Below are 483689 nucleotides of genomic sequence, written 5' to 3'. Positions count from 1 at the left end.
CCGAGGAAAGCCTCTACCTTGTAGTGGTTTCCCAAAATGCTCCCTTCAACTATTTCAGCCTCATCTGAGCAGAAGGATGGGCTGGCTGACGTGTGTACGAATACTTGCTGAGAAAATTCAACCGAGCTTTGAAAACTGCGGTTGATTTTCTGTGATCTCTTGCATTTCAAGTTTGAAGGGTGCTGACAGACCACAGGGTTTTGTGGTCTTTCAGCACTCATGTCAATGCAAGGGGAACTCTTAGAGAGGCCAGGGTCGAAAAAGGGATGCCGGAGAACCTCCGAGGGTGTTATCCGCTGGTTTGCATCCAAGGCCAACATCTGTTTAATTAAGCTGACAAACAAACGTTGGCCATTTTCAGGTCCTCGTCTAAACATCATTACTTCTTCAAGCTCTTCAAGACACGCAAGTTTTATGTGTCGAGTCTCCAGGGACTCATATCCTGTCTCGTATTTAAATTGTTCGTCAGTCTTAAATGTCCAGCGCTGTTGGTTGTAGTTGTAGTTGTCTTCAGTGAAATAGTCTTCAGTGTACACACCAGAGTCTAGAACATGATCTGGTGGCTGACCCTGAGTCTCTATGATGAATTTCAAAACATCATAATGTTCATTTCCAGGGTAGAGTGGCACCCCTGTAGCAAGCTCCACAGCTACCAGCCCCAGAGACCACATGTCAATCGCTTCATTGTAAGGAAGGCCAAGCATAACCTCAGGTGCACTATAACCAACCGTCCCCACACAGTCACCAGGAATCACTGCAGACGCAGGACATGCAAGGCCAAAGTCTATAAGTTTGACTTTGATTGGAGACTCATGGCGGTTCACAACCATGATGTTTCTACATTTGAGGTCAGCGTGAACTATTCCCACAGAACCCAGGTGGGACAGGGCATTTGTGAGTTGACCTAAAATTGGCCTGACTTCGCTTATGGGGAGACCCTGGTTTTGCCGGTCCCGTATGTAGTCCCACAGGCATTGATCAAGGAGTTCAAACTTTAGGCAAACCCGCTCTCCGTCGTGGAAAAAGCCGTTCCATTGAACAATGTTGGCGGCATCTGGATCCAACCTTCTCAGCTGCTCCAGGATGAAAATTTCTAGTTTTGCCTGTTGCAGAATATCAGGGCGGCTCTTGTTGACTTTAATGGCAACAGCTTGTTTGGTCATGGTATCACGACATTTGGCTACAATACCAAAGCCCCCTTCTCCGAGGAAAGCCTCTACCTTGTAGTGGCTTCCCAAAATGCTCCCTTTAACTATTTCAAGCTCATCTGAGCAGAACGATGGGTTAGCTGACATGGTGAAATGTGTCGGCTTGGTCGGAGAATTGCTTAGAAATGTGAGAGTCTCTCAAAAATTTCCAAAAGGGTTTTGGTTGCTGTCAGGTCAAGGTCCGTTAAGCAGTAAAGTTTAACAGAGCAAAGCTCCTATATGTGGGTTTTTTCTCTCAGCAAGATCAAAGGATCAAAGGCATTCAATTTTTGATCAAAGGCATTCTATTTTTAATCAAAGGCATTCTATTTTTTCAGTTAAAAAAATGAAAAAAAAAAAATAGTGTTTCAACAGGGCAGGCTGGTGTCCTGTGGGAGGCAGAGGTGACAGGGTAAGGATGCAGAGGATAAGATCCAAGAAAAGATTTACTTATCGGTCAGCTCATCAGCGAGCAGTCGCAGAATCACAGGTGCAGCTTGGCAGGGGATGGAGAGTGAAGACACAAAATCAACAATGACTTAAGGCAAAGTTACAGTGTCAATGTTAGTCTTTATTTTTTCTCAGTGTCCTCTTGAGGGACAGTATGTGTATATAGTTCTTTAGTCAGGTTTTAAAAACAGAATGTGAGCCAAGACAGGCCAGAATAGAACAAAAGTACTGACTTCATGCAGATGTAATGTTTTTGCCCTCGGGGAGATGGCAAGTCTAAACATGCCCAAATATAATGCAGTTCTGGCCAGCAGTTATTTTACTGCAACAAAAGAAAAAAACAAAACCTAAACACTGGGTCAAAACCACAGGCTGCAGAGGCTAAGGATCAATGAGGAGCACTTAGCTTTGACTCGGTGTGTGCTTCCATACATTGCCTGTGGAGCCTGTGTACAGTTTAGAGCAAATCATCTGGCTGTCAGGTGCTGCAGTTACATTTTGGCTTCCTCCTATCAGAGTGTTCTTCTGCAGCAGTTGACACTTAGCCTGAGGAGATATCGGTTTAATTAACACTCCAGCTTCAGCTGCTCGTGGCACCATCCCATCCCAGAGTTCACAGAGTATAAACCTGGTAGCTCGAACACTTAGGCTACGTACACGGGTATTTTTGAAAACGGAGATTTTCCGTTTTCGTTTTAAAAAATAATCCCGTCCACACGTAAACGCAGAAATGAAGGAAAACGCTGCTAGGAACATGCCAAAGCAACAGGTGGCCAGTGTTGGGGACGTATTTAGAATACAAAATATGAGTAACTATATTCCGTTACAGTTACCGTTTTAAAAGGTGGTATTCAGAATACAGTTACTTTGCTGAAATAAATGGATTACACGGCGGTACTTTCCTGTTTCATATTATCGCGGGTCAGGACTGTTTGGGTTTGTTTGACAGCTATGTTCTGTTGTTCCAGGCGGCAGCGTTACGGTTGCCATGGTTACAGGGTGACGCGCTCTCTCTGCGTGTTTCCTGGGTGAGAGAGCGTTTTTGTTGTTGTTGTTGTTGTTGTTGTTGTTGTGCTAAGCTAATAGGCAGAATGCTACATGTATAGCCCTAAAGAATGTAGCATGATGGGCAGTGTAGTCCGTGCTGCAGCGAGAATGGACTACCGTACCCGTTATGTGTCTGTGAGCGAGGGAGGGAGAAAAAGGAAAAGTCCGAGTTGTCACGGAGCAAAAAGCTGGAAGCATGTAAATATAATAATAACCACTGCAGCCAAGAAAAGTGCCTGACGAGCCCAGTTGTAAGTAAACTATTAAGACTCGACTGTACGCTGTGTTCGTGTTTTCCTCCGGAAAAAAATAAGTTCCGTTGGAGCACCCTTTCAACGCCTCTCTCTGTCTCTCGGAAGCAAAGTGACCCAGACAACAAAGTAAAGCTATTTTTCGGCTACCAGCCTGACACGGAACCCACCGTATTAGCCAGAGGTCCCTTTACTACGGTTCGGAGCCGGGGACCTTCAGTAACAGTAATAAATCACAGCAATAGTACATTCAGGTAGTTGTAAACAGCATGATAATATATTAAGTAATCCAAAGTATTCAGAATACGTTACTCTCATTGAGTAACGTAACGGAATACGTTACAGAATACATTTTGGGGCATGTATTCGGTATTCTGTAGTGGAATACATTTTAAAAGTAACCTTCCCAACACTGCAGGTGGTGATACATTCCTAACCGTGTAGAAATGTTGGCCAATCAGAAGTCTAGAAATAGTAAACAAAGATGGGGCATAGAAGCAGAACCTAGTCCTATGTGTGGAGGGACAGTAACTGTGTGTGTATATGTAAGCATTTAAACACTGCAGAGAGTACAATTAACAGTAACAGTATTGTAGAAATTCATTTCACCGAAACAATAACGTGGCGCACAGTGTGACGTCAAAAAAGGCGCACACCTTTGACGCTGCGTTTTCTCCGTTTTCCTCGTTCACACGTAAATGCAAAATGCAAAATACCCTGGTACGTGTGGACGTAGCCTAAGAGTGTGTTTGTGCATTTATAACACGTGCATCCTTCCTGCCTCTGTTTGTGTGTCAGCCCTGTCGGAGAGTGTGAAGGTGTGCGGGGCTGAAGCTTTGGCTCTCCTGGGACAGATGAAGCAGCAGGACGGCCTCGCTGCAGCGGACAGCGGCAAGCTGAAGGCAGCTCTGGAGGCCGTCCTGGCCACGGCAGAGGTGCGTAGAGATAAAGAGTTGCTCTGTCTCCACAGCTGCTTTGTGATACACTGACTAATTTCTCCTATAATGTGAATACTTGACTTTCCGCTGTTTCAGAAATTGCGTCCTCGGGGTTTGGAGCTGCAGCAGGGGGAGCTGGGAGACCTCGTGGAGCAGGAAATGGCTGCCACTTCTGCCGCTGTGGAATCAGCCGCTGCCAGGATAGAGGTGCATAAGTGTGTGTGTGTGTGTGTGTGTTTGGGGGGGGGGGGTCATCAGGCACCAGGTGTTTGTGCGAGTGTCCAGTGTGAAAGCATTGTCCCCTGTTTGACTTTGCAGCAGTATTAACTTCAAAAAGTCCTCTCACTCTTCTCCCTTCCCCTTATGCTCCTCTGTGCGCTCCAACAGGAAATGCTCAACAAGTCTCGAGCAGTTGATACAGGAATCAAGATGGAGGTCAACGAGAGGTAATGCTCAGATTAGGACTTGTTGTTTTTTGGAGGGGGGGGCACCGCACGGAAGCTGAGCAGATTATCTTTTTCCTATAACATCATTTTTAGTTAAATGTGGGTTTGCAAAGATAAATGACTGTCTCCCAGGAGAAAAAGTCTTAATCTGGCTTTTAAAGCAGCTACACGTATGCACTGCAACCGTGAGCCTTTCTACACTCATGGAACAGCGTAAAACTCAGAGCGGACATTCAGCGACCTTTAAATTAGTTCAGAGTCATGTAATGTCCTCGCTCTAACCAGGCAGCACGCCTCCTCCTAAAGCAAACAGTCACACAGTGCACGGGAAGCTCTGATATAGATCTGCCAAACATAGCACAGACAACAACACCACAGTTTATCCCTAATTAGAAACAAACTTCAACCTCAAGCTTTTTAACTTCTGGTGGTTTTGATTTGGTTTCTCTTTCCTGTACAGCAGCAAAATGCTTTTGAACTTTAGAAGAAGTTGAGTCATCTCCAAAAACTAACTCAGCAACTTCTTCAACAACAAGAAGCTCAAACCTCCATCAAAGCAGTGTTTACCTTCAAGGGAATAGTGCTGTAGTGCTGTAAATACCTAGAAGTCACTATATAACATGATACTACAGTATATTTCCTGAAAATATTTTAACACATTTTGATGGAGAGGTCAGAGGTCAAATGTGACACCATTTTTTAAAAGTCTTTCTATATGTTGATGATACACACCACACTTGTAAGAATCATACTTTCTAAATTAGAGGCTTTTTGTTAATTTTCCACCAATAAATATTTAAGTGAACTTTGAAGACCTCAGTGTTTGTGAGCTAAATTTTAATGGATTGTTAACATGACCTCACTCTACACCACTACAAAGTTTCATCAGACAGACTGACACACACGCATACAAACATTACCAAAAATATTCAAATGTTGTGTTTTTTGGTAGCATTTTGCCTCCTTGGCAGTTACAAATGTTCCTAAGAGAGCAGCAAACTCCTCCATCTCATTTTGAATAAATAACACAGACACAAGCTGCAGGTATCTGTTTGTATTCTGATGGGCGCAATCTGAGGAAATGAAGCGGAAAAGGAAAGGGAGATGGTTTTTATCAACCGTGAGATGTCGGATAGTCACTCGCTGAGTGCTGATGTGTGAAGAGTTTCATAAATTCAACCACAAAACCAGGACAAAGTTTGACATTTGAAGCCAGCCTGCCACTTGTCTTCAATGCAGTATTCTGTAGTTTCAGCCTCATTAACTCAAATAAACGTCGCGCCGTTTGTCGGACCCACAATAAAAAAGATTTGGTTGATTAGGTTTCTCTGGTATTCATCCAGGCTGTGTATTAACTCTGTGTGCAAATTAAGCCAATTAAACTTTCTCTTAACTCTCAGCGTGACTTAATAATTCATGTAAAAAAAGGAAAAAAGTGTTTAATCTGTAGCCGCTGTGGGAGATGATCATGCAGAGAAACAAACAGCCACTACAGCTGTAACCAAAACAAAACACACAAACTGCGCTGAGGATTTGGGTCAGTGGTGCATCAGTCGTGCATTAGCTATCGCTACAAGCTGTGTTCAAGATATTTGCAGGTACAGCTTCTGAGCTACATCAGGCTTGTTTGAGCTGGAGAGCTGCAGGCAGTGATTGTGTCTTCTGCTCTGTCGCCCTCTGCAGGATCTTGGCCTCTTGCACAGAGCTCATGCAGGCCATCAAGGAGCTTATTTTGTCTTCCAAAGATCTGCAAAGGGACATCGTGGAGAGTGGAAGGGTGAGTCACACTGCAGCTTTATGTTACTGGTATTTTTATTTTTATTTTTTGCATTAGCGTAGTTTAAATAAACCCAATATCTAACATCTAATTTAAACATGTTTGGCGTTTGTCCACCAGGGGGCAGCCTCCATGAAGGAATTTTATGCCAAGAACTCACGCTGGACCGAGGGCCTGATCTCTGCCTCCAAAGCGGTAGGATGGGGCGCCACAGTCATGGTGTAAGTAGCCTTCCTCTCCTCAGTGAGTCTTCCTCACAGCAGAGTATTAAAGTGCTTGAAGGCCGAGTGCTTGCTGTGGGAAAGTTAATGATGATGATGATGATGAGCGAAGAGGTGACTTTTTTAGAAGAAGATTGATAAAGCGAACACTTTAAGGCTTGTGAGGTCATTTATAAAGTTTTAGTGTCTTCTGAGCGTGATGCCCAGGAGCTCTGGGTAGTGACAGGGAAGATGACATCACAGATGCAGACTGCTTCCTCTGAAGCGTTCCTGGGCGCACACTTAGAGATGGGATTATGTTGGGCAGTCATTCAGAGCAGAAAAGGAGCAAAGTGAAATTGTTCAGGCATCCTGGGAACCTCCTAGATGAGGCGTTGGGACAGACTCAGACTGCCAATACAGACTCAGTGCTGTAATGGCAGCAAGTGGAATTGCCAAATACAAGAAACCAGTAAAACTATATTTTAAAAAAAACCTTTGAATTTCGACCACAGGTGGACATCCTTAAGTTTTTTTCATGTCCTGTAGTAATGATGGCTGTTATGTAAATGTTATGCTATAAACGTTTACCCTGATGTGGGGTATAGTTTATGTTTTAAGGAGTTGTTTTAATTGTTTCTATGTTTGCTTTGATTTAAGATGCTGGGAGATCGAACTAAACTAAACTAAGCACCCACGACCAGAATAAGAAGCAGAAAATGGATGAATAGTTTGTTTCTGCTTCCTTTTCTCTTGTTTTAATTAGTCTTTATTTAAACAAGATTTTTATAAAGGTAAAAAAAGGAAAATAAAATAAATAAAATATTGGGGCAGTGATAAATAGTGTCAAAAATCAGGAAACAAATGTAAAAAAAGTCAATTTTTTCCCAATTTTGTCCAAAGGTAACCGCCAGCGTTAACACTATAAAAATCTCCAGTGTATAAAAACTCTGTTTCTGCTTCTTTTCTAGCTTTAAGATTAAAATCAGAGCTTCCCTTGAGTTTGTTTTGCACTGTGTTGTTGTTGCAGGGATGCTGCTGACCTGGTGGTTCAGGGCAAAGGGAAGTTTGAGGAGCTGATGGTGTGCTCACATGAAATTGCTGCCAGCACAGCACAGCTCGTGGCTGCTTCCAAGGTGAGCAAAGAAATTTAGCTTTTTTGAGAAAGCTAAAAACGTTACTTTAGCAGTTGACGCTAGGGAAAGATGTTAAAAATTTCACGTCTCTCGCATTATTGCTGCTCTCCTTCTGCAGGTAAAAGCAGACAAAGACAGCACCAAGCTGCACCGCCTGCAGCAGGCGTCCCGCGGCGTCACACAGGCCACCGCGGCTGTCGTGGCCTCCACTAAGTCTGGGAAGTCCCAGATTGAAGAGACAGGTGAGTTTTAGTTTCCTCTTTCCTGCTACCTTAAAAAAAACAACCACAAAAAAAGTTACCAGACTAATTTATGCCGGTCTTTTCTAGACACTATGGACTTCTCCAGCATGACTCTCACCCAGATCAAGCGACAGGAGATGGATGCACAGGTGAGCGAGCAGCAGATGGTTGAGCTGCGAGTCTTAATTAAATCAGGAGGTGACCGTAACTTCATCCGAGAAGCTTTTCACAAGGTGCCTTTCATTGAACATGGAGTAAAAATAGTCTCTCCCCTTTAGCCCAAAAATAATCAAAGTCTTATTTTTAGCAAGCGAGCCGCTCGGGTAGGCGTGCTGATCCGAGACTCTGAAGGTTCATTTTTCATCGTGAGTGAAGCCAAGGTTCATGTGAACACTTGAGTCTGTGTTGCGGCTTTGTTTCACCCACACTGAAAGAAAAACACAGGAGACTCTGAACCTTCTCTCACACACACAGAAACACACACAGCTCATTGCTGGAAACACACACAGGGCTCCTATTTTAAGATAATCCAGTGTGTGTTTTAGTTTAAGTCAGACCTGTTTAAACAACAGCTTTCATCTGGTTGTTTAGAAGGTTTTCTCTCACTCACTCACTCACACACACACACACACACACACACACACACACACACACACACACACACACACTTGAGCCTGACATAATTCAGCCTGGATGACAGTTGGATTTTCCGTGTTTGAGAAAAGTTAAACCAGCTGTATCTGTATCACGCCGTGACACCCATAAACCCACGCTGGCAGCTGTGGCTGCGTTACGTACAGTTTTAAATGTAATAAATCATCAGCTGTTGCTCGATGAAAGGTCGTCTTCTCCCTTGTTTGTTCAGCTTTGAGCCGATCTGTTTGTAGTTTTTAGTTTTCCAGGATTTGAGAGGGGAAAGTGATTAACAGTCCTGTGAACGTGTCCGGGTCGCCTCAGGTCCTGGTTCTGGAGCTGGAGATGCGTCTGCAGAAGGAGCGAGAGCGTCTCGGCGAGCTGAGGAAGAAGCATTACGAACTGGCCGGCGTAGCAGAAGGCTGGGGCGAGGACGAAGAGGGTGGGCACCCGCGTTACGATTCATGCACGGTTTTTAAAAAAAAAACGTAGCAACCAAAACACTTAAAATCTGTCTCTTCCTCGTCCTCCACAGGCACAGGCTGATCCCCGCCACCGGTGGCGTCCCCCCTTCCTCCTCCTCAACACAGAAGACCGGCTTCTGTCTGCCTCTTTCTATTTATAGACACACTTTTCAGCCTTTCTTCTCCCTTGTTGTTATTTTTTTTTAATTATTTGTTTGTCTGTTATCCAAGCCAAATGAAAAGGTGCTTCTTTTCTAAACTCGCTTCTCCACCCATGTCCCGAAGCTTCCATAAAGGACAGCACCAAGGGCTCAGCAACAGCGGAGGATGGGTGGGGGTGTTAGTGCTATCAGAGGGATGAACACATGCACACGAGGAGCGGCGTGAAAGATGACCCACAGCCCGGCTTCAGGGCCTTCTCCTCCTCCTGGACTGTGTTGGGAAAACACAGCGGCGAGGTCTCTTATTGTCGTTTCCCTCCTCGCTGCACAAGTTCTACTCGTCATCCCGGGACGCACCGCACAAAGGCCGAACTCTGAGGAGCAGGACGGAGGGGGGGAGATGAGTCCACCCTGCCCAAATTCATGTCTCTGTAACACAGACGGCGTGCTCTCCCGTTAAAAACAGATGTTTTTGTCCGGCGCATGAAGCCGCGGGATCCCGAGATGCTTTGTTTTTTTTCTCACTGTGAGTTCTCACCTTATCGAGTCCGCTTCGCTGGACTTTCTGCCTTTCACCTCCTCACCATTGTAACGACTGTGACTGTTAACTTAAACACCGACCCCTCCCACACACACACAGACACAGCCCTGATTTTTGGTCTTTATTTTAATAAACACTCAAATAGAACGGTCCATGTGCAGGAGGGTTGGGTTGCAAAGTAGCACACACAAACTGTCTTCTCCCTGTGAACTACCTCATGCTACATCATTGGAGGTAGCCGTGCATCAGGGGGAAGGTTTAGATGAGCAGGTTTGCTGAAAACACTAATAACATGGGTCTGATTTTTCAGATTTTCTCTCTTTTACTGGTTAAACTGGGGCACAGGGTAGTGAGAGGCAGCCCTCTTTATTATTATTATTATTATTATTATTATTATTTTTAATATAGAGCTCGTTCTGATGTCTTTTTCTCTTCATCAAAACACAAGTTTTGCTCCTCGGTTCAGTAAAGACAAAGACCCTCCTCTGCTGTTTCATCACAAGCTTAGCCCGATAAATCAGCAGGAGAAGCAATATCCATGAGAACTTTGACCTTTCTTGAAGTCAGACTTAAACGAGGACTCGAGGCCATTCCCACTGCACAAACCTTTAGATCGACCCGGTTGATCATGTGACCCAGCCTCTCGCCACGCACAGCGGGGGACCGACTGCCGTTATTTTCCCCGAATTCCTTCTCTGAGTGACAGAGGGATCACGGGGACGCCAACTAAAGCAAACTGCAGTGTTTTTTCAATAGCTTCCTAAAGACCAAGTAGCTGTGTACATAAACTACAAGCCTCCTGTTGTTGGAAATAATAATTTTGCTTGCTTTTAAGGATTCGGTTTAACTGAAACGAAACGGTTAGTTTCCTAACTTCCTGCTGAACCTGACGAGCTGCCGTTTGGCTCTGGACTCTGAAACCTGAGACGAGCAGGCGTTTATTTTCAACCCTCAACACGTTACTTTACCTTCTTTCTATTCGATGACTCTCGCCGCGGTTGGTGGTGGTGGGGGTTTGTCTCTCTCTGTGTCTTAACGTACTTTAGTTTCGGACGCTCCGCTTCAGCTGCGTATCTCTAAAAGGTTGTGACACTGGGTAATTTAACAGCTGCTGGTCGAATAGTATTTGCCAATAATAATAAGTATTATCTGCAGTGCTATTGAGTCCAGGTCTTTTTGTACTAAATGATTTTTAGCTGTAGTCTGTCACTTCTTCCACACCTGGTAGCTGACTTCAGTAGAAAAAGAAGAACCTCCATAAAAGAAAGGAGCATTTTCTTTGTATGGATTTTTTTTCCCCAAGTGTCTTGAAAGACGAGTCGATTGCACCTCGAGTGACATTTTGGGTTTTTATTTTTTATTTTTTTTGCCCAAATTACCTTTTTATTAACCTCTCTCACTCCCTCTTTGGCTCTCTCTCTGGTTCATGTCTGTTTAGTCCTACCAGCTCAGCCAGCCTTTCAAACTGCCTCACACTGTAGTCAGAGAGAAACAGATACTCACATAGCAACATTGAAATATGTCTTTGTATAATATACTAAAACTATGTTGGTGGGTTTGTTTTTATTTTTTCAGTTTTTAAAAATAAATATTTCAGCTCATTAATACAGACCACGGCGTGACTGCGTCTCCTTCTTTCCCTCGTTGGATCTTAGTTCTGGGGAACAAACCAAAGACTGTAAAGAGCACAGTTTTGAGAAATGTTAGTATTCTTGGAAGACGTCAACGTTGCATAACAGTCACTGATAAATTGCCTGAGTCATTGCTCCGTTAATCCTTTTACCTGATAACACGGTGGTCGCTGCGCAAATTTTGAGGATTTCCAAGAAATAAGTGGATAGCTGGTGGAGATGACGTGCAGACAAGTGCAAACAATGGCATCCTTATGTGCATGAGAGCGCAGTGGTGGGAGGGTGCAGCCGGTGTAGGCTCAATAACCGTCTTTTACAGAAGCAATAACCCCTTCATGTGCGTTGGATCAGATTTGAAATCCTAATGCAGCTAATTGATTTTTCTTTTTCGGGAGCAGGGGTTGGGGTGGGTTGTTTTCCAGTAAAAGGATTGACTCGAGCATTTTTAAAGTGCTTTGTTGGCACTCACCTTTGCCTAAAATTCTGGCCAATGAAAGACAAAAGAGGAAAAACTGCTAATGAATCAGCCTGAGCCACACCCTCCCCCACCGCACGGAGATGTGGTTGGAGGCACTGCGGGACTTGTGAGTAAATGAATCGGTGTAATCTAAAACCACTGTGCTGAGATTACATAAATCCCCAATCTGGGCTGCTCCAGGATCAAACGTGTCTCCTCATAAGAGCCTTAAATGCTCCTGACTGCAGTACAGCTGATTGCTGCTGAGGAAGAAACAAAATACAAACAATGCCACCTCACAGCAGCAGATCATCATTAACTCTGCTGGTAATGTCTGAGTTATAAACCCTGCTCGCATCTTTTAATCACAACACTATAGTTAAAGTCTGAGTATTTCAGAAGCTGCTGATGTGCTGGGATTTTCCCACTCACCCATCTCTATTGTTTATAGAGACCTAAAGGTCCCCTTTTCCAACCAAATATCCAGTAAGCGGCAGTTCACTGTGTAAAAATACCCTTTGGTCTCAGAGTAAGATTGTCATACTGCTGATCAAGCTGATTGGAAGCCAACAGCAGCAGAAGACCACAATCCTGTCAGCTAAGATGAGGAAACTAAGGACACAATTCAGTTCACCAGAACTGGACAACTGAAGATTGGAAGAACATTGTTCTGATCAAAATGTCTGCAGCAACATTTGCACGGTAGGGTCAGAGTTTGGTGTAAAGGACCTGAAAGCATGGATTGTGTCTTGTAACAGCAGTTCAGGTTGGTGGTGTAATGGTGTCAGGATATTTTCTTTCCACACTTGGGACTCCTTAGTACCAACTGAGCATCATTTAAACATCAAACCCTACCCAAGTACTGTTGCTGCTCATGTCAATTCCTTCATGGCCACAGTTCAACCATCTTCTTATGGCTGCTTCTTGCATAATAATGCACCACGTAACACTGGTCAGATGATGATGAGTGAGTTTACTGTACTCAAATAAACCTCCACAGTCACCAGATCTCACTCCAAGAGAGCACCTTTGGGATGTGATGGAACGGGAGATTCACATGATGGATTTGCAGCAACTCTTTGATGCTATCATGTCAACATGAACCAAAACCTCTGAGGACTGTTTCCAGCACCTACTGAATCTTTGCCACAAAGAATTAAGGCAAAAAACGTCTCTATTACTACCAAGGTGTGCCTAATAAAGTGTCTGCTGAGGGTGATTCGCACATTTATTTAAAGTGTACACGTGTGCTACAGAAATGCATCCCCCTCTCTGTGACGGTCACAGCTGCAGTCAGGTGCAGACAGGCCACAGGTGTGCTCTGTTTACAGTCAGCAGGGACTGTAAACCTGCAGGCCCAAAACAGCAGTAACCCTTTTGTAGGTCAGTAAATCCTGTAAGCTGAGAGTGTTGAGCAGCAACAACAACAACAGCAACAGGCTGAGGATCTGTAGAGCGGCACACAGCTAATCATAGCGACACGTAACATCTGAGGATCAATCAAAAATATGGTGAATAGAATCAGGGCAGAACAGCAGATCAAAGGGCAGTGTGCACAAAGACGTTCATCAGATGTGCAAAACATGTTTCTGAATGTCTTAAAATGTGTCTATATGGTGCACACTTTGGTCATCTCCACTTTCAGACAGAAACAACATGTCATTTACAAGTGAAGCACATTTAATAAATGGACTTTCCAAAAGCCTTTAAACTGTCCTCTTAAAGGTTGTTCAACATTATTGTTGAAATGACAAATAGAGTCACTTTTTATTGTCGGCATTAGTTGTTACCATGGCAATAAAGCTTAGAGGACACCTTAGCCTAAATTCACTAATGTTAAAATGCATGCATAAAAATGTTATGCTGTCTCTAAAGACAAAGAGATGTCATTAAAGCAGCGCTCTCTCTCTCTTTAAAGAGCCCTACATCAGTACATGTTGTTCCACTCCCCTCTCAGTGAGTCAGTATCACTTCCATCAGCAGTGAGCAGGTTACCAGAGCACTGATTAAAATGTGGCTCAGTGTGCAGCGGTGCTGAACTGTTTTGCTTTGTGCTGCTGTTCTGTCACATGGGTTATGTAGTGGGTGGTGCCTGTGAGAAAGACAGGGCTGAGCTATTTATAGCCTCTGCAGTCTCTTACAACAGGTCTCCTGGCAGCAGCAGCAGCACAGCCTCGGTCTGTCTGAGGATTCAGCAGGGACCAAGAAGCCCCACGTATGCAGGATTTTTTAGATCAGTGTTTACACTGACAGGTTCAGCACGATTGTTCACACAGACAGAGATAAACTGAACTGTAGTAGGTTATACAAGAATAAAAGCATACAGCAGGTTCTGCACAAAGCTTTGTGAAACTGGCAAGAAGAGTAACTAGTAAACAATAGTGGTTTCAGAGAAACGTCATTTTCCAAAGAGCTGCTGGTGACATATAATTGCATCCATCCTTTGCACATGAAACTAAAGCCACTGCTGTCCCCTGTGCACGTGGTGGTGATTCACATTTTCTTTTTTTGATTGTGTGTGTTTACATGTGTTTGTTTTGCTAATGTGCCTCATTAATTTCTCATTTGAAGGCCTCATGCAGTGCAGATATCTCCCTTAAAGCTGCATCACAGCTGGTCTTGTATAAATCTGTTTTTATTTTTGTGCACATTACACACAGTTAGGTCGATTGGTTTTTGGATAATTCTCTCTATTTTTTAATAATTCAAGGGGTGGAACAAAAAACACTTTAACAGATTAAAATAACAAAATCGCAATAACTATTTAAGAATTACAGTTGATTTTCAGTCTCAACAGTAACTCATTGAGAGGCAGTTGCATGGCCATATGAAGCCCATTATCTTGTATTTATTATTTGCTTACTGGAGCTCTCAGTAAGCAAATCCAAAAAGATGGCGGTACAAACAAAGGAGGCCATCATTAGGCTGAACAACTAAAATTAAACCCATCAGAGAGTAAAAACTTTAGAGCTGCCAAATCAACAGTCTGGTTGAGCAGCTGAGCGATACCAAAAGACCTGAAAGACCACAGAAGACAACTAAAGTGGATGATCACAGAATTATTTCCATGGTTAAGAAGGAAATCCTAAAACTCTAACCAAGTCTAGAAATCTCTTGAGAAGGAGATCTGTCAAAGTTTGTAATCAGGAGACACACTGATAAATGTAAATACAGAGCGCTTGCAACAAGGTACAAACCAGGTGAAGTCATGAACAAGGGTTATACTCTGCTCAGATCCAGACCCCTGGTCCTGATGTTTCTAAACAACAAAAAGAAGAAATGGAAAATTTGAGTTCATGTGCCTGTCAGGAAAAGGCCGCAGCAGGGAGAATCTCATAGTTTGATCCAGGAGTTGAAGTTTTATCACAGTTGCTTTTATACATATTTCAGGATGTGAGAGGGGGAGTTTGAACTCTTGTTGGCAGAGTTAAGAACACATCTGAGGAGGCAGAAAAATTATTTCAGTGAGCCAGTTGTTACCAAATGTAGTGGTCTGATTGGTCAGTCTGAAAAATACATCCTTATCTTACAAAATAAATGCTACAAATTTATCCTCTAAAATTAGGCGGTCGGTGTGAAGAGCTGCATTAAAAATAGATAAGTGCAAAAGTATTTTTAATACATGATGTATTTGCACGAATAAGTCTACAATCAAGAGACTCTTTCATAAACATAAATACAGTTTACAACACACGCAAATCAGTAGTTGTGATCAAGAATAATTAGGCCAAATTAGGCTGGACCAGAAAACATGTCTGCACAGTCCTGTAAAGAAAAAATAAATAATCTTTGAACAGATAACATGAACATGAACTTGTACCAGAATGATGGGAAGAGAAAAGTTTGGTAAAAGAGAGAAACGACTAATGTTCTGAAACATACCACATCATCTTTCAAACATGGCAGAGGTAGTGTTATGGTGTGGGCCTGTACTGCTCCCACTGGAAGCAGGTCACTAGTGTTTATAGATGATGTGACTGCTGATAGAAGCTGCAAGATGAACTGCAAAGTGTATAGGGCTACACGTTCTGCTCAAATTCAGCCAAACACTCCACATCTGATCAGACAGCATCTCATAGTGCAAATAATAGCATGACTCAAAGAATACTGCAAAAGCAAATAAATTATGTGGTTGGTGTGAACGGCCGCATCAAGAATATGAGTCCAAATAATATTTTTCACACACAAAATATTTGCATGAATATTTTGTGTATAAAGGTCTTAATTCCCTAAAAACGCATATTTCATTTTTGTAAAACCACTTGAATTAAAGTTAAAAGTCTGCACTTCAGTCCTATTTGATAGAAAAAAACTTACTCATAGAACTAGAGTTACATTAGTAACAACTACTCTCCTACAAGTACTTTTGTGGAACCTTTTCTCTACATCCATTGTTCCCAGGAGGACAGATTTTACCAGGGAAACCACCCATTTAAATTGTAATTATGTTTTCAAGTTTTTACAACTACACATTTTTGCTGCAGATCTACAACTCCTAGAACTCATATTCTCTAAAGTCAATGTAAAGTATGACATTACTTCCCCTATATCCTTCTTTACCTAACACTTGTCATAACACTCATAACACTTCTCAGATTGAAATTACAGGGAGAACATGATTTTTTTCAATGGTAAAGAAGGTTAAGTGCTTTTTTTAAACCTATTTTTAAGTCTTATATAGTAGTTTAATATGTGGAGGGGGGGTTCACATAGAGGTAGGTTTGAAGATGTTAGTCGACGTACTTACCTTTAGACGCAGGCTGTCTTCAGTCTTTGTAATAAGCAGACTCATAAATCACACTTTCTATCTAAGAGTAAACAGCCACAGTCTATTATCATCTTCTAAACACAATTCTATCACATGATTTATTTCTGTGGTTGAGAGAGTCAATGTTGCCTTTGTCAGCAGGCCCAGCTTTTCCCAGCAGCCTCCCTGACCCCTCAGAAGCTGTCACAACAAAATGAGAGCAACATGATCGCATAGCACCAGAGTCGGCCTGCTTTTCCCAAATCTGTAATTAAAATTCATGCTGTGGCAGAAACGTTGCATTTTATTTTAGTTTTATGGCCTCTTTAAAACGTTATTTTGTACTCGATGGTTGCTACGTTGTGTGCTGGGACTTAGAGATGAGAGGTCAGAGAGTGCGCTGAGCTGGATTTAGGCCTGTGCTGCTTCACACCATAACCTATGGCATTATTCACCTTCTTACACACTTCAGTCCACATCACAACAGCTGACTGTACGAGCTGCGGAGCAGTTTCCCTTTCACGTTTGCCTGACGATGTTTTCATGAAGAGAAGAGACACGCAGGCCAGCAGACTCAGGCTGCTGATATGTTAGTAAGACAAGAAAACACTTCAGGTGACTCATTATTTTTGGCAGCAATTTCAGTGTCACCCACTAGGAGGATTATTTATAGCATGATACTGTTTGTACGGATTAGTCATTTAGCTGTTTAGCTCTGTAAGCAGCTGTAGTAATTCTGAAGATTGCAGTTCATTTCAAACAAATTTAAGGAATACACAGTGCCTCTTCCACCAAGCAAAATAAATTCACTGAAGAGCATTAAAAAGACACAAACATAACTTAATCTTCTCAAAGTAGCTATTAAATTAGACACTGTTTTGGGCGGGAGTCATTTCAGTCCCCATTTCAGTTCACCAGTTACATAAAACAAAACATTAAATCCAAATAAGTCTTGACCTACCCCTCACTTCTTTATATATTTGTTAGGAAAATAGAAAATATGTGCAGTGATTTATTGACAAGTGCAAACAGACAGTGCTTCAGTAATGTTGAGGCCAATCATTGATTCAAAATGATCTAATGTGTGTTCTCTTATTCAGGTATCAGTGTCAGGCTGAAAAAACTAAATGCTGGATCAAAATCTGATGGTGCTTTTCTGCATTCTTAATTCCTTTAAGAGCTCCAGCACCACCAGGTCAAATGCAGCCTCAAACCACGACAGAGCCTCCACTGTGTTTCACAGATGGCTGTAGACACTCACTGATGTACCTTTCTCCTAATCATTATAGTACCATATCACCCCATTAGAGCACTTCGCTCTCGCACTGCAGGCTTACTTGTTGTTCCTAGAGTATTTAAAAGTAGAATGGGAGGGAGAGCCTTCAGCTTTCAGGCCCCTCTTCTGTGGAACCAGCTTCCAGTTTGGATTCAGGAGAGAGACACTATCTCTACTTTTAAGATTAGGCTTAAAACTTTCCTTTTCGCTAAAGCGTATAGTTAGAGCTGGATCAGGTGACTCTGAATCCTCAGGATTCCCTTGATGCATTGGGTGTTTCTTCTTCAGTCACCTTTATCACTCAGTATGTGTTAATAGACCTCTCTGCATTGAATCATACTTGTTAATAACCTCTGTCTCTCTTCCACAGCATGTCTTTATCTTGTTTTCCTTCTCTCACCCCAACCGGTCTGTTGTTGTGATTTGGTGCTGTATAAATAAAACTGAACTGAATTGAATTGAACCAAAGATTTCAAATTTGGATTCATCAGTTCATCAGACCTGCTGCCACTGATTTTCTGTCCAGTTCTTATGTAGTTCAGCCCACATCAGCCTTTTCTGCCTGATTCTCCTTCCCTAAGAATGGCCTGTTAACACACTCTCCGCTTGTCTAGCTTCCTCAGATTGTTTAAAGATACAATGCACACTATGCTGAGATATGCTGTATGTTTTCAGCTAATAGCACTTTGGAAATTACCTTCTTGGTGCAAAAATAAAATTGTATACCTGTCAAACTGTGGTATCTTTGGCATTTTTCATAGATTCAGGTAAAGAAATGGGAACAAATGACGATGAAGCTGCTAGCAACACAGTGGAGTTAACCTTGTTCATGCCTGAATGTTTCATTAGTCAGTGTTAAGTGGCTTAACAAGAACGTTTTTGAAAGACCTTCAGAAAACCTGGAGAAAAATATATGTGTGTGATCCAGGATCACAGAAGGATATCACCTGTGTTTAACTACTACAAAACAAGTGAGTGAGATCATCAAATAACTCATGATTAGAATAAGACTATGTTATGTGTTGTCAGCGCCCCACTTTATCCAGACTTTAATCCATAAAGATTGCCCAGGTTTTACATGACCTCAGTGCAGTGCAGAGCAGTGAAATCTAAGTTGTGGAAGATTTCTGAGACGAACTGCTCTTGTGTTGGAAAACTGTCTCAATGTTTTTGCTGTTTGCAGACCAAGACTGTCAGGTCCCTTAACAGCAAATGTCATCACTCAGGCCAGCCTCACTGAAGGCCTTTTCATTGTTTTGTGCTCGCCTCCCTTGTTCCTCTCCAGCCTTGGCCTGTGTGTCTGATACAGATATGAGTGGGGAAGGAAAAAACCTTCCTCGCTCTGTTGGGGCCTGCGGGTACTTCTACCCAAGCAAACAAACAAGCAGGCGGCACTTTGCTTCCCTTGGGGGGGGCAGCGATTTCCTCCAAAAAGAAGGAAAAGCCACAGAAGGAGCTTTTAGACGCTGGTGCAAACAATCTGCTGTCGACACTTCATGACTTCCTATTGATTACCAGCACCACAGAGCATTTTAGACATGAGACAGCATGATTTTATTTAGGGCAAGTGAACAAAAAGTTACACAGCACTGCACTTGTGAAGCTGTGGGTTGTTGAGCTTCATGCTACCACACTTAGAGGAGACGGATTAATCATTTGTGTTGTCTGTGTGCCACAGCTGGAAAAGTAAATTAAAGCAATTAATCAGGGACAGGGGCATCATAACTTGGCTTGGAGCTGCCATTTGTATTGTGTGTTCTCCCTCAGCTACACTTAAGTATCACAGCGGTGTGTGTGTTTGTTTGGGTGGGTTTGCTTGTCTGTGCATGATGGATGATTTTCTGGGAGCCATTAGAGACTCGAGAGCATGGCAGCAAACTTGTGCCATAAAAAAAACCAACAACAACTTTTGCCTAAAGGAAAAATTTGTGGAAATAAGAGTTCGTTCAGAAAGTCAGTAAGACTTTAATGTCTCTTCAGTAAATGTGAACCTGCAGCTTAGCTTGTTTTAAGGCTTCTAAACCTCAATGATTAACACCTTGCATGGCTTTTTTAAATCCATCAAACCAAAGGATGAAAATAATAATTTGCTTGTTTGCGAGAAAATTGTTTAGCACATAACTATTTGAAAAACAGAAAATCCTTGGTTTAAATGCTACAAATCTTTTGTATGTTAAGGTAAATGTGTTAACCACTACACCATCACAACAGGGCCAGGTAAAATACTAAACAAAAGGAGGAGGGGTAGAGGGGTAATAGCCTGAGAAAACGCTCCTAATTTCCAAAACCTCTTTACACTAGAACATACTCGGCTTGACTCTGCTCTACTCAGTTTTAGTCGTTTTCCATTGTGATTGAGCACCACCTCAATGTGCTTAAGGTCGTTATAGCAACGCAGCCAAATGCCATGTGACGTCTTTGTGTGCGACACAAACAGAGGTTATTTTCCAACAGATACGGCTTCAAAGTGGAGAATTTCTGGTGTTCTGAAGCCAGAGAGCAAGCCATGTTTTCCTAGAAGAAGTTCGACAAGAAAGGTTAAAAGTGGGACAAAACCTCCTCCGTTTATCAACACTTTATCCTGGTGGAGGGGTTTGTGTGTCCTAGGGATCATAGAAGCTAGTAGAGTCTGGTAGAGTCATCCAATGCAAACTGGTCATGGGTGAGGAGACAGACTAAGAGTGGTTCAGAAGAACTCTCCAGTAGATCTAATCCGGATAGTGGTTATGAGGCGTCATCAGTCAGGCCAGGATCAGTGTGATCGAGCCCTCCCATTGATCCACCATCCACAAGAAGGGACATTGGAGTCCAGCGAATCCCTAGTTGTTAAAACTATCCCTTGGGAAATGGACTGTCACCTCTCTAGTGGAGAAGAAACTCAAGCTTATGCATGAGGTTGAGAGATACTGGCTAGATATAGTTGGACAGAACTCAGCGTCCCATCAGAAGAGACAGAGGAGGTGGCAGGTCTGGGCGTCTGTGGTTAGTCTACTGCTCCTTCAACCTCAACCCAGACATGTGGCAGATGATAGATCCCTGGATGGACAATAAAGTGATACATTTGCAAGATGAAAACTCAAGAAATCTTGTCAAATAATAACATGACGTTACTTGACAACAAAATCTCAGCAACAATTTGAGTTAATTTCACAAATTCTCTCTTTTTTAGGAATATTGCCCTTTCTTCAGCTCCATTTTGTTTCCTGGGATTTGTTCTGTTACTTTCATGGATCGGGGCCATGGCTGCAGCGAACTGGAAATAGCACTGGTCTGACAAGGTAAACAGAGTCTTGAGTGTAAAAGTAAAGCTTTTGTTTTACCGGTCGATCTACATCCTTACCCTCACCTGTGGTCCGGAGCTCTGGGTAGTAACCGAAAGAACAAGATCACAGATACAAGCGGCAAAACTTAGCTTTTGCCTAGGGTGGCTGGGCTCCTGCTTGAAGACAGGTTGAGAAGTTCAGACATTCAAGAGAGGCTCAGAGTAGAGCTGCTACTCCTCTATATTGACAAGAATGCCTCCTGGGCACCTCCTGGGTGAGGTGTTCTGGGCATGTCCTACCCAGAGGGGGCCCTAGGTTAGGCCCAGACACATTGGACAGATTATATCTCTCAGCTGGCCTGGGAACGTCTTAGTGTTCCACCAGATAAGGTCGAGGTGGTGACTTGGGAGAGGGAGTCTGGACTTCTCAGCTTAGATTACTGCCCCTACAACCTGGCCCTAGGCAAGCAGAAGGAAATTAATGGATGGATGCACTTTCACCTTAATATTGAGTCCAGTGTTTGGTGTATGTGGTTTTGTACTTCAGTAATCCTTGTGGGAATCTATTTAAAGATTAACCAGTACACAGTATGTATGCAGACACAGCTGTGTAAGTGTACTGGACCACAGGTACCATAAAAACAAAAGGACCGCTGTGATGTCAGGATGAGAGTCCTCATTTGCCCTCCTCATAAAGTAGAGTGTGGGGGTGGTTGTTTGGCCAGAGCGCAGTATTTGCAGCCTGGCAGAATGCATCTACTGTTACATATTCCTGCATCTATTGTTTCGGAAGCCTCCCTGGCAGGATATTAGATTATGGGATAATAAAGAAAATACCAACACACAGATATAATGTACATTTCTAAGTTTCCAGCAGTTTAAAATACCATAAACGTCTTTGAACCCAACATGACCCAGATGCGATCTCTCTGCCGTCACAACATATGTGAACATCTGTAAAATCTAGGCCACATGGGGTTACAAATCCCATTTTTTTCTATGTGTGTGTGTGTATGTGGGAGTCACATCATATGCTGTGTCCTGCTTTGCCCGTTTTTCACATCCGATGTGCTCGTTGCACACGTATAGTCATCCAGACAGTCAGCTGCTGCCCTACTTTTGCATAGACATGAACACTGAGAGGCAGCCAGGTCAGTTTGAGAGACAGAGGAGGGGTGGGCACGGCAGACCCAGACAGTGCATGACACCAACTCCTCCACTGCTCCGGTTTAGGAAAGAGAGATGGAGTGAGACGGGGTTGCTAGGAGACCTGGCCCAATGCAAACATAGCACCATCTGCTGCAGTGAGATTTGGAGTGGGTTAGCCAAGTCAGGAGGTTCACTGGAAACGAGGCTACAGGGAGCAAGAGGGAGCGGGAAAGCGGGAGGAGAGCACGGGATCCAGGCTGATAATGGGAGGTGGAAAGGGAGAAAAGGAATGCGGGATATGAGTGGAGCGGACAACACGGAGGAAGTACTGGAAAGTACTATAAACATGATGAGGAGCTCGATTATTGCATGACTAACAGGTGTGACTCTTATACCAGCCCCTATACTCGTCCTCCTGCGCATACACACAAACACACACACCTTCAAACGTAATCTCACAGAAAACATCAGGGAAACCATCAGCACGTATTTTCTGTATCAGAGTGATAAACACTCATGAAGGCGATGCCAAGCTGCTGTTTCGTTTTCTCGGTTCTCCACTAGTAACAGATGATGCACTTGTTACCATGGGAACCATAAAATGTCATCACCAGCCGATATCACCGTTCAGTCGCAGCGGGCTCCGTGCCCACGTCCTCCGTCAAGCCCCGGTCGAGTCACACAAACACACGCCTGATAATGAGTCATTTTTCTCACCATTACCGACATTGGAGCCACGTTTTAATTACACAAGAACGGTATCAGTGGGAAGAAACTACACAACAGTCATTACAGTCCTATGGTACAGTGTTGCCTCTAGGTGACTGGGGCCTTTTATGCCCACACAATAAATCCTCATTTATAATGCAAAGCTTTACAAAAAGGACACAGACCCTCTGTTTCTGTCACATGGCTCTATGGACACTAACCTGGATCTGAAACAACCATTCACAAATGTATCAAATGAAGATGAAGAAATTCACATTTTAAAGCTTTTAATCGACCTGTTTTCTAATAGAAAATGATCACAACTCAAATTTTCGTCCCTTTATTTTGGTACTGTGTGTGGTTTTCAAACTGCACTCAGAATAACAGTCACACTTTTCTTTTATCTCTTCTATTCAAATTAGGTTGATACTGTAATATGTAATGTGATTAAGTTCAGACTGTTGCTGGCTAAATGCAACTGTGTGCTTCGTGTTTTATCTGCACGGAACATTTGCTTATATAACGCCAACACCAGGAAACTGGAAACAAATATTTCAATGTAAAGCAGAGGAGCAAACACTGAAATAAGACTAATCTTGTTTCAGGGTTACGGTTGGGATAGTTTTGTTTAAGAGATTATCTGCCATACATTCACTGGCCACTTTGTTAGATGGTAAATGGCCTGTATTTGTATAGCACTTTACTTAGTCCCTAAGGACCCCAAAGCGCTTTACACTACATTCAGTCATCCCCACACACATTCACACACTGGTGATGGCAAGCTACATTGTAGCCACAGCTGCCCTGGGGCGCACTGACAGAGGCAAGGCTGCCAGACACTGGCGCCACCGGGCCCTCTGACCACCACCAGTAGGCAACGGGTGAAGTGTCTTGCCCAAGGACACAACAACCAAGACTGTCGGAGCCAGGACTCGAACCGGCAACCTTCCGATTACAAGACGAACCGCCAACTCTTGAGCTACGATTGCCCTGTTAGGTACAACTGTTACTCATTAATGCAATATGTAGCATCATTGTTGGTGTTGTCGGGCGGGTCCAAGTATTTCAGAAACTGCTCTCTCAGGTTTACAGGGAATGGTAAAAAAGGACTGCTTCGAGATGATAGGAAGGCAACAGTAACTCAAATAACAACTCGTTACAACTAAGCTATGCAGAGGAGCATCTCTGAATGCACCAGCAGAAGAACCCAATGGATGTCATTCCTGTCAGCTAAACACAGAAGCTCACATGGGCTCACCAAAATTGGACAACATAAGATTGTAAAAATGTTCCCTTGTCTGATGAGTCTCGATTTCTGCTGTGAGATTCAAGATTCAAGATTCTTTATTTGTCACGTGACGTGCATGGTTATACAGATATAACACGCAGTGAAATGTGACCCGATACGCTCCTCGACTTGAACTTTATATACAGTGAATGAGTATATACAAAGAGGACATTATGTGCAGCAAGTGGGTGAGTTATATACATTATATAAATAAAGATAAAAGATGGTAGAGTCAGAATATAGTATGTCATATTAGAATATTGCTGACCATATCATCCCTTTATAACCACAGTGTACCCATCTTCTGATGGCTGCTTCACACCTCGTCACAAAGCTCAAATCATCTCAAACTGGTTACCTGAATGTGACTGTACAGTACTGTATCAGATTTTGTTTAGACTTTTAATAAGTAACTATCTACTTTATTTTTATTAATTGTATTTTATTAACTTTAGGCAACCAAAATAATAAATGAAGTATATTTCACACACTAAAAAAGTTTTAGGATTTTTTTTTTCAATTAATATTTTCACTTATTTATTAACTGAGTTGTCCACTTGGTCAAAACTGCCTGAATCCAAATTTAAAAAATGTGCATGCTCACACAATATAACTTCACCCAATATAGCACAGTGTGCAATGAGTGGAAAGCAATATGAAAGGCAGGCAAAACCTGCACTCCTGCTAGCTAAGCTAGTTGTAGAGGTACCTCTAACTTATGTTGTTCACTATTTCTTCTCATTTTCTAGAATTTAAAAAAGTAACAAAATACATTTTAATGATTCAACAGCTTAAACATTTGGGTCTAATGCCACATATTTAAAACACAAGCTAAATGTTTGATATAGAGATAACCCGCAGCTAAAACCCAGACCTTAAAATGCTAACTAGCCTTAGCACTATGAGGCGATCTTTGCAGACTCTTGACTCCAGTGGTATTTGCCAGATTTCCCTTTCCTTTAAATCATGTTTCTTACTTATATATTTGGTATATGGTTTAGGTAAGATGTTTTAAAACTGTCAAACTTTTAATAATTATCAAATTAAATGATTGTCAAATTATTATAGCCAAATCTACAATCTAGCTTTTACAAACGCAATTCCAGAGCACTGGGACAATGTGTGTGATGTCAATGAAAACAAAATGCAATGATTTGCAAATCTCAGTCTATTCCAAATAAAGCAAACATCAAATGTTTTAACTGAAAAAGTGTATTATTTAAAAAAAAAAAAATTAAAAAAAATTAACACACCTTGAATTTGATGGCAGCAGCATATTTTAAAAAGCGTGGGACAGGGACAACAAAAAGCTGGAAAGGTAAGTAAGTGGTACTTAAAAGAGACAGTTGTAGGACATGATTGGGTATAAAAAGAGCATCTTAGAGATTCACCAATCTGGACAAAAACTGTCTGCAAATTGTGGAACAATTTTAGAATAATGTTGCTCAACATAAAATTGTGAAGACTAAATATCTACAGTATATAATGTCACAAAAAGATTCTGAGAATCTTCGGGTCCCAGAGCGGCACTGCATTCAAAACAGGCATGTTGCTGCTATGGAAATCCCTGCTTGGGCTCAGGAAAACTTCCAGAAATCATTACTGTGAGCACAGTTCACCGTGCCATTCACAAATGCGGGTTAAAGCGCAAAGAAGACGCCACATGTGAGGATGATCCAAGGAACACTGCTGTCTTCTCTGGGCCAAAGCTAATTTAAAATAAACTGAGGCAAAGTGGAAAGCTGTTTTCCCAACATTCTTTTAGGAAAACATGGACACCACATCCTCTGGACTAAAGAGGATAGGGACAACACAGCTTGTTATCAGTGCTCAGTTTGAAAGCCTGCATCTCTGATGGTATAGAGGTACATATGGAATTGGTAGCTTGCATAGCTGGAAAAATACCATAAATGCTTAAAGGTATATACAGGTTTTAGAGCAACATATGCTCCCATCCAGACATCTTTTTAGCGAAGGCCTTACATATTTCAACAAGACAATGCTAAACTGCATACTACATCGATTACAACAGCATGGCTTCACAGTACATGAAATGAAAAATATGACAAAGAAGACTGAGGACTATTGAGCATCTAGAATCCTATATCATCAATGTCCAGCAGCTGGTCTCCTCAGTTCCTCAGACTGTTGCTAAAAGAAGAGTGGATGTTACGTAGGGGTAAATATGGCCTTGTCCCAACTTCTTAGAGACGTGTTGCTGCCATCAAATTGAAAGAGAGCTTGCTTTTTCCTAAAATGATACATTTTCTCACTTCAAACCTAGATTTTCTATGTTAGCTTGTGAATAAAACATGGGTTTATGAGAGCAATGTGTTCTGTTTCAGCAGCATCTCAACCTTTTTAGAATCGGGCTTGTACGTATGTGTTATTCTCAAGGTTATCTCACATTTGTCCGAACACTTCAAATTCAGTTGTTGGAGTGGGCGAGGTAGCGCGAGAAGACAAAAACACAACGACCCTTACAGATACCGTGATGCATTTTATTAGATGAAGATCCAATGATATATAGTCAACATCAGCATCCTCCTTTAAAAAACACATTAAAATTGAAACATTTTCAGTAAAAAAAGTAGTATCGTACAGCCAATGTGGGGTACCAGAGAGAAAGCATGACATGACCTAAATCATATTCATTCATCATCGTAAGGATCATAGATAAAACACAATACATTAACACTGTTTACAATCTGTAACACAGAGGTTGACATGAATGATGAATACAGTAAATAGAATATATTCATATATTAAGATCTGTTTACAAAATCAAAGTAATGCATGTATGTATATTATGTATCACAGAGAAAGGCTATCCACAACCTTGGCTTTCAGCTATATGCGCACCCCTTGTTATGCAACACTTTGCCCAAGCAAAATGAAATCTTTTGTTTGGTCAATTTATTGTTGATGGGTGGGTTCTTTGGTAGTGCTGGGTTTTTAACGCTGCAGCCTCGGACTGAGCGGTGAGAGTTACCGACGAGAGTTAACCGTTAAGGTTTGGTTGCAACTGAAAAGGACTCTTCACATACGGGGCAACTTCTAGAGCAATGTTCGCAGGAAAACTGTGTCTGTGACAAAACAGAGCAACTAATTTTTACTTTTCTAAACCAGGATCACATTTAATCTGCGATACATCTCACAGCTCAAACGGACTGAGATGAAGCTGACTAGATGTCAAGTTACAGCACAAGGTTTGATTGGAACTTTAATACGCACAAAATGCTGTTTTTCACCAAAAAAAAACCCCCATCATGAGGATCTCTAGCACAAAACTAGTCAGAAAACTTTATACCGTGCATGCATTAACAGTGCATTTGCATGGGATGGAGGCAGCTGTAATGGATTCTCTCATTTGAAAACAACACATTTCCATCGGAGAATAACACACCCAGCTCGTTTTGTAGGATCCTGGCCTTAGCAAAGAAAAGTTAGCATCAATGAACCTGAGCAACGAAGGTTACCTCGCACTGTGATTAATCCAAGACCCTTAGTGGATGAGGAGTATTTAGTAAGCTAGGTAGATCATGTGTCGGTGCATTTAGGAACAAAAGTGAATCTCATACATTGCTTCATAATGTTACCCATTAGGTTCTCCTTTTTTAAACAAGGGACAGTTAGATAACGATCAGGGTAACAGCAGTTAAACAGCAGTCATCCCAGACTGAAAGAGAGCCTTTGAGTGATGACTGAAAATCTGCAGTCATGTATAACTCGGTTAAAAGTATATTTTCATGTTCTCTAGACACATGAAATCAGTCGCTCTCTAACCACTGGCTGGTTGGCTTCTTCAAATGTGTTTGCATCTCACTATGTATCACTTTCTTTCTAAGCAGCGAAAGTTCATGTTGCAACTTTAACTGCAAAGTTGCTGACTGAACTGCTACTGTATCAGTCTGTAGTAAAGTCTCAGCATTCCGACACGTCACGTCAGATCCTTACACGACTTTGGTGTATTGAAGGATGAATAAAACCCGGAGAGCTGCTTTGCTGCTGCATGTATAACTCGGTTAAAAGTATATTTTCATGTTCTCTAGACACATGAAATCAGTCGCTCTCTAACCACTGGCTGGTTGGCTTCTTCAAATGTGTTTGCATCTCACTGATCGCCTCATCACCTTTGCTCTTCCTCTAAGCAGCGGAAAGTTGCTCACAGTGTTTGCAAACCTTTTAGGAACTCTGGCCAAAGTTGCTGACCTGAGACGTGCCTACGTTTTGTAATTCAGTCTGGTCATGTAACAAAGGTGGGCTCAGCGATGGGTCCGCCGACACCAGACGGGCTCGGGGGAACGATCAGCAGATCGCTTTACACGACTTTGGTGTATTGAAGGATGAATAAAACCCGGGAGAGCTGCTTTGCTGCTGCGAGGGCAAATTCCTGTGAGGGTTTTGGAACAAGCTGGTGGCTGTCCATCTCTATCTCTCTTCCACATTCGGCTCACCCTGATCGTCCTGAGCCGCATCACTGGCATGACATGGAGTGGATCCCAGCCAGAAACCATCAGAGCCTCAACAAAAATGGATCAGGACCCTTCCCTCTCCCACCATTTAGAGTGAGAGGCCCAGTGAGTGGCAATCTCTACCCCCCCATCCCCAACTCAGCGCCCCATGTGCTCGGGCCTCCGTGCCAAGCCTCAGCGCCAGGCCTCATCAATGGCCCAGCTGGCATGGCCCCGATCAGCTGGATTTGCTATAATCATATTAGGTCATCTCTTTTACGTCGGGGACGGAGTGGACGTTTGTCAGCTCCTCATTCAAGGCCGTCGAACCCCTGCAGGCTGGGCCAACCGGTCTCGTTCTGGCTAAATTTCCCGTTAACAAATGGTTTTAAAGTTATTATTAGACAAGGTACAATACTTCACACAGTGGAGACGTCTCCTAGCAGGTATAGAGGGAGTGCGGCTGTCTTTTTAAAGGCTCAGAAAAAGAAATTAGACATCTTGCCTCGTATACTGTTGCTGGCCAGTCACCTAGTCCTGCTAGCTGCGTACAAGCCTGCCTAGTCCGTCTCTCTGTCAAACTGGGATGTCTGGGACTTTGACGCGTGTGTTTTTGTGTGTGTACATCGAGAGGTGTGATAGGGAGGGATGGGTAGTAAGTTACAAAGGTTAATGGTAAATCAGCCAAACCAAAGTCACACACTCACCCACCACACACGACCCCGCTCCCACCCTCTACCCAGTCCCTCCCCTCCTCCTCCTCCGCTGCGGTTGTCACCCGGCTGCTCGCCCCTCAGTCCCAGCCGTTGTCCTTGATCATGTGGGCCAGCTCGATGATGAATTTGCCCTCTTTATACTTCTGACTGCTCTCAAAAGCATGTTCCTGGAGGGAGTGGCAGAGGACAAGAGACAAGAGAGGCTGCGTTTATTTCAAATGTAATAGCATGTATATGGAGGGTAGGCTAAAGCAGTCTTTTCAGCTCTGTGCAAAAATCCTGGCCTGTCTCTGCTCCTGGCTCCGGGGAAGCTGGTTATATAACAATCAGTCACTAAACACTGCAGAGGAGCCTGCAGATCCAAAACCCTGACCAGACTGCACTGTCATACCTTACATTGGCAGGACTGAGTCCCTAAGCACTAGAGACACCAAATGAACACAGACTGCAGCCAATGCAGGGCAAACTCTGCAAGCTAAAGCTTGCTTTTCCTCGCTTGGGTGTGTGATCCAAAATTCCTCAGGAAAATATGAATGGATTTTAAAAAAAGTACCAGAGTACAAGTCTTAGCTACATAGATGATTAGTGGCTTACAGTGTTGGTAAGCTAAGTAAACACATAAACATGTATGTAACTGTGCAGCTCATTCTCCCCCTGCCATTATCCAGTTCACTGACTCTTTGCCGACTGATCCTTTTATCATTCAAAAAGGAAGTCTGCATGTTTGGGCTAGCTTACTAAAATGCTCCGAACTCGGACAAAAAGAGTCCAGAAATGGCAAAAAGATTTAAGCCAGATAAATGCTTAAGGTCCCAGATAATGGCTATTGTGGTACAGTGGGTCATCTACCAGTCGGAACGTCAATGGATCGATTCCTAACTCCTCCAGTCCGCATGCCAAAGTATCCTTGGGCAACATACTGAATAAAAATGCTGCATGAATGTGTGACTGAGAGATTGATTGGGTCAATGACATTTGTAGTAGAAAGACTGTTTGAGTGCTCTACAGAGTAGAAAGGCAGTATGTAAACCCAAATTTTCAAATTGGCAATGGCCAATTGGGGAAGTTGGGGAAAAATTAGCATTCCCTGACTGGTTACATGAGGTTGATGTCTGTTGCTATGGAAATATTTGCTAGATTGGTCACTAGTCTAGCTAATGAGTGATCAGCCACTCCCTTGACAAGTGGTTGAGGGAGGCTTGGATGGACACTGGAAACACTCTCCAAGCGACAGTTAAACTGTGAAAGAGAACGTCCACCTTCAACTGGCAAAGAAGCTGAACGTTCTCTGTTTCCAGTTCAGGTTGCACTTTGCATTAAACTACCACTCCGTGGCAAGTTAGCAATGTTTGCAGACAAATCGGCATCTTCCATGCAAACTACAGGCCGCCAAAGCAAGAAGAGGATTTCTGATACAGCCCCCTTTTTTTGACCAAGTTCACCAAGCAACAGCAACCAGACTCCAGCAACCACTCAGCAATTGGTTTGCCAACCAGTCATCAAACAGTGGGGATCTATGACCTAGATCTTGGCTAATTTCTCTAGTGGATAAGCTACCAGTTTGTAAGTAAATACTAATGGCATTCGCATCATTCTCAACTGTATGCTGAAGCAGCTTCTTCCCCTGGACAATTTGGACTGTCACCAAACACTATCCACCCACACCCCACATCACCAATCTGAGCCATGGGCTGAGTATCCTTCATCATTCAGGCCACTCACATACACACTCTATTCAGACCAAGTCCTTTACACTACTCCCAAGCCCTTTGTTCTCCATTGTGTGCCTTTTCTAGTGTGTGCTTCTGTCTTGTTTTGTATACATTTCTCCTGTTTGTTATTTATTCCTGCTGTCTTACTATTTATATTTTATTCCTGCATTTTTGTGGGCTATTCTATTTTACTCTAAAATGACATTTATTATATTCTTTTTTTTACTTCATTTGCTTAAAATTTAGTGAGGCCATTGCAAACATGTTGGCGTCACTGAAGGCATGTCTCAATCAGTCATTGATGAAATCCTTTTAGCACAGCTCTTATTTTGAAAAGTATGGAAAGCTGTTTTTATCCATCTGATGTTCCAAAGAAAGAGTCGGTAATTGTTAAACGTGTCACAAAACAGTAATTTTCTGCTTTCTGTGCAGGTCATTCACTCACTGTGAGACCCTCTGAGGTGCGTCACGGTGTAGGCCGATACAAATGTTCTTTCACTGCCGAGCGCCTGTACCTTGTTTTGTCTTTGGCTATTTTGGTTCAGACCTGCAGAGGCATGCTATCAGATTTCTCGGTGTAGAAGTGCAGTAGGTCAAGCCTCTCAATAGAACTTTGAACACTGCAGAAAATCTACACTGCTGCCGGCAAAGGATATTAATGGAAGCTCTCCATTAAGCTCTATCTAGTCCTTGCACACTTTTGCATACATGTGACCTCTGTTTTCTCTGCCTTGTGAGGTCCTGACAGGAATAGAAACTACTGAGGGATGGAGCTACTTCTGTAGCTGGTATACCAGGTGTTTAAGGAGTGGCATTTTTTAGGCGGAGAGGTTAAAGAATGAGGTCTAAGGTTATAGAGGTAGCTGTGAATGTTAAAGTTAGAGGTTAAGCAAAGAGTTCTGGTCAATGGACCTTTCTCAGAAAAAGGATACTGCGTGCACATGTTTGGTTGAACTCTTCAGGGATGTAGCCACGTGCCCTATAATGTAAACTCTCACTTCCAGGGTTCACCACGGACAAATGCACATGCTCTGTTGATATATGAAGACTGCTTCGTGTGGATCCTGTTTAGGTTCTCACTGACATGTGACCTAAAATACTGCCTGTCCTAGAAACATACTGCACATGTATTTTGACATGCAATATCACTGCTTTACAGACGCTTCAACTCTACATGTGTTTTAAACTCAAAAACTGTTCCAATCAAATCTGAGTCTGAAGGAATCAACATCCAGAAATCCACATTTTAAACTAGATAAAAGATTTCTAAAGAAACTACTTTTACTTACTTTTCCATGTAAAGCTGCGTGTTTGATTAACAAAGGGAAAAAGTCTTCTGTTGAACCATCAACAACTCAGACTTTTATTAAAGTCCTATACTCCGAACCTTCAAGGGGCAATGCTTTTGCTTTAACTTCTTTTTATGACGTGAACATTAACTGCACAGTGTAGTGGTTACAGAATAATGACATCTTCAGTGTTTAGGCTTGTTGCCTCCAATTCTTGATGTCATTATGTACTCATTAGCCACTGAGTACAGAATCTCCCAGGAAAATAAAGGCTCGATTGTGCAACCAAAACAAAAAGAAGAGCACTTTGTGTTTGTGTTTCCTAGCAGAGCTATTGGTAGATTTTCCAGGTAGCTGGATGCTGGAACAGCCGGAGTAAATGTGGAAACTCTATTGAGGATAAGAAGGAAAAAAAACTCTGGTACTTAGTAAAGTTCAAAAGTGACGTTCAGCTGTTTTTTTGTTTTGTTTTTTGGTACCCAAGTCACATTTATTTAAAGACACAGTCAGTTAAGTTTTTGAGCTTATTTCATAGATAAAAAAAATGTTGGAATAATAAGTATACATTGATCGGTGAGTAAATAAAGAAACTGATGCATTCACATAGACACAGAAATAATCCAATAAAAGTACATAGCGGTGCGTGCTGGATTGTCTAACCATTGTTGTGCCACCATCTTGAATACAGTGTCTACAGTGGCCTAATCCTGTTTTATGTACGTGGCTAAAGTCTTACACGATACTTTTAATATATAGATCACAAATAGCTCCTTCAAACTATTTATGTCCATTACACATTTGTATTTGCACACTTTCATCTCTCTTTCTCATTATTTTTTTCTGCTCCCTCATTTCCACATCATCCTCATGTCCTGAACTGAAGTTGGGGTTTTAATACATGAAAGCCTGGATTAAGATGCTAACTTATACCCAACATTGACACAATTACTTATCGTCAGGAGATTAGACATTCAAACCTCCCATCTCCGGACAGCTGACAGTGAGCCAAGCTAGCTAAACAACAACAACAGCTGGTTATAATCTAACATTATCCCAGCTCATGTTAAGCTCAGATGGCCTAAAAATGACACCTGAACTCAGATAAAGTTTGATTACATTCTTTGAATAGAGTTTATTAAAGTCAAACAATGTTAGCCAGCATTAGTGAAACTTTCTTTGCACAGGAGCTAACAGCAGTTAAGACAGGCTAATAGGGGCTAACAGAGGCTAACAGGAGCGAACAGGAGCTAAACACAGCAGCCTTCCAGACAGAAAGGTTCAGGATATCAGCCAATAACTCAACTAGGTATCACTGTCATTGGTCAGAAGTAGTCAAAGTTTTACAGCCTATTAAAGAGTAAACAGATGTGAACCCCTGGCATATTGAGAACTGAGGCAAACAGTGACAGCTATACTCACTACATACAGTATGAATGGTGGCTAAACTAGGTTTCCCCACAGCAGCCACCATGACTAGGATTATGCACTTGAATTGGGAAGTATAAGAAAACAGAATTCAGCTGACTGCAATCTACTGACATCTAGTTGTGAGATTTTACACACGGTACCTTTCATATAACATTGTTCTAGTCTTATTGAATGCTCGAATGGTTTTAAATTCCAGATCACATTTTACTATATATTCATACAGCATTTAAACTACGTCACATCCATGGCCAATTTAGAATAATTAATTACCACAACATTCATGCCTTTGGACTGTGGTAGGAAATTGGGAGTAAATCAATGCATGCAACAGGAGAAAATGGTCTGTACCAGGAGAGAGCAGTGTTAACCATCGCACCAACCAAGTCCACAGTCTCTCTTTTTATAGCAAAATCTAAAACCCTCCACCTGTTTGTTTTCTGTTTTTCCTGAATTTGTTTTTCTATTTTCAAAAAAAATCAGACACATACAACCTGGCATTATATCCACATTATGTAACAGAATGTGTCCATTTATCGGTCTAATGCAAGGTTGTTTTATAACAAAAATTTAATGCAGTGTTATTCATTCTATATATTGCCTGGTGGTTTAATTGACTGCATGATAATTTATTGAACTTTTAGTCATTATATCAATGTGTCAATATGTTTCCCTCAGATTTGTTGTAAAATCAGATTAGAAAGAGGTATAAAATACAGAAGGAACCATAGAATTATACTCCAGTAATTAACTGGAGTCTAAATATAATTAGGGTACAAATAAACTAAAAGTACGCTATAATAACAAACTCTCAGCTTGTCGCCCTCTAAACTTGGATGCGGTTTGTGGTACTCATGCATCAAATCAAGCGAGGCCACTTACGTATTTCCAGCCAAGGGTGGTCTTGCAGTTCTCACAGTAGATATCTGCTACAGCGTGCAGGCCCGTGAGCAGAACTCTCTCCTCTGCAGGGCCACACCCAACATTCACCCTGAGAGAAAGAGACACAAGCAGAGACAAAGAGAAAATATTTAAAAAAAGAAGAAGTGTGAAAGATGTTGTGCATAATGTGCACAGAGGGTGTTGCACAGAGGGTGTACTGACAGGGCAACAGGCTTTGCAGCAGCATCATTTTCACACTCAATTCACTGGGGCCTTAAAAAACAAAAACAAACACACCCCAATATTAACCTGAGCATGGCACATCACTTGCTTCCTGTTCAAGTCCAGCATGCAGGTTTCCTGCGACGCCTTGTGCCTACAGGTAGACTGAAATGCAACAAGAGCACTGGCTTTTATTCCTAAATCAATACTCACACTGAGTTGAACAGGTATGCTCTGCCCTGGCTGCCCTGGAACGACTGCAGAGACAAGATGAGACAAAAATGAGAAGACTGAGAAAAATCCACCCGTCCATACAGTGTAATAACTCTGTAAGATTATATAAGCATGCTATTATACTGCAATAGTGCTTCGTATGTTATGGAAGAGCTTATATTAAAGCCTGTGTGGTCTGTTTATATTACTGATAACATCGTGGTTGACTGCTGTTTTAATAGGCCTACCTTTACCTGGCTTTTATTTACAGTAAGGCCAAAGCTCGCACTGACGCGCCATATTAAACAGATTTAATTCAGTCAGCTGTGTTACGACAGGCGGAAGGCCTTAGTACACAGGTGAGCATGTTTCCATAATCACACATGGAAAAAGTGATAACACATTCATAATCCAATTCACTAACCAGCTTATAACCTAATCCATAACCTAATGCGCCCACAGGCAATAGTGAGGTGGTGGCTGACACGAGCGTACAGGTGTTCAGCCTGCTGTTTATTTTCATCCCTTCTTCCTCTTTTATGCTTTTTCAGTACTTGTCCTTTTAAGTGCTGTTAAACAATCTTGTAAACAATCGTCTTTATTTCTGTGTAACTGAAGTAAAACAATAAATAATCTACTGAATCTGCCTGCAACAATTAGCTGCCTGAATGGCAGCACAGGGCGCGATCACGCCACTGTTGCCGTTGGATACCTTTGAAATGAGCTCGTCGTGGTTGGCTAGGTGAGCTCGGCAGTGGATGCAGCTGTAGGTCCGGTGGCAGCTCGGCAGGTACGCCTGGAAGGTCTTGGAGCGCGTCATCCTGACCATGGGCGGGGTTGGCGGGCGGTGCAAGAAGGGACTGCCAGCCCAGGTCGGCTCACAGGGGAAGCACCGCAACACACAGGTGAGGGCCGTGGTGGGCGGTGGGTCGGGAGGTGAACACCTGAGCGCAGAGAGGTGATAAAAGTGCAACTAATGATGACATGTGAGTGTAACAGCTGCCTCCTCAATCCCAACCTACAGGTGCATAAGTGCTGATGGGAATAAAGTGATCACTGCTCTGCGGGTTGAGAGAATTCTCCAGCTGGGTCGCATCTGTGAAACTCATAAAACCTCAAAAAGCTATGGTGGGATAAGACAGTGTGCATTATTAATGACCTGAGGAACCCTTAGTGGTCGTTTGAGCCACCAAAGCAGGGACAAAGACTCATTTTGGTAAATATTTGATAACGTGTTACTGTAAGCCATTTATTACCTTGTTTGAAGGCAGTTTTCGGATGAAGCTTGGCTTTTCTACTACAGGACATTTAGGAAAACATCTGCTGTCTGGTGAAGTCAGATCTGTAACTGCTTAATGACCTGTCTGAATTAAAAAATGCTTATAAGAGAGGCACACAGCTGTCCAATATGTACCAACGGGCCTGCAGGACAGTGACTGACCATGATACAAGCACACAGTAAACACCAGTATCCATACTGGGTATAATGAATATTTATAATTATACATTTCACTGCTCCAGCCTGTGTCCCTGCCTCTGCAAAATTATTTATAGCCCATCTGATTTTAGCATTGCATCATGAAACAGACCACAGCACAAACAGCAATCATATTAGAAAATGACTTTCAGCGTTCACAATCCCATCACAGCAGACTTGACAATGCCTGGTGGACGATGATCCCATTCCTGTTTGAGCGTGAAAACTACCTTTCACTAAAAAAAGAGAAACAAAAAGGGGCTGATTCAGAAAACTCACTAAAAATCTTAGAAATACTCCTACTGCCTGATTGCTGACAGAAGAATTAGCCACAAAAGATGAAAAGCAGCTGTGGACCAGGGCTGCTGACTTTGCCAGTAATGGAGCAGCTGCTGATAGAGAGGAGCAGCCGCACGCCTTAGTGAAAAAGATCGACCCCAACCTGACCGTCATTCACTGCATCAATCACAAGGCTGAACTTGAAGTCTATGATGGTGCAAAAAGCGTTACAGGGCTGAGTCGCTTTCACACATTTATCGACTCTCAGACTGAAAGTCTGGTGTTAAGCTCAATAAATAAAGACAGTCGCCTCCTTCTCAGCACGAATGTGGGTAAAAGAGGGGCCACGCGCTGCAGATGATGCAAAAATGCCTTAATCGAAGCAGAATGTTTCTTAAGTCTAAAATGTAGGAATCTACTTCAGCAGAATGTTTATTTATTATTTATTTAAACTGACAGCATTTTGTTCTGTTCAGCTTATTTCAGATTAAATAGTGATGTTAAGTGCAAATGGGATTTGTATTATTAGGTTTGAATGTGTCACCTGTGTCTGGAGAGGAAAGTATAGACTGAGACTATTGCGCATACTAACTTAATTTAAAAATATGTTATAATATACTCAATATGCATACTTGAGTGTACCTGTCATCAGTCGCAGCCTGGACCCAATTCAGGGGCCACAACCTTTGAAGGACTCGAGGCTCCTGCTGCCTAGCAACGCAAAGCAATACGTCTGTCCAAGACTAAAGACATCTTGGTCAGAAGTGGTGGAGAGAGAGGCCAAAATGTTTGTCTTATTTAACCCCGGAATGCCAAATGCAACATATTTGATACATTTGGCTTATAAGTTTTTGAGACTTCAGACTAAAACACCCAAAATAAATTGCAACATTTATTTTTGAGCAATAAAATGAAAAGAAATTGCCAGATGTAGTAAATATTATACTAATTAAAACTCATATATACAAATTAATATTGAATTTGCATATATGAATTCAGTAAACACTATTTTCAAAAATATTGGTATTTTTCTAGCAATTATTTAATGGTTCGAACTATAAAGAGCCAATTTGTTTTATTGTTATAGGAGAAAATTGAGCTGTTTCATTGTTACATGATGTACCTGAGGCTGAGAGAAGTTTAAACTCAGGCTACAGGCTCTGTGGGGCTGCTTTTACAGCAGTGCTAAATGCTAATTTCAGATGACTAACATCCGAATGTTTAGAAGTGCTAGGTTATTTCTGCTGTAAAACCCGTCTCAGATTTCAGGACTGCCTCGTGCTTTTCCTGTTTCCGATTGCAGGTCAGATGTTTGAAGATATCATAGAACAACAAATGTACAACATATATATGTAACAAGTATTCAGTATAGTCATTAATAAAACCACTTCTTGCCCAGCGTTAACATGCAGTCAAACCCTGACTCCAGCTTTGCCAATGCCCACAGGCAGCAGCAGTGCTTGCTCACACTCTGAGGCTGCAGAGATAATCTGCTTAGCCAAGCACAACTGTGAGGACTGCGCTCTGCTCGCTCCATGATATCCAAATGGATCGAGGCCTTAAAATACTTCTGCTGGTGTGCCCTGGTGACTGAGAAGATTAGAGAGCTGACCCAGGAACCCATCCCGGGGGCTGAGGGGCCGAGAGGACAGGAGTGTGTTTTGACTAACTGTACAGGAAGAGCTAAACAGTTAGAGGCCCGCGATCTCTACCTTGTGATGCAGTAATAATCTTTGAGGTTTTATTGCTTAATGCAACTTTAATTGTGATTTCAGCACTGCAGCTCTGCTGAAAAACAGACTATCAATCACAAAAGCAATCTTGTCTTATTCCCCTGTGCTGCTTAACACCTCCATAACAATATGCAACTTTCACAGTCTCCCCTTTAACTACTATCCTTTCTATGGGTTATTGAACGCAATCCGTTTTTTAGTTGTTCACCTTTACAATCTGTCTCTATGTCTCCACGCTTTCCTGTCTGTCTTTACCCAACCATCTGGAAAAACTAATAAAATAGTGATTGGGAACAGGAGGCCTCTGTGAACTGAGGACACACAAAATAACGAGCTGAGAGAGAGAGAGAGGCGCCTCTTTACGTTGCTGCTCTGCAATATGATTGTTTTTAGTGTCAGCGCGAGGCTGATAAAGGCTCGAGTGCTGATGGGAAGGACCGGGAGGGGGATATAAATAAATAAGGCAGTGAGATGTGCCCTTGTTTTCTCTCCTCTGACACGGTGCCAGCAGCGTGGGATTGGGGCACAAAGACACATTCAGTACAGTTGTCAGAGCTGACCCCTGACACACACACACATACAGACTGATGTTTTACCCAAAGCACGTTTCAGCCTCTCACAAAGTTTATGCATCATCCAGTCCTCCAAAACTTGTTCAAAACGTCGAGTCCTGATGTACAGAATCAACAAATGGGCACACGTACAGATTATCCAGCTGGAATGACTACAGCGCCCACAAACTCACGTTTCTTTGTTTGTTTTTTGTTTTGTTTTTACCATTTTCAAACCAAATTGCAGACCAAGTAGTCAATCAACTAATTAAGAAATTTTTCACAAAGCTGCCAGATTACAGCTGAGTAATTAGTCTCACGTAGGAGTGTAAGCTTCAACCTTGGGCTTCAAATTTAATTCCATTAAATTTAAGCTTCTGCTTTTAAGCCTCTGCAGCAGCATTTGTTGCAAATCACTCAGTCTGAAAGGACCAGCTGAATGCATGAAGTGAAAATATGATACATGGATCAGGTGCCAGAAAAAAGCTCTGTGGGATGCTGTTCCAGCTATTGTTGACGTTTAGCACGCTATGATATTAAAGTGCCCTTGTGGACTGATTTTCAGGAGCACGATTATACAGTGAATGCTATGTATCTACTCATAGGTCATAGTTAATCCACATGGAGGTCTCTGTGTGTATAATCTCTCTGATGAAAGATCGCTTAATGTCAGTCTTAACTGTGTACAAGTCCATGTCAGTGGCTTTAGATGGAAATCCGTGCAGTGACAGGAGGGGAACGTGCTAAGGCTGAAGCATTTGTAAGGCTTCAGAAAATTATACCCACATTCTTTGGTTGAAAGTCACCAAATGTGAGATTTAGTTAGTTTAATTAATTAAATAACTAACTTTTTTTTTTTTTTTGTTACACAATAGACAAAACAAGACATTCACAGGCTAGAGCCCAAACAGTACGGCATTTTTTGGGGGGGGGTTGAGATGCCTAGTTGGCAAGCGCCTGGCAACCTCTGGTTGCTAGAGAAAAATATTTATTTCCCAAACGGTTGGTGAGTGATTCATTGATGGTGCTGGCTCTGCACCAAAAACATCCCTGGGATTGACTTGGTTGCTAGCAGATTGCTACAGTTGCCTGCAGTTTGCATGGGAGATGCTGACTTGTCTGCAACCACTTGGCAACTAATGTTTGTGAAAGTTGAAGAAGTGTGACACAAACTGGAAACAGACTGGTTGACTTCAAAGCTTCTGAAACGTGTTGGTAGCAGCAGTAAGGTTTTTGTCGCACTTTTCAGTCTTATTACGACTCAGCAAGTAGCTGAAGAATGTTTTTCATGCTAACTTAGGTGACCACAATCTGCTAGCGAGTCCCTGACTGAGTCCTGACTGCTTCAGAATTCGCGGTCGTTCCATTGGGTCATGTAACCTTCAAATAGCTACCCCAAATGCTTAGGAGGCAGTTTAAATGTGTGCTGATTAAACAGACTTGATTTTTTAACTTCTTAAAACAGCATCTCAAACCTATCTGCTTCTACATTTCTATGGCGCAGCTAGCATATGTTGCTAAGTTTTGGAACTATTGTAAGGCTCCACGATCCGCCACTAATGTAAAAAAAAAAAAAAGGTCCATTCAGCAGCTAGTGCTGCAATCACAACCAATATCACCTAGCACCTACCAGAACCCACTCACCTGTTAGGAATAACCATTTTTCCCATAGCAATTAGTAGTTTCCAGGGAGTTGCTGATCAGCCTCTAGCCCTGTGTGACTGAGGCCTTATGTATTTATATTTAAAAGGTAAAATGATGTGGCCATTGTTTCAAAGAAAGTGCATCCTCTACTAACCAGCGACTAGTACTAATTTACTATTTACTAATTCTTTTACCTTTGGCTATAGTTCACATTTAATGTGTGTATGGAAGTAAGAGTATGCTTGAGAGGCTGGATAACTGTACATCTGACTCTGTGTTTTCATGTATTACACAAACACTTTTCTCATGTATGTTTTATCCAAACTGTGAAGCACTTTGTTCACTTTAAAAATGTGCTAAACATATTATTATTAAAGACTAATTAATGGTCTTTAAAAGACCAATTAACTGGAAATCTAATGAGCAGAAGAACTGAAATGATCAGATGTTAAGGATTTGATTATTTTAGGCATGAAATCTACAAATTTGATGATTACAGTTTGGTTACATTATAAAAACACAAGAGGGGCTGTAGAAGGCTTGGTTCGATTTTTTGTTTTCCTCTAATAAGTGAACCACAAGGTTGGAAACAAATTAGGCTGATATTGTCCTTTAACAGTGTCAGTGGCTGATGTTTGTGGTTTTGTGCTTACTAAATTAAATCTAGAGTATGATGAAGGCTTTAAAACAGCTAAGATATTTTCTTATGGAGGAATGATGAATAATAAAAACATACAGAATACATACAAAATAACCACACAGGAATACATGACAGAGTGAAAGCAGGCACAAGCTGGAGAACCAAATTAAACAGATGAAAAAAAAGACGTAGTGAAGCTGTTGAGAGTGACGCTGTTTGACATTTTCAAACAGCTTCCAAAAACAGGACAACACTCATGCTGGTGGGTGGACATGCTTGTAAGTCATTTTTGCAAAAGCAGTATTGTTTGTGGGATGCTGACGTTCAGAGAAACTGCTGACGCAAAATGTTTGCACTGATAAAACCTCTCTGGCAGGAAAAAAAAAACCCAAAACAAATTGCATAAATAATCAGATGACTGGAAGAGCTGATCGCAGCCATCCAGACAGGCTCCAGTGGCGTAGATGTCAGAAAGAAAACCTGAGTTTATCTACTCCTTCAACTGACTCTCTGCCTCTCTGTCCCGCCACGGGTCGTTCGAGGTCACCGAGCTGTCCATTCTGGTCATTTCTGGGTGTCATCACAAAAGGCTACGTGCAGCGAGTCTCGCCAGCCAAAAGGGCCCTTGTATCCAAACAAAAAAAACAACCTTTGTTATGTAACACACTGATGCTGCTGCTGTCTCTGACAGTGAGCGCGCAGGAGAAAACCAGAGGGGGGGGGAAGCGATGCCAGGTGAAAATGACTTGGACAGAGAGTTGAAGGGAAGGGAGAAGGAAAAAGGGAAGAGGTGGTGTTGGATGAGCGATTTGCTGCTGCCCACGAGCTGCACCGTCACGATTTCTGTACTTTGTGTACTTTCATCTCACTCTCCATTCACTGTTACACCGAGGCCACACAGCTTACAGCAGCATGACATCACTGACTACTCCCACCATCTCATTAAACCACACTGATGGAAGTGATGCTCCTGCTTCTCAGACTCTTACACGTATGCATGCAGCTGCTCTCCTGCCCCTCTTTGGCTTGGTTTCATGTGCTTGATGTGTAGATGTTATTTCTAAAGCACTTCCTGTAAGTCAAACCTGGCCAATTGCAGGCATAACACACTGTGCACAACTTTCGTCCGGGCAGGATCATCTTTCAAGGCCTGCAACTCTGACCCTCCTCTTCGATCCCTGGGTATCGAGCCCCCACATAATCATTAGGGATGTGCGTGCACGCTCTGCAATGAAAATAGATCGCAAACAGTGGAAAACAAGGCTGTGCCTCGATATGGGGTTCCCGATCTTCATCTCCTCCGTATGAACTCTCGCGGACGTTATTTACTAGATTTCTGGGGTTAACATGAGGTACCCCCACCTGCAGGTGAGGCTCAGTCATGTGTGTCTCATCACCTGAGGTAACACCTAAGTAAAGACATGAGGGCTTACAGTGTGGGTGTGTGTATGAATCAGGTCACAGGCAGTGGCGCACTTTATCTGGTTCATAACTTCAGCCACCACACAGAGCACAGATGGCGGGGATGCCTCGGCTCAGCAAGACTGACAGCACACACACACACACACCACCGCCTTTAAAGCTTTAAAATCCGCAGTGACTTTAGCAGGTGATTGTCGTCAGCATGTGATCACGTGAGCGTACATTACACGATAACCCGCATCGATCACTGCTGACGTGCACCGCTACGGCCGGGGGCGCGCGCACGGGGATGATGGCGCAGACGTGCAGCAGTGCCACAACAAAAACAGCATGTGTCCTAATAATAAATAAAATACTAGATACTGTAGTAGATACTGTAACCACCGAGAGCAGCTCTTCAGCATCCCGTCAGCAAAGAAAACAGGAAGAACCAACCTGCAACAGTTACCTAATGCACGTAAACAACGCACAGCATCATAAACTTCTCTTTTATATTGTCATTTTACAGCACGTGGGTCTGCAGTTAAGTTAAAAGTTGACTGGGTTAAAGGCGTTGAGGATAAATAGGTCGATGCTTGAATTGGGTTAAGAGAGCATGGTGAAAACAGTAAGTAACAAATGCACCGGAGAGGAAAAATAACGCAGACGAAATCATCTTACCTTTGAAAGGAAGAAAATACGGGTATCCTCCACGTAGCCTAGAAAATGTGGCACGTCCTCGTTTTTCCTCGTGGCAGTGCCAATCCTAAAACCGCTTTCGCATTCCTTCCCAGGCAAATTTCCTCTCTTCTCTGGCCCTGGCAAGTCCTGCAGAGACGCAATGTTTTGACGCGCAACGATGCCCAGCAGAGTTTAGAAAGCCACAGAGAGCAGTGGAACTTCCAGCCGGAGCGAGAGCATTCACTCCTACCTACTTCCGTGTTCGCAGTAAACCGTTATTCCTTTTACACGGCTTTACCCATTGAAGGGGGCGTAGTCAGTTGCTGATTGATATTTGCTTTACTCCATATCACTTGGAAGTTTAAGAATAGCCTTTCCAGTATACCATAAGGAAACCGTTAAATGTATTTCGAGCTAAAAATTACATGGTACGGTGTCGCGCATGCTCAATATAGGTGTATTGGTTTTTCTTTTTAAACATAACTATTGCGAAATTGATTTTATAGACTGAATTTATAAATGATGTGGATTCTTTAAATATATAGTTTTGTTTATATTTACTGTTATGTGGTTTAACAAAAGCGTTTTATAAGCCGTAACATGGAAAACTAGCTAAAAGGGATGCCGCGTTTAGGGGAAAAAACTCCAAACTTAGATGTTCGACTTAATTGCAGTGCAACTAGTAACATCCAAATAGCAAAACTGGTAAACACAAACTCTGAAAAAACGGTAATCATCTTGAGTTGATACTCTTGGTCCCAAATCACACTTGTCCTTAAGGCTTGATGAATAAATGACAGGCTTATCGGCCAATCAGTGAACAGATAAAGCATAGCAACACCGTGTTTATTGGTCAAGAGTAGAAACGATGAACCAATAATCTTTCCGGATTCTAACTTTTTTTTTCTAAATGTATTCTCTAGAAAGCAGCTCCGCTAACTGCAAATATTGTTTAATTAAGCTGCCTCGAGCAGGACAACACAGCGAAGGCATCACCTGTTCTTGTGAAAAAGTAGGAAATTATTATTTCAACATGTCCAGCATCATTAACTTTTCGCGACAGTGAAAACTTCTGACGTCCTTTTAGTTTGCAGCGCCACCTCCTGCCAGTTACATAAACTGCGACATAACACAACCCTACAAAACGACAAATACCACTTTTATATAATGATGTACATACAGTGTTTATTGATACAGATACAAAAAATTGCTCTTTAAATAATCTCTCTCTCGGCGAATCAAATCTAAAGATGAGCCCAAAAAAGTTCAGGTCAACACACACAACAGCTTTAAACATGCAAAATAAAAGTACACTCAGGACAGCACGAGTAGTATAATCAGAAAAATCCCAGTACTTGTAATGTGATTGTTGGATCAAGTCTCTAAAAGAAATCTTCATGAACATTTGTAAAAACAGTGTAAAACATCACACATAAGTGATTTAAAATGCCCCACAACAAACCTAACATTGTTTTGACTGCAAAAATCCCAAACAACATACAGTACATTCAGCCAAAACCACATTCATTCGATAACAGACCGCCACCGAGCATCATAATATTTCATATATCTGTGAGAATTAAAGCAAGGAACTATGTGTAAACTACTTTCATTAACACATTTGATTTTTAAAAGAGTGCAGTGAAGTGATCAGTCTGCATCACTGCCTATACTAGGTTGTAAAATATTTTAAATATACACATATGTCATATAAAGTTCAATGCTGATTGCAATCACACTGACAGAGGTAAAATAAACCAGATAAGGTTTCCTATTTTGTGCAAAATTCCTCATAAAATAGGCAATATACGCCTCGATTATTTTATCTGATCAAAAGGAAACACAACAATGAGAAAAAAAATCTAGACACTAAACAACAACATAAACATGAGACACAGCATACAGGACAGTGGTTTTTACTGTGCGACGCACAGCTGAAATGAATCCGTCTGAATGTCCGGTGTAGCTGTTCCTCGCCTGGTGCTTCAAATAATATTTAATGTAGTGGAGAACTTTTGTTTTGTTTGACTGCATTTTGGAAAAGAAAAAAAATGTTTCACCACTGCTTAGACATGTGGCAAATTACAGTGTGCAAAAAATCTATATAAACATATTATATATATATATATATATATATATATATATATATATATATATATATATATATATATATATATAAACATATATATATATAAATATATATATATATATATATAAACATATATATATACATATACATATATATATATATATATATATAAACATATATATATACATATACATATATATATATATATATATATATATATATATATGAAACAAGTCGAAAATAACATGACATCATCGAGCTGCATCTGCTGGTGCTTGCACATTACCCCTACCATGATGCAGTAATACTGCAAACTGTAACTTGAAAGCATCAAAAAGGATCGAGTTTGCGCAAGTAAACCTTTACAGAAAGTGTCAAGTCAAGGAACATGACTCTATTATGGCATCCGAGACTGATAAAACTTAAAAACACAATATTTCAGTGGTATTTTTAGCTCTTTGTAAAAAAAAAAAAAAAAAAGAAAGATCAAGTGGTTTCAATTAAGTTCGTGCTCCTAACTGAAATATACTGTTATATGGGTATGTTTGTGTATGTGTGTGCAAAGGAACGCACCTTGGATAATAATAATACTAATAATTTTTTGTGACTAAAAAAAACATTCAGATTTCATCATTTATGCATCTAAAATATTGTAAATGCATGCAGTATATTTGTGTTATAATGGCAATCATTTTTATTAACTTTTTCAAAATATACTTGTCGTAACTTACCAACTTACTGTGAAGACATCGCATGACTGCACCGCCATCTGCTGCAGTCATTGCTGAGAGGATTGTAAACTAAATTACCCAAATAAGTTTAATTTTGGGTCATATCAGAAAATCTGTAAGCCTGTGGCGATATACTGTCTCTGTGACAGGGCCCAATATCAGTCAAGCTCTAATATGATCACACTGTTTAGTATGAGTAATGAAAAACAGGAGTATGTGCTACCACTACATGTACAACACCTGGTTCCTAATACTTGTGCTGGATACAGAGCATGTTGGAGTTCCTACAGACTGTAAAACACAGTGTGAGAGTAGCTGTGCTGGAATGCCTGCAGTAAAAGTGGGTGCGTGTTGGGGGCTGGTCTGGCAGGTCAGTGGGCCTGAAGGATAATCACTGGTGAGAGGTGGGGTGAGGTAGATTTTGGCAGGTCACTCCGCTTTGGAAAGGCTGTTCCTGTCCATGAAGTCTTTAAGCTTGGTGGGAAAATCTGTCATAACTCCCGTGGCTCCCAAATCAAACGCCCTCTGAAAGTCATCCTCGTCATTCAGCACCCAAATGTACACCTGAAACCACATGAAGGATTTGTACAGTTAATACACACGCGCTCAGAGGCTGTCACACGCAGGAATGTTTCTGTACTCTAGTCTATATTTGATCCGGTAGGAACCTTTCCAGTAACTGCTTTTAACCACAGTGTAACTACAACAAACACACAGGCTCAGTTCTGGCATTTTAAAAAAGTTTTACACACTGTTGGAGCAAAACAAGGCACACGGAAAGTAGTGACAGCAGTAGTCCTCAGGAATAGTTCTCCCGGCTTCTTGAAGGACATTCAAAGCTCTTCTTTGGATGTTGGCTACCGTTTGTTCTATTCTCTGTCAACATGATCCCACACTGCCATGTTTTACAGATGGCTGTAGACTCTCAGTGTTGTACCTCTTGACCTCCTTCATACATGCACTAGAACTAAACCATGGTTTTTAATGTGGGATTCATGAAACCACCATTTTATCTTGCTTTTCAGTTATTAACCTGTGCAGACATACAAGTGTACAGTCCTATAAAAGACCATGCTGTGTGTAGCTTGAAAGCTACAAACCCTCTTTTTTTTAAAGTACTGTCCTTCAGTCAGCATTCTTTGTGGCTGGTTGTTTGTGACACTCCTCCCTGGTGACAGTAAACAACTACAACATGCAAACCTGTGCGTAGGCTCTGATTAAGACAAACGCGCAACCATCCCCTTTACGTCAACTAATCTTGGAAATTGTTCCGGGACTGCAAATAAAAACTTGGCAGGTAATAAGATGAGCCATCTGCCTATCGCTACCACGGGCTAAGTTCAACCAGTAAGGCCAGCGAACCATAAGAGACTGAGACCAAAGAAAAGGGAAAACATGCTACAACACGAAGACTTTTGTATCCATGTAATCAGGTAAGGAAATTCCGATGAACCAGCCATCCATTCTAACCCCTAAAACACTCCCATAGTTCCTCATTTATTGGCCTATAGTTCCTTACAGGAACCTGAATCAACTTAATAAATAAAGGAACTGCAGTTTTACCTGAATTCCCCGAGCTGTTAAATGGTCAAAAAGAGCTTTCCTCATCAGCAAACTGCAAGAGAAAAATAAACACTAATCAGCTGAGATGTGTGACTGTAAATCCTTTGTATGTTAATCATGATCGCACAGCTACAGTACATCTCAGTAACACAGAAATACAAAAAAAAAAGGCCTAGTGCTGCTGCATGTTTAGGTTTTGTTGAATTTTCTGCTGATTCAACCACAAAAATCAAAGAGATTTTAAATTTTTGGAGGAGAGAGCGACTTACGTGTCTGCCAGCCAGGCAATAAATCGCTGACCTCTAGTTAACCTGCTGGGATCCTGCAGTCTGAAAAAATTCACACAGAAAAGTCGAATAATCAAAAAAGGTAAAAAACAAAAACAAAGGGCACTTGATTGATGCTATAACAGCATGACAACATATTTTTTGGAAATTTCTGAAATCCACCCAAGAAATGTAATAAATCAGTGTGTTGAAATATGCACAAGAAATCAAGTCAGTCTCTTAATAAATGCAATTTATGGTTTCAGTCTTAAAGCAAGAACTTAACACTTTAGAAGTGCAATAAAAAAATTCTGTTAATCCTTAATGAGCGTTGGGCAAGAATAATCTGCTCTTTGACCATGATCCTCATGATCCACTAACACACATTTCCCAAGGCCAAGCTGTGCAAACGTTTCTTCTAATGACGTAATTAGTGAGTGAGTTCATCTTTTGAAGATCATCCTTCAGGCAGATAACAGAGATAGAAAGGACACCAGCGCAGCCAGGGGAGTGAATCTGAGCCAGATACTGTGAAAAGGTTATAAAGCCTCAATTCAAAGTTAAAGTATGTTTAAATTTATTACTCAGGCAAGAAAATAAAGTTATTAAAGTTGGAATCGCCTTTGTCTAAACTTCTTTAATTTGGAGGAAACAACAAACAAGTCTGTATACATTATCCAAAAACTCCAATAACAAGGCCCAGCTAATGAAGACTCCTCCAAAGGTTTACTCCACGTCCTGAGGCTTAAACAGTATGAAACTTCAGCCTTGCGCGTCTCTGTCAAAGCTCTACCTCGACTGTTTGATGAGCTGCTGCTGTTTGCTGAAGGACTTTTCTCTGGAGACAGACTTTGTTCCAGGAATTTTTACTCACATAATGATAATCATAAAGGTCATAAATAAAGAACCTTTAAACTGTTGCAAGTCAGACGGCGACATTTCAGTTTTACCTGCAAACTGAGATCAAACCACAGCATTGACAACTGTCTCCATCCAATAAACCAGCAGCAGCTAAAACACAATGCTGACAGATTTTACACTACTAATTATTAATGGTTTGTGTTGACACTGCAGCATAGATGACTTTAATCATTTATGTTAACTGAACAGCAGGTTAGTTAGGGTATAAAGAAAACCTTAACCCTGCTGTGAATCACTGTTATTTCATGTAGGGTTTTGTAACTGTATTAGTGAGGGTGTTTGCATGCTGCTGAGACAGAGCTAACCCTTTCCTGAAAACTGTTTATCAAAGTTCCTGACATGCACCTTTTATTTCTTTCATACCACATTCCCTGTCCACTTTATTAGGCACACCTTGCTAGTACTTGGTAAGCCTCCATGTTTCCTTCAGAGCTACCTTAATTCTTTATGTCATAGATTCAACAAGGCGATGGAAACGACGCTCAGATAGCATCACATGACAGCAGCAGATTTGTCGGCTGCACATCCATGCTGAGAATTTTTCGTTCCACCACATCTCAAAGATGCTCTGTTGGACTGAGATCTGATGACCATGGAGGCCGTCTGAGAGCAGAGAACTCACTGCCAAGTTCAAGAACTTTGAGATAATCTGAGCTTTGCATTACACTGCTTATACCGTTATCCTGTCACATGATTGGCAGCAAATCACTGCATCAGAACAGGTATACCTAATAAAGTGTCCATAGAGCGTATTACTAGTATTTGGTTACATGAACAACAAAGTGCAAGTGATTTGGGTGTGTGACTGTGTGTGAAGGAAATTCAAATACATTTCCATTTACTCACTGTGGTGGATGCAAATCCACCTCCCTGTGTGCTCACTGCCCTGTCAGAATACCAAACAGCCTCTCAACTGTCATCAGTCCAGTGCATAGAGAGACTTATTCGAAGGTCAGCAGGTCTTCTCGATCATTTCTACATGCATTCAGTTGGTGTAATGTGTTTGGATGATTAGATATTTGTATTAACAGGCGTACCTAACAAAGTGGCCTTTGAGATTATTTGTATTGGGTTCACGCACTTACTTGGTGATAATGGAGGGCATGGGGATCTCCAGGAACTGCTCCTTGATTGGAACAAAGGGCAGGAGGCCAGTGTAGAAGAGGCCTAACAGCTGCAACACTCTGGGCAAGCTGAACAACACTGGAATATGAGGGTTCTGCAAAAACAACCAACCAGACGAGACTTATGATCAGTTCCAAGTCGTTTTTATTCACCGATGAGGATGATGATGGCTTATGATGATAAAAGTGTTTCCTCTAAAACTCCCTCAAAGGGTCTGAACATTTTTAGAAACAAGACAAAAAGATGAATACTGATTCCACAAAGCAGTGCATTCAGAATACTGCTATATGGGACAGATTTAGCACTTTTTCTGTAGGCCTGCTGGTAGCAGGTTATTCCTTTGTTGTTATGAAATTCTGCAATTTCATAACAACAAATTTTATAAATAGCTACACACATTTCACCAAAGTAATGTGAAGCAGCATATAAAAGTACCTCTTTGTAACACTTTTTCACAATCTGGTTGCTGGCGTTGCCCCAGACAGTCAGATGCTCTCTGTCATACTTCACGACCAGCTCGGAGACCTGCAAGGATTGAAAACTCAATGAAACTATGAAACAGAACATTTTCTCTTGCTTTTGCACTGTCCTGTTGCCAATGTTTAAAACGTAGAATTTGTTTTTTGATGAAAAGACGGCGGCAAAACTCATAAAGTATCTAGAAGGACACTTGGAGAGCAGAGTCCCAATAACAGGGCCAGCGTCCTCTTAAATTAGATCAGTTCAGGATCTGAACAGGTTATTCCTTTGTCCATGCATTGTCCCGTCATCATCAGATTAGTCCTGTTACTTTATGCATGATTGTGGTGACAAACAAATAAACATAACTCAGTCTTGGTTATGAAACCATCGTACTTAAGTAAATGCTTTACTTTACTTTCTTAGGCACCATCAGGCTGTTAAGTCTATACGTTTTTGGACAAGGATACATTTTTTGTAGTTGTCACCACAGTGGATTTTAAATCAAGATATTATTGAAGTGTCGACTTCAGCCCTAATTCAGGGGGCTTAACAAAAGCATTGCATTAACTCATTACTCCCTGAAAGCCCACTAGAAGTAATCCTTGAAGCTCTTTTCTGTCACATTGCAGGCCTGCTTCCAGGACAAAATGACTGGGTGTGCGACTTGGAAAAACCCGGAAATTATTCTAATTATTGTCAAAACGTGTTTTTATTAATACATAATAGGTGTCAAAACCCATCATTAGTGTACAGGGGAGGTTAAATTTCATCTTTATGGGAGAAAGAGTTCACCGTTTGGAATTTTAGCCATTTTTAAACACTGCCTTCTTCAGAAGCCTAAAAGTAAGTGAACAGGTGATGAGATGTCCCTCGTGATTCCACAAGAGACATAAAATCTGCATTTGAGTCCAAGTGCTGAACTTGCAAAAAGTATGAAGGAGGAAAGAACAACTCAGGATCTAAAGCATAACACATCATCTGTCAAGGACGGTGGAGGTAGTGTTATGGCTCCCAGTGAAACCGGGTCACTGGTGTTTATTGATGATGTGACTGCTGAGAGAAGCAGCATGATGAACTGTGAATGTACAGGGATGTACTCTTTTCTCAGATTCAGCCCGAGGCTCCAAAACTGATAGGCTAGTGTTTCACAGTACAAAGTGATAACGACGTAAAGCATCCTGTAAAAGCAACCCAAGAGTTTCTCAATGAAAAGAAATGAGATATTCTTTAAAGTCAGTGACCTGATGCCAACTCAAAGGTGCCTGTTTTTCAATAATCAAAGACAACAGTGAAACCAGAAAGACCCACAGACAGGCAGCAACTGAAGGCAGAGGCAGTAAAGGCCTAGCAGAGCATTTTAAGGGACAAAACACAGCATTTGGTGATGTTCATGGGTTCTGGACTCCAGGCAGTCACTGACTGAAGTATTAAAACAATCTAAAATGATGTTAGTTTGTCCAGTTCATTTTGAGCCACTGAAAATCAACTATGTATAAAAATGGCTGCAATTCCTAAAATGTTTTAATGCAAATTTTTAACACAAATTAAAACTGCACAGTTTGATCTAAAATCCACTGAAGTGATGTACAGAGGCAAAACTACAAAAATGGTGTCACTGTCCAAAAAGCCTAAGTGTACACTGTTTCCTGCACAACGAAATAACCACAAGCTGCATGTCATCAATACAGTAAAGCAAGTTTCAGTCAGGGGTCAGAGAACTGAAAGAATAAAAACAGGATGAGATACACACACACAAACACACACACACACCTTCTTGATGAGCGTGTCATTGTTAACCTTGATGTCAATGTTGACAGGAGTGTTGGGAAATGCGTCAAACACGTCCCTGAGGAGAGGGATGCGTTTGTCCTCTCCTCCTTCGCAGAAGCACTCTGCACAGACAAGGACAGGTTAAAAACACCATCAGCTTCAGATTAGACGCCGGGTTGTGCGCACTTGTATTTTTAGCAGCAATTTTCTGCCCGTCAGTTACCAGCTGTTATAAACTAAAATGTCTTCATTTGTGTCACCTATTGAATAAACACGCTTCGTGGTAATTACATAAGTGACAGATACGTGATGCTCACCTCGCTGAAAGGTTACACCCAGCCTGCAGAGGTATGGAGGGAGTTCCTGCAAAGAAAGCACGACAGACACAACTTCAGATCTCCTGGAAACAAAGCAGTCATGCTCAAAATAAATCCAGCATTACTGATATAGTTTCCTCTAGAGCAGCCGTTCCCAAACTTAAGACTGCCGAGGCCAGCTGTGAAATCTGAAATCTTTATTTCTTCCATATATGGGAAATGCTCTTAGGATCACTTTATCTGGATATTTATGCTGATTTATAAGTTCTACTCCTTCAAGAGTACTAGCCACTAGAGTTTAGGAGTCGAACCTTACTGGACAGCTTCCTAACTCACTACCATGATCCTACCAAGGTCTGTGCTTATGTCTACAACAAGGCCAAAGACCATGAAACCACTAAGCCTCATCTTCAGTTCCAAAATATAATATTTAACTTGTAGATGGAATCTCTGACCCAAGAACCTCTACAAATACACAAAAATACTTCAGTTAAATGTTGTAAGGCTTCTTTGCAAGACAAAAGCATTTTTTTCCAATAAGCATTAAATGTGTAGACTACCAAATGTTTAAAGAGGAGGGCAGAGCTTAACCAAAATCATAAGTTACTCACAAGGAATTTAGCTGGATAAGAGTTTTTTAAAATCAAGTGACGTAATCAGATGACTTGGTTTTGACCTCACCTGATCAAGGCGCATGATCCATCAAAGCTCATATCATGTCTAAACACAAACCACATTCACAGCTGTGGTCAGAGGTTTCCATCCAATCATCATGAGCCTGAGTGTCATGATGATTTGCGGCTTTTAATGATTCCTTTCAACTGTTGGTTTTCCAGGGTGGAATGATCTTTAATGACTTTTAAAAAGAACTGAATTTATGTAAATCTTGTTTGAATTCTCAATAAACAAATAAATTTCTGTCTGTCTTTGTAAAATTAAAATTCAGTGTTTTTATTGTAATTTTTCATGCAAAGAATTAAAACATGCACAGTGCTTGATCGATGATGAGAAGAGATTTGAAAGCGGCTTCAGTTTGCTGTCAGACAGCAGAAACTTACAGAGTAGGTTACATCGGAGATGTTGGTGTTGATGCCGCAGGTCCTCTGCAAGTCGCCATCATGTGAAACCACTACCTGCTCATCTTTTGTCAGGTGGCAGTCCAGCTCCAGCATATCTGTGCCGACATCCACAGCGCTGCACGAGCCAACACACAGTACACATACAGACTCAGCCGCAAGGTCAAGCACACAAACATTAACAGTGAAATTTGGACCCTAACCATGCAGTATAGCGCACAGCTTCAATAAATGCATAAAACAGTCCACCTCTTGTCTGATTAATTATTCAAACGAAGGAGAACCACTAGGTTATCTTTTACATGAACAGTTACTGTACATATTGCACCAATTCACAAGCTTGTATGTGGGTAAAAGAACTAAGACAACATCTCAGATGACACACACCGTCCACAGTCACAAGTGCAAAACCCAAAACCTGTCTTATGACTTTACAGTTTCTACTCACTGCTTGAAAGCCGTCATGGTGTTTTCCAGATTTTCACCTGCCCCTGAAACAGGAAAAATAAAAACTCAGATTTCTTTTTGTCTGCTTGGCTGTGATCACATATCTGAAAGAGTGCCTTCACTCCATACGTGGGCAAAACAAGTATCTTCTCAGGGATTTTTCTGATATTTTGCTTGTGGTTCATGTGTAGGTTTTTCTCATTTTTATCTTTAACTCATTTCTGCAACTACTGCCCAGTAACAAATAGATGGTTACAGGACCAAAACCATAGAAGAGAAATGTGACAGTCAAAACCCTGAATAACAAACCTGTTTTTACCCATGAGTAAGTAACAAGCTGTTAGTGAGACCTAAAAGAAGCAAAGTAAGTTGGGATTAAGTGGCACCTTTTACCTAAGTCGAGGGCTGTTCTTAAGAAAGAAAACTGGTGACTTACCTCCACGGTGAGAAATGTGCTTGCTGACGAAAGTCTCTCGCTTCTTTCGATGCAGAAGATTTGGGCATTTTAGCAGCAGGGCAGAGGTGAGCACGTAGCCCGTTACCGTTGACAGGACATACACAGCAGCACACATCTTCTATCAGTCCCCTGCAAAACAAACACCAGACATTTAGCAGTGGCTGTGTCTGTCAGATAAATGTGTGTTGTTGTTTTTTACATGCAGATACATTTTTCTCATCCACCAAACAGTTTTAACTAGTTAAAAGAAAATCACAAACACTAAACAAAAACAAACCTATTTTCTTCATATTTTGCAAGGATAATAGGAAATAGGTCAAGAGAATTATTGATACATGAAAACTGATTGACAGAGATTAACACACTTAAACACAGCCTGAATTTTCTTTAGCAAGTTTTCTTGTAATTTCCTTAGTAGTCTTCAGGAATAGTTCTCCAGGATATTCAAAGCCTTTCCTCTGATTTTTTTGTTTTTGTTTTTAAGGACACACTGCACACTGTGCCAACATACACCAATTTTTCACTATTTGAGAACCATTTTGCCGGTGCCCATGTCTGTGCTTGTCAAACTATGTTATCGTTGGATTCAGCTAAAGAAATGAAGGGGGAAAATGTGTTTTCATACAGGCTGCTGGTAACAAAATACCTAAAGATACTATTTAAAATGGGTTCTTTGCCAAGTTGTCTGCTTTCTGTAAACACAGCTGCGGTTAATCCCTTGAGTTAGGTGCCTTTTTTATGTTGAATGACTCGTGGGTCAGTGTTAAGTCCCTGAAGAAAAGAAACCATTCCTTTAAAAATGACCAGGTTCAAGGACTGAACAAAAAATTTGTGAAAAAGCAGCCAATGTCAACCGAAAAACTTTGAAAGACCTTTAGAAAGCTGGGAGAACTATTGCTGAAGAACGTATGGCTACTTTCAAATCAAGTCACTGTTCAAATCAAGACTAAAAACCCACTTATTCAATCTTGCCTTTCCCTCTAGTTAATATTTCTTGTATGATTTTATACTATGCACTTTTATGCTCATTTAATTTCTTGTTTGCTCCGTACCTGTTGCTTTCCTATGTATCAGTGACAGCTACCTGCTTGCATACTTAGTACTTGCTTTGGTCCTATTTCTATTATCTTCCTTCTATTCCTTATGTTACTTGTTAAGCACCTTGGCATACCCTTGGTTTTTAAGTGTGCTTTATAAATAAAGTTTATTATTATTATTATTACTTGGAAGCAAAATATAATCAGGGGTGACTCAGGTCTTTTGCACAGTAATGTGTAATCTACATTTTTGTTTATCAAATACTAAGAAAAGCAAAGACAGGAAAACACAGATTTCAGACAAATAATGTTCAAAGTGAACATTTTAACTGTACATGGACCATTGTTGAGTATGTACACAGTCAACCAACAGAAGCCCACTTCAAGAAAACCCCCTCTACCATTAAATGCCTCTAATATCTCTAGCTGAGCAAATATTAAATAAAATTCCAGAGATGTACAAAAGTGAGGTCCTAAAATGCAAGTTTTGTCTTAATAACACATGAAATCTCAAAACACTGTTCAGCTAAAGCTAGTTAATACTGATTAGGAATTAAAGGAAATCAATTGAAAATATGCCCTCTCACCAAATATTGTTTGTGTCACTTAAATTTTTGAGTTTAAGTTAAAAGAAAGAAAGAAAAAAGGAAAACAGTAAACAAGACACAACAAAATTAGACCAAAACATGAACCCAAATACACAAATGAAACAGAGTTACAGCAAGTTACTTACAGCACGCTTCCTTACAAGATCAAAAAAACAAACCAAAAACAGCCCTGACCGAGCACGAGCTCCTATTTAAATGACAAAACACACACATGCTGCAGGTCAGGCCCACAAAAAAAGGCTGGGCGGAGACATCGTCAGCCTACATAGTCAAAGAAAGTCTGTATATTTACATTTAAAACAGTTAAAAACTCAGTAAATAAAACTGGCACAATTAAAACATATATCCAAAAAATTTTACATTTTCATATATTCAGTTCAAATCAATTTTATTTATATAGTGCCAAATCAAAACAGCAGTTCTTGTGAGGCGCTTTATATTGTAAGGCAAAGACTCTACAATCAAACGACTGCCTTTGAGCAAGAACTTGGCCATCTGCTTCGACCGGTGGGTGTGTTGGCAGGAAAACATAACAAAATACACACATATTTCCATTTATGAAATTGACAAATGACTCCATAAAAGCAAGTAAGACTCTTTGCCGTTTTGGAAATTCAAAAAAAATATTTTCAGTCATAAGCCAGACTTGTTCAGGCTGAGAAATCACCCACTAGAGAAAATGCTGGCTTAGAAACTTTGGGTAAACATGACCTATACCCACCAAAGGCAAAGTTGAACTGATTGAGGAGGTGGTGGTGTATAGAGCCATTCCTATATTGCTCTGATTATCTTACTCCAAAAGGACAAGTCCACATTCTACATGGATAAAGGTACCTTCATGCCTTTTATATTTCCAGCACAGAATATATCTTCCATTAAACCTATTTTATAAAGGCGAATAGATATAAAGAAGTAGCAATTAAGTACTTTGTACTGTCAAATGTGTTACAAATTTACTATTACATGGTACTCTACCCCAAAAACTGAAATACTTCATAATTTCAGTTGAGAAAAGCAGTGCAAGTGAATAACTGATCCAAGGACAAAAGAATTTACATCTAAGAAATGATGAAGGATTGTTCAGCACATATCAAAAGTGTTTCTCAAATAAAAAGACAAACTATAGCGGTGTAATTTATATGCTGGGAGCCCACCCACAAAAAATGGGGAAAAAAATGCCTTCACATATTTTTATCAGAAAAATCTAGCTCCAAAAGATAAGAGATCTACCAGAACAGCAGCTCAACAGATAAAAGAGAAAGAGAAATGCCTGTTTACTTTTTTTTGCAACCTCTAATTTCTTGTTCAAGTCACAGTTGGAGCTGCTGTCATATTTTTAACATTGGGAAACCTGTTAAGTAACTGATAACAACAATGAGATCCATTATCTCTAAAATCAGCTTACTGCACACCAGCTAAACTGTGCTAACGTTAGCTGTGAAACGGTCGAGCTAACAACATGACCCTCTTACCTTTGTCATCAAATTGTTTGGACTGTTGTTCTTAGTTGTGTTAAATAAGTTAGCGACGTCCACGCGTGTGTGAAGCGAGTTCGATAAAGTGATGAACTGGCGTCTCGTCTGCAGTCTCACTGAGCTTGGAAAAAAACAAAACAACACCACTAGCCGGCCGCTTTGTCATACGCATGCGCACTTTGCTACTTCCGGCTCTGGGACTATTTGTACTTCCTCTCGGATATTTCAAAATAAAATTGAAACGTCACGACTTTTCTAATGAAGAAATAATTACTGCCCATTGTTTTCCTTTAACAGTTTTTTTTTTAATTTTGTTATCATCAAACCTAAGTATAAGTTCTCACTATATTTACATAAACTTTCTTAGATTCACTGTTTTAAAAGCTATTATTGCTTATTAAAAAAGAAGTGTATGGTAGCAAATTTTAAAAATAAGGCGGACATGCAGAGCTGTAGTAACTACAGAGGGATCAAATTGATACTATGAAGATATAGTCAAAGATATGTTTGAAGCTAGGTTACAAAGAGAAGTGACAATCAGGTGACAGCGGTATGGCTTCATGCTGAGAAAACACACTACTTATGAGATGTTTGCTTTAAGAGTGTTGATGGGGAAGTACAGAGAAGGTCAGAGGGAGTTCTACTGTGTCTTTGTGGGTCTAAAGAAGGCATATGATAGGGTACTAAGAGAGGAAATGTGGTACTGCACGAGGAAGTCAAGAGTGGCAGAAAAGCATGTGAGGGTGGTGCGGCAAATGAATGAGGGCAACAAGACAATGGTGAGGTTTGTGGTAGGAGTGACAGATGGGTTGAAGACAGGGATAGGATTACATCAGGCATCAGGCTATTCTTGTTTGCAGTGGTGATGGACAGGTTGGCAGATGATGTCTGGCTGTGGCGTATGATGTTTGCAGACGACACGGTGATATGTAGTGAGAGTAGGAAACAGGTGAAAAAGAGCCTGAAGAGGTGGAGGTATGCTCTGGAGAGAAGAAAAATGAAGGAAGACAGAAGTAGAAATTAAGGCTTTGCACACAGCAGAACACCTGTTTCCTTATTTGTTGCATCTAGTAGTGTATGACTAGAAAGATTTTAAACCCACTGAACCAGTTAACTGACATGTGTCACATACAGTAAATACAATATACAAAATTTTAAAAAGTTCATGCAGAGTGTAAAAGCAGAGTGTTAATGTCACCTCCTGTTTTGGGGAGTTGTACATGCTCAGTACCACTGTAGCTCAGACTAGACACACTGTGATTCGTTTACTTAAAGTGGCTGGGAATTGGACTTCTGATCATGATTTCTGATGGAACAATGTTTCTTCCTTTCATTTACATGCATGAATTACAGGGATATGGGTAAACATACAAGGATTTAAGGTAGTAAATGTAGATGAGTTTAAATTCCAGGGGTAAACCATCCAAAGCAGCTGACAGTGCACAAAAGAGGTGTAAAAGAGAGTGCAGGCAGAGTGGAGTGGATGAAGGGGTCAGGGGTGATTTGCGACAGAAGGATAGCTGCAAGAGTGAAAGGGAAGGTTTACAAGATGGTAGTGAGACCATCTGCTATGATGTATAGTTTGGAGACAGTGGCACAACTAAAAAGACAGGAGGAAGAGCTGAAGTTTGTTGAGATTATCAATGGGAGGGACCAGGATGGACAAGAGTAGTAATGATGAGTACATCAGAAGGACAGCTCAGGCTGATTAGTTTGAAGAAAAGGTTTGAGAGGCCTGGTTGAGACGCTTTGGACATGTGCAGAGGAGGGATGGTAGATATACTGTCCAAAGGATGCTGATGAAGCTACCAGGCAGGAGGAAGACCACAGAGAAGATTCATGGATCTAGTAAAGGAGGGCACACAGAGGGATAGTAGTGATACGATGAGATGGAGGCATGATTCTCTGTGGCGACCCCTAAAGGGAGCAATAAAATTATGTCACAATAAAATTACACAAGTAAAGCTTGCAGTACCTCACTATAATCCACTAGATGCTGCTAACGTGTAGTAGTAGAAGTGTATTAAATAGCATGGAGCTGGATGTACTATGGCAAAAGTGAAGACTGCAATGCAGTTAACAATGACCTGCCACCTTAAGCTCTGCAGGTGATAAATTAACACTGTGATAACAAGAGATTAATGTCCAAGACAAAATCTTGCACATTTGTACCAGTCAAAGTTCACTTTATGCAATCAACTGCACATGAAGACGTGATCCACACCCTGGGAATACTTCACCATCACATTTCAACTCATTTCATGCTGCTCGAACACCATCGTCCCTAAGTTGATGTGCTGTTTTTAGGGCTACTATTTACAAAATGTCAAAAAATTTGAAAAACATCCTGGAGGAATGGAAAGGTCTGGAAGAAGAGTATCAGCAACTTCAGGTAAGAAACTGCCCATAATCAGTTTAGAGTCTCGGGACAGCCTTGCACTGTATACTGAATATATGATGTTCTTTTACAGATCCACAGAAAGCTGAAAAAGTTGAAACACTCCTTCTAATTGATATATTTCCTGTGTTATTGTTATAACCTTGTTCTTAATGTCCTGCAGGAGACACACAGAATGTATTTAAAGAAACTGGATGAACTTTCCAAACTGCAAAACAGCTGCTCTTCCTCTATCTCCCATCAGAGGAAAAGACTGAATGAGATATCCCAACTGGTGAAAAAGTAAGTGTCAATCACACCTAGAGATACACACGTACACAGATGTACAACAACGTGAATTATATCTTGCATTGCATCATAAGAAGTGTGGGGAGTTCTGCTCATTTCAGGTGTGTAAGCCTTGATTTGAGTCTTACAACTATTATAGAGAACTTTACACAACATGCCTCATTCACACAAAAAATTTTCCTACACCTAAGTGGTTTCTTTCTAACACTCACACTCAAATGAACAAGAGAAACTTGGGCTTTATACCTTGTCCCACATTCCCATAACCCTCCTCCAGTGTTTTGCTACAACACCAGTGGCTGAGCAGCATTAACACTGGCTGCAAGTCTTTAATCCCTGCAGGGGTCCAGGTCACAGCCTATAATCCTAAACTGTTTTAATTAGCCATACAAATATTAAAAATCACATTTCCACAAAAACCAAAGAAAAAAGAACCTCAGCAGAACATAACTGAAATACTGTCACAGGTCTAAATTTATGATTTGAACATTTTACAGTGTTGGCACACTCACCAGTTCACCACAAGTGTTCCTTACCCAGCTAAATTAGTTAAATATTAATTGTGGTGACACCACAAAGAAATTTAAAACACCTGTGTAAATTAAAATTTGTCCATTAACTGGACTTTTACAGTGAATTAGCCTATGGAAAAAATAGAGCCAGTCAGGTTACACACATATAGTCACAGGCAGTACAGTGGAAAACATTCAGGGAGTGCATGCTCTGCCAAAAACATTGCCATGCAGTTCAATTTGGGTCCTTAATTTGCCTTTGCTCCAACTTTCCACCAGGTTTTCTGAATTAGACTCAATAGATTTGACATGGCCTCACTGGTGAAGAAATAAACAACAACAGTCATATCTTTGGTTTTAGAAGTGGCGGAGACAATACAATGATGCAAAGTTATCTTGTGCTCTTATGTCACTCCTTAGATCCAGCAAAGGACCGTCAGAAGAAGATGCCAAGATTCTGGATGAAATGAAAGAGAAAATCAAGAACCGACCAAATGCTTTCTTTCAGATGGAGGCTTTCCTTCCCAAGAAAAACGGGTAACCAATAGCTTTTAAAATATAAGCTGATTTTCATTAAATAAAACACTTTTCTTTTTTTAACCTAAAGAGAAACATCATGTGGTTGTTTGATATTACAGACTTTACCTCAGTCTGGTTCTTGGAAATGTGAATGTCACGCTTTTCAACAAGCAGTCAAAGTGAGTTTGACCATCGAACCCAAAGTGCTGAGTATAAATATTTGACTTATGCATTTTTCTCTGTTGAGTCACTCGTATAGCACCACTTTTATTTATCCAGCCACAACTTTAATATTCGGATAAGCGCTTTCATTGGCACAGCTGTCCTCAGCTGCTGGATTTCGACAATCTTTCACTCTTTCCGAACTTTTGCAGATTTGCTTACAAAGATGAATACGAGAAGTTCAAGCTGTACCTCACAGTCATTCTGCTGCTGTTCTCCTTCATTTCCTATTTCTTTGTGAGCTACAGGTAAAGCAAAATGTCATAATTAATAGCTGAATGCAAATGTGTGCGATACAAGCTGACACTGTTTCTCTAAACGTAACACTTGGCTTTAGATTTTCCGACGTAATCCTCAATTTTCTGCTGGTGTGGTACTATTGTACCTTAACTATCAGGGAGAGCATCCTCATCACCAATGGCTCCAGGTCAGCACATCCAATCACGATCATCTTTTTCATAAATTGCTACGACCTATTTATTAAAGAACTTGTGCATTACAGAATCAAAGGTTGGTGGGTTTTTCATCACTACATATCAGCGGTTTTGTCTGGTGTAATGCTGACTTGGTGAGTAGAATAGGTTAAAAAAAAACCCTGATGCTCTTTAAAAAACATTTAAACTCTAAATCTTTATTTACAAATGCCCTCCCTTTAATCCTCAAAGGCCAGAGGGAAACCTGTACTACATATTCAGGAACCAGTTCCTCGCCTACTCTCTGTATCAAAGTAAGGTCTTATTCCTTTCACACTTCCAGCTTTTCTTTTCTTTTCTTTTTCTTTTTAAAACCAAACAAAACCCTGATGATCACTGTTTGCTTCAGGCTTCGTTCAGTGTCTGCAGTGCTATTATCAGAGCGGATGTCTGTACAGACTGCGAGCCCTGGGAGAAAGACACAACATGGATCTGACTGTTGGTGAGACACAGTGTAGCAGGCAAATTTGATATTCATTAAATGAAATGTGACCACAGGCCTCACTGTAATCAAATATGGAAGTAAAAACAGCCCTGCAAAAATATAAAACTGTTGTGTGCTTTCTGGATTTAGAGGGATTTCAGTCCTGGATGTGGAAAGGGCTGACGTTTCTTTTACCCTTCCTGTTTTTTGGTCATGTGAGTACAGTCTGTGTGACACTGACAAGCTTCTTCTTCTAGCTGCTTAGTTTGCATTAAAAAAAAGAAAAAAAGAATCATGCTTTGTCATGGTTTAGATCAGTGATGTCAAAGTCATTTTACACCGTGGGCCACATACAGGCTACTTTGATGTTAAGTGGGCAGGACCATTCAAAAACATGAAAAATGTGTGTAAAATTACAGAAAAAGTTCTGCTGGTTCATTACCCAGACTGTTGTGTAATAATAATAATTAAAAAAAAATATTTTTACTGTTAACTCACTGTAAATCAAACAACAACAAAAAAGAAGCAAACAAAAAACAGACATTTCTATAATAATGGAAAAACAGGTCATCTAATTGTTGGTCTGTTAGTTAATTATTTTTGGTGTAAGGTGGATGGCAAGGTGGGGGGTGTTTTTATCAATGGGAAAAACTGTAAAACTGACAAGTGAAACAGCTGTTAAAAAATCTATTCACTCCCTCACATTTTCTCAAGATGTCCAGTGGGCCTGTTTCGAGTCTATTCAGGGCCATTTCTGGTCCCCGCGCCTCATGTTTGACACTCCTGGTTTGGATGGAATAGACACTGATAAAAATGTTGATGTCATGTAAGACTTAATATTGACTGTATTTAGGCGGTTGGAGACAGTGTTTGGGTTTTTGCTGATCTCGATAACAACTCGATCTTTAACATTCCTCTGTGTCTGCATACTACAATCACTACTTCTGAAACAAACCCTGAGGCTTCGTGTTTTGTCTCTCAGTTCTGGCAGCTCTTCAACGGGCTGTCTCTGTTCAGAATGGCTCAGCTCCCAGAGTGTAAAGAATGGCAGGTCAGTGGTCTCATACACACCAGGTTTTACGGTTTCTACGTGACATCCAGTCAACATTAGCACAGATTACATGCTTACACCAACACAGATCTATTGTGGTAACTGTGTCTTTACGAATCATCCTCTTCTGCTAACTCATGTTCTCTATGCTCTAATGTCATCCCAGGTTTCAGTGTGTGGGCTCTGCTTCCTTATTCTCTTCGCGGGAAACTTCTTCACCACTGTCGCAGTTGTTCGTCAGAAGCTAAAGAGCAGGAATCAGAAGCCAAAGAGCCTGTGATGCAGGAAATGTAGCAACCAACATAAATGCTCATGTTATTAACACAGACTAGACTTATTACAAGTGTATTGCCTACAATATCCAGTGCATAAATTGTATTTTGTAAAATGACTAATCACTCGCAGTTAAATGTTCAGTTATGACCCACATCACTTACATGTTCAGAGACAAGCGTCGCTCTCCAATAAAGTCATTATTTTACAGATTTTCTGCAAATTTGTTTGTAGCCCTTAATGTTATTTTCAGAACTTCAGCTATATTTTATGTTTACTGTTATAATGAGTAATGATTGTTATATTTTATTTCTCTATGTGTTAAACTAATGATTAGCAAACAATACAGCCTGGGCTAAAAAGAAAAAATCAGTGTTTTTTCCATTTCATGTTTTATTTTTAATGCTCATTCGGTGTCATCACACTTATTAATAAACAACAACATGGACTGAATTTCTACTTTAAACAAGGAGCTGGAAACATTACTCAGGGATTTTGGTCCATATTGAAATGATAGCATCACTCAGTTGCTTAAGTTTTGTCAGCTGCACATCCATGATGTTAATCTCCTGTTAAACCACATCCCAAAGGTGCTCTACTGGAATGAGATCTGGTGAATGTTGAGGACATTTGAGTACAATGAACTCATTGTCTTGTTCAAGAAACCAGTTTGAGATTATCTGAGCTTTGTGATGTGTGTCATAAATTAATGTCATATCGTGCTGGAAGCAGCCATCGGAAGACGAGTACTCTGTGGTTACAAAGGGATGGACATGATCGGCAAGCTGTGGTTTTTAAATGATGGTCAGTTGATGTTTAGTTGGTACTAAACTGGCCTAGAGTGTGCCAAGTAAATATCCCCCACACTATTACACCACCAACAGCCTGAATCATTGATCGAGGGCAGGAAGAAGAAAAAGCAAACTCCACACAGAAAGGACACTGGATTGGAACCTTGTGAGGCAAAAAGACCAGACAACATTTTTCCATTCTTCCAGTCTCCTGTTCTTAGCTGGCAGGTGTGGCACCCAGTGTGGTCTTCTGCTTCTATAGCCTATTTGCGTCAAGGTGCAATGTGCCGTGTATCCAGAGATGCTCTTCTGCATTACCAACAAGAGGCAGTGGCTCTACTTGCGTTTAGAGGCAGCTGAGCCAGTGTACCTATCAAAGTACGTGTTTATGTGAGGTGACATTACAGAGTACAGACGTCAAGTCTACTTTGTCATGTTTTAGAACCTGAAAAAGCCTTCGGTTATTTGGATTAATGAGTCTTACAAAAAAACCCTACAGTTCTGAATAGTTCTGAATAGAAACAGATTAGTGTGTAGTTATTTATTTAATAAAAATTCACTCAGTGGACAAAGATAGAGTTAAGCCTCAGTGATTGGACACAGCAGGAGTAAAATTTGCTTTACTACCAACAGGTTTTGGCTGGAATAATTAAACTGTGTAAAAAGGCCTGATTCTCTTTTTTTTGTTTGTTTTTTTAAGTCTTGTTTACTTTAAAAGTGTACCATAGTGCACATGAACAAATACACTCTTTTCCAACCAGTGCAGGAGTTTTACTACTACTGCTATTCTTGTACTCGAGTACTCTTTAACTTTTTTATTGAGTTTTACTTTTCAATAAATTTAAAACTACCGTTGTCAGTGTAAATGCCCCTACTGAAAGTATCTGAACACGCAGGCAGAAAGCCTGACGGAGTGAAGCTGTCACGTGTCCTTGGCACTGTGAACATAAAGTTAAACTTGCGAGGTCACGTTTGATGAGAGCACCTCTCAGTCTCTCAGAGATATATGGAGTTTGTTTGTTCTGTTCGTTGTATTACATAACCCTGACTCTTCGCCTGCTACACGTCGCCTTTTATTTACTGAGCCAGATTAGATGTGCACGGGCGAGTCTAAATTAAAAAAAAGCCCCATACAATAAATAAAATTAAGTTCATTTTTTTTTTTTTTTTTTTTTACATCAGTCATTTTTAAGCTGAATCACGTCTTCAAAGAACTCAGACACTCAACTTCTCCAAAAATAACATGACGAGGCTAAACGCCGCCGGCCTTCACAGTCCAAATCCCACCCCCTGCCACCCCCCTCTTCCAGGACTGAGTTGGTTTGATCCTGCATGGCGTAAAGTTTCCTTCCGCGTCGAGCACGCCAAGAGTCTGCCGTAAATTCAGGAGAAGAAGAAGAGCGCCGTGCGAGAGGCTTGCACAAAGAGGAGAGAGGCAGTTACGGTAAGATGCTGAGAAAACTCGCCTTTTATTTGGTTTACCTCGACTAGCGCTCTGTGGCAGTCTGCGGAGACTCAAACCTAAGCGATATCGGACTCGTACCATCACCAGACACCTCTAAGAGAGAGCCAATATACCGCTTTTTACGTCAGCTATTAGCTCTAGACTACAGCCGACTCCAGTGTTACGCAAACTGAGGTCAACTTGTGTAATCCTTAAACCACGAACATTATAAGGTAAAATTTGATCACCTTTAAACGTGCAATTTATATAACTATTGTGTGTCTGCGTTCACCGGTATTTTGTGTAATGTGTTTACAGTCAGCGTTGTCACGCTCCAGAACATAGTCAGAGCCCGGTTCCGCTGGTTACTATTTTATCGTTATTTATTAATTTGTGTAACGTGTAAAGTGGGATTAAGTCAGCTATAACGGAGCTAACTGACACTCATAACTAGTATAACCGGTGTGTAGCGTGATATTACGTGTGGTACTACACACGCACACTCGTGGGCCAATCTGGACTGTCCCACAGCTGATAACGCTTTCGTGACTGAAATGCATGTTTATTTTAGGTGAAACAGCTGGACCGTAGTGATGTCCCCATTGAACTGCTTCGCTTTTATCAGATTTCGGGTGTTGTTGGACATTTTTGCCCCAAATTAACAACTCACTTTATGTGGTTGTATTTTTAAACAAAAGTTTCTTACTATTTTTCCAAATATGCCACTTGTTAGTAGCAGCGTGTGGGTATCCGGTGGGATTTGTCTGTCACTGTGGGTCATTTAAGTCAGTGATCTTTTAGGGCACATGTGTTTGTCATGGGTGAGGATATAGGAAAAATAAAAAGCGTTATTCATATAGTGTTACTCCAGGTTTTCTTTTATGGCTACATTACAGGTATCTCTGAAGCAGTCACATGCAGGTCACTAGAAAGTTACTGTGTAAAAAGGGCACCTATGATGATGCAACAACTGACCTGGCTCCTTGTGAGTTGTACATGTCTTCTTTCTGTCACAGGAAAACAAAACTAACATTAAATACCAAGATTAGGTCGTTATTCTTTTATAAAAGAATCAGCCTGGCAAATCTCCAATCTGGCCCACTAGTGTGAAGGAGGACACAGAATTTGGAGTTTCAGTTTTTAACTTTTACCTTTTCAGTCTTTTCAGTCTAAAAACAGTAATTAAAATCCTTTTTTTTCCTTCCTACTATCTGCTTTTCACAGTAGGTCCACAGTTAAAAACTCTGAATTAGAAAAACCTTGTTTGATAATTAAAGCATTCTGAGAGATTAGCTACAGAACATTTTTCTGTTAATTTTATTTACGTGAATTGAGTTCAATAGAAAATAGAAAAACTGATATGTACTGTTGAACTTTTCCTATATTAAAAATATGAGGGATTAAACTTCTTTACACTGACAGAAAGGGGATTTTCACAGATCTGGCACATCTGAAGTCACTGTATGTGGCCCATGATGTAAAATGAGTTTGACATCCCTGGTTTTAAAAAAAACCTTTTGGCTGGCTTTTTACCAGGTTGAAGGTTAATACATGATTTCAGGGTAAGGGCTTGGCACCGGTTTGTGTTGCTGAACTTGAGGGTAAGAGGTTGGGTCAGCATATGTGGCCCTTCCCCTTACACACTGAGTGGAGCGGGCAGCAGCCACTTTTAGGGAGTAAAGGAAAAAACTTTTATGAGAATTGGTTCTCTCTCTCTCTTTTTTTTTTTTGTGAATTATCACAGTTTTGTCGTGTCATTAGCCAGAAGCAAATTGGCATTATGTAGTGATTTACACATTTACCTAAAAAGTGAAAGAGCTTAAGTTTAAGCTGGGGAGGAGACATAAATTTCATCTGGCTTGCATCAGAAAGGGAAGCTGGAGTAAAAGGAAAAAAAGTTGCCAACCATGCGTACCTACCTGCTGTTGCAACACTTTGTCACTAAGGGTGCAGTTGAAAGTAGCTTTTTAGGTAACCGTGTTCTTTGTGACAAATCGACCTTTATGTAACTCACTGTGACGTTGAGAGAAGGTGTGGGTTTTGTTTTCAGGTTGAATGGCAACCTGGTTTCAGGTTGAATCGCTTTCACAACTTGGCGCATGTGATTAGAGGATCACCAGGGGGTCCTTTGTCCCTCCTTGGGGGGATACTCCCACTGGGTTTAAATCTGGGACTCTCGGCCATTTGACCTTAGAACTGAAGAAGCTTCTTGGATGAGAGGTGAAACGTCTTCAAGCAACTTAAAGAAGTCCAGACGCTTTTCTTTGCAAACTCCTTTGACTTTTCAGGTTGAGTTCTCTGATACTCCCAAGAAGTCACTTATGTTGTTGGAGGGGTGCCTCTGGGGCTTTTAGCTTGGATGCTGCTTGTGGAGTTTGTTTTTCCTGTATGGTCGCGGTGACACTTGGCTTCTAATAACGCTACCTGTTTGAATAACCTGTTCGCTAAAAGGGTTTGAAAGAGTTTATTTAAAAATAAGACCTTTAGCTAGTTCTACTTAAACACTCAAAGATTTATATATTTTTATATCTTGCAAAACATATATATATATATATATATATATATATATATATATATATATATATATACATATATATATATACATATATATATATACATATATATATATACATATATATATATACATATATATATATACATATATATATATACATATATATATACATATATATATACATATATATATACATATATATATATACATATATATATATATATATATATACATATATATATACATATATATATATATATATATATATATATATATACATATATGTATACATATATATATACATATATATATATATATGTATATATATGTATATATATATATATATATATATATATACATATATGTATATATATATGTATATACATATATGTATACATATATATATATATATATATATATATATATATATACATATATATATACATATATATATATATATATATATATTATATATATATAATATATATATATACATATATATATATATATATATATATAATATATATATATATATATATATATACATATATGTATATACATATATGTATATATATATATGTATATGTGTATAGGTGGATTGTTTATATTTTTAAGTGTTTTTAAAGGGTGTGGATCATTTTGAGCATTTTATCTTCATCAGTCTTTGATGAATTTATCTATTTAGTTGATCTTTTCATCTAACTGTAATTTTCCTAACTTCACCTGAGATTAAATTAGATGCAATCACACTGTAATACTTTAAAGATTTGTAAAATTTCCTTTTTAGGAATTGGTTGATAATGTTTTCTATTATGTTGGGTTGTCATGTGACTTTTATCACCGTGACTCTTGTACCCACTGTGATAGGGCTGAGCTACCTATGAAATAGTTTGCTTAATAAATCAGTGACTCGCCAGTTTAGTTTAGTGTGCACGGTAACACCGATTGAATGTCTGCATGGCTAGTTGTTCATTAGCCATCTTAGAGGATCAAAGAAGCTTCGTGTCATTGTTTTCAGTCTGTGAACCAAACTGAAACCTGAGCACTCAGAACATTAGGTCCTCTCGACCTCGGTATGAAAAGAGCCGGTGCCGTTGCTGCACGACAAGAAATTCCTCATGCACCGAAGGCTGTGGTTTACAATGCCACATTATCCCGAGCCAAATGCAAATCCTAGTTGTCTGCTATTGTGTGAACACAAGGTGTCATTGTGTGCTATAATGCATAGCAGGTTGCTTACATATGTTAGCAAGGGTGTTGTCTGTGTGCATTAGCCTTTATAAGCTTTGTTTATTTGGAGTTTAACATGCAGCCAGTTTTAAAATGTGATTTTCACAGATTGATAGCGCCGTCCTCATGTCAGTGACATGTTCACTGTAAACCATGGGTCTGTAGCTAATGGGCTGTTTTAGATCTAAATCTGTTGTGTGTTGAACAGTAACGGAATGATGTCCATCCTCAAGAGTCACGACTTAACCCCCCAAATACATAAAAAATAAATTTATGACCAGAAAAAATGGTCAATTATTTGTTTTTGTATTGTTTTTTTTTACTTTAGCTGTGTTCTGTCTTTCCTCACGCAGAGGACCCACATGCCAGACATGGACACCGAGACCACCCACACCGAGCCCGCAGTGGATGAAGAGGCATCTCTCTTCAGCACCATGGACCTCTTGCTGTTCTCCGTCATTGTCGGCTTTGTAGTTTACTGGTTCATGTCCCGCAAGAAGCCTGAGCCCATTCCCGAATTCAAAAAGCTCGACACACCGTGAGTATCCATCAGCTTTCAGGTTCCATCTGGGTCGTGAACACATGACATGAGGTTAACGAGTTGAAACTCTCGAGGTAATTTAGTAGATCTGCTCAATAGCTTATTTTTTTTATCTTCAGTCACAGTTTTAAATTGTTGCAGTGGTAATGGTGCCTTATTGTAAACTATCGTCACGTGTAGATGCACATTTAAACTGTACAGCTGGAGACTCGTGGGTCAAAGTTTGCTTTCAGAGCCAAGTTGCGTCATATGTAGGCGGATCCTCATCAAGAGCTGCTGCTCTTTCTAGCTGCAGTTGCATTTATGTATCCAGGGACCGGCTCTAATGGTGTTTGCTGAATGAGCTCATTAATGAGGACATTTATTGGGACACACAGATGATTTGTGCTGGTGGATAAACCTTTGGTCTTTAAACTAATTATGTGTCTTGTGTGGCCAGACTTCAGCTTCTTATCACCTTAACCTGGCAAAAATGTGTTGGACTAAGTTGCATAAGTCATCTGTGTCGTATTTAATCTGTTTTTTGTTTTGTTTTTTTAATCTTTACCAAAAAACTTCTTGTTTTCTAGACATAATTCTAAACATGTAAGGATTGATGTGAATTTACAAATGCACAATGAAAGTGAAGATTAAACATAGACTTCTTTTTTAATTTGTTTTTTTTTTTTTGAATACATCTTTTCAGGTATATTTTAATTGGGTATGATACTGACCCAGAAAGCTTGATTGGTTGTCAATCACAATCACAAGACCATTGCATTTTATTTAATTCTTTGATTGTATTCATCCTTGGCCAGTTTTTATTGATTATTTTTAGGAAACTTATATTCTTAGATGTATTTATTTCTTACATTTTATTTTATGCTTAGGAAACCCTGTAGTATGTCGTGAGTTCAGCATATCTAGGTTATCTGGAATCACTTACCCCAACACTGGCAATCAGGCTAAACAGTCACACGAAGACACTTAACCAGCTCCCTACGTTAACCCAGGGTTACCTTTGCGCATTCACATGACCGGGGTGGTGTTGCACCAAGTAATCACTTTTAAAGGGGTGTTTCACAGCTCGTGACTCCTTTTCCACAGAAAATGATCCCTATGAGCGCCACCTGCTCCAGAGATGTTATTAGATGGTGATTAAAAAATCTATAAAGAGCATAAAAAACTGCAACACTGTTGTAAAAAAAGACAGGAGATGAATTGCTAGTGTACAGAGCAATCAAATAAACATTTTAATTCTGTTTAATGATTTTATGGCCGAGTGTGTTGTCTGTGCTGCTTTTTATTTCTAAGGTGACGGCTGCGTGTTAGATGTCTGAAACTTTAAACTGCATACATTTAAACATTGAAGCTTACTGTCCCATAGCCTGATCAAGGAGATGAGGAAATCACTTCAGTTTCTCATCAGATATTGGTGAAATTGATTTGATGCATATTTCTGTGACAATGTGTCACACAGTTTGCACTTCATTCTGTGGTTTTGGTGAGGTACAGCTTAACAAGCTGCAGATAGAAAACGTGTTCCCTCAGCAGAAAATCTCTATTGTGTTTAACCCTTTCATGCATAGTGCTCACTACAGTGGACAGCTATTCAAAGGCTGTTTTCTTGTATTTGTGTCAGTGTTGATGGTATACTTGCACATAAACACAACACACAGTGTATATTATTTATTCGTTTGTCAAGTTCATAAGTCAAATCATATGTTGTCCACCTGTGGACATGTAAAAAAACCTCTTTGAAAAGTACATGTTTAAAAAATGAAGTTCAAAAATATTTTTTTCATGCCTAAAGATGAATAAAAATACTAAAGAAAAAAATCCTGATTGAGGTTGTTATAATCCATGCATGAAAGGGTTAACAGACACTGTAAATAAAAGAATCAGTGAAAACGTGGCACTCCCAGATGATTATAAACCAAAACTTAGGACATAACCTCCTCTGACAGTTTTAGTTTTATTCTCTTAATTGCAGACTCGCTGCTCTTTTTAAGGGCTTGGAAGTAAAGAATTCAAATGGGCTTAGTCTACATACACATTTGACATGTCAGCAAGCACAGTTTGGATGTCCTGTTGTAGGATTGTATGCTTACAGGAAAATAAAATTATCAAATATTTGCTGCCAACAGAAAAAACACAAACCTTAGATGCAACTGAAAAACTTTACACATTCTCTTTGCAGGCTTCTGAGGGATCTTCTACGAATAGTGACTCGGTTTTCTAGAGAACTGATTGGTCAGCAGGTGGGATTTTCATACCTGTTGCTCTCTGATCTGCAACATAATCTACTCCAGAGCTGGTTGGCTCTATAGCGATATACTCTGTAAAGAAGGAAACCATCTTCCTAGTACAGGAAACCCAGGATCAAGTCTGAATAAGCCATTATCCCGGTTTTTAATTCAATCGTCTGATGTTTCCTCCCACATGATCATTTCCAGCCACTTCCTCACATACTTTAACCCTGATATCAGGCCTGTGCTCGCTATCTGCACATAGCCACAGCCATGGTATTGGTATTTGAGTTTAAAAAAATGTAGTTAGTCAAATTGTTTTTTATTAATATGAACGAAATAGGTCAAAGTTGTATAGTCATTTTTAAGAGTAAAATATATTTTTTTTTATTTCTTTTTTTAAAATCACAGTCTAAAAGCTCAAAGTATTTTGCCACAGTCTGAGTATAGCAGATCATAAACCAGTTACAGTTACAAAAAAAAATTCAAAAAGAATTACTTTGCCCTCAGCTGCTCATCATAGCTGTTTTTAGTACTGAATATTTCCTATAGTTTAACATGAATAAGCGTAATGGGGAGTGTTCTGTTTCAGCCTTCTTTATGAATGAAAAGTGTTTTCTCCTCAGACGAGGCCTCAGGATGTTCTGTCTCCAAGCGGAGACTGACGTCCTTAGAGTAGAGCGGCTGAGGACTCTCTAGTAAATGTTTCACTACTTGTGACCTTTGTTTTCTCTCACCCTCTCCTTTCACACAGTTTCTGTCCTCCCATAAACTCACCCGGTCTTTCTGTCTGGCTCCTCTTCCTCTCTTCTGAGCCCTCCCTCCCCACTCTGTTCACTCCAGGTGCAAGCCTGTGCAGATCACGAGTGGGCGTTCCTCTCAAGTTACATCCAGTTGAGTTAGGGTCACAGTTCCATCCGACCACATCCAGCTGTTGGGGAGGGCTCATTCAGTTTCTGTAGAGACTACTTACCCCCCCCTCCAATGGAGGCTTGGACTTGACTTGCACTGGCCACATTTTTGTCCACTTCCAGGCATAAGCTTTATTTTTCTTTATTTTATTTTTTGGTTAAGGGGGAAAACTAAAAAAATGAAGCAAAAGGAAATTCTGACCATTTGTGTTAAGGCAGGAATTTGGTTGGAAAGGAGGTAGTGACCCCTGGAGAACATGTTTTTGTTGAGGGTGGGCCTAAAGAAAAGGGAGTTTGGGGGCAGCACACCCTCAAAGCTGGTCTCCCCTCCCCTTAAAGGGGCAGTGATAGTCTAACTGCTATGAAGGGGGCGTAGTTTTGTGTGTCTTTCCTGTGCTTTTGTTTTTGGCCCTGAACCCGTTTTGAAAGTTCCCTGGAGAGCGAACTAGGCAGGCGCACCAAGTTCCCTTTTGTGAGCCCTCTCCAAAGGTGGAAAGTTGAGGCTGAAGACAAGCAATCCTTTCTTTGTCCACAGTTAATTTTTTTTCTTTCTTTTAAATCTTCCCCACCGCTGCTTTTTACCCTCCCCTCGTCGTGGGTGCGTGTTTGTGTGTGGGTGCGCTCTGAGCTTGCTCCACCATTGGAGAAGGGCCATGTCACAAACGAAATCCTTTTATGATAAATGAGGTTGCCATGGAAATGACATCCCCCCCACCCCCCCTTCCTCTCTCCTCCAGTTAGGTGGGGGCAGGGATACTTCAGGGGAAAAACATACCATTCATTGCCCCCCCTCCTCCTTCTCTTTTCTCCTTTAGTGGTCCACTGAAGAGTTGCTCTGATAAGCAGCCAAATTCTCAGATTGGACTTTTTTGCTCCTAACACCTCTCAGGCTGGAGAGGAAAAGGGGCGGGGATGAACAGGAAGGCATTTTCAGCCCGAGATCGCTTCAGTGTGTTTGTGTGTGAGTCAAACGTGTGGGTCTGCAGCTCGGCTGGATTTTATGGGAAAGTCAGTTTCCCACCATTGTGTTCTCAGCGGTTGCCAGACACTCTCAGGGCTTGTAGGCTGCTGCGCTCGTGCATGTGTGTGTCTGTGGAGTTGTGTAGAGCTGCTGGTTTCACAGAGCAGTACAGGAAGAAGCAGAGTTCAGATTGTGTTTGAAGCGTCTAAGGGGAAGTCGGGCCGCTCTACAAACCTGTAAATATCTCTCTGACTTTTTGGGCTGGTGTTACTTTTCCATCTCGCACCTCTGGACCGTCCTGCCCTTTTGTTTTTTTTCTTCCGAGCGTGGCGGCTCCCGGTGTTGCCTAGCCAGCGGTGCTAGTGGCAGTGGTGAGCTACAGGGCTGCATGCCATGGGCTGCGTCTTCTCCCTGCCAGAGGACAGGAGAGATGCTGCTGAGAGGTCAGTGACATGTTTGATTTACTGCTTCAAAGCATGATGCAGTGTGTTTTTAGTGCTGCTTACATGAACGGTGATGTAACATTTTTTTGTAACATTTGCCACTGGCTGCCTACTGATTAGGCTGATAGCACAGACCACATTTGCAAGTAATTTGTAAGCACTGAGTAGTAGCTTGTTTTCAGTAAAACCTCTGCACACAAAGCGTAGCTGTTTGTTTCAAGACGTTAAACGAGTGCTATAAGAAGCTATACGTTGTTTCTGGAGGTTATGTAAGACGGAGATAATATCTATTTGACTGCAAGTCCAATTTGATTATTGGCTGCTCTGTTTCTTTTCTTGTTTTCCCTTTACCACATGGGTCACTTGCACATTTACAGTCTTGTTTGCTTTAGTTCTTTATATCAACTTTGCATACGGCTCGGTTTCCATGTTACTGGCACATTTAAATAGAAAGGAATGGAAATGCATGTCATTCATTGGTTGTGGCATCATAAGATCAAGATCAAGGGATAACTTCCTGGATTGGATCTTTATCTTAATTTCTTTTTGTGCAACTAATTACTGAGCAGCAGGTTGGAGGTTTGTTTTATCACAAGAAGCCAGACTTCCTTGCATTTTATTTTGTTGTGGTCCCAGGCGATAGTTGTCCAGGTTTTTCAAGTGGTTTTTGGGAGGGTGTTTTGGTCATTTTCAATCCATCGTCTGTTTCTGACCATTTTCAGAGGAATGTTTTTTGTTTGCAAGCAACTTAACACTGAATAAGGGATGAGCCAGTGTTGTCTACACATGGTAGACATCTTCACAAAGAACCAGTTTTGTTCCCATTTCTTTAGTTGAATCTGCACAAAATGCCAATAACAGTTTGACAGATTCTCAAAGAGCTAAAAATTGGCACATCTGCTCTGCATTAAAAATCTGAGAGTACTGGATAAGTGGAAAACAAAAGACATGTCTAAACAAAACCCCAGCATCTCTTATGTCCTTTAGAAACGGGAACAAATCCAGCAAAGACCTGACACAGGACCTGAGAGATGTTCACTGAAGCCTCACCGGAAGAGGTGTGAAAATCAGTGGCAGGTCTTTGGATCACGGCATTGTCATTGTGTAAGGAGGAGGTTGAAAGTGATGCAGTGAGTGTCTATGGCCATCCTTAAAATACGGCTAAGGCTCTGTCGGGGTTTGAGGCTACACCTCAGCTGGCTAGCAAATCCACCACACCTGTTGGTGATTGATCCTGATCATCACATTTTATCTGAACATCATTATTTGTATTTTAGGCTGCAAGGATGGGGAGATTGATTCATAGTCACAGCCTTTGCTGCGTGTGTATATCTGATGTATTGTAATGTAACCAGGCGCTGCATTGACTTTGAACTCGCGTAACCTTGCTGTTTTGTAATTTCACACAGAAATCCTTCCTTTTGGCCGGTGGTTCAGAGCTGATAACACGTCAAACAGATCCTGCTGAAGCTGTCAGGAAGGGTTTCGCTTCAGTGCAAAGGCTTGTTTTGAATTTTGATCAGCAATTTGGTTCAGAGGAAAAACTGAATGAACCTGCTTTTTTTTTTTTTTTTTTCTCCTTTAATATATAATTACACATTCAACATTAATCCCACACATACTGCAGGGGATAGGTTCACTGAGGTTGTACTGGTTTTTTTGCCCTTTGTTGGGAGTACAGTGTACTTTGGAAACCCGTCTTACATCATAGTTTGCATCAAATCAAATCAATATGTTGCTGCTCAGCGTTAATGGCTTTGCTGGAGGTCTTGTCCTCCTGAATCATGGAAATCTAACAGTGTGTTCATCTTGCTTTAGTATTTATGCTCGTAGTCATGTGTGGCCTGCGTATTCCTTTATCAGTGCAGATGTCCACTCAGGGCTTTGATGCTGAATGAAGCTGTGCTGCCTTTCATTTTGCTGCGTGCTGCTGTTTTTTAAATGTTTCAGTCCATTAGTGACTGACTTGGTAAATATGAACCCAGAGTTTAAATCATCTGATGTAACACATTATATATTGAGCAGTGTGTAATGAATGCATCTGTGCAATGCTTGTGTAATAGCCTTCTCACTGATGTAAGGATTGCATCAACTGAGATTAGTCAAGACTTGCTAAACATTTCTTTTTAAACTGTGTCAGCTTACAGTAAATGCATCACTAAGCTAAAAAATGTGTGCTTAAGTAAAACAAAAAATCCCCATCTTTAAAAATACTCAGTATGAAACAGAAATGAGAAGCCTTTAAGTAATCGAGTGAAGTGACGCTGCACTGAGTCTCATACCCACTTAACTCTCCTCAAAGTATTTAAGTGGTGCTGCTAAACTGCATTGTTAGGTGTTTTACCAACACCTCCACTACCCCAGTATCCACCTGTAGGCTCCAACTGAATAATCGTTCCCTGGTTTCCGTATGTAATATTTGCTCTGAGTGATGAGCTCAGTCTAGATGCGTGTCGCGTCTCCCTGAGCCTAGTTCTCCCAGACATTTTTTGTTAAAGGGGGTATTTTCTTTCCCACGGTTGCCAAATCTCAAAGGGGGTCATGTGATTGTTGGGGTTTTCTGTTTTCTTTGCATTATTGTAGAGTCTTACAATAGAAAACACTTTGAGGCACCTGTTGTTGTTGTTGTTGTTGTTGTTGTTATTAAATATGCTATATAAATACTATTACATTCAAACTCTAAATTCAAATTCTGTTGCTGTAATAAGTCATTTTAATACATTATGTTTAACTCATTTGTGATCATAAACCAATTCTCCTTAGCATGTGGGATCCTGTATTTTCAGTTTTTTGTTTTTTCTTCTCCGCCTGTTTTTGTGTTGCGTTGATGGTATTTTTGACTCAGGACAGGCAGCATAGTTACAGTTTTCGTGTGTTTGTGTATCTTGTTGGAGCAATCCTCTTCCGAGAGTCATCCTTTCAACGTGCAAACGTACATTCATCAGCCACTTTGTTAGGTACAGCTGTTCAGCTGCTCTTCTGTTTCTTGAACATAACAGTGAGTTCACTTGTTCGCAAATGGCCTCCACTGTTATTAGATCTCAGTCCAATACAATCACCTTTTGGGATGTGGTGGAACGGGAGATTCACATCGTGGATGTGGAGATGAGAAATCTGCAGCAACTGTTTGATGCCTTCATGTTAATATGGACAAATCTCTGAGGAATGTTTCCAGCATGTTGTTTAAACCATGTCATTAAGAATTAAGGCTGCTCTGAAGTCAAAAACAGGTCTAGCCTAGCTACTGGCAAGGTGTACCTAACAAAGCGGCCACTAAGTGTATAAATGTCCTGTCTCCAGCAGATTTTGCACTCATGTCCCAAACATCCAAAGCTTCTGGCTGCTACACAAATCTTTGCACCCACCTATTAGATGTATGAGGTCATGCTCGTGACTGTTGATTCAGTTCAGGTTTAGAGTGCGTGTGCAGCTGATGATTTAACTAAGGCTTAAAAAACAAAAAGTACTTTGACCTCTCCAGCTGTCAGCCATTTGGAGGACAGAAAACTTGCTGTAATTCCTCCATCAGCTTCTTTGCAATGGTTGTTACTGCTAAATGGTTTTCAACCATAGTGTCTTTGTAAAAGGATGGTCGTCTCTGCTTATTTATAATTGGAATATTTCATTATCTCTTCCAGGACACCCACCACAAGAGAGACCAGTTTCATTGAGAAAATGAAGAAAACCGTAAGTAATGCTGCTTTATCAGATATATTTTAAAATAACACTCCAGACTTGCAGAGTTAATGTTGTGGTTATTCATCAGCTACTAATTATCTTTATGGGCCCTGCAGAGTAGTTTTGTTGCCCTCTTGCTGAGTGGACGAAGCATACAATAACTGTAATGGTATCCCTGCTGATGTGACCACATTAAGCTCTTGATTTCCAAACAATGTTTTGACTTTTGTGGAACTGTTTTATAGCCAGAGCTGAGCAAAGACTTAACTGATGTGGTTTTTGAAGAGAATAGTTCAGATACCACCGTGGTGGCAGGAAGGATCTTTGGCCACCACTGAGGTTTAACTTTGCCCCCGTTTTTGTCTCGAATGATCGCAGCAGTTCTGAAGGTGGCAGTTTATTTTATGGCACAGATTTACACATGGTGATGGAGTGTACAGAGCTGTCTGCTGGGGGGTGAAGAAGAAGGGAAAAAAGAGTAACTCGATTATGGAGTTCGTGCAGAAGTCCTATAGTTCAAACGCAGGTCTAAGGATGCATTTTATGTAGATTTAAATAGATTACATACTTTGTGCTATAATGCATTTGCATTATGTAACATAAATGATGACTGACTATCTTTGTGTACAGGGAAAGAACATCATTGTGTTCTACGGATCTCAGACGGGTACAGCAGAGGAATTTGCTAACAGGCTGTCCAAAGACGCTCAGCGTTACGGCATGAAGGGAATGGTTGCTGATCCAGAGGAGTATAGCATGGTAAGTACTGCCACTGAATGAAATACACACCACAATGAGCATAAATGCAGTTATTCTGCGTTGTTCAAACATGAAATGTTTGATTTTAATGATTTGAAGTGAACCTTCTCTAGCTCCTAGATAAATAAAACATGTACACACGTCATCACATCAGTTGTTCCAGTCACAGTTGGATGTAATGTCTGCTTATTAAGAATCAGTGTTTGCATCCATTTTAAACTTCAGCGTCTCCGATTCTCTCTCATTACAGGGGGAACTGTCCCGTCTGTCTGAGATTAAAAACTCACTCGCCATCTTTTGCATGGCCACCTACGGAGAAGGAGACCCAACTGATAATGCACAGGACTTTTATGACTGGCTGCAGGAAAATGATGATGAGGATCTCTCCGGATTAAACTACACTGTGAGTTTTTATGCTCAACTTTGGCCAGTGTGAATTCTGTCAAATTAAAAGCGACTTCAGGAGAACTTTGTTTTTGAAAGTGATCTACATAGAAAAAGCTTTTAAGTTTTAAAAAGCACAACACAGACAGTGAAATGGATGCTGGGCAAGATATCAGTGAAGTTTGTCGTATGTCGGACTGTTACTTCCTACCAATCATGCTACACTGCCATGATGGAAAACCCAGTCAGGTTATAAACTGACCTTTTTTTTAAGGTAAAGAATAAAAACTGGAGATGACGACGATGATGATACTTGGAATTTGAGTCACCAGCTACACAGCCTGGATTTGTGTCACGCTGTTCATGTGTGACATCGTGTTGTTGTTGTTGGGATTCTATGTCCTCATTTGAGTGAAATATTTGATTATGGTTAAACTTTAAGCTGGTTAAACTTTTTTTTTTTTTTTAACAAACCTCTTGTTTTCACTGTTGTGCATATTTTGCCATGTGTGCAATTTGAGGGAGCAGGACAAGTGGAGGACAGAATAGGAAGTGGCATGCCTAAAAACCAAACTATCCACAGCAGATGAACCGTATCTGAAAGTCATATCCTTTGACTTTTGATGTTTCCCATTTTCTATGCAAAATACGAAGAAATGAGGGGTGACTCAAGACTTTTGCGCATTACTGTGTTTTGGTTTTCATCAGTAGAAAACCAGTCGGACATCTGCAGTGATCTCACAGTTGCACGGGATTATTTCGAGGGTGTTATTTTTGTGGCACTGAAACAAAGCCGTGTACTGGCCACTCTTCATTCTGTCCCGGTCTGTTTTCAGGTTTTTGGTTTGGGCAACAAGACGTATGAACACTACAATGCGATGGGGAAATATGTGGACAAAAAGCTGGAGGAGCTGGGAGCAACACGCATCTTTGATCTTGGTATGGGAGACGACGATGGCAAGTAAGTGACTGACAATTTCTCCGTGCTTAAAAAGAAGTGCGCTCCACATTTTTGGGTAGTGCAGCACTTATTGTGGGTTGAGATAGATTAGACCTTTTTGGAAAAAAAAAATAAAAAAAAAAATAATGCTTTTTTTGGCTCTTAGCCTTGAAGAGGACTTTGTCTCATGGAGAGAGCAGTTCTGGCCAGCTGTCTGCGAGCACTTTGGAGTGGAAGCCTCAGGAGATGAATCAAGGTGAGTTCAGGGACAGTTTGTGCCATGCATCATCATTTCATGATTTCCGACTTTTGATTTGGCAATTGTGCAACAGTTGCCTTGAGACATTTTTACCTTTCTCTCACCCTGCCTGCTGTTTTTTGTCCTGTTGCATCTCTAAAAAGAAACTACAAACACAACACACAGGATGACTTGCTGTGATTCACTCCATATTGAATTGGTATGTCTCCGCGTGTGCACAGCTTGCAAACTGTAGTCTGTTTTGTGTCTCAGCATTCGGCAGTATGAGCTGAAGGAGCACACTGACATCAACATGAACAAAGTGTACACTGGAGAGATCGGCCGCCTGAAGAGCTTTGAGGTCCAGAAACCGTGAGTATCGTAGCAGAAACTCTAATCACTGCAGTGGAGACCAATCAGTCACTGCTAGCATTTCACCTGCATTTATGACAAACTCCAGAGTGGGTACAAGTGACCCTTTCTGCCCTCTAATGGTTAAAAAAACAACAAAAAAAACCCAACCCTAAACTTTTTACTCTCTTATATATAAAAAAGCTTTATTTTTAAGTGCTGCTCTTTTATTCATAGGCCTTTTGACTCCAAAAACCCCTTCCTGGCTCCAGTGACTGTCAACCGCAAACTAAATAAAGCTGGTGACCGACATCTGATGCATCTGGAGTTGGACATCACAGGCTCCAAGATCAGGTTAGGCTGGATGGGATAATTGCTTAGTAATCCTTTATCTCCCTGATTTCATGCAACGATATGCACAGCCCTGATGTATTTTTAGCTTTATGAATTCAGCTCAAAGTCTGAATTTTTTTTTCTCTTTCTCATTTCAGATACGAGTCTGGAGATCACGTTGCAGTTTTTCCCACAAACGACTCTGCGCTGGTGAACAAGCTGGGACAGATACTTGGGGTTGACCTTGATGTGGTTATCTCTCTTAATAACCTTGATGGTATGGCATTGACAGACCCAAAGCACCTTGACCTTACAGCTCATCCCTCCCACAGTCTAGTGAAATCTGCCCTTGTTATTCAAACTTGCAGTATCAGCTCACTTAATGTCTGAGTGACAGGGGTACTGTTATATTATGTAATAGCAGTAATTTAGCGGTAGTATAAATACTTAAGTTAGCTGTTGTTATAAAGGTCAGTTGTGGTGATTAAGGCTGCTCATTATCACTGACTGAAAGTTGAGTAATAAGGCTACAAATGTGAAACTCTTATCAATTCGCACCTTAAACTTGCTCAATCAGACCACGTGCAGTTTATTAATACAACAAAAACTTGCCTATAACCACACTTTAAAGCTATTTTACCACCAGTGTGATAGAAAGGTGAACCCATAAATCCACTGAAGATACCCAGATACATTTTAAATCTTTTTCTGTTACCTGTTGACCATTAAAGTGTTTTCAGAGTAGTGTCCTTGCTATTTTGTGTTTCAGAGGAGTCCAACAAGAAGCATCCGTTCCCCTGCCCCACCACCTACCGCACAGCCCTCACTCACTACCTGGACATCAGTCACCCTCCCCGCACCAACGTCCTCTACGAGCTGGCGCAGTACGCCTCTGATCCCAAAGACCAGGAGAATATGCGCAAGATGGCCTCCTCCTCCCCCGAGGGCAAGGTCAGTAATGGGTGGTAGTTGGGGGTTTGGGGCAGTGGTGGCATACAGCATGTGTGGTTGCCTGCACGTGCCTCCCAGAATCCATTTTGTAATCAAAGATCGTTGCGTTAAGTTCTTGCAGATATAATTATGTATCGACTTCCTTGTGCGGACGCTGGACAAACGGGAGTCTAGGGACAGACCAAAATTTTTCAGTCCTTTGCGTCTGAGGCTGAGTTTTAATTGAAGCTTGGTCAGTCGAAGAAAAGAATTAAAGAGCTTGGACCTGCCCGTCCAGAGTTAAATATTCAGCAGCAGTCCACGGATCTTGGGAGATCGTATACATGGACGTTCTCCAGCACGCTATATGACAAGCGCAGTTGGTTAACTGGGTCTGAGGTGAGCAGTGCCTTGTTTTGTTTTCCGTGTCTGCTGTGTCAGAGTTCTCGTACTGAAAGGTTGTGAACCACCACAGTTTTACGGGACTTAAAGCACTTAACAGAAAAGTGGAAAAGACTCAAGCAGTTGTAGCCACTTGGACAATAGCGTAGATTTTTTTTTTTTTTGCCTCCATTGGTCTGACTGCAGTCACTCTGAGATTATAGAAGGTTTGCAAATAATTGCGGCCTAATTTATAAATGCAGAGAGATTGCCTTCAGTCTGAAGGAGCCTTTGTCAGCGTAACTCAAGGAAACGGATTGCATGTGATTGCCAATTTGACCCCATTCAGTTGCAGACTGACTCTTTTGTTTTGTTTTTTTAAATAATTCAAATTTTATTGAATTCAGCATAAAACCGTCAAAAGCAGTTCAAAGACACTGACACAGAGAGGTATGAAAGGCTGTTTGTATAATAACTTATTGGGTGGTAATGATTTGCCAGGCGTCTGGTTCAAACGAAGTTATATTTTCACTTTGTCTCCAGGTATGACATCGCAGAAAGTGTCCCAATGTTCCTTGGCCATCTCATTTTCATAATTAAGCCCTCCCCAACGTCTTCTCACAGACAGCAGTGTTCGTCTTCTGTTCAGTCCGCATTTTTAGTGTCTGAGTTTGTTACTAGCCAAGAATCAATTCTCACGCTGATTGACATATGGCAAAGACTAAGGAGCTTGGAAAGAAAAGCGTCTGGACTTCTTTGAGTTGCTTCAAGCAACTCAAAGAAGTCCAGACTCTAACACCACCTCTAGTGGTGGTGTTAGAGTAGCTGTTATCAAGTTAATGTAACAGAAGCTGGATCACAAAGCTTACATGAACTGTTCTCTGCTTATTTGCAGGCCCTCTACCAGAGCTGGGTGTTGGATGCCAGCAGAAACATCCTCGCCATACTGGAGGATATGCCGTCACTGAGGCCTCCTGTCGACCACTTGTGTGAGCTGTTGCCCCGTCTCCAGGCTCGCTATTACTCCATCGCCTCCTCTTCTAAAGTAAATCCATTTTCTCTGCAGTTGATAGAAGGAGTTAAAGTCATATACTTCTGTTTTAACATTAATTGAGGAATTGAATAAGCCGTCTGACTTTTAGTAGCGAGCTGTTGTTAACACTTCTCTTTTATGCAGGTTCATCCCAACAGCATCCACATCTGCGCCGTCGTGGTCGAGTACAAGACCAAGACTGGCCGCACCAACAAGGGAGTTGCGACCAATTGGCTGAAAAACAAACTGGTCACAGACAACGGGCACAAGTCCACTGTCCCCATGTACATCCGCAAGTCTCAGTTCCGCCTGCCGTTCAAATCCACCAACCCGGTGATCATGGTCGGCCCTGGGACTGGAATTGCTCCGTTCATGGGGTTCATCCAGGAGAGAGGCTGGCTCAAACAGCAAGGTATTTACAGACTAATGTTGTCTAACCTTGACAAGAAACTGATGAATTAGGGGCAAGACCTCCAAGCATGTTTGTTATTTCTGTCCTTGTGTACGCTCTAACAGTTAAAGGCTTTGAATCGTGGGTGCACATGAGAAATCGATGTAGGCAACTAGTTATAGTAAGGAATTTCTATCTATGTTAGCATGTTGCGCTATCATCTATCACTAGTGCAAACCTGGAGAGTGTATCCAAGGTTACTGTCTGTCAGTATGTGTGTACGGATGTCCCCGAAATGCCTCATACGCACGCAGTGAGCTAGGAAGAGGAACATTTATAATTAACATTTGCTTTGCTCTGTGGCTGTCATCTGATTATAGGAAAGGAGGTTGGAGAGACCGTGCTGTTTTTCGGCTGCAGACATAAGAACGAGGATTACATCTACCAGGAGGAGCTCGAAGGCGCAGAGAAGAACGGAGTCTTAACACAGCTGAATGTTGCCTTCTCCAGAGACCAGGACCATAAGGTACAGCTGCCTACGAGACTCGGAGTGGTGCATTATATCAGATTTCCTCTGTTGACAATGTCTTGTTACATCAAAGTTGGGAAATGTACCTGGATTTTGTGTTAGTAGTTGATGCGTCTTTGGTAAAATGAAAAATTAAGATGGCAGAAAAACGTTTGATCGTTTACATTCAGTTCTGTCTGGTTGTTTAGCTGTTTGTAGATAAATACACTGTTTTCTGTGCAGGTTTTTGACACGCACATATAAACATTGTTTTTCTGTTTTTTCAAAATAAAGGTGTACGTGCAGCATCTGCTGACAAAAAATAAGGAGCATGTCTGGAAGTTGATTCACACGGACAACGCTCATATCTACATATGCGGGTAATTAGCACGTTTCAATTGTTACGTGTGTGTGTGTGTGTGTTATTGAAGTATGCAGATGATACCACTGTGGTTGGGCTCATCTCTGATGGACATGAGATGGCGTAGAGGGCGGCGGTGGAGAACTGTCTTGGTGGTGCTCAGAAAATAACGTAATGCTGAACGTCCTTAAAACCAAAGAGATGGGTGGAATCTGTGTCCACCTTTAGGTTTCTGGGCACCCACATCTCTGCTGATCTCACCTGGATCAACTCCCTGGTAAAAAAGGCCCAGCAGCAGTTGCACTTTCTCTGTGTCCAGAGGAAGAATAAGGTGGCCTTCTACTGCTCCTCAGTGGAGAGCGTGCTCTCCTACTGCTTGGGTGTTTGGTACGCAGGGGCCACTACTGAGAATAGAAAGGTTGCGCAGAGGGTAATTAAATCTGCCCCAAAAAATCATTGGCTGCCCTCAGCCATCTCTGGAGGCCATCGCCAGATCCTCCTGTCTCAGAAAAACCAGGGCCATCACAGGTGATCCCTGCACCCCGCCTACCACTTGATTGACCTGCTGCCTTCAGGTCAGTCAGGTCCCAAACCTTCAGCTTCTTCCCCTGGGCCATTCAGACTGTTAAGAAACACTATGTTAGCTCGTTAGGTGAACTTTCACACTGTGGAGCCAGTCAGGAATTCTCCACTACATGGAAGTGGTGCAAGCCTGGATTCTCTTTAGCAATGTGGCGCCTCCTAGTGAAATAGTTGTGAAATTACAGTAAAGAACTTCTGTCTTATTTTAGAGAAGCATTGCTCACTGTCATTTCTTTCCTGTTATAGAGATGCAAGGAACATGGCTAAAGACGTGCAGACGGCTTTCTACGAGATTGCGGAGGAGGTGGGAGGCATGACGCGCACCCAGGCCGTAGATTATGTGAAGAAACTGATGACCAAGGGACGCTACTCACAGGACGTCTGGAGTTAGAGCCTCAAACCTGGCCTCACTTTGTGCACATACAGTGGTAGTTTTAAAGGTTTTTATCGTCTGCCTTGGTCTGGACTGACTTAAAGAAACAAATGAATCCATTTTAAACCTTGTGTTCGTACTCACCCTGGTTCACCTTGACAGTGACAGCTAACTGAAGAAAATGAGGCAAACTCTACCTCAGCAGATCTTACTAAACCAATAAAGCAACCTCCTTACTTTTGTTTGTGGACAGGCAGCTTGTGTTTGCTGAGATCCTCACACGATCCTAACTGTTTCAGCCCTGTGCTTTCCGGGGAGTGTAAAGAGCCTCAGTTTTATAAATGAACGAATTGGTGTAGAAGCCCACCCGCTCTAAATTCTTAAATCATGAGTATTTGATGCACAAGAGTCTCATTTGATTTTGTTTTAATGTTTTATTTTTATTTTTTTTTATTAGCCTCAGATTTAAGGTGTCACACCACAGCAGTTTATGATGCATCGTGTGTGTGTGTGTGTGTGTGTGTGTGTGTGTGTGTGTGTACACATGTGTACGTGTGTGTGTGTGTGTGTTGCAGTGTAAACACTCAGAGAGAAAAGTCGGCGCCCATTCATGTCTCAGCCTGCTCTGAGCTGATTAAGTAACCGTTTCCTAGCAACAATAAATAAATATCTAAAATGTTTTTAAAGTTTTTATTTGGTGTAACAAACTGGCATCGCAGGTACAATTGTGTGTTTACCTTTGTGTTTTGACAAGGGGGTTAGCCTTTTATGCAGACGTTGCTGTTCATTTGAAAGAAGAATGGTAACATTTCGAGAGGCACCGAAAAAAAGGAGACGATCATATATGAAAACCATGAGATTATGTGCTTTTCTTTTCTTTTAATACCCTGCCTTTTAACATAGAGAAAATAAATATTTTTAACCAGTGATATTTTAAAGCATTTTGTATGTTAGAGCCTGCCTCCCACGGGACTGTTGTTTTCTGTGATATTCACCTAAAAGCAGAGGATTGTGGGTTCATTGGGTGGCAGTGGCAACTCTAACACGATAACCACCTCTGTTTGACTTTCTTACACTCTTCTGCGCCTCTCCCCCTTTTTGTCTGACCACACCTGCGCCGCTGCACGCAGAAGGTGGCAAGACGTAGCCGAACATTTCGCGTGTTCTCCCATTTCAGTCCATCAGAGCTCATCACGGAGCTGTGGGGGAGTTTGAGGTCAGTCAGGCAGTGGAAGTGCAGTGCCTTTTTTTCCCTTCTTTTTATGATGCCTTATGTATGGTGTTGGCAGTAAAGTCTGGATACTTCATTGTATGTTTCTTCTTTCTTGCTTATATTTTGATAGAAAGTCAAGTTCATCTGAGACACTTTACCCAGTGCTGTCACTTTTATCATTCCTCTTTATAATGTAATCATTTGATTATATGGAGGCTTGCTTTTTTTAATTAATAAAAAGACTGAATAATTTTTGGAGTTTTGTCTTTCTTTCTCTTTTTTGTCGGGGGGGGGGGCATTAGAGGTATGTAAGGGTTCCTGAGGCACCTTGCACACCTGTTAGCAGGTGTGATTCCCTCTTTTTAAACCAAATTCAGATACCAGAGGAAGACTTAATTTTTCTACATCACAATGGCTCAAGTGTTCTTTGATTAAAATGCTTCTGTAGTTTAGAAGACAGTGCATTATTCAAAGAAATGTTCTTTCTTTATGCTACTCTACACTGACCTGTGAAGGATTCAAACATAATAAGGACACATAACTTGAGATCAGTCTGTGATGTATATACATAATGGACTTATCTATGTGGATGATCAGTAATTTGAAAGTTGTGTCCTTTAAAAAAGAAAGAAATGGCCTCAAGAGAAAAAGGGAGAAAAAGCTCAGTTATGAATACCTGAACACACAAGAACTGGACTGAAAATCACTGACAACAGATTTTATAGAGCAATTCATCCAAACTGTGAACTCATGACAGTTAATGTCAGATTTTTATCCATTATGCTGTACCACGTGGAAACCATCTAATTGACAAAAGCTTAATTTTTCAGCTTGATAGTAATCCCAAACACACTGCCAAAGTAGTAAATGTATACCTGGATAGAAAACTCCATTGTCATGGATTGACCTCAACCTCTCCAGGTTGAGGTCTGTATTTCCAGGTGTGTTTACACATGTTTCAATAAATCCCTGCAACTATTTCCCATTTCCCAAAAATATAAATAAGTGAAGCCTGGCTCAAGTCCTTTGCACACCACTGCATACACATTAATACAATCATCAATTAATCCCAATAAAATGTGCATTTTTGTGAGCTGGGCGCACATAAGCCTGATCAGATATCACAGAGGAGATGCACAGCTTTCTGCGCTATTTCGTCATTAACACTCAGGACCAGCAGGGGGCGTGAGCGCGCTTTGAAGGCGGGCTCCGGAGCGCCCCGCCCCGCATGCAAAAGCTGCTGCATTTAGCTCAGGTTCGCAGCGGCGTGTTCGGCTCTGCGCTGTTTGTTGCGCAATTTCAAGCAGGGGTTTTAATCAGCCACGACGAGAACCAGAATTCATCGGCTTTTAAACTACATATATATAAAAAGTACACACAATGGCCACTGGTAAGTGAGAACGCCTTTTTTTTTAATGAGAAAGTAGATCAAATAGCTTTGGAGCTAACGTTAGCTTGCGAACCGCGAGGCCAGAGCGAGGGCTCCGTCTATATCATGGAACGCACTCTCTTTTCCCCCTCGTTAATGCATGCAAATAATTTTATTTGTTTGTAATTATTCATCTTTTAATAATGGGAATGTGCTTCACGGAATCTTATTTTTAGCTGTACTGTAAAACACGAACTGTGGCCACAGTGGGCTTTGTCGGGGTGGTTGCTAGCAAAAGAAAAAAATTGAAAGCGTCTTTGTTATGGCGAAGGCTGTTGTTTCTGTTGCGGATCCAGAAGTATTTTGCGCTTCTAACGTTATCTGATATCCTGCATTATAGTTAACAATAATCGTACATATGCGTATTTTCATTACATCAGGCTGTGCCAAGAACAAGGGGTATTTTGAGCAGATTATTTGTTTCGTTTTCAACATTTAGTCTAAGCCAGCGCCAATGTGACCGCCATTTTCCCGGCTCGGCCTGACTAAGGGCCTGTTGGCGTGTTGCTGGCCTGCTTAAAGTAACCTATTTTTGCCTTTGAGGCCAGCTGCTTGGTCAGCTAGATATTTACTTCACTGTTTAGCAAACACATTTACACCCTTGTGTTATTTTTGTTTCAGACTCAGGCTACGGTGGCCCGCAAAGGTAATGTGCAAACAAGCTTTAAAGTACATACTCATGTTCAAAGCGTGTAACTGAACAACGTTTTAGCTTTTTGAACACATTTAAACCCGGAAGCTAAATGTCTTTTTAACCATGTGTCTGCAGCTATGGCTCGTATAGTGGAGGTCAGCAAGGCGGGCAGGTAAGACCTCTATTCTGGCTACTTGATGTAATTGTACAAGTTAATTTATTTTTACGTAAAACCTGCTTAACTTATGCATTTGATTGGCAGGGTTATGGACAAGGAAATAGTGGCAGCTCCTATGGAGGACAGAATTATGGTGGCTATGGACAGCAAGGTACAGTATGTAAATGCAACTTAGAGAAACACCTTTGTTAAACAACAGAGGCCACTGAAAAAGTGTTGTCTTTTTATTATTTATTTGTTTTAATATCAGTTACTAAAATGTCTTTTCACATCTTGTTTAATTGGTATTTAAGTTATGTGTGCTTTAAGATCTGCCATACACCTGTGTACACACACAAGTTTGGTACTGGTTTTTATTGTCTTTTGGTGGAAGGTATCCCGGGCACAGCAGAGGTCAGGATACTGTCCACTTTAGTATAATCTCATTTGATACGGGTTAATTGCTTTATAAATTGTGAAATACTAATGTGAACCTTGGGGTTGTTTTTAAACTTGGTTAATGTCATCTCTTCATCTCCACAGAAAATTATGGCCAGTCTCAGCAACAGAGCTATACTAACTATGGACAAGAGTCCTCTGGGTAAGTTCATAATATCTCTGTATTAGGGATGTGCTGTGGGGGTGTGTTTTGTGTGTGGAAAGGCGCTTTCAGTGACATCCTTTGTCTGTTCGAAGAAAGTTGGGGTTATTAAATAATACAAGTGTGCAAGAATTTATATGTATAACGAAATGGGTAAAAATCCAGTAATGATTTGTATGTAACTGTAATGCAAGATTTAAGGAGGGAAAAAAATCCAGCTAATAATAATTTCCCATTCAGGTATGGTGACAAGCCCTCCTATGGGCAGCAAGGATCTGGGTCTTATGGACAGCAAGGCTCCTACAGTGGTCAGGGGCAAGGTGGAGACAGTTATGGACAGGGACAGGGTGGTGGCAGCAGTGGATATGGAGGCCAAGGGCAAGGAGGAGGTGGTGGTGGTGGCGGCGGTGGATATGGACGATGGAATGAAGGTAAGCTAACTGAATCATAAAATCTCAATAAGTGTGTATTTAAAATTGGCCAGTGCTAAGAATTTCTTTTCTGGCTTCCACCAGGTGGTGAAGGTGGTGGTCAGGGTGGGAGGTTTGGGCGTGACTATGGAGACCGTTCAGAAGGAGGGGGCTACAGAGGCAGAGGCCGTGGCGGCGGTGGCTATGACCGTGGCGGTTTTGACCGCAGTGGTGGATACGATCGTGGCGGAAGAGGTGGACCTCCTGGTATGGGGTAAGTTGCACAGTGCCACTGCCCCCAAGGTACCCTTTTTCACTGAAATATGAGAAATGACTTGTTTATAAGCACATCATCACCACTCATCAACTACAAACCATCCACATAGATGGATTTTTCACCACTCATCTGCTTTATGCTCCAGATCCTCAAACACTGGTAATTTTTCTTCTTTTAAAACCTGAACAATCAAATGTTGTCGCAGGTAAAAATTTCCCCAAACATCTACTCCAGGTGCTCTGAGCCTTGAATTTTTTATTTTTTAAATCCTTTGTGTGTATGTGTGTGTTTAATCTCATAAGAGACACGCTGGTGACAAAATCCACTGTTAAGATTGTGTGATTTGTACTCAAGTGGTGGTTAATTCGATCTTAGTTGCTCGACTCATTGGAGATCCACTCGCTATCAATGGGATCTTAAGGTAAAAAGAAATGGAAATTGAATACAGCTGCCCAAATAAGAGCTGGTTGTGCAACTAACATACCCAGACAGCGACACAAGTTTTGTCCCTTTGGCAACAAAGGTTGAAAAGGACCTCTTGGTGTTTTCAGAGACTTTCGTTCAGTGGAATATTAACCTAAAAGGTGCCATAGCATTCTCTTCTTTCTTTTTCTTTTTTAAATCTTGGACTAGTTTGTTACTAAAAATGGATTTGACTTTCTTTTTTTTTTCCTTTAATTTAAACTGTGCCTCTATTCAGAGGAGGTAAATATAATCTGTATTTTTGGAGCCTGTACAGTCCGAAAGTGCCACATTTCTTTTTCGTCCTTTAAACCTCCCGTTATGTTAGAGATCTCGGTCTCAGTTAAATTTCCAGTAGCCACACGTTTTTAAGATGCCAGTAAGTTCACGAACTCCAGTTTTTGGTACGTTCATGTCTTATAATGACCACACAATATACTGTGAGCAGTGGAAACTCCCCTGAGGTGATGCACTTAGACCTGGAGCCACATCTTCAGCTGCTTCACATTCAACAGGTTTCATTCAAGTGTTGTATATTTGACAATGGCGAACATGTATGTTGTGTTAACATGGATCTACATTTTATACTACAGGTGATTGAACTAAAACATGGACCTCAGTAAAAGGATCACATAAATGCACTCAGTGGAAGATTGCTCATTGGTTTGCTGCACCCCTTAATATCAATTTGGCTCATTTTGTTTAAAAAAAAAAAAAGCTGTTTTTTCAGCTAATGGTATCTAATCTGGCCATGTGAAAAGTACCAAATTATCTGTAAATGGTGCCCCAGTGACATGTAATAACTGCCTTCACTCGTCTGCCTGATTGTTCAGTCAGAGCTGCCTAGTCGTCTGCTTATTGATCTCTAATGTCAAAGACTAACGCATTCATCGTGTGAGACATTTCCACCGTAGTCGCACACCCTGGCAGGAGTGCATACTGGTGGGGATGTAGGGGAGCTTTGAGCTCTCAGTTGGGACAAAGGAAAAGCCATCATATCTCCAATTTTTCCTCTGCAGAGGTGGTGACCGTGGTGGCTACAAAAATTACGGTGGTAAGTGACGAGCATCAGAACTGTGTCGGTGGGGGAGGAAAGAGTTTGAGTTAGGAAAAAGAAAAGGGGGTTTAAAGGAAAAAAAAAAAAAAAAAAAAGACAGAGAGGAACTTCAGTGAATGCCACCATTTCCATGTCCAGATCCCAAGGGTACTCCACCTATTGCTATTTGTCATAATGGTAAAGAACATGGAGCTTGAGATGTAAAATAATGGTAATAATGGTTGCATGGAGACAAGAGCTGATTGTAAATGAGAGGTGTTCCCAGGATGAAGAAGGAAAACTTTCTAAAACTGGAGACTTTATGGTGGTTTTCATTTCTGGTGTAAGTTCAAAAAAGAAAAGTGAGGGGAGGAAAAACAGAACAGTTCTGTTCCTGTTGAAAGGTGTTGGTATGTGACACAATGGTATGAAAACACCCACCAGAAAGCTGTTAACATGGTATTTGGTTAATTTTCTTTGGTATCATTATGCAATGCTAGGGACAAAGTTAATATTTAATTATGTGAAAACTCACCCCAGAGTTAAAAAATCCTTTTTCACGTATTCTCCTTCCATCCTCTTTTCTGTTTTCCAGGATCTCGAGACTACGGCTCAAGGGATGAACCAGGTGAGACTTAAAGTGAACATTAAACATGTATAGGCTAAAAGCCCTGCTCTGAATAAGTTACATAAACTTAACACTGTCTGTGAAGCCGGATGTAAGAAATGAGCGTTTAAAAGTTTTTAGAATGAGTGTGGCACCATCTTGTGTACAGTCCAGTACAGCCTGGGACTTCACCGGGTGGTTTGGTTGTTTCGGCTAATACACCTGCATTGGTTTATGTTGGCTAACTAGCGAGAGAACCCACAACTCTGTGTTGCCTCCGGCTGTGCAATAAGGTGACCCCCCCCCCGACTGCTTCTTAGTTTTAGTGTTTGTATTTTCTGCTGAGTTGGTTCTATCGCTAGTTGGCTAACACAAACTAATGTAAGTTTGTTAGTCGCAACTTTAAAAAAAAAAAACAGCCAACCTGGTGATGTCACGTACTGTAAGATGGAGCCTAAATATGTAGTGTAAACTTTAAACACTTCTTACTTCTTACTTCTTCTTGCTGACACTTTGTCTTCTGATCTCATCCACAGCTGGAGAGCAGGACAACTCGGACAACAACACCATTTTTGTACAGGGACTTGGAGAAGATGCCACAGTTCAGGAAGTTGGAGACTTCTTCAAGCAGATTGGCATCATTAAGGTACTGAGCGAATCTGAGAATGATTTCTTTTCATTTGACTGGATTTTTATTATACCAGATCAGTCCTGTCTGCAAACTTCTCCTACAGGATCAGGAGTTGAATAACCAAACCTTGGACATAGGTACATATTAGGCACCTGCAAGCTCTTTGTTGCCAAGCAACCATTTACCAATCACCTAAAATGTTTTTTTTTTCCTTTTAGTATGTATGCACCTGAAGCAACTTCTATCATTTTAATTTCCGTTGTGTCTAATTTATAGCCACAAAACTGAAATTATGGGTAATGCATTATGATGCAGTCATGTTGCCTGGCAACTGCATAATGGACTAAAATGATGTGAGCATTGCAGAGGACCTGCAGAAATGGGCTAATACTATTTATCGGTCTTTGATTTATATAGGCATCATCTACCACCTCTACTTCATTTACTTTAGTGTAATTAGGTTTCAGTTTTCCAGCAGCACAAACACACACGCACGATACTAGCAGCATGGGCGTGTACTTGTGTAGTTATTCATTGTACCAGACTCGGGTATTTAAAACGGTAAATGCAAAAAATGCTGATCATAATGATGATGATAATAATAATAATAATAATAATAATAATAATAATGGATTGCATTTATATAGCGCTTTTCGGGACCCCTCAAAGCGCTTTACAATACCACTATTCATTCACTCTCACATACACCGGTGAAGGCAAGCTACAGTTGTAGCCACAGCTGCCCTGGGGCAGACTGACAGAGGCGAGGCTGCCATATCGCGCCATCGGCCCCTCTGGCCAACACCAGTAGGCAGTAGGTGAAGTGTCCTGCCCGAGGACACAACGACCGAGACTGTCCGAGCCGGGGCTCGAACCGGCAACCTTCCGATTACAAGACGAACACCCAAGTCTTGAGCCACGATCATCTCGATGTCTTCTGTACTTTTAGGTGAATAAGAAGACTGGCCAACCAATGATAAACATCTACTCTGACAAGGCCACTGGCCGACCAAAGGGTGAAGCTACAGTGTCCTTCGATGACCCTCCATCAGCCAAAGCTGCTATTGACTGGTTTGACGGTAAGAGCGCTAATGTGTATTTTTATGTCCTGACATGTTTCAGCACTGTTTTCACTGACCTTGTTGCTTGCTTGCTTAATTTCAGGAAAGGATTTCAATGGCAAACCCATCAAAGTATCGTTCGCCACCCGCAGAGCTGAGTTCACACAGAGGGGTGGTGGTGGTGGTGGCGGCGGCAGAGGCGGGCGAGGAGGTGGGTGGTGCTCAGCCGTCCTCTGGGTTCAAATGATGGATATCATATACAGTCAGTAAATTAAGTTACCTGTACTGATGATGCATCTTTGTTGGCAGGTTTCAGAGGTCGTGGTGGTGGCGGACCCAACTTTGACATTAAGGGAGGAGACTGGCCATGTCCCAACAGGTGAGCATTTTAAACTTTGTATTTCATTTATAAATGTTAACTAATAAAAACGCAACAGAACATATCCATTTGGCTCAGTTGCATTTCTAAATGCCTGGATTTCCTTTCCTCAGCTCTTGCGGCAACATGAATTTTGCCCGGCGGCAGGAGTGTAACAAGTGTGGTGCACCCAAACCAGGAGATGGAGGATTTGGAGGTGGAGGTGAGTGCTTTAGACACGGTTATTTTACCTGAAATGTTTACAGGATTGGAAAATGGTCCCTGCGGTTTTAGAAACATGTTCCTGTTACCAGGTTTCTTTTTATAAGTATGGCTAAACTTGGCTAAAAGGTTTTTTTTCTCCCCCCATTTGTCCAAATCATAATTGCTCAGTTTTGATGTTAATAGATTTAGTAATGGATTAATGGCTTTTGGGTAATTTCAGTTCTGTAATTTTATAAATGCAACTCATTTTTATTGTACTGAAAGCACATGTGGTAAAGACTTATATTGTTAGGCCAGTTTGTGCTCTAACCTGTCATGTGTTGTCATGTCATGATTCATTTGCAGATCGTGGGGGCAGAGGCGGATATGGAGGCGACAGAGGCGGTGGCTTTAGAGGGCGTGGAAGTTTCCGCGGGGGTGACCGTGGAGGCTTCGGAGGAGGTGGCGGCTACAAAATGGGAGGAAGGTCAGTTGGAGACTCTTGGCTCTTACGCCTCTTTCTCAATAGGCCATTACAGTAGTGTCATCACAGCAGGGCGGTGCATCTACTTTGTTGCTTGGTTTAAAAAGTGGCGGTTTCTTATCAAATCGCTGCTCTCATGACTCCTGCAGTGATTTCACTCTTTGGCCAATCAGTGTCATGCAGTCTAATTTTTACATTTTGCCAGCTGAGGGTTACTAAAGTACCAGGTACTACCACCTAATGAAAACCTCTAAAAACTGGATGGACTTAGAGTAGGTGCTAGTGGAAAAAAGGCTTTAGAAGCAGGGGTGGGGGAACTAAAGGGCCAGTGTCCTGCAGGTTTTAGATGTGTCCTTGATCCAACACAACTGATTTAAATGACATCCTCAACATGTCTTGAAGTTCTCCAGAGGCCTGGTAATGTACAAATTATTTGATTCAGATGTGTTGACCCAGGACGATATCTAAAACCTGCAGGACACCGGACTTTGAGGCCTGGAGTTCCCCACACCTGCTTTAGACACTTACTTTATGACCAGAAGAGGGCGTCCTCTGTCCAAAAATGACTATAAAGTGTCTTTTTCAGTACTTTAGCAGTACGATCTTCGAGGAGATTAAACTGCATTTTGTGCTGTTGGCAAGCTGTGAGTGAAATTACACGATCCAAGGAGCTCTGAAGTGTTCCAGGTGTCTGAATATTCACTCTGATTTGTGTTTGGTTGCCTTCATGGCAGACTTGTTTATTGCTCTGCCCTGAAGGTGACATGCTGCGTTAATGGGTGTCTGCTTTATTGAAAGCAATTTCTGCTGTTCATTTAAAATGTGAAGGGCTGTGCGAATGAGAAGTTGACATCATGGCTCACCTTCATTTGCCGGCTGATTCCGGTTTTCATCTCAATGACAGAAGCAGATGTGGGTCTTCGTTAAAATGCAGCCCGAGTAACAGACATCTTTGTCTTCTCCCCTCAGAGGTGACCGCAGGGACGACAGAAGAGACCGGCCGTACTGAGTGCTCCAAAGCAGAAAACCATTCCAGCCCTTAAGTTTGCCGTGGACGGAGGATTTAAATTGGAGGAGGACTAACGGGGGAGGGGGGTGTAGATGAGACAGATGTGATTTTTTTTGTCTACTGTAGCTGGTGCATCCTAAGTATTACTGTTCTTCTGTGATTCAGGGATGTGTTGAGCTTATGTAAAGGGGCTGATTGCCACCTGTAGGCATGTGGTCTTTTGTTTGGGGTTTTGTTTTTTTGTTTTTTCCTCCCTTTTTTTTTTTTTTTAAATTTCTTTGTACATCTTTTTAATTTTCTGTCAGATTCTAGTTGCTGATGTTATGTGAGGTAGACTTCATACCATTGTTTTGTATAAACAGAATAAAATGTTTTACTTGGTTTCTTTCTTTTTTTTTTTTCTTTTTTCTTTTTTTTTTTCTTTTCCAAAATTATATTAAACTGTGATCTTTTCTCCGTGCTTCGTGTGAGTTCATTACACACTAACCTCTTCAGCACTAAAGAAACAACAAACTGCATGTGATTCATATCTTTAAAATTGGTTGTGTGCAGCAGGGGAAACGCTGCCATGCCCTGCTGATTTGGATTTTTTTGCCCTGCAGTAAAGGGGCAGACGAGGGGCGGTGCTGACATTCCTCCTCCTCTCCCCTGTAATACTCCAGCTGTGAATAAGCTCCGTCAGTCCTTACAGTGATGGAGAAGTCTTGGGATCACTTGAGTGTCCTCACATAGTAAATTTAATCATGGAGGTTGTGAAGGGAGCAAGGCGCTGACTGCGGTTCTCCCCGCGATGAGCCGCCGAGCTCCGGGGCTGTGTGAGCGGGGCGTTAGGAGACTCTGGATCCTGGCTGTGACGGCGCTCATCACCGCTCAGACTACCGCAGGATCACCGCTGCTCCTGGACCCGGAGGTACTGCTGTCAAAACTCATTTCACAGAGACTCAAAGACCTCTGTTATGAACATTTCTGGTAAGCAGGCGAATTAAAGTGACCCACATTTAAAACTAGGCTGTGGGCACTGCGAGGTTCTCCTACCGGGGAAATTGGGTGGGTTTTTTTCGGCTTTACACCGAAACTTTGACACAGTGAATTTGGTGGTTATAATAAAATAACATTAATAGCTCGCAGCAGTAATCAAATAAGATGATTTTACAGCTGTTTCAGACGAAAAGGCGCATGTCTGTCTAAATGGATTTCTGTAAAAACATTAAATATTGTTAATGGCTGTTTTGTTTTTCATTTAAAACCCACAATTTAAAGTGCAACTCCCTCCTGTCTCTATAATAGTGCTTTCCTGTTTTGTCGCCATTATAAAATGTGCAAACTTAGTTTTTAATAACGGGAATTATTACCGCTGGACAATGTTATAGTTAACTAAACATGGACGTAAAAAGCTGTGAAAACAAAGTCAAAATTGTAGATGAACTTTAGTATTGAAGTTGGTAAAATGTATTAACATACCTGATGAGGCTTTGATGTCTACAGTGCTGTATTCAAACTTCAGATCTATACCGATATAGATCCAATACCCAGTAAAAACAGTCCCACTATTGCTGATACCAATAACATACATTTAACCTAGATTGTGGACCAAGAACAAAGATTTTGAGTCGTTGCGTTTTCTTTCTTATATCTGTACTGATTTTCCCCAAATCTTGCATCTTGGCATATGCCCTCCATACAACAATAGTTTTAAAAGACTAAAGCTAACAATTAAACTAAAAAAACTGAACTAAAAAGAGCAACCCCACTCAAAACAGATTTAAAAACAAAGAGTCTGTATATATCCTATATTCATACAGGAAAGGCTACACGTACTGTGATGTAATGTTAAAGTCTACTGCATAAAGACGAGGAGATCTGACCCATTCATAAAGAAAGATAAACATGTTTCTCAGGTTTTTGCCTCGCTGTGGTTCAGACTGCGCCGCTCTAATCTGACAGCTCTCTTTGCTGGCTGTCCAAAGACTACACGCTTTCCTCATCTGGTTTCACCAGCTCTGCTTTCTTTCTTACATTAAACAAAGCCCTGTGGCATTTTCTGAAACATTATTATTATTATTATTTTGTTGTTGCACATTCCTGTTGCTGAAACACATCTGTCATCTCCTCAGTTTTAATTTCCGCCCCGTCACATCTGTAATCGCACTCTGAGCGGTGCCTGCTGCTGTTGTCTGAACATGAAGGGGCTGTAATATTAAACTATGAACCAGCCTCACAGAATAATGCAACACCTGTTGGCGTGTACCCTGTGGGTTCATGTTAAAGCACTTTATGGGTATTACACCGGAGCTTTTCGTGACTTGCATGTTTACATGGAATTCTTGCAAAATTACAACTTGGGAGTTTCAGGGGCACCCCGGGGGGCTTCTTTGTCTTATGGGTGGTCTGCGTACTCATAACCATGTACATGGTAAAATAATGCAGATGTCTTGCAAACTCATGGGGATGTGTGGGCACTACACTATGTTCTTATTAGAAATATGTCCGTGTGATTGTATTGGGTTTTGAAAACAGTAGCATTTTATAATAATGCCACACTATTAAGCATTAGTAAGTTATTAGTAAGTGCTTAATTAATCATTTGTATGCCGTTACTCCTCCTTAGTATGTCGTTTTTAAAAACACGTATGGTTATCCATCTGTCACTGTACACCCTGTCACACCCTGTACAGCTATCACTGCTAGTAAAAATCATAGTCATAGTCATTACCATTTTTGTTCTGCTGCTTCTCTTCGAGTTTAATTATTAACAGGTATGACTTCCGTTGTAGGACTTTCTGGAAAAGTATGGCTACCTCCATCATGACCACCACATCCACAATGCAGCTGAGGTGCAGTCTGCAGTCCGGTAGGTCCATTTGCACACATTTCTACCTCTAGGCATTGCGTGTTCATCACAGGGAGGGGTGAGCTCGGTGTGGTACAAGCCTCAGGGCTGAACGTCTGTGCAGGGCAGTAAAACACACCCTCATCTCCGCATTGGGAAACCTCTCCTGAACCCTCCCTGAACCATCCAGGAATTTCAGGAACCTCGCCCTCTGGCCCGTCTGCTCACTGTACTATAATGGGAACTGATTAAAACACCTTCACCTTGGACTGAATGATGTGTTCGTAAAATCTGTGCAGTCTTTATGTATCTAAATGCTCATGTCTACTCAATGTATGCAGGCTCTGGTATATAAAGGACATAAAGGTTGGGGATAAGGCTACATTTTTGATGTTATCAACCTCCACAGCTCTTCCTCTTTCCAGCCACTGATGTGGGAAACCCAGTTTCAAGATGCTGATGTACTTTTGAGTTATATGTATCTGTAACTCGCCTGAATCCAGGAACAGTCCAAGTGCCTGGGTGAAAGCACTCATGCAAATCTTTAATGGCTCCTCTCAGAAACACAGGAGTGCATCAGATCATTAAATCTCTATGCAGCAAAGATCTATCACCTTTTGCAGCCCTTTTGACTCACACACTAGAGAGACTGTAAGTGTTTTGTCTCTCTCTGTCTCTCCGCAGAGAATTCCAGTGGTTGTCCCGTCTGCCCATCACAGGCAAACTTGACAGCGCCACCCTGCTGCGGATGGCAGAGCCCCGCTGTGGGGTGTCGGACGAGGGCAGCCAGCAGATCTGGGCTCAGAGAGTAAACTTCATCTATACTGGACAGAGACCGCCGCAGCAGCTGCGCAGGAGACGCTCCGCTGCTGAAGGTATTATTTTATTTTATTTATATGCATGCATGTGCAAAGTGAGCCTGACTGACATGAGAGCCGGTGTTTCATTCCCTGCCTTTTTATGTAGAGCCTTTGTTTGCCCCATTGTGGTCTGAAAGAACCAACAGTTAACTGGGAGGGTCCGCCGTCATAAACTGAAGCACTAAATAGAGTTGAGGGTTGTAATTAAAGCTGGTGGAGTGTCTGATGGTGCACACATCAGCCCTGGGTGATTCTTATTATTTAGTTACACAAGCCCATGTGTCTTTCATGTCATGTTTACTGGGTGAAAACTTCAACTTTAGTCTCCACTTTGTCTTTAGTTACTGGGATTATGCTTCTCTCTCTCATCTGCTAGAGTCCTTCACATCTCACTATGTGTTCTTCAGTTTAGATAAAGGTTTGGGGAAATGGGCTCGTCCAAACACATATACCCCTGCAACCTCACTTCCAGTTTCTCCTACAGGTAAATCTGTTCTATTCAAACTGGGCTACATATTGAATTTGAAACTATGAACTTACATTCTAGAAACAATGCATTGATCCCTTTCCGCTAGTATTGATCAGATACTAATATCGACATTGGTACTGACACTATTGATATTTATATCGATATTTGAATTGATCCGCCCACTAATTTTGAATCTGCACATGTATCTTTGCTGGAGTACTTCCTTGGTGGAGGACCCTCTGACCGGCTGAAATTGCTTCCATCCAAGGCCACTCTACAGATTTCGATGAAACCTCTAAACGCCCTTTTTGTACGTCTTCGTGTTTTTTGTTCTCGCTGTCTCTCCTCAGTGCTGCTGTTCGTCACATCTCCTTTGTGAATGAACAGCAGAAGCAGGCCGACGACAGCACCAGAAGCCCCAGTAATGTTTTCCACTCCCTCTCTCTGTGCTTGTGCCTCCAGCCTCATGATGTGTGAAGCCTCTGCATTCCTCAGTGTCACTGACGAGGTTGGCTAATGTTCGGGGAATGCAGCGGCGGCTGATGTTTGCCGCTGCCTCTTCGTGTCAGTACCTGACACGTTCCCTCTGGTACACACATCCATAACTGACTGACTGGATTATGTTGTTTGCCAAACTGGCTACCTATCTCAGTGGTCAGCTGTTTGTATGGATCTGAGCCTGCTCTTTAAGAACCCAGACTTGTCTCATATGACAGGCGGCAGTGTTATTAAACAGCCGGCAGATACTTTTACACCCTCAGGTCAAACCTCTTACTGATCTGGCTTCATGCATCCACTGATGTATTGTAGCAATAATAGCTTAATTGTGAATAACAGCGTTATGCTCGTGCGGTGTCACCACCTCTAACTCAAACATTATGCCGCTTTATGCGATAGAAACGGCAGATATGTTTCTGCTTGCAGCTTCACGAGTGTTTGCTCAAGGAGGTTTGTGTTTGGATCAGACTCTTGGTCTGAACAGAGTCCTGTGAAAACATGCGTTTAGTAGAAATGAGGCCTCAGGTATGTACAGTGTTGGCTGTCAGTTGTTCTACTTTAGTACAGAGAGTAATATCTCAACATGTACTCAACACATGGCAGGAAATACTGTACAGAGACATCTGTGGCTGCAGATAAGCCCAAAAATGTTGGTGATCTCTTTTGATCAATAATGTGACCTAAAGTTTTCACCTACCCTGTTTAATAGTTCCAGTCTGGAATTTTTTATGTCCTTGTTTATTTATGTGTAACTTTGCTGATCCTCTGATTTTTCCTCCGTCCTTCTGCTTACATGTGTTGGATGGATTTGAATTTTGGCTTGATATAGTGATATTAAATCTGGTCCACACATATATGTACTCCACAGGATGAACTGTCATGTCATACACCATAAATATTCTTATATTATCACCCAGAATAAACAGTATAAAACAATGAAGCACTATGCATTATCATTAAAGGTAGGTAGTGTATCATGAGAGTCATGTATATATATTCTGATTGGGTTTATTCTGCCACCTGCAGCTGTGGTCATAAGTTTACATACACTCATCATGAGCATGAATGTCATGGTAATTGAGGATTGAATGATCGTACATCTTTAATAACTTACACAGGTTCTAACTGATTTAGCATTTTCTTTAATCTACAAAAAGCACAGGTATACATACAGGCTTAAATATATACATACATACATAATTTGGTTAAATGTTCCTTAGAGAGGAACATTCATGTGAATAACGTTCATGTGCACATCAACTTCTGGTGTAATTCTGGATGGATCTTCATGTTTGTGATCATTTTCATGATTGTGTCCATGTTTCAACCATCCAGCTGTTCTCCTCTTTCATTATTCCATTCACTTTATGCAATGTACCAGCACCACTGGCAGCAAAACAGCCCCAGAGCATGGGGCTACCACCACCATGCTTGACAGCACGTATCGTTTTCTTAGGTTTGACAGCCTCCAAACATACCTCTTGTCAATCTGGCCAAATAGCTTGAAGGTTGGAGGAGGAGCTTCTTTCTTCATTGGCACCCTCTCAGTTCACGGTGATGTAAAACTCGCTTCTCTGTGGACAGTGATGCTGGTGTTCCTGCAGTTTCCAGTTCATAAAGGCTTGAGGCTTGGTGGTTACTGGATTACTAACCAATTTTCTCTCATTTGAAGGTGATAGTTTGGGTCTTCTTCCAAAGTTTGGCAAAGTGGTGCCACATTGGAATATCTTGTACTTGTGTACAGTTGTTTGAACTGATGATCTTGGAGTCTGCAGTTGTTTAGAAATGGCCCCAGCAGACCCTTTCAACTTGTCTAAATCTACAGTTCTCATTGTTCTGAGTATTGGTGTGTGTGTCATTTCTATGCTGCCAAAGAGAAACTACGAGTTGTTGGCAATTATGATCACTAACAAGAAGTCAAGTTAGACATTGTAAAACATTTGCTTATTAAAGTGAACATATATGTGTCCTTTTGATGCTGTGTGGATTAGAAAATCCAAAATCAATTCCAACCTGTACATCCAGTTCTTGTTTTTTAAAGTCATTAAAGATGTCAGATAATCAGGCCTTCATTTATTTAATCATATATGTTTTAATAGTAAATATCAAACATTTGTCATTAGATGCACAGAGGTATGAGTTCACCACCTCTACAGTTAAAAGGTTTTCTGCACAGTTACCATTCTGTGAAGCAGGCGATCCATGACTTAAAGCTAACCCTTAATGCTGTTTGAGCTGTTTGACCTTGACAGCTGACTGTGGCTGCTAAACGAAGCCCTGCGACTGCAGCAGTGTGGGTGAGTCAGACGAGCTGCCTGCTCGTTCACTCTCACCTGTGGTGTGATGTGATTTTTGTTTATCAGCTTCTGAGCTTCCTGGAAACTGAAAACAGACCTTGACTTGTGGTTGTTCCCACTGATATTTACAGAACTGACTTTCCACCAGCTTGTCTAAGATAAGCTTTTTAAGTGCATGACGTGGGTGTGTGTGTATTTTTCTGAGGTGTGCCTCCATGGATCCATGCCATGAAGTGTAGACGCTTAAACAATGAATGGGCATTTTTGCAAATTTTTGGTAACTATTTCAATAATGTCATTTTTAAATGATTAGATCAGAGTTTTCATTTCAGTCAAAGATTCACTGATTCCAGCAGACAGTTGGTTTCTTTTGCAAAGTTCCCTATTTTCATATGCTCAAAAGTAATTGAAAAATTGATGGATGAATGGCTTTATAGGTATCTGAGGCCCGAGAGAGACCCACAAACAAGCAGCAGGTGTCTGCAATAAGGCCTGGCAGAGCATCTAAAGAGGGGGAGTACAGTATCATCCAATTACAGCACTTTGGCTTACTTGTGGTTCCCAGGATATTTACAACCAGATTGGGAGGCAGAGCCTTCAGCTTTCATGCCCCTCTTTTGTGGAACCAGCTCCCAGTTTGGATTCAGGACACAGACACTATCTCTACTTTTAAGATTAGGCTTAAAACTTTCTTTTTGATTATATTTATAGTTAGGCCTGGAGAAAGTGACCCCGAATCCTCCCTTAATTACGCTGCATTACTGCCAGGGGCTTCTTCTTCACTCACTTCCTTCCACTCTCTAACTTCTGTTAAAAGGGAGTTTTTCCTTCCCACTGTCGCCACGTGCTTGCTCATAGGAGGTCTAGTCTGAGTATTGGGGTTTTCTCTCTTTCATTGTAGAGTCCTAAAACACCCTGAGGCAACTATTGTCTTTATTTGATGTAAATAAAACTGAATTGAAAGAAATTTTGGATTTTAGACCACGGCCTGGACAAAATAACCCATGAGACATCATGTCGGGTCTTTTTTAGCCTCGCCCGTTGGCTTCGCTGTCAGCGACATCTCTTGCGTGCATTTGTCGCACAGCCTTCTTGACACCAGCAACAAACCAAATCTCCCCGAACCTCCACAACCAATAACTTTAGCTATCAGATGATCTAAGTCACTTCCTAATGTCTGTGATAGCCCGCCCTCCCCTACACTGCCGCTATAGAGGGCATCATAATTGCTTCCATGAGGGAAGTCTTGGAATGTCTTGTGTGTATCGGACTTCCTGGCTTCTCTGCTGTCCTCTGGGACCTCTTACTCCGCGGCGGTCTGAGATGGAGAGTAGGCGCCTGAGCTCTGCTGAGAATACACATCTAGACACATGATGCGGTAATAGGCCTAATGTGTGCAGTTCATCTGGGAATGAGAGATGGAGCTGGGATGGGAACATGTTTGAGTATCCCACAGTCTCAAATCATGCTAATCTGATTTCTAGAGGATTGTGGCAAATTATCATTTCATTCTGAATCAGAATTTTATTTATTTATTGTTTTTGTGGTGTTTGAGGCTCCATGTGCTTCCACTCTTACAGTGTCATATCTGTCTAAACTGTTGCAACAAAAAGGATAAGCATGAAGTTCTTGTAAGAGTCAAGCTGCTGCCAAAGCACAACTTCTGTTTGTGTGTTTACTCACACAGCTTACACACTGATGTCACTGCCAAAACCATGTCTTAATGGCTCCAGATTTCCAGATATTTTCCAGTCTCCAGGGTGCTGTTGCGGTCTCTCGGCCATTCACAGTATGCAGCACATGCTTCTCGTATGTTTCTCCCATCTTCTGTTAGCAATGCGTTATTTAAACAAGCACAAATGGCATCGAAAGCACTCAGACTCTGTCCTCTGTTGTAACGCGGCCTCAGGCAGCGTGAGGCTTTAAGATGGAGCGGTAGTGTGTAATGTGAGCAAACCTCCCGCTCACATTTGGCCGTCTTTTAAAAAAATATTTTGACAACTTTGGAAAATAAGTTTGACTTATGTGGATGCTTAAGCGTCAGCTCTCCAAGTATGTGTAAATCAGCCGAGCCCCGAAGTGAAGACTGAATGGGGAAGAATCACTTCTTGCAAGGTTTAAGGGTCAATTCTTCACCCACGTGTGCAAAGTTTATTTCAGTGACGGTTTCTGTTCAGTTGTTTTGGCCAAACCCCCTTTGACAAAATCAGTGTTAAGGCTTATTTGAGTAAAGTCTGTGCAGTTTCATAAAGCTCTCATTTAAAAGTGCTCTGTAAGTCCTTCTGTCAGCGACAGCTTCTCCACCTGCCTCTTTCTGAAGGTTCGTATTATCTGCTGATTGTTTCCCGCAGGCAGCCCCTTTTGTCTGTTAGTTGTGGATGCGTGTTGGGCTGCTTGTGTGTGTTTGCTCTTATGTCTGCTTTGTTTCCAGACTCTTTTACTGTGTGTGTGTGTGTGTGTGTGTGTGTGTGTGTGTGTGTGTGTATACGAACAAATTGGAGTCTTGTAAATTAATGAAAGGCTGAGCATAAATCCCCCTTCCTTCGATCCTCGAACAAATGATGTGACTGTGAAGTTTGCGACACGTGTAATTATACCTAAGCCAAGAAACCACAGACACATGGTGAAGTAAACTGTTTGTTGAAGCATGCAGTCAGAGTGCGTGTTAGTTTACCCAGCTGGAAGCTCGCATGGTTAACATCCTATCATTTTGGCTCAGCCGGCTGGATTTGTCACAGTTGAGGATGGAATATCAGGCATTCAGAACTATAAAACAATTCAATTCAATCACCCCAATAAAGCACTTCCCTCTAAGACTGCAGGTTTACTTGTGGTTCCTAGAGGATTTAAAAGTAGAATGGGAGGCAGAGCCTTCAGTCCCAGTTTGGCTTCAGGAGACACATACCCTTTCTACTTTTAAGATTAGACTTAAAACTTTCCTTTTTGCTAAAGCATATAGTTAGGGCTGGATCAGGTGACCCCCAATCCTCCCTTAATTAGGGAGGGGCTACATCAATGGCTTATAATAATGACACAATAGTAATAATTTAACAATTTTCCAATGGGATTAGCTCTCTAAAAATTCAACCAGTTTAAAATATCAGACTATCCAGCAAGTTTGAAAAGAAAGAAAACGGCCACATTAGTCGAATGAAACAAAGCAGGGATTGTTTTGACATCTTATAAAGAGGGTCACTTCTCTTTGAAAAGATAATTCAGTTTAACATATATGAGAAAATCAGCATAACTCAGCACTTTTTATGCTTTTATTCTCATTTAGTTAGCATCTTTACCCATGCACCTGTCTGAGGACTAACTGTGTTATTGAGTTTTAGCCAGTATTACTTTTTTATATTCTTTGATAATTGCTTTAAACTAAGCCTTGCTCCAAATAACACCGCCGGCTTTTTTTTGGTTGGAGCTCATCTGCTGATGCACCAGCTGAGATGAACCAGACTGGGAGATTCATAGTGTCTCATTTCTGCTTTTCTCTGTCCGGCCGCTCTCCAGTTGACAAGTGGTACAAGCGCCACCTGACCTACCAGATCGTGAACTGGCCTCAGCACCTGTCGCTGGGCTCTGTCCGGCTGGCTGTGCGTGCTGCCTTCCAGCTGTGGAGCAACGTGTCGGGCCTGGTCTTCCAGGAGGCCCCTGGTGGACCCGCAGACATCCGGCTGGCCTTTTATGAAGGAGACCACAACGACGGGGCCAGCAACGCTTTTGACGGACCAGGTCAGGGTCACAACACATTGATCTGATTTCACCTTCATTTATATTTACAAGGACTTGTTTAAGAAATTCTAAAGATATTTAACTTCCTTAAATTCTCCTTACATGTACTGGCAGGTTAATTTCATTAATTAGGTGTGAATAGTAATGAGATTACTGTGAATATTTGGGCTTAAGTCCCACAAAATCATAAGTTTATATTTAAGTACAACATGTAAACTCATTAAGATCCTTTGATCTGACTCAGCAAATTAGAAAATATAGAAATATTAGAGTTTCTGAATTTAAAGAGCACGTTAATGCAACTTTTTTATCTACACTGTGTGTTATTTAACCTGAAAGCTCCCAGTCTCACCATGGAAAGAACGGCTGTTCAGAGTCTTTAACGACCTCTTTAATACATGAAGCAGCACCTTCCTGCAAGTCCTCACCGTGTTCGAGTTGGGTGCAATTCATAAGAAGAGTGATTTTAATCTTGCACGGTTTTTATTTCACTTGAGTAGATGAGTAGGTATGCCTTTTTTGGTGTGTTATGTCCATGTGGGTTGGCGCTTTGTGCATGACACAGTAAAACAGCATGAAAAGAGCATGAAGTAACAGTGTCAGTTTATGCAGACTAATAAGGCAAGCTTGATGGCTCAGATCCACAGTTGGAGAACTCTCATATAGAGTTTTTAAAAAAAAACTGTTTTAGTGCAGTTGCTGCCCCACTGCATGCTGCTTTGCAGCCCACCTCTGCCACATCTCCTTTTTTGCTGTATCTGACATGTCACTGACAGCTGCTCTGCGCTGAGATCCTGAGAAGATAAAAGTAATCAAAAATAGCATCAAACAGAATGAACAAAGTTCCACTGCCAGAGGCTGAAATGTGCATCTTGCAAGAACAAACAGACTGTTACTTATATACAGGGGCGTAATTTCCAGGGGGGGTTATGACCCCCCAATAATCTGACCCAGCCAATATACCCCCCCCCCAATAAAATTATGAATTATCTTGCATAAATAGGCTGTTGATTTTCTTTACTCATTTCAGGTTTTACCAGCAAAATAGTTGCATGTTTAATCATCTGGGAATTTACCCAGATTAATTTATTTAGACAGAGATCTTGACCCCTCCCCCAATGTTCAGCACAAAGTTATGCCCATGCTTATATAACACCTTTCTACTGCGAGTCATCTATGCCTGTGGATGCCCTGAGGGGCAACTTGATGTTTAATACCTTGCCCAACGATACTGAGACTGGAGGAGTGACAGATTGATCCACTGACCTTCTGATTGGTAGATGAACTGCTCTACCTGCGCCACAGCTGCTCAAACCTACGGCACTAACGATTAAATGCAGAGCGGTGTATAAATACATGGCGAGTGAACGGTGTTAGGTTTCACCAATAAGAATGAATGTCTAATAAATCATAAATGCGTCTCAGAGTTTGTTTTTTTTCCCTTTTTCTCGATTAGGGGGAACTCTGGCTCACGCCTTCCTGCCTCGCCGAGGCGAAGCCCACTTCGACATGGCGGAGAGGTGGACGCTAAACGGGCACAAGGGCCACAACCTTTTCATGGTGACCGCCCATGAGATCGGACACACTCTGGGCCTGGAACACTCCCCCGTTCGTCATGCTCTGATGTCGCCGTACTACAGGAAGCTCGGCCGCGGGCTGGTTCTGAGCTGGGACGACATTATTGCCGTGCAGCAGCTGTACGGTGAGAACACAGTGCTTGGTTTATGGTAACAATTTAAAATGTTAGCTTGAACATAAGTTTAAACTTTTTGGAAGAGTTGCATCCCGTTACATAAAACGAACACAGCATTTCATAAAGAGAAAATCATACCAACAGTCAGACATGGTGGTGGTAGTGTGATGATCTGGGGCTGCTTTGCTGAACTGTGCATGCACTGTGACAAATCCAGACCATCTCTCTGCTCTATTGCCCTCCAAATTGGGAGCTGTAGCACCGAGCTGTGAAAAAGGCCAGCAGGCTACTACAGCTCCAAACACTGACGGTGACTGAGTAGATCAGCAAAGCCAAAACTTAATTTCTTACATTTCTTGTTTGCAGTCACTCGAAGTTTCTGCATGTTCTTGGCAAAAGAAATATGCACAACACATCACAATCTAATCTTGAGTTTATCTTTAGCAGCAGGAAGAGTTTGTTCAGCCTCTTAGGTGCTGCTGTGGGAGTGTTTGTAGGGAGGGCAGCAGAGATGGTGTGAGTGTAAAAACAACACACTTAGCGGCCTGTCTGTGTATCATTATTATTATTATTAGCATTGCAGTTATGCACACTGTATTTACCTGCTGTGATAGATTACCGTTGTGGTTGTGTGGGAGCATCACCCTGGACTTCTTGAATGACGGCTATAAGAGTTTGTTTACTGCGAGTGTGTTGCCCCTCCTGGCATGTGTGAGGCAGGTTTCCACATGTGCCGCTCTGCACACTTCTTTTATTGCTTGTTTTGGTTTTTTTTTCTGCTGCTGCTTGGAAAATGATTTCTCCATAACAGCTGCACAACAATACGTCTTAAATAATTTTTGCATTGCCAGCAGCTCTTTAGCTGTGACTGTGTGACGTTTTAAAGATGCATGAAGAGCTTCCTGCGCTCTGGCCCGGACTCTCAGGTGTACGGCAGCTGCACAGAGAAAAACAAGACACTGTGCAGGAATGCTTGCGTGGCTGCAGGACAAGCACACAGCTCTGAACCTGAGATCAGCAGAAGCTTGCAGGCAGACCACGTCCAGCTGCCTCTCCTTTTATTTAATAAGTGAGGAGTTCCATCTGCTCTGCCTCTGAAATATTCTGTCTTCACTGTCCTAAAGTGGCCCTTCACTCCCGCTGTATCGGCCGGACAGAGAGACACACATCTTTATTTCAGTTACATTCAGGACCTAAAGCACTTTGACCATAGATTGAATCAAATGGTACTAATGAGCAGCAATTATAGCAGATAATTACCTTTAGTTGGTCGTTAAGCTGTATGTGCTTTTGTTTTTAGTGAAACTTGAAACTTTGAATGGTCGCTTATCAGCAGACCTTACACAAAGACCTCAAGGCAACTCTTTTTCTTTTTTTTTTTGCTTCAGGGAAAATTACCCAGGATTCCTTAGCGGGCACTCAAATGAAGCTTGGTCTGCTTTTTCTCCTTTATTCTTATCAACCTGAGGTTCACCCTGTGACAGTAATATGTGCACACTGCAGCTGCTCCCACGTAAATGTCAAGCAGCTCCAAAACTGACGAGGAGTCCGGCTGACAAGACTGCTGATACTCCAAAAATGTTACATCTGCTTAAACATATAAGCTTTAAGGATAATATGTGAATGTGTGTGTGTGTGAATCATTCCTGGCACTGCAATCTGATAAGGAGCACATGTGAGCAGACTGGATATGTCAGAGAGCAAACATAGATTTGCTGTTTCTGCCTTGTGTACTGTGACGGAGAAATCATTGACATCTTTGACTTGAAGTGGACTTTTTATGCTTTTCCTTCGTTGTTATATATACTGTTACAATGCTGGCTGCTCATATTAAATATGGCCGATTTGAAATAATGAGGTCGGCGCGTAACTTACCGGCCACTTTGTTAGATACACCTGCTTAACTGCTTGTTAATGTAAATATCTAATCAGCCAATCACAGGGTAGCGGCTCAGTGCATTTAGACATGTGGATGTTTAAACTAAGCAAGCATCAGAATGAGGAAGAAAGATCAAGTGTCTTAAATGGTCTGATTATTTTGAGCTGGTCTGCTGGGATTTTACAACACAAACATCTCTAGGATCTATAGAGCACGACCTGAAAGAGAGAACATCCAGGAGTGGCAGTGGCAGAAAGGGCGTGTGGCCTTAAAGGGATAGCAGCTCGTAAAACAGTTACAGAAATATGTAACTAGTGCAGAATGCAATGCAATAACCTCAAACATCCTCCCGAATATGAAGCTCAGCAGTATAAAGTTAAATATTATTCACATCCAGGTCTATATGACATTAATTTTAGGATTTATAGCTTTAATATTTCAGTTTAGTTGACACTTTGGTGCCATTTCATATCTAAATATCTCTTCCACTTCTGATGAATGAGTCAGAGCATGAGGAGGGAGTTTGTGTGTTTGGGTGAAGTCATCTCTGCTCCTACATGCTCACAATGAGCTTTTGGATACCACTGCGGTGCGCACAGTAAAGCTATCTTTCCTGCCTTCTTCCTCCTGTTCTTGGGTGTACTGATTTTATCCATCTTCCTACAAAAATGTTTGTTGAGCTCCTTGCAAACAAACTGGCTGTAATCACATCTGAAGCGCTATCATTTACTCTTCAGTTGAGCTCAATGTCTTGTGCCCCCCCCTCCCATTTTTTTCTCCTTAATTCTTTTCATGTGCGCACTGCGAGGGTACGTGGGCCAATAACAATAGGACGGCTCTGATTTTGAAAGTTAAAAGATGTTAAAGGTTCCAGCCCGTGCTCTATCTTCAGTCTGTTGTTTATTTCCTGTGCACTGGAATGTCATCCATCAGTATACATCAACCCAGCCACATCCTGTAAAGGACAATTTAAATGTTAACATTCTCCGAGTTCTGTTTAAGAAGAAATCTCCACAGTTTGTGTTCCCATTTGTTCCTGATCTAATTTAGTAAACAGCTAAATTGCCGTTTGGGATGCATGAGAAATCAGACCGATCTGTAATGTAAAGTTTGTCCGGTCAGCCAACGAGAACAGTTAACAATAAACTCCAGCTCTTCCTCTTCATTGTTTTATGGCTTTGCTTCCTTTATTTTTTGTGCCTTTAGGTAAACCATTAGGCGATCGCCCGGTGAGGTTGCCGGGTCAGGTTTTGCACGCTGCGCTGCAGGAGTGGGAGTTCACAGAGCTTCAAAGCAGACACGACACCCTGGGACAGCCTCTCTACTGCCAGGGCGTCTTTGATGCCATCACTATGGGTGAGGTCTGAATGAATGAAATATTATCAGAAAACAACATTCAGCCACAACTCTTGTAGAAGAACCTGAAGAACAATAATAAACCCTGTAGCAGGAACAGTCGATATTCCTGTTTTCATATTTATTTCTATAACAAAAGGACAAAGCTGCTGATAAATACTCGCTTTCCTGTATTTCAAAATCATTTTATAGTTAAGCAAAACAGGAAAGCAAGTTTAAGCCACCCATGTGTTCTCATGATATCTGAGAGAGCGAGAACAGTGAGATGCTGTAATTTCCAGACTTTTAGCTTTGTTCAGGGCTCAGAAACTGTTCCCAGCATGCTCTGTGCAAGAATGAGAAACATATACACATATATTCATCTGTTTTCCAGACCAAAATAAGACAGTGCTGGTGATTCGGGGCAACGTATACTGGACTGTACCGGCTGAAGGGAGCGTAAGCGGCCCGCTGCCTCTCCGTCAGCGCTGGCCCGACCTCCCTCCGGCCATCGAGGCCACTGCCTTCTCTCCGCTGGACTCCAAATGGTATTTTTTCAAAGGTAGTGCCTCATTGAGCACATTAATGTGACTCACACCTCCTTTTAAAGGCATTTCCTAACCTGCTGGCTAACTTCACGCATCTGTTAAAACTCCCAAAATAGATCCTCTCGTGCCTTTTAAAATAGCAAAGTGCTGCTTAAAGGCTGTATACGGCAGTGAGGCTCCAGCTGCGGTTTTAATCGTCTTCTCTTTGTGCTAAAGGCTACAAAAATTTGTCTGAAGATAGTGCCAAAATGTTCCACTAAATGCCAAAAACCTGACAAGACTTTCTTATCTGCCGAATGCAAACAGTTTTATGCAAAGCTCAGATGCTCTGCTGCATTATTAATCTCCATAAATCATAATCACAAATTTTTTTAATTAAGAAAACCGCCCAAAACACTTGTTCATACTGTGTGTACCTTCTGTCTTTAGTCAAAGTTATGCTTAGTGTTAAAGAACATATTGCGTTTCGGTAAAGTTAAAGGCCTGGTGTCCTGAACTATGAGTGTTTTGCTAAATATCATAAGATGGTGTATTGTTTGTGCAGGACTGGTGAAATAGAGGTTTTATTTTATTCTAGACTCTTCGTGAGCATAAAGTTTGGTGTCATTTCAGTGTCTCTTGCCTCCTGCTGTGCAGGGAAGCGGATCTGGCGCTACACGGGCAGCACGCTTGACCCCAGCTTCCCCAGGAAGAGCAGCGAGCTAGGACTGCCTCGTCACCCTGACAGTGCCTTCTACTATGCTCCTCTGGGTCACATGGTCCTCTTCAAGGGCTCCCGTTACTCCGTACTCAACCTTAAAACCTTACGCCAAGAACCCTACTACCCACGCAAGCTGGCAGACTGGACCGGCGTGCCGCAGGGGACCAACGGGGCGCTGACCCGTCCAGACGGCCGCCTTTACTTGTTCAGAGAAAAGCGGTTCTGGAGGTTTGACCCAGTGAAGGTGCGAGTCACCAAAGAGGGCCAATGGGCCAAGGACCTGAGCTGGACTGGCTGCAGGAGCGCTCCTCAGAGCAACAACATCCTTTGACCAGCAGATGGAGCCGCAGGATTTAAAGTGCAATTTGTTGATGTATTGTAATACAGTGCATACACTGCAGAGCGATTAGCATTAGTGTGTATGGAAGTGTAATTACAGCCTCAACAGGACTGCACATAATCTACAGCAGCAGTGTTTAAATTATAATGCTTACTCTGGAATGTGATGTTCAATCCCTCCTGATTGCTAGAGCCCCCAAATCAATCATGACAGAGTGTGAGAGCAGTGCAGGTGAGTCATCGATGGCGATGAAGTTTCAGGATGTCAGTGGGGCAGTTTGAACTCTTGACCACATCTGGAAAGCCAGAAAATCCTTTCAGAGAGCCGATTGATTTGGAGCAGCGTCTAGCTGCGTGTCAGAGGTAAAATAGTGTTATTTGACTATTTCCATATCATTGCATTTTTAGTATCTCTGTGTGTTTTGAGTGAGTGCACTTGTTTCCAAATGCAGAGGTCTGATTGGTCAGATCTCTGTATTTGAATCAGAAAAATCGAGCTTGAGCCAAAAAAATAAATGCTGCAAATTTTTCCTGCTAAATTACACGGCCGGTGTGACCGGCTGCATTAAGAATGTTTTTAACGCACACAATCTGCACACAAATTTTACGTGTTCTGTGTCTAAAGGCTGGTGTGTAAAGCAGCTGTAACTATCTGTGTTTCAACATTCACTGAACGATGAAATTATGTATGATCTGGATTTGAGAATTCAGCGTAGCAGTGTTATCAGCTGTGTGAATATGCGTCTGGGAAACTTCAAGCATTCACTTCTCACCTCCTACTTCATCTGCCTGCCTGTATGTAAACACACACACACACACACACACACACACACACACACAGCCGTGAGGGCGCAACGACGTAGCCATTTTATTATTCCAATCATTCATCTTTTAGCCTAGATCACTGAACATGTTACACATTACTTGCTTACAATACTCGCTTTCTTCCAGTTACAATTATTTCCAGTAAACAGTTAAACGCTCTGACATTTTCGAGCTCCCCAGCTTGCCTACGGAGAGCAGCCCAGCGGGAAAAACTCTGACCTCATAATGCACAAGCGAAAAAACCCAGACTCCAATTAATCTGTTAGGTTAAACTGAGAAAGCCCTTGATCAAGATTAAAAGAAAAATAAGTAAGAGACTAGTCTGACCTGAATCATTACATTTCTTATTAGGATTTTTTTCCTCACTTAACATCTTTTGCCTTCAGAACAGCTGTAATGATCACAAACACTGTTTAAGTGATCATAAAAAATTCACTCAAGTTAACCTGTCCTTTCTGTGACCTTTCAGTAATGAGCATTTCTGAGGTGTCAGGTCGACTAAAGGGAGATAATTCTTCATTACCGGTCTGTAGGCCGGTTTAGTCCACTGCTTGTCCATTTTAACAAGCAAATTCTGGATCTATGATTATCTGAAGTTCTTTTAAACAAATGCTTTAAAAGCCACAAGTTTAGACTAAATCAGCTTTCTAATCACGACCAAGGGCAACATCAAAGACATCCTTAACGCTGAGATCATCTTAATCTGTTCGAAGGTAATCAAAGAAAAAAAGTTGCCTAGCTGAGTGATGACAGGAAGCCTAGTGTGCCTCACTTAAATACAAAACTCTGATTGCTATTCACTCGGCTACAACAGCTGCACGAATCATTAGCTGCACCTATGTATAAAACTAACTTAGACATTCATTCTATTACATTTACCTGCACTGTCTTGAAAAAACAAGACAAGTTAAACTAGTATTTAGACATCTGGATGTTACGTGTCACCTGCTGCAGTGCTCCGGTGTCTCAATGGTTTGTCTGTCTGTGATTATTACCACTGCTCGTGACACGGTGCCAGGAATTTAGATGAAGAACTCATCCAGCGGTTCCTCACAGTTCCTCCCTGCCGGCTCAGCGATAGTCCTGTTTTCTACCAGGGGCCTGTTGGAGGGGCTTTGCCTGGTCCTGCTTGCATCTGTTCCACCACCAGAGCCCCAAGTCCCAGACGACCTCTGAAGGTGTGTGTGCGTCCCTTGCAAACAATCACTCGGCTCCTTGGCCAGCTCCTCGACAGCTGAAGCTCCAACTGTTGTGGGTCTCTCTGACTGGAGGGTCACCAAAAGGTCCAGAGAGGAGGAGCGAGTCATCGCTTTGACTGCTGAGTCTGGGCGAGGAGAGACGGCCGCTCCCGTGTCAACGTTGGTCTCCGGCTCCTCCTCGTCCTCTTCCAGAAGGAGATGGGAGAGAGAGTGGGTGATGGAGGGACGCAGCGGAGAGTCGGGGTGGTTGGAGGTTGAGACTGGAGCGGGGCTGCTCCGCTGGGACGAGTAACAGGAGCTGCCAGGAGGAGTGCTACAGCAGCTTCCCGATCCCAGGCTCTCCGCTCCACCACTTCCTCCATGAAGCTTCTCCAAGATGGGGTCGCTGCGCGGTCTCTGGGCTGGCAAAGAAACACCAAACAGATGTTTTAATTAAAAAATTTAAAATCGTACACTCAGTGTAAAAAAACATGAAAACTATTTCTGCTTTATGTGTTACTTTAAGGTGCGCCCGAAGTGTCTCAACCGTGACAGACCAATAAAAACAATTAGATTTTATGACCAACTCTCTTGAACATAAACGTGTACAGATTTTATATTCAAGAACACAAACCCTCAACAGCTCTCTAACTAGTGATAAGCCATAAAGAAATATGAAGCTCTACATCATACAGAAAACTCTCATAAATCTCGTGTTTTCCTCAGTCACACAGCAAAACTGAAGGTTTTGTGCTCTCTTGCATAGACTCAACGCTCTTTACTCGTATCTAAGCTCGGCCATGCTGATGTGTGATGGCTCTAACCATGTTTTGTTTTTATTGTGAGAGGCCTCCTGCTGTAATGTTGTCTCTCCTCCTCTTTTGGGTCTTTATTCTTTTCACTTTGTGACATTCTTTTTTAAAGGTGCTATACAAAAAAAAATGTACTTGCCTAAAAACTTTCTCCCAAAAAATGTAACTGTGTAACTTAACACTTCCTGTGAAAAAAATCTGATCCGCTTCAAATAACTGCGTAGAAAAGAGACCACATGGCCAGTATAATTACTGGTAAACTTTTCTACTGATATTCATCTCCAATAAAAAGACTTCGCACTGTGCTGGCGGAAACATTTAATATTTGAATCATTACAGGCACAAATGCTTTCTAAGTCAAAATGATCATTTAATACAACGCCAATTAGAGAGCGCCGGGGAATCATTATGAACTCAGAAGTCTTTGGGAGAGCACTCAGTGAAGTAGTAATTTGGAGATATTTCTGCCTGTCTGTCAAGCTCCAGGCGATAAATCTCCCACTAAAAGATTGAACATCGCAGCTTACCGTGCCTGTGCGTTTGCCCGGATAGAGGAGATGTAAGGCTGCAGGGTGAGAGGCTGTGTCCCGAGCTGCTGAGTTGCATTCCTCGAGGAGGCATGCTCGAGCCAGTCAGGGGGAAAGCACAGGTCAGAGGTCGCTGAGGTTGTGCCGGGGTTTGCACCTGCAGCACAGGACGACGGAAGGAATGGGGTTATAACGTACAGGGAGCGCAGAATTATTAGGCAAGTTGTATTTTTGAGGAATAATTTTATTATTGAACAACAACCATGTTCTCAATGAACCCAAAATACTCCTTAATAGTAGTTTTTAGTTTGTGCTATTTTAGGGGGATATCTGTGTGTGCAGGTGACTATTACTGCGCATAATTATTAGGCAACTTAACAAAAAACAAATATATACCCATTTCAATTATTTATTTTTACCAGTGAAATCAATATAACATCTCCACATTCACAAATATACATTTCTGACATTCAAAAACAAAACAAAAACAAATCAGCGACCAATATAGCCACCTTTCTTTGCAAGGACACTCAAAAGCCTGCCATCCATGGATTCTGTCAGTGTTTTGATCTGTTCACCATCAACATTGCGTGCAGCAGCAACCACAGCCTCCCAGACACTGTTCAGAGAGGTGTACTGTTTTCCCTCCTCGTAAATCTCACATTTGATGATGGACCACAGGTTCTCAATGGGGTTCGGATCAGGTGAACAAGGAGGCCATGTCATTAGTTTTTCTTCTTTTATACCCTTTCTTGCCAGCCACGCTGTGGAGTACTTGGACGCGTGTGATGGAGCATTGTCCTGCATGAAAATCATGTTTTCCTTGAAGGATGCAGACTTCTTCCTGTACCACTGCTTGAAGAAGGCGTCTTCCAGAAACTGGCAGTAGGACTGGGAGTTGAGCTTGACTCCATCCTCAACCCGAAAAGGCCCCACAAGCTCATCTTTGATGATACCAGCCCAAACCAGTACTCCACCTCCACCTTGCTGGCGTCTGAGTCGGACTGGAGCTCTCTGCCCTTTACCAATCCAGCCACGGGCCCATCCATCTGGCCCATCAAGACTCACTCTCATTTCATCAGTCCATAAAACCTTAGAAAAATCAGTCTTGAGATATTTCTTGGCCCAGTCTTGACGTTTCAGCTTGTGTGTCTTGTTCAGTGGTGGTCGTCTTTCAGCCTTTCTTACCTTGGCCATGTCTCTGAGTATTGCACACCTTGTGCTTTTGGGCACTCCAGTGATGTTGCAGCTCTGAAATATGGCCAAACTGGTGGCAAGTGGCATCTTGGCAGCTGCACGCTTGACTTTTCTCAGTTCATGGGCAGTTATTTTGCGCCTTGGTTTTTCCACACGCTTCTTGCGACCCTGTTGACTATTTTGAATGAAACACTTGATTGTTCGATGATCATGCTTCAGAAGCTTTGCAATTTTAAGACTGCTGCATCCCTCTGCAAGATATCTCACTATTTTTGACTTTTCTGAGCCTGTCAAGTCCTTCTTTTGACCCATTTTGCCAAAGGAAAGGAAGTTGCCTAATAATTATGCACACCTGATATAGGGTGTTGATGTCATTAGACCACACCCCTTCTCATTACAGAGATGCACATCACCTAATATGCTTAATTGGTAGTAGGCTTTCGAGCCTATACAGCTTGGAGTAAGACAACATGCATGAAGAGGATGATGTGGACAAAATACTCATTTGCCTAATAATTCTGCACTCCCTGTATACCAGGACTACATCCAAACATATCTTTCTGTTTCTACTGTTTATCTCTGTTAGAATACAACTCCAGTTGGAAGCCCCAGCCCATCTACACCTGAACAGATGTTCATCTCCCACCATGACAAATAGTGCAATACAATAGTTGGTTCAGTTATATTTACACTATGTTATTAGTTACATAAAATAACGTTCACAGATTTGCATATATTTGCATTGCATCCAAATCCTTATCTAAAACATGTTAGTGGCACATGGAACAAAGGTCTGGCCTGTTTCCCAGCATTCTGTGAGGTAATTAGTGGTTAAACCTCCCACACTTCAGCGTGTTTACTCTTGCAATGCGTCAATCTGCCATTCACACAATCCTCATGTATTACATAAAGAGTGAGATTGACTTTAAAAAACACTCAGCAAAATAACCTGCAGTTATGTTGAGTTAACCTGGGGTCAACCCTCCAAAGCATAAGACAGTGCACAAGAGAGGTGAAGAAGAGTGTAGGCAGGGTGGAGTGGATGGAGATGAGTATCAGGGGTGATTTGTGACAAAAGGATAGCAGCAAGGGTGAAAGGAAGGTTTACAAGATGGTAGTGAGACCTGCTATGGTGTTAGGTTTGGAGAAGGTGGCACTAATAAAAAGACAGGAGGCAGAGCTGGAGGCTTCTCTCATGGAAGAGAAATGAGTACATCAGAGGAACTGTTAACATGGAGCATTTTAGACAAAGTTAAAGGGGGAAGGCTGAGACAGTCTGGACAATGTGTAGAGGAGGGATAGTGGATATATTGGACAAAGGATGTTGAAGACAGAGCTGGCAGGCCGGAGGTAACGAGGAAGACAACTGAAAAGATTCATGTGGATGCTAGGGGTGAGAAGGACCCGTGAGGAAGCAGCTGAAAGAAGAAGATAACCTGCAGTTACCTGAAAGAGAACCTTGTTGCCGTCGAGGTCTTCAGTCTGCCAGCGTGTAGCGCTGATGGGGGTACACGGGTTTGGCAGCAAGGGAACCAGCTGGCCAATTTCTTCCACACTAAACTGTAGCACAGCAGAGCTGCATGGCTCCACCCGAACTCCTGGTGACAGCTGCTTTAAAGCCAGCTGTAGGCAGAGCCCAGGCTCTGGATGCAGGGGAAATAAAGCAGGAGGAGACAGCAGGGGATAAGACACATTTTTAATACGACATTTAAAAAAAATATTATTAAGAAATAATAAATAAAAAATTACTAAATTTAAGATGAATAAATGTGTATGTAATTTTAATTTGAGGAGTACAAAAACAACACTGCAAAATCAAGAGCAAACACTCTAAAGTCTTACCCATGTGCAGGGTGAACCAGCAGAATCCTGCCTTCTGCTCCTCTGCCTGTCGCTGCAGCACCGTCTCATAGAGCCGCACAGCATCCTCATAATTGTCATACGCACTGTACAGCGTCACACGTAGTATCTCACCCCCACAGTGCACTGGTCGAACTCCCCACACCGGCATCCCCGCACCCAGGCTATAAAAGTCTCTACTGGGCAGGAGGTAGGGCCGCAGCAGGGCGTTGGAGGGCGAGCTGCTGGAAGTAATGTGGATCCCTCCGGTTCGGCTGCCACAACTCTCCGTGTGATGATAGTGCCAGGGAGGCCGCTGGAAGAAGTCCAGCACTTTGAGGATTCGTTCCTCTCCATAGGCCTCGTGCAGGAAGAAAGTGATGGCCAGAGACGGGTAGCCTGAAAGATGTCAACTTTTATTTTATTCATTCTAAGTGAAAACAGACATGGCTCTGGCAGGAGCTCATTGTGGGATGGCATGTTTACAACGGTTAAAGTGCAACATTTGATGGAGGGGGGGGTGTTGACCTCAATGGCAATCTTAAATTTCTCCAAATATTTCTCATTTTCACATATGGAAGTAATCATTATGGCTGAAAAATACACCTCCAAAGTATGTAATAAGGTATAATGTATGGTTGAAACATCCGTGGCAAAGAAACAGCTGAGATCCAAGTATATGTACTGCTTACTACATACTGTGCTGAAATGCAGGACTACACACTGAAAACCCAGGATCCTTACCAGCCACGGGACAGAGGCGGGGGTAAGTTCTGAATGGCGAGGCCCTCTCCGACACGTGGAAGATGCGTAGGCTCGGGCAGAGCCAGCGCAGCAGGCGGTCCAGGGTGTGCTGCAACAGCAGGGAGTCTCCGGGGTTAGCCAGCAGATGCAAGTGCATTAGCAGGAGCTGCTGCTGCCGCTGCTGTCTGACCCGCCTGCTCACGAGGTCGACTGATGTGACGCACAAAAAACACGAGGCACAGAGTGTACAAAGATATTTTAGACAGGGACAACAACTTCTCTGCTGGAACAACACAGAGGTTTTGGAGGAGGCCAAAACCAACTGCAGATTTAACAAAAAGATTTAACTATGAGTCAGGTTGGGGAACAGCTGTAAAGGCTCTGGTTTGGCTTTTCTTTTTTTTTAAGGGTACACTCTCACTCCATCATTAAACTAATTCAAGAATACATTTATCCCCCCAAAGGGAAGGAGTATGTAATCAGTTTGTTTGTCTGTCTGCTATCCACAGTTTTCAAGATGTCATTTTAAATTTTTGTGTGATGATAGATATCATTTACTGCTCCATCTGATTTCATTTTTTCCAGCCCACTGGATGGGTTTGAAAATATGAAGGAGGACATAAATTTGGACTTTTAATCTTTTTAATCATTTAGTTTTACATCCTTTATAAAGATAAAAACCTCCCACATGGCCAATCACATTCAAGTAACAGATGAATAATACATTACAAAAAAAGTTAATATTTTTCTACTACAGATGTTTCATTTTTTTACAGTATGGCAGATCCACAAATCCACACACATAAAAACGGATTAAATTTTACTTATTTTTCACATATTAAGAAATCTGAGGGATTAAATGTTTAGAGTCACTGATGTGATCCACTTAAAATCAAAGTGGTAAGATGGTTTAGACTATTTGCGTTTTTGTCCTTCACTTTATGAAAGTGCGAAAAGTAAGTTTGAGTGTTTTTTTCTTTTTACCGTGTGTGTGAGTGAAGAATTACTTACTGCCAGACGACGACATCCTGCTGCAGTCTGATCTGAAAACAAAACAGGCCACGAATTTTGTTATTATTCATTCATATATTTGGGGAAACACAAAAAACTGTCTCCATCTTGTGGTGGCTGGTTTGGAAACGTTCCCTTTACTTTGGTCTCCATGACAACACTTTATCTGTTGTTAGCTAGCGTACAACTTAAAAGAATCACTAGGAAAAAACCCGTAAAGATCACAGCAGCTGCCAAAAAGCCGATGTCGTAAAGTACTAAAGGGTTAAATGAACGATAAAGTCATGCTCTTCATAATTTACTGTCTGGAGCAAAATTAATTTCCATTGTGGCAACCGCTAAAAAAAAGAAAAGAAAGAGAAAAAAAAAAAGCGAAGCTGGCTAGCTGAGGTTAGCCTCCGGAGCTAGCGTTGGGACCATTGACTCACTCACTCGGCAGTTTCAGCTCCGGAGTCCACGTTTTCATCGTCGGCTCTCTTCAACACCGCCGCTCGGCGCAACATGGTCCGGTCCACACTTTCACATCTGCGCCCATGCTCCGGCCAGAGAGTCTGAGCTGTGTTTACGGCAGACCACACTCGGGCTGAAAAGCATCCTGTTTGATTTCTTTCCGCAGGCTGCTTCCAAAAAAAAACTGGGACACTTGCTGGGACGCTGACGTCACATGGCACCCACACACCGTTAGTTTATCGTTAGTTTTAACTGTAAGACCCGCTGGGTTTTAAGAAAAGAAAAGGAAAAAAAGGAGAGGTGGCCCGTTTGGAGTCTAGAAGAAAAGCAGGCTCTACGTATGGGGTGTACGTATGTTTGCGCAGAGCTACTGAGACCAAATCCCGGGCGAAAGGGACCAGCAGAGGTGGTGCTACTTTAAATCCAAAGCCGCCTCCTATAATAACAGAGCAGATGGCAAGCTCTAACAAAATGACAAGACAAAGGAGACGGTCCAGACGGCCTGGGCAGATTTAAAAGTGCAGGGGAGGCTCCAAAGACTAAGTTAAACACGTTGTTTGTTAAGACCTTCTTAAGACCATATGGAGAGCTTTAGAAAGGCACAGTTTGGACAACGTTATCAAGCAGTGTGAAGTGAAAAGCAGATAAAACCATCATTCAGTGAAAGACACATACACCAATATATTCAGAAGAAAACTAAACAAAAACACCAAAGCAGCCCTGCAATCTTAACAAAAGAAGTGTTAAATGTTGAATAACCAGGCATCGTGACATAATACGAGTATTTAATCAAGAATATTCACTTTTCTAATATCACCCTTTACTCTAATTTGGGTAGATATCCTAAACAGAAACGTTTCTGAAGTATAAAGTGCTGGAAAAACATTTTTAATATTTATTGTTGAACAGACTGGGGCTCTAATTCGAAGGCCAAGACTTGCGTTTTTGTCATTTACTGTTATTTCATTACTCAGTAAAAGTATTAAGAACGCCTTTCAGTACAAAATAATATGATTTAACACCAGTACAAGCCACGGACCTGAAATAACTATACTCTGTGATAACTTTAGAGTTTTCTACATTCACCAGACATGTTATTAGGGACACCTGTTCAACCGCTCAGATAACAGCCAATCACATGGTATCTACTTAGTGAATTTAGGCATGTAGACATGGTCAAGACGATTTGCTAAAGTTCACACTGAGCATCAGAATTAGAAAAAAAACACTGACTTTGAATGTGGCACGGCTGTTAGTGCCAAACAGGCTGGTTTGAGTATTTCAGAAACTGCTGATCTTCTGGGATTTTCCACACACACAAAATGTCTCTCAGGTTTACAGAGAATGGTCCAAAAAAAGAGAGAACATCCATTGAGAAGCAGTTCTCTGGGGGAAAATGCCTCGGTCAGAGGATTGACTGGCTTTTATATACCACTTTTCTACTCTGAGCACTCGAACACCTCAAAGCAGATGGGCTACAGCAGCAGAAGACCACACTGGGATCCAGAGCTGTCAGCTAAGAACAGGATTTTTTGTTTCCTGGTCAGAGGAGCCTCCATTTCTGCCTCAACATTTGGATTGTAGGGTCAGAATTTGGTTCAAACAACATAAAAGCATGGATCCACGCTGCCCTATATCAACGCTTCAGGCTGGTGTAATAGTGTAGTGGATAATTTCTTGGCACACTTTGGGCCCCTTAGTACCAAACTGAACACTGTTTAAACACTACAGCCTACCCGAGTATTGTTGCTGATAATCCCCATCCCTTTGTGACCACAGTGCAACCATCTTCTCGGATAAAGTGTATCACAAAGCTCAAATGATTTCTTCAACATATGTTTACTGTACTCAAATTGCCTCCACAGTTGCCAGCCTCAATCCAATAGAGCACCTCTGGGATGTGGGATTCATAGGAGAAATGGACCAAAATCTCAGAGGAATGTTTCCAGCACCTTGTTGAATCTGTGGCATGAAGAATCAAGGTAGTTTTGAAAGAAAAAGTGTTTTGACAGAAAATGATCCAAGCTGGCAAGCAGGGTGTAGCATAGCAAAGTGGTCAGTGAGCATATGGCAGCTTCAGCTGAGTATTTTCTTACCAAAAAGTAAAGAAAAACAGAAACACGTGAATCAGAAAATACTGTAATAAACAACGTCCTCCTGAAGCCTGCCAAATTCTTGTTGTGAACACACAGAATCTGACTGTGGCTTACCATTGAAATTAAGCCTTGATTATGGTTACAGATGCATTTCTGAGGCTTGCCAAGGCCTTGGTTGGTCATGCAAAGATGCAGGGGGAAAAAAAAAAAAGCATCCCTTCATTTCTTTTAAATTCTACATTTAATATGATGAAAACAAGGCCCTGTACAATCCACCTTCGCAGTGAGTACAATATTTATTTTACAATTTGTACACATTAGAACATGGTGCTAAACTGGTTCCAGCTGATCAAAATGCAGTCGAGAACGAAAAATAATATCCTCTTTGCACACCTACACCAACAGGAACCTTCCATTCAGAGAGAGGAATCTTTTTTTGGGGGGGTGGCCTATCATACAGCAGGCCTTACGTGAAAAATGTGTCATGAGAGTCCAAACACCTTTTATGGAGTTTCATGTGTCTTATATTCCCCTGATTGATCCATTAGATAAAAGCATGCTGTGAAGCAACAGCCCTTGATCTCTCTAACCACTAGTACAGACCTGGCCAAATGAGAATGGCATTAAATAGTTCAGCTGTGAGGTGGACATGTTTGATAGCAGACATTAAAACAACCCCCCCACCCCCCTAAAAAAAAAAAACCCAGACCTATTTGCAACATAAATTAAGCACTCTTCATGTTTTCTCAAGTACTCAAAATGTATTTCACTGCTGTTGTAAACCAGGTCTGTACCAGTTAACACTCCGTCCTCTTCTTTAAATCTAAAAATCCTCTTGAGAGGAAAAAGGCCTATCTGTCAACCTGTACAGCCATTATTGTGCCACAAAACACAAACAGAACACATTGACATCAACATTTAAAACAGGGGAGTGAGTTCAAATGTTTTCTCGTTCTCCGTGTGGCCTCCGATGCGCTCATTTGGTGGCAGCGCGTCGTTGACCCGCAAACAGGCCCACTAAGTTCTCTCGAAAGGCCACAAGAAACATGATTTTATACAAAACTAGACTCCCTCATTTCAGTTCTCTCAGCTGAAGAAATCTAATAATGCTAGAAAACTTCACCATCCTTTGCATGATTTTTTTCTTTGTTTTTTTTTTTTACGTTTTTCTTTTTTTAAACACATTTTTATGGAAGAAATGTTAACCTTCCCAGTGTTTCCCAGAATCAACAATGAAAGCATTTCCAAGTTTGTTCAAACACATAGCAGTCCACCAAAAAAAAAGAAAAAAAAAGAAAAAGAACGAAAAAAAAAAAGGCCCTCAGCTTCTTTCAACTCGACGCTAGCTTTCATTGAATTCATTTGTTTTATGCTACATAAGTGTACACTTTGCGGTCCTCTGGTGTTCTTGCCAAATATTCCCTCTCAATGAGTCCTTCAATGCGTTTCTTGATGACTACAGGACTAGGAAGGAATCGTGCCCGCAACTGCTGTGTGACCTGTGGAGACACATGAAAACACGCCTGTTTAATTCACGGCTTCTTCTTTCGTGGCCTTTTTATTTACCACTTTATTAACTTTGTGATGCAAGACTCTTTTATATCAGCTTTTTATGTGAAAGAAGTAAACCACTAGAGCACACTAGAGGCTCTAACCTCTTGTGCATCATATAATATGCCACTAGGGGACTCACTGACTGGTGCTGTCCACCACAGAACATTATTACAACTATAGTTTTATTTTTGTGCTCTTTACAAGTGGGCTTTAGCTACAGCTTCAGCTGACTGACCTCTGCTACCAGGACATTGTGCTGCATCTTCTTTCTAGACTTCATGATGCGAACGATGGCAGCTTCGATCTCATGCTTCCTGTCGTCGTCCACTTTCTGACGCGTCTCCTTCCTCTCTGGATCTGACTCCCCCTGTTTAGCAGCAACTGGGTAGTGCACAAAAAACACACGGCAGACGGACAATAAATGTAAGAGATCATGATGAAACGTGTCATTTTCTTATGTACATTCAATAGCCACTTTATTAGGTATGCCTTGCTACTACTGGGTTGGAACCCCCTTTTGCCTTGTGAGCACCGTAACTCTTTCCCTCATAAAGGCGACATGTGACCACCTCCCCTGTACCCTTAATGAGGAGTTCTGACACCTTAGCCTATAATCAATAAAGATGTGGTTTGATGACCATCAGTATAGTTTCTCCAAGGGTAGCTGCATAGACAGAGACCACCTGCACTACCTTCTGCTGTACACCCATTTTATTCAGAAAACAGGCCTGAAATATGACAGACATTGCTCAAGTTCAGAAGAGAGCTTCAAGGATTACTTCTAGCAGGCTTTCAAAGCGTAAAGAGGTAATAGACAAAATCATCAACAGTACTGAGACAGACTGTGGTGTTAAAGACTTGTGGTGCTTTTGTCTTTCGGTCTTCTTTTGAGCTGTAGCGTCAGTTTCCTGTTCTTAGTTGAGAGGAGTGAATATGGTGTGGTCTTCTGCTGCTGCAGCACATCTGCTTTAAGGTTGACGTGTGTGCGTTCACGGATGCTTTTCAGGATACATGTAACGAGTGGTTATTGGAGTTACTGTTGCCTTCCTATCAGCTTGAAGCAGTCTGCACATTCCCCTCTGACATCAACAAGGGATTTTCAGAAAATATTCAGAGAGCGGTCGCTCACTGAATAACGCCTATTACTAAGCTTTAAGAAAATAAAAGTTCATTTTTTTAAGCCTGACACAGTAAAAATCTACATTCACCCAGTTTACATTCACAGAATAACACCTAGGAAAAATCAAACTAAAGCTGTGAGCCTCAAGAAAAGTGCTTAACTTTATGATTTTTTTTTTTTCCCATACCTGTCTGGATTTTGACACGGTGCAGTTTGGAGGTAAACTGGTCGTTAACTGTAAACACATGGCCATTTTCGATCTCCTTGGACTTTGGCTCCTTGGTGAGAACTCTCTGTGTTGGCTTCCCACAGGCCAGAGACTGCAGTGCTCGCACCAGCTCCCTCTCTGGGATGTCCGTCTCCTGCTGGATTTCCTACATAGTGAAGAGGTCAGGCTTTGTGTCAACATTGTACAGAGGCCACAGACTGAACTGACCTTTTCCTGCTTGTCCGCTACAAATGAAGACATATGGGGACCAAAATATCCTACTGTGTAGGGTACTAAGGAATGAAGTTGTGTACCTCAAAGGTGGACTTCTCTCTGTTGTTGAAAAGCATCAGAATGGTCATCTGGAAGGTGGACACTTGGAGTATGTGCTTTCTAGTATTGGAGCCTGTCACCTGGGCACCACCTACTCCGACCTCTGACCCATCCTCCTGTTCAAATGTTGGGATAAGGCAACATAAAAACATTAGTCAGAATCCATTTTGACAAGATGTCCACAAAACAGCAATTTCATTTTTACTTTCTTTTATTTAAAATTGTTACATTTAGCTGCATTTGTTAGTCTGTCATTTTGCTTATATTTAAAACACTAAACTAATTTATAAAACAGAAAATTAACAATAAGTAATGAAAGTAAAGCCAGGTCCACTTGTTATTGTAAAATGAAATAAAGGTTGCTGAAATGTACTGAGACTCCCCTTTCCAATTGGAGCGTACCTTTTTAATTGGCCCGTAGAAGGTGGCATTTAGATCTGCAGAGCCCATATGGTGCTGCAGGGTGAGCTGTCTCCCACTGTGCTTCCCAAGGTAAAACCTGCATGCAGAGGGGAGCCATACAAGATTAACCTTCAACAAATGATCAATGCAACTTTGCTTTCTGCAGCAGTACACAGTAGATTTTTAGTTTGAAATGTTGTGTCTAGCAAAACATACACGGTAATATTTTCATGAATGGGACTAAAAGAAAAAAGTAATCTCCATGTACTACTTCTACTGGTAACAACACATATAATGGATTTATTGTTCCTTGTGGATCACACGGAGAAACCTTTTAGAAAATCACCAGACTGAAAAGCTAAGTGCTGTTATGAAAGCACTCACATGTAATCAATAAACTTCTAAATCTGTGAGTGAAGTGAACAACTAACAAACCTTCTGAAGACTTCAAATGCATGTCGAGGTGAAGGTGGAATATTGCACTTGGGTGTTGCTGATTGCGTTGGCCAGTATCCCGTGGTCAGGACTCTAACAGTGAGATCGACCCCTCCAAGTGACACCTTGAGTTAGGAAGGAAAAAAAACAAACAAGACATACGATCACCTACAATGATGTGATAGTGATACTATGTGGTAGTACTGGTAGCATTTACATTTGGGAGAAAGACGTGACCTGACTTAAAGCTTTTGTTTTTGATAAAGCTTATAGATGAGGTTGGATCAGGTGACACTGAATCCTCCCTTAGTTAAATTGTAATAGGCCTAAGCTGCCGGGGATTTCCCATGATGCACGTCAGTGTTTCTTCATCACTCTCTCTGTGTTTATACACCACTCTGCAATTAATCATTAGTTATTATTAATCTCTGGCTCTATTCCACAGTATGTCTTTTGCCCTGTCTCCCACCCCTCAACCCCAACTGGTCACAGCACCTTCCTGGTTCTCCTGGAGGTTTCTACCTGTTAAAAGGAAGTTTTTACTTCCCACTGTCGCCATTGCTTCCTCATGGGGGGAAAATTATTGTAGGGTCTTTACCTTACAATATGAAGCACCCTGAGGTGCACACACAAGATCCAGACATGACAAATATCACACAACACTACTTGGACCATGAATTTAAAAGCAATGTGTATAAATATGAACTCAGACAGGTTACACTGTTCACCAAATGGAGCTATAGTCACCCCAGCAATCTGAAAGCACAGCACAAACCAGCACAAGCCAGAAGCTTGCACTATGATTTTCCAGGATATGGATAATTAGGCGCCTAATTGTTAATATGTAACTGAGCAGTGCAACAAAGCTCAGTCAATCAAGCAACAATGTCCTGATTACATTTACTAATTAGGCTCTTTATTGTGACAAAATGCAGATTTTCCTCACCCCAGTCGTCTGTAAATGTTGTCTAAACTCATCCATGGTGGTGTTGGAGATGCTCATATCTCGGAACATGCCCTCCAGTTTAGAGGTGAACTGACAGCCGCACTCGGTCTGTGCAATAAAGACATGAAGAAGAATTAGACTTATAATTGGAAAGCTATTTAAAAGAAAAGGGGACAGCTGAACCTGAAATCAAATGTAAGAACATTTTCCTGGGCTGCAGAACCAGATTTAGAGATATCAGCTATAGAGATATCTGATTACTCCTAGCCTCGTCATGCTCAGTGAACTCCCAAAAAACCAAAGCATGTATTTGAAAAAACACACCAGCGTTGCTTCTTTCTAGAAATCATGACTCAATAAAATCCATAAACCTTGTTGTGAGAGACTCATGGGAATCTTTCCCGCACAGCTAGCCTCTTGTCATAATTGGAGAGACGCTTCCATCTGCAGGGATAAAGTGGCGGGTGCAGTTTGGTAGAAAAAAAAAAAATTCCAACATAAAACTGCTCACATCAAGGTTTGTGGATATCTTTGAGTAACTGGGTCATGATTTCTGCAAAGAGTCATTTCTGCTGAGTTTTTCAAATGTTTTTTTTTTTTGTTTTTTTTATGGCCGCTTTGAGCAAAAGAAAGCGAAGGACATCTGGTTCTATTATATTCAGGAGAAATAAGCTGTAGAAATGTCTGCTTTCTCCAAAACCGAACAAGTCTTACTGAAAAAAATGGATAAAAAGCACTACAGAGCACAGAAAAGCTAAGAATATTTGATTTTGAAGGCAACTGTCTATTTAAAGTAAAGAAACATTGTTATAATGATCAAACACAGGCAAGTGGATACAGTCTGAAAACTGTATGTTTCCTTTTACCTAAACATCCACTGAAATGCAAAAACACTGAGAAAAAAAAATGTGAAGAAGTGTGCATAAAACATCTGACCACCGTGGCTAGTCTCCAAGCACCCGGGGATCTTTCATTTTATATTCAGCTTACTCCAAAGCGAGAGTTATATCATGCCACATGCCTGCTCACCTTAAGTTTTGAGATCATGTTCTTTTCCGAGTCGTCGGAGACGCTCTTGTTAGTGAGCAGCCTGCGAGCCAGGTGCTGCTTGTAGTACCTCTCAAACACGTCCTTCTCCTGCATGAAGCGGAAGAGCACCATGGCCTTGTCCAGTATAGACTCCACTTCTTGCTCTGTCAGCTGGATAAAAATAACAGGGTCAGATTATACCCATTAATCAAAAACAGACTTTATGATTTATTTTGCCCAGCACTTTTGAAAACACAAAAGAAAGCAGAAACACAACTTTTTACATGAAAACATTGTGTGGTTTTTTCCTTTTTGGCATTTTTTGAAGTGAGGTTATAAATTTTAAAGAAGCAGGTCAGTAAAATCTGTCATATGTTCTAAAAATAAGAGCATGAATGCATGATTAGTGGGCTCACCCCTTTAACGCCTTTCTTCAGTTTGTCATCGATGAAGAGTGAGAGGTATTCAGGCGAGCGGGAGTTCAGGTTAAGGAAGTACTCAAAATCTCCAGCAATAGTTTGTTTAAAGAGGCGGTCGTTGTTGAAAGACTCCTGGAGGAAGCGGTCAAAACGGGACTTCAGGTCCAGCAAACCCTGCAGGAAGACAGGGAATGCAGCAGCAACGTGCATTAGAAAGAGCTTAACAAACAGTAGCTACAGCAAAGGAAAGGTGGTCTCATCAGAAAAGGTGAATCTGCAAGTAAGAGCTGATGTGGTAAAAGAAGAGGCTGCTGTTTCCTACTAGAGAGTAAGAAGTGAGTCATTATTTTAACCAAGAACTTCAAAAGGACTTAAAAGCTATAAGATTTTCAAAAGCACTGATGTCTTTCTAGTTGCCAGAAGGACCTCACATGTTAAGTACAGTGCAAAGACTCAGTGTGGATGAGGGTAAAGACCATCATGGTTTGTGGTAACAAACATGGGAGCAAGAGCAGTTATTCTCTGCTGGGAAGTAATTAAAGTGCATTATGGTCAAGGCTCATCACGCAATGGCATGCTGAAGTGTACTGAACCAAAGGAAATCCATCTGTGATCTCTTACAAGGTAGCACATTCTCAGTACCATCAGAACAGTCCATCTTCAGCAACATTATGTCGACTGATAACCCAGTGCCATACCTGAATATAGTCCACAGGGTTTTTCCCTTCTCCTTCCTCTGACACCAGGGCCTTGCCCTGCTCCCGCAGGTATGAACTCATACACTCACACATGGTCTTCAGCCCATTGGGAACCCTGCTGAACAGCTTGTACATGCATGCCAAATCTGTAGAGAGGTAAGCATGAATACACACATGAGCACACATCAAAAATCCACTTCTGCCCACTGAAAAGGGACTGAGCATCTGAGATCTGCAGAAAAGATGGAGAAATATACTCTCCAGGCACTACAGTTCCAGTTTCACTGAAATCAAATCATCATTGAATTCCTCACATATTACTATTTGTGGCATGAACCAATGGGAACACGATATGACTGTATTACTGAGCCAGTAAAGTATTTCCTGGAAGTGACAGCTTCAAGGTTTATTAAAGAGTGTTGGGGATTTTCTATTTCGCTGTAACTCGTGTGGATGTCAATTTAAACAATAAATCACCAAAAATATGAATGCTAAAGAGGTGAAGTGGAGCAGCAGGCTGTGACTGAGGGCTTACCATCTGTTTTGCCATTCTTAAGCATGTGGACCAGGCCTGAGTTTTCCATTTCTACGATGGTCTTCATGTGTTTGGAGATGAGCTCACGTTCCACCACCTTGACGATGGGCTCCTCTGTGGATTTATCCAGGCAGTGCATTACCCGCTCGATCTCCTCATTAATCCTGGCTTCAACTTTCTTTATGTACACACTGGCACTGTTTTCTGCGAGGAACTTTTGGCTTTCCATCTGAGTGAAAACAAGAAACAGTTTATACGAGAGGTTTTAGTTCCTTTAAGGGAAGCCACAAAGAAATATAGATCCAAATTAAAATAAATAAATAAACACATAAACAAGGAAAATGAATTTCTCTCCCAAACCTGGAAAAATTCTGCAGACATTTCTAAAAACGGTGCTTCAAAGTCTTCTTCATACACAGATCTCCCTTCAAGGCCGAGAATCATTAACATTTGGCAGGCATTTCTAATGGCTCCCCTAGAGAAGAGGAGAAGCAAACCAAATGGTAAGTAATGCAAAACAAAATAAAACATTAAAAAAAAAAAACAACTTTTGTGGAAGCTCATTTCACACTCAGCATAACTGCCAACTAACTTTTTACTATTCATCCATTGAAAAACATTTACAGTCCACAGTGCATGAAATTCAGAATAGTCAATGTTTTTAAAATGCCAGAGGCTCTGAGGCTTTTGCCCACTGGGTGCAAATGCAGCAGATGTATTTGACAGATCTTTTATTTCTAATACCAAAGGCATCCTCCATGTCCACCCCTGGTGAGAAATGATGACTTTTCCATTTAAAGATCAAGAATGCAAACTTCATTTGATTTAAAAACTAAAGATAATTTATTAGATAATGCTATTTGTGACTTTTGGCTACCTGTCCACCACCTCTCCCTTCCTCTCCCGGGCAATCATGTCTAGCAGGGTTTGTCGGAGGTGGTCTCTGATGCAACCATAGCGAACCACTTGATCCCTAAATATGATAAGGCCCAGGTTGTAGACGTTCTCCACGCTATTCTGCTGTACGTACACCCGATCCTGTGACACAGACACACAAAAATGTCCCAAACAACATTAGAATGAACTGGAATTAACAGCAGCTGAGCTTAAATGTATATTTAAGCATATAAAATACAGCTGTTATGTGTAAAATGTTTATATCTAACGCTTATCAGTCTTACTGCATGACTGTATACTCACCATATACATCAGGATATCTCTAATCATCACCATAGCTGTCTGGTGGTCATTCCAGGCCTGATTTAGGGTTTGGAGGAAGTTATTGTTTAACGAATTGAGAACATCTTCCCGTACCTTTGGGCGAGACAGAAACACAGCCTTAGAACTCAAGCAGACACCTGTATTTGTGTTTTGTTGCTCGTGCAGCATTTTAATGCAGGCCTTCTTTACTAGTCAGGCACACAACAGCTTGATAACAGTCACACTGCAGTGTGACTCAGCACAGTAAACTAAATGTCTCAGTGGAGTAAGATTCTTAAGGGCACACTGACCTCTCCTTTCTTCTCCTTCGGGGCAGAGGTAATATATTACGGCCTCTGCTCCTAATGTTACAGGCGACCAAGCTTTATGAATGCACCGACTTTTTCTTTTGCACATCCAGATCAAATGCCAGAAGCAAAACCATAAATCTAAACATGCACTATGCAAAGTCATGGCTTGCTTAAAACAACAACAACAAAAACAATGTACCCCATATTATATTCATCTGTTTTGCCCCTTTCTAATGCTGCTTTTCCATCATATCAAATATTACATATATTACAAATCAAAGTGTGTGTGTGTGTGTGTGTGTGTGTGTGTGTGTGTGTGTGTGTGTATAAATCCTTTATTTAACTTTCTTAAACACCAGCTGTAATTAAAGTATGCCCTAAGTTATCAATTTCTGGCCTATATTAAAGAGCCAGAGACTGCATATGGTATCAGCTAAACTTCAGGTCTTAACAGGGTAACATTTGAAATAAATAAATAAATAGATAAATAACAAAAATGACCTTAAAAGCCAGAAGTGATTGTAGAAAATAAACATCTGAGACCGAATAGACATGCTTGCTTGGACTTAAAGCTTATTTTCATCCCTTGTCTAGACAACGATGAATCACTGCTGAAAAAATACACATCTCCAAATCCTTCTCTCAATAATTCATAATAACATTAACTATTAGGCCCAAAACAATATATAACCCCCCCTCCCTGCAAAAAAACAAAACAAAGGCACTACTGACTGAACCTCTCGACTGTCTTCCAAACTTAAGCTGGGTTGAGACGATGCTGCGTTCATACCATTACAACTGTTTCTTTCAAAGCGATGCCTTTACCATTATAAGACAATAAAAACACACTCAGCTGTCAGAGAACTCCTCTTTGATCCATTACTTGTTGACATTTCCTGACTGCTCATTTACTAAGCTTGCCAAGCTGAGAATGTGCATTTAATTAAGCTGTAAAACCATCTGGCTGTTATTCAACAACATCGTGCTGAAATATTGCTCATTGTGTGTCTGCTCACTGTAAGCTGCAAAGAGGCATTTGCGACAGATCTCATGGACAGGCACAATTTGCCACTAATTATACATGCTACAAAAATACAAGTGACAGCTTAGGAACAATTATGCTTACTCTAACTTATTAGGAGTTTTAAGAAGGAATAAATCTCAGATAGCCCTTCTTTCTGCCACTTTTGTTTTTAAAAACAAGCTACTTAGGATAATCCACTTCACTAACATTTTATTTTCAGTGGTAAAACAAACCAATTATATGTCCGATTTGAGAAAATGACTCCATCATCAAAAGGATCCTAAAGCTCTTCTATAACGCACAGGACATCGCCTGTTTTATTAAGGCCTTTCAGACAGATGTGCCTTCTCTCACAGCTGAAACCCCAGAATAAAACACCACTGAAGCCCCCCATCCTCAAACCTGGGCTTTTCCTTGCCTTCCAGCCACAGGCATGAGGCATCTGCTAAAAAAAAGGGGGGCGTGAGTGAAGGGTTTTACAAATCTACCACAAGACTTAAGTAACAGCCTGTGGATTTATATTCTCCATCTTTCTGCCTATGTGCCTTTACAAGGCTGCTCATGAATGCAACTGGCTCATATTTTCTGGTTTTGCCTTTGTTGTTCAGTATGGCATGCAAGCCAAGCAGGGGAAAAAAGAAAAAAAGAAATCATAATATGAATCCTATGACAGTTTCTGTTTAGCACCAAACAGACTTTCAAGCATTTGAGTGAAATTCAGCCCTGACATTCGAACAACAGGCCTCATTAAAATCTGATTTTAATATTGTGTTAACTGAAGGAAACTATTCATAGGCCAGGTTAGGTTATTCTTTTGTGGAACAAACCGTCTCCAAAGAGCAACTACAGCTTCTATCTTTCTTTATGTAGATCAAATCCAGTCTACTTTAAATACCAGCACAGTATTGTGTAATACATACCAGGCCACCATACATTTGCTGTATGTATTACACACAGGAATGACAGACAGCTCAAATGAACTCTAAATATTTTAGTCAATCTGTCATCACTTGACTTCCAGCAACTGTGTTAGGCTGTGATCTGTGATGGCCTTACTTTGTTGATAAGGTGTTCGGTAACAACTTCACGCAGGCCGGTGTACAGCTTCTCTCCATGTTTATGAAGCACCATCGTGTAGGCGTTCCTATAAAGTTCCTCAAAACTCAGGCCACTGTTGTTCTTCCTCTGAATTTCCTGGATGGCATTCTTCAAAAGGTCCCATATGTTGTTGACATACTTCTCGTCCATCGTCATCTGCAAGCAGTAACAAGTAATGGGTTTCAACCGGACTATAACCAGTGATTAGTTGTGTCAACATGAAGAATCTGTGCATGAGAACATGTGCATACCACATCATGTTCTAGAAGATCAGTACATTTTGCTAGTAAGGGAGCTAAGACTCCATTCACACAGGCCTAGAAAGTGGTTGGTGACTGTCTGGTGACCACTGGTTGCCAGGGAAAAACGAATATTACCCAATTGGCTGTGGTTGCAATGGTTTGTGGAGGTTGCCAGCTGTCGCTAGGAGAAACTGACTGCAAAGAGGTATAGGGTGCTTTACCCAAAACACCTTTGTGAATGCTTTGCTTCCCAGCAGGTTGCCACTTTGCTCATAGTTTGCATGGAATATGGCAACTTGTCTGCAAACACTGGCCAACTTTTTTCTTTTTTTCCCCCCTGTCCTGTTTGGCAGTGTAGCAATCAGAATTGTTGTCTGAAGGCCAAAAAATGACAGATTTAATTTCACAAGTGAAGCATTGCGGCATTTGTTGTAATGGTCCACTTGCTACTCATATTTTAATAGACCTTTATTAGGGTTTTTTGATTTTGGATTATCACAACCATAATGGACAAGACCGGGTGATGGAAAAGAAAAAACAGAAAAAGTGAAGAAGGACAGAGAGAGAAAGGGAGAGAGCAAAATCAACACCTGTTGGGGGGGGGGGGGAGACCACAGCAACAACCAACATATACATAAATAACAATGACAGTCACCCAGCAGACACAGTGCAGAGACCCCAGGGGGTTGCAGTGACAAGCCTGGAGGCTCTGTCAGCTAAGCCAGAGCAGACCGAGCTCCGTGGCCAGAGACCCGAGACCCAACGGCACCCCACCCCCCAGTAAGGGCCCAACAGAACCAGGGGGCCCAGTGTGTGTGTGTGGGTGGGGGTGGGCCCCACACCTGAGATGTTCTAAGAGAGAGGAGAGAGGGAAGACAGTGTTATCATCTAGGTCGCCCAACAAGCAAACTGAAGGGGGGGCTGGAATGTTACATTTCAGAACCTTTGATAAGACTTCACATATCTGGAACCAAAACCTCTGAATAGGTGGACAGAACCAGAAAGCATGGATGTCATTGTCAGGTGTATTGCCTTGACAGTGCGAACAGGTGTTAGATGATGCAAACCGATCCTGAACATCCGTTGATCTGTATAGTGCTCTTTATGAAGGATTTTCAATTGTATTAATTGTAGATTGGGCTTCCTAGTCATTTTAAACATATCTGAGACCAAACGTTGTGATCAAAGCTGACTGATAGATCCACCTCCCATTTTGTGCACTTTATGTTCAACATATGTATTTTGTTGTGCCTGAAATGAACAAATAAATGAAATGAAATGAAATGAATGAAATGAACAATAGGAAGATAAGATAAGATAAGTTAAGATAAGTTAAGATAACCTTTATTAGTCCCACACGTGGGATATCTATTTTGGAGAGCGTACTGTATATTTGGAGGTTTTAAAATTAGGGAATTGCAATTGTTTGTAATTCGACCTGATTAGGCTTAAAATTATTTTTTACTTTGGATTAAATTTGCTGCTTATGAAATCTATAGATTTAATTTGTATTCTAAAAATGTATTCTTGTTAATCCCATACTGTAAAACTAATCTGTCAAATGACAAAGTTTCCTTTGAATATATGTTCCAACTATTTAATACAACTCAATCTAGGAAGTATTATCCATCCATTCTCTTCCGCTTATCCTTGTCAGGGTCGCGTGGGGGTCTGGAGCCTATCCGATCCCTTAGGGTGAGAGGCAGGGTACAGTCAGTCTGTCACAAATAGAACCATCCGGACTCACATTCACCAACCTAAACCCACTAACTGCATGTCTTTGTACTGTGGGAGGAAGCTGGAGTACCCAACACAGGGAGAACATGGAAACTCCACACAGAAAGACCCTGGCCTAATGGTGGAATTGAACTCAGGATCTTCTTGCTTTGGCAACAGTGCTGACCAACGTGCCACCCTTGGAAGTATCATATTATTGTTTTCTAGGATGTCAGGGTTGTTCCAGATGGGTTTATGTTTACATGGAATTAGTGAAGACTCATTTTTAGAAATTCCCACCACGCTGTCAGAGAGGAGCTGATATTGATGCTTGAGCTAATGAACTGTAGGTCCGAAATCTCTATATTATTGCATAGTGCCTGTTCTACGTCTAGCCACAGCTCATCTAAGAGGGTATGTTTTAACCATCTTGAGGTGTACTGTAGGCCTGTTGGCTAAGAAGCAGTAGCCCCAACTACTTGCTAAGCAGTAGCTGAAGTTGAAAAAGTACAATTCAATCCAGAAACAGAAGATGTTTATCTTCAAAGTAAATAATGTGCCTTATGCTGAAACCAACGTGTTTTAAAAGGCATAACTATTAGTTAAAATGGACGTCCTCCATTTCTGATTTGCATCACAGGTTTTCCAAGTTTCACTACCACTAGCTGGTTAGTTAGTTACCAAGAGTTTGCAGACAAGTCGGTGTCTCCCATGCAAATTACTTGCAACCTTGGCAATCTGCCATTGACAGCATTCTCCCCTAGGCCTGCATGACTGAGGCCTCATGTAGCATGGCAAAATGAACATCAGAGAATCAACTGTTCATATCACATATGGATATTAAGAACATTTTGTTGATACTGATGTCCAAATTAATTATTTGATAACTCCTGATCTATTTTCTGCATGTTTAAATAAATGGCTTTCATTATCTCTGAGTCCTCTGAGTCAATGCACGAACAGAGTAGGAAAAAGACTGACATGTGACTCATGTGTCACATGTGTCACTGCCACAAGGCTGACGTCACTCTTCAACTGCAACAATTAGGATTTCATAAGCTTAGATTACAATGACACACACAGATGTGTGTAGGTCCACCCCCATAAGTAGTCCCCCACCCCCATCCCAAAATTTTATTTTCCGTGGATTCCACCTTCATTGTTGGTGCCCTGCACAGCAAACTGGAGAGCCTGCAAATGTCTGCACGGAGCCTTGTGTTGATCCTGACCAAATGAAGTCACTTGAACACGAGCAGGTCCTCTCTTACTCACAGATGTGTAATATATATACATAATACCTGTATTAGTGGCATACGGATCTGGTCTGATGGATGATTAGCACTGGCTGTCACGTGGAACTGGCTCATGCTTCCAATCTCTATTCACGCCTATTATGCCAACAAGCTATGTTTATATTTGAATTGTTTGTGACTTGGTTGTGCTTTAACTACTAACATGAAAGTGGCTGTTTTCACATATTTTTGTGCCAGCTCTGTTATGCTACGTGTGTGTAGAGGAGGGAAAATAAGGTGACTACAAATGACAGCATTTGAGATAATTAAACAGAGATGAAACTGAGATTTAAAAAACTAAAACGTTAAATAAAATACTTTGGCTCAGTGGTGATGTAGATTACATTTTGCAAAGTGTCAATCCTCAATCTTTGATTTCTTTTTTTTGTTTTTTACCTCATTATTGAGTATAAGACACTAACAGAGCTTATTACTCCTCTAGAAAACACTTTCTTATTAATACATTTGCTCAGATCTGCAAATATTAAGAAGATCATTTCTTCCCTGCTGTGTACACTGCCTATAGAAAAAAAAAATCCAATCATAGGATAAATCTGCTTGTTATAGCAAACTGCTCAGATTAGAAAGAAAACTGCAAGAGTAAAAAAGGATGCCTCTCAATAAAAAAAAGAAAAGAAAAAAAGACACTAACATGAGGTACATTAACAGCTCCAGGAAGTGCTGCTCCCATTCCAGCTGATTTTGAAACCATCACATTCCTGTAGCAATGATAAACACTAAAGACTAAGCAGTTTTCATTCTTTTGAACACTGTGTTGTGAGTTAAAACACCTCTCAGTTTCCTCAGAATCCTAACCTGGTATGCTGGTAAGGAAGTTGGAACGATTTTATTAGGTTAAAACCTTTCCCTCTCTCTCTTTCTTACTTAAACCCCAATTAACCCCCCAAAATGATTTGTATAGTGAGAAAGCTGATATCACAAAGGGTAAAGGTGAGATATATAATATCTACCATGTCCTCTGAAAATTTGGCTCTGTCAAAACAATCTCATAGGCTGCTTTAAGTACTTCCATAAGCACTATGAGGAAAATGTAAAGTGAAAGCATGCAGGTCAGTGTCTATACACTAATATTAGGGTCTGTCATTGCATACACCAAGCAATTAATATTAAATATTTACGCATACATGGGCGTGGGTTTCAGTGCTTCTGAAGCTACCAGCCCCAGCTCTTATAGTTTAGTTTTTTAAGGTTTCAGATGTCATTTTAAACCAGAAGGAAAGTTTTTTTTTTAACGTTACAAGGCACTACAGATAGAATAAATAACCGTAAAGTAAGGACCTAGTTTAGCCCAGCTGTAAAGCATCATGGTAACAAGAAATCTATAATCCAGTCTATAATTAAAATCTTTAAACTTACTCTAGACTCTTTGCGGGATTCCTAATTGCCAAAAACACGTTATCCAAAAGCAGAAAACATAACACACGCCACCCCTGTGCTACTCCTCAGCAGGCAAGCCCAAACACATGCACATTACGACGCTGGTTTGACAGCAGCTCTGACAGTTGTCCTATCAAGACTGGGCCACGATCAGAGGGCCCATATGCATATATGAAGGTGGCACTGAAGTAAAACTTCGTCACTAAGATCCATCAGCTACATGGATACTGTTGCTACGCTCTCATCAAGCCTTTACAGACAGGCTAATGCTTTATGAAAATTTAGGTCAGTTCAGAAAATAGATAATTCAGTGTCTCGCAGACAAAGGGAGTGCCATGTGAGCGAGGAATCGATGCCAACACCAACACAGGTCCACAAAATCCCCACACGTATTAATCCAGAACCAAGAACTGGGTTAGCTCATTTTGGTTTTTATTAGCATCATGTACAGCGGCCATAACGCCGCTGAGGCTAAAGTACAGATCTCTGTCTGCACAAACGTCCGTTACATTTAGAGCTCAGTCATAAAGACATTATGCGTTTATATATATATATACACATATAGACACATTTTAGAAAATGAGCAAAAATAAAATCAGTCAAAACAACAAGTGTCAAGACCCATGGCTAACGTTAGCATCGGCTACTTGGCTGATCATATCGGCTAGCTAATGTCTGGGAAGTTGTAAGACAGTTAAGCGACAGGGAAAATAAAAGTGATTTATAAAACTTATCACCGAGCAGGTATTATAAATGAGTTCCCATCTATCAGACCGACCAAGAGTGTGGGAGACTGGATATCTGACGGCTACACTTTGTTTACGGATAGTCAAGTCACCTAAGCTGGTTAGCCTATTAGCATTTAGCCCTTAGCGCAGACCACGGTAATTGAGTCCGCGACCGTCGGACGGGCAAAGCCCCTACTGCGGCGTGCACTTACAGGAAAGGCCCGTATCCTCATTTTGGTGTCCTTCTTGGTGCCGCCTTTGCTGAGATTGGACATGGTTGCCTCGTCCGTGGGCTCCGTATTCACATGAAAGTGTTGTCCAGGGAGGACTGGGCCGACTACTGGTTTATGGAGCAGCCGACGAGCTTTCACCCGACCTCGTAGCTCCGGGTCCCAGCACCACAAGTTTATTGTTGACTGCCAAACACCAAATCCGACAGTTCTTCATACAGCAATGGCGGACTACCTGCAGTTCTCATTGCGCAGAGCTCACGCACTCCAAATCACGCGAGGATTCAATTAGTACGAGCGTTTTCTCAACTTTGCTTTGTTTTGAGCTCGTAAATTGCTGATTTTCAATTTTAGAGCATGCGTTTAACTGCTATACAGTACTATTGTAGTTTGTTTACTCTACCAGTATGACACTAGAGTGAAGTACAGGCGCAGTAATAAAGTAATAAATAATTTTCAGCCACTGTAATTGTTATGGTTCAGATTGTATACATAAAATAGATCACTTTATGAAATAGTATGTATTGTTGAAGATACATATAAGTATATATCACGAACACTGCGCTATCATAAGTGACTAATAAACATGTCCTCTTTTAGGCCTACTTAACTACCTGTTCCCACAAGTCAAAAATTATCTGTTAAAATTATTTTATTATTATTTATTTATTTAATTCGTTTTATTAGGTTTGTGATGCTTTGTAAGATATGACGGATGCATTTGTCCTGTGATCTGAAGTCTACAGTAGCTGGATGGGTCTTTCCTGGACGTCTAAGTCTAAGACTGACCTGTCTCATTTTCTTTCCTTATTCTGTCATGTATGCGCTATTGGTGGATTCTCATAATTCCCAAAGCTTAGGGTTCAGTCTACTCCAAACCTTTCTGACAGCTTTTCAGTGCATGGCCTTTATAATGACACAGAGAGCAGATATATCTCACGAAGACAGCCCCACCCACCTGTTGTTCCTTTAAAAACTTTTTTGGGGGGCTTAATAAGGAAAGCCCATCATAAAAATGTTGTTTTAAAGCAATCTGCTTATGTCAATTCCATTAATAAAAATATAATATGTCCCCTTTAATCAAATTTTGCTTTCTACTTCCGATACAGAGTTGTGGTCAGAAGTTTACACACACTCATCATTGGTATAATTTTAATGTGATTTGGGGCTTTTAATGATTTATTTGAACTGCTATTTTTCCAGGGTGGAATGATTGCACAGCAAGAATTGGGGTGTACAAGTTTGGATTTATTTTGGATTTTTCTTAAAAACTATAAATCCTTTCTTAAATATATACATACACCATCTTAAATCTTTTCATAACTGGTACTGCAATTCTACAATTGATTTTAACTTGCCAACGCCGAGGCCTATTAAATTCTCATTAGTGATCACGATTGACTAAAACTGGTAGTTTCAGTTTGCCAGCATATAAAGGATTTATTTCACAGCACTCACTGGATTGACAAATAGTCAGAACAATGGGAAAGTCCAAGGACCTCAGAGACGATCTAAGAAGGAGAATTACAAAAGTAAGAAGGTCTCTTTGAATCATTTCTAAACAACTGAGAATTCCAAGATCATCAGTTAAACAATTGCACATCAGTACAAGTTATTCAGATGTGTCATAACTTTGTCGTGATCTGCAGGAAGACACACACCGTCAGATGGTCAGGAACCCAGAAACCACCAAGGTTTAAGCCTGTCATGAACTGGAAACTGCTGCAACACCAGCATCACTGTCCACTGTAAAGCAGGTTGTACATCACCATGTTCTGATAGAGTGCCGACCGTGAAAGAAGTCCCTGCTACAAAATCAACAACTTTAAACTCGAGTGAAATTTGCAGCTGCTCACATGGACGAGCCAAATGTCTTCTGCAGAAAAGCTATATGGACAGATGAGATAAAGACTGAGCTGTCTTGCTTGAAGAGTGGTCATATATACAGCCAGACTTTTGCCAGAAACTTGTTGATGGCTACCAAAAGTGTCAAGTTGAGGCGCAACTTGCAAAAGAACATTAAACCAAATATTAGTGGGGTACATGTATCTGTTTGAGCCTGTATGTATACGTTTGAGAAAATCCAAAGTAAATTCAAACTTCAACATCAAGTTTTTCATTTTGTTTTTAAAGTTATTAAAGATATTTGTTGTGCAGTCATTCAACACTTCAGCAAAATCATAAAAAGACCGAGATTTACCATGGCATTCATGCCCATGACATGAGGTGTCTATGTAAGCTTCTGACCACAACTGTATACTGGAATATTTTCAACTAGGGGCTGATAACATATAATTTAAATGTAATTTCCCATAATAAAAGTATAGCTGTATGAACAAGCTCTATAATTTCTATTTAAACTAATGTAAAAACAGGAGAAATGCTAATTGTTTTAGAGGTAGATTATTGTCCTAGGAGCCCCTCCCAAATATGTTAGCTTAGCCATAGTAACCATGAGTGCATGTGCCTCTGTGACGACTAAATCAGTGTTGCCAGATGCAAATACACAGCTCCAGACAACATAATACACAGTGCAGCATGTGGTGTGCACGCACATTTAGAAAGGACAACCGAGAAGCCTTTCACCAGATTTATTTCAAGAAAAAAAAAGATTTAAAATGTTGCACATTTGCCTACTTCTGAAAATTGTCCTTGTTCAACACATCCGAAGAAGAACAAGATCACCAGCACTCAGAACTCAATGAAACAAATAATTAACAGATGAATATCCTGGATTTATTGGCCAGTATAAGCATCATTTATACATTTCAGATTTGCCTGGGTTATATATTATACGTATATCCCAAACAAACATATAATTTTCTTTCATCCCCTCGTTAAAGTCTGAGCTTAGGGTTGTTCAAAAATGGCTTAGCAAAAAAAAGAAAAGAAAAACAGAAAAGAAAAGAAAAGGAGAACAGGAGGCAACCACTTTAAACACATTACAGAATTGGAAAAAAAAAGTCCCATTGTAAATAATGACAGACGATCAAGAAACGTTTTCTTTTGAAACTCTTGATATTTACAGCAATTATATTTTTGCCACTTTTAACAATTATGTCACAGGTGATTGTTACGATGACGTTACGTCACAGGTTCGAGTCCCGCTGCTCTGTGATGATGGGAAATCGATTGTGTTCACAATCCATTGACAAGCTGTCGTGACGTAGCGGAAAAAGTCAAATATGAACACAGCCCTCGTTGACACTCCAACATTAGAGAACAAAAATATTTGAAGTTCTGTCTGTTGTTTTTCTTTTTTCTTGTGTTTTTTTTTTGTTTTCTTTTTCTTTTTCACTTTGCAGCTTGCCAAGAAAGTAGAAAATGTTTGCTTGGCACATTTAGCCCTGACTCTCTAAAACAAACAAAAAAGAAAGGACAGATACACAATCGTGATAGAAAACTGAAGCATTTTAGGATTAAAATTGTCACACTCCATTGATTTGTGTTTCTTTTCTCAATGGAAACATCATGATCTAACACTTAAAAGGCTTTGGCAACTCAGACCTAAAGCAATAATTTAACAAGAGGCATAGGTATTTACATAGGAATCTATGCAGTGTCACAGAGGCAGACAATTTATATTGCACATGGAAAAAAAAGGCAAGTACATGTGAAACGTTGGTTTCGAAAGAACTGAAAAATAAAACAAAAAATGAGAGAAAGAGTTCAAGAAAGAGAGAGTGGCTCTTATACAGACACGTCTGCATGCCCTTTACAAACTTTGCAGCAAAACTATCTCGTCCACGGCAGATCAAGCACTTCAATCGAGCTAGCGCTGATGCATATCCCAATCTTGGTTTCACACATACATCACACGACTTTTAGAGGCGATTAACCTTCCTCATTAATGGCTCCTCACTAATTGTCTTCAAAGGATCCCATGAGGGTTCATAAGGTACTTTTCAAAGAGAAATCCTACATTTATAACCTGCGATTTAAAAAAAAAATGAAAAGAAGCTTTCATCTTCTTCCATTAACATTATCGGGGCAGCATAAAAGGAAAGGGGGGAGAAGAAGGAAGAAATTCTGGTAGATCACTCGAGGTTTGTGTCAGCCTCGTTTCTGTGAACACCGCCTCTGTAGAGCTACACCAAACATTTCTCTCTTGCTCTTAACTACCTCTCTCTCACCCACGTAGACGCTCGTGCCCATCCACACATTCACTCATCCCCCGCCCCCTCCCTGTGCAGCCCACGTGCAATGGTGTCCACTTTCTCTTTGTAACTATTCAGCGGTTTTCCTCACATTGCTCTGCAGCATTTCCTACTTTAAGCATCGTAAGGTAAAACTGAGCAATAGCGTACTGTAACATAAAACTCCAGTCAGGTTTTCTATGAGGCACAAGCTGAGAACATAACTTTCTGACGCTTCCTTTGGAGTGCAGCAATAGTGAACTGCTGGATGGTTCCAAGAAAGAGTCATTTCTGTGATGGCTACATCTCTAGTTCCTTTAAAAAAGAAAAAAAACAACAATCTGGATGCACTGAGAACTGAACAAAACGCTTTTATGTCTGACTGGGACACCCGAGGGTGGCTGTGCAGATAAAATAGAAAGAAGTGAAATGACGATTGTGACATCTGAGGTTCTTCACACGGGTATTTCACAGATATACATCTTCTCAGCTGATCATTCAGTCAAACACGTCGATACTCACGCTATCTCTATAACAAATATACAACATACATACTAAACAGACTCTTTATTTCAATTTTTATATATTAAAAGCTCTAAGAAAGGCAGCAAAGATGCGCAATAAGGCAGATCCATATGACACACTCAATGACACACTCTACTCTGGCACATTTGCACTTACAGATGAGATGGATCTTTTAAAGGGATTTGGTTACTCTTTACCTAAAGTGGGTTCATGAGGAAGTTAGTTAAGAATAGAAAAAAGAGGAAAGAAAAGAAAATGACCTAAATGAAGAGGAAATGTGACAGATGGAAGATGGTGAGAAGAATAAAGTGAGCGTCTTTTGAGTTCAGTGTTTAATGAATGAAGAAGGGTCAGGGATCAGTGACTCTGTCATTAATAAGTGATTGTCAAATTGTCCCCTAAACACCTAAAAAAGCAAGAAGTGTTTCACTAAAAAGAAACAAAAACTCCCCGTGCATCTTGATGGTCATGAATTTATTATTACACATATCCTGAAAAGCTGTAACTAAAATGTGTTGAGACGGAGTGGAGATGGAGATGGAGTGCATTCATTTCTTAGTTAATGGAAAAAAAATAAACACTGACCCAGATAAAAGGAATAAAACATGAGGTGTCCATACAGCATGCATTCATAAGCATCAGGTGAGGGCTATGGCAGCTGCTTTAAATCAATATAAGCTTTTATGACACATTTTACAGAAACTATAGCACTTTCATCTCACTGTTACATGTTGAAGTAGTCTCTGCTGTCACAATGAATCTTTTTTCCCCCCTCCATCTTGAGACAGTATGTGCATGTACATATGTGTGTGTCAGTGTAGCTGTGTGTTTTTACAATCTTAATCAGGATCAGTACTGTATGAATGAGCTTGTGACTAGTGGTAAAAACCTATTATCCCGGTATAGCTGCTGAAATTGACAAAGTCACCACCTTCTGCCATCTTCAGCTGGAGACGTGTGGCTCCAGCGCTCGTTTCAGATCGCTCGTCTGATTCAGTTTGAAACTTTTGTCCCGTCCTGTCTGGCCTCCTAAGCATCTAAGTGGTTGACAGCAGAGAGAGACCCGTGACTCTTAGGTCGCTAAAAAGGTATCCTCAGCCTCTTACGGGACCACGGAAAACTCGACGAAAACCGTCCGCAGCCTGCTGCCGTCACTGACCCCTCCCTCCCTCTGTGTCGTCGAGGCAGCCGTTGAGGCAGTGGTCGTCACTCCCGAAAGCGCCCTGGGCCTGCAGCAGCTCGTATTCCTGGTCCAGGAAGTCGAGGCTGTTGTTGCTAGGCAACCCGCGGATGGTGAACTTATGGGACACTTTGGTCCACTGCTCACGGTTAGCCGCCACCCTCTCGTACAGCTCGGTGGCCCCGGGAAACAGTTCAGACAGCAGCCTGAGAAGACAGGAGGCAGCAGCTGGTGTTAATGTGAGGCCTACACATGACTGCTAATGAAGAGTCCTCAATGTCCCAGTCTGATAGTTTGTTCAGTTAATGCCACTCTAAATGAAATGGATTAATCATTCATATAATTATTGTTTTAATTTTATTTATTTAACGTCATGTAATGATTTGAACCGTGCAATCGGGTATTTAATCATCCAGTAACTGGCATTTTGATTTCTCACAGGTTGCAGACACAGCACATTATCAAAATAAACTGTATATAGACAATGTTAGTGGCCAAAGTGATGAAGTCCTGTTTTCAAGCTTCCACTTTAAGCATTATGTGTTTGTTTGGTTGCTTTTTCAATAACCAGATGTCATGTGCCAGGTCTGGGTCTGACTGAGAATCTGATGATCATGTGTGCTCAAATGGAAGCGACCACAGGTGGTATAAAAGTCGTCACCCTTTGGTTTTTCAAATCCTGTTCCGAAACCTCGAGATGAGCGTTTGCCATCACCATCTTCATTGATGATGACTTGTGTCATTAGCTAACGAGTGTGGTTCATGCCACCTCCACTTTGAAACGTAATATGAACAAGATTTACATAACAGACTTCATTTGTTATTCAATAAGAACAAAAATGAGTTACTGAGCCCATAAAATCAGCAGAAAAGTGTTTCAAGAGGTCAAGATAGAAAGCTGATTTCCAACACACTTCTATTAGCGCGGAAATCTTTTTGCAACCAAAACTAACCCCATCTGGTGGCCTTCAGATAAAATGCAGCTTTAAGCCACTCGGCACATTCTGACCTAGAAGCTACATCTATGCTTTATTCTGTCTGTCTTAGTGACTGAAGTAGTCCTGCTTCATTGTTTATTTCACTCTTAAGAACACCCCAACTGGTCACAGAAGAGATGGCTGCCCCTCCCCTGAGCCTGCAGGGGAGTTCTTACTACTCGCTCATGGGGATCGTCTGACTGTTGGAGTTTTTGTCGTACATTGTAGTGTCTTTATGTTGAGGTAAAGGGCCTTAAAGTAACGGTTGTTGTGATTTGGCACTATATAAATATACATATATCAATTGAATTGAGCTCCTGCGACCATAATTTACAAATAAATATCATGCTGTATTCAACAAAATATGAAATGAAACAGTAGAGTCGCCTCCCCTGCAGGCCATTAGAAGGAGTGGCAGGTATAAGGCTGGCTTCACTTTTCAGACGTATTTCTCTATGATTATCACTTTAAAGGTCTTTATATTGCAAATGTGATGCACTTGCTTATTTAAATTTGCTGAATTTAATTAACATTAATTTCAAACTGTTAATTTCGACATAATGAATTCATCTACCTTTATCTGTTCTTGTTCCTTTAAATGAGTTACTAAGATGCTCAAATGTCCACCAGTTAGTTTTAAAAGTTTTAACCACAGTAAAAACAGTGCTGATGAGAGTGAATGCCAAAACAATCAGCCAAAAGACAGAATTAGGGGATAATTTGGACATAATCTACAGTTTTGTTTTAAGCACATAGAGCAACGTTTCAAACTAAATCCTTTGTGTGATAAAAGGACCAAAACAGGTCCAATAATTAGGAGTCTGTGCTGCTTTCAGGTTTTGTACGCACTTGTAGATCGGCATGGCGATATGCTCCATGAAGCTGATCTGCAGTTCCGGTATGTACGCTTTCTCTCTGTCCATCATCTCACTGGGCCTGTTACCCATGGCTTTTTCCTGCAAACACACACGCACAACGTTAAGCTATGATTAATGAGCTCAGTCAGGCGTACAATAACACACTTTCACCACATGTTACTATTTTCACATGTCATTTAGCAGTTAGCGCACACTAAAACATACCAGGTCTCCTTGAGAGAAGAACTCTTTATAAATCAGCTCCTGTTGGAACATAGCAGCAGATATTTGAAAGTCTTAACATACTTACAGAGACATCGTTATGTATGAAATTTAGTTTATTTGTCTTTTATGCAAACGTTTTATGCTGTTACCTGCCATAAACTGCAAGTCACTTCTATTAAAGTTCAATATTTGGTGTGATTGGGGTTTTTCACTAATAAAAATGTGTTCTCTTGCTATTGAGATGATAATGTATCATGAGCACAGTAAAAGCCAATAAAGTCTTCCACAGAAATGTGCTATTGGTTTTGGGAACAAGGATTTACAGTTTATTTGCTTTAGGTGTTTGGAGATTGAGGGTGGAGGATTTGGGGCAAGGTTTACGGGTTTGGTGTTGGAAAGGGGGCAGGCCAAGATTAAACATAATCCTAAAATGGAGTGCGGTTTCTCAGAATAGACAATAATGGAATACAGCTCAAAGGTTGTTTCCAGCTGTACAGCTTTGCATCTCATAATCTCCAATGTCCTAGAAATGGGTCAGTTTCACTGTACAAACACTGTTAATTAGAAGTCTTTAGTCGTGTTGTTAAAAGATGAAACAGAAACTTCTTTCTCCTGCAAATCAGCAAACGCAGCATGAACCAGATCACACTAAAGCCTCTATTTTCTTCTTACTTACAACAAACTGCTACAGTGTGCAGTTTACAAGGTCAAAATAATTACAGCTATTACTTCCACTAAGCTTTTGAAATTTGTACTGCAGTAATACCGAAATATTAACAGTCTTAACTAAATTAAACACATTAATACAACATTTTTGCCACAAATCGCAAGTTCTAGTAAATATGTGGTAATGTTTCTCGTATACTGGTGCAGAACACAAACTGACAGCAATTTTGCGTGTGGTTTTCCAGCCCTTGGTTTGGTCTGACAGGTCACACGAAGTCATCAACAGGCACAGCAGCAGGGAGTGGTGGGTACGGCTTTTTGGATTGTATCCATCTGAAAAACACACAAAAGGCATCGCTCTGCGTTAACAGCATTTCAAGCAATGATGCTGACTTTCATCTCAGAGGAAAATCACACAATTCCGAAGCAAAAATGCTTCAAACTCATTGCATAAAGTTCATTTTACTCTCCAATATGCAAAGTGATAGAAGTGATAATAAAAAAAGGTCACAACAGGATGTTAGATAAGCAGACTTTGCATGTTTGGTAGGAAGAAATGATTTTCCAGTGCCTATTAACACTCTACACTTTCATTCAGTATTCTACTCCATGATTGACAAGTCACCTATTCTAGAGTGTGAAAAAGTTGCTAACTCATTTAGTGGTTTTTAATGTCCTTGAATTGCTTTAACGGCTCGAAATTGTTTCCACTGAGGAGACATCCACTCAGGATAACTTATAATTGGTTGCATTCAAGCGTAACAAACCACTGGCCTGGAGGTTACAGCCAATTACATTACATAAGAGTGTAAGCAACTGTCTTTTCTAAAGGGTAAATAGTCCAATGAAAGTGGAGGATTATTAAGAATGTCAGAGCTGAATGTTGCAAGCGTGACCTCAGATCTCTGCAAAATAAGTCAGTTCATGAAAAAGAAGCAAGTCATAGTGCAGAGGAAAATGGGTTGTCTGTCTGTCTATGAGTTCATCATTCAGCTCAGCAATGCATAATTTTACTGTACTGACCGAATGAAACAGTGAACTTCTAATGTTCTATATTGTTTCTTTTCCCGTGTGAAATCAGGCCACTTTAATCTAAGGAGAAGTAAAAAGAAATATTGCTTTGCTTTCAGTGTGAATAGACAATCAGAACCGAGCCTGGAGCTGTTCACGGGTGTGAGTCTAAAGCAACAGCAGAGACGTGGCTGTGCATACTGAACATGTGACATGTACCATCAGACATCTTCTGCAGATCCTTGAAAATGCGAAGGTGGTGAGCAAGGTCCGTGGCCAGAATTATGTCTCTCATTAAATCCAACATGCGCTGGTAGTCCTAGAGACATAAAAAAAAAATCGTTAGCTTGCATAGGCGGTGAAAGAAGCAAATGAAATATATGTAATCAGCGAGAGATAGAGAGAGAGAGAAAAAAGAAAGTTGTTGAAATGCATGAATGGAGAGAGGGTTTGATAATTCACCTTCCTGGAGAACTTCTCAAAGATGTTGCAGCCGTGAGTGTTCAGAATAGCGATGGCCTGGGCAAAGTGATGTCTCTGGCGTGGCGAATAAAGCATAATGACAAAACGTGTTAGAAAACGGTGACTCTAAAGTGACTAATGCTGCAATGCAAAAGGCAAAAACCAATTTAAATTCCTCACATTGCCTCATCGCTGCTGCAAAAAATTGTCAAGATTGATTTTGGCCACTAGATGTCCTAGCAGAACACTACATTAGCAGCGCTCAGATAATGGCATTCATTAACTATGAAGGAGCAAGCCTATACCAGTAATCGCACAATCTCATCGTCTCTGTCATAGGAAATAAAGATTTACACAGTCAGTGCGAAAGCTTTGAGAGACTTTACCTCCATCACAGATCCCTCTGAGCTGTAGAGAGCAGCCAGCACAGATTGCTGGAAATATAACAGACAAACAATTGAAACACAATCCTTTTAGTATGCATGGCACATTGATTCAAATCAACATCCTCCAATAAAATGTAGCAGTGTTTTCTCTTTAACAGGAGATGGCAGCTCTCAATTGAAAAAAATAAAATAAAAATATATATATACAGAAGCTTATCAATGATGGATTACTTTGCCTCATTTAGGTTTGTGCCTGATTAGAGTGTAGCAGGGCAACACGCTTCTAATCACCTCGTGGTTAGACCCTGATAAAACCGTGCAACCCTCGCTATTATCCGGGATGCTTCATCTCGAGCATCTAAAGTAAAATTTTCAACATTATCGTCACCGCCACTGTTGTTGTCATGTTAAATGAAATAGTTTGTGCGTTGCTCGCCTTCCTGGCTTTCGTCAGGCCGGGAAAGTGATTCACAAATAACATCCCCCTAACGTTTGCTTTTTAATTTATTTATATGTTTTTTTTTCTTTTTTCATTTACAGTAAACAATAAATACTAATACAATATTGTTAATGCAGTAACCACTATCATGTATTGCAATATCTTCTTTTCTTCTGTCTCTTATCTCCTCTTATTGTGTTCTTTCTCTCTCAGTCTCATCTGAGTGCTTAGTATCTGGGCAGAGTGGATCTGCAGTCCTCTGGGGATCCTCAGGAGCGGGCGATTTGGGAAGGCAGGCCAGGTCACTGTTCCCATCCTCTCGAATACACACTCTGTATTTGAGAGGATAGGAAGCCCAAATAAACAGGCCAAATAAGTGGAAAGATACCACAGTATATACCATAATAGATATAAGTTAAAATTACTGAACTCATATATAAAAAAATGAAAAATGCAAAAGACAAACACAGCTTCACGGGCATAAAACTATATTTTTGTGGCACTGAGGTGATTCCTAAAGAGGACTCGATGCATCTGGCCTTTTGCTCATCCATCTATCCATCTATTTATCTCAATGGATTATCTATCAGTCATGGATTGGCTTTCCCAGAGGCCGGACGTACACATTATTGAAGCAGAGTGGGATCATCTTAATAGAAACATCCAAAGAAAAGCTTTAAATGTCCTTTAAAAAGGCAGAAGAATTATTCTTGAAGACTACTAAAAGAAATGAAAAGACTAAGAGAGTTCATGGTACCACGCTGGTACCTATTTTTTGTTCCCTTCCTGTGGGTTTGTATATATTTAGCTGTCATTTGTATCATTATTTTCCTTGCTCTAATTAGTATTTAGTTTTCTATTTATCGAATAGCTGCTTTAGTTGTGTCGCACTTCCTGTTTTCTGTGTCTTGTGATGTGTTTACTTCCCCATCTCGTTATATTTGTTGGCTTCAGCTGTGTTAGCACCTGCTACCTCTCCTCCCTGTATCAGGTGTGTCTCTGTCTCCCTCTGTTCATTGCAGTTGTGTGTACCCCAGTGCTGTACCTCCCTGAGTTTCCCTGTATCTCCTAGTGTTTTTGGATTACTTACTCATTTCCCTGTTTTGTTTACTTATTATTGTGCTTATTTTCCCTATATCAGCTTTTGGACTGAACAGAAGATTAAAAACATAATGCATTTTTTGTCTGCATGCATAAAGTTGCAGCCCTGCTTAGGGCAGTGTTTATTTTCCTATTTTTTTGTATCATTCCTATTGCTTTCTAATAAAACAAAAGCATAGTATGTGCTCTTACCGAGGCCACTTGGAAAGAGTTGTTGGTGCCACGGTGGTCCAGATCATGGCACATACAGGAGACAAAGAGCGCTAATATTTCTATATCCCTAGAAGACAGCAGGCATAGGAGAATCATTTTAAATACAAATGATATACAACGTCATTATAAAGTCTTTTGAGACTTGTGTACTCACTCGAGGTAGTTGGACAGCCCTAGGTTTTTGTAGAGCAGGTAGCAGAAGTGTGAGACGGAGAACGCGTGCATCCAATTGTGGTAGGGAGGGTCTCTGTAGCCTTTCTTCACCATCAGACAGAACCTGGCACCAAGGCAACAGTTTAAAAACACTCTTATGACTTTTTTCCAACATGTAACTCAGTGGTAGCCCCAGAAATTCTCATTCACAACCCATCTCTCCATCAGCTTTAAAAAAACAAACCTGACTTGAAGATTTTGCTACAAGACAACAGCTTATGTCTCTGTTCTTCCTCCTAGGGATTTAGCTCTTATAGCTTACAATCAATCAATCAGTCAATAATACTTAACAATGTAGCCCAAGAATTATTAATAAATAAAGTAAATATTCTTTATTTAAATAGCTGATGGAAAATGATCTAAAACACAGACTCTTATACGCAGCATATAAATTGATGGATGTCAGACCTGGCGAGCGTGTGCATGTCGATCTTATAGGTGTTGATGAAACCCATGTCTTCAAACATGCTGAGAACGCACTGCAGACACACAACAGGAGCAGTTACATCAGATTTTGTTCTCTTTAAATGTTTGTGCTGTCGGCACTCAGACACACTCTTTCTCTCTGCTCCTTACCATCGGTGTGGTGTCATCCGGAAGGGAGCGCGGCGTGTACGTGAACTCGGCGAAGCACGGGTCAATCTCGTTCACTGGGTCGATGCCAGATACCAGCAGCTTAGTCACCTCTTCCTCTGAAACCTGCCACAGACTCATACTGAATCATACTGAGTAAATCGCATGGACACTGTCAGTAAATGCTGCGCGTCGCTGTGCGAGAGTGAGTTTGTGCGATGAAGAGATGTGATTTTACCTTCATATGGTACATCATCATTTCATTGGCCAGATGGGATCTGAACTGAGCCTCGTGGACTCTCTTGTAGAGCAGAGACTGGAGGGGGAAACGGCACATTAAAACGTTGCTAATTCATGTTTAGTAAGAATGAATTCATTATATCATCACGATAGCTGGATAAACGGCCAAGACAAACAGAAAGAAAGAAATTAAATTAGATGTTTGTGATATAAAGTAATAAAGTTCAGTGAAATATTATGTTATCAGGATCCCCTACTTATGATCGATCTTCCAGCTGGAACCTTTTTCCTTTTCATAGTACCACTGACTACATGCTAGTGAGAGATGAAGTTCTCTTTTATTTTGAAAGTATGTTTGTGGGTGGATGTGGCAAAGATGGTAGAGCAGGTTAGTGGTTCGACTCTCCCTGTCTTCATGGTCTTTTACAGCGTTTCCTCCAATGCATCCATTGATAAAAAATCATTTATGCATAGAAAAAAGCAAGTGTGTGGATGAGGCATGTAGTAAAAAAATGCTTTGAGTGCTCAGATACAGTAGAAATGCACTAAATAAATGGCATTTACCATCTTTGGATGCACTGAAGCAAAAAATCAGGTTACCAGTTTTCCTAAATTATGTGATTTTTATGGTTAACAAGAGTAATGATGTCATTAATAACACGATTAAGATCAAGCTTAGGCTGCTGCCCCCGTGACCCGGCCCCGGATAAAGCGGAAGAAGATGGATGGATGGATGGATAATAACAAGATAAATTATCCAGATTTTTGTTTTGGCCTTTCGTTCACACACAAAAAGCATTTTTGATCTCTGAAAACTGACCTTTGAAAAAGACATTCAGGAAACAAACATTAAGGCACAAAGCCACTATAAACATATGTTACAGAAAATTATAATTGATTTTCAGCTTTTGCTCCTGCTTCTAAGACGTGCGCCTGATTTTTGATGTCAGACTTCTGTGCCGTGTTATTGTTTGTAGGCCTCTGACTGGCCAACATTTCTATATGATCAGCATTTTATCGCAACCTGTTACTCGGGGATGATCTCGTTTTGCATTTTTATGTGGACAAAACAGTGGTTGTATGGATTTTTTTCTTTAATGAAAGTGAACCCCCCCCCCAAAACCCATGTATGTGTAGCCCAACTTATATGGCTGAAAAACATGTTTAGCTGCTTTGAAGGAAACTCTTAATCCTCTTCAGCTTTCAGTTTGCCAACCTTCGTGTCTGCTCTTCTTGCGCCTCTCTGTTTGTTTTCTGAGTTTTGGCACCTTTCAGTTTTTTCCCCGTTTGTTTTTCCTCAGTTGGACTTTCGTATTTTGTTTGGGCTTTTGTCGGATTACCCGGAATATTCTTCACTGCCTTTTTCCAAGCACATCAAAGCCATTTTCAGTTTTCTCACCAGTTTGTGATTACACACATATTATGTTTGTTACTGCTTTTACATTCACATTCAAATGGTAAACCTGTGATTCATGATTAACAAGCATGTTTTAATTTTCGTGGGCTTTTCACAGCCCTACGTCTGGCCCCCGCTTTACCTTTTAGTACATGAGGGAGCTTTTTACAACCCTGAGAGTACTCTACAGCATCATACTGGGTGAGATCTGATGAATAATATATCTGGCTGTGCTTTAAATGATTAATTAGTGGCCTCGAAAGCAATTGGTTTTTTTTCTATCAAATATATTTATAGTTTATAGATAACCTATTAAGTACCAGCAGTCATTCAGAGGTCACACTCTGCAGGAGCTACTCAACATGAAGTGACTCTGTTTATTAGAAGACATTTTCTTTTATCTGAGATCAGGGTGGTGAAGGATGAAAAAGACAATATTTCAACAGATTTTGTGGGCGATAACAAATATATTTCTCCTTGTTTGTTCATCGCTATTATCACAGACGTGATCGTCTTCATAATCGTCTCTGTGAGCCGCGCACAGCTGTTCAGCTGGAAGTATGTTAATAAGTTTAGTTTGCAGCAATCACACAATGCCAATGAACTGCACCACGAAAGCCGCTCACTTCCATCTGACTGAATCTCCTTAAATTTCCCTCGAGACTTTCCTCTTCTCTGCCTCGACTGAGCATTTCACTCCCGCTGAGCTGATCTCATCTCGCCAGGACGGGATCAATCTTTCTGACAGCGTCAACTATTTTGGGGAGAGACTCCTAATGATGGATATACTGTAAATGCTAAACTCACTTATATTTGCATCATTATAAGGATGCATGGAACTTGCAGAGATTACATTATTTAAAAATGAAGCTGACTTATTGACCGAGAGAGGCAGTGTGTATGAAGATGAATTGTGTAGCAGTCTGGATTTATTCAGTGCTTCTCACAGAGATAATAGGAGGAAGTTTGGAAAGTGAGAAGTTTAAAATAATAGTTACTGGAATTCAATTATTTCTGCTCACGTGCTCATGTATGTGTGTTATTTTTAACAACTTACTCTCTTTGATTTAAAGGGAGTTAGAAGAGACTCACATGGGCAATGCTGATGCCACAGTAGATGGAGAAAGCTGTCGCCAAATCCTCATCGAAGCGGTTGAACCACGGCCCATTCATCTTATTCACCAACTCAGCAACGCCGATGACTTCTGGAAAACGGAAGATTTAAAGAGGAAAGGGGTGAGGAGAAGAGGAAGGTGGAACAATTAGGGAGGAAATGATTAAGCAGGAAGAGGGGCGAGAGATGCAGGGATGGATGGAGGCGGGAGAAAGTTGATGAAGAAAAATGGAGAGTGGAAGAGGAAACGACAAGGACGAGAAAATGAGGCACAAACGGCAAAAGTCAACGTCGAGTCAAAAAGGTCTGCTAACTTGAATTGATTTCACGGTGGAGTCAAACCTAATTGCACATAAAAAGCTCTGAAATTAAAATGTTAATATGATCTGCAGACAGCTTTTTTTTTTACATGGAGACAAATGACATTGAATGGAAAGCTTCTCCGTGGCTACAGCAGAAACCATTAGGCAGCAGCATCAAAATGGAGAAGAGGTTTCTGAAAGTCTGGAACACTGAAGATGGTCTAAAGTGCACTTTATACATTTAGGCTCAAGGACGTGATGTAACCTCTCTTTGTGCTATTCCGAGAATGTAGCTACACTTTTTTTTTTAAAAACAAAACAGAAAGTAAAGGTGCTTTAGAGGGCAATAATGCACTAAATATGATGTTTTTAAATCTGGTATAAGTTGCTTAGCTTTTATACAAGTCTGTGAGAAGATACTTTTCTGTTTTCGCACGACATCTATTACAGTTCTTCTTGTTTGTTGGGTTTCTTGTGAAATAATGCTGGTCTGGTCTCGGGGTAGACCAGTTCAGCACCTGCTCTCTTTTATTGTAGCTCTTGGAAAATGTACAAAATGTTTTTTTGGATTTTTATACTGAAATAATCAAACATTTTCCCGAAAACACGTCTAAATGGCAGTAAATGTTGCTTCATATCAATATTTACCCTTTATTGATGTGTACGTTGCTTACGCAGTGTGCACTAATGCATCCTCTTTCCAGTACAGGTACTGGTTTTTGAACTGTACACTGATAACATCCATGTCCATGATTTCCAAAAATATTTTCATACCAAAGGAGACATTTCACGTCAGCCTCTCTTAACTTTTTTCTTTGCGTCATAGAGCTTTAACTTGATGCTCTGATGGTTTGCATCTGCTGGTTTTCAGAAGCTGTCCTGATCATGTGTAGTAATATTCACTAGAGAATCATGTTCATGTTTAATGCAGTGTTGCCAGAGGCCAGCAGACCAGAGCTACTCAGTAATGGTTAAAGTCTTGTCCTCTGCCAAAAGAGTTTTCGCTCAATTCCCTGCATCTTCTAATGATATTACTTACTGTACGTGGCGAATTCCCCAAATTCTCTGGAATTACATTACTGAACAATTTGCCCTTCCCTGAGTGTTGAGACCCTCCCCATATTTACTTGTAAAAGACACTTTGGGATGTTTTTTTGTTAGACACAGTCCTGTTACTAATTATCCTAATGAGATGTGAGCTGTTCTGCCAGGTGTCTTGTTTTTAGCATTACATTATGTTTAAGGCTTTTGATCCTCTTGCCTGAACTGTTTTGAAATGTGCTGCTAACCTCCAATTTCAAACAGGCTTTGAACTGTTGTCAAATCAAATTACATTAAAATGTTCTGCAAACTAATACATTCTGCTTTTATCAACATTTTACACATAGTTCCCACTTTTTGGTACATGGGGTTGTATATTTTGCATGATTTCATCAGGAAATCCCTTTGTGTTGTATTCACTGGTATGAAAAGAAAAGTCCAAATGTGTGTGTTCATGCATTGTTACCGTTATTCTCATCCTTGATGGGGAAGCAAAGGATGTTGCGAGTCCTGAAGCCCGTGCTGTCATCCACCCCACGATAGAAAAGAGGATGGGAGTAGGCGTCCTTAATGTTCAAAATCTGACCAGTCGTTGCCACATGGCCGGCAATGCCCTGATCGGCTGGGATGCGAAACTCTTTCTGTGCTCACACACGAACACACACAGTTTTGTCTTTACTTAACAGCTGACAGGATAGGGAGACAATCAGCAAGTGTAATCATATAAATATCTTGGGACCATAATCAATGAAAACCTGAATTTTGATGAGAACTGCAAATTGGTCTGGAAAAAGGGCCACCAGTACCTTTACTGCCTTAGGAAACTTGCTCATTTCCACATTGACTGAACAATTTAACTTTGTTTTATCATCCTTTTATTGAGTCTGTTTTATCTTTTTGTTTGGTGGCATGGTTTGGTCAGACCTCTGTTGCAGAGAAAAACTCACTGAATTGGATAGTGAGATGGTCCAGTCGTCTGATAGGTGAGTCACAGCCCTGTTTAGCCTCCCTGTACACTAAACAGGTACAATGGATGGCTTTATCAATTCTTAGTAATGGTTCCCATTCTCTACGGGGTGAATTTCGGCTTCTTCCCTGGGGACGGAGGTTTCTAGTTCCAAGATGCAGGACAAAGCGTTATAAAAACAGCTTTGTCCCCGCTGCCGTCACTGAACTCAATAAGAACTCTTTTATTTGATTTCATCTTGTCTAATTAACAAATATGTGTCTGTCAGGTTTCATTAATTGTGTGTGTTTTGTGAAGGGATGCTAAATGCTATCATTTTGCCTATTTTATTGTGGTGTTCCTCAAGGTTCTATGCTTGGCCCACTTTTGTTTTCAATATATATGCTGCCTCTCCACCGTATGATTCAAAAGACTGATTCTAATTACTTTAAAGCATTAAATGGTTTGAATTACATGAAGGACTCATTAACTCTTATGTGCCTGGGCACTTACTGATATCAGTGAATGAGGTTCTGCTGGTTATCCTGAGGTCTCTTGTAAAGAAAGGTTAGCGGGCCTTATCTGTCAGAGCTCCAATTGTGATCGGAATGACATCAGAATTTGTCACTCTCTGTTGCCAAATTCAAAACAGTCTCCATAAATCTTAGACCACTAGGCCACAGTGCAGCTGCAAGATAACCCACTGTCAGCACATTCATGCTAAGTGTCTATATGTGTGTTAAATTAAATGCTTGTTTGCTGTACCTCCTCATCACTGACCACACCACCATCAAACACCTTCGCCACCAGCTCATGGCTCACGCGATCCAGCAGGAACACCGAACAGCTGCAGAAACAGTGAGCGTCAGATTTCGAGGGGTAAGAGACAGAACGGAGCACAGCTGAGAACATTAGAGAGTTTTATCTCGTTTCATCTCAGGTCATTTTGTAACTTATTAAATGACGCAAGTCGGTTAAGAACAAATTGCCTAGATAGCCTTTGCAAATGGAGATAAAGACATTCACACTATGCACAGACACACATGCACACACTCTTTCTCTCTTTCATACACGCACACTGATAAATCCCTTTGAAGATGAATCAGAGGGCTTACATCTCTGCATCACTGAGGTTCCTGGCCTCCACTATAATTTCCTGTAACAGCACTGACACATCATCTGAAAGAATCAGAGAGAGAGAGAGGAGGGGGGGAGAACAAGAGAAAAAAAAGAAGGATGAGAGAGGGAATTAAATGGAAAACAGAGGAAATTATAAGGGGACACAGCAAAACCCAGATAGACAGAAACAGAGATTACAATACGAGTACCCGTGGATCCGCTGCACAAGCTGATAAGAGCTTTTGTAATCAACGCTCCAGTACAGTGAGAGGCAATTTGCTCTACCAACAGATCAATTTTTGTACCTGCAATCATGATGCCATCAGTGCTTACAGCTCGATAAGAATGGAAATACCTCCATAGATAGATGGAAATTATAGGAACGAGAGGTAGACCCATAATTTTCAATGCCCTTTTGATTTTATGACAATGATCACCTTAAGGGTCGCTAATATCTCATTCAATTATGTGCACCATTTGTTTCACAAGGTGATCACTTCAATTAATGCAAATTGCACACTGGTCTTGCTTCACACAGACAGACACATGGACGGACAGACGGAGGAGAGAAGACTTACCCAAGTGTGTAAAGAGATTTTTGGCCACTTGCAAGAGCGCCTATAAAGAGAAACATTGAACACAAATAGCTCTTCAAAGGGCAACTTCATGTATATTTATGCATACGGCAAATGTGAGAATATGACTGGATGGGTGTGTGTTTTTGTGTGTGTCCGTGTGCATGTGCAGTACCTGGCACTCCACTTTGAGCTTCTGCTCTTTCTGGAAGGCCAAAGTTGAAGTGAGGACTGTTGAAGTGTAGCAGAAACAGTGCTGGATGGCATGCTCATCTGCCTCGGTGTGTCTGCAATAGGAAACACACACGGGGGTCAAAGGGTAAAAGTCTGGCTATAACTAACAGGCTGCTACTTATTTCATTTATTATAACACATCTGGATTTTGCACTGCTGGTTAGACACAGACATCATTATAGGCTATGAAACATTCCCCATTTATGAAATGGCTTACAAATGCAATTTTGTAATTAAACTATCCAACTGCAGATATGTACAAGTTTATGTAAATAGAGCAGTGTGCAAGTCTTGAGCCACCTTTTATTTCTTCATATTTTGCTTCCCAGGAGCCAGACTTTCTCATGACTTTTTAAATGGCCTTGATGTAGTAGTTCTCCGGGTTTTCTGAAGGTCTTTCAAAGTTTTTCTTTGGACATTAGTTGCTTTTTCACTCATTTTCAGTCCAGTCTTTGTACCTGAACATTTTCAGAGGAATGTTTTCTGCTTTAGTCACTTCACACTGACCTATGAATCATTCAAGCATATCTAATCCAAGAGATGAACCTGTGTACTGTCTACATACAACAGACAACTTAGCAAAGAACCAATTTTAAATTATATCTTTAGGTACTTCGTTATTAGCAGCCTGTCAGAAAAACAAAGATAACACATTTTGACAGGCATCAAATTGCCAAAGAGCTTTTTGCTGTATTGCCATTTTTCCCATTTCCATTTTCTATTTTCTATATTCCTAGTAACATATAAAAACTAAATAAAGACTTTTGCACAATGCTGTGTATCAGAACCATTTAAATAATCTGTTTTGTCATAAAAACATGAACACGCTCTTACTTGAGCCATTTTTCCAAATCTAAAATCATGCAAAAAAGCCTACAGTAAATAAGAAACCTCAATAATAACCTCAATATTAAGACAACAGCCTGTACTGTTGGCTAACTACGACAAAGACTTACAACTCTGTGCAGGCAACAAGTGAAGGCAAAGTTACTGAAAAATATCAGAAATGACAGAAAGTTAAACTGAAGTTTGTTTCCTGCAGTTAGTGAAAGCAGCTGTGTCGTTCCATATTTAATAATGTGAGAAATTGACAGCAACACCAGTGACCACATTCATGGTTGTAGTTGTCAGTGTTTGCCTACAGAGGGCAGTGACACATTATTGTGCAGATATCAGGGTATATTGTATATCGCTTCAAGGCGTTCTTGCCCTCCGCTTGGAGGCCTCAGAGGAATCTAAGCAAAAGAGGTTGGAGCCTGAAAAAAAGCCTGTCAGGCTCACTTTAACTTCAACAAGTGTCCTACAAATCTTTACATGACATTCAGAGATTCAGAGGAGTCAGAATAAAGAGAGTGGAGAATAATTTTCGGTGGTAGACGCCAGTTATTTGAAGCTGTGATAGAAAATGATCAACAGCCTGTGGGAGTCCACCTCCAAAGACCAGAAGGTGCATGTCTCCTGTGACACTAGGCTGGGGCAGTTTAAAATCCTGCCACGACTTAGAAATAAACCATCACTCAGCCTATTTGTCAAAAGAACAATATATCTGAGTGTAAATTAAAAAAAAACAGTGTCTCCATTGTCTCCTTCCAACAATGTGCTTCTGCTCATTCTCAACCTGCTTCTTTTTCCTGCTGCCACTAAATCTGAGATACGGACCTGTTACCAGTGTCACAATATGTTGTTATGCACCGGTGTCACGGGTTAAGAGGACACATTATGAGGGAGAGACAAGCGTCGGCAAACCGTGAATATGATCAGACAATATCTATAATGAGGCGATGCACCTTCGAGATATACGGCTCCTCTAAAATCTGGATGATTGTGCTCACAGAACAGGATATTCATCACATTATATGCACAGTTGAGACCATAATCCTGCTGCTGTTACTATGGTAATGAGATGCAAGCTCTATCATTTGTGCCACTGGCAGAGGGAGAAATTATAGGACATGATCCCTTCTCATCTCTCACAATCTTGATGGAGAGAGAGAGAGAGAGGGAGGGAGTACAAACACAGGACTGCATGAGAGCGTCTGCACGTGTGTGGAAATCATACAATACACAAAACAACTTTCCCAGTTTCTTAGACAAAACAGAGACAAACAGCTGGAGTGCAAGTTTACAGACTTCTGCACTCAGGAGATAGCAGCATTGCTCTGGGCAACACACACACACACACACGCACAACCAAACACATACACACAAACACACGCATGCCAAAACATAGCGCCAAACCAGGCAGCAAAGCCTCCCGCTGCTTTTAGGCTCATGACCTGACGCTAGATCCTCACACTGTCATCCTCATCGCAGCCATCTGGACACACACACACACACACACACACACACACACACACACACACACACACACACACACACACACACACACACAGGGAGGATTTCACACAAGCTCAAAAAGTGCTGTGGTACATGTTCGGGGGCGGTCACTCTGTCAAATGATGGACTTTCCACATCTGCCAGTGACACGGAGCGGGACCCAGACTTAAATTATCCATGTAAAACGGTGTCACACTGGGTTATAATGGGAGGTTTTGTAAGCGTCAGCTCGTGCAGTGAAAGATGGGTGTGCAAAAAAAAAAAGATTCTGTTGTTGATGGAGTCATATTAACAACCTGATGAGTTAGCGGGTTTTCCTGTGCAGTAAATGAAAGCTGCATAATTTTGCAAGACTTTTAAGAAAGAAACACTGCCGAGTGAGGAGTGATGACAAACAGCCATGCAGATCGAAGGAGGAACACCTCTGGATAGGTGAGGCCTGGATTTCTAACAAAAGCATACACAGGGTTTTCTTGCAAATCATCAGCAAACACCTGAAGATCAGTTCAGCTCAAACTCAGATGGCAGACTGTTAATAATCAGCATTGTTTCCCTTGTATGCTCTCTGCACAGACACTCGGCATCACAAACAGCTTCTGCTGGAACTAACCTAAAATATCCTGATTTCACGTATCAGTGTCAGGCATCTGTGCAGCTCCGTGTGATTTGTGAATCCATACAGCATGTGCACAAATCTGGTGCTTGGCTGGAAAATGACTAAGAAGCTTTAATAGGTAACTTGAAAAGGAATAAAACAATGTAAGCAGCCTATTTTTGTAGCCAATGGATGGGAAGGATGTTTATTTTATTCATTTATTCATATGTTTTGAGAAATACAATATATCAGCGAATATTTTGCAGATTGTTATTCAAAATAGGTAAGAAGATTTGCTATAACACATCTATAAGAGATGGACAGACAAACTGCAGATGATCTGTGAACTGTTTTGCTCCACAGTTAAAAAGGTAAAAAGAAATCACACCCTCTTTCAGGTTTTACATATCAGGAGATAATAAAAATCAGCTGGTCCTTAGCAGGTCTTAAAATGAGGTAAATGGAACTACAGCACATAACATATTACACTGCGCCAAAATGCAGTACCAATGTGTGAAAAAATACACCCTACAAGCTGCTTCCTTGCCACCTTTAGCTGCAATAACTCAGAGCTACATTTTCTGTATTACTTCATCATTTCCTCACATCATTGTGGAGGAATTCTGACCCACTCTTCCTTAAAATATTGCTTTAGCTGATTTGGTTTGATTTGTTTACGCATAGCTCTCTGAGTTTCCTACCATAGCACATCAGTCAGGTCTGGATTTTGACTGGACGATTGCGACACCTTGATTCTTTTCTTTTCCAGTCATTTCCGGATTATCTGTCAGACAGATGAATTCACGTTTGACTCTAAAAAATTTTGGAACACAGAGGAGTTCATGGTCGACTGAAAGACTGCAAGCTGCCCAGGTCCTGTGGCTGCAAAACAAGCACAAATCACCACCCCTTGATGACAGTGGGATATATAGTGTAATATGGTCAAAAATCTCCACTTTGGTCTCATCTGTCTAAAGGACATTAGTCCAGAAGTCTTGTGTAATTTGGCAAACCTCAGCTGTGCTGCCACGTGCTATTAAGAGAGAAAAGATTTTCTCCCGGCTACCCTCCCAAAGACTTGTTCAGTCTTTTTCTAATTTTACTGAACCTTTAACATGCTAACTGAGGCGTGCAGAGTCTGGGATGTAGCACTTTGTTTTTTGCAGTTCGTCTGAGCATGACAGGGGGTGACTTTGGGGTAATTTGCTGGGACATCCGATCCTGGGGTGATTGTCAGCTGTCTCAAATGTTTTCCACTTGTGAATGATCTTTCACACTGTACAATGATGGACTGACTTGTTAATGAAGTACATACCTGTCCTCTTATCCTCTTGCTTCTTATGGAAGCAGTAAGGGTGTACTTAGTTTTTGCATTTTGGTGATGACATATGACATATGTGAAGTGTTGGAGTTACATTTACCTCATTTTTACACCCGCTAAGGACCAGATGATGCTTTATTTTGCTCTGATATATAAAACCTTAGAATTTAAAGAGAGTATACTTTCTTTTAACCATGACTGTATATGCTCAATAGCATCCGGTGCTGGAAAACATGAAATAGCCTCTTTGGGTTATACTGATGCATGAGAGTATTATATATTTAAAGACATTGCCTTTAATTGTAAAGCTGTAGCAGCATGTGCACGTGTCACACGTTGCCGTGCCTATCACTGGTCTGAGTGATATCATTTCTCCTAGCCTTTCCTTATCTTTCCATTATTCTGTCTTTTTGCACACACTTTTGGAACCTGTCATCACACTCACATTTCTGACATGTGTCTTTAAACAGATACTCTGCTATCAGCAAAAATCCCGTATGAATGTCAGCCCTGCCGGGGACTGCACAAGTATTTCTGGGCTACTTAAACTCCAGGGCTGCTTTTGCATCTCAGTCCTTCCCCTGCATCTGTTCATGGCCAACACGAAGCACAACCTGCTGGTAAGCTGCAGATCTTAGTGGAAACAGCAGTGCAGTCTCTGCTACTATAACCTCAACAAATCTGAGCTGTAAGGCGCAACTAATCAGGCCCCATCCCGACATTACTGTAAGCTGCTGTCAGATAAATCTTTGCATCTACCATGAGTCAGCAGTTGTGGCATTAGGAAAAGCCAAATCACTTTTGGACTGACAGCCGAGTAATTTCAAAAAAAAAAAAAATCGGCATTAAGCCATCAATGCTGGAGTGATTTCTGAACAGCTGCGAGGTCCAAAATGTGATTTCAGCGAGTGCCGTGCGGTCTTCTCAGCATTAAATTGAAAAACAAACCAAAAAGAAACAACTCCGAGCGAGGACACGTACCTTTTCCCGCCCTCCTTGTTGAACGCGCACGCTAGTGCCACCACCTGACCTGTAGCCCTGCTGGCCACAGGCACACAGAGCATGGAGGAGATCTCACAGCCCAGCATACTGGACAGCTGCCTGCGCTCCTCCTGCCATGGTAGCAGGCAGAAAAGACAAACAGATTAGTTACAGTGATGCAGACAGATAGATAAATACACAAATAGATAGATCTCTTACAGCACTGATGTCTTGAAGAGTAATTGACTTCTTCTTCTCGACAACCTGACCAAAACGTCCAAACATCAGCTGCACAGAAGTGAGAAAAACAAGGAGATAATAAAGACAAGATGAGCACAAGGAAAGTAAATAAAACCAGTATAATGAGGGTAAAATACATATAAAAAAGCTTGTTTATTGTCAGTGAAGCTTATTACCACTGCTAAACAGCACATACAGCCACTTAAGTTTTTTTTTCTTGTGTCTTGATATCTCTCTTCACCGGCTATTATCGAGATTTCACACATCATTTAGGCTGGGGCACGCAGTCTATTCACACGATAATGGAAAGCCTGTTAAATATGCTACACAAGCAGTGCAGCCAGAGACAGGAGAGTGCAAGCCACCCAAAGGATGTCATTACTGGTCCTCACCAAATTTCTTAATTATAACTCCTGCTGAGGATTATAAGTGATTACATGTGGGAGGCGTATTCTATCATGGCACTCGAAAAAGAAAGAAAGAAAGAAAGAAACTACACGCAGGGTTGCAACACTTGCATCATAATTCTGTTTATTAAAAATCAGAGAAGACATCCCTGAAATCGGCACTTCAGCTTAACAGACAACATTAACGAACAAGAAGCACTCAGAGAGCGCAAACCTCGGCCGGGGCAGTTCACCCTCAATAATTTAAGGAAAAACGATCGCGTTTTGTATAAATTCACTTTGTTTTCTTTGTTACTTTTAAACTTTAAGAAGTTTGTAGCGCAGTAAAAACAAGTGCAAAGTGCAGGCTTTTGTTATTCACCCTGTTGAAACCCATTTGAATATACTTGAGATATTTTTTCTATAATTATTCTTCATGATCTTTTATTTATGTGGATATAGCCTTCATTGCTTGTATGCAGTCACTGCAGACAGTGTTAGTTTTAAACAGCTCTGTGTAGCATTAATATCAGTTTGACAGTTTTTGAGTGTTAATAATTAAATTGACCTTGAAGACCTTGATGGGTGTATGTACAAAGTTTGTTCAGAATTCATTCAAAGCATTTTGAGCTCTCGTGTTTACAGACAGAGTTACAGACACGCAAAAGCTATTAAAACATAACCTCCCTCCCCGAAGGAAATGAAGGTCATTCATGAGTAAAAGGGAAAAATAAAAGAGTTAATGGAAACGCGATCAAACCGGTAAAAAAAACAAAAAATTGTTTTACTGGGAACATTGGAGACAAACATGAAATGTAGATGAAAATCAATAAACAATAAGTAAATTATTGCATTGATATTTTGCCTCACCGGGAAGCTGATCTCCTCTTCCAGGACTTTGTCTCCGACTACCTAAAAGGTCAGAGAGGTCAAAGGTCAGGAGTTCTTCAAATGTTAATGTTCCAATTGCTCTTTGATAAATGAGTCATGGTGTGTGTGTGTGTGTGTGTGTGTGTGTCTGTGGCGGTGGGGATGAAGAGAACAGCATGTGAGAAAGATTGGTGTGTGTGTCCATGTTGTTTTTTGTGTGGTATTTCAAAGATAGATTATGAAAACAAATGTGTACGACAGTGATAAAGATGTGTCTGTGTGTGCGCGTTTGTGTGTATACCTGGCAAAATAGCTGGTGGTTATCCTCAGAGACCAGCAGCAAACAACAGCACTGCGACCGAGTCTGCTGCTGCAACTGCGGAAGAACACAAACACAACATCAGTCCTGACGTATAATCACAGAAATCTCTCTCTATCGGACTCGCTCAGATTGTTTTAAAACCTTCAATTTACTATTCTTTGGAGTGTAGCCTAGGCGCGGAGATAAGATAAGAAATCGGCGGACGGTGAAAAATGACTGCTCCCGGGGCGTGGTGAGAATTCAAACTGATTTTTGCAATAGATTAAAATCTGGAATGAAATTAGGTTTTTATTACGCTAAACAGACGGGATTTATTCAAGTACATTTTCAGCGTAAGCCCCGCAGTTTGCTGTGATTTTCCAAGATGGATAAACAGAAGAAAATCACATTTGGTGTCTGCGTGTGTGTAAATTAAAGTGTGTGTGTGCTCAAGCTCCCTGAAGCTGTTGCTCTGTAAGACCTGCAGAGTTGCAACCAATTTCCCGCTGCTGTCTGTGATGAAAACATTTCATTCACATTCATAGACTGAAAATACACTCTGAGCTGTACACGCCCCTGCATGCACGCTGACACAAACATATACATGCACACACACACACACATATGCAGCAGCGCTTCCTCACACAGCATTCTTCTCCGTAATCCACCGAGCTGGATGGAGAACAAGCAGAACAGGAATAAACGCCAGCCACTGCCAACACATTTGCCCCCCAGTCTCTCACACACACATATGTGCATGCACACAAAGCACGCTGCTGCACCCTCATATAATAATAAGCCCCTCCAACCCCTTTTTCAAAATGCTGTTAATACCATAAGAGCCGCCCCGAGCTCTTCCCACCCGAAAAAGCCCACCATTCTTCAGAAGCAACAATCCCATGCTCCTCTTGCCTCTCCTCTCCCCTGTGCCCTCACCCCATTATTTTTACAACTGTAAAAATAAACAAATAGACAAAAACAAATCATGTCGGCTTTAACATGCATCTTTAAAAGCCCTGCAGTCTATTTTGCACCACCGCAGCCTCTGTCTCTCTCCCTCGCTCTCATCCGTGAGACGGATGGATGAAGGAAAAAAAATCCAAAGCAGGTTTAGGGGCATGAAAGGATGCAGGCCGCGCTGCCGTTGTTCAGCACCGCTGAGCTGGTCCCAGGGTAGCACAGGTTGCACAGAAGGTCAGGTAGGTTTGACTTTACAGAGAGAAATATCTCCCTCGCTTTACGCTGGTTTTCGGAGCAACCTTTGCTATCCGTGTCCTCACAGACAGCATCTATAATTTCTGCTGTGCAGGGACGCCGGTAACAGCTGCTAATGGTAAATGAGTTCATCTGATAGCGTCCGCCTGCTAGTGCATTTTCTCATTTTAGAAACATAATAGAAAATGAGGGAAAAAAAAGTTGTTGAAGGAAAGCAGCGAGTTCACTTGGTTCCTTTAACTAAATTAAAAATACTCGGAATACCTGAAACTCCGAGTATGTTAGGGCCGCAATTATTCCGACTATTATGAGATTATGAGTTGCAGCAGTGGTCGTGATTAGAAATTGCTGATGGTTTTATTTTTCCTTTTCATGTGAGGACAAAAGACTGTGTTAACATTTTCTTTTACCAAACTCTGAAGAAAAGAATCGCGTCCCTGGATCCATCAAGCTTCCTTGGATGGACTGAAGCTCTGTCCATTTGATGCAGCATAACCTTCAAATTTCTCTACTTTCTCTTGCTGTATTCTCTCTCTCGCCCTCTCTTATCATCTTCTTCTGTGAATATTTCCATACATTTGAATTGTAGCCAGAGTCCCGCTGACTACAATTTACTGACTACCGTGGCTGAAGCTTGATAACTCTGCTCTCTCTCACGGCTCTCTGCACAGCTCCTCCTTCCCTGCAATCAATCTCTACACCTCTCGCTCTGCTCCCCTGGCTTCAGAGAGTGTATCATATAAGAAGGGTGCGCACATTAAAGGGAGACTAATGGAGTAATTGTGTGACAATAAGCTTGTAGTAAAAATAATGACAGGAAGAGAAGTAGAAATCACCGAGAAGGATTTTATGTGTTGAATGTACTGTACATAGTTAACACACAGTGTGTGTGTGCAGGTTGTGTGTGTGTGTGAAAGCGCATGAGTGATCTCAACCACTTACATAATTGATGACTTTAAGCTGGAGAGAGGCTGCATCAAGGTCATAGAGCTCACCTAAAAGAGAGAGGGAGACAGAGAGAGAGAGAGAGGATGACGGGAGGAAACACCAGCGTAGAGCAAGGTCAGAGTGGCGTTAAGGAAGAGTGGGAATGCAGAGCATGTACGCAAGTGGACAGAAAGCAAACCAGGGAGAGATACACTGAGACAGTGAGGTCGGGGAAGGGTGAGCAGGAACCAGCTAACAGAGGGACTAATAATGAAGACAAGACATGGGATGGAGGGCTGCCCGGACTGCAGATGAAGACAGAAGGAAAAGAAGTGAAAACTGAAGCAGAGGTTGCAAAAAAACCCCCCAAAAGCCAAAAACCATCTAAACAGACTAAATGCGAGCCACATTTTTTGACAGTTATCAGGGAGCAAACAACAATGATGCGTATGTGTGAAGAAATAGCATTAAGCATGAGATTTAAAACAATGCTTTGTGTTTTCATCAATCTCCATCTGAATTCCCACAGCTCCATTATTATATCCCACCTCTCATATACGCATATGCATGTATGCATGAGTTTGGTGTTTTCTCAGAGAAGAGTGAAAGAGGCAGAGATGAAATAACGTCTGTAAAGTGTGTGTGTGTGTGTGCTGTGTGCGTACCACAGAGCTGCAGGATGTTGCGGTCCAGCTCGCAGTAGTCCTGTTCTGAGACATTGAGGGGCAGCAGTGCATTGTGGGACTGTAGTGGAGAGGGGCTGAGAGGAGGCCTCTGGTAGGATGTCTGAACAGCTTGGACCCGCACGCATGCCACCGAGGCCTGCGACACCACGTGCACGTAAAAAGATAAATTATAACCTATAACCTAACCCTTTCGCTCCAACCAACCTTCATCAGGTACAACATTCACATCCACCAGACACCATTCAATCATCCAATTAAAGGAAAGCTGTTTATTAATCAGATTATGAGACTGGTTTTGTAATAAAGCCTCTAAAAACTAAAGAAAAAAACTACTCAAATTTATTTATCAATTATATCCACACAGATTAAGAAAAGAGGGACCACAAGCATCATCTATTTAACATTATACACAAGATTTGGATCCATAAAACAACACAAATGTAAAAAGTGGTGCATATCAGTACTACAGACTATAGTTAAGGAATAGAAAATAACATCACGGCTTGTACAGATAGTTGTTAATACTTGTTCGACAACCAGTATTTCCTAATTTCCTAATACAGCAGAGCACACGCATTTATGCTGTTTTTTTTTCTTTGGTACAACACTCTTTAGTTAATCAACACACGCCAAAGTGTGTTGATTAACTAAAGAGCACTGTAGCTGCTGCCAAGCTGTTTTTATCGCAGGAGCAAGCTTACATGTTTTTCCAGCACGCTCAGATGCAGTTCATCCTGATCAGATAGTGGACCGCAGCCCACCTGCAATACAAAAAACACACACACAGAGTGGAAAATCAACAAAATGCCATTCAGTCGAGTTGGTGGTGCGAGCTGTGTGGTCTCTGTGGAGAACTGAATTCACATATGGCGCACGACTGCAAAAATCTGCCTTTTGCTTCTTTAATAGGAGAATTTAGAGGTAATGACCTGCTGCAACTGGTTTTGTTACTTTGGACGATTCATTTTTTGTCCTTGACTGACTCACCAGTAAGACAGCGATGACCTTGTCCTGCTCCAAGATAGGAATGACAACAGCTGAAAGAAAGAAAGAAGAGCATTCAGAACACACCATGAATTTATTCAGAGGTCCTTTAAGCGTCCTTTAATTTTCCTTCCGTGTCCTTGTCTAGCTCCTAATCTTATTTGTTCGCCCCCACGTGTTCTTGTGCTACATATGCAAGAGAAAAATATGGTAAAAAGTACACCTGATGTCCTTGCATAATACTTTTTCGTCCTCTGTTCTTTAATTTGTTTTTCTCATCTTTAAAACACCAAATCCTAATGAGCAAAATAAATGTCGTCACCGAGGCGTGCTGCTGCGCGTGTGGACAGCAGAGGACAAAACAAACAGAATGATGGGTTTAGCACTTTGGTGCCAGGCTAACTCTTTCCCTGCATCATTATTGTGATGGGTGTTCAGTATTATGTATCGATTCGCACAGTGCAGAGTGGTCATGCATGTGTACTTTAGGGTCTATAATTACACCTAACAAAACTAAACGTGGTATTTTGAGTCTATTCACTCGTCTCCATTTGCTCTTCTGCATTGTTTCCTCATCAAAGACCTCTCGTTGCTTTTTTTAGTCCTCTTGTCCAGCTTTTCGTGCCCACACGGCTCCATGCTTCTCCCTCGGCAACCATCGCCTCTCGCTACTTCCCTCTCTATCTCCTCGTACTTGTTTTTTTTTCCTCCCACGTTCTCACATCTCTCTGCTCTCATGCACGCAAGCGAGCTCCCGCGCACATGCACACATTTGCGAACAAGGACATGCTGGGCACTTTGTCTGTCCGCTAGCAACGTTAAAGCCCTACCCTTCAAAACATAACCACACCTCTTCTGTGTGCTGGTAACGGCGCTGCGAGGCAGATTCTGTACTTCTCTGGCAGTTCGGATGGAGGAAGGCCGGTGCACTGACATCGTTTCAGCTGGTCCACGATGCTCCTGAAACAGATATATGATAGATAGTTGAGTGTGACTCTGGTCTGAGACAGACAATTACCCGTGCCATATTCGAAACAAAAGGGAGGAGACAATCTGAAAGACATCTGGAGCAAAAGGAAAAACAAGCGGCAACATTATAAAACCAGATGTGTGCTGAATTCATTCATACTAACCAAAACACCCCTGAATAGCCCTATTATTCATGGTGAAATTATTAACTCACCGCAGCCATTTGTGCATATGTGTGTGTATGTGTGTGAAAGAGCAAGCCAGGTGTGAAGCCAGGTGTGATGGCAAAGGTGTAGGTCTTTGTGGGTGTTGCATTAAATAAAGAAGGCAGGTGTTTCATGCTAAAATATAGGACATTGGGGCAATTGTGTATTTTGGGTCGGCTACCGCACGCAAACATAGTGCATGCCTCGTGTTAAAAGTGCACGAGCATAGAAAGCAACAGGAAGAGGAAGCAACACGGTTTCGCCCGTGCACACAGTTAGATTCAAGATGTATGTGCTTCAGATAATAATCGGTAAATCCCTCTGGCAGCCACACACACACATGCACACACATGCACACACAGAGCTCCCCCCTCTGTTACGCACACGGGCTCTACAGAGTCTGAAATCCCTCAGAGCGTTGAAGCCAAATCTCTGCATGGTGCATTGATTTAAAAATGCCCATTTATTCAAACTCACTGAGGAATATTGCACTTCAGTCAAAAAACATTCTCATTGTACTTCACTACTGTGACAAATACAGTTGACCTTTGCGTAATGTATTTGGTTCAAAACAGCTTTTCTGGGTACAGCGGAGAGCAAAACAAATGACCCCGAGGCACCATGAACAATACTGTTATTTGCTGTTGTGTGAGCACGTCTGACAGCACATGTGATGTTAAAATGTGTGTTTTAATGTTCGGTGCGTGATAATAAAAGAGCAACTAAAAGTCTCATTTTGCTATTGATCTGACACCAAGTAAATAAAGGGCCAGTATCACCAATACCGATACTTTTAACATCTTTAAAGGCACCTTATTTATGTCATTTCCCAAATAATAGTAATAATTTAACACAGTTCAGCGGTCTACACACTGAACTTGGAGGATAGCTGTTTGTTTGCGTGTCAGATGACAGTTGCAAATGCTGCTGCCTAAATCTATAATGTAAATCTTATTTGTCATAACTACTTAACCATCAAGAAGAAAGTGGGGGAAACACCGATGGTTAAATTGTTTCCAGGGGCTGAAAGGCTCCAGACTCTTTTACTGCGGCGCCATGCTGATGTAATACATCATCCAAGGCTCACCCAGAAAAATATGTCATACATATGGAGGGCAGCACATCCATCATGGATCACTCATAGCGAGCAGGGTGGTCCCTCTGCTCTTCAGCTTAGAAGATGCGGCGTCTACAACTTCCACAAAGACGTTTTCATTGGTCAGGCCACACTACCCCTCGCTCCATATTTAATGAGCTCGGGCCCAAAGAAGGTGGCAACAAGTTTGAATCTTGTTTATTATCATATCCTTGCACTCCGGCCTTGCATCTTTCTTCTGCAGCATTTGTCATTTGGCTTGTTTGGCTCACATATTGTGAGCACAACAAGTTGTTTAGAAACCTTCAAGGAAGATTTCTTAGCTGAACTTGTTTAGGTTTATTTTTTCGCGTGGCTGTGCATGTGCGTCAAGGTCCACATAATAGGCTTGTATGTATTAGAAAGTAGGCTGGAACAACATGGCCTTCTGCCTCTTATAAGGGTTCATTGAGTGTGTGTGTGTGTGTGTGCGTCAAGGACTTTATAACAGGCTTATATAAGCAGGTGAGCTGGAAGGAGAAAAAAGTAACAAACTTCCCTGTAGCTCTTTTAATATCTCCACGATATCTCGTCCTGATAAATGCGAGTATGTGAGCGTTCGTCTGTGCGTGCGCTCAGGTGTTGTGCGTGTGCGTGTCCTTGCGCGCTGGCGCCTCGTGAGGATGTTTGTGTGGCTTCCCGTTGTTCATGTGGCAATGAGGTGTTGGAAACGGGGTGGTTGTCTGACAAACAGACAGTTTCATCAATAATGTAGAATTGGTTTTTCCCCAGCGCCTCGGCAGCAGTCGCAGCAGCTCATGGGGGTCGTGGAGCTTCGGGGAGCACTTAAGAGAAGAGAGGATCGCCGAGCCTCGCTGAGGGACCGGAGGCACTGTCACCTCGGCTATTAGCCCCGCAACGCTTCCACGGGAGAGGGATTGAAGGTGAGAGAGAAAGAAGAGCACGGGAGAGGGGGAGGGCGGTAGCTGTAGGCAGGAAGATCTAAACACAGGCAGCATAGTGCTTTATGGCTCTTTGGGGGAACATCAGGCTGAGAGGGAAAAGAGGGCAAAGATAAACTCATGCAGTGAGGTGGGAAGGTGGGAAAGCAGATGACAAAAGAGGAAAAAAGAAGTTGTCAGAGAGATGGGTGGGTGAGGAAGGGTAAATAAAAGAAAAAGTGATGGGGTAAAAATCAAAGGCCAGGACAAAAACAGAGGAGGTCCTCTCTGTGTGTCACCTTATCTCTGTGCTGAGGAGGATGTGATTTTGGACCGAGCGGCTCACATTCATTTGGACGACACCTGTTTCTCACACAGAGGAAACATCCGTCTCCGTTTCCCCTCCACCCACCCCTCCTCTTTGTTCTATTGCTTCTTGGGGTATCGCTGCCCTCAACAACAAATGCAGCAAATCAGTACACGGCGGTGAGTCACTGAGACGAAACATCTGTGACTTGCCGCATAGAGAGAGAGAGACACACACACACAAGCACAAGCAGCACACACCTGATCTTTCCCTCCTGTGGCAGTTCATGTGGCGGGTCGTCAGATAGTAGCCTCGAGTCTTCCTCCAGCAAGTAGACACATGCACACTCCTGGAATTAAAACACACCCGCATATACATGCACATTAATTTGTAAAATTAATCCGATTCTGATTAGTTTAATGAGCGATGAGCCTCATCCATTTGTAACAAGGTTTGGGGCTCTGTTCCCTGGTCCTGTGTCAGGGCTGAGATATTAACTCACACCACTCTGAATACTAACAGGAAGCTTTTTCTCTTTCCTTCCCCTTCCTCCAGGTAATAAATTGAGGAAATTCCAATACGTGTGTGTTTTCGTGCATTACCGTGCTGGGCAGCAGCTCCCGAACGCCGTCTCGAAGGGCCACTCGCAGCGAGCGCGCATCCACAACTGCCGCCAGCCGCAGCAAGGCATCCTGGGGAGGAAAACAAAAACAGATGCCCCGATGACTGTTTGGTTGTTTTTCTACGATCGTAAAGTGCAGCTCGAAAAACCCGAGGCCTTGGCTATCAATTTGTTTTCTTTGTGGGCACAAGGATTATACCGCAACAGCTCTTCCTCAGATATTTACCTTGGCAGGCTGCAAAGGACTGAAACAATATTTAAACTGTGTCACACTCAGTATATACTCAGCAAACTGCACCAGTTGGAGACACAAGTGTGGTACTTAGGAATGAACTGAGCTCGGATGTCACCAGGGAGTGGATTTTGCTCAACAAGGCGCTCGCTGCTTTTGTTTCATTTCGGAAAACAAAGCACTTGGCAATTCATTTGCACACTTTGGTAGGCAGCCGATTTATGAAACGAGTTAACAAGTTGCAAGAAAATGTACTTTCCTGGATGCTCTGTTATGCCTGATCAAATTCACCAAGAGCCTGTGAGAAATCACTTTTTTTTTTTTTACTGCACTCTCAAATCTTTAAGATAGACGAACTAAAAAATGCTTGCCTGAAGCTATGCAGGCTCTTACTCCTCTTCACGGTGGAGGCTGGCTCTGCTTGGAATAAACCCTTTTAGAGGAGGTGGCATCTGACCACTCGCCACACAGAAAGCATTTCATCTGAGTTTCCATCCAGCTAACGCCTGACTGAACAGATACGCTCTTGTTTTAATCACTCCAAGCTGTCTTCAGCACAATGGCTTCCCTTTCATTGATGCCAGTAAATGTGAAACAACAGGTATTTTTCTTTCTTTTTGCACCTTTTTGAGACAATGATTGCATATTGGGCTCTGAAAAAAATGCCCTCACCTACACCATTCCTGTGAAGACATGGTGTAAAGGAAAAACTGTTTGTACCTGATGTGAGCGGACCGACTTGACAGAGACGTATGAAGAATGAAAAAACAGAGCTTGAGAGAGAAGTTCAATCCTCACTGTCTCCACACACCAGGCTACCGGCTGGGTGTAGTGAACTGCAGAGGCAATTTTGATGTCAGAAAGGTTTAAGGGAAGGGTGTTTCAGATACATTTCTATAAACACCCCCATTTGACGTCCAATATTGTCGTAAAAAGGACAATTCAACTGCAAGGCGACAGCGCTTTTATAGCTCTTTTCGGTCCTCTGAAATACACACTTTGATAAAAATTACAGTAAAAAACAAGGTCGAGGAATGGAGGAGTACACAAACAGGGGAGCAGATCTCAGATGAAAGGGACCGTATAGTTTGTGGTCATGCAAAATTGAGGCTTTTACATTTTTTTTTTTACATTCCGCAAACACTACAATGAAGCACCTCTGCTTCTCCCGCCTCAGCTTTACCAGAAATGGCTATAAATTCCCACCATAGGCATAATTATTCTCTGTGTGAAGTCTACTTAAATCCCTACCAGTTCCAGTGATCACACTGCATTATCATTACATTTAACCGTGGTCTACAGAAACATCTCAGCGGGACTTCAAAATCTGATCAAAGCAAAGGAAAACACAGAGGGAAATCTCAAAGGCTTTAAATGCTCCTGCTTTAAAACTGTGTGCTGAATATGAATGGGGAAGAATACACAGAGCCCGAAACCGCCAGATCTTCTTCTTCCAATTGTTCATGACAAAGCTGTTAGTGATACGGCGCAACTGAAAGGAAGTGCATCTTGTTTCCCCTGGGCGTTCAAGAGCACGACGAGGCAGTCCAATGTCCTTTTCGCCTCATTTTGATACCTCACTTCTAGCGCTTTTACCACTCTCTGTTGGTTGCGACTGATGCTGAACATGGATGAGGAGGGAGGAGGACGTGTTGTTTTGCAGGTCTGTGCGTGTGTCAAATGTCAAGGAGGAGAGGAGAGGAAAAGGGGGGAGATGGAGAGAGAGTGGTGAGCGCTGTCATGCCTGAGCGCTCAGTGTTGGTTATTACATATGATTAGATAGGATTAAATGTGATTAGCTTTGATCACTCAATCAGCCGGCCGGAGTGCTGTTGTAATGAAGTTGGAGCTCTGCCAGCCCATGTGTGAGTGTGTGTCTGAGAGTGTTTTGTATCCTAAGTTGCAGATTGTGAAATACTCGCACAAATCCCAGTAAGTAATGTGTTGGCCGCGCAGCAGACAAACAATGAACGTCTCTCTGGCTTCCATCCTCCCCGCGCTGATGCTGTCAGGAACGACGACAGCGTTTGTGGCTGTAACAGATTTATGCCTCCGTAAATGTCACACTCTGCACTTTGACCTTTCGCAATAATTTCTTTCCATATACCTCGAACCATCTGTTTTACTAATTTGCCTCCTTCTCCGCCCATCATTTACACATTTACACACACCCACACACATTCCTTCAGGTATGCATACGTATCGTGCCACCCACTCAAGCAGGACCTGAAGACACGAGATGATGTCGATGATTTTTTCTTTAAATTATAAAATTTCTAGTTTTTTTTATCTGGTGTTTTTTCCCGGGGACTGAAAAAAGACGTTTATTTAGTTGAGCTGGTTTTTGACCGTTTCTCCTCACACAGAGGATGATGCAATCCTGAATCATGGGGGAGATCAAAATTGAAATGAAAACAGCGATTGTGATTTCATTAGACTAACAGCGTTCTCTAATGCCGGTTCAGTTTATGTGAATTTGGCTACAGCTTTTATCTAAATTGATCTGAAAATGCTTTACAGAACAAATATTTGATCATCAGCCATCACCAAAATGGCAAATGCGTTACTTTGATTTAATTATCGGAGAAATATTCCCATAGATTTGATATTCATTCAACTCATTGCATTACTGTCATGTTTGAATTTGTTTCAGCATTGCACTCATCTCAAGCAGGTTGCATTGCCCTCCTGTGTCTGTGCATGCAGCATCATGATTTTTCTCTTAATTTGCTTCGTTTTTTTATTCCACCTTTCCTCTTAATTTCCTCCGTGACTTTTAATTTTTATGTTGATCTCCAGGTTTCTCCTCCTCTCATGGGGATGTAGTCTTTGTTGTCGTCTTTATCTGCAGTTATTCTAATCACTTGAAGCACTCTTCTGAAGGGCACCTTTGATCACCATAACCAAATGCAGTCTTTTCTCTTTTTATCGTTTTCAGATCGTCACATCACCCATGTCTTTTTTTTTTTTTTAAAGAAACGGCAGTAATGGCGGTGTCAAATACTCCAGTTAACCTCAACTGCAGCACACTTCTCACAAAAAACAAAACAAAAAACTATAACTGACAGAGAAAGTTGAGGGCAGCGCATTCATGGTGTGAATCCACCCACATCCCAAAGGTGCTCTGTTGCATTGAGGTCATATGATTTGAGTACAGTGAAATCAGTGTTATGTTCAAGAAACCAGTTTGAGATAATTTGAGCTTTGTGCATTTTCCTGCTGGAAGAGCCATCATAGGATCGGTACACTGTGGTCAAGAAGGGATGTACGTGGTCAGCAACAACGCCTTTGGTAGCCTGTGGTGTTTAAATGATGTTCATTGAGCCCTAAGAGGTCCAAATTGTGCCAAGAAAATATCCCCCACATTGTAACACCACCACCAGCCTGAGCTGTTGATACAAAACAGGCTGGATCCATGCTTTCATGTTGTTTGTGCCAAATTCTGACCCTACAATCGAAAGTCACAGCAGAAATCGAGACCAGGCATTTTCATCCAGAGAACTGCAGCACACTAGATATTTTCTCTGCTTCAGACCCTGCAGATGGTTGTGCGGGGAGATCTCAGCATACAACCCAGTATGTTCAAAGTGACTTAAATCACCCTTCCTTCCACCTTTTAATGCTCAGTTTGAACATCAGCAGATTGCCTTCACCATGTCTACACATCTATATATATATATATATATATATATATATATATATATACTGAGTCTGATTAGCTGATTAGATCTTTGCTTAACAATGAGTTGAACAGGTGTACCTAATGAGCCTAATGATTTCCTGCAGGGAAGGTATTGTAATGTAGACAGAAAGAGTGTCTAAAGCCTCTCTTGCGATGGCTATTTACTTTTAATATTCTCGACACTTAAGCCTGAGACATTCTCGTCAAGTTTCTTGGTGACTTATGCAAAATAATGAAAACATAGTGGTCAAGCGTAAGGTAGCAAGGAAATTACATTACAGAGAAGCAGAGCTTGGCTATCAAATGAAAAAAGGCTCCTGCTCATCAGCATTAGGCTGGTGTCAGACAGAATTTTCAGATTGTTACAGTCTGTTTCCATCAGCCATTCGGTGGAGTTAAAGGAATCAAAGGTACGGACCTAGATGCCGGAAAAGGAAAAGAAAAAAGCAGCATTTCATTCAGTGATGTCCCCGAACTACAGCAGTCATAAATTTGAGTTAATAGAGAGGGAGCCAGACATTTGCAGAGTAACTCCAGGAGGACATCTCACTGAAAAGTTTAATTAAGTCTACACGGACAGAGCTGTAGCTAGCAGGATAAAGCCAAATCAAGCTCTGTATAATGTCGAGATAATTTCCTGTTGAGCAGAACTAGACCAGATAATATTTGCACATTCTTTCTAATGTTTATTTTGGCTGTCTGGTGAGGAGGGATTTTTTTTTTTCCTGGGTCCTACATTATTTGGAGTTGCATTTCTATATTAAAATCAACTCTTCTGACATTGCCTGATTTGTACGCATTTTATATTTTGCATTATTTCCAGCTGATTAAAGCAAAATGATATCGCCAAGCTGATTGACCCAGCTATGTGAGCCTGCTCTCGCTGCTCTGGATGTATTTCTGCTCCAGCGGCGAAAGCATAATTGCACGTTCGCTGCCGGTTGTGCTCTCTGAGGCTATGTCCACACGTACCCGGGTATTTTTGAAAACGCAGATTTTTCTATGCGTTTGCACCTTTCGTCCACACGTAAACGGCGTTTTCGGTCAGTGAAAACGGAGATTTCTAAAAACTCCGGCCAGGGTGGATATTTTCTAAAACTCCGTTTTTGCATTTACGTGTGGACGAGAAAAACGGAGAAAACGCAGCGTCAAAGGTGTGCGCCTTTTTTGACGTCACAGTGTGCGCCACGTTGTTGTTTCGATGAAATGAATTTCTACAATACTGTTACTGTTAATTGTCCTCTCTGCAGTGTTTAAATGCTTACATATACACACACAGTTACTGTCCCTCCACACATACGACTCGGTTCTGCTTCTATGCCCCAGCTTTGTTTACTATTTCCCACCGAGGCTTCTAGACTTCTGATTGGCCAACATTTCTACACGGTTAGGAATATAGCGCCACCTGCTGCTTTGGCATGTTCCTAGCAGCGTTTTCCTTCATTTCTGCCTTTACGTGTGGACGGGATTATTTTTTAAAACGAAAACGGAAAATCTCCGTTTTCAAAAATACCCGTGTACGTGTGGACATAGCCTGAGGGGCTCTTCATATGAATCCAGCAACAACAGCAGTGTGCGAAAGGCTGAAGAGGAAACAGATTTATGCCCCCAGGGAGTGTAGCATCATATATTTGATGAACACTGAAAAGGGAAAAAAGAAGTGAGTGGTGTTGGTAATATAACAGGTAAAAGTGAGGGAAAGATCCCTAATGGCCCACTGTATTTCATTTAAGTGAAGACAGACGAAAGCCTCAGTTGAGACAGGAGCTTGTAAGAGACGACCTGACTCCCTGTTGTCCTATATTATTGTTTTATATCTGATAAAAAATGTCTTAAATTACTGGAAGTGTTCCAGGGCCTCAACCCACATCTCAAGGCCTTTATTAATGACTGGATTCTGCTCAAATAAAATAAAATTTATAATAATATGAAGACATAGCACTTTGTTCCTGCAGTACTTATGGAAAGGAACACGGCTGAATATAACAGTGAAAAAGCCATTTTCTTTCCACTTGAACCGACTTCCAGAGCAGTCTGGAGAGAGCGCGGATGTCAGCGGGCCACAACAAGCCTGCCTGCAAAATTGTCCCAGTGGTTATGCGTGGTATTGCAACTACAACACCTAAGCCAGCAGTCCCGAACCTTTTTTTTTTTTTGCGGCACGGACTGGTTTATGTCTGGCAATATTTTCATGGACCGGCCTTTAAGGTGTCGCAGATAAATACAACAAAATAAAACCAGTACCGGTACCAAAAAAAAAGAAGATTTATTCATAACACATGGGAAAAGACCCAGGGAAACCGAGTTAACCATAAAAACCGATAAAAACCGATAAAAACCCTGAAAACCATAAATTTCACACCCGAGCTTCAACTCTTGCGGCCCGGTACCAAACGACTCATGGACCGGTACCGGTCCGTGGCGGGGGCGGTTAAGAGGCACTTGTATCTCTAATACCATATATTCATTTTAAAACAGTGTAAATGGTGTAAATAAGACGCACCAGTGGTGAGTTGTCATATGGTAGCAGAACAAAAAATTTCAACTTGATAAAAGGAAGCCATAATTCATAGAGTACAGGAAAGAGGAAATCACAGTGGTAAGCAGGAGGAGCTCTTAAGATCTGCTCTGATTTTTGTCTCTAATAGGAAGTAAAAACTAAGTAAAAACGGCCTCCTTCGTCATCTTTTGCAAAATCTCTGGAGCCAGTAGAAAGTGAAGTAGAAATGAGGGAATTGTAGGTGGCCTGAGGTTGTGGTGGTTAGCAAGAAAGTCCTGGGCTTGAATCCTGCTGCCTGGAGCCTTTCTGTGTGGAGTTTGAATGTTCTCTTAGTGTCTGTGTGGGCTTTCTCCTGCAGTCCAAAGATATGCATAGGTTAGATTAAACCCTTAATGAATAGTGTTTTAAATAATAAAAATTGTGAGAGGGTTTAATAAACACTTCATTTTTGAAAAATTAAACATTTCTTGCAATTATTTCATGGTTCAGGCTTTAAAGGGTTAAGTAGTGATTGTAGGTGGGAGTGTGACTGGTCGTCTGTCTTTGTGTCAGTCCTGTGACAGGCTGGTGACCTGTCCATGGTGTACCCCAGCTCATGCCCTGTAACAGCTGAGATAGGCTTCAGCACCCCGCATGACCATAAACTGGATAAGTGGGAGAAGAATGAATGCAAATCTTGGTTCGATATTTAGCATAAAACAAATTTCTCACAAACATTAAAAAAAAAAAGAATTCGTGTACTTCATAACTGCAAAGCAGCCACCTGCATGTGCTGATAAGACAAAGACAATAGGGGACTGGAAGAGAGCGATGTAGTGCATACCCCACTATTTTGCTTTAATTTTGTTATTCTAACCTTAATCCGTTTGCTGAGGCCGTTTCACACTTGTTGGACCCGAGGAGTCTGGCTGGGGGGCGGAGATTATCTCTGATAGCGCAGTTACTGGTGGTCCCTGCACACGCTGTGCTCAGTGTGCACACAGCACGCCGGAGAAACAGAGCACTCTTAACTGCATCTTAGTTAAAAAAATCATTTTCTTTTAATGTTTTTTTCATAGTTTTATAGTGTTTTATTTGTGTGTTTAAGGAAAACATAAACCAATATTAGATAGCAGCGCTCATGAATTATTATAACATTTATATCACTTTAACGGGATAAAATTAAACGGGTAGATATAAAAACAATTACAGGGCTGTAAGCGCATCTCTGGGATTGTTTGGGAAACTCTTCACAATACATCACCAACAGCAAACAAGGTCAGGCTTTACTCTTTGTATTGTGGATTTTTAGTTCACAGAAAGTTTGTGTCATGGTCCTGAATTTTCTCTGTAGTCGATGTAATCGGGGGTGAGTCCAAATCACATGACCGATTTAAGATGACCTAGGAGCAGGACAAAAGTGCAAACAATGGTTTTAAGCCTAACAGGGTGGTTTTGTATCATTTTCTGAATCACATTTAGTTGTATATTTTAGATCATCTTGACGGATATTTGGGATTCAGGTATTTGTTTTAGTTCTTGCTAAGCACCATTTGCTAGCAACAGTTGGTGCTGCTCTCCCTGACTGAGTCTTAGTTTGTGATGGTTTACAATTGTCCATCACACCATAAAATCTTGAGCCTTAGTTCTGTTTCAGTTCCTGTTTTGGCTTTAATATCCTGCTCACGGTTTATTCTATCTCTTCTATTAGTTTTACTTCGCTGTATGTTGTTGTTTGGGTTTAGTTCAGCTGTGTCTCCCAGGTGTCCCGACTCTGCCTCAATCACCCCTGTGTGTGTGTGTATACATAGTCCTGTCACGCCCTTAATCTTTGTCTGAGTGTATGTTTCCATTCCCCATGCGTCCCTTACAGTTTGTTTACATTTCCTTTTCATATTTCTTGTTATAGTTTGTATTTCACATTTTTTGCGTGTTCTGGGCCTTATGACAGTCAATTATTCTTATCAGATTATTCTGCCAAAATGCAATATACAGTGTGAGTATTAAACTGCATACTTAACAAAAGGATACTAAAAGGTCCTGACGGAGCATCCTTTAGTGTAAAAGCTATCCCTGGAGATTAGAAAATTTTAGTCCTTTTTGTTTTTAAAAATCATTTACACATCCATCTAAAGAGGAAATATTAGCACTGAAATGAAAAATCAATTTAAACCAATTTAGTGTTGGTTTAAATTAGCTACATCAACCTTGATAAATGAGTGTTTGAGACTTCTACGCCATCTGTGTTATATACGCAAATTAATATTTAATTAATTTTAAAAATGAAGGTCTAATAAACACTCTATTTTCCAAAAATGTGATTTTTTCTGGCAATTATTTCATGGTTCAGGCTTTAAAGGGTTCAAACTGCTAGCAGGTAAATCAGACAAATGCCCCAGCAACAAAAATCTGCCACCTTTCCCCTTCTAGAAGAAAAATGGCTGCCTTCCACCTTCCACAGGCAATAACACCCTTTCAAAGTAAGATGTAAAGTATATCAACACAACCAATTTGTTGCTGTTTGCTATCTGGTTATATAGCTTACTAATTGCCAGAGATTTTAGTACTCTGACAATCCTGTATGATATATTATCCCACATGTCAGTAGGTTGAGAGAATCAGAAGCACAAGAACTGTGAGTTTCAAGATGCAAAAACAGGTAATAGGTAACATTCATATCCTTATTTATTCTAGAATAACTTCTGCAACTTTTTGGAAGATTCACTACAACAAAACCTGACTTCATATAGATTTTAAAAATATTATTTTGTGCTTCACTGCACTCATGAATTCACTGAAGGAAACAACCATTCCTCTGAGAAACAGAGCAGATTAGCCAGTTAGCTGAATACTAATATTCTAAATTGGTCACATTAGTTAACGACTGCACTGCAATAAAGGCCTGACCGAGAGGATTAGTTTAAGGAGCTAATTGGAGACTTTAGGGTAACTCCCATATTTCTTATCTGCTGCATTGTTCACAGAGCCATCCGACGCCTTGAGTCAAGCCCATCTGCATTTCAAGTGAGTCGACCTTGATCTAACAGCGAGAGGATGGAGGGTAATGGCACTCCACTTGCACATGATTAAAGGTATCCTCCTTTATGTCTGCAGAGATTTATGCAAAACCAACAATTTACTTGATCCTACAAGCCCCTCTGTGCATTACAGTGAATCACTGTGCTTAACCAACACCTTCTGCTTGCGTATCTGTACATGTTTAAAGGCAGCAGCACGGTTGTGAGCTGCGTCTACACGCAGCAGCTTTGCAGACCGTCAACTACATGTTATAACAGTTTACTGTCACCAGTGTGTGGGCTATGGCTGTTTGTGTTGTTGCTAGTCCTTCAGCCTGCTGCAGAGAGGACTACAGTTGTAACATTCAACAAGTTGAAGTGAACGTCAGTGTTAAACAAAATGAAAAATGTCCACTTTGTGTTTCCACTTCATGAAGAAGTCATTTTCCCGTTCAGGCCCACTTGTGAACCAATCAGCATTTGACTTGTGCATAGTATCATTCCCGTTGCATTATGTGCTGTTAGCTTTTGGGACACAAGTACATCTGAGTAAGCTTGCATACTCAAAATCCTTCACTCTGTGGAGCTGAATACCTCCACAAACTGAGACAAACTCAGAACCACGAATCCCATTCGAGTCAGCAAGAGATGCACAGCTGGGCTCTTCCGGTCTTTAACATATAAGTGATTTACCAATGCGTATTGATTTTTCCTTACTGGCCGTCTGTCACGGAGAGAGGAGGGATGAGGGACACATTTAACGATTTAAGGAAAGATTGAGAGAAAGACAGGCAGAGGCATGTATACACACACATGCACACCACAGCTGGTGGGAGGCTAGCAGCGTGAGGTCCTGGTTGTTATTCCAACAGAGCTGGGTCTCCAGTAGCATCACTAACATACTGGAGACACATGCACTGTAGAATACAGCCAAGCCATGAAGACGGGCCTCGGAACAAGCACACACACCCCATTCATTCAGATAAGAGTACTGAGAGGAGGAGCTTTTAAAAACAACAGAGCGATGCTGACTCCTGTAACGACAAGGGCGACCTATCGCCGAAGTACAGGAGAAACAGATGCATCGCAATGCTGCCCCGTAATTAACCAAACAACCTGTGTGTGCGAGAAAGAGAGACTCAGAAGACGAGAGACAGCGATTTTCAGCAGCTTCCAGTGAAATTTATTAAGATCACACCGCAAGAGCAGCCAACAAACCATAATTCATGTTTCTACAGCGTGACTCGAAAGGAAGTAGATGATAGACAGAAAGAATGAGGAACAGAAATTAAGGCTGAAGTGGACTGACTAAACACGGGAACCCGATCCTATAAAGACAGAAAACTGCTCGCTGATGAAATTCACACATTGCTCAGTTGGAGAGAGACAAGATTTGAAGAATTGCAAAAAGGATTGGAAGCAAGTGATGCTTTAATAATACAGCACAAACTGGGGCTAACAGATTTTAATAGAATGAAATAGGCGTTAAATTAAAAGCGTAGGCTAAGTCTGAGAGGGGAAATGATGACCCAACGAAGAGGACATGCAAACTCCCTGGGCAAACATTTGCCTTTAAGTCATAAACCTCAAACATGTCATATCATATGGTCACTTTCTGTAACATTATAGACAGTCTCCATGCAAAAGTGGTGCACTTGTTACATTGTTTTAATGATCCTACTTACAGCATTCTTTAAACTTAGATGTTTGGATTAGTGCAATAATGGTTTTCACCAGCAGCTACTGCTCGGCTAGATCACGGACAGCCCTGCAAATTTAATACAAACTCATGCATAACAAATATCCAGCAAGGCTCATTTTTCTAAGACCCACACGCTATAAAACTTGACAAAGACTTCCTGGCAGTAATAAATGTCTGCCAATCCTCCTCTCAGTTGCCTGCTTTATCTCCTCTGGAGACAACAGCAGACAGCTGTTCTCATCAGGTCTAATCAGATTTGTATTTTAATTGAAGGAGTAAGAGAAAAAAGTTAGAAATAAGAAATAGTGGATTCATAAGCTGATTTATGGGTCTAGTCTTTATGAAACCTGATTATTTAGCAATAAATTCATCCTGAGTTATCAAATAGACATTGAATCCCTTGTAAAGTTTCATAAAAGATCTCAGTTTATCAGCGTCATGGTCTGTGGGTTTTGTGATCTTTCTATTGTTATTGATAATATTAGGAGGCCTCTGTTCTTAGTTTTATTTGTTGTTTTGTGTGGGGTTTGGTCATATTTTTTTTATTTTATCCGGTGTTACATGTTTTTTGGTGTGGGATTATCAACTATTTCTAGCATTTGGGTTTGTTTTCACAAAAATATCTGCTCATGACATCCAAAAAAACCTCCCAAAATTAGCATAAAGCTGGGGAAGGTTATGAAGTATTCTCAAAGATCTGAGCTGATCGTGAATCCAAAACTAAGCAATAAACCACTAATTAGGAAGTTAGTGACTAAGTTTTTCCTACTTGCCGCTGGTCTAATTTGCACTGCATTTATTACTTACGCCCACTTTTGAAAAACCTTAGCTCATTCGATCTCCCGTCAAATTCCTGCAGCTAAATCTGTGATGAAAACTGCGGATGGCAAACACCGGTGCACAGTGAGCTCGCTTTACGTGGAGCGGTTGATTCTTGCTCGAGTGTTTGTGTGAGTAAATGCAGCCTGTCTCATGTCTCCTTTTGTTTCAGGCTGTGACTGAGCAAGCATCGGCTTCCTTTCATGCTGCATGACTCTTTCTCTGTCATCGTCTCTGGAGGTAGTTGTTGTCAGCGGTTATTAAAGCGGCACTAATGTTCCTGTCATCCCTACAACCTGTGACGACAGTGACAACACTAACCGAGCTGGTGATGTCACTTCATGAAATCTGAATGGTTTTTTTTAGCCGCGCGCCTGTTTCAAAATAAGTCATCGAGTTTTAGACGTACAGTTTTTTTATGCACTTATAAGACCCCTGACATGTCTGAGTTAATTAGATGGCTAAATTTTAATTACCAGTCTGCTTTGTTAGAACACCATAACATTTGCTTTGAGTGTGTTCCTGACACAGTGCTGGTGCAGTAAAATGCAGAGCACCTTGTCTAATTTAAATGATTGCCATCAGTATTAACCGAGGGAGCGGACTGCTCGAAAATGTCAACAACTGCCAATCACGGCTGTCTAAATATCATGGTCGCTCAAAAAAACTACCTTACTCGAATGCAGCAGATGTGTTGTATGATAGCACCTTTGTTACAGACAATGACACCCAGGCTCATCTACTTTCTCTCGCCCTGGGAGCGCCGCAGTGAGGATTTATTCAAAGCTCAGGGGAGTAAAAAAGGGACACTGATGGGACTGCGCAGGCAAAAAAAGAAACACTAGTTGTTTCTCACTCACACAATCTGAAAGGGAGGACACAATAATGGCCTCCATTCTTCATCCTCACCTTTTTTTTGTTGCTCTGAACCTTTCACTCATCTGCATCTTATTCACGGACTCACTCTTTGTCGCTCTGTTCCCTCTAATGTTTTGCATATTCTCACTATTCACAGGCCCCCCCCAACCCTTTCCCTCTGTCTCTTTGTCACCTGTTTCTGCATTTGTCCCTTACATCCCATTATGAGTCTCTCTTTCTCTCTTTCTCCTCGCTGCAGGTGTTTGACAGTCACACTGTCGTCATATGGCTGTTGTTCTATTTTAATCTGACTCTTCTGTTCAGGAACAGACACCCACATGCTCTCGCCATTGTCTTGGCTCTCTATTCACTTTTCTCCTCCCCTGGATCGTTACCTTGCTTGAACTTCTACCATTTGCTCCGTTTCTAACTCCAGTGCTCTTAACATCCATCCATCCATCCATCCATCCATCCATCCCGGGAGAAAGACGGGAGGAAGACACACACATTAACCCAGAACCCAGACCTCTTCATTAGCCTTACAGCAAAAATGTTGGCTTTTACAGGTGGTTACATGATGGCTTCCTGCCTTCTCTACCATAAACAGTTTGTGGTTATACATTTGAGTTTAGTTAGCTAGACCTCTTCAGCTTATGAGCAGTTATTATTTTTCCAGTGCAGATTCATTTGCATTTTAAACCAAGTAAGTACTTAATTCACCATCTAATGTTAACAGCTGTTCCATAAAAACACACGTTTAGATTCAAGCTACAATGACATTTAATTAAGATGGGAGAAAATAAGTGAGAAAGTGCTGCTGACATATTTTTTAATCCAAATCATGGTCCTTTACCCAGCTATGGTGCTTTTATGCTAAAAAAATCCAAACCGTAACCATAATTTATTCACATAAAAAAAACCAACTCTATGGTAATATGCTCTTTTTTCCATCAAACTTTTGTAACATTTGCAAGGCAAACTATTTATGCTCGGTGTTGTTCACTGAAATGTTATGTCAGATTCTGCTTGTCAGGGGACTGACAAATGCACGTGTCACTTTATTAGGTACGCCTCTTCAGCAGCTCTAATCAGCCAAGCACACGAGAGAAACTGAATGCACTGAGGCCTGCTGAAGTTCAACCTGAACATTGCCTGAATATTTTAGAAATGACTGATCCACTGGGATTTTCTCCACAGAACCATCTGTAAAGTTTATAGACGATGGTTCAAAAAAGAGAAAACCACTGCCTAATCCAGCATTGTTGCTGAATATGTCCATTCCTTTATGACCATAGTGTGCACATCTTCTGGTGGCTGCTTTCAGCAGGATAATGCACCATACTCAGAGGCCTCCACAGTCACATGATCGTAATCCAACAGAGGAGGAAATTCCCATCATGGATGTGCGACCAGCAAATCTGCAGCAACTGTGTGAAGCCATCATGTCAATATGGACGCAAAACTCTATTCTCTGTTTTCAGCACCTTTTTGAATCTGTGCCCTGAAGATTTAAGACAAAAAAAGTACTAACCAACAGTACTCCCTGCTAGTACTCCTTGGTACTAGCAGGGAGTACTGTTGGTTATTTATTAAGAAAACCGTAATGATTTATATTTGTTAAATGACTCACTTTACGCTGAAACTTATTGCTGTTGATTGGAAGATTGTCAGCTAAATAGTTACTTATGCATAAATGTGTTTTCCCAAGTCATATCTATAGTTAAATATCAGAACCTAACCGACCTAAACATCCATCCATCCATCCATCCATCCATCCACTTCCGCTTATCCTTTTTCAGGAGCCAACCTAAACAAGAACTTGTAAAATGTAACCAAAGTTGCCAAAGTTCCAAAACAAATTTGCATCACTTTTCTTTTCATGATGCTACAAATTTTGAGTTTTGTTCGAGTATAAAACTAGTTGCACTTTTGTTTCCGCTTTTATGTTTGTCTCCTGTTGCTAAAGCTAGAGCCGCAGCAACACGAAATCAGTCGTGTTTGAAAATAGTTGAAGGGTTGGAAAAGTCTGAGACCGAATCCGTCTTATGTCACATCACTCGCTCGGGCATGCAGGGCTTCAAACCCTCTAGATGACAACCGTGGGATTTGTTTTTGGCAACAGGTAAATCTCCTCAGAACCGACCTTCAGCGATGTGGCTGGATCGCTACATAAGCAATCTATAAATGAAAGAGTTTGATTAAATAATCAAACGTGTACACATTCTGAGTTTTGTTGATGATTTTTAAATTAGACTTTTCTCTGTGAGTGTAATTACTGTATATGTCAACTATTTATAAATACTAGAAATTACTCTTGTAAGGTTTTATGCCTTTTTTTTTAAAATTTACACTATTTTTTTCTTATTTATTTTTCTCTAATATCTCTAATTCATTTATTCTTGCTGCTGTAACATGCAAATTTCCCCAGTGTGAGATGAATAAAGTCTATGTCTTCACAAAGAAATTATTACATTGTTACCTAATATATTCAAGCAGCAGCCAGTGTACTTAAAGGAGGCTGAAAATAGCATGATCACATTAACTTGCCAGGTGAAATTTCTTCTCTCTGTCACAGAGGCAACTGTGGAGACAAATACAGCTTATTACATTTTCACTGTATCTAGTGCACTGCATGTATTTATATTTATTGATATAGTGTTTACTTATCCAGGGACTGGAGATGGAAATTAGCTGGTAGCTAAATCAGGTACAATGCGCTTTTCCCCCATTTTAGATTGCTGTGTATGTGCATCTCCCCTGACAATTACACTACATAAAGTACACTAAAGTGAATATAACTTCATAACAATTAACAGTGCACCCTTTTCAAGCAGGTCTGTTGTTTTCAGTTTGGTTATTTGCTCACAGCAAAGTGTCTGGGAGAATCTGTGGGGAGGTCTGTGACGCATCCGTAAATACCCTCTGTCATCTTTTAATGTTGACACTCTCAAGTGTTTCTTCTTTGGACAAGAGACAGGAAGTCAGGAATACCAACACACACACACACACACACGCACACAAAGCATATTCCCTGTGCTCACAAGTTCACACACTTGTTATTTTAACCGTGGGGGCCTTTCACCCCGACTCCAGCCTTCTGTTTAGCGCGTCATGTTGTGAGCTTGTGTGCATGTGTGTGAGATCCCACTTCAAAGTGTACACCTGGGGCAGCTATTGCACATGAATACAGCAAATTAAAAATGACAATGTATTAAACTGAATTATAAATGCACTATGATTAGTTCATCCAAACACACACAAATGAAAATACGCACAGGTGCAATCTCATAAATGCAATTTTAATGACTGAAAAGGAAAGGGAACACACACACACACACACACACACACACACACACACACACACACACACACAACATAACAAACACCTCAACACATAATTAAGCAGAGGCTGTCTAATGTGTCTAATGTGATTTGACTAATCTGAATGTTTGTTGTACTATCTCTGTTGTACTGTACTCCTAAGCAGATTCAGAGCCATTGTGACTGTGTGTATGTCAGGGTGTGTGTCCCTTATGCCATTGTTTAGGGTAGAATAAATTTCCTGTTGAAAATTCCAGGATGGACTCTGGACGCTCTGGGAGCTTCCCTGTTTATCAGTGTGTGTGTGTGTGTGTGTGTGTGTGTGTGTGTGGGGCAACACAATGCCTCGATCTCCTTATGTTACCTCTGAGTCTCCTTGACATTCCACTCACCTCTCCTTTTCTTTTTCCTCCCTCCCCCCCTCCCCCTCTCATGCCTCCCTCTCCATCTTATCTTCTACTGGGTCATTTCATGTCCTTTTACATGCTTCTCTCCTTTCCCATGACCTATTTTCCTCTCCTGTGTCCTCTTTAAAAAAAAAAGGAAAAGGGCTACCTTGAACTATGTGGCTGTGTGAGTACTGTGTGAGTGGAGCCTCAAGTTTTTTCTTTTCTTTTTTTCTGACGTATATGAACATGTAGTATTAGTTTAATTTACTTCTGGTTTTGAAGGTGCATTGAGTTGAAGAGTATTATTTGTAAGAATGAGGTGGGGTGTCACATATAGGAGCCATAAATCTTTGCAGTGCTTCTTTACTTTCTGTGTATGTCCTGAAAAACAAACAAGGTTGCATGGGGAGAGGAACTGAGAGTTAGATGGTTTCACTGGGGAAACAGGTGTGAACATGCTGGAAGGGTGACAGCAGGTAAGAAATAAACTGGGGTTTCGGCCCTGAAGGCAAACACGTCAGCTATCGTTGTTCTTACCAGGCGATAAAGCCAACAGTTTCCCTACATGCAGTTAAACTTCACCATTTTATTTTTTCAAAGTGAAACCTCATATTGCTTTTAACGTTAGCAGGTGAGCGAGCATAAATTAAAGTTGCTTTGCAATACCTTTTGGTTTGATGGTTTGGCTTCACAATTTTCTGACATGTAAATTGGTTAATGGGTAAACTGAGATCAGTCACAGTTATGTGCAGTACAAATAATCTATGTGAAAAGCAACGGTGCACTAGACGATTCAAAGGAAACTGATGCAGACAGGAGAAAAAATTAAATCTGCACCAAGAAAAGTCCACACAGGTAACACAAAGGTCAAACACAGGTCAGCCTACTGTGATATGATTGTGCTGTGTACTTTGAAAGGCTTCTTCTTTATATCAAATAGATTTTGGATCAAAAACAATATATAATACTCAGGCTAATCTTAACTAATAAATGCTGTACCAATTCATTGTGATGACAAGTAACTTGTGAGTAGTTCTAGGTGGACTGCTGAAAATCCAAACACATTTCGGTGTGTGTTTTTCATATACTGGTAGAATAGTGCTAGGCCTCAAGAGTTTGGGATATGGTCTGCAGTGATGACTAATGGGGAAAGAGTGTTGGTGGCCATTTGGAAGTCCGGTAGCGCCTGTGGTTAGATGGAGGCAGAGTCAAAAACACGTGGTACAACCAGCATGTGGGCTACTCATGCTTGTGCTGTTGATAGTGCTCTGAGATACAGCAAATTCTGGTATCAATCCAAAACACACCTTTCAGCCTTTCATGTGTTTCATTGCAAAAGTATTTGTATTTGTGTCCATTTGCAAATGGGCAGCAGCATAAATTAAGACTTCACAATGTTATATTTTCTTCACTAGTAGATCCTCATGCTAAGCGATTGTTTGGCCTGTTTGCACTGTTGGCAACGTGCAATACTTAATCACATTGAGAAAGGTAAAGACTATGTTGCTTATATGCTAAAAATGGGTCATTTTAGCAATTTACTAGGTGGTTGCTAGGCAATTCAACTGTAGATAAACATAAAACGTTTTTGCTGTGAAATTAAAATGATAGGATGCTTTTATAAGGTGTTGTAGGTGCTTAAAGGCTAAAAGCAGGCCATTTGAGCCCGCTTCTAAGTGGTTTCCAGGGAACATGACAGCATCATAACACATCATTCGTGTGTAAATTAAATGCTACTGTCATGATTAAAATTATACGATATTTTATAGGTTTTTATGGCTTAGTTTAACTTGTTTGCCAGGTGGCTGGTAGGCAACATGATGCCATCATAATATCTGATATAGATAAGGACCTTCAAGGGTCTAAGATGTAGCTGCCTGCCAAATGGAGTTCCTCAAACCCTGATGAGTATTAGGAGTTGGTGGACAAAGAAACAAACGCACAGACAGACAGGTTTCATGGAATACAGTATTATAAGGCAAAATGTTAATAAGAATATAATAGAATTCCCATATATAACATCTGTCATATGACATATGTCAATAAAAATAGTCTGTAGTGTGACTACGGGTAGACCAAATGCTGAACACATCTAAATAAACAGACAAATGCACTGAACCACAGCCTCTCATTATGCAGCCCTCCTGGCATTGGCAGAACCGATGCTCTCCCTGAGTTATATGAAACACACCGTGCGGTCTCAGTAGGCAAAGAGTAGGATTCAGGAAAACAATTATAACCCCAATAGCATGAGCATAATATGGAACAAGCCCAGAAACAGTAATTACAAGATGGGTCTATTAATTGAAGTGAGCTAATCTGTCCCCACTCCGGTCTGTGGATACTGAACGATGTCTGTGGCATCTGAGAAGACTGATGTATTAACGAAAAAATAAACAGACTCTTCCCTCGTGTGTGCATTAGTTGCTTTTTTGTCCCCATGACAAAAGTACCGTGTTTACCCAGATTTGTTCCCACTGTAAACAGCTCACACTCATCTACGTGAGTCTGATTATTTTGAGCAAGTCAGCTCGCGATGGATGAGTGGTTAGATTTCTTTCAAAAACAAACTCTCTCTGCAGGTGAGGATTTATGCTTTCGCCCTAAAATGGACAGCTAACCTGTCCAGTTTTTTTAATTTTTATTCAAGCTTTTATCTCACCGAGTCAGGTCACTGGTATTGGCTTGCTTTCCTGCCACAGTCAGTCAACAATGACCTGGCTGCAGCTGATGTCGGACCCCGCTGCCAGGCTTGTGACAAACACTCTTGCAGGTCCCACATCGCCACATGGCTGTCCTATTTTTATTGGCTCCCACTGAAGTACAGATTTGATTTCAAAGTCTTTTTCATTTCACACACGGCACCATGGTCAGGGGCTGACATTGCTTTTAATGAAACACTGAGTCCTCGCGTGGCCTGATGGATGAAGTCCAAGCTGAAAAAAGTCTTTATCTACGATCTCCTCCCACGTGGAAAAGTTCTCATTGAGTTCTGGATGATCTTATATTTGTCCATATTTATTTACTGTGGTAAAACTGCTAATATGCTGACATAGTTTTCTTATTCTGGGTGGTCACATAATGTCATTTTCACTCTTTTTACTTTCCCTTCTACTTTCTGATTAGGCTTAGGCACTAAAAACTCCTTATAGTGTGGCTTTCTAGAAGTCAGTGGATTGGTTTAACATATGCCACTTCACAACAGTGAGCCTGCAGACTGACAAATTATGAGTTTGGAGCCCCATCTCAGTGATGCCATGACCCAGTCCATCACGTGGACACCGTACGTGTAACTGAGACACACCAACGACTTTGACAAAATGTCATTTGATGAGCAGGGAGGGGAACGGGCTGGATGTTGCACAAACTTTTGTGTCAGAGTGATGTATTCATTATTCATGTAATTTGTGATATTTTTTGTGAAAATCTGACACAAACCAGTGAGTGAAGATGATAAATTCATCATACAGCAGCTGCTTTTTGAGCTCAAAAGAAGAGCTGCTTCCAGTAATTAAACCTCTGTCCTTCACTGTTCATTATGTGTTTCACACTGTGACTGTGTTGCCAACTCCCATTACCGCTGACAACAATGTTGCCAATTGCTCGCTGCTCGTGTATCTTTTTTTTTTGCGTGTGAAATGGAGAAAAGGAAGACGAAGGAGCGGTTAAACAAGATGGAAAGAGATAAAATGGAGGAGAGCGGAGAAAGGAGGAGAGCGGGGTCACTGAAGATGAAGACGGGAAAAAGGGAGACGATGTGATGAAGATATGTCAAGAGGAAGAGGTGGGGGAGACGAGACCTATTGCTAATAAAGCTGTGTCGTGACAGTGGGGAACCAGACGTTCAATCAATACTTGCCCCAGAGGTCACAAACACACACAAATAAGGATACACACACACACACACACACATACACACACATATAAGCCCACAAACAGCCTGACAGCATGTTGCTGAAGCCCGAGGCCATAACTCTGACAAAAAGGATTCCTGCCACAGATACACAGAGAGAGACGACCGGACAAGAAGCCTGCTGTGGCAGAACATAAATGACACACACACACACAGACACACACACACACAATCATACACAATCGTACACACACATCTTTCAGACTGTGTGACAATGATGCAGTAAACTGTTGATGCGAACACTTTGCACTCCTTGCACTCGCGCAGTGAGGTCCCATGAGGTCCACCAGGTGGACAAATTGTGCGTTTGTTAAACTGTGTCATCGTCAGGGAGACGAGTGTCTGTGTCGTTAAGCCTGTCGCGTTTGGGTTCAGTGTGACCAGGAAGCGAGAGACGCCTGACGCAGTGTAAATCTCACATTCAAATGAGTTGTGCTGACTTAGCAGAAAAACGTAATATATTTAATGAAAATGAATTAGATGAAGCAGTCTACACATGGTTGTGTGCATTTTAAACACAAACACACACACACACACACACACACACACACAAATATTCAGGCACAAAATCCCTAGTGAGGTCCACTTAGCTTATTGGAGTAGAAGTGATTGATTTAGGTTAGTTTAGTGGCTGATGGATGGCAGCTACTTCAGAACAACACACACACACACACACACACACACACACACACACACACACACACACACCCACCCACACACACACAGACACAAACATGTGATGCAAACCTTGTGAAATAGTTAAAACTAATATTAATATTTGTTGTATCTTGCAAGGCTGCCTTATCAGGGACTCGCAGAAGTCTGCTTTGAATTTCAAAATAAGCACTCCTCTGTGTATATGTGCGCATGTTTGTGTGTGTGTGCGTATGCACGTGTTGCACTGTTAAATACACGTCTAACTCCATGCCATCGTGGCCCATGCACTTGTCAGAAATAAACAGCGGGCTGCAGATATCTGAACACGTCATGTGCACATTTGCAGACACGTTCAAATAGGTTAATGGTAGAAAAATGCCATTCTATCCAGACTCTCAGGCTGCCGTGCTGAAACTGCATTTTCACCTTGTCGACAGAAGGCAACATTACTGCGACAAGAAAAACAAACACTTCATTTGGTCACCACATAACTGTAGCAGTGTGTGCAGGATTTTAACCACCTTTCGCAAAGCAAGAGCTGCACTGCTGTAGCGTGTATCTTCTCCTCTTATCTTCTGTGCGTGTTTGTTTGTGGTTGTACTTGCGCATTACCTCTGAGCAGGCACAGTCAAACACAAAGATTATAGTACGGCCATTAATTCTCTTCCACAAACATACTCGTGGATGCTCAAGGTCAACCGTTTGAACCCTGGCCATGTTATCTGCCTGTGTTAATCCAGTTTAACATGCATGCGTGTGTGTTACCCCCAGTGAACTGTATATATCACCTGCACCATTTTTAGATGACCGTGTTTAAAGAGCAGCTGCACAGCAGATTACATGCCTGTGTCAAAGGTGGGCATTATGTGAAGATATTTAACCACAGTGTAGTAGTTTACACATTCACTTAACAAGCAAAAGATCCTCAGTTCAATCCTGCGAGGATGCACAAATCCCTTTGGGGTTGCCTCAAGAAGGGCATCCAGTGTAAAAATCTGCCAAATCAAATATGCGGCGTAACCCTTTGTGAATACGAGAGCAGCTGAAAGTAGCTTTTTTAACAGATGTATGCTATTCTGCCGACACACACACAGCAGCTCTTGTGGAAAAGATACAATTCTTCAAAAAATATGAATATAAACAAAAAGGGGAAAGAAAAGGAGGGCAATCTGTCTCAAAGAAACTATCCACCGCAATGCAGGCAACACAAAAACATGGGCATGCAGCAAGCACAAAGATATGCGCCTATACTACCAAAGTAGGATGAGAGAGCAGACACTTCAGTGGAAACCTGAAGAAACCTGATTCTTTGCTTTAACTCGAATCACTTCAAAGATAAAACTGATGGAAGTCAATAGTTTATACTCAGTACCAAAGAAAAAAAAATGATAAGATTGAAAGGACAAAGGAGAAGGACGGGGAGAAGCGGGAGACGAAGAGACAAATAGAAGCAGGTAGACAGATTAGGAGACATGACACAACAGACAAGGTGAAAATAGATGGGGGTGAAGTGATTGATAGATGGCAGACAGCTGCAGAGGAAAAAAACATACAAGAGGAAGGACTGGGTGGGTGAAGGGCAGAGAGAGTGGGAAGAGCATGTGGATGTTTCAGTGCAGTTAAAAAGATTGATGAGGGAGGCAGAGGGACTGACGGTAACTTGTAGGGCAAGTTCACGCGTCTCACATGTCCTCACTGTGCATATTTCATGTTTCAACCCAAAACAGCACACTGATCATTTTATTTGCACCATGCCTGTACCGAGGTTAACATGACATTAACTTGACAGCCATGTTTGATGTGAGACAAGTGAATAAGGCTCCAGTCACACAGGTCTAGGAATTGGTCATACGGCAAACACTGGTCGAGAGGGAAAAAAGTGTTGGGGGATATCCTCCTTACTTCTTGTGTTTTGCAGATTTCTGTGGTCACCTGTAGACTGCAGGGAAGATGCTGGCTTGTCTCCACACACCCACTAATTACTATCAAGATTGTGGCACAGCCCAGAAATGGAGAGCTTTGACCATCAAAGTAAAAACTTGACCTTTTGAAACATGTTGGCTGCACCCCTGAGATAAAACTTTCAGTTTTACAACTGCTCGGGTAGAAGTTAGCAAATGTTTGCAGACATTTGGCATTTCCCATGAAAACTACAGCTGGCCGTGGCAATCTCCTCACGGTGGTTTTTTGGTAAAGCAACTTTGAAATCGATTTCAACAACTACCAACTGCTAGCTAACCAATCAGGGAATACATGTTTTTTTCCTTGCAAATGGTAGTTGCATAACATCTGAGAGCTGGTGGACAACTCTCAAGCGATGTGCACAGAGAAACCTCTATAGGCCTGTGTTGGAGCTCCATTTCTAATAGTCTGTTTGAGTTCCTGTAGCTTTAAATTGAACTGAAACAGTTGCTTAACACGCCCCTTTCAGGAACAGGTGACAGTAAGTAGACCAATAAGAGCAGCGCGGCTCATTGGGCAGACTACACAACTTTACACAAAGTTACTTATTGTTCTCAGCGCAGGGACTGTTTTTAACATATATCAGCTATTTTATTGGTGCTTTAAAACTTCACCAACAGCTGGTCGCAGAAGATTGGTGCCTGTGTCTGAGCCTGGTTCTGCTGAAGGTTTCTTCCAGTGACGTTTTTCCTTCCCACACTCTCCAAGTGCTTGCTCATAGGGGGTCATCCGAATGTTTGGGTTTCTCTCTATTATTGTACGGCCTTTACGCTAAAAATTGTGCCTTGAGACGACTGTTGTTGTGATTTGGAACTATATAAATAAAATAAATAATTTGCTGGCCACATTAAAAACAATATTTCATAGTTTGTCTGACAGAAACATAAATACATCTATCAATACAGATTTGTTGTACATTTAGCTGTAATAAAACAGAGTAAAAGTGAGTTCTGAGAGAAGCAAACAGTTGAGGTTAACTGCACTGAAGCACATAAAGCGACAATAACAAAGAGAAACACACACAGTATCGCTCCTTGAAGTTTCCCCAGTTTGTGGTTGTCCCTCAGCTTTACATTCTCCCCAAAAGCTCCGGCCTGTGTGCAAACGATCAAAGCTAATAATTACATCAGCCAAATTAACCACGCTAGACAACAACAGGGTTTTCTGCTCCTGTGGGGACACCATCAACTGAAGTATTTCACTTTGTTTTCAGTTCTTCAGCTGGCAGGAGAACATGAAAGTGTCAGTTTGGTTATTTGTAGCCTATATTAATTTTCATCGCTTTACTCGCTGTCACACGGCCCTTTTTGATGTTGTACCCGAGCCATTATGTTTCTCTCATTAAGCCCACCAGACTCTATTGACAAAAAAAGAAGAAGCACTAAGTTTACCTCAGAGAACACGGGGTTGCTGCCTGACTATGGTGAACAGCAGTCCCATAAACTAACTCATTGATTCTCCACATACACTGATCCAGGAAGAACAAGAGGGCGGGACAAAAGGTGAATTTAGCCCAGCTGCTATTGGTTACATATTTTCATGATGTTTTCATTAAACGGTAAAAAGAAAGAAAGAAAGGAAGATAAAAGGTGACTTGGCGACGAGACATTAAATACTGAGCCTTTGCTTTACACCTGGTATTAATGGGAAACCGTGCGTAATGTGGCACCTGTGATGTGACTCGCATCAGTGTCAGTGTCAGCTTTGGCAGAGGATCTCAAATGTAAGAAAAAGTATTGCATGTGGATTAAGAAAGAAGTGAGTTTACCACACCTCTGCATGAGGCAAGCAGCTTAAGGCTACGTTAAGTGCTTTCACCATAGCGCACCCTAATCTCCAAAACTCTCTTTCATTTCTTGGTAGCGTTGTGTTAACGCAAACACTTTGTTTATGGTTCAGGAGGCAGAGCTGGTCATCCACTAATCAGAAGGTTGATGGTTCAATCCCTGTCTGTTCCAGTGTGTGCTATCCTTTGGTAAAATCCTGAACCCAGAGAAATAAGGTGAGCAGAAATGCAATATATAAGAGCCAGTCCGTTTTTCATTTACTAATCAAAACTTTACTAATGCATAAAAAAGTTATTTTGTGGCATCAGATTTTATCCTTGTGTCTTTCACACTGATATCTGGCTGTGTTAAAGTCACCTAACATGGGTAATGCTATCGCTATCGCTAGCAGGAGAAAGTTCCCTATCAGAGTTTTCCACATAGTTGGAAGAAACTGTGGTGACAAGCAGATTAAGGTGCAAGGGTAAGGAGGGCTACATGAAATGTGCACACATTAAAAACCTGAAAATGTTGTTGAGCTTCCCCCACAGGTGCCTCTACGGCCTTACCGTTCTAGTAGCGCTCAACCTCTTCGCGTCACATTGCAGAACTGGAGTTTATGGTCAGTCATTTTACACCCGCTGTCACGGTCGGGTATAAAAGTCAACACAGGCACTAATGACTTCATTTACATAATTTTCCTCTACGGGGTTCTATAATTTATGTTATTAAGTAAAATAAGCCCTTTGGATGAAGAGTGCACAGGAAAAATGGATTTTCTTCTGTGTGTTTGCGTGGATGCGCGTGTGCGTTTGGGCATCTCTCTTCCAGTCCAGCTGGTATGTGACAGTGCTGCCATGGCAACACGGAAAGCCGTCACAGCCAAAATGTCTGTTATTAGACTTGCAGATATAATTGTCCTTCTGTTTAACCCTTTTTGTCTTTCTATCTCTCTGTTCTGTTTATTTCTGTCCAAGTGATTATCAATTAATCTGCCCATCTGTTGATCTATCTATTCTCCTTCAGCCCCTCGATCAATCTTCCTGTTCATCAGCTTTTGTATTGATCCATCCTCCCCCGTTGCTCGCTCAATCTTTCTGCTCATGTGGAACATCTATCTATCTATCTATCTGTATCATACAGTGGGTGTCTGCATTTTTCCTTACCTTTAAAAGGAACCGCCCAAAAGCATCAGCAAGGCACGGAGGGACACATAAAGAAGAGAGAGAGGGAGAGAAAGACAAAAGACTATTATTAGAAAAGAATATAGTGGAACATGCACAACTCAGCAGTTCTCCTACACTGTGTTTCAGCGTCATCTCGGTTCGACACGAGCTCAAAACGTCAAAACCAGTCACTGACGAATATTAGTTCCAAAAACTGTCATTGAAATATTAATTGTTATTGTTATAAAGTCAGCGCAACGATTGATTCATGATTACAAAATACTACAAAAACACGACATTGTGTAAATCACGGGATTCCACCCGAAAAGCCTTGCTTTGGTCAAAGGTCAAAGGTGGCCACGAGGCCCCAATGGAGAGGTCATCATGTCATTGTTATAAAGTCACACACACTTCCACAACGGAGCGAACGCCACCCACTTCCCTTTGTTTCTCTCTGACCCCTTAAAGCACACATGGATGCCTGGACACGATGTATAAACACACGCTCGGTGTGTAAAAACAGCTGTGTAGTTAATTATGCTCTGTGTGTGAGTGTAATTAGGTGGTAATTATCATCATCAAGACAAACGTGGGCTTATAATTCTTAAAACCGCAGTGTCCTGTCAGCTTTGCATGTGTGAGAGAGGGTGTGTTTGTGGGCGTATACAGATACACATGTGTTTGTGTGTTTTTACATTTACACGAGAACCGTACACAACGCCTAGTGTGCATTTGTCCACACACCTGTGTCTTTGAGCTGTTCTTTTCAATACGTTTGCGTGTCACTTCTCTCGCATAGTTTTGAATGTCCTACTGCAGTTTCATCGTTTAAAGCCTGTGTGTGTGTGTGCGTGTGTGCATACTCCTCTACAGAAAACTCAATATGGCAGGGTCAGCTCTGCAGAAAATGGTCCATTGAGCAGCAATTACATTCTGCTGCCAAGGACTCTCTGCTTGACTCTTGCCTTTTCTATGGAGCTTTACGTAAAACCGCTGAGCCCACACACAAACAAAGACACATTGCGTATGTGCGTGCACACACACACACACACACACACACAGACGTACGCAGATACACACTTGTGGAACAGAGGATAAAGGAAGAGACTGAGAGCAAGAGTGGAGGAGGTGTGACTAATCTTCTCTTCCTCTGTTTGGAAAGACTGGAGGAGATGAGCGAGGGCTGTAAAATCATTTTGACGGGGAGGATTAAGACACTAACACACACACACGTGCGCGCATGCACACACATACATACACACGCAAACACATGCACAGGTATACTCCCCTTCTCACACCTAGACAGACCAATATCTCTCACTGATGCACACACATATGGAGAAACGCTGCTACATCCTTGGCTCCAACATGTGCATGCAAACTCAGGTTTTCTCTCTCTCGCATTTATTATTATCATTGGAACACACCTACACACGTGCTCACAAGCTCCTACACCAACAAGTATACAAACTAACAATTGCACCTGGCAGTAACATGGATCTCCTCTGACATTGTGTCTAATGCTGCCAAATTTCACTAACATCTGCCACGAGGATCAGATTTTTCTTTCCCTTATGTTGCAGTTTGTTACGCTGTCTCCACTCCCCCTTGTAATAATAAAACCCTTAAAGGCTCCATGTCATTCAAATTTCATGTGCTCATATCCACCACAGGATAACGTTCTTCACACAGATGTGGGTTAGTTGGACCAGTTGCACTGAATAAAGTTGAGGGCTAAATTAAACTACACAGTCATAACAGTGAGCTCTTTCTGGCTGAATTCGAGCTGCTGATGATACAAGCTGCTGGGTAAACGTCAGGTTGAACCCGCTTCACTGCAGTCAGACTTAACAAAGCTCAACTTAAAAAATGATGTATGCTATTTGTAAACAAAGAATACAAATGTTTTTGGGCAATGAAGACCTACAATGCATAAAAATGTAAAAACAGGCAGCGTGCCATGTCAGAGTTAACCCCCTGCTGGGCCTACATACCGGGATGCTAATCTATCTTAATTATCCTGCTGTTTTCGCCATTTTCACATACAGAAAAACAGAGTGGATGAGTTCATAAACTATAAATAAATCTAAAAAAAAGTTTGAAAAGAACCTTTCCAGTTTTTTTTTTGTTTTTTGCATATTTTTCACACCTAAATGTTTCAGATCATTGAATGAATTTTAATATTAGACAAAGATACGAAATGCAGTTTTTAAACAACTGCAAAAGCTATCCAAACCTACAGGGCTGCCTAAATCTAAAAACTGGTTGGGCCCAGCTTGGCAGGAAGAACTGCAATCAAGTGTTCAGCCACATTGTCCGGAGTTGGACAAGCCATTCAGAGCTGGACTTGCTGCTGCCTTTTGGATCATTGTCCTGCTGCGTAACCCGAGTGAGCTTGAGCTTCATGACATAGACTGATGGTCGGACATTCTCCTTCAGGGTTTTCTGGCAGAGGGCAGATTTAATGGTTCCATCAACTGCAGCGAGTCATTCAGGTCAGCCTGGACAGCAGCCTGAGACCATCACACTACCACCACCATGTTTGATTGTTGGTGCTATCAGGTGTAAAGGGACGCAAACCTTCCAAAAAGTTCTACTTTTCTCTCGTTAATCCACACAATGTTTTCTCAGAAGTTTTAGAGATAATCAGGATAATGGATCTCACCCTGGTTCACTGGAGTCCCAAAGCCTTTAAAATCTTTTATTTCTAAACCCTTTCCAGACTGTGTTGCTTTTCAGACCGTGACGAATACTTCACTTTGTCAGACAGATTCTACTTAAGTGATTTCTTGATTTAACAGGTCTGGCATTAATCAGGCTTCGGTGTGGCTACTGAAATTGAATTCAGCTGTCCAAAGAATCTGGCTAATCACAGTTAATCCAGGATTTAACAAGAGGAGGCAATTACTTTTTCCACACAGGCGCAGTTAGGTTTGGATGACCTTTTCCCTTAATATTTTTATTTTTTTTATTTTTTTGGCGCCTGTCCCGTTTGGCTCTTTTGCCATCAGAATTATTGTCTAAAGGCGAAGAAAGATGCCCAACGGATTTACTTTACCAAATGGACCATCCCAGCCTTGCCGTAATGGTCTATTTGTTTATTTTATTTTCACTTGCTGAATACGGGACAGACTTGGCTGGGGGAAAGAAAGGGGAGAAAGAAAGAAGGAAAGAAAAACAGCTGAGAGGAGGGACGGGGAAAAAGGGCAAAAACCAAAAACCAACAGAATAAGCAGACAAAAAATACATATATCAATCACCTGGATCACCTGTTGGGAAAGAAAAAAGAAAGCAAGCAGAAGAAAACGAGAGTAATAGAATAAACAACATCACAATGATATATGGGAATATGACAGTAAATACTAAATATTAAACATTATTGTGCAGCAGTCAAGATTGACAGCGCATAGTGTGCTTTGAGGTAGGAGCCAAAAAGGGTGTAGTTAGTGTGTGTGAGCACCCGTGTGTACACCTGTGAGCATGAGCGCGCTTGTATTTAAAAGGTTCCTTCATGTAATGATCTGCTAGAGGGTGTGGGGGGCCATAGCTCCGTCCACCAGGGTGTGAAGCAGGTATGGAGGAGATCAAAACTCCAGACATCCAGAGACCCTCAGAGCACAAGAGACCAAGGAAGACCAACAGAGGGGCAGCCACGCCACTATCCCAGAAAGAGCTGAAGAGAGTCCCAGATGAGGGGTCACTCAGCAGCCGCGGAGCAGAAGCCAGGGGGGGTTGCAGTGACGTGCCCGTGAGCTCTGCCAGCAGCCAGCTGTGCCAGAGTGACCGAGCCCCAGGCCGAGAGGCCGAGGGCACCCCACCCCCGAAGTGGTCCGAGTGAGCCCCAGGCTCCAGGCCCCGGCAAGCAGCCACCAAGGAGCGAGCCGGTGTGTACCTGGACGCCCATCCCCAGACACAAAGAACCACCAACGCACCGATGTCTGAGGGCGTCCGCCACCGGCAGGGGAAGTGGTGGGGGAGATTGGCCTCCAAACCTTGGAGGGCCTGAGATGTCCCCAGAGAGGTGGGGTCTGATACCCAACCTGACATATAGACACAGACATACAGGCACACACAGATACAAACATCCATTCCCACCCTCATGCTCTCATAAGCAATTACTCCACACTCAACCAACGTGGAGACAGACATAAAGAGACACTGTACACACAATCACACTCCCCAAGCGTACTCTAAGAACCGGGTCTAGGTACCCTTGCCCCTGGAGGGGGAAACTGCACCCAGACCCAGGTGGTGTTACCCTTTTCCCTGCGGTGGGGAGAAGCAGACCGCCCTGACTCCGCAGCAGCAGGGAGGCCCCACATTCCAGACCCCAGTCGGACGGCCAACGCCTCCTCCTAGCCCCCCCGCTCCAGCAGGCCACAGAGAACGGGGGTGTGAGAAGACTCCAAACCTCCCTCCACCCGCTCATATGTAGTGTTGATGTATGTGTGTTCTAAGGTGCATTTAAAACCCAGGAGGGCATGGAGCTACCTGCCAGAGCAGCAGGTAAGAGCATAGCCCCTCCTGCTAGCCCTCAATGTCTACGTGTATTTAAAATTGAGAGGTGGGCAACGACGCCAGGGGTGAGGTGTACACCCTGATGGTAATTTGGAGTCCGTGTTGCGTGCCCACCCCCGAGATCCTATATGTATGTGTTATGAGAGTGTGAGTAATGTGAATGTCTAAGTTGTGAGTTGAGGCAGAGGCAGCCAGAAGGGGACAGAGGGGGGGGGATGCCTCCTCTGCACCCTGGTGACACACCCTTACCCCAAAGCCCTGCATGTGTGGGTGTGGGTGATTGTGGTGGAGCGGAAAGAGGGAGGCAGCTGGAGATGGGGAGGGAAGGAAGGGAGGGGCAAGTGACCCCTCCCTGGGGCCAGCTCCCCCGCTGACCCCAGTAGGCACCCCCATACTCTGCAACCCGCCAAGGAAAGGGGCCCAGGCCCATCCGGACAGGGGCCCAGTGCGGCAGCGCCGCCCGGCCCCACAGAGCCCGGGACAGCCCACCCAACCCCACCACAGAGAAAACTGCACCCACCCCATCATCCACTCATCTTCCAGACGACACAAGACAATAGACGCCCAGGCTGAGATCTTCCTCCACCTCTCCTGTATCTCCCCCTCCTGCAGAGAGAGTTCCTGAAGAGAGGAAAGCTCCTGCAAGATGTGACAACCTCCCCCACCAGTTGAAGAGCCCCCCCCCCCCTTTTCCCTTAATAAATGAAATCGTCATTTTAAAACTGCATTTTGTAGTTATTCAGGTTATTTTTGTGTAATATTAAAATATGAACAGTTACATGTGACAAATATGCAAAAAATTAAGAAATCAGGTAGGGGATAAATACTTTCTCATGACACTGTACTATACATTGTATCACCTTACCTCACTTTAAACCATTTCCTGTATCTGAATAAGACCAACCATGGTATGGTGATCTGCTATAACCTATGTTAGTTTCTTGTGGATGTTTGAAGTCTGTGTCTGTAATGAAGACCCGGTGGACCCTGCAGTGCAGTGCAGTCCCAGCATGCAAAGTTTTATATCACTTCCCCAAAGCAGCATTGTCATGTTAATAGTTTAAATAATTGCTTTGGTATGTTCAGGTGTTCCCGTGAGTCTAAATGCTTGTAATTCCTCCACATGTGCTGCAGAAGTGTCCCAGAAGCAGATCTCTGTCAGTGACGTTAAAAAATATAGGCTGAGCATATTTTTGACGGAGGCCAAATAAAATGTACTGAACAGGTGAGGAGGACCGGATATCAGACACGGAAGGGATTAGAAAATTTAGTGAATTTTCAAAATAAAAGTCCTCTAAACGCTTTACTTCTGAAACAGTCATGGTGTGATTTAAAGCTTATTCGTACAAGGTAGGATGTACGATATATAATAAAATTCCCGTACAGAAATGTCTGTAACACAAAAAAGGCCTATGTGGGATATCCTGTGTGTTCTTTTACAGAGAAATTGAAAAACTTGAAGAACTAAAGTTCTGCATTTGAACGTTTGGCAGCCCGAGTTGTTCAAGTATGACCAACTGCTGGGTCTGACAGGTTACAGCAGGGTTAAAATGACAGAAGACACAAATATACTCACCATTCATCCAACACACACACGCGCGCACACCCACACACACAGACACACACACAGGCCCTTGCATCCTGTCCATCTCTCAGTGCCACAGCAAGAGGCCTGTTGCCAGGATACAGGGGCTGCGTGTGTGTTTCCTGTTAGATCAGTCAAAGGAGGAGAAATACAATTTTCTGATCAAGCTGTCACTTTCCTGTCATTTTACAGCCTCTGATCTCCCGTGCCTGCTTCACTGAATGCATGTGTGTTTTGAGAAGTGTGTTTGCCTGTAAGCCCCCGATATGTGTTTAAGCACATTTGATGCAGTCTTGCATCTCCCTCGACTCCACATTAGTGAAATGCCAAATACATAATTAACATTTATCTTATGTTTCCTGGCACTGTATGACATAATTCTGTTGACATTTGCTATGCCAGTCAAGTGTAATTTAACTTTGTGTGTGTTTGTCTTTTTTAAAATAAAGATATCAGGTGAAAAATTCAAGGAAGTTTAAAAAACCAAACAGGTTTTGCAGACATTTCAGCCTGATTTCAGAGTCATGAAAGACAAAATAAATATACCTTTATAGAAAAAAAAGAACACTTTAGACCACTCTCAGACCTCATCTTTAAGCTCCCCCATGTGAATTACGGTGGTTGTTTTGGAGCTTTCCTGGAATCTTACCTGAGCTGACCTGAGAAAGAGTTGAGGAACAAGAAAATAGCAGTGAAATATGGTGTCTGGTATTCTCATCAGCGGAAATAATACAAGAACATTCACTGCAAAAAGAAAAACAAATACGTGTGCTTCATAGATTCATTAGAAACAAGCGCACCATTTTAAGATCTGTCTTTGTCTGTGGTGGCAGGAATATCTGCAGAAATTCTCCCACTGCCAGTACACATATCTGGCAGAATACTTACATTTATAAAGCAATATAAAAGGCTTTTTGCCTCTGCACAACACTGCAACAATACTGAACAGAATACACGTGAAAACTTTCTTTTTCAATCCAAGCTTTTTGATCTTCCTTTGTTTTTAAGGCATAGTTAGGGGGGGAAAAAGCAGAAAAAGCTTCTGGTTTTTTGAAGCACATGTTTTGTGCTTTGGTTTTTGTGTTTTTGTTTTTTCTCTTCTTTTTAAGAAAAACCGTATGATCGGATGAGTCAGACTCAATTTGAGACAAGGCACTCGAGAATTAGGAAGCTGTCTTTTATACTAAAATCAGTCAGGGGTCTTTTTAAATGTTCTCCGCAGGCTGCTTAGGAAGAATCCTCCAAACTCCAAAGATATTTTTGGGTGAATTTTAAGGCGGGATTTTAAAGATTTCTGCATTTAAAAGGGATTAGTGCAACGACAAGATCAAAATGTTTCAACCAAACGCTAAAGAGTGGGTTGAGTTTAATGTAGAAAATCTCCCCCAAAAACTGGCTTAAACCTGTGAGTGAAAACAGAGCTGTGTACAGCACTCGTCGCTCTGATCGGAGGGTTACTGTGACTCATAGGTCAGTGTAGTTCGCTCCACTCAGAGGAGCTGCTACTAATCTTTTACACCCACATAACCCCCACTCGCATTTAGATCTTTGTGTGAAGGAGGCCGCGACACAGAAGGCAAAATCAGGATCTGCGGCGCATACGCAGGAACAATCATTTACATAATAACTGTATTCATCAGAACGCTCCACTGAAAGGAGGAGAGTGCTGATTAATTCCTCACTTACGCCTTGATTTCTCTTTGTTTGAATGACACGCACAAAAACACACAGGGACACCTTACACCTTATTATGCAAAAAAAAAAAAAAAAAATCCAAAAAACCCCACCCCGTCATAAGGACATCCATCATTCCACTAGTTGTTTTTAATATCACTCACTCAACTTCCAAGGTAACGGCAATTTTACGTTCGTTGCTTGTTTCCACGGTTACTGAGAGATGACTAACTCTAACAGGTGCCTTTTTTTCCATCATAACTAATTTCATTTCTGACTTTCTGCTGATAGTTTTACTTGCAGCAGGATTTTGGCTCAGCACTATCACACAGTGCACTCAATGTTCTTCCTGTCGGCATTAACAGAAAAAAATAAATTAAGAAAAATTATAATATGACACTGCAAAACAGCACACAAGCAGACAGGAGTCCATTAAATATCATCCACAGAATGGCCCCAAAAAGCAGGCTGTGCAGAGGAGGATACTTAGATGACAGAGTGCATTTGTCAGGACTCTCTAGTGGACAAACTATGTCATAGTGGCACTATTTTTAAATTATAAAATTGATAAAATGACCACGCGCAGGAATATTTCATTTGGCTATTACGTAACTGTCAAGTTATGGTGCTTTATCAACATGATGCAAAAATCTAATAACATTTGCAACATCTCCCCGGTCGTCCACTACCATAAATTTGAAAAAGGTCCTGTCTAAAAATGGTTGTGGTCTGACTGCAAAATTGCAGAGTGGATATGAGAAAGGCAGCCGTAGGAGAACTGTTATTTCCACCTCCTATAGACCTTCTATTAGAAACCAGGAAATTTCTATATTTAAGTTAATGCATGCGTCGGCTATGTGATTGACAACTCATTTAGTTATGAAATGGCTGCGTTCAGCGTCCGCTCCAAGTAAAAAAGACTTGTATTAAAAAGTACCTGGTTGTTAAATATCCACATGTACCTTATCATGTGTTGCACAGTAACGTTTTCTGTCCAGGTACCTTAAATATGTCCCTCTCTGTACACAGTATGAAGCTGTGGTTTGTACCTGTATGATATTGTGGCCGGTTAGCTCCAAAGTATAAGATGCAATTGTATGAGTTTGTGAGTATAGATAGATATCACCTCAAGGCAACTAAATGTTTCTACAGGATAAAAAGTTTCTTCAAAAAAAGCTCTGCTTTGTTAAAAAAGTCAACAAAGGCCAGCTGAAGGATACAAAGCACGATGACATTGTCTTCTTCTGGATTTTACCTACAAGCCTTAAGAAACAGTTTCCTTTAATTTGAGTCATTTGTGTTATTTCAATGAAATACTGTGCTTTGTCAGGTTAACTCAATGGCTTTTTGTTAAGTCGGTTCAACATTTTAGAGTCAAGTGCAGTCAATTTCTCAACAAACTTATTCAACAAACTTGTGTGGAACCAATTTTTTAAATGAATTAAAAAAACGTTTTATTTGAGTGCACAATATTTTGTTGAAATAAATACATAAAAATGATTAAAGTGAAGTAAAAAAACTTAATTTGTTCAAATCCAGCTAAAGGAGTTTGTTTAAAACCAACAATAGTGATATTTCATGTTTTTGGGACTGCCTTTCATCAAAATGAAAGATTCAATGTCTAAATGTTATATATCTATATCTCTATATATCTATATCTATAGGCGAGAGGCAGGGTTATGCCCTGCAAGTCTGACACAGGCTAGCACATAGAGACGCCTATGGGCAGCTTAGAATAATGAATTAACCTAACCCCACTAATTGCATGTCTTTGGACTGTGGGATGAAGCCACGAAACCTCCACACAGAAAGGCCAGTCGAACTCAGGACCGTCTTGCTGTGAGGCAACAGTGCTAACCACTGCCCCTACCTATTTGGGGTATTTGTGACATGCCCTCTAACCACTAAGGCATCATTCCCTCATTAACCAAACATCTAGTGAGTCCAGTGTTGCTTTAGCTGGTTTGAAATCAGGTTTCAGTTGAACAAGCCTTCATTACTGAACTGACACAATTTTAGGCATGCATGGGTTAGTCAACATGTGTTATGCACAAAAACTGAGATAAAATGTGAGAATGTGTTTTTATTGGATTAAGCAGAAGCAGAACATCCTCCATTAGCTACCGTAACAAGCGTAGCATTTCTGGATGTGGCATTTCTGCTTTATCTCCCTATCAGATAATGAAATGAATCTAATCTCTGCGTGTGAGACTCGTGTAGGTGCTACATCTGAACTTTTCTGCATTGTCCATGAACATCTCTCAGCTACTGCAAACAGCGCCGATGCAGTCTCGTCTCTCTGTGCTCCTCCCCTCCTTCATCCCACTCTCGCACTCTCATGTGCCCACTCACTGGCACTCACACTGATAGACACGGGAAAACACACAGATGAAGTGAAATTAAATGAAAAATGAGAGGATGGGATGTAGAGAATAATAGCTCGCCTTTCAGTTTGCACACAAGTTTGTGTAGTAGCTAGCACTGCACCAGCTTGGACTGCTGTTTCAAATTATCTTAGGATATCAGCCCTGGACTCACTGCTTGTTCTTCTCTGCATTCCCTGTGGCAATAACACATCTTTGCCGTTCCCCAAAACCTCTGTTGTGCGCTCCTACAGTATATACACAAAGACCGAGCACTTTCACACTCCCCAAGGCCTCCTTCAAGCAAAGTACACAGCTCATTGATGTATCTCTGCTTCCTGACCTTCCTCTGCCTTGCACTTACAGTATCTTTTTTTCAGTTTCTCTATTCCAGTCCACAGGTAAAAGCATGTATAGATATAAACTGACCTTTAGCACTGTGAATGTACACAGAAAAACTGACAATACTAACCAATGGGTACCGAGATGCAGAATAACACTTTTCCTGTTTCCTCTCTGAAATCTGCTTTGCCCATTTAAACCAGTCATTATCTTCCTGTTGTTGGGCGGAGCTTATGTCTACTGCAGGCGTATTTTTACGCCTACATGCCCTTTGTTTGAAGAGGATTGTGCTGATCGTGTCCCCACAATTTACTGTGGGCTGCAGTTTTACTTTCACTTTGATCAGTGTCAGCATGTATCATTACGGAACAGTGAACAATATACCCCGAGGTTGGAGAACTATTAAGAATCTGACAAAATAATTACATTGTAATTTCCCACAAAACCGATGCCCGCATTTTGTCGAGCTGCTTACTCACTCGTGTAAACCTAGATTTAGACTTGTTTTTTATGTTTCTTGAAAGTCTGATATGTGATAGGAATACAGGAAGAGTTATCTGAAAGGTGTCAGCCAAGTAATCAAGTTTCCCATACTTTGACTTTATTTGGGTGGGGAACCCTGATATACTATTAATGCCCATTCTTGTACATTTGCCGACATATTCTGACATATATTGAGCAGTCTCTTTGCTGTGACAAACTGCCCGGGCGTTTCCAGTCTTGTGCAGTCCAAGAAAGTGGAGTTAGCATGCATTCTCAGTGTGTGAGATTCACTATGGAAGCAGCTGATTATTGCTCTTCTGTTTATTTTTCCTAACGTCGCCCTACATATACAGTTGTGTGAAAAACTAAGTGCGCTCGATGATTCAGTAGCTTGTACATCCACCTTTAACAGTAAATGAATTGTTTTCTATATGACTATCAGCCTCTCGCTTGTTTTTGGAGGTATTTTGACCCACTCTACAAACTTGCTTCAGTTCATTAAGGTTTGTGGGTATTCATTTATGCACAGCTGTCTTAAGGTCTGACCACAGTATTTCAGTCAGGCTGAGGTCTGGACTTTGACTGGGCCATTGCAGCACCTTCATTCTTTTCTTGATCAGCCATCACCTTGTAGATTTGCTGCTGCTGTGCTTGGGATCAGTGTCCTGTTGCACAACTCAGCTTGAGACAAAGGCCTAGCTCCTGGATGGGCGGCTGCACATTTGACTCTAGAATACAGAAGAGTTCATGGTTGACTCAATGACAGCAAGATGCCCAGATCTTGTGGCTACAGAATAAGCCTAAATTATCATTCCTCCACCACCGTGCTTAACAGTTGGTATAAGGTGTTTGTGCTGACATTCTCTGAATTATGGCCATAAATATAACAGTTGTTCAGATACAACTTTGCAAACATAAGCAGTGCTTCCATGTTCTTTCCTCCTGGCAAACCATTCCAAGTAGGTTATACTTATTACTTAAACTTAATATAGAGTCTGAAATGTAACACTTTTTGCACTTTTTCTGAGCCTTTTCTAACCTTGGGTTGAATTCGGTGGGACATCCACCCGAAAGATTCTGGGATTATGTTAAAACACATCTGATTGCTCCAAACGTGCAAACTTCTAAAACATCTGCTTTTTCTAGAGGTCAGTTGCATTTGATTAGCAGCACCTGGCTGTTGCTGACCCTCTTAATTCCTATGGAAACAGTACCAGTGTGTCCGCTTACCATTTACTTTTAAAGTCACAGTGTAATGTCATTGACATTATGATCAAAGGACTATCTGTAAAACAGTACCTGCTCACATGAACTATTGATGTAGTAGTTACAATTTCCATGCATTTAGGTGGGAATAGATATTTGTAGTTAGTTGTAGTTATACCAATCTATTTATCATCTCAAGAAAACTTTTGACGTTATTTTTCCACAATCACTCATCCAAACTCTTCTAACAGATGTACAGCTGTTGTACGATGTTTAGAAATCCTCTTTTTTCCAAACTTTTGGGTTCATTTAACTTCTTCTGTAGAGAACATGGCCCCCCAAAAGCAGTTAAATGAACCTAAGCAAAACCTCATCATCAGTCTTTTTACGTTTCTTCCCAAAACAGCTGAATCTCACCAGGATCACCCAGCGAGGGCACATCATGGTGTGCTACAGAGTGAGACTTGCAGAGATAACAGAAAGCACAGCTGAGGAGACGAAGTGACGTCTCACAGGAGATGAAGAGGAGAAAGATTGGCAGGTAGAAGAGGGTCAATAATGTTAAGACAATGGAGGAGATCAAATGGCTCATCTTTGTCTCTAAAGCATGAAATATTTAATTTCCTGGTGAAACACGCATGGAGGCATTTAGTGGCCGAGGGCGAGGCCTCTAATATTATTTTATCAGCCGCAATAACCAAAACAAACACACATCATCACTGCAGACCCTCTTAAAGGGACTGATCTACACATATCCAAATTAATACGAACTGCACCATTTCTGTTTCTTTCTCTCTCTCTCTCACACACACACACACACACACACACACACACACACACACACACACACACACACACACACACCAGCGCTCTGCATCACTTATCCCTCTTTTCGAGCGCTAACTGATAATTTGGCTCTGTTATTTCCATGGTAACACAGAACTGGATTGCCTGTGCAGGCATTTCGACATGTCTAAATATACTCGCTCACACACGCATGCACACATACGTGTTGCCTCAGCCATGCAGAGAGCTATGACTAAATGCAGAGAGTTTTCACTGAAAGTCTTTATTGTTAGTGTGCATGTGTTGCTCACGCTGTGGTGAAATAAAACTGATTGCACAGATGCACGTGCATCCGTTTCAGGGACAAAAGTCAAGTCCCTGTAATGTAAATCATTTTAAAGGTTAGTCGAGTAGCAGTAATGGCAAGGCTGAGTCTCCAGTCAATGTAATGTCCTCAAAAGAGATGGAAACTGGACTCTGTGTGTGTGTGTGTGTGTGTGTGTGTGTGTGAGAGAGAGTCTTTGAGCAGGCAGTATCAGTGGTGTCTTATTAGGAAAGGTCATTTTTTTTTGTCATACAGACAGGTTTCCCCAGCTAAGAGTCAAATCTGAAAGGTTCAGTGTTTCTTCCAGCGTGTCCTGCAAAATGTGTCCAGCTTTTCTGCATAATTTTCCTCACTGAGCTCAAACTACTGAAGACGTTGTTGTTTTAGCCTCTAAAACCACTTTTACCAACCAGCCAATAATACGGAGCAGCCCTTCATATATACAGCAGCATCATGTGGCTCTATTTTATTCTAATTGGATAAAACAGAAGCATGCAGAGAGAAATGGGCATGTGACAACATGACATTCAGCAGTAACAATACATCACCTCCTCTATTGTCCTTTTTTTTGTCTGTCCTCTGTACATAACCCCGACCTTTTTCTCTGTCTCCGTCTTTGACTTTCAGTTCGATGACTTGAATTAAACAGTCAATCTAATCCTAGAGGGAGCGGTATAACCTCTCCTCTGTTCCCATTTCTCCTCCCCTACTACCTTAACTGAATACCAAACAGGAAAGATGCAGACTTTGTAAACAATTTAACCTGCAGTTAGCTCTGTATTACTACAAAGTTAGTATATCGGTATGCTGTGAGGAAGCCGTGAAGAAAAAGGCAGCGTCAGATGTGCAGTAAGTATAGTTTCCAACACTGCAACCAGTGAGTGTGAGAAGGAAGGTGGAAAGGAAGTTGTGCACCCTGCGTCACAAAATAATGATTGCCCGAAAGGCAATTTCAATTTCTGCTTTCACTTCAAGTCTCCAATGCATAAAATGTGCATTAAATGAATCAGTCTCACCAACTTCCTGTTTTGCTTACAGCTTGAAACAGTTTGAGACGGTTTCTTGGTTACAGGGACTGAGACTGATAATTGGAAAGTTAAGATGCTAGATCCAGGCAATTTTAATCCTCTAACGATTACTCTGAGCTGTCTGGCTGGCGTCGGTGACATTTTTCTTATTTGGATTGGAGGAGACCTATAACAAAGCATTAATACAGAACTTAGATAGATAGATAGATAGATAGATAGATAGATAGATAGATAGATAGATAGATAGATAGATAGATGATGGCAATATTCATCTTACTCTCACATGACCTTCCAATAAGCCATATACATATACAAAAGCATTCACACAGTCATATGCATGCATACAACAAATATATGCAATTATACATCTATACATGCATTCACCTATACTATACTCACCTGTACCCTTAGATTCACCCACACCAACACTTAACAACATTACATAGTCTTCATCTCAGTTTTAATCAATAATCCCACTTGTACTACAATATTTATACATATAGTGTGACACTTACAGGTGATCCTAATAACACTAATTGTCTGTTATCATGACACCTGTTAGTGGGTAGGATATATTAGGGAGCAAATTGCCAAAAAAGGTTAATGCCAGGGGTCAGAATACATAGTGGATTGCAGTTTGTTGCGAACAGGCGCAGGCTCAGATCAGTCAGGGTGCTCATCACAACTGGACCCCGGAGCAATGGTGGACTGGTCTGATCCACGAAGCAAAAATGGTTCATGAATGGTGTGACGAGCACAACAATGAGTTTGAGGTGCTGACCTGACCTCCAAATCCTCCAGATCTCAGTTCAAACAAACAGGTCAGATCCGTGGAGTCCCACCTCCTAACCTACAGGACGTAAAGGATCTGTTGCTAACATCTTGATCTTGATTCCAGAAAAGGGAGCCCAACACAATATTAGGCAGGTGTTCATAATGTTATGCCATATATAACAAAACAATAAAGGCTACACAAGCCAATGAATGCTGAATATACACATAAATTCATGTGTCAAACTGAGGAGAAATCGCTATCATATCAGTTGTTTATTGAGTTTGCATGATGAAGGTATCGCCACTGGAAAATAGGGACAATTTAAGAGCAAACTGACACAGTGTCATTAGTCATGTTCTCACTACTGCATGCACTGGTGTGTGTGTGAGTGTGTGTGTGTGTGTGACAGGCGGCAGCTGTGGCGTCTGTTAGCACTGCCTGTGATTAAATCATAAATAATTAAAGCTTTGAAAGAGACAGAGGGCGAGGAAGAAGAAGAGAGGAAGAAAGAGGAAGAGGGAAGACAGGAGTAAGTGTAATTACAATCTCTGTGGGGTTTTCATTTGATTGTTGTGCAGAGCTAATGTATTTGTGCAGGCTTACCGTACACCTTCTTTCAGTATTTCTTTCTTTCTATTTTCTTTTCTTTCTTTCTTGCTTTCAAGCAAATTAAATGGTGGCTAATCCTCCTGGCATAGACCGAGGTGACTGAGCACGTGCAACTACAAACATGCAACGAAGTGGAAGGAAATTTGACAAACCCAATGTTTCTGTTTGCTTTTTGTTTTTCTCGTTGGGCAACCAGAAAAGCTGTTTTCTGTGGCACCGCTCAGCTCGCAGGTACGCGGTCTTCATTAAATCACAGAAACACTTTGGTAGGTGAATCGCTGGCACGTCTGCGCTCTAATGGAGCCTGTGCCAGTCAAAACCACAGCGAAAGCATAAAAGTAAGCAGTTGTGTAACAGCGACCCCCTTCATGTCTCTCTATTCCCTCACCTCCCACACGAGCACTTCATCTAAGTAACATGCGTCACAGCTTTGGATGGTGCAGATATTTTATCCAATATACGAAGCATCAGCAGTCATCTTTTCCCACTCATGCAACACTTCTCTCTCCTTCCCTCTACATTTGTCATCTATTGCTCGTCTTTGCTGTTGCATTTCCTTATTTCTCTTCGCGTACAAGCCGCTCTCTCTTTCTTTTGAGACCTCTGTCTCATCTCGATGCTTCGCTGACTGAGCAGAAAGCCAACATGTGGGAACATTACCCTTTCTTCTCACTTTCCCACCTACTGTGCCGCACCTTTACTCTGTCTTCCTCCCCTTTCCTCTCCTCAGTCTTCCGCTCTCCATTTCTTCTTTTTCAACTCACCTCATTGTCTCCTTATTTCATTCCTATAGCTGCGACTACTTCTAAGGTGTGCAATTATTCCTGCAGTAGAATCTTACAGGTACTTGAACCAGTGTGTGTCACTGTGTGAATTTAAAAGATGCACACATTGTTTGGCAGCAAAATGCTAAACTTTAAGGTTAGACAGTTCTGCATAGAGGTGATCATTTCCTACATGCCCAGTGATGGCAGTGGTTGATGGACTGGTTCTTATGTAGCTCAAAGCACTTTATATACCTTGCCTCATACACCCATACAAGCACTTGTTTTCTATGCCTAAGTGCTTTCTATCTAACACTACGATAGATGCACCAGAGAGCAACCTGGGCTTCAGTATCTTCCCCAAGGATACTTAGGCATGCAAACAACCGAAGTAGTCAGTAGTCAGGGATCAAATGATGACCTGTAGTAACAATGTTGCTCTTTGGTAGCGGCATAAGTGTCAGATCGGCCATCATGCACTGACACTGGACATAAACGGCCTCAGTACGGCCAAATCTCCAGGATTTTGAAGGATAACAGTTTTATTTAGGATAAGTTTTTATTTTTATTGTTTATTGAACGAAAGTTTTGTTGAAGAAGAGTTAAATACCACAGAAATTTGCATCTCTGGGCTGATAGACACAAAGCTAACGAATCTTGTGTGATTTTATCCTACTTGAGGAAAAAAGAAAAAGGACAAAAAAACATTGAAAACAAATGGAGCAAACAAAGCAAACTGTCACAGCAAAGCAGGCAAAAACCCTCTTATAGACACTACAAGATCTGAGATTGTTTTCAAGCACTCCAAACAAAGAGTGAAGCGACAAAAAGACGCTGCTACTTAGATCATCGAGTTGCTTTATTGAGCCACCGGTTTCGTGCCTATTGCACCCCCGTGACCATGCATCAACACAAACACCAATGCGACACGCCTTATCTGTCAGGATGGGAGTTTGGGGGATACAAGTTATCTCCCCTGGACCCAGACTTAGAAATGTATCACCAAGTGCTTCATCTCCCTGCTCCTGATAGAGATGGAAGATACAGGAAAAAGTAATCGAGGCCCAATAGTTCTGACACGAGGAGTCATGGGGGAGCAAAGCCGGAGGTAAAACTTTGCCTGTTTCAATCTTGCAGACAGACATTACAAGCTGCTCCCCGAGGAGTGCCATTTTATGCTTGCCTTGGTTTGTAAGAGACAGAAAAGGGGAAAACCAGACAGGAAGAAAAGGAAAAGCAAAGCTGGTATTCAAACACAAGAGGAAAGAGAAACTTAGAAGAATCACAGTCATGTTTGCATGCCATGGTCCATTAGTTACAAGTCTAATGGACCACCATGCTTGGAGCTACAAGTTTTTGGATTGCTTTTTACACCTTTCAGGTACCTGTCGGTCAGCACCTGTGAAAATTCCTTAATAAAACCTTCAGAGGTGCAATTACATGACTTCTATTTGGGGGCAGGGGGCAACATGTTGAGCAAAAATGTAACTTGAAGTGAGTCAAAATACAAATTTGAGCATTAAAAAACTGAACTCGCTCCAGATGTAACAACAACCTGGGTTGATATGAAGAGTCAGACTTGGGTTAATATAAGGTGTAGCCAAGCTAAGAATGAGATAATAGGCCTTTTCACAGAAGAGATGTGACATGTCACAGTGGGAGATAAGGAAATTAACTGCCTCAGTTACAGCATCCTGGTGGTTTTCATGCTGACTGGTTCACATGAACAGGACAAAGTACTTATTAGGGTTTCATGTATTTATTTAGAATATTTTTGCTTTTCCACCAAGACAAAGGCCTGCCATCAGGGGTGAAAGTGGGATTTAGCAGGTGGGGGCGAGTCTTCAGCTGCTTCTTAAAAGAATCAAAGAGTCAAGACAGCGCAAAGATGGAGGCAAGGCATTCCACAATCTGGGGACCAAAGCTCTAAACGATTTATCCCCTCTGGTCTTAAAATGAGTTTGTGGGACCATTAACAGCCTTTGACTGGAAGATCTCAGACTGCGAGAAGACGTGGGTTTAGACAAATGAATTCAAAAAGACACAAGCAGATGTTACGTGAGTTATACGGCTGATTTCCACTGAATCTAATCAGCCTAAATTTAATTTGATGTCTGCTATGCTTGATGTGACCTCACACTGACCATGAACACCACAGTTTGCCCTGCACCAGTCCACATAGTTTATTTTTGTAAACTTCATCACAGTACTGCAAACTAACCAGTTTAGCCTGCACTAAACTGCAACAAAATTAGTATACTTCAATTTGTCTTACAAGACGTTTCACCAAAACCATAAATCATCAGATCAGCACATCGTGTACTGATTAGTATTTAATTAAAAACTCTATAAACTCAATTCTTCAACGTTTTACACTGTATTTATGTAACAAGATTACATAGAAAATTTACGTAATTAAATTGGTCAAAGTAGCATTTTGAGCATTTTTTAGTATACTTTTTAAAATAACCTCTCACTTTCCTCCCCTTCCCTCTTTCCTTCTTCTTTCACCCTCTCTCAGTGTCGCACATTGAGACTTTTCTTTACAGTAACTGTATATTTAGCTCACAGACACATTTTGTGAGAAACTGCACAGAAAACAGTTTTTGTTGATATTCTCTGAGTTATTTTAAAAGCTGCATTTAAAACCACCTGCCACTTAAAATAAAACAGGCAATTTATGCTCCTGTGTAGTGTTAGCTAGTGCCGTAACCACAACTTTATTTACATCTGCTCCATGAACGCGTCACAGCGATGAAAGAAAATAAGGGATGCGTTGAAGGTGGGATGCCATTATTTTCTTATTACTGAGCAAGTATCTCCATGCTGTCACTGGAAGCAACATCAGGCTGCAGCACATGAAATAATAACTAACTGAACAGTAATATGCATTAACCTGCCAATCAGATTTAATTACTCATTAACTGAAGGTGCTGGAAAGCGTTAACACCTGCCTATGGCAGACAAATAATCTAAACAAACTAAACAATAAACACATCTAGATATTTCTTATATGTGCGAAATAGTAGGTAGAGCTATGGGGCATTTTTTTGCCTTGCTTGCCAGAATTTGATTTATTACTCTAATTATTTTAATTTGATGTAGGCTATGAGTATACATGTAGGGATGAATACCAATAAGCCACGATGTTAAATTGCGAAATATTTTGGCATGTTGGCTGCAGCTGTGTTGTTTTCTTGGAGCCAGAAGTCGCCTTATAAGGAAGATCGGAGTGATAATTTGTCAGCTAACGCTATAGCAAACGTGATTAGCAAGGTGAATCCATAAATGGGTGTGAGAGCAATCCACAGATAAAAATTTTAGCTCATTAGCGCTGAGACTAACAAAATACTAACATTTCACTCACTGAAACTGAAGCACAAACTTCACACAGCAATCTATAATTCTGAGTCAGTTATTCTATTAAAAAAAGGCTCCAAAAGGCCCTGACAGCAGGCACACAATGAAGAGGTCCAGTTAAATGACTAAAAGTCGGCAGTGGCTGTCTGCAAATGCTTTTGTGTAGACACCTGCCACGCCCATAACTCAATAATCCAGGTGGATGAGCTATAAAAAAAAAACAACCTATTCAAAATTGTCATTAGGTGGGAAACTGTTTTTACCAGGCTGCAAAAATGCTTTTTAATGCTGTGAAGGTGGACATTTTCACACGTCCAGGGGAGTCCAGGGGGACTGATTTGCTTTTGGAGCCAACCTCAAGTGGCACCCGGAGGACCAGCAGTTTGTGCTACTTCCACATTGGCTTAATTTTTCAGCTCTGGAGGTTTCCCCTTGGTTGGCAGCAGATCCCTTGGGTTAGGATTGGGTCTTTTTTTCCTGGTGTATCCCAAGCCCGCTCAGTTAAATTGAAATCTGGGGAATTTCTATTTCATGACAACAGGCAGTGCTGCTGTCCTTAAGGTTGTGCACGTGTGCAAAGATTTGGAGGAGGTGAAAGTAAAAGTCACAGGAATGGCATGGACAAAGGTTTCTCAGCTGAATACTGAAATGTGACTAATCCATAAATGTTTTTCACTTGGCTTGTTGGTGAACTGTATGTGAACAAAAACACTTTTTCTGCACTCTGATGTCTATCCATAAAATATCAGAAAAGTCAAGCTTCTAAAGTTTATGGGACATTTGTTGGAGAGATGTCAGTATCTGCTTAGAGCAAAGTACACTAAAAAGAGAAGATGTTAATTTTCATATTATACCCAGAAAATAAGGTGCAAGGTACTAAATCAGTCTTTTATGCTTTGAAGAATGTAAATTACATGTCGTCTTTGCACTTAGTGACATAAAATGTCAAAGACCACCTGATGTTCCTTTACAGGGAGGCTTTTATATTCATAAACACGATACATTGGATATAAAACATAATTCGAGGGACTTGCAAAGATATTTGCAGTTCACTTTGCACAAACTCTTTGGTCTTATTTGCGTCACTTCTTTGTATTAACTGCAGATAAACTTTACAAGGAGAAATCAGTAAAGGATAATGGATTTTTTTTTTTTTACCTGATTCAACTGTTTGATCATTCAAAGGGAAATGTTTCCGATAAATCAGAACTTTAAAGTACATCCACATTGCCACAGCTCATTACTTTGATTACGACATCTCTGTAATATGAAAAACCTCAGTAATGTAACTTCAAGAGGTTTTAAAATCACTTCTGTCGCCGCTTCTTTTCGTCTATTAAAACATAGCTCCGCATTTATCTTTTCCTCGCCTCGCTTCCTCTCCTCCCCCCATTCTCTTTTCTTCCTATTTGCCATCTGTCTCTCCATCTTCTCGCTTTGCCTCCCTCTCCCTCTACCGCTGAGAACGGATCTGACTTAATGTGGCAAAAAGGGGGAGGATTGCTGGACCTCCCTCGCCAGACTGGCAGAGTCCACCGCTGCTAAAGACCTCAATTAGCCCTGGCAAAACAAATACCCGCACAGGGACACTTGGATTCATTTACAGGGACATTGAGTATGCAGTGTGCATATACTTTTACAGAATGTAAGTTAGACAAGCGCACATGAATATAGCGTTGTCTGCAATGCTCCGGGCACTGTCACAGTGCACGCTTACATGCGAGGAGTCGATATATATTTGTGTTCATGTGTTCTGCCCTCCCTGCATGTGTGTGTTTCGTTTTGCTTTTTTTGCTTTTTTCTAGACTGTTTATTTGTCCACTTATAAAAAAAAAATGTGTTGTTGTGTGTTGGTGTGTGTCTTTTTATAACCTCTGTGTATCGCTAGAGAATTCCTTCACACCCTCGGCCCGACAGATGCTGTGGCAGCGACTGTTGCGCTGCGCCTCGCTCTCGCTCTTGGCCTTCAGCCCACTCATACACAAACACAGCCACAATATACTGCACTGTTACACTTACACAAGCACACACACACACCTCATTTGTGCCTCATAATTCATAGAGCCATAGCCAGAGGGATAAACTGGGGATTGAGGAGGAGGCAGGGGGAAAGAAAGGGAGAAGGAGAAGGAGAAAATGGAGTGAGGTTATTAAGAGCAGATGTATTTACTGATATATATAATTGCCACCTGAGGTTAGACTTTATTGATCTGCCCTCCTGTAGCTCCGTTTCCTTCCTCCCCTCCTCCCCTTTTTCCCTCTTTCCCTCTCTTCCACGCTGTCTGTTTGAGTTGTGGTGTCAGATCTCTCATCCATATTCAGTGCTGAGGCCATCTGTGTGTCTCCAATATGCATGGACCAGCCTGCCGGAGAATCACTGCCAAGCTCGCAGCCATCCAGTGTTAAAAGAGAATGCCGGTGTCATTTTGAGTCAAACTACAGCCCATTTACTTCCATCTATGCATTTTGCAGTGCACGTCACTTCGAATTACTTGTATTCTGCTGCTTTTGTTCAAACCCAGCTTGAAATGACTGTAACGCCCCTCCACCCTCGCCCCCCTACCCCACCCACCAGCTGAGGAAGATGCCCTGAAACGAGATGTGACAAAATCTGCAAAGCGACATGCGATTTCTTCAAGGACACTTGCGTCAGACGGTCGCGTTGTGTCACAGAGGACTGCAGTGATCAGTTTTGTCCACTTCCCTTGTTTACGAGATGTCACCCCTGCAGCATCTCTCATTCAGACAAATAAATATTGTTTGGTGCGGCGGGAGCTTTCTCTGTGCTTGCGTAGATCTGAAAGCTACTCAGACGCAGGAAGAAGAGAAAACAATAAACTGCAGGCTTTTTGTTGATCTGGATGGTGGAGCTGGTTTGAAGGCTCTCATTGACGAATCCACAGCAAAACTCCTGAGAGAAAGAAAACAAGCCCTGATGGCTCCAGCGATTTTGACTGTGCGTGGACTCACCACGTGTGTAATGAGTGCTCTTGCGACCTCAACATCTGGCATTAAATCACGCACTTTAGTGAACCCTTAGAATAACCTCGCTTCACTTTTTTTCTGTGTCATCCCATTCTCAAGGCAGATGCACACACATCACACACATACATATCCCACAAAATAGTAGCAGAACAGATGCCTGAATGCAATACCTCATGGGATTATGTGTGCTATTTTCTAAAAAATCCAGGGAAAAAAAAAGAGCGTTTCTAGCTTGCTTCCATCCTTCTTCGCCAACTGTCTCTTCCAAGCCATCGAAATCTCTCTGCATTTCCACTCCTCACCTCAGGAAACTCTTCGCATGCCCTCTAACTTTTACTCCGTCCCTCTTCGCTCTTTCTCTTATTTCTCCCTCGATTTTTCTCCATCACTGTGCCTGTTCAACACGTACCCACTCTTCTTGTTATGAAGCCAATTAGTGTAACTGAAATAGTTTCCATGGCGACAGAGGTGCTAATAATAACAGACACCCCCACAGCAAGGGCTGCTGAAGAACATGCATGGCTCATACACATATATGTGGCTTGCACACACACGCACAAGGACACGGACACACACATCTCTGCAAACACGCGGCACGAAGGGGAACATGCAACACATGACCGACTAACAAAGACGAGCCTCCTACATGCAGCGGCTGTAGCGCTCTCAAGCAGCGTCCAGTCAGTGTGTAGTGCAACACTGACAGTGACAGGTGGTTTAATCGCTGATGCTAAATTGACTTGACGTTGAGCATGGGAATATGTTTACTTCTAATTTAACATTTGTAGCAGGGCCTCTCTTCACAGGCTCTTGATTTAATTTGATAAGGCAGGAAAAAAGAACACTGTTTGATTGATAAAGCTTCTAGAAAAGGCAAAAGAATAACAACAAAAGTGCAAGAATTTGAAAACAGACAGCCCTCCTAACCCTCTACTTGGTGCTGTCTTTACATCCTCAATAGACAGCGATAAAACCAGTGAGGTACAATGCTATGTTCTACTGGGAAACTGTACATCCTGGTTTTAATGTGGCTATTGTTTCGACACGTACCTGCACTGGTGCTTGGAGTTTTGAGTTGTGGACAGTTAGATTTATCTAGTGTTCTCTTTTTGGTTCCTACTTTATTTATTGGTCACTGTTTCTTCTTAGTGTGGGTTCTTTAGTATTTTGAAACTTAACTTATAGCTCTGAGTTTTTGGTTACACGTTATGAGTTTTGTTGTTTGGAATTCTTGAAATTCCTGTTTTATTTTGGAGGTCTCTTGCCTCTTCCTTTATTGCCCCAGGTGGAGGAGTTTGAGTATCTCAGGGTCTTTATCACAAGATATAGGATGGTGGAGAAGGAGACTAGCGGCAGATGGATTGCTTTATTAGTTTCAGCTGTGTCTTTTTACCCTCGTGTGTCCACTCTACCTAATTACCACCTTCATCTACTTAAAGCCCCAGCTTGCCTATATTCATTAAGAAGTTTTGGTAGTGTTGCAGATGAGTTTATGTTTCTCATGTGTAAGAATTGCTGACATTTGGCCAACAATCTTTTCCCCCCAATCTTCCAGGTTACTTCCGGTAGATTTTTCTCTTCATACAACTTTATTTCACTCACTTGAATTGGTCTGAAAACATCACTGATTGTCCAAAATGACTGAAAATGCCTTAAAACAGTGCCCAGGGCTCTACATCCCACTCACTGAACATATTTAAGCGCGGCAACGACAGCCTGCGGGGGCGGCTGTGGCTCTGGAGGTCGAGCGGGTAGTCTACCAATCAGAAGATGGGTGGTTTGATCCCCGGCTCCTCCAGCTTGTATGAAGTGCCTTTGGGCAAGATATTGAATCTTAGCGTGTCTCTGATGCATCCATTAGAGGGTTTGTGTGTGTGTGTGTGTGTGTGTGTGTGTGTGTGCTCGGTAGGATAAAAGTGGAGAATTAGTGAAAGTCACTGGTGGTAAAAAGGGATTCAGTTAGAGCAGAAAAGCACATATGAGGGCCAGTCCACAAACTGAATTTGTCACTGAATCAAACTGATCAAGTTGCCTCTCATTTCCTGTTAAAAAGTGCGGACCCACACACACACACACACACTTGAACTAATGTCTGGCTGCAGGCTGCACAGTCTGTGCCTGGTTGAAAAGAAATTAACTGGTCAATAATCTGTATTTGTTCTCCAAAGGGCATTTTAGATAAATGTACAAAAAGCCAAGTGTTTTAATGCCATTGTGAAGCTCATTATGCATTCTTGGCAGGAGTGCTGACTGAGAACATGTCTGATGTCTGGTATGGTAAAGTTTTCTTCTCACTGCTTTGCTCTGCTGCTTTGAGCTTTTGCTCTTTTGCTTCTAAAAGATAAGTAGAAAATAAGCACGAAATAGAAACGGAAATTTCAGTAATTGGCTCTTTAGGAAAAACAGTCAAACATCTCTGCTGTCACCTCCTGTGGAAATTTACACTACATTGCAAAAACAGAAAAACCCCGCGGGGTGATATTTCATGTCCGTCTGTGGGGGAACTGAAAAGATGTGACCAATCTCCCCAATTTTCAACGGAGGATAAAATCTCTGTTATGCTCCAGCGCTCGTTCAGACTTTTCTTTGGCCAATTCCATTCACAATAAGAACAACGAACACTTTGTTGAACATGCTAATGAGAATTTAATATCAGCTGAGTCCGTTTTATCGAGCCGGCTTCAGAGGCAGGTCGCTAAAATCCCATTTCTGTGATATCACTATTAAGCAGTGACTCACCTAGGCACTCTTTTCATTTCAGTGCTATTCCGAGTGTGGGGATCTGTAAGGCTTTAAAAGATATTGATCTAAAAAAGTCACCTAGCCCTGACAGCTTGGAACCCAATCTTTTAAAGGTTGCCGTCGTTTATATTGCCGAATGAACCCCAAGTATTTTTAACCAGTCTTCAAACCAATTTCTTTTCCAAACAGACGGGAGCTGCCTCCGTGATCCTCCGATTATTAAACAGACCCATCACATCACAGAAAAATTTCCCACATTTCCAATCCCTGATGGGATTATCAAATGCAGAATTAATTTGTAGTTTGAAGCCGAGTGAAAATGAATTTATAATTTAGCACCAAACCTGGGGGGGTGCCACTTTTTAATGACAGCAACGGATTTCACTGCTTTGTTTGGATATGCATATTTTGCAGTATTTGTTTGTTCAGTGACTTTAATTTTATAGATTGGTTTAGTAGCTTTCCTGTAAGTAGTTACATAGAAAGTTAGATATTAAGCTTTATGGATGAAATTGAGAGCTGACAAGCTTGTTCTGTTTTTATTGTCAGCGTTTAAAGATCAGGAAGAACATGTCATTTTTAAGCATAAGCGGGTACTCTCTTCCAGACCTTGCACAATGTTCAAGGGCAAGGACTCAGCTGAAAGAGTGTTGACACAAGTCTTTGCTTTTTAGCTGCATTTTACAGGTGCAGAGGTGGTCACTTTGTAATGTGAAGCCTAAGCATTCTAACTTTTAAATTCTTTTTTAAATAAATTCACTTTTGCCATCTCTTTCAGATTTTCAGTCTATTGTACTTCTGATCAAACACAATCGAAGGCTCAAAAATAGTTCCTCAAACATCCACCTGAGGCTGGCTCCAACCTCAAACTCCAACTTAAGAACATGCAAAAAAAAAGAAGAAAACTTTTGTAGCTAATTCACCACCTCACTTTTTTGTTATTTTTTTGCTACATATTGATTTGTTGGGGAAGAAAAACCACAAATGTGCTGTATAATGTTTGAACAGGACAAAAATCAATGACTGTTGCACACAAACTAAAAACTACCTATTTTTCCCCGGGGAAATGAATCTGAGCAAATAGTGCTACCTGGAGCCGTGCTCCTGCAATTTCATCACGTCGTTGCTTGATCTTCTCCACTGTATACTCGCTAAAGAGGCAAATGATTGAAAAAAAAAATGCATCTGAAAAGCCATTTTCTCTGCTGAGAATCTCTGAGATATCTACAGACGAACGCTGAAGAGGCGAGACTGGTTAAAAGCGAAAATGAGAGAGGATTGGTGCTGAGGGACAGACGGAGCGACAGAGTAAGGAAAAATGATGGTTTGGAATAAAGACGGGAATTGATAAAAGCAGAGGAAACGTATTAGGTGAGAGGCCGAGAGCCTTTTATTGTTCTCTGATGCTGTGCATAAATGCCATCATCAACAAATAGAGTGCTTTTAAATTGGCTTGACTTGAAAGTGCGTAGTAGAGAGAGAAGAAAAAAAGAGAGAGAAAAATAAAGGTGGTCTCCTGAGGAGTGAATGACGCACAGAGCTGACTGGGACCAGAGTGACAGGGCAGCAAATAGACATCTCTCACCTTATCTCAACTTTACTTTACTCAACTTTACTAAAAATACATAAATAAATAAACTTTTCTGACCAAGTGTTAGACTTTACGCCGAAGGGTGCTCACTGCTATTGATATATGATGCTTTTGTTTAAAACTGAAGGATATATTATGGTTATTTGTCATAACTGATAGCGTGAAAAGTGATTAAAAACATCATTTGTTACTTTGAATATTATAAATGCATGCATAGAGATTTAGTCTATGATCAGATCTAAATTAAGACCAAGGCTGAGGTATCCGTAAAGAGCGTCAGCGTGTACAATGTCTTTAAGGACAACACGTTTTCAAGTGTTTTGCAGTGAATGAAAGACCTTAACTAATGGCTGTTATCAAGAAGCAATGGAGCCAACAGAAGTGCAGTTCCTTCATGGGCCATTGAGGCTGGCTTTAAAACTCCCAAATTTAAAAAAAGAAAGAAAGAAAGAAATGGTTTTAGTCTCTGAAGCTAATTTTCACTTTCTGAACATGACTTTGATTTTATTTAATTCAACAATTCAAATTGTACTAATGCCTACTTTTATGTATCCTCACGAGTGTCTCAGGTTTGTGTAATTTAATTTCTTTCAGCATTCAGTTACACTGAGCCAGCTATCTGCTTTTAAAGTGAATAACAGATGGACCTTGTTGTTAGCCAAGCTAGCTAGGTTATGCTCAGCACTACCCTGTAATCCAAATATTGTCTGCTTTGAATAAAAAAAACACACAAGAAACATGTTATTCCTGATTTCATTTACTTTGACTCAAGCCTTTTATGGGATGGATAGACTATATTATTAGGCAAGTAGTAGTGGTAGAGACATGTAGACACAGTTATCATATTGTTGACAATTTGATAACAACTCACAATCACAATATATGTCCTAATAAATAGGTTATTTAACAGGACTGTGATGTGAATGAAGTTCCTGGCTTAACTTTTCGCAGTATTAGTGCATCTACACAGCTGGAATACAGATGTGCCATGGCACACGGATGGATCCACCAAACCAAATCAGTGAAGCAGGCATAGTTTAAAAGATGGATACAGCTTCCAGGTCTGAAAAGTGAAACCAGTGCAAGAGTGTCTTAAACTTGCTTCATCTGAAGGCCTCCAGACGGCGATGGCTGTAAAAGAGTTTTGGACAGGTCGACAACCTGTTGCAGAGCTAACTACATAGAAACATCTACAACTGTAAGTTTAGAATTGGTAACTAACTTAACCCCATGCAAACTCCAATCAGAGAGGTCCCACACTGGATTCAAACCCAGGACCATCTCGTTGTGAGGCAACAGTGCTAACAACTGGACTTAATTTGATAGAAGAGCTTGGTCAGTTGTTTTGGCTGATAATTATGTCTATTTTTATAAATCTTGGTCACAGAATGTTTCAAAATAGAGGATTACTTTTCAGTCAAACCTTTCATCACATCCAGTTTTTTTTAAACTTAAACTTACTTGCTGATGCTGGAAATGCTTGTGTTGAGGCTTCAAAACAGGACTTCACAAACCAGTCAAAAAAGTTTTGGTAGCTACATCCATCTTTTATTGTCTACCGGAGCAAGACACGACAAGTTAATCTGAGCAGAATGAGGCTTGGTCAGAAATTGTCCAGCATCTCTTTTTCGCCTGAGCGAGTGCAGGATTTAAAGGCAGCACAAAGCTTTTCAAAGGCTCAGTAGATTTGTGATGGCATGTCCTGACACTCACTGCAGGGCCTGTCACATCCTGTATTATACTGTATGCTAAACGTGGTGCAACAGGAGCATACGTTGAATAAATTCATAAAATTGATGATCTCATGCAGCCAGAATGTTTTACAACAGTATCTGACCTATCTAATGCTGCCAAACACAAGCTAAAATTAGCAGTATTTGCTAATGTAAGCTAACGCTATAAGCTATAAAATGATGAGAGTGGATGGAATCAAGCAAAGCTCACTCAAGGATAGAAATGGAAATTTGTACCAACTTAGTCCAACCTGTTATTCCTCATTGGGCTGCTGTTCTCAAAGTGTAATAGTAGTTTGCTTTAGCTTAGCTGGCTCCTTCATCTATTGAGCTCTTCTGCTGGCAAAGTTTGACCATTACAAATCAATTTAAGCCTCTTTGGAAATCAGGTAAAATGAAAAGGGTCAACATTATACCGAGGAGAGTACACAGTAAACCCAGAGCCACTGCACTTCCACCAATGTGATAGCAGAGCTGCGGTGGTGACAGTCTGAGGAAACTGTATGAATCATATTTTGAGGAAGAGTCTCTTGACAGCTCTGCAGCAACTTGGGCTTAGACACACAGCAGAAGCAGATTTACTACGACAAACACACTCAGTGTGGCTTCCACATGACAAAGAAGGCTCTTCAATGTAGATAAAGTCAGTTTACAGTGCGAAGACACCTAGCGAGTGAAAATAAGCCTGTGGCCGTCACAGTAATATCAGTCCACAGCAAAAAACTTTTCCACATGATTTGACTTGAATCAGTTTGATTGTTCATTATCTGCTGGTTTAAGCTGAAACGCTAAAAATCTGTTTTTAAGTAACAAAATGGGAAAAAAATACCTTCACTAATGAAACGTTATTTTAGTCTGTCTCATTAGGAGTAGTTTAAGGTGTAACAATCTACAGCAGTTGTATAAATCTGTGTATATTTGCTGTGTGCACAACATTTTCACTTAGAGGTAGAATGTAGTCTGTGATTTGTGTTTTCCTCATCACATAATAAGATGTCATCCAGGAAAAAATATATAAAGAAACTGTCAGTAATACACAATGTTGGAAGAATAAACTATGTTAGTGGTCATTACTGAAATGTCATTGCAAATTGCTGCTCTGCTCCTTCAAAAGTTACTTCAGCTATAATCAGCTTGAAATTATGTAGGTTATAATAGACTTAAAAGGTGAGAAGTTTCAAAGGTAAAAGAAAGAAAAAGAGTTTTAGAAAATCTATAAAACCTTTAAAACATTTCTGCATATCAGGTTTGATGTTGAAATTATGGCTGAATAAGAGTGAGATGCTGAGGGCGGACACAGTAGAAAATGCTAAGCAACAATAGCCATCAAATTAATGATCAAGGTAATAGCCGTGCTGCTCACAGTGTGAAAAAATGTCACTTTACTGTTCCAAAAATGTGCACCTGAAACATTTAGCTTCCTGTTTTCTTGTTCTTAGCTGACAGCTGCTGCTGCAGCCCGTTTGATTTGAGGCTGGGCGTGCTGCGTGTTCAAAGATGCTCTTCTGCATACCTTGGTTGTAACGTTGCTGTTCTATCAGCTCAAAACAGTCTGGCTATTTCACCCAGTTCACTCAATATTTTCTCTTTTTACACTAACGACTGTTGTGTGGGTAGATCCCAGTATATCAGCAGTTTCTGAAATATTGATATATATAACCATGTCTTGGTCAAAGTCACTTAAATCACCTTTCTTGCTTCATTTTTATGCTTATTGTGAACTTTAGCAGGTTGTCTCGACCATGTCTACATGTCTAAATAAGTTGCTGCCATGTGACTGACTGATTAGATAGTTGTGTTAAAAAAACATTTGAACCAATGTGCCTAATAAAGTGCCCACTGAGTGTATATCTACAGTCACTTCCTCACTCTTGACACTTTTTTTCCGGTTTGTTTCATGTCACTCGTGCTGATGCTAATTTGCTGGTGAAAGAAAAAGGCGAGAGAGTCAGCGAGGGGAAGGATTTTACTCCCGCGCTGCCTCCCAGAGGGCAGGACAGCTGCTACCTCTGCACCAGATGTGGGGTTTTCAGCGTCAGAGTATCGAAACGTTGCACACACACAGAAATACACATGTCCAAACACATGCTGTGCTGTTTTATACGTCTGAAAGCAAAGTAACACTGCTGAAACACGCACAGAGGGTAAAAGGCGCCACAGAAGCAGGCACTAGTTTTTTCCTCTTGTCATCTTCTCTTTCATACAACCAATGAGGCTGTCTTTTTTCTAACAGTCCAATCACAACTTCAAAATCACAAGTGCGAATCACGAGGTCAAATCCACAAGGACAGTGGTGAATAAAAACAAAAGCTGTAAAAAGGTGCTGCAAAAGGTCCAAATTAAGTTCTATCATTACAGTCTGAAATAAAATAGAACAATAAAAAATACTATTTTTCATCACTTATTTTTATCATCTAAACATCAACACCTCACATCCCAGTTCCTTGAGTGTCTAGACATCCCGTCTTGTTGTGCCCACCATCCCACCATATGAGCTGTGCAAGCCACAAAAGAAACAAACGGCAGAAGTGCTTTTCAAGGTCAAGAAAATAACAACATGTTTTAGTGCGGGGTACAAGTCTGAAGCACCGCCATCTCCTCTCTCTCTAAATCTTCTTTTTAAACAAACACACACACACGCACACACACACACACACACACACACACACACATTTGAGAATGACGCCGCTTTGAGTCTCCCCAAGGACAAAGAAAAATCCAGAAATGTTAAAACTTTGGGAACTTTCGGAACAAAAAGTCGACCCACACACCCACACACAATCAGTCCGTTTTCCCCTCACACCCGTCCTCTCAGCATACACGAGCGGTATCTCAGGCTGGATACATGCTGTGTGTGTCTGTGTGGGCGAGCACATGATCTTTGACATTAGGCACTGAAAAGAATCCCATCATGAAAATGTGCTCGCTATAACGAGAAAAAAGCCGAATGGCAGAAACCTCCACACGCACACCCACACAGGACGGACACACACACACTGAGTACACACACGAGCACGAGGAGTGATAACTAGATAGCGACAGAAAGAGACAGAGATAGAAAATCATGTTTAGAGAGAGTGCCTCAGGCTGAGGATCAAGCAAACAGGCTCTGTGTTATTTGTGGTGCTGTATTATGTAGAGCAGTGCATTACAGGGCTGCGGTTCAATTATTGAACAACACTTTTCATCACAGCTGAATTATATGTAATTGTTTTTGGTGAGCCTCAGTAATACACTGTATATGGCAAACACTCTACTTTTTTCCAAGCACACACATGCTGTACATGTAGTCATAAAATTCCTTTTAACTGTGCCTTTGTCGGTGACCTTTATAAAGGAGTAATAGACAGTAGGGCGGCACAATTACAGCCTAAAAGATTATAACATCAATATTAAGACCATGATCATTTGTGACAATTATTCATTGATTTTAGTGACAAGAATTGTATTATTGCACTGTCATATAAACAGAAACACTCCTTCCACATCTTCCGTGGATTAAAATAAAATTGCTTTTTTTATTCACCTAAATTCAGTTAATCTCTTAAAAGAAAATTAAAAATAAGAAAAAAAACAAACCTTAAATTAAATAAACAATGTTACTGCTTTCACTTGCTACATCCCTGCTAATTAAAACATCTTTGCAGACAAATGATGTGTTCGCGACCTGACCTGAGCGCATCTCCGAGAAGCATCTTTCACTCCATTCATCAAAACCTGCATGATGGATGAATAAGGTACTTGAGCACTGTGCGATCTCTCTTCATGAACCCTCCAATGCTTTGCACAGAATCGCATGATACAACATATCTTTTCTCCAGTATGTTGACCATTTCTCGGAAGTTGTCCTTCGTCGCAGTGTTTATTGGCCAAATGGAATACAACTGCGATGGTGATTTGAGTGCCTCTTTGTGAGCTGGCACAGCCTCACTTTAACCGATGTCTGTGTTGATGTTGAACGATTCACGTCAGCAATCAGTGCAGTGTTTTTCTAGGCCTTCATGCATTAATTATAGAGCAGTTTGTGGATAGTTTCAGGCGGCTCAATACGTTTGTTGTATTGCTTTGTATAGGATTTGCTTTTAGCTGACATCACTTGCTCTAAATCTCAAGTATTTCTAAAAAATGGACGATTTTCTTTGCTTTGAAGGACAAGCTCTGTGCCTTTTGCAGAGCCAAACATTTGAATGTCTTTGTTGTGTCTTTTAATGTAATGTCACTCATCCAGACTAGTCCAGGAAAGTTCACGCTGGACGGTGCAGGAAACAGCTATGACTGGCTCATGCAGGCACGTGGTCAGGCATTGATTTTGCTTTTGCTTTGGTAGAGAATGCATTTTCATTATCACTCAATCATTTGCATGAAATTGTGCAAAGCCAAAACCGTGCTTGAGATTGAAATTGCATTAATTTTGCAGCCCTAGTAGAAAATATTCTAAATGGGAAGATAAAACTGGTGTGTGGTGGGCAAAATCCAAGACAGGAAAGCTCAGCAGCAGGTGACTCAAACCACTCAGAATATCACCGTCACTCATGTACCGAGCATCAGTGGTGTCAGTGAGGTGTTTGCACAGAGCCCAAAGGGTACAAAAAGACAACATTCACACCAGCCTGTTCACCCTGCTGCCATCTGGCAAGCGACACAGAAGTATCCGATGCTGTCCCACCTCTCCTCAGGCTGTGAGGCTACTGAGTTCATCCCCAACACTTCACCTCAAATAATAGCTTTATTTTATGGAATTATAATTTATTCATTACTTCATATATGTTTGTCAGAATTGATGGACTTCATCTGAATTCGTCTAGTGATGCATACTGACGGTTACAATAATTCTTAAGTCTTGATGACTAACGGCACATTTTTGAATAAATCTTCTCTCTGGACAAATTTAAATTGCTATTAATTTCTGGAGAAGAAGAAAAGAAAATCGCTGTCAGGCTTTATCGGAGGCTGTGATTCTCTCTCTCTCACCACACCCCGCTGAACAGAGGATGCCAGAAGAATGAAAATATTCTTTCCACCGTGGACGATTATTAAACACCAACGTCCATTATTCTGGTCTGTAGCGGCCCTACAATTTCTTTTTCCTGCCTAGAATAACACATCTTCACTTCCCATCGCCCCCACATCGACACGTCTATGTGACAGTTGCCACGGTGATAAACGGCACTGAGGAAGCACAATAATCTGATGGAAAAACAGTTAAGGACATCACAATGCACTTCATTCATTCTCCTCTCTGTCTTTTCATCACCCCGTCCATCGGTCTCACTTTCTCCATATGTCTGCTTTTTCTTTCTTTCTGCTCCTCTCTGTGCTTCGATGTCTTTTTGTTTCAGCCTCTCTGCCTTTATCGCCCACTCATTTTGTTTCTTCTCTGACTTGCCCAGATGCCCGTGTCCATGATGTCAATGGTAATGACACAGTATCGGTGTGTTTTTGTCCATGTGCATGTGTCTGTGTGTCTGTTAAATGGCAAAGCTATTTTTATGGTTTCTACGATATGGCTGAAAGGGCCTGAAGGCTAATGAAGAGACCGCATGGTGGTTCTGCTCGTTAGAAGGGGACCACCACTGAGTGTGTGTGAGTGTGTGTGTGTGCTATAAATTGGTACTGGTCCATGGGGGTCAGGTCATGATGACACTAACTAAAATGTAACACATTACATACACACTGACTCACCCAATGAGAAAATATAAAATGAGAGGTGCTGAAATCAGTCGAGCGGAGGCTTCAATTTGAATCATATTGTTGAAACGATGTAATCAGTATGCTTTGAAAGTTTTCGTGGGTTTAAGGAAAATACTTATACATTAAAATTTGCATCTTAACAGTTTTTAGTTGTGCATACGGCCTGTAGGAATTTTTAACTCCTTATTGTTACTAGGGATATCACCAGAAACAATACTTACAGTACTTTTCAATAACAAAACAAACTGAAAGTTTGCCTCCTCCAGCTGACAAACAAGCCCCTCCCCTCACTAGCAGCTGAACAGACACTATTTGCCAAAAGTATTCACCCACCCAACCAGATGGTAAATGGTAAATAAACTTGTTCTTATATGGTGCTTTTCGACTCTACTTGAGTACTTTACACATAACCCATTCACACCCCAGACGTCCAAACTTAAAAGGAACTGTTAATGCTTCAGCATGCCAAGACATTCACGACAATTTCATGCTCCCAACTTTGTGGGAGCAGTTTGGGGATAGTTCCTCCTTGCTGCAGCATGACTACACACCAGTGCACAAAGCAAGGTCCATAAAGACATAGAAGAGCGAGTTTGGTGTTGAATAGCTTACTGGCCTGATATAAATATTTAGACACAGTGATCTGGGTGAAGTAAGCAACTTGATAAAGGGGACTGTCAACCAGTAATCGTCTTGCCTTTAAACACATCCCATATTTGTTGTTAGCGTTAGCTAGCATCAGTCCTTACCAACTATGCCGGTTGCCTTGTAACCTTCGTTTGGAACTACACTTTGTCTTCCAGATGCTACAGTAGTACCTGTTGACACTCGTTGACACCTTTTGTCACAAGTTTGGGAAGGATGTTTGTCCAGGTGATAGCCAACTTTTACCCCAGCGCATGTGCTTTGCTTCGTGCTTAGTGTCTTCGCTAAATTCTTGGTGAGGGATATTTGCCTACGATATCTACACTATCTTTTCATTGTGTGGTTTACACATTTGCTTGCAAATAACGGTTTGCTGATACAGTTCACTAAAATACAAATACCCTTTGGGGTTTTATTGGGAAGGGCATGTGGTATAAACCAACCGTGTGGAACTGTCCGCTATAGCAACCCCCTGTGACAATGGAGCAGCTAAAATTAGCTTTATATTAGCAATTGTTACTCCATCTCCTGTCCTGCTGTGATGTTCTTGCCTTCTTGTAATAACTGTGTTGAAGATTTTGTGACTGTAGCTGAGTGGCTTGACAAGTGCATAGCAACATTAAAGAATTAAAGAGTTATTAAAGAGTTATTAAAATGTTAAACAGGCCAGCACATGCTATTGTTAGCTGTTTAACTATTAACACTATTATGTAGCTAATGATAAAGTGGTAATGTTGCAGCTAGACAGCAAACATTTTTAATCTTGCTCGACTGAAACCTTAATAGACAGTGCTCATTTAACAAATTATAACAATTATTTGTACCTAAAAAGTTTCATGTTTTTCATAAAGTCTCTAATTGAAGCTCAGAAAATTCTATGAACAGCAAGACAGAAACAGTAGCAGTTTTCAATTCTATCTGATGAGCAATGAAAATATAGGGACATATAAAGTGTAATAAATAGGCTGTAGCTCAATACATTTTCCAGGGATCAATAATGCTCTAATCTTTATTTAAAAAACGATTACGCCTCTTTTTGCCCCCCCGCTGGTGTCAAAACAAGTTTTTTCTTGGGTATTGATGTCAAGTTTGAAATTCTACTATAGAGATCAACCCGGCTTGTTACCATAGCTGGACTGTAACTTGCCCTTAACATTTGTTTTTTGGGGTTTTCTTTCACAATCTACATGCACACAAAATGAAAATGTTGATAGTGAAGAAGATGGAGGAACATTTATTGGAAAATCTGGTTTTAAGGATCTGCCCACCTACAATTCTGGTGAATTTTCAGTCCAAAATCTGCCCACACGTTGTATAAAATCTATTATAGCAAATAAATACTTCAGTGTGGTTCCATGGCTGGATAAATGAAATGATTTTTCAGTTCCAATCACCACACACTGAATGATCCACTGTTATTTTTTTTATAAGCTTGAATTTGTTAAAAAGCCTCAAACCTTTTTACCATGAGAGCTACTCAGAGAAATGAAATCTGTCGAGAGCTGCCATCTGATTTTATTAGAGCCACACTAAATGACACAACGCTGTGTATTTAGATTCAGACATATTCTCTTTTCTACTCATCCTGACACATCCATTTTTCTAAGCCATTACAATAGAGACTTTGTGTGACACATATTATATTCCATATTTTTATTATTTCACTTCCAAGTACAGTATATGATGAAGACAAAATACTAAATATATAAGTTAGCGAAAAAAGCACCTCGGCTCACCAGGTAAATAAAATAAGCTTTCTTGTTGCACAGTGAATCTGTCGTGCTTACTACATATACCAGCTGCACTGATATCAGTGAACATAAATAAGAAATCACTTCATATTACTTATTTTACTTGAACATTGAAGTATTTAGTGCCATGTACATACATGTACATGTACATGTACATGAAGATGCTCTGACTTTCATTGGGAGTGACCACGATAGACAAATTTAGAAATGTGTACATCAGGGGGACAGCTCAGGTGGGGCAGTCTGGAGACTGTTAGAGAGGCAAAGCTGAAAATGGTTTAGACATGTGGAGAGGAAGGGTGGTGGATATACTGGACAAAGATGGAGCTGCCAGGCAGTAGAAAAAGACCACAGAGGATTTAGTGAAGGAGGACATGCAGAAGGTTGGTGTGATAGAGGAGGATGATAGTGATAGGGTGAGATGAAGGCAGATGATCTGCTGTGGAAAAAGAGGTGATTTGCTTTCCTCTGTTCTCTACCTTTTGCCCCCACCGAGTTTCTTTTTCTTCCCTGCAAGTGTGTTAGCTTCAATTCACTTATCCCCCATACATCTAAACAAGTGCCACCACAAAGAGTTACGGAGTTATGGAGCAAACAACTATGAGGTCACTGAGATTTGGACTTAGGAGTAATTTCTTTTTCTTTCAGAAATGAGACAAAAAAATTGGCATGAATCAGTGTTTGACACTCTAGATGGCTTTTACTTTGAAAATACTCTACAGGAATCCTACAGTCATGGCCCATCCTGCAGTGCTTCTGATTGGATTGTGTTTAAAGATTTAGGCTGACGCGTCACTCTTCAGTGACAGTATTTGGCTGGTTTAGACATGAGGAGTGAACACAGCAGAGGCACCAAGTAAGTAACTTTAAGATTTCTGTAAATTTTATTCTATTGCTTTATAAACACCAAACTGATATTTTATTTATATGGAATCAAATCACAACAGTCATCCACAAAATGCTTTTACTGTAAGGTAAAGACCCTGCAGTACTCTGGATAAAACCCCAGCAATCACGTAACCCTCTATGAAAAAGAACTTTGCAACTATGTAAATGACAAACTTCCATTTGATCATATTTCACCTTAAATCCATTAAAAGAAAAAAAATGTGGAACCCTTTAATTTCTAAACCCTGTCCCCTGTAAACAGTGGTATCAGTGCTGTCATGTAGAATATGTTTAGAGCTGGTGCATGTTTTAATAAAAATACAGAAATTTTGGTGTTATGATATATTCCCTTATCAATATTCAGTCTCACCCATATTTAAAAGCTGATTCTGGCCAGAAAGAGTGTCTGAGTCAAATTAAAGCTTGGACCTTTGTTTGCAAACTTATGTGCATGCGAAGGCTAAATGAGATTTAATATTAAGAAATCAGACCCTAATTGTTCTTATGTTTTCTACAAGTGGCAGCATCTCAGATGCCTTTACTAAATATATAAGATATGACACAATAAATAAGAATGACGCTTCTATGTATATATTATTATTGTTATACATGTTTGTTTACAAGTATTTTCATTCGTTTCACTTGGTTGTCATCACTCTTCTTCATCTAATCCAATCCTCATTTATTGTAATTTTATTTTTTCATTTTGCTGTGGTACGACCTTCAACAAAACATGTGCTGTGTAAGTCTCTTCTCATTCCTTGTAACTGCTTTTTTTTAATAACAGCACTCTTGCAGAGAGCACGAGAAAAATTACAATCAAAATTGGTTTAATATTACTTTGTTTCATGTGCAGTGTTAATATCTACAGAGCTACATTACTCCTCAGCGGGAACATTGCTCCTTTTAATATCCCAATGGCGCCGCGGCAACAGTTAAGAAAGCATCTGGCTGTGTTGTTAGGATTAAATTCCACGATTAAAGTATACGAGGATAGGTTTGGGCTGACACTGACAGGTGAAAGCTGTCTGAATTTGCAGACACCTGTCCTGTGTGCCGTTACAGCTTCTGTCATCAGCTGCTTGCTGTCGTTGTCATTGGAGAACAGAAGGAAACAGAACGCAATCATCGTTGGGGGAGGCAATGTGCATGAAATTACTTCAGGGTGAACTTGAAACTGACACATGCACAGTTTTAGACTTTTGTTTTAATGTGGAACTGATCAGACAAACTCAAATCAGACAAGATGGAAGATGCTGAAGCGGCTATGAGGATTCAGGGACAGAAAAAAAGAAAAAAAACTGCCAGTGCATTCATATTATCAGAGGTCTCTGTGCACTTGAATAAGCCCAGGATGAATAGCTGAGCAGAGGAACAGGGCTGTTTAAAAGATAAGTAGAGAAGAAGAATGGTGCAAGGAGTAATGATGGAAAGGAGCAGATTTGAAGATTGACAGAAGAGGAGAGCGATAGATGCGGGGAGAAAAAACAGGTGGGAGGAGAAAGTGTTGTAATTTAGAGTACAAATGGAGCGAGGGGGGGGTGCAAAAAAAGTGAAGGGAAATGAGAAAATATGGAACGTACTGTACGCAAGGAGAGTTGGGTAGAATACATGATGAAAAGGAGAAAGAGACAGAGGGAGAATGAGGCATATCCGGCAAAGAATTGAGATCGAACAGACAGAAGGAAGAAGACAAAAGAAGATTTGAAAAGGCCAGAAAGAAAGAAGAGCAGGCGGAGGGGAGAAAAAAGCTGAGGAGACCGGGGTGACGGAGAGAGGTGCAGGGAGAGAGGAGGTAAAGACGAGAAGAGCGGAGAGATGAGGGGAGGGATAGCGGTCGTGATAGATGAGTAATGTCAGGTTCATTTCCTGAGAAGCAGAACAAGACAAAGCCCATTTAATATCTGTCACACACACACGCACCTTGGAGACACACGCCGACTGGTAGCGTGCCGGGTGTTAGCTGTATTTTTTGATAAAAGATTTGAGAGCCACAGAGTGCGCTTAGAATAGATAACATGTCATCTCATACTGATTTGATTTAATAGAAGACGCCTGCTGTTTAGCATGCTGCCATTGGTTTTAGAGCACGTGTGTGTGTCTGTGCGCATCGTCTGGTGTGCTCGTGTGTGCTCGCCATGCTCGGCCCAGGTGCCAGCAACTTTAAACGCATTTGATGCGAAGCAGAAATGTGATTTTGCCAGCATAGTAATAAGGGGCCGTAACAAAATAGCATAATAAAACGACATGATGTAATCAAGATAATTAAATTACAGGGAATCCTGTTTGCTTTGTCTCTGCCTTCTTTTTTATTGTGATCTATGTACACAGCTGCTGCCAGTCTGTCTGTCTTCCTGTATACGTGTGCGTTTTTATGCAACTTGTCCTTTTCTCAAGAGAGCCGTACAATTGATCTTTTTTATCAATGGTCACCTGTCCTGCTATTGGTTAATCAATTCCAGGGCAAACATTAAGATTAACTCTTTAAAAGAGGGAGATAATTGACTGCAAAGGCTTGACAGACATGCGTGTTGGAAGTGCAAGCTGGTAAAAGGACACAGAGACAGATGGATGCAGAGCAGCAGATGGAGGGATGGATGGGTAGAAACAGACTGAGATGGAAGTAAAGAGGAACTGAGAAGAAAGGGGAGAATATAAACCACGTATCATGGATGCAGTGATCATTAAAATGCTCCCTGACCTCTTTTTAAAACTCTCTGCCTAACACTTAACAGGTCGGGGCACACCTGACAGCTACTGTCATTCGTACTTCCACTACATCGAGGATAAAAACCACATGCAAAAATTAGATTTAAAGGAAAAACAAAATCGTCAGACAAACGAAAACGACAAAAACATTTGTTAAGAAAGGAACGTCGTTATGTTAAACTTATTAAAAATGCAATTTGCCATTTGAGGTAATCTAATAGTGAGAGACTGCAAGAGTGCAGGCCGTAATATTTTATTCTAAATTTCATTAGCAGCAACACTGGAGTAACGGGCTCCTTGTGTTTCTTTCTTTGGTAGGAGGCAGGGTGATGTATTTTGAACCATCTGTGTATGAGTTATACCTTGTTTAATAAGGCAATATAAAGATTTACAACAGTCGGGTGCCAGTATAGCTCACCTGACTGACGTGGCAACCTGTATACTGAAGGCTACAGTCCTTGCTGCAGGGGCCTGTGTTCAGGTCTGCCCCAGACCTTATCTTTCATGCCATTACCCCTCACTTTCTCCTTATTTCCTGTCAAATAATGGCTAAGATATAGTGGCCCTGAGTGGGCAAGAAAACACCAGCAAATGGAAGAATACTAACACTAACACAACAGAAGTAATTTAAGGGACATGAAAGAAGAGGAAATTAAAAAATCTGGACCTGAAGACTGTTTTTTTTCCTCCCAGCACATTTAAATAGCATAATTTATCTAAACTTATTTGTAACTGCACAAACTTCTTAAAATATGAAAAACATCATGCTTGGAAAAAAAAGGTTACACCTAAAGTGATGGTGCTCAAAAGTTTAAAACTTCACATCAGCAAGATACGGCGCTGGCACGGCTGGCAGCCTTAAGCCAATTTCCCTCGGGATGAATAAAGTATGATCAATCAATCAATCAATCAATCAATCAATCAATCAATCAAGAGGAACATTTCAGCCTTTGAACCTTTAATCAGGCATTTCAATCAAACAGTCCAGTGGGGAGAAATCAATCAAGGATCAACATATCAATTTCACTGATAATGCAAAAATAATGTGGCTGCAAGACACATTTCACTTTAACTTAGTTGGAGCATCACTCGCTTGTTCTTTACTAGTATTATTCTGATAATAACAGTTTGATGGCTACTGTGGCTATGCTCCCTCCTTCTCACTTATAAGGAGAAGAAATGTTTTGAGGCTAAAACCCTAAAGGAAAAAAGTGGAAGGCATAATCTGTGAAAAAGTAAATTAGGGCACTTTAGACAAATCCTTGCAAAACACAGGCTGGTTAAATGCTAAAGAAAATGTGTGAAAGTTTAAATATATCCCTTGGCAATACTTGCATATGGTCCAGCTTAAGTTGTCTGTTTTAGAAAACAAAAGATCAGCTGGGATAGGCTCCAGCGCCCCCGCAACCCTGGACTGGATAAGCGGAAGAGAATGGATGGAATACATGGATACATGAGATCACGTGCCTCATTTGTTTAAGACACCTTTGGAAGTCGTTTTGATCAGTAACTTTTGTTCTTTAAACCAACGCGGGGCTTGTTTTAGTCTGCAAACGCAGAGAGTAACATACAGAAATTTCACATCAAAGAGAGTACAGCAGCAGAAATGTACCAGCTCCAGAAAAAAAGATAAATCCTACAGTTTTTATCAACTGAAGACGCCCGAATCACTCCATTAATCAACAGCAGCAATGAAATGCTAATCTACTGTATCTGTCATGTAGCCACAATAAACCATGAAGACTTTAAACACCTTGGTTTCAGACCCCGACTAGTATTCATTTTGATTTTCGTGGCAGTGTGGTACCAAATAAACAGGAAAACTGCAAAATTGCAGCTACAGAAAAACAAAATTATACTGCATTCCCTCTGAATCAAGTAGCGCTGGTTGTGATGTGGCATCATTTGGCACTAAAAGCACCAAGATTATTAAAATTTGATGTAATTAAGTAACGGCTCCAGGTCATTTGGAGGTGTGTTTCTCAGGCAGCTGTGCCAGCGTTAAGCCTTTAATAAGAAAAACATGCTTTATAAATCCTGTAAATTTTTGATACTTGCTCATTAACGTACAAACGGAGCACTAAAAGCGAAGGCTCGAACTGAGTAGCAACGACACTGGGTTGAGTTATCTGCATTACAGAGTTAGTGTGGATAATAACACATCGCTGTACGTTTTTTAAAAGTTTTTAAAATGATGTTTGCTTTCTTTTGACTCCTTTTTTTTTTTAGTTTTTAATCATTCTCTTTAATGGATCCAGGAGAAACATCCTCTGAGTGTTAACAACAGTTGGTCCATTTAAAGGACTTAATGCTGTCATTTATTTCTCATTTCAGAGCCGCCTGGAAACATTTAGTTAAATCAAACTGTCGATGTAAAATTGCACGAGAGAGAAAAAACAGTCCTCTTTCTTTTAGTTACATTTAATGCTGTTTAGCCTCTCGATTACTTTTACATGTTGCCATCAGAGCAGGTCGCCCAGTTCAATAAGCGGTAATGCTCAAAGTTCATACAGCGATGATTTAGTGTGAAAACATTCATAAGTTTTAAGAGTTAAGAGCCTGAAAAACCCACAAGAAGCCTAACCGGAGACCCGGACGGAGCGTCGACATCACTTTGACATTTTGGCCGCGTTCGAGTATCGCTGAGCGACACACCAGACACACATACACACTCTCTCCAACATGCTTGTCGAGCGGTTCAGGAGTCCACCGTAGATAACAGCCTTGCCCCTGATTCATGACATGGAAAAACTCTTTAGAGGACAGAAAGGCAATTATGGGAAGTTCAAGAGTATCTAGCTGTCAGGGAAATGTTCGTGTTGGAAGTCTGCACGGTAAAAAGAGGCAGATAAAAAAGAAAAAACAAAGACGAAGAATCAACAGAGTAAGTGAGAAGCACAGTGACGGGAAGACAAGGACAGCTGAGCTGAGTTGTGACTAGTTAACATGTTTGAAGATTAAAAAACAAGCAACTACTTGTCAACTTCTTGACAACACAACATAAACGCTGAAAAGGAATTAAATTGGCATTCACAAATCACTACGAGTGGCCTCTGTTTTTCTATATTAATGACGTTTCTGTTTGCTGTGCTGATTTTTTTTCCAGACCTCTGACTCACTGAAGCATTCGATACCTGCAATTATAATCCAGATAATTTGACTCTGTGGAGCACATATAAATGTACTGATTGCCATGCCACTTTAAAGGTGATAAAGGCTACTAATTAGCATCCAGTAAATTATGGCCCACCCAGGTAGCAGTGTTTGCAATGTAATTTCAACACTTCAAAGTTAAAGTACCTTTTCATGAAGTGCTCACCTTATTTTTTTTCTACTTCTAGCAAAAAAAAGTCCCCTTTTATCAGGCTTACGGCATTACTTTACACACTCCATGGTTTTTTTTTAGTAAAGTAAAACTTTCACAGAAGGCATTTTTCACAAACAAATACCGTTCATAGTTCTCTGCAATTCACAGAAAGTCAATTTAGAGTCTTTCATAATGCTGGTAGGAATGCAATTTAAGATTGATTTTCAAAAACGAAGCCAAACAAACGCGAAAGAAATCCAACCTTGAAATAACGCAGCCGCAGCTTCAATTCGAAGGCACAATACATGTCCTCAATAGAAAAGTTAAAATGAAGGCAAAAGTCTATCTTACATAACATACCTTACATACCTCAGCTTCGAATTAAACACATCCAGCCCCTAGCTCAATAATGAATGATGCCCCGAATAAATAAATAAATAAAAAGAGCACCAAATGTTTTTTTTCTTACTCCGCGTAAACATCTAGAGGCAATTCAATCATGTCCTCTCAGCATCAATGTTCAAACTTTTTCAGTTTAATTGAAAAAGTTGTTAAAACAGCAATCATCAAAATTTGAAGCTGCTCATTATTTGTGATGTAAATCTGTTTGCCCAGAGGCGAAACTTGTTCATTTACTCAGAGGCAGAGCGGCACAGAGGAACAGACCTCGGCGCCGGCACTGCAGGTGACGGTGGCTACGCCCTCAGGCACCGGATCCTTTTTAAAATGCCATGCAGCGTCGCCAGTGCTGAATGACTTCTTCTTTAGAGACACCTTCATACAACTCAAATGCCGATGGTGATGCCTCAGTACACTCGGTGGCAGGAGGCTACACCTCTTATTCAAACTCTGATGAACTGCCAGACTGAGCGCTGAGCTGTAACACAGAGGAAGGTCTCTTCTTTTCCTTTTTCTCCCTGGCATTTGGCCTTCAGACTGTGATCAACATCCTTATCCAAAAAAAAAAGTTCTCCTTCAACTTTAAAAGTCAGACTTCATCTGCAGATAGTAAGAGAATGGTGCAGTGCATTCTGCTGCGGTGAGGTGGAAAAGAAACAGATCGAGAATACTGCAAAGTATTTGTCAAGCAATTATCAGTAACTTTTTTTAAACACGATCTTCGAACTTGGCCTCCTCTTACCATCACAGTGTGTGTGGCTTTGCTGGAGGGTTGCAGCCCTAAACCTTCCTGAACACAGCAAAATAAAAAGAAAATAAAATGCTCTCAAACACCAGTGTACTGTAAGTCATCAGTCTCAAAGGGATTACTTTTCTGTGTATCTATAGCCAAACACCGGCCTCTTTATTAGGCCTTACTAGAACCCGCTTTTACCTTCAGAACAGTTTCAGTTTTTCACAGCACAGAATCAACAAGATCCTGGAAACATTCCTCAGATGTCTGGGATGATGCGCTCCCGTTCCACCACATCTCAAAGGAGCTCCACTGGATTGAAATCTGGTGACTGTGGAGGGCATTTCATGTCCAAGAAACCAGTCTGAGATGATTTGGGCTTTGTGACATGATGCAGTATTTGCTGGAATCAGCCATCAGAGGATGGGTACACTGTGGTCATAAAGGTCAGCAGCAATACTCCGGCAGGCTGTGGTGTTAAAACAAACCTCAGTCTGGCCCAAAGTATGCCAAGAAAATATCTCCCACACCATTACACCACCACCAACAGCCTGAAGGTTCCCAGACAGACCCATGGTTTCATGTTGTTTACTCTAAATCCTGATCCCACCATCCAAATGTCACAGCAGAAATCACGAGTCATCAGACCAGGCAGGCGATGTCTTTCTAATCATCCTCAGTTTCCTGTTTTTAGCTGACAGAAGTGACATTTGGTGCGATTGTCTGGTGCTACAGACCATCTGCTTCAAGGTTTGATGTGTTGTGCATTCAGAGATGCTTTTTTGCATAACCTGGTTGTAACAAGTGGTTACTCAAGTTACCGTTGCCTTTCTATCAGCCTGACGCTGTCTCGCCATTTGGTTTGAACATCAGCAGGTCGTCTTCACCATGTCTAAATGCTCTGAGTTGCTGCCATTGGATTGCGTTGCGAGGAGTTTAAAGGGTGTACATAATAAAGTGGCCTAAAGTGTAAAATCCTGCATGCTCGATTGTTATGACACCATCAAGGCTCTTCACGTTATTTAATAGAGTGTCTTTTAGAGTTAGTCAGCCATCAAATGCTGGGTCAGCGCATTTTGTCACAGAGGCGTGAGAACTAATTTAAAATGCCATACAAGTAGTGCAAAAAGAGACCAAATCGGTTTAAGCTGCAAAGAATTACAGCTGTTATTGTGAATGTTATGATGAGAAGCTCCAGCAGACAATCATTTTAAGGGACTAACACAAGGCTGAGGATAAAGAAATTTGCATTATGCCTCGATTCAGTTATTTCATCTTTTATGAGAGAAGCAGCTTCAAGACTCTATTACAGCCTCTTTACTGTCGGTTTGGATGTAGCAATCCTCAAACCATTACAGAGGTAAACAAGTTTAGGCATGGCTTGGCATGTCTGCACCCCCCTCTATGCATAAACCTTTTTAGTATTTTGGGGCATCTTTCCAAGCATGAGAAGTTTGAGAACCTTCGTTTTCTTTTTTATTGTATTTGAGCTTACAATAACACAAGGAGAACACTCAGCTATCCCTTTTTTAAAGTGATTCATTATTAATAAGGTTTTCTAAACTGTAATCATAGGCAAACGCTTTTATGCAATAAAGGTGCTTTGCATTTTGCATTCAATGTAAGATGTGTGACATCACAAAGCAGCGTTAAATTCACAAAAAACAAATAAACATGCAGTCTGCTCACAGTTTTCTGCACATCAGTGTTCAGACAGACCGATGAGAAGAATACGGCTCATTTTTACATTGGCCGTCTGCAGGGATCTAAAAGCTCATATTTCCCCCTCAGTTAACTGTCAGTTTCTCCACAGGGATGTCTAAAAGCCACTCACATGTCTCGATGTATTCCTCCTGATAGAGCCGAGCTTTTAGAGTAAAAGGTACATAAGCCTGGGGGATGTTGACCTCTGTGCCTATGGAAATTTTTAAGTGTACCTCTGAGTGCATCATTGTGTGCGTGTGCGCGTGCCGCATCGACGTGTTTGCGTGGAGGTGAAAGGATTGATCTCTGTTATCGGTGCGAATCGGATTAATCGCGTAGGCCAGTAAACCACCATCTAACAAGGTGGAGTGGTGAAAACACACCTACATAAAGACACGCATGTATGCACCCACACACGCACAAACGCCTACACCCTCACATCTGAATACACATACTGAAACCTCTCCGATAGGAAAACTTGAGCACGTTAGAAGCATATATAAAGGTCAACACTGAAAGTGGCACAGTACACTGCATAGGCGTATACAGTACACACACACACAAGCAACTACACATTGCAAGTGGACAGGAACTAAGTGTGAGAGACCCAGAAAGAAAGGGACACGCCCCTCTATTTTAGTTCAATCCCCTGGGGAAATCACATACTGACACCTCTTCTCCTGCTGTTCTTTCACCCACTTCCTCAGTTCTTTTTTCTTTTTTCCTCTGGCTTTTATTCTCCCCTCTATTCAAGTCTCCATTCAGTAATGGTCTATTACCACAATGGAAGGCCCACAAATTGAATGGGACAGAATGAGAATAGCACCAAAACACACAAACAGCTACAAAAAATTCACACCGTGTCACATTAGGAAGGAAATGAAGAGTGAAGAGAAAAGTGCACCTTTTTCTTTATCTATCTATCTATCTATCTATCTATCTATCTATCTATCTATCTATCTATCTATCTATCTATCTATCTATCTATCTATCTATCTATCTATCTATCTATCTATCTATCTATCTATCTATCTCGTCCACCTCTCAGTACCTATTATTCATACTGCCTCTCTTCTGCCTCTGCACTCACATCCTTATCTAACTTGGCCTCGCTGGCGTTAAGCTACTGCAGTGATGCCAGATGAACAGAAAACCATCTACTTTTTTTTTTTTTGGGAAAAGAAGCGTGGGCAGGCCACCCACCTTAAGTTTTGGATTTTATGCCGTTGCTCATAAACTAGTGAACAGTTGTTGAGTAAAAAAAAGGTTGTTTTTATGAGGCACAGGCATGAGTGGGATGAAGCAAGAAACACAGAAAAAGGTGAGACATATGTTTATATATGCATGCTTTTTGTTGCCTGGTAAACTAAATTTACGTTATATAATATTACAGGATGTCTTTGCCATCCTCAAAATAGAATAAGAAAAATTTAGTGGTCGTGATGGACGCACATGCAGCTTTTGGCTAAGAAATCCCATAAAGCCTAAATGGCTTTGGCGCTTAGATAAAAGAAGGGTAATGTATTGTTATGCTGCACTTCATCTCACACTTACAGCGTCCAAACAATGATTCATAATTCTCTGAAATTCATGTTATTTATTTAAGCTTTATTTAACCAGGAAAATAGGACTCTCCTGAAATTAAAAATGTCTTTTACAAGAGATCCCTGGTGAAGAAAGAAAGCAGTGCAACCAGCAGAGTTGCATAAACTCAAGTTAAGTAGACTGAAATACAGGCGATAAAAAATAAAAATACAAAAACAACCAAATTTTATAAACTTCGGAGCCAATAAACCCTAAAACTCATTGCCTGCTGCCTGAAACACGGATAATACAATCCAAAAACTTGCAGCCTGGAGTAACTACTTTAAAATCACCTGAAGTTTTACTGAGACCAGTTCCTTAAGTTTTTGTTGATGTTGAAATGTTAATTGGATTCTCCCTGCAGACTACCCCGACGATGAGGCATGTGTACGTCCACCTTTTAACTTTTCATGACTTATATTTTTTCAGACATGCAGCAAAAACACCGACTGCAGCTCATTACCAAACTCTGGACTGACCGAACACTTGCCCTTATAGCTTTATTCTGTGTGTAGTTATATTATTAATGATGTGCCAGTCAGAAATCTGAAGAAACTGACATTAAAATATTGTTACTGCCAGAAGTTTCCTGCAACCTTAAGCAACACATAGTTGGTTTTTTATCATTAAAGTAGCAAATGAGGCTAAAAACCTTCCATTTTGACCGAGGTCACAAACCTCCCTTAGTTATGGAGCTGCAGACTCAGGCTATTAAGGACATGGCATGATGCACCAAGCGTTTTCCTCCACTCCCTAGTTTTTCACTCGCCATGCATTTATAATGTGCATACTGTAGGACCACTATGGCAGGCCATTAACTGTTTTCTATCCTCTCCCATAGCTTGTATTTTCTCCTGTTTGTTGTTGGTTTTTATGCTTTTTTTTCTCTTCCTTTTAAAAGTCTCTCCCTATCAAAACTGAGTTCTTTTTTCCCACCATCACCCTCTGCTTGCTCACTGTGGATCATCAGATAACTGGGACTCCCTCTTAAATATTGTATGATCTTTACCTCACAATGCAAAGCACCTTGGACTGAATTGAATTAAACTCTGACAAACATCAGCTTGCACCATGAAAGCCTGCAAAGGCGTATCTGTTGCTGTACTTGCTTAAAGAGTTTCTGGGTAGAGGATCACTTTAAGAAAGAGTTGCAGAACAACTTCTCTATATCCTTTCTGCCTACATGAGGTGAATGATGACTCACCGCTTGTTTCTTTCTTCTGTTTTGCTCAAAGTGGTGAATGCGCCTGGAGGCAGATAAAGCCACCTCACAATTTCACTTTTCTTGTTGTACTGTGGCAAGGCCACAGACGAATTAGCTTCAGAGAGGGGTCAGTTACTGCAAAGTGGGTTTTGCAAAAGGCGAATAGATCATTTCTTCTTAACAGGCATACAATTTAAACTGATTTCTCACTGGGCGAATATACCATTTCTTTACACATGAGAGCCAGAGAGCTTTAAGAAGCAGCAAGTCATGTCATGTACCAAAATCCGAGGAAGCGAGAAGCAGCGTGGATTACATGCTTCTCTCTTGATCGCTGGCTAATGAATCCACGCATATGCTTAAGAGTAATGTCCATGGAGCCCTGGGGAGCATTTTTGTGTGCTGAATAAATCAAAGTTCTTCTCCGTTTTCTTTTTGTTCTTGTCGGGGCAGAGGTGAGGAAATAATTAAGACCCAATTTTTACTTTCATGTCATATTTACAATTTTTTTTTAATTGGTGTGGACAGCTTTGCTGTAAAAGCTTTGTGAAAATTAATTTATTCCTAATTAATTTAATATTTTGCTAAACTAATTCATGTTTATATGTATGAGTGGTGCAATTACAAAACTGTTGTTCACAGACAACAAAACCCACAGTTTCTAAAGCACAAGACCTGTGGCTGGTAATCAATGTAATATACTGGTTGTGTTTAGTTAAAACCCAGTGAGTGACCACAGGTTACAAACTGGAGAGACAATAAGAAGTAATGTCATGTTCACTGCAGGAAAAAAATGTTATATTACAATAACATTATAGTTTATTTTTATTTTTAGGACCATTTCTTGCAAGTCAGTCTCCCCCGATCTCTGCCTACCTTCATTTCTACATTAAATAAATGCCCAGAAATGAACAACAATGAAGGTTCAGCATCCCCGGGGTATCTTTTAGGAGTCTCTTACCCTACTGTAGCATCAGTCACATGAAGCTGGTTATCAACTCATTAACTTAACTCAGTGTTTTCCCTGCACATTAACATAAAACCTGGAAGAAAAGCCAGCAAAAATAATGAATGTGCAAGTTAACAGACTTATCGATATCATAGCTCTCTCGCAAGGACACGAGAAAATCAGATGGATTATAATTGAGTATTTCATAAGCGTACTATTTAAAAGTTGGATTTAGTTTTTTATTCTTCCAGTTGCAGTCTGAGGAAAGAATAAATATAAAAACAGAATTTATTTTATGTGCAAAAATGTAATACTAAGGTCTACAGGTGTTTTAGGATCACATATTCGTGCCAATAGCATCCCTGTGTTTCCCTGATGCTAACATTAGACGTTAGGTCTAAAGGATCTTCCAACATTACCTGCTCCACAGCAGGTTAAGTTACCATGGCAATGTACCCGATAAGAAGTGAACTGCCTTCATAGCACAGAAACCCTAAAGTTATTTGGATATGATGAAATCGTGCTTCGTAGTACAGCCCTCAGTTTGGGGTTCAGAGTCAGCGCCCAAAGCACTTCAATATGAGGACAAGAGCAGCTGAGGAACAAGCCCGCAATTAAAGGATGAGTAACTATATCTCATCTTTAACCTTATTAGAGGCGAAACAATCAATTAAAATGCAAGAACGTGATTAATGGAAACCATCCACGGCAACAGTTTTTGTGGCCTCGTAGTGTTTGGCTGCAGTCTTTGGAAACTCTCGTGCCTGCTTGCCTTGTTTTTCGTCATATCAACATTGCCAGCTGACAAAGAACGTGTCGTGATTATCACCTTTCTGTCTGAATGAAAGGGGGGGGGCTCGAATGCCTACTCGTTCTTTTTGGAGTTTTGCAACTCAGCAGGGTGCCTGGACAACAAATATACAGCCGTACAGCATATTTACCTGCAGATATGTGAGAGTAACGGTCTGTGGGTATGTGAACACGCGCATGCAAGCAGAAGGAGAAAGAGCTTGTTCAATGCCCCACAGGGATCCACTTGAGATAAAATTCAGCAGCTCTGAATAATACAGTCCATTTATCAAAGAAAAAGCGCTAACCCTGACATGCGCACGCACACAACGCATATATACAGCGCTCACAGAGGGTTGTTGTGGAGTGAAGGTGCCCTTGTGTCCGCAGTCATTTATCAGAATGTGTAATTCAAAGTGCCATGGCAGGCGAAGCCCGATGGTCTGAACTTGAATTTCTTCTCATTGCTTTGAACCGTACAGCATGTAATGCAACACTGCTGTGCCCCTGTAAAGTAAAACACCCTCTCCCCTCTGTCTGGATTTGCATCACTCAGCCACAGAAAGCCCCGCCACGGGAAAAATGCCACCACAGCAGGACAAGAAGGCAAATAAGCAAAAGCACTATCTTTTATCTTAACAATGCAGAAAAAAAAGTTTGAAGCAACTTTGCTTTTTAATAATATAAAGTTTCCTAACAACCATCATTAAGTAAAAATACATAAATTTAACCATGCTCCAAAATCCTCATCTGGGAGCCACGGGACGAAACAACCAAACTATGTAAAGTAGGTAGAAATACCTCAACCACATACTCTGGTTAATTCTTACTAACCAAAAATACATTAATATTACAGTTTTAGTACAAGTAAAAGTTGATTTTGGTAGTGAAAATTGTAGAGTAAAGGTATTGTGATATTTGTAGCCACTGCAAATTTAAATATGTAAAAGAAAACAATCACTTATATTAAATGAGAGTATAGCACTCACTATAACACAAAGTCAGCTAAACCTCAGGAGTGTTACAGTTTTTCTCAGTTGCTTTGGTGCATTTCTCACAACAGAATTAAACTTTGCACAATAGTTAGTTCAACCTCCACAACATGTAGTCGTTTTGGCACAACCTTGTGGCGGTTTCATGTTCATTTCGTCCAAAGGCAAATGCCTTTGGCCATGAAGCAGTTGAGTAAGTACAAATATCTAAAGAATGGTCACTTTTGACTTGCTATTCATCACTATCTCCTTGCTTCTATCATGAATGTCACAATTATTTATACTTGTACCGGCTGAATAGTCATTGTCCATACAACTAATAGTCTTCATTTCATTGCTTGTGTCAGTGCACTCAAAATTGTTGAACATTTTGTCAAACAATTTGTACACCCATTTTGAAAACCCTATTTTTAAGGAGTTTCCATGAAAATCTCCATAAATGACTTTTCTCAGGTGAACCTTATCTCACACTAATGAAAATTGGTGTGTGTTACTCTTACTTGCAACCAATGAAAAGCCTCTTCTACCCAGTCACAGGTGAATCGCGTTACAGTATCCCCTACTCTACAAGTATATATATAATGTAAACCAACAGACAGGATTGGCATGAGGTGCATACTGAATCTACAAAAGCTTGTGATGACATCACAGCAGAGTCCTGCAGAGGGTGGATTCGACACTCCAGACGATACTTTCCCCGATGCAACGATAGAGCTGACATTCGCTGTGATGTTGATGCAAATATGTGGGCAGACAGACGGGAGCGTCTAGATATCAATGACTGATATGCAGCAGTATCTGTTTTTCAGGGGGGTTTTTTTGTTTCATAACTACTGCAGTAAGGTTTACTGTCTAAGTGAGTTTATGTTTGCTGTAAAATATTTGATTTATTGTATTTCCCCAGTTGCACAATGCTGTGCACAGGTTCAATTGAATATTATCAAGAGTGCATATGAAGTGTCTTGAGTTTCCTTTACAATTTATGGTTTTCAGACTTGACATGTCATTGGGAAGCACCTACAAAGAAATCCGTCACAATGAGAACATGTTCAAACCATTTGATTTTGTGACCAAAGGTGCTGGTGTACTGACTTGTAATTGTGACAGCCCAGAAACTTTGATTGATATAAGTACTTGCTTTTGATGAATATATTATCTGTTTTGATTAAGGGACTTGCTTTTGAAGCATTGACTACTTATTTTGAGCAACTGACTTGCTTTTGAACAACTGCCTTTTCTTTTTGATGAAGTGACTCACTTTTGCAAGTTATCCACCATGTTTTGCAGTTTGCACTAATTGTTTTGAGAAGAGCCTTAGTAGTGGTGCAGAGATCAATTCTGTTGTGAGAAATGCACCAAAGCAACTGAGAAAAACTGTAATCTGTCCAGTTAGAAATCACGAAACACTGTGAGTTCATTTCACCTGCTTTGATGCAAATGAAAGTGATAACAGGTGCAACAGAGAGGCGACAATAACACAAGACCAACAAAGTTGTTTGGTCTTGTAGCTGCTGTCCATAGATCATTTCTTTCTTATTATTTAAACCTCCTGAGTGTTTTTCCTCTTCTTTTGCTTTTTTCTCGTCAGTGTTGGTAGCATGAGACTGTGCCTGTAGCCCATACTGGTAGTCCAGCTCCTCCAGGATGGCACATCCATATTGCAAAAAGGTGTCTTTGTCTCAACAGTGTAGAGGAAATATCCGAGTTGAGCTGTTACATGTGGAGAGCTGGACAGGGCAGTTGAAGGGCAATCACCTAGCCCGAAATAACCTCCAGCGGATTACTCATGTGCATGTTTCTGACCAAACTGTCAGATACCGACTCGATGAGGGTGGCACGACGGCCTGAGGTCCTTTAGTGGGACCTGTGCTCACAGACCGGCATCGTGTAGCTCGACTGGCATTCGCCTGAGAACACCAGAACTGACAGGTCCGCTACTGGCGCCCTGTTCTCTTCACAGATGAGAGCAGATTCACACTGAGCTCATGCGACAGACATGAAGAGTCTGGAGACAACGTGGCGAACACAGTGGTACCTGCAACATCATCCAGCTGTTTTGGCAATAGGTCATTGATGAAATGCGAGGTCACGTCCTTGGAGGGTCGCACAGACCTCCACGTGTTAGCCAGCTGTAGCCTGATTGATGTTAGCAGGATTAAATCCTCACCTATTGTCACACCTTACGCTAGGGGTGGGTTCCTCCTGGTGCAGGACAATGCGCTGCCCCATGAGGCCAGAATGTGTAGGCAATCCCTGAATGAAGGAGGCACTGATGCCATTGTCTAGCCCTGATTTGTCCCAGACCTGAATCTAATGAGAACTTCAGGGAGTTTTTACATCGATGCACCTGTCACCAACAGATAGCACCACAGACTGATCAGGAGCTAACTCATACCCTGATCCCTGTCTGGAAGGAGATCCCCCAGGACACCATCCACCATCTCATCAGGAGCATTTACAGATCTTGTCCAAAGTGCATCCAAGTCAGATCGGGCTTTGATTTCAGATTTTAATGTTGATTTTTAACCTGCTTATTTCATTGATCAGCTTCTGGTGTGATTTAAGTGTTTTGAGCATTGCACAACATACTGTAGTTGTGGCTCACATCATCAGGCACCTTTAATTAAAACCTTTCATCAGTTCTCTTAATGACTTTTGGATTCTTTCATTTGCATTAAAGTAGAAGACAAATTATTACAACCAAAGCAGGTAACCTTCCTCTTTGCTTCTGCACTGGGGCTAAGCAAGGATGAATGTCTTAAGATTACTGCAATGAAACCTACGAATGACATGACTGATAAAGAATGATGGTGTGTAAACTTGAAACTGACACTTGCACAAAAAGACAATGAAAAGAAATGTGGTCTATTTTCCCTTTAGGCTATACAGTATAACGCTCACTACGAAGTTTGATCTGCAAACAAACTGAAACTGTCCTTGATTAAAACATCAAAGCAGAACAACACAGGCTGTACGAATGAATATCTGCTGAGTTTGATTTAATTAAACAGCTTATTATTGCTTCGTGTTTACTCTGAGCCTCGGGTTCAGCAATTCTGCTACAAGGAGGAGGGGTTTCTGTTTTTGATCATGCACAGGTTGGTGCTGCTCTGTGCACAACACAATCAAATTGAAAAATGGACGTCCATAAGAGTAAAGTTCACCGAAAAGTTTCTTTCCCAGCAGAGAGCACGGCATATACAGAATCCTAATATTTAAAGCAAACTATTGTTGTCTGGTCCAATACTGTACTTTTCCAAAACATTTACAGAAAATCAAACAAAGTCCACAGGCAATCACGCAACAAGCTCACCGAGCACCGCTGTCTACATCAGTTAATGAGCCACCAAGCTTGCCTGCTGCCTTCACCGAACGGGCAATCGATTCAAGCTGTCACCTCACTGCACATTCTCCGCCGCTGCAGCCACTGCTCATGCATGACACACCTACCTGTTATTACCCAGTCCCTCGAGGTTTGGAATCGAAATACTGCGTTGGGAATTGGAAAACCTTATGAATCCTGCTCCCCATAGTTTCAGTTGTGCCACAATCGATCAGCGCAATAAAACCCAGAGCAGAAGCTCATACATGCTGGATATTAACTGTAAGACTGCGAGTATGTGGAGCTCCACAATATTATGTACAAGACACACATAGCAAGCAAATCATCCTCCAGATAATCTGATCTCCATGTGGTTTCTGCTGCATGTAAACGTCCTTCCCATCGTGTAAAATGATGCAGTCTCCTTATTTGTTGCACAGCTTTAGATATCTTTGGAGTTGTGACTGTGCGGTACATTTAATGCATGATTCCAGACTTTGCATTTAAAGAATTTACACATGACTGAGGTATAATTTAGATGCAGGCACGCAGGCGATGAGACACGCACTCTGTGCTCTGCCATCATCTATATGAAGAGCACTTTAAAATATTCTCACTACAATGCTCGTGAGTCACTTGAGTCTTCACGACCCTGCTCCTGCAGGTTTTAAGGGTCGTGTAATTTGAGGTTATCTGCCGCTGCGAAGTGACTGACAATCCACCTTCCATGTAGCGGCACACCCACACCACCTCACATGCAGTTCAGCGACACACACACACACACACAGGTCACTGGTCTTCTGCGACCATTTGAGGCGATTTGTTTCAATTGCCTGATCAACAACAATGGGATCAGCGGTGTGTGTATTTGGCTGAATCCGCTGAATATGAAGCTCCAGGTTCGCTGCTTACAGCCCCATGTCGCATCGGTGGTATATTATTGAGGATAAAATCAAGTCAGACAAGAAGAACTACACTCTGGAGGTTTCACACGAGGCTGAAAAGGCCACATCAGGGCTTAAGGGCAACAGCGCTGCTTCCTGATGTCTCCTTTCAAAAGGAAAATGTTTGATATTAGCGGGATATTAGCGACTTTTTGCATCAGACTCTGGCTACAGTGGATGGATTTTTTTTTCAGTGATTCCTTCTACTGGCTCCAAAAGAGAATTCAAGATTAAATAAATACCTTTTTGGAGTATAAGCCAAGCTTAAAATAACGAGATAAGACAAGCTATTTTGACTAATAGTGAAAGAGCAGTGCGTCAGTAGCTTTACTGTGAGCTCAGCTCTATGTCTTATTGTTTTGCATGTATGCAAATGAACTGTGGACACCCGGATCTGCCCACAACCACTAGATCAGACTGTATGAACAGGTAAAAATGTATAAAATATTTCACTTTACGCAAGCAACAAGTAAAATGGTTTTCTTAAACCTTTGTCGTCAGATCAGATTAACACTTTTATCTCAAGGGCAGGCACGCTCATATAGAGCAAGCAGATACATGCCCAGTGCAACTAATGCAATAGTCATGTTTTAACCCCCATAAGAAAGCTTTCTCTTCCAGCGGTGAGGTCAGAGCACAGAGTCTAACCCTCGCTCCTCAAACTCACAATTATAACACTATACAACGCAAACCCCCAGTGGGCTAAACCTACTCCATTCAGCAGAACCACTTTCATGTCATTAAGGTCAAGCTATCAGGGGAGCTCGTCTCTGGAGTTCTGGGACACACACTCAAATCCCCTCACGCACACACAGAAATAATTACAGGGTTTTTTTCCTTCGTAATTCAAATGGGCTTTTTTTCTTCCACCTTAACATTCAGTGCAGAATTTTCCCCTGCTTTTAACCCGTGCCCGTCATCTTTGGCTAAATGAGAAGAAAACGTGGAAACATCTGTGCAGAGAAATGAGAAAATGACAAGGATAGCGGATAACTGGGAGCTGGAGGAGAAAGGTGAATGAACACACCTGTCCACAAGTGTTGCTTCTGCACGCACTTGTTGAAAGTCACAGAGCTCGCAGACGTGTACGTAAACACTTCAGAGACTTTGGAGTGAAGCATGTTTGTGTGAGTATAAGCATCTATGAAGCCAAAATGATAATAATAATAATTTGTATTGACACACAGACACCCAGTGGAGTGGAGAGTGAGAAGAATCCACAAAAATAATTATTTTGTTAAACAACCTCCCATTCCCTGATGAACTAATCCTCACATCTGTTTCACTGGAGACTGAGGAGAGATGAGTCTGCTGCTTTTACTGCCGCACTGTCTCGCAGGCACGTACAAGGCAGCATATAAGCGAATGCATTTTACTCCATCACTGTATAAACTCACAAATCTCATAATTTCAGTGATGCATGACAGCAGATACGAACACTGAGGTTCTTCTTAATCGCCCTCCACCCCTCCAGCTCCTACTTATCTGCCATCCAGAGTACTGTAAGATCCATGGTGTCACAAAAATACTTTATTGTGGACAAAACTGCACTCAAGAAAATGAATGCAAAAACTTTCTCTCCCTTTGTAACCTGTAGCAACTGTGACGCTTCAGGCCGTCCTACTGCAGGGCGTTACGCTCCCTCCAGACCAAATCACACAAGGAATTACAGTACGGGTGACGACAACTAACCATTAACAAACAAAACAGGCTGTAAGAGAGGAATGCAGTTGGACAGGACTTTCAGCCGTGTAACCTGAGTGTGGAAACACGTACGTGGACATCTGACGCACAAATGCATTTTCAGCGTAAAGGCAGATACACACATACCGTACCTGCAGGCAGGTGTGTACGAATGAAGGCCGCAAGAATAAAAGAACTACGTCGCTGCAGTCAAACACACAAAAGGCAGTAATGTTTTTTACATGAAGCAACATGTGGACAAAAAAAGTGTCGGGAAACACCACAGTAGATTTTTCAGACCCATGTTTAGGTGTCCAGCACGTCTTTGTTCTCAGAAACACTGACACGGATAAAGCATTTCTTTATGTTTATCACCTAACCCGCATGTGTGACACTGCACATGCGCCTACACCCCTGTGAGCATATATCTAGGTAATTGAATCTGAGCACAACATGTCAACACTGGCAGCCAATCAAACTTTCTTTCTTTTTTTCCTTTTTTTAATTCCACTCCCAACACTATATCTCTCAGCAATATAACTCACAAATGCACGCATACGCTCACGCTGCTTGACGGCACATGTGAATATAACAGAGGGTAGCAATTTTAGATTTTATGCATCTGCGTGTCATAAATCATACAAATGCAAAATAAGGAGCAGTAGGGATGACAGGATGCAGGGGGAAGTAGGAAAGATGAAACAACACGAGGCTTGCTGATCTGGGGACCGCAAGAACAAACAGCGGCAATTTAACTGTTAGCCTAAAACAAACACACACATACACACCCACACACACACACACACACGTGCAAACAAGCACACCACAAGTGAATAGAGACTACAGTGCACAGGGCTCATCTGCCATTGAAAGAAAAGGCACTGTCTTTAATTTCCTACCTTTCATGTTTATAGCTGCTTTATGTTTCATCTTTCCATTCCTTATCCCCCCACCCAACCTCCCCCCACTCTCTCTCTCTCTCTCTCTCTCTCTTTCACACACACACACACACACATGCAGAGAAGTAATAAGCCTCTCAGTGACTCAATCAACAGAAAAAGAGAGAAAGCAACAGGAGCTGAAACTTACCTTCCACAGACAAAAAGTCATCATTAGCACCCCCCCAAAAAATAGAATAGAGAGGGACAAAAAAAGAGACAGTGGGGGTGTGTGTGTTAAAGGGAGGACAAAGGAAGGGACGATGAGACTGATTGTATATTGGGAAAACCGGAGAGTTGAAGGAAAATGTTTAAAAAAATCAGTATTGTTGTTTATAATTGAAAGGAAGATGAAACAGAATAGAGGGCAGAGGGCGCAGAGGATTTTGCATCCTGTTTTTCAGGCAGTGTGGACAGAAGAGAAGAGAAGAGAAGAGAAGAGAAGAGAAGAGAAGAGAAGAGAAGAGAAGAGAAGAGAAGAGATCCTACCTGGAGTTGTTCGGACAGCGTGGTGGACTGTCTGGCACTCAGGGCTGGAGCTGAACTCTCGTCAGGACGCAGGAACACTTGCTGACCACGTCTGTAGGGATCAAAAACAGCAGTCAGGACCTCTGTGTGTGTCTGCATGTTTGAGTTGTCCTCTGTGCACGCCAGCTGTCAGACTCTAAGTGATAAGCTGGCAAAGGAGCATTTCCATTCACACACACACACACACACACACACTCCTAGACACAACAATTTATCTCTTCCTACATCTGAAAGGTGCAAGAATTTAAAGGTGTGTGTGAGGGAATGTAGGAGGGGAGAAAAAAGGTGAATGTGTTTGTGAAGTCCTTACAGGTCCTTTCCTTTCTTCCTCTCAAGCGCAGTCATGTCATCTCCACCTGTCGTACGCAGAGAGAGCGCCGGAGTCACACACACATTCGCACACACGGCGAAGTACCGAAGCACACACTCGCGCTGGCAGGCTGAGACGCACACTGGCGCGCTAACTCCACGAGCTGCAATGCATAGAGCTGAGAGTGAACACAGTCCCTCCTCCTCTCTCCTCCCACCTCTCTCTCATGCTCGCTCTCTCTCTCTTTTTCTCTTTCTATGTTCCTCCTCTGGGTCTTACCGCCTCCCTCAAACCCTCCCCATGATTCATCTCTCTACTGTCAGTATGTACGCTGAAGGGAACACTGTTATAAAGACACACATAATGGACCGACTTTAAAAAAAGAAATAGAATTACCATCTCGGTTTTGTTGTTTGCTTCTGGTAACATGTTCTTATATATAAAAATATGTATATAGTAATAAAATGTCAGGTTAAACTGATTTTACTTGGCTTTGTTACCTGTGTTTTCTTGCTTTTTTGTTGGTTTGTCAGTTCACCAAGACAGAATAAAACTCCCTGTATTTGTTCATGAGCCAATTCTAATGGAACAAAACTGCAGGCATGATTCAAATATGGATGTGGCTGCAAAGAAGCTACAAATTCTAAAACATGGATGCTTTCCTAACGTCATCAACCGAGCATCACAGAAGATCTCTACAATCAGCAGCCAGTGTTGGAGTCCCAAACTCAGAAATATAATCACAAGCTCACCTTCTGAATAGATTTATTTCCTATTTGCACGGCATCATGTCACACTGAAGCTGACCTTTGACCTTTCGAATATAAAATTTTAATTCACTGCTTTATTCTGTTAGGTATTTTTGTTATGGTCAGAAATGTGTTTGTGTCATTCATCCATCCACAAAATTATTGGTCATCTGGCTCCATCTCACTCTGTCCCCATCATCTTCCTCCGTCACATCAAGCTTCTGCATGTCCTCCTTCACTGCATCCATGAATCTTATTCTGTAGTCTTCCTCTTTTCCTTCTGTCTGGCAACTTCATCTGTCCAACATTGCCACCTTCCCTCCTCTTCACACGTCCAGACCATCTCAGCCTTCCCTCTCTAACTTTGTCTCCAAACTGCTCGACTTAAGCTGTTCCTCTGATGTACTCATTTCTCTTCCATCCTGGTCACTCCCAATGAGGCACCTCTAGCTCTGCCTCCTGTCTTTTTGTTAGAGTCACTGTCCAAACCATACATCATAGCAGGTCTCACTACCATCATGTAAACCTTCCCTTTCACTCTTGCTGCTTCTTCTGCCTCACATCACCCCTGACAGTTGTCTCCACCCACATCACCCTGCCTGGACTCTTGTCTTCACCTCTCTTGTGCACTGTCAGTTGATTTGGATGGCTGACCCCAAGTATTTAAAATGTATCTAGCTTCACTGTCTCTACCACTTGCATCTACACTTTTCCACCTCTCTTCCTCTTATTCACACACATGTATTCTGTCTTGCTTCTACTGTTTTTCATTCCTCTTCTCTCCAGCATATGCCTCCACCTCTCCAGGCTCTTTTCACCTGGTCCCTACTTTCTCTATACTTCTCCATTAACACTCTCAAAGCAAACATCACATCTGTAGTGATCCTTCTCAGCATGACGCCATACTGCAGCTCAGTTATCGTCATCTCTATTCTTAACCTAGCTAGAATGTCTCTCCCACATTTGTTCATAGGCTCACTCATCAGCATTAGCCCTCTGCAGTTACTATAGCTCTGCACCTTTGTCCTTGAATATCAGTACACTTCTCACTCTACAGGACTGTGTTACACATTCTGGTTTAAAACTCCACTGTCCTTTCTCCTCGACATCTGCACAGACTTTAGAAACTCCCCCCCCCAAAAAAACACAACCCAAAAACATCTGGTTATTTGCGCAACCACTTAAAATAATTGTATTTATTTGCAGATATTTGGAAATTCATGAAAATTCATGACAGTGAAGTCAGATGTGGAAAAGCTGTTGTTGCAAAAGTAACAAGGATAGATAATTAAAATTTGTCTGGCAACATCCTTTGGTTTTTGATAAAGTCTTATTTTGTTTTTAAGCAAACAAATTCACAAAATTTGGTTGTTGTTTTAATCACATCACGTGACCTTCTCGGGCTGATAAAGGAAATCTTTGCGCTCAAACCTTCAGGCTATACATTTTATGATATAGCAACAGGAGAAGAAAAGTGAGATTGCTCTGGTGTTACTTGGGTCTCCTACCATCGCACATGGTTTCAAATGCAATAAAGAATCATTTAAAACTCCCCACAGTGTCTAGAAGTATTTAAAAAAAAGGATTCACTTACATTGTTGGCCCTTTCATTTTTTCACACCCGCATTTATTATTGATGGAGTTTTCTTAATTCTAAATAAAACAGAATAAAACCTTTGAAAATAAATCCTGAAAATCAAAAGCAGAAGGAACCCTAATTTATCCGAAAAACCAGCTTAGCAGAAACACAGTCACACACCACCGGAGCTCGATGCTTTTAATCAGCCAGCAGATTTATCATATCGGAGTCTAGAGTGATGCTGACAGCGACAGGACATTTAGCATGAAGCTGTCAAACAGGCTGAATGGAGTCTGTCTAATGCAAGTCTATCAAACTCACAACAAACCACGGCTACACACGCTTACAAAGTCAGATCACATGTTAGCGGATGCTCTTCTTAAGCAGTTGTATCAAGTCAACACTCTGCCGGTAATTCTTGTTATTTTTAATACATTGTAGGTATTTGCATGATAGTTTGCTAAAAGCTAGGCCACTTAACTGAGTACAGATTTGAAGCTATCACAGACAGACAGCCACAGTGTGGGATTACGACGGACCGATTCAAATGAAGTAAGCGGCTTCGGTTCAAATGCTGAAAATTGGCCTGACTCGGGAAAGATAATGGTAATTGTTTGGAAAAACAATCAAAACTAAGCACTGTTGTGATGTGTTCACTGAAGGCTGAAATTGTCTGAAATAAATTCAAGGTTAAGCATTCATACTAAATCACATAGTGTACTGTCTTTGAGTAGTACTGTTGCTCTAATGTACATGCTCATGCTGGACAAATAATTAATGGCACATGTTATTTTATGAATTTATCACTACACTAAATTTAAGAACCAAACCCAGTTGAATCCTTTATGAATTTATAGAGTTCACAGGCAGTCAGAGGTTAAGCCCTGGCTCATGGGGTTATGCTGAGGTGAGAGTGCTCGGATATAAAATGCTCTAATATCAAACCCAGCGGCTGCCTGTTTTGTAAACAGTGAAGGGTTATTCCAGTACAGCGCAAGCTCAGACTGTATCGACTGTGTTGTGTTGGCTAATAGCTGCAAGACACAAAGAGATAATCAGCACAGCACACAGTTCATATCATCAACTCTGTATGGCACACACTCACAGAGGCAGGAGAGCAGGCCCTTACATATACTCAGAAACACAAGCAGAACTACAAACACACACCTCAAAATGGGTTAGTTCAAAGCGAACTCTCCTCAAAGACTGTCCCTCTTCATCTGCCGTGGACTCGGTGATCTAGATTACCTTTTACACACATGCACACACATGCACACACGCGCGAACACGGAAACACAGTTCTCAACGTTACTGCTGCCGTAGTACAGCTGAAGAGAATATTGATCTCCTGTTTCTGATTAAAACCAGGGCTGCTCAAATGCAATCAACACACAAACCCACCCCGTGATCACTTACTCACCCAACTGCTCTTTCTCACACACAGACCTGTAAAACAAACACAAACACACACACACACACACACACACACACACACACACACACACACACACACACACACACACACACACACAGACAAACACAAACTCTGGCAGCCTGAATCCAATGTGAAGGGCCATAATTAGTAATCAGTGAACATGGGATCGGATGATGATCCAGCCAGTAACCGTGCTCTAACAGTTGTGTATTGTCCTTATGAATAAAACATACATGTGAACTTATGAGATTTATATAATGTCTATAAAAAAAACAGTGATTGGAAGTGTGTATATGCTGAAAACCAGAGCTCGCTTTTGTCCGGACTCTCTTTGAGTGATTGAAAGCACTAAACAGTAAAGCTGCACTCAGGGGAATAGGGCTAATCTACATAATGGTGGAGATATATTAACAGCATCCTGATGCACACACACACACACACACACACACACACACACACACACACATACACACACACACACACATACACACACACATACACTTAGGTGTCAGTTGAATGTAAGTCTTCCTCATCCTCCACACTAGCAGCGCCCCCTCCGATGCGACTGAGCCAAACAGAGTTAAGACAATGATGTATTTATGTTTTGTTATGTTTATCTCTCTATTTAACCGTATCATTACGATGCTAATTACAGGGCAGTCTTTATGCAGTTTTATGTACATATTATAGTACCCTGTGATTAAAGACCGATAACAGCCTTACAGCTGGTAGATTACAGCTATTTACAACCGTACTGACATTTCACTATTTGTTTTTCTCTGAGAATATTACAAGAATGTAAATGAAAGGATTCCTTTTCAATGCAGATTTCTCCAAAATCAGCCCTCTTTTGTTTTACTTTCATTTCAGACCTCCATCAAAGCTTGAAAGGGGGGCTGTGCAACTTGACCCTTTTCTGTAAAACAATAGCGATTCCTTTTTCAAGATGGGATGTGCTCCGCTTGATGAGCAAAGTGCATTCGGAGAAGTGTTTCTACTGTGTGAGGAGCAGGTAAGGACAAAGAGAGGAATTACTTGATCATGCTCATAGTGGGGATATAAGATTGTTAGATAAGGCTGATAAAACTCAAATGGATCTGAACCACCTCGCAAAGACGACTTATTGTGCACAATAGCAGTCATGCCTCATGTAACGCACAATGTTTTACCTTAGCTTTGCACACAGTGCTGAAACAATCCATCATGGAACCTATTAGTGAATTGTCAGACACCCAGTTATTGATTAAAGTGACCAACCCCTGGTTGACAGTGGGTAACAAGAACCTGCTTTTAAAAGGAAGAAACACTCCTGCAGAACCAGGGTCAGACGGTGGCAGCCATCTGCTGGAACCAGTTGGAGGGTGAGAGCAAAGGGAAGACAGAAACGAGCACAGTGGGATGACAAACCGCAAACAGGACATATAAATAAATAACAGATAAAAGTAATAAATAAATAAATAGAAGAACAAAAGCACAAACTGCAGGATGGAGAAGGCAAATCTATCTACACGAGTTGTTAATAACTTTACAGTCGCACTAGGAAAAACAGCTTAGAGGCCAAGGCACCTCAAACATTACTGAGACCTTACACAAGGAACTTCGGCAATGAAATGTCTTGACTCTTGACAATGGCAATAAGCAGGAGCGTGTGTGCGAATGGTTTGTAACTGAATGCAGTAAAGTTGACAACTATCTGTGATAAATCTGTGAAAATTGCAAATCTCACTCCTACACGCACAGAAATTCCTCCAAAAATAGCTATAGGCCTAATATTATGACCACCTGCCTAATGTTGTGCCGGCCCCCCTTTTGCTGTCAAAACAGCGCTGACCCATTTATCCATATGCCCCACAAGACCCCAGAATGGGTCTTCTGGTATCTGGCACCAGTGGAGGTGGGGCCTCCACCGATCACACTTACTTGTTCAGCAAATCCCACAGTTGCTCGATTAGATTGAGGAACTGGAGATTTTGGAGGCCAAGTCAACACCTCAAACTCATTGTTGTGCTCCTCAAACTATTCCTGAACCATTTCTGCTTTGTGGCACATTATCCCGCTGAAAGAGGCCACAGCCATCAGGGAGTACTGTTTGCATCAAAGAGTGTATGCGGTCTGCAACAATGTTTAGGTAGGTGGTATGTGTCAAAGTAACATCCACATGGATGGTAGAACCTGAGGTTTCCCTGCAGAACAAAGCATCACACTGAATTTTACCTTCTTCCCATAATGCATCCTGGTGCCAGGTGATCCCCAGGTAAGCAACGCTCACACATGCTCAACCGGCCACGTGAAATAAAAGACAATGTGATTCATCAGACCAGGTCCAGTTCTGATGCTCCTGTGCTCATTGTTGATGGTGGACAGAGGTCAGCATAGGCATCCTGATTAGTGTGCAGCTCTGCAGCCCAGTACACAACAAACTGGGATGCACTGTGTATTCTCACACCTTTCTATCAGAACCAGCATTTACTTTTTCAACAGTTTGAGCTGCAGTAGCTCGTCTGTTGGACACACAGATCAGCCATCGCTCCCCACATCCATCACTGAGCCTTGGCCGCCCATGACCCTGTCGCTGGTTCACCACTGTTCATTTCTTAGATAGATACTGATCACTGCAGACTGGGAACTGCAGAGCTGCAGTTTTGGAGATGATCTGACCCAGTCATCTAACCATTACATTTTGGCTCTTGTCAGACTTGTTCAAATCCTTACACTTGCCCATTTTTCCTGCTTCTAACACATCAGCTTTGAGGACAAAATGTTCACTCGCTCACTGATACAGCTCATCTACTAACATGTGCCATGACAAAGAGATAATCAGTGTTATTCCTGTCAGAGGTCATAATGATCAGCGTAGTTTCTGCAGGACAGTAATTCAACTGCAAAATTATATAGGTTCTTTTATATATATATATATATATATATATATATATATATATATATATATATATAGGAATTTAACCAAAAATAAAACCAGTTGGCAACCAGTTGAGTTGAGTTCCTTATTGCAATGAGAGGTACTGCAGACAAATTGTGCTGATCAGTGCAAACTGACCCAGACCGATTGCAATGTTCTGGCAATCAGTCTGCATTTATAAATTAGACAGCAGTTATTTGCAGACTAGTAATTGCAGTCATTCGGAGTCAGACCAGACTGCCTCTCAACGTGCAACCTTGTACAGGAACGTGCACGACCCTCAACCTCTGGGCTGAACTGTTCACCACATGCTAAAATACTGAATATGATCATGAAGCACCCACCGATTTTTCTTCACTGCAAAGCCATTACAGAGCAATGTGCAAACCTTTATTCACTCTGTCTGTGGGCGTTTTTACTGGTGCGATTCCTGCCCGTCAGTACTGCAACTCTGTCATCTCCCATTACAGTGAAGTTGCTCGGTTTAAAGAAATACTCCACGTAGCGTGCGACTAACAGTTTAGAGGGAGGTGTATGTCTGAGCATGTGTGTGAAAATTACTTAAACTTATTTTTACTCATAACTAATTTCCTTAAACAAAACAAGCAGTAAAACAACAGCAGGAAGGCAACAACGACACACCCTCCTTTGGAAAGTCACGCAGGCAATCACACATGCACTTGAGGGCGAGCTGCTCTGTTTGTATTGATAACGTGTTTCAACACTGCAGTGCCTTTGTCAACCCGAGTCTCCTCTGCAAGGCATAGCTCTGGCAAACAATGGATTTGAACGCACAAAACAGCAATAACGTTGCAACCGGGATGAGGAAAAAAGCGCAGAAAACACACATGCACATATTTCACCTTTGTACAGCATGTATTCACCACACTCCTCTGATTCAAACCCTCTTTTACTTTTCAAGATGCCACATTTTATTTTTTTTTTACAGTTTGATCAAAGTGTCTCTTAAGCAAAGGTCTTAATATGACTGTGACTGATTTTTCAAGCAATGCTCAGTTCGCTTCATTTATACACCAGTCAGTTTCGAGCCCGATGTTGTGGGAGTCATTATTTCACTGAAACGGTTACAGCACCTTACAAATCCAAAGCTCTTTGTGTGAACAGTGGAGCTGTGCGTTGTGTCATGGCCAGCAGAATCCAAACAGCATAAATAACAAACCTTTCTGACTTCTGTTCATCAAAAATCACAAAGCAAAATTTTGAGAGGTTGCTTGGTGGTTGCTATGTGAGTTAGTGCGTTGGCAACCTGAAAGGTTTATAAGCCAGTTTCCATACCAACACGCGCTGTCTACTAACTGAGTACAGGCAGATGAGAGGATGATGAAAATGGAAAAAAAAAAGAAAGAAAGAGGAGAGGAAAGGAAACCTTACTGCTCTATAGAAATCTCTGTATAGGCTTGTGTTGTTTGGAAATCCTACATGGTGTGCAGCACAATAACCCGACCCTGTAAGAGCTAATTATGCTGTATACTTATCTGAGAAATACATTTCACCTAGCAAGTACAAGGTATATAAACAGACAAGAGCAGCTGCTTAATTGAATCATTTCTGAGTTTGCTTCTAAGCCGAACTGATTGATGCTTCACTGCTGGTGGAATTGGAGGCTGTTCAGCAAGTAGCCTGTGTGAAATTCAGCTTCTTCCTTTGTTTCTTTCTTCTTTTCTTTCTTTCCCTCTTTAAAATGAATTTGCTCTGTAAGTGATTAAACACTCAAAGGGAATCTTCAGGGTGCAATATTGAGAGCGGCCCTGCCGTGCTGCAAAACCGTCAATTTGTTGTGCATGGCATGTTGAATAATGATAAAACTGTCAGGGAGTCGTTTTTGGACGGGAGACGGTGCAGAAGGAGACAATTTTCTCGGGCTTCCGGCAACAGACTGGACACAGACTCTGCTTTGTTCTCTGCATTTTGTTCTTTGATCAAAATGCCATGACTTCAGTGACCTTTACATAAGAGCTGGACTGACCCCAAGCTGATGTCTGACTCTGTGTCTGTAATTGTTTCTTGCACTTCTTAACTGATCCTTTGGTCCATATTAAGGTCGCTGTCACTCACGGATAATGGACAAAGGCTTCAGCTGGATTTACAGCAACAACAATTGCTTCTTATTGGTGCAGGCAAAGCCAGCACTTTGATAGGTTTAAACACTGTATGGAAGTGAAGATAAATTAGTAAGTGACAGTGATTTTATGTAACTAAATTTAAGAGGCAGTTTGCAAGTTTGGAACTGGCTTGGAGTAGAGCCAAATCCTCCACATCATAAGGAGTCAGTTGAGGTAGTTCGGGCATCATGCCTAAGATAAGGCATACCTTGCTGAGGTATTCCGGGCATGTCCTACTGGGGAAGCCCCAGGGCAGACCCAGGACTCGCTGGAGAGATTATACCTCTCAGATGGCTTGGGAACGTCTCAGTGTCCCTCCGGATGAGCTAGAGGAGGTTGCTGGGGTCAGGGAAGTCTGCAGCTTTGAGAGACTGTTGAGACTGCGGCCACCGCGACCTGAACCCGGATAAGCGGCAAAAAAATGGATGCAGTGATAGATGGAAATTTAAGAGCCAGATTATCACTTGGCTCCAGAACAGATGCTAAATGTGATAAGTTAAACTTTCTAGGTTTCTTTTTTTTTCCTCTGTAAAAACTCAAAGAAAATAAATTGCAGTTGAAAACAAGCCAGTGTGTCCAAGTGTCCAAAACCCCCAAACTGCAAAAGAAAAAAAGAACATTCGTTAAAATGAGTGCCCAGGAGAAGACTTTTGTTTGTTTTGTAGGTCTAAAGATTTCCCAACTACAATTATGTACAACACACACAAAAAACAGCTAATGACATTTGAGAAGCTGGAATCAATGAATGCTCAGTGATTTCCACTAAATGTTTTTTGTGTGGCCCGTCGGTTTGCGCTAATTGTAACTTGGGTGGTTTTGAAGAAATCAGAAGCTGCAACAAAAGGCGGCATGCAATTGATTTAGTCTCACAGGTCATGAGCGCAGAGTGCTGGTGTTTGTAGTTGTCTGTGATGTGGCTTTAATGCTCTCACCGTAAAGGGCTGTAACTGGCTTTGTTAGTAATGAATACATACATTATTTACAGGAGCCATTTATAAGATATGAGATGAGTTTTAGGAGTGTGAAACTCCCTTTGCTGTTTCAGCTTCTCTATGTTCTCTATGTTTACTGTGCTTCAAGGGCTGTAAGGGGCTCTGGACTACTACAGAAACCTTTTCCTTATTTCTGCTAAGAATTCATGTCTACAGCTATAAATGTTAATACAGGGTTAGGAGATGTACCCGAGTCTTCAGCTGATCCGTCTATTGTTCATTGAAGCCTCATCAGAAATGGTCTCAGTGGAAGGGTGGCTGTCAAGAAGCCATTCTTAAGGAAGGGAAACAGGAAGAAAAGTCCAGGGTATGCCAAATTACTTGACAACAAGTCTTGTGGAGTGATTAATCTAAATTTGAAATCACAAGTGTGTATAGAGGAGGTCAGGCGAGAGGTACAACAGGGAGTGTCTACACCCATCTATAAAACAGGGTGGAGGCTCAATAATCCCAAACACACTGCCAAAGCAGTAAAAACATACCTGGTTAGAAAAACACACAGTGGAACACGATCAGTAGTGGATTGGTCTCCCCAGAGCCTGGACCTCAACTTTATTGAAGCAGTGTGTGAAATCCAAAGGAGAGCTTTGAGTGAGCTTTAAGAAGTCTGGAGAATTATTCCTGAAGACTGCTTAAAGAAATTACTCTTTAAGCAGTCTTAGGTCATAGCAAAGATGGACTTACAAGCACCGTAGAATTGTGCAAATGGTGATTTTTCCTTATATACTGCATTTCCATGTATGTTTCCACATGTTTCAAATGATTTTTTCCATTTTCCTATTTTCCATTTTCTTAGTAGAATATAAAGAAATAAGGGTGCCTCAAGACTTTTGCACAGTACTGTATATGAAAGACTACCTACACTAAAATGCAAGTTTCTAGAAATAACCTACTTGACTTTCAGAGTGGGTTTTTTCCAGAATGAAAGTCCCCAAGAAACAGTGTCACCATAAAACGTGGATTAAAATAGGTGTTTGTGTCTATGTTTATGTGTGTCATAGCTAACTGCTTCCTTCCTGATGTGCTGCTCAGCAGTGTTCAGGCACTCACACAGACACTCGGACTCACACACCCATTTCCTTCCTTCAGTAGTTGGTTATTGCTGCTCATGTCAGAGGTGAAGTAGTAAGCAGGGTTAGGAATTAGTGATAAAGCTCAGAGGATAGGGAAGAGGCAGAAGACAGCTAGATCAAGAAGGAAGCAAAGAGATGGAAGGAAGGCGCCAAACCTGCTAATAGGAAATTCACAGTTGAGGTGGATCATCCGTGTCAGTCACATAGCCTGCGGTAATACCAGAATCAGTTAGAAGTTAGAAGATATTGCAGATGAAATACAGTTGTCTTTACATGCTTGCTGACTTGAGCTTTAAAAACATACAGAGTGTGGTGTAAACTGCAAAGTAAGTAAATGCTGTGGAAACTCTCCAACTGTGTGAAAATGGTCAGAGCAAGGTTAAAAGAAAGGGAGTCAGAAAACAAACAGAGTGCATCTGAGAGAGGGAGAGAGCAAGAGGCAGAAATGGAGAAAAGCAAAACACTGCAGCAGCAGCAGCAGCAACAACTATAGACAGAAAGTAAAAAATAATTGATTGAAGGAGTCAAGCAGGGGTGAGAAAAGAAGACACTGGAACATTGCAGCAAACCAACAAACTTCACCGTCCACCCTCTCACACATCTTTTTCTTCTTCTTTTTAACTTTCTTTGCACAATCCTTGCAAACAACTAATGAGGTGCGGGGGCGACAAAGTCCAGCTGCTGCACGCTTCCCCATGAAGTCGATGATGTGCCGTGATGTGTGTTTGGCAATGCAGCCTGAAGATTTCTGCGTAACATGCATCGTATTTGTGCGAGGGTATTTGCAAACATTCACATGTGCATGCGCTGGCAGCGACCAGACAGATCAGATGGAAAATATCCGGCTAAATCTTTACCTGCACGTCCCATTTGTGTCTTTTTTTTCTCCATCAAATGAGAACACAGCAGAGACGATATGGGGCTGAACAGATTGAATGGATGCTACAAATGGTAATGGCAAAAGATGATGTGTGTGCGCACACGAAACAGCCACGCGGACTCCGATTTGTTGCTATGGCATCCCATCTTCCTGAGGTGCAAAAATCACAGAACAATTTATACCCACAATTTCCTCTCTATAATGAAGCGGTGAATGCACCGACCCTGGCGTGCACAATGCCGAAGTGGATGCTGAAGTGGACTGCAACGCACGCACTTACCCCGAACAGGTGAACGCAACCACGCTCAAGAACAACATGTATATATAAAAAAGTTATGAAAGAGAATAATTGTATATTCAGAAAAATACTGCTCACTAATTGAGCTAATAACACAGAGTACACTGCAGCACAAGTTACCAAGACTATACAGTCAGTATAGACAGTTCATTAGTGGATGCTGAAGCGGAGTATGTCGGAGAAGTCCTGTGCATCATTGCTCCAATTCCTGTGATTCATTAATCTGCATTGCTCTGGTCTATGTACCTTTAACGAGCATGGAGTTTGTCACAGAGACTTTACTACAGTTATTAATGCAGACACTTTCAATTCAATTCAATTCAATTCAGTTCAGTTCAGTTCAATTCAATTCAATTCAATTCAATTCAATTCATATAGCCCCAAATAACAACAACAGTTGCCTGAAGATGGCTTATACTGTAAGGTAAAGACAAAAATACAGAGAAAACAGAGAAAACCCAACAATTAGACGACCCCCTCTGCGAGCAAGCACTTTGGCAACAGTGGGAAGGAAAAACTTCCTTTTAACAGGAAGAAACCTCTGGCAGAACCAGGCTCAGCAAGGGGCGGCCAACTACTGTGACAGCTAGGTGAGGGAAACAGGACAAAACACACACTGTGGAAGAGAACCACAGATTAATAATAGCTAATAGCTAACAGGAAGACACCTCTGGCAGAACCAGGCTCAGGGAGCGGAGGCCATCTGCCGCGACCAGTTGGGCATAAGGGAAAGAATACTTTCCAACTGTATCATCTGCAGCTGGTTTCTTGCTATGACTTGTTATTGTCATTTAGAAGTTTTGAACTCGTGTTGTTTATTTGATGTGCTTTGTGCAATTAACACACAAAGATAGCACAGTTATGTGCAAGTTAATGTGCAAAAACATCAGGTGGGACTGTGGTTGAGTTCCTTTTACATTTGAAATAGCGACATTTTACAGCACTCCAGATGAAGAGGGATGAAACCAGGATGTTGTCTGGGTGTGTAACCTAACTGCGAATAGGTTTATGGCAGCTCGGGTGAAGCAGTGGTAGTGTAAGCAGATGCTCAGCTGCTTTTCTCCTGAATCACACCAGCTCTCTTAGTAGGTTTTGATGCCAACGTTTCGCAATCACATTATGTGGTTTTATAATAACAAGCCTGAAACGTATAGAAGACCAAAAGTGCCAAAAAGAGGATAAAGAAAATAATCAATAATATGATATAATTTGGGTATTGTTTAAAAACATATTAAATATACACACAAGGTCTATTAACATACTTCTGTGTTTATCATGTATAGTGTTATTTCTCTAATTTGGTTACTGTTCCATTTTAAGCATTGTCTGACAAAATTATTTTTAGCCAGATTAACCGAGGGCTCTTTCTTTGTTTTTTCATCTGGCTGGAGGCAATACATGGAAATAAGGGTAAATAATGCATAACTAAATATACACATAAGTACACACATTACAAACAAATAAAATAAAATAAGAAAGTAAATACTAAAATAAACAAACTGGAGTATAACACAAACAGAGGCAATTTTCTATAGATATCCATTTGTGCCTTAATTGATTTGTATTTATTGTAAAGCGATTTAACAGGCAGATAACTTCATTAACTGTGTCATTAGTTTCTTTACGTGCTTTTGATTTGGCCGTTTTCATATGTGTCCACCATAAAATATACAAACCCTATAAAAGGTTCCTGCTGTAATGTGACAGCATCAAAAGCAAAATCCTTTCACTCATTCTTTCCAGGCAAATGGCACAAATTCATTGTGAGCTGAATGCAAAAAAATATTTTAAATTAATAATAAATTAATGTAACTATTTTTTTTGTTCCACACCAAAATATCAGCACGTCTGTCTTGTAAAATATTAATTATTTAAATGTATTAAAATTTTGGAAATTGCTGTTATTATTTTTTCACATTTTATGAAATACTTCTTCATTTTATTAATGTAAAACTAAACTGTTGTTTGTTCCTGCTAAATTCAAATCTGCTGTTATAGTCAGGGTAAATACATTTTTGTTAATCCAGCAGAGATGAAGGCCTGGCTGAGTGGACAGAGGGGAAAGTAATGAACGATGAATGCAAGCAGCCGCTGAAGGAGGAAGGATGAATTAGTTTGAGCACAACAGAAGTGGAGCAGTCAGCGGGTCAACACAAAGACGCAGTATCCAGGTCTGAATACACAATTGCAATTTCAGCCGCCAAACACACACTGTGCCTGCGCGTTCATGTCGTAAACATGACATGCCCTGGACTCCCATCGACATCCTCACCTATAAAAACAGACCATAATCACACATGTTTGACCTTGTTCATCTCTGGCCTCTTCTTTCCTCTTCCCTCATATTTTCTCACTCGGCCTCTTCCTTCACATATTTTTCTTGTGAAGTTTCCTTTTCTCTCCTCTATTATCTATTATCCTGTCGACCTGCCTTTTATTATTATTTTTTTCTGTCTTGCTACTGCAGGTTTGCAGTAACAGGCAAATCTGTGCTGCTGTTAGAGTGCCCTCAAGTGGACATACACATAAACAACATACAAAGTAGATGGATAGTTGTGTTGCAAATTAAATCTTAAAACATCAATAAGCTGCATTTCAATTTAGTGCATAATCCATATTAGGTTTTATTCCTGACAATCGTTTTTCCTTCTTTCTTATATCTTTGTGCGTGTACTCAACAAAATATGAACGAGGAAGTAACCTTGAGCCGCTGTCATTACAGTAAATTTGCACTGCAACTGAACACACTGGGCATGTCTGCTCTCCATCTCATTTGGATTATTGTCAGGGATGACAGCGCAGCTCCCTCCACTTTACAAAGGCTGAGGACCAAAATGGAAACCAATTTTTTTTAATTTTCTTGACAATTTCTCTCAAGGGTCCTGTAATCATAAAGCCGCCGCTACAGAGCGGAAATGAAGAGCGACTTCTATGCTGACTTCATCTGAATGCCCCGCATCAATTACAACATCACTCCACCTCCCGAACACAAACTTCAAAGTCTTACAAGTGTTCTCTCCCTCTCTCCTGCTCCTACACGCACACTTACACATCTCTATAAGGAATACCAATGAGCATATTGTTTCCATTTCAAAGGGAAACGTCAGGTCTGAAGAGGGTAAGAATTAAACATCAAGTCTGCCCCATCCCACCCACCCAAGAAAAAACCAAAACAAAAAACAGGATAAATAAGACAAAGAAAGGAAAAGGAAAACAAGGCAAGAAAGAAGGAAGTCTAATCCACTGAGACGCTACAGTGCCAACTAGGCCAGATTGACAGTGCATTATTTTTTCTTTCTGTGTCTTTCTTTTTTTTCTTCATTCATTTTTTCCTTTCTTTCTTTCACATTTCATCTTCTCTCTGTTCACTTTACAACTCTTGACTAGCTTCGTCTCAGTGCTCTGACAGAAGTACTCTAGCGTACGATTATGTGAGTGCAGCCAGGTGTGTGTGTGTGTGTGTGTGTGTGTGTGTGTGTGTGTGTGTGTGTGTGAAGAAAAACAACAGCAGTCTCAGCAGAAACTCACTCCAGTAGAAAACCTTCTGTGACAGAAAGTTGGTACCAACATAAAGGACATATAATAAGTAATACTTGATCTGAATCATCCCTTGAGGTGGAGGAATTAGATAATCTTGCACTGCAGTCAGTATGTTTCCATAATAGCACAACATAAATCTTGACATAAAATGATGATAATTAAGTTATAAATGGGCATAAATACTGCAAACCAGTTCAGACTAGTTAGGTTTAGTGCTACGTTCACATGATATGCTTCCTGCACTGAAAAATATATCAAAGGGACTCTCTTAGTAATGTTGGTTTCACTTTACCAATCGGTGTGCTATATACTACCAAGCTACAAGCAGAAAAGGTCCTCCTGAAGAGCAAGCAGAGCTCAAAGCAGGTATCAGAACCACTGCACACATCTTTAACTTAGAGGATACTGTGGGATCAGCACCACATCTGTGTGGATGTTTGACAGGGTTTGGCGTGCACGCTTGTGGATGAACATATTCAATTTTGTTTTATGTTTATAGCGCTGAATCAAAACTGTTTCCCCAAGGGGCTTTATATTGTAAGATAGAGACACTACAATAATAGAAAAAAACCCCAGCAACAATCCTGGTGAACCTGGTGACAGTGGGGAGGAAAAACTCCCTTTAGACAGGAAGAAACCTCAGGCAGAACCAGGCTCATCAAGGGGCGACCAACTGTTGTGACAGGTTGGGGGCGAGGAGAGGGAAACAGGACAAAACGCACACTGGAAGAAAACCAGAGATTAATAATAGCTATAATGTTTAAATGCAGAGTGGAGTATAAATGCATACAGAGGGACAACAGGTGAGTGAAGAAGAAACACGGATATGCAAGACAGTAAAGTCAAACTGATCGAAAAGGGCACAGGTGCAGCCTTCTTCATAGGGGACTGTAGCAGATTAGTGTAAGGCAGCAGGCTGGAGTAAGCCAAGGCTGCTTTTGTTCGTTCACTCTCCTCCACATATACCAGGAGAGATTTATGACTGTTGCACTGGAGGGAAGGAAAGATGATAAAGGATCATCCCTGACCAGTTGGTTGGTTACTCGAATGGCAGTCACTGTGAAATGATTACCAAAGCCCCAGTAAAGCAGAGAGACAGGCTAGTGACCCCCAGAAACATCAATCACTAGGGAAAAAGTGCTTGCTGTCACTGTTGCAAATACAGCGCTGCACAACACTGTAAGTGGTCACCTGTAGTTTACATGGAAGATGCAGACTTGTCTGCAACCATTCACCTTCAAAGTAAAAGGTTCCCCTTTTGAAATTCGATGAGGTGCAGAACTTTTACTTTAAAGGCAAACATTACCCTAGTCTGATTTGCATCACACTTTTTCCAATTTTCACTATGTGCTAGTTGGCAATTGTTAGCAAACAAATTGATGTCTTCTATGCAAACTGCAGGCGATCTGCCAGCAACCAGAATGCTCTTTGCCCACGATTTCCAGCAATCTCCAGCAACTCGTTGTGGCCAAATCCCTGCTCAACAAATTCAACATACATCCAGTTTAAAATACTGACTCGATCAAAGTAGCTATAGACGACATAAGCATAACTCATATGAAGCTACTATGTTATAACAGTAGTTTAGGAACGGCATATCTGCTCCTCAGCAGTTTGTCACAGATTATGTTTAAGGATGGCGTTTGCAATCCTGCACATCACAGAGATTAAAGGATAAGAGGAGTGAATCTGCTCCGTGATTAAAACACTTTATCTCATGATTACTGCAGCCGAGGCCGGCTCATAGCACTCGCCACTGAAGTACTAACAAAGTGTGATAGTGACGGGGGATAAGGCTGCACCCCGGTGTGTGCGTGCCATTGTAGCACTCTGTCAGTAGTGCTTGTACAATCTCCGCATCGCTGCTGAGAAAAACCGAAATCATTTTCTTTTCAATTTTTCTCCCCCGTCATCTTTCCCTTTTCTTTCCTCTCCCCACCCTCCCTCTCTCTCTCCCTGCAATTCTATTTTCTGTTGTTAACACGGTTTCCACTTAGACGCCTCTTCGGTACTTGATGGGATTTCTAGAAAATGATTTGTCTCTGCCTTTTGTGACCCTCTGCAATAGCTTGCTCATCCCAGTTCCAACACCTGTTTCCAGAGGGTGACACCGCTCGAGTACACAATCGCACACATGAATACACAGAGTAGTGCTTTCACACAAAATGCACAACCCACCCAAGCTTTTAGGCATCTACATACCAGTTATGACACACACTGGGAACGCTGTCATTATCAGCCAGCAGGCGCATATTTAGGAATGGAAAGGGTGATTACACTGAGACACACACGGCGCGAAACATACATGCACACACACTGTTGCGAACAACATCAGTATGCTGCAAAGGTCACGCTTTGCTTCTCTCTCTGTCTGTCTGTGTTACACACACAAACACAAAAAGCAGACGGCTCCCATGAACACCTTCATCTTTATCAAAGTCAGCGGTCAAGAATAAGAGACAAGCAGGGAGGCTTCGCAGAAACCTGCTGTCACCATGGCAACATGGTCATAACAACCTCCTCTTTTTTTCTCTCCTGCTAAAAACAGATTTTCTCCTCATTTTCTCCCTCAGATTCTCCCATCCCATCACCCTCTCTCTCCCTCTATCGTTCTCTCCACATCTCATTTCTTCCTCATAATTCTCTCCTCTTCTTCGCCCTGTTTCACTCAGACATGCTTCTTAAACTTTCCCACTTAGCACTTTTCTGCCTTTCTGGCTTCTTCTTGTTGCAAGACTGAGACAAAAAGGTGCAGACGGAGACAAATCAGACACAAAGACAGACCAAACGACAGCTGACTGAACACAATCATCCCGCTTCTAACTAAACTAAAATGACTAACAAAACGTAAGACGCAAAATCAGAATCCATAACTATTGCTAAATAAAAAGGACCAGAAATATTCATCCTAGTTAACAAGTCATAAAAGTCACAAAAGAAAATAAAAAATGAAAACAACTAGATATCCTACCATTACAGCAACACAACTCTTGCCAGTGACTAGGGAATAATCAGCTAACGAGCGTGTGCAGCGTGTGCCTTGCCCAGTCCCCAGGGAGTATAAGGACTAATTGAAAACACAACTCAGCTCCACCTAGTATCTTATGAAATTTACAAGGCAAATCAATAACATGCACTTCATATGTGCCTGCTTAAAGCATTCATTAACTAAAACAGAGTGCAGCTTACAAATATTCTAATCACAAAAAAAAATAAAGAAGTGGAGATATAGCCTCCACTGGGCGGGATGCAAGCAGTCACCCATCTGTGCATGGACTGCATAAGTGTCGTTGAGGAATTGCTCTCGGTTCCTGGATGAGCGCAGCCCACAGCTGCCCAGTGTTTACTGCTTAAGGCTGCTTCTGATGAACAATGAGCATGTCTCAGGCATGTTCAGTAAGAGACATACTGGGACTAAATGCCTGCCAAGGAAGTGTCTGAATATGCTCCTGATTCAGAAAGGCCTGCACAGCTCTGGCAGTGTGAGAGCTTGCATTGTCCTGCTGAAACAGCTGCAGGGCTGAGTGCTGTACAGGTTGGAGCACCTCATCTCAGTCCCTCTGTCCAGTCAGATTTCCACCAACAACACTCAGATCAGAGTTTGTGCTCTCATGGACACGCACGGCTGCTGCAACAGCTTGGACACGCACGCCTGGATCCAGCATGCCAATAATCCTCCCTCAGTCTGCTCAGCATGGTAGCAGTGACGACAATGTTGTGCATGCACTGTTTTTTGTTTCTGAGGCCGCTCGCTTGAGAAATCAGCAAAAAACTGGATTAATTCGGAGGTGCAAAAAGTGAGTTCATCTGTATTCAGTAAACAATTTACCAATAACATCACTGACTAAAACCAACCAAACAGAACTGAAAAAAATAAAAATACAAAAAGTGATGGAATAAATGGCATTCAGGTGGTAAAATATGTGATTTTTGAGTAATATTATGTTGTTATAATACTTCTCTGTCTCTAATCCAAAAGAAAAGTTGAAAAAAAATTAATAAAGATTTCCAAAAAAGAATAAATGTATGCATTGTTAACTGCAAAACTTTTAACTATCTGCAAATCCATTAAGAGCTTTTTTTTTTTTAACTTGAAATGACTCTAAATACACAGGACTAATGAATGTGAGATGATACTAATGAGGAAGAGGAGAGCAACTATGGCAGGAACAGAGACAACCACAGGAATGAAATGAAGAACATGTGCACCCAGGGATGCTATTACCAAATTAAACAGGAAGTGACTATAAGTAAGACACAAGACCCAAGCAGTCAAACAGATGGACAGAAGTCAGAGAACAAAAAGAACAAATAGTTATCGTTCATATAATTAAAAAAAGCAAACTTGAGCAACCACAACATTAAGGATTAAATACACTGCTACCCCAAAAAACTTCCCTGTGACTTTGCTTAAATTGCTCCAGTTGCTTTGAGTCTGCCACTCAAGACAAGGCAAGTCTGTCTTTTCTTTGAGCTGAGCTCCGAGACACATAATCTGTGTGCGTCCTATACAAGGATTGACAAGTTGAGAGGCAGGCGTGTCTACAGAGTGGAAAAACTCTTGAGAAAACATAAAAGTGCAAAAAGAGATGCAAAAGAAAATCCCAGATAATTAACAAAAATGGAAAATTTGTGGCCTAACAGCGTTACCGGTATACTGTAGTTGTTTAGATACAGCATGTGACTAGCTTAAAATTTTTCCCAGCGCAGTGATTGAACATTAGTCTGACACATGGGTTAGGATCAGTGTAACACCCACAGCTTCTCTATAATGCTGACAGTAGGATGAGTCAAAACATGTCACTTCAAGGCACGTCAAATCCAAAGGATTTTGCTGCTCCGCTCTGTGCTTGCTTTGCAAACAACTAATGACTGGCAATTTGAGATTGTACAACTTTGCAGATAGGAAGCCCTGCTGTTCACTCGCGTCTTGCAGGATCAAAACAATGACAGTTGTGGCTGAGCTTGTTCACAAAACCTTAGCTCTGTTTATATATGCATCTCAGTGAGTGCAGTGCAGAACGGCATACCGTTATCGTTATTCCGCTTAAGAGGTTCGCTGCTAACTCACTGTAAACATGAGTCTTTCCCTTTTTTTTAATACAACCTATATATCCACAAAAACTTTTATCAAAATGTTGCTTAATTTGACATTGAGCATTGTAAAAAAAAATCGAAAACTGTGATTTTTACATTCCTAAATATGAAGAAATGAGACTGTGAGTATCTAACCTAACAGTAGTGTTTGTGATGGCACCAACTGTGGCTGCAGGAACACATTGTACATTTATAAAGCACTTGTCTTGTTTATTTTCCACCCTCAACTTGCTTGTGCTTTCACACACATACACACTCATTCATATAGTAAATGGACTGGTATAAATATTGGCCTTTTAACCTTTCACTGAGTACTAAAAGCTCTTAATGCTTCTCTGACATGCACACACTTGCTGATAATACATCGAGGGGCATTTTTTGGGATCCACTATCTTTCCCCAGGACACATGCAGACAGGAGGCCATCCAATAAGCAGGCAATCCACTCTATTCTCTGCTGCCCTCATCGTCATCATTCAGTGTGCTGAGCTGAGAGGTCCAATCGAAGTAAAAAATCATGTCTGTGTGAGGTCCAGGGCTTCGGTGAATAGGGAATTGTGACTTCAAGATGAATCACTTTTCAGCTTTTCACAGGCTACTAGAAAACTCCAGGAAGTGTATGAGTCACTTTAACACTCTGCTCCCACTTGGTCATCCGGGATAAATGTGAAGTGCATCCAACTGATTGGTGAATAATTTCCTCCCATACTTCCAGCAGGCACATTTTTAAGATTCAAATTATGGGTTTGGTTAATAACACAATCACAGCATAGACTCTGCATGTGGTGACTAGTTTGGCCGTGTGCTATGAACACTTTAATTTTATTGAGGTAAATATAAAATTGGGGATGGCTAAGCCCACTTTTGACAGCCTTATTCACACACAGAAGATAGAGCCAAACAGGAAGTGATTGAAACATCTGCTTGTTAGCATAAATATAGAATTCAATAATCAAATATTAGCAAATCAGTGCCTTTAGGTATGTAGACATGGCCAAGATGAGCTGTTCATGATTAAATTGACCATCAGAATGGGAAAGAAAGGTGATTTAAGTGACTTTGAACGTGGCATTTCCGTTGGTGCCAAACAGGCTAGTCTACTGGGATTTTCCCACATAACCATCTCTAAGGTTTACAGAAGAACAGGGCAAATACCCAGTGAGTAGTAGGTTTCTGGGTGAAAATGCCTTGTTGAACTCAGAAGTCAGAGGAGAATGGCTAGACTGCTATGAGCTGGTAACTGCTTGTTACAACCAAGGTGCGCAGAAGAGCATCTCTGAACACACTACAGGTCAAACCTTGATGCAGATGGGCTGCAGCAGCAGAAGAGCACTGATGTCAGCAAAGACAGGAAACTGAGGCTACAGTTCACACGGGGTCAAAAATGAAAAAATGTTGCCAGTCCCGATTTCTGCTGTGATATTCAGATGTTTCTGCTGTGATATTCAGAGTCACAATTTGGCATGAAAGCATGGATCCATCCTGCCAACAGATGGTGGTGGTGTAATCGTGTGGGAATACCAACTGATCATCATTTACACACTACAGCCTATCTGAGTATTGTCCATCCCTTGTACTGTACTCATCTTTTGAAGGCTGCTTCCACTCAAATGACCTCCACAGTCACCAGATCTCAATTTAAACCAGCACCTTTGGGATGTGGTGGAAAAGGAGACTCACATCATGGACGTGCAGCCAGCATATCTGCAGCAACTGTGTGATGCTATCATGTCAATATGGACCAAAATCACCAAGGAATGTTTCCAGCTCCTTGTTGAATGTATACCGTGAAGAATTAAAGTCAGCCCCGAAGGCACTAAACCGAATTAAACCCAGTACTACTGAGGTGTACCTGATGGCTGGTAATTTTATGTGCTTTTAAATTGACTTGTAAATGTGTGTGTGAATCTGTTCTTATGCAACAGGCTGATGGAAGGTTCTCCTAAATTTCCTGTTTAACAGGCTGCCTCTTCTCTCTTTCTTCGCTCCACTTAGCCTTCTTAACCTTATGCATCCACACGTCCTCAAACGTCCCTCCCTTAATCCCCTCTCCCACTTCATCCCCATAAGTACGTTCAGCATTTCATTATTTATCACACATTCTTATCTAGAAGCGACTTACATTAATGCAACCAGTGGAAGCTGTCAAAGCTCATCTGCAAACATCAAGTAGCAGCTCTGACAAGCTTCTGAACGCACTCTGAATTCACTACTGATAAAGAACGGCAGAGAGCCAAAGAAAACTATGGCTGCACAACAATATGACTTTCAAGTTTTTATCCACTCTTCAATGTACAGCAAATAACAGTAAACAAACATACCATAAACATTCATTAAAACTAAATATTCTCCACGGTGCAGTGGTTGCTTTAAAGGGTCTAAACTACTGGAGGTTGGTCTGGGATGTCAGTGATGGGCAAAGTGGTCCCAAAAAAGGAGATTTTATTATTTATCTTTTTTAACATTTACCAACAAAACCCTGCCCTATGTGTGCTTTTTTGCCAGGCCTGCGGCATTTTTTCAAATTTGTCATTCCGCAGGTGATGTATGCTGACTTTGACACGTCAAACAAAGACAAATGGAGAATGCAACGTTGCATTTTCTGTGTGACGCCCACCCGGTAAGGAGGAGACTGGGTGCATACAGACATATATGCGTACCATCCTTATAGTAAGATATCTACTTATTTATTTTTCTGTTTCACTGTGCATGCCTCTGACTGTGTACAAGGGTAGAAGAGAAGCTGGTTAAGTGAACATAACATGCCTAATGACAGCTCATAAGTTAATGTAAGTGACATAAAACCTTCTCAACAAACGTCTGTGTAGCTTCTCCATCACTCAGGTCATCACAGTAGCATTTCAGCTGAAAGCACCTGGACTTCAGATGCAGCTCTGATGACTCAAATAATGTCAACGACTCTCAGAACCACCTCCAAGGTGACAACCTCACTAGGGGTTAAAATACCTGTGAATTTTTTTATGTTCAATTCAATTCAGTTTATCCCTAAATCAAATCAAAATACAAGTTCTGGGCGCCAGTTTAGTTCACTGGTTGACCAGGTGCCCACCTTACGTATGAAATTCAGCAGCTCAAATTCAAGCACTTTGCTGCGTGTCTTCCTATCTTTCCTGGAAGACATGCAGCATTCTTCACAGCTATAAAGGCAAAAAGCCCAGTGGCACATGATAATAGTAGGATGAGGTTATTAGCATATGAACTTAGAATACAACTTTTCTGCAAGCTTTGGATGATCATTGCTGTAAAGGGTTCACAATTAAACATATTTTAGAAGCAAAAATAAGTTGTTTGACCCAAACAAGCCTTTGGGTCGAACAAAGTCACTAAAGAAACCCTGCAGAGTTTCTTCATCATAACTTGTGTTTATTTTGCCTTCTGATACTGTTAAGGGCCACCACAAGACGTCTTAAAGCTCTGGTATGTAGAATTGAGGACTCAGTTCATATCATCTGTGAACACTTGAGTGTTGTGATAATTTTATCACATTAAGAAGTAATAAAGCACATTTTCATATAGGCTAATGCAGAGGGTGAGGAATTGACTATTGCAGTATGGGGAAAATTCCAAACCTATCTGGCTCTTACATAATACAGCTTTTATCTATTCTGCTGCATATTTTTAGCACAGTTAAACATGGCAACAAATAATCTTCAGAACACTTTGTTGACATGTCTACAGTTCCTTTCACCAAGCTGGAGAGAGAGAGGGTGTCAGACATCCCCTGTATCCCTGAGTCAGATCTACAGGAGAAGTATTTTTCCCCCTCCCAGCTACTCTTTAAACAATTTCATGTGAACATAATGCATCCTGACACTACGACCAGGACTACATTTCCTCACCACCATCTTATCAGAGTGTCTGTAGTCTGAGTGTAAACGTTACTATTGAGTAATGCTACAAATTCCTACAATGAAAAGGGCAAAAATCATGTCTGTGGCATTTGCTGCTGATAACTGGTCACATTTTAAAAAGGCAAAAACACAGCTATAAGTGCTTAAACCTACCCAGTTTTACACAGGGTCGGCTGTGGGACTGTAAACAAACCTCCTGGTTTACTACTACTGTAACATTCAGTTTACATAGTAGGATGAATACCAGGGACTGATGTCATATCCACAATAAAATTTAATTACACATGCATTTATTGTGATCTAGATTTCAAATATAATAAAATCTGCAACACGAATGATACTCAGGCAGCACAGTAGCAAAGTGGTTAGCTCTGTCGCCTCACAGCTAGAAGGCCCTGGGCTTTTATCCATCGTCTGAGTTGGCTTTCTCTGTGGACTTCGCATGTCCCTGTGTCTGCGTGGGTTCTCTCTTGGTAGTTCCACAGCTTCCTTCCACAGTCCAAAGACTTGCACTTAGTGGGGTTAGATTAACTGGTGATTCAAAATTGCCCATGGACGTGAATATCAATGTGAATAGTTCTCTGTGTTAGCCCTGCGACAGGCTGGCGACCTGTCCAGGGTGCAGCCTGCCTCTCAATCGATGGCAGCTGCGATAGGCTCCAGTTCCCCCACGACCCTTAATTGGATAAGCGGAAGTGGATTGATGGATTGTCAGATGGATGATATGCTTTCAGACTGATGACAGCCATAGCAGGTTCAGTTAATTAGCATGTCTGAGATGTGCAGTCCAGACTGGCTTCATGTATACAGATGCATTTTAGAAGTCTCTGTGACTGCCAGCAGGATTTTCTGAACATTATTCATTAAATTATTTGCAAACACGTGACCTGTTGTTTTACAGAGTGGCTATGGCTCAGGTGAGAGAGCAGGTCATCTACTAATCAGAGGGTCAGTGGTCCTCACTGTGTCCAGTTTACATGTTGAAGTGTCCTTGCCCAGGGTACTGATCCCAAAACTGCACTTCAAAACTTACAATGAAGCAAGTGGGTGAATGTCCTCTAGCTTGTAATAAAAGAGAATTTTGAGTGTTCAGTAAGAGCAGAAAATAAATATATAGAAGTACATAAGTACCACTCGATTTACCATTCAAGTTGCAGATTTAAATTCACAGTAGTGCACTACACATACGCTCAATATGATTTTGGCTAAACATAATTGTCTTTGGCTCTAAGACAGCTTGACTCTCCTGTTTTGTTGGTTCATGTTGTGTTTTTTATTCTTTACACTAAGTAGCCTGTAAACTTGTGTAAACTCACCCAATAATTTTACACTGCAGCTCATGCTGTGAATAACCATAATTTTATTCAGGCACTCAATGGCTGAGAAATCTGCTCTTAAAATGACAAAACAGTCACAGGAGAACAACACTGTTATGTTTTGAAAGATTAATTATGAAAATATATTACTCAGACAAATCTACCGGCTGCCAAAGCTTACACTGAATCTAAAGATGAGAGAACAGTCGAAACCTGTCAATAAAATATCAGCTTGACATGTTATAAGGGAATTACTATTCTGGGCCTTTGGAGAGTAGCAGTGAATTAGTGTCACATATCAAATCAGTCCAGTTCTAATGGTCATGAGGACACAGTGGAAACAGTCTCCTGCTGTACAATATGTTCCACCCATGGGCGATACTGTAGTGATCATCTCATCGGTCAATATGTGACTGCAAAGTACACTAACCCAGTTAGGTCCAGGAAAAAGGCTACATATACAAAATAAAAGGAAATGTCCACAAACTGAAATCTAACTTGATTATTTACCTTAATTTATTTAACTAAATCTGTTGGTTCTCGTGAATGTTTGGAGGAAAGTGCAAATTTCATTTTGAGTTTCTTTTTTTTTTAAATCATCTTCTGGAGCCTTTAATAACTCGCTCACAAGAACAAGTTCACAAGGAACAATAGGTACTTATTGGGATATTACACTATAAATCTAGGGTTATATTATGTTATTATGTTACTTTTGTGGCCTCCTAATTTGACTTTTGAGGATCCGCCTTAATGCTTAGGGAAGTTTCTCAATGTTATAAATTTAACCTAATGTCAGTCCGCCACTGTGTATCAGTAAAAGGAAACATAATCTTCCCTGTCTCCATCAGACAATATTCACTGCCTTAGCTCCATAATCATCATTCTTACAAAAAGCTACTGTGCAAAAGTCTTGTATCAGGATGTTTGTCTTGAGCCATCCCTCATTTCAAGTTCAAAAGGAAGATCTGTTATCACTCATCTGCCTGTTTTCTTGGTGTTGGGCTGCTTTTCTGTTCTTTACATGACTACCACCTTCCTACGCTGTCAATCTCAATACTGACATCATTACTTTAGTAAATAATCTTCTAGCTAACCTTCTTTAAGCCAATCAGCCTTCACTCTGCATGGTTTAAATCTGTGCTCTCTGTCATTCTCCCTTTCAGACTCTCTTCCGTGCAACCCACTTCCTCCCATCCCCACCTCAGACGTCTCACCCAGAGCTCCATCCAAGCCTCAGTCTTCATCTTCACTACCACCAGCATCTAGACCCCAGGAGGTCCTGTCCTATATCCTATCACAGCTGGGACTGCGTTCTGCCATCATGAGTCATCGGAGTCTAATCGCCAAATACATTCATTTCTCTGTCTCATTAAATAACGTTCCATTCTTCCAAGTGATCTGTCCTTAATGAAATATATATATAAGGAAGAAACAGTATGTACACAATACACAACAAGCTCGAAAGAACTTTTGGTATGACCACTTTTAGTCTGAACTCTCTTAGGCAACAGTCTTTGAGCAGGAATAGTTCTCCAAGGTTCTTGAAGGACATTCAAAGCTCTTTTTTGGATCTTTGATGACTTTTGTTCTGTTCTCTGTCAACATGAGCCCACACTGCTTCAATAATGCTGAGATCCGGGGTCTGGGGAGAATAATCCACAACTGATGTTGTGTGTTTGTCTGTTCAGGTATGCTTTTACTGCACTGCAGTGTTTTTGGTCATAGTGAAAAATAAAACTGTTGCCACTGATTTTATCCCAGTTTTCCCACTAATTTTTAGTCCAGTTTTTGGCATACCTCAGTCTACCTCTTTTCCTTCCTTTAGAACGGCTTCCTGACTGTCACCTTTCCACTGAGACCATTTCTGATGAGGCTTCAGTGAGCAGTAAATGGATCAACCGAAGGGAAGATGCATTTCTCAGGTCCTTGGAAACACCGTGCTGGTGCAAAAACACTACTGCTCATGAATGTCAAACTGTTATCTTTGGCATTTTGATAGATTCAACTAAAGAAATGAAAACCAATGATGTGTTTTTCCAACAGGCTGCCAGTACCAAAGAAACTTGTTCTTTGCTAAAATGTGTGTTAAAAAAATAGAAAAGCCTGGATGATTTAAGATGTTTGGACAGTACTGTAACTATGTGACCAACAACAAATGACATGCTGTCACGTTCCTGGGTTTGTTGACCCAGCGTTTTAAGTTTCAGTTTATTTGGATGTTGTTTATGTTTAAGTTCGTTAGATTAGCGAAGTTCATTTGGTTATTAGACTCCTTGTGTTTTCTTCCCCTGTATTTAAGTTTCCCTCACCCTTTGTGTTTCATGCTGCGTGTCTTATGTTATCAAGTTTGTATTATCATGTCTGTCTCATGTTTCCTGTTTTATTTTGAAGGAGTCGTGTGTTCTTTGTTCATTGTATTTAGTTTCACTTCCCTTGTCCTGTCATTAGGCTCATGTCAGTCAGCTGTTCCTCCATGCGTTCCCACTTCCCCTAATCACCTCCTGTGTATTTAAGTCCTCTGTTTTCAGTGTGTCATTGTCAGGTCGTCTGTTGTCCACGCCATGTTTCCAAGTTTCATGTCTAGGTTTTTCTTGTTGTTTGTTTAGTTCTCCCAGTTTAGGTTAATGTTAGTTTTACTTCAGTTTGTCTTGCCCTTGTTTGTACCCTTTTTATCAGCCATATTAAACGGCTCGCTTTTTGTTAACATTCAAGTTTTGTTCCCTGTTCCTTGTAGTCTGCGTTTTGGGTCCTTCTTGTCAACTCATACAGTCTGCCCTCGCCAGACTGTGACACATGCATTGACAGATCACATATAATTTACTTTTGCTATTAATAGTACATAGTATTATTAGCACTATGTACTGTTATTAATCATCCTGCTCTCTAACTGTTGATAATACAGGCAGATCAATATATGGACCCACAGACAAATACGTGCATGCACAGCATATAGCAAACAGCAAGCTTCCTCTCATTGCACTGAATGAGTATGTCAGAGAGGAAAGTAAAGGTGTGTGCATGTGGGAGAGAGTAAACACGGTGGTGGTGTTTGGAGTGATAAGGTTTCCGGTCTTCTGTTGGTACAGTTCCTGTGTTACACTGTAGATAAGAGCGTGCATACACTCGTGCATAAATTTACACACATATGATATATCACACTCACAGACATAGGTACACAAAACTCAGTTTAAACCTAAATCAGTTTCTGGTACACTGCAACTCCCCGTCTCTGTGACAGACACGCAAACACGATGGCCACAAACTAACATTTACACATCAGTGACTCCCTGACTGGGAGTGACATCAGAGCTAAAGCAGCTCAAGACACAAATCTAGCACACAGCGAAAAGAGGGTATAATGTAATAATGCAAAGAATAATTTAAATATTTAATGAAAGAAGATTTTAGATCAAAAGCTTGCAAGATGGCACTGCTTTCTGCAGTGCATGCAGGAAAAGTGTGAATTGTGCTCAGGCTGTAGTCAACCATTAGAAAATTCTACTGACTGAAAGCTGCACTTGGATGATAAAAAATGAATGTCACAAAACTCACTGAAGCTCAATAATTCCAAATCTGAGGTCTTTTTATTCAGCCCCCGTGCCCGACCTGTAACTTGGAATCAACATCAGCAGCTCTGCTCACAATCAGAGTATGATCTTTGATGCTGACCTTTGTTTTGACGTCCAAGTCCTAATGGTGGTACAAAAATGGTTTTTAAAGAAAGCTGGCTTTGCATCACGTTTGGACCAAATGTCAATGAATGAATCTGTCAATGAATGTGCTAAAACATAGTGCAACATAATCATCATTAAGATATCTTCAGACTTAAACAGAAAAGCTGGAGAAACATAAGAAAACATTCCAGGTTGTTTGAGCTGCTATATAACATTTTTTACTTTTTTCCCCCTGCAGCTGTCACAAATATTGAATTCATTCCGAATCACTATTTCTCTTTATGAAAGTACAAATGGCTGCTGAGATGTGAGATGGATGAGAATTTATTTCAGATTATCTGTCATTCACACAGGGTCCACAATAATACAGGTGAAGACAATCATACAGGCAGGAAGTTAAATCTAAAAAGGACGAACTGTAAAAAAGTAAAACCTGGGAAAAAATAAATAAAACTCAAATATTAAACACCGAGAAGAAGGCGCTAAAACATAAGAAGAGACTGGAAGAAAAATCCATAAACACAGGAGCTAGGCAAAAGGCGATACAGACGGGAAAACACTTTGAAGAGCAGAATAAAAGTAAAATGAAGTCATAACCAAAAACACAACTCACCACCAGGCTAATAAAGCCCAAAAAATTGAATCACAGACACATAAACAATATCAGAAACTTAAACACCAAAACATCAAATCCAGGAAAGAAAGGCAGAAAGTTAAGTGGATAATTTTAATGCGGTTACAAAGAGCAATGAAGTTCTTTACCGTCCATTACACACTAATGATGCCATGGAGTGCAAACTAATGAAGTGAAACACGGGTAATTATTTCCATTAATGGTTCCATTGATTCAGTGTCTTTGATTAACAAAACAGTAAAAATCTCTTTTTCTAATTAAGTAACAGCAGCTACAAAAACGAGAAAACGTGTTCTTTAGTTTCTGTGCACGATAAACCAATCAATCCTGAGCTAAATATGAGTGGGAAAAGAAATATTTCTGCAACAGAGGATGCTCATAAAATATAAATATGACCACCTTTAGCTCTAATGGTGACAACTTTTGTAACAGCAGGCAATCTCAGCGCTTTAGTTACCCATAAGTTAAAAGCACCATGCTCATCGAGACTGGCGCTTCACCTTTATTTCCTTATGTCTGTCTGTGTGAATTTTGTCGATGCCTTGCATGTCATCACTTCTCATTTTAAAGAATCTCAAGTACCTCAAAATGAAATGAGACAAACTGTGTTGTCTTTCGTGCATGAGGCAGGACAGGAGGCAGGATGGAGAAGGAGAGCGAGGCGAAGAGGCAGAACGAACAGGAGGTGAGGAGGAAGAAACGAGAGAAGGAGAGAAAATGTCATCAGGAGCGAGAGGGAAACAGGAAACAGTCCACAAATAAGTTTATAAGTAACTGCAGGACAATAAAACAAGGCGGATAGCTGCCACACAGTGATCAAGAACAAACGCACACACATATAAAACTCAGACAGCGTAACAAGGTAAATGAAGCGGTGAGCAGAGCTCCCAAAGAGACACAGAGGAGAGGAAGTGTGAAATGAGGGCTACCAGATTTGACAGAGTGCATCCATACACATGCACAAACACATACACAGACACACAAATAAGCACCTTTATCCGCACACACGCTTTCTGATTATACACGAGGATATGCTGACATTTAATCCGCTACCCCTTATGGTGCTAACGTGATTATCCATGGCAAGGTAATTAAGCAGCATAGCAACCTGTAGACTCCCTCTGCTTTTTCTCACTATTTCACACACCCTCTCTCACACACTTTCTGACTCACTCACACAGAAAAACACACAGGCCTGATTTAATGAGTCCAGTTTAGCTTTATCTCTTTCACACTGTACTATTCATTAACAATGACACGAGACAAAACCTGCCCCAGGGCATTGGACGAATCCGTGCGTGTGTATGTGTGTGTGTGTGTGTGCAATAAAATCTGTAGTTAAGCAGTCAATTAGACCCTTCATCTTTAGACAGAATGCAGTAAATTACTCTTATCTGCCAGTTCACCATACTCTTTTTATTGCAGAGCATGTGGACATGAAAGTATAAAGTATATGAAAGTCTGTGTGTGTGTGTGTGTGTGTGTGTGTGTGTGTGTGTGTGTGAGAGAGAGAGAGAGAGAGAAACAGACTGCACGTCTGGCTTTTAAATTAATCGTACGCGCAGGAGTTACAGTGTGCGACATTATCGCGTATATGTGATGGCATTTGAAGAGAAAGCAATGGGACTGACAAGACTGAAATATAATTAAGGTCAATGAAGGTTAATAGCAGCCCACAAAGCTCCTAATAAGAGTTTATAGACAGGCCCGCACACTCACACGCTTGTGCTCAAACGCAAACACACACACGCACACACATGCTAATTCTCTCGCACACACAAAGACACAATGACATTTCAGGGGTTAATTGCGTGTTCAAATGCCTGACGTGCGAAGTCATTTGTCAACATTAGCTTTCTAAAAGGGACAGTTTGCTGATATGCAAGCAACTGGCATTTTACACAGGCGGTGTCATTCATTATTAATAGCTGTCATGGAAATATGGACAGAGGGAGGGAGGACGGGGATAAAGAGAGTGCAGGGAGATGGATAAACAGAGAGAGAGGGAGCATCATAAATCAGTCATGAAACCAGGAGCTCCACAAAATCCAAAACCTGCTTGGCAAATTCAATTATTACTGATTACAGTGTTTCATCTAATATCCATGTCCGTGTAGGATTTTTAAAACATCTTTAGCCATCAGGAAGTGAAAAACAGCAGGTAATGCAGGAGCAGATTAAGTTGGCACCAATCTGATTACATGGATCACCTGCCTACAGGATAAGAGTGCTCATGGATGTGAAGTTAACCAACGGATCAAGGCTTCATAACGAGAAATTTGTGTTTACAGAGGTGAAAACCGGAGCACGAGCGAAGGGCAGATGGGTGACTGGTTCAGGATGGAAACCACAGCGTGTCAACTCTGATGTCCTGTTGTCGGTCAATTAGGTTTCTCCCTTCTCTTCTCTAATGGGTCTGTGTATCCTTCCTGATGGAAAGCTAATGGGAGACACACCTAGCAGCTGGCTTCACAAGATCAACACGGCTATCGCTAACACACACACAAAAAGACACACACAGACACGCATTCGTATACACACTTTGACAGGAAACGGTTTGGCGGTTCACTGGATAAACTCGGGGTTATTGGACAATAGAGCCTACTGTAATGGCCTTCTAACGTCTCTATCGCCTGCTGCACACATCACCCTGCACCACATGACATCCACTGCATAAGTGCTACTGTTAGGACACAGTATGCGGTGACCACACAAAATACTGCTACCTGATGACCATAAGAATGTCTGTCGAGACATCTCAGATCTAGTGCCAGTGGACAGTTTCACCATCATTGTAGATTTAGCGAGCACCTTGCTATGACTAGTAAAACTGAGTCAACCATGAGTCGAAGCAAAACACTGAAAATACACACTTCATTTACAGTTTGTTGTTCCAATTAAGAAAGATATTATAAATCCTAAATGAGTACATGCCCACACTACACTATTTTTTGGGCTGTGATTTTAGTCCACGATTAGGTGGTTACTAGGCAACATTATATTATGCATAATTTAAGTTTGGTTTGTATAAATGATATGCTTTTGTTGTTAAACTGAATTAAATCATATGCTTTTATAAGGTGCACAAATGCTACAAATAAGTCATTTTAGCCCATTGGTAAGTGGCTGGCAGGCAATATGATAACATCACACTATTTGGTATAGATAAGAACCTTCGAGGGTTTAAGATGTGTCTGTGTGTCAGTTTCGGTTGCTCAGCCTCTGATCGTGTAGGATCAGCTGTGGTCATAAAGAGATGGACATGGTCAGCAACAACACTCAGCCTGTGGTGTTTAAATGATGATCAGTTGATACTTAGCGTGTCAATAAAATATCTCCCACATGATTACATCACCACCACCAGCCTCAACCACTGATACAAGGCATGATCCGTGCAACCATACCTTGGTTGTAATGAGTGGATATTTGAGCTACTGATGATTTCCTTTTAGCTTGAAGCGGTCTGCCCATTCTGACCTCTGATGTCAACAAGGCATTTTCACCCAGAGAACTGCTGCTCACTATGTTCTCTTTTTCAGGCCATTTTCTGTAAAACCCTAGAGATGGTTGTGTTGGTAAATCCCAGCATATCAGCAGCTTCTTAAATACACAAACCAGCTTCTTTTGCACCAATGACCATGTTTTTTCTTCATTCGGATCATCGCTTTGAAATGTAACGGATCATCTGCAAGCATGAATGCATGCATGGTTCATTTGCTGCCATGTGAATGGCTGATTAGAGATTTGTGCTACAGATATATCTAATAAAGTGACCACTGAGTATACATTATTGAGACCTTATGCTCACTCATCAGCATCATCACTGGGCTTGTGTTCAAGCCTTATAAAAGCATATGATAACTGTGGTTTCACTACATCATTGCAGCACTGAAGAAGTGTCCGGTGTCAGCTTGTAGCTTCCAGCTGCCACTGAAAATCACTTACAGCCAAGTGAAAAAAACTTATGACTTGCTTCTGGACTGCTGGGGTGAACACAAAGGAGGTCACCGAGACCACATTACTGTAACCGAAAAGAACTGGCTCACTGAGTCAAAGATGTGACAGCCAGCTCAGAGTTTGCCAAGCTGCGGATAGGCCACTATAAAAGTATGCGAAAACTTGAAGTCTTCTAGCAGAACTAGAAGAGTGCAGTATGTAACCAGGCACTGCTCATTCCCTGCAAATGTAGTCCTAACAGTGAAGCACTGTGATGACAACTGTAGGAAGATTAAAGGACAGAAATGCGGCCAAATACGCAGAGGTCAGAGGCAGAAGCCATGAAAACCTGTTCCAGAGTAACAAGACTAATTGCTGACTTTGGTTAAGGAGCCCAGCTAAATTATAGACACTACAGGTTTTTCTCAATTGCTCAGGCACATTTCTTGCAGTGCTTCTGAAGCTCTGAAGACACATACACAAAGTTTAACAGTTTAACACGGGGTTACCTGGAGAGAACCCACCCAGCCAAGAGAGAAAAGGTGCAGACTCAGCTGCATGCAACTCACAGAAAACCTTAAACTGATTTGCCAAAATTAGGTTTTTGTACCAATTAATATGTTTTTGACACTGAAATGAGAAGCTAGTTGCAAATTGTTTGAACCAGGGTGGTAAAAATCTTTATCAATTATTATAATGACAGAAGAAGATTAATTTTAGGAGAAAAAGGTTTTGCATTTTATCTTATAAATCAAAAGAGCAATAACATGTACATGCATTGTAAGGGAAAACTATTTTGGAAGGGTTTTGAATGATCGATAGTTACATCTATGACTTTTGAGCAGAAATGGATGCATAAGGTTCTTTATAGTTCTAGACATACCTGAGCATCATGAAGATGAACTGTTAAACTACATGCACCGTCTTCTGCAGAGTGAACGTCAAATATCCATAAGACTAAGCAGCCTTAAACAATAATATCACAAAAGGCATCTTGTACATTTTTGACAAGATTGTCCCCTGTTATAAATCTCAATAGAGTAAAACCAGAACATACGATCCCCTGAACTCATATGTTTCATATATTGCACTTTCCAAGTTCTGAGAATTGAAGAAAAATGTAACTTCCACTGGTCCTCTGAGTTTTGGTGTACCAGGATAACAGCAATTATTAATAGGTGTGATTACTTTCTGCACACAGATCCACACCTCATCTGAAATAACCGTCACCTTATGTTCCTTATTTTTTATATCTACTTTCTCACATTTCTTATTAGAGTCCTGTTGCCCACCATCTGTCCTCCCATTTTGGGAAAGGCCAGCCAGTGTACATCTGTGAATAAATTGGATCCTAACAGCACATAACAACAGTAACACATAACAAGGTGGAAAGGGAAAGATGGAGACAGTCAGGATGGAGGATGGAGACACAATATCGGTGCTGGGAGTGGTAGGAGATGAAGAAGGGATGTGAAAACATGAGATGAGAGGAGCAAGAGGAGTAAGTGTGAGAGAGAGGATGGGAAAGAGAGAAAACGAGTGGGGGGCCTTTTTGGTCTCAGTTGTAATGCATTATGTATCAGAAATGGGCAGACCAGCAGGAAAAAGCATATGAGGTAGTCTATTCTCACATGGTCTAGCTTGTGAGTGTGCATGTCTGTGTGCACTTGTACGTCAGTGTTTGTGAAGACAAATTTGAGATTTAAATCTTGGGAATGAGGAGGCACTTTGAGACGTACACCAAAGGGCTTCACAAACGTTAAGATGTGTTTTAGAGTCAAGTTAAGGTTAGGCTTAGAAAAGGAATACCTTATGCATACGGATGTATGTACGGGTGTAAAATAAGAGCAAAGTGGAAATTTATATGATGCATTTAGCAAAGCTTTGCATCAGCTGTCACCTATGTATCTTCTGCCAGCAGAAAACTATACATTTAATTGTAGTGAAGGTTTAATCTAATTAGTTTCTTTCAAAATAATCCCAGTATTTCTCAATCAAATCACATCCCCAAACCACTGTAGACAAAAACAGAGAAATACAGCTACTAGGGCCACACTCTGTTGGACAAACATATAATCTCAAAAATAATTGGACAAACTAGCATTACTTAAAACGTAAGGACATTCAGTTTTGTCTACAGTAACGGAAAAGTATGCTCTGTTATACTCTCATATCCAGTTTCTTTGCCTTGAGAAACTCTTAGGTTGCTTTTGCAGTTTGCTTTGGGTCATTATTCATTTGAACCATTAAGCGGTGTCCTGTGGGTTTTGCGGCATTTGATTGAATCTGAGCAGAGAGTATGTGCACTTCACATTTCATCCTGCTACTTCTATCAGCAGCCACATCATCAATAAACACTAGTGAACTGGTTCCTTTAGCAGCCGTAGATGCGCATGCAATAACACTGCCTCCACCATGTTTGACAGATGATGTGGTATGCTTCAAATCAGGAGCTGTGCCTTCCTTCTCCATACTTTTCTCTCCCTGTCATTCAGGTACAAGTTCAGTTTGGTTTCACCTGTCCAAAGAATGTTTCCCAGACCCGCACCGGCTTATTTAGATATTTCCTGGCAAAATGTAATCTGATGTTCTTGTTCTTGAGTGTAACCAGTGGTTTGCACCTTGTTGTAAATCCACTGTATTTCCATTCATGAAGGCGTCTTTGACAATGATTGAGAGAAGGCAGTCCTCTCACTTGCACTGTTATCTCTTTGTACCTTACATTTAAAGTTACATTGAAAAGATATGAAATTCAAATTCAGCACCTTGAATCAGCTTCAGGCTTTATGTCTGCTTCATTCATCCTAACCTGTCCATGTTGTTGAACCGCTTTAATTAAAAGTGAAAGTCTGCACTTCAATAGTATCTAGTAAATCTTTGCCAAAATAAGAAGATGCCAAGAAAAAACAAACCTCAACCCAGTGAGCTAAACTGGTGGTTTAGGTTGAACAGCAACCCACATATCATATAAGACATGGGTTCAAATTCCCCCCCAGGCCATTTGCTGCTTGCCTTCCTCCTGTTCCCTCTCTCCCAGCTTTCCTGTCATAACAGAGGCTAAAAAATGATGCGTAAATCCTACTGACAAGCACTGAAATTCAGAACAAAGGGATATCAGAGGTGAAATGAGAAACAGGATGACAGTAAACCAGACAGCTATGATGTTATGTACTGTTTTGTTAAAACAACAGTCGAGTCAAAGATAAAAGAGATGTTACACTATAATCTGCTCCCACCATCCTTATTCTTTCTTCCTCAAGTGTGTTTTCTATACAGCCAGCTGATCAATTCAAAAGATAGTTATGTTGAATTAGACAGATATGAGGACTTTGGAGATAATATTTCAGAGGGAGGAAGAGTCAGTGTGACTCTAAACCTTGTAACCATTTACAGGGTACAACTGCAGACCAATAAGGAATCATTACGCCCTCTCAACTACAGGATCAAGGTAAAACAGGGGCATACACTGAAGCTATTTATGCACAAGAAATGGTTTTAACTTCATTTTTGAAGGGCGTGGTTCGAATCTGTTCATTGTAATGGCAATTATGGTGATTTTTTTTTAAATAAACTGCCCAGTGGTCAGCAGATCTTGGGGTAATTCTCAATTGATAAAAATGTGTCAACTCAATTTTCGTAAGTGTTTCACAAATCAGATGTAATGAGGGATGCAGTCTGATTGGATTGCCCTTGAAATAACAAAAAAGAAGAGTTTGATAGGCGCAAACTGGAAAATCCAATTTCCAAAATCAACAGCTGGACGAATGACGGTTTATTGAAGTGAATGTCTCTTGCAAACTCCAGCCTGTAAAATCAACCCTGTCTGACAGACAGAATTTCAGTGGGAACAAGCAAGCGTGTTTTCCATCATTCCTCTATGGTGGGAAACATGAAGTCAACACAGCACATCACGATCAACAAAAATGAGACGGAGCTAATCAGAAACATCCACCTCCTCATTACCGACCTCAGATTGTTGATGGCATCAAAGTAGCTTCTCACAGTGCCTAGTTAGGGACCAAGCGAGCTTTGCCTGATTTAGTCTCAACACAGAGAAAACAGACATAAACAAATTACAGCAAAGGCAGTTTTTAAGAGACATGGAAAAAAAAGACAAAAGCGATGAAAGCAAGCTTGCCCTCCCATACACATCAAGCCACTCCACCATGAGGAAACTGCCCAGAGAAAACTTTAAAAAAGGGACAATGAGCCAATCAAAGACTTAAGTCAGGGGTCTCCAACTCCAGGCCTCGAGGGCCGGTGTCCTGCAGGTTTTACATGTGTCCTTGATCCAACACAGCTGATTTAAATGGCTAAATTACCTCCTCAACATGTCCTGAAGTTCTCCAGAGGCCTGGGAATGAACTAATCATTTGATTCAGCAGTGTTGACACAGGGTGATATCTAAAATCTGCAGGACCCTCGAGGCCTGGAGTTGGAGACCCCTGACTCAAAGTCTCCCTTCTCCTGAGAGCAGAGTTCACACCGATGCACACTGGGACACATCGGGAAACATGTAACAGCGCCGGTCTTAACACTCTAAAATCACACAAATGCTAAAAGACAACAACAAAATGAACTCCACACTTCTATCCCTGCCAGAAAGACCTCCACCAGATGATGGATTTAAACCCCAGTAATTCTTGGTGTGAGGCAACAGTTCTAACCACTACCCTGCTGAACTGCACACTTTTTTCATAAAATGTTTTTTAATGTGTTCAGGCTGTCTGTAAAGCACTGTACATTCACATGCATAACTATAAGCACAAAGAGGGAACGCGGTTCCCTTTAAGACCCCCTATTGGCAGCAAAAATTGTTCATTTTTTGCTTGAGTTGACTTGAAAAGGAAATTGTTAAGAAGCAAAGAGAAAAAAAGATACAAGGCGGAAACAGGAGATAGAATGAGAGAGACAGAAAATGGAGCCTCTGGGCAATTATGACTATCTGTCTTTGTGTGCTTGTTTGCAAGTGTGTGTACAAAGTGCGTGTCTGTCTGTCTGTTTGTGTGTGCTGGCTAGAGGCGTGATGTGGGACAAGTGTGAAAGGTAACCAGTTGGGGTCACTGATGACAGAAAGAAGAAAATGGAAAAAGACATACTGACAGAAGTATTTAGAACTACAGGGAATCACACAATAAACACACAAACACCTAAACTGACAAGAGTACACAAACCGAGAAAGTTATGTCTTGACGGCACAACTTAAAGTCTAATTAAGAACTTCACAATCACACCGCAGTGTTTGAATCTGTGTGTGTGTGTGTGTGTGTGTGTGTGTGTCTTCTATAAGAGGTTATGAGAGATTCAGATATGGAAATCTATCCGCCGTCTCCTTATCATGTAACAAGCATATCATAATGCTGCTGCTTTAACAGCCAATCAGACTGAGCAAACACTGTCTGAATGCAAAGGAATATAATCACAAGCCTACCAAACTGTCTCTCTCCCCCTCTCTCTCTCACACACACACACACACACACACACACACACTCGTTGTCATATCTTAGTGAGGACATCTCATTGACATAATGCTTTCCCTAGCTGCTTACCCAAACTGTAACCATCAAAAATGATTGCCTAATCCTAACCCTCAGCCTAAACCGAACCATAACCTAATTGTAATCCTGACACAAAAAACACATTTTGAGCCTCAAAAATGCTTTCAAACTCGTGGGGACGGGCATTTTGTCCCCATAAGTATAGTAGCATGCCAATTTTCTGTCCTCACAAAGATGTCTAAACATGTACACACACACACACTTCTAATTAATATTAAAATAAAGAGCGCATAAACCTGTATGTATGTGTGTAATCTCGTCTTTAACCATGTTTTTGCCCAGGGCAGATTGTCTTCCTACTAGAAAACAAGCAACAAGCAGAGGTCAAGGACGACCTTTGTCTGGAAGCAGTTCATGATTTTTTTTTTTTAAATAGTGTTTTAGATTCACATGTTTACTAAACGGTCCAACACACAATGTCACTTTCCGAGCATAGAAAGATTCAGGATTTTATTCCTCGTAGCAGGCCCATCTGGATTAAACTCATCCATAAAAAAATGTGGAGCGCTCTGTATTGGTCAAATACTCTTTGAAAGACACCCTGCCAAGACTTGTCATGTGATGCATCCATCTATTGATACAAGTTGCTGGATATGAATTTGTATTTATTTTTTCTACATTATTTAGTTTTTTTCTATTTTTTACCATCCACTTCGTTCCCACATGTACTGACTCATGCCCATGCACACAAAGTCAATATACTATCATTTGAGAATGCTTAGACAAACCCCATATTTGGTGGATGGAGGGGAGGTTTGTTGGCTATCATACCAGAAATCCAAATTCAAGTCATGCACAACACAGAGTTTCACAGTTTGTATCAACTAAATCTAAATCCATAAATAAATCTGCCACTTTGTCGAGTTTGGATGCTAGAAAAAGAGTTTGTTGGGTTTCAGAACTAAAAACTACTGAGCTAAGTCTAGTGAAAGATCAGGTTTCGGTTGAAATACAGTTGCCACATGCTTTAAAGGTTTGTTTTCTTGGTTGCCGTGGTGATGCCTCCCGCTTTCTCGAAACAAATATGTGTTTCTGACACGAAACAGACTTCGTATTGAATCATGTTACTTACAAATTCATGATCACTGAAACAAAAAGTGCAACAAGTTGTGGAAATGAATACCAAAAAAAGATTGTTTATTTCACAAATTGTAAAGAGTTTGGGCTGCTTTGTTCACTTCATGTTTATTAAAATGATCTATGCTTTACTCCAAAAGGTTGCTAATGCTTTGTTCTGTTTTTTATAACTTCATGTTTAGCGTTCCCTTGTAAAATAAATTATTTGTGCTACGTTGTTCATTTATGCATTTATTCAACATAAATGCATCGGATCTGTGCCACAGTTCAAAGAATGTCACTTGATTTACACTTCTCTTTAAAAGCTTGCAATGTAAACACTTAACATTTATGTCTGTCTTTATGTGGCCTCTGTTGTGGGAATAACTGAACTTTAAGAGCACTTAGCGACAGTGCGATATACATAGCCGGCTAACAGTTTACATAATGTCCTTCCCGTGTTTTTAAAACCTCCGGTTTTCTCTAAGAGGACACCCTCCGTCCTTAGTCTCCTGATGGTGTGTGACTCACTCATTGCATAATCCCAGCTCTGTCTGCAGCTCATCAACACTATAAAGTTTTTCTTTTTACCTGAAAAATTGGATTTTTATCTCTCAGTTAAATCAGGATCATCTTTGGTCTTATCTATTTATATGATGCTTCTCGCTGTTTCTTTTCTTTTGATTTATGTTTTAGTAGTTGAATTATGCATTACTCTAGTATAAGGGTTCATTCAGCATGTGCACCACAATCTTCTTTATACACTTTTTTACTTGAGGGATCAATACTGACTGTACATCCTGTTATCTCCATGCTGCCTTTTAGCCATTTTTCAACAGACTCAACACTCAAAACTATTTAAACTTACTTAAACTACTTTAAAAAAGTTCCTCATAGGTTGACTTTCATCTCTCCTTCATCAATCAAATCACTAAAACAGCCAAACTTTTTTCCAAACTTTTGATTCTGATGAGTGAAAATCATCATGTTTTCATCCTAATCAAAAAGACAAACTCTACCTCCCTCCTTCAGCTTGTACTAAAACACAGCTGACTGCAAACTAATGCCACACTAGTTTGACTACAGTGGCTGGAAAGATTTGAAGAGCTCATTCTCACACTGAAAGCCTTACACAGCTTAAGTAATCACACTGTGGATATCCCAGCTGGAGGATCTTAGTCTGTCTTCTCTTTTAAATCCTTCCTCAAAGCATATTTTAATGCGACAGGATTTTTATGATCTTTTTTTGAGTCTTTCATATTTAACAGCTTGTTTATTGTCTCAAGTTTAAGCTTTTTTATCCTGTTTGAACTTTTTTTAATTTTATTGTCTTGGCTGACTTTTCTTTTCATTTTTGGCACTCTGTGTTATGGAAGGCGTGCAGTGACACTACTGAGGGATCCAACACAGCTGTAAATCACTTTATTATGTCTGGAAAAGTGCTCAAAAAGTTTAAAAAAATGATTACTAGTAGAAGTAGTAGCAGAAGAAGTACAGTATACACAATCAAATCCTTTTAGTTGGACTACCTACTGTAAGAATTAAAAAGAAACCATTAAGGCCGTCCAGCTGGAAACTGTCCCAGCTGATTTTGGGTGAAATGCAGGGTACACTCTGGGCAAGTCTCCAGTCCATCACTAAGACAAAGACAACCATTCACTCTCACAACCACACCTACAGCCAATTTAGCGTCACAAATTAACCTAACAAGCATGTCTTTGGACTGTGGGAGCAAACCCACTCAGCCACAAGGAGAACATGCAAACTCCACACAGAGAGGCCACAGTCTGAACCCAGAACCTTCATGCAGTGCCTCTGGGCTTTTATTTGGACGTTACCTAGATTACCATAAAGTTCAACATACTCATTGCTCATATCTGATAAAACAGACTAAAAACATTCTGCTGGCTTTGCTCGAAAACAAGGTTTTAGAATCTCTGTCGAGCTAGAACTGCCCCATACATTTAAATTCAGGAGTTACTCGAGTGTCATGTCTCTCTTTGATAATGTATGTGGTCTGATCTTTTTGTTTCCATTTGGATCAAAGATTGTGCCCTTACAAAGAGTATCCAGATTTTTAAAAAGCAGTTTGAGGGAAACACTTGATGTGTCCCAAAGTATGACAGCCATATGGTTTAATCTGTCTGACAACTAAACCGTTAGCTATCAGTGTAGCTGCCGCCTGTAAATAAAAGAAATGAATGAATTAAAAAGAGAGAAAGAAATACAAACCTCCAGAAAATTGCTGTGCAGCTTTGCCACATCTGTCACACACTTGTCACGGAGCCTTTGATGAGACGCACACGGGCTCAGTAACAACCATGTTCTAATGAACAAACGCATTAATTCGCATCGTGCAAGACAGATCAAAGGAGGAAAACGCCACATCTAGGACAACAATGCTGAAGATAATACCCCTATATGTGGGGTAACCTGTGACACCATTAGTTGCCAAGCAACCTGGGCTACCCTTTGGATGAAACACCTGCCGTTCGTCTATCAAGCCATCTGAGCAGCCCCTTCTTCTCTCTGACACACCTGTCTCCCTGTCTTTGTCTCTGTATGGCAGGTGGCATGATAAGGGTTGAAAGATGGCAAGACAGGTGCTGAAAAAAAGAAGTAATGAAAAGAATGGAAAATGAATTCGACTAACCAGCACATATCCAACGCTGATACGAGTCCACAAAATAATCTGAGATACTAATCGATACTAAAAATTATTATTAGATTAGACACTCGTTTGCAACAGTATTGATGCCGTCAGTCCTCCAGTGGACACTCGACTTCACACAGCCCCTTATTAGAAGTATTTGACATTTACAACACTTTAGGAGGAACTTAAAGAGGTCAGTAAGGAGGTCAACAATACTGCCGTTTGAACAGTAAATGTTAAACTGATCGGCACAGTTAACACTTAGGAATAAGCTGATAACCACAAACCTAGCCTCAGGGGATAACAAGCTAGTGTCAGTCCCAAGCCCAGATAATTGGGAGGGCCATGCCAGGAAGCGTCAAATCCAATCAAATATGGTGACCCATCTGCTCTGGCAGCCCATGTGGAAATACGGGAGCAGCCAAAGGTATCTTTATCTGATAGCAACCTTAGCTGCATGTTATCTTGAAGATACTGGCTAGCAGCTATGACAAACAATAAAACACTAACCTTAATGTGGGAGTTAGGTTAGTCCTGCCCATCTGTAACACTATAATGGATCGTGTTAATTTAAAGGGGAAACACAAATATTTAAAACTTCTTAAAGTTGTGTTTCTTAAAGTCCAAGATTTTAGAAAAGATTTGTCATCACCTAGACTTAAAAAATCCCCAAAATAACAGGAAATAAACACATTTGCACAGGCCAGTATTTTTCCTGATTAAAAACAACTATTCCTCTTGATTTGATCATTTTTCCCCCATGATATCAAAAATGGCACTGAGTATTTTCCTGGGTATTGGATTCTAGTATGGAATTCTAATATCATCACAACCCTTGTGTGCACTAAACCCTGAGAGACTAACAGTAGTTTCAGGAAAATGGTGAACCTACTGGACAAAAGATATTTCATCCCCTCATGCAATTATTGCTCCAAAGTGACAAAACCTGCACTGAACACAGAGCATCACAGGAGAAATAAAGAGGGATTTCACAGCTACCGAGTACTTTGCAATGAAAGATTTTATACTTTGCTTTAAGGAAATGCACTGAAAACAGTGTTTTGTTTACATAATGATGCACTAAAATCAGCGAACAATCGTGACAAATAATCATACACTACTATATACACTGCAGTAAGAGTAAGACAATTAACAGTTAAGAGTTCATGAGAATAATCACTGTTTCCACTGGACAATCGCCATAACATAGCAGCATGACTCCTGCTGAAATGTGTGTGAACTCTTGCCAGGTTTTATTACAAATTATTGCAGGATACAAAGTACTGTGTGCGTTCATCTTTAGTGTGTTTCTCCAGGTGTGTATCTGTGCAGCAAAGACTGTGCATTCATGTATGCGTCAGTCATTCAATAGAGCTGATCAGTAAGAAAAGCAGTCAGAGAAAGCGGCACAGTAACACATTGCCACTCTAGACTCGGCACGACACAACAACACCGAAAGGCACGGTAACAACCGCTGAAATGACATCAGCATCAATCCGACTTTCAACACACTGCACCGAACAAATATAGAAAGAAAACACTACTAACAGGGGAATATGCATGTTTAAAGAGCAACATAAAACCAACTTCTAAAACATTTTCTAAATCAGCAGACGCAACAGAAACAAGTGTGGATTTACATCATGATGAATATCAGCAATAAAGCATTAGCAACGATAATAACGCTTCCAACAGCAAGTAAACTGATGATGCACACAGCAAACAACGAGCAAATCAAATCAGTTCACCAAAACGCTGTGACAAGATTAACCACGGTGCTGTTTTACCTGCACATGGAGGAACACCAGAATGTGGGAGGGCTGATGTCTCCTGGCTACTCTGTGAACTTCTGAATTTTTGAGCTTTGTGAAATGTTTTTTGTGTCCGCTGGTTTAAGATTCATATATTATTTACTTTGGTCATCTTGTGCAATTTTAAACCTCCTACTTCTTTTCAGCAGCAGCTTTGAATAGTCACTTTGATTCCACACGAGACGATCCTTACTAATACCATGTTTGGGAGTACAAAACATTTAAGGGAGGTCCATGAATAAACTCCAGTGCATGACTGTGACGTGTGACAAAGTCCTTTTATTGTAACAACACCTTCAAAGAGCAAACCTGTACTTCCTCAAACTACAAAAGAGTGACAAACTAAAAGATGAACCAAGATAAAGTGTCAGCCACCACTGATCTCTATGAACAACATCTGCAACATGCAGAATCTGTAATGCAAGGGCAAGAAACCTTCTGGATTTAGTTTACAGTCCACTACAGTATTCCTGTAAACGAGTCATGCATTAGACTAGGTTGTATGCAGGTAAACAGTCTGTTTGGAGACCAAACGAGGAATCGCATGTTAAAAATATTTGCTATCACCTGATTATGATTTTTCTTTGTTAAATGTATCTGCAATCTTTAACAGTGATCAGACAGACCCTTAAAAACTTGGCTGTTAACACCAGAGATGAAAGGCCCAGTCACACAGGCCAGGAGACCGCTCACTGACGCCGATTCCTTAATCAGTTGCCAAGTGGTTGCTGTTGCAAAGAGGTATATGGTGCTGCACAAAAACACTCCTTGCATGAAAGATGCTGGCTTGTCTGTAAACACTTGCTAACTACTTGCCAAGCAGTAGTCACATGTAAAAGCAATCAGAATGAGTTTTTTGGTGCAGCCACTGATTTCACTTGGCGATGACAGGAACCTCCAGCAACTAGTTATCAACTAAGTCGGGGAATGCAGAGTTTTTTCAAGCAACTGGAGGTTGCCTGAGGGTTACTGACTGGTTTGTGGGCCTGTTTGCCTCAGGTCTAAGGCAGCAGAATTGCACCACTACCCAGAAAAGCTTCAGCTCTCCTTGGAATTAATTCCCCACATCTATGGAAGTATTACAGAGGATTGTCCATAGCAGAGAGTACGACCTAACATGTTTGTCCAGAAGTCAAGATGTGGTGACTGTGAAAACAAAAGCAATCATGTAGATGTTTAGAGTTCTCTGTACCTAGACCTACAGAGAACATCTGCTGTCTGATAGTGAGTGTCAAAAATACACGACATTGCCAAAAGGATTCACTCATCCATCTAAATCCCTGAATTCAGCTGTTCCAATCACTTCCATGGCCACAAGTGTATCAAATCAAGCACATAGAAATGAAAAATAGTTCTACAAACATTTATGAAAGAATGGCTCGCTCTCAGCAGCCATGAATTCCAGTGTGATTCCATGATAGGACGGCACCTGTGCAACAAGTCCAGTTGTGAAATTTCCTCGCTACTAAATATTCTACAGTCAACTGTATTATAACAAAGTGGAAGTGATTGGGAACGACAGCACTCAGCCATGAAGTTGTGGCCACATAAAATCCCAGCGCAGGGTCGACGAATGCTGAGGCACATAATGGATCAACAACTTTCTAAAGAGTCAATCGCTACAGACATACAAACGTCATGTGGCCTTCAGATTAGCTCTTTTTCATGCTTCTCCCATTCCTGGTGAACTTTACTGTCACTCCCTTCCTTATTCCGGTTATGCGTATGCATAGGTCATCCACATTCACCGAAGTGGAGTTGGGATTTTGCACAGGGGCACGTTTGCAGTGGTTGAAAACTCCTCTCCTCTCTGTCTGAACAGAAACCCGACGGACACATTTGCAGGGCTATAAGTTACCCTTTAAACTCAAATAACCTAAAGTAATCTCAGTGCATTCAGGCACTGAAGTGTTGCACGGGAACACAAAGCCTCAAACACAAACTTGACAAAAACTGCAAGTGTTAAAGCCATCTGTCAATACCCCTTTAGCTTCTTGCCACGACGACGGAGGAGACATGATAGCGTTTTCTAATTAAACCAAACCTCTGTGCCACAAACACAGCTGCCTCACCTCCCGCCTTCATCTCCCTGGGGAGGACACATACACACAAACACACCACGATTGTAGCCGCTGACAAAAACACTCATGCACACAGCTGTGGTTGTCCATTTGATTACTGACAGTGAGACAGCTGTAACCATTCATGCACACACACACACTTCTAACTTGTATACACACAGAGTTGTAAACACACTCGCTGTCGTAGACACCTCCACACACACACACCTGTCTGTGGCAACAGTACATAGAGATAAGGAGGCTGACAAGAGCTGCTGGAGCCAAAGCTGGGAACCATGGGGGCTGTCAGCGTCATTTTCCTGTGTCACCTCCAGGCTCACACACACACAAATACACACCACACACTTGATGATATTGTATCGACTTATATTCATTTCCTGTCTGTATTCTTTCCATAACTGGCACATAATGCACCTAATGAAAACCCTCCTCTTAAGTCAACGCAACAGCAAACCTGCTTTTGCTTTAATCGGCATGAAAAATGACACCATAACCCAGCTGTAATTCTACCCTCCACCTTTAAAATAACTCCTCCTAATAAGGTGTGAGAAACAGTCACCATAAGAGACCAGATGGAAAGGTTTTCTATTCCTGTGCAGACCCCACAATAGAAAAAAACAAGGATGACACACGAACCAAGAAAAGTTCTAGATAAATAATGTTCTACCGCAAACTAATACGTACTATGCAATGGACCTTCAAGTACCTTTGTCCATATAATAATGAATGCAAAGTTCTAACAAAATTATATAGAGGGGTATCAAATCTTTTAAGATATTGCTAATTCACATTGCTTTGTGCTACAAAACTGTAGTGAAAATCATTACTTTCTTTCAGCTTCACAAACGTGCCCACTCCCTAAAACCTAATCAAAATTACTCTGTGTGCAACTAGGGTGGGAAAAGTTAACGGTTATTTCTCTAATCTAACTAAACTACATGACGTTCAAATGTCTGCAACCCTCTTTATTTACATGAAAAGTCTGCAAAACTTTTGCAGGATGCTGATTCAAACGGTCCTTGATTCTAATGTGTTTTTATAAGTGATTTTGGTCTTCGATTTTTAAAAAGGTATATGATTATGTTTTTATTTATGTATTTTATTCATGCTCACATGCCTCTGAAGCTTTGTTTTTGTTGACTTATTGAATGTGCCATCAACCTGCCAAGGACTACAGATGAAAATGAATCTATGTGGCTAAACCCATATTTACTCGATGAATTGAAGTGCTCGTATTAATTAATATCCATTGTCCCTTTTAAATAAACATAAACATAAACTGAGATAAAATGGTCTCAGTTGACTGCAAAATGTTAGCAGGACTAAACAAATATTAACAGTATCTTGGCTCATTTAGCGGCTCCACTTGGTTAATCATATTCACAGATCCATTTTTACGATAAATGGCGACTTTTTTGCGGTCTATCAGTTTATATAAAACTTAGTGAAGGCAGTGAGGGACTGCAGGGTTTTCTATTGGCTGATATGAAATAGACTTCCACTCTGTTACAGTGACAGTTGTATGACATCTAATTACACAGATTACGCTGTTTAACATTAATGTTGAATGGCTTGTAACTAAATTAATGCATCCCATCTCATTCTTTCAAGCTTAAATACACACACAAATTAAAATACATGCCTTGTTATTGTGATTATTGAGGGCATTGATTTGAATCCATTCAGAATAATGAAGTAGCTCATATTCCCATTCACAGAGGCATATAGACATGCTTCTGTGAAACTCTTCTTCAGTGGCTTCCTGTTAAATCCAGAACTGAATTTAAAATCACTCTGAAATCAGCTCCCAGTTTGGATTCGGAGACAGACACCCTCTCTACTTTCAATGTTAGGCTTACAACTTTCCTTTTTGACAAAGGATATTATCATTAGTTATTATTCATCTCTAGGGCTCTTCCACAGCGTGTCTTTTGTAATGTCTTCCTCATCTCATCCCCAAGCGGTCCCAAGCCTGGTTCTGCTGGACGTTTCTTCCTGTTAAAGGGCAGTTTTTCCTTCCCACTGTCGCCAAGTGCTTGCTCAAGGGGGTCATCTGATTGTTGGGGTTTTCTCTATTTTTGTAGGATCTTTACCTACGGGTGCTAAGGCAACTGATGTTGTGATTTGCTGCTATATAAATAAAATTTAATTTAACTGAATATCAAAGCCAGGATGTTGACTTTTCTTCCTCAGCCTACCTGGATATAATGAAGACTTTAATGTAATATATATGTGTAATTTCTGTGATAAAACAAGGTGTTTGAAGCCTCTTATCTAATGTGGGTTAAGACAGGGTTCATCTCCATGCGTACAGAAAATGACTGGATGAACAGATGGATAATAACTGCACTACAGTCGTTATGATTGTTTTGTGCCAGTTTACAAAAGTAATTTCAGTTTTATTCAAAGCAAGGAATTCATTTTAAACAGAAGCTGCACAGAGCAGAGAAATCTTACCCTGTCTATTTAGCAAATTAAAGACTTTAATAATGAAAACCAGCTGTGTTTACAGGAGGAAATCGTGTGTAAATGTGAATGGAACCGGTTCAGTTTAGGCTGTGTTCAGTAAACTCGACATCATTAGAGAAGTGCAGTAAGTGAACCAGGGTTGGCAAGATATGAGAGCAGTGCTTCCCATGATATATATTTCAATGATAATCTCAAGTCAGAGAGTATCCCCTTGATAATATTAAGACAGGTTTCCTTACAGTTTGGGCTTATGTGTTTAAACTCTTCTTTAATTAAGTTTATGTTGATTTAGTTTGATGCCTGAGTTTGTTATGGCCAGAGGCGCAAAGCTGACACATGTCTCTGCAATTAGGAACAAAACACTTTAGCAGTTATTGAATTTACTGAAGATCCAAACCCCAAATCACAAAGTTAATTATACAAATATGCAGATGCAAGATTATGTAACTTAACATTTATGAAAAACCTGCCACTCATGATGATGAGACAATGATTTTTAGCCAGTATTGCCGTTCTTATATTTCCTGTGGAAAGCAATTAATTACACATTTTTTTCCTGCCTTTCTCTGTAACACAGCTTCACATGGTTGGCAGTTAATACTATGCTGCTAAGCCTTGCATACGGCCACATTGTATAGGCACAAATCCTTATCCTAACAAATTCTGTATCAGCACAGAAGCAGCCTTAGCGGCACGTCACAGAAAATGTTGTGCTGACAGTGATTGGAAATGTCTCTGCTTCTATTTTATGTTGGGGTTCAAGATTTGGCTGCATGTCTGGGGCCTGTGCTTACTCAGTTTAAACATCTCTGGATCTGAGGATCTGATTGCCTTTAGAGGTGACAGGAGAGGTCTGAGGTGGTGTTAGCAACTATAGATATGCTAGTTTTTTACGGCTGTTGCGCAGTTTCCTTTGGTGCAATAAATTATAAATAATGTGCACATCTCTTCATTTGAAAGTGGTTACACTGTCGAGAATACTACTGTGACATCACATATGCAAAACCCCTGTTATGACGTTTTTCTCTGTTCACCCATAATGCAGATAATTAAAGAACTTATGCAATTCGAGTAATCACATAATCATTTGGATTGCAACTCTGTGATATGCAATAATGTGATGATGAATGTAGGAAGTGCAATGTGCTACACACTCCCTGCAATCTGCTCATGATTCTTCTTTCTAACCTTTGACCTCTCATAACTCAACGCTGCACCGAAGCTTTAGCAGCTGCCTCGTAAGAGGCTTTGTCATGCAGATAATGAGAGCAACCAATTATTCATTCACTTTAATATTTCAAGCAAACTTAACTCATTAAATTTACACCCTAGTTAAAGGACACAATTTTGTTCTGATGTTTATTTTTGGGCGGCGCAGGTAATGGTTTCATTTGTTAAGCGAATAAAATTGTATATCAGCAGCTCATGCACAGACTACATTGTACTTTTTGGATAAATGCTGCTGCATGAAATCCTGGAGACGGGGAGGGAATCAAAATATGGATAAAAGTCAGAATAGAGAGTTTTTAAGCCAAATGTTTGTTTGTGTGTTTTTTTGCTGAAGCGCACATATTTAGTAGCTACACAAAACCACACAAACGTGCAAAAGCAAGCAAACAGTGCACACAAAGGTTTGTGCCACTTTCTCTTTGCCTTCACTTTATCTGCCTGTTCCCGCTCTGTCTCTTTTCTCTGTCTCTCTCTCTCTGAATATTTTAGTATTGATGAGCCCATTACTGATGATAACACAGTGCAACATCAGCATCCTTTCTCCCTCTCCCTGTCTCCCTCTCTCTAACACACACACACACATGCTCACTCATCAGGAGTCGGGTTACAACTCTGCCTCTGCTGTGTACTTCTGTGCATTTCGCTGTGAGTGTGTGTGTTCAGCGGGAGGCCGGGGGAATCTGACTTCCTGGCGTCGCTCCAACAAACTGCACTATTTTTCAGGCTGGATACCATTCACGTGCACACCAGCTGGCGCACAGATACACACACAGGCGCGATGTGTGTCAGCTGTTAAAATGATAACAGCGAATAAGCAAAGCGCGCCGAATGCGAAGGTGGCTTCCTAAAAGGATGTTTAGAACCCGCAAAACACTTCAAGTAACGAAACGGCGCATGGCACAAACATTAAACACAGAGCGGTGAACGATTCGGAGGCAGCGTGCATCTGATACTGTAGAGCGCTGTCACTGTGTCAGATGATGAATAACTGGCTCTCAAAGCAACGATCCAGGAATCCATACCTCTGAAAACCCATCACAATGACAAAAATGCAAAAGCCTGCAGATGTCTCTCTCAGAATTTTCAGCCAAAAGCGCTGCATTTGATCTCAGCACTCAGTCACAGGAGGCTCACATCCCAACGGGTACAGGCATGACATCTGCTTTTCTGTATTTTGTCAAAGTGCCACACTTAATGACCCCCTCAGATCACCGGTGTGTGCTGTCAAACCTGCTCGAGTGTGAGGGAAGCAGGTGAGACCAGCTACCGAATCTAATTGTATATCAGAAATCACTGACATCCATGTGGCACATTCATTATTTCCCCAAACTTCTGGCTATAATCTTTTTTTTTCCAGGAATGGCCAACAAACGCTCAAAGTAAGAAGCTTAGTCTTCTCTGCGGTGAGGTGAATGAAAGTCATTATCCTCCAGTGATTTCCTTTATTGAGTTTAAACCAATAATGAAGGAGGGAATAAAAGCCATTAGAGGATTTTTTTTCCAACTTTCAGACAGAGCTGAAATTGTTATGAGGGAGATTTTACTAATATATGTGCAGTCAGTGTAAAATGACATCACTGGGTTATTATCCACAAATGATCTTATTCAGTTACACAGGAGGCGAGGGGGTGGGGAGTTTTATAAAACACACAGTGTGCTACGGATGCCTTCCTTGGGGAGATGTGCTTGCTATCTGATCGGTTTGCTCATGCAGTGTCACTTTAATTTGAGAGCAGGCTTTGTGAGCTTACACAGTAAACTTTAATTTCAGACGGCAGAAAGCTGGTTCTACGTGAGGACGGCGCTGCTTTATTAACTAACATTTAGATAATCATTGAGCCCTGACATTTAAAAGTTCATCAATGTTCAGGCAGGTGTCAGTGTGAAGACTCAACACACAGAGGGCAAACAGCTACAGCACGCAACACAATGAACTCCGGCACAGCAACACATCCAGCCGAAGCAATGATTAATGCAGCGTTTTATAAACAGCCCTCTGACACGACAAACACTGTAAGCCAGACAAAATTAGGATGCGATACTGGGCTGCTACACTGGATCAAATAGAGCAGCCAATTATTATAATGATCATGTCAGCCTCCTTTGATCCAGGGCTCATCGTTGCCTTCCTGTGAAAGAAAAAAAAAAACATCTATCTTTTTTAGAAAGTAAGAAAAACAGCCTCGGGAACGGGAATGAACATTAACTCTGAAAAAGAGCCCTGGTTTAAGCTCTGTGGTGATGTATTTCAGGGTTTCAGCAGACAAAAATCTGTACAACAGAAGAATTTATCTCAAAAAGGTCGGGGGATTTCAAACATAATTTCCCTTATAAGGCATTCTCTATAATGGATTTTAAAGTGGCAGATAATAGCTTTATAGATGAGTTATAACCCGCATCAGATGTGTGTGTGTGCATGTTCATTCTTTCTTTTGAGTAGGCTTAACATGTCAGCAAGACATAAAGGCATGCAGAAAAAGTCAGAAACAGATATCTGTGCAGTTGCCAGAGAGCCTTTTTCCAGGTCAAAGGCTGGCTCCAGTCACTCACTTTTTCCCCAACTTGGCGACCCACAGTTGTACTTATTTTAATTCATCTTTAAAACGTGGCTGAATTACTTCTAAAACATTAATAAAGCTATTAGCAATAGCTTATAAACCATTTACGAAGGGTACCTTATTAGAAAGACAGAGTAAGACTATCATTAATTCTAGATCTAGTCTGCCCTTAAAATATGTTTTTAATATCATAGTTTTCATGGAGAGAATCCAGTTAGGAGGCAGATCACGGGTGGCGGTGTATTTCTCCCTGTAGGAATATTAGAGGAAGAGTAGCCCATCAGTGTAATGTCATGATTTCCTGGAAGATACAAAGGGGCGATAAGGTCACTAAATTCCCTGCGGGAGCAGTGAGAGAACATTTTGGTGACGTTACGGTGATTTTGTGTGCGGGTTTTGCACTGACAGCTGCATGCATGGTTCACGTGGGGTCTATTACCGCCGCTGTCAGTGCGGAGATTGACACCCTGCAGGTCGCACTCACACTGCTGCTACTACTACTACACACACACACACACACACACACACCACTCAGTATTTGGCTCGCTGCTAGACGCCATGTGTTTCCACAGCGGAAGAGTGGCAGGCAGCTTCGAGATGCACATACTTATCAGAAACACTCGCACTTACATCTCAGAGGACGGCGGCTGGCTACGGCAGAGGAGCGCGTGTCCGCACGCTTGTCCCATCGCGCATCCTGCCTCGCGCCTCTCCGGTTTGCCCGAACAGCTGCAGTTGGAAGCGGGGAGCAGCCCGTACGCGAGTCTCTTAGGCCGGGAGGGGTGAAGGAGGACGGACCGACGGATGGGTGGACGGCTGGGTGTGTGCTTCTCTCTCCTTACCCCCCAGTGCGGTACGCCTCTCTGCGATTCCGCTCTCCGCTGCTGCCTCCTCTCTCGAGCTCTGACAGCGCGCGGGGATTGGTCGGGACCCGGTAACTGATATTTGAGCTGTGGCGAGCTGGGATATAACAGCTGAGCAGAGAGAGAGAGAGAGAGAGAGAGAGGGCTAACACATGGAAGCGTCCACGAGAAAGACGCGTGTGGCTGAGGCACGTCACTCGTCCGCGTGCGCTGAAAAACAATCCTTCCTTTTAGGCCATGCCCGCTCCCTCCGCGAGCGCCGGGCGATTTATCCGTGAAAATGAAAGTTGCGTTGTTGTGAATATTTAACTTTTCACGGCGTGTCCTCACACCTCGCTGCTCCCACTGCGCGCGCTCATCCTCCTTTTAAACACCAAATCGTCCTTCGTACGGGCTCCTCCGGACACACTTGGAAATGTTTTCTCTGCACTTCTCAAACAGAAGACCTCACGGTTTTATTGGAAAACACTCGTGTGCATGTGTGTGACAGGGGACAGGTCTCAAGGTCCAGATCTTCTTCTGCCATATATGGCCCTTCCAGTACACTCACGGAAGCGGCAGAGATTCAATTCAGGAGCGGTGCAGAGCTTGACAGGAGCGCCGGGATTGTTTGTTTACGTCCAAAGCCTGTAAATGTGGTGTCAGGTGTCAGCAGTTTAACATCTCAGTGCTCAGTTATTGTTGCCTCATATGTTAAAGGAAGTAAGTAGTTTGTATAATAATACACCGCCCTTCGCCTAAAACCACATGTCCGCATGTGTTTGCAATCATTTTGTCTGATTGGTCTTCTACCGGAGGCTGTGTGAGCACGAAGAGACCGTGACTGATTGACACATTTGTCGCCTGTGTTTGCTCAGTTGCATATGTGCATCTTCGTCATCGTCATGATCAGAACGACCAATCAAACATCTGTGTGAATGACCAGGATATCATATCAGCTACAGGGCCTAGCATCGATCTACATAGTAGTAGGGCTTTCTTTGAGTTTTGGTGCGTGGGGCTATTTCTGTGTTTACATCTGGATTGTGTTTGCTCCTGTTTTATTATTTTTGCTCTAGTCACGAGAACTCAATATAAAATTGGCATAACCGCAGTCTGTTTGTATGAGTAAAGATACTCTAGATCAAACATTGTTACTACAATAAAACAGTGAATAAATAACATCTGTAACTATTAATATTAATAATTTGTCAGTTATACTACACTGGTATGCAAATATGTACAATGTGAGGACCTCTGAACTTGAATACAGTACGGTCACCATTAATGATACAGTTATGGTAAAAATATAAGGATACCCTCTGTCAGTTCTAAGGTTTTACATATCAGGATATAACAAAAAAAAAGTTAAATACAGCCTCAGATGAGTATAAGCACTTTGTAAAGAACTGGGTATACGAAATGCAAAGAAGCTGCTGCTCCAAAAACCTGACAGTGATTGCTTTGGTTGCTAGCAGATTGCCACACTTGCCTGTAGTTTTTCATGTCTGTCTGCAAATAGGCAAGATTTGATGAAACTTAAAAAAGTGGAGACTAGAAAGTGGAGATGCTTTACCTTCAAAGTAAAAGTTGTGCCTCACCGCTACAGCCAGTGTGTTCAAAAGTGCAACTTTTATTTTGAAGATAAATGGTTTCCATTTTGTGTCCCAAAAGTATTTCAGTACAGCGCAAAACGTAGCTGGACTGTGTTTGCAGACCAGTCTGTTACTTCCATGCAAACGACAGATGACTAGCAACCAGTTGCACTTGTCATTATCAAAGTAATGACAAGCAGGCTGTTGCCAACTGGTTGCAGAATACACATTTTCCCATAGCGACAGGTGACTCACTGACCGGTCTGTAGCCCTGCATGACCGAGGCTTTAGCCAGTACGTGGCATCAACCTCCAGCAATTTGTCTCACACGTGATTGAGGAATACTCATTTTTACCACACAAGCGGTGTTTGCCAGATGATGGCAGACCAGTCTCTAAGCCTATGTACCACCATGATTGTCGCACGCCCAAAAAACAGTCACACATCTGCAAAACCTCAAGACACATGACAGCTGCACTGGGATTTTGCCAGATAACACATGGCTATGAGAGGCATTGTCATCTTTATTCGGTCTGATAAAATAAAGATTAAAGTATTTGATCACAATTCCCAACACTGTGCAAGGACCAAAAGAGCTATTGTGCATCTTTCATTAATACCATCAGTACAGTAAAATAGGGCAGGAACAGCATCATGCTGTGCGGATGTTTGTTTCTGTAACAGGCAGTGGGAGTGTAGTCAGGACAGGAGGAAGTGTAGAGGCAGTAAGATATAAAAGAGTTGTTTTTCCAAAGTGCTCAGCATCTAAAGCTGGGCAAAAGTTTAATTTCAACAGATAATGACCTTCAGTTAAACTCTGTGAAGGTGCTGAAGCGGACCAAGTGGAGTCTGAACCTGAACCCAACAGATGTGCACCTACTGTACCTAATGAGTAGCGTGGCCCTGCATCAGTGTTTCCCATCCAACCCTGTAATTAAGCCAATCTTCTAAAAGATTCTAGATTTAATCCTATTAAGGCTTGAGGCTATCATTGCTGCCAAAGGTGCTTTAACAAAGTAGTAAGTGAATGGTCTGAATACATATATGAAATATTTCAGCCAGTCATTTATTTTTAATACATTTATTTAAAAAAAAAACTAAAAGTAAGTAATTTATCCTGATTGACGAGGAAAAGACGAGATCTGTGAGACTGAAAAATAAGAAAAATTGGAAATTTGAAAGGCTCTAAAAGCCTTCCTAATGCGCTGTTTATCTTAAGATTCAAGACCTCTGTTTCATAGCATGCTGAGATGAAAGGAAAGTTTAATGGTAATGAGAGAATGTCAGTGACTCAGTTGTTTAAGATCTGCTATACTTCACAAAAATCATCGATTAAAGTGCAGATTGAATAAGAAAAATATTGTGTATAAGTGAAAAAAAATATATATTTATCTTTTTTTTTCCATTCCATAATACATCCTGTGATGAAGAAGAGTGAGGTCCTGATGATGCTGACACATGCACAACTGTCACTGGGATATGTTTTATTTCTTATAATTTGGCTGTTAAGTTATGGCTGTATTCTGGACTATGCATGTGGTATGCTTTGAGTTTATATTATCTTATTTGATTATATCCATCCTCCTTCATTTGATGAATTGGATCTTTTACATGTGAAACATAAAAGCCACAGTATGAGGACATGACCTCACTGTCATCTATGGTAGTAACAGACCTGCTTTGGCTTTATTTAGACCCCAACAGAAAGTGTGTTTATTTATAATTTATGACATGTGGATCATCTCCATATCACTGTCTAAACAGATACAATCTGATTCAAGCCAGACTGTCTCACTGTATTAGAGGAAAACCAGAAGGGATCCAAAAATCAGATCTGTTGTGCCTGTGCAAATTTATCCTAGTATCCCCGTCCATCTAACAGTCCTTTTTTAAACTAGCCACTATGTATATATATATATATATATATATATAGCTGTAACCATATGGATGGCAATTTCACGAAACTGTAATTTAGAAAATGCAATGTGTCTGATAAGCCCTGCAATTTCAAGAGAGGCATCTCTGGAGACCCAGCAGGACCTGTCAATCATAAGACATAGTGAGTGAGACAGGAACGTGTAGGGGGAGGAAGACAGCGAACAAGAGATTGTGACAGTAGATATGAGAGGTGGGATAGAAATAATAATGCAGAGGTGAGGGTGAAGGAAAAGAGGTGCAGCAGAATGAGGGAAACTGTTGATGTTATTACCACCATCGGATTTGTCTGTGTGTGTGTGTGTGTGTGTGTGTGTGTGTGTACATGTCACATCTGGTGTTTTGGCATAGAGACTTACGGTGCTCAGCTGTGTCTCAACATGTATTTGTGTGCGTTTGTCCAGAAGGTCTTCTGTGCCTGAGGCTTCCAGATTCACATCAGTCATTTTGGGAACTAAAACATCACCTCCTGGGACTTGTGTCAAAGAAATGTCTGCAAAAGATACTCATGACCAGCTGGAGAAAGCATTTATGCTAGTCATTTTTGTTTAAATTGTTTACTCATCGAGCCTCAACAAAAGGCTGCAGCTTTTTAATGACTGAAGAGAAAGAAATGAGACGCAATGAATGTTCAAAGAAACAAAGGCCTGTTTTTTGGGGGAGAGGGTTTACCTTTCAGTGCATGTAATAATTTATTAGTTGTTGTGTTTAACATTTAAACACAGGTGTAGAAATGTGAAGATGCATTTTGGAAGATAAAAGCTTACTCTACTTACTTTAGGAAGATGTGAAATCTTACCAAGAGCTCAAAACACACTCCTGTTATATTTTAAACTTAAGTAACAAACCAAACATAGCAGCAAAAGTCCTAGAGTACATTTAAATCCACATAGAAATCTTTCTAATGTCCAAAGCCTTGTTTGTGATATCAAGCAGTGGTTTTTCAAACTTTTCATGTCCAAGAAAAGCCAAAGTTTGGAGGTATTCATATCTGCAGACAGCAGTTCTTCTTTTGATTGTTTTATCAGATTGCTTCCAGTCCTCATCAGACATTCATCACACAATCCAACCGAGCTCTTGCTGCCTCTGGTTCGGATCCAGAGCTAGTAGGCAAAGTTTCTCTAAAGCGATTTTTGCTTTCCAAATTCCTCTTTCCTTGCTTACTTGGCACCATGCTTGCTTTGGTTGACTCCTCCCAAGAAATGACGCACTCGGACAGAAGGCTGCTGAATTCTGCGGTCCAGCTGAAGTCATGAGATGGGGAGCTGTCGCAGGAGTTTTTTCAAAACAGAGTTTTTCTTTAAGTGGTTTTGTGCAGTTTTCTCCACACAGCAGCGACCTGTTTTAACTCAACATGAATCATCACTATCAATCAGGCGACTGTGCAATTAAACAGTAAACTCAAATTTTATTTATTATAATGTTACAGTTATAATGTTTTGTTGACTCCTGCACTTGTCTCAAGGCACACCCGTTTCCCTCTGCACACCATTTAAGATTCAGAGCAACAACCACTATTAAATTAGAGAACAAGTAAGTTAAAGGTGTTAATAGATCCTTAATAAGCACATCGTGTTTTGCAGCTATTCCAGATTATCAGAAGCACTAAAAAAGGTCAGTAATCAGGTGTGTGGCTGCATGCTGTGAAAGATTGCTACAGATGTTGCTTTGAGAGTGTTGATAGAGGAGAAGTATAGAGACGCTCAGAATCAAAACAGTGGTGAGGTATGCAGTATGATTCAGTCGGGGTAGTAAGCATTCAAGGTGGTGATGGGGTTACGTCAGCGATTGAGTCTGAGAGGTGGAGGTATGCACTGGAGAGAAGAGAAATGAAGCCATCAAGAAGCAAGACTGAATACATGTGTGAATGGGAGGGAAACACTTGGAGAGGTGAAGCTGCAAGGGGTTGGGGTGAAGGTAAATTTAAGTAGTTTAAATACCTGGGCTCAACCATCCAAAGCAACGTTGCAGAAGAGAGGTGAAGAGGAACGTGCAGTTGGGGTGGAGATGAGTGTCAGGGGTGATGTGTAACAGAGTGATAGCAGCTAGAGGTGACATAGATAAAGATAGATAGATTTTTACTGGGAGTGGCCTGGATGGACAGGATTAGAGATGAGTACATCAGATGTCCAGCTCAGGTGGAGCAGTTTGGAGACAAAGTTAGAAAGGCAAGGCTGAGATAGTTTGGTGCAGAGGGATAGTGGATGTATCCGGAAAGGATGTTAAGTATGGAGCTGTCAGAGAGGAGGAAAAGAGGAAGACGACAGAAATGATTCATGGATGTAATGAAGGAGGAAATGCAGAGTTTGGTGTGACAGAGGAGGATGGGACAGGGTGAGATGGAGGCAGATGTGGTGACCTTTGAAGTGAGCATCCAATAAAAGATAAAGCTAAAGTGGCCAAAAATAACAAACACGCTGCGAAAGCACACAAAACACAACAGACGTTTAATAAAATGTAATAATAAAAAAAATAAATTAAATCTCAAAAGTACAACAGAAGTGTTTTTCTTGGAGACAATAATGTGACAGAAGAAGTGACAGAGAAGACATGAAGCAGTGGATTCAGATGCAGGTAATATGTGTTTTTTGGGGGTTTTTTTTTGCATAAATCAGTATAATACTGTAGATATAGGTTTGGTGTTAGCTTTTTACTTTTCGCTTGTCACTTCCACACCTGGTCTGTCATGTTATCGCCCCCAAAATGCTTCTTTTCTATTTCCTGGTGTTTTCTTAAGTCTCAGTGCATTTGACCTCTGAGAGCCACCGTACAAAGAAGATTCTTGATTTCAATGAAAAGCATTCCGACTTCCTAAAATCTCTTTCAACATCCCATAGTAAAGGGATCTTATACTCAGAAAAACTAAAAGGTTTCCACCCAAGAGGAACAATAAAAATAGTGCAGCTGTAATGTGACAGCAGTGTCCGGTGCGAAGCTCTAACTGGTGCTCTGCAATAAAGTGCACTGAAGCTTGTTTTTATGAGGGGGGAAATTCCTGTTTGTTCCCGCTTGCTCTCAAACACGCAAAGTGGAGCTGCTGCTGTAAATAAGGCGAGACTGATGAGCAGAGCAGCTAAGCATGGCTCCGTTCATTTTAAAACTCCTTTAATATGTGATTGAAGCAACCCATTAATGTGACCCCAAACACGCTTTCCCTCATTAAAAACTCATTTGATTGTTACATAAGATGAGAATTAGAGACATTTCATCCCATGTGTCCAAGTCCGATGTGTTGAAAGTGCAAAGCAGTGAAATTAATTATGTTTTAATCTAGCAATAAAAGGCCACACAGCGTGTCAGATGTGCTTTACTTTATGGCTCAGTGGGATCAATATCACTACCACAGTCGATGGCTGTTTTGAGCATCCTGTAGAGAGGTCTAATCAAACCCCGTGAATCGGATAAGGTCAAGAAAACAGCGAGACAAGAAAATTCCCCTGCCATCAATTTAAAAGTTTAGTGACCATGAAACTAAAATCCTCTTGTTGTGATTCAACAAAGCTGTGCAGCGAGAAGAAAGCATGTCACGCTTCACTTGATTGGTTCCCCAGAGTGTTGCTCCCATATCAGCTCCTTGAGTTGATTACATCAGAACGTGATTAGACCCACTGTCCTCAACTTGGAGTGTTTACTGACATTTATAGGCAGTCTGATCTAGCAGTCATTAATGCTTCCTGGAATTTGAAAGTGCCGACTGAACACTTAATTATTTATGATCCTTTCTGTGCCCGTGGTCTGACTGGTAAACAGTTCTCTGTTGAGCCATGATATCTGTGATGATATGGTACTCCGAGGGGCTGTAATAGAGTGTGTTCAGACATGGCGGCTGAGCTATAGAGCCTGCAGCAAACATATGGAGTGACAATATGGTTGGAAATAAGATAACGGGGCAAAAAGATGTAGTTTAGAAAGCTGTTGGCAAAATGAAGCCTGTATATCTCCTGTTATTAACTGTCCTGTACACTGAAAGATTTATCTACTCTCTCTCAGCTGAAGCTGCTCCAGAGCACAAACCTGGGCCAGGCTGGAGAAAAGCAGTGGATGTGTTTTTTTGGTTTGCTTATTGGCTGTTTCACCTTGTCCTGCTTGACTTTGCTTCCCTTTCTTTACAAATATTTGATGAATCTGCCAACATCTCCCTCCCCATCTCACTGACAGTGTGAGTATTTGATTTTGGCATCTTACCTGGCAGGCTGCAGCACCTTGTCCCAACACTGCAGCCCTGTTTTTTCACATCTTCACTCATTTGTTCTGCTCACATGATGCCAGACTAACAAGCAACACATAACAAGCAGCAGCAACACAATCTGAGTTCAGCATTCAGGAGATATATTGTAAGGACATATGGAGTAGGGAAGTAAAGTCACTGAATGTACTATTACCACCAAACAACAACTTGGAGTCATGCAATTAATGGCCGTCCCGTCTCAGTAGAAAAATCAGAAGTAGATACCTAACAGGATGTGGTGGGTGTTTGAGGATGGCTGGTTGAAACTCGAGTTTGTATCCTGCCTCATGTACAGTTGTGGTCAGAAGTTTACAAACGCTCATCAAGGGCATGGATATCATTTGGGCTATTAATGATTTCTTTGAACTGTTCTGTTTCTAGGATGGAATTATTGTACAGCAAACATCTTTAATGACTTTAAAAAACAAGAGCTGGTTGCACAGGTTTGGATTTATTTAAGCAGTGAAGGTTCTACAACATCATTTAACTGACAAGGAAAAAGGCTATTAACCTATCATTAGTCATCGTGATTGACTACAACTGGTAGTTTCTCTTTGCTAGCATAAAAATGATTTTTTTTTTTTTGACAGCACTCATTGGATCAGTCAGTACTAACAATAATGCAAAAGTCCAAGGAATTCAGTGAAGATCTAAAAAGGAAATTAATAATAGTTGGGAAGGTCTTTGTGATCCATTTCTAAACAACTGAAGATTCCAAGATCATCAGTTCAACAGACTGTGCATAAGTACAAGTTATTCAGATGTGTCACCACTTTGCAAAAGTCTGGACCACCCTCTAATAAGACAAAATTGGTTAAGTTGTTCGGGAACAACCCAGGAACCACCAAGGCTCAAGCCTGCCATGAACTGGAAACTGCTAGAACACCAGCATCATTGTCAACAATGAAGTGAGTAAACTATGCGTGTGTAGACTAAGAAAGAAGCCTCTGCTCCAAAATCAACCCCTTCAAGCTTGAATTAATTAAGCTGCCCACATGGACAAAATCAGTGCCTTCTGGAGAAAAAATCTTTCGATCATGCGAGACCAATATTGAGCTATTTGCCCCCAATGACAAGCGGTATGTTTGGAGGAGTAAAGGTGAGGCTTTCAAACCTAAGAAAACTACCAGCTGTCAAGCATGGTGGTGGTACCATCATGTTACAAGGCTGTTTCGCCTCCAGTGTAACTGGTACACTGTACACTGTGACTGTAATAATGAAGGAGGAGGACTACCTCCAAAATCTTCAACTTCACCTCTAACCAACAGCTAGACTTGGGACACAGTGTTCCAAAAGGACAATGATCCCAAACACACATTAAAACTGTTTTTGACATGGATAAAGAAGACTAACATAAAGCTTCTGGGATGGTCTTCACAAAGCTCCAACCTCAACCCTATTGAAAATTTGAGGACTATGCTTAAAAGCAGGGTCTTTGTAAGGAAACCAACCAATTTAAATAACTCTATCGAATAATTAATATTAACCAAGGAAGTCATACAATCCTTCTTTCTAACCTGCACAGCATATTAGACAAACCTACAAGTAGCTTCACTCTCTTATCTTTCAGCTTCCTTTTTTGTTCTTGCAGACTCCTTAAGGAAAAATCTGACCTGTTGGATGCTGAATGTTTAACTATCTTACAAATCTCTGTCTAGCTTTTCATCTTTGGCACATAATGGCTTTTGAGAGTGTCTTTGATGGAATACTTAGAGGCTGTAAAGATGCTAAACACGCTGCAGATCTGAAGGGAGCTGCAAACTTTAATACAGGCAAACTTTCACCTTTTTACAAGTAGTCATTATAAAGATAATGATTAACTAAACAGCTTCAGATGTAACTAAACCATTTCTCTGTCCCAAGTATCACTGATAAGATAAATAAATCATTTTATTCAAAGTCTTCTGGTAGCCTTTGATGTTTCTGACAAACCTGCCTTGCCCTTCATATGTGAGGAAATAAATCAACTGCTAGCAAAGAAAATGAGCTCCTGTTGACTTCACACGCTTTTCAGACATTTCTCACACCTCCAATCTATCCTTCCTTATCTTAATCCCCACCTTTCTCTCTCTGTGCTCCCCTTGCTCTTCCCCTCCATACTTCCTCCTGTCGTCCCTGCTGCACTTGCTCTATTAAGTTCCTGTAACGCATATTCCCCTCTTCTTTCCCTCTTCTCCCTCCATAACTTGCTCATTCTCTGTCCTCCGTTCCTACCATACGAGCACCTTTTCTCGCTGCTATCCAAATATGACACTAACTAGAAACCCTGTGGGTGCTGCCATCCTCACTTGATCTTTTGCATTTTTATTGCAGCAAGTTATAACCCAGTGTTATCCTCAGCCCAGAGCTGAGTTTTCCCAAAACTAATTAAACCCTTTCTTAACGTGTTTGCCTTCCATATCTGTGTTATCTTGATCCAATTGAGGGCAAGCTAGCTCAGGGCTAAAGCACATTTAGTGCCCTTGAATGTAGCTCTGTAAATAGTTCATACAGCTACCCTGGGTCAGAGTTCCAGTGTGACTTTAATCAAAGACCAACATAAATAACAATTGTTTTTTTGGACCCAAAGTGATCATACTTATTTAACGGGGCTGAAGTGCAAAGTTAACAGCTAATGCTATAGTGTGGTTGGTTAGCAAGTAGAATCCATAGACTTCATGGGTGTATCGCACAGATCTGCTAACAAGTAAAGTGCACAAATAAAATACCAGAATCACATTAACAATGCTTGATGAGGTAGATTAGCTGTAGAAACTAAAGCCAGATTTTATAGCAGGCTGGTAACTTGTTAATTTCAGCTTTGAAGCTGGATATTTTACCATGGGAGTCTACAGAGATTGACTCTGTTTTGGAGCAAACCTCTGAAAGCCTTTCAGCAATTACTCGTTTGCTTAATTTTACAGACCTCTAGGTTGGCACTGAAATTCACCATCCACTTCATTAGTTACACCTTGCTAATATCTAGTTGGAACCACTTTTGCCTTTTTAGATGCCATAATTCAACAAGGTACTAGAAACATTCCTCTGAGATTTTGGCCCACATTGACATGATAACATGACAGAAACAGTGCAAATATGTTGCCTGCACATCCATGATGTGAATCTCAACATCTCAAAGGTGCTCTCTTTGACTGAGATTCTGACTGTGATTTTGAACTCAATGTCATGTTCAAGAAGCCACTTCGTGAATATCTGAGCTTTGTGACATGGACTGTTATGCTGCTGGACCAGGCCATCAGAAGATTGGCACATTGTGGTCTTAAAGGGATGGACATACTCAACAATAATACTAGGGTAGGCTGTGTGTTTAAATGATGCTCAGGTGGTACTAAGGAACCCAGCTGCAGGGCAGTTCCCCTAAGGTACTGAATGATTTTAGGCCTGTGGCTCTGACTTCTTTAGTGTTGAAGTCCTTTGAGAAGATAATTAAAAAGGAGATTTTAAATGCCCCAACGCTCATGAAAGATTATCATTTGTTGACTTTTCATCTGCATAAAACACAGTTCAGCCCTTCTTACTTGCTGAGAGGCTTTATGATCACTTTAAACTTGATCCTAATCTGATCAGTTGGGTGCTAGACTTTTTGACACAGTGCATGAAGGTGAACAGTGTACTTTCTGATGTGCTCTCCTCTTCTACTGGATCTCCCCAGGGTTGCTGTCTCTTGCCCCTTCTGTTCATTCTGTATATGAATGAGTGTCGCAGTAATTTCACTGACAAACAGTTTGCTGATGACACAGTGATCGTTAGTCTTCTCGTGGGGGACGAGATAGGCCATGGGCAGGTTGTAGAAGATTCTGTGGCGTGGCGTGATGAGTCCATCCTTTCATTAAATGTGTGAAAAACAAGAGACATGATTATTGATTTTAGGAGGTCTTCTTATAGCTCATCACCTACTATCACTAAAGCTGCTGATATTGAGATTGTTGAGAATTACAAGTATTTAGGGGTTGCTCTGGACCACAAACTGTGTTTTGAGCCTCATGTTGATGCCACTACCAAAAAGGTTCAACAAAGACTGTTCTTTTTAAGGAAAATTAGATGTTTTATTATCTCATCTGAAATGTTGTCCCTGTTTTACAGAAGTTTTATTGAATCTGTTATTTTTTTCTGTATCGCTGCTTGGTTTGGTAACATGACTCTCAAGAACAAGAATTGGTTGGGACTTGCCAGCAAAATCTCAGGGTGTTGGCAAGATGGGCTTTAGGCCAGGCATGTGCTGAGGAAGGCTGATTTTATTGTTAATTGTTTTAACCATCCACTTCACAGTGAGTTTGACTTGTTTTAGAGTACCTGTGAGGAAGACCATAAGACTCCAGGTTTCTTTTATCCCTACTTCAACCCATCTCCTTAATAACTGTCTTGTGGCTTTTTATTTTTTATTCTTTTTATTATTCTTTTTTTCAATTTTTTTTTACTATTGTTTTGTTTATTTTTATTGTTGCCCTTGCTGCTAAACTAATTTCCCCTTGTGGGACAATAAAGTATTGAATTGAACTGAACTGAACTGAAAGTGTGCCAAGAGAATATCTCCCACACCATTACAAACTGGCAGCAGCCTGAACAGTTGATAAAAACATGATGGATTCATGCAGTCTTTATTACAAATTCCAATCTTCTATTTACCAATTTTGGTGAGCCTGTGTGAATTGTAACTTTGGTTTCCCGTTCTTAGCTGGTAGCAGTGGCACCCATTGTTCTCTCTTGGTACTGTAACCCATCTGCTTCAGGGTATGTTTAGAGATCCTGGTCTGCACACCTTAGTTGTAAATAGTGGTTATCTTGCCCCACAACACATTTTGACCCAGAGAAGTGGCCCTCACTGGACATTTTCTCTTTTTCTGACCGTTCACTGTTAATTCTAGAGATGGTTGTGTGGGCAAGTAGATCAGTACTTTCTGAAATACTCAAACAGCTGGTATTACACCAGCAACCAGGGGCGTAGTTTCCAGGGGGGTTAGGGGGGTTATGACCCCCCTTATAATCAGATCCAACCAATATAACATCCCCAATAAAATTATGAATTATCTTGCATAAATAGGCTGTTGATTTTCTTTACTCATTTCAGGTATTACCAGCAAAATAGTTGCATGTTTAATCATCTGGGAATTTACCCAGATTTATTTATTTATTTAGACAGAGATCTTGACCCCCCCAATGTTCAGCACAAAGTTCCGCCGATGCCAACAACCATGCCACGTTCAGTCTGCATGCCTACAGCAACTGCACTAAATTGCTGCCATGTGATTAGCTGATTAGATATTTAAGTTCTCAGTTCTGCGTTGCGAACATCTGGAGCCAAACACAGTTTCACTTTTTCTGCAGCATTTTTAAGGAATGCTTTGAATCCAAGTCGCCCATCCTTCTGTGAATATTGAAACCATTTATCCTCCGTTATGCCGGCTTTGGCTTCAGCATCCTGTGTTTGCAGATCATTTGTCTTCCACACAAAGATTCAGATGTTCTCATAAATGAACCAACACCACAGTGTAAGAAAATTTGGTATTTTATTAAAAATACTGTAACTTGCTTGTCAAGGCGAGCCCATTTTTATCACAAGGTTTACAGACAGCTGTGATGTCAGCCTCATCAGCTCAGCACAAATCAAACAGGGAGAACTTCAGTCTTCATCCAAAGCCTTTATTGGAAATTCTTTACAAGTGAATCCTCAGAACTTGCCCAAACCCAGCTCAAGTTTGAGTTAGACCAGCCCATCTGCCATCGACAGCGCTCAAAGTCACTTAAATCACCTTTCTTCCGCATTCTGATGCTCAATTTCAACATCAGCAGGCTGTCTTGCCCATGTCTACTTGCCAAAATGCATTCAGTTGCTCCATGTGATTGGCTGGTTAGACTGGCTGGGGTGTTGACCCCATTTTAACCCACTAACAATGGCTTGTATACTGAAATGTATATTTTAGGTCAAATGAACATGTCACGTGAAAAAATGACTTATTAATCTTTATTTAATAAACACGCTGACGTTACTTGGCTGCCCCACTACAGTGGAAAACACTAAGTTATTAACTTTATTACAAGTAATATAGAGGAAAGACATATAGAAGAAAAAGTACACAGAGAAGAGTGATGCTCATTGCAATGTTACAGCTCCTTTAAACGAACAGATTGCTGTGTGCATATTTTAATGATCTCACCAGTCAGGCTGCTTTAGATGCATAAAATATCAGGGTGCCAGAAAGGTCCTTGAAAAGTTTCACTGCAAATCCAACTGGAGAACTTGCAAAGTGTTTTAATTTAATTTATAAAGCACAGATGAGGCCAATGGGAGCACAACTGCTGAGTGGCTCCTTTTTTTTAAACACAGATGAGTGGCCTGTTTTCAGCTCTCATTACCACATTTAGAATAAAAACCTATGTTTTACACTTTACAGATTACTAGTTACCTGAACAGTTAATATATGTGGATATATGTGGATGAGATTTTCAAAATGACACAGCAAGATGACAGATTTGTTTCAGTAGTGAGACACTGAAAGTCCTACATGGTTAAGACAATCAGTCATCGTGGATTAAAGAGTCCAATAAATGTAAACTGTTTACTGACTGCTTTTGCTTGCAGACAGAAACTGTAGGCGGTGCAAAGCCTTGCAATGTCTTGCAGTCCTTCATTTGAAATGGAAACTTTTCTGGGACTGTGCAACGGGAGAAAATCCAAAATTCAACAAAACCAGTAGTGTTTAAGCTTTATGTCAGCGCAAAGCCAGCTGACCACGGTTAGTCACGCGCTGACTTGTGGGTGTTAATATTAATGCTCACAGCACAAGGGCTTATCCTTTTATTCTCTCTGCTCATATCACATGAATAACATCAACATCATTTTTTTAGGCCCAGCCAGAGGCACAGTGCCACATACTGTGCGTGGACTTTAACATATCAGCAAAATCTTTTGAAACGCGCAGGGGGAGGGCGAAAACTCAGCGGCTACCACCAGCAAACACCGGGAGCTGATTGCCTCTATTGTCCTGAGTGGTTTGGCCGGGTTTGGTGTACTCAGAACTACTCAGTGTTTTCAAGAGCTTCAAGCTGTTTTACAAATACCTGGAAGAAGAAAAAGGTGTAGATTTGTGTGTAAAAGAAGGAGAGTGTATGATTGTCTGAACACTCCATTAGCGAGGAGTTACGGTCATCCTGGCCTTCCATGATACCCTCTCTCTGACGACCTGCCCTCGGGTTGTGTGTGTAAGAGTATGTGTGTTCCTATCTGTGACAGTGTGCGATGGAGACTGTGTATCTGCGTGTGTGTTCGTTTCAGAGGGAGCCAGATGGCTGCCGGCTGACTTAGCAGCAAGAACGAAAGGAAATCATATGCGACAGTTGTGCTTATCTTTCCATTAATATACGTCACTGATTATCAGGCACTAACGGAGAGTGCCTGATACGAATAATTCCCCTTTCCATTTACACACATGCACATCTGCACACATAAAACACATGTTGCATTTACATCAGCGTTTTCGGAGCTTTTGGGGTTTGATCCCCTTAATGGATAATGGATATGAATATGAATATGAATAATAGTGCTCTAAAACCAGGAGTGGATGTGGAGCAGGAAGAAGAGCTCGCTGTCCACTTATTCCCGGCTCTTCTTTTCCACATTTCATTCTCTTTGCAAAACTCACTGTGGATGACTGTGTGTGATGACCAGTGTGATGACCCAGGCTTTTGTGTTTGTTTTCTGCTTTTTGCTTCCTCATTTTCAGGTCCTAATTGACGGGTCCCCACATCTGATACAGTGGAGGAAATACTTATTTGATCCCTTGCAAAAAAAAAACTACAAAAGGATTTAGAGAGTTTCTGTAAAGAGGAGTGAGAAAAATCCCGCCTGAGTGTGCAAAACTAGTGACTAGCTACAGGAAACATCTTACTGTGGTGCTTGCCAACACGGGTTTCTCCACCAAGCACTAAGTCATGTTTTGCTTGGAGTCTAAATACTTATTTCACTCACTGACATGTAAATACATTTATAACCTTTATGTAATGTGTTTTTTTCCTGGATTTTTTCTTGATATTCTGTCTCTCGTTATTACAATTAAGCTATCATAAGAATTGGAGAAAGTTCATTTCAACCACTGTAAAGGAAATTACTTCACTTGCTTGGGAGCCTATTTACTGCAAACTGTTTTTCTTCCAGGATGGCTCTCTACCCTCCCAGAAGGCGGGCGCATTTCATGGCTTCCAACTTGATTTTTATTTACTTTGGTATGATTTTGTTGTAGTTATTTCATGTTTAAATCACATGTAGTTTAAAGGTTAGCACCTAGTTTTCTTTAATTAATCTTTTTTAGATTATCATTAATAAACTGTTTGGCTCTCTCTTCCTTCTTATGTCCTGAAGGAGTCGAGCACAACAACATGTAAAAAGAGAGCCAAACTGTAAAATGCTTTAACAATCACTGCAGAAAAGTGGCATAAGACAGCTATAGCCACTTAAGATGGCTGGCTGGACTATGACAGGACCTTGGTGGATCCTTGGCTGATTCTCGGCTGGTCCTTGGCATAATGAGATTTGCTGTCAATAACTTTGTCAGTGCAGCCAGAAGTGGTAACATCCCTAAGCAGGAAGGGAAAACCAGTGGTAATGTCTTGTGTTTCCCCCAGATGTATGTCTGCTAATTTCATGCTAATTTATTAATTTGTGTTTATTGCTGCTGTAAATATAATGAATCCTAATTAATCTGATTAGAAATCATTCAAACGGTACACATTATATTCACCCCATGCGGTCATGATGGTCTTCAATTTGCATGCACATTTAATGCTTTTCTAAATTAGCACTTTATCCAGAACACCTGCTACCATCTACTGAGGACTGAGACTTAACTAAGCATCTAAGTGCCCGACAACATCTCAGTAGCAACAGCAGGAGTTTTCAACCTGTCTACTTGTTTAAATGTATTTGTTAATATTATATACCTATTATGATACTTTATGAATAATTAACAGACCTCATATGTTTATCAGGCCAGAAATTAAGGGACATTACTTCAGACTGAAACTAAATTAAACTAATAAGTAAAGAAAAGAAAACAAAGAAATAAAGAAAATCAATTTACTAATAAGTACAATGATTTTTGACTGGTGGGTTCATTCATAATCCCTTTAAACTGCATTCATGCAGGGTTTGTGAGCTTTTCAAGCTCGTCGTTTCGTCTCTGCTAAGTCGATGTCAACTGATAAATATGGTTTCAAAGACAGGTAGGAAATATCCACCTAACAAAATAAGCTAGCAGGAAATACTGTTAGCTCTGTAAATGTGGTTAAAGGTGGAGTGGCTCACAGACTTGCATGCCTTGCCAAAAGATGCACTTACAGTAAGCGAGTGCACCCACGCCCTGGGGAGAGTTGCAGTAGATGTGTGGATTCTGAACTCATCTTGCTCGCTATATTATCGCTGGTCAAGTTGCTGCTCAGTGCAGGTCAAAACAACCCTCTGGCCACCAGGAAAAGGCTCAGAGCTCACGACTGCTCGTAATCACCATTATCTTCTTCTTTCCTATTCCTTTACCTTAGAACATAAACAGTCAGTTTTAGTAAGTTTCACTGAGCTTTATCCCTGCACGTCAAGCACTCTGCTACCACCAGTGGGTCAAAAGTGGAGGTGTATTGGTGCGGGTAACTTTCAAAACATATGTCCAGTTTTCAAATATGACTTCAATGCAAACTGGACATCATCTCGACCATATTAGATCATAGTGTGTTGACATTGAGACCAAGCTTCATAAAAGTTATGATATGGATTTTTTTTACTTTGATAGTTAAAATAATTTGCCAATAAAAGCAACTGCAGAGCTTCCAAACAGGAAGTGGGGTCATATTTTATTAACTCTGTAATATTTTTATGACATTTAATTGTTGATGTGTTTACTGCAAATAAAAAAAATGTCAGGTAGTATGGTCAGAGGTCACAAAGCCCACACCTCATGTCTACATATGTGATCTAACCATAGTTTTTCAAAAATCATTCCCAATATTTACTCAAACTTGCACAAATGGTCAGTTTTTCACATTATGTACGTGTGACAGTCGAGAAAGTGAATAAGGCCCCAGTCACACAGGCCTAGAGAGCAATCCACGACTATCTGACATACACTGGTTGTGAGGAAAAAGAAGTATTCCCACAGCGATGGCCAAGCACTTGTTGGAGGTTGATTTGTCTGCAAACACTCGCCAGCTGCTCTCCGAGCTGTACTAAAACTGTGAAGACTGTAACACAAACTGGACATGTAAACTGTTAAAAGTAAAAGCTGCACCCTTTGGAACTTGTTAGCTTGGCACAACTTTTACTTTAACTTGCTAGAGCTCAACTAAGTTTTGAGAAAATAATGACTTTTCTGCAAGTATTTGCAAAAAGTCATTATTTTCCACACAGACTAAAGGTAATGTGCTAGCAAACAAAGTAATCACATAGAGGTTTATGGTGCCCTCTGTAACCTATTTCACCTAGCAACAGCCAGCAACCACTCACCAACCAATTGGGAAATGCACATTTTTCCCTCGCAACCAGAGATTGTACCACTTCCATGATGCCATTAGCCATTTCCGGGTCCAAACTCTGCTTCAGGTGCCAAAGTCAAACAAACACTGCAGCATCATGAGAGTTACAAACTGTCTAAATTCTTTTATTTTAATGAAATGATGTGTGGCTGCTCTACCAGGTGTAACAATTAAGTTTAACATCCATGCATCCACAAAAACAGACTTTATAAAGTTTAACAAGTTCGAAGTTAGCAGGGAGTTAGCTCGCAAGTTTCCATCTAAAGATTTTTTTACTAGTTTCCATATAAAGATGATATACCATGTTCTGACTGAGGGATTTCTGAAAAATTAAAACGTACAGCTCTGCTATCACTTCTGACATAAATGAAGACAGAAAACTGGGCTAGCTGGTATATAATATTGTGCTACATGGTGGCTATCTACACAGCTATGGTTAGCATAATATAAACACATTAGCACAGTGAAGCTGGAGGATAAACACTAACTTTTTTCCACTCGATAAAAGTTAAGATGACGGTTCTCGATGGTTAGAGACAGATGCAATCGTGTGGCAGGAAAAAGATGCGGACCAAACTTCAGTCAGGAGAAGACCAGAGATAATCCATCCACAATACAAGGTTAGTCATTAATATACTGCTGCATGAGCTGGGCTGTAGCTACATCGCAGGGGTTTAAAAACGGTGCTTTAAAACGTGCTGCCGAAGAATAGCGGTAGTAAAAGCCCAGAGAGGCCGACAGCGATCACTTTTTTTACAGGCTTGTTCAGATTAAATAAAACAATATACAAAGCATTAAAACGTGTTAAAAACACAACAGCTTTAATAAACGCAGAATAGTTTGGACCCGGAAGCAGGGTTCATACGTCATCACTTAACAAGCGGATGTGTCAGTGACTGAATGATGTCACAAGAGAAACATCTCTAAGGAGCGGTGCACATTAACCTGACAGCTCAGTCACTCTGTTGCTGAATCATAAATACCACATAAACACTAGGAAAAAAAGACAAGGTATTCAGTGTCATCTGTACTTTACATTTAATCTCAAGTATCATCAGTGTCAAATAATAAAAGTGGGGATTTTTTTCCTTCTATGTAAAGTGACATGCATAAGCACACAGCACAAACAGTCAGGCACTAGACTCACACAGATGGTGGAATTTTTTGTAAAAGTCTGATGTGTTTTTCTACAGCTTAGAAGCAGCTCGCTGTGTCACACAGCAACATACAGCAGTGGTGCATATGTGCATGCACACGCAGCCAAAACAGGCAGAGTGAAACGAATAATAGAGTTGGAAGAGAGCGGGGTGAGGGTAGTGATTTGCAAAAGGGAGCGAAATGAGGAAAGAAAAGAGGATTATGCTATAACATTAAAAGTTCTGTGCACATTAAAAAAAAACACTGGCTGTGAAGTTTGGAAATTCATAATGAAATGGAGTGTGGCTGTGTTAATGTGTGTGTGTGTACGTGTGTGTTTCTGAGTGTGTGTGTGTGTGTGTGTAATCAATCAATCTGTGTCATTTTCAGTCTCTATAAATTGTATTTTTGATGGCACCCCCACCCCCACTCCCTTTTACTGTGTCCAGAGTTTATCCCTTTTCCCAAAGAGCTTACATAATTCAGACAGCATAACCCAGGAGTACGCACACACACATACGGACACACACACGTACACACACACACACACGCACGCAGGAGAAGGCCCCGTGGCTACATCATCAGCACACTCTCTCTATTTTTTCTTTGGTTCCCTGAACAGCGCCCATGCTGCTTTGTGCTCAGCGGGGTGATTCTAACTGCAGACATATGATGCATGAAGGCTGCCCTCGTATGTGCGCTGTCTGTGTTTTATTTTTCAGCACAGCCAGTGTTAGAGTGTTGTCAGTAAGTATAAGCGGGTGTCCATGAACGGCCATACAGATTGAGAAAGATGGAAACGGACAGAGCTACCTGCTTTTACACTCTGCGTGCGTCATTTTCTAAGGCAGAAAATGTATGAATGGGCAGGAGTTTCTAAATTACAATTTTGCTGTAATCAGTTTTTCCTACGTCTGGGTCACATTCTCATTTGCCAAACCGCTTTGAAGTTGACGGTGACATCCTGAACCACGAAGAGCAATCACTGTGCTTTCCTCTGCGTGTAAGTTGCACAGCTTAAATTGCATAACACAATTATTTTTATCCAGATGTTCCACATGCATAAAACCCCTTAAATTCAAGAAGAATTGTTGAATCACAATATTGATTTATGATGCTACAGCTGATAGGATGAGATTAGATAAGGTAAGACTTTATTCGTCTCATATTGGGAACATTTATATACATATTTGTCACCTTGTTTGTGGTCTTTGCATGTTCTATCCGTGGGTGACTCTGAGTGCTCTGGCTTCCTCCCACAAAGACATGTAGTTAGTGATTCTAAATTAGCCGTAGGTGTGAATGTGAGGCTGGTGAATAGTTGTCTGATTTTCTATGTTAGTCCTGTGACAGACTGGTGACCTGTCCAGGATGTACCTCCAGTCTCACAACTGGGATAGCCCCCCTCCCCCCGCCCCGGGCCTGAATTGTATAAGCAGAAGAAAATGGATGGATCTAATATCACAGAATGCTGTGTGCAGTCGTGCTTCCAAATGCAAACATTAGTCTGCAGGCGAATTTAATATGATTTATATGTTTTGATAAGGGTCCAAAGGCAGCACAATTATTTTATATTGAGACTACTTATTGTAGTTATGATTTTATTACAAATAGAATAAGTAATGTATTTTTTTCATGTCTGTCTGAAAGAAAATTCAGCTTTAAGTGGTAATTATCTTGAAAAAAACAAGCAAAAACAGAACGTTTGATATTAAAATGCAACATTTGAACGCAGTTTTTGCTCACAATATGTGTTTGTTGCTGTCACAAGACAGTTGCTGTCTTGTGGTGGCGAAGGCCAAAGAGGGGATGAAGCCATCAGTAAACAAACACAATGCTGTGCTGTGTCGTTTTTGTGCTCGGGGAAGCAGAAAAGGAAGGGAAAATAAAGGGGAAATAACAAGAGGAGGAAAAGAAGACGTATGTTTAAAGGGATACGCTTTATTTCTGCCACTGTATCACCAGAGAAATGTGTTTGCTGGCATACAGATGACGCCACTATTGCCACAGCTGCCTTTACACTAAATTACAGTGACATCATCTGCCCTGTAGTGCTCTGCGTGTGTGTGTGTGTGTGTGTGTGCATGCGTGTGTGTTTTCATCAAGTCAATCAGGCTTAATTAAACTGTACAGTGATTAACGGGCAAATTCCTCAGTCTGTCGGCCCGTGCACATCCTGTTTCACCCTCATAAATTCAAACACACACGCACACACACACACATGCAATGACAAGTAGTGTACTAGCCAAGAGCATCTTTAGAGTGACTAATCTACTATTAGTACTTGTCTCCCAGGCCCTCCCCTCCACTGCCTCCTCCCCCCCTTCCTCCTGTAGTCCCTCCATCCATCTCACCGCTCCCTCACTGTTACTCTGCTCCTTTGCCTCCTTGATCCATGTCACCTCAAGGGGTTTCTTGGATGTCAGTGTGTTCAGGGGTTTTTTCAATAGCACTGGTGATAAGAAAATAAGAAAATCACTGAGTATTTTGCTTTGTTTCTTTTCTACACAGCATCTGGCACTTTTATCCCGTCCTCCATCTGTCTTCTTTTATTCCGTGCCATTTTTTTTTTCTTGGACTTTTAGGACTTCCATTGTGCCATTTCACTCTATCATTTCCCCCTTTCTTTTCTCTTGTTGCAGTTTCTTTTGAATCGTTCTCATCCGCCTCTCTACATTGCATCATCTACTATCTTTTTTTTGGCTCTATATCTCTGCGCTATTCTCCTTTTCTTTCAACTTTAATTTAGTCTCTTTTTCCCTCCAGCCTGCCTCCTTCCCCATCACCACCTCCAGCACCTCCTGAGTCCTTCCATGGTGATTGTATCTGTGAGATAAGCTGAGTGTCAGACACGAAATGTTCTCCAATTTCTCTGTGTCTGCTACTGGTGTGAAATGGGCAGAGTGAAAGATAAAGTCAAAGACGGATGATGTGCCTGTAGGAACAGACAGGTGGAAGAGGAAGACAGATGTGAGATTTGACCTGACTGTATTGTTAAAATACGATAAACCACATTAATTAAAGGTTAATCCATCATTTGTTATACATATGTCAACTTTAATTAGGTTTGAGCTGGTGGCCGTTTGTGCCTGTTTTAGTAAAGAAGATAAAAATTTGATGCCTGTCGAAAAATGTTTGACGTTTTCGTGAAATCAGATACAGCTCAATATCCATATGAAGAACAGAGCCTCACTGCCTGGCTCACAAACACCCAGCAAACACACATGATCCACCGATCATCCAGACTCATCATATTACTGTCATCAATGTGTATCCTTGCTTTTATATACAGCTGGATATGACTGACACCTTATTGGGTTGTGAAATGATTATGAATGCAGGATAGACTACTGTAGTGATGTGTGCTGCATTTAGAGCTTCAGGTCCCCTGGACCATCGCAGTGAGCCGTACAGATGTCAGGACATCTGTGACGTAGGAAATGTTTGCTGGGTATTGATGTATCATCAGTGAGATGCACAGACACACAATGTTTTATTGGTGTGATATTTCTTTGTTCTTCCCTTCAGGCTTTTCTTTCTTGAATGAGCTTGACTCCAGTGGACTCCACAACAGCCTCCATAAAGCTGTAAAACGGAAATGAAAAAGCGCGTCAAATTGACAAATTCTTAACTGAGGTCAACAAAGCGAGATCTCGTTGGATTCTATGAATATTGAAAAAAGGTGCTTCTGTTCATCTTTTATCGCTTACTTTAGCAGAAAGCTTTCTGTATATAAAGGCAAGGAGAGCAATGGACCACCTGACTGTTCATGAAAAAACCCGCCAAAAGGTACCAATCATTGAAATGTTAATTATAAGACCATGTACAATGTAGACTTACAACTCAGTCCATAATTTGTTGGGCAAAGACACATTTTTTTGTAGTTTTGCCTCTGTACCACACCACAATAGATTTTAAATCCAGCAATAAAGATGTGACTGAAAAACAGACCTTCAGGGTTTTAACAGCAATTTCACATGAACTGTTTTTATACACAGCTCCTCATTTTGAGCAGCTCGGAATTAATTAGACACTGACAAGCAGTTTGGCCATGGCGAGTTCTGGTCCCTCGTTATTTTGTGACAAATGGAGCAGACTGCAGAAGTGTTTTATTCGTATTTTTCCACTATAATTTGAGAGATGAGGCCCAAAGAGATGTCAGCGCAAGAGAGGGAGGCCATCATTAAGCTGAAAACACAAAACAAAGCTATCAGAGAGACAGCAAAACCTTCTGGTACAGTCAATCTGGTGCACACCGAGACACCAGAAAGACCACAGAGGACAACTGAAGCGCATCGTGTCAGAATTATTTCCATGGTTAAGCAAAATAGCTTCACAACATCTAACCAAGTCAAGAACAAACTCAAGGAAATCACTGCCAAAGTCTACAATAAAGAGACGCCTTGATGAATGGAAATACAGCGAGTTTACAATAAGAAGCAAACCACTTGTTACACTTTAGAAAAGGAAAAACCAGAAAGCAGCTAAAAGAGCCTGCACAGGTCTGAGGAAAGTTCTTGAGAAATTAGAATGATGGCAAAGAAAACATGGAGAAAGAGAGAAACAGCTCTTTGCTCAAAGCATACCACATTTTTTGTTATGACCACATTGTTAGTATTATGACACGAGCACGTGTGGCTGCCAGCGAAACCAGGTCACGAGTGTTTATTGATGGTGACTGCTGATAGAAGCAGCAGGATGACGTATACGGGGCAGAAATAGGATATTCTTCAATGGCCAAGTAAGTCGCTTTTTAGTTATTAAATACAAAACTCTCAGAGCATCTCGAAGGAGGAAACAGCATCTGCTGATGTCCATGGGTCTTAGACTGCAGGCAGGCATGCAAAGGATTTGCATCCAAGCATTAAATACACTGTTTATTTTTAAACTTATGTCAGCATGTCCAATTACTTTTGAGCCTCTGAAAATCGAGGAGTGTGTCCAAACATATCTGTCATCCTTAAACACATGGCTGCCCCTCCCTGAGCCTGGTTCTGCTGTTGGTTCCTTCCTGTTGTACGGTTTTTTCTTCCCACTGTTGCCAAGTCCTTGCTCAAAGGGGGTTGTTTGATTGTTGAGGTTTTCTCTGTATTATTTGAGGGTCTTTACTTTCAATATAAAGTTACTTGAAGCAAATGTTGTGATGTGATAAATGCATTAAAACATTTTTTAGGCTTGGATTTTTAACAACCCCATGACACCTACATCACATCACGGTTTATGGTTTTTGATACAGTTTCTGATTTATTTTACTTTTTAAGTTCAGGTGTTTCCTTTCTGTGTTAGTGTATGTGCTCTTGATGGGCCACACTCACAGACTCACAGACTTTGAGGTGAGTTCCCACCAAGTTCGTGAGGGATTAGAGCTGTCCTATTGTCAAATTGTCAAGTGCATCAGAGCTATCTGGAAGATACTTTGAACCATTTATGCACACTTTTCCACAAGTCCATGTTTCTGCAGAGTTTGCCTGAGGGAAGTACCCACAATTCATAGCACTCTGGTGTCAAAGAAGTGGTTGCAGGGAAGCTTAGAGAAAGAAGGTAAACACGCAAGCACATGAGAAGCAACCAACTGCAATATTTACATGAAATCAGAGCATATGCTTTATTACATACCTAGTGATTCATTCATTCATATTTTTCTTGCCTAATTCTGATGTTCTAACAAAATCAAGTGAAGTGATGATTATTAGGCAGTTACAGCTGGTCCTCCCTGTAAGATACAGTCATGGAAGATGTTCAACTCAGTCATGCTTCAGCTTCTTTGGCTGTGAAGAAAGTAAAACATGTAGATGTAAAAATGTCCCAAACCACAGCAGTAAACAACACGGTTTGGCACTCACACGGTAACATCACTGGATGTGTCACAAAGTGCTGTTGCATTCCTGCGCCTACCAGTTTGAGCCCTCGTGTACTCACACACTCGAACACTCCAGCAGCACACACAGGTAATATAGTTTAAGTCTGTGAGAGCTCAGTAACAAGGGTGGACTGGGACTGGCTCTATGCACGAGTTTTGTTTTTCTCTCGGCCTTCATGACGTCTTTCCTTGTCCCGTGAGTTTTAATGTCTCAGTTAGCTAAGTTTCTGAATCACCTTCCACTTTTATTTTATTTTATTTCGTTTTGGGGTTTTTTTGGTATTTGTCCGTTCATCACTTGTGTTCTGCATTCAGGCCCACATTTTATACAATCTGGGCTCATCCCAGCAAACATATTGACATTGTTTCCTGGTATGCAGAGGTCGCTTCAGCGCCAGTCTCTTACAAAATGAGAAATATAGATCAGATTATTGCAAAGAAGAAATTTAATGCATTTGTCTGTATTTTTATTTTATTTTATTTTTTGTTTTGCTTTTTAAAAAGCAGCAAGTAATTTGATAAACAGAAGAAAATGGAGAGATGGAGCGCTAAATGGAAGCAGTGCCAAAAACAGTAGAAGTTCCTGTATTAGCCACTTGAGCCACGTCAGTCCCCCAAAAACATCAGTTTTTAAAAAAAAAAAGTTTGGTCTCATTTCTCATTCATGCTAACAATAGATTCATAAATTTAGATTTTAAGGTGAAAAGTTAGGGGTGTGGCTTCTTTGATTGACAGGTGGATGCTGGGGGAGGCGAGGCCCTCACCTTCACACTAAAGGCAAACCTGTCTAATGTGTTTTTGTGATGGTGCGTTTGGGTGCAGACCTGTGGCACGTCTGTGCTTTCATGTCTTTGAGCATGCGTTTGTGGCACCTGTGCAGTTCAAGGATGCAGCTCAAACCAAGCTTCAGCCTGATAACTTAGTACTTCTCACTCTTGTTGAAATACCCCTTACAAATAAAGAAGTATAAAGCAAAAATTTGTAATAAATAAAAATAAAGAGCGCTGCTAAACACTAACTTTGAAGCTTCATTTTTGTCAGTGGGTAGTTGTGTTTGTCATTTCCATTTTTTGGGATGAACGGCACCAGAAGGACTCCAGACCCGTTTATGAAGTTGGCCAAAATTAAGCAGGAGCTTTAGTAGCACATTTCCGTACTGCTGTGCTTTGACATGATCAAAAATCAGGTTGCTATGGTGAATTGCTTGTCTCCCTCATTCTTTTTTTTTAATGTCATAGTTGTGTTTAGGCTCTCTTAAATTTATTTTACAGGCTACAGGTGCCTAAGGAACAAGCAGAAAGTCAGCAGTCACAGGAAAAGCTGGCTGACAGGTCGACACTGAAGGTGAAAATAACCCAAAATAGCCTCTGTTCCAAATCTCTCTAAGTAATATTTGGTTGCCCGACATAACCTTTTTAGCCAGGCTGGGGCAGGACAGCTAGACAGTCGTTGTCTGATTGATTGCGAAGAAAAAGAGAGAAGAAGAAGAGAGTGGTTGCCATGGGGACAAGGAGAAGGGGTCCTTTTTTTTTGTCTTCTCGGACTACCAGTAATTGATGATAAACTTGAAGGGAGGGGCAGAAATCAGACGCAGCGAGGCACAACAGCTTTCGCCAGTTTGAAGAAGTGAAGCAGGACTCAGGAAGCGTGTGTTTGTGTGATAAAAGTCAACACGAGCTCGCAAAAAAAAAACCAGAAAAAGAAGATTGAGTGAGCGTGCGTGTTTGTATTCATGGGAGTTTGTGTGTTTTTCAGTCGGGTGGAGGCGACTGGAGACAAGGTGTTAATGAAATGTATAAAAGGAAACTGTTGCATCCAGCTGAGAGATACTCCATGAGGCACTGCAGACCATCGAGCACACGAGTTCACTCCAGCTCCATTTTCATTTGCAGTCGGCAGGAGGAAAACAGCACACACACACACACACACACACACACACACACACACACCTGGAGCTAAAAACATCAAGTGAAGGTTTAAAGTGAGATGGGGAGAACTGCACATATTACTTTGTCTTTATGTCAGAAGTAGGAAATAACAGCGCATACCACCTCGTGCTTTATGGTTATACTTTATGTTTTCCTTTAGAGTAGTTACATTTTATACCAATGTGAAATGGTAATTTGAAAGCAATGTGAATGGGTCTCAAACAGAGAAGCCATTATAAGACTTTCAGGTAAAAAACTCTAGGGTTTTTATTTTTCACACATAGGCCCCTTTTGATTAAACCAAAGTCAGTCCTGTTAATGTGTTTTCACACTTGGTCGATCTCAGCCTTCTTCTCTGCTGGGTTTCCTTCTGACAGTCAAAAAGTGCTGACAAATTGTTCAAAGTTTGTTTTGAGGGCTCGCTGAAAGTTCACTTTACTGTATCCGACCTGGTCAGTGCAAAAAAAAGGGAGGGAAAAACACAGAAAGGAACAAAAAACAAGAATAACAGCAGTGTAGATACTGACCTTACACACCATGAGGCCACAGTTTGTCAGTGTTCATCAGATATAGACAATAAAAGATCAGAAAACATTTCCTGGTCTGATGAGAAGGTAAAAAACATGAAAGTGTGGGTCCATCCATTCTATGTCGACAGATCGGGCTAGTGCGTTCAGGCCAAAGGTGTCTGGGATATTTTCTTGGCACACTTTGGGCCCTTGTACCAACTAAGCATCATTTTACCCAACAGCCCACTAATTGTTGTTGACCACATCCATAACTTTATGACCACAGTGCACCCACGTAACAAAGCTCAAATCATCATCAGACTGGTTTCTTGAACATTATAATGAGTTAACTGTTCTCAGATGGTCTCCATAGTCTCAATCCAATAGAGTCACATCATGGATGTGCAGCTGACCAATCTGCAGCAGCCGTGTGATGCTGTCATGTCAACATGGACCAGAATCTCTAAGGAATGTTTCCGGCACCTTGTTGAAGAGTTAAGGAGGTTCTGAAGGCAAAAGCACAAGCAATGTGTACCTAATAAAGTGTCAGCTGAGTGATGGGTTGTTCACATATCCGTTTTATCATGTAGTCCACGTGTAACCTTACTAATGCTTTGTGTTTATGTCTGTTTATTCTATGACATGATGCAGGCTGTAAATCAGCCTGACCTTAGTCTGCGATGCATATGGTTCTTATTGTTGTCGCACTGACTCACACCCACACAGGGGGTTTTTGTTGCATGTTTATCAGTGTGGTTGTTTTTTGGTTTTGGTTTTTTTCACCCTGTCGATTTCTGTTTACTTGTCATCACAGCTATTGAAGGTTCCCTTAACTAGAAATCTTGTTGCAATATTATTAAAACTGGAGTAACTTCTAATAGAGTCTCATAGTTCAATCCAAATCAGAATTATGCATCTGGCCTCTGACCTAAAGAATATGATCAGCGATTTCCTGCGTTACTTATTTGATCCATTCAGCTCTTATCTAAATATAATTTGCCCCATTCTTTCTCATCTCCCTGGCTGTTATCTCTTCACCGTGGCAAGTTAAGCCACAATTTAGACGATTAAAAACACGGCAGAGGGGAGTCGTAACAGTTGTTGTTAAATGACTGTCTTTAGAGGTGATATTACACGTGACTCAGTCAAATTTTCCTCATGAATCCAAATCAACTTCTGAGTGGATGGCAGATTTTCTTATCTCAGGAGGTTGACGTTCATCCCCTCTCACCTGTGCACATTTATTCACACCTCTTCAGTCTTCCTGACAGCTGCTTATATTAATGTGTGCTACTGAACTTCAGCACTAACAAGAGGAGACACATGCTGCTTCAGAAAGACACGAGCACGGCCTGGTGATACAAGTATAGCAAAAAAAACCCCCAAACCTTTTTATGGTTGCAGTGCAGCGGAGATCGACGGTTTTAACACCGTCAGCTCTTGCTGCTCTTGACAACAAAGCAGAAGAATCAGTATATTTGAGGCTGAAATGATTTCTGTGTGGAAGCACAAAGATCAAACTGTATAAAGAATATGAGCGGATTTATTATATCCACAAAACTCGTCTTAAGCGGTAAAGTTTCACAGGGGTAAGCAGCTGGCTCTGGCACAGTGAGTGAATGAGTGAGAGCAGGGGGCCGTGTAATTACCAGAATCTGCGCTGATGCAGCGTGCAGCCAAACACTGCAGGTGACTGTACAGAAAGTGAAATGAAGGACACAAAGACTGACAAATAAATTGTAGGTTAAAATTGAAGGCGGACCACAGATAGCTTGATTATATAATTAATGGCTGACTATCCTGCTGGTTGCTTCTGAAGGGGACAGAAAGAAGAAAATCAAGTGAAACATTTATGCAGATACTCTTCTGTGCAAGATTTGGATAGTGATTAAAACAGTGCAAAAGGTCACCTGCTCTCAGCCCAGCAGAGCATGCTTTTCAGTTACTGAAGGCAAAAAGACCCACAAACAGCAACTGATGGAGGCTGCAGAACATCTGAAGGCAGGAAATATAGCATTACTGTAGATGTTCATGAATGTTTAAGCCTCGGAAAATGTGAGACCATGTGTTAAAATGGCTGCAATTCCTAAATAGCTCATGTAAACCTTTTGTTAAAATCCTGAAATTAGAGATCAAAATCTGCACTTCAATCACATTTTGATTGTATGAGTGAAAATCCACTGTGGTTGAATGCAGAGGACCTGACGGTACGGCAGAGAATTCACGTGAAACTGGGTTTTGCATTTTCATTTCTAGTCAAACTCAAACCCAGAGTGCAGTTTATGGGCAAACGGATTCCACAGGTCACTTTTCGAAACACTGGGAACACGTTTTAAATGACAATCGCAAATAATTGTGGTTAATATGGAGGGAGCGTGAGAAATCTATCAGTAGTCAATGGCAAGCCAAATGCGTCAGTTGTGATTCTGCTGATCATAATTACTGAAAATGGTGCATACCTTCATCCAAAACATGACGATTCTTGATTTGTCTGCGTGGTTGTCTGAATCAGTTTTGAGCTTGGAGATATATTCTGATAAACAATCAGATAATGTACCTGTGAGCAATCATTCATTCTGTCATTGTAGACTCGAACCCACCACTTGTCTTCCGATGCAGTGGAGCACGCAGTGAAAACCAATTCAGGCTCCACTCACTCACGCTGTTCTTGTTGTTGTGTGCCCTGAGTGGAAATGAAGGAAACGCAGGTGGATGTCCAGATTTCTGTGGGAGGCTGTTGTCCCTTCTATTGTTTGTCAAGTGAGAATTTCTATTTCTTTTGTGGCGGGGGGGCTGGCAGGACGTGTAAGGCTTAGAGGCGTCTTTTTCACTGCTGAATTCAAGTCGAACTTTCACCATGACGTGTGCTTTCGCCCCAGTCCGCCAATGTAGGTAGAACTGTTCTTAATGACTCATGTGGTTAAATACAGGTCACACTGACTCACTGCACCATCTTGTGATGCAAACTGGGATTATACAAAAGTACAGGCAGGCTCTAGTTCAATTTCAGCTGATATCTATTCACCATGAAATGATGTTTTTCACAACAGCTGTTTGTTCAAACTGTAAAGCACTCATTTGTACACAAAGTACCATTATCCTTACCCTCGTTTCCCATTCATGGCCTTTTTTTCCCTAAACATCTGTCTCCATCCTTCTGCTTTATGCAACTGCTGCCATGACCTATATAGTAAAGGCCATGCCACTGTGCGTATGTGTGTTCTTGCCCGGTAGGCCCTTATGTGCGTGTTTGAGAATGGTTTGCTGAAGATCTCCCGTGTGTACATCCCTCGCAGGGCTCTCCGGTGTGTGTCTCGAGGTACAGGGTGACCCTGATGTGTCAGATCTGCTTAAAAGAGCGCACTGGAGTGCTGGTGGACCACTGTGACTCAGTCCCTCTCTCTCACACACGCTGAAACTTCCCCAGGGCCCTCCGTATGATCACTGTACCCCACACACCCACACCGCTGACATTTTTCCTCAGAGCTCATCAACAGATTTCCGTTTTATGAGTGTAGCATGACACCGTTATAAAACCTGCAGGGCTCACCAAAGTTTCTCTCCAAAGTGTATGTGCACATGTAAAGATCGGTGCATCTGCATCCAAGCCCATGTCTTCACAGCTACCCCGTGAAGTGCTGGGCTGTGTATAAAGGCACAGAAGAATAGCAAGTAGATTACCATGAGGGCAAAGCAGAGCTGGAGGACATCAACCTTCTGGAAGAAAGATTTCTTCCAAGAGTAAAAGGCCTATGCACGTTCCACAGGAAACAAACAACTAGCAGAATGTGTTTATTAGAGTTTTAGAGATGCAATAATTTGTAAAATGCACAGTAACAGAATACAAAAGGCAGGGACAAAGAAACACACCATCTATAAACAGTATCTAACAGCCTCTGTTGGACTTTTGTTTTACAACTTTGAATTGTAATGATGTAGAAGGATGAGAGTGATAAGATTAAAAAAAAAAAAAAGTATCCACATTATGTGAAACATTTAAAATAATCACCTGCATATTTTGTAACCCATCAATACTTCAGCTAAGTGTTCCAGAAATCACATAAAAGGGATTATTTTTGTGCAACCCAGGTGTGAGCGATAATTTATGGTTAGATCACACCTGTACCTGAAAGCTACAACTTATATACAGGCTACATTTAAACCTGAAAACTAAAATCTGATGATCAGCGCCAAGAACCTTTGTAAAAGTAAGTACACCCACTCTAAGTCAATGTTGTAAAACAATAAACCACTAAGAAGTACAGAGTGAATACTTTGTATACAACATGCTATTACACAGTTGAGTCTTCAGGACTCCTGCTGAGGTCAGAAGGCAGTTAATGGCACACTACTGTAAATACACATTCTTCACAGGTACGTCAAGATCATCACCAACTCAGGTTGAGAAAACAGGACCAGAGCGTCCTCTGCTGTCAAAATAAATAAATCTTTACATTACGGGAATCCCACAGGTGAGAACATTAAAAGGAAGCGACGACGAGGAATTGCTCAGCGAAGCTGGTAAGGCAACTGTTGGCAGATTAATTCTTTACATTAAATATATACAAGCTTGGATTCATGTAGAAGGAATGACGGAGCATCGTAAAGCACTTCGTTTCTTGTACCTACAGATTTTTCAGCACCACTTTTGTGCTCCTTTCTATAAAAAACACGATCCCGCAAAGATTCTAAGCTGTGCATAAAGAAGATAACAAAAAAGCGACTAACACATAATCTAAAACTTTATAAATACTGCTGGTTAATGCGCTGTATTCGGTAGCTCAGGATTTAAAAAATAAAAAAAATATCTACAAAGAGGATGCAGTGCAGTGAGGATGGGAGGAAAAGATAAAGGAAGAAGAGAAAAAAAAATGCCTTTTTTCAGCCTTTTTTCCTTGCTTTACTCCCCGAAGGTCTTCATATCTTCATATCCCCATGTAAACGCACTCTATGCACAGTACTGCACATATGCAAAAAGCACAAAAAAAAACCTCAGACTAAGGTTTTCCACAGCACCGGCCAATGTCCCGCGGACTAACATCATCCATCACCTGTCATTTTTCAGTCCAGTTTGGTCCCCTTGGAACAAACTCCAGAGAAAATCAGGTCACAGTGTCCTCTGATATCAACGTCACAAAAGCTACAATTACTTAATTTAAACTTTACACTGATCTGATGATTTGTTGAGCAAAGAGTACAGAGAAGTTTAAAAATATGACTCGGCTGCAAAATGAATGTCAAACCTGCTGAGCACGCTGTGCCGGTGCCTAGGATTACTGGTCTTTTGTGCCGCCCCCCCAAAAAAATATATATAAAGAAATAAAGGTTTGTCTCTTATGAGTCCAGTGGAAACATTAGGTGCAAATCAGGTTGGAATCGATTCAGGCCCTCTTTAGGGAAACTGTGGTCCGACAAACTGTTTCTCTTCATTCAGTTCATCTGTGCATGGAAAGCGGTGTGATCCTGTTGTCCGTTGAATTGTTTTCATTCCAGCACGTATTCAAAGGAACAAAAGGAGGTGCAAGGCCATTAGCCGAATACATTATAAGTGTTTTTCTCAGTGTCTGCCACTCGGGAATGATGAAGTCACTGGAATGTCTAGGGGACATCTGATGAGGCCGATGATCTAGCCTTGAAAGAAAACATTCAGACAGTCAGCGTTTCATCAAAATAAAAGAAAAAAAATATCACAAGCATATCTTCTCATTCATAAACATCTGGTAAGACTTGTAGCTTCACTTAGTGAAACTAACTTGCACTCACTTTAACTGTTCTCCCTAAACCTAAAATTAGTTTCACAACATTTTTAAAAGTCCCCCAGGAGGTCAAGCTTAAAATTCTCATTCAGAACACGGACTTCTCGGAGCCATGGCAACCAGATATGAGGCTGCTCATGAGATGTGGACTCAATAAGCTCCGGTCAAGAGTACATACAAACACGGATATGCAGCCTGACAGATGAACCGAGGGATGGGCTTAAACTGAGAGACAACGCTTTAACGTTCACTCACACTTTATGTCTTGATTCTCAGAGTCAGAAAAGTCCAAATATAAGAAACGGAAACATGCTGTATCTTTGAAATTTGGCACAGAAAATACTCATAAGAAACTTAAACAATGATGTGTTATCAAAATGACAAATTCCACAGCTCAAAGCTGAGCCTGATTTAAATTTGGCTGCTCTTCCCTTCAAGATCGTCTCCTTATACGATCCTCAGGAGTTCAACAACCAGACCGACCAGACTTTACACAAGCTATAACATATATATCACAACATATATATATATGTTATAACATTATGCTGATTATGCTATAATATCTGACATTATAGTATAATCAAACCACCTAGCGATGGACTACATCTTTAGGCCCATCTTTAGTGGTTGCACCTATCACACCATATTAAAGCACTTTAGCTTTAATAAGGTGAGATAGGTGCCATCTACTTTATCTCCAGAAAAACTGAATTATGCATGACAAATTATGACAAACACCATCACATTGCCTAGCAACCCAAATTGCCAACTGACGGTAATGTAGCATCCCATGCACTAGTAAAACTAATCAGAATACTTTGAGTACTGAGAGACTCGAGCACAAACAACAACAAGTGAGATTGATCAAATGCACAGAGACTATTGAATGCACAGGAGACACAGTACACGGGGACCAAAATTAATATGCCACTGAAACAGAATTTGTGTGTGATTAAAAAAAAAAAAACCCAAAAAACTCATGTGTATAAAATGGTCCTACCTTCCTTACTGAGACCATTATCGAAAATCTTTAAGGAACTGAAAGATAAGCATATTTTTGATGAACAACAAAACAGACAAAAAATTTATTAACCTGAATTCAAATAGTGCCAAATCACAACAACAATTGCCCCAAGGCGCTTTATATTGTAAGGTATAGACCCTACAATAATACAAATGGAAAAACTGTGTAGAAAGAGTTAACGGACTGCCAGAAAAGCCCATTTTACAGACAAACAGACACAAACACACGCACAGACACACAATCTGTGTACCAGATTTACTCTTTCACTTCACATCGAAAATTGGACATATCGACATGCAGTGAATCTCCTCTCAACTAACACACTCGCACTCTCTCTCTCATCCTCTGTGGTCCTATCACCACAGCAATCACGCCTCTTCTCACACTCCAACATCATGTCGATACACTGAACAGGCAGGAATCAATAGAAAATATGTGGCAGGCAACAACACACCAACCCTGAAATCAGGCTATTGCCGGTGGAAGTTACAGCAGGCTGAGATGAATTTTTATGTGCTGCTGCAATCTGCAGCAAAATATTGAGCGGTTTGTGATAACAAGAAAAGAGCAGGAGGAGACAACTGCATCATCAGATTGTCGACATTCTGTTCTGCACTGATGACTGAGCACAGGGCGGAGGGGTTTAGGATGGCTGCATGAACACAATATTGATGCTGCTAAGCAGATCTGGTTCAGTGTCAGAGAGCTTAAAAATATAGTCCGGCAAAGTAAGGTGATGTTTGTTCATGCCAAGAATACAATTCTGTGAGCCGATAAGACACCAGTGCGGTGGGAGCATCGTTTGCCTGCAAGCATGAGCTCTCTCTGAATGTGTTATTGTTTGTGTCTTTAGTGCTCTGAAGCAGGCTTTGGCAGAGCTTCACCAGAATAAGTCTGACTCAATCAAAAAAAAAAAAAAAAGGAATATGAAGATGCACATCGTCTAAGCCTCTGCACACAGTCTGGATTCTTAAAACATTTTTTTGTTTTGGTTGAACACAAATGACTTATTTATCATCTTCGCAGCTCATGAAACCACATGCCATTGCATTTCATAATATATTTAATTGCTTAGTTTAATATTTTAAGAGCCCAGATCCTGCCATTGTTAAATCACAGACAAATCATGAAACAGAGATTATTGATCCTGCACAGGTGAAACCCTCAAACTTCACTGAAGGGTTAACAAAGAGAAAAATTGAGGTAAGCATGCATGAGAAGTTCTGCCTCAGGAGACTGAAGCAGAACGCTTGATTTCATGCACAATCCGATGTATTCTGTTCTGAATAGAAATCAGACTCGGAAAGTGCAAAATTGGTATAGGATGTGCACAAATTTGCACTGCTCTTTGATTCAGCTCATGGTTGAGGGGTCTGGACCACCTGCGCAGTATGAAAGTCTCTGATTAACCAGGCAGCTTTGCAGTGAGCTGCCTGGTTCGTCCTAGATTACTCCCAGTGATTGGTAGATTGACTCACAGCAAGCTGGTCTTGGCTGAAAGCTGCAACACTGTTCCGCATCTCATTCTCACTGCCACGCAGCGGTATCAGTGACACGTTACCATGACGTGTATCTGGCAACTCACGACTCACACGCTTGTGCTGGAGTCCATCCTGAGGCCACACGTTACCGTCGTACTTCACCGAGGAGGAGAAACGGAGAGGAGAGAAGACAGACATGTTACCATACTACAATATAATACAATATTACTACACTGTGAGGAAACTATTTAAATCATTTAACATGGTCCTGGTGAGGATTACTGATTTCAGTAGTGCTGTTTTATTTACTTTCTTTATTACAGTTTCTAAAACTTCTGGATCACTGCTTGATTTTTACAAGAAATTCACAGTTTTCACGAATAACATCAAAAGAAATAAAACAAATTGTAACACATTTAAATTATTTATTACAAATTTTCCGCCTCTCAGCAGGTGTTCAGGGAGGGACATACCTGAATACTGAGAAATGTAGCATACCACTCCCTCATTTCTGACTGGGTCTCACAACAGAGATACCTGCAAATAAATAGAGGCAGATAAGTGAAGCAGACAGTGCGATAAAAATCTAACTGTGGGATGAGTGTGTGTGTGTGTGTGTGTGTGTGTGTGTGTGTGTGTGTGTGTGTGTGTGTGTGTGTAAGTGTGTGTGGTCTTGGGAGACAAGCAAACAGCGAGGCAGAGATGAATTCAAGGACCAGGGGAAATTTGGAAGAAAAAAAAAAAGAACAAGAACAAAGGGAGGTAGTGAGAACTGTTAACTGAAATTGACATGTTCTCTCCTATGACGCCTGACAGTGACGCCACAAGCGTAAACAGTGAGCATGACTACTAATTTAAACTTCTGCCCAAAACAAACACTGATTATAACCTTCAGCATCCAGCGTGTGTGCCTGTGTGTGTGTGCGCGCCTGTGTCCCTGAAAAGTGCGAATTCGTGCCTCTGTAGTGTCCGCACGCGTGTACGTGCAAATTTCATGCCACTCAGGTTGCCGTCACATAGCCCTCTGAGTCATCAGTCATGCTGCTGTGCTGAATAAACAGGCTGTATTTATACGATTATTACTGTTATGAGCACAAATTTAGACTCCAACAATTATTCGAGTGAAGTCCTCTGAGACACAACAAAACACTGATACAAAGAGACTTTAAAAACAAAACAGCAATGCAGCATGCAACTGACACAAAATTAGGTGCAGTCATAGAATTTGATAGAATAACCCCCCCTAATGCCTAACAGAGCTCATTACTGTTTGCTGGCATTCAAAAGGAGACAGCCACTCTATTCCAGTGCACATACCTGCAGCACAGTATCTCCTTCATGTGACTTTTTCGTTTTTGCTTGCAATTAACTGCCTGCCACTCTGTGCCATTATCAGCTGCAGAAGACTGAAAGCTGCTCATCTATCATTATGGATTACCAAAAAGCCACAGAATAAAATCTACATAATATTCCTAAAATTTATCAGCATCCCTATAAGCTTAAGTACAAGGAGTGAAAGAATGTGCTGATAAAATAGTGCTGCAAAAAAGGGGAAAATTAATGTGCTAAGAGTTTTGAGAAAATTAAGGGACATTTAGTGCAGATTGTGTTGATACAGTCACACGGGCACCTCCTCATCTAGCTCTTTTCATTTTTTCCACTTTCTTATCTTTCTCCACTCAAAGTTGTCTTTTAACAGCACTAAATTCAACATTTCTTACTTAGTATACAGTATGTTCCCTTCAGCATGACTCTTTGCCCCTCTACCTTCCACCTCCGTCTGCATCTCCCTTGCTCCCTCTCATGTCTTTGTTGCTGCGAGGGACACAGCGATGGAGCCCGACCAAGAAATTATACTGCTTACAGCATGACGGGAACAGCAGTCCCATCACAACTGCGAAGATGACTACAGATGCTAACAATGCATACCCAATGTAACACACACACACACATAACAGAAGGGTGAATACCTGAACAGGCCTAGATTAGTATAGAGCCCTGTTTATAGGTGTATTCATGTGTGTTCACCCCCTAGGTGGAGTCAACCTTTTATATGCCTCCTTCTCGAGACTCTCATGCAGGGATCTGACCCGTTTTCTCAGCCTACAGAAAATCTAGCAGCTTTCTCCAAAGTTGGTTGTGTTTATATGCATATATCACCATGGTGCCATAAAGTAAAAAACATAATAAAATGACACACAGGAAGAGCAAAGGCTGAGCTCCTGCAGACACTTTATTAGTGCTGTAATCTAATATAATGACAGACTTTACTTATATTCCATGTATTAAAACAAGTGTTTACAACTGTTTAAACTATAAATAAAAGCACAATGCAAATCTCATTAACTTGGATTTATTCATAATAGAACAGTTAAACCTGAAATTGACGCCAGCAACACGTCTCTAAAAATTTGAGCTGCCGACTTCTGTGAGAGAAATGTATTCCCATTCTCGTCTGGTATCAGATATCAGATTATAGCTGCTGAACCTCACGGCTTACTTACTCCACTTTACTAATGTTTTCTGCAGGCAGACCAGTTCAGCACCTGGACGCTGTTATAATAGATGCAGCATGCAGTTTAGTATCATCTTGCTGAAATGTGTAAGGCATTCCCTGAAAGGCTTTCTGGATGGGAGCATATGATAATCTAAAACCTCTATACATCGTTCATCATTAATTGTGTCTTTTCAGATGTGCCAGCTGCCAGTTCTATGTATTATGTGTGTATGTATTGTATGTATTGTATGTATCTAGGTATAAATGCACGCAGGTACCATCAGACATGAGCACGGAGATCCCTCTCCTCTTTAATCTAGAGACTGCAGTGTCCATGTTTTGCACAATGCCAATCATTCTGACAGCAGAACAGTTTTCCACTTTGTCTCAGTCCATTCACATCTTCACGTGTGTCTGGTTCTTCGCATGATACAGCTTTAACTTGCATTTGTGAGCAGCACAGTGGACTGTGCTCACAGATAATGATTTCTGGAAGTCTTCCTGAGCCCAAGCAAGCAGCTTACAGGCATCCAATACTGATTTTTGACCTTGTCCCTTACACACAGAGATTTCTGCAGATTTCCTAAATCTTCTGAGGATATTTTGGGCCGTAGATTATGTAGATGATGGGATATTCACAGGCTTTCCATTTTTAGATGGAGGAACATTTTTCTGAAATTGTTACACAATTTGTAGACAGTTTTTTACATAACGGAGAATTTCTGCCTAAGATGCTCTTTTTACACCCAATCATGTTACTGACCTGTTGTAAATCAAGCCAATTAGCTGCAAAAATGCTCCTCCGGCTGTTTGTTTTCGGTATTACTTATTTTTCCAGCCGATAAACCAACATTGCTGGTGACGTAATCAGAGCCTGAAAGTTGTGTATTATAAAAAAAGAGAGCACTGAATAAGTACTCACCACTGCTGTCTCTCGGGCTTCTCTTGTTTCTTGCTCTCATACAGAACTGTCAGTCCCCAACTAAAAATAAACATAAAAATCACTTTAGCAGCAATCCAGCTTCTAAGGATTCACAGTGTCAGCCTGCCCCCTAGTGGTCACTCTGCTTACAAGACCCAAACAACTACTTCAGATAAAGAAACTGTATCCAGAGTTCGTATATTAATAATTTACGTTTAGTCATTAATTATCCCTTTAAGCACAAGCTGAGCTGCAGAAGTTGCTCTGTGTAAACTTTTACACTTATAAAACTAGGAAGCTCAAGGGCATCGACCAATTTGGTTCAAGCTAACAAAACTGAGGTAATTTGAGATCAAAAAGATGCATTTTGATCAGTAGGGGTAGCACTAGCTGCTCCCGCCAACAGCAATTTGGTGCAGAGGTGTTACACTTGTATAAAGCTGGAGAACGAGTGGCCAGATAGCTAATTATTCATGATCAGATAATCCCAGAAAATTGCATAATTCTTATATATATATATATATATATATATATATATATATATCATGTTATTCCCAGTAAATACATTTTTTGTGCCCACTGAAGCGATAATTTGCATGGCCAGTCTTCCTCCTGGTGTGACAGCAGTTTCCAATTACGGCAGCCACCTGCTGCTTTGCCACTCAGCACTCTTGAGAATAGCGTGACACTGGTAATGCAGCACAGGTGCTCACCATGTGGGAGGACGGAGTTTCTTCTTGATACCTAGGTAAACCTTCAAGTTTTTCACTGGCCATTCACGTTCTGGACGATTACTCTGACAGACGGTGGGAAAAAAAGAAAAATGATTTAACAAGTCCATGAAAGATTTAACAAATAAAAAGATAAAAGTATGTCTGTAGATCTTACTCTGACATCCTTGTACATTCTGAGCGAGTTATAATTGAGGATGAAATAACGATCATGAAAGCTGGTGAGGCCCAAACCCAAGATGCTTCGCTCCTCTCTGAATTTTATCATCCCGTGTTTGGATGCGTCCGGTTTACTGGCTGCAGGGCAGAAGGCCAGATAATTGAAATTGATGCAAGCACGCCACAACGTGGCAGACAAAACAGTGCAGCAATGATTCTGTTGTTTTGTATTTACACAGGTAAAGAGTGATGGCCTCCATTGCAGGATGTTTCTTTATAAGCAGATGAGACTCTGTGCCGACGGAGTGAACGATGGGCAAGACTCGCTCCTGATAGTGCAGCGGGCGCTCTGAAGAACAGAGCAGACAGAAAGAGAGCACGTGTAAAAACATGATGCAAACTTGGGTCATTTCTGGAAAGCAAAGAACTTTGACCCTATTGAGGAATAAAGATTTGCAAAGTGTCAGATAAACATGCTGAGCGCTTGATGACATAACTGGCACAGCTTCATATTTTTGGACGCTATAAATACATCTTTCCGTAAATCTCATCTTACATCCTGGAAGAATTTTTTTTTTGTAAATCTACATACCAATCTGTAGTGGTAAATTCCTTCCTTCTCTTCCCATCAGCGACACTAAATTTCCTTCCATTTCTCATCATTACTGCTCCATTTCCTCTGTAATCTGCAGATTACTTCTACTGTCATTTTCATACTGTCACTTCCTTGTTGTAACCAGACAGGTCACATACCAGATGCAAGACAAACTGCAGTTCGCAGCCGCGCCGCTGCAGGCTATTGTTTTTTGCACTTGCATTTAGTCCTAGTAAACTCACATTTTCCAAAGCAAAATAGTCCTGTACTACGATAATGAAAAAACAGAATAATGAAGACATGGATATAAACCAAAAACCTAAAAATTCTAAATCTGCATCAGCATAAAAAAAATGCTGTGTTTGGCATTTGTCCTGCCTCCCTTCATCGTTTTATCAGTCTTACCCATTTCTTCCTTGCAACAGATCTCCCAGCAGCTCCAGTAATCTTTGTCTTTAATTGGGATGTTACGCTGGTCCAGAATTTCCAATGTGAGCTCTAATGCTGTCATAGAACCAGGAATCTGTGGGAAGAGTGGAAATATTTGTTTTATATAAACACCAGCCTGTTCGTTACTGTGGAACTTCGTTTTTGCCAGATGAAAGAACTGGGTTGGTAAACAAATAAATAAAAGTGTTATTTGGTGAATTCCAACTCACCTTCACATGTTTCTCTGCGCTGGGCGCCTTTTCCTCCAGGTACACAGTACAAATGAAGTCACCTCCTCGTTCAGAAGGAGGCTGAAGCGTCAGGCACACAAGCAAACACAAATGATCACACAGAAAAACAGTGATGATAAATAAAAGTATACACAGATAACCAAATGGAGTGTTCAAACACAAGTTTAAACACTTCACACAACACATTTCACTGAGATGAACTGAACAATAATAAAGGTTAACCACACAGGCGGGTGATAAACTAGAAATCAACATAATGTGTTAAGTGTAAAGTTTGGTGGAGGGGGGATTATGCTGTGGGGTTGTTTTTCACTGCGAGCCGCTTCACATCCAACATTAGTATCTGACCTCACAAATGTGATTCTGGTCAACAAATTCCCATAAACACTCCCCTAAATGCTGTGGGAAGCATCATATTAAACCCTATAGATTAAGAATGGGATGTCAATCAAGTTCATGTGTGTGTGATGGCAGGTGAGCGAATACTTTTGGAAATATGATATATCCCAGAGGGACAGAAAACAACTGATTCAGAAGAATTTCCCTCATTTGCTGATAATATGTTTTGATGATGGCAGCGGGAATGACTGTTTAACCCTTGGCCCCCCAAAAAAATCCACCAAGTTTATTATTATAATTAATTAAAACTAAACTAAAAATTGAAACTGGACGTGAAAAAATTCACATTTTTACAAAAGCTGGACTTCTGAAAAAAATTCAAACTGACACAATTTGAAAAACTAAACTAAAATTTAGTAATTAATTTACTTTAATTTAGTTTTAGTTCTGCATTCATATTGTAATATTGTCAATGACTTTCCTAAATCTTGCCTCTGAAATATGTCAGGTCACTGAACCATTCTTTGTTTAAAGTTTATTGTATGTTGCTCACGTTTTTCAATTCCCGCATTTGGCGGATAGCTTCGATCACTTTTATCTGCTTGTTCAGCTGCTGCTCATCCACCTGCAAGAGAGCATAAACAGAGTAATTCAACCACAAATAAAAATGTATCAACATTTAAAATCTGCACTGATACTTCAAAGTGCAGAATCACTGCATGCAAGGAGAACATTGTGTTGTAATCACAGTGAAGCCTGATCTTTAAGATAAAAAGATAAGACAAACATTCTACACTGTGAAAAGTGTTTTTAAATCCCAGATGTGTTAGCATAGAAGCATTACCACCTCTGTTATCAGTGAGCACTGACCTCAAAGATGAGTTTGTAGTGCTCGATGAGGTCTTCAATGGCGCGGCCAGCAGCATAGTCCTTCCCGTCAGTCTGGAACAGTGTGGGACCGAACACGATGGCCAGATTATGGTTGTTCATCTGGTTTTCATCCGAAAAGTGCTGCACGCTGAAACACAAGCGGTAAAAAAAAAAACACAAGTCTGTGCACAAATACATACTCAGGGAGAGGTGATAAGATGGTATCGGTCACTGTATATCTGTTCTCACCAGTAGAGATGGTTGATAAGGGCTTGTAGTGTTGCCTTGTTGACATGAGGCAGTTTGTTCAATAAGTGCTTGTACTCGGAGATTTTCGTACTTTCATCCTGAATGGCTGGGGAAGAGAGAAGAAGATGATGAGAAAAGTAAAATTATTAAATAAAATTATGACCATAGAGGATATTTATAGTACAGAGGGCCAGGATCAAAGAAAGAGCTGGGAGTGTAAGATGGAACGAAAAAGAAAAAAAAAAAAATCAGAGGACGAGAGCAGAAAAGATCAAAACAGGGAGAAAGGTTGAAGAGATGCCTGATGAAAAAGGACTGTCGACTTCTAAAACAAAGAGCATTTTTGTTTAAACTGGCATGTATGTATGAAAAATGGCCAGCAGTGTGTAGGTCTTTGGTTCAAATCAATAACAAGATGATGGTACCAGACACACAGCTGCAGCATATCTTTAAACTCTTTCGCTTTGCACTGTATGCTCAATTTAGCTTCAGTGCTAAAAACACGAGAATTACAATGACAAACATATCATTAAATCCCTGCAATACTAGCATTATATACTCATTTTCAATTTGAAACGGGTACATTTTCAAAAGCTTATGTGACTGGGGCAAAAAAGATTGGAAAAGTTGTGCTAAAAACTGTTTTCAGTGTAAGACTGCAAATAGTAAGAGGCAGTTATGTACTGCAATCATTTCGAGATTCAGAGATTGTTGAAAAATCCCTAAACAATGACGCCCAACATCAACACTAAACACCCAAATCCAAGATAAAACACAAAAGGGTTGTGGTCCTTCCTTGTGAACTAGATTAAAGAGCATGAGTTTTCAACAAGCCCCACACTCGTCTCCTGAGCGATCCCAACCCTATTTTTTTTGGGAGACTTTCTTAAGCTTTACACAGGCTGGAGGTTGTTCTTCACCAGGTGTGACGTATGTTTTTAGTCACTGTCACGTGTTGGAAGACAAAGTGATGACTCAGATCCAGTTTTGCTGCCGACTGCTTGAGGTTTTCTTTCAAATTCTTCACATATCCTTCACGATTCCTTCACGATTCCTTCACGATTCCTTCCATTTTGACAAGATTCCCACTTCCAGACGTTATGAAGCCTCCCCACAGCATAACACTCCCACTACCATGCTTCACTGTGGGGATGGTTTTCTTTGGGCTGTACACCTCTCCATTCTTTCTCCAAACACAAGTCCCTGTGGCTAAAGAGCCTTTGTTTCGTCTCATCTCATCTGACAAAAGGACACACTTCCATATGCATAATCTTTCTTCAGGTTGTCCTATGCACACTTTAGTCTGGCTTGAAGGTGCGTCTTCTGCAGAAGTGGACTTTTTCTTCGTCTGCAACCTCACGGTCCATTCGTGTGCAGGTTTCTAGTGACTGTCTTCTTTGAGAGTAGAAAATCCAACTGGGCTAAGTTATTCATGAGTGTCTTGACAGTTGTTCTGTGGTCTTTGGACACATCTCTCACAGGTATTCTTTCATGAATCTTTGAAATCTTTCACTTCCTACCTGTGTCAGGCTTGTTCTGTGCTGTGTGTCTCTTAATGATAGTTCTCCCTCCAGTTCTTGACACTTGGAAACACTGTAATAACGATGTATATCCATCTCTGCTTTATAAGCAGCCAACGCTCTTTTTCACAAGTCTAAACTGCTTTCTTGTGTTTTTGCCATGATGCTTTCTCAAGTTACAGCTCAAACCCTCTAAAGTTAAAGCACATTATTTCACAGCAATGGTTTGTCCTCAGGCTTAATAAAAAAGTCCGTTTTTGAGGGGGGTCATAATATGACCCTGTTTATTATCGTTTTCCTCCAAAATATTTTTGTTATTGTGTGCAAACAGAAATGTGAAAACAGAATTGCTATGTTGAAATTTGCTGCCCTGTTAAAAAAAAGCACAGTGACATTAATTTTCGGCTAACAATTTTGTAATGTATTCACATGCTAAAGGGACTGTTATAGCTCATCTGCCATACACCTGACTTCTTTATCCAGGAAGGCCTTGCTTGTTTTGGCATGGCAACACTAAACCAGCTCAGATTTTAGAACAGCATGGCTCCAAACTGGCCTGTCAGTGTGTCTCTCAGCAGATGCAGTATCACGATATCAAAACATCAGACAAAACAAATTTGCCCCCTTTAAGGAGAGTCACCGATGTCTGATCTATACATGTTTTACAGGATACTCAAAGCTCGTAAAATAAAAATAAACATAGGAATCATGAAGAAACAAAATCATATGACTCTTACTTGCAGTGCTGAGCCAGGACTGGAATTCCTGTTTTGTGAACACTCCCTCATCCAACTCCCTGAAAAAGCGTTTGAGTGTGTTAGAGACGTCGTCCACCTGATGCTCTCCTTCCCTTAGACAAAGGCTGCGAGCATCGCGACGAAACCTCTCGCACAGAGCTGCCACACGAGAGTTCACACCGCTCTTGCGATAAATTCCCTCTGACACCATACCTAGAGATGGAACATTAACAAGCACACACACAAACACACAGGGTGTAATGTTACACAAACACAGACTTAAAACAGGAAGAAGCAGCTCTTTCACTACTGACAAAAGAAAACATGTTCCTCAGACTTGATCATCATATATTCAATCTTCCAACATTAAGAACATTTAATGCATCAAGTGTTTCGCCTCAACACTGCCACAATTGGCCTCTGAGGGCTTGAAAACATCGAGCTGACTGACATCTGAAGGCAAAGCACAAACAACAACGAGGGGAAAAAGAAAGAAAAAAAAAATCACATGAGCAGAGCAGCTAGCGGTGAGGCCAGAAGGCCAATATGTCAAACGGTGTCAACCCACAAAGAGAGAAGTGTGATGCAGCTGCACTTCTCTACAATGAGTGCAGATAATTAAAACAATGGACCTCACACACCACACCGAGAGCAAGTTAGGCCCATGTCCACTCGAGGAAATAAGAGTCATGTTATTTCCTCTATTTTATCTTCGTCTACTTTGAACTGTTGTGTGTGTCAAGCTTTCCAAGCTCTGAACTACTGCAAGAGATGCAACACAAGCAACTCTGTAACTCTGTTTTTAACAGTTAACCAATGTTTAAGCTGTACAGCTATATAAAAGATGAGGAAGATGGTTCTGCCCTGGATAGATCCAGTGAAATTTAACACAGTAAACTCAAGATCCAACTATTGCAGCCACATGAGTTCAGAGAAAGACAGAAAAAGTTACAGTTCATGCTGAACCAAGAACCTGGATTTTTGTTTGTGTGCTGAACTATGATGGTTAATTAAATTGTATGTTATGCAAATATATTATCAACGCTTACCATGATATGAGGTATAACTTGTGTTGTAAGGAGCCGCCTTTGTTTGGGTTGTTATGATGTAATGTTGCATATACGTGTGAATGTTTTATAGTGTACAAAATGTAAGACAATAAACAAAACTAAAGATGCATGAAGCGCATAGTTACTTGAAAAAAATGGTTTCGTGTGTGTGTGTGTGTGTGTGTGTGTGGGTGTGTTTCTTTCTGTGTTTCTTACCACACTGTGTGATGTAGTTAATGCAGCTATCTACGATCACTGGTATGTCCGTCTCTGTGAGCTGCTGCTCGTGCAGCGTGTCTCCTCCACTCCCTGCAGCTGCCTGGATAGCTGTACACCAGCAAGAAAAATCCAGCTTTCTCTTTCCTTCTATGTAGAGAGTTCTAAAACAAGAGAAGAAGAAACAAACAAAGCAGAGAAAGAAGAATGAATGATGAGTATGTGAGGGAAAACTGTTTCACAATTAGGAATATCTATAAAAAATAAATAGGGTAGTTTTTAAAGGGGTTTCAAACTGTAAATAAAAAAAAAAAAAAAATCAATCAGTGCGCAAATTATTCGTTCTCACCTGCCTTTCCCCACCAGAACCATGACTTCATTGTCTTGCTGAATTGCTGTAAAACACAAACACAGGGTAAGAACTGTTGTACTCTAATCGCTGAGCACTCAGACAGTGGTTAAATCCATGTACCTGTGTTCGCATGTCTTACTCACATAGTTCGTTCAGTTTGCGGAGGTGGATCTCCTCCACCTGACTGCCCTCCAGGTAAACGTGAAGTACAGACCCCTCCAGAGCAAACCACCCAACTTTGGACCTTTGTAGGTTCAAGCCATCTTTGCACATCAGCTTCCCAATCCTCTCAAAACTCAATCTCAGCAAAGGTTCTGCAGAGACTGGAATAAAGGTCTACAAGGAAAGAGGACATACAGCGTTTGTACTGAAGCTTCTTTAGGCTGCTCCCTTTTCGACAGGGGGAAAAAGCTCCACATATTTTGATCTTGCAGATTTTTACTCCTAATGATCTTCCTGACGCAATCCCCAAGGGATCTGTGCCTCCTCCTGCTCTCAAACCAGGGTTTGTACCAAATCATCCTTACCCTTCTTTTTTATTATGAGTTACATTTTATTTTAACCCATTTTATCCAATTTAAAATCAAGCTTTTAAAAACTAATACTGTTTGTCACTGCTTGAAGAATGCAGTGTGGGCGGCAACAAATTCAGCCTCGATTCTGGTTACATTCTGTCCAGTTACTATCTCTGCCTTATCCTCAAGAGCAGTGGAAAGAGACAATCCTCCACAAAACTGATTGTGTCACAGGTTGTTCATGACCTTGTGCATAACTCTGAGACATCTGACTGGTTTCACAATAACTACTGAAATTTGAGTGCACACACTTTGCCATTTCAGCTTTCAGCAGTTGAGATAAAATGACTGTTGTTTCATTTCACATGATCACGTCAGTGGTAAAGAAAGTTGTGCTTTGATAAAATAAACAACAGCAAGCACTGTCCTGATCACTGACACCAAGCTTAGTCTGCTAACACCACTTAGAAGAGTTTTCTTATTTGACTAGAAATAAAGAAAAATCACAAATCTCTCCGTTAAGCTGAATATATGTATTTGATTGTTACCTTGGCGATAGACTTGACCCACTGGGATCTGACTTCTGAGTCATCGGTGCCAAACAGGTAGAGACGCTCAGACTCTGAATAAATTTCAAAGGTACAGTCATACCTGGGGGTTGGAAAAAAAAAAAACCCAGGAGGTTAGAAGAGCAGACACTGGGAAATTTAAGAAAGAGAAGGGGGAGACATACGATTCATCTCGCTTAACATTCCAAGGTGTCATTGCATTTTTGCTGTAAATGTGCATTTACAACGGACAGTGTGTGGGTGTTTGCATACCCATGTTTGTCATCGTTGTCAACAGCCAAACACACGATCTCTGAAGCCTTGAGAGCTCCATTTGGGTTTGAGTTCTTGTCACTTTCGTAGTAGCTGAAAACGCCATCATTTAGCGTGCACCAGCGACGACTGAACTCTATATTAATAGACAAATAAATATTTGCCAAGCATAATAGTGAAAATCACTTTAACTATTCTTTCTTACTGTGGTAAGTGTTGTTGTTGTAGAGTGTTTGTGCTTACCCTCTTTGGCCTTGCGCTCTGTGACTGGCCGAGCCATGGATCCAGTTTTGAATAGGAAGCCATTGTGAGACACGGAAGGAGGTAGTGGGTAAGGTTCTGGGTCCATAGCATCCACCTCCTCTAACCGTGGTAACTCTACAGAAAAACATTGTAAAGAATTTGATTGTACGAAAGTAAAGAAGTGTTTACGACATACTCTTACGGTCTCTTAAACTTTTAAACCCTGTTGAAATGGTCCCTCCCTAGTTTCTCAAGACTGTGCTTTGATTCTTACCCTCATAGTTGAACTCTATAGATTTTGCTATGACTGTATTCAGCTACTCCTAAAATGTCATTGCCTTGATCCATCTGACGTCACCAAATATCAACCAATTTCTAAATTACTTAATTGCTAATACCAAGATTCTTATAGTTAACTAAAAACTAACCTAAACCACATCTTAGTTCACTATAAAATAAAAAGTAGACTTTAGAAAAAATGTAAACTAACAAATGATACAAAGTATTACAACTTGCCTGATGAGGCTTTGATGGGAGTGTTTATTGAGACTTTGGATGTCTACAAGACTGTGAGTCAATGACTTTTAAAGTTCTGTTAACTAGAATCAGGGGGCTCTTAAACTAAAGCCAACCATTTTCAAACAATAAAAACCAACTGAAATAAGAAAATCCAAAAGCAAAGTTTCAGTAACACAGATTACGACTGCTCCAACGGCCCTGTAAAAAAATTATTCAAAAATCTATTTAAACTCAGCAGTCACACAGAGGGAAACAAAAGAGCCCTCATACTCGCTGCCAGTTCTACAGCAGGACCATGCTTTACACCATCAACATGCCTCTAAACTAGCCTGCCTGCAATCCAGACCTGTGACCCACTGAAAACATTTTACACATTTAGAAAACGAAAGACACAAGAGTGGGCGACAAGGAGCACCTCCGATGTGAAGCAAGAATGGGGAAACACTGTTCAACTGATTACAGTTTGAGTAAATCGCTGCATTATGCTTCACTTAGAGTTTAATAAGCATTCAAACTTCTTGGATAGGCAGAACTGATATTAAGAGTTGACTCATTATTTCAAAGCATGGTTCAAGATCCAGTTGATCACTGAAGCAAAAAATATTTTAATGTCATGGAAACACAATTTATGAATGACCTGAATGAGAAAATCAGAATTACAAAGCCAGTTTCTTTGTATAACATCTTTTTCATTGTATCCCTGCAGTCCGGTCTCTTTTCCAGAATCTGACTGCCTACAAAGCACGCTGTGTTTCAACAAGTGCTGTGTGAAAAAAACGTGTTATTTTTTTAAATCAATACTTTAACAAATTCTTTCATGAGAGCTCCACTCAGTCCATTAAAAACAAATGTGCGCTTGAGACCCTGAGCATGCACGCATACTGTACCTGTGTTCAGATTATGGTTCAATAACTCGGCCTGTAGGGGTTGCGAGTGTGCGGTGGCCAAGGAGAGGGGGGTTGGTTGACTATCCAGCCCAGCTGAACAATTCACATCTGCACCGCAGAAAATCAGGCTCAGCGTCTCCAGCACATCGCTGCACTGCACGTTTATACAGAGAGCCTGGAGAAAAGGGGAGAGCAACAGACAAGGAGACACATGAGTAAACGCTCATGTACAAAAAAAACAAAAAAAAAAACAAGCGGAAACAACTGTGTACCGTTTCTTGGCAATGACTTCAAGCTTTTCAGTGCAAGTACTGAACTGAAATTCATTTTACCTCCAAATAGAGACGTATCATTTACTAGAACTGCATTGCTCAGAAAGTAGGAGACCAAAAAGGTTGGATCAACATTAACACAGTGAGAGCTACACAACTGTAAAAACAAATAAGATGGGCAACAATTAAAGCAAAGCAGGGAAGGAAATGAGGGTGTGAGATGAAATTAAGACAAATAAGGAAGGAAATATGGAGAACAGGATGAGAGCGTCGACTTGGAAAGCATTTAAGTAATAAAGAAAAAGGAGGTGCTTTTGGGGTTTTTTAAGAAAAAATCTACAATAAAAAACTAATAAAGGGTTTTAATACTGTGATCCTGCTGCAGCTGAAAAGGTTTAAATCATGTTGTGTTAAGTTCTTTCAGTTTTCAGAATGAATTGAACTTCTGCACGCCAAACAACCTTAGTGCGCACTTGTCTGTCAGTGTATGCGGGCTTTAAAACCTGCACGGCCTTTTGCCCAATAACCCTCATGCTTTACTGTCAACACTGCTCAAATACTTCTCCTTCCAAATAGATTTAAATACCATTAAAGTATACGCCATGCTTTTATTCAAAAACAAACATGTTACAGTGTCAAGAGCAATCGTCACTAATTATTTTGGGATTTACCGCAACTGTAGATAACTCTGGTTAAACTGTATACAAAGTATTCTCAGGTGTCCTCGAGCCATTTTCGAGAGATTAGATTATAAGTCCTAGTTTATGTATTAAGCGCTTTGTACTCTTTGTGCATGACTGCACAATTGTTTGCAGTTGTTTCCTCGTCACTGATATAACTTGAAGGAATCTTCAGTAATTTTATTACATCTTTGTATTGGATGTAATGGAAGCTGCGCAGCAAAAGGTTAAGTTGGAGACACAAAGGACTAGTGTCAAAAACCTGATCTGAATGGAAATCTAAAAAAAAAAAAAAAAGACAAATATTTATTTTTTTCACAATATATTTTTGTAAGCTGAGCATTCACTCTTGAATCTCATAGGAAGGCTCAGACTTTCGGGAGCCTGTTTAGCTCAGTGGGTGAGAAGGTAACTATATGACAAATGGCTAAAGTGCAGTGGTCTGGGTTTGAGTCTGACCTGTGGCCCCGTGCTGCGTGTCCTCGCTTTCTCTCTCTCTCATCTGGCTTTCCTGTCAGTCTTCACTGCTCAACTGTCAAATAAAGACTAAATATGCCCCAAAAATAATCTTTAAAAAAAAGAAAAAAAAAAGTCTGCCTTGCAATTTAGGCAAACGTACCACTATGGCAACCCTAAAATCTACATGCACCCTGATATTACACGTCTCATTTAACCCCTGACAACACCACCAAGGACAGAACTATCGTGACAGGTCCAGATGTCTTTACCTGCAGTAGGGAACTTTCCTGGCAGTGATCACACAAACATTTTTAGCGTGCTTACGGAGAAGCTTTTCTGTCATATTTCTGTTGCCATCATCTCTCCTTATTAATAGACCATGAGCAATGACTGATATGCCATTACTGGTAAACCAGTGCAGGAATTTAAAACTCAGGCAGGTGGAATGCAGCACAAGTTGAGAAAGACGTAATCAGCATTGTGCTAACTCGCTGGAACGATGACGAATATAAGTGGTGTTCATTCATATAAATAAGTTCCACAACACTGCTTTAGACTGTAAACAACAAGCAAACTAACCCGGAGTACAAGGAAAGAAGAAGAGAGAATACACACACACACACACACACACACACACACACACACACACACACACACACACACACACACAAACACGCACGCACGCATGCACACACACACGTCTGTCTTCAGTTAAACTCAATAAGCTCTTTTGAGTCTGATTGAGAAATTCCCCAGTGCACACACACAGACAGAGCCCCTCCTCTATTTAAGCATTACTGAGCTTCCACACACACACACACACACACACACACAGACAGACAAACAAGGCAATTAGCAAAGATCAGAATTGCAAAAGATACACACACACCCAAAAACACAAAGACAAACTGCCAAAGCACTGATGAGTTGAGAGAATTTAAAACATCAAGAATTATAAATGGGGTTGTTTGCCAGAGTGACAGCACTTCCCATTCCCAAAGCCACAGATCCTGAGACATTACGCAGTCTGGCTTTGTTTCAGGCCAATGAGTCGGAGTGCAGCTGCAGACCGGGTCAAGCACTGAAAGATTTGGCAAACAAAATTCAGGGCGCTGTAAAGAGCTGCTTAAAATATCACTAGTAATTTTTTTGTCCAGGGTGAGGCCCAGAATCAGTAAAACTAAACCTATTTTTCCTTAAAAATCCATCCATGATCTGGTTTTCATGCCAAGTAGATGACGTTTTTGGTCTTTAAATCTTTAAAAAGATTTAAGCCAACTTGAAAATGTTCTAAAACTATACACAACAAATAAAAAGATGGGTGTAACCTGCTCTTTATCACTGATGGCAACCAAATTTTTCCACTTTTGGTCAACAACATCAAAATGACCACACTGTTTAGCTGTGCCGGCCTGCAATGAAGACGCCACTGCAGCCCAACAAACCCAATCATCCGAACTGTTGTTTGACCACAAGCACAAAGCAGTTCACAGACAATACTCTGCCATCAACAAATAAGTGTGTTATGCTCTGTGGTAATATATTTGCATGTGTATGTGTGTGGTCCGTACACAACAATACACAAAGAGAACAGAGGAAAAATCAGTGCTCGGCTTCATCCCATGTGGACATACATGTGGACAGCTACGCCGTGCAAAGAGCCAGTGTACAGTAATATGACAGCAGCTTTTTCTCTTGTCCAGGAAAAGTGAACCTATCAGAATGAAGTACAACAAGGAAATGGGCTGTTTGAGTGTTAAGAAACCTCACCCTTCAACATCTGCTGCCGATGAAACAGGCAGTAATGTAATAACGCACACAGAGAGAAGGGAATTCAAGAATCTTGCCGAATTTCCCTAGAGAGACAGAGACAGGGGCAGAGAGATTTTTATCTGGGCGTGTTAAAAAAAAAAAGAAAAAAAAAAAAGAAAAGCCAACAAAAAACGTAGGCCTCCATCTGGCCTCTGCATTTGTATGGGACTGAACTGGAGGAAAAGGAAGATGAGGGAGGGAAAGGAAGAAAGAAAAATATTGTGAAAAGAAGATGAAAGCATTTCAGTCAGCCACATTAATCAGACACAGATTGTTTTTGGCTAGAAACTCAACCTATGTACAGACAGCGATACTAACACATGCAGGCTTTGCTGTGTAGACTTTAGCACAAAATACCCCAAACTACACCCACACTTACAGATGTGTATGTATGTGCATATATTAAATCCAGATGAGAAAGAGCTATTCGCATATGTTCCATCATTACCTCACCGTGGATAGCTTACAGAGAAAGGGAGATGGTCAGGGAGGTGAAAATCCAGACAGAAAAAGGAGGGCAGAGAAAAAGAAAAAAAAGATTCGAAGGAAAAAACAGAGTTACAGACAAAAAAAGGAGGGAGGGAAAAAAGCACTGCAAAATAAACAAGAAAGGAGATCACATGTTGAGCCAATCTCCCTGTAGAAATCGAAAGGATTTATAACCCGAAATCCTACAGTGTGAATGAGGACATGATGGGAATGGTCAGAAAACAGAAGAAATAAATAGGAAGAATGAGGAAAAGCAGAAAATAAACAAAAGGAGAGGGGTAAATGATGAAGAGCTCTTCTTATATGGAAGCCAATTATAAAACTTTAAAAGCATAAAACAAGGCCATAAAGAGATTTTTAATCCTGTACCTTAGCTGTTAGTTTGCTATGATAAAATACCAACAACATGCTGATAGCCACCAGCACAGTCAAGGAGACCTGGGAAAGTAGAGTGGCTGTCCACTTTTCAATAACAGATTGCTTTATTTTCTCAAATGTCACTAAAATAGCCACAAAGTTATGAAAAAAGTTAAACTATGACAACTATCCCCAACTCAAACTTGGCACAAACACAGAGGGACTATCAAACTGCCAAAACTTGTCTGCATTAAACTCTACGTCACATTGTGCACTTCATTATGAAACGTCATCTATGCTGTGTCACTTCTTCCCTTTCAAGGAAACCACGAGCTAACAAAGCCGTTAAAGTATTTTATGTCAACCTAAAGGCCATGAAAAGCTTCAAACTGTTTAACAGGAAGATGGTAACACCACAGAGGAAGAACGACTCATGGATGAGTGTTACTTTATTCTTAACACGCAGGTGACTAACATTCAGTAGATGTCTTCTAAAAACAGATACAGTTGTAGGCACAACTGTATCGGTTTTGTTTTGTTTCTGTAAGAAGAAAATGCAGAGTATGGTTTTTCCAGGGAATAAGAAACCCAGTGTAAAACTGTGGTCACAGCTAGAGTTCACTACTTGATGCAATTGAGAAAAATTAGGAAGCCACAGTAAAGACAGAGGGGGAACCAATAGAGACAAAACAGGAGACGACGACCATGATTTACAGATGGAAACATACAAGCACACAAAAAGAAAGAGCAGTACAGACCAAATACAGAAAAAGCACACAACCATGCCTACGCAGGCAAATTCATGTGCATTTCAATGTGTTGCTGCTCACTCCAGAGAAAAAAAACATACACACACAGACACACAATAGCTCTAATGTCTCACTAACACAGAGCTGCAGGGCTGCAGTCCCCATAGTGTCAACACAAAAATGTTTCCCACAGACACATTCAAGCACATGACTGCACACACATACTGTCAGAGATCTAAAATCCACTTCCACACATCGCTATAAACTAACCACCACTGAAATGCAAGGTTGTGCTCTTTTTCTTAACAGAGCTAGCCTAAAAGGACTCAGAGAGCTGCAAAAACAAGGCATATTTTCACTACCCTGTCCTACAGCTCCCCTCTTACACATAGCCCTACCTGGAAGTTCTCAGTTCCCTTCAGTCAGTCCGCTATTTGAATGTCAGTCAACAAAGACAGCCCGGAAAAGTTGCAAATGCAAAAGTCTGAAGCTCAAGTCGAAAAGAAAATGTAAAAATATTAACAACTTAAAGATAAGAAAAAAGAGCAAGGACTAAAGTGATCAAATTTCTTCAGCAGTCAGAGCCAAACAATGTGTAGGACAGGAGGAGAAGGAGGAGGAGGAAAACAGAAGGGAGGGGTGGAGTTACAGCACATTCCAGTTAAATCAGTAAGTAATGATGTCACATTAAGGAAAAAAGTAAAAACAAAGAAGAAAGCGAGCAAGAGAAGTGGGGTTAAAAAGCCAGGAGTAGATAAATGACCCTGAATTAGCTAATTCTGCTGCTGCACTCACTGAGTATACAAACATGTTTTTCTCTTGCTTTCACACTCTTGCACACTTACGTTGCCTTTTTTGTCACCCACTTGACAGATAAGTGTATAGCTGACACATGTGCAGCGTGTACGATTTCTGAAAGGCACACCCAAGCAGAAGCAGAAGCAATGCTCATCTGTATTTTTCTCATGAACAGGAAAAAAAAAAAACAAGTAGAGCAGCCATTTAAGTAATCACCTCTGAAACGGGGGTGGGGTGGTATGTGTGTGGGTTTGTGGGGGTGAATGAAAGCTGTAGGAAAGTCCAACAGATCACGTCCTCTATAGGTCCCAAAGACCCAAGAGAGAGATAAGAAAAGAGCAGAAAATGGAGCCATCAGGGAGGAGGACCAGCAGCTGCTTTTAAAACTACAAACTAAACAACTTCCTTTATCTCATTCTGCACATCCCAAACACAGTTACTCACACTCACTCACACAAATGTAAAAGCTTAACGGCTTGAGGGGGAAAAACATAGCTCACAGTCAGGTGCTACATGTGACTCATTTACACACCAAGTTTATCTGTGACCTGTACACATTGTTAGCAGTAACTGGGTTAAGCTCCTAAGAAGTGACCCAGCTGGGTCTGAAACACTCAGTCATTAACCACACATGATGGAGCACAGTATAAAAGCTATGGCCATTCCATGGCCATTTACATTTCCTGATTCTAAACAATACTAACCAAATAATGTGTCATCTTCAAGCTAAGCTTCACCCACCACAAGTACACAAAGACACCGCAGTTGTCACATTTAAAAGAGTCGTTGCTAAGAGTCGGTTCTAGGACCTTGCAGAGTTGCAAGTTTGACAAAATGACTCAGAAGCAGGGATTTCACAGGGTTGAGTCCTGAACCTGCATTAACCAGTCTTTAACTCTTCAACTCTAAAAGTGAGTTCGCAAAATTACTTCAAGTGGCAGAGCGTGTTTCACAAGTTTAATCAGTATTTTTTAGTCTATAAACCTGACTTGCGCTCCATTGCAGCTGGAGTGCGATCAAACAAAGTCCCACAAATGCCTCACATACAAGAAAAGTGTCAAATGTTGTAACACTGGATCAACCAGCTGCTGAAGCAGAAGCATACTGGCTGCTTTACTGTAAGTATTTAAGTGTTAAATAACACTTTTGCCACAGTCACAGGATCTTAACCATGTATTTACACAAAGGAACTTGCTTATTTTTATGCTCTATTGGCTTCAAGGGAAATTCTGCATTTTATTTGAAGTTACTGCTCACAACAAGAACTCTGAACAGAATCGTCAGCTTCGAGGTGTAAAGGACGTCAAACTCATTACACACAGTGGGACAAATGCAGCCCACTTTGATCTTAAAGGGTAAAGATCAAAGTAAAACTATATGACAAATCTGTATTGCCCAGACTATCCAGTACTTATAAAATATGAAGTTTGCATTAATTCCCAGAAAATGTCCTTTTTCTGTTTTTTCTAACTATGGGCTGTTATAGTGAAAATGCAGAAACTTTCCCGTCATTTAATTGTTTGTTAGTTAATTACTTTGATTCCATATGTAGGAGCCAATCAGCAGGATAAGTTGTAAAACTTGTTTTACAACTACAGTTAAAAACTCAAAATCGATGCATACCTTCATACTTTTAAAGCTGTTTAGTGGGCTGGATTTGAGTATTCACTGGGCCAACTCTGGCCCCCAGGCCTTATATTTGACAAACCTGATCTAGGAGGCATTTTTGCATGCTTTTGCATATGCCAAAACTGTTAATATATTTTTTCCACTCACCAATCAACCCCAGGACACTATAACAAGAAATGCACATTTTTTCACAGTACCAGTCCAAATAAACTGCATGTAGAGACCGCTGAGGCACCGATCTGACGAAGACTACAAAAACATTCCTGCTGCACTGAAGATTCCCACTAAACCCCCATATTTCTTAAACAGAAGACATTAGGAACAAATGGGATCATTTTTGTAATGCTGGCTGCCTGCCAAACTAAGCAATCAGGGAACCAAGGGCTTGGAAGGAGGGGTGAACAAAAAGAAGATCCTGTGTGGAGATAGCTGCCTTTCTGGAAGTTACTCCTGTCAGTGCTGTAGTTTTTCCTCAATGAAAGGCATACAAAACCTGCATGGGATTCAGAAAAAAAAAACCAACCTCAAGGATCCTGATACTGTGAGAAACGAGATTCTCTAGCATGATAACAGCAGTCGGGTCTGAAAGAAACTAGACACTATTCAATAATATCCCAGCCAGGAAGTGTGGTGGTGGCAGCATCATGCTGTGGGGGGATTTTTTTTAAGCAGGGACAGGATGACTCATTTGGGCTTATGGACACCGAATGATGCCAAGTACACAGATGACCTTAATGAAGGCAATAATGCACCAGGGCAGGATCTCAGACTAGTATCAAGGTTCATCTACCAACAGGATAATGACAAAACTGATCCTGAAGAGAGAGCGGCCGTTTGTGGACATTCCAGGCTCTGGTTGCCTAGGTAACCCTCTAGTGACTTTATTATCAGGTTATATGTTAACCAACAGTATTCTTCAGTCTGGTAGTTTCAATCACACGGAAACAGGAAAAGTTTATTTAGGGCCCCGCCCACTACTCATAGCAAGCGGTTATTTCCCTCGTGGAAAGATTATGGAAAGTCATTCACTTTCTGTGGTTTCCGGTTGGCACATCGCTTCCAATGTGGACATGTTTTAAGGCCCCATCCGCACACTCAGCTATTCGCCTGTCACTCATCCCTTTACACTTTGCAGCTGCTCACTAACAGACATTTCTGGCAATGCAGTGCGCAGATTCAGAATTAAACACAACTGTATCACAAAGACAAAAGCAAACTGTGACTTTGACTTACGTGATTGAGCTCCATCTGGTTTCCATACAGAGCGTGGTACCTCCTGTATTTGCCCTGGCGGTATTTGTTGCTGATGAAGCGTCTTCTTTCTTCGCTGCAGCTCGAAGGCGACAGAGCTTCACTTGGTGGGACATTAGCTGCCCAAAAACTGTTAGCCCGCTCGTTGCCTATCACCAGGAATAACTGCGACACGGGCAGGGTGAAGAGGAAAATAAATAAATAAATAAAAAATGAATAGAAGTGCTTCCACATTAGGATAGGAAGAAACACATACAGATTCTATCTTTCTCTATTATTCTTCTGTAGCACTTACTAGATCAGATTACTGACACTTCTGACCTGCAGGTTTACAAACAATATAATGAAACCCACAGAAAACCACCGGTAACTACTGCCCCGGAAACTTCCACAGAGATGAAACTAAAACTAAGCTGTCTCAGCTCCAAAATGATTAATTACGGAAACATTATATTTGAACATACTAGTTAATTAATCTCAAGAAAGAGATTTCTATGAAAGAATTTCTATGTGTACCTGAATAAGCTCTTCTGTCCAAACTTTCTTATCCATCTTCAGACTTCGAACTTTCGAAATGCTAGGGCCTAGTCCTCTGTGCTCCCCTGGAATAACACACATACACATATTAAAGCCACATTCAAACTTGACCATATTATAAGCTCTGTACGCACAACCAAATAATTCTTTACAAACAGACAACAAAAACAAACAAGTACAGTGAAATGATTGATTTTTTTTATATTTCAAGGCAAAAATCACAGCTGACCAAAGAGAACACACAGGCTACAACTAGTCATTAGGTTTAGGAAGTAATTACTTTCTCACAGGGCTGGATGCCTTTTTCCTTTAATAAATGAAAGCGTCACCTAAAAACAGCGTTGTGTTTTAGCAAAGGGTCAAATACATTTTCACAGCACTGTACAATTACTGCCCTGTGGTTTTACGCTTCTGCCAAACAGCACAACCAACCAACCACACACTAATATCAATGTGTGTCCAGGCTTATTTCACCTTAGTAGAAAAAGACTTTATTCACTAGAAAAATCTATTAAGTGTCTGCATAACTGAAAAATGGAGGCGCAACAAAAACGGAGGTTACCGCAGAGAAGCTACAAGTTCTAAAGAACGGCTGCCTCACACACGATTACCAGAAGCACACACAATTCGGCCAAGAGTTTCAAGGTGGGTAGTAGAAGTGGGTGACATAGCCTCACATTTATATCATGATTCATTAAATTATAATATGAATATTTCCTATGATACAGAAAAACATGGCCTTTAATAATGGCCCAAAAAAGTATTTTTTAGGAAATGGTATCAGTGAAAAACAGAAGTGAGCTCTGACCACTAACATCTAAATAGTCCCAGAGAACAACTGAACATTTGTCCTAAACTGGAGTGTTTTCCTAAAGAACTTCCTGAAATATCACGTCCAGACAACTGATGGCCACGACAAAACAAAGTCACAATGCCTCTTGTGCTGGAAGCCACATGTTAATTCTGATACTCAGCAACCAGCAACAAAAAGTCAAAATGCTGTTAAACACAAAGTATTCACACTGAGAACCCAAAGCACCGCACAAAAACAAAATCAGAACACACAAACCTGCACATTGTTTGCACACCACCACACACAAATTGATGGCGGCCCACTCCGGCTTCGATGCTTCACAGTCGGCACACAGACTGTTGCTAGACTCCGCCCAGATCCGCTCAGCCACCTCGCTGTTAGACAATGCCTCACCTATCGCGTCTCGCATAGCATTCACCCACTGCTCTCTCATCTGCTCTGACTCTGCGATGAAGCTGCGGAGAGAGGCAAGCATATGGACGAGTGTTACCGTTGACATGAAGGTGAGAAATGACGCTTAGTTTGCTGTTGTTACGCTAAATATACTCAAGACCTGGAAACCACATAAACTCACAGAGGCAGACAAGCTTCCTCTTTTCATCCTGTCAGCTGCACGCTCGGTTTATCTTCCCTTAAATTAGTAATACATATAAATATGCTTTACAGAAATAAATTGAGTAATTATTTCCTGCCCTGAAATATTTCTGGATGTTGCATGGGAACAAAAGCACAAAACCACAGATACAGTACTTTAAATACAGTAAAAACACTAAATACAGTACTTTAAATTACAATTCATAACATTAGCTTAACAATTTAAATAAAAAGTTGAATCATGAATTTCAGAATAAATCAGTATCAGCATTATTAGTATTAGTATACAACTAAATAAACCTGAGTTAAATCAACAAAAATACTGATGACTGCCATTTGTTTGGGTTTTGGAAATGTAATGGAAAATCTGAGCACTGGCAAAGAAAAAACCCATTACATTTCTGTCCAGATCTGAATCATTGTCTTTTATTATTACTAATTTGTTTCATTTACATTGCTGATGTAGACATAATGAAAGAAAAAAAAAACCCCTCCTCCTTTTATATTACATTTCTAAATCTTTACCTTTCTTATTATTACCAGGTCTGAATGAAAATGAAACACTTTCACATATGTTTACAGTGAAGAGACTCAGAGCCAGTACACTAGTCCACAGAAACACATATTTCCCCATCCTGTCATGCTGAGACCCTGCACTACAGGCGCAGGCTGTGAACTGTCAGCCAAAAGACCACACACCACACAACACATGCACTCATGCACAAACATATCCCCTGCACTTCTTTGCACAAAAACACGCACACACACAGTCACACAAAAGGCTTTTCACATTCTTGAAAGACGACCAGCTGAGGATTGAGGGACAGTGGGAGAGTTCTCACTAAAACAATATGACCTAATTTCTGTAAGTAACCCAGCAACTCAACTCGAGAGCAACTCAGCTGCTGATAATGAGGAATGATCATCGTCTCTAAACTGTCTAATTAGTGTATCTCACAGTTTATCTCACATAAACAGTTTTGAGTAAATATAAACCCAACTGCTTAATTACTGCAATAAGAGGAGTGATAGTCACACAAACATGGGAAAGGTGTGAGAGCAGATTTAGTTTCTGTGTGCATGCAATACCTAAATATGCGATAAGGTGTGGTGAGATCAAAGCTTCGACGATCTGAGACCTTAATGTTTCCTACATTCATCTCAATAGATGTGATACCCAATCCAATACGATAGTCCTGTAAGAAATGGAACATAAAATTTAAATTACATGGTTTCAACAACAACAACAAAAAAAACAAAACAAGAAAAACATTTCTTCTAATTCCAACAATCAGAAAAGCAAAGAAAACAAAATGCAATTATCTTAAGTACAAATCTGTACACACTGCTCCACCCAGAGTTCTTACATCAATATTTTTGTAGAGGAAAACTTTATCTGAGGCAACAACTGTGTAAAGTTTGGAGCGTAACCCTTTTAGCTCCAAGTAGCCCTGATAGTCCGGGGCTAAAGGTGAGCCGGGGTTCATGACAGTGTGCCTTTGGCGCCCACTGGTGCAATCCTGCAGTACAGTCACCCATTCGTTTCGTTCAGCTGCAATGAGAGAGCATATGCATGTCAGAACAGACATGTATGTAGTAAAATCTGCACCCACAAATATATATGAACTGAGGTAAGTGCATATTTTGAGACATGTGAAATAATGTCTGTACAAGTCTAAGCACATACAGAGCTGAGGTGAACAGACATACCTTCACTTTCAGCCCTAAAGATGAAGGTTCGGTTGTTTGTAACAACTTCAAACTTCAGCTCCCCCACAGTGGTCACATTAGTGATGAAAGCTGTTGAGATGATCCCCTTAGAATACACGTCCTACAACACAGGACAGCACAACACATACTCAGCATCTCAGATTACTGCTGCAGCTATCGATTACTTTAATGATCGGTTATGTCATCAATTAATCAAGTAATCAGATAATACTTGTCTTGTGAATGAGCAACAGTAAATATAAAAAAAACAAGGTGATTTAAAATTAACTGCTCATTGGTTTCCATTTTAATTGCAGTATTTCAAGTAATTTAAATGCATACAACTATGAAAAAACACCTTCATTGTATTTACGTACCATTCAAAGTCATATTTATTAAATAAAACATTTTCATAAATGCAAAAAAACCAAAACAACAACAACTAAAAACAAGTACATTGGTGTCAAATAAAATAAGATATACATGAGCACTAAACTAAGGTATAAAAAAAAATGCCTTTGCTCTGCATTTGTGGAAGCTTCTCTGACATTAAGAGGAGTGTAGCGAGTTAATGTGTGCGCATGTGTGACCCTTTAAAAGAGTTTGTGGTGGCTGCAATGAAAAAAGCGAGGACATCAACATTCTCAGAACTGAGACTTGTCCTTTGCTTTGATGTAACATTTCCTGCTGCAGAAGACAGATGTTCTGATGGTGCACTGTAAATAATTAATGTTAATAATGTGAAACTTAACAGCACTGAGTCAGTGACATAGTTTTAATTACAGAATAAAATTAAAATCAAATTAAGATTTTATATTAATCCAAATCTACAAAATAATGTTAATAACTCACTCACACCCCATGCTCCTCTTTAGACTCACCCCTGCCCATCAGCCTGAATAATAGCTCATCTGCATTTTTTACTTTAACTCCTGTAACTTTACTATCGATTTTCACTGTATAAAACAAACAGCGGTGCATGGGAGCATTTCCAGAGTTAGTTTTTCTTCAGGTTGGAATTTTTGTCCAGGTGGTTTGATGAAGGACTCTCACTACTGCTGTTCTGTTACGAGTCTTTTTGTTGAAAACTGGAAGCCGCTTGGCCTTAATATTGTCATACTTTTTAATTACATGAGTGCTTCTAGACACGTTTCTACTGCAGGCCTATTTTTAGTGGTAAATGTGGGTGAAAAGGTCACATTTACATAGTAACAGCTGAGTGCTAGATGGTGGATTAAACAAAACATCAAAGCAAAATGTGCGCTGAAGATTTTTATAATCAAGCTGTTCACATTACTCGAAGAATCATTGCAGCCCTAAAAATGATCAATGCCTATTTAGTATGTCAACAGTATCGCCTGGACAGAGTCACACACACGACACAACGCTTCCATTCTGTGCTTGTGTCTGAACACATCACTGAGTTTTTGGATGCATGTGTTTTGTTACCTTGTCAGTGTCAAAGTATCTCAGGTAGTCAGCATCTAACTTTACCCATCGTCTCTGGTAGTAAATAGCCCTGTGTATGAGGACAGACAACACCGAATAAAAATATATATATATATACACATATACATATATATATACACACACATATACATACATATACATACACACATATATACATATATATTTCAGATTATCTTTTTTTTTTTAAGCATCATCATTATTTTACCCCTGAGGTGGATTCTTGTCCAGCCAACCCATCTTAATGACAGCAGAAAGCTGAGAGGTGTCTTCCTTCATGGTGGAAGCCAAAACACCAGTGTTTGGTAGGTAAAAACTGCCTTGCTGGCTGTGGAGAGTCCCTTCATACCTATACGTGCGCGCACACACAGACACACACAAACAAAAAAGGAAAAAGAAAGAAACATCACACAAACCCTATAAGCAATATTAACTATCAAAAGCTATTACTGACATTTATATTTTTCATCAAAGTTTAAGTCAGACAAATTGTGCAAATGTTTTCAAAATCCAAAGAATATTTCTAAGTTTTGACACAAGCTAACATGTGTAAAAATATAATTTTAACAGATTACATAAAAGAGGTGAAGATCAAAGATTAGTGTCGGCAACACTGACAGTTTGAGAATATGTTGTGTATTAAAATGAAAGTAAATACAGCAGCATGTCTCAAATTAACCTACACAAACACTGCAATAAATGGACTGGTACTTATATAGTGTGTTTCTATTCTAACTCAACACCCAAAGTGCCTTGTATAACATTCACACAAACACTCTCAGGGTTCAGTCATAAGGATATTTCAACATGCAGACTGGAGTAGCTGTGGAATCGATCACTGACCGATTGGTAGATCGGTGGATCAATACTCTACCTCCCAAGTCACAGCCATTCAGAATAATCAACAACCAAATGGAAACAAAACCCTGCAAACAGTGTGTTTGTATTTCAGCTTCTGTACGTGGTTTGCATTTGTGTTGTTTTATGACTCACTCATAATCGTCGAGCACTCCATCGTCACTGCAAAGAGAACTCGGCCGCTTCTTTGTGTAATCTGGCACTTGCAGGGACATATCCTATTCGAGGAAACGGGAATGATTCACAGGATATGGCAATAGGAAAGAAGAAAGAGCCTAAAAGACCACTCCCATTAACTCTTAATGGGAGGGGTCTGGGAGTGCTTCCATTAACAGTTTCTTACCCTCTCTGGTGGGTTCATTCGATGACCAGCGGGACCAAACAAGTCTGGCTCCTCGTAGTCATTCGAATTTTCATTGACCGTAGCCAACACTGAGCGAGAACAGAGAAAAGGAAAACAAATCAAGTTTAAGCTAAAGTCTGGAGCAGGTTTTGCAGAACCTGAGAAACTCTGGAAACATGATATAATTGCCAGGGGACAGTTTCAGTGAGGCAAATTTGCATGCTTACTCACTGGCTGTTACACTACAAGCCGATCCAGGAAGCTCAGAGAATACTTCCAAGGCAAACAATCAGTCACACTAGTAAAACTGGATTATGTGGATAGGAATTTGTAGTAATTTTGGCTGTGTCAATGTTTGTAAGCGCAAACAAACCTAACTAATAGTGAGTGAGTTTTAATGCACATGCACTAGTTTGTGTCGTCTCTTTCTCTCCCCTTAAGACTCGTTTTTCAGGGTGAGCATCTACTATTAAGCGGAGCCGTGTTACCGCTGAAACGTTATACAACATTGAGGTGAAACTGTTGCAGAAGTTGAAATTCTGTGGTACATTAAAACTGAAGCAGTGGTTTGCAAATCCTTAACACACCACATGTACTTAAAAATAAAACAATACAACCAATCAAATGTTAAAACTAAGATTTTTTTAATGATATGCTTGCTTTGAATTTGAGGCCAGTGACATGTTTAGAAAAAGTCAGGACAGGCCCATGCTAAACACTGTGTTGCAGTACCTCTTTTTTTTTCTTTTTTTTTTTTAAACCACACACTGTAAAGTGTGAAGTGAACAACTGCTGCAGTTTTAAAAGGGAAATGTCTTTGTTTGACAGATTTCAAGCCCTCAATACTTCGAGGCATAACCTGCCACCCGGATCTCTCTTCTCATTTTGATTGTTCATACCAGACCCAATGGGCATTTTTTGCAACTGAAAAACAAAGCCAATGGCAATCATAAACAAGACACAGTTTAGCCTTAAAGTTAGTCTGGAAAACAGATAGCTATAGCCGAACACTCTTTGCGGTTCACCTCTGCAAATTCAAATCAGTGAACTGGAACTCTCAACCATGTTCATGCTTCTGTCACCTTCAGTACTGCGAGGCCTCTTTTCTTGTATTGTTTGTTTATACTTGATCAAATATTTTCAGAGGCCTGAAACCAGTCCAGTTTAACACCTAGGCTCCTCCCCTACAAAACCATGTAATGATGATACTTGGAAAATGTGGCACTCTCTTGCCAAAATCAACAAGACCTTTCACGAAAATGACATTCCCTGTTTGACAGGTGATGTTGCTGCAAAGGGTTTAGATATCATGTAAAAGAAATGGTTCACAGACGTGTAAGCTACAAATGCTGTGTGCTTTAATAATGAAGTCAGTGGGCTAGTTTCTGCCTTAAATACTCTTTTTCTTTGTGTGGTAGAATTTTTGAATTGCTTTTGTGAATGCAGTGACAAACTGTGTTCACTTTGTTAATGAACTGACACCTGGTCCCTAAGATGAGGCTGTTATTCTGAAATATTTCTCCACATGCTCCGTTTGATGAAAACCACTCTACCTTTGCTTAGACAAGACTCAACCTCTATAACGTAATCTCTTAGATCAATATTAGTACCAATTATGTGTGAGATGTTACACAGAGTACTTTTTTAATTAATCAATTAATTTGTTGCACTTTGCCAAACTTTTTTATAATCAGTTGCTGGCATTAAGTTCCAAATTAAATACAATGACATGTTGTCTTTGTATGATTTTGAATCAAATCTAACCCTACTGTGATTTCCATATAACTGTATATTTCTTGTTTTGTGGACACTGGGTTTAAATGATTAAACATACAACCAACTTGACTACATGTATAAAAAGCTGTATCCATTTAACACAGGCGATAAGTACTTTTGGCAAAGGGTCGAACACATTCAACTTGTCCACGATGGCACAGACAACATTGACAGGACTACAAGAAAAAGTCTTTTTCTTAAAATGGGAAAAATATTTTTGGCAAAATGACTCTAGTTTCAAACTTTTGAGAACATTTAATGTAAAAACTGAACATAGATTCATAATAAGTTTACAGTATGTGCAACAACTGGTCTACCAACTTGTTGCCAATCAACAAATCTCGTTTTAAAGCACTCTAGGCAAAAGGGAGGAGCAGGTAGGCATGTAAAGGTTTTCAACCTTTACATACAAATGTATGTTATGATAGTGTCATATTGAAATAGCTTTGGGATGATTTATAGAAGAGTTTTCCATAAACTCACCTGCTTTGGAGGGCCCTCACACAATTAAAGGAAGCTATTTGAAGGTTTTTGACATGTTTGCTATCACAAAAAGTGCTTTGATAAGCAAGCCCTGTAATTTTAATCTATCAGGTAACATGTGACAATATACATGCTTGTCAATGATATTCAATAACTCTGTATGCATGAAATTAAAGAACCATTTCCGAAACCAAATAGCCATGATAGCATGCACATATTATAAAAATATTTTGTCTCGCTGTCTGCCCATCTTCTGAATTCAAATAACCTTTCAATGCTTTTCCAAGTATTCACTTGTGTCCATTTAATTTCTGCTACATAGGTCAAGACTGTTCTCCAGTATGAGCATCTTACAGCAAGGAGATGAGATTACAAAGACACATGCTGACTGATATGCAGATTCAGGCCTGAGATTGACATTTTAATATAAAAACAAAACAAAACACTGAAGCCTGACGGTCACACTGGGATGAAGCTGCTGCTTTGTCTAACTCACTACACAGTTCACAGCACAGAAGCAGGAGAAAGGAGGAAGAACTGCGGCGAGCAGACTGTATAATTAGTTAACCCCACAGCAGAGTTAATGTTCAAAAAACAGGAAGTAGTCTCGCATGGAAGAATACTGAAGGACTTCAAATTCATCTTCATAAAACGAAAGTAAAAAAAATTCTTTATAAATGGTTTTCTGACTTTCTATATATTAAAAAATGTACTGTCTGTATAAAAATCTTGAGCCACCTCTTATTTATTTACATTTTGTTTCTAAGAAATAGAGCGATGAATCTAATTTTGAATTTTTTGCTGGAATTATCATAAATGGGTATATAGAGGAGGTTGGGTTGTAGAGAGGTACAACTGTGAGTGTCTACAGCCACTGGTAAAAGACAGAGGAGGATCTGTCATGTGCTGTTGAGCATCTTCAATCATAAACAAGATATTAATGGAATACCATCTGGAAACTGTCTGATTAGCAGCAGCTTAATTTTTCAGCATCACAATGCTCCCAAACACACTGGCGATGCAGTAAAAGCACACATGGATAAGAAAAAACACACACTGGAACACTATCAGTCATGGACTGGTCTCCCCAGAGCCTGGCCCTGAACATTATTGAAGCAGTGTGGGATCATGTTGACAGAGGATGGAACAAAAACAGGACTGTCAACTTCCAAAGAAGAGCTTTCAATGTCCTTCAACAAGCCTAAAGAACTATTCCTGAAGACTACTTAAAGAAATGACAAGAAATTTCACCCAAGAGAGTTCAGGCTGTGCTGAAGAATAAAGGTGATCATACCAAACAATGACTTTCAAGCTTGTTAGAACTCTATAAACTCTGTTTTGGCTTATTTTGAAGGTATGTTTGCGCATTTTTTATTAAATCACTGCACCTATTTCCCATTTTTGTGAAAAAAAAATATAAGGAAGTGAGGACGATGCAAGACTAGGGCAGTACTGTAGGTTCTGTATTTTTAAATCTACCACAGCCATTGTTGTAATTAAGGGATGAAATGCACAAAAATTCAAATAAAAAAATGGAACATAAGCTGATTATATTACTTACTATACTCGCTGGGAGGTTGGGGAATTCTTCTAGCAGGCAGAGCTGGCTGTATATCAGGCTGAGTCAACTGTTGTGGGCTTTCTTGAATTTTAGGTGGCCTGATGCGAGGTGGGATCTCTGGAGTTTGTTCTCTGAGCGTGTCATCCGTGCCTGTCTTGGTGGGAGATGGGCTGGAGGATAGAGAAAAATAGGGCAGGTCAACAGAGGTTTGGAGGGGTGGGGATGAGTCCTTGGAAACCATGGTATTCTCAGATTGGGTAAAAATTCCAAGCAGGCGGCGGATTTTATTCATCTTCTTTTGGGAAGGCAGAGTTGTTGTGGTTTATATAGTTCGACACCCCTTCCTCTCTAATTCTTTTCTCACTCCACAGCAAAAACTGAAGTGTCCTTGTGAGATCTGACTCCAGGCACAAAGATTTGCTGGCGACAAAGCTGTGCAGAGCTTTTTTTCCTAAAGTTATAACTGCCAAAGAACTCCATAAAGTAACATTTAAAAAATGAAAAATAGGGATCCATCTGGTAACCCCATTTAGTACAAATTAAGGACTGCTGCTCTGAAACCCAAGTATTCCACAGCTGTAGTAAAACTAATCCCAGAGACAGAAACATGTGTTCCTTTGCTCTCCTCTTGACAAGTCTAGTTTTTTTACTCTCACCTCTGGTTTAAAGAGCAAGCCTAAGCCTGCCTCACGTAAGTGATGCCACCTTATTGTAAACCCACGCTGCCTGTGTATACTCACAGACAAATATATCTTACGTGTGCCACACATATGCTGAGGTCATAAAATCTGGTGTTAACACTGCTCATCATATCCGTTTTTGTCATTTTCAGAATGCACTGTGCACCTGGCACAGCTCGCTGCCCTTATTAACAGTTTTGTTTTGATAAAACACAAGGTAGGACCTTTTTGCCAGTAAGTGGCACACCAGGAAGAGAAAAACAGGCTCATCTTCTTTCCCTCCCCATCAGCTTTAGCAATCAATTGTTTGGTAATCCCACTGAAGTGTGGTTATGTGAGCTGACTCAAAACATTCAATGAGAGCAAGCATGAATTTTTAAGCGATTGACAAAAAGGAAATTCCCTACGTCAAGACCACAGATGTCTTCTTAATGGGTGGGCTGTTTCACCCCCAAATGTGGAATTTGTTAGTAAAAATGCAGATACACGTGCTTGTAATATCTGCCATTATGCATTTGAACATTCAGAACAAAGTCCAACATTTTCCTAAGGACTGCAGCCCACTGCTTGTTATAGATATTATAATTGGGTCACCTAATAGAATTAATAGAATTAATAAATAGAAACTAAACTGAATTAAAAGCAAAAATAAAATCAAATTAGAAAATACAAAATTATAATAACTCTGATGATCATATACATATGTAGAATGCACTGTCATATGTGCATATAGTGATGCTTATAATACAGTTGGGGTGGGGTGGGGTGTATTAAAGTTATGAGGTCAGGCTGAATGTCTGACATATATTTTGGATTTCTCACTCTTAATCCCAACAGGATGTATAATCTATCTATAAAAGAGGTCGACCTCCAGAGCTGACAAATGAAGCCGACATGGAAGTGTTAAAAATCGTCCTCTAGGTGCTACTTGAGGCTGGCTCCAAACCATATAAAACTTGGAAATGGGTTTCAGGTCGGAAGAATGAAGCAGGAGTTCCTAAAACCTGGAGTCTATCTAAAGACCACCTTTGCTGTTCCCCTGACAGACCGTGATAGCTATGTTTGCAAAGACACTCCATTCCTATACAAGTCTATGGGAAAACAACTTTCTGGCTTTATCTCTTTAAACACTATCCTACTGCGTTTATGGGCTCAGGCCGTCATTTTGGGTCATACTGACTATAATATCAAGTCAGTTTTAAAAAACTTGGTGGCACCATGCTTCAAAATGGGGGAATATCAGTAGCACGAAAATTCATGCTGACACCAAACTGTCAATCACAAGTCCTTTCACTGTCAGAGCCGCCCTTCCTCTCTCTCATCCACTTAAACCATGGGTGGATGGAACTTGACTGCATGCTGAGGTGGCAAACCCCAACCCTACTCAAGTAAATTTAAATGTAAGATTTGGGGAAAAATGTACTTCTAAAAGTACTTTTATTGCACCATGGTCATTCTCTCTGCTGTAACATGAATCAAATGGCTGAACTGCCACCACAGCATGCAGTCAAGTGTTGCTAATGACCTACTAATTTTATTTAGGTGTGTTACAACAGGGACACATGTAAAAGTTTTCGGACACCGCCCCTCAAGGACTGGAGTTTGACAACCACGACTTAAGCCAGAGTCTGATTTGAAAAAGCTTCAAAATGTAGAGTCCAAAACCAGTGGTTAATGTCATGGTGGCTAGGTCCATCTTTTACACCATATATGGTTCTACCACAGACTCGCTTACTAATTGCACAAAGGCAAAATATTTCGATAAAGAAACCTGAGAAAACCTGAGAAATATCTCTCAAAGACAGCGAAAGATTGCAAATGCCATCGATAAGCGTGAACACCGACACCATTATAGTTTTGCCCTTTTGTATCGACAACCTCACTTGAAAGACAGCCCCATTACCACTAATGCCACATCACGTTATATCTAGATCTAACACAAACTCACCCTTATTGTGAACACTACCAAGCAGTACTTCACTTCCCCCAGTCAGCCCTTTCAACTGCATACATATGATAACTGATATTGGCTGAAATATTATCTTGTTCTGCACCAAAGATGCACAAGATACACGCATGCTCAGACCTAATGTTACGGGAATTTATACACACTGATTCATCAAACACTGTCGCAGATCATGTTTGATTTACTCATGCAATAGTTTTTTAAATGCCAAACATACACATTCCTAACAATTATGTCAGTTATGCGGCCTTAAGAGTTAGTCATGAATGCACACGAAGCCAAAGATTGCAAAACGAACACATTACCCCAACAGTGCATGTACGTCACTTTGTGCTGATGGTAAGTCAGGAGTGAACATGTACATCTGGTTTCTGTCTATCCAGTATTGTGAAAGTTCCTCTTTATTCCTCATATTTTTTTATGTGTTTGGATTTCGTTCTCATAAAAACAATCACTGAGATAAAACATGAAGACCGCAAAACAAATCTTCAGATTATTAGCTCACAAATATTAGCTCTCCCTAATAACACTAACACTCCTTAATATTACTAATATTACTGTTTACTGGCTCCCGTTAAATGCACTTCATAGGCACAATTTAAAGTCAGACAGTTGAGCATTCAACGCTGATATGTTGTGAAAAACCACCAAGTCAAATTGCCCTTAGGCTGAATGAACACAGGAATCGAGTGCTTATTAGGTATGATGACTCTTCTAACAGGTCTGCATTAGCTGAGCTGTTGACTTAAAAAAACAAACCATTCATGTATCATTAATGTTGGAAGCAGTGCCTGTGGACAAATTAGTATACACTTCATGCACTTGGCAGCAGGTTCAAAGTAGAATTTTATCAAGTAACTAAACTCATACTAAACATTAAACTTTAAAGACTGTATACAAGAACTATCTTTGAAGTTATTAAAATACCCCCACTCCTAAAAAAGGGAAAAAAAAACAAACAAACATGCAAAAGCCTCACAATGACGGGAAACTGCCTTATTGACACAGTTCCTCCTTTTTCTCAGAGGAAGAGTGCTGAGAGGGGTTTTGCTAGCTTGGATTCTATATTTAACGACTCGGCTAGTTCACATATGACAGTCGGCTGAAGAAACAATGACTGCTTCTTTGTCCTCCCACGCTGCATATCTATTCAATTATTTAGTCGTGGCAGAATTATTCTTGTGACAAAAATGACTACAGTGCAGTTTAAGTCGTGGTGCTGACCTGTGAAAAGCACACCAAGCTAACATATGTGTTAACAGCAGAATTACGGTGGTCTTTAATGCAAGCTAAACTTAGCATTTCAGATACTTCATAGCTTATGTCTGAAGAAAACAGTCACTAATCCACTTTTCAAAGTGGAAAACAGCAAAGCTAAGAACATAGTTTTTGTCTTAAAAATACACCTAACCTGCATGTCAGCTAAACATGCCATGAATGCCTCTCCAGAATACCAGCTTAAACTTGCTTTACTTGATTTCTTGAAAGACATACAGATAACATAACACTAGTATTAGTTTCCAAAGCATATCTATCGCCCCAGGACAAGAGAAGTTATTGGGTCTCATCCAGTATCACTGCAATTATAACCTGCCTTATTCTGGTGAAGGTAAAACAAATTCATGGAGTAGGTGCAACAGAAGTGTCACTAACATCACCAACACAGCAGAGAAAAAAAAAAAAAAAAAAAAAAAAGCAGAAAAGATGAAGCAAAATAAAGAAAAGAAAAAGGAAGGCTTGCTTGCTTTGAAACCCACAGCAAGAAGAGTGTCGACGGGGGAAAGAGAGAGTGAATGCTAAAAATAAGTATAGACAGAAGAGCCGTGTACAGATATGATTTATATAAACGTTACCTGTCCTGACATGCTCAAAAGGATTCCTCTTCCATGATGATACAAACACAAACTCTTCACAAAGCAGGAGGAAACTAGTTAACCAAAAGGGGGAGGAGGCAATGCAGCAACAAGAGTGTGTGTGAATATTCAAGGCTAAAAACACTCAGACAGTAGTTCCTGGTAATGCATCACAGTGTAGCTGTGCTCTCTGCCTTTAATCCTCACTCTGTCTTTCCCCTCCGTGTCTGTCACAGTTTTTTTACTGCTTATGTGCCCTCAATCGTGGCTTCCTCCCTCCCTGTAAAAGCCAGTTTCCTTTTTAAACATGCTTGTATTGCTCATAATAAATATACTATTAAATGTACTGGAGGCAAAGCTTTGGTTTCCTTTCATTAAAGCAATACAGCAAAAAGGGAGAAAAAAGCTGTTCAGCCGGTGTCATTTCAGAAGGATTTACACAAAATGAGACATAATATATTACTGCCAAAGTATCATCAGTGAAAGCAGCTGAAAATTCTGCTGCTTAGGGAAAATGTGTGGCCTTCAGTGTATTAATTGGAAATTCACATTTTTGCAAACATGACTATGAAGAAACTGCCAAAGCAACACTCCCTGTGCAAAACTTTAACTCATAAGTGCAGAAAAGCTCACCACAGAACCTTTGAAAAAAACAAACGCTAACCAGAAAGGGCTCAGTAGTAAGTTAAGAGCAACTTTAAAATAAACTACAGTTTCACACAGGGGTTGCAGTTTGCTCAGATGAAGCCTTGTCGACGTATTTCCGTATTCAGAAGGCCACAGAGCTTTATGTCCAGTCAAGTATGCTGCGACCCTTCAGTTTCAGGAAGTGTCTAATTATACTTTCAGGAAGTGCTCAAAAGTCCCCAGTAACATTTTGCGTGTCATCATGGTAAAGTACACAAGAGATGCACTTTTCAAGCTTGGCCTGTAGATGGCGCCATAATCCACTGGTAACATTTGAGAGGGTTTTTGATCATTTATCAAAACACATAGTTAACAGTGGTAATACAGATAATGGTGGTGAGAGAGAGCATGTGTGTGTATGTTTGTGAGGGAGACAGCTAGCAAGTGCTAGCCTGTGGGATTTATCATATTTTTAGGCTCATCTTTTTTTACCTGTAATAAACTCTTTTTGCAAAATGAGGCATCTGCATTCAAAGAGCCTTACCTGTGAGTTCTGGGAGACTGAACAGGAAACCGTTGAGGGATTGGTGGAGGGCCTTTAGATGCTATTCCTGCCTTTGGAGGAAGAGGTGGAATATTTCTACTGCATGGGGAGTGGATGGGAGAAACAGGTGAAGATTTTCTTCCTCCATCGATAGTTAGATGTTGGGCATTCGGCTGAATGGCTAATGTCTGAGGCCTATTTGCGGTAGAAGGGAGGTCTGGAGGGTGGGATGGTGGTTGTGGAGGTGCAGATGTGGAACTCGGGGACACAGATCGGCATTGTAAAGCTGGAGCCCTGACCTCTAGTCTTTCCAGCTTAGGGGAGCCAGAGGTTTGAACAGGGGGTAAGGTGAAGCGCTGTGGAGGGCAGTTTGGTGTGCTTCGGGGGGGAACAGGAGGCAAAGAGGTGTCCAAAGCTGGAGGGGGGCTAGGGTCCAAGTTGTCTGGAGTAGTAGAGCGAAACTTAGTCCTTTCTTTTGGCACAGGCTTCTTCCTCTCTCCATCTAGCCCTCCATCCTTCTCCTTCTCCTCGGCGTTTCTAGGTACCATCTGTCTTTTCCCAGGAACCGGCTTCTCTCCTTCACCGCTGCTCTCCTGCAATCTGGATACTTGTCTTTCTCTGGGGACTGGTTTCTCTCGTTTCCTAGGTATAGGTCTCATAGTCTCTCCATCTTGCTTCACATTGTCCTGAAGGAGAGATTTTTCGTGTGGTGTGGCAGGCAGTGGTCTATCTGCCCCCAGAAATTCAGCTCGTCCCTTTTCCTCTGATCTCTCACACGGTCCGACGGCGTGAGCGTCGCGATTCCCATGTGTTTTGTTCAGACTAGCCAAGATGCGCCTCTGGTGACCTGGCAGGGTGATGCCAATGCATTCCAGTTGCTCTGGTGTGAGGCTGCGACACTGTTGTAATGTTGCATATCCGGCACTCTGAAATGCATCGCAATACTGCTCCAGGCGAAGTACGCCCAGCCACTCCCCCACATTGGCACAGGATTCAGACTGAGACATGGCTGATGTGTTTGTATGTGCTGCTCATGAGAGTCCACGGAGAAAATGCAGACCTTAATGCGTCAGATCATGGTTACACAACCTGCAGAAGAGACAGAACAAGGAGACATGTCAATGCATCCCATCAAGGAACAAGCAAAAATTAAAGAAAAACTCTCCAAAGCAATGACTTTTTTAATGATTTCCTGTTTTAGTTTGTGGTCTGTGTTATTTTAGTTTGTCTGTGTGTGTCATGCAAGTATGAACACGGTCCAATTTAAGAAAACAACAAAACAAAACAAAACAAAACAACACCCCCCCCACAAAACACATTCTCTTCCTTTGCAAATCCTGTCTCGAGAAATATGTCAGCCTGCATTAATATGTGTGCTTCTAAAGATAAATCATGATCAGTAATGAATAGTGCAATCATAACCATAATTCAAGAAGTTGCTATTTTTATTAAGTGTCTAAACAACTGTAGCAAAGTTATATGCAACATGTGGTGGATGTTTCTTTCCCAGGTAGAAGAGGAAGTTGAGTCGCCACAACAGTAAAATTCAATAGTAGTTCAGTCATTCTGATAAGTGGTGTCACATTAGTCCATTGACATGTGTGTGTATATAAAAAGGTTGAACACAAAGTAGAAGACACTGCCGTTTAAGTCTGCATTCCTCTACCTAAACATTTTTTTTTGTAAGTTTCTACACTAGTTTTGTTGCACTATCGCAACAGACTACTATGGGAGGAAGTGTAAGTGGCACAATGAGTATTGGCACAGAAAGCATGTCTCTAAATTCTCCGCAAGCCTTTCAGTCATGTTCAGCTTCCTGCAAACCACTAAAATTCCTCACAGCACCGTCATCAAGGTATTACCGTAAGTTTATCACCGGCGATGACCCGAGGCCTAAACACTAACCCTAATGTTTTGGAGTAAAGTAAAACTCACTTATCTTGAAATAAATCAACTAGTTTTGAGGATGAGTTTTATGATAATAGAGATATGGAACTTTGTGTCTGTATTCAAAATGTCCAAGAACAGCTTCTACGCAAATCGGTTAAAAATGTCAGGCCTCAAATAACAGTAGGTGTCAGCTAGCAGCACTCACATGGGGCAAACGCATAACAACCACAATCAATAGCTCGATAAAGACTACACCGATGCACAACTTCAGTGAGCGTAAAAATATTTCCAATAGTTATTCTTGACTGTTCTATAACGTGGGAAGGTACAAGCTTTTCTAAATCAATAGTCAAAAACCTTCTGCAGTCGCTCCGCCTTTTATCTTTCTGCCTCTTACTTGTGACCACAGGGGAAGCTGTCGGTTTCCCATTAAGAGCCGCAAACAGAGTCTTTCCTCCACACACCGTTACACACAAAACTATATTTCACTTGATACAATCACAAGAGAAAATAAAATATGCGTGGATGAGTTTAACCTCTTTTCTGTTCAGCTCAAAAACAAAAGAACATAACCATGCCTGACTGAAAATATACTATTCAAAAAGAAAAAAAAAAAAACTTAATACTTTATTCTCCAAATCTCACAAAACAAGAAAATGTGTTTAATAAGACTAAAAACATTTGTCTTGCGCAAATTATATATTTATGGTAAGAACTTTTCCTCGTCACGAGTTTGCATGTAAGTATCACACGGTGGATATCAGAAAACGAACAGAGTAGGACTACACCAAACTAGAATTTCTATTACCTACATGACCACATGGGCTGTTGTGGGTATATTGGTGGGCAGTCAAACTGTGGACAGATTTTTTTCACAGTTGTGCAACGTCCAGTTGCAAAACTTAACAGATGTGTAATTGAGTTTAAACTAAAGGGAGGGTTCGCTCATTAACATCTAATCCATCAATAATTAGTGAAGGCCATCAGAAGATGTAACATCATGTCAAGATGGTTATGAGTTTTCCTTTGATAGAAACAGTTTAGTTTTTTGGGTTTTTTTACTGATAAGTTTAAAATTTAAAGATACACACCTAAGCGAAATCTTCATTATCACACGGACACTTTAGCTCACTGACTAGCAACAGAACATGCAAAAGAGAAAATATTTAAAGCATTTCATAAACCTGATTCGGTTTGATGATTAGACATGAGAGCTGTTAAGGTTGAGTGAAGTCATAGTCACAAGCTCAGTATGATAAAAGACAGTGTACCAGCTGCCAATGTGATGCATTTCATTTCCTGTCCAAAGTTTCCTCTAACAACTCCGAGCACAGCGTACAGACGGTGTGAATCTTGCTGTCTTCTCTCCAATCAAAATGCTTCCCATTTTTGAATTGAGGAACTCAGTAACAGCCCAATGAAATACAGTCTGATTGGTCTTCAGCCCCTTCACTAAGGCGTCACTCAGCAAACTGAGCGAAAAGTGTCTAACAGTGAGCAGCAAGTGTTAGCATCTTTCACCATCTTAAATCAGCACTTTGTTGCAGAGAAGCCCATGATTGGCTGCGTTTGGGCGTCTGCATGGGTGTCTGCGGGGAAAACCACAATAAGCGGTAAACATGAACACTGCAGTTAAGCTTAACACTATCATTCACAGCTTTGCCTGTTTAACTCGATAAACATTTGTTGCCCCTCAACAGCGGCTCTGTTGCACTAATCAAGACGTGAAAAAGGTAACAGCACATTTAAAGAAGATAAGTGAAACATTACTGTTTAAATATGTCATCTTGAGTATTGTGCCCATGCACCACATCATGAAACACTTAGCTTACGTCAGCTGATATCAGTTTGTGCATCTCAACATAAAAAGCATTACTTTGTCAGCTGTTCTAAACCTGTCTGCCTCTTCAATTAGATTGCTATTCAACTTACACTCACCTGTCACTTTATTGGGTACAACTGTTCAAATGCTCATTAATTCACTAGTCTAAACAAAACCTGAACCTAATGCTGTATTAGATTCAGAAAGATGAACCTGACTGTGAGCTTTTAATTTGACACTAAAACAGAATATTCACAAAACTGCTAATGTTTCATTTTAACTGCTGAAAAGACTGACAAAGAGTGTGCGTGAATGCAGAAAATATCAGGTTCCTCCTTAATTCTGCAAATTCAGGTTGATTATCACCCCCGACTTCCTTTTTCCTATGCTCTGTGCCTCTCCTTTTTATTTATCTCTTTTTTTTCCAGTTTCCAGTCAGCAATTTGAATTCAATTCATCTGTCTCTCCGTTCATCTCCCCCTCCCTCCCACTCAGAGAGCTGCCAATAACAGGGTCTCTGTACTCTCCACAATGGGGCATTTTGTTGCCTAGGCGAGTACACGCACATACTGACAAGCAGGAAGGAAAAGCATGGTCAAGGCCCACTGTTTGAGCCTGTTCACACACTCTAAAACGAGTGCTCACCTAATGATATTGTGTGTAGGTTGGCGTCTGTGTGTGAGGGGCACCTCAATTTCACCCTTAATCCAACACACAGAGATACCCAGGGTGCTCCACTGTCTGCACTCATCACAGTGCTGGCTGGCATCAAATTTACCCTCATCTACTGTCTGAATCTGCACTTTTTAAGTATATAATAGTGATTTATGAGACAAAGCCATGTCTACTAAACTTGATCGCTTATTAAAAGAATTTAAATGCCTCTCAGCAATAATGTTGTCGACACATAAAACACATTACCATCCCTCTGCTGTACTTGTACACACACCGCATAAACAGTGTGGCAGGGCTGCGTACAGTATGCCACACAGTTTAAAAAAGAAAATGCAAAGACTACCATTGTATGGCCAGTTGTCACACTGAGTCATGTGGTTTTTAAAAAGCCACAACAACTGCTGTGTTGTCTCTTAACACTTCACTGGTCCTAAACTAAGAAACAAGCTGTTTATATTGCACGTCTTCTGCTAGTTTTAAAAAGCGAAGACAGTCTTTGTTCTAATTCGAAGACTAAATATTTCACTTACATGCTCATACTGCTGAATGTGTAAGAACACAGTCTAGATATAGCATAAACCATGCTGTATCCACCACTACATTCACCAGCTAGAAATGGACTAGAAATGCATTCACTGTGCCTGGAGACTAATCTGCTAGTCATTTAAATAAGAGAAAATAAAGTTAGACCAGAGACCTAGTCTAAAAGACAGAAATCCCCCAAATACTACACGTGATCCTAGGAGCTTAATTAATCCTCATTACTCAGATCGTGTTTTAAATGTTGCTGACGTCTGTCGAGGCTGCAGCCACAGACAGTGACTGGGGATGTTGTAATATCTCTAAACCGTGCATCACTAAAATAAGAATAAGATGTTTAACCCACTATTATTTCAAGATTTGATTAGCATGGGACAGCAACCGTTAGATGTTTAGTTGACTAGTCGTCCACATTTCTAGCCTGGGCCACATTTTTCATTTCATTGCAAATGTATTCAAAATAAATATAGTCTAAACTTGTCTTCTCATTGCCTGCTTCATCACAGCTCAGCTTTTTTTGACTTTACAGTTTGCTTCAACATTTTACATGCGTGATCTTTGCTGGCGTGATCATCAAACCAAGAGCAACTAATAAATCACAAAGCAAGCTAATCAAGCTCGATTAGCCATTAGTACCGTCCAGGCTTGCTGAATGTATTTAACTTTATTCATAAACAATAGGGACGATTACTTACAATCGTCTTCTCCTTCATTTTGATGTAGAACAACAGAAGGAGCTCTTTTCATAATCAATTTTGATCAGCGAGTGGCAGTGCTAAAGCATTTAAAAGAGCAACATTTGACCGGCTGATAACTGCACTTGCAAAGTTGTACAGTTCCACAGTGCAACACGTGACCTCACCCCATTAGAAAAGAACAAGAAGTGAGTTTTACACTGAAATGTCTACGTGTTAAATCTGCATTTAAGTGATGATGAACACAAACACCTGCTTACAATTACAATTCAAATGAACTGCCACACATATTTTTGCCACTTGCTACTGCGAGTGTAATCTATAGGCTTGGTTAAACCACAGAAACACATAGCTTTTTTACAGCTTTACTCCAGCCCTGCTGCCTGTACAGAAGACATTACTTGAGAAGCATAACCCAGCATGCCTTTGAGGCCTACTTGCAAGTTTCGGAGCAGCAGCTTGAGATTTGACCGGAAAGAAACGTTGTGATGACCTTACACCTATACTGGCCTTCTTGCACTGGCTTTCAGTCAATTTCAGGATCCAGTTCAATTCTATTGCTTGTTTTTAAGCATCTCAGTGGTTTGGCACCCACTTACTTTACAGAACTTTTGAAACCCTACAATTCTACCAGAGAACTGATGTCTATGAACCAGCTCCCCTTGGACAAGATCCAGGCTTAAAAGCAGAGGCGATAGGAGCCATCCCTGAAAAGGCTCTAATTTTTGGAACAACTTACCTCTTTACATAAGAGCTGCCCGCTCTCTTGCTTTCAGGTCTAGTTGAGCAGAGATTCTAACTTTTATCATGCAAACGCAGTCTTATTTGCTTCTTTTCAGTTTTAGTGTGCATTTATTGTTGATTCAGCGTTGTTACATTTAGGTGTATATTTTGTATAACTTGTACGGCACTTTGAGGCTTTTTAAAATGTGCTATAGAAATAAACTTGGACTTGACACAGACTTTTTGAACAAACTCAATATTTTAAATAGTGACACTGATAAATATCAGTATATTTGGCAGATATTCAAAATGACTGCTGGTCAAAAGCAAACAATGATGTAATCAGCAATACCATCACATTAACACACGGACCCCTGCAATATGGCCATGTTGTAAATTTTCAACTATTTACGTGGACATATGCAAACACAACAGATTATATCCCCATAATTTGGAAGAAAAACTCTATGCAAACATATACATAAATGTATATCTGACATACAGGCAATGGTTGTGTTATGAATAATGTTAAGCAGTTTTTTAAGGTGCAAAAGATGCCAGATTATGATGACCTGATATGTGGCATACTATGAAGTAATGTTATTTCTACCCACTGGTGGTTGTAATACATCCCTAATTTGTAAACAATCTAAATTATCACTCTTAAACCACTACTTGGTGTTACACAAGTCACAATTTCTTTTATGCCATTTCTCTCAGGGGTGAAAAGGAAATGTTTTCTAATAATGCTGTAGACTATTAACAGAGTTGGCATTTGAAGAACTTACCAAAAAATACATTTAAAAAAATCCTGAATTTACCAAAAGTCCCTCTCCTGTGTAACTGTTGGTGTTATCCTGAAGGGGTGGGCGGAGTAGCATAGGAGGAACAGAGAGAAGAGACGACGGGGTCAAGCTGACACTTCCTAAACCTGCCAACAACAAAAGCTTTCCAACAAGTGGAAATTCTTCTAAACCCAAAGATACAGGCCAACCCCAAACATCTGGTAGCGGGACAGCTGGTCCTGGCAGGAGCATTAGCAACTCTGCTGACTTACAGCCAAACAGCCCAACCAACGCATACCTTAACAGCCCTTAACCGTCACTTTATTTCAAAGGCACATGTGGGGATTACATGGTAGGGAGGAGCTATCCCTCCAAATGGATAACATCAGTTGATACAACTAGTAAGAATGCACCAATCCAATTATTCCTACTTTTGTTAAGTTAGCAGTGCCTTGTCTTAGGGTGCCTGCAGAGGTTGAGCACAGATCTGATACCAGCATTTAATGAATGAGCTACATTCCTCACCGAGGCATACAGGTCAACATCAAATATTTTCAGTTTATCATATTTTTTTGCTCTAGTCTCATTTCAGCTTAAAATCACTACTAAAGTTCTCCCAGTTTCTCCTTTTTCTGCTTTCGGTCTTACTGTTAATACAACTCCACACACACACAAACACACACATTTGTATCGCATGTGGACTGAAACTGACAAGAAAGAGGTGAAGTGAAATTCTATCAATGGAGTTGATCAACAGACGTTATGCCACAGTGAGTGCAATGAAAACTCCCAATAAGCGATACAACTGTTAGAACCTACGACACAGTGCCACAGAGCTGTCAAAAAAAAAAAAAAGTCATCTGAACGCTTCAGTTGAGCCAGTTGACCACAGTAAAGCCACAAACTACAGTAGCGCAAAGATTAAAATAAAGGTGCTGGTGCTGTTACTCTGAAATACCTCCAGACCAATGGCCTATTACTGTTAGTTTTCTCAATGCAAGATCAGATTACCTGTTAATAACTACTGATGACTTTTGGCTTAGCCAGCAGAGGACTGAATTAAATAGATTGTTGAATAGATCAGCTGTTATCATCGCACTAGTCAAGATCAGATCGACATACAATCCAAATATCATATTCCTTTGTCTACAAAACCAGTACAATCAGTACAACTTAAGAACTTGTATTCCTTTCTACTGATAATGTGTATGGAAAAAGGTCTTAATGCAAAGTATCATTACTGTTATCCACAGTATCATGTACATCAGTACAGAAATGTTCATGATGTGTTTGACAAATTTAGAACATGTGTCCAATTTGGTGTACTAAAAACAAAAACTAATAAGAAACATATTATACAAGAGTAACTGCAACATCATCCATTAGATGCTGGTCGATGTCCTTTGGGGCTCATAGTTTCCTTCTCTCTCTCCCTCTTCCCTTGTTTCCTAAATTAGGACTGAAAAGCAAGTCTGTGGAGAACAGGCCAAGATTACTTTTTTTAAAGTCCCTACGATCTACACTGAGATGTAACTCAGATGTAACTGCTGCTGCTCAATATACCAGCTTTTAACGATTTGCACTGAATTAACTCTTCATTTAATCTCCAGAGTTTTAGACGGATATCGTCCTTATAGGAGCTGCTGAAAAACACAGCATATACAAGAGACATGAGTCAGATACCCATCACCAGACACACTGCTGCTTTCAGCCCACTTTCAATTAGGACTGAATAGTGACTCAGTGCAGCCAGCACAGCAATGCATCTTAACAATGTCCTCTAGTGAATAACCTTATGTGTGCACACACACACTTACCCCTTACTCCCAGGGCTGCAACATTTCAGAAGGTTTCCCACGGCAACCCAACCTAACCAAACTATTACATTTAACCTAAGAATTGCACCAAAGTCACAAACCTCTGATAAATAACTATATTTTAATGTCATTTCATATGAAGTAATGTAAACCCTATAGACAACTGGGGAGGGATATCTGAAGTAAAACACAATCAAAATTAAATCATCAGTGTGTGTCAGACACGGGCTGCCACTATGTAAAAATCACACGCACTGTTTGACAACAGGAAAAGATGATAACTGCGCAATGTGTAGACTCGACCCAGCCACGTTTAGCCAAATGCTTAAGGCCTGTCCAAAATGGTAAATAGTAAATGGACTGGTTCTTATATAGCAATTTTCTGCTTGAGCACTCAGAGCACTTTATACAACATGGTTCAAACACCCAATTACACCTCTTTACACAAGCACGTTTTTCTATATCTAAGTGCTTTCTATCTAACATTCACACACATTTGTACTCTGATGAATCAGAATCAATCATCAGAATCGGAACACGTTATTAATCCCTGAGGAAATTATCTGAAAAATTTCCTCTGGGACTAAATACATCGGTGAGCAACCTGAGGTTCAGCATATCTTAAGTATAAGGATACCTAGGCTGGAGACAGCCAGGACTTGAACCACCAACCTTTGGATTAATAGAGGACCTGCTCTACCTCATGAGGTGCAACCGCCCACCCCACCCCAAAAAAAACCTTCGAAATGTGAAAGATTTCCGGAAACATCTCATCTTACGGCTCTATAATTGGAGGCCCTGATGGACTCAGAATTTCTTGCATTAGTTGTGGCCTTGACTTTATTTCTTTCACAATGGGTCGTACAACTGAGATGTAAAAAGACTAAACTAAACCTTCTTTCGACTGCTCCCTTGTTTACAAGGGGTCATTACAGCAGAGGGATCTACATATTTGAACTGGCACAGTTGAAGCTCCCCTCCCAGGGATTTGCGCCTCCTCCCAGTCAAGGACTGGGGAACTTTTGCTCGTCAGGCAGTCACTACACTATGGACAACATAATGATGCATCTCAGAGCAAAATAACCCAACAACCCAACCCAGTGTTCACTGTTAAGGTTTATAAAGATCTCAGATGATCGGATGAAAAATAAAAAGTGAAACAAAGTTAAGCTGATAGGATTTATTTTTAGTTAAAAAGAAGAGGAGTCTCCTGATGCTATTAGGCTAACCTTCGTTTAAATCAAACCACACATGAATCCATAATTTTTAAGCAGCCTTCTGATAAAAAAAACAAACAAAAAAAACACTGCATGATGGCTGTTTGTGTCCATGTGAGGAAAGTGCAGGTAATTCACAGCAAGTCAGTCAATGGGAATTTGCCCGCCTACCTCATTTATTCAAGCAGCTCCTTCGACTAAAGCAGACTCCCAGCGCTGTTTTCAGTGCCAAAATTTGACTGAAATTAGAGGGATGGGATTCTTTTAACACTGCAGATTTCTAATTTCAGTCCGGTGTAGACAGCTGTTTGTTGTACACTTTCAAACTTCATTAAAACCTTAAAATATGAAGCGCTCAGTTGTCTGCTAAGGTCAGTGTCCTCTCACCTCGTTTCAGGCTTATTCAGAAGCAAACAATCATGTGTGCGAGTGAGACAAAGAGGAGAAAAAAAAGACACAAAAGTCGATGACACAAGTGGGATAAAGAAAGACGATGACGGATATTAAGCGAGACTGCATCTCAAACATGACATCAGTGCCAAAGATAACTTAGAAAGATTTCTTTAGAAATCTTTCTAAGTTAAAACTTCTGACTATGATTTGCAAGCCTTGGCTTATTCCAGACTGCCCGTCGTATGATAGAACGCACATTTTATAGTGACAGACAGATGTGTATTTGCAACTTGATATGCATCTTTTAATATTACAGTATGTGACTCTCAGCATGCACATGAAAACCAAAGGCAGACAGCCACATACTTAGTCATTTCCCATTTCCATTTCACTGCAGGACAAATAAGGTCAGTAGGGCCATAATACTGTGTGATAGCGATTTTTGCCAGTCTGCAAAAAATGACATTTAATGGGTGGATTTTTTTGGCTTGCCCTTCAGAGCGATAAATCGGTATCCGCTTTCCATGGTAAGACGAAGTGCCTTGCTCAATCTTTGATATGGCAGCGATAAAAACGACTGACTTTTATTTACTTGACAGAGTTTTGCAATTAGGAGGCTTCTGCAGCATAATCATATCTAGTGAACCACAACGAAGGGGAACATCGTTTTTCATGGCTGAAGAACTTCTTCCTCAGCGAGAAAAAAGCAAAACAAAAAGAAGAAAGAAAAAAAAACTACTTACAAATTTGTATTCACCAACTTTAAGGGTCTACTGATCAAATCAGTCATGCAAAAATGCAATCTATTTTAAAGCCATAAACCCACAGGCAAATGTTATTAACCTTTCACTGTAAATCACACGGAGCACATTTGTATCAAAAGGGAAATTATTTCAAAGGAACAGGAAAAGCATACGTCGTAGTTCTTAATAACTTATTTGCCAACACGTTTACAGTTTCACTATTGATCACACCTTATGAACTTCTGTTCATAAGGTGACTCTTGTCCGTTTGTGGGAGAAAAAAAAAAAGCAGAAATAAGCTGTTTAAGAAATCTTCCGCAACTACCTCGCTGCTTTTTGTTTTTTGGCGTGGGGGGTCTGCTGTACTAAAGCCTGCATGATCACCTGTCACAAAAATCCACCTGCTCCATTAGATACACAGCTCTGAGAATTTCTATAGATGCTTCCTTCTTCTCAAGCTAGGAACCAGTTACTCCATCTATAAACAACTGATTTAATCTTAAAACCATCCATGTAATGGAGCCCAGATTAGAAATAATGAATTCCACTGGGGATAAACAGTCCCATCGTAGGCAAGTCCGCTTTTACCAGAGAAAAAATAGAGCAGTCTGGGAAAACCGATAAAGAGTTCACATTAATCCAATCAAACTCTTCTTCATCAATTAGTCTACTGCTAAAAGCAGAAGTGGACACAGTCGCTGAAGCACATTGGAAAAAAGAATAGTTTCATGCGTCGCTGAGTAATAAATTCAGAGCTAACAGTCTGCGCCTAAAAATAACCTCAGCAACATTTTTTTAGTGCGGACCCCCTCACAGTGAGTGCGTTTAAAAGCGCTGAGTTCACGTTTCTCCTCTCACCAGCGGCTCGGGGAAAGTTTCTCTTGTGCTGGAGGGAAAAAAAATAGTTTTTAAATTCCTGTTATCCACTCACCCTTTCCAGTCTTCAGCGTCCGTGTCACTGAGACACGCTGGGAGTGGGTTTGCCTTCGAGGTGGGATTAGAAGACACAACTGCGACGCCGAAGAGCGAATAACACTTTATTTTTTTCTCACTGTTGAAGCGCAGCAGCGGCTACGCGCATGCATCCGCGGTTACATGCAAGTGAAGGAAATGCTTTCCTTTCAAAATAAACACACCCGCGGGGAGTTTAGTCGACTTTTTGTTTTACTTTGAAGGCTACACCTTTGTCCTTTCTGCCTTAATGCGGATATTTTGACTGTCGAAGAATTTCCGTAAGACCGTCATGTGACCGTCGAGAAAGACTGGACAACCCAGTTAGTTTTCATCCACGTTCCCTATTATTGCACCGCTTACTTTTTACATACAATACGAAGAAAGAAAGAAAAAGACTGAGCAGTGCTATTTTTTAATCTTCTGCTATTGCACATACTCTACTTCCAGTTGGAGTGTTTTGGAGAACTAAATCCATCCCCATAACCCTCAATGGGACTGCTAATCAAATTTTAAACTTTATTTTTATTATACTTTTTTTTGGGGGGGGGGGGGGTAGTGCATCAATAAACAAACAAAATGAATAAATACCAAACAAAAGAAATGTCAAGTAATATAGCCAGTAATATTTAAGTAATATTTATTTGTACAGGTTTCTGTCCAGTGGACGGCTCCACTAGGTTGTGTTTCTAGGTTTAATATTATAAATAGGTTATTGTGTTCATAAACAGAAATATATTTGAACAGATTTGTGGAGGTGGCGGTGATTAAATAAGACGGGAAGATTTGATTTTAATTTTTTTTAACTACAGTTGTAGAACTCAGAAAAACCAGCAGGGGGCAACCAGTCAACATCAAGATATTGAACTTAAACATTTATTTTCTTATAAATAGAAAAGAGGAAACCATGTTTAAAGCAGGACAAGAATCTAAATCAGGCTTAAATTATTAAAGATGATCCCGGTGGTTGCATTTTCAGCAAGATTCACGAGATAAGTGGGGGAAAGAGAGAAAGATAAAGGAAGCATCACATTCTCATCATAAATCATGACGCCCCAGTTGGCTCCATGAGCAAAACACATCACGCTGGGAGGTTACATGAACAAAAAAGGTCACATATTATGCTCTGCCAAACCTTTAATACTAATGTTATCTAGGTGTGTGTACATCTCTCTGTGCCTGTGTGTCACTTGTTGTTTCAGTGTGCTGGGAGAGTCATAGGAGAGGCCCCATCACTCAGGGGGTGGATGAGCAAAAAGGATAATACATCTTAGCCTTCAGGAGCCAGACTGAGCCAACAAGTCACTGGTGTGGGAGCCTGTTACTCATTTCAATTAGGATCTACGGTAAGGTTACAGTGGGGGGGACTTAACTGGAAAGGTTAGCCAGAGGATAGGACATGGAAAGAAACAGCGACAGAAAGGGGAGAAAAAGATAGTAAGTGTCGTTAAGAGAAGAAAAAAGCAAAAACAAGTGATAAATGAGTGAGCTGGGAGCAGACCAGGACAGGATGGGAACAAATGAAGGAGAACAAATGGGTGAGATTAAGAAGAAGGAGAAAATGAGAAGAGTGGAGGTAAGAGCAGCAAAGGAAGAAGAGCAGAGATGGAGAAGAGGGGAAGGAGGATGGGGAAAAGAGCGACGCACAGAGGAGGCTCAAAGAAAAAAAAAAGAAGTCTGGATGAGGAGAAGATCAAAGGATAGATGACAGGGAGAAAAGAGGGGGGTAAGGAAAGAGGAGAAACAGGGCAGAGAAGAGCAGAAATTGAGGAGGAGAGTAAGGGGAGGATAGAAGAGACAGCAAGCGATGGCGAGGAGTTGAAGAGGGGGTGGGGTGGTGATGAGTCATCGCCAGGCTATCAGCCCCGGTGGGCCGGGTTGCTGTGGGGGTGGCAGTGTGACACATATGCAGAAAACGCACACACAGGGGGAGGTTGCCGGCCGTCATGCTGCTTATACGTCTCCTCCTGCTGCGGAGGCGGGTGGAAGACAATACAGGGATGCCACTGAGACATGCAGTTGTGCACATGCAGCCGTTTCCTCTGACACACACATGCACATAATGTTGCTGGCTAGGCCAGAGGCCTCATTAAGACTCCGAGGATGGATGGATGGTTATAAGGGCAAACAGTCAATACAGCTGTATGAAAAACAACACAAGAACAAAACAAAAAAGAGGAAAGAAAGTAGGAGCACAAGCGCTGTTTACACATTGTGTGTCTCTATCTCTCACATACACCTTCCTCCATCATTCATACTTTATTAGGCAACGCATATGCAGAGGCGGATGTTGTATTTAAAAAAAAAAGGAACAGATAAAGAGGAAGATGCACAAGAAACACGGCCACGGTGTTACATGAAAAGTTCACCGTTTCGCTCCTCTCACTGCGGCACGATGGTTTGCTCAGCTGCTGTGCTAAGAGTAATATCAAGCTCCTTCTTCTGCCATTTAATTAGCTCATCACAAGGACCCACAGTGCATTTGCAGTGTTCTTGCACATGCTTTTACTTCAATCATACAACTGAAGACTGGGGGCGGACACCCTTCAATAAATAAAATCACTCTGCGTCTCTTTTTTAGTGCTGAGTCGATCTCAGAGTTGCCATGCCAACAGATTGAGGGGATTCCTAATCCTGATCTAGGCCAGTGAGCGCGGACATACTCTTCACATATGCAAACGTTGGACACGGCGCGTGCAGGCTGCGTGACGTAGTGTTTCCCCCGTTCTAATCGCGTCACATCAGTTTTGCGTGCAGGTCTCACGGCAGATTGTGTGAATGGGAGCAGAGCAACCCATTGGGTTGGTGATTCTTTAAACCCCTTTCAGCATCACTCCAACCATGCAAACCTGCAGGCGACATCAGCCGCCAACCCGAAGCGAGTAAAACAGACAAACAAACACAGAGAAAAAAATACTCGGATCACCAGTGAAATTTGAAAACCTCTGTAGGAATCTGTATTTAATCTTGAATTTCTACATACATTCATCCATCTCTGGAACAGAGGATCAGACAGTACGTGTGAGTGTTGAATGCGTGCGTGAGTGTGTGCGTGTATGTGAGACACACGTGGATGCAGGTTGGGGTGGGTTTTCCAGCTGCCTTCTGCACACCTGCATATTTATCATGTGCTTACAAAATGTGATGGAGGCACATAACATTGGACCGAGAGACGATGATAGGGGGAGAGGGTGTACACATGTGAAGGCATTAGTGTAGCATAAATGAATAGTGTGTGTGTGTGTGTGTGTGTGTAATCTTGCGCTGAAGTGTGTGACTAGTGGCTTAAAGAGGGCAGTTTAATTCTAATAATTCAGTCATATTTTGATTGACAGCAGAAGGTGCACTGTCAGGTTAGTCTGTAAACATTCTGACATGAAATCTTACTGAAAACATATTCAGCTGCAATGACCTGCATAGGTCGCAGCTAGAAAACTGACTAGGCTAAAAGTTCTCGAAATTTAGTTTGAGTGAAGCTGTTGTATGTTGTGAGTTTGTTCCCACATTGCGCATGTTAACGTGTGACTGTCTGTCTACATGAATGCTTACCTATATGTGCCTACTGATATGCCTGCATGTGCACTTTGCATGTACAATATGGATACAAGTACGTGTATCTATGTGTGTATGTTTACACATACTTACAAATAGAATCACATACACGTACATGTCATGGTGCATGTTACGGGCATTTCTGCATCCCTGCTTGAACGTATGAGTGTGTGTGCTGCTTGTGAATGTGTGTGTGTCAGTCGCTGTCTTCTCTTTCATGGGCCTCAGCCAAGGAGCTCTCATCAATATTCTCCAGGCTCTCTGCCCGCTGGATGCTGAGTTCAGAGAGCGGGATGCTGGGCAATGTAGTCTGTTCTGGGTAAAGCCACGGCTTGAAGCCAGGGTTATGTCTCTGCTTCCACTCTGGATACTTCACACAGGCTTTGCAGATCTTCTTCATGGCCTGGAAAGAACAAACAACAACAAAAGAAACAACAACAACATGTGATTTATGAGAAATGATGGCAGTGATAGAAAGAATTTCCAGCAAACAGGTTGGCCGACACGTATGCTTGATCAATACTCTATAAGGAAGAACAGGCTGAACTCAACAGAGATGAAAAATACAGAGGACAGAAATAGCACCCATACAAAAATAGAGATGAAGATGGATGAGTGACAGGATAAAGGGAGACAGAAGGGAAGCTGTGAGAGATGGAGGAATCTATAGAGATAAAACATGGGCAAGGATAAAAAGAGGGGGGAGATCTTGTTCAGAGCCACAAGAACAGAGAATTTCTTTTTTCCAAATATCAGAGCCAAACAAGGGAGCTTCACACATGTCTGATAGTACTTAATGTCAGAAACAACATGCCTGTATGCTTTTTTAAAGGGTAAAAATCACAGAGCAACGCGTCTCATTGAAAAACAATGGTCCAGCAAGTTACAGCAGCACTCAGTGCATGGCAAGACAATCATCTAGAATATATCTGGATATCTTTGTAACTGCAGAGCCCAAAAAATAAAAAGCAATTTTTCTTTCAACTATTAGTTAATCCTATGATTCGCATACATCTTCTTCACTGCAACCACTCTCGCTTTAAGAGCAGCCGCATGTTTTAATAAAAATATATCTACCAAAAAGCAAAGCAATACTATATACTGTTAGGCCTGCGGTATTTTGACAATGAATTGATTTTGTCTCTGTGCACCATCTCAGTGGATTTCAAATCAAAAATGATGAATCGGTCTGCACTTCAGCGGTATGTGAAAAAAGTGCAGATTTCCAGACTTTCAGCTTTAATTCAAGGTTAGCAAAAGTATTGCATTAACTGTTTCCTTTATTGCCACCACATTCGGTTGCTGCTTGTTGCAACTGAAGAATATCCCACTTCTGTCCTGTACACTTCACAATCCATGCTACTGCTTCTGTCAGCAGTAAAGCACGCCCATGCCATAGCACTACCTCCACCATGTTTAATGTTAATGTAATGTTAATGTAGTATCATTACCTGTTTCTCTCCTCTGTACTTTTCTATTCCCATCATTCTGATACAAGTTCTGTCTGAATAATTTTTTTCCAAAGCTGTGCAGGCTTGTTTTGGTGTTTTTAGTCTAATCTGACCTTCTTGTTCTTGAGTGTTATCAGTGGTTTGCACCTTGTTGTAAACTCTCTGTATTTACATTGTCCTTGACTTAGTTAGATGTTGTGAAGCTGTTTTTCTTAACCATGGAAATAATTCTGTCCTCATGCACTCTGTTATAGTTTTTCAGGTCTTTTGGTGTTGCTGAGCTGCTCAGTGCATTCCTTCTTTTTAAGAATGAAACAGATTGTTGATTCAGCCACTGGCACGGTTATCTCTTTGGACTTTTGAGAGCCTCAGTGTATAGCAACCAGCCAACACTTGGAAATAAATAGAGGTCTTTTATTTGCTTAATTTGTCATGGAATAATGAGAGAACAGCCCTCACCTGATCGAAAATCTGCTCTTCACTCATTGTCTGATTATTTTTGAGCCTATGAAAATGGAATCCTCTGTATGAAATAATTTTTTAAAAAAAACTGCACTTCAATCATGTCTTAATTGTTGGATTTAAAAGCCACCGTGTTGTTGTATCAAAGGAAAATTGCAAAAAAAAAAAATAAAAGAAATGTGTCACTGTCCACATCCCATATTGATATTCAGACCCTCTCCTAATATGAATAATTAGATACATATTTTTAAAAGCTTTGATACTATTTATTAGTAACAATGTAAAATGCTTTTTTTGAGATATGAATGGAAAGCAAATCTCTAAAAACTCTAAAAATCCTATTGTGTTTAGTCACAGTCTTCACTAGATGCCTTCTTTCCCTGATATCATCTCTAAGGAGTCCTCCATCACAGCATGCTCTCTAGAGACTCATTGCCCTATTTTAATAAACATATACAGCAGCCGCCCTCAGACAAGCAGCAAACTATAAGGTCTGCGTATTTTCTCATGGTGACAGGCACTGTGCTGAGAGGAAGTGCGGACTATCACACAGTCAAACACACAACACACTTACAGGATCTTTGTTAATCTGCACATATTACTTACGCATGGAGCAAGGAAGTGGGAAGACTTGTTGACAACCCACTTGGGTAGCGAACCTGTAAAGAGAGTCGGGGTGAGCAAAGTATCATGGGTAAAAGTTGGAGTGTGACAGAGTCTGTTTTATTTCACATTACCAGGATCAAAGCAAGGCTTAGTAACTTAGTAACTACTCACTGCGCCCATATGGCTCTCTCTCATACATGCACACAAACACACACACACGCACACAGGCATTAGCAACGGATAATTAAAAAGAGTTACACAATCTGCACTTGCTTGCATGTGATCAGCAGTTAGAAAGTGAAGTAAATGGAGAATAAGAGGAGAACATCAACTGAAAAAGTAAAGTGAAGAAGAGTGAGCGAGAGAGCGCGAGAGAGGTGAGATAGACTGTCCTTCATATGGTTGCTATGGTGACATATTTTGACATAAAGGCAGGGCAATGAATAATTCATAGAACACAGAGTTAAGTACCTAGGTGAGTGTGTTTTGCTCTTCCTGTGTGTGCTCTGTTTGATTTTGTCCTTGGGTGCTGAATACCTTTCTCTCTCTCTGTGTGTGTGTGTGTGTGTGTGTGTGTGTGTGTGTGTGTGTGTGTGTGTGTGTTAGTTACCTCGAGGATCCACCTGGGCCATGTAAGTGAGGGTACAGTTATTAGGTCCCTGGCTCTGGATCATGTAGCCAGTCTGAATGGAAACTGCACGTACCATGTCCTTTTTAGGTGGGTATTTCTGTGGAAAAAGCGCAGAGAGGCCAAAGCGTAAACAAAAAGGACGAGGAGCCCACTAGATTCTTTTTCACAAGGTGAATGAAAGACTAAGAAAAAAAAGCACCAAACTTATGCATCAACATAAATGTCTTTGACACGCTCCTTTAAAGGTACACCTGCATCAGCGATTGCAAGCAGAAATCCAGTATCTGCTTTATGTATACAAACTTGCTCTTTGTGAGATCTGTATAAGGCAGAGTAGACATCAAGAGCTTTGTGCTGTTAAGCTGCCAGTCAAACTGATTTTCAGCTTCATAGTCAGACTTCTGATGCAGTGCAATCCAGTGCACACCACTCTGTAAATAAAAAAAGCAAAGCTGCATGCAGCCCACTATTTCCCTTTTAGCTTCTTAGACTCTAACAGTATATCCAAGGTTATTATTAATGATTAGGGAGTCCACTACTGGTTAGTCTGCACTAATTAGGAGAGGGACACTGCAGAGCACTCAAGAAGAACAGAGAGCAGCAGTCAGCTAAGACATCTGCTTTATCTTTTCTCTGCTATTTAACTCATATTTTTGGCTTCTACAATTAGCACACTACCTTGTATTGGCAGGAGAAATCTCTGCAATGTGAACTTTTGTAAATCATCTGCGGGTTTCCGGGATACAGAATTCTCATGCTCCGAGCTAATGTAATCTTGTTGATTTTTTTTTAGACTTCATTAAATCTGAAACATTAATCATGACTAAGCCATGTGTTTGAAAACACCCAGAACACCAGGAAACGGATCATCTCAGGACTCGAGCACTTGATGAGCAATCAGCTGAATGACAACACGATAATTAAACTTTGGACAAAATTAATCATTTTTAATATATCACTATGTGCACTCGAATATACGCTCACCAACCACTTTATGTGGTACACTTCTTCAACTCTTCGTTAATACAAATATCAAATCAGCCAATCACATGGCATCAAATCAGTGCAATTAGTCATGTAGACATAATCAAGACGACCAGCTGAAGCCAAAACTGAGCATCAGAATGAGAGTATTGATGCCAGACAGGCTGGTCTAAGTATTCAGAAACTGCTGATCTGCTGAGATTTTTACCGAAAAAAAAAAAATCCCTCTGGTTTACAGATAACGCTGAGCAAAAATGCCATGTTGACGTCAGAGGTCACAGTAAAGTGGTCAGACTGCTTTGAAATGATCAATCAAATAAGCACTGGGTACAACCAAGGTATGCAGGAGAGGATAACACGTCAAACCTTAAAGTAAATGGGATACAGCTGCAGAAGACCACACCAGGGACTATTCCTTTGTGACAGGGATCTAGAGTGCGACCGATTTGGTTGCACATGCGACCTAATTTCTCAATGGTGCGACTAAAAGAAAAATCCTCGGTCCTAGGTGCGACCAGCCGTTCGAGTAGAACAATTGATAACTTTTTCGTTAAGTTAAGGCCTGAATCGTCCAAAATTCATAGCCAGTTCTCTGACGGAGCCATCAACCTCTCAGGTTATGTCTAACACCGGTCCGGAGACGGCACCAGGTAATGAGCCACATACGATCGACTCCGAGCCAGAGCCCACTGAAAGTAAAAGGGGGAAAGTGTATACATTTCGAAGAGAGTGGCTTGACCAGTTTCCCTGGCTAAGATACAGTAAAGCTGACAACATGATGCACTGCATTTACTGTCGTGAGTGGGGAAAGACCATGGCCGGCAGTACTGCATTTGTGACTGGTGCTAATACATTTCGAATTGAAACGCTGAAAAAGCACAGTGTATATAGAAAACACATTATATGCGGCAATAAATGCACTGCCCAAGTGTCCCCTCTCCCCACTGCCTTTCAGTGGGAGTGAGGAGAGGGGACTGCCGCTCTGATGACTTGTGTGCAGGCAGCAGCAAACAGGTCATCAGAGGCCAAGATGATGATTAAGTTTAACATCGCCTACAATATTGCCAAAGAAGAAGTTCTGTTCACTAAGTTCAAGTCCGAAATAATTCTTCACAAGAAAAATGGCTTGAACGTAAACCCCACATACAGTAATGATGTCATGTGTGCCCAGTTTATAGGTGTCATCCCAGACACACTGGGAAAAAAGTGTGTCTGAGAGGCATGTGACTGCAAAGGAGGATAGTGCATAAGATATCAAGCTGTTCGGATGTTCAGATATTGAGATGTTCAGTTTGAAGCCTTTCGGGCACTTTTAATTTAGATTTTCTTTCATTCAATATATCTTGAGATGTTTTAAATTTACATTTCAGCTCAGCACTTTAAGCACAAGCACTTTTTCAGCAGCTCATCTTTCTTGTACAAATGTGCTCCAAACAAAGAACTTTGTGTTGACAAGATTGTTAGTTAATCATTTACAAATCAATATTGTCTGCATGGACAGCAATTTTAAAACATGTAAAACTGTGGTGTTAAGCAACGTGGTTGAAAAATTTGGATGCACCTAACTTTTGTGCTGGTGCACCTAAGAAAAAAAATTTAGGTGCACTAGTGCAACCGTGGCAAAAAGTTAGTCTAGAGCACTGTATGACCACAGTGTACTAATCTTCTGATGGCTGCTTGCAGCAGGATAAAATACAAATACGTCACAGAGCTCAAATCATGTCAAACAGGTTTCTTGAACATGACAATGAGTTCACTGTACTCAAATGAAGAATTATGGCAGTTCTGCAAGCAAAAGTGGTTCCCCTAGAGTAGCAAAGTGTAACTAATGTAGTGGCCAGTGAGTGTATAATTAATCTGTATGTCAATATTTACACGGTAAATCAATTCTGGTTCAATTCAAACTAAATATTATTTGGCCAAAGTGAACTATTAGGCAAAATATTATGTCCTCGTGATGGAGATAGATGACAGGGATCACATGAGTCTTTAATTAGCTGCTGGGCACAAAGGATATAGTTACAATGCCTCTGTTACTTGATAAATCCAAACGAATGAGTCAGTGGATCAGCACTGTTGTGTCTGGATCTGTGACTCCACTGTGGGAAAAAAGAAAAACTATGGCTCAGCAAACAAAGTGGTCATTAGAAGCCATTAGAAGTTATTAAGCCTTTGCCATTATAAATATTTGCATAGGGTTTTCATGCAAATACATATCGGACTCTATAGCACTCAACACAATGGTACGCTTAACAGCAGCACTAACCATAGTTACATGACAGATGGATTGCAAAAGCTTCGGAAATGTATGATTAAAGAACTGAAAATAATTCATGGCTCCTGTTATGATTCGTGGAAAAGCTGAACAGCGATTGTAGGATAACAAAACAGCATAAGTGAACCATGTCCCGCTGATGGATGCGCCAACCCGCCACTTATAAGTTTCCCCTGAAGCCAAACTCCAGGAAGTCGAGCTCTCGAGTTTTTCTGATTATCAAGATTAGCCTTGGCTAACCACACACATAAACAGACACACAATTTGTTGTGTTCAGAATCTCAAATTGATGCAGGAATGCGGAAGGCAGGGCGGAAGTCAACAGCTCACGGTCATATGAGAGGCCTTATCCTTCTGCAAACATTGTACTGGTGAGCAAAAGTTAGAATGAAAAGCAGACAGGAGACAAAAGAGTGAAAAAGGACACTAGGTGACAGACAAAAGGAATAAAGACAAAAGACATGGGAACCCATGATGCACACAAAAGGCTGACAGACACGAAGACAGTGAGAGAGACATCGCTGAAAGTGTGGAATTGTTGTTTTACTTTGTTTCACCTTCTCAAATCTGAGGATTTGCTTCTTTTTCTTAGTCTTTCTAAGTTTTCTACACATTTTAAAAGCCAGTCAATCAGACAACCCAGAAAACAAGTGGCAGGTTAATGAATGCAGGACACAACTAGCAACAGGTGATGAGTACAAACAGACATAAAGCCAACAGAAAAGCTGAGGTTTGAGGCCAAACTGAAAGTTACTCACATCCTCTTAATGTGCTTTAATCAACTGATTGTTTTTACAGCTTTATAGTATCTAGATTATTCAAGTTCTTGAAAAGGCATGCTCGGAAGCTGAGCTTAAAACACAATATGTTCTTCTATCATCTATCATTGTTTCAGGTGGAAGCATCAGGGGCAGACAATATGATAGAGCATGGTCTTTGGAAAGGTGCTAAGCTAAACTGTTGCTGTGTAAGTAAAGAGAGCAATAGAGCGTGTGGTAGGGGAAGTACTTCTGGAGACTGGATCACGTTCCTGTTTTCTGAGCTGAGCAACTTCTAGCAACATTGCACTGGGTTGCATTTTATGGAGTCTGCAAGCAGACAGAAAGGCTTTTAGGAAAGTAGGTATCATGTTTTTGTTTTTTTTGAAAACAAAAATGAAATATGATGGTTGTTGCAGGTACTTGTTCATGTGAAAATCAGCAGGAGGCGCATGTTATCAACCTCTCTGGGACCGACTGCAGTCAGATTATTTTGTGCCATAAATTAAGCCTCCATTTTCCCGGGTAGATTTCACACTCAGTGGCGGACAAAGCTACGCTGTGAAAGCGAAGCTCATAAGGAACCAATTTAAATGCAGAAAACTAGTCTATTGCTACTTTAAATCACCCGTACACCCGTACACAGACAGAGCGGTGAAATGTTCCCGTAGAAAAAACGGGGCCTGTTCAACTTGCTAAAGAGGACCACTTCATTTCAGCTCGCCAGTATACATTATTGTGCAAAAGTCTCAAGCCACTCCTCATTTCTGAAGTTCTTTCAGAGGTTGTTTTTGGCTGCTTTTTCACTCATTATCAGTTCAATCCTTGTACTTGACCATTTTTGGGGGAATGTTTCTTTTTGTTGTTGTTTATTGAGTCACTTAACACTGACCTATAAATGATTCAAGCATAAAATAGGCACCTAACTAAAGGGGTGACCCTGTGTTGTGTGTACTCATAACAAGAAGAAACTTTGAAAAAAGAAGAGCTTTGAACTTCCTTAAAGAAAGCCTGAGGACCTATTCCTTAGAGCTGCTTACAGAAATTGAAAGAAAGCTTGCATACAAGAGTTCAGGCTATGTGGAAGAATTAAAGCGGTTCTAAATATTGATGTTCACGCTCATTAGAGCGGTACTAACTCTGCTTTTGCCTTATATACTTTATTTCTATTCATGTTTGCGCATGTTTCGTAAATCATTGCTCCTTTTTCCCATTTTCCTAGCAAAATATCAAGAAACGCGAGATGACTTAAGACTTTTGCACAGCACTATTCACCCAGTTCATTTTGTTCCCATTGCACTAGCATTCCTGCGCTCCTTCGATCACAGATTAAGGTTATATGACATAAATGTTGCCATGTACGGCATTTTCATGTTTACTTACGGCATGTTTGACAGAGTAGTTCATGATGATGTAATCTTTTCCTATTGGCAGCCAGGAGCGGAGCGTGATGACGTCACGGTTCCGAAGTGGCTTTGGGCACTTCCCTGTTAACAAACAAGAGAAGTCATGTGAACAAAGCATCACAGAACAATCTGTACCTAAACGATATTTACATGCGCTTACATGCGAGTGTGCAACATACATGAGTAGTAACCAACATCCGCATTGACCGTAAGCTTCCCAATATCAAAGGTCTCAATGACATTTGTGTCCCACTTCTTTCTGTATTCAATGTCATGGAGAACGTCATACATGGTCTCAGCTGACACATCCTTGCACACCATCCGACACTGAGAGAGGAAGAAGGACAGAAAGAGAAACAGAGGCTTAATTTTTAGGCAACAAAGGGAAATCCACAATGATTTTACAAATTTGAGTCGCACACAGCTTATTCAAACTGTATTTAAAATACATAATTCTATGGCACCAGTATTGCACTTGTTCGAATTCATTGCTCTGTGTCTAATGCAAACTATGAGGTAGGAAAATCCATTAGAGTTTAATGAAGCTGCTCAGCATAAATTCAAAGTGAAGTAGTATACCACTGTTGAGGAGAGCTCAGGCCTAGTGATGCCAAGAAAGGTAAGTGAGACACAAAAACAAAGCCCGATGAACACATCACAGACTCAAATACCTGGAAATAAATATATGTACACACTCACTGCACCCATGTGGACCCCACACATGAAAGAAACACAAATGGCAAACGATGTGTAAATGATTAGACATCAGATGGTTGGAGAGCGTCAGTATCGGAGAGCAGAAATGGGGACTGTGTGTGTGTGTGTGTGTGTGTGTGTGTGTGTGTGTGTGTGTGTGTGTGTGTGTGTGTGTGTGTGGCAGAGAGACAATCAGTACAGACAGGCCACTGACCATAGATGAGTCATTACCGAGACCCAAGCTCTTAAATGGAAAACACATTCACCACAAGACAGAGATGGAGAGACTTATGTCAAAGGGTTGTTGCTTTTTTTTCAAGAGTGCAGCAGTAGCAGGAGCTCTGAATGCCACCTTTTTTTTATCTTTTTGTGGTTCTGTCCGAAACAAACGATGTGTGAAGAGTCTCTTCTGCACTAGAGCACCAGCTTTTTAGACTAAAACAACCTTCCTCATATCAGTTATGCTGTGTAGATGAGATATACTCAGCAGCAGCCATTAGACCAGAAAAGACGTGTAAAATGTACTGCGTGGCCATGTTATGCTACAGAAAGACCATCTGCAGGTAGAGCTGCTTTTTCCTGACAGTTTCTCTCGTTTTCTGTTGTAAGTTTAACATTTTGCATATTCCTTTCAGACGTTTCATGTTGACATCTAAGACTGACTTACAATTACTAGGAAGTTTTCATTGCACTTAAAGCAACATAACACATTGCTGTCACCTCGAGGAGGCTGCTGGTGGCTAGTGGAGTCTGTTTGCTTCTTTGCTTCACTTCATGTCTACCCCAGAGGGGAGACACACAGTGAGTTAATGAGCAGGAAAACAGCAGTAGAGAGTCTAGCTGAAATGAAACAACTGCACATAAATGCACGGCTTCGGCTCAGGAGGTAGAGCTGGTCATCTACTAATCAGAACGTCAGTAGTTTGATCCCCAGCTTCACTAGTTTGCATGCCCGAGTATCCACGGGCAAGATACTGAACGACGGGTTGTCTCCAATGCATCCATTGTGTGTGAATGATTAAAAGCACTTAGGTATTGAAAACGGCGCTTGTATGAATGGGTTTATAGTACGAATGTGTTTTGAGAGTTATATATATATAGTACCAGTCCACAACCCTATTAAATAATATATTGTGGTGAGGCATTGGTTCAATGGTTCAATGTGTTTCTTTGTCTGAAACAAAGAACATTGTTCCTCTGTGAGAAAGAAAATCATAGGTTAAAATCCACAGGATAACATGCAAACTCCACACAAGAGTTTATATGTTCTCCTCGTGTCTGTGTGGGTTCTCTCCTGGTACCCCAGCTTTCTCCAGCAGTCCAAAGACATCAATGTTAGGTTCTTACATGATTCTAAACTAGCTGTAGAAGTGAATGATTGTCAGTTTCTATGTGTTAGCCCTGCAACAGACTGGCAACCTGTTCAAGGTTTGGGATAGGCTCTAGTCCCACTCTGACCCTCAGTTAGATAAGCAGAAGATAATGGACGGATGGACGGATGGATGGAGCCTCGTACAAGTTATAGGCAAAAAACTAGGAGGAGTGGTGCTTCCATTAATACCACAGCCGGTTGATTGTTTGCATAGCATGTCACAGCTTATTAATGAAACCATAGAGACTCCTGGCTATGTCTGGCATAGACGGCAATACACCCCAGGTAAGCCCTTGAGTAACAGTGTTGCCACAGTTACAATTGCCAGGAGGAATTAGTCTCAATAATAACAAGGTGAAAGGCAAGGGGTAGAGGCATGTAGAGTTATAAAGCACAGGAGACACAAAGGCAATGACGGAAAAAAGAACCCAGCACTTGATCAAGAGCAAATTAGAAAGAAATGGACCAAGGGAAGTTGTCTGCCCCAGATAAATTTTAACTCCTGTTATAAATCAGTCCAGACAGTTTAAAACTCCGCCTAGCCTATCTTCCATCACTGCTTCCCTTCAGGCTTCATTTAGGAAAATTATCATAGACTGTATCCCAGATTTGTCTGTAAACCTGTTTTAAACTCGAGGTCTCCTCTTAGTCTTTAATAACAATAACTATTTGAAATTCAAAATGGTCCGCATTGGTCTGATACATGGAAAAGTCACCAGGGCCAACAAAGAAAAACAGACATTCATACGTAAAGCCAGGTTAGAATCACTAATTAACCAAACATGCATGCATTTTTGACTGTGGGAGGAACCCATACTACTCAGAGAGAAACCACACAGGCACAGGAAGAACATGCAAATGCCACACAGAAACCCAGAGCGTCTTTATTGAGAGGCAATGATGAGTTTTTCCATCAACTAAAATATTGGTGAGTTGCAATTTTTACTCCTAGAGGACAAGTCAGCAAATTAAGACACACTTTTGGAAAGTTACCATCAAATACTCACCCGAACATATAACAATATCATGTTGGGAGTTCTACTGAAGATGAAATGATAAATGACAATGAAAAGAAAGAAAAAAACCAGGTTGGAGCATAAAAATGAGGACACCAAACGTTTTCAGACAAGATCCCAAAAAACGTTAATTGTCCTGAGACCAGATATCACTGCCTTCCCAGTGTCTTATTTTGGCACGCAACCCACTTGTTCGAAAATGTTCGTTTACAAACTCCAGATCGGAGCCGAGGCCATCAGCTTTAGCTGTAGCTCTCACACAGGAACACAGTCTCACACGACTCCACAACAGTCACACTGTGCAACAAAGGAAACTGTAGATGCTAAATTGTAATGACATTCCCAGAAACAGAACCCTCGGTGAGATCGAGGAAATGCAGGCTGAGTGCAGAGAACAGGTCAATACAGACTGAAAGCTGATAAAACAGAAAAAAACTAAACGGGAATGTGGTGCAAGCACATTAGTGTTACCTATTGTAACCTTATCGTTAGCCTAATCAAGAAAGAAGTGATTTCATACTTCACATGAGTAGCAGATTGCTAGGCCACTTAAGCAACAAACGGCAAGCAAAGTTCAGAAGAACTGAGCAAAAATGTGTAGCTAGCTGTGTTTCGCAAAAAGCACAAAAAGAGCTCTTCAGCTAAAGTAGTGGGTGTGTCACTGGACTTGGACAGGTAGATCCCAACCAATCTATAGGTCGATATTAGCTATCAGTATCGGTATTTAGCCACTGGTTTGTCCACCAGAGGACACTGCAACTTCCTTGTTGGATCAACTAGAGCAGGGGTCTCAAACTCCAGTCCTCGATGGCCGCTAACCTGAAACTTTCCCATGTGTCCCTGTTGCAACACACCTGAACAAAATTAGTAGGTCATTAGCAAGAGTACAGAACTTGACTGCATGCTGAGATGGCAACCCCTAACCCTACTCAAGTAAATTGAAGTAAATGTTTGGAAAAATGTGCTTCTAAAAGTACTTTTATTGCACCATGTTCATTCACTCATGAGCTGCTGTAGCATGAATCAAATGGCTGGATTGGCACCTCAGCATGCAGTCAGGTTCTATAGAGTATTGCTAATGACCTACTAATTGTATTCAGGTGTGTTGCAACGGGACACATGAAAGTTTTAGGACAGCGGCCCCTGAGGACTGGAGTTTGAGACCCCTGAACTAGAGGGTAAAAAAAGTTAAAAAAAAATTACTAAAAACATTTTGTGTGTCAAAAAATAAGCTCTGACATTAAAATCCTGCTTATAACCACAGCAATAATCCTCCATATATCACAGCATGACACTCTGAAAGATAATGTCCTATTTATGTGTGTTGTTGTTCGGACGATTTTTATTTTAAATGCATTAAATCAACTAGTGAGTGAGAATCTTTACACTGCATCACTAATCACAAGGATATAAACTAATTTTCCAAGAGGGAAGTCTGTCACATTACAAGGCACATCTTAATGTCTGTAAACGTAATTAGGGACTGTAAAGTCATCTGTTATCGCTGTCTAAAAGACAATAGTTAAAACCCTTATGAGTATTCTGTTGTTGTATTAAAGATTAGTGAGATAGATTATGTAGGCACAATGCAATTATGATTTATTTTAACAGTGTAGTCAAGGAGGCATTACACATTTATTACCAAAATAAAAACTAGACAAAAGACAAACGCCTCTTTTAAACCAATTTGGTGCTGGAACCAAATCTAGATCCAGTTCCATGGATTTCTACTGAAAAGGTTGTGGCACTTTTACAGAAAAATTCACAGATCCAGTTCAGAGATTCTTCAATGATTTTCTTCCAGGGAATATTAGAACAGTTTTGGTTCGTAAACCAATTGAAATGTGGGTTGGGTCTCAAATGGTACCAACACCCAACCAGCTTTGCATCACCACTGAAACCACGTTGCTGAAAAAGTTGTAACAGAGTAAAAAAAGAGAGAATACAGTATGACGGGATTTTTCAGAATAATGGTTCTGCACTAGAACTGTGATGGGTGGACTCCAAAAGTGCGTGTAAAGAGATTAGAGTCTGTGCAGGTCACAAAAGACCAGAGAGAATAATGGATGTCTTGTGTCCACAGGCAAACTGAAACAGGAGTAGCAGGAAGAAGGAAAAACAAAATGAAAAGTCGAAGGGGGAAAGCTGCAGGGAGCAAGACATTCAGCCCAGAATGAAGACATACAGCCAGCTACGTACACGTGTGTGTAATTCTATTACAAACTAATTGAATAAACTCGACAGATGAAGCAAAGAGGGCAGGATAGAGGGGGTGAAACAGAGTTCAGAAAGATAAAATAGAGATGGCGGAGACAAGCAGGCATAGGTGGACAAACAATAGGTGTGTGTAGACGGCAGTCTTTTCAATATGTCTGTCCACAGGGCCCCCTCTCTGCCTACTCATAACACCCTGTGACCTGCGATCCCTGCACATCCAGCCCACTCCCTCTACTTTTCATTCTCTCCCTTATTCCCTGTTCCACCCACTCTTCTTCTCTTCTTGCCGCCCTCTCCCTCTCCTCTTCCAATCTGTCAGCTCCCATCATTTGTTCCTCTGGGTGCTGATACATGACAGTAAATTTGAAAAAAAAAAGAAAAACAGAAGGGGAGTGACTCAGAGCTGGGCTTCCCTCTTCGTCAGCATGAGAGAAGGCAAACCCTGGGAGTATGTTTGCGTGTCTCTGTGAGTGTGTGTTGATGTGGGCAGGAGGATGGCCCATTAACAGTAAATAAAAACTACCCACATTTTAATGCACACACACTGAGTGTTGCATGTGAAGTCGTGTGCTGATCGATGATATTAAATTGCTGGTTAGAATGAGCACAGTCATGACTGAACTGTGAGGTGATCACTGATTAATATGGTAGGGGCAATGATGACGATGATGATGAGGCTAATGATGATGATGATTGCCAGCCTGTTCCACTTCTCTCACTCAAATGGACATATATCTATCTTTGTTGCTTTTTAAAGCTACGCACAAGACAGGCAGAGAGGTTACGTTAGAGATGCACGGCTTTATTCCGTCTATAAACAGAACAGCTGTAAGTACCACACTGACTCACAACTACATTTGTAATGACATAATTGTATATACAGTACATTTGCAGCGTGGAAGATTGGTATGTGAGAGTGAAACAAAAGGGGAGATGAGACAGCAGTGCACAATGCAAAACCCCCAGCTTTTGTCATATTTACATAAAGATAAAGTGCCAGCTACAGATAGAAGCCCCACCCAAACTTCAAACATGCGTGCGTGCACTTTCCACTTCCCACTGTTTGCAGTCTGCAACTGTCAAGATAAAACACACCTGTCCGATGTCAGGGAGAAACGCCTGAATAAGCAGATCCCTACCCTCTGCACACAGGATATACCCTGAGGAATTACGCAGGAGAATGAGGCGGCTTTATAGGCTCTTGATTGGCCTGTACACTACACACACACACAAACACAAACACAAAGAAGCTTGCTAATAGGTAAGAAGATGGATAGAGGGGGCTGGGAAAAGCCCTGTGCTTTTGCAGCTCCTGCACATGTTGATAACACCTCTATGTACACACGCACATATGCACACAAGCTAACAAGACTTTATTTAACAAAGTAAACACCGGGTGGCTCGCTGACTCTCTTCAGACCTGGATACAATAGCAGGACACACACACATAAAGCGGATGATGGGTTTCATTTGTATCTTTGGATATGTAGTCAGTTCTGGTCAGATTAGTAAGCTGGAAGGGTTAAAAAGTGGAAAGGACCCTCCTGAGATTTCGGGCCGTGAGGCCAAACATTTCTGTGTGTGTGTGAGAGAGACAGTGAAAATGCTAAAAGAGGTTTTTAAGCCTGATAAGCACTAAATTAACAGTCAGTCAGGTCTCCTGGCAGCATCTGCAGCTCTAAGATGAAGTAACACTGGCAAAGCTGTTGGCTCCAAGTGAAAGTGTGAATTTTTTTCTTTATTTACAGTTTACCCTTGGGTGCAGGTCTCAATCAAAATGCTCCCTGCTAGCTTCTACTAAACTTCTACTTTCGAGCTTGAATGTGTGGAAATACAATCATGTGCTGAAGAGAGAACTGGGTGTTTTGCCACAAGTGTGCTGTGAGAACACTGTTTAAATTAATTCCCCCCCTTCTCTGATTCCCACAACATAAACAAAGCATTATTAACGACTGCGGTCAGTCATTGTTAGACTCGGGTACACGGCAGATTCTCACAGGCTACAAGCAGCGCCGCCGTCCTAATAATGCCTCCACGTCAACTCCCAGGACAAACGCTCACACTTGACGAAAACTGCCACGACTGCTGTTTGAGCAGATAACAGAGTTTGCTCACAGTTTCACATGGCGCTCACGTTACCTTACCTAAACAACTAACCAGGAACTACTAGACTTTTCCACCTAATAGGGCACAGTGTCCTATTAATGTAAACTGATGCTCTTCAGAGGACTGCGGGGCGATTTAGTTAAATGAGAATTACACACACACAAAACACACAAAAGGTGATCAAAAAAGAATGTAGTCATTAAACTCCAAGACTGACAATGGATTTAGAAGCAGCAAGCGCTCACACTGAAGGTAATTATTGAACCGATGGCCGAACAAACTGATCGATCCTGTCTATTTGCTCATGACCTAACCGACTGCTCTCCCACTATTGTCAGCAGCCCTATTTGAGCGTGTGCTTTTGCAGACTTCCATTTGTTTTGAATGGATGACAAACTGTGTAGTACTCAGCACTCTACATAATACGCTTTTGCACAGAGGCTTGAAAATAGTTTCACTGGCAAAAGGCGACATGTCTCCAGAGAATTAAGCCTGCCTCCTGAGATTTCAGCCAGCTCTCACTTCTCTTTAGTGCGGGACATTTTTTTTTTTTTTACTGTGGGCATCAGGCATCAATTCAAATACGCACCATTATCTAAAACAGGATGTGGTCAATACAATGCATTTTTTTTTTAAAGTTCTTGTCTTTACCTCCAAGCCCTATACTTGGACTGCTACAGTCATATTGGGTCATTTATTAAAACTGATTTGCTTACAGAGAGTGCTTTCTCATTTCAAATGTGTTTTTGGGATGTTTGGAGAGCGCAGCTGCAATAAGAGCAATGAGAGAGAGAGCAATGCTTAAAGGCTGTCAGCAACTTAAATCATATGGGAATTTAGAAGGGAGCACTTCCCTGCCAGCTGGATTATGCAGCAGGGTTTTATATCGCTCCCCTTCCCCTTTGTCTTTGTACTGTTGCCACATGACCACATCCACACCACTTTCCATTATTTCCCACCAGTACCCGATGCCCAATAGAAGCGCACAAAAAGTTCTATTCATACCTGTATGGTTAAATTGTCTCACCTTAATTTTGTGGATGGACTTCCCCTCCTCCAGAGACTGGGTCCACACAGTGACGACCCCTTTGTTGTAGGTCATATTCCAGCCCTCTTCGCACACACACTCGGCCTTGAAGCTGGCAAACGCCTGGTCGTCCGGGATTGTCACAGTCTGTCCAGACATGGCTTCTTGTTACCGCGAGGAGTTGATAGGAGAGCGAGGGATGTGGTGGGATGCGTGGGGGTGAGGACTACAGTGGAGACACGATGAGCTGGGGAAGCCGGGAGTCGAGTTTCCCTCCTCTTCTTCTTCTGTGGGAATAACTTGTCTAATTCAATTTCCTCCTTGCAACAAGCTTTTGTAGCTGCAGCGCGTCTTGTGATGGTCTGCGCGCGTGCTTGTGTGTGTGAGTCTGTGCCCGCGCGCTTTCAGGGTCCAATAACCGCAATCCACCCTGCACAAACTAATGTAGCAGAGGTGCAGGCAGAGAGAACAGGTGAGCTGGAAACAGCTGGGGAGGGGGGAAAGGCAAAGAAGTGCGTAAAATGAGATGGGCGGATCAGATCAGAGCTCTGAGCCGGTCTCCGCGGTTTAATAAGTTTCTGTCCGCTCCAGCAGCCCTCTCAAACAGCCGCTCTTCACGCAAACCATATGTTTCTGTGTTTCCGCCTGTCACTGCCCGTTTCTGTCTCTTACCTTCTGCCTCCACCTTTCCTCTCTTGCCCTCTGCGCGTCTCTACGCCTCTCTCTCAGTTGTTGTCTTTTAAGGGTTTATAACAAGCTGATTTCCAGACCATCTCCATCGCTGCGTCGCCGCTGTGGCAGGTGGTAAAGGGGATGCGGTGAGAAATATGAGGAAGAGGAGGAGGAGAGTCGGGCTGCACAGGCAGGAGACCAGCCACAGCCACAGTGAAAGCGCCTCCCTTTGTTGCCTTCAGGTGCTGCTCGTAAAGCTCACAGCTCTGCATTGTTTTAACGAGAAGACTGCAAAGGCAAGAAAGATATTTGCACCTCTGAATATAAATTACAAACAGGTAGGTTTAAAATGTTTTTGCATAACGGTTAAGCTGGTCCAGGAAACAAACAAAACCTAAAACAAAGAAAAACGGCGATCAAAGCCTAAAGCTCTGATTTGTGACATTTTTCATTAAATAAACTCCGCTTAACTGGAGATTTAGTAACTATAAATGCATTTTTATTACTGATTTTCTGGTCTGTCTTATAAGCAGAGCTGGACACTTAATCAGACCATAGAAGTCATTTTTAATCTATAAGTTATCATCTGTAATAAATATGTCATATTCCGTAACACACCAGCTGATTTGGTAAAATGGGGAAACGAAGGAAAACAGAACTTCGTGAACAGCACTTTGTGGAAACTGTATTTGATTTTTAGAAACATCTGTGTTTGATATCAAATACTAAACAGACTGTACAGGCTGACCAGGGCGACCAGACCCCAACAAACTAACACAGAGTCTGTGTGGGGCAACGTGACCCTTTACAGTCCGGGGTCATCTTGTCAGACATATTATATTTAAATAAAACGTTTCCAAATCAAGTAAATATGAGAATAATAAAAGGAAGCTGAATTTTGTTCCCTATATGATTTCATGCATTAGTCTTTATATACTCACACACACACACGCACGCACACACACACACACACACACACACACACACAGTCACTTCACACCGCATTGAAATGGAAAAAGAATTATCTACTTCCTACCATGTTCATCACCATGTTGACTTGTGACTTTCTGCTAACTTGTAACTTTCAGCATAGCACTGGACAGCCGAACCGTCGCTTGAGTGCAATATTGTATTAGTTAAAAGCCAGACTTAAAAGCCAGTCAAAATGTGGGACATTTCCTCAAGATGTTGGACAGGACGACAAGGAATAAAAAAGGCCAAGTTAATACCTAATGTTATTAGCTCATGAATAAACCCCTATAGGGAGGTTGTTTCTCTCCCTTTTTTTAAATTACCACAGTACTTGAATGCAATCAGAGCTACCGCGTCACACTTTTTTTTTTTTTGAAAACTACGGTTCACGAAACAGCGGGAGCGCGCATGGCAGTTTTGGCTGACGTGTTACGTAGCGGGGAATTTTCACCTGACAGCTGTGCACGTTAAAAAGGTCTTTGCGAACACTGACTGAAATAACAGGGTTAAACGTCCAATCCTGTGTAGTTTTCAGAGGTATACTTACTTTTTTCAGCCTTTTTCTCTCTGATTTTCTCTTTCATTCGTCTGCCGTTTTCTTTTCTTACAGCATGTCATTATTTATTTTACAAAGCTACGCCAAAATGCAGTTTACAGTGTGTTGAAAACTAAGTACATCCTTATTGCTTTAATAGGGATTTAGAAGATATGTTGCAGCCAGGTGCTGCTAATCAATTCCACTCGATTAAGTGGTGTTCACAACAGTCAGTGTGCGCATCTGTGTAAAAGCAACTTTGTCAGCTTGCAGGTCTGAAACAGCTGTTTGTTAACAGAATACCAACTAGAAAAGACATCAACAATCATCTTTGAGAAGAAATGGTTCCTGCCCATCAATCTAGGAAAGGTTATGAGGCCATAATGAGGCCGAACACTTAGAAGCCCATCATTTTACAGAGAGAAAGATGATTGTCAAGTGGAAAACATTCAGTGCAGTTGCTAATCTTCGCAGTAGTGAACATCCCAGCAAATATGACCAAAGATCAAACTGTGCAATGCTCAGTAAAACTGCACAAAACCTAAGGGCTATGTCTCAGACTCTTCGGGCCTCCGCTAGCATGTTACATGCTAATGCTCATGACAGTACAATTAGAAAAAACCATCCACAGGAAATCCACAGGACCTGGGCAGATTGCAATCACTGAAACAACCATGAACTCCTCTGTGAACCAAAGTATTCTTGAATCAAATGTGAAGCCATCTGCCTGACAGATAAGACTTGGCTCAAATTGGGTACACACAACCTCAGATGAACAACAACATAACATATTAAACAATGATCTCAAACACATTCTGCTGCAAATCTGCAGCCAAATGGCTAGGTGAAAAGATACATTTAAAAAAATAACCAAGGTGTTGCAAAGGCCCAGTCGACGTCTAGACCTCAACCTGATTGAAATGCTGCGGTTGGACCTTAAGAGAGCTGTGCATGAACCAATGTCTGCAAACCCTCAATGAAGTGAAGCAATGTTGTAAAGCGGAGGGGCCAACATTCTTATCAACAGTGATGTAAGAACTTGATAAAGTTATTGCTGCTTCTACAAGCTACTGAATCATGGGGTGTTCTTAGTTTCCACACACTGCTTCTGCGTTTTGGTTTAGGTTTTTTTTTTTTTAAATAAATAATGGCATGGCGTAATATGTTGTGTTTTGTGGTTCATCTGAGGTCGTAAAGATCCACTAAGAACCAGATCATTTCTATTATGTTTTTATATGTCAAACCTTAGAAATGAGAGAATGTGTACTTTTTTCTTTTAATGTTTTCCATTTCAATTGTGAGATGTGACCTCCAGAAACAGTTGAGCTTTTTAAGATGATTTAAGCATCTTCTGTCATAATTGCCATAGAAGTTTATTAAAAGCAACATTACAGTGCAATCATTGCTAGAGCTCTGCAGGAAATAAAGATATATAGTTTCAGCTGCGATTCTCCTTCTGTTTGACATGCCGAGCTAGGACATTTCAACCCAACTCGGAGGTTAAAACTGACAGCTTCTAATAGAGAAGAACCGGAAAAGCTGAGGGTGAAGGGTCAAATACAAAAGAGGGGAAATTTCATGAAGCTCTGTGTTTCTCTGTTAGTGCAGTAAGGCAGCTTAGTTTTCTTTTCTTTGTTGTTATTTCAGTGCAATTTAATGACTAGTTTCCCCACTTCACGTACAAGTTGGTAAAAATGATATTAACATCATTGTCATGCCTTGCAACCTAACCAAAATTATGCAACAGAGCAGTAGACGTATTAATATGTGCTTGTGTAAGTGTTAAGTTTTGCTGCACTTTGTTCAGGTCAGCCAGCTTCAGGGTCATTCTTTGGAACATTTTGGCTCCCAGGGAAAATTTCTCAGGCAACTGATTTACTAGAAATGAGTAACTGGTTTCACCTGTGTTAAAAAATCGATTTTGGAATGGAGCTGATTGTCTCAACATTCAAAGCAGCTAAAAATATCCGACCAGTATCCATCACCACGCAGTGACAGAAGGTTTTAGAACAAATACAGAGCTAACATATTAACTGCAGCTGTGCTTCTATGCAGAGATTGTATGTTCAGCTTTCTACAATGGCAAACCCACAGTGACTGGCTGGTAGGTGCCAGTGGATTTACGATGGGGGAGCATGAAGTCCTCTATGATTCATGGCTGCTTAGGCACAGTGAGTCCACTGCCAACACACACTGCACCCACCTGATAAATTGCAGTTATGGATGCCCACTTGTGTATGTCGGGATGGGACTGGTTCCTTTTTGTGTTTCAGTCACAGTGAAATGCCATTTTCAACATCATTACATTACTTCCCCTGAGAACACACTGTACCTTTAGTGGTGATGTCATCATTTTCGAGCTGTAGATGTAGATGAAAATACTACCCAGTGCAATAAACCACAAATACTGGAGTTTATCACTCCCATGGAGGTAATGGTCTTTCTTTCTGACACACTGATCCTTTTAAAAATATTTTCTGCTGCAACATCTCAACAGGAGATAATAAGATAAAGACAAGGAAGACTGGTGATCTATCCATATCAGTAACATCGGCAGGTTTCTAGTGCAGGAAGTAATAAATTCAGCCCTCGTGTTTGCACTACAGGTTGCTTTCATGAGTATTTCTGTTTTTGTGGTGGGGGAATTTTTCCTCGTTCCAACAATGTAAACAAAAACATTCATTGTGCTTTCCGCAATGACTAGTAATCTTTCTGTCCTACTGTTCATTTACAGTGCAGGAAAGGTTTTGTTTGGTTATGATTGTTTTGCAAGAAATACTTCAGTCACAGTGGGGTAGTCTTGATTAAAATGTTATATGAGAACTGTGGCGCCATGTGTGACCAGATATTGGCATGTAGTCGTCGCCAGACTGTCATCAAACATGTGAAGTTTGGGACAGACTGGACAAAATACATTTTTAGAGATGAAAATCTTATGTCCAGTGGTAAATGATCAAAATTTCACCACAAACATGGCTTTGACGAAGATGTCCCTTTCTGAAGTAACCCCAACAAGTTCCTGAAGTAACCAAATGGAATTTAACCAGCGACCTCTCACTTTGCAGGCGAATGTGTAAACCAGCGATGCCTGGAAACACTAAAACTGTGCCAAAATGTCATTTTACATTCAAAATGGCGGACTTCCAGACTTCCTCTTTGGATTGGGTTCACTGAATCTGTGTGTAATAAATGTCATACATATTTCAAGCTGTAAATAAGTTGTTAGAAGTTCATTAAAATTTCTTAAGTGGTGCTGTAGATCCATTTCCGCAGTGCCAGTGACAAAAAAAAAGAAAGAAAAAAAGTAAATTTTGACCTGATGCAAAGAATGCAAAAAATTTAGTTTGGAAGCATGTTTGGTATATGATATATTTGATTGACTAAAATTATTATTATTATTATTATCATTATTATTATTATTATTATTATCATTAGTATTAGTATTATTATTAGTATTATTGTTGTTGTTGTTGTTGTTGTTGTTGTACTATGGGGCCTTTCCACTGATGCTACACTCCCCTGTGAATGTCCAGCTCCCAGCTAAAATGTGTATTTTGTGCCATCTGGTGGACAGGATTTATAAGATCAGTGCACTATCATACCTTAAACTGTGCAGGGTAAAAACCAAAACACGTGTTGCTGGGAAAAGCACAGGTGTATTAATGACAAGTAGATTCCTGTCAGGTGAGTTCCTGTGTTCAGACTCTCACTGGACCTGAGCCATCATCTGTTACACCCGTGTGTTGCCTTCCTTAATGACTCTCACGTGTGCTGCGTGGAGGCCTCTGTGTCGCATTTCTCACAATAAAGATCTGCCAGGCATTTCGGAAAAGCTTACTGTCATCAGAGCAACTCTGTTGTTCATTTGTCACACACGATTGTTAGAAGATTTGATGGTTTAAACATCCATTTTTTAAAAAAGTGTTGTTTATTCACAAAATTGGCCCCATAACCATCCATTCGTGTCACAGTGCAATCATGGTTGCAATGCACCAGCGATCATCATTGACAGGTTGCTCAGGTCTTAAGAGAGATTTAAGCTGTATTTTTTTATGTATATATTTTTTAAAATTCTTATTAATAAAGTTCCTCTATACGTAACAAGTCTTTATTTAGTAGGGCACTACTGCTGAAAAGCAGTTAAACAGCATCTTCAATGTTATTAGAAAAGAGCTGTTATCCAGTAGTTTAAGATAAAAAACTGGCCAAAAGAATGCAAAGTGAGGATTTCCGTTGGAATCATTCTTTGGAGTGGTCTTTGTTCCTTTCTCAGAATTAATTCCAATGATAACTGAGAAATCAGCTCTTGTGTGAGTAAACAAGTTATAGTGCCTTTAACTTCAAATGCCCTTGCAGCAGCCTAGCACACACTAAAAGATTTCTTTCAGAACAGATAATCTTGTAATCTTGCTTCAGTAGCGTTTGGGTTCAGCAGCCAAACTACTTTACATCCTGGTTCTTTGAAACAGTGTCAGTAGTCGCATATCACATAATATGGTATGAAATGCAAATTATGCTTTTCTGCATTAGCATTGACTGAAAGTTGCACTGAAACCAAACCAAAGCGTCTTTATCATCAGTAATACGATGAAGCAAACCATGTTCAGCTACAACAGGGATTTAAATCAAATCCTTTAGATTTGAGCAGATATGTTGACCAGACACTGTTTCAGTCCCTGAACCACATTTTTAGTGACAGTCCACCAAATCATCAAGCACTTAGAGCACCATACAGACAGGTGTGTGGTGGGGCATCCTCCATACACCTGGACAAGAAGCAAACTGCTAAAAGAGCAGCTTTTTTATTAAAGTTTTTGAAATCAGACAAACACTCCCGTTATTGTGCAGACTCAGCACAGAGCATCGTGTACCCTAATTCAAAGAGTTGATTTGTAGTGTGTCACATCAGTGTGATGGCAGCTGTCCTGGCAGCCATTTTTGGAATTCCATAAAATACTATGATTCATATCAGTAAGTCACCTGGAACTGTAGCTGTGCTGTAAACAAATAATGAAGCACAGTTTGACCAGAATAAGAACTAGAATCTTTAACACACTAAGATAATAAAGTACACAAGCTATTTGGCTGGTAACTGGCAATAAGCCAGAGGACTAATGGCTCAGAAGGCCCAAATGAAACTCGTAATGTTCAGACATCTAGCCTATATTACGTAATATTCATTAACCTATTTAAAAAGCACTTTTGCTCTGTTTCAGGTAAAGTGTAAATCTGCACCTCTGATTTGTGTGATTAAATTTTCTCTTCGTCTTTTTCTGCTGCAGCAGCCAAAGTCTGATTTATTAATGACAAACCAGTGGTAGAAGCATCATAACATCAAGAAAACTGGACAGTTAAAGGATTTTTCTTTTTACATAAAAAAAATAATTGTTTGATGATCTGAAACGTTTAAGTGTGACAAACATACAAAAAAATAGGAAAACGCTTTTTTACACCATTGTCATATAAAAATGACTTACTTCCTTCATTCTGTTCATTGACCTCATTGTGGACCTCTAAAATTTTTAATAGTATGTAGTATATACCTTATTTACTTTATTTATTCATTTTTGGGTTTGTTTCGCTTTTTGCACTACATTAGACAACATCAAAATAGTGTTGTCAAAAATTGACAATAGCATTGGGATATTTGAGGCGCTGTGGACACCCAAGTCTGTGATAGTGTAGAATTTTAAAGTCAATACCATGGTTGCATCTACTGAAAATCTCTGTGAAGCTTAAATCTCAGTGACCTTGACTTCAAGGTCAGAGGTCAACTTTTCTGAAAATCAGAGGAGTTTCACATTTATAACACAGGTATGTCTACTAGGAGGCTGAAGGGTAGCACTATATATTTATAAACAATCAAAAACAACAATTATCACACAATTTATTTCCAATTTGTATCACATTTATTTCTGTAAACATGGTATTTTAGGTCTGATTGAAGGACTGATGTGATGGTAAGGTGTCCGCTGCTCCGCTTTGAATATTGGTAGGCTTTTTTTTTAAATTTTCACAAGAATTGCTACTTCCCCTAAAGTTTTGGCCACCCCAACAATCAGACGATTCCCTATGAGCAAGCATTTAGCGACAGTGGGAAGGAAAAACTCCCTTTAAAAAGGAAGAAACCTTCGACAGAACCAGGCTCAGGAAGGGACAGTCATCTGCTGTGACTGGTTGGGGTGGGGGGAGTGAAAATTAAAAAAAAAAAAAAGCCAAAGTGATCATTATTGGAGCAGCTTAATTAATTTTTCCAGTGTAATTTGCTGTTAATATCCTTTTCCAACCCCAGTTTGTGTTTTTATCACTTTTGTCCAGGGTGGAGAAAGCCATGCTGGAGATTGAGTCTGTATGGTCTTTCAGTGTTGATACATGGGAACCTGTTAGAGAGGCCAGGGTTGAAAAAGGGATGCCGGAGAACCTCCGAGGGTGTTATCCGCTGGTGTGCATCCAAGGCCAACATCCCTTTAATTAGGCTGACAAATAAGTGTTGGCCATCTTCTGGTCTTTGTCTAACCTTCATTACTTGTTCGAGGTCATCCAGACGTTTAAGTTTTATGTATCGAGTGTCCAGGGACTCATATCCTGTCTCGTATTTAAATTGTTGGTCAGTCTTAAATGTCCAGCGCTGTTGGTTGTAGTTGTAGTTGTCTTCAATGAAATAGTCTTCAGTGTACACGCCAGAGTCTAGAACATGATCTGGTGGCTGACCCTGAGTCTCTATGATGAATTTCAAAACATCATAATATTCATTTCCAGGGTAGAGTGGCACCCCTGTAGCAAGCTCCACAGCTACCAGCCCCAGAGACCACATGTCAATCGCTTCATTGTAAGGAAGGCCAAGCATAACCTCAGGTGCACTATAACCAACCGTCCCCACACAGTCACCAGGAATCACTGCAGACGCAGGACATGCGAGGCCAAAGTCTATAAGTCTGACTTTGACTGGAGACTCGTGGCGGTTTACAACCATGATGTTTCCAGGTTTGAGGTCAGCGTGAACTATTCCCACAGAACCCAGGTGGGACAGGGCATTTGTGAGTTGACCTAAAATTGGCCTGACTTCGCTTATGGGGAGACGCCGGTTATTCGGGTCCCGTATGTAGTCCCACAGGCATTGATCAAGGAGTTCAAACTTTAGGCAAACCCGCTCTCCGTCGTGGAAAAAGCCGTTCCATTGAACAATGTTGGCAGCATCTGGATCCAACCTTCTCAGCTGCTCCAGGATGAAAATTTCTAGTTTTGCCTGTTGCAGAATATCAGGGTCGCTCTTGTTCACTTTAATGGCAACAGCTTGGTTGGTGTTGGTATCACGACATTTGGCTACAATACCAAAGCCCCCTTCTCCGAGGAAAGTCTCTACCTTGTAGTGGCTTCCCAAAATGCTCCCTTTAACTATTTCAAGCTCATCAGAGCAGAACGATGGGTTAGCTGACATGGTGAAATGTGTCGGCTTGGTCGGTGAATTGCTTAGAAACGTGAGAGTCTCTCAAAAATTTCCAAAAGGGTTTTGGTTGCTGTCAGGTCAAGGTCTGTTAAGCAGTAAAGTTTAAGAGAGCAGAGCTCCTATTTATGTTTTTTTTTCTCTCAGCAAGATGATAAGATAACAAAGGATGAATGGCATTCTATTTTTGATCAATGGCATTCTATTTATTCAGTTGAAACACTTAAAAAAATAGTGTTTCAACAGGGCAGGCTGGTGTCCTGTGGTAGGCAGAGGTGATATGGTAAGCATGCAGAGGATAAGATCGAAGAAAAGATTTACTTATCTGTCAGCTCATCAGCGAGAAGCCGCAGAATTACAGGCACAGCTTGGGAGGGGATGGACTCAAGGTGAAGACACAAAATCAATAATGACTTAAAGCAAAGTTACAGTCTCAATGTTATTCTTTATTTTTATTTATTTTTTTATTATGTTTTCAGTGTCTTTTTGAGGGACAGTATGTGTATATATGTACGTAATATTTAATGAATGTTTAAGTGCAGGACATTTAGTGCCGTAGAGTTGGAAATGTTTCTCAGGATTTGGTGTTGGAAAATGAAAAAAAGGGTCTGTTATTGCAAGCATTTCACATATTTCTCTGTCGCAGCCTTGAAAAACAATTCTAGCATGGGTTGGGAAAAAAACACATCACAGAGTCTCTTGTTTTTTTTTCCATGACGTGTACACCGGCTGAGCTGATAGGTGATGCTTGGTGGTAATTCAGGATATTAGGTCTGGTGAGAGTGTGGTTTGATATTTCTCCTCTTTGCCTCAGCTTTCTTCTTTACACACTCCTTCGTGTATTCCATCGGTCCCCAAGCCCCGGACCGGTACCGGTGTTGTGCCAAAAAGTGATTGTCTGCCAAAAACTGATTTCCAATGTTTCTGTGTATTTTTTATGTGTAATATCTTTAAGTATGTTCGTAAATAGACTTCGGTGAACAGGGTTTACAAAGGGGTTACATAAAGAATTAAAAAATTATCTGTTCTTTAAGTATCTTTACAACTCTGTGTTATTGTACTTACGTTATAACCAATCCGGTCCTTTGTGGGGATAATTATCCCCACTTAAAATAATTTTACAGAACTATTGTAATATTTGCTGCCATCTCTGCTGTCCTGTTGGTCAGCTTACTCTCACAAAAGACATTTTTAATGTTAATGAGATTTTTTAACTCCATAAATAAAGGTTATATAAAAGTAACTGCCAAAAACTGATTGCGGCTTCTACCTTGTTACACGAATGTTGTTTGTGGCTCAAGATGACTTTATGTCATCCATAAGGGATGCATTTGACATATGTTTCACATATTATTGCCCAACAAGTTACTTATAGCAGTTTAAATATGAGCAATCAGTTTTTGGCAGACAATCACTTTTTGGCACAACACCGGCACGTGAGTCGTTTGGTACCGGGCCGCGAGAGTTGAGGCCCACGTTTATGGTTTTAAGGGTTTCTATCATTAACTCGGTTTCCCTGGGTCTTTTTTAATTGTGTGTCTTATTTTGAATGAACATTTACGCGTTACGATAGCGACCAGAGAGCATTAAGTGGCAGCGAGGAGGATATTACTCTGTGTTGTTGGTGCAGTTTCAGGAGGACGCTGCTAAGTTACACAATTACACAGTGAATTCGCGTTCATTATTATTTTTACAAAATACCACAGTTTTTGTCTTGATCGTAGCATTTTATTTCGTTGTATTCATCCATGTAACCTTAAAGGCCCGGTCCGTGACTGACATTACCCGGTCCGTGGCGCAAAAAAGGTTGGGGACCGCTGCTCTAGGTGTTAATCAGGACGGATCGCTTTTTCGGCCAAGTTTATAAAAAAAATAAAGCCGAGACAGCTCCGATGCTAATTTTTATAGTATCGTGTTAATTTTCTGCCATGGAAACCCCTTTAAAGCCTCGCCTCTGTCACTGCGCCCCAGGGCAGCTGTGGCTACAATGTAGCTTGCCATCACCAATGTGTGAATGTCTGTGTGAATGGGAGGATGACTGAATGTAGTATAACGCGCTTTGGGGTCCTTAGGGACTAAGTAAAGCGCTATACAAATACAGGCCATTTACCTTTTAAAAGTCTCCCTGATTGTTACAGCACCCATGTTTTAAAGCAAACGTGCAGCAACCGATGCATTCTACGTCATAATTAAAGACGTTCGAGTAAACGACATTTCCCAGAATGCGCCGCGGCTTCTAGTGACATCCATGCTAAGACGAGCAGAAGCGGTTATTTACGTCCCGATGTAACGAACTTGGTCCCCTGACCTGAGCTCTAACCACTTACACCTGAGTGAAGGCGCTGCCCCTAGTTTGTTGTCCTCCGGAGTCACTCCCAGACTGACGCCATACGCCAGACCAGCTTGGTTTTCGGTGAGTCTATTGCTATGCTATCATCGGTTCCCACCAGGCTATTTGCGCGAAGGTCGCGCAGCCTGTCACCGTGCAGTCGCGTGCTTCAGACCAGCGCCAGCGGTGGAGCGTGCCAGGGCATCCGCGAGACTCCGGCGGAGGCCAAGCGCAACCCCATCGTGTCCACTTCCAGGGTCTCCAGGAGGGGGATTTTGGCTGAGGAGACTGCTGGAAACAGCTTGAAACCATCGATGCAGTACCACCACCTCGCCCCTAGATGGCTGTCCAACCTGGAGAATCGCCGCAGTTCCTGGGCGGCTCTGGCCAGCAGAGGTCGTAACAACAACCAGTACTGGGAGGAAAGCGGCGGGGACAGGGGAACAGGTGGAGGACCCATGCCGGCAGGAGTAGCCTCTGCCGGTGTCCTCTCCGCTGCGGCCGTGGCCTTCTGTCTGAAGAAAGACCCCGATAACAAAGGTAAGCTTATAATTAATTATAATCAGCTGACACTGATTAGAGACCGGCCGTTCATTAATTGTTTTTATAATGTAGTAAATACTGATTGAACGATGTTATATGATATAAACTGGTCTGTAGAGTTAGTTTTAAACCCAGCTTGTTTTATTTAGTAAAATCTTTAGTGTAGTTAATGTTTTCTCTCTCCTTTTTCAATAACCAGATGATGCTCTTTTGGAAGCAGCAAGGACCAATAACGCTCAGGATGTAGCCAGGTAATACCCAAACATGAACACTTTTTAAAAAACATATTTGCTTGTCTTCTTTTGTCTTGAGTTCAACGTAGGCATTGTGTTTTAAATGTACGCTAATATATGCTGGCTCTAGATATTTCACACACCTGTAAATGCTAGAATGGAGGTGGAGTTACGACCACCTTTATTCTTCAACACACCCTGAACTCTCTTAGGCAGCTTTCTTGTAATGTCTTTAAGTAGTCTACAGGATTAGTCCTCCCGGCTTCTTGAAGGACTCTTAAAGCTCTTCTTTGGATGTTTTTGCCTTTTTGTTGTGTTCTCTGTCAGCATGTTCCCACGATGCTTCAATAATGTTGAGGTCCGGGCTCAGGGGAGGCCAATGCAGCCTCATGTCAGAGCCTACTACACCAAGTTTTACAGATGGCTGTATACACTCACTGCTGTACATACTGATGAAGATTTGAACCAAAAATGTCATATTTAGATTCATCACTCACTGACACATGTTGACGCTGATTTTTTTTTTTTCAGTCCAGTTCTTGTGTAATTTTGCATAGCTGAGCCTTTTCTCCATCTTTCCCTTCCTTATGAATGGATTCTTGACAGCTGCACTTTCACTGAAATAATTTCTGACGAGGCTTCAGTGAACAGTAGCTCTTTAAGTATCATCTTTTTGGTGCAAAGACACTATTTCATGGCTGTCAAATTGTGTTATCTTTTTATTTTTTGAAAGTGTTAAACTACTTGTCTTAGGCCATGCCTTCACCTTATCTATATTGCTTTAAAAAAAACAAAACAGCCGGGACTAAATATTTACTAAATATTAATTATTTACTATAATTACTATACTTTTGTCATGGATTAGTGGTTCCCTACAAAAGAATTATAAAAAAAAGTATCACTTATGACCTGAAATGAGCTCTGGTTTGATTATTACACCCATGTGTAAATCACAGATCATGTGCACAGGGCAGTTTCCAGAACATCCACGGTTAACTCCTGTTATGAAAGCACACCTGTAGTTGTTGTCCCATCAGTAACCAGCAGGTGGAAGAAGAGCTCCACCTCTCTGTGTGAAAGTCTTCCTCTTGAGGGGATGTTTGCAGTGTGGATGTTTGGCACTAACTTATGCTTCCTCGTATCTTCTTCTTTCCTGCTGTGACCCGGAAATCAATTTGCCATCATGGAAAGAAAACATGAAGAAAGAACCGCAGATGCATCCGATGTGAAAGTCTCATTCAGTGTTGCCACGTACCTTCAATGTGGCACACGGCTTGATGCTTCATAAACCCAAGAATTACTCATTTGGAAGCTTAATCTTCTCCTTCCTCACTTATATTATAATATTTCCCTTCGTCGCATCTTCAGTGGCACGTCATAAAATGCCAGTGAAGGAAACCGGGGAGGCAAGTTACTGTAATAAAAATGCCCTCGGACACTTAAGACTCCCTGCTGCCAGTGTGTCTTGCTTGTTTTGGTTTTTTGTTTTTTGTTCTTTTTTTCACTGGCATTTTTTGGCTCTTTAAAAACCTGTTTCTCTGAGATTTGTGTTACTTTAAACAAAACATCAGAATAATATAAACACTTGCTCTGAACTTGATACTAAACTTAGTCCTGGCAATGTCCTGCACACTGAGGGTTAGGTGGCAGAAATGGGTATGCTACATAAATAAATACATGCGCCATAAAAGAAGGTGCATGTATTAGAGCTAGACTTCCATAATGGCTCGTTCTCATCCATCTCATCGATGGTGTTACATTAAAGGGGTACAGAAAGGAGTATGATAAACCTGAACATTATTATGAGAAACTGTTCGTCTTCAGATCAAATTCTTAGTCTTTAACCTTTTAGATACTGTTGCTGTTCAGATAGATGTGTCGTTGTATTGTGCCTGTGTTAATCATAGTAATTCATGTGCTTCGGCTGTTGTTGAGTATTGGTATCCAGGTTCATGTACATGAGCACATGCATACCTGTGTGTATCGATGCATGCCCCCATCTGCATGCTCGGATTACCTGTGCACATGTGGCAGATGGCGAAGGTGAGAGTGCAGCGAGATGGCCAGTTAGCAGGTCACAGATGTGTTAAGTGCTTTGGTCGACTCTGTAGAAGTGGTAGAGTGTCAGGGTGTGTCAGCTGAGAGGCAGCAGAGAAATAAAGAGCGTCCATTTTCACAGAATGGATGGTCAAGAACTTGGTAGCGTTTGGCATGATAGCAGTGTTTAAAATAATGCTTAATGCTTGTTGTTATGTTCAGCCGATATATATTCATGCATTCTTAGTTGGCACCATATGGCAACCATGAAGTGTTATTTAAAAAACAAAACAAAACAAGAACAACAAAAAACAGTGTGATGATCGAAAACTGATATTCATATTTGGTGCTTTTGTTTTAATATAAATGATGTCAGGGCATGTTCAGCCATTTGTCGGGTAGGACATTATAGAGAGAGAGAGCGCAGTGTGGCATGCAGTGCAGCTGTAGTTTGACTATTGTGGTTAAACATGGCTACAATAGTTTGCACTTTTAAACTAGATTTTTAAAGCCAGCGATACAAAGTGCTTTGGAAAATGTCGTTCATTAACACACCAGTGACGACAAATACCATGCCACACCCTGGACTCTATGGGGAAACCAGACTCTGATGGTTGGCATCAAGTGGACACACAACCCTTCTTCCAGTAACAGAACTAAAACAGCAGCAAATCTCAGAAGCTGAAAGAAATTAACTTTAGGTGGCAAAACTCCAGTGAGGTGTGCATTCAAGGAATGTGGCAGCAATATTTCAGTGTATGACTTCAGATTTGCCTGTTAAATTGGTAAAAAAACAAACAAACAAACAAACCTTAAATTATACTTGAAAGTAAACACTTTCAAGAACAGACCCAGTCCCATGTAGCTTATCACTTATAGCAAATAAACCACTCTGCTTTTTCCATCCACTCTTGCCATGTCATTATTCTCATATCAAAAGTTATTTTTGTATTGTTTCAAAGTCGAAGGAGCTGCTCGGTTTGTCCGAATTTAAAATGGGGAAAGAAAAGTTCAGATGCAGCTCTTACGGCTTACCCTGATTGTGCATGCAGAGCAGGCAGTGAAAACGGAGACTGAGAGCATCAGTGCTGAGTGCAGACCAGACTGAGGCCGCTGTGTTGACTGTAAACAGGGACACTGTCTGTCTGCTCAGCACCAGAGACGACAGCCGGATCCCTTACATACGTTTATAAGGACTGTGCCTGATGTTATAGCCTCGGGCAGAAAACTCAACACACACCTGGCTTTAACGTGCAGATATATTAAGTGGTGCAGAAGGCTTTAGATAAAAGCAGGGTATGTGCTGGATTTATTCTGGTGTGCCCCAAAAAAAGAGACTATGCTTGCAGCAGCTTGCCTCCCATATTTCTTGTTTTGTAGATTTCATTTTGATCTGCATAATTTCCCCTAGGTGTGCATGACTTAATCTTACTTCTGCTCCTTCAGCATGGTATGTGCTTTAAAAAAAGAAAGAAAGAAAGAAAATGCTGCAATATTGATTGCAGTACTACATGGAGCCTCTGCTACAGGCTGTTAACGGTGACACTGAAGTAAAAATAAAACCACTTTCTGCTTCTTGTTCCCATCAGGCTGTTAAAAGAGGGGGTGGATCCGAATCATCGCCACCGTCTTGGCTGGACCGCTCTCATGGTGGCTGCTATGAATCGACAGCACAGGTCTGTGTGCGCCTGCTTCGCCGAACAAGTCGTGTTTTGAAACTTCTGAGGCGTTACATATGCAGCAGCAGGTTTGGTATCGCGCAGCTGCCGCATTAGTGCGAGCATATGTCATCCTCGTCCCTGCTTTGGTTGTTACAGTACGTCATCAGAAGTGCAAAGTGCAGCTTTCAGACTGACAGACGGTCTTTACCCGTTCCCCCATTTCTCTGTCCAACAAATTAAATTAGCCTCCTGGCCCCCAGAACACACAGAATACAGAGAGGGGCCGAGCTTGAGGCCGGGCCAAATCCAATTTACAGGCCTTTATTTTTTTTTTTCCGCTCTCTCTTTACCCGGTCTGTGTGGTCACTTTTTTGTTAATGCTTCTCGCTCTTAAGGCCCTTTATGTGAAATCTGAATATTAAAATGGTTTCAGATGAGCTTACTTTCAGTCCTATTCTTGCTTTTTGTTTTTCCTTTTTTTTTTCTCCAAGTTTGAACTTGCGTCGCAACAAATTGAAACTTAAAGACTAAATCTGTGATCGCAACACTTAATTGCGCGCGTGTAATTGGTTACAACTTTCAGTTTTATATTGATTTCCTTTTGCATTATATTAGCATGTTCGCTTATAAATCTTGAAGAAATTTATTGATCACGAGAGCGACAGAAAAGTAATTTGGCAGTAAAACGAGGGCACTATAATTGTTTTATCCTGATTGTCTTCTTTTTATAATCGTTTGAAGCCAAAATGGTAATTGAAATTAGAATTTGATGAATCACTCGGAGCTGATCAGAGATGAACACGGTCACATGATCCTTCAGCTGCGACTTTAACATTGTGTATGTCGAGTGATCGTATCCATGGACCTTTTTATTTTTAATGACATGCGTCTGTCTGTGCGTGTGTGTCATGTGGTTTTTTTTGGGGGGGGGGCTACAAATGTGCCTGTATGTATGTGTGTGTCTCTTAACACACTGTCTGCGGATGTGTCACTCCTCTGTGTGTGTGTGTGTGTGTGTGTGTTATGAGTGCTATAACTCAGCCAGACAGTGACACTCCTCTGTGTTTAATCCCGTCTTCCAGCCCCCCAGTGAGCAGTCACTGCTGCAGGGAAGACAGAACATCAGTTCACACACATCAGTCACAAACACACAACCGTCCACTCGCAGAAACACGTGCGCACACACATGCACACGCGCGCGAGGAGACCGAGGGAGTTCATACCAAATATCTTACAGGCCAACTGCCTATTACTCAGCCACACACAACTTTATTTGCAGCCGTTAAGTGAAAACACAGGGAACATCACTCATGAACGCGGTGTAGCCTGTAGCGAGAGTGTCACCGTGGCTCTCGCTGTTGAATTATTCTGCCCGTCTCTCTCAAACAGTTGTGTTTATATTTTCCTGGGCCAAAAGTGATAATTGTGTTTCAAGAGGACATTTCAGTGGGAGCTGTTTCTAGATGTAGTGTCCACCAGGCAGGTCAAGGCACGGCTGCGTGAGGGGAATCAGGGGTGGAGCAGAGGGGGGTGTGGGTGTGTAAGAATTAAGGGTGAGACATTTGTGGTGGTGGGTGGAGGGGGCGTGTGTTTGCTTAGCTTTGATGTAGGGCTAAATCAGGGAGGCGCAGGGCCTGGCTCTCTGTTTGCACTCTTTAACACACAATGCCCATCTCCATCGCTCTTTCTCTCCCTCCATCCCTCCCTCACTGCATTCACGTGCACAATGAGCGCTCAGCCAAGTATAACGCCTGTTGACCGTTCCGACCTGTCGGCCGAGTGACTCGCTGGGAGGGAGGGCAACGGAATCGAAGGGAAGAACAGGGGCGAAGGAACGGGAGAGAATAACTTGGCAGGGGAGAGAAGGCATTTAAGTGGGATTATAGATTTGAGACCAAGATTAGCTGGACTCAGCAGCGCCCAATGAAATATAATCATTTGGCCATCATGATCGTAATGGTAGGTAGTCGGGTTTAGATAACATATACGGGGTTTATTATTAAGTTCTCCTTATGCTGTCATTATATTACGACCATATTCGCAAATAAAATCATAATATAGTATTAAAATATAATCAATGGCACGTTTTCAGGATATTCCTCTATACTATACTCTATAACATTTTCATGTTATTATTTTCAGTATGTGTACATACGTTCTCCTCTTGAGTTTTGGTAATAAAATAGCTGTAAATAAGAAGATTGCCATCTCGTTTTCTAGTATGAAATGATTAAGTGTTTCGACCTGAAGTGGAAAACATAACACTTAAGTTGTTTTTAAAGTGAATAATAAGTCTTGGTAAATGCTTTAGATACCAGCCTCTAGAGTCCACTATTTCCTGACTAAATAATCATATCGTAAAGAATCGGGCACATTTAAAAAAGGAAAGAAAAAATTAGAGGTACAGTGAACCTCGCTTTCTAGCATCTTTCTGACCCGAGGTGGACACCAGGTGAGGTGGGGTTAAGTGAGGTCCAATGTCTGGGCCAGGTGGTCGCAGACATGGATGGTCAGTTTGGCTCAGGTGTCTTTTATCGCACAACGGAGGTGGAAGTGTCTGCTTCCTGTCTTCCCTCCAGGGCCGGATTGGAAACTAACACCATCCCTCTGCGGAGACACCGATCACCTGCTGGTGAAGCAAGGCTACAGTTATAAATTTGTCAGCTCTGGAGTGTTGCATAGAGAGTAATGGGGAAGAAAAATGGTGTAGCATGGAGATGATGCCATAAATGGATTTTCAAGTGTCCGAGCAAGATGCTGACACCCTGTTTGCTTAAGGAGCAAAAAGGTAGTCATTAGCTCAAGAATCTCTGTTCAAGTGGACAATAAAAAGATAACCTGGATGATCCTTTATATTTGTTTGAGAAGAACACGAGCAATAAAAAATCAGGATATAACCAGATGGCTCAGTCATACAGAAAGATTTGGGGGCATAAAACATTTTGCTTGTTTTATCCGCAATTATTACACAATTAAAATAATTGTGTAATAATTGTGGGTATTATTTTTGTTTCTGTACATATTGGACCGTATCAGAAAGTCTGTAAACTGTAACTTTTTGTCTGTTTCTGTTGAAAAGGGAGCTTAATCTAATTAATCTTAATTAACCACCTCTGGATGCCTTCAGTTAGGCCTCAAATTAGTGCTGCAACTCTCCTCCCAAATAAAGTTAGTCACTTGATCATCAGTTGATTAGTAAAACTATAAACTGTTTTCAAAAGCTCATTAGTTTTAGTACCGGCCTGTGTAATTAAATCTCCCTTTCTTTCATCTTTTTAGCTACTCTCCCTCCTTTCATCCAGTCCTCCTCCTCCTTTCTCCTCCTCTTCTTTGGAGTTTTCCTCCTTTTTTATCTCTCCGTGTTTACCTTTCTTATGCCATTAACTCTTTTCAGACCATCCCATTCCTTCAGTCAGTCCTGCCCAGCCTCGTGTGACCAACCTCAGTTTGAGTTTGTGCGTTTCTGTACGCGTCTCACAGGAAGCACCGACGTGTTTGTAGAAGTGCTCGCAAGGGTGAAGGGGAAACCCTCTGTGGGTCATACCCCACCCCTCCACCCGCTCCACAGTGATACAGTAACAAAAGGGGATGCCCCCCCTCCACCACCACCAACCCTTCCGATTGTCCTTTATACCCCCGTCAGCAAGGTCAGACACAAAGACCTGGCCAGAATGTTCTCAGCCTCGCTCTCCCACAGCAATGCATAAAAACTAATGATGGAAAATAGACTTTTAACCTTTCTGTTTTTAACTAAAAGGTTTGTAAATGTTTATATTCCATGCTGAATATTTGCATGCCTCTGCCTCTCAAATGATGTGCTCTTCTTACTTAAATCTAATAGTGGGTTAAGTAAGCCTGCTGGTCAGATAAATATAGTGACTCGTTCTGTACTTCAGTCTGTCAGAGATGCAGCTTTTTATATTTTAATCGATATCTGCTTCTAAATTTCAGCAAAATTATCTTTTTTTTAAACCTGTACTTTTGTTTATGAAGCCACAAATGAATAAGATATTTAATTTCAGCTGATCTTATATAAGAGTTAGTTTCACTCGTCCACTCTCATTTTAAGAGCACAGGTTCTGCTAGCAGGGCTTCAGCCTGCTACATAGTCAGCTCCACCTCATCCTCCTATGAATGGTCATTTTACTCTATTTAAGCCCTTTCAGGCCACTGCCACAACCATTTAGCTGCAAGCGATCCATCTCTCCCTCCCAGGCCACATTACGTGGTCACAGGTTTAATGGCAGAAGCATCAGCAGCGTACCAGCAGGGTTCATGTTTCGGCCACCGCCTCTCTCTCTGTGTCTCGCTGTTCACCGACTAGCTGGCTAGTTTTTGTCTGTACATTTGTGCTCATCTGTGTCTCAGTGTAAAAACTACTGCTTGCCTTCAGTGGACTAAGTGTGCGTTTATGTGACAGTGTGTCCTGCAGACAGGGAGACCTGAAACATCTGACGGGTCACAGTGAGTGGTGTTGCCGAGGTACTCCTGTTTGTTCTATAAGGCAGTACGCTCCAATGAAGGCCTACACACGAACACCCACTCCGTCACACTCCCCCAGCGGTGCCGGAAATGGGGTCCGACCCCTGCCCTCTTCAGTGTGCACATATGTACATGTTACGAGGCCGACAAATGTGTAATGAAGGCGAGATAGAAGGAAGTGACTAGTGGGGTGTATCCACCATAACGAGACAGAATAGACGGGTGTGAATCAGGCGAAAGTGTCACAGGCAGTCGAGGAACTGGATATTTGCGCGTGATTTGTTTATGAACCGTGAGGAAACTTTGTGTAAAGGTCAAGGTTATATTTGGTGATGCGACGGAAGCAGGGCTTTATTCATGTGTAACAAAACGTTTAATTAACAGATATTGTCGTCAGTGGCAAGTGTTGCAACTGCAGCAGCTGTAAGATACGTGTGCGGGCTTTTTAACATGTCAGTGTTTACATGCGCGATGCTGCTGATTCAGAAACACTATGAGTCCGCATGTGCTGATGCAGATTTATCGCCGCATGTTTTTAGCAAACAGAAAGTCCTAATTCTAATACATCACACACAGTGAGATGAAGGGCGTCCCACACTTCATGTAGAGGTAACTGTCTCTTTAATAGCTCTGAGGGTATCAGACAGTTCTTTGCCTTGTTCTTCATCTTTGTCTTCCTCTTCTTTCTCTTCTACCTCCTGCTCCAATGCCGCCGCCTTCTCCTTCTCGACTGGCTTATTTTTTTTTCTTCTTCTCTATTTCTGACTACTTCTTCTCCTCCTCTGCCTCCCTTGTTTTTTTCTACTCTTCCAATTCTGCCTTTGCTTATTTTTCTTTTCCTCCTCTTATTTTTGCCTTCTTTTTCTCCTTTTTGTCCTTCACCTTCTTCTTCTCCTCTGGCTCCTTGTTCGTTGGCCTTCTCCTGCTCTACTGCCGCCTGCTTTTCCTCCCCCTTTTTTCTCCCCCACCTTCTTCTTCTTCTCTTCCTTTCGGCTTCCGCTCCTCATCCTGTACTCCCGGAGCCGCCTTCTCCTCCATTTCCTCCCCCAACTCCTTGTCCTCCTCCTCCTCATTCTCCTTCTTCTCCTCCACACTTTAGGAGTCATCACAGGATATCGTCTGCCTCCATCTCACCCTGTCCCTTGCTCTCTTGTGTAACACCTACCATCCTCTACATGTCCTCCTCACTGCATCCACACACCTCCTCTTTCCCTCCTTCCTGACAGCTCCATCATCAACCTTTATTGGTACCAAATATAAAGTTAAAACATGTGACAATAATAAAAAAAAAACACATTCTGACAGATGAATTTTATACACATCACTGACCCCCCCCTAGTCTTTATCTTGATTTAGGCACTACTTGCTTTGCTGCCAGATTGTCCCAGATATTCCTATGAAAAAGAGACAATCCATAAAATCTATGAAAGTGTTGATCAGACATCTGAACCCAAAGGCGCATTATTACTCTTTGAGAGAGAGACTTTCCAAAGAAAGGAAAACCTATTTTAAAATCTGTCATCCTCCTAATGTGGAAATAATTATACGGACAACAACAAGCCAAGAAAAACTGGCATCCACCGCATGAACACTGAAATATTATGGTGTTAAAGCTCATCTGTGTGCATGTCTGCGTTTATTTAATACAAGGTTCTGGGTGTGCGGACGTGTTTTTAAACGTCTCTCTCTCTTTTGTTGCTTTTCAGCGTGGTGAAAGTCTTACTCGAAGCTGGTGCCGACCCAAATGCCGGTGATCACTTCAACAATGTTTACGACACATCACGGGAGAAAGGGATCCACTCACTGGAAGGTGAGGAGGGGGGTGGGAAACGGAGAGCAGAGTTGTTATATTACACATATGAACCCAAAGCGTGTAAACCAAGTATTATGAGTATAATTTGCATAAAAATTTGCATTTATGTACATGTTTGATTCTTTGCGTATTATTTGTTTTATTTGTCCTCTGACAAGTGGTGTTTTTTTTCTTTTGTATTTTTTTATTTGCTTTTCTTCTGAGCTGTACAGTCACACACACAAACAGGAACAATGGTGCACATGCACACACACACACACTCTTTACCCCCCCACCCCTCCAGTCTGTGTTGGGTTTCTGCAGACATATTTATATGGGATATGTATATTGCAGACATTTATATGGCTGTCAGGTTTGGGTCCGCGTGGGGCCGGCGTAGCGTGGGGAAGCGTTTCCCAGACGCACACTGATGGATGGGCTAGGGGGGCCTGTGCGACGCTTTATTGGGTTAGCTATGATTATCCCGCCTTGTCTCTCACACACACACACACACACACACACATACGCACACACACACACACACACTGCAGAGAGCTAGAGAAAAAGAGTGGGATGGATAGAGGGAGGGAAAGACTGATGAAGCAAGGGAGAAGGAAAAGAGGGATGCTCTGAAAAAAAGACGTCTAGAGATGGAGGAGAAGGAAGAAGATGTGGATGTTTGAGGGAGTGATGGAGAGAGGGAGGGATTGAAGGAAATGGGTAGGATGATGAGGGAGGGAGAGGAAGTCAGGAAATGGATGAGACAAAGTTACTGGGATAGAGAGAGCGGGGAGGGAGAAAGAGGGTGCAAGCGATGAAAGGAATTGATGGACACCGAGGAGGAGAGGAAGGAGGCGGGAAGAAAAAATAAAAATGGATGATGAAGGAGTGGCACGAGATGAGTGCTGTTATGAAAAAGAAGTAAGGAGAGAATGATAGAGTATCTCCATTATTAGTAAGGAGCAAAGCAAGAGAGACCCTAAAACACAACTCGCATTATTGCTATCGTGTCGGACAGTTAAGCTTAAATCTGCTCAAATGAACAACTCTTCCAAAGCTGGAAACAAGAAAGATAATTTTATAAAAGCAATGTTGTCTTCGTCGCACTTTCTGGAGTCTTCCATTGTCTGTGGTTAGATTATAGGAAGCTCCCCCGGATTTCGATGCTGTAACGTTTAAAGCCAAAGTAGTTTGTTATTCATTGTAATATCTTTTTCAGGTCCAGGGAGTATACGGTGTTCAGCTTCATGTAATAACTATCCTATTTGCAGCTTTGAGGAATTAGTGCATTTCCTTAAATTCCTCTTAACTCTAAATTCACTAAGACTGTCTTTTCTTTTTTTTTAAACTTTAATATTGGTGTAGAGAAGTATTTAAAATTAAAATTTAGCAGCAAATGAGTGATTTTCCCAGCAGACTTTTTGGTTTTGTTTTTATTTTATTGTATTTTGGGAGCCAACCTGTGCACGTTCTGCACAGAAAAAGCAGCTTGTGGTTCTAATTGTTCTTCCTCTCTGTCTCCTCGTGTCTGCTCTCTGCAGTCTTGGTGTCCAGAGAGGACGAGTTCAGCAGCAGGCTCAGCAGCAGGGCTGGTTTCCGTGGCTGCACAGCGCTTCACTACGCCACGCTGGCCGATGACCCACGCGCTGTCCGCATGCTGCTTGAGGCTGGTACGTTACCACTCCCGAATCATTACAACCGTCCCATCACTGCCCACCTTTGAGTCCACGGGGGGCCTCAGAGTGTCAGTGTAAGAGAAGTAAAGGTGATGACAGATGCAGCAGCCTGCACGTGTTTTGCGTTGTTGCTCTGCAGTCTGCCTTACAGGTGCAATTTTTAGTAGTGAATATCTTTGGTATTATTAAAGTCAAATAACTGCCAAGCTGTGTGGCAGTCTCCACCTTCATTTTATATACACTCCTCAATCCTGCGCACCCACTGTACAGTGGGCGGAGGATTTTAGTAGCTCTTGCCTAGGTGAACTCAGTCTGCCTTTCCTGAGGCTACACTCTGTCAGCCTCGGCAAACACAGCTGACAGATTAGTGTCCACTGGAGTGAGAAGTTTGAGTTGTTTGATCTCAGTTTGACAGTTTGCTTGTTTCATCTTCTGTGGAGGTGATGTTTCCAGGCAGATATTTTGGTCCTATTTCTTTATGTAGTTAATGTATTCACATTCTAATATAATATTTCCTGTTAGCGTCTGCTGTTGCGGTGGCTAATGGGAATCTAAAAGAATAAATATGTTTGTAATCTTTCAGTGATCTTGATAAGTCAGGTCAAATGGCACTTTAATGATCTAAAGAGGCTTTTAAATGTAAATTTGCAAATTCTTACCTGAACTGTGACACTCTGTTAGCCATGGTTCAGGTGAAAATGAGATTGAGTTTTATTTAGAATTGTAAGTCAAGTTAAATGAAATGTACATCAAATGCACTATTTTTTCAAAGGTTAATGAGTAATAATGTCTGGTAATCGTGATCTTAATGTTGACCAAAACATTTGTGGTGATGGCTGCCATTAATATTTTTGTTGTTAATGTAATTATGATAATCCAATATTAAATATGTGTAAATAAATCTAAATAGTTTAATCACAATTTCTCCCAAAATACATAATGCAAGACCCTGAATATATGCAAGTTTGTTTACTGACAGCTTAATTCTTTGATTATTAAACAGAATAGTTCTCGTTCCATCTTTAAAGCTAAAAGCTTCAGCATCAGCTTTTCACGTATCATTAGTTGAATGCATCCCCTGCGACTGATATAAACAGCATTACAAAACTCATTTGAAATTGATTACTTCTCCGCTTCCTTTGCCCCCCCGCCCCCCATTACGCTCACACCTGCCGTTGACTCAGCGCCACTATTACACACATGCAGACCCTGGAGGCAGAGTATCCCCCCTCAGTTTCCAGGCGAGCAGCTCTTAAACAAGCTAGGCCTCGTTGAACTGTGACCTCCTCGCAGAACATGCCCTTGGGGTAGCTCCACAAGCACAGGAAGTGTGAGTCTTTGTGTGTGGGACTTTATATATGTGTGTGTGTGTGTGTGTGTGTGTGTGAGAGACCATGTATGTTAGTGCACTCAGGCCCCCATATGATTAATTAAAGTATTCATATATTCAAGTATGATTTCACCCATCTGATATTCTTGTTTCAGTTTGTGGACGCTTTTTTTGTCCCTCTTTTTCTTTTTTTAAACCTGCATTCATGAGGTTGTTGTTTGTTGTCGTCTTTTAGGTCGATTAGGCTTTTAATCTAAAAACACTCCATTTTAGGATCACTCTACACTCAGTGAAACACACACACGCAGATGCACAGGAGCTTGTATTAATGTCTTGTTTATGTTTATGATGGATGATGCATCTGAAACTCTGTCAGCCTGTCTCTCCCGTCTCACCCCTGCCTCTGTAAGCACTCCGTACGCTTAAACAAATCACCTCAACTAACTCGATCAAATGTTCTGCAGACGCATTTTTGAATTAAAAAGGTAAGAAATTTCACGAAGCAGAGACATTTGTTTTAGGACAATCGGATTAAAGACGGGCTTGGTTGTCGCTCGCCCGGCTTGGCCTGTGCAGGGTTGGCGCCACCATCGCCGCCAATCCCATTTGTGGCATCACGCGCCCTCAATCACATGTTGCCGTGCATCCCGCGCAAATGTGAGTGTAATTTACAGACTTTTACAGAAGTTTCTTGTGCATGTTTCATTTTTTTTCCTCCTCATACAAGCTTCCGATATCCTTCTTTCCTTTAAGCCATTTTCCATTTGTAGCATCCTATCCATCTTTTTTTTTTTTCCTATTTACATCGTCACAAAAAAAAATCTTATGAACTGTCACAGCTTCAGGACATCTATGTGGATTTTGGTGTGTGTGTGTTCGCTATTTTGTGCGTCATCTTCCTTTCATGTATGTACACACTGAACCTTGTTATTTCCCTTGTGTTTGTGTTCATCTGTGTAACTCTACTAGCTGTGGGTTTGCTCTTTTGGCCTTAGCCGGCCCTCCACTCACATCTCCATCCATCACAGTCTCCAGGCCCACCCTCAGGCTTCACTTCGCCACACAGTCCCTCACCCTACCTGCAGAGGCTCTCTAGCTTCTCCCCGGGCTCCACATCGGGCCTGTGGCCAGGGGCACTGAGTAATGGACAGCTCTGTAGGTGGTAAGAGGCCAGAGGAGACACACATGCTCGCAGACGCACACAAAGACACACACACACGCATGCATAAAGACCAGCAGGGGCTCTCTCCCACCAGCTGCACTGAAAGAGAGGGAGGAGGAAATGGGAAAGAGGAGGGCACTCCTAATAGGCATAACTAAAGCACTCCTAATGAAGGGATCCTGTGTGTGTGTGTGTGTGTGTTCAGTTGGGGTTGTGTGTCTGTCTGTGTGACTGTTGTTAGTGTTGATCCTGTTATAAAGTGCTATGGCCCAGAGGGTTGGCCTGATATTAAAGCCCTAAATGATGCTATTTATTATGTCCGGTGTCGGCGCGTGTGTGTGTGGTACTTTATTGCTTTTCGGCCTCATGTTTTTTTTGGGGGGGGAGGTTGTGGCGTATTGTCAGGATCGATGGCTTCTGAGCAGGTCACGAAATTTAGGGGTTTATCGATAATCATCACAGTGATTATTAGTCTCTGCGGCCAGTGCTCAGAGCAATAGAGCAACAATCACCTGTACTGATTACATAGTTTGTTTGCTTTTTTTTTTTTTCCTGTGTTCTGCAGAAAAAGTTCAGATGGGATTTCTTGTTCATAGCGGGACGTACAGCATCACAGTACAGAGTACTAAAGTTACTAATGTTGTTTTCTCTCATGAGTGTCAGTCAGTGTAGACCGAGCTTCTTATGAAGACTGAGACTGTTAAACACTGTGACTCATCACAAACCCATCTGACTCTCAGTGGCAGAAAGAAAATCAGAAGAAATCCATAAGAAGCGCAGCATTGTGTTCATTACTGTTGAAAGCTGAATTCATCTTTCACTTCATTAATTCAGGGTAAAAACTCAATTTTTTAAAAATTTATTTCGTTTCTGGTAAATATAGTTGGAGCTTGGTGATGTTTTACTACGAGTAACCCTTGAAGCTCTTCTCTGAATTGAGTGGTTTCGCTCATGTTTTGCATGACACACACACACACACACACACAGTAGGGGTGCTTTTCAAATATGATGTGTTATAGTCTTATTATTCATATCCAGGACAATTCACTTACATATTGTTAGTTTGGTTTTTTTTACACAGTGTTCTTACACATGCCTCCGTGTGAACAAGTGACTGTGTGTTGGGTTTACTCTGGTTAGTGAGTGGTAGCACAGGTCAGGGCAGAAGGCACTGCTAACCACCCGCACTGACAAGCACAGTACTGTCCAGCCCAGGCTGGCACACTTCACTCGTGCTGTGATATTATCTCCTCATTCCTCTGTGAAATGTGTCATCCACTTGATCCTGCTGTGTGTGGGTGTGTTTGTCCCAGTGGCTCCAACCTCCAGCAACCTGCAGTGAGTATGTATAGATCATGTATAATAGTCCAGGGTGTTGGTGTGCAGTTGTATGGTTATTGGCACGCGTTGCAGATATGACACCCCCTACAGGGGCATTGCATCGCCCCCCTGCTTCACCGCAGTGACCTCTGATCCTTGTGACCTCTCACCCCTAGCCCAGGACTTTCGATTGACGTTTAGACCCTCCTGCTGAGGGAAGTCTGTGCATATTGTTGTAGTACTCGATTTTTTTCTCCCCCTTGAACCTATGCTTATATGGTTTTAGTTTATGTCATTCGCTAACTATTAATATGTGTGTTCCTGTCCTACAGGTGCCAACCCCCTGCAGACCAATGGTGTGGGACACACAGCACGGGCCTATGCTAAGGAGGGAGAAGTGAGCACTTTGCTGCAGGAGTGGGAGGGCAAGGTATAACACATAAAGGATATGCAAAACTGCATAACTGCAAAAAAAAAAAAAAGACTCCTTTTTGGTTCCCTGATGTCGATTAACACCAGTTAGGTAATTAAAAAAAAAACAGTGCCATGCTTCCAGATGTAGTTGTTTTGTTTGGCCTGGTGTGAACAGCTCAGCACATTTCTTGCACACAGGCCGACGCTCCTCAGGAGGTCTGCGTCAGTCCGCTTTGTGACTGACAGGTGCTTTGAATATTAAAGTTGTGAAAGCTGGTGGAGGTTAACTGGGGTTAAAAACACGGGCTCCGCAACAAAGCTGCGTCATTGATCGGCGCATATCATGACATGAGAGACTGGCTAAAATTTGTTTAAGCGAGTTTTCTGGTGTATGTATGAAAAAGTCTTGGATGTGTCATAATGTAAAATGGAAGCTCACATCATTTACACCTCTGAATTATCAGAATCGGCTTTATTGTCCAAGTATGAGTAGACATACAAGGAACTAGGCTCTTTTTTCCTTTCCATAAGTGCAAACAGTCAAATGTGTTAATCTCCTGAAACATGATAATGAAATGTGCTTTACTCGAACTATGACGCATCTCATCGTTGGGATGTTTTTACTCTGACTCCAACAGTGAAGTCAAACTCTTTGGCAAAGAGTTATAAGCTAAATCAGGGGTTGGGTGCACGGAAAGTGCTTATTAGCTCTATGAAAGCCATTACAGAAACCCGTTCTCCTTTGCTAAATGCTTTCAGGATAGGTCATTTCAGGGTTTTTTTGTTTGTTTGTTTGTTTTGTTCTTTAAGACATAATTGTGACGTGACAAATGTGATTTAATATTGTTTGGAAAGTTTGGCCGTGCTGAGATTTCATGGCTTCTGCCCGTCACTGCTCAGCTCTTGGTATTTCACAGGTGTGTAGCGGTAGACGTGAGGTCTGTCTTTTTCTTAAATAAAACTCGAGTTATCCGTAGTTATCTACCGACTTGACAGCAGGCTGGAGCTAAGCAAGATGGAGAGAGAGAATAAACAGCCTTCCTCCACTGCAGGGTGAAAACCTGGAGTCTAAGGAGACAAAGAGAGGAGGATAAATGAGTCGTGGGGTGGCTGAGAGAAAGGAGGAGAAACCAGGGGGTGTGAGGAACGCTAAAAGAATAGACAGAAGAAGGAGAAGAGGTGGAGAGATCAAGCTAAATCAGCAGAGGAGAGGAAATGGGTGTCAGAGAAATGGAGGTAGTCTGATAAAGAGGAGAGAGACGGGAAAGCAGATAGCTGCTTCGAAGTGGAAAATACGTTTCTAAAGTGTCAGGTGAAGGTAGCGTTACAGTAGTGAGATATTTAAGGTGAAAGAAACACATTTTAAATGTTTCATTTCACAGTTTAAGAAGTATGGCTCCTAATCCTTGTATTTATTTTGCAGATTTTCTTACATAATTAATTACATAATCACATTTTCGACTATCAGCAAACAGCTCTGTTTATTTACTGAGTAGCTAAATATGAAACTTGGCTGTTTCATATTTGGGATCTAAATAAAGACGTAGATGATAACTTTTCATGATTGGGTTTAATTAAACTTATAAAGGCTTATAAAAACTTATAAAATCAGAATTATCCCACAAAGAATTTAAAACCATACACGCATTACAGTCTCTGCTGTATATAAGAAAGAAATCCACAAAGAAAAACCTTCAACCTAGAAATGAAGAAGAAACTGTGATGTAGTTGTATCTATATGAGATTCTTATTTAGAGGTTTTGAATTGTAGTCAGGGCTACCAGATAACAGTAACAGCAGATACACTTATTTAACTTCTTGTTAACATAATTATTTGATCAGCCAATCATAACGCAGATGCTCAGTGCCTTTAGCCATGTAGACATGGTCAAGACGACCTGCTGGAGAAAGGTGACTGTGAATGTGGCGTGGTTGTTGGTGTCAGAGAGGATTGATGGAATTGATGATCTACTGTGAATTTTTTCCACACAGACATCTCTGGGCTTTACAGAGAATTGCCCAAAAAAGAGAAAATATCCAGTGAGCATCAGCTCTCTGTTAGAAAATACCAAAGGCCAGACTGCTTTGAGCTGATGGGAATGCAAGAGTAACTGAAATAACCATTCTTTACAAGAGAGGCGTGCAGAACAACATCTCTGAATGCATATACGTTGAACCCTGAAACCCCTCGATGGGCTATAGCAGCAGAATACCAGCCTGTGTGCCGCTAGTGTCCGCTAAGAACAGGAAACCGAGGCTACATTTCACACGGGATCACCGATACAGCAATAGAAGAAGAACAATGTCTGGTCTGGTTTTCTCAGACAAGACGCAAAAAGGTTTTAAGGAGTTTAAGATATTTAATTCATGTTTTCTTAATGAAGATCCCCAAGTTTGCACAAAGGAGAAAATTAATAACGATAACAACGTGAGCAGGAATAGTGACATGTCCCACTGGCTAAGAGGCGATGATAAAGAGATGGAGAGGGACAGAAGCACAGCCTTTGTTTGTTTAAGAGGTGCTTATTCATTTTCACTCCCTTCATTCATTCACTCTCTTCTCCTTTTCTTTATCTCCACCTAGTTTCTGGAGTTACAGGCTCGGCGAGAGGCAGAGGAAAGGAGGAGGTTCCCCTTGGAGAGGAGGCTGAAGGAGCACATCATTGGACAGGAGGGGGCCATCAATACGGTGGCTTCAGGTAAACGAACAGATACTCCTGAGTGAGTAAATACACAGAAATACAAAACATCACTGCCTTTGTTTCACTTTTCTTTGTTTCCTTCAACATATTTACGTCGAGGAGGGCGACTCCTCTTACATCTTTCTCCTGTTCTCCTGCCTTTTCCACCAGCAGTAGGCGGGTTCGTACAGACCTGCGGAGGCTGTAATTGGTTAATTGTGATGAATGAGCTGTCTGTCAGGCGTACACAGGTGCTGTGCGTGTGTGTGTGTGTGTGTGTGTGTGTATATGTGCGTGACAGCTGAAGAGGCCAGGCTTGGAGCCGCCAGTTAACACGATTACAGAGAGAGGAGACATACTACAGACCCCCCCTTCTCCTCCTTGTTTCTCTCCAGCTTTGTGCTCTCCCCCCTCCGTCTCTGTTCTTCTTTCTCCATCATCTCTATCTCTGGGTCTCTTGTTTTTGATCTCCATCTCTCTCCTTCACTCTCCTGTCCTTTCCTTCTTGCTCTTTGAAACATTAATGCACCTCCTGAATCTCCACTGTTTGTCCTCAAACACTACTGTTGGGGATGGGCAAACTGATGTAAACGAGAGGATGGGATGGGTGAAAGAATTAAAAAAAATATAAAACTAAAAGATACAGGGACAAAGATGGGAGAATACAGGGAAGTATCTGAGAACCAGAAAGCTTGTAGCTCTGACAGAAAGACAGAGTGTGTTTAGTGCTTAGAGGAAGGGAGGGAGGATGAGTTAGAGCACAATAACACAACCGACAGTAAAGAGCTGATATTACACCAGGCATCCATGGAGGCCATGTACTGTATTGATCTGCAGATGAGTTTGTGGGGGGGTTTGTGAAAGGGTTCTGCAGCAGGGAGAGAGGCTGTGTGTTATTTTTATGATGTTGGACATTTTCTGTTTTAGATTTGTGAAAATAATTAACTCATTCCCAAAGCTACAAACTGATATTACAGTCTATAACACATTGGAGAGAGCAAATACTGCAGAGTTTATAACCAACAAGGGAACAACTTTCATCCCTCTCCAGACCTCCGTAACTCTAATACTTCATCAAAAAAACAACACAAACTACAGATATGAGACAAACTACAGAGCTGTCTATAAAACTAAAGACAGTAGTTGTTACAAGTGTCAGAGGGGGAGGATAATCATGGGACTTGTAGTCTTTGGCAAGGCGATGAATGACTGTTGTTATCGCGAAAGCCGTACAAGACATCACCACAGAGAAATAGGAACAGCTTATTGATCTGTGAGAAATACTGTGGTGAATATATATCACACACACACGGAGGGAAGAAACACTCATAGAGGCGGATACAGATACAGAACCTACTAGAGCACACATGATCTCATGTGCATCTACAGTTTGTAAAGGTGAGCCGAGCAGAAATCAGTCAAACTCTTGGCAGGAGGAGGGAAGTAGATATTTAGAGATGAGGAGATGACTCAGGAAAGAGAGATGCACTACAGATAAGAAGATAAATGGGAGAAGGATGTTGAGATAAAGAGTGACCAGGCTATGTGACTGCAAATACACGTCATATCCAACATTTTAATGCGTAATTACTGGTTAAAAATGTAGAACTTTCATGATTAATCAGAAGGCAATTTTAGGACTAACCCAGGGTTTTCTGTATTACTGTAGTACATCACCATGGTAACCTATGATGCAAACCTAACCTGCACTGGAACAGGTTATGTTTATGATTAGTGATCAACAGTTATCAAATCAAGCTTCAAATGGGCTAAACTTTATTGATATAGTAAATCTTGTCCAGTCTTGCTTAAAGATCAACACACACACATATATACTATACTACTGTGCAGTACTTTTCCTGTTACACGCTCATTCTGCTGGTCTGTCTGTAGCAACTGTGCTGCTCTCAGTCTTCTTATGTTTTTCACATATTAGTTTTATTTCCCTTTTTTGTAAAAATCTGCTCCTAGAGCACGACTCCATGTTTCTGGTTAGTCATACACTGCTAATAGTGGTGTTTCAAGTGTTTGTCGTGAGACTGGGATAGGCTGGGTTAACTTATTGAGTTGATAACCGCCGTGTGACCGCTTCGCCTGAGTACGTGAAGCCTGATAATGGGAGGATATCCCGGGTACGTTGGACTTGCTTCGTAGAAGTGATTGCAACGTTCCCAACTGTTCCAGCCAGAAACGTTTGTTGTATATCGTTCCCATTTTTAAAATATTATAACTAAAGAAAAAATGACAAAGATAACTTTAAACACCTTCCCACTCTATGATATAATTATGTGAAACACACAAAAAAGAAACTGGAAACATATTTATCTGTTTATTGTTTTTGTTTTTTCCTATCTGCTCATCCTGTTCTTTTTGTTTCAGCTCAAGTTATCTTATTGCACTGGAACATTTCAGTAGTGAAAGGAGAAGAAAAGTTTGGCAGTTTGATAGATGAACTGATTATTTTTTTGCAAAATTTTGCAGCTCAAAAATTGAAGAAAAACTGAGACGTGGTTTTCTTTCCCTCTTTTTTTCCCCGATGCGATGTCTTCAAAATGTCTGTTTTCACCTGAACTCCTCATGACGAACAGCTGGCCTGCAGCAAGACACAAAGTAGAAATACACACACACACACACACACACACACACAGGAAGGAGGTTAGATTGATCCAGGTTTAGCTCTCAGGGCTAAGAGTTATTGAAGAGAATCATCCCTCTGTAATCATGTTAGAGCCAACCAGACCTGCCCAATACACACTGCGCTGAGAGTGTGTGTGTGTGTGTGTGTGTGTGTGTGTGTGTGTGTGTGTGTGTGTGTATGCATGTGAGAGAGAGAGTGAGTGAGAGAGCTTTCATTTGTTTTGTGTCTCCTTCCTTTCCTTGTTGTTGTCAGGGTCCTTTGAGAAATGTCAATGTGCCCTTCTGTCAAAGTCGGTCTCAATCAGCTAAAACACGCACAACCACACAGAAGGTTGCGCTGTCATTCACACAGCCATTGATAAAGCAGACGGAGCTTTGGAGCCCCTCTTGTCACTGTTCATCTCTGTGTCCATCTCTGACACACTTGTTTGTTTCTCTCCCTCATTCTCTATCTCCTTATCTCCATCACTCCTCTCTTAACCCCTCTGTATCGTCTTCTACATCTTTACTCCTCTTTCCTCTCCTTATCTGAGTTCCTCCCTCTGCTTCCCTGTGTAGCATCTCTCTCTACCTCCTTCATTTGGCCCCTCCTCCTCCTCTCCTGCCAAGAATCTGCTTTTTATGATTATTAGCTATTAGTTGCTACTTTAACACTCACATGTCATATCTGTTGTATATTTTCTCAGCTGCAAGAGATTACAACAGCTGAGCAGGAGGGGAGTTGTTATCCTGGTGTAGGAGGACACGAAAAACACGAAACCTAAACATGTGGTCTGTGTTTTTGTCTTGCAGCTGATTAAGCTGAGTGTCTTGAACTGCATTGCTCACACTTTTATCCTGGGACTTTGTGGGATTTTATCATAGAGTGTGTATAAAAACAATGGACATAGGTCTGAAAGGAAGTGCATTAAACTTGCATTCTTTCTTATGGCCAGCAGGGGACGACTCTTCAGTGTGCACAAAGAAGTCAGTTTGTATTGGAAGTGGCGCCACTGCTCCCATGATTTCTAACCTCAGCTGATTTCTAAGCACATTGTAGATGAGTTACAGTAAAAGAAAAGAAAATAATAATAATAGTCAGAATTGTTGCTATGACTGAGTATGCAGGGTCTTGGGTTTTGAGTTACTACCAAAACCAAAAGACATTCCTCTGAACAGCATCACATACATGCACTCTACCATCTTAATGTGATTTTGTTTTCCTTATATTTACATCCTTTCTTCCAGAGGATAAACTGGCCTCCTGCCACATTACAAAGATAACTGCAGAATTTCTTCTGGCCAAAACTCTACTGAGAGAACTTGAGGTCATATTTGTCACAAATCAGGACCTGTGTATCTTTTGTACCCACTTTTTAAAAGGTGCTTTAAAGGGCCAACACACTGCGAAGCTGCTCTAAAAAAATGTATTTCCAGTTAGTCTGCAATGTAAGTGACCTAACATCTAAACCAAATGCCACAAAAACACTCAGAACCAAACAAAAACCGAAAAGCCTCAGCTGCTCAGGGGGAACCGAACTGGGACCTTTTTCCTCGGGGCAGCAGTAGTGCTAACCATCGATCCACCGGCTTTGGTCCTGTTGACTCTCTCAACAGGTTCTGACTTGGATGAGTTTGTGCTAGTGTCTGCTTCTTCGTTGAGTGGCTGAAACCACGGCCAAATACACTCTTTACTCCCCTCGAATCCACCTCATCATCTTGTCTTTGTGTATGTGTGCTAGTGTGGTTGCTGGGGTGATGGCAGGGATGGGTAGGCACTCCTCTTTAAGCAGGCCTGTGCATCCGTGTGTGTGTGAGAGGCTGCGATCTATGCTAAACTGATTTCACCATGGCCGCGCCAGAGAGGCTAACACAATTACCGCTGGCTAATGGCCCCACTGACTGAGGGGGGAGGAGAGGCATCGTGGGTAGTTTTCTGGAGGTCTCTCATCTTGCTCTCTTGCTCTGTTTTCTCTCTTCTTCCTCTTTTTATTTATTTATTTTTTTCCTCCGCCAACCGTCTCTGACCCTTTCCTCATCCCTGCTCTCTCACACTTTTATCACAGTTTCTGGGATGCCCGTCGCCCCCGGGGCAGCTTGGTTCAGATGGGTTAAACTTAGCAGAAAAGCAAAGTCAACAAATGCAAATAATTGAAATAATGGCCTCTCTTTGTTTCTCTCTCTGTCTCTGTGCTCTGTAGCCATCAGGAGAAAGGAGAACGGCTGGTACGATGAAGAACATCCCCTCGTATTCCTCTTCCTGGGCTCATCGGGAATCGGTAATTCACTGTCTCTTCTGTCACACCCAACCCAACGCTTCAGTTCTCAAAGTGTGTGAAAGAAAAACTCTTCAGCCTCCTCGAAGCAGCAGCCAAAATAAACAGACTGTTTGAATACGTTAAGTTTGTTGACGCATGTAGAGTGTACTCAAATTAATTCAGCACGTTAATTTAATTACGCTGAAAAGAAACAGTACAGTGGACTGCGGAAGCACTCGTCACTTTGTAAACTGTAAACACAGATCAGAGCTAGCTTGTATGCAGTAAATGTGTTTGTCATCAGTGTGTCAAGAATGATGCTCAGGAGGATTCATCTGATGGTAAATGTTTAAAATGCCCTGTACAACAGGTTTAATATAAAGGAACAAAGAGAAAGCAATCATGGATTAACAAATATCTCAGTCAGTCAGAAACTTCTGTTGAGAGTTGTTTAACAGAGCTAGTTTGTCACCTAAAAGTTGTCCTGTTCAGGTTTTAAGCCACGTTAAGGAAGTAAGGATCGGTGGGTCTGTAGGTTTGTTAGTCCAGGCTCAAATATCTCAAGTTGTTGGATGGATTTCTGTGAAACTTTGTACAGACAGTCATGTTTCCCAGAGGATGAATCTGTCTCCCTTTACTGATCCCATGCCTTTTCCTCCCGTGTCACCAGCTGTTCAGAGTGCTGGGTTTATTTGGCATTTGGCACCTAGCCGCCACGCAGGCTGCCTTTACAAACATTTGTGAAAGAATGAAAGCGCTCACTGAAATCCAGTGTAGCCCTGTAAACGGATGCCACTCTTGCAAGAAGCAGGTTTGTGATATTCATTCTCTCCTAAATATTCCACAATGAGCTCTAAGTGGTTTTACTGCAGAGTGGAAGTGTTTAGGAACCACGGCATCTCAGCCGTGAAGTGTCAGAGCACATAAAGTTACAGAGCGGAGTTGCAGAGTGCTTAACAGTCACCGACACTCTGCTGACTCAGTAACGGCAGAGCTCCATTAACATCAGCACAAGAACTGTGCACCAAGAGCTTCAAGGTGTGGGCTTCTATGGACGAGCAGCTCCTCTAATTGTAATGTGCAGGTTGTCCAGTACTGGGGTGGCTGTTGCTCAAGAGGTATAGCAGGTCATCTACTAACTGGACATTTGGTGGCTTGATCCCCTGGCTGCTCTAGTCTGCGTTCCTTTGGGTTTTCCTTTGGAATGTGTGTAATGTTAGAAAAGCAGTTTGACATACAAAAACATGTTTGTACGAATATTTGTGAATGGGTCAGTGAGGCATGTTTAAAGAGCTTTGAGTGCTCTGGGAGAGTAGAAAAGGGCTGTTTAAGTAATGGTCCATTTTCCACTATTTACTTTTGTCTGTATAGTGTAGTTTATATTTCAGTTTACTGGTTTCATGCAGTTTATCATATCGTGGGCTGTTGTCATGAAACTGACTGATTTGTTTGGAAATGTGACAGGAAACAGCAGTTTAACAGTTTAAAACACAATCAGCTTGATGAGCGCCACAGCTGGCAAATTAGTGCATGGGTGGGACTAACGGTGTCATCAGGCTGCGTGTGATTGGTTAGGGAAAACTGAATCGCCCTGATGAAGAGGAAGAAATGTTAGACTGAAGATGGAAACGCAGCATGACAAGCTGATGTCCTCTGATGTCACAGAAGTAGAGTTTGGCACTGTTTCGCTGACAAACTCGAGTTGCGCAGTTTTGATATGTGGATGGCAACTTTGAGCTCCTGAATAGGGATGGTGAGCAGATTTGGTTGTAATGTAAATATTCATGCGATGTAATAGACTCCACAAACTGTACCAGTACCACAGTGTTTATCAGTTTGTACCTGGACATTTTTATATCGGCATAATAAAGTCCCATCAAATTTCCAGTCCTTTGTTTACTGTAACCCATTGAACTCTGCATCCACCTGCTTGCAAAACACAGCTGGAACCTGTGTGTGTGTGTGTGTGTGTGTGTGTGTGTGTGTGTGTGATCAAATCAACAATAGCGAGTCGTTTCAGTTAACAGTATTCACTGGGGATGGTGAGTTGAACTGAGACTGACTGTCTGGACATTTCTGCTGCAGCAGATCCACCCCACTGCTCCTCTATCCATGAACGTCTTGAAATATCCTAGAGGATAAATATTAAAGCAAACCTGTGATGCAGAGTGTAGTGTTTGAGCGGGCCAAAGTATCAAAAAGTGGTTCTGCTAATTACAGTTTTGGTGTTAAAGCAGAAAACCTGAGGAGGACATCTACTGAATGAGTAGTTAAATGTCCTCAATCATCAGCAAGATTTGGAAGTGTTTGTGTGTTGGAGTGAAGGCAGTAGGAAGAGAGGGGAGATATTAAGGGCCAGATAGATGGCTAAAAAGAGGGAGATGGTGAAATGACAGGGCAGAGAGATAGATGAGGGAGAGACGGTGTTCATATTCTCTGTTCCCTTCAGCGACAAACAGTGGCCATGAGACATCAATATTAAACACAGCAACAAGACAAACACACACAGCCTCGTTCACACACACAATCATCATACCCATATGCATAGCAAACACAAGACATCAATATCACATATGAGCATTTATATGCAGAATATTTTACTGGCAAGCATAATGTGTGCTTCTGGAGAGCTGGAGATGATTGAAAGCTTTGTGGAGGGAGGCACTGGGATTTAGGCCAGCACTTAGCAAAGGAGAGAGATTGTCTTTCTGTCTGAAATGAGTAAGCTTGTTTTCCTGAATTCCTGAAATCTCTGCATGCTGATGTAAAGGCGGAGACTGTATTTTTTTATTTATTGAGCACAAAGTAATTAAATGGTGAGGGGGAGGGACTGTTCCTGTTGCCTAATGACCAATTAAATGACGCATTTGTTGTGTGTGATGGGTTCAATGATGTGTCTCACAGGAAAGACGGAGTTGGCTAAACAGGTGGCTCGTTACATGCACAAGGACATTAAAAAGGTATGTGACGTAGCAACGTGCGTATAGATACAAAACGCATGTCAAGAGTCTTAATTTAGTGGAATGAGTTTGATTACAGTGCATGCAGTAGTGCTTCTTTTGGAGGTTAACCCGTCCTGTGATTGCAGGGTTTCATCCGCATGGACATGTCGGAGTTTCAGGAAAAGCACGAGGTAAGGCCTCGTTACACACACGCAAAAACACAAAGTATGCACCGAATAAGCCGCTCCACACAAGTTCATTTATTTCAGATGAGAGCAGCTGCTAGCAGCGTCTTCCTGCTGCAGATGCATGGCAGTGATGCATTGGATTAATTCTGTTTATGTAATCGTAATAGATTCATAAACAAAAATTAATGATGTTGGGGTTTTTTTTGTTCTTCTCTTTGTGAAACTTTTTGTGATGAATACATTTAATCAGTTTTTCAGAGTTGCATTGTTTTACAGTGTCGTATTGTCACAGTCACCTCAGTGTTTGGACTTTCTCTGCATAGTTTGTGGCAATGAGGAGCTTTATAGATGCTAGAAATCGAGGGTCTGTTGATATTCAGAAAAGCTGCGTCAGATGCATAAGTGAAACACTGAACACAGCAGGCTGGTGATTACAGCTGCAAAGATTATTATGAACATCTTCGGATTATTTGTAATGGGTAAAACTTTTGAGATTTTCATGGCTAGGATCAGACCCTGGGGGCTGACATGGACTCTACCATGAAAACTATACATTTTCCTGTCATTTCAAATAATGTTCCACAAACTGGTTGTTGAAGTGCTTCAGAAAACCTCTTTTGGATGCACTGAAAACTTTCCCCATGCAGCAAACTTCTGGTTGGTGCTGTGCTGTTCATGTTAAAACTGACACCTTCATGGTGTGAAGCGTGTGGAAATATTGTATTCTCTGTTGCAGAGAGTGGCCATGCATACTTATTTAGTGTGATCCTGATAAATGAATCAGCTTGTTGTGTTATTTAGACTTATCGTGCATCTTTTCTCTCTCCGTGCTCAGGTGGCAAAATTCATTGGTTCTCCACCGGGATACGTAGGGCATGAAGAAGGCGGTCAGCTGACCAAGCTGTTGAGGGCGTGTCCTAACGCAGTTGTCTTGTTTGATGAAGTGGATAAGGCCCACCCCGATGTCCTCACCATCATGCTGCAGCTCTTTGATGAGGTGAGCACACAGCTTCTTACGTCCATCGTGTGCGTCTCTTTGATAAAACAGAAATAAACTGAAACTTTGTTTGATTGGCGGCGTTTTTCTTTCAGGGTCGTCTTACAGACGGTAAAGGAAAGACAATCGAATGCAAAGACGCCATCTTCATCATGACGTCGAACGTCGCAAGTGACGAGATAGCCCAGCATGCATTGCAGCTCCGCCAGGAAGCCGAGCAGGTCAGCCGCAGGAAGCTGGCCGATAACCTCGGTGAGAGAAACGCCCTAACGTGTACATGCAGCCTGGCTCATGTGCTCCGGTCTTCACACTGATGACACTGTACAATGTGATTATACATTTCCATCTGATGTTGTGTTAAACGGACACAGAAATTAAATTATCTACAAATTAACTTTGTCATGTTGCAGTTAATTTTCTCAGTCTTGCAAAATAAAGGAACATTGTAGGACTGTGATAACAGCTTTCAGATGATTAAAAACCAGAAATGACATTAATGCTCATCTCCTCCTTTTCCTCCAGAGGACGTACAGAAAAGTGATGACATTAAAATCTCCAGACAGTTTAAAGAATCTGTGATTCGACCAATCCTGAAGGTAAAACACATGATGCACACAAACACATAAAAACCACCTTGTTTGGTGTAGCTGCAGACATGCTTGGCTCTGAGGGGCTGCAGTTCATGGGTCTTTTGTCCCTCTGTAGGCTCATTTCCGGAGGGACGAGTTCCTGGGCCGTATCAATGAAATCGTCTACTTCCTGCCATTCTGTCACTCAGAGCTGCTACAGCTGGTCAGCAAAGAGCTCAACTTCTGGGCCAAAAAGGTACGAGAGCACAATCTTTACAGTTATTTTTAGTCTCTCTGCTTCTGAAGTTATAAATAAATTATGCAAGATCAAGTCCTGCTGAGTCTTAATGCAGGAAACGTTACACAGCTTTAAAAATCCTGCCTCGCGAGTCCTTTCATGATTTGTATTTTAACTGATATTAACAGAGTTTGCTGTCAGCACTGATGGGTTGTTTAAGTGCGTCAGAGGAATGCACAAATTTGTTTCAGCTTCAACATTGCTTTGACAACACGTGGGCAGATCAGCTGTGTGTGGATCTGAGAGGAGCAGAGGTGGAGTCTCCTCTGGACGCCCGTCTCCACAGCACCACATTTCTAACACGGGTGTCCTCCTGTGGGGACCTGCAAGGCCTCACCCACTTCATCGGCCGCTGCTGAGCTGTGCAGAAACACACACAGATCAATACTGTGTGTCACTGTTACTCCCTGTAATGTGATTACAGTGTTTAACATGTGGAGCCTTCATCAATATTTAATTATTAATATTACAGCTGGTGTCCTGACAGCAAACATGAGCCCTGCAGGCAACTGACAGGGACCCGACTCATTTCAGTTTCTCTGTTTTGAGTGGTGCTGTTGCTCGTGTGGGTGTGATATTTGGGTCTTCAGTTTTTGAAAGTGTGCATGTCTGGTAATGACTTGTCTCAGTCTGCATCTTGAAGCGATGCAAACAGCAGAAATCTCATTATTACTGAATAATCCCACAAGGCTTTTGTTTGTCACTTGTTTATATTAGACAAATTAAATGTTTAGAGCTTTTATTATTATTGCCTCGCTACATATCGATAGTAAAACATGGCGTCTTATTTACTGATTGAAGTGTTAACATCTGAAGCTAAATGAGCTGCTCTGATCACTACTATTGACCCGCGTTTGATTAAAATGCATTAAGGGCCTGTTGATTAGCGTCAGCAGACATGCTGCTTGACACCGTCTCCTCTCTGCTGCTGTCTCTCGCTCGCTCTCTCTTTCCACCCATTTTGACTCTGTTCTTCGTCCTCTCTGACAGATTTGTGTTTTCCTGATATTCTGCAGGTCTCACCCTCGGCCCTATTATGACATTACTTCAACTCTCTCTCTCCCTCTCTCCCTCTCTCTCTCTCGCTCTCTCTCATCAGGCTAAACAGCGGCATGATATCACTCTTCAGTGGGATCGCCCAGTGCTGGACCTGTTAGCAGGCGGCTACAACATGCATTATGGAGCTCGTTCCATCAAGCATGAGGTGTGCAGGCACTGTAACATACACACTGGTTTTTAGGATTAATCCTTGAAGTGGTTTATGTCATATTTCAGGCCTCCTTATAGAACAAAATCACGATGTGATTCCTTTAGGCAGGAAAAGTCCTGCACATATAGCATATAAAGACAGCAGTCGTATGTTGCTGGAACAGCTTTAGATTGCACCTCAAAAAATTCTTGAATGTGATTTTTAAAAAGCCCGACTTATAAACCTGATCTCCACCTGACCTCTGACTCTGTCACTGATCCATCAGGTTGAGAGGAGAGTCGTCAACCAGTTAGCCGCAGCGTACGAGCAGGAGCTGCTGCCCAAAGGCTGCACGCTGCGTCTGTCTGTCCAATCAGAAGGCCAGAAGGAGTACGGCACGCCCAGCCTGCGCCTTGAAGTGGTTGGAGAGAACAGTTCAACGAGAACGCTGGACATCCGTCCACCACTTAGCCCTGAACACTAACAACAAAGGATTAAAAATGCAAGCATACACTGGACAAAAGAACGTGTTGGATTTACTTCATTCAGTAGTGGACATTAGATGCACACAGATGTTTTGCTTTGGCAGCAACTTAGAGTTAAATTAACACTAGTTATTCGTATTCAATAAACCTGTGCAATGTGTGTTGATCAAATGTGATTGAAACATGTTTTGATGAAGTAATTTAAGCTCTTGAAATATTTTAATCCTTCACAATTTTCTCACTTCATTCAAACACTGTTCAATAACTTTTACCCAAATACTACATGTTGTTATTATATTCTAGTATGAAATACACAATTATCCAATGGAGGCCTTATAACAGATTGTATTGTTCTCTTCCAAGTTGCCAGTATCCACTAGTAACCTTTCAAAACAAAATGTCTAATTTCACTGCAGTGACAGTTGGTAAAGCAGGGGTCTCAAACTCGTGGCCCGGGGACCACTTGCGGCCCACATCACTTGCAGCCCGTATATTGACATGAAGAAATATAATGCAACTTGGTCCTTGAAGTTACTTTTGTTAGGGAGGATTTGTTTGTTGTTGAGTGCAATGTTAAAATAAGTTCTTTAAAAGCAAAAACTTACTTAATATGAAGGCAATATGAGCAGAGAGCACAAACATGTTTACCGATTGACTGTTAGTTCAGTGAGAGAGTTATTTGCAAAGAAAACAATTTTCACTGGCAGTCAAAAACTAATGTGTACACTTACTTATGTCTGCATTTTTATTTTATTTGTATTTAACAAAATAATAGCAGAAGTGCTGCCACGGGTCTGGCCAGAAAGAGAGTACCAATTTGTTTATTTGGTAGTTCAATGAAAGGCTTCAGTGGATGAGAAGAAAAAAGATTGTGTTCACATTTGGAGTTTTGTCTTGGTATACAATATTTGAAATTTAAAAATACATAACAAAACACTGCATTTTCAGAAATATTTTGGGGTATCATGTATGGGTTGTTTGGGGGTTTTTTTGTACTACTTGAACACTAGTGGCCCTCCAATGAGATGACAGTGCCCACAGCTCATTTAAGTTTGAGGTAAACCTGACATTACTCCTCTACTGAAATACGTCAGTTTTTCAGTGTTTTGTCGAATCAGTCATGGCATAGGAATTAGGCCTTTTCTTTTGAAAAATGTTACAAGTAACCATCTTGGAAGAGAACAATACAAAACATTCTGCTTAAGGCCTCTGATGTCAAGATTCAATTAAACAACAATTATAACTAAACAATTTGACGTAATGTTAGTTTCCATTAACTTTAAAATAAGTTACTGGATTAGCAAACACCTTCCTATTAACATTCCCCATTTACCCTAATTACTAAAAGACAAAAAAAAAGGACCACTTGCATGTCAAAACCTTTATTCAAGAGCCACAAAAATGACAGTGATTGACAAAAAATTCCAGCCCTGATCATATTGTGACATCTTGGTTCAAAACAGGATTGTTAATAGGATTCAACATTCTTTACTCCAACTGAATTAAACTGAAAATGCTGTTCCACACAGCCCAGGTGGGACTATTTAGACTCTATAACTCTACATCTCTTCACATGTAAAAAAAATAAATAAAAAAAATTGAAAAATGCTGCCAATCAGAGAACATGAAAAAGGAAAACGGGCTTATGGCAGTTACAGAGTGCACAACAATGAATGCTGTGATTTGTTCCTGGAAATTGAGCCTCCAAAATGCAGGAGAACAAGTGTGAGATTTAAATGTGTTCTCACCTGGAGCTAACCACCTCACGTGCACAACAACGGTGAGCTTTCTTTACAGGAGCAGTTCTGTCTTTAAGTTTTGGGCTTTTCTCAAGAGTTGAGGTGCATCCAACTCCATGACCACCCTTTGAATCAACCTAAAAGTGTAAGAGAGCTGTGATGGGTAACTCATGTTCAAGGAGTAAAAAAAAGGCCAAACAGCATGGCTACTGCAAGGGCCACGTTATCCAGATCCTGAAGAACCACCACACCCTCGATGATGATGCCAACATCAGAAGAGTCATTACCTGGCGTATCTCTGGACACATAGATGCCCACCTTTGTTTTCTCGATAGCACTCAATGCAGTGGCCTCAGTCATGTCCAGGATAAAGATAAAACATTTCTTTAAGATTACCTTTTAAACTAATCTCTTTTGAATGCACCAATTCTAATGCTACAATTATTTAAGCCCATGCCAGCCGCATAGTAAATGGCTGTAGCTAAAGAGTGCCCTGTGAAGCTGCCATTCATGATCTGTTTCTAAGAAGAAAAAAAAAATGGACACAACTTGTATTTCAAATGAAGAGCCCTTAAGCTTTACATTAGTTTTTGTTAGAAAGACATTGGCCCACCAGAAAGCCAGGTTATGTCACTCAGAAGATTTTAGATTTGTCAGCCTCACAATTTGGATAGAGCAAGTCTGACTCAGTTTGGCCATTTTTTTTTTTTTTTTTTTTTTGTTTGTTTGTAAAGATCGACTTCTCCTCCTCTGCAGGGCTGTATACCATTCTTAATTCTGCACTTGTCAAAACAAGGGTCAGCGCAATGTGGGAAGATGGTGGAATTTAACTTCTTTCACTAGAATCACAAATTTGAAAATTTTTTCACACTGATGTGACCCCTAATATAAAAGAAACAAGGCGTCAAAACGGGTGGTTTTTCGACTTTGGTAATAGGGGCTATAGAGAAAAAAAATGTGTTTGGACTCCTTGTGTGACAAGTTTAACCTTGTGTTTTAATATCGGTACTGGAATCACTTCGCCAAATTATTAAAGAGGACTACTGGGCCTAACCGGTCCAAGGAGGATCATATGGTTAACTGAATGCATTTTGAAATGTTGCAAAGCCCCAATCTTCTCATGCAACACTCACCATGAACTCCTGGTCCAAGACATCAGGATTGTCATTCAGTTAGATGCAGAGTACTTTGATGAGGGACTCCCTTCGAGCATCAATGTCATCCTTAAGTATTATAACAAATGAAAACATAGATATGTGATTCAAAATTTTCAGTAGCACAGAAGAAAGTGATCAAAGACAAAAACTAGACTTTTTAAACCAGTCAACATGCAACACCAGCATCTACAAAACAACATTAAAACTACCTGTTTGACATGACCTTTATGAACTGGACTTATAGTTTAGTTATACAGTTTCCAAATCATACAAAAAAGATCTATTTCTCACAGTGAGACAGTAAATGCATGATGTAAATTATGGGGTCATTTCAGTAGGATCAGTACTTACAGGTAAAGTTGACCTTTGCAATGGATGCAGCATATAAATCTTTTACTAACCTAATGCAATGCATATACACTAATGACACTTATTTAACGTTAACATTACATAGTAACACTCTAGACATTAAACTACATTTGACTGAGATTTGGACAATATTCATTCAGAAATTAGGACAAACGTACCGGCGGCTGGAGAGGGCTGCCATCCTCAAGCCACAATCCAAAGTGCGCAAGACAAAATCACGTGCGGTGTCACAAGATTTAACATTGCTACATTATTGATTTACTTTTTTTCAATGTACATGTGACCATTTCCACTTTCACATATTTTTTAGCTTTTCAGAAGACTGAAAGCTAAAATATTTTGAGATATTGTATGACTGGGAATACAAACCTGGCTTCAGTCCGATGTGAGGGCGTAACAAGACACGTGCCAGGTAAAAAAAAACAAAAAAAAAACTTTACCGACTAAAAACTCATTCATTGATTTTTCTGGAGTTAAAAACACGATTGAGTGGGGAAGCAATCACAGGAGGCTGACAAAATGCAAATATGCCTAAAAGAACAACTCGGCGGGAAAAGCTAACAATGTCGCAGTCCAAGCTAACGCTAACACTGGAGCTGACATATGTCCAAACAGTTTGCTGAGAGCTATAGAATCACTCATACATTTAACTGTAACATTTATTCAGGGTTACCACAGTCTGTGGAAATCTATCAATTCTTCACTGTATTTTCAAACAGTTCAAGTGTTTGTATTTTGTTAGGGGAACTGCATTACTTTCATAGTAATTTGAAGGGTAAGTTACACATTTTGAATGGGTTTGGGAGGGGGGGTCCTTTATGCAGGAAAAATCCTGCACATATAGCATTTAAACACCGCAGTCGTATGTTGCTGGAACAGCTTTAGATTGCACCCCAAAAATTTCTTGAATGTGATTTTTAAGAAGCCTAGCTTATAAACCTGATCGCGGGCAAGATGCAATAGCTGCTGTTTTTTCCACCTGTGGACACATCTGCCCACCCGCCAAGTGGTAGCCCCGATATTTTACTTCCCTCCATCCAACCTCACACTTCTTCGGGTTGGCCATGAGCCCCGCCTGCCTCAGAGATTCCAAGACCGCGGCCACCCACTGCAAACGCTCCACTCAGGTCTCACTATGGATGATTACATCATTCAGGTAGGCGGCAGCATATACAGCGTGCAGCCGCAGCACCCGGTCCATGAGGCGCTGGAAGGTGGCCGGGGCGCTGAACAAGCCAAACGGAAATGTAACAAACTGGTACAAACCATACAGAGTGGAGAAGGCTGTTTTTTCCTTGGACTCTGCCGACAAGTGAATCTGCCAGTAGCCCTTGGTTAAATCCTGTGTTGTGAAAAAAAACGGGCCGCACCCAACCCGTCTAGGAGCTCGTCCACCCTGGGCATGGGACAAGTATCAAGCGTGACACTTCATTCACCTTGCGATAGTCAACACAGAACCATATAGACCCATCTTTCTTCACCGCAAGAACTATGGGGCTACACCAGGCACTGTCCGACTCTTCTATTATTCCCAATTTTAGCATTTCAGCCAATTCTCTTTGAACAATTTGCCATTTACATTCAGGAAGCCTGTAAGGCTGTGAACGCACTGCCACACCAGGCTGCGTTTCAAAACGATGCTCGGTGAGAGATGTTCGGCCGGGCATGGGGGAGAACACACCTGCGAAGTGCTGTTGCAACGCGGCAACATCCGCTCTCTGGGCCTGTGTGAGGTAGTCATCACAATTGAGGAAGGCGGGAATGGTGGAATTTGGCACCTCCGGCCCCAACTCATCTCTCTCCTTAACCCGAGTCACCAGAGAGAGTTTCAGCCTCTCTCCATACTTTCAGGAGGTTGAGGTGATAAATCTGCGTGGCCCCTCCCCTGTCTGACCATGCAATTTCATAGTCAACGTCCCCCACTCACTGTGTGAGGTGGGGGGTCCTTGCCACTTGGCGAGTAACTTTAAACTAGAAGAAGGGAGTAATACAAGCACTTTGTCTCCCGGTGAAAATTGCTTGAGTCTAGCCCCTCTGTTATACAGACGTTCCTCCCAGTTTTCTTTGATTAGGGCGAGCACCCCACGCGGTTTCCTGCCGAGAAGCAGTTTAACAGGAGAAAATCCTGTGGAGTAACAGAGGGTCTAGCCAGTGATCCCAATTGCGTTCATCCTCGAACTTCCGAATCATGGACTTTAAAGTCTTGTTCAGCTGCTCCACCAGCCCGTCAGTCTGAGGATAGTAGATCCTGGTGTGAACAGATTTAATGCCCAATAAGTCGTACAATTCCTTCAGTGTGCGAGACATAAACAACGTGCCCTGGTCAGTCAGTATTTCTTTCGGAACACCTACTCAGGAGATGACCTGAAACAGTGCCTGCTCCCACACTACTTGCAGAGATGGTGCGCAGTGGCACTGCTTCTGGGTATCGCATTGCATAATCCACCAGAGCTAATACAAAGCGATAGCTGCGTGCACTCCAGTGAAATGGCTCAATGAGGTGCATGCCAATGCGCTCAAACTGGACCTCCATCAATGTGAGCAGGCGCAAAGGCGCTTTTGGAATGGCCGGCTGGTTAACAAGCTGGCATTCCGGACAGGATGCACACCAGCGGTGCACATCCACCCGGATGCCCAGCCAATAAAAGCGGGCCTTAATTCGCTCCAGGTTCTTGTCATATCCCATATGCCCTCCCATGGGGTTATAGTGAGCCGCCTGGAAAATCATTTCCCAGCGGCTTTGTGGCACCAAATGGGTGTGTGTATCCTCCGTGTGAGCTCTGGTGCAAAAGGGTCTATGTACAGCCCGTGTCCACCAAAGCATGGCGTATACCCCCTTGAGTCCTTACTGGAATGCTGTACATCCCTCCCGGACTTGGGGAGGGTGCCGGAGCATTGGTGACACGGAACACCTGTCCCACTTCCATCGGCGGACAGTCCCGCCTGCAGTTCCAGCACCCTGGCCCCGGCATCTCTGCTACTCTCCATGGCTCTGGAGCAGTACTGATTTCTTCCGGTCCCTGGGGAGGCAAAATGGGAAAAAATGGGTTAGTGGGACTCAGCACAGGGGCCTGCTCTACCGGTGCGGGCGTGGGGACCCTGCGCCTCGGCACTGGCACCTTGGCCTGCCTTCCACAGGCTCCTCCACTCTGGCAGCCAGGTGGTGCTCTGCCAACGTGACTGCTGCCTCCAGGCTCGTAGGCCAGTGGCACCGGACCCACCTCACTGTTTCCACCAGCCTCCAATGGTCCAGGCTGCAGCCATTGCGCTGCTGCGTTGTGTAATTTCTGGGCCCACATAAATGGGCGGTCCTCCCCTGTCAGCCAGCAGACCCGGAACCGCCGAGGATGATCCTCTGGGGAGAGGCCCATACAGTCCAGCACGGCCCGGCAAATGTCTGGGAAGCTGCTCCGTGAGGTTGGTGGCAGACTCAGGGCAGCCGTCTGAGCCTCCCCTGACAGCAGTGGAAGCAGCACCCACTCTGCAGGAGGCCACTGGCATACTTTTGCCGTGGCCCGGAAGGTCTTCAAGAAGATCTGGGGGTCATCACCATCCCCCAATAGGGAGCATTGCCACCGACAGTGGACATTTGTGCTAAGATTTGCAAAGGCTGGGTGGGCGGCGCGGCGTGTGGCTCTGACATCCCAATTCCTGGGTTTCGACAAAACTTGTAAAGACAGACCCAACACTGTCACATTTATGAGTTTTATTGCCACTTTTCACAGGTAGTGTCTCTCCGTTCACAGCCGGTCTCGGGACACACCCCCTCCTCCAGTCTCTGGCTTCACTATAAGAAAAGAAACACCTGATTAACCAGATCATCACCACCTGTGGCCTCATCTGCTTCCACTGGCACTGCCTCCTTGAGCTCACTGCACCATCCCTCCCCTGCAGCTGAGCCAGGGACCACACCTCCACCACACCCACTTTAACAACAAGTGGGCAGATCAGCTGTGTGTGGATCTGAGAGGAGCAGAGGTGGACGCCTGTCTTCACAGCACCACGTTTCTAACACGGGTGTCCTCCTGTGGGGACCTGCAAGGCCTCACCCACTTCATCGGCTGCTGCTGAGCTGTGCAAAAACACACACAGATCAATACTGTGTGTCACTGTTACTCCCTGTAATGTGATTACAGTGTTTAACATGTGGAGCCTTCATCAATATTTAATTATTAATATTACAGCTGGTGTCCTGACAGCAAACATGAGCCCTGCAGGCAACTGACAGGGACCCGACTCATTTCAGTTTCTCTGTTTTGAGTGGTGCTGTTGCTCGTGTGGGTGTGATATTTGGGTCTTCAGTTTTTGAAAGTGTGCATGTCTGGTAATGACTTGTCTCAGTCTGCATCTTGAAGCGATGTAAACAGCAGAAATCTCATTATTACTGAATAATCCCACAAGGCTTTTGTTTGTCACTCGTTTATATTAGACAAATTAAATGTTTAGAGCTTTTATTATTATTGCCTCGCTACATATCGATAGTAAAACATGGCGTCTTATTTATTGATTGAAGTGTTAACATCTGAAGCTAAATGAGCTGCTCTGATCACTACTATTGACCCATGTTTGATTAAAATGCATTAAGGGCCTGTTGATTAGCGTCAGCAGACATGCTGCTTGACACCGTCTCCTCTCTGCTGCTGTCTCTCGCTCGCTCTCTCTTTCCACCCATTTTGACTCTGTTCTTCGTCCTCTCTGACAGATTTGTGTTTTCCTGATATTCTGCAGGTCTCACCCTCGGCCCTATCGTAACATTGCTTCAACTCTCTCTCTCTCTCTATTGTCAGGCTAAACAGCGGCATGATATCACTCTTCAGTGGGATCGCCCAGTGCTGGACCTGTTAGCAGGCGGATACAACATGCATTATGGAGCTCGTGATTTATGCCATATTTCAGGCCTCCTTGTAGAACAAAATCACAAAATTTACTGGACCTACTTCTAAGCCTGTTACCCGCAGAAGTAATTGACATTGAGGACATTTACCTGTTTAATGTGATGATAATGGCCTGAGAGAAAGTTATTACAAGAAACTGGCTTCAAAGTGATCCTTTGAGATTGAAGCAATGGCAAGACGTCATAAAGGAAATTTCCACGATGGAAAAAATAACTTATTACTTAAGACTTGAAGCACATAGATTCAAACAACGATGGAAGAAATGGAATCTTTATAAGGCTCGACCAAACGCAGACATTCTTTGATGTTTAGGTAGCACCACACAAGTTGTTTACTCGTTCTTTTTTTTGCCATTTGTTCTCCCTCACCCCTTTATTTTTTCTTTTATTCCCTCCATTTACTGTAAATATCTGATGAAAATGGAAAAATAACGTTTAAAAAAAGAAAAGCGACAGTTATGGAGCCTTTTATCAAATCTTTTTGGGGTGAGAAAAAAAAGGTGAGGGGGTATTTGTTACATATTAATAACAGTAATGTGTGACTCTGTGTGAAAAAAAATAATAAAAAAACAAACTGATATTTGTGACACATTAATAACAGCAACTTTCTTATTTTCCTGTGAAGGAAAAATGGATAATCAGAGATGATTTTGACTGTCTTTTAGCACACTATTCACATCAGCAGAGGCACGCTGATGAAAATGTAAACACAACCTGCGTAATCTGTTCTCTCCAGTGAAGAATGTGTTAGTGGAGAAGTGCATTTGAAGTATGGTTGATATAACTGGCTTGTAAGTAGTTTCTGTTGATGCATGTTAATGTAAAGAAGTCTATCATAGCTGCGAGCGAGCTCTGGTGCTTTAGTTTGTGTCCCTCTGACATTAAGAGGAATTTAGTCATAAAGAGAAAATATTCAAAGTGTTGCATCATAAATGTTTGAACAGCACGCTGCCAAGGCGCCAAATGTAATCGAGCGGCGTTTGTCATTCTTGTATCCGAGTCTCCGCCGTGTAAATAAAGTCATCACAATCAAAAGGGAATTCCTTGCTTTTTTTTTTGTTGTTGTTCCATTTGTGTTGCACTGACACCCCTGATGGATAGACGTGTGTGAGAACCTGGGTGGGAATTCTGCAACAATAACGCTCATCTGCCACGTAAAACGACATGACATAGGAATTTCCTTGGAATTCTGATTCTGTGTGGGGGTCTGCGTCGGACGCCGGGAGGGAATGCAGAAAGAATCTCTCACACATGCACGCAGCCTGCAGGAATGTCTTCTCCATAGGGAGGAATTAGCATGCAGGGAAAAGACACATTCACTCTTACTGTGCTCCGCCTGGACCCCCCAACAACACACACACTCTCGCTCTCTTTTAGTTACACACAGAGTCACAGCTGTCTGTAAGGAGGAAGTACCTGTGGTGTTTATAAATCAATCCCCTTTAGCCGCATCTGTACTGCAGTCATTTTCTTGATTTAAGTGAATTTTCAACAAGAATAACACAGAATATTTGCAGCTTCCAGCACTTTTTGTAATCTGTCATACTGGTGCACAAAGATGGAAAGGTGAAGATGTCTCTCTGCGTTTATGCTAAAAAATACACTTATCAAAAAAATTTTCTTCTTTTTGCACATTTGTTAAAATCGCCACTGTTTAAAGGCTAAAATGTCTCTTAGAAGCTCTCTGAACTGCCTCTCTGTGTACTTTAGGATAGAAGAAATCAAAAGGGGATACAAATTTCAGCAGAAAATTTTGTTGCCACGATTTGGTTGCTTTGAGTCCTCAAAAGATTTTGTGTGTGCCTCCTCTGAGCTGAAATAAGAGGGAATATTCTCTCCTCTCTTTTATGCCTTCTTTACCACCCACCTCCCAGTCATTCATCAGTGTGAAGCGTGTGGGTTGGTGGGGGAGATACCACTCACGAATCTAAGATTACTCTGTGGTTGTATAAACTGTGGGTTGTGCTAAAAATGAACTGCCAAATGCCTCAAATGTCATCTGCATGAAGTCGATGCCTTTAAACTGTTGACACCCACGGACAAAACAGCAACAGGCCAGCAGATGTTTTTTTTTTGTTTTTTTTTTAAGTGAGACTCTTAAAGTGGCTTCATCTGGACTGTAGATCAGGTTTTGCTGTGATACCTCAAGGCGTTTTCTCATCTCTAATAACCCTCAAACACATCTACACTTTATGGTTTTAGGAAGGGGGAAATTGTGTGTGTGTGTGTGTGTGTGTGTGTGTGTGTGTGTGTGTGTATCCATTTACCCTCCCCGGAGGAAGACAAGAATAAGAAGAGGAGGAGAAAGAGAAGACGCTCTTAGTCTGTCTGTCAGGCTATTTCTGACTGCTGCCATTTCTCTGATTAGATTATGGAGAAACAGAAACCTGGCCCTCCATCGTCCTAACCTCCCTCTCCCGCTATCTCGCTGCATTTCCCTCACTCAACCCTTCCTCTGCCTCCTGCTTCTCCACCGTCCTCTCTCTCTCTCTCTCTCCCCTTCCTTTTTCCTTGTCTGTCCCATCTGTCCATCTCTCCCACTTCCTGCTGCTCATAAAGATGGACAAAAGTCCAAGACGCAGGCGGGATGCAAAAGGTGAACCTGTGGGGGAGGGGTTACATGGGAAGATGTGCATGGGAAGATGTGCATGTGGAGATGTGCATGTGGAGGGGCTCCTGGTAGCTTTGGGGTTAAAAACACACACACACACACAAAAACAACCCACCAGCATGGACTGCACGTTGCTGTCCAGGATAAAGCTTTTACACAGAGAGTTTCTAATTCACTGAAGCTCAGCCAGCAGCAGCCAGGTGGAGGTGGTGAATGATAAACGACTACTAGCGGCTCTCCAATTATCATATCTGTCCCTGCTCTTAACGGGGGATTTTCATCCGTGTCCCTCCGCGCTTCTCTCATCTCTGCCTCTCCTGCCCTCGCTCATTGTGCTCCCCTAGGAAAGCGATCGATTTCACCTCCATTAGGCTACCTCCGTCCACTCAGCTCTTAGTCTGAAGATGTTCCTCATTCATGCAAAGCAGTGCAGTTACCACTGCCCGCACAGCACCGGACCTCGCATGTTCGTTAAAGTAACACTGCCGGGCCTCTTCCTGTTAACCCCTGACGCCGCGGAGGGTTCGGTGGAAGGGATGCTCGCACCGGCCCCGTTACCGTAAAGCAATCACGTGACAGTCCCCTGGGAGAATTAGCATAAAAGACAAATAAAGGACCCCACCAAAAAAACCCTCTCTGACACACACACACAACACACACACACACCAGTCTGTCCTCCTTTCTTTTAAAGAAAAGGAACAAATCCATTCCGCCTAATTCGAACCTTGCTCAGGGACAGCTCGCGTGGCAGATTGCAGCCTAATTAGTTTAGAGGGAATTTAATTCAATTAACTTTCCACAGCTCCGCGCGCCCCGCCGCTGGGCTGCTTTCAGAGCGCGGGGCCAGAGCTCGAGATCTAATTAGCGTGTTTGGAGAAGCTCTCCTGCGCGCGGCCATCCCTCGCCGCTCCAGCTGTGGTGTGCTTGTATCTGTGTGTGTGTGTGTGTGTGTGTGTGTGTGTATGCGGTCTCCCGGGACCTGGTTTTTATCCTAAAAAGCTTCTTTTTTAAGTAACATGCCGTTATCCATTAGGATAATACAGGTCTGGTGCTGCAGCAGAGGTGTACGCAGCATGTGAATAACCGCAGCTGCTCTGCGTCATATTCTGCCTGATGAATGCGCGTTCACTTCAGGTTAGAGCGGACTTAAATAATAATGAGCGTAATGTGATGGGTTAAAATTAATGACCATGTTTCGAGGCAATTTTTGGCAACTCCTTCCTGATGAGCCTTTGTGCCGGACAGTCATTTTTTTGGCTCATAAAGGTTTGTCTCAATCTGTCCCAGTCGGACTATAACCTGACAAGAACGTGGATTTCTGGCTGTGCTGCGCCAAATTCCACAGGGTATCTAAACGAATATGCTGCTTTTTAGTGCACTTACTAGCACCCTGTGGTTTTTCCACCTGTGCGCACATTTTATGCGCAGAAATTCAGATTTTATGAAGCCATTTTCCGTCATATGAAGACAAAGCACAGATCTTTGTCATCAGCGGTGCAGTTAATTAAGGAGCCACGTCTTTACCTGTCCTCTCTCGGCCTGTTTACTCACTGCACTCGCCACATAAATGGGACAATGCGCACTGAAAATTAGCTCGATTTAATATTTCAAAACTATTTGACTATATTCTTATTAGATCTGTTTTCCCCTCTAGACTCCACACCAGACTGTGATTGTGATCTCACACAGAAGCACCGGCTGACTGAGGACTTAAACGTAACTTGCTGCCTCTCTAACGCGGTTAGACGCGCGCTATCGTCTCTCGCCGGAGCGTCACGGTATATTCGGGTAATTGGGGACTGATATGCGGGGACAGCCTGCACCGACGGGACCCCACCCGGGGGCCCACCATCCCCCCTCCCATCCAGCTCCGTCTCTCATCCATCACCTTGCAAATCAAATGTGCACACCGCCAGCCTCGATTGCGGCCGTGAAGACGCAGGCCGATGTTAACGGCAGGATCCGCGAGCTCTGATTTTATTTTATCCGCAATCAAATCGACCTCCGAGGGAAGAGGATCTTAAGAGGGGCGATGACACGACACATTTTAGTCACACTGCAGGTAGCAGGCCAGCTGCTCGGCTGTGTTTGATCGCAGACTGGCCTCACGGGTTTAACTACACAGTCGCATTATGAGCAAATGGGGGGAAAATACAAAAGTAAATAACAATAAGCACGAATCCCTATAATCCTAGAAGTACTCTTTACCAAAGGCAAATTGATTGATTGATTATCAGTTATATAAATCACTGTTGGGACATTTATAATTATAGGGACAGAGAGCTACAGACAGATGATTGCTCAGTTAGCAGCTGAGTATTTGAAAATATGGAGACACTTGGTTATAGCGCCCGTAGACTTCTGTCCAAAGAACCCACGCAGGTTTTAAATCACACTAACTTTTATTTTACAGATAAGTGTTCATATTAAAAACAAAGATTTATTGCAACACATTCCTTTAAAAGCAGAATTGTGAATATTTGTTGAAACGATTACATTAATCCACGTGTAATTTCACATTAAATCAGGTCAGCGTGACCAGATCCCAGCAAACTAAATGTGGGACCCGTTAGTAATCAAATATATGATGTTTTATTGCCATTTCCCAAATCCCTTGCGAAGTAAAAACAAGAAGAATAGAAAAAGAAGCTGAAGTTTTCTCTCATGGTATCGTGTAATAGTTTATATACTCCTGTATATCCTGGGTTTCAGTGGGAATGCAGCCATAGATTGGCAGAATTTATTTGACTCATATCTGACAATTTCAGCCATTTTTAGCCAGTTATGACACACGCATGCTGCTTCATTCACACCAGATTTTCTACTTTGCAAAATAAAAAAATATCTTGAAAATGAAGATAACGCTAAAACAAGAAAAAAAAAAGGGGAAGAACTCTAGTGGCCACTTGGCCCTTTATTTTCTTTCTGATAGTTCGGGGTAAAATCCAGACTTTAGAAAACCGCATGTCTCACAGAGCCGGTCAAACAGGAGGAGGAGGACTAAAAATGCTGTGCAGTAAAACCTAAAGACGGGCACCTGCACCCTGAACCAGGCAGTGAAGGAGGGTTATCGCCTGCCTAAAAAAGCATTTCTCTTGGTGCACAGCCATCAGCTGGATGTAGCTATGCTCACATCATGTAGTGTAATATTTATTGTACTCTGGACCTTGGCACTGACTTCAGTTAAGTCGATGAAATAGTGTAATCTCTACTTTTATTTGAGCATTACAGCTCTTTTTCAAAGCTCGACAAAGAGGAGGTTAATATCCAGACCTGCGAATCAATAGCTGCCAGAGTCTGGAGCAAGAAAACTGCTTTGAGCACAGGGGACATGTTCTTCTTTGAGCTTCGGTGATGGATGGATGGACCTGGCAGTCTCCTTCTCTGACTGACAGCTTCGCTTGGATGTCAGACCCGCCGCCTGTCACAGAGACAGAAACCGGACTGGGCCTCCCGGGTGGCTTTTCATCACGCCAGTGTCGCTGCTGTCCCATCCTTCACTCACCCCTTCTCCCCCGTCTCTACCCACACACCTCTCCATCTCTCCTTCAAGACTATCCAGCCATCCATCACAGAGGCCGCCCTTTCCATCCGTGCGCCATCACCGCCAACAAGGCGCACACACGAGTTTCCGACCGCCTTCTTCGTTAAGGCCAATCTGCATGCAGCCCTGCAGATCTCCAGTCGGTGTCGTTAGGGCTGGAAGAATTAGAGCAGCAGGAAAGACGGGAGCAGAAAACAGAAACGCCGAGAATTTAATTTCTCTGCGGATCATCCCCCTTTAGCGGACAGGCAGGACAATTAATGTGGCAGGATTTTTTTCTTTTTTTCTTTTTAAAGTAAAACAAAAGAAAACATGCAGGTTAATGCGCTCTGGATAATTTTGTGACCTCAGTAAGTCCCTCACCGAGAACGTGAAGGGATTGGGTTAGGCTTTAAAATTTCTCCCATGAAACATCGAAATACAATTATTATTATTATTATTATTATTATTATTATTATTATTATAGACTTCGTGGTTAGCGCATTAAAAATGATAGACACTAGAACAGCTTCAGCAATTAATGCGATTCTATTTAATTCTATTTTATTTTGTAGAGCTGTCATTTACAATTTTATCATCGGTAATTTGAAGTTTTATTACCAGATAATGTTACCAATCAACCGCTGAAAGGAGTCAGTCATACTCTGATTGCAAACAGACAGCACGCTACGTGCCTTCATTCGGTTTTCCCTAATAACCCACGGACTTATAATCCTTATAGTCGGGGTTCCTCTCTCAGGGGCTCTCAGGAGCCTCTAGGGGACCATTGTGTGCCCCCTCTGTTGACTCAGACGCCATGAATGCCAAAGCTCCCCGTTACTGTTTCCTAAAAATCGCCCCATGAATGTAAAAGTCCAAAGTTAAAGCCTTCGCAGCAGAGAAGTCTCCCCCTGCGCCGGAGCACTATAGGGCGGATTAGCGGCCTGGAAGAGACCGGTCCCTTCTTTGAAGGGATTAAAGTTTAAATGGTTTAAAAGCCGGAGAGCTAGGGTCGTTCCTGGCTGCGCTTTTTTTTTTCTTTTTTTTTTGGAAGGCAGAAACGACCCTGGAGAGTTTAACTTTGAAACTGTTTAAGTTTCTCGGTAAACTCACCTCTGAACCCAGCAAAGGGAAGAGAGGACACACAACAGACGGAAGGCCTGGGAGCTGACCGGTTAATGTGGAAATCCAACAGAGGAAAGAAAACCTCACAAAATGTAGGCCCGTATTTATTTAAGTGCCTCAAATGTTATAAGGCTTGAAGCAGGTTATCCCTATTAGTTCACGCGTTAGGAGGTTCGCTGTGATTTTGTTTAAGGATTTGAAAATCGTGTAAAGTGTCGTGACGCACACACGAAGCAATAAATGAAGTGGCCCATAATTAAGTTTTTTTTTCTTTATTAATATCATGTGTAAAGTCTTTCTCCTGAAGTCAAAAAGACCTTCGTGTACCAGCTGCACTGAGCTGTAACGAATGCGTAAGGATACTTTGTGAGGGCGATGCCCCAAATATTTTCAAATGTGCATTAAATCGGTGGTTTTGATAAGTAGCCTGTCGTAAAACGAAGTCTTTGAGTTTAACAATTCCTAGAAAAAAATCGTAAATAAAATAAAATCGTATTATTCAAAAAAAAAGAAAGAAAAAAAAGAGTTGGGCCCCTGCAATGACAACATGTGACGTGATATCAGCGGCCTCAGACTTGTTTGTCTCGTGCCGGGCCTCATCTGTGATGTTCAGGCAGCATCAGCAGAAAATGAACACAACGAGCCCCGCGCGCCGCCCCGCCTCGAACTCCATCACACGATAAACACCGTAAACAAATCTGATTATTGTCGCTTATTTGTAGTTTAAGCGAACGCGGAGAAGCGAATGTGCGCATGCGCACGTGTGCAGCGGGTTAATATCATTAAGGAGCATCAACAGTATCATCATCAGGAGCAGCTGCAGCGTGTGCAGCCTGTGGTCAAAGGAAGGCAGGGCGCGCACGTTGAGCCATTTTTATGCATTTTACACGCGTGCACGAAGGCCAAACTTAATTAATTCCTCGCGTACACGCAAAACCTAATTTTGGTTTGTGGATTTTATTATTTGGTAGAACTAATGAAAAGCGTGTTAATTTCACGAAAAGCAGCGAGAACCCCCCTCTTTTTTTTAAACGGCACCACATTTGGCAGCTACGTGGAGCGCGCGCGCGTCTGCCTGCCTGCCGGTTTTAAAGCCTCCCCGTTTGTGCGCGCGCGTGTCTGTGTGATGGGGGCCGTGTGGGATATGACTTATCACATTGTATGACACCGAACAATAAACTTAAACCAATTTATGAAGCTTCAATGCGTTTATGGTTAGCCTGTCGTGGTTGCTCGGTTGTCTCCGCAGCCGGCTCCCTCTCTAGTCCTATACATCAAACTGACGCTCACTCTGGTGACATCTCCGTAAAAGTGATCGGAATCAAATCAAAGCTTTTAATCTCACCAATCACCGTCACATCTGGACGTTTCCCCTCACATAAAGACTTCTGTGGCTGAGCCGCGGATGGTTCCAGGAGCTTGCAGGGACACTGTTGACCGGTTATGGAGCATTATTATCATTATCATTATTATTATTATTATTTGGAGGCGAATCTGTTTGTGCGTATTTCAGACGCCTGTGACGATATTAATCAGACTGTTATGGCTTAAAGTCATCGCATATGTCTTAATATCGCAAAAAACGCTTCACTAGAACCTCCCAGAACAGCAAGGATGTCTATCCCGAGGGTGTGTTTCTCAAGAACAGCGCACATTTTCTTTATAAAATCAGCTTCTTTGTATTCACGTATTAAAAATAAAATGCTTCCAAGCTTGTAGGCCTGATGTGTCGTTTGACTACATTCGTGCTTTACTTTAGTTCCTAGAAGACCCATCCTAAATAAATAAATAAATAAATAAATAAATAAAAATCACAGACT

General features: G+C 41.2%; 13 protein-coding genes across 40 annotated transcripts in view; 6 read left to right on the top strand and 7 right to left on the bottom strand.

Annotated features, from left to right (window-relative positions):
• Nucleotides 1-11084, top strand: part of hip1 (huntingtin interacting protein 1) — a 54601-nt gene extending 43517 nt beyond the window's left edge. For all 6 annotated transcript variants that reach the window (XM_025898128.1, XM_013269369.3, XM_019367552.2 and 3 more), the window contains 10 exons: nucleotides 3734-3870; nucleotides 3970-4080; nucleotides 4261-4319; nucleotides 6003-6096; nucleotides 6217-6317; nucleotides 7327-7432; nucleotides 7551-7674; nucleotides 7762-7823; nucleotides 8632-8749; nucleotides 8843-11084. In XM_025898128.1, the coding sequence (XP_025753913.1) occupies nucleotides 3734-3870; nucleotides 3970-4080; nucleotides 4261-4319; nucleotides 6003-6096; nucleotides 6217-6317; nucleotides 7327-7432; nucleotides 7551-7674; nucleotides 7762-7823; nucleotides 8632-8749; nucleotides 8843-8853 (923 nt within the window). In that variant the 3' untranslated portion in view covers nucleotides 8854-11084. The remainder of the gene's footprint in view (nucleotides 1-3733; nucleotides 3871-3969; nucleotides 4081-4260; nucleotides 4320-6002; nucleotides 6097-6216; nucleotides 6318-7326; nucleotides 7433-7550; nucleotides 7675-7761; nucleotides 7824-8631; nucleotides 8750-8842) is intronic.
• Nucleotides 11085-28186: 17102 nt separating this feature from the next.
• On the bottom strand, nucleotides 28187-43547 carry ypel2b (yippee-like 2b). The gene is made up of 5 exons (XM_005454337.4): nucleotides 43311-43547; nucleotides 35617-35848; nucleotides 34905-34948; nucleotides 34470-34578; nucleotides 28187-29328 (listed from the first exon to the last, which is right to left on the bottom strand). The coding sequence occupies exons 2-5, from the start codon at nucleotides 35731-35733 to the stop codon at nucleotides 29239-29241; spliced, it is 360 nt and encodes a 119-aa protein (XP_005454394.1). The 5' UTR covers nucleotides 35734-35848; nucleotides 43311-43547; the 3' UTR covers nucleotides 28187-29238.
• Nucleotides 43548-45861: 2314 nt separating this feature from the next.
• Nucleotides 45862-57841, bottom strand: gdpd1 (glycerophosphodiester phosphodiesterase domain containing 1). Of its 2 annotated transcripts, XM_019345367.2 has the most exons (12): nucleotides 57652-57841; nucleotides 56305-56366; nucleotides 54514-54663; nucleotides 54079-54121; nucleotides 53613-53748; nucleotides 52555-52600; nucleotides 52238-52359; nucleotides 50441-50530; nucleotides 49966-50099; nucleotides 47963-48022; nucleotides 47694-47745; nucleotides 45862-46694 (listed from the first exon to the last, which is right to left on the bottom strand). In XM_019345367.2, the coding sequence occupies exons 3-12, from the start codon at nucleotides 54647-54649 to the stop codon at nucleotides 46560-46562; spliced, it is 954 nt and encodes a 317-aa protein (XP_019200912.1). In that variant the 5' UTR covers nucleotides 54650-54663; nucleotides 56305-56366; nucleotides 57652-57841; the 3' UTR covers nucleotides 45862-46559. The 2 variants fall into 2 exon arrangements, with proteins under 2 accessions (XP_019200912.1, XP_003449356.1); XM_003449308.5 differs by lacking the exon at nucleotides 56305-56366.
• A 1311-nt stretch (nucleotides 57842-59152) lies between these two features.
• tmem120ab (transmembrane protein 120Ab) lies at nucleotides 59153-64267 on the top strand. Its single transcript, XM_003449309.5, has 12 exons — nucleotides 59153-60046; nucleotides 60216-60334; nucleotides 61273-61389; nucleotides 61491-61550; nucleotides 61746-61841; nucleotides 61931-62020; nucleotides 62096-62161; nucleotides 62259-62320; nucleotides 62416-62508; nucleotides 62641-62705; nucleotides 63473-63541; nucleotides 63708-64267. The coding sequence occupies exons 1-12, from the start codon at nucleotides 59978-59980 to the stop codon at nucleotides 63819-63821; spliced, it is 1020 nt and encodes a 339-aa protein (XP_003449357.1). The 5' UTR covers nucleotides 59153-59977; the 3' UTR covers nucleotides 63822-64267.
• Nucleotides 64268-65893: 1626 nt separating this feature from the next.
• porb (P450 (cytochrome) oxidoreductase b) lies at nucleotides 65894-87585 on the top strand. Of its 3 annotated transcripts, none has more exons than XM_005454340.4 (16): nucleotides 65894-66049; nucleotides 70148-70332; nucleotides 78517-78565; nucleotides 79187-79315; nucleotides 79566-79718; nucleotides 80536-80660; nucleotides 80806-80895; nucleotides 81151-81249; nucleotides 81466-81582; nucleotides 81720-81838; nucleotides 82331-82512; nucleotides 83768-83917; nucleotides 84050-84317; nucleotides 84677-84822; nucleotides 85099-85184; nucleotides 85994-87585. In XM_005454340.4, exons 2-16 carry the CDS (start codon nucleotides 70157-70159, stop codon nucleotides 86136-86138), a joined length of 2034 nt encoding a protein of 677 aa, XP_005454397.1. In that variant the 5' UTR covers nucleotides 65894-66049; nucleotides 70148-70156; the 3' UTR covers nucleotides 86139-87585. The 3 variants fall into 3 exon arrangements, with proteins under 3 accessions (XP_005454397.1, XP_003449358.1, XP_005454398.1); XM_003449310.5 differs by lacking the exon at nucleotides 65894-66049 and adding an exon at nucleotides 66089-66282 and having other exon boundaries at nucleotides 85994-86138; XM_005454341.4 differs by lacking the exons at nucleotides 65894-66049; nucleotides 70148-70332 and adding an exon at nucleotides 74430-74878.
• A 961-nt stretch (nucleotides 87586-88546) lies between these two features.
• Nucleotides 88547-96943, top strand: taf15 (TAF15 RNA polymerase II, TATA box binding protein (TBP)-associated factor). 2 transcript variants are annotated; one of them, XM_005454342.3, is made up of 16 exons: nucleotides 88585-88723; nucleotides 89384-89408; nucleotides 89532-89568; nucleotides 89659-89725; nucleotides 90097-90154; nucleotides 90395-90585; nucleotides 90670-90838; nucleotides 92323-92357; nucleotides 92935-92967; nucleotides 93483-93592; nucleotides 94527-94656; nucleotides 94742-94849; nucleotides 94948-95017; nucleotides 95131-95219; nucleotides 95567-95687; nucleotides 96654-96943. In XM_005454342.3, exons 1-16 carry the CDS (start codon nucleotides 88714-88716, stop codon nucleotides 96691-96693), a joined length of 1293 nt encoding a protein of 430 aa, XP_005454399.1. In that variant the 5' UTR covers nucleotides 88585-88713; the 3' UTR covers nucleotides 96694-96943. The 2 variants fall into 2 exon arrangements, with proteins under 2 accessions (XP_013129304.1, XP_005454399.1); XM_013273850.3 differs by lacking the exon at nucleotides 92323-92357 and having other exon boundaries at nucleotides 88547-88723.
• A 201-nt stretch (nucleotides 96944-97144) lies between these two features.
• mmp28 (matrix metallopeptidase 28) lies at nucleotides 97145-114581 on the top strand. 4 transcript variants are annotated; one of them, XM_003449312.4, is made up of 8 exons: nucleotides 97145-97603; nucleotides 99468-99544; nucleotides 100208-100398; nucleotides 107158-107379; nucleotides 108836-109081; nucleotides 112158-112307; nucleotides 112681-112848; nucleotides 113471-114581. In XM_003449312.4, exons 1-8 carry the CDS (start codon nucleotides 97484-97486, stop codon nucleotides 113863-113865), a joined length of 1569 nt encoding a protein of 522 aa, XP_003449360.1. In that variant the 5' UTR covers nucleotides 97145-97483; the 3' UTR covers nucleotides 113866-114581. The 4 variants fall into 4 exon arrangements, with proteins under 4 accessions (XP_003449360.1, XP_005454402.1, XP_005454404.1 ...); XM_005454345.3 differs by having other exon boundaries at nucleotides 113447-114581; XM_005454347.3 differs by having other exon boundaries at nucleotides 112681-112834; nucleotides 113471-113651.
• fam124b (family with sequence similarity 124B) lies at nucleotides 112113-122953 on the bottom strand. Of its 8 annotated transcripts, none has more exons than XR_001224772.3 (8): nucleotides 122439-122950; nucleotides 122007-122038; nucleotides 120996-121205; nucleotides 120255-120650; nucleotides 119859-120055; nucleotides 117216-117372; nucleotides 115644-116298; nucleotides 112113-112314 (listed from the first exon to the last, which is right to left on the bottom strand). XR_001224772.3 is itself a non-coding variant. In XM_003449313.5 (8 exons), exons 1-7 carry the CDS (start codon nucleotides 122507-122509, stop codon nucleotides 115721-115723), a joined length of 1641 nt encoding a protein of 546 aa, XP_003449361.1. In that variant the 5' UTR covers nucleotides 122510-122952; the 3' UTR covers nucleotides 112113-112314; nucleotides 115694-115720. The 8 variants fall into 8 exon arrangements, 6 of the variants coding, with proteins under 6 accessions (XP_003449361.1, XP_025753632.1, XP_025753633.1 ...); XM_003449313.5 differs by having other exon boundaries at nucleotides 115694-116298; nucleotides 122439-122952; XM_025897847.1 differs by lacking the exon at nucleotides 112113-112314 and adding an exon at nucleotides 114042-114169 and having other exon boundaries at nucleotides 115694-116298; nucleotides 122439-122952.
• Nucleotides 122954-124774: 1821 nt separating this feature from the next.
• On the bottom strand, nucleotides 124775-141735 carry cul3b (cullin 3b). Its single transcript, XM_003449252.5, has 16 exons — nucleotides 141453-141735; nucleotides 135823-136020; nucleotides 133432-133545; nucleotides 133109-133269; nucleotides 132592-132706; nucleotides 132232-132460; nucleotides 131697-131842; nucleotides 130996-131172; nucleotides 130580-130750; nucleotides 129551-129658; nucleotides 128605-128729; nucleotides 128170-128266; nucleotides 127749-127883; nucleotides 127414-127600; nucleotides 126342-126487; nucleotides 124775-126051 (listed from the first exon to the last, which is right to left on the bottom strand). Exons 1-16 carry the CDS (start codon nucleotides 141513-141515, stop codon nucleotides 125920-125922), a joined length of 2304 nt encoding a protein of 767 aa, XP_003449300.1. The 5' UTR covers nucleotides 141516-141735; the 3' UTR covers nucleotides 124775-125919.
• A 2449-nt stretch (nucleotides 141736-144184) lies between these two features.
• pde2a (phosphodiesterase 2A) lies at nucleotides 144185-317387 on the bottom strand. Of its 3 annotated transcripts, none has more exons than XM_005454349.4 (31): nucleotides 316427-317387; nucleotides 261918-262008; nucleotides 176345-176434; nucleotides 176003-176091; nucleotides 173095-173204; nucleotides 172248-172297; nucleotides 171962-172021; nucleotides 171240-171396; nucleotides 170590-170642; nucleotides 168433-168507; nucleotides 168132-168173; nucleotides 166855-166923; nucleotides 166636-166766; nucleotides 161343-161454; nucleotides 161171-161210; nucleotides 160589-160652; nucleotides 160239-160320; nucleotides 158994-159168; nucleotides 157163-157275; nucleotides 154673-154750; nucleotides 154438-154560; nucleotides 154270-154340; nucleotides 153803-153925; nucleotides 153628-153715; nucleotides 151896-151943; nucleotides 151510-151584; nucleotides 151267-151366; nucleotides 150257-150369; nucleotides 149371-149409; nucleotides 149138-149244; nucleotides 144185-147517 (listed from the first exon to the last, which is right to left on the bottom strand). In XM_005454349.4, the coding sequence occupies exons 1-31, from the start codon at nucleotides 316483-316485 to the stop codon at nucleotides 147283-147285; spliced, it is 2862 nt and encodes a 953-aa protein (XP_005454406.1). In that variant the 5' UTR covers nucleotides 316486-317387; the 3' UTR covers nucleotides 144185-147282. The 3 variants fall into 3 exon arrangements, with proteins under 3 accessions (XP_005454406.1, XP_005454407.1, XP_019200731.1); XM_005454350.4 differs by lacking the exon at nucleotides 316427-317387 and adding an exon at nucleotides 262267-262451; XM_019345186.1 differs by lacking the exons at nucleotides 261918-262008; nucleotides 316427-317387 and having other exon boundaries at nucleotides 173075-173204; nucleotides 176345-176392.
• Nucleotides 317388-348121: 30734 nt separating this feature from the next.
• Nucleotides 348122-403200, bottom strand: arap1 (ArfGAP with RhoGAP domain, ankyrin repeat and PH domain 1). Of its 5 annotated transcripts, none has more exons than XM_013273856.3 (34): nucleotides 403048-403200; nucleotides 390817-391905; nucleotides 385147-385316; nucleotides 381327-381415; nucleotides 381119-381201; nucleotides 380334-380474; nucleotides 380108-380177; nucleotides 378659-378779; nucleotides 378316-378500; nucleotides 378038-378144; nucleotides 376610-376809; nucleotides 375520-375605; nucleotides 374986-375168; nucleotides 366508-366682; nucleotides 365102-365236; nucleotides 364859-364994; nucleotides 364586-364688; nucleotides 363666-363858; nucleotides 363520-363565; nucleotides 363171-363334; nucleotides 361906-362118; nucleotides 359649-359754; nucleotides 359400-359547; nucleotides 359083-359154; nucleotides 358170-358250; nucleotides 357916-358033; nucleotides 357151-357264; nucleotides 356914-357053; nucleotides 356739-356821; nucleotides 356026-356085; nucleotides 353080-353143; nucleotides 352604-352762; nucleotides 351102-351139; nucleotides 348122-349976 (listed from the first exon to the last, which is right to left on the bottom strand). In XM_013273856.3, exons 2-33 carry the CDS (start codon nucleotides 391821-391823, stop codon nucleotides 351119-351121), a joined length of 4773 nt encoding a protein of 1590 aa, XP_013129310.1. In that variant the 5' UTR covers nucleotides 391824-391905; nucleotides 403048-403200; the 3' UTR covers nucleotides 348122-349976; nucleotides 351102-351118. The 5 variants fall into 5 exon arrangements, with proteins under 5 accessions (XP_013129310.1, XP_013129311.1, XP_019223299.1 ...); XM_013273857.3 differs by having other exon boundaries at nucleotides 352718-352762; XM_019367754.2 differs by lacking the exon at nucleotides 351102-351139 and adding an exon at nucleotides 401152-401219 and having other exon boundaries at nucleotides 403048-403192.
• A 2796-nt stretch (nucleotides 403201-405996) lies between these two features.
• On the bottom strand, nucleotides 405997-424520 carry stard10 (StAR related lipid transfer domain containing 10). Of its 3 annotated transcripts, none has more exons than XM_013273880.3 (7): nucleotides 424299-424520; nucleotides 423627-424113; nucleotides 415372-415519; nucleotides 415170-415273; nucleotides 409749-409866; nucleotides 409139-409191; nucleotides 405997-407022 (listed from the first exon to the last, which is right to left on the bottom strand). In XM_013273880.3, the coding sequence occupies exons 2-7, from the start codon at nucleotides 423783-423785 to the stop codon at nucleotides 406816-406818; spliced, it is 789 nt and encodes a 262-aa protein (XP_013129334.1). In that variant the 5' UTR covers nucleotides 423786-424113; nucleotides 424299-424520; the 3' UTR covers nucleotides 405997-406815. The 3 variants fall into 3 exon arrangements, with proteins under 3 accessions (XP_013129334.1, XP_005454408.1, XP_003449364.1); XM_005454351.4 differs by having other exon boundaries at nucleotides 423627-423913; XM_003449316.5 differs by having other exon boundaries at nucleotides 423627-424520.
• A 10971-nt stretch (nucleotides 424521-435491) lies between these two features.
• clpb (ClpB family mitochondrial disaggregase) lies at nucleotides 435492-466830 on the top strand. Its single transcript, XM_005454353.4, has 16 exons — nucleotides 435492-436118; nucleotides 436321-436372; nucleotides 439981-440067; nucleotides 446241-446344; nucleotides 447868-447996; nucleotides 452147-452244; nucleotides 454813-454927; nucleotides 459727-459804; nucleotides 462688-462743; nucleotides 462872-462916; nucleotides 463749-463910; nucleotides 464006-464162; nucleotides 464433-464506; nucleotides 464616-464735; nucleotides 465877-465981; nucleotides 466253-466830. The coding sequence occupies exons 1-16, from the start codon at nucleotides 435677-435679 to the stop codon at nucleotides 466448-466450; spliced, it is 2022 nt and encodes a 673-aa protein (XP_005454410.2). The 5' UTR covers nucleotides 435492-435676; the 3' UTR covers nucleotides 466451-466830.
• The last annotated feature ends 16859 nt before the right edge of the window (nucleotides 466831-483689 follow it).

Source organism: Oreochromis niloticus, linkage group LG14 (genome assembly GCF_001858045.2).
Source record: "Oreochromis niloticus isolate F11D_XX linkage group LG14, O_niloticus_UMD_NMBU, whole genome shotgun sequence".
In the NCBI taxonomy this organism is placed as follows: domain Eukaryota; kingdom Metazoa; phylum Chordata; class Actinopteri; order Cichliformes; family Cichlidae; genus Oreochromis; species Oreochromis niloticus.
This window is presented reverse-complemented; position numbering and strand designations above follow the sequence as displayed.

What these genes read in the sequence shown, in the direction of transcription:
- clpb (XM_005454353.4), top strand. Translation starts at nt 435,677, where the DNA reads ATGCTATCATCGGTTCCCACCAGGCTATTTGCGCGAAGGTCGCGCAGC. An exon ending in AGTTTCAGGAAAAGCACGAG is followed by an intron (nt 462,917 to 463,748) that starts GTAAGGCCTCGT and finishes CTCCGTGCTCAG; the next exon opens with GTGGCAAAATTCATTGGTTC. An exon ending in GAAGCTGGCCGATAACCTCG is followed by an intron (nt 464,163 to 464,432) that starts GTGAGAGAAACG and finishes CTTTTCCTCCAG; the next exon opens with AGGACGTACAGAAAAGTGAT.
- mmp28 (XM_005454345.3), top strand. Translation starts at nt 97,484, where the DNA reads ATGAGCCGCCGAGCTCCGGGGCTGTGTGAGCGGGGCGTTAGGAGACTC. An exon ending in GAGGTGCAGTCTGCAGTCCG is followed by an intron (nt 99,545 to 100,207) that starts GTAGGTCCATTT and finishes GTCTCTCCGCAG; the next exon opens with AGAATTCCAGTGGTTGTCCC. An exon ending in GAGACGCTCCGCTGCTGAAG is followed by an intron (nt 100,399 to 107,157) that starts GTATTATTTTAT and finishes GCCGCTCTCCAG; the next exon opens with TTGACAAGTGGTACAAGCGC.
- taf15 (XM_013273850.3), top strand. Translation starts at nt 88,562, where the DNA reads ATGCAAAAGCTGCTGCATTTAGCTCAGGTTCGCAGCGGCGTGTTCGGC. An exon ending in ATATGGACGATGGAATGAAG is followed by an intron (nt 90,586 to 90,669) that starts GTAAGCTAACTG and finishes GGCTTCCACCAG; the next exon opens with GTGGTGAAGGTGGTGGTCAG. An exon ending in TGCTATTGACTGGTTTGACG is followed by an intron (nt 94,657 to 94,741) that starts GTAAGAGCGCTA and finishes GCTTAATTTCAG; the next exon opens with GAAAGGATTTCAATGGCAAA.
- fam124b (XM_003449313.5), bottom strand. Translation starts at nt 122,509, where the DNA reads ATGTTGCGCCGAGCGGCGGTGTTGAAGAGAGCCGACGATGAAAACGTG. An exon ending in TCCGGAGCTGAAACTGCCGA is followed by an intron (nt 122,039 to 122,438) that starts GTGAGTGAGTCA and finishes TTTTGTTTTCAG; the next exon opens with ATCAGACTGCAGCAGGATGT. An exon ending in GCAACAAGGTTCTCTTTCAG is followed by an intron (nt 117,373 to 119,858) that starts GTAACTGCAGGT and finishes CCTGTGCTGCAG; the next exon opens with GTGCAAACCCCGGCACAACC.
- porb (XM_005454340.4), top strand. Translation starts at nt 70,157, where the DNA reads ATGCCAGACATGGACACCGAGACCACCCACACCGAGCCCGCAGTGGAT. An exon ending in CCATCGCCTCCTCTTCTAAA is followed by an intron (nt 83,918 to 84,049) that starts GTAAATCCATTT and finishes TCTTTTATGCAG; the next exon opens with GTTCATCCCAACAGCATCCA. An exon ending in AGGCTGGCTCAAACAGCAAG is followed by an intron (nt 84,318 to 84,676) that starts GTATTTACAGAC and finishes ATCTGATTATAG; the next exon opens with GAAAGGAGGTTGGAGAGACC.
- stard10 (XM_003449316.5), bottom strand. Translation starts at nt 423,785, where the DNA reads ATGTCTGGACAGACTGTGACAATCCCGGACGACCAGGCGTTTGCCAGC. An exon ending in GGATGTTGGTTACTACTCAT is followed by an intron (nt 415,274 to 415,371) that starts GTATGTTGCACA and finishes GTTTGTTAACAG; the next exon opens with GGAAGTGCCCAAAGCCACTT. An exon ending in ACTACTCTGTCAAACATGCC is followed by an intron (nt 409,867 to 415,169) that starts GTAAGTAAACAT and finishes CTTTTTCCACAG; the next exon opens with AAATACCCACCTAAAAAGGA.
- tmem120ab (XM_003449309.5), top strand. Translation starts at nt 59,978, where the DNA reads ATGTCAAAAAATTTGAAAAACATCCTGGAGGAATGGAAAGGTCTGGAA. An exon ending in TTCCTTCCCAAGAAAAACGG is followed by an intron (nt 61,390 to 61,490) that starts GTAACCAATAGC and finishes TTGATATTACAG; the next exon opens with ACTTTACCTCAGTCTGGTTC. An exon ending in TCTGGTGTAATGCTGACTTG is followed by an intron (nt 62,162 to 62,258) that starts GTGAGTAGAATA and finishes TAATCCTCAAAG; the next exon opens with GCCAGAGGGAAACCTGTACT.
- pde2a (XM_005454349.4), bottom strand. Translation starts at nt 316,485, where the DNA reads ATGGGACAAGCGTGCGGACACGCGCTCCTCTGCCGTAGCCAGCCGCCG. An exon ending in GGGAGCTGCTGCCCAGCACG is followed by an intron (nt 176,092 to 176,344) that starts GTAATGCACGAA and finishes TTTTAATTCCAG; the next exon opens with GAGTGTGCATGTGTCTACTT. An exon ending in CAGAGGGATCTGTGATGGAG is followed by an intron (nt 151,585 to 151,895) that starts GTAAAGTCTCTC and finishes TCGCCACGCCAG; the next exon opens with AGACATCACTTTGCCCAGGC.
- ypel2b (XM_005454337.4), bottom strand. Translation starts at nt 35,733, where the DNA reads ATGGTCAGGATGACGCGCTCCAAGACCTTCCAGGCGTACCTGCCGAGC. An exon ending in ACGACGAGCTCATTTCAAAG is followed by an intron (nt 34,949 to 35,616) that starts GTATCCAACGGC and finishes TTGTCTCTGCAG; the next exon opens with TCGTTCCAGGGCAGCCAGGG. An exon ending in GCATACCTGTTCAACTCAGT is followed by an intron (nt 34,579 to 34,904) that starts GTGAGTATTGAT and finishes TCTTTCTCTCAG; the next exon opens with GGTGAATGTTGGGTGTGGCC.
- arap1 (XM_013273855.3), bottom strand. Translation starts at nt 391,823, where the DNA reads ATGTCTCAGTCTGAATCCTGTGCCAATGTGGGGGAGTGGCTGGGCGTA. An exon ending in AGAGCGCAAGGCCAAAGAGG is followed by an intron (nt 364,995 to 365,101) that starts GTAAGCACAAAC and finishes CTATTAATATAG; the next exon opens with AGTTCAGTCGTCGCTGGTGC. An exon ending in CTTATCAACCATCTCTACTG is followed by an intron (nt 359,548 to 359,648) that starts GTGAGAACAGAT and finishes CTTGTGTTTCAG; the next exon opens with CGTGCAGCACTTTTCGGATG.
- gdpd1 (XM_019345367.2), bottom strand. Translation starts at nt 54,649, where the DNA reads ATGTGTGCTGCTGTGTATGTCCTGTCAACGGTAACGGGCTACGTGCTC. An exon ending in TCTCCGATGTAACCTACTCT is followed by an intron (nt 52,601 to 53,612) that starts GTAAGTTTCTGC and finishes CTTTCTTTGCAG; the next exon opens with GAACTCCCTCCATACCTCTG. An exon ending in ATGACACGCTCATCAAGAAG is followed by an intron (nt 50,531 to 52,237) that starts GTGTGTGTGTGT and finishes CAATCCTTGCAG; the next exon opens with GTCTCCGAGCTGGTCGTGAA.
- cul3b (XM_003449252.5), bottom strand. Translation starts at nt 141,515, where the DNA reads ATGTCCAATCTCAGCAAAGGCGGCACCAAGAAGGACACCAAAATGAGG. An exon ending in CCGAACACCTTATCAACAAA is followed by an intron (nt 133,546 to 135,822) that starts GTAAGGCCATCA and finishes TCTCGCCCAAAG; the next exon opens with GTACGGGAAGATGTTCTCAA. An exon ending in ACAATGTCCTGGTAGCAGAG is followed by an intron (nt 126,052 to 126,341) that starts GTCAGTCAGCTG and finishes GTGTCTCCACAG; the next exon opens with GTCACACAGCAGTTGCGGGC.